Source organism: Meriones unguiculatus, chromosome 1 (genome assembly GCF_030254825.1).
Source record: "Meriones unguiculatus strain TT.TT164.6M chromosome 1, Bangor_MerUng_6.1, whole genome shotgun sequence".
In the NCBI taxonomy this organism is placed as follows: domain Eukaryota; kingdom Metazoa; phylum Chordata; class Mammalia; order Rodentia; family Muridae; genus Meriones; species Meriones unguiculatus.
In genome coordinates, this window is record NC_083349.1 from 151,495,560 (window position 1) to 152,072,275 (window position 576,716).

At 38.1% G+C, this 576,716-nt stretch overlaps 1 protein-coding gene and 1 pseudogene across 2 annotated transcripts in view; both read right to left on the reverse strand.

Annotated features, from left to right (window-relative positions):
- Cntn5 (contactin 5) overlaps nucleotides 1-1,440 on the reverse strand; it is a 1,228,807-nt gene extending 1,227,367 nt beyond the window's left edge. Inside the window, exon 1 of one of the 2 annotated variants that reach the window (XM_060369300.1) lies at nucleotides 988-1,440. The gene's annotated coding sequence lies outside the window, so the exon portion shown is untranslated. The remainder of the gene's footprint in view (nucleotides 1-987) is intronic. The other variant, XM_060369297.1, reaches the window with a different exon arrangement.
- Nucleotides 1,441-265,672: 264,232 nt separating this feature from the next.
- Nucleotides 265,673-266,032, reverse strand: LOC110542661 (large ribosomal subunit protein eL27-like; annotated as a pseudogene).
- Between the last annotated feature and the right edge of the window lie 310,684 nt (nucleotides 266,033-576,716).

Consider the following 576,716-nt stretch of genomic DNA (forward strand, 5'->3'; position numbering starts at 1 on the left):
TTTGTTACTATTATCATTCTTTCTCATAGCTAAGACTCAGAATCAGAACAGAGAGCTGAAGTACCTAAGTGACTTCACAAAAACATATTATCTTCATATGGGCAAAGCCTTACACACAGACCACTAAGAAAGTTCTCCAAACCTGTCCTAAAATCACCATGTGAACTGTCTTACTCATGCTAATTTTACATAAAATTGTTCTGAAATATTAGTGTATTCTTATTGGAATTTTAGAAAAGTAAGCAACCTAAAAATGTTCAGGTTGTCATAGCAATCCTAAGCTTACTGCACATCATAATCATGGAAATTCAAACTAATATTCTCTTCCCAGTTTCTGTAGAAATAAGAATTGGGGAACATGTATTTAACAAACATATCTGTGCACAATGTATAGGGGAAAATAAGTCAACATAAGTCAAGGCACCGCTTCTCCCAGGTCCTCAAACTTTGCAGAACTCTGTTTGCATATCTCCTGAATTTTACCAAGGGACTGCACTGCCAGATGCCCAGTTATTTGGTCTCTCTTCTCAGATTGCTCAGTCTATGAGATGCTCAACCACGACCTGAGAACCCCATCCTATTTTTATTTTTGTATTTATTTGTTTATTTCTTTATTTATTTATTGTCTTCCTTAAACATTTTATTGCTTTGGTAAAAAGCGCTTTTATCTACGCTGCTATTTGCCATCCCTAAATTTACTTGCTTCTATTTTTTTTTTCCTCTTTTCAGGTAGCCTTATGAGACACACAAATAGGTTGTATACTTGCTTCAACTTTTCAACACAAAATCCCATCAGAGAAAAACACTGCTTTCCCCGTTCTTAAACAAGAGTCACTGAGCACTTTTTTTTTTTTCTTTTTACCTTTGGCAACACAGCTATGAAGGGTGGTTTTGCAGAAGCGACTGTGTCAAAAACCCTAAGTGACTGGGAATTGAAACGCACCATCATCAGGAACAGTCACCAGCGAAGGAATGCCAGCCACTTACCAATGAGATGCCAGCTGCCTCTGTCCATTTCGGTGACTCTTAATCCCTGTCTCCCATCCTCTTGCCCTGGGCACAGCTCCGATGGAGCAGTTTTCTTGGGTGCTCCGCAGCCTGTGGCAGAAGAGAAATCGCAGAGTTCTGAGTCCTTCACTGGGAATTCTCTGGCTTGCCCTGCCTCTCCCAGCAGAGGGGACCCAGGTGAGGCATCCTCCTAGCTGCCAGCTTTAATGGCACTTGGCTGCTGGCAAGTTGAACAGGGAGGAGTTGTTGGGAGATGCAGGCAGGTGCAGGTGGGCGCCTCCTCCCGCTGCTGCTCAGGGCTCGCGCGGATGCTCCAATGCGTCCACGCGCCCCGCGCCGCGCGCCCTGACTGGCTAGGTCCCTCCCAGAGTGGCCCGCGCCCCTCCCGCTCAGCGCTGTCACCGTCGCCAGGCGCCTCGCTGCCTCTCGCTGCAAAGGCTCATTTAGCACGTCCCTGCCTGTAAAAGACTGTGTGTCTCAAGCAGGGCTTTGGATTTCTTTCTCTTTTACGTGGTACTCCACTCACATCACTCGCCAACCGGTTTCCTCCCCATCTTTCTCTCTGAAGTCACTAAGACCGTTCCGTTTCCCCTACCTGGCCACCTCTGGGTCTTTACAGTGACAGCGAATGTGCTAGCTGAAGGATGCACCAGGAGCTGGCAGACACTGGGTCCCTTCCTCCCTTTGGCCTGCTGCTGTCCCTGCTGATCGCCAGGATGTGTTGATAGCTCAAACAAGCAGAGGCTCAGACCCAGCGCGCACTTTTGTGGGCTCCAGAGGGGAACTGGCACTTGGGAGAGTGTTATCAGGTTCTAACTGGGAGGCAATTGTCTTCTGTGTATACCTGCCAGTTTTATCTAAGGGCACCGGGGTTGACGCTCTGGTATTTGTCATTGACAGTGGTGGGGTGACAGTGATGGTGGTGGATTAGAGTCAGTTTCTGAAACAGTGAAAAAAAATAGCAGTTTGTTGTTGTTGCTTTTTGTTTTGGTTTAGTTTGGTTTTCTGATTATTATTATTTTTTTTTAACACAATGCGCGTGGTTAGAAAAATAGCCCACGTAGTATATTTGAGGTGGCTGGTTTCATGTAATTTTTCTGCCATTTTTTTTCATCTTTCCCTCCGTCTTTGAGTGCTCCAGCTTCATGTGTGTGGTAAGAGTCAAGGGTTTGTGAAATAAATTCTGTTACATGCATTTTGTCTCCAACTCCATGTGGCTTGCACCTGTGCCTGACAAGGGTGGAAGCCACACATACTTTCTTCCCTGCCAGCCTGTCTACACTTGGAACTCTGCATGAGGCTCGGGCTGCACCTGTACCGAGAGGTACATCCCGTTCACATGTGTGTTCAGCCTGTGTTCAGCTGGATGCATGGCTTTGGTCCCCAGTGGGCTCCGAGAGGTTGTAATTGGCAAGGTTCACAGAGCCTGCAGCTGGAAGCCAAGACACCGCTAGAGCTCTCTGCTCCCGTTCTTACAGCTTCCCTGGTAATTAAAATTAGTCGTTTTCCTGGTCCTTGGCTCTTCTCACATGCTATGCAAACACCAAGGCTGCTTTGAATGGCCACCCTCAGGATCTACACCGGCTTCCTTCTCCACAGCAAAGACAATTAATGTGTGTTTGCATTTAATGCTTCTCCACCCTTCCATACTTTTTATTTTCTTGTTACCACTTTCCAGTAATTAGTTTATTTTCCTTATGTGTTAGCTGAGGGATTGTTGGAGAGAGGCAAGTTTTCTAGGCGGCTTCACTGCTATGCTGGCCCCATGCCTACAGCAGGCTGTTGGTTAAGGGAGAGAATCACTAGAGCTTTATAAGCTCTTTAAATATATTGCAAAATAGATTCAGAGGCTAAGAGCTTTAAAACTTTTTTTAATTGTACAATGAGGTTTTGTTTTTAGAAGTTAGTTGTAATCCAGGTTTCAGAAACTAAGCCTGCTGATATTTCAATGCTACCTATTATGGATGATTTATTACCTTTTTACCTAATTTTTTGAATCATGAAATTAAATTTTTTTTTGTATATTTTCTTTCAACTAGGCCTGATCCAGAAAAGATGAAAGTTGACTTATAGATTTAGTCACTAAAAGAGTGAATAATGAATGTTGCCCCATAAATCAAGGTACAAGGTGAAGAAACACTAGAAAAGATGAGATGTGGTAAGGACAGAAAGGAGGGTGACGAGAAATTTCAATCTGTCTTTTCATACAAAAAAGAAAAAGAAAAACAAAAACAAAAAACATTACCAGACACCAATGGGGAGATGGCTGTAGGACCAGCCATGAAGCTCAAGGTGCACTCTCACAGTTAATCAATATAAATAAGAAAATCTGCCTCTCAAAAGACAAAGGTGAGACAGATGTGGTTGTGCGCACCTGTAATTCTGACACTCAAGGATCTGAAGCTTGAGATGCGCAAATTTGGGTCCAACCTACACTGCGCAGCTAGGCAATTCTCAAATCAATCAATTAAACAAATAACAAGAAGAGCATAGATGAATGGAATCTTGCACCCTTTAAATTAAATAACATTGTGAGACATGGTGTAAGTTCTTTTTAACATAATGTGACAGTGTGAGATGAGATAGCATTCTCCCCTTTTGAGGTTGTCTGATAATTTGTGAATGAGAAAGATCTGGCATTTCATTAATTAGGGACAATCAGGTCTACTTCTGTTAGTTCAAAACGAGAAAGGCAGCTTTGAATCACCACTTGGGACTGACAGTTACTCTGCTTCATTTCTTCAGAACCTAGAGTGTTTACTCTGTTTTTTTTTTCTTCTTTTATCACTTATAAGGTTTTACAAATATATATATATATATATATGTATATATATATATATAACCACACATATTAATTTGTCTGTCTTCATCTTTCTGAAATAAAGCTTAAAATTTTGGTATCATGGAGCCTATTTTGTGCTGTCTATTCCAGAAATTTTCTGGGAAAGTCAAGGTAATGTACACCATGGTTATTCTTACATTCTGTCATAGCCACAGGGCTGGAATATAAGTAAAGGGAAACAGTGGTGCTTAAAAATAAGACAATTTTCCCTTGCATGAAGGAAGACAAACTAACTGATACTTTTGGAGCACTTATCAAACATGCTCATAAATACTATCACTGTGATTTTTTTTGTATTACTATCATGTGCAAATGGCATTTTTAAAATTATGGTCTTGACTTAAGATGTCCATTTAAAAGGCATGAAACATTGAATGCCTTTTTATGAACCCTAGTGCTGCTGACTTAATAAAATGTTATTAAAACATCACATCTCTGTCTGATAGGGTCGGCAACATTTTGGAGGGATCAACCAATGATAAAATATTGTTTGTGAAAGGGCTTTAGTGTTTCATTAGTGAAGCTTTATAAAGCCACCCATATAGTGCCTCCATCTAGCTGTCATGTTGCTTTTCTGATCTTGTTCTCTAACTGCCTTTGTGTAAATGTCTGAATCTTTTTGCCTCCTGGTCCCCAGTGAGTGAGCAAGCAGATGCAGGGCAGATGTGGCCATTCTGTTATGCCTAAGCTCTTGTCTTGTTTGTGCTGAAGATTACTTTGTGTACATAACACCTTCCTTTATCGCTCCTTACATTGCACTTTCTCATGTGAGGCTCTGTTTCAGTTCAATCATCATCATCATTATTATATCTTATCAAAGAGCACTACCCCAAATTGGCAGCTAGCAGATTTATGGAATCATGTAGGTGCACTGGTCCCCCAGCTTTGCCCCCATGGCTAGTTTTCTATTTGCATTGTCAATGTGGTTCTTCTCATCTTCTGAGTAATGTTGTTAGTCAAAGTGGAGGACAGACATAGTTAAAGAGAAATACATACGGTTTAGAAAATAAAAAAAAAAAAGTTGGATTTACAAAAACACTGTCAGTAAGTGTAGTTGAAACACAAACAACTAAGGCAACACTTATTTGAAATAAGCAAATATTCAGGCTTTTGATTTTTGTTTAGGTTTATAAAATCAGCTGTCCTACTAAACTGAGCTGATTTCTGGAAGCAGAATAGACAAATCTTAATCAGACTCTGAGAGTCTGTCAATTTAATTAGCAGCTGCTTCAGCATTAGCAGCAAAGGGAAATGCCTATTCTGTAAACGTCCACATAGCAGCTACAACAGCAAGTAGTAAAGGTGTGATGGCATAGCCCTCAGGCCAGTGTCCCCTGGCCTTCCCCATTCCCGCATATGTAGGCAGGGTACAAAGTTCCTCTTCTTCTGGCTGTAATTCACGTTCACAATCTGTGATACTATTGTTTATTAAGAAAATGTTCCTCTACAACGACAAGAGGAGAGGGAGGATAAGAAGGAAAGAAGGACATTGAAGAAGCAAGGGAGAACAGATGCATCTCTGATGTTGGGAAGTAAGGAAAACAAATGTTGACAGGTTACTTTCAATTTGCTTTTTACTTTTTAAATTTAAATTTATTTTTAATAATTTATTCACTTTACATCCCTGTTGTAACCCCTTCATCATCTCCTCCCAGTCCTAATCTCCTTTCCTATTTCTCCCTATTCCCCTCCCCTAGTCCTCAGAAAGGGGGAGCTCTCCTCCCTTGCCATCTGACCCCAGCCTATCAAGTCTCATTAAGCACCCTAAGGTATTTTTTTTTTTTTACTTTTAACCCAGGAGCTTCTTTTGGTATTTCTTTTATTTTCAAAGTGCCTACCAATCTTAATGTATAGATGCTTGACTTTTTGTGGAGGTAAGGATTCACTTTATATCACTTGCAACTGCCATATAGGCCATGCTGGCTTAGATCCTCACATTGCTCCCTCCTCAGTCTCCCAAGTGTGGAGATTGCAGGTGTGCTCTACCAAACTTCAACTCCTGAGTTTATGTCTATATAGAATTCTCTGAACAATATCTGAGCAACATATACAAAGCTGCCTGGGATCCACATGCCCATGACCAAATAGCTTCCAAATAGTCAGTTTGTCAACCAGCTTTCCTACTCTGAGATAAAAGTCTCCAAATCAGTCTCCTGTATCAGTCATATATTATGCCTGGTTCTGAAGGGCTGCCGCATGTATGTGGGAAGGTGGTCTTTTCGTCATTACCATGAAATCCTGAGTAATTTCACTGGCCACATTCATTTTATCCTTTGACTCTTTGGCTCATATGAAAGTAATCTTCTATTGAAAGATTTCTACTCAATGCCATACCTGTTATACTCAGTAGCATTTGAATCTCTCATCTGCATCCAGGCTCTTGATTCTCTAGCCCATGTCAGAAATATTATTTCCAGGGATTATGTGTGGAGTTGAAGGGTATTTTCCAGGAAACTTACTCTAAAATGCTCCTTCCTTCCTTCCTTCCTTCCTTCCTTCCTTCCTTCCTTCCTTCCTTCCTTCCTTCCTTTCTTTCTTTCTTTCTTTCTTTCTTTCTTTCTTCTTTCTTTTTTTCTTTTATTAGACAGGTTCTTACTGCATAGCCCTGGCTGGTTTGTGCTCAGCATAGACCAGACTCCTGTCTTTTTTTTTTCCCCCTCTTGTTCTCTCCAATGAGCATGTAAAAGCTGTTGTGACCACAAGATGGCATCCGTGTTCTAATTAGCAATGTCATTTTTGTTTTTGCCCTGGGGATGTTCTTATTTGATGTGATTTTTTTTTTAAGTCAACTGAGTGAAACCCAAAATTAGGAGTTGATGCTACAAGAACTGTATGCATGGTTTTACCTGAAGTATTAACAAAGCACAGTGTTGATACGCAAAATGCCAGACTGTTCTGTGGCTGATCTCTCTTCCCGAGGAATCCCATGTGAGGTGTTAATGTAGACAAGCACATCTGAGATGATGGACCAATGATCTCAGAGGGAGACAAACCCAGGAAGACTGCCTGCACTTGAGTGTTTTGACAATCAGGGAATCTTCCCCCACTAGAATAAAACGGTAAGATCACAGGGAGAGGAGCTGTATGAGAGGCAGGAAGCAAACTCTAATTACAGGGATGCGCACGAATGCAAAGCAATCCCCTTAGAAAAGCAGAAGTCTCAATGGCAGAAAAGCTGAGGAACTGGCAGTCTCAGTCGCTCCATATACTTAAATATGCTCAGCTGGTATTTACCAGGAAGCCACTGCTCTACGACATTCAAAAGATGAACTGAGTTTTAGTGTCTAGTTTTATTTAAAAAAATTTTTGGAGAGAGGATCTCCTTCCTTAGCCCCCTCTTTTCTAGTTTTTGCTATACACTACAGGCTTGCCTCAAATTCACCGCAAACCCCCTCAATTTGTCTTCCCAGCGATGGAATTTAAGAATGTGTCACCACACTCAGGGATGAATACATTTAAAAACAAGAAATTAACCAAAAAAAAAAAAAGTTTTCATGTACTTCAGAATGTGAATAATATTATAATCCACCATTGTATCATAAAATCTGAATAATGAATTACTTAATAAGCTAATAGGCATGCAACAAGCCACAAGCTGGGAAGGTGGGCCTCATTTTAATAGTAACTTCTATTCTCTTTGGAAAATTTGTTCTGTGACATTTATTTGGGGTCAGGTTTATTTATACCCAGTTTTCTGTCTTTATGTATTAGGAACATTTTCCGTTTTACCGTATAAATTCATCTTAGCACCTAGAAATGTAGATAGCATCCTCTTTCCTTTCTAAGGGACCACCATCAAGCTCATACACGTAAATGGTAATGATGCAGGTACTAGGCCCCCGCTGATAACCATTTTGATCACGTCAGGAGTAGCTGTGTTGTCTTTGTTTGGTGACAGTGCCAATGAAATCTTATGATATAATTTATAAACCAAGGGAGTACAGACACAACACAAATATTTCATGCTTAAATAGCACCTTCCTTGTAAGGACCTCAAGCTTCTTCATGTGGCAACAAAATTAAGCAGTATTATACAGCTCTCTGACACATCTTTTACACACATCTCATTATTTCCCCTTACACAAACTTTCCAGGAAAGGGAGAAATCACGGTGAGCAAGGGCTTTCATATAGCTGGTGACAGGAGCTCCTGGTGCAATGAAAATAAATTACTTGTGCCAAAGTAAAAGAGAAAGCAATTTTGTTATCAGCTGTTAATTGATTATTAATTACGGTATAGGTTGACAAGGGCTGACAGTCTCCTTGTCAAAGAGGAAGAGGCAATGGAGGAGAGTCCCAAGGAAAGCCAAAGGCTGAGCAAGGGGACAGATTATTGCCTGAGGTGCTGGCATTAAATGATGCTTGCTAATGAGGTAGCAGATAGTGAACCCAGCAACAGAAATCAAACCAGAACTCATTGAAATGCAATCTCTGATGAGACAAAAACAAAACAAAACAAAACAAAAAAACAAAAAGCACCACAGTATCAACAATGTTTGTTGCAAAAAACCTAGTTGACATTTAATGCCACCAACAGTGAAAAGCCTTCAACTGTAGGAGTCTAGATGCTTTAGAGTAGGAATCAGGACAGTAAAAGAGAGACTCCTTGTATTAGTGAGCACTGTATGCTTGACCAGAAGCTTGGAAGCAAAGGCAGCAAGTCATTAACCCATACCTTTGTATTACTAGAATAAGGGAAAAATAGTAGAAAAAAAATAGTAAAAAATAAATTACTAGAATAAGGGAAAAATAGTACAAAAAATAGTAAAAGATCCAATTTCAAAATAAATGGTAGAGTCAATAAAAAGGATAGAGATTGTATAGTCAAGTTTTTGCTCCAGGAACCAGCGTTTTTTTGGGGGTCTCCTGTGCCTTTTTTGAATCTTTTATGCACATACTTGTCAAATTGAAATCTACATATTCCATGACAGCCCTCTATGCTGAGCTATAGTTCCCACTCCTCTTCCCAACTCAACACAGAATCATAAAGTTTTCTTTACTGCTTACTCTTTATTATCTTGATTCTCCTGTGAACTGAATTAAAATTCTACCCACCCAACTTCTCTTAGACTGATTGTTATAAATATAAATACTAATTTTATTGCCTGTTGATTTTAAGTGCACTAGTCACTCCAAAGTAAAAACACTTTCTTGATCAAGGGTTGAATATATATATGACTTTGACATTTATTCTGGTAATAAGGAAAATTATGTGTTTCAAATTTTACCAAGTTTTGGCCGCAGACAGTACACACAGATATGAACAAAATTATGGGAATCACTTTTAATATGGAGGAACATTCACATGGTCTGATAAAAGAAGAAATTTATTCTGCGGCCTCTCTTGGTTGTTCTCAAGCCCATTCTTTATTACTGTCGGCAGAGAAAGCAGGTCCTTGACACTTAGTCTTCCACTGATGTCTAAATCGAGGTTTCCATTCTGTTGTGCATATTTGAGGCACACAGAGCACTATGTGTTATATGTGCGTATCTATATTTGAATAGCAATAACCAAGCAGATCAACTTACTCAATATGTTCCACAGTTACTAAGCATGCGTGTGTGCAGAATGGGGAAGGGGTAGGTATATGTGAAATTTCACACATTTCCACCCTTCAACAAAATATCAAAAAATATAATTTTCACACTGTGCATTAGATTTACTATGTGCTATTAGATTTACTGTGCACCTCATCTCCTTCCCACCGTCTCTGCTCCCAGTCTACCCTGGCAAGCCATTTTTTTTTTTTTTTTTAATCCTGGGAATAAGTCATTGTTACTAATTAGACACACAGGTGAGAACCACATGCTGGTTGTGGTTGTCCCTGTGTGTAACTTATTTGATTTAGTAATACTTTTTTTTTTTTGTTCTTCCATTAGAAATGCAAATTAAGACTAGGCCATGTAGGCTTAGGTATTTCAGCAAACCTACTTTATTTAGGGTTCTTAAACACCAGTACCTCCTTTCAACACCCCTGACCTTACGTAGAAGATAGATTAGTAGGAAAATAGGCTGTAGACATCTTTTTGTTATTTATTTATTTATTTATTTATCTATCTATTTATTTAGTAATTATTTATTTATTTTACAATGTATTTACTTTGTATCTCACTTTCATCTTCTCCTAGTCCCACCCACGGGCTCTCTTCTCTCCCAGTACCCCTCCCCTAGTCCACTGATAGGGAAGGACCTCGTCCCCTTCTATCTGACCCTAGCCTATCAGGTCTCATGATGATTGGCTGCATCATCTTCCTCTGTGGTCTGGCAAGGATGAAACTCCCAGGGGGAGGTGATCAAAGAGCCAGCCATTGAGTTCATGTCAGAGACAGTCCCTGTTCCCCTTACTAGGGAACAAACTTGCAAACTGAGCACCTATGGGGCTACATCTGAGCAGGGGTTTAGGTCATCTCCATGCATGCTTCTTGGTTAGAGTATCAGTCTCTGCAGACTGCTTTTATCTACTTCCTGCTGACTAGGGATGATGGGCCTTTAGGAGATTCCCAACTTAGTAGTCAGAATACCAGCATTCTAGTACAAAGGCCAATACCACCAACATAATTTCAAAAGTCTGAGAAACACTTAAAGAAATGTTCAACATTCTTAACCATTATGGAAATTCAAATCAAAAATACTTTGAGTTTCCATCTTACCTCTATCAGAATGGCTAATATCAGCAAAACAAGGGATAGCTCATGCTGACAAGGATGTGTAGTAAGGGGAACACTAAATCATCCTGCAGTTTCTCGGAAAATTAGAAATCAAAATACCTCAAGCCCCAGCTATACCATTTGTGGACACACATCCAAAGGACACCTGTTCTACCACAAGGAAACTTGCTCAACTATGTTCATTGCTGCTTTATTCACAGTATCCAGAAACTGGAAATGACCTCCATGTCCCTCAACTGAAAAATGGATTAAAAAATGTGGTACATTTACACAGTGGAGTATTATTCAGCTGCTAAAAAAAAAAAAAAAAAAAAAAAAAAAAAGAACATTATAAAATTTGCAGAGAAATGGATGGAACTAGAAAGATGATTCTGAGAGATAATCCAAACCCAGAATTTAAAAAAAAATGGAATCTACTCACTTATAGGTGGATATTAGGTGTTAAGTAAAGGATAATAATTCTACAATCCACAGTCCCAGAGAGGCTAAGTAACAAGGGAAGCCCGCGGGTTGATGTACTGATATTCCTGAGAAGGGATTATAAAATAGATATTGCAGATGGACTGAGGACAGGATGCAATGGGAACAGGAGGGTTTAGGGGTGTTGATGGAGAGAGTACTGAAGGGACAACTGGAATTGGGGGACATTTGGGGAGACAGTGTAGAAACCTAGTAGAGTAAAAACACCTTGGGATCTAAGAGAAGTCTTCTAGGAAAAGAGCGTGAACTGGCCCTCTTCCATAACCAAGCAAGGCTCTCAGCAGTGAGACTTGGATATAAACCCAACCACAAAACCTCCAACTTAGAATGTGTTTTACCATCAAGATGTGATGGTGAAATGGTGGAGAACTTGTGGGAGTGGAGAATCAATCACTTGTCGAACTTATGGCCCATGCCATAAGAGGGAACCCATGCCTGACGCTATGTGAATGACCAGGAACCAGAGGCTGTTTAGCCCAGAGAATTTACTCAGGATAGGACTAGTATGACTGGCAAAAAGTCAATAAAATGATTTCTAATGATACTCTACTATATTCAGAGATTGGTGCTTAGCTCAGCTGTCATCAAAGAGTCTTCATCTAGAAACTTACGGAGATGGATGTAGAAACTAGGTATAGAATCAGCCAGACTAGCTTCAACAGGAGGAAGAGAATGGATTCTAGGAGGCAGAAGAGTTAAGGACATCAGGGGACCACAGCCCACAGAATCAAATAAACAGGGTTTCTAGGTGTTCACAGACAATGACTGAACAAACACAAACACTGTACAGGTTTGAGCTAGGTCTTCTGCTTATACATATGGTTGCATAGTTTGGTGTTCTAGTAGGATCCTTAACAGGAGGAATGGGAGGTGCCTCTGATTATTTTTTCCTGCACATGGACCCCCCCTTTTTTTGAAAATGTAAGAGTAGTGGATCTAAGGAAAATGAGAAGGAGGGACTGTGTGGGATGGAGGTAGGAAAAACTGCTGTCAAAATGTAATGTACATAAATAATAAATAAATATCATGAGTAAAGTTGAATGGAATAATTCCTTTTTTTTTTCTTTTTTTATTTATTAAAATTTATTCACTCTGTATCCCAGCTGTTGCCCCCTCCCTCAGCCCTTACCAATCCCACCCTTCTTCCCTCTTTTCTTCCCATTCCCCTACACATGTCCACTGATAGAAGAGGCCTCCCTCCCCTTCTATTTGACCCTACCCTATCAGGTATCATCAGAAGTGGCTGCATTGTCTTCCTCTGTGGCCTGGTAAGGCAGCCTGACTCAGGGGGAAGCGATCAAAGAGCCAGGAATAATTCTTACCTATTAACTATTATACTATAAACTTGTTTTTATTTTTTTAATTTAAAATTTCTTGTTAGCTAGCCATCAGTTAATTCACTAGTATGTACATATACAAACATGAATGATATATATATATATATCTTGGGTTTTTGAAAATGAAAAGTTGAACTGGTTTCCAAGAATTTTTTATGTGTAATGGAGCAGTCATTAGAATTCATATTTTTGTTTTGGTTTGCGCTTGAAGACATGAATATTAATGCTCTCAGAGCAGCTGATGATAAGATTATTAGCATGTACAAAGTGTGTGGCAGATAGAAGCAACACTAAGGCAGTTAACGTAGATGAACCCGTTTTCTAATTAGAAACAGTCTTCTCAGTGTGAACTATGTATTCCAGTCCAGTCATGACAGACATCAATCATCACTCATTGCCAGATTGAATTAATTTGTCCTAAATAATAGGTTCTAAATACACATATTGGTTGGTTTTCAGGTTGGCACAGTAGACTATGTTTCCTGTGACTTTTGCATATGCACCCAAACAAGTTTGTGTTTTGAGATTCAGTATGATTAACTTGCTTAGACAATAGTGGAATATACTTCTAAGAAAGGGTAGTCTTGAATTTAGGATTCTCTTTCCTTTGCCTTCTAAGTAGCTGGGAATATTTGTGTGTACTTGCCTGGGATGTGACTGTCTTTTAAATGGAAATTTTAATCCACTTATATTCAAGGTAACAATTACTCCTAGGCAAGCTGTTAATACTGCCATTATGTAGCATGCTTCCTGGATTTTTGTGTTTCTTTTCTACCTATCTTATATTTAAGGAAATTATTCTAGCCGTATGTTTTGATTTCTTGGTAGCTATACTTTTATCTATTATAGATTTTTTTATCTATTATAGCCTGAAAAGTTGAAATATCACCTCTTCATTATAGCAAGCTATCAGAAATGAAAAACAACGTAACTACAAACTTATAATCACAAAAGTGATAGAGATAACACTAACAGAAAAAGTATACATTTGCATTCAATTTCCACTTACATTTTGAATTTAAAATCCCACTTTACATATTTCTAAATTTCTCATCAAGTACTGTCTCTTTTCTTTTTTTAAATTAATTTATTTTTTTATTAATTACAATTTATTCACTTTGAGTTCCAGCTGTAGTCCCACCCTCATTCTCTGTTTCCTCCTAATCCTGCCTTCCCTCCCTCCTCTCCTCCCATGCCTCTCCCCAGTCCACTAATAGTGGAGGACCTCCTCCCCTTCCATCTGACTCTACCCTATCAGGTCTCATCAGGAATGTCTTTCATAATCTTCCTCTGTGGCCTGGTCAAGCTGCTTCCCCTCTTCACGGAGAAATGATCAAAGAGCCAGCCACTGAGTTCATGTCAGAGATATCCCTTGGTCCCTCAGGGAGCTCATTTGGAGACTGAGCTGCCATTGGCTACCTCTGTGCAGTGGGTCCAGGTTATTTCCACGAATGGTTCTTGTTTGGAGTATCAGTCTCAGAAAAAAACCCTAGGCCCTGTTTTTGTTGTTGTTGTTGTTGTTCTGTTGTTCTACTTGTGGAGCTCCAGACCCTACCAGGTCTTTCTGTCTCTGCCTTCTTTCATAAGATTCCCTTCACTCAGCCCAAAGTTTGGCTATGAGTCTCAGCATCCTCTTTAATACCCTGCTGGGTAAAATCTTTCAGAGGCCCTCTGTGGTAGGCTCTTGTCTTGTTCCTTATTTTCACGATCTTCCAATATCCATCTCATTTTTCTTTCTGAATGAAGACTGAGCATCTTACCCAGGGTCCTCCTTTTTGCTTAGCTTCTTTAGGTGTACAGATTTTAGTATGTTTATCCTATATGAAATATAATATCCATTTATAAATGAGTATATACTGTGTGTGTCTTTCTGCTTCTGGGATAGATCATTCAAGATGATCTTTTCTAGTTCCTACCATTTGCCTGCAAATTTTATGATTTCCTTGTTTTCAACTGCTGAGTAGTATTTCATTCTGTAAATGTACCACCATTTCCTTATCCATTCCTCATTTGAGGGACATTTGGGCTGCTTCCAGATTCTGGCTATTACAAATAAAGCTAATATGAACATAGTTGAGCAAGTGTCCTTATTGTATACATGAGAATTTTTTTAATATATGCCTAGGAGTGGAATAGTTGGATCTTGAGGTCATATTACTCTTAATTGTCTGAGAAAGCACCAAATTGATTTCCAAAGTGGTTGTACAAGTATGCATTCCCACCAGCAATGGAGGAAGGTTCTCCTTTCTCCACATCCTCTCCAGCTTGTGTTGTCATTGAGTTCTTGATCTTAGCCATTCTGATGGGTGTAACGTAATATCTCAGGATTTTTTTGATTTGCATTTCCCTGATGAGTAAGGATGTTGGGCATTTCTTTAAGTGTTTCTCTGCCATTCAATATTCTTCTATTAGAATTCTCTGTTTAGCTCTGTACCCCATTTTTTAATTGGATTACTTGATTTGTTGCTCTTTAACTTCTTGAGTTCTTTGTATATTCTGGATATTGTCCCACTGTTAGATGTAAGGTTGGTGAAGATCCTTTCCCAATCTGTAGGCTGTGTTTTGTTCCAGAAACAGTGTCCTTTGCTTTACAGAAACTTTCCTGTCCTTCACTTTTAAAAGGTAGTCTTTGATTTTGTGCAGGGTGATAAGTATGGATCTATTTGCACTTTTCTACATGTAGACATCCAGTTAGACCAGCACCATTTGTTGAAGATGCTGTCTTTTTTCCATTGAATGGTTTTGGCATCTTTGTCAAAAATCAGGTGTCCATAGGTGTGCGAATTTATGTCAGGGTCTTCTATTCGATTCCACTGATCCACCAGTCTGTTTCTATGACAGTACCATGCAGTTTTCAGTATTGTTGCTCTATAGCACAGCTTGAGATCAGGGATGAAGATACCACCTGAAGATCTTTTACTGTAAAGAATTGTTTTAGCAATTCTGGGTTTCTTGTTACTCTATATGAAGGGGAGAATTTTTCTTTCAAGGTCTGTAAAGAATTGTGTTATTAATTTGATGGGAATTGTATGTTTCTATGACAGTACCATGCAGTTTTCAGTATTGTTGCTCTATAGCACAGCTTGAGATCAGGGATGGAGATACCACCTGAAGATCTTTTACTGTAAAGAATTGTTTTAGCAATTCTGGGTTTCTTGTTACTCTATATGAAGGGGAGAATTTTTCTTTCAAGGTCTGTAAAGAATTGTGTTATTAATTTGATGGGAATTGTATTGAATCTGTAGATTGCTTTTGGTAAGCTAGCCATTTTTACTATATTAATCCTGCCAAGCCATGAGCATGGGAGATCATTCCATCTTCTGATATATTCTTCTAATTCTTTCTTCAGAGACTGGAAATTTTTTTTCATACAAGTCTTTGACTTGCTTGGTTAGATTCATACCAAGGTACTTTATATCCTTTGTGGCTAAAGTCCAAGTGGATCAAAGACCTCAAAATAAAACCAGACACACTAAACTGCTTAGAAGAAAAAGTAGGGAAGGGCCTTGAAATCATTGGCACAGGAGACAACTTCCTGAACAGAACACCAACAACACAGGCTCTAAGAGCAACAATCAATAAATGGGACCTCATGAAACTGAAAACCTTCTGTAAAGCAAAGGACACTGTCTGTCATCAGAACAAAACGACTGCCTACATATTGGGAAAGGATCTTCACCAACCCTGTATCTGACAGAGATTAATATCCAGTATATATAAAGAACTCAAGAAGTTAAACAGCAACAAATCAAGTAATCCAATTAAAAATGGAGTACAGAGCTAAACAGAGAATTCTCAATAGAGGAATATCGAATAGCAGAGAAACACTCAAAGAAATATTCAACATCCTTAGTCATAAGGGAAATGCAAATCAAAACGACCCTAAGATTTCACCTTACACCCATGAGAATGGCCAAGATCAAAAACTCAAGTGACAACACATGCTGGAGAGGTTGTGGAGAAAAGGGAACCCTCTTCCACTGCTGGTGGGAATGTAATCTTGTACAACCACTCTGGAAATCAATCTGGTGCTTCCTCAGACAACTAAAAATAGCACTTCCTCAGATCCAGCTATACAACTCCTAAGCACATATCCAAAGGAGGCTCAAGTACACAATAAGGGCATTTGCTCAACCATGTTTATAGCAGCCTTATTTGTAAGCTGGAAACAGCCCAGATGCCCCCCAGTGGAGGAATGGATACAGAAATTGTGGTACATCTACACAATGGTATATTACTCAGCAATAAAAAACAAGGAAATCATGAAATTTGCAGGTAAATGGTGGGATCTGGAAAAGATCATCCTGAGTGAGCTCTTCCAGAAGCAGAAGGACACATACCGTATATACTCACTCATAAAGACATATAATATAGATAAACCTACTAAAATCTATACACCTAAAGAAACTAATCAAGAGGGAAGACTCTTGCTAAAATGCTCAGTTCCTATCCAAAAAGACAAAGAGAATGGACATCAGAAGAAGGAGAAAAGAGGGAACAAGTCAGGAACCTGACACAGAGGACCTCTGAAAAGCTCTGCCCTGCAGATTATTAAAGCAGATTCTGAGACTTATGGCCAAACTTTGGGCAGAGTGCAGGGAATCTTAGGAAAGAAGTGGGAAACAGTAAGATCTGGGGAGGACAGGAACTCTACAAGGAGAGCAACAAAACCAAATAATCTGAGCACAGGTGTCTTTCCTGAGACTGATTCTCCAACCAAGGATCATGCCTGGAGATAACCTAAGACTCTTGCACATATGTAGCCTATGGCAGTTCAGTATCCAAGTGGGTTCCATTGTAATAGGAACAGGGACTGTCTCTGACATGAACTGATTGGCCTGCTCTTTAATTACCTCCCCCTGAGGGGGAAACAGCATCACCAGGTCACAGAAGAAGACAATGCAGTCACTCCTGATGAGACCTAATTGACTAGGGTCAGAAGGAAGGAAAAGAAGACCTCCCCTATCAGTGGACTTGGAGACGGGTATACATGCAGAGGGGGGAGGAAGGAAGGGATTGGGATGGGAGGAAGGAGGGAACTATAGGGGGAAACAAAGTGTAATTAATAAAGAATTTTTGAACTCCACAAGGAGAGCAACAGAACCAGAAAATTTGAACACAGGGAACTTCCCAGAGATTCATACTCCAACCAAGGCCTATTTATAGAGATAACCTAGAACCCCTGCACAGATGTAGCCCATGGCAGTTCAGTGTCCAAGTGGGTTACATAGTAATGGGAAGAGGAACTGCCTCTGACATAATCTGATTGGCCTGCTCTTTGATCACCTCCCCCTGAGGGGGGAGCAGCCTTACCAGGCCACAGAAGATGACAATGCAGCCATTTCTGATAAGAACTGATATTCTAGACCTCCCCTATCAGTGGACTTGGGGAGGGGCATGCATGCAGAAAGGGGAGAAAGGGTGAGATCCAGATCGGGAGGGGAGAAGAGAGGGGCTTATGGGGGGATACAAAATGAATAAAGTGTAATTAATAATAATAATAATAAAAAGTGAGAGCCATGCTCTAATTTATTGAATATGACATGGGACTAGATGTAAAATATACCCTCCCAAACAAATAAAGCAGTGTATGATCTGATAAAAAAAAAAGGGGGTAGTCTTTAAATTAGTTTCCTACTGTGACCAGTTGCTTTTTCTTATGTCATTCTTGCTTTCTAAGTATCATTTCTCATGTAGCTTGTGGAATTCTCTCTTAATTTTTCAACTTAAGAAAAATGGTTAAGTCTTAGGTACATTTGACAGATTGAAATTTACATCTTTAGGAACAGGAGCATTTCTGTGTCTTTGAATGAGAATTCTAAACCCAACGTTCATATAAACCTTCATTATACTTTTCTTTTCTCTTCTCCCTGTGGAATAGTCCAAGGAAGTGTGTTGTCACCAAGGTGGTGATCAAAACCAAGCTGTGAAACAACCTGCTCCACAGATAACAAAACACGCCCAAAACTCAGGTATACTACGTCACTTTTCCTAGACAGAGAAGAAAAATATATGTTAGCTAGAGACCATAGAAATCATTCCACCAAAGTCCAACTTGGCTAAGAAATTAGTTCACTGTATTAACTTTAGGAGTGTGAGTGAGGGGGTTCTTATAGATGCATGTGTGCCTAAAAGGTATCTTACCACTAAGATGACCATTTCATTTTGGGTGATGATGGAGGAAAGATGTCTGCCTTGAGCTCATTTTACAACTAGCATGCAGCTGACAAATCAGAAAGTTTCTCACAGACACTTTGACTTGGAGATTCTCTCCTCTCCTTAGCAGTTTTTTACTGCTTGCATATCCTTGTGGGTCATAGGGACTGATATATGAATCATCTCAGTTTCAGTTTTATAAAATGTGTAAGCTGTGTTTACTTTCTGTCTCTTCTGAGACTCCCTTTTTCCTTTTGAAGGAAATGTTTGTGTTCAGAAGTTACTATGCCAACACTCAACAGAGGTGATAATCATATATATTGTATCGAATATTTCCTGCAGAGATGGCCCTAAATGTCTCCAGCTACTCAAGTGATGCCATTTGATAAACATTATAGGCTAGGGCCACAGAAAGTCCCCCTATGCCACTACCATTGTCCCGGAGGCACTGATATCAGGTAGTCATGAAAAGCTTGGCTTTTGCGTCTGCCAGGTGTTAACGTTCCATTAGCCTGGCACCAAGTTTTGGGACAAAGTTCCGTGATCACAGTCACACCTTCCTTCCATGTACCAAGCTGCTTTCTACTTAGAGTACTGTTAGGGACGGAGGCCCATTCCCACAGGTGCTGATGCTGATCTGGCTCAAGACTAAATTGTACCTTCTCAAATACTTGAGGTTCCGTAGACACATTCAAGAACACACGGGAGATGGTATTGACCACCCAAACCATTAATATGCAATGCTGGGGATCATGTGACTTGTTCTATATATACTAATCTTTCCATATATATATATATATATATATATATATATATAATCTTTCCATATATATATATATATATTCATATATATATATATATATATGTTCATCTACAGTCTCTAAATGGTTGCTCCTTAAACTTCCACAGTATTCCACTTAACATATAGTTTTCATGCTTCAAGCCATATTTTAACAAATACAAAATTAAAAGTTATATGGAACAACCTGGCACAAACTTGAACATACTTCAAAATTTAGTATATAGAAATAGTGAGAGTATTTAGGGATAGGTAGATGCAGGGAAGTTGACCAGAAGAAAGGAAGCTTTAGCAGTTAATATAAAGTGCTACCTATTATTTATGATGGGAAAACTAAGATGCCGTTTTGTTAGGTAGGGTTTCAATTGCTGGAATGAAACACCATGACCAAAAGCATATGAATTGGACGTTTCTGGTTTCATCTAAGACTCAGTTGTGTCATGCGAGGTTTTGTTGGAAACTGTCTTGTGAGAGGACATGTGTTGTTTTGCTGTGAGCTGTCTCATGTGACTTTGGCCAGCTAAAAACATCTGTGGGTGGGCTTTGAGGAGAGGATATGTATAGAAGCCCACAGACAGTGACACAATGATTTTTGGATACGCATCTTGCACTTAAAGTTCTCTGATACTTTACTTCACAGAGAGTAATGTTACAGAGAACTTTCCACAGCAATTCTGTTGAGTCTTGTGACTTTCAATGACTTGTTTTGAGTTGTTGAATCATGCTGATTCTTATTGCTGGCTCCTATTGGCATTTGGACTGGACTGCTGGTATCCAGAGAAGGCATAGTAGACTCACCCAAAGGAACTACTTCTAAAAAGATTTACAACTCCCTTTTCCTAATCTTTCTCCACTACCTCTGGTGTTGGGAGCCTTGACTCAGCGGCCTGCTTTGATATTTAAATCTCAGAGGAGAGATGGCTTTTAGCAGGTCTTTAGTAATGGCAGAGGAGAACTTGCAAGTCCATCTCCTTTTGTTTGTGACAACCGGTGGGATAGCTTGTGAGGGTTACACCTCTTCCTCAGGCTCCTTGTGCAAATTGACCTATTGTTCTGAGATGTTTTACTGGCTAAAGTAACTCCTCAAAGAATAAAGTGGTCAGAAGGCTGGAGGCAGAGGAGGAGGCAGAGTCTTGAGACTGGCTGCTGGCACTGCTTGCTCTAGCAGTCTGCCTTTTGCTATGGCTGTCGAGTCTGGACCTTTAAAAAGTTTCCTGTGTGCTGTGTGTTTATTTTATTAATATTAATCCTCACACCCGACTCAAGAACCATTCGTCTCTGCCCGGCTGGCCCCGGCACTCTGGTCAGTGGGTTTGAAGGGAGGTAGAAGCATTTAAGAACACTAAATAAAGTAGATTTGTTGAAAATTCTAAGCCTGTAGGCAAACTGTAAAGGAAAAAGTTTATTTGACATACATGTCTTGAGTCACAGGCTCCTGAGAAAAGCCATGGCAGGAATTCAGTTCAAACTTGACAGGAATCTGGAGAGAGGAACTGATGCAGAGGCCTTGAAGCAGTATTGCTTTCTTGCTTGCTCTTCATGACTTGCTCAGCCTACTTTCTTATAGAATCCAGGACCTTCAGAACATGGGTGGCAGGCACCATGCCCCATCAACTGGCCCTCCCTGATCAGTCACAAATTAAGAAAGTGCCTTGCAGCCTTGCCACCACATGAGCTTATGGATACATTTTCTCTATTGAGGTCTCCTCCACTGTAGTGATTTTAATGTTTGTTAAGGTGACAGAAATTGGGAATACCATGATCTAGAAATGAATCTGTAAAAGAATGCAATCTGTCTCTAAAGCCAGGAAAGAATCTTCACCAACCCTTTATCTGACAGAGGACTCATATGCAGTGTATATAAAGAACTAAATAAGCTGAAAAGCAGCAAACCGAGTAATCCACTTAAAAAATGGGGAACAGAGCTAAGCAGAGAATTCTGAATAGAGGAATATCGAATGGCAGAGAAGCACTTAAAGAAATGCTCAACCTTATTAGCCATTAGGGAAATGCAAATCAAAACAACCCTGAGATTTCACCTTACACCCATGAGAATGGCCAAGATCAAAAACTCAAGTGACTACACATGCTGGAGCGGTTGTGGAGAAAGGGGAACCCTTCTCCACTGCTGGTGGGAATGTAAACTTGTACAACCACTCTTGAAATCAATCTGGTGCTTTCTCAGACAACTAGGAATAGCGCTTCCTCAAGATCCAGCCATACTACTCCTAGGCATATATCCAAAAGAGGCTCAAGTACACAAAAAGGACATTTGCTCAACCATGTTTGTAGCAGCTTTATTTGTAATAGCCAGAAGCTGGAAACAACCCAGATGCCCCTCAACTGAAGAATGGATTCAGAAATTGTGGTACATCTATACAATGGAATATTACTCAGCAATGAAAAATAAGGAAATCATGAAATTTGCAGGTAAATGGTGGGACCTGGAAAGGATCATCCTGAGTGAGTTGTCCCAGAAGCAAAAAGACACACTCTGTATATACTCACTCATATAGACATACAACATAGGACAAACCCACTAAAATCTGTGCATCTAAAGAAACTAAGCAAGAGAGAGGACCCTAACTAAAACGGTCAATCCTCATCCTGAAAGGCAAAGAGGATGGACATCAGAAGAAGAAGAAAACAGGAAACAACCTAGGAACCTGCTACAGAGGGCCTCTGAAAGCCAGAAGAAGAAAACAAGAAACAAACTAGGAACCTACCACAGAGGGCCTCTGAAAGCCTCTGCCCTGCAGACTATCAAAGCAGATGCTAAGCCTGATGGCCAGGCAGAGTGAATGGAATTTTATGTAAGAAGTGGGAAATAATAAGAGCTGGAGAGGACAGGAACTCCACAAGGAGAGCAACAGAACAAGAAAATTTGAACACAGGGAACTTCCCAGAGACTTGTACTCCAACCAAGGACTATTCATGGAGATAACCTAGAACCCCTTCACAGATGTAGCCCATGGCAGTTCAGTGTCCAAGTGGGTTACATAGTAATGTGAAGGGGGACTGCCTCTGACATAATCTGATTGGCCTGCTCTTTGATCACCTCCCCCTGAGGGGGGAGCAGCCTTACCAGGCCACAGAAAAGGACAATGCAGCCACTTTTGATGAGAACTGATAGACTAAGATCAGAAAGGAGAGGAGAACCTCCCCTATCAGTGGACTTGGGGAGGGTCATGCATACAGAAAGGGTAGGGAGGGTGGGATCGGGAGGGAAGGAGGGAGGAGCTTATGGGGGGATACAAAATGAATAAGGTGTAATTAATAAAAAATAAAAACACACACACAAAAAGAAAAGAATTGAAAAGAAATAAAAAAAAATGCATATCCTAAGGACAGTTCTGTTTTTGCTGTGTCTAAATTTGCTGTACCATTTTAACGTGTTTAGTGTAATATATTATTCATACTAAATATGTAGAACTTTAAAGACATTGATTTAATTCTATACATAATTTTATTTTGTCCTTTATTGGAAATAAATTATTCCATATAATATAGTCTTATAACAGTTTTTGAAAGATATTTCACCAAATATCTACAGCCAAACTGTTCAAATTCATGCTTCTTCTACAATGGCTGAATAATTGAAAATGAAGTAGTGTCTGAAGATTTACTATAAATTCAGCAGCCTTTGCTTTGTACTGAAGTAGGGTCTTTGTATAAATTAACACATAAATAAGTAAAGATTAAAAATTTTAATATATTAGCATTTAAAGAAAATAAAAGGAATGCAATGTACAGCAAGATTATTATTCTTTAATTATGAGGTTAACTTTCTCCTTTAGACTATCTAAATTTTGTTATATGGACAAGCCTTCAATAAATAGTAGCTGCATGCCATACTGAAGTTAGCATTATTTCTGTGATGGGTAACTAGTCATTGAAGCACAAAAAAAGTAACTTATTGTTCTGGTCCATTGAAAGTTGCATTTTTGTTTCAGAAGAATGTCCTGATTTGCTTCAACCAGACATCACATTCAGCTATGGCTTCACCATAGGCATCCTTTTGCAACACCTTTAGAATTGGTTACAAGTCTTTTATGGTAGACACAATCATCTTCTTTTGGCCTTAGGCACAAAGGTTACATATCTTAGGCATTCAGATTTAGAGAGTGGCTCACTCCATATTTATATTCCTTGGTTGTTCCTTATCCTGTCTCAGGAGCATAGAATTCCTAGCAAGAAGCAGTCACCAGAATCTTAGCCTCTGTCATGTCATGAGCCAATATCTACTGTTAATTCTCCTTGTCTATAGTGATGTTTAGAAACTTCTGTGGGTTCTGTTCTCTGGAAAACAAACACAACACAGGAAGACCATAAAGCACAGGAGCTAGCCTTCTGTTTTTCCCAAGCCTTGAACACATTCAGTGAAGTGTCAATAGTCACCTCACAACTATGAGACATAAGCAGTGTGCTACACTGATCTCAGGAGGGTGAAATGTTTTATGTGATGAAGAAGAAATGCACTAGCAGGAGAGATAAAAATATCAAATAGTTTGCTTCCTCAGAGGTATTCAGTCAGTCCTGCTCTAGTACATATTCTGATAAATCACCAAAATATTATAATAAGCAGAACTTTCATGAAGCATAAAAACATATGAATACTAAATAGAGGAAATAACTATGTAATATTTTATAATTAATCAAAGCAAAGGGTCCAATTATTATATAATTTATATATTTATAAAGTGTCTGGAAGGGGATTCATCTTATAAAATTTATACTTAATATCTGTTGACTCATGTATCTAAATTTAAAAAAATTAAAATTAATATAAAATGTAATAGTCTTAATTCAAAACCCTATTAAATCCAGTAATTTGAAAATTGGCAGTTAAATCATTAAATTTCTACTACACAAGTAGTTTATTATATACTGGTACCAAAAAATCCTTTAGGCCATAAGTCATTAATTAAAAATTCTTAAATTAGTAACAAGATTCTAATTAAATTATTTATTTTTGGAAAACAAGATTATGATTAAAAACTGCCTCAAGGATTCTTCATTACTCCTGTTACACAATAATGTAATTTCATAATTAGTAATAAAGTACTCATAATTATATGAAGGCTTTAAGTTCAGAAAGCCACATCCCACTCATGCTAACAATTATTTTCTTTTATGTACAGTGAGTCTTACTGTGATGAACATATTTTTCCATTTCCTTGTTGCTTTGTTACCAGCTCTCTGAGTTTCCTCCTGTACCTTGGAGCTAACACTTAATCAGATATCAAGCAGAATGTTTGCCTGATGGTGGGGGTTCTTCTGAGAGCACATGTAGTTCACAAGGGGCAAATTTCATAGGTCATAACTTTCCTTAACAGATTGCATGTGGTGGCAGAGATTTTAATCCCAGCAATGCACAGGTATGCTGTAAGGCCAGCATAGAGGGTTGCTTAGTTTCTGGGATTATAGTTTGGGCATACATACATAGGAGAAAGTACGTATTTGTGTGTGTGTGTGTGTGTGTGTGTGTGTGTGTGTGTGTGTGATGTGTGTGTGTAAGTGAGAGATTGTTAGAGAGAGAAAAACCGGTGACAGACAGAGACAGAAAGATACAGAAGTACTCAAGTTGCCTGCCATTGAACTATTAATAATGAAACAGAATTCAAGGGTGTCAAAGGTTTGGATCCCACTCCTTTTGTTATTATCTTTTTTTTATTAGGAAGTTTAATTTAGTTAATGTTTTTACTAATTACAGTTTATTCACTTTGTATCCCCCTGTAGCTCCCTCCCTTTTCCCCTCCCAATTCTGCCCTCCCTTCCCCTTCCCCACCCAAGTCCCTCCCCAAGTCCACTGATGGGGGAGGTCCTCCTCCCCTTTCCTCTGATCCTAGTCTATCAGATCTCATCAGGAGTGGTTGCATTGTCTTCCTCTGTGGCCTGGTGAGGCTGATCCCCCCCTCCCTCAGGAAGAGGTGATCAAAGAGCAGGTCAATCAGTTCATGTCAGAGACTTCTTAATCCTTCTTCTCCTTCAGCACTGTAACACTCTCCCAACAATGAGCTAAAGGTGCCTCTAAGAATATGTCTATTGGGTGGGGTATGCCTACCACACTCCTAGCTGGCTGGCAGACCCAGTTCAGCTGCTCAGGAGCTATAAATAGAACCCTGCCTTTTACCTTGCTTCCTCTCTCTTGCTTTCTTGCTCTTATCCCTTTCTTCTTTGGGGCACCTCCTCCCTATCATGTCCCTCTCCTTCCCTTTCTCTCTCCATCTCCATCCAATAAACCTCTCTTATATAATAATAAAAAAGAATGTCTATTAAAGTTTATTTTTTTAATTCAGTTTTAACTTGACATAATCACATATTTGGTTTTAGTATACCTACTGTGACGTAGAATCTCATTGTAGAGAAATATTTGTTGGAAATTTGTCTTTCATGAATGTTTTATAGCTTTTAGATATAAATTATTAGTTATATTTGCTATATATATGTATCAGAATATCTATTTTATTTATTTGATAAATTTATCTATTTATTATCATAATTTCTTATAGAGCTTTTATTTACTGTGAATATTTAAAACTATTCAATATTAATAACTGTATAGTTATATAGTTGATAATATGTACTTCAGTAATGTCCTTTACAATTATCATGATCAATTTTCATTGTAGTTGTGTTTTTTTTTCAAGAGTATGTGCTCCAACTAGAATTATTTTACACAAAATATGAGTGTTGTTAGTGTATGAATTTAGTATATTCTATTTTTTATTTTTTATTTCATTTACATTTATTTACATCCCAAGGGTGGCCCCTCTCTCCTCTCCTCCCACTTACCCCCACCTCCTTCTGCTGTCTTTTCCCCCCAGAAATGTGTAGCTCCCTTCCCCAGTATCAACCTTCCCTAGCATATCAGGTCATATCTGGATTGGAACATATCCTGTCCCCTGAGGCCAAGCAGGGCAATCAAGCCAGGGGGAAGATATCCAAAAGCAGTCAGTAGAGAATCTCTACTCTATTAGAGGAGCCCCCCCCAACACCTCTCCACTCTCCAGGAGACCCAATGAAGACCAAGCAGCCCACCGGTCACATATGTACAGGGGGTCAAGGTCCAGACCAGATAGGCTCTGTAGTTGATGTCTCAGTCTCTGTAAGCCCCTGTGGGTCTAGGTTAGTTGTACTTATTGGTCTTCTTGTGGAGTTCCTGTCCACTGCAGGTCCCTCCATCTTTCTTTACCCCAACACTTTCACAGGAAACCCAGAATCTGATGCAAGTCCCAGCATCTCTTTCTATCCACTGCTAGGTGGATCCTCTATTTTTTTTACATTCCAATTTTTCAAATTTTTATACATTTCTTAGTCATAATATTTCTGTAGTATACAGTTTTTCACAAAATTCTGGGGAATTTCCCCAAAAAGAACTATATGCTCACATTTTTTCTGTGTAGCAATTATAAATTATACTATTTCTTTATATTCAACTGCTTATATTTTAAAATGATTTATATTTATATTCCTTTATGTTTATATCATCTTAATGTCTTTCTTTGTAAACACTGATGATATCTGCCTGAAGATGTGCATAATGTCTGAAGACAGATGTTTGTATGCATGCTGGAATGTATGTACATGTGACACATGCATGTAGGAGAACCCAGAGGCCAGTAGAAGGTGTCAGATTTACCATAACTACAGTTACATGTTGTTTAGGGCAGCATGATAAGTGACCTCTGGTCTCCTGGAAACACAGCCAGTGCTCTTTACTACTGAGCCGTCTTTCTCCTCTGAACTGGCATTCAGCAATAAGTATAGCAACAATTACTTTATATGATAGACATAAACTACAGACAATGGATACATGGAGCTATATGTAAATACTCTGCATTGTATATATGAGGCCTGAGCATCCCCTGAGTTTGATCTACATAACTGGTGCCCTAGAACCAGTACAAAAAGTACACATTCAGAAAATACTTTTTCCTCTTTTTCTATGAGATACTGCATCTTGCTTTTGAGCTTTGTGGAGTTCACATCTGAATCAAGAGTGAAGAAGAGCTACAGCTGTTTCCTGCCTGGAATTATGGAACACATCCTGCTTCTATACCACTGTGCCACTCATTACTTCAGTTGCAACAAAATAATCCTCTTCATAACAGGAATTTAAGGTTATTCTTTCTTCCTTACCTCTCTTTGATTCTGTATTTAAAAATGTATTCTCAACATCAATGGGCTTAGAACAGACATTTCAAACACAGCTGTTTGTCTAATGTGGTCAGCACAAGTTTGTCAAATATTTTTAAATTACTAAGAAAAAAGTTTAATATATTTTTCTTAAGAGTAAAGATTGCATGCGATTGTTAATATCATCCTGTACTGCACAGCTTTGGGGTGATCTGCAATGAAAATCGAAAGTATGGATTTGAAGTGTAGTCATAGTAACCACACAGCCACTAAATAATAAAGAGTAAACAAAAATTCAAAGAGCATTAAGGTGCATCTCCATATAATTTTTAGAAAAGAATAGTGAAACTTTTGAAAATAATGTTCTAAATGGTACTGTTAAAGTCCAAAAGAGCAACACTCTGAGTCCTGGTGGTACATTGAATATTGCCACTAACCATACATTTTCCTCTATAGATACAATCATTTGTGGTTGTATAAAATTCACATCATGTTTGCATAATTTAAAGCTGTTTCCACTAATTATGTACAATGGCTCCCAAACTATACAAAAGCAACTAAGTAACCAGCAAACTCACCACCCAATAATAGGATTTTCCTATTATCACTTTTAATTTCTCTTCATAATTCTTTTTCTGTGATTCTAATATAGGCATTTATTTCACATTGCCAATTGCTTATTTCCTCTCTACCCACATGTGCACATCATTTACTCATTTAAAGAAGACTAGAATCAAATTTTGCTCAATGAAAATTTCAAATATTAATTACTGAAATGTTTGTCATTTTATATCTAAACAATTCCAACGCTGAAGAAATATGTCATATATTATTTCTTACGTTCCCATCAATGTTAGTATTTTTGTTTTTTTAGTTACTTTCATTATCTGTGGATAACAAAACTGCAGAGACAACATGCCAAAGATGAAAGGGAGTCAGCACCTCACCATGAGGTATGATGCTTGCAAATAAAATGTAATGTTGTAATACTAAAAGAGTCAATGATGATGATATGTGTGCATGTGTTTGTTTGTGTTATACATTCATATATTTGTTGATTGGCTATGGCAGTTGATTAGTGAAAGTTTGATTTTTGCCATTGTTTAAGATGGATGTACATGCCAATACTTCACAGAAAATGCATTTGTACTGAATGTTCTTTGCTTGCTAAGGCATGTCTACATGATAAAATCAAGATAATATAGAAGTGTTTGTTGGATGGAGTACTGGAATGGTTCATATAGCTATGTGATCCATGTTCATAGACACATGTTTTATTAGACTTAGTGATATGCTGTAGTAAATAACAAAAAAATGATGTTGGGCTACATATTCTCTGTTATTATTTTTAGCCTTAAGATGATCACAGCAAAGCTTGATTGTGGTCAATCAGAGGATTGACCTCTTGCAGGAGCAAATTGATACCCTATGGCAAATCGCTCAACCTGGCTGTCAATGAAAGTATGCTGGACTTTGTGTCACTAGCATACAACATGAGAATTTTTCCTGTGCTCCAAATCTGTCTAAACAATTGTCAAGCTATATTTTAGGTAATTGGACTGGAGAACTCGATACTACGATGGAGCAGCTGAGAGTGGCCATTGTCACAGTAAATTCTACCGGAGTGGACGCAGGACTAGCCACAGGATTATCATCATGGATTGCTGCAGCCATGAATCATCTGAAGGAATGGGCGGGCATGGGAGCGTTAGCAGGCCTTCTGGTGTTGGTCTCCTTGGTTTGCCTGTGGTATATATGCAAGATTAGAGTCTCACAACAGTGTGATGCAGCCATGATCATTCAGGCCTTTACAGCCATTGAAGCAGGACATTCTCCCCAAGCATGGTTGGATACCATAAAAAGCTAAAATGATACGCTCAGGATGCGAGGCTAAGCACTGCACTCAGGGTCAGCAGCTTTCGACCCAGAGAAGAGCATGTCTGATTGCATGTGGGTCGATGCCCCAGGTCCCGCCTCTGAGAAAAAGGTATCAGACGGGTCTGATGCTCTTTGGGTGGATGACACCTAAATGAACATCAGTGCAAAGTCCCAATTTATTTCTAATATCAGAGATCAGACCTCTACTCTTGCCTGATGCGTCTAAAACAAAAAGGGGGAACTGTAGAGAGCTGCGGAATGCTATGCCTTAAAGATGGAGCTGGTTTCCGCCTTCCACCTTCCCGATGGTGAGTGCTCTCTGTCACGAACAATTCCACATTTGGCTAAGGCTGAGGATCTGGCTTGCTTCCATGTATGTGGACCTATCTGCATTGCCCCCGTGGCACGCCTGGGTTGGCTACCCAGAGGCTATTTAAGCTGTGGGCTGGCTTTCCCCAGGGTCAGATGATTGTTCAAGGTTCCTGAATAAACTGCATTGAAAAAAAAAAAAAAAAAAAAAAAAAAAGATGATCACAGCAGTATTGTTTAGTACACTATCACAAATAACAAGCCACAGATACCTGTTAGATTAATAATTGCCTATTTTACCTTGGGCAGGGCAGATATTTCATTTACACTGACTGAATACCCACACCCTCCATCTCCCAACACCCATCCAATGGCATACACCTTAATCCTTCCTATCTGGTCCACCATCCATCCATAATCCCATGGTACTTGCTTTTGTTCTTCTATTGGGCCTTTTTCACACTATTATTGGATTTCTTCTCAGCTCACGTGGTTTTCATTCCAGGCTAGTCCATCGTGGCATCTCTCTTCCTCCTCACTTCTTGTCCATCTGTCCTATGATTCTCCCTAATTCTTTCTTCAACAGCCTGGGAACCTAACCATACCTACCTCATTCTGCCTTGCCCAGGTATAGGACATTTAATGAAACAATCACGGGTAATGTTTTAGGCAGGTTTACAGAAACAAGGATAAGTGTATTCCATGGGCAATAATCAGACCTCATGTGCCAGTAATTAGCATTAGACCAACCTCCAACAGTTATTATATATATATATATATATATATATATATATATATATATATTTACCCAGAAAACAGAACGAGAACACCGTCAGTCAGATTACTGCCATAAGCACAATTACAATTCCAGCATGGCATTACATATCACAATGATTAATCACAGTTTTCCTTTTTTTAAAGATTATAATATAATTACATTTCTCCCTTTTCTTTCCTCCCTCCAGAACTTACCGTTATACCCCTCCCCACTGCCCTTCAAATTCATGACCTCTTTTGTTATCGCATGCATATATCCATTTGTGTATTCATATATACATATATATTCCTTCTCAGTCCCTCTGTTACTTTTATGTATATATGCTGACAGTTTGGCACTGGAAAAGCAACGGTGAGCTCTTCTGTGAGAGGGCCAACTCCCATGTCCTCAGCTTAACTGTTCACTGTAGTTCTCTGGGTAGAGTGGAGGCCCTGTGGGCTTTTCCGTTGCACAATGGCATGTCCATTGATGTAGTGTTTTGTTCAGCTCACATTTGGTGAGGCTTTATGGATGTTGCAAGCATGCTTTTAAGTCTTGCTACACTCTTTGACCTTCTCTGACAATGAACAGCAGCATTTTCCATTTGAGTTGTGTTTCTGCTTCTTACCCCACTGCAGCTGATCTTTCTCTCTCCCTTAATTTGTCACCGCTGTGGTGCACAGAGAAGCTGTCTCATTAATGTACTTCTACCACGAAAATGTTTGGAGAGGATTTTATTAAAGTTTGTCAGAAATATTTCCCATATCTTCTGTTGAAATGTGAGCCACATAAGGCACGTCAGGGTGATTCCTCTGCCTCATTTATCTATTTTATATCTGAGCGTTATATTTTCAAGGATTTTTTCTTTTTATTCTACCATGAGAGGTGATTATTTACCTAACATCTTTAAAAAACATATGATTGCTGTAAGAATTACTTTGATTCGTTAAAGTATAAAAGTGACATATTTCACTGTAAAACCTGTAATTTCTTTCTCCAACAATATAATGGCATATTGAGTTGGTATTTTTAGAAACAAAAGGAAAACTGAACCTGACATATCTCTTTCACTTTTCACTATACAATGTAGTATGCAGCATTTTTTATAATAAAATAAGCTGTGAGCATTTAAAAACATCAGCACGATTCTCAAAGGTTTTTTGCCTCCAGTTGAGGCAAATGTTGGGGCCCAGACATCTTCATTATTAAATGTAAACATTTCTAGACAAGCCTAGTATATAACTTAGATAATGGCTGCCTAAGACCTTAAAGCTTTGTTTTCTTAAAAATAATGTGAAGAACTGCTGGTTCTGTAACTGAAAGTCTAATATGTGTCTCTTCTTCCTACTTTTCACTGTTTTATATAATATATGAACCCACCATTCTTTCAGTGGGAGGAAACTTGTGGTAACTTTGCAGCTTTCATCTCACAGTAACAGGAGTACCAAAGTGTGAGTCTGAGCACGTTGGTGGAGTTGCTGCATCTGGGGCATAGTTCTCTAGCAACTGGATTCAACTCAGGAACTCTTTTATGCCAAGTTAATCTCCTGTGAATAATGGAGGATGTCTCTTTTCTGAGTGCTTGTAATTTGTTGGAATAGTGTCACGAGTTGTAAGCCTCATTTTAAGTGCTGACACAAAATTTTCCACCACTGAGTTACTGAGTACAGGATAATGAATGTTTGTGACACAAGGGTGACTGCATCTTTGCCAGTATGAGAATACATATATATATGTGTGTGTGTGTGTGTGTGTGTGTGTCTCAAAGATATGAAATAATATATAATTTATTTTATATTTAAAAACATTATCTCATATATATGTGAGAGATAAAATCAGCAAATATTTGTATATGTCAGTGTAGTTTAAATGGTGTAGTAGTCATATGAGGAGCAGGAAGGGAATAAGGAAAGGTAATAGAGCAGAAATAAAATCAGAGAAGGACTTATTTGTGGGTCAAAGGATCATGAACGTGAAGACAAGTCAAAAGACAGAGAGAGCCAGCGATGCTGCAAGAAAGGCAAATCAGGGTATAGTTTAATATTATATATATATAATATATATATGTATATGTATATATATGTATATATGTATGTATTATATATATGTGTATATATATTATATACATAACTTAAACCACTCATTGTATTTATAAGCTTACATAAAAAAATGATGAGAGTGTTTTGTAAAATCCTGGGAAAAATTTAAAAAAATTAAAACATGATCAGAATTCCAAAGAAGGAACCAGGTAGAAACATCTTCAGATTCAGACAGCATGGAGGAGAAAGCATGGGCACACTGCGTGCTTTTGTAGCAAGGCCAGGCTGTTAGCATAGCAGGATATCCACAATCCTAAAATAGGCTGGAACTCCTTCAAAGGCCTTTTCTTTACCTACAGAAGCTTATTAACGAAAAAAAAAAAAAATCTCATGATTAGCAGATTTGTCTATGAGTTCTGAGAGAAGGTCTTCTTTAGCTTTCTAGCTTTCTGTCTCTGCTATGTTCTTTACAGGCAAAAAAAAAAAAAAAAAAAAGAACTTATTATCCAATGAACCAACCAAGTAGCCAACCAAGGACCTTATCCAACAAACCTAACTTACCATCAAACAGAACAATTAACCAGTTAAGTAAATAAGCAAACAAAACATCAAAAGTTAATTGAGTTTTCTATGACATGATAGTATATTGCTATTAATGAAAAGCATGTTTTGTTAGTTATTTTTATTTCATAATTCTTGTGTCCAAATGACACTCAATGCACAATATCTTTGTAGCTTACTTTATATAATTATGTATAAACTTATATTTTACTTTCCAAAATTCTACTTATGATTATATATATATATATTTTTTTTTTCCTGGAAGGCAAGGGTTCACTGTGATTATTGGAAGTAAAAGTGAAATCCATAGCTTTTCTTTGATAAGAAACATATTTTTGAGTTCTTTATAAATACTGGATATTAGTCCTCTGCCAGATATAGGGTTGGTGAGGATCCTTTCCCAATCTGTAGGCAGTTGTTTTGTTCTGAGGACAGTGTCCTTTGCTTTACAGAAGCTTTTCAGTTTCATGAGGTCCCATTTATTGATTGTTGCCTTTAGAGCCTGTGCTGTTGGTGTTCTGTTCAGGAGTTAAACAGCAACAAATCAAGTAATCCATTTAAAAAATGGAGTACAGAGCTAAACAGAGAATTCTCAATAGAGGAATATCAAATGGCAGAGAAACACTCAAAGAAATGTTCAGCATCCTTAGTCATAAGAAAAATGCAAATCAAAACGACCCTAAAATTTCATCTTACACACACCAGAATGGTTACGATCAAAAACTCAAGTGACAACACATTCTGGAGAGGTTGTGGAGAACGGGGAACCCTCCTCCACTGCTGATGGGAATGTAAACTTGTACAACCACTCTGGAAATCAATCTGGTGCTTTCTCAGACAGCTAGGAATAGCACTTCCTCAAGATCCAGCTACACCACTCCTAGGCATATATCCAAAAGAGGCTCAAGTACACAATAAGGACATTTGCTCAACCGTGTTTGTAGCAGCCTTATTTGTAATAGCCAGAAGGTGGAAACAGCCCAAATGCCCCTCAGTGGAGGAATAGATACAGAAATTGTGTTACATCTACACAATGGAATTGTACTCAGCAATAATAAAGCAAGAAAATCACGAAATTTCCAGGTAAATGGTGAGATCTGGAAAAGATCATCCTGAGTGAGCTATCCCAGAAGTAGAAAGACACACAGGGTATATACTCACTTATAAGTTCTCTTCCTTTACCATATGCCAATAACCTGATAAATCTCACCAGGACTGCCTGGATCCTATTCTGCAGTGGCCTGTCAAGGCCACATCACTAGAGGTAAGTGATCAAAGAGCAGGCACCCTAGTTCATGACAGAGGCAGCCCCTGCTCCCCAAATTCTGAAATCCACAGGGAGATTGATCTGCCAGTAGGCTACATCTAGATTCTTTCCATTTATGGTTCTTTCATTGGTACAAAAGTCTCTGCTATACTCACTGAGCTCAGGGTTTTTAGCATTGTTGGTCTCATAGGGCTCCTGTACCCTCTGCATTCTTCTATGCCTTTTTTTTTCCCCAAAAGAGTTCCTGTGCTCTTCCCCCAAATTTTTCTATCCCTTGTTGGGTGGAGCCTTTCAGAGAACCCTCTATAGTAGGCTCCCATCCTGTTCCCTCTCTTTTACCACTTCTGGTGTCTGTCCTGTTTGCCATTCTGAATAAGATTTAAGCATAGTTCATAGGGTCCTTCTTACAGTTTAGCTTCTTCAGTTCTGCAGAGTTTAGTATAGTTATCCTATATTACATGGTTAATATCCACTTATGAGTGAGTATATACCATGTGTGTCTTTCTGCTTCTGAGTTACCTCACTCAGGATGATCTTTTCTAGTTCTATCCATTTCCCTGCAAATTTCATCATTTCCTTGTTTTTAATAACTGAGTAGTATTTCTGTGTGTAAATGTACTACAATTTCTGTATTCTTTCTTCCATTGAGGGACATCTAGGTTATTTCCAGATTCAGGGTATTACACATAAAGCTTCTATGAACATAGTTGAGCAAATGCCCTCATTGAATGGTGGGGCATCTTTTGGGTATATGCCCAGAAGTGTTATAGCTGGATCATGTGGTAGTGCTCTTCCAAAATTTTTGAGAAAGGACCAGAGATTTCTAAAGTTGTTGTACCAGTTTGCACTCCCACAAACAATGGAGGAGGGTTCCTCTTTCTCCACATCCTCTCCAGCAGGTGTTGTCAATTGAGTTTACAATCATAGCCATTCTGATTGGGGTAAGATGGAATTTAAGAGTTGGTTTGATTTGCATTTCCTTGATGATTAAGGACACTGAGCATTTCTTTTTTTATTTTTTATTTAACTTTTATTAATTACACTTTATTCATTTTGTATCTCCCCATAAGCCCCTCCCTCCCTTTCTGCATGCATGCCCCTTTCTTTTTTTTTTTTTTTTTTCAATGCAGTTTATTCAGGAACCTTGAACAATCATCTGAACCTGGGTAAAGCCAGCCCACTGAAGCTTTTCAGTTTCATGAGGAGGTCCCATTTATTAATTATTGATCTTACATCCTGAGCTGTTGGAGTTTTGTTCAGGAAATTATCTCCTGGGCCAATGAGTTTGAGGCTCTTCCCCACTTTTTCTTCCAACAGATTTAATGTGTCTGGTTTTGTGCTGAGATCTTTGATCCACTTGGGTTTTAATTTTGTGCAGGGTGACAGATATGGGTGTAATTGCCTTTTTCTGCATGTGGACATCCAGCTAGATACCACCATTTGTTGAAGATGCTACTTTTTCCCATTGCGTGGTTCTGTCATCTTTGTCAAAAATCAGGCGTCTGTAGGTTTGTGGGTTTATTTCTGGGTCCTTGATTGAATTCCATTTATCCACCAGTATGTTTAAATGCCAGTTCCACGCATTTCGTTTAATTACTGTTTCTCTATAGTACACCTTGAGATCAGGGATGGAAATACCTCCAGAAGACCTGATTGTTTTAGCTATTCTGTTTTTTTCATTTTTCCATATGAAGCTAAGAATTTTTCTTTCAAGTTCTGTAAATAAGGGTGTTAGTAATTTGATGGGAATTATATTGTAGCTAGATTTGGCAAGATGCCCATTTTTACTATGTTAAACCTACCAAGCCATGAGTATGGCAGATCTTTCAGTCTTCTGATACCCAATTTCTTTCTTCAGAGACTTGAAGGTTTTTCTTTTTCTTTTTTTTTTTTTTTTGCTTTTTTTGTTTATCTGTTTGTTTGTTTTTCATACAAGTCTTTCAATTGCTTGGTTAGAATTACACCAAGATGCTTTATGTTTTTGTGTGGCTATTGTAAAAGGTGTTGTTTCCCTAATTTCTTTCTCAACCCATTTGTCTTTTGTACACAGGATGGCTACTGATTTTTTGAGTTAATTTTGTATCTGGCCACACATTTTAAGGCTTTGTTAGGAACAATTGAATTCCTTAGCTTCAGAATTAACCACTTTGCACTACTTTGAGAGTTCCAATAAAACATAAGCTGCACAAACAGAAGAACATGCATTTAAACATTGGAGGGCTTTTAATGACTTTTGCAAGACCTAAACACTGATGAGTAGCATCTTCCTTGAATTTCGTCCTAGATTTATAGACTTTGACATAGAGTAGGTTGCATTTAATTTTTAATTAATTTATTTATTTATAAATCACAGTTTATTCACTTTGTGTGCCAGCTGTCACCCTTTCCCTCGTTCCCTTCCAATCCTACATTCTCTCCCTCAACTCCTCCCATGACCTTTCCCAATTCCTATGATAGGGGAGGTTCTCTTCCCTTCCCTCTGAACCTAGTCTATCAGGTCTCGTCAGGACTGCTGTATTCTCTTCCTCTGTGATCTGGTAAGACTGGGGGAGATGATCAATGAGCCAGCCATCGATTTCTTGTCAGTGACAGTCCCTGTTCTCATTATTAGGGAAACCATGTGGACAATGAGCTGCCATGGGCAACATCCATGCAGGGGTTCTAGGTTATCTCCATAAGCCTTGTTTGGAGTATAAGTCTCAGAAAAGATTTCTGGGCCCAGATTATTGGACCTGTTGCTCTTTTTGTGGAGTTCCTGTCCCCTCCAGTTCTTCCTCTCTCCCCCTTCTTTCATAAGATTTTCTGCACTCTGCCCAAAGTTTGGCTATGAGTCTCAGAATCTACTTTGATACCTTGCTGGGTAGAGTCCTTTCAGAGGCCTTCTGTGGTAGCGTCCTGTCCTGTTGCCTATTTTCTTCCTCTTCTGATGTCTGTCCCATTTCCCTTTCTGAGTGAGGATTGATCATCTTACCCAGGGTCCTCCTTCTTGCTTAGCTTTTGTAGGTGTACAGATTTTAATATGTTTATCCTATATTATATGTCTCCTATCCACTTTTAAGTGAGTATTGCCATGTGACTTGAATTTAATATACAGTAAAAGGTTGAATAAAGGGTACCTGTTCATTTGGCAAATAGGAGAGAGAGGTTAAGGTACCAACTGTTTTTTAGGCAGCAGGAAATGCAGCTAAATAAATTTACCTATTTATAGTCTTCATAGGTGTTAGAGCTGGCTTAACAGAGAAAGAGATTAAATGCAAGGAACAATTTTATAAATCATTAGATGCAACATTAACATCTTTTTGGAAGTGGAAATCATTAAACCTGTTATCTTGTGAGTTACTTTATATGCATCTAATGGATAGATATTTGATAGGGGCATTGTCAAATATATTTTTAACCTTTCAACATACACACCACAAACACACATACATTCTTCCTTGGTTTTCCTAGTCTTTATCTTTTGACTAACTCTTATGTAGGGCACCTTCTTATGGGCACCCTATCCCTTCTATGCACAGCTGCACGAAAGATATAAAAGTTACATTTTCAGTCCCTGCTCAAGCTTAAAAGGACAACCTCATAGGGCAAGAAAGATCCAGACATGTGTGGTGTTACTGGTTAGTTCCCTGTGATGTTTTACTGACAGGTAAGTTCCTGAATAGTCTGCACTATTGGGATAAGAAAAAGTAACAGGATTGATCATCTTACCCCATGTCTGCTCTCTTGATTATCTTTTTTAGGTATATAGAGTTCATTATGTTTATCATATTTTATAGGTCTATATAAGTGAGTATATACCATGTTTGTCTTTCTCCTTCTGGGATATTTCACTCAATGATCTTTTCTAGATCCCACCATTTGCCTGCAAATTTCATGATTTTCTCCTTTTTGATTGCTGAGTAGTATTCCATTGTGTAAAAATACCACAATTTCTGTACCCATTCCTCCGTTGATGGACATCTGGGTTGTTTCCAGGTTCTGGCTATTACAAATAAAGCTGCTATAAACATGGTTGAGCAAGTATCCCTTTTGTGTACTTTAGCAAAGTTTGAGGATATACCTAGCAGTGGTATAGCTGGGTCTTGAGGAAGCACTTTTCCTAATTGTCTGAGAAAGAACCAGATAGATTTCCAAAGTGGTTGTACCAGTTTACATTCCCACCAGCAGTGGAGGAGGGTTCCCCTTTCTCCACAACCTCTCCAGCTTGTGTTGTCACTTGAGTTTTTCATCTTGGCCATTCTGATGGGTGTGCGGTGAAATCTCAGGATCGTTTTGATTTGCATTTCCCTGATGGCTACTGAGGTTGAGCATTTCTTTAAGTGTTTCTCTGCCATTTGAGAGCAGACATGGGGTAGGATGATCAATCCTCATTTAGAAAGACAGATGGGATGTGTATTGAACGCATGACAGGAGTCTACTGAGCACATCTGAAAGACTCTAACTAGCAGTGTTTTCAAAGCAGATACAAAGACTCATAACCAAACCTTTGGCTATGAATACAGGGAATCATATGAAAGAAGGGGAGTTAGTATGATGGGGAAAGGATAGGAGCTCCACAAGGACCAAATATATCTTTGTACAGGGTCTTTTCTGAGACTGACATTCAACCAAGGACCATGTATGGGTAAAACCTAGAACCTCTGTTCGGATGTAGCCTGCGGTAGCTCAGTAACCAATTGGTTTCCCATAGTAAGAGGAACAAGGACTATTTCTAACAGGAACTCAATGGCTGGCTCTTTGACCTCCCCACCCGTCAAGGGAGGAGCAGTCTTGTTAGGCCACAGAGGAGGATTTTGCAGGCAATCCTGAAGATACTTGATAAAACAGATCAGATGAATGGGTAGGAGGTCCCCCCTCTATCAGGGGACTTTGAAAGGGGCATGGTGGAGATGAGGGAGGGAGGGTGGGATTGGGAGGGAATGAGGGAGCAGGATACAGCTGGGATACAGAGTTAATAAAATGTAACTGATAAGAAAAAAATAAAATTTAAAAAAAAAGAAAAAAGTAACAGTGCAGGTCAGAACCTCTAGTACTTTCCTTTGCACATTCCTATTTTAATTACATTCATTGTTTGACAATGTTATGCATGCATAAGGTGCATTCCAGTTACTCTCTAGCCCTACCTCCTCTTGCTTCTTTCTGATCCCTATCAAGGCCCTACTCCACATCTTTTTCTTCTTCCTTTATTTTGTGACCCACTAAATTTACCAAAGGCTATCTGTTCACTCTGGGGCAGGCTTACCACAGAGAGCCAGCTGGATAACACATCTTGAGCCACCCATTCTCCAAAGACCTATTACAATTCAACCATTTCTTAGAGTGACTATTTCCAAGACTTTAAGTTACCCAGTCTTTCAATTTTTCAAATTATCAAGTGAAACCTCATAACTAGAATTTTTTTTTGCTTTGTTCCTAAAGACTTTTTGGTTAAAGTTGATGTTGGGAGTCAGCAAACCATGAATACTCCTGAGGAACATCGACAGTTTGTGGATTTGTGAAATTCTTTTCGGGCAGCCTGTCTTAATAGAGCTACTGTCACACAGTTTTCATGATATGCAATATTTCCTTTGCTTCAACCATCTTTTACATAAAAAAAGAGAAAAAAATAGTTCAATGTAAGAATAACTGTTATTATTAAATTTATTCTGTTAATCTCACATAACTATAATTATTTTCATCTTCACTCCAATTCTACAGGTATCATGAGTTGATTATATGTTTGTAATTGCCCAGCCAAATGACATTATTTTATTTAAACTGTTTGAAAACAGTATATTTAGAGGAAGCATTGTGGATTTCGTTTACAATTTTTTTTTCCTTTCTTTTGTTAACTTTAAAGACTTTAAAGCATTTATTTGTGGTGTGTGTGTGTGTATTAGCAATAAGGATTTTGGGGTCAGACAATGTTTTCAAAAGTTTGCCCTTTCCCTCCATCATGCTGGTCCTGATAACAGAAATCAGGTTATTCACCGTGGCTATCATTAAAAGCTTTCTAATCAGGATGTAGAACAATATGATTGCTAGACTGAAAAAGAGATACAGTAGAACATTTGCACATGAAAACATTCATGTTACTATTTCCATCTCAAATTATTATACAAAGGAGCACTTCTCAAATGTAAGAAATTTTTGCTTAAATAGAAAAGAGTGATTTTTTTCAGAGTTGCAGGAAAAAATGTATCCATTTAATTTGTTATATGTGTTAGAGAATTTTTTATAATGTTTTATTCTGTATTGTGTAAATGTTTCTATATATATTTACCACTGTCCTTAAACACATCTGATAATTTTCTGAAACATGATACACTGGGCAGCTGTGAGCAAACCGTGGTTACCAGAACTTCAGGGACACTAAAGCCTCAGAGGGGAGCAAGGCATGGCTGGCTTGCCCCAAATTGCTGCTTTGGTGCTGTGGGAAAGCTTTAGAGTACTTAAGGAGTGTCAGCTGAAGAAGTCATCATGGTGGGTGATTTTATGAAATTTGTCTAGACCTTGCTAAAGAAGCAGGCACAAAAGGAAAGTGCAGGTGTGAAGTAGACATGCAGAAGTTCTACAAAATGACAAGAGGTCCTTAGGGCAACTGAATATTATCTAAAGGGATTTTCAAAAATTTAATTAATTCAATTTACATCAAAGTTATAGGTCCCTCCCATTTTCTTTTTCCAGTCCCAGCCTCATTCCCAAATAACTTCTCTCTTATTCCTTAGAATAGACAAATTTCCCTACCCAGAAACCCCAACTCATCTATTCACTGGATGTCTGAGTTCATCTTCCTTCTCTGTGCATTGGTAGGGGAGTCCCATCAGAGGGATATTCACAGATAATATGATAATATACATAAGAAACCCCAAAATTTTTTTCCAGAGAACTTCTGTAGCTGATATACTCCTTCAGCAAAATGGCTGGATACAAGGTTAATTCAAAAAAATCAATAGCCCTCCTCTATACAAATGACAAACAGGCTGAGAAAGTAATTAGGGAAACCATACACTTCACAATAGCCACAAATAATATAAAGTATCTAGAGGTACCTCTAACCAAGGAAGTCAAAGACCTATATGAGAAGAACTTCAAGTCTATTAAGGAAAATGTTGAAGAAGATACTTGAAGATGGAATGATCTCCCACAGTCCTGATTGGTAGGATCAACATAGTAAAATGGTCATCCTACCAAGGGCAATCTGAAGGTTCAATGCAATCCCCATCAAAATACCAACTCAACATTTCACAAACCTTGAAAGAACAATTTTAAACTTCAGATGTGAAAACAAACAAACAAACAAACAAGAACAGAACAGCTAAAGTAATCATATACAGTAATAGAACTTCTAGAGGCATTTTCATACCTGACTTCAAGCAATACCACAGAGCAATAATAACAATTGCATGGTAACGGCATAGAAATAGGCTGGCTTATCAATGGAATTTAATCAAAGACCCTGAAATAAATCGACACACCAATGCACACCTGAGTTTTGACAAAGAAGCCAATATCATGCAGTAGAAAAAAAGATGGCATCTTCAACAAATGGTGCTGGTCTAACTGTGTGTCTACATGTAGAAAAAAAAAAAAGCCAATAGATCCATATTTATCATCCTGCACAAAACTCAAGTCCAAATGAATCAAAGACCTCAACATAAGACCAGATACATGAAATGTGCTAGAAGACAAAGTGGGTAAGAGAATCAAACTCATTGGTACAGGAGACAACTTCCTGAACATAATACCAATAGCTCAGGCTATAAGAGTGGCAATTAATAAACAGGACCAGTTGAAACTGAAAAGTGTCTGTAAAGCAAAGAAAACTATCAACAGAATGAAAAGGCACTCTACAGGTTCAGAAAAGATCTTGACCAGTCCTACACTCAACAAAGAGTTAATATCCAGAATATATAAAGAACTCAATAAATTAAACACCATCAAATCAAATAATCCAATTAAAATGGGAAATGAAAAGGTGGACATAACAACAGACACTGAGGAAATCCAATGAATCATTAAGTCTTACTTCAAAAGCCTGTATTCCACAAAATTGGATGATCTAAAGGAAATGAACAATTTTCTTGATAGATTTTACCTACCAAAGTTAAATCAAGAGCAGTTAAACAGTTTAAACAGCTTCATAACTCTTGAGAAAATAGAAGGAGCCATCAAAGGTCTCCAAACCAAAAAGCCCGAGCCAGATGGTTTTTTCAATATTTCTTTTTATTTAAGTTTTTCTTACTTACATTTTACTTACTTTGTATCTCCCTGTAGCACCCTCCCTCCTCTCCCAATCTCACCCTCCTTCACCCTTCTCCACCCATGTCCCTCCCAAAGTCCACTGATAGGGGAGGACTTCTTTTCCTTCCTTCTGATCCTAGTCTATTAGGTCTCATCAGGAGTGGCTGCATTGTCTTCCTCTGTGGCCTGGTAATGCTGCTCCCCCCTCAGGGAGAGGGCATGAAAGAGCAGACCAATCAGTTCATGTCAGAGACAGTCCCTGTTCTCATTACTATGGAACCCAGTTGGACACTGAACTGCCATGGGCCACATTTGTGCAGGGGTTCTAGGCTATCTCCATCAATGGTCCTTGATTGGAGTATCAGTCTCAGAAAAGACACCTGTGCCCAGATTTTTTGGTTTTGTTGCTCTCCTTGTGGATCTCTTGTCCTTTCTAGATCTTACTATTTCCCACTTCTTTCCTAAGATTCTCTGCACTCTGCCCAAAGGTTGGCCATAAGTCTCAGCATCTGCTTTGATTCCCTACAGGGCAGAGCCTTTCAGAGTTCCTCTGTGTCAGGCTCTTGTCCTGTTCCCTGTTTTCTCCTTTTGCTGATGTCTATCCTCTTTGCCTTTTTGAATGGGGATTGATCATTTTAGCCAGAGTCCTCCTTCCTGATTAGTTTCTTTAAGTGTACAGATTTTAGTAGGTTTAACCTACATCTACTTACCTAATACCCACTTATGAGTGAGTATATACCCTGTGTGTCTTTCTAGCATGGAATTCTACTCAATATAATATGTACAAATGAACTTCAAGGACACATCAAACACATCATCAACCGTGATCAAGTATATTTCCACCTGAATAACTTAAACAAGACAATTGTATAGGGAAGCAACTTTTTAAAAGTGGTGGGCAGGTTCAGAAAGACTTATTGGATTATTCATTTCCATTAAGTTCCCTCTATTTTCTACTTGTGAGGCTCTAGTAGGCCCAGAAAAATAACCAAATAAATTAAATCTCTATCTTCTCACACATATAGACCAAAGTGAAATTATTTTCTGAATGTCATTTTTGAATAAAATATTTTGAAAAAAAATTTAAACACTAACTTATCTTTCTTAACCAATATTTTGAAAAGGAGTTAGATTATTTTTTTCCTCAATTTGCAAATAGTCATTGTATATGAATGGACTAAATTACAAAAATTTCCAGTGGATACCTTAGTTCCAACCTTTAAACAGCCTGTTGAAATTCCCAGTTGCAAATTTGTACAGTCACTATGGAACCCAGAGTGAAATTTACTAAAAAGCCAAATATAATCTATAAACTATAATCTAGCTATACCACTCCTTGGCAAATGCCCAAAGAACTCAAGACCAAATCCATGATTGTTCAAGTAGATTAAGCTGTAGTTTGGGTTAAACAGGATTGGCCAATCTGGCTGCCTCTCCCTAAGGTGCTGAGGAACTTTTTATGGGAGAGACAATGTCTTCATGGGGGTGTTACAGCTGACCATTATACATTGTAAGAAAAATACAATGAAAGGGAAGGTAGAAGGTTAAAGATATACATGATGTGAATCAGGTCTCAAGTTTAGGGTAGGTTGAGAAACAGGTTTTTCAATTTACATCAGATCTTATAAACAGGAACTTCTTTTTAATTACAAATAGAATCCTTAACTTACAAGGATTTAACATAGACAAACAGAAGCTTATTTCTTATTTTAAAACAGAAACCATAACCTGCACAGGAAAACGGGATTTATTTTTAATTGTCTTAACTACAAACAAACCTGAAGAACCAGTCTGCCTCCATTTTAGGATTAAAATATATCTTACAGTAAAGACAAACTAGATTCATTCCTGTTTGTGAATAAACCTGTTTTTTCAAGGATTGGACCATACCCCACCTGTATCCTTAACTACAGATGGTTTTGTACTGCCTATTTCCAGAAATGGCAATTGTGTGTTTGTTTCAAAAATGATTTATAACTGTCTTGCGACATTACCTTTATTTAAAAGGTTATATGATCGCCTATGAACACCTTAATGACTACTTTATTATGACTACTTGTTGTTATGACTACCTTTTTATGTACACTTTACAACCATGCCTTTGTTTCTGGATGTCAATAGGTCTAACATATTATGTTTTGTTTTGATCATGTAACCCCTCCTATTTTTCCACCAAATACCCCATTTGGAAACCCTATTCTTGAGCTTTATGAAACCCTTGACTTCCTCACATCTAAGTATGCCCTCGACCTATGATTGTCGAATGAATAAAAAGCTTGCTTTAATTGCTTTTGCCATAATTATTATGGTTGGTGGTCTTTATCCTGTCATCTTTGGGATTAAGAAAACCTTAACCTGAAAGGTTTATTGTTCCTGTTGGGTCACACAATTAGTATGTAAATTCGTACTTATTTACTTTATTCGTACTGTTCTTATTCAGGTCTTATGTAGGTAGCCACATTATTGGGATATCAAGAGTGAGATTCCCTATCATTTTTCAGAGACAAAAACTCATAACAGATTTTTAACCTTTCCTCTTTAACTCAATACCTACTTTAAATCCATTCTTATAGTTACATGGAATTTTTCTTTGCCTCCCTTGAATAATTTTTCTGAAGCTGCCCAAATTTTACTGTCTTGAAAGCACTCTTTTATATTTACATAGGCATCTTTAAAATATTTACATACTGTGAATATTTTTCTTCCTGCCATGCCTCTAAATAAGAATGTCTTAATAATAGCTATTTAATGAAAGGAATGATTTAAACTTAATGCTGCCTTCAGCTTTTTTTTTTCTTCATTTATTTAATTTTGACTAGGATTTCTGTGTACTTCTGCTTTGCAAGAAACCAGCTCAAGATATTCTGAAGGTCTATGGATGTGGACCTGTTGGGAGATTGCTTTCTTAGCATACATGAGGTGCTGTGCTCAGTCTCCAGCACTACATGACTTGAGCATGATGGTGCAAGGTTGTACTTCTTTCATTTGGAAGGTAGAGGCAGGATGATCAAGAGTTCAAGTTCATCCTCACCTACATGCTGAAATACAGGCCAACCTGGAATAAATGGTGCTCTTTCTCAAAAAAATAAAAAATAAAATGAAAAAAAAGATAAAATTATATAAAAGATTTATTTGAAATGTATGTTGTACTTATCATAATCAGATATTTAATTCATCTGAAATAATTTTATGGTATGAATTATAAAACAAGGGTAATATATGTATAACTTACCTATTTATTTATTTATTTATTTTTGAGGCAGGGTTTCTTTGTGTAGCCATGGCTGTCTTGGCACTCAGTCTGTAGACCACGCAGGCCTAAACTCATAAAGATCCACCTTCCTCTGCCTCCTGGGATCAAAGTTGTGTGCCACTGCCACCAAATGCAAATGGTAACTTTTTAACAGCCATTTTAAATGTCCAATTATTAGTTTTCATTTGTACAACAGCAATATAGCATGTCCAGAAAGAGAAATCTCATTTAATGTGTAATGAATTAGCCTAACTTCAAGGCATCAACTGCCAACTTGACAAATAGATGTAGTGAAATATATAGACATTCAAGTTCAAGAGTTTTTTTAAAATCACATACAAAATTCAGAAAGCACATGTGATTAAAGAATTCAGTTTAGCAAGAGGGTGTATTAAAGTCAGTAAATGACAGAAAAAAAGAACAAAGAGCATGGAATGAGAAAATGTACAATTCCTGGCAACTGTCTTTTCTAGGGATCATGGAAGCTGTTGTTACTTGCACATGCTTTTCCTTAAGAAAGCACACATGTCTGGATGTGCTATTTGTGGTCTGGCCCAGCTGTTCCTGAAGGCTCAGTCTAATGTAGTAGTCAGGAGATTGAAGCTCACATGCAGTGTCAGATTCCCTGTCATATATCAGATTACTAGACTCAGATTGGCTCACAGTTGACCTGCCCAGGTAAACAAACAGGAGACTCTTATACAGTATGGCATTCCAAAGACTTGGAGGTCAGTATCTAATGTGTGAGGGTGTTTACCACACGAACTTTATTAATGTAGATTAGCTATGTAAAGCCCATTACCTGACTCTGTAGTAAAAGCAGATTTAGTATCACATTGATTCCATGGTATTTATTGAACTTTAATTTACAAACAAGTAAACCAAGGCAGACTGTGGGATAAGACTGTAATATTTATTTCATGTATTTACCCATAGATGAACTGATAACATTCAGAATCCTCAAAAGTTCTGTCTTTACTAGGAGTAAAGAAAACTTTTATCCACCAAGTTAAAAGAATTTCCAGTAAAACAACTAAGCAAAAAAGACACACATGGTATATACTTATTTATAAGTGGCTATTATATATATAATATAGGATAAACATACTAAAATCTGTACACCTAGAGAAACTAAGCAAGAAGGAGGACCCTGGGTAAAATGATCAATCCTCATTCAGAAAGGCAAACAGGATATACATCAGAGGAGGGAGAAAACAGGGAGCAGGACAGGATCCTACCACAGAGGGCCTCTAAAAGATTCTTCCCAGCAGGGTATTGAAGCAGATGCTGAGACTTATAGCCAAACTTGGGCAGAGTGCAATGAATCTTATGAAAGAAGGGAGAGATAGAAAGAACTGGAAGGGACATGAGCTCTACAAGGAGAGCAACAGAACCAAATATCTGGGCCCAGAGGTCTTTTCTGAGACTGATACTTCAACCAAGGAACATTGATGGAGATAACCTAGAACCCCTGCACAAATGTTGCCCATGGCAGCTCATTGTCCAAGTGAGTTCCCTAGTAATAGGAACAGGAACTGTCTCTCACATGAACTCAGTGGCTGGCTCTTTGATCACCTCCCCCTGAGGCAGGCAGCCTTACCAGACCTCAGAGAAAGACAATGCAGCAAGTTCTGATGAGATGTGATAGGCTGGGTTCAGAGGGAAGGGAAGGAGGTCCTCCCCTATCAGTGGACTGGGGAGAAACATGGGAAGAGAAGAATGAGGGAGGGCAGAATTGGTAGGGGAAGAAAGAGGAGGCTACATCTGGGATACAAAGTGAATGGATTGTAATAAGTAAAAAATTAATTAAAAAACATCAATAAATAAATAATATAAATAAATGTGAAGAAATAATAAAGGAACAGAAAATTTTAGCACCAGACCATTAAGCCTTCCTTTGTTTCCATTATAATTTTTATGTATAAAAGTCTATGATACAAATAAATGACAATGACTCATATTCAAATTTAAAAAATGAAAGCACAAAACTCTAGTACTTCTTATTTCTAGCTTCACCTCTCATGGTGCCAGCCTATTCAAACATTCACTTTCAATATAGGAACGCCCTGTAGTGAGACAGTGTGCAGAGCAGAAACATTGACCCGTTAAAGGCTGTTTACATTCGCAGTCTTTTTGCCAGGTTCTAAACACACATATGCTAATGCTCATAGACACCTTCAATACTATGAGAATATGGAAAACTGATTTTTCACACAGAAGACCAGAGAAATATAGAACTCATATAGGTAAAGTGACACCTGGTTATAGGTAAAATATTTCCATTAAATTAGTTCTATGACTTAACTTGTATTCTATATAACTTGACTGAAATAAATTATTTTGTTTTATCATATTTTGTTTTTTAGCTACACTAATGTGAATGTTCTTCAGAAAATATGTATTTTCTGCTGCATTATCACATTTTGGTTATGACAGATGAGAGTTAGTAAGAATGGATGTGGCTCCATTTTTCTGCTTTAGTCCTTTACACATACCCATGTCCTACACTGCTCAGTCCAGACTCAACTCTGTACACTCTAAATAAGATGCCTTCTTCTTCTCAAGTGTATGTATCTGTTTGCTATCCTTATGTGATAGACATTTTGAGTGAGAGAAATAAAGGGAAAAAAGTAATAACAAGAGAAGTAAAAAGAAAGACTGAATAAGAAGAGGTGGAGGGAGAAATAAGAAAAAGGGAGAGGATTATGAGAAGAAAGAGGAAATGGAGCAGGACAGGGGCATGTTGAAGAACCAGTATGAATTGGTGCATACAGTCATGTTTGAATCTTGCTTAGAAACCAAATTAGCAGTTATCTTTTAATAAATCACTGAATTATTATTATTTTAAACCAAATAACAAAGCATGCAGGTGTCAGGCACTCACTGCTCCAGAATAGTCATATGAAGGAGAACTTGATAACCAAAGTCTCTGCTGCTGGAAATCATTGAACTGTCTTCTCAGAAGGTGATGATCATCTTGAGCAAGCTTCTTTTCCTTGAGAATAATGACTGTGGTATATGAATGAATTATAACTTATTCATCTTATTTTATCTTTAGCTGTGACCCTTTCACTGCTTTCTCCCTCATTACACACGCATACACACCTGTTTTAATTTAAAAGGAGCACAGTCAATTGTATCACTTTTTTTTTTGTCTTTTTGGAATTTATTTTTCAAATTTTGATCTTGAAACAGAAGAGGTAAAAGTGGAAATGGTACATCCCTTTCAGTAGTGTTGGCAAAGGACTCAGGGGCTGCCTCATGAATCTGAATGTGATTGTTAACCCTGTTTTCAATTAGATGGGTCTAGAAGCACCTTGGAGGTCACCCCTAGTGCATACCCATGGAGAATCACTTTAATGATGTTAAGCTGTTAAGGGAAGACTATCCTGCTGTGAGCCTCATTTCTAGGTTGGGATCCTGAACTGTATAAAAATGAGAAAATGAGCTGAGAATTAGCATTAATATTCCTTTGCTATTTGATTGTGAATACAATGTGATCACATGCCTCAAGCTCCTGCTGCTATGACGCATTGTGAGAGACATTGTTCTTGAAATGGGAATAAAAATAAGCCCTTTCTCCCCGATGTTGCTTTTGTCAGGAATTTTATCAAGACAGTAGTAAAGTAAACCAAGACACTTACATATTTAAAAATTGTCCTGATCTGCTTTTCATTAATTAGACCAAGGATACCTGGTGATATCAAGACCTTTCGATTTAGAAATAGAAAGATTACTAGTGATGTGAATAAAGAAAGTTATTAAAATATGTGACCTCATACAATAGCAGTACAAATAAAGAAACCCATTCTAAATCAGAGGTTAAAAATCATAGCTGTGCTATTTCGGTAAAACCAACATCTAAAAATAAATGTTAGCTGTCCAGCAAGACTGATATTAGAGAAAGGGTCTTGTGCTAATGTCTCTTTGTCCCTAACAGGATGATGAATGTGAATTGGCACACATGCTAGAATCCTGCCTGAAAGAAGTACACAAAACTCTTAACCAGACTCAGAGATGAAAGGTAGAGAGGAATGATATCAGTGCTGGCCATGGGAGTGTTGCTTGTGTGTGCGAAGCCCTCAGATGGCGTAGGAGTCCAGAGGAAATGATAAATATGCATCAGGATAATGTAAATGTTTTATTTTATACTTTCCAAGTGATGCTTATTTTCTCAACTTGAACTAGGAGTACACGAAAAAATGTAGATCATCTGTGTTTATTTGTTTTGTATACACACACACACACACATATATATATATATACAGCCTAATGTGTATCATGATGCTTATGTGAAAGTCAAAGGACAACTTTGTGATAGTGGTTTTCTCCTTCTCCCATTCAGGTCCTTGGGTTCCAACTCAAGTCATCAGGCTTGGCAGCAACACAATCATCTGCCTAGTCGTTGCCCTGGCTCCTAGAATACTTCATATTTACTAAATGGAATACAGTGGATTTACATACAAAAACCACTTCGTTGGTTAGGTTAAAGAGCTGTGTTTTTGAGATATTTGAGATTTCCTTAAGTCTTCTAATCATTCTAACGAGAGAATAATATTGCTGTTAGTACGTACAAGTGTACAATGAAGTATCAGGTCTCATCAGGAGTGGCTGAATTGACTAGGATGAGAAGGAAGGAGAGAAAGACCTCCTCTATCAGTGAACTTGGGGAGGGCATGCTTGGAGAAAGGGGAGTGAGGTTGGGATTGGGAGGGGAGAAGGGAGGGAGTACAGGAGGGATACAAAGTGAATAAAGTGTAATTAATAAAAATTAAAATAAATTAAAAAACCAAGTATCTTGCTTCATTATTTAGGTTTAAATTCATATTAATGAGCTTCAGTGAAGATCCATTGTTACACATTTGTAAATCCTGTTGTAAACATTAACACACAAAGCCACATAAAAAGCATTGAAAGCATTCTGAGAATCTTGACTTTAGAAGAATTCGTTTGTAACTATTTATGCTTTAACTTTAAATCTTTAGTACTGATTATACTTTATTAATAGACAATTAATGTCTAATATTTGCAACTGAAAATAGGATCATTTTAATTGCACTTGAAATCCTTTGAGAACACAGGTTTTTTTTTAAATATAATTTTTTTATTTATTACAATTTAGTCACTTTGAATACCAGCTGTAGCCCCACCCTCTTTCCCTCCCAATCCTGCCCTCCCTCCCTCCCTCCCTCCCTCCCTCCCTCCCTCATCTCCTCCCATGCCCCCTCCCCAGTCCACTGATAGTGAAGGACCTCCTCCCCTTTCATCTGACCCTAGCCTATCAGGTCTCATCAGGAAAGAGAACATACTGTTTTCAAAATATGAACAAAACAAAGAACCCAGCAAAAACAAACTATTTAAAATTCACACACACACATGCACACAGACACACATGCCCACAGAGAGAGAGAGAGAGAGAGAGAGAGAGAGAGAGAGAGAGAGAGAGATTGAATAAATTTACACTGGAAACTAGAAAGCAGAAGGTCATTGTTACATGGCAGAACAATATTTATCATCATCTACTGTTGGCTATGTGGGATGTCTAATCTATATTGACTAATCATGGAGGCCCAATTAAGGAAAATTTTAAAGAGAGAAGTGTCACCTATTTTCTTCTTAAAGTGTTAGAGCAAAATTTAAGAGGAGAGTGGGTAAACTATAAAGAAAGTACATTGGAAAAATGTTAAGTGTTTAGAGGCAAGACCATAGTTTGAATTTTCCCAGCCTTTTCAGAAGGCAGATGATGTTTAAATTACAGAAGAAAAAGTTTTGGGAGTAAAGATCAAATGCAGGCCACTGCAGGAATGACCCAGTCCATGGGTAATGACAGGAGTGTTGCTATAAAAGGTTTTATTGACTCCTCAAACTGGTCAAAGTGCTGTTCCATGAGAACCTTCCAAGGAGACAAAAAACCCATCCAAAGAAATTAAATGTGTACTTTGAAGATCCTCTCAGTCAATGAATAGCATTTCTCTGGAAGTTAAGGACTTGGGCAACTTCCACAAAGGAGAAAGACTTTTTTTTTTTTTTTTTTTTTTTTTTTTCAATGCAGTTTATTCAGGAACCTTGACCCTGGGAAAAGGCAGCCCACAGCTTAAATAGCCTCTGGGTAGCCAACCCCAGCATGCCACGTGGGCAATGCAGATAGGTCCACATACATGGAAGCCAGCCAGATCCTCAGCTTTAGCCAAATGTGGAGTTGTTTGTGACAGAGAGCACTCACCATCGGGAAAGTGGAAGGCAGAAACCAGCTCCATCTTTAAGGCACAGCATTCCGCAGCTCTCTACAGTTCCCCCTTTTTGTTTTAGACGCATCAGGCAAGAGTAGAGGTCTGATCTCTGATATTAGAAATAAATTGGGACTTTGTACTGATGTTCATTTAGGTGTCATCCACCCAAAGAGCATCAGACCTGTCTGATACCTTTTTCTCAGAGGCAGGACCTGGGGCATCAACTCGCATGCAATCAGACATGCTCTTCTCTGGGTTCAAAGCGGCTGACCCTGAGTGCAGTGCTTAGTCTCGCATCCTGAGCATAACATTTTAGCTTTTTATGGTAGCCAACCATGTTTGGGGAGACTGTCCTGCTTCAATGGCTGTAAAGGCCTGAATGGTCATGGCTGCATTACGCTGTTGTGAGACTCTAATCTTGCATATATACCACAGGCAAACCAAGGAGACCAACACCAGAAGGCCTGCTAACGCTCCCATGCCCGCCCATTCCTTCAGCTGATTCATGGCTGCAGCAATCCATGGTAATAATCCTGTGGCTAGTCCTGCGTCCACTCTGGTAGAATTTACTGTGACAATGGCCACTCTCAGCTGCTCCATCGTAGTATCGAATTCTCCAGTCCAATTACCTAAAATATAGCTAGACAATTGTTTAGACAGATTTGTAGCACAGGGAAAATTCTCATGTTGTATGCTAGTGACTCAAAGTCCAGCATACTTTCATTGACAGAAGAAGAAAACAGGAAACAACCTAGGAACCTACCACAGAGGGCCTCTGAAAGCCTCTGCCCTACAGACTATCAAAGCAGATGCTGAGCCTGATGGGCAACTGTTGGGCAGAGTGAATGGAATTTTATGTAAGAACTGGGAAATAGTAAGAGCTGGAGAGGACAGGGTCTCCACAAGGAGAGCAACAGAACAAGAAAATTTGAACACGGGGAACTTCCCAGAGACTCATATTCTAACCAAGGACTATTCATAGAGATAACCCAGAACCCCTGCAAGGATGTAGCCCAGGGCAGTTCAGAGTCCAATTGGGTTACATAGTAATGTGAAGAGGGACTGCCTCTGACATAATCTGATTGGCCTGCTCTTTAGTCACCTTCTCCTGAGGGGGAGCAGCCTTACCAGGCCATAGTAGAGGACAATGCAACCACTTTTGATGTGAACTGATGGACTAAGATCAGAAAGGAGAGGAGAACCTCCCCTTTCAGTGGACTTGGGGCGTGGCATGCATGCAGAGGGAGGAGGGAGGGTGGTATTGGGAAGGGAGGAGGGAGGGGCTTAAGGAGAGAGACTTTTAAGGAACAAATATTTGTGTGCATTTTCTACCAAATGTTGGGAAACATGAAGTGATTTGGAAGACATCCAAAATTTTGTAAGGGTTAAGATGAAAGTACTGATAGGTTTGAGAATCAGGCACCATCTCTAAGAAGTCTGGGAACTAATTATGTATCAACAAGTTTTTTTTAAAAGGAAAAAACAAACAAACAAAAAACAAAAACAAAAAAAAAAAAAACATGGTTAAGGGAGGTCAGGGGGAAAGGAAACACAGATCTGAGAGAGCCATTCAGGAAATTCAACATTTTCAACTGGATTTCAGAACTTCTTTTGCCAGTGGCTGCTTATTGTTCTCACTGTCCAAGTTCATGAGAAAACAGTTTCTAGCCTCTGTCATGTGTGTGTGGAGATAAGAACCTGTCTAGCTTCACAGGGATTGACTTGAAAAGGCTTGGGTCTACTCCTTTTAAGAGCTTTGAAGCTGGTTTTCTGAATGGTTCATCATCACTTTGGTTCCCTGATATAGATGGATAACCTTGAACTTGGTTCATTTGTAACTGAATGCTTTGTGAATCATAAGGTATTTTTTAAGCTCGTGAACTCAATATACAAACTCTATGTCCTGCTATGACCTTGTCAGGCTTGATGTAGGGATTTTTTTTTTTTTTGAGAAGAATTGGAAAGGAGCCTTATTCTAGGGTTTTATTTTCATTCAGTGATTTTCATTTGATGATCACTAGATTCTAGCTTTCACCTTCTAGGTCTGCACCTTAAAAGGAACAGAATTTCAATATTCATATGAATGCTTTGTTAATTTTCTTCCAATATTGAAAAAACTCCTTAAATTTCATTTAACTTATAACATTATAGGAGCTATTACTTAATAAATTTTGCACTGGTTAAACTGAATGAGAAAATCCTGTGTTCTGCTACAAAACTGAGTTATTACAATGGAGGTTTTTTATCTTAATTAATTGATTAATTATTAATCAATTAATTGTTCACTATAATAATCTCTATCATAACCCTCTCTATCCTCTCTTCCTTGAACCACTCCCTCACTTTCCCCTATTCCTCACTCAGATAAGGGAAGCCCACCCCAGTTCATTAAATAGAATCAGGACTGAGTTCTTCTTCCCCTGTGGCCCAAAAGGCAGCCTGATCAGAAAGCAGGCCTCAGAGTCCATGTTAGAGCCAGTACTCACTACCCTTACTAGGAGACCCAAATGAAACCTGAGCTTCCCATTTGCTATATCTGTGTGTGTGTGGGGGGGGTCTAGGTTCAATCTATGCATGGTTCTTGGTTAGTGCTTCCGTCCCCACAAGCCCCACTGGGTCCTGGTTAGTTGGTTCTGTTGGTCTTCTTGTAGAGCAACTAGCTCCTCCAGGTTCTTCTATCCTTTCTCTGACTTTTTTACAAGATTCCCTTTGCCTAATGTTTGGCTATGTGTGTCAGCATCTGTTTCAGTCTGCTGCTGAGTGGAGCCTCTCAGAGGACAGCTATGCTAAGTTCTCTTTCTGTTTTCTCTCTTCAGCCACTTCTGCTGTCTATTCTATTTTCCCTTCTGAGTTATATTTAAGAATCTTTTCTTGAGTCCTCCTTGTTATTTATGTTCTTTGGGTCTGTGAATTATAGTACGTCTATCTTGTACTACCCTGCTAAAATATGTTTTTAAGAGCATACATACCACGTATGTCTTTTTGGGTTTGGGTTACCTCATTCGGGATGATCATTTTTAGTTTTATTTATTTGTCTGCAAATTTCAGGATTTCCTTGTTTTTAATAGCTATGTAGTATGCTGTGGTGTAGATGTACCACAATTTCCTTACCCATTCTTTAGTTGAGGGACATCTAGGTTGTTTCCAGATTCTGGTTATTATGGATAAAGCTGTTATGAACATAGTTTAATATAGGTCCATCTTTCCTGTATATGCCCAGGAGTGGTAAAGCTGGGCCCAATGAATTTTCAATTCTGGTTGTCTAAGGCCAGTCTCACATATATGAGACACTTTCATTGTCCTATAACCAGATTAAAGACCGTGGACTTTAAGGCAAGTATAACTCCTTTGTCTGCTTATTGGTTTCAATGTTTTCTGTCTTGAGGGTTGGCAAGACGGCTCTGTAGGTAAAGGAAACTACTGCCAAACCTGATCGCTTGAATGTTATCCTTTGGACACAAACAGAAAAAGAGTAGCAACTCCCTCAAGTTGTCCTCTGACTTCAGCATACATGTAAAGGTTGTAGCACACGTTAACAAACCCAACTATACAATAAAGAGAATGTAAGACATGCATGCACACACACGTGTACATACAAATACGCACATATAGAAAATTGAAACACTTAATGCATACCCACAGCCTGGGCCTTAGAGGAGCAAAGGGGCGTCTGCCGAGGAACACTGAGTCACAAGGGCTCGCAATCAGCTTCCCTTAGAACACGTTTCAGTGTGGGGAGTGCTTTCATGTCTGTGCTCCTCTGCCATCTGCTATATGAGCTGGGTTTCCCTTCTCTTCCTGTGTGACCAACCACTGCAACAGCTGTCTTCAGAGCACAGAGGGCACTCACTAGACAATCAAGCCTGTCAATGTCTAAAACTGTGGGAAATCAAATTTTGTCATTCTGAACTAAATGAAATTCATAAAATTTTCTTATGGTATTAATTAAGCTAAACATAATTAACTTTTCAAAAACAGAGACATAGGTGTTACATTTAAGTCATGAAAGTTTTTTTTTTGTTTAATTTATTGATTCATTGTGAATTTCACATCATGTACCCCACTCACCTCCCTGTCACTCCATATGCAAACTCTGCTCTTGCATCCTCCCTCACCACCAAAACAAACAAACAAAAAACAAAATAAAAACAACAGTGAGATCAAGGGCAATGTCTTTGTTCTTCTCTTTGCTAGCATATTGTTCTAGTTGCTCTTTTATCCAGGGGTCACTGGAATTAGGGGTTATATACCTACACTCACTTCCAATGTGATGTTATTCTGCTTCTCTTAATATTTGTTATATTTTTCCAGATACAGGAAAAGGGGACTCCCCTTTTTGCAGAAAAGGGGAAAAAGGAAGGATTAGAGAGAAACAAAGGACTGAGAGGAGAGGAGAGAAGGGACACACTTGGGATGTAACACAAATAAAAAAGGAATATAAAAGGGGGAGTTAGTATGATATGGAAAGGATAGGAGCTCTACAAGGACCAAATATATCCAGGCACAGGGTCTTTTCTGAGACTGACACTCAACCAAGGACCATCTACGGGTGTAACCTAGAACTTCTGCTCGGATGTGGCCCGTGGTAGCTCAGTAACCAAGTAGTTTTTCAAAGTAAGGAGAAAAAGGACTATTTCTAACAGGATCTCAAGGGCAGGCTCTTTGATCTCCCCACCCAACCCCCCAGGGGAGGAGCAGTCCTGTTAGGCCACAGAGGAGGACTTTGCAACCAGCCCTGAAGATACCTGATAAAACAGGGTCAAATGAAAGAGGAGGAGGTCCTCCCCTATCAGTGGACTTGGAAAGGGGCAGGGAGGAGACCAGGGAGGGAGTGTGGGATTGGGGAGGGAATGAGGGAGCGGGATACAGCTGGGACACAGAGTTAACAAAATGTAACTAATAAGAAAAATAAAATAAAAAAATAAATAAAAGCCACTAAAAGATGACTTTTAAAAAAAGAAAACATATTTTTGGAAACTTCAGAAATCATCTATGAAGGTGATAATGAATAGTTGGGGGATACAAAATATCAACTGACAGTCTCTTATAGACAGGTGTGTCTTCAATTGGCAGGACTTGGTTACATTTAATTGAGTTTTGGTCAAGAGTGTCCCATGAAAATGTGCAAAGAACCCAGGCTGTTGCCAAGAAAAAAAAGTTGCTCTTCTACAAACTGGCAGTGGGTCCCACTCCAGAGGACAACATACATACAATTCATTGAACATGAAGCAGTAGAATTCATACCTACATGGAACCTTACTCCCACATTCTAGTTTCTTTGGTGGGGGAAGGTACTTTGTGGACCATCAAAAAAGAAATGTGGATTGCAAACCGGCAAAAACAAAAAACCTTTAACATACAATACATCCTGCCTACAAAATATGATTGGGCATTAGTGGCACACAACTTGTAGTAATAGCCAATCAGTATCTGATTTGACCTAAGGTCACTCCCGAAAAAGGAACCCATACTGGACACTGCTTGGATAACTGAGAACTAGACAGTAGATAGTCTAGAGGTCTAAGTAAAACCAAACACTACTGATTAAAAAAAAAACTTATAAAATGATTCTGAATGATATTCTGAAATACTCACAGGTCAGTACATTTTTCCAGTTATCATCCAAAAGGCTTCCTCCAGCATGAGATGGGAACAGGTGTAGAGATGCACAGCCAGACATAATGCAAAAAGAAAGTGTCTAATTTGCAAGTTTTCTTCAAATCCCTACTCTCTGAGCTGAGTAAATCCCATGGAAGAGGAGGCTGGTGTTAAGATTGTTAGAGACAGAGACTAAGGATACCTAGAGAACAGGGCCCTCTGAATCAAATATTCAGGGCGCATATGAGCTCATGGAGACAAAGACAGCAATCACAGGGCCTACATGGTTCTGCAACAGGTCCTCTGAGCATATATTATGGCTATTAGATTAGTATTTTTAAAGGACTCTAGACTGTGAGAACAAGTCTCTGACTCTTGTACCTGCTCTTGGAACTGTTTTCCTCCTGTTTGGTTGCCATGTCCAAGTTCAATATGATAGTATTCACTCCATCTTATTATATTTTATTTATATTTTATTGTCTGTTATTTGGTTGTTCTATCTTTGAAAACTGTTCTTCCCCAATGAAATAATTGAGTGGATCCAGAAGAGATAGACATAGATATAAACGGAGAAAGTAGAGGGATGGGAAACAATAATCAGAATATATTGTATGAGCAAAGAATCTATCTTTAAAAAAAGGAAATATATTTCCCCACATAATATATACTTTTTCATTTTTCCCACTATCCACTCCTGCTTTCATACATCCCCTCCCATCCACATCAAGTTGAGGTTTGTACAGAATGATATGGATGGATGTATTTGCATTCTTATACAAGCAGACATTCCAGTTTGACAAGTATAAGTTGCCTTTTTTCTAGTGTGTATTTTTGGCCTTTTTACCAAAATCATGTGTCCATAGGTATGTGGATTTATTTCTGGGTCTTTGATTCAATCTATTGATCAACTGTTTTAAATTAATTTATTTTTTATATTAATCACAGGTTATTTACTTTGTATCCCAGCTGTAGTCTCCTCCCTCATTCCCTCCCAATCCAGCCCTCCCTCCCTCATCTTCTCCCAGCCCCTTTCCAGGTCCACTAATAGGGGAGGACCTCCTCCCCTTCCATCTGACCCTAGCTTATCAAGTCTCTTCAGGACTGGCTGCAATGTCCTCTTCTGTGGCCTAGCAACGCTGTTCCTCCCTTGGGGATGTGGGGGTGTTGAATAGTGCGCCACTGAGTTCATGTCAGAAATAGTCCCTGTTCCCCTTATTAGAGAACCCATTTGGACACTGAGCTACCAGGGGCTATATCTGAGCAGGGGTTCTTGTGGAGCTCCTGTCCTCACCACATACTAACTCCTTTCTTTCATATGATTCCCTGCACTCTGCCGAAGGTTTGGTTATGAGTCTTAGTATCTGCTTTGATACACTGCTAGGTAGAGTCTTTCAGAGGCCCACTGCGGTAGGCTCCTGTCCTGTTACTTGTTTTCTCTTATGTCCAAATGCACTTCCCATTTGTCTTTCTAAGTGAAGATTGATCATCTTACCCCAGGTCTTCTTTCTTGTTTATCTTCTTTAGGTATATGGATAAATAAACCCACATACCTATGAATACTTGATTTTTGACAAAGAAGCCAAAACCATTCAATGGAAAAAAGACAGTATCTTCAACAAATGGTGCTGGTCCAACTAAATGTCTACATGCAGAAAAATGAAAATAAGTTCCTCTTAGAGCCTGTGCTGTTGGTCTGATGGAGAAAGGATAGGAGCTCTACAAGGACCAAATATATCTGGGCACAGGGTCTTTTCTGAGACTGACATTCAACCAAGGACCACGTATGGATATAACCTAGAACCTCCACTCAGATGTAGCCTGTGGTAGCTCAGTAACCTATTGGTTTCCCAAAGTGAGAGGAACAAGGACTATTTCTAACAGGAACTCAGTGACTGGCTCTTTGGTCTCCCCACCCCCGAAGGGAGGAGCAGTCCTGTTAGGCCACAGAGGAGGGCTTTGCAGCCAGTCCTGAAGATACCTGATAAAACAGGATCAGTTGAATGGGGAAGAGGTCCCCCCCATCAGTGGACTTGGAAAGGGGCACGGTGGAGATGAGGGAGGGACTGGGAGGGAATGAGGGATCGGGACATGGCTGGGATACAGAGTTAATAAAATGTAACTGATAAAAAAATAAAAAAATAAAAGAAAAATGAAAATAGATCTATATTTACCACACTGCACAAAACTAAAGCCCAAATGGATCAAAGACCTCAACATAAAACCAGATACTCTAAATCGTTTAGAAGAAAAAAGTGGGGAAGAGCCTTGAACTCTTTGGCACAGGAGACAACTTCCTGAAGAGAACACCAACAGAACTCTCAGAGCAACAATCAATAAATGGAACCTCATGAAACTGAAAAGCTTCTGTAAAGCAAAAGACACTATTATCAAAACAAAACGACAGCCTCCAGACTTTTTATCTTACATAGTGAAATTTATTATTTTATCTTGCCAATCCATGAACATGAGAGATCTTTCTGTCTTCCAACATCTTTAATTTCTTTCTTCAGTGACTTAAAGTTTTTTTTTTATCATATGTGGTTTTAATGTGCAGTTAGTTACCCTAAAATATTTCCTATTAGTTGAGGTTACTGTGAAAGGTTTTGTTTTCTATGAATTAATTTTTCAAAGTGTCATTTGTATAAAGGAGGGCTACTGTTTTGTGAACTTATTTTTTATTCAGCTACTTTGTTAAGTATGTTTATGTACTGTAGTTATTTCCTGGTGAAATATTTAGGTTTACTTACATATACTATCATGTCATCTGCAAATAAAGTTACTTTGACGTCTTTAATTCCAATTTCAATCCCTTTTATCGGCTTCCTCTGTGTTATTGCTCTAGCTAAGACTTCAAATATTAGACTGAGTAGGTAAGAGGAGAGTGGACAACCTTTTATTTTTCCTGATTTCCTGGAACTATTTTAAATTTCTCTCCATTTATTTTGGCTTCCAGTTTTCAATGGAGAAACTTCCTTTGATCTACACATTTATTTCTTGATAATATAGAAAGCATAAGAAGATGCTTCCATATGTTCCTTTGCTTGTCAATCTTTCAAAACAGTGAGTATGTTCAGCATTTAAAACTGTTTATAAATTTTATATTTGTAGGCGTGTCATAATTTTCTTATGTCACAATTGTTTTAGCATCTTCTTTTATTATTGCACCTGGGCCATAATGAGGAACAAATTGCTGTTCTCTAGAAAGGTACTGAAACCTAACCTGTGCATAAATGCTTATGTATAAGTGTATAATGAAGAAGTCTCCATTTACTTCTCTTTGTATTCTCAAATGAATCTTGGGCTCTGGTTCACCTAACCTTCATCTTCATATTGATCTTCATCAACTTTCTATAAGGGAAGACTTCCTTCTATATATTTCCAGATTGCTAGGTCACTTGGCTCCACTGACACTTGTAAATGCATAGAGTTAACAACATTTAATTCAACTTTTATTATTAATTTTAAGAGATTTTTATGATTTCCAGACAAATCAAGTACAAAGAAGAAAACCAATATGCTTCATCATTGGAGTTATATACAGAAAATTATTTATAGGCTTTGAACTATTCTTTTTTTTTTCCAATGTAGTTTATTCAGGAACCTTGAACAATCATTGGACCCTGGGGAAAGGCAGCCCACAGCTTAAATAGCCTCTGGGTAGCCAACCCCAGCATGCCACGTGGGCAATGCAGATAGGTCCACATACATGGAAGCAAGCCAGATCCTCAGCCTTAGCCAAATGTGGAGTTGTTTGTGACAGAGAGCACTCACCATCGGGAAGGTGGAAGGTGGGAACCAGCTCCATCTTTAAGGCGCAGCATTACACAGCTCTCTAAAGTTCCCCCTTTTTGTTTTAGACGCATCAGGCAAGAGTAGAGGTCTGATCTCTGATATTAGAAATAAATTGGGACTTTGTACTGATGTTCATTTAGGTGTCATCCACCCAAAGAGCATCAGACCTGTCTGATACCTTTTTCTCAGAGGCGGGACCTGGGGCATCAACCCGCATGCAATCAGACATGCTCTTCTCTGGGTCTACAGCAGCTGACCCTGAGTGCAGTGCTTAGCCTCGCATCCTGAGCATAACATTTTAGCTTTTTATGGTAGCCAACCATGCTTGGGGAGACTGTCCTGCTTCAATGGCTGTAAAGGCCTGAATGGTCATGGCTGCATTACGCTGTTGTGAGACTCTAATCTTGCATATATACCACAGGCAAACCAAGGAGACCAACACCAGAAAGCCTGCTAACGCTCCCATGCCCGCACATTTCTTCAGATGATTCATGGCTGCAGCAATCCATGGTGATAATCTTGTGGCTAGTCCTGCGTCCACTCTGGTAGAATTTACTGTGATAATGGCCACTCTCAGCTGCTGCATCGTAGTATCGAATTCTCCAGTCCAATTACGTAAAATATAGCTAGACAATTGTTTAGACAGATTTGCAGCGCAGGAAAAATTCTCACGCTGTATGCTAGTGACACAAAGTCCAGCATACTTTCATTGACAGCCCAGTAGAGCCATTTGCCATAGGGTATCAATTTGCTCCTGCACGAGGTCAATCTTCTGATTGAACACCATCAAGCCTCCTTTTAGTTGAGCATTAATTCCTTTTTGTACATCTAAGGCATGAGCTACATTGGCTAAAAGATTATTCAGGGTCTGAGCAGTCTGCACAGTATGACTCATGGCTAATGCCATGGTGGTAGCTCCAACAGCCGCCAATGAGATGGCAGTAACAGTGGCGGCTGTAGTTCCAAGATCCCTTTTCTGTCTGAAGAGAGTCATAACGTGAGAGGCATCAATGGGCACAGGCACCCAGCGAGGCATGCAAGTAACCAGGGCATACCTAAATTCACTAACATTCCAGCATTGGGCAAAAAAGCAAGTATCATCACCACAATTACTTGGCTCTATCCGGCAAATAATGAATAAAAATGGGGGATATAAACAAACAGGTGTGGGCTTATAGGAAATATTATGAGAAGCCTTAACCCCCTCGTTGGAACATCTTGCATCAGTTCTAGAACTAGCAGTGGTGGTGTCTGAGGTTTGAGTAGGTTCAGGAGACCATTGCCCCCAGGGGCAAGACATGCTCCATGAAAATTGACTAACTCCATGTTTTGCTCCACTTTTGAAAGTCATTGAAGGTTCTTAAATTATTTTCCCCTTTTTTTTAAAATTTTTCCTCAATTAGACTTTATTCATTCTGCATCCCCCTATAAGCCCCTCCCTCCTAGCCTCCCAATACCACCCTCCCTCCTCCCTCTGCATGCATGCCACTCCCCAAGTCCACTGATAGGGGCGGCTTTCCTCTCCTTTCTGATCTTAGTCCATCAGTTCACATCAAAAGTGGCTGCATTGTCCTCTACTATGGCCTGGTAAGGCTGCTCCCCCCAGGGGGAGGTGATCAAAGAGCAGGCCAATCAGATTATGTCAGAGGCAGTCCCTCTTCACATTACTATGTAACCCAATTGGACTCTGAACTGCCCTGGGCTACATCTGTGCAGGGGTTCTGGGTTATCTCCAAGATTAGACCTTGGTTGGAGTATGAGTCTCTGGGAAGTTCCCTGTGTTCAAGTTTTCTTGTTCTGTTGCTCTCCTTGTGGAGACCCTGTCCTCTCCAGCTCTTACTATTTCCCAGTTCTCACATAAAATTCCATTCACTCTGCCAAACAGTTGCCCATCAGGCTCAGCATCTGCTTTGATAGTCTGTAGGGCAGAGGCTTTCAGAGGCCCTCTGTGGTAGGTTCCTAGTTTGTTTCTTGTTTTCTTCTTCTGGCTTTCAGAGGCCCTCTGTAGCAGGTTCCTAGGTTGTTTCCTGTTTTCTTCTTCTTCTGATGTCCATCCTCTTTGCCTTTCCAGATGGGGATTGGACATTTTAGTTAGGGTCCTCTCTCTTGCTTAGTTTCTTTAGATACACAGGTTTTAGTGGGTTTGTCCTATGTTGTATGTCTATATGAGTGAGTATATACCATGTGTTCTTTTTGCTTCTGGGACAACTCACTCACGATGATCCTTTCCACAACCCACCATTTACCTGCAAATTTCATGATTTCCTTATTTTTCATTGCTGAGTAATATTCTATGTGTAGATGTACCACAATTTCTGCATCCATTCTTCATTTGAGGGGCATCTGGGTTGTTTCCAGCTTCTGGCTATTACAAATAAAGCTGCTACAAACATGGTTGAGCAAATGTCCTTTTTGTGTACTTGAGCCTCTTTTGGATATATGCCTAGGAGTGGTATGGCTGGATCATGGGGAAGCACTATTCCTAGTTGTCTGAGAAAGCACCAGATTGATTTCCAGAGTGGTTGTACAAGTTTACATTCCCACCAGCAGTGGAGAAGGGTTCCCCTTTCTCCACAACCTCTCCAGCATGTGTTGTCACTTGAGTTTTTGATCTTAGCCATTCCCATGGGTGTAAGGTGAAATCTCAGGGTCATTTTGATTTGCATTTCCCTGATGGCTAATGAGGATGAGCATTTCTTTAAGTGTTTCTCTGCCATTCGATATTCCTCTGTTGAGAATTCTTTGTTTAGCTCTGTTCCCCATTTTTTAAGTTGATTACTTGGTTTGCTGCTTTTCAGCTTCTTTAGTTCTTTATATATACTGGATATGAGTCTTCTGTCAGATAAAGGGTTGGTGAAGATTCTTTCCCAATCTGTAGGCAGTTGCTTTGTTTTAGTGATGGTCTCCTTTGCTTTGCAGAAGCTTTTCAGTTTCATGAGGTCCCATTTATTGATTGTTGCTCTTAGAGCCTGTGCTGTTGGTGTTCTGTTCAGGAAGTTTTCTCCTGTAACAATGAGTTCTAGGGTATTCCCCACTTTTTTTTCTAGCTGATTTAATGTGTCAGGTTTTATGTTGAGGTCTTTGATCCACTTGGACTTTAGTTTTGTGCAGGGTGATAAGTATGGATTTATTTTCATTTTTCTACATGTAGACATCCAGTTGGACCAGCACCATTTGTTGAAGATGCTATCTTTTTTCCATTGTATGGTTTTGGCGCCTTTGTCAAAGATCAGGTGTCCATAAGTGTGTGGGTTTATTTCTGGGTCCTCTGTTCAATTCCATTGATCCACTATTCTGTTATTATGCAAGTACCATGCAGTTTTTAAAACTGTTGCTCTATAGTTCAACTTAAGATCAGGGATGGCGATACCTCCAGAAGATCTTTTATTGTAGAGGATTGTTTTAACAATTCTGGGTTTCTTGTTATTCCATATGAAGTTGAGAATTTTTCTTTCCAGGTCTGTGAAGAATTGTGTTGGTAATTTGATGGGAATTGCATTAAATCTGTAGATTGCTTTTGGTAAAATGGCCATTTTTACTATGTTAATCCTGCCAAGCCATGAACATGGGAGATCTTTCCATCTTCTCATATCTTCTTCTAATTCTTTCTTCAGAGACTTGAAATTTTTTTCATACAAGTCTTTGACTTCCTTAGTTAGGGTTACTCTGAGGTACCTTATGTCATTTGTGGCTATTGTGAAGGGTGTTGTTTCCCTAATTTCTTTCTCAGCCCTTTTGTCTTTTGTATATAGGAGGGCTACTGATTTTTTTGAGTTAATTTTGTATCCAGCCACTTTGCTGAAGGTGTTTATCAGCTGTAGGAGTTCCCTGGTAGAGTTTTTGGGGTCACTCACGTATACTATCTTATCATCTGCAAATAGTGATAATTTGACTTCTTCCTTTCCCATCTGTATCCCCTTGATCTCCTTCAACTGTCTTATTGCTCTAGCAAGGACTTCCAACACTATGTTGAAGAGATATGGAGAGAGTGGGCAGCCTTGTCTTGTCCCTGATTTCAGTGGGATTGCTTTAAGTTTCTCTCTGTTCAGTTTGATGTTGGCTATAGGTTTGCTGTATATTGCCTTTACTATGTTTAGATATGTGCCTTGAATCCCTGATCTCTCCAATACTTTGAACATGAATGGATGTTGGATTTTGTCAAATGCTTTTTCAGCATCTAGGGAGATTATCATGTGGTTTTTTTCTTTCAGTTTGTTAATATGGTGGATCACATTGATGGATTTCCGTATATTGAACCACCCCTGCATACCTGGGATGAAGCCTACTTGGTTATGGTGGATGATATCTTTGATGTGTTCTTGTATTCAGTTTGCGAGTATTTTGTTGAGTATTTTTGCATCAGTGCTCATAAGGGAGATTGGCCTGAAGTTCTCTTTTTTTGTTGGGTCTTTGTGAGGTTTAGGTACCAAGGTGACTGTGGCTTCATAGAATGAGTTTGGTAATGTTGCTTCTGTTTCGATTTTGTGGAATAGTTTGAAGAAAACTGGAGTTAGCTCTTTTTTGAATGTTTGGTAGAATTCTGCACTGAAACCATCAGATCCTGGGCTTTTTTTGGATGGCTTTTTTTGTTGTTGAGGTCCAGCTTTATTCCATGGTGATCAGACAGGATACAAGAGATTATTTCAATCTTCTTGTATCTGTTGAGGCTTGCTTTGTGACCAACTATGTGGTCTATTTTAGAGAAGGTTCCATGAGGTGCTGAGAAGAAGGTAAATTCTTTTGTGTTTGGGTGTATGGTTCTGTAAATGTCTGTTAGGTCCATTTGATTCATGACCTCTGTTAGAGAGAATGTTTCTTTGTTTAATTTCTGTTTAGTTGACCTGTCCTTTGTTGAGAGTGGGGTGTTGAAGTCTCCCACTATTAGTGTGTGGGGATCTATGTGTGGTTTAAGTTTTATCAATGTTTCTTTCATAAATGTGGTTGCCCTAGTATTTGGGGCATAGATGTTCAGGATTGTGATGTCTTCTTGGTGGAATTTTCCCTTGATGAGTATGAAATGTCCTTCACCATGACTTTTGATTAATTTCGGTTGAAAGACTATTTTATCAGATATTAGCATGGCTACTCCTGCTTGCTTCTTGCGTCCATTTGCTTGAAAAGCTGTCTTCCATCCCTTTACCCTCAGGTAATGTCTATCTTTGTGACTTAGGTGTGTTTTTTGTATACAACAGATTGCTGGGTTTTGTTTACCCATCCATTCTGTTAGTCTGTGTCTTTTTATTGGATAATTAAGTCCATTGATATTGAGAGAGATTAATGACCAGTGGCTGTTAGATCCTTTGAATTTGATGTTGGCTGTGGTCATACGGTTGTGTGCTTGGTTGCTTTTTGTTTTATTGTAGTGGGGTTATTTATTTTCTGTGTTTTCTTGAATGTAGCTAGCTTTCTTGGGTTGTATTTTCCCTTCCAGTGTCTTCTGTAATGCTGGATTTGTTTGTAGGTATTGTTGAAATTTGTTTTTGTCATTGAATATATTGTTTTCTCCATCTATGAGGACTGATAGCTTTGGAGTGTATAGTAGCCTGGGCTGACATCTGTGTTCTCTTAGGGTCTGCATAATATCCATCCAGGCTCTTCTGGCTTTCATAGTCTCTGTTGAAAAGTCAGGTGTGATTCTAATGGGTTTGCCATTATATGTTACTTGACCTTTTTCTCTTGCAGCTTTTAGTATTTTTTTCTTTGTTCTGTATACTTACGGTTTTGATTATTATGTGGCGGGAGGATTTTCTTTTCTGGTCTAATTTATTGGGTGTTCTATAGGCCTCTTGTATTCTTATTGGTCTCTCCTTCAAGTTGGGGAAATTTTCTTCAATGATTTTGTTGAAAATATTTTCTGGGCCTTGGTGCAGGGAATCTTCTTTTTCCTCTATTCCTATTATTCTTAGGTTTTGTCTTTTTATGTTGTCTTGAATTTCTTGGACGGTCTGTGTCAGGAATTTTTTAGATTTAACATTTTCTTTGACAGATACATCTATTTCTTCCATTGTATCTTCCACACCTGAGATTCTTTCTTCCATTTTTTGTAGCCTATTGGTTATGCTTACCTCTGCAGTTCCTGCTTTCTTCCCTAAGTTCTTTCTCTCCACAATTTCTTCCATTTTTTTTTTAATTTTTCTAATTCTATCTTCATGTCTTGAGCTATTTTGTTGGTTTCCTTCCCCTGTCTGACTGTATTTTCATGTTTTTCCGTCAATTCCTTCAGCTGTTTGTTTGAACAATCCACTGTTTCTTTTATTTCTTTCAGTGATTTAAGCATTTCCTCTCTAAAGGTCACAAACTGTTTGGCTGCAGCTTCTTCTATTTCTTTTCGTATTTTATTTGTTTCCTCTGTTATCATCTTCTTGAGCATAGATGGTAGGTCGTCTCCTTGAATTTCATTTATGCTGGGGTGTCTAGGGCTATTTGCCCCTGGATAACTGGGTTCTGGAGATGCCATAATGCTCTGGCTTTTGTTGGTTAAACTTTTATGCTGTCCTCTACCCATTGGGCTATCTTAATTGTTTGAATATAGTTTCTGGTTGTTCCTGGACTGTTGTAGTGGAGAGAATCCCTTTGGCAGGAAGATGGTTTTCCTCAAGGAAGCCTTCCCAGCTTTTTGGGTATAGTCCCTGGATGTCTGGTGTTTTTCAGGAGTTGCTACAGCTCACCTCAGGCATAGAGACCTGGGTGGTAACTGTGGTCCTGATTAGTCAAGAGGGCTCTCCTGGAGACAGCTGCCCTCCTTCTGGGTTTCTTGCTGTAAATTTAGTGATCAACTGCTGTAACCTGTGTGTCCCGTGGTTTGGTTGGTTTTGTTAGGGATAACTGGTTGCCCCTTGGAGCAGTATCTGGGGTGTTGATCTCGGGGTTCCCGGTCTTTTGTAGGTCTGAGGTTGGGTCTCTGTGCCCCAGAACCCAAGAGGTAATTTGTGGCAGGTGAGTACTGCTCTGGTGTCTTGGGGCGCACAGTTCTGCCTGTAAGGTGTATTTGGTACAAAGCAGGCCTCTGGGCTGGTGGAGCATGCGCCCGCCTGCTAGTCTGTGGAAGCTGAGTTTCCGATCACTCTGTGCTTCCTGTTTGGGCCCAGATCAGTGATGGCTGGGCGTACTCACCTGTCTGCGATCTGCAGGCTGCTAGACTTTCCCTAGGTGACCCCAGCAGCACGATTTCTTCTTTCCCTGTGGGGTCCTCTCTGGACAGGGTTTCCCAGTCCCTGTTGTACTGGGGCACACAGCTTGTCTGTACTGCTGAGCTGAGCGCGCAGCTCTCTGTGCGGCAGGAGCTCAGTTGTGTCAGGAGCAAATACTGCAGAGAATGGCAAATTGGTTTCTAGCACCATGTCAGACAGCTAGCTCACAATTACCTTCATCTTTTATTGCCGGTGATTTGATACCCTTGTCTGGCTTCTGCATGTACCTGCTCTCTCGTGTGCACAGAATTTTACACACATACACACATACACACACACACACACACGCACACATAAACACACACACACACTCACTTCATATAATTCTTATAATGTATTTAAGTTACAAAAATTTAACAAGAATCAATAGATTTAATTTCTTGTGTTTATGGCAATAACACTATTTAATATGAACTTTATAATTAGCATGATAGAGATACAGTGTAAATTTCCATATCTATAGAGAGAGACAGGAAGAAGATGAGGTAGGGAGGGTGGGATTAGGAGGAAATGAAAGAGGGGGCTACAGCTGGAATACAAAATAAATAAACAGTAATTAATATAAAAAATAAAAATGTAATTAAAAAATGAAATCAGAAAAAAAAAAGAAATATTTCCTAGAATTCCTTCATAGATGGAGTCCATGGTAGCTCAGGCTCCAAGTGTCTTTCCTAGTAAGGGGAACAGGGTTTGTCTCTGACATGAACTCAGTGGCTGGCTTTTTTATTATTCTTATTTTATTAATTACACTTTATTCATTTTGTATCCCCCCATAAGCCCCTCCCTCCTCCCCTCCAGATCCCACTCTCCCTCCCCTCTCTGCATGCATGCCAGTCCCCAAGTCCACTGATAGGGGAGGTTCTCTTCTCCTTTCTGATCTTAGTCTATCAGTTCACATCAAAAGTGGCTGCATTGTCCTCTACTGTGGCCTGGTAAGGCTGCTCTCCCCACAGGGGGAGGTGATCAAAGAGCAGGCCAATCAGATTATGTCAGAGGCAGTCCCTCTTCCCTAACCCACTTGGACACTGAACTGCCATGGGCTACATCTCTGCAGAGGTTCTAGGTTGTCTCCATGAATAGTCCTTGGTTGGAGTATGAGTCTCTGGGAAGTCTCCCTTGAGGGGGGAGCAGCCTTACCAGATCACAGAGGAAGACAATGGAGCCAGTTCTGATGAGACCTGACAGAGTAGGGTCAGAGGAAAGGGGAGGAGGACCTCCCCTATCAGTGCACTGGGGGAGGGGCATGGGAGAAGATGAGGGAGAGAGGCTGGGACTGGGAGAGGACAGAGGAGGGGGCTACAACTGGGATACAAATTGAATAAACTGTAATAAATAAATAAATTATAAAGATAAAAAGAAATATTTCTAAGTAGTGTAACAATAAAATCACACGTTTGACTCTCTTCTTAATTTGAAAACTCTTACTTGAACTTCCTGTTTGGAAATTATATTCATTGTTCCAGTTTTGTTCATTTTATTTCATTTGTTTTTCCAAACCTGTGTTGTTTTTTTTTTCTCATTCTAACTTTGAACAGTTTTAAAATTTAATTTAATGAATCTTTAGAGGCACAAATTAATGGTACAGGATCATCTCAAGTGGTATGACATCACACTTGCCAATATAATTCACATATTTTGCTTTCCTTTTTAAAATAGTCATGATAAAAACTGATATTCCAACCAAGGACCATTCATGGAGATAACCTAGAACCCCTGAACAGCCCTGTTCTCTGTCCAAGTGGGTTCCATAGTAATGGGAACAGGGACTGTCTCTGACATGAACTGATTGGCCTGCTGTTGGATCACCTCCCCCTGAGGGGGGAGCAGCCTTACCAGGCCACAGATGACAATGCAGCCACTCCTTGTGAGACTTGATAAACTAGGATCAGAAGGAAGGCGAGGAGGTCCTCCCCTATCAGTGGACTTGGGGAGGAACATGGATACAGAAAGGGGAAAGGGGGTGGGATTGGAAGGGAAGAAGGGAGAGAGCTACAGGGGTGATAGAAAGTGAATAAACTGTAATTAATAAAAAGAAAAAGAAAGAATATTTGTCAGGACTATCTTTCATTTACAGGAATGGGTCAGTTCTGCTAAGGTGTGTCCCTATTATCTTTATATGAATATCATTCCATTTTTTCTGTAAATAAGGCCATTATTTTTTTTACTTATTTTTTATTATATCCTTTTATTTATGTTTTATGGCTCCATATATATAATTATTATCAAGAATTCTTTAAAATTTCTATGTGCCTGACTATAAGATAAAGATATGAGAGAAAGAGAGAGAGAAAGCCTTCTCCATGGAAGAAACTCCCAAAGTTTTTTTTTTTTTTTTAATCAATAGTGGATGGCTTTGAACATAAATGTGTGTGAACACTAAATGGACTCTAAGGCTGCATTTGTAATAACATATAATAACGATAATTAAAGAATACATCATGAATTTAAGAGGCATTCGCCTAGGGGAATGAGGGGAATTTGAGTTAGGGAGAGGAAATAGTAGGAATGATAAAAATATGGTAATCTTGTATGAAACTCTCAAATAATTAAAAATGTAAATTTTAAAAATTAAGAAAATAGCACAACATTTTCTTCTTCACTATTTAAGTAAAACAAAAATATTTTTCATTGTTGGCCTATGTTGTCTGTGATGGTCTCTTATAGAAAATAGAGACAAAGTTGCCCTCCTAGCACAGTAGGCAACGCGTCAGTCTCATAGAGTGAAGAAAATAGAGACAAAGAAATATTAAGCACGTAAATTATATAAATAAAGGATCCTCAAGAAATAGACACTATGATAAATTATTTTGAAGAATGTTTTCTGTCTCAGAACAGCAGCAGCAGAATGCAGCATTCCGTGAAAGGCACAGCTATCACCCATCAGATGGGTAGAAGTTTAAAAACCAGTAGTCCACTTCAACAGAAAAGACCGTTAAATTGAGAAAAGAAGGCTCAATTTAACAGCCAAAGGCAGTGATGAGCCCATCCTTTTTTTTTTTTTTTTTTTCAATGCAGTTTATTCAGGAACATTGAACAATCCTCGGACCCCGGGGAAAGCCAGCCCACAGCTTAAATAGCCTCTGAAGGTGGAAGGCAGAAACCAGCTCCATCTTTAAGGCATAGCATTCCGCAGCTCTCTACAGTTCCCCCTTTTTGTTTTAGACGCATCAGGCAAGAGTAGAGGTCTGATCTCTGATATTAGAAATAAATTGGGACTTTGTACAGATGTTCATTTAGGTGTCATCCACCCAAAGAGCATCAGACCTGTCTGATACCTTTTTCTCAGAGGCGGGACCTGGGGCATCAACCCGCATGCAATCAGACATGCTCTTCTCTGGGTCCAAAGCGGCTGACCCTGAGTGCAGTGCTTAGCCTCACATCCTGGTGAGTGCTCTCTGTCATGAACAATTCCACATTTGGCTAAGGCTGAGCCCATCCTTTTAACCGTAAAAAAACACATATTAGTTATAAGGAGATTAAATGTAAAGAACATATGTTAAGTTTTGGATATGGAGCTAAGAGTCTAAAGCTTCATATCAACAATTTCATGTTTTTTCCAAGACACCCATGGAGCACCTGTTGCTTCTAAATATGAATGTCTTACAGTTCAGCTCTCAAAAGGAGCGATTAGCCATTAAGCTGTTCTCTAGCCCCTGAAACATCGCCTGGTTCGAAAAGAAAATTACTAGAGCATTAGTTGATGGATCATTTTGACTTTTGTAAATCCATTTACGATGTTATATTTTCACAGATTTTGTGGTATTGCACTAACGTTGAAAGTTCATTCTTAACACACAGGCCATATGGCTGATGTTTTCCATGTGTGAAGTACGTTTCTAATAAATTCAACATTTTATCTATGGATTTTAAATCACATTTATTAGATGGCAATATTCATTAGGGATTGTGTGAGCATAGGTTCTCAGGGTTGCACATGATAAAAAAATATTTTTTTTCTATTTTCTATTAGTAATGATCAAGAAAGTAGAGTTTTGAATTAAATATTAAGTTGTATCTAGAAGAAAATCTTTGAAACTGTCTAAATACAGATTTTAAAGCCATGTAGATAATAGCTTTGTATCCATATGGCTGTTAAAACTTGTGCATATGCCCCATGAAATAAGACATTCTCAAAGCTGAATAAATCAACACATCCTTGTATTATGAATTCAAGGAAGGATTGCCTTGTCTGTCCAGGAAAGTATTCCCCTTTGACAGGGGTGTAGATTACATACTATAACTGCATGAAAACATACTTTAATCCTTGCTGTGGTTTGAATGAGAATGGTCCTCATAGGCTCATATACGTGAATATTTGGTTACTAGTACGTGAAATTGTTTTGGGAAGAATGAGACTTCATGACCTTGTTGGAGTACATGTGTACCTGGGTGTAGGTTTTGAGGTTTCAATAGCCTATGGCAGGCCCAGTCTGTCTCTGTCTCTGTAACTCTCTCTCTCCCCAGCTTGCCCATCTAACTTGTGGATAGATGTGAGTGCCCAGACATTGCTTCAGCACTATGCCTATGCCTGTTGTTATCCTTCCTATAAGATGACCATGTAAACACCCCCTAAAACAACAAACTCTGTATCTTTGATTTTAAAAATAAAATGATATTAAGCTATCACAGCTGTTATTACAAAGTGTTTTGATACCTTGTCCCACCTTTTTTATTTGCAGGCACCATATGCAAATATATTCATATTTTTAATTTTCTTGTCATGTTACCTTATAATGCATATATGAAAGTCCATGTATATTGGGTATGTCCACATTTAAACATACATTCTTATGATATCTGTTCTACCTCAATATATAGATAAAGATGATCTCCCATAGTTATCAGTACTGTGTGGAATATTGTGGGATCCTTGTTCAGCAAGCAGCTTGGCTTTCTTTTTCTTTTTGGTTTTCAAGACAGAGTTTCTCTGTGTAGCCTTGGCTGTCCTGGACTCTCTTTGTAGATCAGGCTGACTTTGAGCTCACAGAGATCCCCCTGCTTCTGCCTGACCTGAGTACTGGGATTACAGGCATGCACAACAGCTCCTTGCTTTCTTACAGCAGCATGGCTTTCTTATTGCATAAATGTTTCATGAATGAAATAAATTTTGCATTGGTTAATACATAAATAGTTTTAATGTGTGTCTGAAAGCTTTATGACAAATTACGTTGGTTAATGAAAATGGTAGTCATAGTGTGAAGTGGACAACAGTTTGAAATTTTATTATTCCTTGAGGAAGATGGCAGAAACTTTTTCACATTAATCTTAACACCAAGTGTACATAAACCGACTGATGTGTTGAGATTTATCAGTTAAATGATTATGTCCACTTTTAGTTTCTGAAAATAGCTCCTATGAACACTGAGTGATGATATTAGCTTCCTTTTTCGAGAGAGGTGACTTTGTAATCCAACAATTACTGTACTCATTTACTTTGCCCTAAAAGATATGAGAAAAAGGATGGTTTGGGCATGCTTAAGATTGGTATTTCCTTTCCTGGTAGTCATATTCTGTAGGGAAGGTTCTTCTTTCAGGAAAAGTAAGCAAACCTACCATTAATCTCATCCTGATAGTCTTCAAGTTCAGTTGAAACGGAATATGTAATAAATGAGTATGTACATTAGGCAGGACCTTTATCTGTGGACTGGTCTTCTGATTTAGTTTTTAAAGAGGGCAAATAAAACAGAAATAGTCATGGTTACATGCCCCCTCCCCCCCCACATGTCAAATTGAAGCACTGTAGAAATGATAGAAAGATGGAAAGTTTAGGAGGCTCAAAGACAGGCATATAAAACAGAATACCATGGGCTTGTTTCTCCTGAAGTTAGACAGGTGATGACTTCTGCTGGGAAAGTGGTACATTATTTTCACAGCAGAGTATCTGAGTCACAGGAATAGGAGACCTTTACCTTAGATTTAATTTTCTTCCAGTCCACTGTACTAACGTAGGCACAAGACCACCAGTGGATCATGCACCAGAGAAAAACACAAATTGAATATTAATTATATCCATTCAATTTCTCAGTGTATTTAGTAAATTAAAATTTAACTTCTATCATTTCAATGAATTAGGAAATGTTTAGTGTTGTTATTCTGCACTTGGCAGTAATTAATTAAATGCTTAAGTGAAGGCAGGATTATTGCTAAGCAATATAATCATTTTGGTATTATTGCACATAGGAAAAGCATCCTATAAAATTTTCATTAATATCGCAAAAAATATAGATAATAAGCAATAAAAATACTACTGAAAGACAAAATTGATGCAAGACCATGACATAACTATCTTTTCCTTTCTACAAATATCTCTTAGGACATGAAAATACCCTTCATTCTACAGGCAAAACTTTTAGTCTAGCAAATCAGTTAAAGTCAAGCTAATAGTCACATATTTAGGGAATTGGTCTCAAACTCCTAGCATAAGCATGAATTCATTGAAGTCTGCTACTTTTCACTAATATTGAATGTCTGTTCTTAAAGGTTTTGACATGGTTCTTGTTTTCCCTTTGACCAACACAAGCTTGCTTGGTACGAATGACCTATCTATGTATCAGTGTTTAGAAGTCAGCCTCTGACATCATCCAGTGAATGTATTGTTCAGTTCAATTTTGCCTGCAGAGACAAAAATTAATTTAAAAGCAACCTTAATCAGATTTGCCTGCATTTCTATCAGGCAGATAAACTTTCTGGAATGTTCTGGACATGTACAAATGAGACATAGCACAGGATTTATGTTTCATCTGTTACTACTGTATAACAGAGAAAGCACAAAACTTTATCTGCAATATCCACTGTCATATATTGAGATTTTGTTCCTATTGGTGAAACCCAAAGGATTTATTTGAAGAGACATCACCTTAAATTTTGCTCTTCGTGGAGGCGGGGCAAGATGGTGGCACCCAGAGGAATCTCATTCTGAGCAGCAGCACAGCAGGATTGGCACAGTGACCAGAAATCAGAACTCGAGGCCATGAAACACAGTGATTGTGTTTCCCAGGTGAGAGGATACCCCACGGTGGGGGATTCAATCAGCTTTTAACTCACCAAGCTAAACTGCGGAAGAGATCCCGCAGTTGGCCAGATGCTTGGCCGCTAGCCCTAGCCCAGAACTACATACCAGTGTCTCTGGTCATGGTCCCAGACTGAACCATGCTCACCACACTATCAGAGACTGGAATTTTCAGTCGAGAGATAACCCCATGGTGCAGGAAATGATTGGGACCGACCTTAGATCACCCATACATCCCCTGAAAAAGACTCGGGTTCCACGGACACCCCAGGAGCCAGCCCAGAGCCAGAGCCAGGGACCCAGGCTCCGGCACAAAGCCCTGCCTGCGTGCCTGATTCCCCACCTCAGATAGAACTGTGGGCACCAGGGCACCAGCGAATGAGTTTCACTGTCCAGTGTAAACACACAGGGAGGGAAATGGCTGGTCTGATCTCACAGCACTCAGCCGGCACCCCCACCCTGAAAAGGTCTCGGAAAAATTACCCAGTTTAGGCAGACACCCAGGCTTCCAAAGGCTGGAAAGGCAGACACAGGCAGTTTCTGCATGCCAGCCAACTGGCAGAGACTGAGCAGTGTGCCCCAGGGCACAAAAGACACTGGGAGTCCCTGTCTCCAGAGAATCCACAGGGAAGGAAGGAAACTGTACTGACTTAAATCACCCAGTCCTTCCCTGGAAAAAGTCTCGCGGACCGGCAGGGCCGAGCCACCATCACTCAGCTGTGCTCCAGACACAGGCACAAACAGTTGCTGGGCGCCAGATGTCCAACCTGGTCAGAGCAGCTGATCATTAACATTACAGCAAGAAACCCAGAAAGAGGGCAGCTGTCTTCAGGACTTCCCTGGGTGAGAGGAGAACCCTCTCGACTAACAAAGACCACAGTTACCACTCAGGTCTCTATCCCTGAGGTGAGCAGCAGCAACTCCTGAAAAAATGCCAGCCATCCAGGGACTATACCCAAAAAGCTGAGAAGACATCGTTCAGGAAAAACCAGCTTTCTGCAAAGGGATTCTCTCCACCACAGGATCCCCAGGAACCACCAACACCTAAGATAGCATAATGGGTAGAGGCCAGCGTAAAAGCTCAAGCAACAAAAGACAGAGCAATATGGCATCTCCAGAACCCAGTTACCCAGGGGCAAGTAGCCCTGGACACCCTAGCATAACTGAAATCCAAGAAGATAACCTAACAACTATGCTCATGAAGATTTTAACAGAAGAAACAAATGAGATACGTAAAGACATAGAGGAAGATAAACTCAAACAGAATATTGCCATCCATAAAGAAATAGAGGAAGCTGCAGCCAAGCAGTTTATGGCCTTTAGAAAGGAAATGCTTAAAGCACTGAATGAAATAAAAGAAACAGAGTTGAAGGAAATAAAATAAAAAGAGGAAAGTACAATCAGACAGGTGAAGGAAGTAAACAAAGCAACTCAAGACCTGAAGATAGAATTGGAAAAATTAAAGAAAACACAAATGGAGAAAATAATGAAGAGGAAGAACCTAAGGAAGAAAACAGGAACTACAGAGGTAAGCATAACAAACAGACTACAAAAGATGGAAGAAAGAATCTCAGGTGTAGAAGATACAATGGAAGAAATCGATGTATCTGTCAAAGAAAATGTTAAATCCGAAAAATTCCTGACACAGACCGTCCAAGAAATCCAAGACAATATGAAAAGACAACACCTAAGAGTAATAGGTATAGAGGAAAAAGAAGACTCCCTTCTCCAAGGCCCAGAAAATATTTTCAACAAAATCATTGAAGAAAATTTCCCCAATTTAAAGGAGAGGCCAATAAGAATACATGAGGCCTACAGAACACCCAAAACATTTGACCAGAAAAGAAAATCCTCCTGCCACATAATAATCAAAACAGTAACTATACAGAACAAAGAAAAAATACTAAAAGCTGCAAAGAAAAAAGGCCAAGTAACATATAATGGAAAACCCATTAGAATCACACCTGACTTTTCAACAGAGACTATGAAAGCCAGAAGGGCCTGGATGGATATTATGCAGACCCTAAGAGAACACAGATGTCAGCCCAGGCTACTATACCCTCCAAAGCTATCAGTCCTCATAGATGTAGAAAACAAGATATTCAATGACAAAAAAAAAAAAAAATTCAACAATACCTACAAACAAATCCAGCATTACAGAAGACACTGGAAGGGAAAATACAACCCCCAAAAATTAGCTTCTTTCAAGAAAACACAGGAAATAATTAACCTTACTATAGTAAAACAAAAAGCAACCAAGCACACAACCTGATGACCACAGCCAACATCAAAATCAAGGGATCTAACAGCCACTGGTGATTTTTTTTTTCAATGCAGTTTATTCAGGAACATTGAACAATCCTCGGACCCCGGGAAAAGCCAGCCCACAGCTTAAATAGCCTCTGGGTAGCCAACCCAGGCGTGCCACGGGGGCAATGCAGATAGGTCCACATACATGGAAGCCAGCCAGATCCTCAGCTTTAGCCAAATGTGGAGTTGTTCGTGACAGAGAGCACTCACCATCGGGAAGGTAGAAGGCGGAAACCAGCTCCATCTTTAAGGCATAGCATTCCGCAGCTCTCTACAGTTCCCCCTTTTCGTTTTAGACGCATCAGGCAAGAGTAGAGGTCTGATCTCTGATATTAGAAATAAATTGGGACTTTGTACTGATGTTCATTTAGGTGTCATCCACCCAAAGAGCATCAGACCCGTCCGATACCTTTTTCTCAGAGGCGGGACCTGGGGCATCAACCCGCATGCAATCAGACATGCTCTTCTCTGGGTCCAAAACGGCTGACCCTGAGTGCAGTGCTTAGCCTCGCATCCTGAGCGTATCATTTTAGCTTTTTATGGTATCCAACCATGCTTGGGGAGAATGTCCTGCTTCAATGGCTGTAAAGGCCTGAATGATCATGGCTGCATCACACTGTTGTGAGACTCTAATCTTGCATATATACCACAGGCAAACCAAGGAGACCAACACCAGAAGGCCTGCTAACACTCCCATGCCCGCCCATTCCTTCAGATGATTCATGGCTGCAGCAATCCATGTTGATAATCCTGTGGCTAGTCCTGCGTCCACTCCGGTAGAATTTACTGTGATAATGGCCACTCTCAGCTGCTCCATCGTAGTATCGAGTTCTCCAGTCCAATTACCTAAAATATAGCTCGACAATTGTTTAGACAGATTTACAGCACAGGAAAAATTCTCATGTTGTATGCTAGTGACACAAAGTCCAGCATACTTTCATTGACAGCCAGGTTGAGCGATTTGCCATAGGGTATCAATTTGCTCCTGCAAGAGGTCAATCCTCTGATTGAACACCATCAAGCTTCCTTTTAGTTGAGCATTAATTCCTTTATGTACAACTAAGGCATGAGCTACATTGGCTAAAAGATTATTCAGGGTCTGAGCAGTCTGCCCAGTATGACTCATGGCTAATGCCATGGTGGTAGCTCCAACAGCCGTCAATGAGATGGTAGTAACAATGGTGGCTGTAGTTCCAAGATCCCTTTTCTGTCTGAAGAGAGTCATAGCGTGAGGGGCATCAATGGGCACAGGCACCCAGTGAGGCATGCGAGTAACCAGGACATACCTAAATTTACTAGCATTCCGGCATTGGGCAACAAAGCAAGTATCATTACCACCACAATTACTTGGCTCTATATGGCTAACAATGAATAAAAGTGGGGTTATAAACAAACAGGTGTGGAAATATTATGAGAAGCATTAACCTCCTCGTTGGAACATCTTGCATCAGTTCTAGAACTAGCAGTGGTGGTGTCCGAGGTCTGAGTAGGTTCAGGAGATCATTGCCCCCAGGGGCGAGATGTGCTCCATGCCAATTGACTAACTCCATGTTTTCCTCCAATTTTGAAAGTCATTTAAGGTTCTTAAATTATTTTTTTCCCTTTTTTCTTAAATTTTTCATCAATTACACTTTATTCATTCTGAATCCCCCCATAAGCCCCTCCCTCCTCTCCTCCCAATCCCACCCTCCCTCCTCCCTCTGCTTGCATGCCACTCCCCAAGTCCACTAATAGGGGAGGTTCTCCTCTCCTTTCTGATCTTAGTCTGTCAGTTCACATCAAAAGTGGCTGTATTGTCCTCTACTGTGGCCTGGTAAGGCTGCCCCCCCCAGAGGGAGGTGATCAAAGAGCAGGCCAATCAGATTATGTCAGAGGCAGTCCCTCTTCACATTACTATGTAACCCAATTGGACTCTGAACTGCCCTGGGCTACATCTGTGCAGGGGTTCTAGGTTATCTCCATGAATAGTCCTTGGTTGGAGTATGAGTCTCTGGGAAGTTCCCTGTGTTCAAATTTTCTTGTTCTGTTGCTCTCCTTGTGGAGACCCTGTCCTCTCCAGCTCTTACTATTTCCCAGTTCTTACCTAAAATTCCTGATGACCACAGCCAACATCAAAATCAAGAGATCTAACAGCCACTGGTGATTAATCTCTCTCAACATCAATGGACTCAACTCTCCAATAAAAAGACACAGATTAACAGAATGGATACATAAACAAAACCCAGCAATCTGTTGCATACAAGAAACACACCTAACGCACAAAGATAGACATTACCTGAGGGTAAAGGGTTGGAAGACGAATTTCCAAGCAAATGGACCCAAGAAGCAAGCAGGAGTAGCCATCCATTCTAATATCTCATAAAATAGACTTTTTACCAAAATTAATAAAAAGAGATGGGGAAGGACACTTCATACTCATCAAAGGAAAATTCCACCAAGAAGATATCACAATCCTGAACATCTATGCCCCAAATACAAGAGCACCCACATTTGTTAAAGAAACATTGATAAAATTTAAACCACATATAGATCCCCACACATTAATAGTGGGAGACTTCAACACCCTACTCTCAACAAAGGACAGGTCAAAAAAACAGAAATTAAACAAAGAAACAATGTCTCTGACAGAGGTCATGAATCAAATGGACCTAACAGACATTTACAGAACTTCACACCCAAACACAAAAGAATTTACCTTCTTCTCAGCACCTCATGGAACCTTATTCAAAATAGACAGCTAGGTCAGGGAAGAAATAAAGAAAGAAATTAAAGTCTTTCTAGAAATCAATGAAAATGAAGACACAACACACCCAAACTTCTGGGACACATGAAAGCAGTGCTAATAGGAAATTTCAGAGCACTAAGTGCCTTCAAGAGACAGCTCATTCAAGCAACTTAATGGCTCACGTAAAAACCCTAGAAAAAGAAGAAGCAGACACCCCAAGAAGGAGTAGACGGCTGGAAATAATCAAACTCAGGGCTGAAATCAATCAATTAGAAACAAATAAAACAATACAAAGAATCAATGAAACCAAGAGCTGGTTCTTTGAGAAAATCAACAAGATTGACAAACCCTTAGCCAAGCTAACTAAAAGGAAGAGAGACACAACCCAAATCAACAAAATCAGAAATGAAAAGGGGGGCATAACTACAGACACTGAGGAAATCCAAACAATCATTAGGACTTACTTCAAAAGTCTATATGCCACAAAATTTGACAATCTAAATGAAATGGACATTTTGCTTGATCGATTTGACTTACCAAAGCTGAATCAGGACCAGGTAATTCAATTAAATAGTCCTATATCCCCCAAAGAAATAGAAGTAATCATCAAGAGTCTCCCATCCAAAAAAAGCCCAGGACCAGATGGCTTCAGTGCAGAATTCTACCAGACCTTCAAAGAAGAGCTAACACCAATTCTCTTCAAACGATTCCACAAAATAGAAACAGAAGGAACATTACCAAACTCATTCTATGAAGCCACAGACACCTTTGTACCTAAACCTAACAAAGACTCAACAAAGAAAGAGAATTTCAGGCCAATCTACCTTCTGAACATTGATGCAAAAATACTTAACAAAATACTTGCAAATCAAATCCAAGAACACATCAAAGATATTATCCACTATGACCAAGTAGGCTTCACCCCAGGTATTCAGGGGTGGTTCAACATAATGAATTCCATCAATGTGATCCACCATATTAACAAACTGAAAGAAAAAAAAAAACCACATGATAATCTTGCTAGATGCTGAAAAAGCATTTGACAAAATCCAACATCCATTCATGTTTAAAGATTTGGAGAGATCAGGGATAGAAGGCACATAACTAAACATAGTAAAGGCAATATACAGCAAACCTATAGCCAACATCAAACTGAACGGAGAGAAACTTAAAGCAATCCCACTGAAATCAAGGACAAGACAAGGCTACCCACTCTCTCCATTTCTCTTCAACATAGTTCTGGAAGTCCTTGCTAGAGCAATAAGACAGTTGAAGGAGATCAAGGGGATACAGATGGGAAAGGAAGAAGTCAAATTATCACTATTTGCAGATGATATGATAGTATACATGAGTGACCCCAAAAACTCTACCAGGGAACTCCTACAGCTGATAAACAACTTCAGCCAAGTGGCTGGATACAAAATTAACTCAAAAAAATCAGTAGCACTCCTGTATACAAAAGATAAAAGGGCTGAGAAAGAAATTAGGGAAACAATACCCTTCACAATAGCCACAAATGACATAAAGTACCTTGGTGTAACCCTAACCAAGCAAGTCAAAGAACTGTATGAAAAAAAAAATTCAAGTCTCTGAAGAAAGAATTAGAAAAAGATATGAGAAGATGGAAAGATCTCCCATGGTCATGGCTTGGCAGGATTAACATAGTAAAAATGGCCACCTTACCAAAAGCAATCTACAGATTTAACGCAATTCCCATCAAATTGCCAACACAATTCTTTACAGACCTGGAAAGAAAAATTCTCGACTTCGTATGGAATAACAAGAAACCCAGAATTGTTAAAACAATCCTCTACAATAAAAGATCTTCTGGAGGTATCTCCATCCCTGATCTTAAGTTGTACTATAGAGCAACAGTTATAAAAACTGCATGGTACTGGCATAGAAACAGAATGGTGGATCAATGGAACCAAACAGAAGACCCAGAAATAAACCCACACACTTATTTATGGACACCTGAACTTTGACAAAGATGCCAAAACCATACTATGGAAAAAAAGATAGCATCTTCAACAAATGGTGCTGGTCCAACTGGATGTCTACATGTAGAAAAATGAAAATAGATCCATACTCATCACCCTGCACAAAACTGAAGTCCAAGTGGATCAAAGACCTCAACATAAAACCTGACACATTAAATCAGCTAGAAAAAAAATTGGGGAATACCCTAGAACTCATTGGTACAGGAGAGAACTTCCTGAACAGAACACCAACAGCACAGGCTCTAAGAGCAACAATCAATAAATGGGACATCAAGAAACTGAAAAGCTTCTGTAAAGCAAAGGATACTGTCATCAAAACAAAGTGACTGCCTACAGATTGGGAAAGAATCTTCACCAACCCTTTATCTGACAGAGGACTCATATCCAGAATATATGAAGAACTAAAGAAGCTGAAAACAGCAAACCAAGTAATCCACTTAAAAAATGGGGAACAGAGCTAAACAGAGAACTCTCTGTAGAGGAATATCGAATGGCAGAGAAGCATTTAAAGAAATGCTCAACCTCATTAGCCATTTGGAAAATGCAAATGAAAACAACCCTGAGATTTCACCTTACACCCATGGGAATGGCTAAGATCAAAAACTCAAGTGACAACACATGCTGGAGAGGTTGTGGAGAAAGGGGAACCCTTCTCCACTGCTGGTGGGAATGTAAACTTGTACAACCACTCTGGAAATCAATCTGGTGCTTTCTCAGACAACTAGGAATAACGATTCCTCAAGGTCCAGCGATACCACTCCTAGGCATATATCCAAAAGAGGCTCAAGTATACAAAAAGGACATTTGCTCAACCATGTTTATGGCAGCTTTATTTGTAATAGCCAGAAGCTGGAAACCCAGATGATCCTCAACTGAAGAATGGATGCAGAAACTGTGTTACATCTATACAATGGAATATTACTCAGCAATGAAAAATAAGAAAATCATGAAACTTGCAGGTAAATGGTGGGACCTGGAAAGGATCATCCTGAGTGAGTTGTCCCAGAAACAAAAAGACACACACGGTATATACTCACTCATATAGACATACAACATAGGACAAACCCACTAAAATCTGTGTATCTAAAGAAACTAAGTGAGAGAGAGGACCCTAACTAAAATCGTCAGTCCACATCCTGAAAGGCAAAGAGGATGGACATCAGAAGTAGAAGAAAACAGGAAACAACCTAGGAACCTGCTACAGAGGGCCTCTGAAAGCCAGAAGAAGAAAACAGGAAACAAACTAGGTACCTGCCACTTAAGGCCTCTGGAAGCCTCTGCCCTGCAGACTATCAAAGCAGATGCTGAGCCTGATGGCCAACTGTCAGGCAGAGTGAATGGAATTTTATGTAAGAAGTGGGAAATAGCAAAAGCTGGAGAGGACAGGAACTCCACAAGGAGAGCAACAGAACAAGAAAATTTGAACACAGGGAACATCCCAGAGACTCATACTACAACCAAGGACTATTCATAGAGATAATCTAGAACCCCTGCACAGATGTAGCCCATAGCAGTTCAGTGTCCAAGTGGGATACATAGTAATGGGAAGAGGGACTGCTTCTGACACGATCTGATTGGCCTGGTCTTTGATCACCTTCCCCTGAGAGGGGAGCAGCCTTACCAGGCCACAGAGGAAGACAATGCAGCCATTCCTGATGTGATCTGATAGACTAAGATCAGAAGGAAGAGGAGAAGGACCTCCCTTATCAGTGGACTTGGGGAGTGGCATGCATGCAGAAAGGGGAGGAAGGGGGGATCGGGAGGGGAGGAGGGAGGGGCTTATGGGGGAATACAAAATGAATAAAGTGTAATTAATAATAATAATAATAAAAATTTGCTCTTTGTGTCTGTGTTGGAAATCCCTCACATACTTGTCATTTTTTAGAACTTATTGTTTTTCACTCTCTTCTTATAATTGTGCTTACTATGTTTTCCAGTAAAAAAGAATATGAGTCTTAGTCTTAACTAATGCACCCAAACACCAAGCAGGTATTAAGTGGAATAAGATAAGTTTTGAGGAGTGCCTACTCATGGTTAAAGCATCAAGATTTCACCTTTTATTGTACTGATTAAATTATGTTTGGAAAATTTGATATAATATATATTAATGTTTTGTATAATTATGTTTAACCCATAATAGTAATAATATTGAAATATCCAAAAAGTATTTTAGAATACACACATTAATTATTGTACATATTTTATTGTTTCTGCTTCATATTTATAAATTGTGAAATATGTTATTAAATATAAAATCCTTCTATGAGCTTATCAGAAATTTCTATTTTTTACACCCACACATACATGCTTGCAAAACTAATAGTTCCAAATTGAAACCTTTATATTAATTGGTTTAATAGATATAGTATTGACAACTTTAAAACAATCTTATTTTGAATTTCAGAAATGAAATATGAATTAAAAGAAACCCAGGATCAAAAATGAGTATACATGCTAATTCTCTTTTCCTGAAATATGAGAGTAGGCAAAAGTCAAGATGATGGAGGCAACATGAAACAGGCTGAACAAATCAAGAGGGAGTAACAAGATTGATTTGGTGGTCAAGTAAGTCCTCCTTCTCAAAAAAAAAAAAAAAAAAAAAAAAAACCACAGACCAGATCCTTTCCTACTCCTTTCTCCTACTTCTATCAAACATTGGTATAAAAAGGCTCTTGAGTAGACCAGGCTGTCCTCATATGTTCTTTGTAGTCAAGGATGTCCAGGAACTTCTGACCCTCCTGTTTCCCCCTCCTGAGACTGGGTTAAGCTGTGTGCCACCACACCCAGTTATATACACCAGGCATTTAACCCAGGGCTACATTTTGATTAGGCAAATACTCTACCGACTGAGGAATATCACCAGCCCATGTGTCACTCGGTTTTCAACTAATCAAAAGGTGTTATAAGGATGACTTCTTTATATGTTAGTCTACAATGCTAATATTACTCTGAGAGGAGCAGCCTTGCTAGGCCACAGAGGAGGACAATGCAGCCAGTACTGAAGATACCTGATAAGCTATGGTCAGATGGAAGGGGAGGAGAACCTCCCCTAGCAGTGGACTTGGAAAGGGATAGGGAGGAGATGAGGGAGGGAGGATGGGATTGGGAGGGAATGAGGGAGGGGGCTACACCTGGGATACAAAGTAAATAACCTGTGATTAATATTAGAAAAATAAAAATAAAAAATCAGACAACACAACCTGAAAGAAAGCTATAAGCCAATTTCCTTGATTAACAAGTGTAAAAATACTCTCAGCAAAACACTGACATGACTGAATCACAGACAAATAGGAATAACCTCCTTTCCTTGAAGTACTGTAGTAGGAGTTAAATATCATATGGATATAGGTAAATGACGTTAATTCATGGTTAATATTCATGAGACATTTTTATTTTAAATGCTCTGTTAATGTTGAAGTTGCCTTTCAATAAGCTGTTAAGAACAAATGCATTTTGATTTCCTAACTGACAATTATTGAATCATCCTCTAGTGTCTTTGTCATGCTGTGTGGATGATCATCCACCAATCAACCAGATCAATTTCTCTCCTGTCACCACTGATCGCTTTGACTATTGGTGACCTAGAGGAAGCTTCCCTGCTACAGAGCTTTTTGCTGAACAAGCAAATAGAGAACATCAAAGCAGCAGAGCAGGAACAGTAAGGAGCACCAGCCAAATGTGACCATAGTGTACAGCACTGACAGGGCACCTGGAGGCTCCAGGGAGCAGCAGATACAGAAATGTGAGAGAACAGATATAAAGAACAGAACTCAGGGACAGGAAACTTGAAAAGTCCCAGTGTTGGTATAATGTTCTTTTAAAATGTATATGCCTTACCCTTGTTAATTCAAATGCTGATTTCCCCACCCCCAACTCTCTGGTTTCAATCTGGATATTGCATTGTGATACTCACTATAAGCATCCTGTTTCAACTCTTGTGTAAACAGGACACAAATAAATCAACTAGATACAATGTTGTGCAATGGGAGGAGCCAGAGGACAGGAAAGAGGGGAGGAGCTAGAAAACAGGAAGGGCCGAGAAGGATGAGAGCTCGAGGAGGGGAGCACCAGGAGAGCGGGAGGGGAGAGCTTGGAGGACTTGGAGCATGAACCAGACCTAAGTTTTCACAAAAAACAAGTATAATGTGGGAAATCTAAATGTTAGGAAACTGAGGGCTTGGAGGTTTAGGAGGGAGTAAATATTGCCCAGCATTGTGTTCTAGGTTAACTAAAAGCCCAGTCTCTGTGTGGTGATTTGGTTATACAGCTGTTTAAGATTAGCAGCAAGCTTTACAAGAAGATAAAACAATAGTAAATATTAATAACCACCTACAACATCCCAGTGAGCTGCCAAGGCTTAAGAGCCATGTGCCTCAGGATTTTAGGGCGCCAAGAGCTGTTACCTTAATCATAGAGGACAGCCAGTCTCAACATCTAAGACATGTCTGGGATCTGTGATACACAAGGATGGCGTATCTTGCTTACTGCTTCTTTTTATGGCTTCTACTCTCTGAGGTTGAACCCTAAAGATTATAACTGTCAAGTTGAAGCCTTAGACCTAAATTCCAGACTGATAAGAATCAAGTATGATTGTCAAGAGACACAAGTCTCTGGTTTCTAAAGCCTGGAAAAGTTTGTTTTCACACTAACAGCCAAGGGTTGAGTACTCATGGCTGAATTTTCAACCACTAGAACACCGTATCCTTGCTTTTGTTGTGGTTTATGTAAGGCAGGACAAAGGGGTTGTTAAACCTTGATTGGTAAGAAATATGTGGTTATCTGTCATCACTGTGAGAAAAATATCTCACACAAACAAGTTGACAGAGAAAAAAATAGCTTATCTCAAAAATCAGTGGGCAGAGTGTCTTGGTGGTATAGTCATGTGTCCTGGGCTATTCTACTCAGAATATGCCCAGAGGGGCACCTCATTATTCTTTTTGATTATTATAAATTCAATCGTATTGACAGGAAAATCAGTCACAAAGTCCATCCTTTGCAGACCAAAATATATGATTTCACATGATAATATTCTCTACTGGTTTGTCAAATGCTTATATTCATTGATAATGCAGAATGCATTTAGTTAAGCCACAAGTGCTCTAAATAATCTAAATACTTCAAAAGTTTTAAGTTAAAGGTTATTTCTGACATCCAAAGTAAACCATTGGGCAGAAAAGTACAAATTGCATACTTCTAAGACACAACCACAGGGATTAAACATTCCTATTCCTAAAAGCCAAGAGCAGTTGGATGTCAAGAAATGCTCAGATCAGAACAAGAGAGAGGCTACTAACATAGAAATTAACATCCAGCCTCATGCCATCTATCAAGAGGCTGTTGTGGAATGAGTAGGTTCCTGAAGATTCGGGAAGTCCCCTGACACACAGACCTACCTATGTCAACCTACACTGACTCACACTCTGTTTGGCACTACTAATCCTTTGCTGCTTTTCTGTGGCAGAAGTCCTATGTTCCTGTGTCTTCAACAGTCTTTAATTGTCACTTTTATAAAGTGTCTCTGACATTGACCTATTAAGTAAGGACTTCTTGTAGAGAGTCTGGCCACCAGTGCCTGCCTTCAATTATTTGTGGAAGCATGTTTAAGCCTATAACTCTTGAATTTTGCATGGTTATTATTCTGCCCTAAAAGGATAATACTAAGGTCTTCCACCAGCTCAAAAGGTACTCAGTTTCTCTGAAAGCACCCTTTGGAGCCTCTGCATGTCTAAGCAGATAAACCCATACAAAGCTTCTGTGGATGATGTTTTACTTGTGAGTGCCCAGTGTCTCTCTTCTCAATGGCAATCCTTTCAAAGGGGTTTATCACATATCCCAGAGCTCATCATGGGTGAGGAATGTCCCATTGCAGGGCTGTCTTTAGGGTGTATTTTCTACTCCTCCAGTGTAAAAGGCTCTATAAATTCCCTTCTGAGTGTGAGATGACAATCACCTGAATATAAGGGTGGAATCCTCACTTGCCTTTACCTTGGATATGAAAATTTCACAACCTAGGGATCATCTTCAGCTTCCCCAACTTGCAGCAATGGAAACTTGCATAAGTTAGGCCATCTGTGGTATTTTGCTATGGATAAGCAAATCAGACTAAATCTTGATGTCCTGCTTTTGAGTCAGTTTCACCCTGAAAATGACACCAGCATACTGAACAATTTTCTATTGTCACAATTCACACAGGTGTATTCTGAATACTGAGAAGGTGACAAAAAGAGTCTGTCCAATGTGTCTATCAGGGATACATTATATTAAAAAAAAATTCACATGTTATGTCGAGCAGTAACAACATAAAAAAATGATAAAAAGGGAACAGGTGAAATGGATATTCTCACATATTTGGCTTCAATCTGTCTTCCAAAGCACTGTTTGAGTGTGTAAAATATCAGTGAGAGATTTTCTTATTTCTTCTTCAGTTGTGACAAAATCCTCAAAGCTAGGTGTTTTATTAAGAAAGGTTTATTCAGGTCAAATATCCCGAGGTAGGAAAATTCAAGCCAAATTAATCTAGAAAGGTCTTCCTGCTGTATTAGTAAGGAGTGATGGGAAAGAAAACTGCAAGATGGGCATGGGGGAGTGTTGAAGAAGGCAAATCCTTGGGTGGCTTTGTATAGTAATGTCTCAGTGGGTCAGTAATCCAGTCTCAAACAGCTTTGAAACGCCAGGCATTGATATCTTGTAACGGAGATGTTACCATAAGAACCTCCTACTGTGTGCTGCCCATTAAAATATCCTACTACTTATGATGTTGGCAACAGCTGATTTTAACACACAGACTCCTTGGAACGAGAATGATACATAAATGACAGCATACTTTTTTATACCTCTGTTTTATTTTGGGGGGGTGAGGCTATATCTCCCGAAAGTGGGGTGCACTTCCACATGGATTAGACTTCATTTTGAAAGGCATTTTCATTCCAGTTTAATTATTCATTCTTAGATTTAATGGAGATTATAGTGAAATATTGATTTACAAACTTTGTTTGTACTGAAGATACGTAAGTAAAAGGTCTGCTATTTAATACATTTTATCTAGTTATTTTTAAAGGGAATGTGCTGGGTGCCACAGTGCATGTGTAGAGGACAAAGAATGAGGTTCAAGGGTTGATTCTTCCCTTCTACTTTGGGTTCCTGAGACTGCACTCTGGTTGTCATGTTTGAAAGGCAAGCACTTTTACCTGTTGATTCATCTCTCCAGCCCACTGCACACAAAGGTTTTCTCTCCTCTGAGTTTATAGTCATCAACCAGTTTATCACTTAACCATTTAAATTTAGTAAAAGTTAAGCATTTCGTTCATGCAATAACTTCATAAAAGTTATCAGTGGCTACATCTTCGTATGGTGGTTTTAATTAGAGTTGACATTATCTCAAGCTACTGAAGCAGAAGAGAACAGGACCGAAGAACTGGAGTATATAAATAAAACTGGTGGCTGACATGCGCTTGTTATGGGTCAAGTGTTCATAGCACTATTATGAATCCAAGGAGAAAAGAAAAAGAGAGAGCAATCTGATTAGTAAGAAACTTGATAAAATAACAAGCCTGAATTCTTCAGAATATAAAGGTCATGGAAGACAAAGAAAGCCTACAAAGAATATGTGCCAGATCGAGGGATGCTGAAAGGGCATGGCATCTTGTTGCAATATGGGATTCTAAAACTCAGTGCAGATTGTGAGCATGTAATTGATGTGGGCATCATAGTGTAAACTGATAGAACCAAATTATGTACCATGGATTAGATAACGGTATAGTATACATACAAATACCAGATCTTTATAAATATATTGTACATAGATTAAGTCTTTAAAAATATAATACTGGATCTGTAATAAAAGGCCATATCTATAATGGATTTTTAATTTGGATAAGGAAATAAATGTAGAGACAATGAAAGAAATGAATAAATATACAGAATATAAGGTGAGTAACAAAACAAAAACAAAATATCTCTTTAACAACTGAGATGGTTATGAACGATTTGGGATGTACCTGTACTATTTTTTGAATCATTCTTCACACAGCAATTAAAGTGGAAAAGACATTAAAACCAACTGTCATCCATCCTCACTTTCTTTTTTTTTCATCAATTACACCTTATTCATTCTGCATCCCCCCATAAGCCCCTCCTTCCTCCCCTCCCAATCCCACCCTCCCTCCTCCCTCTGCTTGCATGCCACTCCCCAAGTCCACTAATAGGGGAGGTTCTCCTCTCCTTTCTGATCTTAGTCTGTCAGTTCACATCAAAAGGGGCTGCATTGTCCTCTACTATGGCCTGGTAAGGCTGCTCCCCCCCAGAGGGAAGTGATCAAAGAGCAGGCCAATCAGATTATGTCAGAGGCAGTCCCTCTTCCCATTACTATGTAACCCAATTGGACTCTGAACTGCCCTGGGCTACATCTGTGCAGGGGTTCTGGGTTATCTCCATGAATAGTCCTTGGTTGGAGTATGAGTCTCTGGGAAGTTCCCTGTGTTCAAATTTTCTTGTTCTGTTGCTCTCCTTGTGGAGACCCTGTCCTCTCCAGCTCTTACTATTTCCCAGTTCTTACCTAAAATTCCATTCACAGTGCCCAACAGTTGCCCATCAGGCTCAGCATCTGCTTTGATAGTCTGAAGGGCAGAGGCTTTCAGAGGCCCTCTGTGGTAGGTTCCTAGGTTGTTTCCTGTTTTCTTCTTCTTCTGATGTCCATCCTCTTTGCCTTTCCGGATGGGGATTGGACATTTTAGTTAGGGTCCTCTCTCTTGCTTAGTTTCTTTAGATGCACAGGTTTTAGTGGGTTTGTCCTATATTGTATGTCTATATGAGTGAGTATATACCATGTGTGTCTTTTTGCTTTCGGGGACAACTCACTCAGGATGATCCTTTCCAGATCCCACCATTTACCTGCAAATTTCACGATTTCCTTATTTTTCATTGCTGAGTAATATTCCATTGTGTAGATGTACCACAATTTCTGCATCTATTCTTCAGTTGAGGGGCATCTGAGTTGTTTCCAGCTTCTGGCTATTACAAATAAAGCTGCTACAAACATGGTTGAGCAAATGTCCTTTCTGTGTACTTGAGCCTCTTTTGGATATATGCCCAGGAGTGGTATGGCTGGATCTTGAGGAAGCGCTATTCCTAGTTGTCTGAGAAAGCGCCAGATTGATTTCCAGAGTGGTTGTACAAGTTTACATTCCCACTAGCAGTGGAGAAGGGTTCCCCTTTCTCCACAACCTCTCTAGCATGTGTTGTCACTTGAGTTTTTGATCTTGACCATTCTCATGGGTGTAAGGTGAAATCTCAGGGTTGTTTTGATTTGCATTTCCCTAATGGCTAGTGAGGTTGAGCATTTCTTTAAGTGCTTCTCTGCCATTCGGTATTCCTCTACAGAGAATTCTCTTTTTAGCTCTGTTCCCCATTTTTTAAGTGGATTACTTGGTTTGCTGCTTTTCAGCTTCTTTAGTTTTTTATATATACTGGATATGAGTCCTCTGTCAGATAAAGGGTTGGTGAAGATTCTTTCCCAATCTGTAGGTGGTCGCTTTGTTTTGATGACGGTGTCCTTTGCTTTACAGAAGCTTTTCAGTTTCATGAGGTCCCATTTATTGACTGTTGCTCTTAGAGCCTGTGCTGTTGGTGTTCTGTTCAGGAAGTTTTCCCCTGTACCAATGAGTTCTAGGGTATTTCAAACTTTTTTTTCAAGCCGATTTAATGTGTCAGGTTTTATGTTGAGGTCTTTGATCCACTTGGACTTCAGTTTTGTGCAGGGTGATAAGTATGGATCTATTTTCATTTTTCTACATATAGACATCCAGTTGGACCAGCACCATTTGTTGAAGATGCTATCTTTTTTCCATTATATGGTTTTGGTGTCTTTGTCAAAGATCAGGTGTCCTTAAGTGTGTGGGTTTATTTCTGGGTCCTCTGTTCAGTTCCATTGATCCACCATTCTGTTTCTATGCCAGTACCATGCAGTTTTTAAAACTGTTGCTCTATAGTACAACTTAAGATCAGGGATGGAGATACCTCCGGAAGATCTTTTATTGTAGAGGATTGTTTTTAGCAATTCTGGGTTTCTTGTTATTCCATACAAAGTTGAGAATTTTTTTTTCCAGGTCTGTAAAGAATTGTGTTGGTAATTTGATGGGCATTGTATTGAATCTGTAGATTGCTTTTGTTAAGATGGCCATTTTTACTATGTTAAAAAGGGGGATATAACTACAGACACTGAGGAAATCCAAACAATCATTAGGACTTACTTCAAAAGTCTATATGCCACAAAATTTGAAAATCTAAATGAAATGGACAATTTTCTTGATCGATTTGACTTACCAAAGCTGAATCAGGACCAGGTAAATCAACTAAATAGTCCTATATCCCCCAAAGAAATAGAAGCGGTCATCAAAAGTCTCCCATCCAAAAAAAGCCCAGGACCAGATTGCTTCAGCGCAGAATTCTACCAGACCTTCAAAGAAGAGCTAACACCAATTCTCTTCAAACTATTCCACAAAATAGAAACAGAAGGAATATTACCAAATTCATTTTATGAAGCCACAGTCACCTTGGTACCTAAACCTCACAAAGACTCAACAAAGAAAGAGAATATCCGGTCAATCTCCCTTATGAACATTGATGCAAAAATACTTAATAAAATACTTGCAAACCGAATCCAAGAACACATCAAAGATATTATCCACTATGACCAAGTAGGCTTCATCCCAGGAATGCAGGGGTGGTTCAATATATGAAAATCCATCAATGTGATCCACCATATTAACAAACTGAAAGAAAAAAATCATATGATAATCTCCCTAGATGCTGCAAAAGCCTTTGACAAAATCCAACATCCATTCATGTTCAAAGTATTGGAGAGATCAGGGATACAAGGCACATATCTAAACATAGTAAAGGCGATATACAGCAAGCCTATAGCCAACATCAAACTGAACAGAGAGAAACTTAAAGCAATCCCACTGAAATCAGGGACAAGACAAGGCTGCCCACTCTCTCCATATCTCTTCGACATAGTGCTGGAAGTCCTTGCTAGAGCAATAAGACAGTTGAAGGAGATCAAGGGGATTCAAATTGGAAAGGAAGTAGTCAAATTATCACTATTTGCAGATGATATGATAGTATACGTGAGTGACCCCCAAAACTCTACCAGGGAACTCCTACAGCTGATAAACACCTTCAGCAAAGTGGCTGGATACAAAATTAACTCAAAAAAATCAGTAGCCCTCCTGTATACAAAAGACAAAAGGGCTGAGAAAGAAATTAGGGAAACAACACCCTTCACAATAGCCACAAATGACATAAGGTACCTTGGAGTAACCCTAACCAAGGAAGTCAAAGACTTGTATGAAAAAAATTTCAAATCTCTGAAGAAAGAATTAGAAGAAGATATGAGAAGATGGAAAGATCTCTCATGTTCATGGATTGGCAAGATTAACATAGTAAAAATGGCCATCTTACCAAAAGCATCCTCACTTTCAATCACTCAAGATATTTTTGTCAGGCTCCACCTTTGTGTTAGGTCTGTTCATCAGTGATAATACCATATCACACAAGACAGATTCCATTTTCTTGTACATTTTAGCTAATTTTGATGAGTTTTTAGCAAATGTTAATTTCAATATTTTCCATTAATAAAGACAATCAACAAATTACTATAGTCTTGGTAGCATAGAAAACCTTATTATGTTTTTTATACAGTATTGATATGAAATTAATGTGAAATCCATGTGACATTATGAGTTCACATTATGAATATGTTTTTTTTTCATTCTTCTTCTCAAATGTTTACATTGTATTTCCACATCTATCAAACATGTTACAGACTCCCCACTGGGACAAAAAAAAATAGACAAACACCATGGGCCTTTCCACCACCCAATTGTTCATATATTGTTCAAAATGACAGCATGAGTCTATTGAAATGAATATTCTACAACATGTACATATAAGCATATGCATATTATAATGGAATGTTATGGGATAATTTGGAATGAAATTTTTATATATTTGTTATATTTTATATAAATATTTATATATTATATGTATGTAGTTGTGTATGTATTGTTTATGTTTGATCACATGAGTGGAGGTACCGGAAAAGACAAAAAAGTCCTCTTCCTTTTGTGAATTACTTTGTAATGTTAGCTAAAAGTGATTATGAGCCCCCATTGTAAGTGCTGGGAACTGAGCTTGGATCTTCTTCAAGAACAGTATGTGTCCTTTATCTCCAAGCCTTTCTCCATACACAAACGAATGAATTCTGGGTTTTCTTGCTCAGCATGATCTTTTCTAGTTCCATGCATTTGCCTGCAAATGTCGTCATTTCCTTGTTTTAATAGCCGAGTAGTATTTCATTGTGTAAATATACCACAATTTCTGTATCCATTCCTCCACTGAGGAACACCTAGGTTGTTTTCAGATTTCGGCTATTATGAATAAAGCTGATATCAGCATGGTTGAGCAAATGTCCTTGTTGTATACTTAAGCATATTTTGGATATATGCCTAGAAGTGGTATAGATGGATCTTGAGGCAGCACTGTTCCTAATTGAGAAAGAGCCAGATTGATTTCCAAAGTGGTTGTATATCTTTGCATTCCCACCAGCAATGGAGGAGGGTTCCCCTTTTTCTACATCTTCTCCAGCATGTGTTGTCACTTGAATTTTTGATTTTAGCCATTCTTATTAGTGTAAGATGAAATCTCAGTGTTGTTTTGATTTGCATTTCCCTGATGTGTAAGGATGTTGAGCATTTCTTTATGTGTTTCTCCACCATTCAATATTCCTCTCTTGACAACCAAGATATATAACACTTAGAAATGAATATTGGCCATATATATAAGATAACTACACTAAAATCTACAAACCTAAAGAAGCTAAATAACAAGGAGGACCCTAGGAAATATGCTTAAGTCTCATTCAGGATGGCAAACAGGATAGACAGCAGAAGTGCAAACAGGATAGACACCAGAAACAACAAAAAAGTAGGAGTGCAGCCTATCGAAAAGATCCTCTGAAAGGCTCCACCAAACAGTGGATTGAAACAGATGCTGAGAATCACAGACAAACTTTGGGCACAGCACAGGGAATCTTATGGAAGAAGAGTGATAGAAGGACCCATAGAAGACAGGAGTTCCACAAAGAAATGAACAAAGCCAAAAAATTCTGGGCCCAGGGGGGCCTGCAGAAACTGATGCACAAACTAAGGATCATGCATGGAGAGGATCTTCCCACACTGCTCAGCTATAGCTGATAGGCAGCTCAGTCTCTATGTCAGCGTATGAGTAAAGGGAGCAGTGGTAGTCTCTGACATTAACTGGGCTGCCTGCTCTTTGATCACTTCCTGCTTGTGATGCAGACTTGCCAGGGCACAGAGGAAGAGGATCCAGGCAGTCCTGATAAGTCTTGATAAAATAGGGTCAGATGGAAGGGGAGGAGAACTCCCCTTTCAGTGGACTAGTAGAAGGGCATGGGGAGAAGAGGGGGGAAGGGTAAGACTAGGGAGAGTTGAGGAAAAGGCTTCAATCAGGATATAAAATTGTAAAAAAAAATGTTTAAGTATGAAATTCTGAAATATACTGCTACCTGTGTGAAACATGAAAACTACAGTCCAAGAGAAATAGATACAAAAGGACAAATGCTGCTTGCTACACATAGTAATTTTCAAAAAAGTATAAAATTAGAGACACAGAGAATAGAGTAGAGGCTACAAGTGATTTGTAGAAGAGAAAACTTGCGGTTAGTATTCAATGAGTACAAAGATTCTGTTTGAAATGATAAAAAAGGTCTCATATTACTAAGCATTTTAATACAGCTAATGCACTGAATTAAGCGTTTAAAACGGTTAAAATGGAAAATTGTATGCTATGTTGATTTCACTACAATGAAAACAATTCACATTTGCAAATGCATGTTATCTGGGACATATTACGCAATTGTTTTTAGCTTCAACATTCTGGCCTATTAAGTAGAAATGACAGTTCTTATCTTGTAGTGCTTTAAGGAGGTAATAAATTAATTGTATAATCTATCTGGTCTGTCACACGGTTGTATAGAACATGGCAACTTTCTATTGTAATGTACACAGCAGTAAGATTCAGTCAGGAAAATGCTCTTCAGGCCTGTCAAGTTCCTAGGATACTATTTTCAGAGTTTATTGTGAAATAATGACACTGCCTTTCCTTAATGTGGTTATTTAAAAGGAAAAATGTGTTTAAGAAATGGTGAAACAAATGCAAAGACCCACAGCCAAACATTAGACAGATCTCAGAGCACTATGGAAGAGTTGGGTGAATGATTGAGGGAGCTGGAGAGGTCGAGGATTCCACAATGGGACCAAAAATCAACTAATGTGGGCACATGGGGGCTCTCAGAGGCTAAAACACTAATCAAAGAGGTTCCATGGACTGGTCTTGGATCTCTGCACATATATTGAATATGCAAGTTTGGTCTTCATGCGTATTACCCAACACCTATAGCAGAAGTCCTCTCTGACTCTGATACCCCACTTTGGATCCTGTTCACCTAACTAGGCTGCCTTGTCTGGCATCAGTGGGAGAGGATACACTTAGTTCTGCAGCAACTTAATGTGCCAGGATGGGTTGGTACGAATGAGGGACCTCCCCTTGCTCTGAGGTGATGGAGAGGGGAGAATGGGGAAAAGGGTATATAAGTGAGAACTGTGCCTGGAAGGAGGCTGCAAAAAGGATGTAAAATGAATAAATAAATTAATTAAAAAATCTAAAGGAATGTTGCATGGTATAATTCTTCATTATACTAGGACAGTAATATTGTCTTACTGAGATGCAAAAATGTTTGGAAGAACATAACTACAGACACTGAGGAAATTCAAACAATAATTAGGACTTACTTCAAAAGTGTATACTCAACAAAATTTGAAAATTTAAATGAAACGGACAATTTTCTTAATCGATTCCACTTACCAAAGCTAAATCAGGACCAGGTAAATCAATTAAATAGTCCTATATCCCCCAAAGAATTAGAAGCAGTCATCGAAAGTCTCCCATCCAAAAAAAAAAAAGCCCAGCTTTTCTGGGTTCAGCTCAGAATTCTACCAGACATTCAAAAAAGAACTAACTCCAATTCTCTTCAAACTATTCCACAAAATCAAAACAGAAGGAACATTACCAAACTCTTTCTATGAAGCCACAGTCACCTTGGTACCTAAACCACACAAAGACCTAACAAAAAAAGAGAACTTCAGGCCAATCTCCCTTATGAACATTGATGCAAAAATACTCAACAAAATACTCCCAAACCGAATACAAGAACACATCAAAGATATCATCCACCATGACGAAGTAGGCTTCATCCCAGGTATGCAGGGGTGGTTCAATATACGGAAATCCATCAATGTGATCCACCATATTAACATACAGAAAGAAAAAAAAAAAAAACAAAAAACACATGATAATCTCCCTAGATGCTGAAAAAGCATTTGACAAAATCCAACATCCATTCATGTTCAAAGTATTGGAGAGATCAGGGATACAAGGTGTGACCCGCGTAATTGTTTCCCCAGCAAGAACTCACGCAGACACAAGGATCCTGCAGCAAGCGTTTATTACAATGAATAGAGGAAGACGCTAACCGCCAGAATGGTGCTGCTTAAATACACCCTATGGCAGCGTGTACTCCGCTGGTTGGCTGCTTGCCCATTGCCCCATATGACGCCCCGGACTGGGCAGTGACGCCCCCAGGCTGGACAGTGGCTTGGCGCGCTTTTGCAACTTGCACACGCGCTCTATTATTTGTTCATTAGGGCCGGGGCCGGATGTCGGCGCCATGTAATGACGATTGCATTCTCTCGGCTCTCCACAACAAGGCACATATCTAAACATAGTAAAGGCGATATACAGCAAGCCTATAGCCAACATCAAACTGAACGAAGAGAAACTTAAAGCAATCCCACTAAAATCAGAGACAAGACAAGGCTGCCCACTCTCTCCATATCTCTTCAACATAGTTGTGGAAGTCCTTGCTAGAGCAATAAGACAGTTGAAGGAGATCAAGGGGATACAAATTGGAAAGGAAGAAGTCAAATTATCACTATTTGCAGATGATATGATAGTATACGTGAGTGACCCCAAAAACTCTACCAGGGAACTCCTACAGCTGATAAACACCTTCAGCAAAGTGGCTGGATACAAAATTAACTCAAAAAAATCAGTAGCCCTCCTGTATACAAAAGACAAAAGGGCTGATAAAAAAATAGCCAAATAACACCCTTCACAATAGCCACAAATGACATAAGGTACCTCTGAGTAACCCTAACCAAGGAAGTCAAAGACTTGTATGAAAAAAATTTCAAGTCTCTGAAGAGAGAATTAGAAAAAGATATGAGAAGATGGAAACATCTCCCATGCTCATGGCTTGGCAGGATTAACATAGTAAAAATGGCCATCTTACCAAAAGCAATCTACAGATTTAATGCAATTCCCATCAAATTGCCAACACAATTCTTTACAGACCTGGAAAGAAAAATTCTCAACTTCGTATGGAATAACAAGAAACCCAGAATTGTTAAAACAATCTTCTACAATAAAAGATCTTCTGGAGGTATTTCCATCCCTGATCTCAAGCTGTACTATAGAGCAACAGTTATAAAAACTGCATGGTACTGACATAGAAACAGAATGGTGGATCAAGGGAACCAAACAGAAAATAAACCCACACACTTATGGACAACTGAGTTTGATAAAGATGCCAAAACCATACAATGGAAAAAAGATAGCATCTTCAACAAATGGTGCTGGTCCAACTGGATGTCTACATGTAGAAAAATGAAAATAGATCCATACTTATCACCCTGCACAAAACTGAAGTCCAAGTGGATCAAAGACCTCAACATAAAACCAGACACATTAAATCAGCTAGAAAAAAAAGTGGGGAATACCCTAGAACTCATTGGTACAGGAGAAAGCTTCCTGAACAGAACACCAATAGCACAGGCTCTAAGAGCAACAATCAATAAATGAGACCTCATGAAACTGAAAAGCTTCTGCAAAGCAAAGGACACCGTCATCAAAACAAAGTGACTGCCTACAGATTGGGAAAGAATCTTCATCAACTCTTTATCTGATAGAGGACTCATATCCAGTATATATGAAGAACTAAAGAAGCTGAAAAGCAGCAAACCAAGTAATCCACTTAAAAAATGGGGAACAGAGCTAAACAGAGAATACTTTGTAGAGGAAAATCAAATGGCAGAGAAGCACTTAAAGAAATGCTCAACCTCATTAGCCATTTGGGAAATGCAAATCAAAACAACCCTGAGATTTCACCTTACACCCATGAGAATGGCCAAGATCAAAAACTCAAGTGACAAAACATGCTGGAGAGGTTGTGGAGAAAGGGGAACCCTTCTCCACTGCTGGTGGGAATGTAAACTTGTACAACCACTCTTGAAATCAATCTGGCGCTTTCTCAGACAACTAGGAATAGTGCTTCCCCAAGATCCAGCCATACCACTCCTAGGCATATATCCAAAAGAGGCTCAAGTACACAAAAAGGACATTTGCTCAACCATGTTTGTAGCAGCTTTATTTGTAATAGCCAGAAGCTGGAAACAACCCAGATGCCCCTCATCTGAAGAATGGATGCAGAAACTGTGGTACATCTATACAATGGAGTATTACTCAGCAATGAAAAATAAGGACATCATGAAATTTGCATGTAAATGGTGGGACTTGGAAAGGATCATCCTGAGTGAGTTGTCCCAGAAGCAAAAAGACACACATGGTATATACTCACTCATATAAACATACAACATAGGAAAAACCCACTAAAATCTGTGCATCTAAAGAAACTAAGCAAGAGAGAGGACCCTAACTAAAATGGTAAATCCCCATCCGGAAAGGCAAAGAGGATGGACATCAGAAGAAGAAGAAAACAGGAAACAACCTAGGAACCTTCTACAGAGGGCTTCTGAAAGCCAGAAGAAGAAAACAGGAAACAAACTAGGAACCTACCACAGAGGGCCTCTGAAAGCCTCTGTCCTACAGACTATCAAAGCAGATGCTGAGCCTGATGGGCAACTGTTGGGCAGAGTGAATGGGATTTTATGTAAGAAGTGGGAAATAGTAAGAGCTGGAGAGGACAGTGTTTCCACAAGGAGAGTAACAGAACAAGAAAATTTGAACACAGGGAACTTCCCAGAGACTCATACTCCAACCAAGGACTATTCATGGAGATAACCTAGAACCCCTGCACAGATGTAGCCCATGGCAGTTCAGTGTCCAAGTTGGTTACATAGGAATGGGAAGAGGGACTGCCTCTGACATAATCTGATTGGCCTGCTCTTTGATCACCTCCCCCTGAGGGGCGAGCAGCCTTACCAGGACACAGTAAAGGACAATGCAGCCACTTTTGATGTGAACTGATAGACTAAGATCAGAAAGGGGAGAAGAACCTCCCCTATCAGTGGACTTGGGGAGTGGCATGCATGCAGAAAGGTGAGGGAGGATGGGTTTGTGAGGGGAGGAGGGAGTGGTTTATGGGGGGATACAAAATGAATAAAGTGTAATTAATAAAATAAATAAAAAAGAATCTAAAAAAAGAAATATATTTTGTAGCTGGCCAAAAATGCAGCATAGTTTTGACTGTCTGAAAATTGAAGCTTATTTAGGTTTCTTTTTCCTGAATGTTCATACAACTGTAACTTCAGAAGAATTTTCTTTGTCTTTGGAACTGAAATTTTCATTGTCATCTCAGGGTCAGTGCAACCAGAAGGAATCCATAATATTTCACTAAATCCATCTTCAATGTCACATGACTACCCCTTCCAAGTTTTCTTCTGGAGAAGTAAAAATATAGCAGATTAATGTATCCACTTGCTATTGCCATCTAAAAACAGGGAGGTTGTTGCATACAAGAGTATGGGTCCATTGGTGGAAATAATCATACAGCATAAGTGAAACATGAAAAAAAAATTAAATGCCTACAAATTCACTGTACTAGAGGAAACAAAACAGCCAGTTCCACCTGTTGGGCTGAGGAAAAGTATTAATAAATTGATGAATATCTGGACTATGAATTCCTCCTATAACCTTAAATGAAACATCAATAAATGAGTATCTGCCAATCATTGCATCCCAACCTATATCTTTGGTGGAAGCCTTCTACCACACCAGAGGCCAGTCAAGGCCAGCTCCCCCCCCAAAAAAAAAAAACCAAAAAAACAAAAAAACAGGTAATCTCCTTCCCTCTCTGTACCCCACCTCCTACTCCTCACTGAGCATAACCCCAACTGTACCTCCACAACATACCCAGCCCTCACCATTGGCAGGAGTTTCCTACCTCATCAGAGGCCAGGAAAACATCTTGAACTCGAACTAAGCCTGCCACTTGAACCCAACCACTTCTGCCCAGCATAACCCCAATTGTTTCATCTCTTCTTGTTACCAAATCCTAGACCATACCTTTGGAGGCTGCCTCTTACCACACTACAGGCCAAGCCAGCATACTGAAGCCCAGAGACCAGGCCAGCGTCTGAAAAACAGGCAGAAGTCACCTACCCCACCAGAAGCCAGGCAAAGATTCTGAAGCCCAGAGGAGCTTAGTAAGATCAGAGGCCAAGCACATTGCCAAAATTACAGGCCCAACTTGGGTGGTAAACCCTTGCTGGATCAGAGGTCATTTCACCATCAAATGTTCATCCCTCAACTCAAGTAAAGACCCTCTACTCAAACAGGGGACACTCAAGCCAGAAGACAAGAAAGGAAACAGAAGAAAACACCAACAAGAAATCCCCCATAACATAAAGACCAATCCAGAATTCAAATCAACACCAAGGCCTATAAAGACTTTAAATCAGGATGCCTAAATGTCAGTGTAAAAACACAATCAACAATCTGGTGGTGACAGGGAAATATGTCACCACCAGAGACTGATCATTCCAATATAATTGAAGCTCAAGAAAACAACGTAAAAATATAGTCCATAAAGAAGATAAAGATAGTAGTCCATAAAGAAGAAAAAACTAAATCCCTTAAGGAAATAAAGGAAAAGACAATCAAAAGTTGGAGGCAATCAATAAATCACTTAAACAATGTCAATAAAGCCAAGAAAAAATCAGTTAAAGAAAACTGATAAAACTATTCAATACATGAAAATGGAAATAAAAGCAATAAAGAAAACATGAGCAGAGATAATTTTGGAGCTAGAAAATCTATGTAAGGAACAGGGACTAGAAGAAAGAGAAAATTATCAGCTCAAAGGCTTAGGAAATATTTTTAAAAAATCATAGAAAAACTTTCTCTAATTAATAGAAGGACATGTCTATAAAAGTACAGGAAGCTTACAGAACACCACATATTTGGACCAGAAAAGAAATTCTCCTCACCACATAATAATCAAAACACAAAAGAAAAAGAAAAACTTAAGAATATTAAAAGATACAAAGGTATTTGACATTGGTTCTTTGAGAAAATCAACAGGACACCCATCCAAACTAACATAGAGGAATAAAGAGAATATCCACTTTAACAAAATCAGAACCGAAAATGGGGTCAGAGTAACAAACACCATTCACTAGATCTTATTTCAAAAACCTGTAAATCACAAAATTGGAAAATCTAAAAGAAATGTACAATTTTCTTGAGAGATACAAATTACCAAAATTGAATCAAGATCTGATAAACAATTTAAATGGATCTAAAATCCTTACGGAAATAGAAACAGTCATTAAATTTCCCAAACCAAAAACAGCCCAGGGACAGATGGTTTTAGCACAGAATTCTACCAGACTTTCAAATAAGAGCTAATACCAATACTGTTCAAATTTTTCCACAAAATAGAAATGGACGGACTGTTCACAAATTCATTTTATGGGACCACAGTCATCCTGATGCCTAAACTGGACAAAGAAAGAGAATTTCAGACCAATTTCTCTTGTGAACTTTGATGCAAAAATATGCAGGAAAACACTCCCAAACCAAATCCATGAACACTTCAAAAATGTCATTCACGATGATCAAGTAGGTATTATCTCCAAAATGCAGGAATGGATTAACTTATGAAAAATTAATCAATGTAATTCACCACATAAACAAACCTGAAATAAAACAAAAACAACAACAATAAAACACATGATCATCCCTTTAGATGTTGAAAAAGACTTTGACAAAATCTAACAGGCATTCATGATAAAAGACTTGGAGGGATACAGGATACAAGACACTTCCCTAAAGATAATAAAGGCAATATTCAGCAAACTGATAGATAACATCAAATTAAATGGAAAAAAAGTAGAAGCAATCCCACTAAAATTATGAACAAGACAAGTCTGTTGACTCACTGTATCTCTTCAATAGAGTACTTAAAGATTTAGAGCAATAAGAAAACTGAAGGCATTCAAGGGGATACAAGTTGCAAAAAGAAGAAGTCAAAGTATTGCTCTTTGCCTATGGTGTGATACTGTGCATAGACAACCACAAAAATTCTACCAGGGAAACCTACAGCTGTTAAACTCCATCAGCAAAGGAGCTGATGTAAATATAAAATTTACTAAAAAAAAAAAAAATTAGTAGCCCTTCTACATACAAACAACAAACAGGATGAGAAAGAAATCAGAGAAAAAATACACCCTTCACAATAGGCAAAAAATAATAATATAAAATATTATTTCAGGACATTAGATCACACTGTGAACCATGAGATTATGTTTTTTAACTGGAAAAAAAAATCTATTTCTAGCACACTCCTTTAATCCAAGAGTTTTCTGCTTGAGTAGTATAAACAGGAATAAATAAAGTAAACCCTAGGAAAAAGGCAGCACCAGCTACCAGTTGACAGGTAGTGAACATAGAAAAAAAAAGAGTAAGTGGAAGTCAAAAGGATGGATAGAGAGATGCTCAGGAAGCATAATGGAGGGACATTCTGTTCGTTTGTTGTTTTGAGAAGGCTTGGAGGAGAGCTTTCTTCTTGTTCTTCTGGTTCTTGTTCTTCTTGTTTCTGTTTTAGTTCTTTTTGTTCTTGTTGTCCTTGTTTGTATTCTTGTTCTTCCTGTTCTTCTTCTTCTTGTTGTCTTGCTCTTGTTCTTGTTCTTGATGCTTTGGTTGTAGTTGTGGTTGTTGTTCTTTTTTTTTTACTTGTTGTTATTATTATTCTTGTTGTTCTTGTTTTTGTTGTTTTCTTCTCTTTCTCCTCCTCCTCCTTCTTCTGGAACATTGGATGAGGAGAAAGTTAGATGGGTGCTTTCTTTCCCAATCTGACTCCCAAGTTTTCATGCAAGCATATGGTTTCTGAGTCTGTACTGGTTTATTGAACAATTGAGATTTTATTAAAAACAACAATATAGCTTGGTGTAACTCTAACCAAGCAGGTGAAAGACTTTGAAGAATAAATTGAAGATGATATATAAACATACCTGTATTTCTCATGCTCATGGATCAGTGGATTATCATTACAAAAATAGCCTTCTTATCAAAAGTAATCTACATATTCAATATAATATCAATCAAAATACCAACACTGTTCTTTACAGCCCTTGAAAAAACAACATTCCAGTTCATATGATAAAACAATAAGACCAGGATAGATAAGAAAATCTGTACAATAAAAGAACTTTTGGGGCATCACTATTCCTGCTTTCAACCTGTACTGCAGAGTAATAGTAATAAAAACCTCAAGGTATTGATATAAAAACTTAATCAATGGAAGTTAGTCAAAGTACCAAACATAAATTCACACATCCACAGACTCTTGATACAACCAAAAAGAAGTGTCTTCAACAATTTTTGCTGATCTATCTAAATGTCTGAATGTAGAAGAATGCAAATAGTTCCAACTTTATCATCCTGTACGAAACTCAAGTCAAAGCACCTCAATGAAAAATCCAGAAATACTGAATCTAATAAAAGAGAAAGTGTGGAATAGCCTGGAACATTGGAACAGAAGACAACTTCATGAATAGAATATAAATCACACAGACCCCAATATCAATAATTAGTCCATGGGAACCACGATACTGAAAAGCATCTGTGAGGTAAAGGACACAATCAGCAGGGCAAAATGGCAGCCTACACTATGGAAAAACATCTTCACCAACCATACATCCAGCAAAGGGCTATCATCAAAAAAAAAAAAAAAAAAAAAAGTATAAAGAACTCAAAAAACCAGATACCAACAATCTAAATAATCCAATTTCAATATGGAGTACAGATCTAAACACAGAATTCTCAAAAGAGGAATCTCAAATGCCTGAGAAACACTTAAATAAATACATGTTCAGCATCCTTAGCCATCGGGGAACAATAAACAAATGTCTCTTCTAGTACTGTATTGGTAAATGAATTCCTTTTTTTTTTTTCTGCTGTGCCTTAGCTTTTTCATAGTTATCTTCTTCATAGGTTCTACGAAGTCCTCATTTAAACATGGAGAGAATTCAAGGTTAGATTTATTATCAGGTTCCTTAGTCCTTCAGGGCTAGATTCAGACAATAGAGGATACATTCCTAAAGAAGCTTCCTTAAGATAGCTGAGAGAGTCATCACCAGCACAGTGTTAGTCCTACTGTTTTCATTTTCAATTTTGCATGAATCGAAAAAAATCTCTGTTTTTGCTTCTTTTATAAAGTCAATGGTTTGATTATCTGGTTTATATTCATTCCAGAAATTAATCATCTCTTCCTCATGATTAATATCCTCTTTATCCTCCTTAATTTTTTAAAAACAGCCCAAATTATGGTTCAAGTGACCCAGAATGGAACAAGAATATTTTGTTAATATGGTCTGTCAATGTTTGTTCAGACTCTGCCCCATATGTCTTCTTTTTAATTTATTTCTTCTAGAGACCAGGGGTTATAACAATAAACAACTTGCAAGCGTTTTATGAATTGTGGTTTTGATACTGTGCTCCTCCTTTCTTTAGAAAATGATGGACATGTTTTACATATGACAGAGCCTCTGTTTTTTTCTGTGCCTTTATTTTCATTTACCTCCTTCTGAGAGGCACTCCACTTTTATTTTATTTAATTTATTTTTATTTTTTTTAATTTTTTTTATTTTTTTCTTATCAGTTACATTTTATTAACTCTGTATCCCAGCCTTGTCCCCATCCCTCATTCCTTCCCAGTCCCTCCCTCCTTCATCTCCACCGTGCCCCTTTCCAAGTCCACTGATGGGGGGACCTCCTCCCCATTCATCTGATCCTGTTTTATCAGGTATCTTCAGGACTGGCTGCAAAGCCCTCCTCTGTGGCCTAACAGGACTGCTCCTCCCTTCGGGGGTGGGGAGGCCAAAGAGCCAGTCATTCATTGAGTTCCTCTTAGAAATAGTCCCTGTTCCCCTCACTTTGGGAAACCAATTGGTTACTGAGCTACCACAGGCTACATCTGAGTGGAGGTTCTAGGTTATATCCATACATGGTCCTTGGTTGAATGTCAGTCTCAGAAAAGACCCTGTGCCCAGATATATTTGGTCCTTGTGGAGCTCCTATCCTTTCCCCATCAGACTAACTCCCCTTCTTTCTTATGATTCCCTGTACTCTGCCAAAGGTTTGGTCATGAGTCTTTGCTTTGAAAACACTGCTAGTTAGAGTCTTTCAGATGCGCTCAGTAGACTCCTGTCATACGTTCAATGCACATCCCATCTGTCTTTCTAAAGGAGGATTACCCCATGTCCACTCTCTTGATTATCTATTTTAGGTGTATAGATGTCATTATGTTTATCATATCTTATAGGTCTACATAAGTGAGTATATACCTTATATATACTCACAAAGGAGTTTGTCTTTCTCCTTCTGGGATATTTCACTCAGAATGATCTTTTCTAGATCCCACCATTTGCCTGCAAATTTCATGATTTCCTCCCTTTTGATTGCTGAGTAGTATTCCATTGTGTAAAAATACCACAACTTCTGTACCCATTCCTCCGTTGATGGACATCTGGGTTGTTTCCAGGTTCTGGCTATTACAAATAAAGCTGCTATAAACATGGTTGAGCAAGTATCCCTTTTTTGTACTTGAGCGAACTTTGGGTATATACCTAGCAGTGGTATAGCTGGGTCTTGAAGAAGCACTATTCCTAATTGTCTTAGAAAGCACCAGATAGCTTTCCAGAGTGGTTGTACCAGTTTACGTTCCCACCAGTAGTGGAGGAGGGTTCCCCTTTCTCCACAACCTCTCCAGCATGTGGTGTCGCTTGAGTTTTTCATCTTGGCCATTCTGATGGGTGTAAGGTGATATCTCAGGGTCATTTTGATTTGCATTTCCCTGATGGCTAATGAGGATGAGCATTTCTTTAAGTGTTTCTCTGCCATTCGATATTCCTCTGTTGAGAATTCTTTGTTTAGCTCTGTTCCCCATTTTTTAATTGAATTACTTGGATTGCTGCTTTTCAGCTTCTTTAGTTCTTTGTATATACTGGATATTAGTCCTCTGTCAGATAAAGGGTTAGTGAAGATTCTTTCCCAATCTGTAGGCAGTTGTTTTGTTTTGATGACGGTGTCCTTTGCCTTACAGAAACTTTTCAGTTTCATGAGGTCCCATTTATTGATTGTTGCTCTTAGAGCCTGTGCTGTTGGTGTTCTGTTCAGGAAGTTGTCTCCTGTGCCAATGAGTTCTAGGCTGTTCCCCACTTTTTTTTCCAATTGATTTAGGGTATCTGGTTTTATGTTGAGGTCCTTGATCCACTTTGACTTTAGTTTTGTGCAGGGTGATAAATATGGATCTATTTTCATTTTTCTGCATGTGGACATCCAGTTGGTCCAGCACCATTTGTTGAAGATGCTATCTTTTTTCCATTGAATGGATTTGGCTTCTTTGTCAAATATCGAGTATTCATAGGTGTGTGGGTTTATTTCTGTGTCTTCTATGCAGTTCCATTGATCCTCCTTTCTGTTTCTATGCCAATACCATGCAGTTTTTATTACTGTCGCCCTCTAGTACAGCTTGAGATCAGGGATGGAGATACCTCCAAATGATCTGTTGTTGTACAGGATCGTTTTGGAGATTCTGGGTTTTTTGTTTCTCCATATGAAGCTGAGAATCTTTTTTCAAGGTCTGTAAAGAATTGAGTTGGTATTTTGATGGGAATTGCATTGAATCTGTAGATTGCTTTTGGCAGTATGGCCATTTTCACAATGTTAATCCTACCAATCCATGAGCACGGGAGATCTTTCCATCTTCTGATATCTTCTTCGATTTCTTTCTTCAGAGACTTGAAGTTTTTCTCAAACAGATCTTTCACTTGCTTGGTTAGAGTCACACCAAGGTACTTTATGAGATTAGTGGCTATTGTGAAGGGTGTTGTTTCCCTAATTTCTTTCTCAGCCATTTTGTCTTTGGTATATAGGAGGGCTTCTGATTTTTTTGAGTTGATTTTGTATCCTGCCACTTTGCTGAAGGTGTTTATCAGCTGAAGGAGTTCTCTGGTTGAATTTTTGGGGTCACTCATGTATACTATCATATCATCTGCAAATAGTGACAGTTTGACCTCTTCCTTTCTGATTTGTATCCCCTTGATCTCCTTTAGTTGTCTTATTGCTCTGGCTAGGACTTCAAGTACTATGTTGAAGAGATATGGGGACAATGGGCAGCCTTGTCTTGTCCCTGATTTCAGTGGGATTGATTTAAGTTTCTCTCCATTGAGTTTGATGTTAGCTATAGGCTTGCTGTATACTGCCTTTACTATCTTTAGGTATGTGCCTTGTATCCCTGATCTCTCCAAGACTTTAAACATGAATGGGTGTTGGACTTTGTCAAATGCTTTTCGGCATCTAAGGAGATGTCAAAAATCATGTGTTTTTTCTCCTTCAGTTTGTTTATGTAGTGGATTACATTGATGGATTTCTATATATTGATCCACCCTTGCATGCCTGGGATGAAGCGTACTTGGTCATGGTGGATGATATCTTTCATATGTTCTTGGATTCGGTTTGCAAGTATTTTTTTTTAACAGAAGTCATTGTTTTTATTTATTTATTTTTCTTTTTTTTATTATAATATTTGAATTACTTCTTTTTTTTCTTTTTTTATTTTTTTTTATCAGTTACATTTTATTAACTCTGTATCCCAGCCTTGTCCCGATCCCTCATTCCCTCCCAGTCCCTCCCTCCCTCCCTCATCTCCACCGTGCCCCTTTCCAAGTCCACTGATGGGGGGACCTCCTCCCCATTCATCTGATCCTGTTTTATCAGGTATCTTCAGGACTGGCTGCAAAGCCCTCCCCTGTGGCCTAACAGGACTGCTCCTCCCTTCGGGGGTGGGGAAACCAAAGAGCCAGTCATTGAGTTCCTGTTAGAAATACTCCCTGTTCCCCTCACTTTGGGAAACCAATTGGTTACTGAGCTACCGCAGGCTACATCTGAGTGGAGGTTCTAGGTTATATCCATACATGGTCCTTGGTTGAATGTCAGTCTCAGAAAAGACCCTGTGCCCAGATATATTTGGTCCTTGTGGAGCTCCTATCCTTTCCCCATCAGACTAACTCCCCTTCTTTCTTATGATTCCCTGTACTCTGCCAAAGGTTTGGTCATGAGTCTTTGCTTTGAAAACACTGCTAGTTAGAGTCTTTCAGATGCGCTCAGTAGACTCCTGTCATACGTTCAATGCACATCCCATCTGTCTTTCTAAATGAGGATTGATCATCTTAACCCATGTCCGCTCAATTGATTATCTTTTTTAGGTGTATAGATTTCATTATGTTTATCATATCTTATAGGTCTATATAAGTGAGTATATCCCATGTTTGTCTTTCTCCTTCTGGGATATTTCACTCAGAATGATCTTTTCTAGATCCCACCATTTGCCTGCAAATTTCATGACTTCCTCCTTTTTGATTGCTGAGTAGTATTCCATTGTATAAAAATACCACAATTTCTGTACCCATTCCACCGTTGATGGACATCTGGGTTGTTTCCAGGTTCTGGCTATTACAAATAAAGCTGCTATAAACATGGTTGAGCAAGTGTCCTTTTTGTGTACTTGAACAAACTTTGGGTATATACCTAGCAGTGGTATAGCTGGGTCTGGAGGAAGCACTATTCTTATTTGTCTTAGAAAGCGCTAGATAGCTTTCCAGAGTGGTTGTACCAGTTTACGTTCCCACCAGTAGTGGAGGAGGGTTCCCCTTTCTCCACAACCTCTCCAGCATGTGGTGTCGCTTGAGTTTTTCATCTTGGCCATTCTGATGGGTGTAAGGTGATATCTCAGGGTCATTTTGATTTGCATTTCCCTGATGGCTAATGAGGATGAGCATTTCTTTAAGTGTTTCTATGCCATTCGATATTCCTCTGTTGAGAATTCTTTGTTTAGCTCTGTTCTCCATTTTTTAATTGGATTACTTGGATTGCTGCTTTTCAGCTTCTTTAGTTCTTTGTATTTACTGGATATTAGTCCTCTGTCAGATAAAGGGTTAGTGAAGATTCTTTCCCAATCTGTAGGCAGTTGTTTTGTTTTCATCACGGTATCCTTTGCTTTGCAGAAACTTTTCAGTTTCATGAGGTCCCATTTACTGATTGTTGCTCTTAGAGCCTGTGCTGTTGGTGTTCTGTTCAGGAAGTTGTCTCCTGTGCCAATGAGTTCTAGGCTGTTCCCCACTTTTTTTCCAATTAATTTAGGGTATCTGGTTTTATGTTGAGGTCCTTGATCCACTTTGACTTTAGTTTTGTGCAGGGTGATAAATATGGATCTATTTTCATTTTTCTTCATGTAGACATCCAGTTGGTCCAGCACCATTTGTTGAAGATGCTGTCTTTTTTCCATTGAATGGAATTGGCTTCTTTGGCGAATAGCGAGTATTCATAGGTGTGTGGGTTTATTTCTGTGTCTTCTATGCAGTTCCATTGATCCTCCTTTCTGTTTCTATGCCAATACCATGCAGTTTTTATTACTGTTGCCCTCTAGTACAGCTTGAGATCAGGAATGGAGATACCTCCAGATGACTGTTGTTGTACAGGATCATTTTGGAGATTCTGGGTTTTTTGTTTCTCCATAAAAGCTGAGAATCTTTTTTTCAAGGTCTGTAAAGAATTGAGTTGGTATTTTGATGGGAATTGCATTGAATCTGTAGATTGCTTTTGGCAGTATGGCCATTTTCACAATGTTAATCCTACCAATCCATGAGCACGGGAGATCTTTCCATCTTCTGATATCTTCTTCGATTTCTTTCTTCAGAGACTTGAAGTTTTTCTCAAACAGATCTTTCACTTGCTTGGTTAGAGTCACACCAAGGTACTTTATGAGATTAGTGGCTATTGTGAAGGGTGTTGTTTCCCTAATTTCTTTCTCAGCCATTTGTCTTTGGTATATAGGAGGGCTTCTGATTTTTTTGAGTTGATTTTGTATCCTGCCACTTTGCTGAAGGTGTTTATCAGCTGAAGGAGTTCTTTGGTTGAATTTTTGGGGTCGCTCATGTATACTATCATATCATCTGCAAATAGTGACAATTTGACCTCTTCCTTTCTGATTTGTATCCCCTTGATCTCCTTTAGTTGTCTTATTGCTCTGGCTAGGACTTCAAGTACTATGTTGAAGAGATATGGGGACAATGGACAGCCTTATCTTGTCCCTGATTTCAGTGGGATTGATTTAAGTTTCTCTCCATTGAGTTTGATGTTAGCTATAGGCTTGCTATATATTGCCTTTACTATGTTTAGGTATGTGCCTTGTATCCCTGATCTCTCCAAGACTTTAAACATGAATGGGTGTTGGATTTTGTCAAATGCTTTTTCGGCCTCTAAGGAGGTGATCATGTGCTTTTTCTCCTTCAGTTTGTTTATGTAGTGGATTACATTGATGGATTTCCGTATGTTGAACCACCCTTGCATGCCTGGGATGAAGCCTACTTGGTCATGGTGGATGATATCTTTGATGTGTTCTTGGATTAGGTTTGCAAGTATTTTATTGAGTATTTTTGCGTCAATATTCATAAGAGAGATAGGCCTGAAGTTCTCTTTTTTTGTTGGGTCTTTGTGTGGTTTAGGTATTAAGGTGACTGTGGCTTCATAGAATGAGTTTGGTAGTGTTCCTTCTGTTTCTATTTTGTGGAATAGCTTGAGGAGAATTGGAGTTAGCACTTCTTTGAAGGTCTTGTAGAATTCTGCGCTGAAGCCATCTGGTCCAGGGCTTTTTTTGGAGGGGAGACTGTTAATGACTGCTTCGATTTCCTTGGGAGATATAGGGCTATTCAGTCTTTCTACCTGATCTTGACTTAGTTTTGGTAGATGGAATCTTTCAAGAAAATTATCCATTTCATTTAGATTTTCAAATTTTGTGGCACATAGGCTTTTGTAGTATGACCTAATAATTGTTTGGATTCCTCAGTGTCTGTGGTTATGTCCCCATTTTCATTTCTGATTTTGCTGATCTGGATAGTTTCTCTCTGCTTTTTAGTTAGTTTGGCTAAGGGTTTGTCTATCTTGTTGATTTTCTCAAAAACCAGCTTTTTGTTTCATTGATTTTTGGATAGTTTTTTTTTTTTGTTTCTAATTGATTGATTTCAGCCCTTAGTTTGATTATTTCCAGCTGTCTGCTCCTCTTGGGTGTATCTGCTTCTTTTTTTTTCTAGGTTTTTCAGTTGGGCCATTAAGTTGTTTGTATGTGATATTACGAATTTCTTCTTGCAGGCACTTAGTGCTATAAATTTTCCTCTGAGCACTGCTTTGAATGTGTCCCATAAATTTGGATATGTTGTGCCTTCCTTTTCATTGAATTCTACGAAGTCTTTAATTTCTTTTTTTATTTCTTCCTTAACCCAGCTGTCATTGAGTAGTAAGTTGTTCAGTTTCCATGTGCGTGTCGGCTTTTTGTTGTTTCTGTTGTTGTTTATGTCTAGCTTTAGTCCATGGTGGTCAGATAGTATACAAGGGATTATTTCAATCCTTTTGTATCTGTTGAGGCTTGCTTTGTGACCCACTATATGGTCTATTTTGGAGAAGGTTCCATGAAGTGCTGAAAAGAAGGTGTACTCTTTTGAGTTTGGGTGAAATGATCTGTAGACGTCTATTAGGTCCATTTGATTTAGGGATTCTGTGAGTGCTTTTATTTCCCTATTTGGTGTCTGTCTAGTTGATCTGTCCCTTGGTGAAAGTGGAGTGTTGAAGTCTCCCACTATTAGGGTATTAGGATCAATGTATGATTTAAGCTTTAATAAAGTGTCATTTACGAATGTTGGTGATTTTGTATTTGGGGCATAGATATTCAAGATTGTGATGTCCTCTTGGTGGATTTTTCCTTTGATGAGAATATAGTGCCCCTCCTTATCTTTTTTTATTAACTTGGGTTGAAAGTCTATTTTATTAGATATTAGGATGGCTACTCCAGCTTGTTTTCTGGAACCATTTTGCTTGAAAAACATTTTTCCAGCCCTTTACTCTGAGGTAGTGTTTATCTTTGTTGCATAGGTGTGTTTCTTGGATGCAACAGAATGTTGGATCCTGTTTCCTTAACCATTCTGTTAGCCTGTGTCTTTTTATTGGTGAGTTGAGTCCATTGATATTGATAGATAATAGTGACCAATGCATGTTAGTTCCTTTTGTAATGGAGTCGGTGATCTAACCCTGTTTCATTGCTTGTTTTCTTTTCATTTTTTTTGGGATATTATCTGTATGCCCTGTTTTCTTGGGTGAATTTGTTTTCATTGGATTGGAGTTTTCCTTCTAGTATCTTCTGTAGGGTTGGTTTGCTGTGTAGATATTGTGTAAATTTAGTTTTGTCATGGAATATTTTGTTTTCTCCATCTATGTTGATTGAAAGCTTTTCAGGGTATAGTAGTCTGGGTTGACATTTGTGATCTCTTAGAGTCTCCATGATACTTGCCCAGGCCCTTCTGGCTTTCATAGTTTCTGATGAGAAGTCCGGTGTGATTCTGATAGGTCTACCTTCATATGTTAGTTGGCCTTTTTCCCTTGGTGCTTTTAATATCTTTTCTTTGTTCTGTAGATTTAGTGTTTTGACTGTGATGTGACGTGATGTGTTTCTTTTCTGGTCTAGTCTATTTGGAGTTCTGTAGGCCTCTTGTATATTTATGGACATCTCTTTCTTTAAGTTGGGAAAATTTTCTTCTATGATTTTCTTGAAAATATTTTCTGGACCTTGGAGCCCGGAGTCTTCTTTTTCATGAATTCCTATTATTCTTAGATTTTGTCTTTTCATAGCATCTTTGAATTCTTGGATATTTTGTGATTGGAACTTTTCTGATTTTACTTTTTCTTTGAGAGAAGTATCAATTTCTGCAAGTGTGTTTTCAGCTCCAGAGATTCTGTCTTCCATCTCTTGTATTCTGTTGGTGATGCTTACTTTTCTGGTTCCTGATCTTTTCTCCATGTTCTCCAGCTCAAGGGTTTTCTCATTTTGTGTTTTCTTTATTGATTCTAATTCTGTTTTCATGCCTTGCACCATTTCTTTCATGTGTTTGAATTTGGATTCCTGTCTTTCTCTACGATGGCCTCTATTTCTTTTTTCATTTCCTTTTTATATGCCACTAATTTTTCCTCTACTTGTGTATCTATTTGTTTGTCTATGTTTGCCTGTGTTTCTTTAAGGATATTGTCTATTTCTTCTTTCTTTGCCTCCAATTGACTGGCCAGCTCTTTGAAAGACTTGTTCATTTCCTCCTTATGAGCCTCAAATAATTGGGCAAGCATGGCTTTAAAATAATTTTCCTGTGCTTCTGCTGAATTGGAGTATCCATCGATTTTGGGGTTTGCTGGTGAAGTCATGATGTCCTAATTTATGTTGGAAGTGTTCTTTCGCCTAGCCCTGGCCATTGGCTTATCTGAAATCTTCCCTGTTTGTTTTTGGATTCTGCAGATCAGACTGGTACTGTCTCTCTCTGGCGTCTGGAGAGTTCTTCAGGAAGCTGGGAACTCAGCTTGTGCTGAGGACTAGCTGTACCTATGGGAGGAAAGTACGCAGGCGCAAATGGGGCAAATGCAAGCGTGCACAGCTGTGTGTGTGTGTGTGTGTGTGTGTGTGTGTGTGAGTGTGCGTGGACGTGATTCTCGAGGGACAGAGTGATGGCTAATGTTGAACCCTTGAGTGTGTGGGAGGGGCTCTGTACTGTATATGTCGCAGGCGCTAATGATGATCGCAGCGCAATTTCTGGTATTAACTGTCTTAGCTCCTCAATCAGGCCCACAGGGCAGGAACTTCAATGTCCCTAGTGCCCCTCTGTTTCCCAAAGTGGGTATGTGGGTGGGAGGGGGGTTCGATGCCTGGCTTCTGATTTAGAAGGACCCAGGATCTGGGGAACTGCAGATTCTCAAGGGTGCACTCACTTACAGGCAGGTCTCTTGGCCGAGATCGTGGTATCCGGGGTCTCTGCTCTCTGGTTTGGCCCTGCTTCTTTAATGTGCCCCGCCAGTTCTGTGCTGCTGTCACTGCTAGGTTCTGAGGTCTTGCTGCAGCTGAAGATTTCAGGGTGGTCACATCAGCAGGGATGGGGGTAACCTGGCTCTCTGTTCTCGGGTTTGGCCCTGGTTAGTCTTAAACTGGAGGGCTGTTGTGCCCTGCCAGCTCAGTGTTGCTCCACCGCCAAGTCCTGCTGTAACTGGAGACTGGGTCGCTAGTCCCGATGCTTTCTGGGAAGTCCTGGGGTCTCTTCACTGTGCTCTCCAAGCTTGGGAGGCCCAGTGCCTGGTGTGTCCAGGTTGTATGAAGTTTCTGCCTGGTTTTGGTGAGTATATAGCGTATTCTCTGTCACTGTGGGATTGGGCGGGCCATACCGTCAGTGATGGCGATTCTGCAGAGCTAGTATGGCATCTAGCAGATTCGCGCCCTGGGAGGATGGTGCAGCCGCTGCGTGAATCTGGGACTCCGGGACATGTACTGCTGGCTTTTGCCTGCTGCTAAAGGGCTTGGGGCTCCGCCTCAGAGGCTGTATATCCCAGGCAGTTAGGTCTGTGCTGAGAAAGACAAGTCCAGTCCGCTGTGCCACTGTGCCGAGGAGGAAGAAGGTCTGGGGGAGGGGAGTGCCGCAAGATCAAAGGATCGTTTCTCTCCTTCCCCAAACAAGTCCCCAGGTGACCGGAGACCAAAGTTTTCACCTCCTGTGATGTTCCCTGTTATTTAGAAAGCCTCACCATTGTTTTCCTGGGTTAGAGGTCCTTCCATTCATCCATTCTGAAGTTCAGGTATTCCACTGCTCAGAAACTGTGTGTGCTAGTCGCCATCTTGGCTCTGCCCCCCAGCCCTCCACTTTTATAGCCAACTTTGGGTACCTGATTCATGGAACACTTGTTTACTACTCTAAAAGTGGTGAGATCAGGGAGAGTAGAGTCTGAAAATGAGGTGGACTTCTCATGTACTAGCCAACATTAATCAGAGCGTCAGACAATTTATACTCTAAGGATTAAGAAGAATCAATGAGTAAAATGTATACTCACAAAGATGGGCTGCATGTGGCAAGAATGTTTTTCCAAGGAGACATATAAACAATAACAATAGCCAGTTGTAATGAAAAATCTGGGGTAAACTCACTCTTATTCACTACACCTGGGAGGAACAAAAAACAAACAAACAAACAAACACATTCCAAGGACAATTCTGTGTTTTGGGGGAAAATGAGGTAACAAGAACCTTGTCTTGTTTATTCGGATCTTCTCACAAAAACTCAGAATTCTCACAAGGCTCAAATCTTGGATCGTGTTCTCACAATGGGGATAGTTGGAGACGAGTGTGGAGTGTTCATGGATAAGACACATTCTATACATTAACATACTTTCCAAAAATAACATTTAAAATATTACACAAAATATGAATGAATACATGGAGCATATTTGAATCACATTAACAGTGGACCCATGGCATTCTCTTCTTACCCAGATCCATACACCTGTAAATTACACAGAAAAGTGTAACTTCATTATGGTTTTTAGTCTACAATACTAAGCTGGTTTTCATTAATGGCAAATTCACACTCCTAGAAATTCTATGAGAGAAACTGTGTAGATAGTTGGTAAAGACAGAGTATAAGCATATGCTCAATTCTTTGAGTAAATATCTCCTAAATCTAAAATTTCTATAACTATAAAATATGACAAAAATGTATGCCAAAACAAAAAGAAGAAAATTCTGTGTTTCTCTGCTTAAATAGTGTATTTTGTTGAAAGTTGAGTAAATGTTTTGTCTTGATACAGATGTGGGAGCACTTTAATTAAACAGAATAGACATCACATGCTAACTGTACTCCAGACAGGCTTTGGTGACCTCACACTTGTGGACCTTTAATAGGAGAGTAGTTGGACTCTCTTTTTTTTTTATTATAATAATATTTCTTGCATTACTGGTCAATTGATACATAATATTAATGCAACTTTAGTCGAAGTTTAAGATCAATGATTGCAATGGACAGGGTATTTGCACAAATTATAATAAGGTGCCAAGTGAGTGTTTTTTTTTTAATGATTTGAAAATTTTATTTTAGTTCATAGTTTATAATGCATCATTTCATGACTTTGTATACTATCTCTGTGCATGTGATGAGGCAGAATGTCACAGCTGAAAGGATGCTGTAATAGCTCTTAAGTCAATGAAAATGGGGGGCGGGCATAGATAAAGAGAGGAAATGGCCGAGGAAAGACACTGTCAAATACACATCTCCAGTGACACTCACATTATCCAAGTAAATCTGTTTTTTCATAAATCTACCACCTAGCAGTCTATTCTATTGTAATTTGAAACAGTGAGTTAACGCACTGACTGATTACTTATGATACAATTACATCCCAATTTCACCACCTATGAATAATACTGTTTTCCTTGGAGAATTAATCTTTGCAAACATACTACTATTTTTTATTAAAATTTTAATTAATTATTTATTACAGTTTATTGTCGTTTTATCCAGGCTGTGGCCCCAAACCTCCTTCAAATCCCTTCTTCCCTTCTTCTTCTCCTCTTTTTTTTTTTATTAATTACACTTTATTCACTTTGTATCCCCCCTGTAGTTCCCTCCCTCCTCCCGTCCCAATCTCTCCCTTCCTCCACCCTCTGCATGCATGCCCCTCCCCAAGTCCACTGATAGGGGAGGACTTTTTTTCCTTCCTTCTGATCCTAGTCAATTAGGTCTCATCAGGAGTGGCTGCATTATCTTCTTCTTTGGCCTGGTAATGCTGCTTCCCCCTCAGGGGGAGGTAATTAAAGAGCAGGCCAATCAGTTCATGTCACAGACAGTCCCTGTTCCTATCACAATGGAACCCACTTGGATACTGAACTGCCATGGGCTACATCTGTGTAGGGGTCTTAGGTTATCTCCATGCATAGTCGTAGGTTGAAATAGCAGTCTCAGGAAAGACTCCTGTGCTCAGATTTTTTGGTTCTGTTGCTCTCCTTGTGGAGTTCTTGTCCTTTCCAGATCTGCTTCCCATTTCTTTCCTAAGATTCTGTGCACTGTTCCCAAAGGTTGCCCATAAGTCTCAGCATCTGCACTGATTGATAATCTGCAGGGCAGAGCCTTTCAGAGGTCCTCTGTGTCAGGCTCCTGACTTGTTCCCTCTTTTCTCCTTCTTCTGATGTCCAGCCTCTTTGCCTTTCTGAATAGGAATTGAGCATTTTAGCAAGACTCCTCCCTCTTAATTAGTTTCTTTAGGTGTAAAGATTTTAGTAGGTTTATCCTATATTATATGTCCAGTATATATAACGAACTAAAGAAGTTAAACAGCAAAAATCCAAGTAATCCAATTAAAAAATGGGGTACAGAGCTAAACAGAGAATTCTCTGCAGAGGAATAGCAAATGGCAGAGAAACACTTAAGGAAATGTTCAACCTCATTAACCATCAGGGAAATGCAAATCAAAACAACCCTAAGATTTCACCTTACACACATCAGAATGGCTAAGATTAAAAACTCAAGAGACAACACATGTTGGAGAGGTTGTGGAGAAAGGGGAACCCTCCTCCACTGCTGGTGGGAATGTAAACTTGTACAACCACTCTGGAAAGCAATCTGGCACTTTCTCAGACAACTAGGAATAGCACTTCCTCAAGATCCACCTATACCACTCTTAGGCATATACCCAAAATATTCTCATGTACACAATAAGGACATTTGCTCAACCATGTTTGTAGCAGCCTTGTTTGTAATAGCCAGAAGCTGTAAACAACCCAGATGCCCCTCAGTGGAGGAATGGATGCACAAATTGTGGTATATCTACACAATGGAATATTACTCAGCAATAAAAAAACATGGAAATCATGAAATTTGCAGGTCGATGGTGGGATCTGGAAAAGATCATCCTGAGTGAGCTATCCCAGAAGCAGAAAGATGAACACGTATATCTCCTTCTCCTCTCATACCACTCCCTTGGTCCACTGATAGGGTAGTCCTCCTCTCCTTCTATTTGACCTTAGTCTATCAGGTCTCATCAGGACTGGCTGCATTGTCTCATTGTGTGGCCTGGCAAGGCTGCACCCCCCAAGGTGAGGTAATCTGAGAGCCAGCCACTGAGTTCATGCCAGAGACAGCTCCACACATACTACTGTTAGTGAAGACTTGCCTGCTAAACGTATGACAGTTATGAGGCTATGTGACATGATGGCCCGTTATCATCTACCACAATTTTAAATGTCAAATCAACTCCATTGTGATCAAAATATTATTATCCTCGTTTTTTCTGCTGCTAATGCTGAAGATCATATTAATTCCCAAAGAAAGTTGGAGAGGGGATTGTTTAAGTTTTTGTTTAAATCCATAGTAATGAGATAAATGAAAACAAATATTTAAAACTGTTTTGAAAATTTGAAGGAGTTTAACAATTTTCTTGTGAGTTTAATTAATTCTTTTTTAATAAGGAAGAACGGAAAGGGTCCTTCCTCTCAACTATGTAATTCAACCAAGCATTAAAAAAAATAATAATAATTGGGAAAACACAATGTGACAATATATTCATGTAGAAAGAAGTGATTTTTACTTATTTAAAGAGTTTTTATTAGTGAACAGATATTGTCTTAACTTAGTAAGGTCTGGTTCAGATGAGTTTTGCCTTATACTTGCTTGACAATATTAAGGAATTCTGTTTGAATAAGGTGATACAGAAGTACACAATGAGGTTACCTAAGATGTCAGGGATAGATTATATTCATTGTCAACCTCACTGTATTTGGAATCTCCAGAAGATACATCCCTGTTCTTTGTTATTTGTTTTGTGTTTGTTTGAGACAGGGTTTCTCTGTGTAGTCTTGGCTGTCCTGGACTTGATTTGTAGACTAGGCTGGCCTTGAACTCACAGAGATTCCCCTGCCTCTATCTTTAAGAGTGCTGGGATTACAGACTTGTGCTACAGGGCCTAGCCAACTCCCTGTGCTTTTTTCTTTGAGGGGGTTTACAGAGAGATTTCGCTGAGGAGGGAACTTGGACCCTTAGTGAGGAACAGCACCATCCTGTTGTACTGGGATCCTGAAGAGAATAAAAGGGAGACCAGGAAGAAACTTGCTGAGAGTCCGCATTCCCTGATCTCTGTTTCTGGTTTCAGATGTGAGGAATCACAGGAGCATGCTCCCACTCCATGAGCCTGCTACATTTACCAAACGCAAAGTATCATGTGCTGGTAAACCATGAATCAGAATGATCCTCCTTCTATTAAATTGCTTTGTGTTGGTTATTTGGTTACAGCAAGAAGAATATGGAATCTAAGATGGCACTGAAAGTACTTGATAGTCTGCAGGCCAAGATGAGCTGTATTCAGACCTCCTTATGTCTCTCTCTATTCACATAGGATCTGTATATATCACCAAACATCAACATTAAGGGTTAAGTTGTTTATAGAGTGATATACACAGCTAACGTACTTTGACATCAACTAGAATGAATCTCTGTGTTATCACTGACATGGATGTGGGAAGTGTGCCTGTGTCTACTAATTATGATTATAAAGCCCCTTTCCATTAATGAAACGTGCACTCATTCTTTTCAACTTGAATTTACACAATCAATTCCTTGTAACTAAGAAATAAATCATTCTTAATTGTCAGTTTGGAATGATGTTTTCGGTTTTTGATTTGCTATAGTTTTGCAATTTCTTGATGCTCTGGATTAAACCCAAGGCTATGCGCCTTTTAATCACATGTCACATGGCACAGCTCTCAGAATTTCATTGTGACTTGACGGATTATTGTTTTGACAGAAGATAGATGGGCAAACATTTGCAGCAATTCTGATAAATGTATTTTGTGCTTCAAAGAGCATTTAACCTTTCTCCTCACTGTTGGATTTATCTCATCTTTGAAGTCTATTAACATGGGTGGTTCTAATAATCACCTTAAAATGCCAAATAATGATTTATTAGCAACCTGTTTTGTGCCATTACACTGAATTTAAACAAAACAGATAAAATACCTTTAAAGAGATTATCATTTATCTGAGGATCACTTCCTTTTTTATTACCAACTAATTTAGTTTTTCTCCTGAGTACCAGAATAACTCAGGTTAAAGAAAATACTTTGTTTTAAAATTGTTCTATCTATATTAAAAATGGAAGCTTAGGACTGGTACATTTTGAATATCCATGAGTGGTTTAAATAGTTAATATTGAGTGATATTTATTCTTTCTTACAATTAGTAGTATATCTGTGTATGTTTCTCCACTGCTTATGTATGCATTCTAATATGTTGAATTATAAAATTATAGAAAATGCAAATCAAAAGCCACAATACAATGTGTGGGGATTAACAGTGGGAAAAGAACTAAGAACACTGGAAACTTCAGCACAAAATAAGCATTATTTTGACTAATGAATATAAGAAATATTCATAGTAATTTTCTTAGGGAGTAGATACAGCTATGTAACCAGCAACTAATTATATGTGTAAAAATTAAATTGTAGACTATAAAATGACTTGTGGTAAAGTAGATGCCTACTTAAACTTGAAAAAAACTTTAGAAAGCATAATAAACATTAAAAAATAAACCTGGTCATTCTTCTGAGTTGGAAGAATTGCCATATGTTTAAAGTGGGCTGTACTATATATTGAGAAGCTGTTTCAAAAATATAAATAATAAAAGGAAAATATAAGATAAATCATGATAATCTATAAAATCACCTTTTTGCAAGGTTAAAAATATAGAAGAGACTGATAGGATTCCACTGGCCACTTGTATGTTATAGTCCAGAACACGGTGAATCAAGCTATATAAAACACTCAGGACTTTATTGCTGAATTCTGAGCCCAAATTTTAGAAATATACAGAATGATGCATTTATATGAGTTTTGGTTCTGTTACTCTGCTTATGGAGTTCCTGTCCTCTCCAGATCTTACTGTTTCCCACTTCTTTGCTAAGATTCCTTGCACTCTGCCCAAAGGTTGCCCGTAAGTCTCAGTATCTACATTGATAGTCTGCAGGGCAGAGCTTTTCAGAGGTCCTCTGTGTCAGGCTCCTGACTTATTCCCATCTGAGCACAGGGGTCTTTCCTGAGACTGCTATTACAACCAAGAACTATGCATGGAGATAACCTAAGACCCTTACACAGATGTAGCACATGGCAGTTCAGTATCCAAGTGGGTTCCATTGTGATAGGAACAGGGACTGTCTCTAACATGAACTGATTGGCCTGCTCTTTAATTACCTCCCCCTGAGGGGGAAGCAGCCTTACCAGGCCACAGAAGAGGACAAGGCATCCACTTCTGTTGAGACCTAATTGACTAGGATCAGAAGGAAGGAAAAAAAGTCCTCCCCTATCAGTGGACTTGGGGAGGAGCATGCATGCAGAGGGTGGAGGAAGGGAGGTTTTGGGATGGGAAGAGGGAGGGAACCACGGGGGGATACAAAGTAAGTAAAGTGTAATTAATAAAGAAAAATAAAAAAAATATGAGTTTTGCTTGCTGAAAAAAAAACAAAATATTGCAATCAGCTGTATATAGTTTTACTTTCTATTTATTTTGTGTGAGTGTGTATGTACATGAGACATGCATGCATGGCACAGTACACGTGTGGAGGTCAGATAACAACATGGAAGAGTCTGTGCTCTCCTGTTGTAGATCCCTGGGATTGAGCCCAGATCGTCAGGCTGGTAGGCAGAAGGCTACTTGCTGAGCTATGTCACCAGTCTGAAGTGCTCACATTTTATAGTGGAGTAATTCATTCATTCATTCACTCACTCGCTCATTCATTCATTCGTTCTTTCTTTCATTCATATATGCTATGAAGAAAGCACTGATCACAGACAACATCAGACTGATAGAGCTTGACATCATATGTTAGTAAGTAATTATTAGCCAATCAGTTAACAAGCATGGAATAGAACTGACATTTCCCCTTGTACAGGCTTGCTGATAGGAATGACACCATTACCATATCTGTACAGAGAAAACCAATACTTAGTCCACTATTGATTGCCGACTGGAGATGGTTAAGGGCATTGGCAGTTATTCTGAAGGAACAGAATTACAGTCTTAGCACCATGTTGGATTTATCACAACCTGTGCAATTATGGAGAATTAGTCACTCTCCTCTGCTCTCTATAGGCACCTGCTGAAATGCAGCCACACCCATATACACATATTTTTAAAAATATTTTTAAAAATGTTAGACTCGATTCTGATATTTGTCTAATCTTTAATGTACTTTTACTATTATTGAAGTTCTTAGCACATATTCTCCACATATGTATATATGTATACATATATAATATATGTATATATGGAGAGATTTCTAAAAATGTTTCATTTATTTTAATTTTCAAATGTTATTCATCTATAAATAAAAGTTTCCTTTAAAAATGCCAATTCTGACATCCCAACAAAATTTTATGACAGAGTTTAATAAAGTAAACAGGTGCATGATCATTAAACCTCAATTATATATGTATCGATAGTGGGAAAGTTTATCTCTTGTGTAGGCAGTAAGAAACTCAGAGTATCCTCACATAGAAAGCCATCCCGGTGTAACATAAGAAGTGGACAGAGTCAGAGTCCAACTGGGGAAAAGATGTAGAAGCAAATCAAACCCATCCATGGAGAAGGAGTGGTGATTTCACCAAGCCCATAGAGGTTACAGGACAAAACAGTGTTTTGAAGACTATACTATTGATCTCAGATTTTCAGCTTAGTACAGCAATGATTCCAAATTTTCCACAAAAGTAAATAACTAAATAGAACTATGTATCCCCAACAATGTATTAACAACTCCCCCCAAAAAAAGTTGTAAAAGAAAAACACCTAACTACATTAACTAGTATAGCTTTATGTAGGAGTTGAAAACCAGGCAGCAACTTTTAAGCCTAGGACTGTAATCCTTGACAGAGAGAACATGAGATCAGATAGCCTTATTCAATTCAGTTTCCTTTATTAAGATATTACCAAATCATGGTGTGCAAAATAAAAGGCATGGGAACAAGCAATAGCTACACCTGACTGGGAAATATTTTAATTTGATTCTATCAAAAGTTTGTGATTTAATATAAATTCATAGACGAATAATTATAGATAAATTAAAAATCCATCTCTATACACCATAGTTTTATCCCTAAAATTGTCATAATAAAAGCAAAACTTTAACATTCTCAATGGAATAGTTGGGAAGATAAAATTTTGAGCTGAGATTTCAGAGACTGTAGAGAGAAATGATGAGAAGAATGCACATATGGGCAGCATTAATTAGACATTGGTTATTTTTAAATGCAGATAGGAAACTAGGGGATGTTTTGGGAGAAGGGGCTGGGGCATGGAGAGGAGGGGTGTGGATTTATATGATAAAGATACATTGTATTCTTACATTAAATTTTCAGAGACTAAGTAAAAAACAAAGAAATCTAGGTTGTTCTTAAGAACACACAAAGATTAGGAGGTGTGGCAATTAGTTAGAAACACCCATTTGGTGTAAAATCTGTACCTAAGAAGTGAGCAGAAATTAAAATCAAGCTTACAGACTTTGACACTGAGCATTTGGTGCATGCTCTTGAGTCACCTTTAGCATCTTTTTCTTTAGAGAAAATGTTCAGCCCTACCTCAAAATACCACTTGTTTACCCAAAGCCCCTTCTTTTCCTGAGAACTGCCTTGTAGTGCTATTTATGGCAATCTTTCTGAATATGTTCCTTAAAGTATTCAATTCTTTACCCAGTAGCTTCTTACCATGCTTATATTGAGGTTTTAATACTTATGTGTTAAATAACAATTAAATAACCATCTAGCACAATTATTGTTTTAAAGTTAGCTTAAAACCTGTAAGAGCCTGGAGCACAATTAGCCTTCTTGGAACATGCATATCTTATTATAAAGGTTCACTATCTTAAATAATTTGTGTTATTTTTTCTTATGTGTCTACAAAATCTCACAAGGAAACTTTTAGAGCTTTAAAACTGAAAGAAAAAGAAAGGATTGTGTGATCAAATAGCAATCAATTCCATAAGAAAAGCAGGGCTGAATTTGTTACTTTCTAGAAAAGAAGATAAATATGCATATTCAATATTTTTTAATATCATTATTCAGGCAAAAAATTATGGCATTAAAAGATGTTGCATAAGGTAAGTAAACAAAAAGAAATTATGTCACAGATGAATCCATTCTTCGTTTAGTTATTAAAAGCAGATACCTTGAAATATGAATACTAATTACTTGTTAAAAGGAGAGATTATAAAATTACTGTAAAATCTTGGAGTATTTTAATAAATCTTAATCATTTATTAAATGCTCTCATGCAATGTGAGATTGCATGAAAAATAAAATAAAATTTCGTTTTTAATTGAAACATTATCTTATATGACATTAAAATAAGAAATCCATTAGATGGGTTTAATGATGTATGCAATACACGAAGAAAGAATTGATGAATTTATACACACATGTGTATCTGTGTATCTGTGTATCTGTATGTCTGTCTTGCTGTGTGTGTTTGTGTAGGTGCGTCTGTATGTGTAAACTGTACACACTCACGAAAAGCACAGAGTGAAAAAGAAAAACATGTAAGAAAGACAAGGAAGAGGACTGACTCTTCTTGCAAAGTTTGATTTGATTCCCAGGTTAACTCCCACCACCCACAAGGCAGATCACAGATGCCAGTAACTCTAGTTCTAGAGAATCCAATGTTTTCTGTTGTCTTCCATAGGGACCAGGCACACACAATATGAATGAAAATACATGCTGGCAAAGATTTCATTCAATACAAATAAAGATATATTTGAAAAACAGAAACATGTGAAAGACAAAAAGAATGTTTAACAATTGCATTTTCTTTCTCATAAAAAAAAAATGAGCCTCAAACCATTATCCTTCTGGCTCTGCCTTCTTCAGCAAATCCTATCAGCCTGTGCCACCACTACCATTTGCAAGCAAATGGATGGAACTAGAAAAAAAAAATCATCCAGAGCAGGGTATCCCAGAAACAGAAAGACACTCATGGCATATACTTACTTCTAAGTGGCTATTAGCTATATAAAATAAGGTAAACATACTAAAATCTAGAGATCGAAAGAAGCTAAACAACAAGGAGGACCCTAGAGAAGATTCTTAATTCTCATTCAGAAGGGCAAACAGGATATACACAAGAGTAGTAGGAGAGAGGGTACAGGACAAGGATCTACCACAGAGTTTCTCTAAAAGACCCCACCCAACAAGGGATTGAAGAAGATGCTGAGACTTACAGCCAAACTTTGGATAGAGCACAGGGAGTCTTATGGAAGAAGGAGGAGATAGAAAGACCTGAAGGGGACAGGAGATTCTAAAGGAGACCAACAAAACAAAACAAAACAAACAACAACAACGACAAAAACCCAAAACAAACCAAAACAACAACAAAAAGAAACTGGGCACAGTGGGACCTGTAAAGACTGATCCATCAGCCAAGGATCATGTGTGGAGAGGATCTACAATTCCTGCTCAGATATGGTCCACAAGCAACTCAGTATCCATGTGGGTAGCCTAGTAAAGGGAGCAGGGACAGTCATGGCATGAACTCAGTTGCTTGTTCTTTTATCACTTCCTCATAGCTGGGTGACCTAGACAGACCACAGAGGAAGAGAAATTGGGCAGTGCTGATGAGAAATGATAGAGTAGGTTCAGATAGTAGGGGAGGAGGAGACCCCCCCATTCCCCATTAGTGAACTAAGGGAGAGGGAAGGGAGGGAAATCATAGGGAGGATGGGACAGGGAGGAGATGAGGGAGAGGCTACAATCTGGATACAAAGTGAATAAATTGCAAAGTAGTAATAACAATAGAAGAAGAATAATTTTAAAAATCAGAGTAAAAAAGCTATCTGGAGTGGTTTTGGCAGAGCATGTTTCTTTTTCTGCATTCTAACACTGTGTCTTATAAAGTACATGTCAGTTTACTGTGTAACATTTGATTGCTTGCTCATCTCTCCTTAAATTCCTTCCTAGGAATCCTAATGTAGTGCTGTGGTTGGAGGACAACAGGCATGCTACATGGTAGAGATCTCTGGGAGGTTGTGGAACATTTATTCAGAAGAGTGTTTGCTAAGGAAGTGGGTCACTGGCGACTGGCCTTAAGTGTCAGAAGCCCATCTGGACTTCCTGTTCCCTTTCAGCTTCTTGTTTCAACATAGGTGAACAACAGGCTTTCGTCTCTGACTGGTGGAAAGCATGTTCTCAAAACAAAAGCCATAACAAATGTTCCCTGCCTAAAGTTCCACCTGACTGGTATGACGTCCGGAAAGAAGAAAGTGTATATATTCACTGAAGACGTCCGTTCTCTTTTTATAATTCTACTTACATAGCAATAGCAGGCTGAAAATATGAAAATGGACTGTAAGTTTTAATCTGTGAACTATTCTGTTCCTGTGACATCTGATGAAATCAGATGCCACTCCACTCCATTCTGCCTAAACTGTAACTTGATCCTTGTCTAGTGTGTTTGCTGTTCAGATACCAGCTACCTACTGGTCATTTGGTTGTCATCCCAGTTATTAGGTGTACTGGTCCTAGCGACACAGTGTCCATGGTAGAGCATCTCTTGTAATTCATACCGGCCCCCCAAAACAAGAGTGATGGCAGTGAAAGCCTTCTGTGACCATTGCTCCATCTTATCATTAATTATGTATGTCTTGCTCAGTCTAATTCATAAAACATATGTTTATGCATAAAACATGTATGTATATGCAGTATACAGGATTGTTATACTGACCATTTATGATTGCGACAGCATGGGAGGTCGGTGCTGGGCCATAAAAGGAATTCTTGTAGATGGGAGAGTAAGCTACTTTGTGTCATGCATTTTTGTTCAAAATAAGTTTCATCACAGTCAGGGCTATCCTGAAGGCATTGACTATTCCTCATCAGTGTCAAGTAGAGCACTTAATAAAGTTTTTTTTAATTAATTGATAAGCATTATGTTTCATTATGTGGTTTCTTACCTTCTTTCTTAGAATATATTGTCCTTAATTGTCAAGGCAATTTATCTTACTGGTTATATAATTCCTTCTGTTCATTTGAGTAACTTAAACATCCAATTTCTGTATGGCCATTTCTCACAAATTTGCTATCTCCTTCTAGAATTTCAATTATTTTCTGTGCTCTTTGAACTAATCTATTTAATATCCATGAAATAATCCATTTAATGTTTTTCTTATTTGACTAAATTGTGCTGTTTGGAAAAATGCAATCCAGATGCTTTTCTACAATTTGAAATATTAAGTTGAATATAATAGACTTTAACTACATCCTCTGAATGAGTTAATGAATCACAGAAAGAAAAATAAAGAGAAACACAATGAGAAATATTTTCAGATTAGTATTCAAGTGTTTGTGGTTTACTCTATGGATTTTAGATTGTTTCAATAGTTTTCCAAATTGTACTACAGAATATAAATAAATTGAAACTTGTCCTCCAGAGGATACTTCCAGAATAAAGGTTGGAAGTTTTCTACCCTGAAATTACATCCTAGACTGTAGATTCTATCACATTCTTAGGACATCTTACAACTTCTCTTTTCATAAACCTGATAGGATTCTTCAAATACACACTTTTATTTTAGAGCTTAAAAAATTAGCCTAGGGTGCAATTCATGACTTATTTTGCTTTATTTTTATTTATTTATTACAATTTATTCACTCTGTATGCCAGCAATAGCCCCCTCCTTTGTCCCCTCCCAAACCCACCTTCCCTCTTTATGTCCCTCCCCCAGTCCACTGATAAGGAAGGTCCTCCTTCCCTTCCATCTGACCCTAGCCTATCAGGTCTCATCAGGTCTGGCTGCATTGTCTCCCCGTGTGGCCTGATAAAGCTGCTCCCCTACTCAAAGGGAGAGGATAAAAGAGCCAACCACTGAGTTCATATCAGAGATAGCCCTTATTTCCCTTTACTAGAGAACCCATTTGGAGAATGAGATTTCATGGGCTACATCTATGGAGGGGTTATAGTTTGATACCAGCAGGACATCAAAGCATATGCTGAGACTCATAGCCAAATTTTGGCAGAGTTCAGGTATGTTAGGAAAGAGGGAAGAGATAGAAAGTCCTGGAGGGTATAGGAGATCCAAAAGGAGAATAATAGAACCAAAAACTCTGGGGAGTCTTTTCTGAGACTGATACTCCAACCATGGACCACACATGGAGATAACCTAGAACCTCTGCACAGATGTGGTCCAATTCATGACTTTTTTGTTTGTTTGTTGGTTGTGAACCTAGCCTTTAAAACCTGAGCCATTTCTCCAGCCCAATGAGAAAGTACAGAATGAGAAAAATTAATTGGGGACAGATATTTTCAAGTTTTTAAAAATTCAATAATTATGATGAGAGTTGTCTGCACTAGCAAGGGCTGCCACTTGTTCTTTGGCAGTGATAGTTGGCTTTGGTTTTCAGATGATTTTACATACTAGTCCTGTTGAAGAAGACTCAGATCCTCTTGAGGAATGAAGGTTGTCAGACTCAGTGGCAAGTCTGGCTTTCATTGAGTGGATCAAGAACACCAAGACATTACAACTCTACAATTTGAGCTCAACTGAAATATTTGAGTTTCATTTGAGACTGTTAGTTAGAATGCCCATTTTGTGCTTTTTCATTTTTACTCACAGATATTTTAATTTCATTTTACCAAATATTATTTTCATATAAAATGTTACATTTTATATTTAGTAAATATGCTTAAATCAAAAGAAAGAAAGAAAGAAAATGCTTACCAGGAAATTTGTTTTTGTGTTCCCTTCCTCCCTTTACCCTCTCCCTCAAAATCCTTTAATTCTTCCTGCACACTCTTTGTTTAAGACATGTAAATCCTATAAATTAGTTTAATTTCTAATGCTGACAGTATGTGTTTTTTATTTACCTTATTTTTTTCTAGCTATGAGATTATAATCAAAAGGTTTGTTCTTCTCATAGATAACAATTTCCTTTTAAACAACTGGCTTTAATGGCCACTACATAAATCCTAAATTTAGGATGTGGCACTCCAATGTTCAATGATTACTATGGTTACTTTAATTACAATGTACTTAGAAATGTCTGTTAACTGGGTTTGATGCCACCTTGTGTGCAGACAAAGCTGATTAACATCTGAACAGGGCTGACTTGCTGAAAACTCTCCCATCTCACTGTGTCTGCATAACTCTCTCCTCACATACACACACTGATGTACACATCAGTAAGGAAAACGATGCATTAATTTAATAAGTGGATCTCCAGTAATTAATTAAGAGTCTTGGGGAAGCAAATAAAAGACCCAATTTCTCACAGACAGATAGATAGATACATAGAGCAAATAAAGTTTTTGAAATTCTACTCTATCTTTCCACTGAATATGGAGCAGTAGACACTTCTGCTTTCTCATTCATGTCAATTTTTCTTAACAGTTTTAAAATATGAATAAATGCAGCATAGTAATTAGCAGAACAATGTTGTATTGCTAAAAATGATAAATTTCACTTTTTAAGTTTTATTTTTTGCATCTATGTATCTCCATGTATATAAGAGGATGTGTTACTACATTATAAATCTCTATCGAAAGCAGCTTGAGGGTATAGCTGTCTGCTCCAGAGGGTCCCTGCTTTCTATAGGATTGGTGCTAGCTGGTGGGTGTGGTGAGAAGTCATTGCTGTTGTGTTAATCTGCTCAGTTCCAGGCTTTGTCAGTTCAGATGCTGCCACTGATGTTGTTGAGCTGGTGAATCAGATGAGCTGTCTGCATTCCAGCATCACTGAGGAATCTGGAGTTCTGGGTCAGCAGTCTTTAAACTCTTACTTACTGCCTTCACACATAGGTAATCATGTATGAAGTTAATTATGACTCAATGTTTCCATAGTTTCTTGATATCATTTCAGTAAATCCCTTAGGTAAAATAGATGTAAATAACATCAGATCTTTTTAATCCAACATTATATTTGAATCCTAATTTCTATTGTTTTGGAGTATATTTCAATAATATATACATATATGTGCATATATTTGTATACATTGGAAACAAAATCTATTAATTGAACACAATTCTTGCATAACATACCTCAAATGTTTCATTCATAATATTTGAAATATCCTTCTTAGGAACACAAACTGTAAATTCTTAAATGCTGAACACATCTGAACTCCTTTCTTCCCTTTTTAATAAAATTTTTATTTTTTTATCAATTACAGTTTATTCACTTTGTATCCCAGCTGTAGCCCCCTTCCTCATTCCCTCCCAATCCCACTCTCCCTGCCTCAGCTCCTCCCTGCCACTCTCTAAGTCCACTGATACGGGAGGTCCTCCTCCCCTTCAATCTAACCCTAGTTTATCAGGTCTCATCAGGACTGGCTGAAATGTCTTCCTCTGTGGCCTAGCAAGGCAGTTCCTCCCTGGGGGGGGGGGGGAGGGGGTCAAAGAGCCTGCCTCTTTAACTTCTTGAGTTCTTTATATATTCTGGATATCAGCCCTCTGTCAGAAGGTGAAGATCCTTTCCCGGTCTGTAGGCTGTCGTTTTGTTCTGATGACAGTGTCCTTTGCCTTACAGAAGCTTTTCAGTTTCATGAGGTCCCATTTATTGACCGTTCTTAGACTCTGTGCTATTGGAGTTCTGTTCAGGAAGTTGTTCATGTTAATGAGTTTAAGGCTCTTCCCCATTTTTTTTTTCTTACAGGTTTAGTGTGTCTGGTTTTGTGCTGAAGTCTTTGATCCACTTTGAATTTAGTTTTGTGCAGAGTGATAAATATTTGCATTTTACTGCCTGTAGGCATCCAGATAGACAAGCAGCATTTCTTGAAGATGCTGTCTTTTTTTCTATTGTATGGTTTTGGATTCTTTGTCAAAATCAAGTATCCTTAGATGTGTGGATTTATTTCTGGGCCTTCTGTTCGGTTCCAGTGACCCACAATTCTGTTTCTATTTCATTACCACGCATTTTTTTTATTACTATTGCTCTGTAGTACAGTTTGAGATCAGGGATAGAAATACCTCCAGAAGTTTTGTTGTTGTAAAGGAATCTTTTGGCAATTCTGGGCTTTTGTTTCTCCATATGAAGTTGAGAATTGTTCTTTCAAGGTCTATAAAGAATTGTTTTGGCATTTTGATAAGAATTGCATTGAATCTGTAGATTGCTTTTGGCAAGATGGCCATTTTCACCTGGTTAATCCTATTGATCTATGAGTATGGGAGATCTTTCCATCTTCTGATACCTTGTTTTTAAATAATAATAATAATAATTATTATTATTAATTAAAAATATTATTATTATTTTAATCACAGGTCATTCACTTGTATCCCAGCCGTGGCCTTCTCCCTCATTCCCTCCCAATCTCACCTTTCCTCCCTTGTCTCCTCCCTGAACCTTTCCAAGTCCACTGATAAGGGAGGTTCTCCTCCCCTTCCATCTGTCCCTAGCTTATCAGGTATCTTCAGGACTGGCTACAATGTCCTTATCTGTGGCTTAATAAGGCTGCTTCCTCCCTTGGAGGTAGGGGAAGCTCAATGAGCCAGTTATTGAGTTCATGTCAGAAATAATCCTTGTCCCCCTTACTATGGAACCCACTAGGGTACTGAGCTACCATAGGCTGTATCTGAGCAGGGCTTTTAGGTTATATACATGCATGGTCTTTTGTTGGAGAAACAGTCTCCTAGAAGAACCCTGTGCCCTAATGTATATGTTCCTTGTGAGGCTCCTGTCCCCTCTAGGTCAAATTAACTCCCCCTTCTTTCATCTGATTCCCTGCACTCTGCTGAGTGTTTGATTATATACTTTATGTTTTTAGTCACTATTGTGAAGGGCGTTGTTTCCCTAATTTCTTTCTCAGCTCTGTTGTCTTTGGTATACACAAGGGCTTCTGATTTTTTTTTTTGAGTTTATTTTGTATCCATCCACTTTGTTGAAGGTGTTTAGCTGCTGAAGGAGTTCTCTGGATGATTTTTTTTGGGTCACTCATATATACAATCATATCATCTGTGAATAGTGATACTTTGAATTCTTCCTTTCTGATTTGTATCCCCTTGATCTCCTTTAGTTGTCTTATTGCTCTAGCTAGAACTTCAAGTACTATATTGAAGTAATACAGAGAGAATGGGCAGCCTTAACTTTTCCCTGATTTCAGTGGGATTGATTTAAATTTTTCTCCATTGAGGTTGATGTTGGCTATAGGCTTGCTGTATATTGACTTTACTATCTTTAGGTATGTGCCTTGTATCCCTGATCTCTCCAAGACTTTAAACATGAATGGGTGTTGGATTTTGTCAAATGCTTTTTCAGCATCTAAGGCGATGATCATGTGTGTTTTCTCCTTCAGTTTGTTTATGTGATGGACTACATTATTGGATTTCTATATGTGAACCACCTGTGCATACCTGGGATGAAGCCTACTTGGTCATGGTGGATGATATCTTTTACCTGTTATTGGATTTGGCTTTTAAGTATTTTATTTAGTATTTTTTGCATCAATGTTCAAAAGAGAGATAAGTCTGAAGTCCTCTTTTTTTGTTGGGTCTTTGTGTGGTTCAAGTATGAAGGTGACTGTGGCTTCACAGAATGAGTTTGGTAATGATCCTTCTGTTTCTATTTTGTGGAATAGTTTGAAGAGAATTGGAGTTAGTGTTTCTTTGAAGGTCTGGTAGAATTCTGCGCTGAAACCATCTGGCCCAGGGCTTTTTTGGAAAGGAGACTGTTGATGACTGCTTCAATTTGCTTCCCGGATATAGGGCTATTCAGTCTTTCTACCTGATCTTGACTTAATGATGGAAGATGGAATCTATCAAGACAATTGTCCATTTCTTTTAGATTTTCAAATTTTGTGGCATATAGGCTTTTGTAGTACGACCTAAAGATTGTTTGGATTTCCTCAGTGTCTGATAGTTATTTCCCCCTTTTCATTTCTGATTTTGCTGATTTGGATAGTTTCTTTCTACCTTCCAATTAGTTTGGCTAAGGTTTTGTCTATCTTGTTGATTTTCTCAAAGAGTGAGCTCTAACAGTCAATAAATGGGACCTCATGATACTGAAAAGCTTCTGTAAATCAAAGGACACCGTCATCAAAACAAAGCAACCAACTACAGATTGGGAAAGAATCTTCACCAACCCTTTATCTGACAGAGGACTAATATCCAGTATATATAAAGAACTAAAGAAGCTGAAAAGCAGCAAACCAAGTAATCCACTTCAAAAATGGGGAACAGAGCTAAACAGAGAATTCTCTGTAGATGAATACCGAATGGCAGAGAAGCACTTAAAGAAATGCTCAACCTCACTAGCCATTAGGGAAATGCAAATCAAAACAACCCTGAGATTTCACCTTACACCCATGAGAATGGCCAAGATCAAAACCTCAAGTGACAACACATGCTGGAGAGGTTGTGGAGAAAGGGGAACCCTTCTCCACTGCTGGTGGGAATGTAAACTTGTATAGCCACTCTGGAAATCAATCTGGCGCTTTCTCAGACAACTAGGAATAGCGCTTCCTCAAGATCCAGCCATACCACTCCTGGGCATATATCCAAAAGAGGCTCAAGTACACAAAAAGGACATTTGCTCAACCATGTTTGTAGCAGCTTTATTTGTAATAGCCAGAAGCTGGAAACAACCCAGATGCCCCTCAACTGAAGAATGGATGCAGAAATTGTGGTACATCTACACAATGGAATATTACTCAGCAATGAAAAATAAGGAAATCATGAAATTTGCAGGTAAATGGTGGGACCTGGAAAGGATCATCCTGAGTGAGTTGTCCCAGAAGCAAAAAGACACACATGGTATATACTCACTCATATAGACATACAACATAGGACAAACCCACTAAAACCTGTGCATCTAAAGAAACTAAGCAAGAGAGAGGACCCTAACTAAAATGTCCAATCACCATCTGGAAAGGCAAAGAGGATGGACATCAGAAGAAGAAGAAAACAGGAAACAACCTAGGAACCTACCACAGAGGACCTCTGAAAGCCTCTGCCCTTCAGACTATCAAAGCAGATGCTGAGCCTGATGGACAACTGTTGGGCAGAGTGAATGGAATTTTAGGTAAGAAGTGGGAAATAGTAAGAGCTGGAGAGGACAGGGTCTCCAAAAGGAGAGCAACAGAACAAGAAAATTTTAAAACAGGGAACTTCCCAGAGACTCATACTCCAACTAAGGACTATTCATGGAGATAACCCAGAACCCCTGCACAGATGTAGCCCAGGGCAGATCAGAGTCCAATTGGGTTACATAGTAATGTGAAGAGGGACTGCCTCTGACATAATCTGATTGGCTTGCTCTTTGATCACCTCCCCCTGGGGGGGAGCAGCCTTACCAGGCCATAGTAGAGGACAATGCAGCCACTTTTGATGTGAACTGATAGACTAAGATCAGAAAGGAGAGGAGAACCTCCCCTATTAGTGGACTTGGGGAGTGGCATGCAAGCAGAGGGAGGAGGGAGGGTGGGATTGGGAGGGGAGGATGGAGGGGCTTATGGGGGGATGCAGAATGAATAAAGTGTAATTGATGAAAAAGTTTTAAAAAAAAGGGAAAAATAATTTAAGAACCTTAAATGACTTTCAAAAGTGGAGCAAAACATGGAGTTAGTCAATTGGCATGGAGCATGTCTCGCCCCTGGGGGCAATGGTCTTCTGAACCTACTCAGACCTCGGACACCACCACTGCTATTTCTAGAACTGACGCAGGATGTTCCAATGAGGGGGTTAAGGCTTCTCATAATATTTCCTATAAGCCCACACCTGTTTGTCTATATCCCCCATTTTTATTCATTATTAGCCAGATAGAGCCAAGTAATTGTGGTAATGATACTTGCTTTTTTGCCCAATGCTGGAATGCTAGTAAATTTAGGTATGCCCTGGTTACTCGCATGCCTCACTGGGTGCCTGTGCCCGTTGATGCCCCTCACGCTATGACTCTCTTCAGACAGAAAAGGGATCTTGGAACTACAGCCACCATTGTTACTGCCATCACATTGGCGGCTGTTGGAGCTACCCCCGGGGCATTAGGCATGAGTCATACTGGGCAGACTGCTCAGACCCTGAATAATCATTTAGCCAATGTAGCTCATGCCTTAGTTGTACATAAAGGAATTAATGCTCACCTAAAAGGAAGCTTGTTGGTGTTCAATCAGAAGATTGACCTCTTGCAGGAGCAAATTGATACCCTAGGGCAAATCGCTCAACTTGGCTGTCAATGAAAATATGCTGGACTTTGAGTCACTAGCATATATCATGAGAATTTTTCATGTGCTGCAAATCTGTCTAAACAATTGTCGAGCTATATTTTAGTTAATTGGACTGGAGAATTCGATACTACGATGGAGCAGCTGTGAGTGGCCATTGTCACGGTAAATTCTACCAGAGTGGACGCAGGACTAGCCACAGGATTATCATCATGGATTGCTGCAACCATGAATCATCTGAAGGAATGGGCGGACATGGGAGAGTTAGCAGCCCTTCTGGTGTTGGTCTCCTTGTTTTGCCTGTGGTATATATGCAAGATTAGAGTCTCACAACAGTGTGATGCAGCCATGATCATTCAGCCCTTTACAGCCATTGAAGCAGGACATTCTCCCCAAGCATGGTTGGATACCATAAAAAGCTAAAATGTTACGCTCAGGATGCGAGGCTAAGCACTGCACTCAGGGTCAGCCGCTTTTGACCCAGAGAAGAGCATGTCTGATTGCATGTGGGTTGATACCTCAGGTCCCGCCTCTGAGAAAAAGGTATTGGACGGGTCTGATGCTCTTTGGGTGGATGACACCTAAATGAACATCGGTACAAAGTCCCAATTCATTTCTAATATCAGAGATCAGACCTCTACTCTTGCCTGATGTGTCTAAAACAAAAAGGGGGAAATGTAGAGAGCTGCGGAATGCTATGCCTTAAAGATGGAGCTGGTTTCTGCCTTCCACCTTCCCGATGGTGAGTGCTCTCTGTCATGAACAATTCCACATTTGGCTAAGGCTGAGGATCTGGCTTGCTTCCATGTATGTGGACCTATCTGCATTGCCCACGTGGCACGCCTGGGTTGGCTACCCAGAGGCTATTTAAGTTGTGGGCTGGCTTTCCCCAGGGTCCGAGGATTGTTCAAGGTTCCTGAATAAACTGCATTGAAAAGAAAAAAAAAAAAGAGTGAGCTCTTGTTTTTTTTTTTTTTTCTTTTTTTTTTGCTTCTTTGAGAATTGTTTTATTTGTTTCTGATTTATTGATTTCAGCCCGAGCTTGAATATTTCCAGCTGTCTACTCCTCTTGGGTGTTTCTGCTTCTTTTTATTTTTTTTTTTTCTAGTGCTTTCAGGTGAGACATTAAGTTGCTTGCATGAAATGTGTCAAATTTCTTCTTGAAGGCATTTAGTGCTATGAAATTTCCTCTTAGCACTGCTTTCATTGTATCCTATAAGTTTGGGTATGATGTGCCTTCATGTTCACTGAATTCTAGGAAGTCTTTAATTTCTTTCTTTATTTATTCCCTAATCCAACTGTCATTGAGTTCCAAGTTGTTCAGTTTTCGTGTGTGTAGGATTTTTGCCATTTTTTTAAGCATGTGTTTATTTGTTTTATGTATATAAGTGCTCTATCGGCATGTGCACCTGAGGAGGGCATCAGGTCACAGTATAGGGTTGGTAGGATTTTTGCCATTTTTTTTTGTTTTTGAGGTACAGCATTAATCCATGGTGGTCAGATAGGATACAAGGGATTATTTCAATCTTCTTGTATCTGTTGAGGCTTGCTTTGTGACCAAGTATATGGTCTGTTTTGGAGAAGGTTCCATGAAGTGCTGAAAGGAAGTTATTCTCTTTTGAATTTGAATGAAATGTTCTGTACACATCTATTAGGTGCATTTTATTTAGGACCTCTGTAAGTACATTTATTTCCATATTTAGTCTGTCTAGATTATCTGTTTCTTGTTCAGGATGGAGTGTTGAAGTTTCCTACTATTAATGTGTTGGTTATCGATACATGATTTCAGCTTTAATAATGTTTCATTTACAAATGTAGGTGATCTTGCATTTGGGGCATAGATGTTCAGGACTGTGGTGTCCTCCTGGTGGATTTTTCCTTTGACGAGAATGAAGTGCCCCTCCTCATCTTTTTTGATTAATTATGGTTGAAAGTCTATTTTGTTACATATTAGGATAGCTACCCAAGCTTTTTTTCTGGGTCCATTTGCTTGAAAGACTTTTTGCCAGCCCTTTACTCTGAGGTAGTGTTTATCTTTGTTGCAGAGGTGTGTTTCTTGGATGCAGCAGAATGTAGGATCCTGTTTCTCCAAACTTTCCATTAGTCTGTGTCTTTTTATTGGAGAGCTGAGTCCATTGATGTTCATAGATAATAGTGACCAATGAATGTTAGTTCTTTTTATTGTGAAGTTGTTGGTGATTCATTGCTGTTTTCTTTTAATTTTTTGTTGTGAAGTTATCTGTATCCTATATTTTCTTGTGTGTAGTTGTTTTCATTAGATTGGTGTTTTCCTTCTAGTATTTTCTTTAGGGCTGGGTTGCTAAGTAGATATTGTTTAAATTTAGTGTTGTCATGGAATATTTTGTTTGCCCTATCCATGTTGACTGAAAGCTTTCCTGGGTATAGTAGTATGGGTTGGCATCTGTGGTCCCTTAAAGTCTGCATGACCTCATCGGCCAAGGCCCTTCTGGCTTTCATAGTTTCTTTTGAGAAGTCTGATGTGATTCTGATAGGTCTACCTTCATATGTTACTTGGCCTTTTACCCTTGCTTCTTTTAATATCTTTTCTTTGTTGTATAGATTTAGTGTTTTGGCTCTGATGTGACATGAGGAGTTCCTTTTTTGGTCTAGTTTATTTGGTGTTCTGTAGGCCTCTTGTATGTTTATGGATATCTCTTTCTTAATGTTGGAAAATTTTCTTCTACGATTTTCTTGAAAATATTTTCTGGACCTTGGAGCCTGAAATTATCTTTTTCATCAATTCCTATCATTCTTAGATTTTGTCTTTTCATGGCATCCTTGATTTCTTGAATGTTTTCTGTTTGGAACTTTTCAGATTTTACTTTTTCTTTGGAGAAGTATCAATTCCTGCAAGTATATCTTCAGCACCTGAGATTCTCTAATCCATCTCTTTTATTTTATTGGTGATGCTTACCTTTGTGGTTCCTGATCTTTTCTCTAAGTTCTCCAGCTCCAGGTTATTTTCTGTTTGTGTTTTCTTTATTGATGTTAATTCTGTTTTCATGGTTTGCACCTTTTCCTTTATCTGTTTGAATGTGGATTCCAGTCTTTCTATGATGGTATCTATTTTTTGTTTATTTCCTTTCTATATGCAACTAATTGTGCCTCTACTTGTTCCTCCATTTGTGTGGCTTTTTCTTTGAGAGATTTGTTCATTTCCTCTTTATGTGCCTCTAATAACTGGATACGTATAGCTTTAAAATCATTTTCCTGTGTTCTGATGAATTGGAGTATCCATTGGTTTTAGGGGTTGCTGGGTAAGCCCTGATGTCCTGATTTTTGTTGGATGTATTCTTATGGCGACCTCTGGCCATCTGCTTATCCATAGCCATCTCTGTTCCTGTAGTCTGTAGGTCAACCTGGGTCTGTCTTTCTCTGGTGTCTGGAGTATTCTTCATGGCAATGGGAGTGGTCCACTAGTTAGAGGGTGTGTGTTGGTGTTTCAGCTGCACCTAGGGGAAGAAGATCAGCTGGCACAGAAACATGGATGAGAGCGAGCAAGCATGTGCATATGCATATGCATATGCATAGAAGTGCCTTAAAGGACAGGGAGCTAGAGAGTGTAGATGCCTAGAATATGTGACAGGGATTGGTGCAGGTTTAGGAGGGGTTGTGGGCACTGGCACTGTTCATGGGCACAATGACCATGCACAGATTTCCTGACTACCTCAGTGGCCTACAGGTAATTGTTATTCAGCTCTGTCTGGGCTCCAGGAGTTTTTTCCTGGACTCTGCTGGTAAACCCAAAGAACAGGGGCTTCAATGTTGAGTACACTGTACCAAGAATCTCTATGTTGCCCACAGTGGGTGTGTGGGTGGGAGAGATCCAATGTCTGGCTGCTGGGGCTCTGCAGGCACTCACTTGAAGGCACACTCATTCTCTAACATGTCTAAATGGAAAGTACAAAGGTTCCCCCTGTTCTCTACTTTCAGATTTGGGCCTGCTTGGGCAAATGCTGGTGTAGTCAGCTCAGTAGTGTTGCAGCAGCAAAACTTAGGCTGTTAAAGCTCTGGTCTACTGGGAGTAGAGCAATAGCAACAGAACTGGGAGGCCAGTACAAATGTCTGCTGGGAAGTCCAGGTAGCAGCTACCTGGGACCTAGGTGGCCTGGCCTGTGGGCCTGGTGGACCTGGGTGTCCCATACTGCTGGATGCCCTCGACTGAGGGACTAGGTGTCCAGTACAGTCCCTGCCTGGGAAGCCCAGCCTGGCTGTACAGCTGCTCTTGGACCTGGGACCAAGAAGGCTGGTACAGCTGGCAGCCACCACTGAGGAAGTAAGAGGCCCACCTCTGCTTTCTCAGTCCCCAGGCAGGGGTTCTTTGCTATGAGCCTGGTACTTTTGGTCAGTGCCAATGAGGAGGAGGGAGGACCAACAAGGGGAAGTGCAGGGGAAGAAAATTCTGTGGGTAACCTGGATCTGAATGGTCTCAGCTCATGTGTGGTCCCCTCTAGCCAAGGAAGCCTCACTGTTTATGTTCTTGCTTCAGCTGCCCCTCCACACAGCAATTTGGAGTTTCAGATACTCTGATTCTCAAATACAGTGAGCGCTGATGGCCGCCATCTTGGATCGTCCTCCTTTTTTCTTTTTTTATTGAATCTTCCAACTTGTGCTGACAGCACATTTTGTTTTCAAAATGCCTCTACAGTCTTCATTTATGTTACTTCTTTGGGCATATTTGCAATCATAAAACATCACAATGTGCCGTATAGACTTAGGGAAAAACAAAATACAGTTCTCTCACCATTCCTGCCTCCTGAAGCCATGCATTACTTCACAGCAATTGCAAAGAGATTTGAACAAAAAATAAAACTTGTTCTACAATAGCTCTAGATGCTTGTATGATATAAAGTACTAAAGTAGTCTTTTCTCTTTCTCGTATCTTGTTGCATGTGGAACCCTATAAGGAAGAAAACAAAAACAGAGCAAGGAAAGAAGGAAGGTAGGAAGGAAAGAAGGGAAAAAGCAAAATCACAGAGTAGTGATGAGGAATGAAAAGAAACATTTACATTGACCTAATATTAAAATATGCAGATGTCATTGAGGTCTTTGCTCTAATTACTTTAATCATCGCAATAATCTGAATGTATCTCTTACATGATAATATTATATCTGAGAGGCCTAATGGCCTTCCCAATATCAAAGCACAGAATTGTATTTATCCTATTGCCTGTCTCAAAAAGGTAAAGTTCTCACTTTATACCTTTGCTCCTTTCTGTATTATCATGATACTTTCCAGATTCAGTGTGAGTGTAACTCTTTCATGAGGATACCGTTTCAACATAATTTGGGATTAGTATATAGAAATGTAATATTACTATTATTATTATGACTATTTATTACAATTTATTCACTTTGTATCCCAGCTGTGGGCCTCTCCCTCATCTCCTCCCAATCCCACCATCTCTGCCTCTTCTCCACACCCTGTCTTCAGCACCACACAGTGTTTTCAAACCCTTTTCATTTTCCAAACTTCAACTAATGAAATGCATTTTCTTAAGTATTTTCAAAATTCTGTGGGGAAATGAAAACAAGTAATGGTTATTACAAAGTTCTTAAGCTGAAAATATCCTATTGTAAAAAGGATTATTCATTATTGTAGGTCAATTATGATCCACTATCTGAAATATTACAATCATTTTCTTGTGTATAATGCCATAAAATACTTTAAAAGGGAAAACTGAATACTATGAGCCCCTTAATATAAAATTGCAATTACGTAATAAAATATAACAATCTACACACTGCTACTTTGCATTGATGTTCTTTTAAAAACTCATATTTGTTTTGCATATTGCCTCTCAGTCAGTGGAAACTCTAAAAGTATAAAACTGTTAATTCTCACTATTCTGGAGGTAATATGATTTGTTTTATAGTGTATGCTTAATTAATGTGTTCTAATCATAAAGCCAAAGTGTGATGGTATTGCCTAATAAACATATCTTCTGTGTGCTGTTGTCAGTTTGGGTTTTGTGTTTGTTCCCTCTTCCTTTCTATTAATGATAGCGACATTATGACTGCATTTACCAGTGCTGCGCTCTTACACTGCCATTTAAACGTTTCATGTGTAAGATCCCCGCCATTCCCCTCATAAACACATGTTGCACAGATGGGCCAGGCTTAATTATCTCAGTTTAGCAGCAGAAGAAAGCAAAGCTCTGGAAGACAGAATATTTGATAAGAATGCTTGAACTATTAAGTCACAGAACTAGAATCAGAATTGGGTTCTCTTGTCAGTCTGATGAACTTTCAGGTGTATGGCACCATCTGCAAGTTCTCAGTTTATAACTGTTTCAAGGACTTTTCCCCCATAGCAGCACTATTTATTATTGTAGGTACAAAGGCTTTAAAATAATAAGAGTTTGCTTAAACAGATTGTAGTTTGGTTTTGGAGACATCAGTACTCTATTCCTGATTGGCTGGTGACTGCGACTATGGCCTATCACTTCCAATAACTGATTGCTTCATTTAGAAGGAAAGATTTCTGTCCATTCTGTTTTCTTTAGCCATTCAATGTAAGGCTATTCTCAGTGCAATCAGAATGTTTGATGCCCTTTCTTTTTAAAATTAATTTAAAATCAACTCCAAAGCATAAGCAAATGGTTGGCAGCTAACAGATCAGCTGATGAAGTAGGTGATTCAATTCATATCCTAACAGTTTTGTCAAAACTCTTAAGCATTATCCAATATCTGAGTAAGGCACTGGCCAATGTGTATAGTAGCAGTATGCCCTTAGGGGTTAGTTTATTGCTATATTCTTTTAGATGAATAATAGCAGTTGCTTTCCCCTTAGGGCCCATGACTTTTGTAGTCTCAGATTCCTGTCAGCTTAGCAACATGAGTTTCATCTCATGGAGTCTGCCTTAAATCCAATCAAGATATAGTTGGCTTCTCCTACAACACTGTGTCTGCCATTATTTTATCAGTGTATCAACATGTCACTGTTGTAGATTGCACAGTTTATCACTAGGTGATATTGATGTGTTTTTTTTTTTTCTTCAAGTAGCATACAAAATACCTTCTAGCACCATGAATGCCACTCAGTAGTGATAAAGATTCCTGCTGGATACTGGCTCAAATTCTATATGTTCTCTGACATATAGAAATGGCATACAAGTGCTGGCTTCAGCAATAAGGGCTTAATATCAAGTTGTAGAGAGTAACAAAAATAAATTAGTAAATTTAAAATTTCTTAAATGGGTACTGTGATCTTAGAAAATATATATAGATTAATTAATGTTATAATTACTATAGGCATTGCTACAGCTTTAATAAGAAATGGCCTCATAAGCTCATATACTTGAATGTTTGATTCTTAGTTGGTGAACTATTTAGGAAGAGTTAGGAGGTCTGCCCTTATTGGAGGATGTGTATTATTTGCGTGGACAATATAATTTCAACAGCCCAATGCAGGCCCAGTCATCTCTCTACCTCCTTTTTGCAGTGAGCTCTTGGATACTTCTGCAGTACTGTATATATCTGGCTGCTTGCCAACTGCCAAGCTTTCCCCAGAGTGATAATGAGCTAACCCTCTGAAAGTGCAAGCAAGCATCCCAATTAGACCGTTTCTTTTATAAACTTCCTTGGCCACAATGTCTATTTGGTAGCACAGTTAACTAAGTCAGATTGGAACCAGGAACTGGGGTGGTACTGTGAAAGGTATGACAATGTTGATTGTTGGGAAAATATGTAAGACTTTGGAATGTTGAACTAGAAAAGCCGTTAAATGCTGTCAATGGGACTTAATCAACCATCTCAAAAGGAGTATAGAAAACAGCAGTGCTGGACAATGCAGGTCCAGATCAAGAGATTGTTAATATTAGCAACTGGACTAGAGACCATTGTTGTGAAATTTTCAAAATGAATGTTGCCATTGCTCTCCAAAAACCTGCCTGAGGCTAAAATGAAGAATTTTAGATTTCAAGAGAACCTGTATTAGCTGTGTTTTGTGGTTATTAGTGATCACACTTATGTAAACCTAAAATGAAAGAGAACAAGTGGGTGAATATGATATACAAAATGTCTAGTTTAAGAAGAAAAAAAGCACCAGAAAATGTAATGTTGGAGTCAGGGTCTGTGCTCAAGGAAATGGGAGTTTTAAAGAAAGGCCTGATGCTTAATGAAATAAAGGTAGTGATTTCCTCAGGCCAAGACCCCACTCAGCTAATCCAGCAATTGTGACAGAAATGGTTGGAGGTATTTCCTCAGCTGAATAACCACCAAGTCAAAGCTTATGCAAATGTAAGTTTTGGAGGGGCCAGGTTACAGCCCTAGAAGGCATCAGAGCATGCTACATTCGGCCATGTAGTTCTGGATTTATCAAGAAGGCTTCCAAGAAGGGGGTTGTATAATCTTCCTCCAAAGCTAAGGAAAGTCAAAGATGCCAGGCATATGGCAGAGGATAACTTACATGAAGACCTAGAGAAGCCATTATTGAAGCTGTGATGTAAAGCCTGGATTTCCCTGGAGATCCAGGAAATGTGGGAGATGGCAGAGCCATGGGATAACTTCTCACTGAGGAGAGCTTTAGACAGAGTATAAAAACAGCCAAAAGAAAAATCAATAAAGCTGGAAGCACTGAGAGATGTGAAAAGCTCTTTGACATTAGATTTTGAAATAGAGAATTAAAAATTTGCCCTGCTGATTTTCAGTTTTGGTTTGGTCAAATATCTCCTCCAAATGCTCCCTGGCTTTTAATCAGTCTTGAGGATGTAAAACAAACAAAACAAAAAACATTAAAAAAAAAAAAACCTACGGTTACTTTAGAAGTTGGAAAGAAAGCATTTTGTATTATGAAAAGGCTTCAAGACTATGGAAATCAGGGAGTAAAATGTGGTGTTTTGAATGAAGTGGCTTCCTATAGGTTCATATATTTGAATGTTTGATTCCCAGTTAGCAGACTATTTAAGAAGAATTAGGAGATAGGGTTTTGTTGGAGGTCTGTCCCTGTTGCTGATCTTTGAAGTATCAAAAACCCAAACCATGCTTAATCCCTCTCTTTGCCTCCCAGTCTTACAGATTGGATGGAGACTGTATCTTCTCATGAAACCTCTCCCTGGTGTTTTTTTTTTAATCCCCCCTCTCTCTCTTGCTCTCTTTCTGTCTCTTTTTGTTTCTTTGTTTCTGTCTGTCTCTGTGTTTCTGTGTCTCTGTTCTCTTGAGCAACCAATGAGTATAATAATTAGTCTACACAGTATGACTCATGGCTAATGCTGCGGTGGTAGCTCCAACAGCTGCCAATGAGATGGCAGTAACAATGGCGGCTGTAATTCCAAGATCCCTTTGCTGTCTGAAGAGAGTCATAGTGTGAGAGGCATCAAGGGCACAGGCACCCAGCGAGGCATACGAGTAACCTGGGCATACCTAAATTCACTAGCATTCCAGCATTGGGCAAAAAAAGCAAGTATCATTACCACAATTACTTGGCTCTGTCTGGCTAACAATGAATAAAAATGGGGGATATAAACAAACAGATGTGGACTTATAGGAAATATTATGAAAAGCCTTAACCCCCTCGTTGGAACATCCTGCATCAGTTCTAGAACTAGCAGTGGTGGTGTCTGAGGTCTGAGTAGGTTCAGGAGACCATTGCCCCGAGGGGCGAGAAGTGCTCCATGTAAATTGACTAACTCCATGTTTTGCTCCACTTTTGAAAGTCATTTAAGGTTCTTAAATTATCATTTTTTTTTTAAATTTTTCATCAATTACACTTTATTCATTCTGCATCCCCCCATAAGCCCCTCCCTCCTCCCTTCCCAATCCCACCCTCCCTCCCCTTTCTGCTTGCATGCCACTCTCCAAGTCCACTGATAGGGGAGGCTTTCCTCTCCTTTCTGATCTTAGTCCATCAGTTCACATCAAAAGTGGCTGCATTGTCCTCTACTATGGCCTGGTAAAGCTGCTCCCCCCCAGGGGAAGGTGATCAAAGACCGGGCCAGGCAGATTATGTCAGAGGCAGTCCCTCTTCACATTATTATGTAACCCACTTGGAGACTGAGCTGCCATGGGCTACATCCATGCAGGGGTCCTAGGTTATCTCCATGAATAGTTCTTGGTTGGAGTATGAGTCTCTGGTTAGTTCCCTGTGTCCATGAGTCATACTGTGCAGACTGCTCAGACCCCAAATAATCTTTTAGCCAATGTAGCTCATGCTTTAGATGTACAAAAAGGAAATAATGCTCAACTAAAAGGAGACTTGATGGTGTTTAATCAGAGGATTGACCTCGTGCAGGAGCAAATTGATACCCTATGGCAAATCGTTCAAATTGGCTGTCAATGGAAGTATGGTGGACTTTGTGTCACTAGCATACAATATGAGAATTTTTCCTGTGCTGCAAATCTGTCTAAACAATTGTCTAGCTATATTTTAGGTAATTGGACTACAGAATTTGATACTATGATGGAGCAGCTGAGAGTGGCCATTGTCATGGTAAATTCTACCAGAGTGGACGCAGGACTAGCCACAGGATTATCATCATGGATTGCTGCAGCCATGAATCATCTGAAGGAATGGGTGGGCATGGGAGCATTAGCAGCCCTTCTGTTGTTGGTCTCCTTGGTTTGCCTGTGGTGTATATGCAAGATTAGAGTCTCACAACAGCATAATGCAGCCATGACCATTCAGGCCTTTACAGCCATTGAAGCAGGACAGTCTCCCCAAGCATGGTTGGCTACCCTAAAAAGCTAAAATGTTAAGCTCAGGATGCGAGGCTAAGCACTGCACTCAGGGTCAGCCGCTTTTGACCCAGAGAAGAGCATGTCTTATTGCATGTGGGTTGATACCCCAGGTCCCGCCTCTGAGAAAAAGGTATTGGACAGGTCTGATGCTCTTTGGGTGGATGACACCTAAATGAACATCAGTACAAAGTCCCAATTTATTTCTAATATCAGAGATCAGACCTCTACTCTTGCCTGATGTGTCTAAAACAAAAAGGGGGAACTATAGAGAGCTGTGTAATGCCATGCCTTAAAGATGGAGCTGGTTTCTGCCTTCCACGTTCCTGATGGTGAGTGCTCTCTGTCACAAACAACTCCATATTTGGATAAGGTTAAGGATCTGGCTTGCTTCCATGTATGTGGACCTATCTGCATTGCCCATGTGGCATACTGGGGTTGGCTGCCCAGAGGCTATTTAAGCTGTGGGCTGGCTTTCCCCAGGGTCAGAAGATTGTTCAAGGTTCCTGAATAAACTTCATTGAGAAGAAGAAAAAAATAATTAGTCTAAGACAGAGAAACTCAAAAAGATGTGGTAAGATGAGAGGATTTAAAATTCCAATTGGTAACATAAATGACTAAAGAGGCATGTGCAATTTAGTATTATGAAAATAAGCACTTCTCACTAACTCTTGAGTGGATATGAAGGAAACTTTAGAGTAAAGTCTGATATTTTTCTGAGAACTTTATGTTCTCTTATACATATATGAGTATCTTTTAGAGAAATTTGTTTGAAAATTATATCTTGACTATTAACGAACCTTGGAATAATTTACACAGTATAGTGAAAAAGTTTTATAAATATAATAATTAAACATATCTATCTCTTTCACTTTTATTTAATTTTAGTTAATTTCTTGATTCAGAACATAGTTCTTGAACAAAATAATTTAATATGAATTTACAAATTTTAATTACTCTTTCCATGGGTATTCCCTGTTTCCAATCTTGATAAATTCTCACTGTAATTTGATAGCTCTCAATTGACAATTGATTCTTTTCCTCATTTTCTTTTGCAAACTCACACTCACCTTTAGTCATTCTATTTAAGATGATTCTATTATGCAATGTCTGATATCTTTAAATTTATTTGAATATTTAGCTTAATAAACTTTAACCTAGCAGATATAGCCAGTTGTGAAAGAAAAGGATAAGAAACAGAGTCAAATACTAATGGGATAAAATTGAGTTTGCCATGTCCATAAGAAAAATACACATACACAACAAAGACTCACACACACAATTTATAGCTAAATTCTAATGGTAAAATTTCTATAGTATCACCATTTCAACCTTGGAAAGAAAATCATATGACCGGGCATCTAGTTTGAATGGAAGAAGTAAGCATGGGTGTTCAAGAGGAATGGGATCTTGTGCTGAAAGGAAGAGATTTCTGTTAAACATATAATTGACAGTCTTCAGATGACATGGATGATAAATCTCATTAATGATGTAGCCTCCATATAGCACACACCAAAGATAACTTAATTTTTAATTGTTATTTCAGTTCTTAAAAAAAAAAACTCACATTAAGTGTGACAGAAGAAACATAGCAAGGCAGATAGATTCAGAACCTTCAAAATATAGAAAGGGGGGCACATTGAAAACAACATCTCAAGGAATGAATTTCTCCTAGGAAGACACAAAGCTACTGATGTTAAGCGATGTCAACCTAAAAATACAAATGGAGCCTGAAGTTGTTTTCTTAAACTTATTTTACAAGCAAGAAAATTAAGCATGTTTGATTTCATAGGACTAAACAGAGGTGACTATATAAAGATGTACTATGCAAAATCACTTCAAAAATGTATGTATTCAATGGAGTTGGAAAGTAAGGGTAGTGACAAAAACACGCTATGACAAAATACTTTTATGACATTGAGTTGTAGCACATATATTTAAATGATAATGTAAAGGTTATAATAAAAATAAAACAATGGAGGACACACAAAAGAAACGTTAGAAGTAATGATGAAGTACACACTTTAGGAAATAAATTAATACCAAAATACAAATATACAATAATAAAGGAAACTAGGTAGGTATGTGCCTTCCCTTGGCTTTGGACCACATCACCAGGGAAGAACCCACAGATGCAGAGTGCAGAAAGAAACCCATGATGCTGTTTCTGGACTTCATCAACTCACAAAGGTTGTACCTAGCAGGATGGTGCAGAAACATGGACCTTAAAAGATTTCTTCATAAATAATTTACAGAAATGTCATTACTGTTGAGATAGTAGTAGGCAGCAGGTACTTGAGAGAAATTATGAAAATACCCAGAGTGAAGAATTGGGAAGTTATTTCTATATCTAAAGAAGAAATATTCTTTGAGGAATCTAGTAATAATTCTGAAATGTTTTAGAAAGTAAAGATAGAAATAGTATTTAGGAGTCTTGTCATTTTAGACAACAAAGATCAGCAGGGAACCAACAAATGTGATGAGTGTTAAATTGCTTTTGCGATGGGCTAGCAAAATGGCTCAGGGACTAAAAATTTTTTCACAAACCTGAAGACCTGAGCTCAATTACAATACCAACATGATAGGATGAGAAAACAAATTCCCACAAGTTATAAGACCATATACATACTATAGCACTCGTAAATAACAATACACATAGATAATATATACATTAATTAATTGTAATTGATTTGACACTTTTTGTGTCTGTTATTAGTGGATGTATCCAGTGGAAAATCTGATTAAAGAAAAAGCAAGAAGAGCCTTAGTTTTTGGATAGTTATCACTGACATTTATCCACACATGCATGGCATTGAGATGATCTTTGTTTTTCAGTGAGCAACTGAGGCTGAGGTTAAGTAAGTGAATTCCAACAGTATGTTTTGATCATTGGAGCAGGGTCAGGTTAGATTTTACTCTGTGACTGGACACTGGCTACCACCTACTCTGTTGTGAAAGGATTCTCACTCTCAGAAAACTATTCCTGTATAGAAGGCATAGAAAACACAGATTCTCAGAACTAATATATTATTCCATGTATTTATTTATGAAATTAGAAGAAGAACCCTGATAAATTCAATGCTAATATTTTAATATGGCATAATTAAGTTCCTTTTCATGTTAATCCTTATAATCCACCCAGGTGTATGGAAAACCCTGGCCCGGGAAAGGCAGTATGATGTACTTACCAGGAGATTAGAATTGGTATACCACTTCTTATTCTTGTTCCTAGAATATTATCTAGGCTGAGTTTCAGAAACATATTTATTCCATTTTATGAATTTATATAATATTTATAAATTGTTCCACAAAAAGTTATCAAATGGAAGATCCACAGAGAAATAGGGACAATGTTATTATTGATGCTGCAGAACTCAGGAGGAGCTGTGGTCATTTTAGACAACTTGAAGAACAGTTCTGAATGAGAATTTGGTAGCAGACTGAAATATGAGGCTGCTTCCCATTTTCTGGAGCAGGTTCTTGAGGCACTGCAAAGTTTTGCTCATAAACATTTAAAGGCAAAGGAATAAGTACAAAGAATTGATCAAACCTATGAGGAATGACATCCCAGCTGTGACTGCTTTAACTTCCAGAGCACTCAGTGAGTTACTTTTATAGAGAGAATAACTAATTCAAGGATAAATGCTTAATTGCAAGATTTCCAGTTTATATATTTTCTTGTGGCGGAGTAATAGCTAATTTCATGGTCTGCTTATATAATGCTCATAAAATCTCTATTTAAATCCACAATACTCAGATGTATCCAATTGCTGCTTCCTTTTCTTCTTGATTTACCCCAAAACGTTATGAGATATAAAAAAAGAAAACTTTTCAGCAAGAATATATGTTCAGAATAACAAAGTTGTATAAAAACAAGACAAAGAGCTAAAAAGCCTGTCAGAACTAATAGGCCACCAGACATGATAATAACTTTTACTACTTCATAGGGCAGGAAGTAAGGAAGCATGAGAGAAAAAAAAGGAATAATGATGCTTGATATGTCAAAGGGACATAGAAATCAGCTAAAACAAACCATAGTGATCAAAACAGAAACAAATTAAATGATTAAACAAATAATGTTGGGTTAAATATAATTCAAAGCATAAAACAAATATCTAAAATTTTAACAGAAACCAAAAGTCAATGAATTAATGGTGAATGATGTAGTAATTAGGCAGAAATTATTCAAGTGATTTATTTGTTCTGTATTTAAATTCTTTCCTCCCTCCTGACGAGGGAACTTAATTTGTAGAGCATGGGCTTCATGGCAGGGAAGTCTGACAATCCCAACCTTGTGTCTAAGACAATATGAACTCAATAAAATCATGCACAGAGTTCACTGTAGCAACAATAAGGTAATATAATGTAACTATAATGTAATTGTTGTAGTCAACATCTTTGGCCTTCTTTATATCTATTTTGTCAGTCTAAGACTGGTTTTTAAAGAGGGACTGGGAGGGAATGAGGGATCGGGACACGGCTGGGATACAGAGTTAATAAAATATAACTGATAATAAAGAAAGAAAGAAAGGAAGGAAGAAAGAAAGAAAGAAAGAAAGAAAGAAAGATGAGAAAAAACTAGATGAAACAAAAGGAAAGTTTATCTTAAGAAATAAATAATTAGCAAGATCATCAGAATCAAGGAAAGTCTGGAACATTGCCCTAGTCAGGAAGAGTCTACACAGAAAAATGAGCAAATAGAATATTCTATATTGGAGGGATCTTAGAACAACAACAACAAGAAGAAAGGGATGTGAGAAGCCAAAGGAGTCTGAAGAGAGTGTAGGGTAGTTACTAAGGTACCAGTACTGATTCACTGTCACTAGCAGTAATGGGTCAGCAGATGTGAAATGTCAGTGAGAACAACATGGCACATGAAGGTCAGATACCTCTCTTCTAACTTTGCAGTGATGTGTAAATCTGAAATGATCCTAAGAGTTTACATTAAATAAAGAACTGGCTTCCAATAGGATGTTTTTCAGAGAAATATATAAATTTAAAACACTACCTTTAGTCAAAATGTTACCTTTCTTGAGATTCCACTGAACTGAATACAACATGTTTATTTTTCTGAGGTTGTTTTTCATAATAAATATTTACTATTGAATCTTGTAAGCACACTTAAAGTAAAATTGTTCTATATACATACCATATTACATTCACCATAAAGATAATGGTGCTTAGCTACCATGACTAAAATGCAAAAAAATAAAAATAAAAATGCTGAGATTGCTACACACAAAAGTGTATACAGTTTTCCTTAGTTCATATTGGAATAAAGGTATGTCATTAATTTCTTTGCAAATAGTATTTAAATAAAACGAATATAGCCAGTGTGCCATTTATTATTTCAAACATTCCTTATTTGATGCTCACCTGCTTCTTGTCTTCTATGAAGTGCCATAGGGAGAACATTATAATGAAATACTGCAAAATTTACTTTGCAAATGCTTTTGTGATCTTACTCCTGTTTTCAAATTGATTTGATTTATATGTGACAGTTTGCACTGTCAATCATTGTCTGGCTTAAGTGATGATTTTTGCTTATGGTAGTCCTGAATCAACAGTTTTAGTTTCAAAGAGGAGTTGTCTCCTCTAAATTTTACAAATATTAAAACTTTACAAGGGGGATTTATGCTATCACAGGAAAAATTGTGACCACATTTCCAATTATAAGATACCTATTATGTTCCTTTGAAAGATACCAGTTAGTTTTCCTTGAGGTGGAAATAACTCCATTGAAACCATTTTCTTTGAACAAAAGCAATTTAACATTTTGCCTTTTGTGGGGAGAATGATCCAAAGATGAGCCTTTAAGAAAATCTGTCTTGATAATTAAGCAAGCAAGCAAACATAATTATTTAACAAGCATGTGCCAGAAAGTAGGACATTTCGGACTAATTGATGAAAAAATTAGAAAGTGTTATTATCTTCAAGGCACATCTATACATGCATGTGTGTTGGTAAAATACAAATTTTAATCATCTTCCTCCCCCTGGAGCACTGTAAATATTCACAGTTTTTTTTCTCTATTTATATTTGCCACGTTATTACTTCTAAAATTAACTGATAATAAATATCCAGAATTCATTTTCTCTTTTCAGAACTACCTATATCTGTCCATGTTTCAACTCCCGTTAATGACAATGGAGTAATTTACAAAGGTTTTTCATTCTTAGATTATTGTGGGATGTGTGTCTAAGGTGTACACTTAAATTAAAATCATTGAACCCTATGCTAGGATAGATGATGTTGGTTTCAAATTACAGCTGAACTGAATTGACTTGTGATCTATGTAAATGAGGCACAGTGAACCACCAAAGTAGACCACTCTGTGGGTAGAAAAATGGTTCACTGAGGAAAACCTACAGGGTTCTCTCACAGGAATAGAGAACAGCAGCTGGGTGGGAAAGCAAGTGGATTTTATGAGAGTTCACAGAGTGGGACAGTCTTTGAGCTGATGCAGACTGGTCAATTAATCAGAATCTACATGCCATTTTCCAAGGTAGTTCACTGTTGCGGGGTATATAATGGAACTAGTGATTTTCCTGGTAAACAGAAACCTGACTTAGGAAGTTCCTGAGCATGGCTGAGTACAGGTGTGTGTTTACCCAACAGCAATCCTTCTTCATCCATGTCCCAGTCCCACCTGGACTAGGGCAAGGTAGTCATACTGGAGGCCCAATATGCTTAGAGCAGTCTATAAAATGCAGACATGCATTTTCCTATTATTCAGAAAGTTGTTTTATATCCACCATCAACAGAATCCAGAATATATTGTTTGGAAACAGGAAACATACGTACATATACAACATATTAATTATCTTGCCCTCCTTTTTTTCCTCTGGCTCCCTGATGCCCATCTCCTTAGAAGATGCAATGATTTCTGTCTTGCTTCCCCAAATATTCCTTCTCCTGATTCCATCCCTTAATTCTAGGTAGTTCATGTCTCTGCTTATGGCTACATGCAACTTCCTCTGCAAAAATCATTTTTGGATTCTAAAAATGCTTATGTAACCTAGAGTATTAAAAGATAATAAAATCACAATAGATATCTCAATGTGATCTGGTGTGTGTTTGAAACACAGAAATCAATTATTTCCAGGGTCAAGAATCAAACTCTATATTACAATTTATTATCCAGAACTATCTGAAGTACCAGACTGACAGTGAAGCTTTATTGGAAATCCTACTGTATGAGATATTACTACTTATTTTCTTTCCCTATACTTCCTTGGGGTTTCATGTAAATGTCCTGTTTTCAGTACTACGTGCACCCAAGTGCTGACTGAGATTCTACTTCTGGAATAACAGGACATCCTGTGCAACTAATTTTCTCTAAAGCTATTCAGAGTTTTTCCATGGGCATTGTGTAGAACCATTTTACTCAAATGGAGAAAACAAATTATTCTGGCTTATGCTTTCAAAGAAAATTTAGTCAGAATAGCCTCTCATCATAATATTATAAGTGGAGATTGCAAGTTCCAACTTGGATATTGTAAGGGTGATACTACCAACTAAGCAGGGCGTCGAAGAGCTCACAGAGACATGAAGAGGCAAGCACGGGCCTGCAGCAGTCTGGGCCCCTCACTTGGGTTACCTTATCCATCTTTGGTGTGAGGGCTCTTCTTGCCTTGTCTTTATTGTATTTTGTTTTGTCTGGCTTTGTATTTGTATTTGTCTGGTTTGTATTTTATTTTATTTCATTTGGTTGTTGTCTCTTGGAGGTCTGCTCTTTTTAGATGGGAAACAGAGGGAGAGTGGATCTAAGGCAGAGGGAACATGGGGGGTGGGGGAGGAAGAGCTGGGGCAATGAGGGAGTGAAAGCTGTGGTCACAACATACTGTATAAGAGAATAATCTATTTTCAATAAAAACTAAAAAGAAATACTGGGCAGCAGTCTGCTTGAGTACAGCTGAAGCCTATCATTAAATGATGATATCTATATCCTGGTTATTCCAAACAGTATTTTTTTTAACTTAAACTTATTTAAAACTACTCTTCAGCTTATTACACCCTTTGAGCAATTTAACTTAAAAAGTCACAAAACTTTAAAATTAACTTTAGAGTTAACTCACTTAGGTATTTGTCTATTTTCAAGTTCTTAAAGGCAGATCTTAAGCTCTCTCTCTCTCTCTCTCTCTCTCTCTCTCTTTCTTTCTCTCCTTAAACAAACAAACAAACAAAACAAAACAAAACAACCCTCCTTCTACACCACACAGACTCATCCTGAAATCTCTTTTCGTGGATCAATCAAAGATCTCACTCATGCCCAGGTACTTTCCTAGGGCTGGAAAGACTCATCAGGCTCCAGCCTATTATGTCCATCAGTATAACATGAAAGACTCCATTCTGAGCCCTCATCTGCACAAAGCCACACCCTTCCTGGCTGGACCAAGCATCCTTGATGTGGTGTTTGACAAAGTTCTAGTGCCTGGATGTCCTGGACTGACACCTTACTGCCCTTGGTGGATAAATCTTACTTTAAAGGCCTCTTTCTTAAGGCTAGAGTTATGTAACAAAAACTGGTGTTAATTAAAAATAAGGGAAAACTAATGGTGGTTTCCTCAGAATAACAGCTTTGCAGAAAATGAGTCTCAGTAGAACCTATTTAGGTTTGCTTTTAGATTATTAATAAATGATATTAGTAAGCATGAGATAGAGGACTTGATAAAAAGAAAAAAAATTAAAGAAGAAAAACTTAGGGACATTTTAGAAGCTGACAACCTGTAACTGAATCACTAGGTTTTCATATTCAGCTTCAGAAATAAAAACAAACTAGCATGGACAGGAAAAGGTTTTGATCAGGCTGCTATTTACTGACCTTGTTACCTTCCTGAAGGCAAAGTAAACGGCTTTAGGAACCCTGATGTTCTATTTTCCATTAAGGATGGCAAAAAAGATGGAAATTGTATTGAAACAAGGGTTCATAACTAAGACATGGAAAAAAAATTGTCTCCCTGAATTTCCTGTCTTTTTGAGCAGACTTGTTAGATCATGATTTCTCCCCTGATGGTATATCCATTTTAAGAATCCAAGAAAAATTTTAAATATAAAAGAAAAGCAGAAGAAGGAAAGGAAGGATCAAGGAAGGGTCAGAAAGATTAGATTTTTGAAGGAAAATAAATTTGATTTAATAGGTGGAAGGAAATAATTTTTCATGTAGTAATTCTATGTCAAACTGAACAGAATCAAACTCAAATAGAATTGTTATGTCTAGTTTTTTTGTTTTGTTTTGTTTTAGTAGCTATAATGTACTTATAACACCAATCTTACAGAAGAAAACTTCGAGTTAAAAGAACACTGATTTTATCACAATTTTAATTTTTAGTTCTTATGAAATTTGCTGTTTGTTCTCTTTCTTTCTTTTGTTCCTATATACTCATGTAACCAAAAAAGACTTAAAGCTATGTAATCAATGATAAAATTTCTGAGGAAATGATTTTGTGTATAAATAAAGCTTGCAAGAGACACAGGGTTGGCAGGGCAGATCAAGTCATGCTGAGCTGTGCTTCCTCTGTCTTGTCTCTCATGAAAGGAGACTGAATGGTGTCTAGAATTTGAATATTCAGTAGCTGCTCTTGAACCTACCCTTCTTCAAGCCCTTCCCTCATCTGGGGCTAGACCCTGGCACCTTCCCTTTAACCTTTTTGTAACTTAGAGATGTGTGTTTCCCTAGCCACATATGCAATTGCAGAACATTTTTTTTTCTTTGTTCATACTGGAAGATAAGCCCAGGCTCCCATGAGTTGGAGGAGGAGGTCCATGTTAGAGAAAACATAAAGTAGCTTTTGTGAGGAGTTTTGCTTGAGTTTAAGTGAATCATAAATAGCATAAGCCTGCCTCCACCTCTTTCAGTCTACTACTTAACCCTGTGTTGACTTCCATTTCTCCTTTAGTGACGTGTTCTTCAGGGATGTCTATTTACTTCAACCATAATTACTGCAACAACCGTGATTCTATTGTATGTCTCAGCTTGTATTTGCTGGTTACCTGAGTGTTCCATCTTTTCCGCCTCTTTGAAACCACATACATCTGTAAATCTTTATTTCTTTGTTAAGCTGCACCTGTACTAGATTATAAGACAAATAAAGTAACATATTCTTGCTTTCCCTCATTCTGAATAATCCATTTCATCATATTTTGGAAAATTGTGAGTACAGATGTTTTTCACAGGTTGCCCTGACTAATTTCTGCCTTCAGTATCTTTTTCCTGAAATGGAAATCATTCCAATATTTAGGGACATGATTTTGTATCAATTTTATTTCACACTAAACAATCAGATTGCAGTCACTAAATTCCATGGTTGGTTTTTAAAGAGGATTAGGGAAAATAATTATTATAAAAACTACCCTCCAATTTTAATATTTTGGTGCATTTTCCCCTTTAAAAATTTGGCTACTTTGGTTTAACAGAGAACAAAATACTTAAGAAAATGTAGTCAGTGCATCTTAGTCTAATTGAATGGGAGACTTGGTAAGTGCTAACTAAGGCATGTGTGTGATAGTAAAATCACTAAACTGCAGGAGTTTTTTGTGCTGTTTTCTTTTCCATGATCTTATTGAAAAGCTTGTCTTAATATCTATTTAATTTCAGGGTTATCAACTAGTAGTAGGTGTTCCCTACAGTTAGGTCAAATGCAGTTTTGAATTTTCTTAATTTCCATTTACATATCAGATACTGTTTTCATTTTCAATTAAATTTGCCTTCTTTGGGAAAGGATTTCAACCTATACAAGTTAGCAACATTATATTTTAGAGAAAATTTGACTTCTGACAGCATCATATAAAAGGAAATAGCTTCAAAATTCTACACAGTTGAAAACGGATGTGGAATTTAGCTGTACAGTTTATTCATTACGTGGTCTAAAGTTACTATTTCTGGATTTTTGTCTATACAATAGAAGTAATGTGTTATGCTCCATTATATTGCTTTGAGGTTTAGCTGGGAGGCAATGGGATGGCGATTTTAATATGCAAAACAAAGTTCACATACACATATGCACAGACCTGTAACACACACATGCACACATGCACATATTTGCTATTCCATGTCCTTTGTCACAACCTGCACCATTGGAGGTGACTGCATTCTCTAGAGCATCTAACTGGTTCTGATTGTCTCCATTGTTGCTCTTTTCTTATAAGCATTATTGAGAGTTGAGCTCACTAAATTTACTTTCATCTATCTCTGTGTTGTTATGACTACTGGGTCACCCTGATAGAGATCTTAATTTTAATATGGGAAACATTGTTTGTATTTTGGTAGACATTTATTGCTCTAGAAAAATAAAATTATAAACATGGTATATTTTAAACTGGAAAAATACTTCAGAATAAAAATGATTATTAGTAAAAAAAAGTCTTTGCTAATTTAATCTCATCTGTTGAATTTTAGTGCATAGACACATTTTCACAAAAGCATTTAAAACATGTTTTGATGGACTGTTTTTGACATTTCCAATATTTAATAAACTTTCATTGTTGAGAGTAAAGAGTATTAAGCAAACTTCTAGATAAAATACAAGTCTTGGAAGAAATCTCAAGAAAAAAATATGCTCAACTGGGGCTGGAGATGACTTAGTGTTTAAGATTATATACTATTTTTGCAGAGACCTGAGCTCCTAGCACCCATGTGAGAGGCAAACCATCCCTCGACATTCCATCTCCAGATGATGTAATGCCTCTGACCTCTGTGATCACTTCAAGTCATACAAACAGAGAGAGAGACATACACATACACATAGTCATTGAAATGGCAAAATAAGATAAAGGCAAAATGAAGTTATAAACAAATAAATACAGTTTTATTGGAAGTAGGGGTAGAAGAAGGGAAAAGTGCTTGCAGAGAGAGGGAGAGAGACAGAGACAGAGTGAGATGGAAAGAGTTGAATTAGAAGAGAGACACAGAAAGAGAGAGAGGAGATTGAGAAGAAAAACATACAAGAGGAACCAAAATGGCTGGATTATATAGTGAAGGACCTCTGGGAGAGGGGAATCACAGCCCCTGGGCTGGGGAATTCAGGGTAGAGGGCAGGCCATGTCAGCCATGCCCTGTAGCAGTTATGGACCAAGGAATGTCTGAAACCAAACACATAGCTTATAAGTAGTAAAGCTAAATGTTTAAAATATGTTCAATTAAGTGAAAGTATAAGTACAATTTATCAGAATCTTTCAAGACATTTAAATCAGTTCATAAAAGAATATTTGTGTCATTTACTGTAGAAGAATATCAGTCCAGTAACATGGCTGCTCTGATCATATCCAAAGACCTTCTAGATTTGCCTGATCTGGCTGGAATGCAGACAAGTGCTTAGTAAATTCCATTTATCCTAAACAATGAAGGTTAAAGTTATATTGTAGAAAGAAGCACCCATATTTGAAAGTAGTGTCTATTTCAGAGGCAGAAAAAGTGATGAATCAGAGAAAGATTCAACAAAATAAGATATTCCCAACTCTCATGAAAGCAGTGCAGAGAGAGGGAGAGGAAGCAGTTTTACTGAGTTTTACAGAGATAAGTTGAAGAGAGAACACACAAGCTAGACATAGGAAAAGACAGAATGAGCTAAAGAATGAGAAGGTGCCAGAAGATTAGAACAGGTTACTAGAGTTAGTTTGAGGCCAAGCAGAGGAATTCAATCAAAGGTGAGAGAAGCAAGTTTGAATCAGTCAGCTTAGAAAGGAGTTTTGATAGAAATAGTCCTTGTTCCCCTCACTTTGGGAAACCAATTGGTTACCGAGCTACCACAGGCTACATCTGAGTGGAGGTTCTAGGTCATATCCATACATGGTCCTTGGTTGAATGTCAGTCTCAGAAAAGACCCTGTGCCCAGATATATTTGGTCCTTGTGGAGCTCCTATCCTTTCCCCATCAGACTAACTCCCCTTCTTTCTTATGATTCCCTGTACTCTGCTAAAGGTTTGGTCATGAGTCTTTGCTTTGAAAACACTGCTAGTTAGAGTCTTTCAGATGCGCTCAGTAGACTCCTGTCATACGTTCAATGCACATCCCATCTGTCTTTCTAAACGAGGATTGATCATCTTACCCCATGTCCGCTCAATTGATTATCTTTTTTAGGTGTATAGATTTCATTATGTTTATCATATCTTATAGGTCTATATAAGTGAGTATATCCCATGTTTGTCTTTCTCCTTCTGGGATATTTCACTCAGAATGATCTTTTCTAGATCCCACCATTTGCAGGAACTCAATGACTGGCTCTTTGGTTTTCCCTACCTCCGAAGGAAGGAGCAGTCCTGTTAGGCCACAGAGGAGGGCTTTGCAGCCAGTCCTGAAGATACCTGATAAAACAGGATCAGATGAATGGGGAGGAGGTCCCCCCTATCAGTGGACTTGGAAAGGGGCACGGTGGAGATGAGGGAGGGAGGGAGGGAGGGACTGGGAGGGAATGAGGGATGGGGACAAGGCTGGGATACAGAGTTAATAAAATGTAACTGATAAAAAAAAATAAAAGAATGGAAAGAGAGAAAAAAAAAAAAAAAGAAAGGAGTTTTGAGCCAGAGAGCTGAGTTGAACCTGCCAACCAGAATTCAGAAAAAGTTAGAATTGGTGAGCTTATTCAGCAGTAAAGTAAAGAAACTGAAATCATTTTAGGCCTAGATTAGGTTTTACAGAGGCTAGAAACTTCCAGGCCTAGGCCTGGGTTAGCAGAGAGAAAGGTAGTAAGCCTCCAAGATGACAATTACTTTAAGCAAATAAAAGATAATTTACAATTGACTGCATTATCTAGGAAAAATAATCTTAAATCAATTGCCTATGACTATACATTAAAATTTAGGATGAGAGAAAAAATAAAGCAAACAACAATGGAAATCAATCAAATAAATTATATCAAAAGTAGTAGGAGAAAACAAATGATAAAAAAAAAACAACAAAAAATATAATTGAAAGCAGAAATTCAACAAAAATAATTAAATCTCAAAGCTGGTTCTTTAAATAAAATTAGACAGGCCAAATAAATTTAGACATCGGAAGAAAGAGAACACAGGGAACAGGTCAGGAGCCTACTACAGAGGGCCTTTGAAAGACTCTACTGATCTGGGTGTTGAAGCAAATACTGAGACTCATAGCCAAACTTTGTGCAGAGTTCAGAGAATCTTGTGGAAGAATGGGGGAGATAGATAGACTTGGAGGGGATGGGAGCTCCACAAAGAGACCTATAATGCCAAAAAAGTAAGGGCCCAGGGGGAACTGCAGAGACGGATACTCCAACCAAGGTCCATGCATAGAGATTACTTGTATAAAGAACTCAAGAAGTGAGGAGACACAAGATGGCTGCGCCGGGAGAGCACTGTATCTGAGAAGCGGGACAGCACTCTCCCTGCAGCGACCAGGAGACTGAACTCTGGGCCCTAAAACTACAGCAACTGTGTTTCCCAGGTGAGGGGAGGCTCCCATGGCGTGGGAATTGGTCAGGTCCACTCTTGGGCTGCACAGCCAGAACCCGGAAGAGATCCCAGATAATGCTGGCATTGGGTCTCCGGGCGGGAGCTGCACGCCTACATGTCCTGATCACTTTCCCAGGCTTATTGGTGGGCACAAGGGTGCCTGAGACTGGGAGTCCCAGTTGCAAAAAAACCCCACGGGGAAAAAGAATTGTGAGTCTGATCACGGGTCAGCCAGTCTTTCCCTGGAAGGAGTCTCTTGGACCACGGTTACCTGCAGCCATCACAACTGAGCTCCCACTGTGCGGAGAGCAGCGCGCCCAGCTCACATGTACAGATAAGCTGCGTGCCCCAGTACAACAGAGACTGAGAATCCCTGTCCGGAGAGGGCCCCACAGGGAAGAAAGAAACTGTGCTACTTGGGTCATTTAGGCTTAGCCTGGGGAAAGTCTCACAGACCACAGACAGGCAAGTATGCCCAGCCATCACGGATCCGGCCCAAGCAGAGAGCACAGAGTTATTGGGAACCCAGCTCCCGCAACTAGCAGGTGGGCACAAGCTCTGCCAGCCCAGAGGCCTGCTTTGTACCAACTACTCCTTACAAACAGAACTGTGTGCCCCAAAACACCAGAGTCTTGGAGTCACTGGAGAAACCCTCACAAGGAACATGGAACGAAGCAAAGCAGACAGACTTAGTCAACCCAGTATATCCCTGGGAAGATTCCACAGACTGCCCCAACCCAGGGAACTGCTGTGCCCCAGATAGCCTGCTGTTACCAGGAGAGTGGTACTCACCAGCCACAGATTACCTCTTGGGTTCTGGGGCATAGAGCCCCAACCTCAAACCTATAAAAGACCAGGAACCCTGAGATCAACCCCCAGATACTGCTCCAAGGGGCAACCAGTTATTGCTAACAAAACCAACCAAACCACGGGACACACAGGTAACAGCAGCTGATCACTAAATTTACAGCAAGAAATCCAAAAGCAGGGCAGCTGTCTCCAGGACTTCACCCAGTGAGAGAAGAGCCCTCTCGACTAATAAGGACCACAGTTACCACCCAGGTCTCTATGCTTGTGGTGAAATGTAGCAACTCCTGAAAAACACCGGCCATCCAGTGACTATACCCAAAAAGCTGAGAAGGCTTCTTTCAGGAAAAACCATCTTTCTGCCAAAGGGATTCTCTCCACCACAGGAATCCAGGAACAACCAGAAACTAACTTCAAACACCTAAGATAGCCCAATGGGTAGAGGACAGCGTAAAAGTTCAATCAACAAAAGCCAGAGCAATATGGCATCTCCAGAACCCAGTTATCCAGGGGCAAATAGCCCTAGACACCGCAGCATAATTGAAAGTCAAGAAGATGACCTAACATCTATGCTCATGAAGAAGATAACAGAGTAAACAAATAAAATATGAAAAGAAATAGAGGAAGCTCCAGCCAGTTTGTGGCCTTTAGAGAGGAAATGCTTAAATCACTGAATGAAATAAACATAGTAAAGGCGATATACAGCAACCCTATAGCCAACATCAAACTGAACAGAGAGAAACTTAAAGCAATCCCACTGAAATCAGGGACAAGACAAGGCTGCCCACTCTCTCCATATCTCTTCAACATAGTTCTGGAAGTCCTTGCTAGAGCAATAAGACAGTTAAAGGAGATCAAGGGGATACAAATTGGAAAGGAAGAAGTCAAATTATCACTATTTGCAGATGATATGATAGTATATGTGAGTGACCCCAAAAACTCTGCTAGGGAACTCCTCCAGCTGATAAACACCTTCAGCAGGGGGCCAGATACAAAATTAACCCAAAAAAAATCAGTAGTCCTCCTGTATACAAAAGGGCTGAGAAAGAAATTAGGGAAACAACACCCTTCACAATAGCCACAAATGACATAAGGTACCTTGGAGTAACCCTCATCAAGGAAGTCAAAGACTTGTATGAAAAAAATTTCAAGTCTCTGAAGAAAGAATTAGAAGAAGATATCAGAATGGAAAGGAAAGATCTCCCATACTCATGGCTTGGCAGGATTAACATAGTAAAAATGGCCATCTTATCAAAAGCAATCTTCAGATTCGATGCAATTCCCATCAAATTACCAACACAATTCTTTATAGACCTGGAAAGAAAAATTCTCAACTTCATATGGAATAACAAGAAACCCAGAATTGCTAAAACAATCCTCTACAATAAAAGATCTTCTGGAGGTATCTCCATCCCTGATCTTAAGCTGTACTATAGAGCAACAGTTATAAAAACTGCATGGTACTGGCATAGAAACAGAATGGTGGATCAATGGAACCGAACAGAAGACCCAGAAATAAACCCACACACTTATGGACACCTGATCTTTGACAAAGAGCCAAAACCATACAATGGAAAAATGATAGCATCTTCAACAAATGGTGCTGGTCCAACTGGATGTCTACATGTAGAAAAATGGAAATCGATCCATATTTATCACCCTACACAAAACTGAAGTCTAAGTGGATCAAAGACCTCAACATAAAACCAGACACATTAAATCAGTGAGAAAAAAAAAAGTGGAGAATATCCTAAAACTCATTGGTACAGGAGAAAACTTCCTGAACACAACACCAACTGCACAGGCTCTAAGATCAACAATCAATAAATGGGACCTCATGAAACTGAAGAGCTTCTGCAAAGCAAAGGACACCATCAACAAAACAAAACGACCACCTACAGATTGGGAAAGAATCTTCAGCAACCCTTTATCTGACAGAGGACTCATATCCAGCATATATCAAGAACTAAAGAAGCTGAAAAGCAGCAAACCAAGTAATCCACTTAAAAAATGGTGAACAGAGCTAAACAGAGAACTCTCTGTAGAGGAATATCGAATGGCAGAGAAACACTTAAAGAAATACTCAACCTCATTAGTCATTAGGGAAATGAAAATCAAAACAACACTGAGATTTCACCTTACGCCCATCAGAATGGCAAAGATCAAAAACTCAAGTGACAACACATGCTGGAGATGTTGTGGAGAAAGGGGAACCCTTCTCCACTGCTGGTGGGAATATAAACTTGTACAATCACTCTGGAAATCAATCTGGTGCTTTCTCAGACAACAAGGAATAGCACTTCCTCAAGATCCAGCCATACCACTCCTAGGCTTATATCCTAAAGTGGCTCAAGTACACAAAAAGGACATTTGCTCAACCATGTTTGTAGCAGCTTTATTTGTAATAGCCAGAAGCTGGAAACAGCCCAGATGCCCGTCAACTAAAGAATGGATGCAAAAACTGTGGTACATCTATACAGTGGAGTATTACTCAGCAATGAAAAATAAGGAAATCATGAAATTTGCAGGTAAATGGTGGGACCTGGAAAGGATCATCCTGAGTGAGTTCTCCCAGAAACAAAAAGACACACACAGTATATACTCACTCATATAGACATACAACATAGGACAAACCCACTAAAACCTGTGCATCTAAAGAAACTAAGCAAGAGAGAGGACCCTAACTAAAATGCTCAATCCCCTTCCTGAAAGGCAAAGAGGATGGACATCCGAAGAAGAAGAAAACAGGAATCAACCCAGGAACCTGCTACAGAGGGCCTCTGAAAGCCAGAAGAAGAAAACAGGAAACAAAGTAGGAAGCTGCCACAGAGGGCCTCTGAAAGCCTCTGCCCTGCAGACTATCAAAGCAGATGCTGAGCCTGATGGACAACTGTCAGTCAGAGTGAATGGAATTTTATGTAAGAAGTGGGAAATAGTAGGAGCTGGAGAGGACAGGAACTCCACAAGGAGAGCAACAGAACAAGAAAATTTGAATACAGGTAACTTCCCAGAGGCTCATGCTCCAACCAAGGACTTTTCATGGAGATAACCTAGAACCCTTGCACAGATGTAACCCATAGCAGTTTAGTGTCCAAGTGGGTTACATAGTAATGGGAAGAGGAACTGCCTCTGACATAATCTGATTGGCCTGCTCTTTGATCACCTCCCCCTGAGGGGGGAGCAGCCTTAGCAGGCCACAGAAGAGGACAATGCAGCCACTTTTGATGAGAACTGATAGACTAAGATCAGAAAGAAGGAGAGGAGAACCTCCCCTATCAGTGGACTTGGGGAGGGGCATGCATGCAGAAAGGGACAGAAGGGTGGGATCGGGAGGGGAGGAGGTAGGGGCTTATGGGGGAGATACAAAATGAATAAGTGTAATAAAGTGTAATAAATAAAGTGAATAAAGAAAATTAAAAAAAGAACTCAAGAAGTTAAACAGCAACAAATCAAGTAATTCAATTATAAATGGTTTTTCGTTTGTTTGTTTGTTTTTCAAGAGAGTTTCTTTGTGTAGCTTTTGCTGTTATGGACTAGCTTTGTAGTCCAGCCTGGCCTCAAACATAGAGTAAAAGAGCTGGAAAAGGGTTTTCCAAATAAACAGACCCAGAAATCAAGCTGGAGTCACCATCCTAATATTTAATAAAATAGACTTTCAACCAAAATTAATCAAAAAAGATGAGGAGAGGCACTACATTCTCATCAAAGAAAAACTCCACCAGGAGGATATGATAATCCTGAACATCTATGCCCAAATACAAGAGCACCTGCATTTGTAAATGAAACATTATTAAAGCTTAAATCACACATTGGTCCCAACACTTTAATAGTGGAAGACTTCAGCACTCCACTCTCACCAAGGGACAGATCATCTAGGCAGAAGCTAAACAGGGAAATAATGACTCTTATAGAGGTCTTAAATTAAGTGGACCTAATATACACCTACAGAACTTTCCCCCAAACTCAAAAGAGTATACTTTTTTAGCACCTCATGGAACCTTCTCAAAAATTGACCATATAGTGGAGCACAAAGCAAGCTTCAACAGATACAAGAAGATTGAATTAATCCCTTGTATCCTATCAGACCACCATGCTCTAAAACTAGACCTCAACAACAGTAGAAATTACAAAAAGCCTACATACAGAAATTACAGACTTCCTAAAATTCAATGAAAATGAAGTCACACACACCTTTAATCACTGCAAGCAGGGAGCACAGATGGATGGATCTCTGAGTTAGAGGCCAGCCTGGTCTGTGGAGCAAGTTCCAGTTCAGGAGTGAGGGCTACACAAAGAAACACTGTCTCTGGGGCATCAGGACATAATTTTATTGTGTCTTAGAATGAAATGAATTGTCTTCAGAGAAAGAGAAAATAATCTACAATGTAGCTGATTATGGTAGCTTGCACACATAATCGTGGCTCTTGAGACCCTGGGACAGGTACATCACTATGCTCAGGCCAGTCTGGCCCATATATTGTGATCTTGTATAATGAATAAATGAATAATAAACACGTAAAATAAAAAAATTTAAAATGACAGTGATATACTCTGTCATCAGAACATTATTTTATTTATTAGTTTTGTTAAGAAACAGAAAGTATTATCTAGAAAAAAATTGCTAATATAAATAGAAAGAAGGAAAATTATGAACAGCATTTTAAAACATAGACTAGAGACATAATAAGGGTAGTACTATTCATCATTTCATCTATATTGGTATATAACATATACTCTCCAGATTTAGCAGGTATTTGAAAAATTTAGTAAAGATATGTTAACTATTGGGGGAAACAAATTTGTACTCCAGAATTATAAATTAAAATATGTGATATAAAATGTTTATTTTACTTTTATTGCTTTTCTCTATTTTTCTTTTCTCAAAATACAATAAATTTTCCCTCCCCCAATGCTCTTCATATCCTATTGGCTTCCCTAGATTTTTTCTCTCCAGTGTTTTCTCAGTTTATATTTTTTTTTCCATCTATTTTCCAGTCTCGAAATATTTTACTTAATTGGATCACCTGTTTGCCCCCCCTTTTATCTTTTTTTCTTTTGATTTTCCTTGATGTCCTTAAGGGATTTGCTTATTTCCTCTATAAAAGTCTATCATCTTCATAATACTGAATTTAAGGTTACTTTGGTGTCCTACGTCTGTATTGGGGTATCCATGGCTTGTGGTAATAGAGTATCTGGGCTCTGGTGGTGCTGTATTTCTGTTGTTGATTGTGCTCTTATGCTGGCTCCGTGTCACATGGGTTTGGGGTTGTTTCAAGTGCTGATTTCTGAGTTTATCTTTCTTAGGTGGATTTTTTGTTTGTTTGTTTTTTCTGGGTTTCTTTCTGTTTTCTCTCTTGTCTTCTGGCCTGCGGTTTGGTGACCAGTGAGTCTTCCGGTCCAGTATGGTTGCAGCCTGCTTGGTCTCTTTGATTCCTGATATGGCATGGCCTCCACTCTGGCAAAAGTCTTCTTCCAGAACATATTGGCCAGAACATAGAGCCTGTGAGAAGGGTGAAGTTTCAAGCTCTTGGACAGGCTTCCAGAAGTGTTACAAGGCAGTGGTGGTATCTTCCTTAGCATCCCTAGTGCTGGTAATGGCTTCAGGTAAGCAGCTGGAGTCTTGGGCTGGAATATGGAACCATAAGGGCTGGGTGCCATTCAGAGCCCCTGGACAGGCTTTATTGAGTGTTGGGAAGCAGTGGATAGTGTCTTACCTGGGGTGCTTAATACTTGTGTGTCCTCTGAGAATGTAGCTGGGTTTTTTTTTTCCCTCCTCCCATTTTTAGCCTCTCATTCCAATCCCCATTTATCAATAACTATCTGTCTATTTATCCTTCCTATAGAGATCCAGCCCTCCCCCATTGATCTTGGCATTTCTGACTGATATAAAATGAACTATTAAAGTAGTTTTGATTTGGATTTCCCTGCAAACAGGATTTCCCTGCTAAGGATGCTGAACATGTAAGTGTCGCTCAGACATTTGAATTTCCTTGTTTTATTAGTTTCTGTTTACAACTGTTCCCATTTTTTTTAACTTGGGTTATTTGTTTTCTTGATGCTCTTTCTTTTGGTTTTTTTATGTGTAATTTGGAGATTAGCCCTACATCAGATATATAGCTGCTTAAAATCTTTTCCAATTTTGTAGCCTCCTTTGTCCCAAAGATGGTGGCTCTTGCCACAAAAAGCTTTGAGCTTCATATAGTTCTATTTATTAATCTTTTTCATATTGCCTGTGCTATTGGCATTCTACCAATGGGTTCTACCAATGGGTTCAAGACTATTCATTTTCTCTTCTATCTGACTTAGTGTCACAAGTCTTATATTGAGGTTTTCCATCCTTTGTGCTGACGTACAGATTGGAGACAGAGAAAAAAAATTGCTTAGGCAAATGACAGACAATAGAGCTGGCTAGTATTTGTAAAATAATTACCCCTAGATAGAACTTTATTGAAAAATGGCTAACAATATAATGAACCAGCACTTCCAAAATGTAATAAAATCATTTCTTTATCCACAGTTCCATGTAGCTCTGTAAACATTTGACAGATAAATGTGCTGAAAAAAAAGTAAAAATCATTTTATAGTCAACCTACTGAAAATCAAACAGAGAAAAAAATTTTCCAAACAGTGTGAATAAAACACACTGCAGGGACCACACCTGGCTCATCAGAGCCACAGCCCACAGGACAATAGGAAATCGCTAAAACTCTTGTAAGCACTTAGCAAACCAAGAATTCTACAGTCAACAGACACATCTCCAAACAATGGAGGAGAAACAAAAACACTTTCATGTAAGAGCTGAAGAGATTTGCTGCTGTCCAATCTGTCAGACAAAGGCTGTCAATCAAATTTCTGCAGGATTTAGAAGGAGTAGCTACAGCATGGAAGAAGCAGGTGCACAGAAAGCAATGGAGGTATCAGAAGTTGCGCTTGTGAAGCTTACTGAAGAGAAGACTGTGTGCTTGTCTTTGAAGTTATTTAGAGATTAGCTTACTGTTTAAATAAAAAAATTAATATCTTGTCTAATGTAATTGTTTTAGATATAAAACACATAAGAAAAATCACACTGGCACAGGTAGAATCATAGGTAGGGTTTTCTTACCGCTTTCACTGCTAAGAAAAAACGAAGTACTCACTGTTTCTTTGTTCTCCCTAGAGAGGCAACTATAGCACACAACCCCCCGAGAATATGTAAGTGTATATTATGTGGTATATAGTATATATAATTTTTATATTGTCTATTAGGTAAAAGATAACAAAGTTCATCGTGATGGCACACTCCACAATGCTGAGCTCTGAAAATAGGGATGAGATGATTGTTCCAACTCAGAGATCAGCCTTGGCTGCATTATGAGTTCAAGGTCTGCTGGGACTATACTGAGATACCACCTCAAATAAGAAGAACAATAACAAAAGTCCAACAAATAGAAAAAAATAGGAATGTAGCAAATTGTTGGTCAATCCTAATGAGATCTACAAGTACATTAAACGTTATAAGACAGATCTTCCTATTGTAAGAGATAAATTGTACAGGAGGGACTTAGTTCAAATCCCAACATTCACATAAAAAGTAGGCATTGCTGTACTTGCCTATAATACCAGAATTGAAGGGGTAGAGACAGGTGAATCCTAGGCTCTTTTTTGTTAGCCAATTTAGCCAAAATTTTTCTCTTCTGCTTCAGTTAGATGCTCTGTTTCAAAAAGTGAGGTGGATTGTGATAACGGAAGACATCGTATATTTTCCTCTGTCAGCTACACGTAAACACATGTTCACACACATGATTAAAACATATGCCAAACAGTGACTCTCTCTGTCTCTCTGTCTCTGATTCTCTCTGTGTTTCTGTCTCTGTCTCTCTCACACACAGACACACAGACACACACACACACATAAGCCAGAAGAGATTCACTTGGCATTTATTAAACTCACATGTTTGGCCTAAGCAGCAGCTACATGGATCCTGAAGAGTGACAGAGAATTATTTCAAACCTACCCCTGGGCTGACTCCCCTGGTGGCTCCTCTACCAGATGTACGCTCATTGCTTTTGTAAATTAACACATCCCTTGGCGCCTGATATGTAGCTATTGGTACGACAAATTGCTTTGTCTTTATCTCTGTCATTAAAGCCAACCAGACGTCATCTTAAATGAGATGTTTTGATTTATATACTTATTTTATACATACATATACCCAGAGTCATGGAAAAGACTGAGTCACTAATTGTGTGTACACATGCATATGCATTTGTAAAGGTGTTCATGTGTGTATAATTGCATACACCAAATTTGTAAGTATTCTCATTTATAATTTTAAAAGTACTATTTGCTATGAGGAAAAACAAGAACTAAAAAAAAAAAAAAAATAGCAAGCCCCGGCTGGTGTATGACATGCTCTACTACACTGGCCATCTGATCCAACAGAACAAGTGACATTCGAAGTGTCAGTAGCGGATAAGGATGCCGCCTGGAGCTGTTGGCGGCCTCTATCAGCAAATAACAGCTTGAGTCCTCAGAACATTTTTACAGAGTCCAGACCATCTTCTCTGTATACTTTCCCTTGGGATCTTTGGAGCCTTGGTGCAGATTAAAAGCTTGACCAGTCTATTCTTGAACTTCTGAGTGTTATCTGACCCAACACCGCATGCAAGTGGCCATGCATAGAAGTATATGATCAAGAAATAGAAGTGAGGCAGACAAAGCTGGCTTTATGGAGTCCCTGAGGTCACAATAAGGTTCTTCAACATACAGTCTAAGTGTGTGTGGTGTCCAGTCTTGGTGCACTGCCTTCTCGCTCTAATCAAGAACTTGTGACATCATTGAAATATTCTCAAGGTTATTTGTAGAGGAAGCTGACAATGCAGGGCCTGGATTACAGATTACTGGTCACACTGGGATGTACTACTGTGCCACTATAGTTCTTTCCTTAAAGATTCCTGAAAGACAGAATTGAGGGAAATGTCTAAATAGATAGAGCTTTGAACAATGATGTACTTTGCTGTAAAAATTCTTAGGAGGAGAAAGAGGAAGATTAATTATAAAATACTAATACAATATTTTGTATAGCTGGGCATAGAATTGAGTCAAAATATTATTGAAAAATTTGAGGGTAGAGTTAGTGGATAAATTTTTTCAAATGTGCTTCAAATAGGTGATCCCATGTTTTGTGATAAGTCAACATAGACCACTTCATTAGAGAATACATTTGAGAATTCATCAGATAGAAGTTGTTGTTCTGGGATGACCTGCCAGAGCTCCTGACTGCCGCTTTTGTCACTCAAGAGAATGATGTGTGGTGACATTAGGGAAGTCACCACAGGTACCTCCAAGGCAAATCTTGTGATGTTCCTACCCCAAAACACAATTCCGTAGCTTCAGAGAGGACCAGTGTGTCATAGATCTGGCCTACAGCCTAGGAAAAGCTTATAGCTACCTGGTGGCAGGCTGATTACATTGGGTTGCTTTCTCGTGGGAGGACCAGAAATTTCATCTACCAGGAGCATGTCAAATGTAAATATTTGCAGTCTTTCCATGACATGCTCGAAATGCTTCAGTCAAAACTTCTACCCAAGGCTGTCCATGTACCCTTACCTGTTGGAATGGTATTGACCAAAGTACTTCATGTGACCAAAGCCTTCCCTTTACATCAAAATAAATAAAGGTTTTACAAAAGAATCTTGGCAACTGGCTGAGAAGACAACTTTTTTTTTTCCACATAGACCCTAGTATTCTTTATTCGTTCAATAATAAATACCTATGTTTTATTGACGATAAGCAAAGCTTTCAAAATAGTTACGTATAGAGCAGTATTTGTTTCTACATAGCTTCAGCCCCTACCACTATCAATTTACAGTAATGACTTTTGCTCTTAAGATGTAAATATGTGCTAAGGCCGTGGCTAACTTTAGTGTGCTAGCCTGCCAGCTGGCCTGTCATGGACTAGATATTGGGTTTGATCCTCAGCATCAATGTACTGGACATGCCATGCACACCTATAATCCCAAGGCACTAGAACCATAAACCTCCCCTGGCTGTAAAATAAACTTCAGACCAGCCTGCCCCGCATGAGACACTCTTAGAAAGATTAAATGATCAAATATTCATTTTTTATCATATAGACATTAAAAGCTGACATACCTAGAGACACTTCCATTTCATACCAAGCAGAAGGTGACTCTGACAATTCAAGTCTCTTCCAAACTTGAAATATTCTTTACATGGCAAATTATAATCCACTCCATCAGAGAAAATCCTTCAGTCTCCGAAGAGCAAACACCCCTGCCCTGGACTGGGAATGGGATGCCACTGGAAAACGCCTTGCATTTGTTTGGAAGCCCTTGTCCATGAGATTAGTGTTGTTCTGACCCCTCATTAAGGAAATTTCTCCTGGTAACAAAGAGAGATTGTTATAGAAAACCAGAAAAATGCAGAGGAGTAGAGTGCAGTCCCAGTATATACATCTATAAAATGCCCACAAACAAAGGTCAGGAAACATTGTGAAAGAGGGTGAAGAGAGATTGTAAGAGCCAGAGCAGCAGGAAGTTTCAGGGAAGATTGCGTCTCCTAGTTACGTCAGAAGCTACACTTGTAGTATTACCAAAATAGCTCCAACACAAGCTGTACAAGAAACCACCAATGGGCATGTAACATAGACACAGGCCTCAGGAGGCCTCAGTTCTACAGACAAAGTCATACACTGAAGCATTCTAATATTCTTTATCAGTGTCTCACAAGTGTTATTTCCTCTCTAAAGGAAAAAGTGTATATATTTGTTCACGTCATTTTTCTTCCTACAAAAAAAAAAAAAAGACTTTAAATGTCCTATGAGACTTTCTTTATTTTTTTTAAATTTATTATTACTACCACTATTATTACTTACAATTAATTCATTTTGTATAATGGTTGTGGTCCCCCTCATCTCTGGTCCCACCCTCCCTCCCTTTTCTCCACCATCACCCTCTCCTAGAACACTGATGGGGAAGTCGCCCTCCCCTACTATCTGACACTAGCCTATCAGGTCTCATTGGGATTGTCTGGATCCTCTTTCTTTGTGGCCTAGTAACTAGGGAATTCACATGGAGACTGAGATGCCTATGGGCTACTTCTGAGCAAGGGGTCTAAGTCCTCTTCATGCATGGTCCTTGTTTGATGCATCAGTCTCTGCAGGTACCCCTGGGCCCTGATTCTTTTTTTTTGATATAATTTTTTATTTATTACAATATATTCAGTTTGTATCACAGATGTAGTCCCACCCTTGTTCCCTCCCAATCCCATTCTCACTCCCTTATCTCCTCCCATGCCCATTCCCTAGTCCCCTGATAGTGGAGGATCTCCTCCCCTTCCATCTGACCCTAGCTTATCAGATATCATCAGGACTGGCTGCATTGTCTTCCTCTGTGGCCTGGACAGGCTGCTCTCCCCCTCAGGGGAAGGTGATCAAAGAGCTAGCAACTGTTCATTTCCTTGCAGGAGCTTCTGTCCTTTTCGGGTCTTTCTATCTCCCCCTTCTTCCATAAATTACCTGCACTCTGCCCCCAAATTTGGTTGTGGGTCTCTACATTTACTTTGATCTCCTGCTGGGTGTAGTCTTTCAGAGGACATTGGTGGTAAGCTCCTGTCTTGTTCCCTCTCTTCTACCACTTTTTCTGTCTATCCTGTTTGCCTTTTTGAATGAGAATTAAGCTTCTAGCAGACAGTTAAGAGTGCCTTGGATTGCATTGAATTCAGGTCTTATAAGTTTGTGTGGCTGCCCTATTATCAGAACACAGAGCTGTGATTATCGTAGTGTTAATTGCTTGCCACCTTGCATTTACTATCTTAAGAAATATCTAGCTTCACCTTCTTTCATAACAAGGCAAGTAAGCTAGAATATAACCTATAATGACATCACATCCACAATCATATCCCCATTTTTGTAATATAATCTTTTTTATAAGGATTACTTCAATTTAAATCCCAACCTTTATTTTTCCAAAATACGTATTTTGGTAACATATTGAGCTTTAATATAACCATCCTCATATTCTTGACCTTGTTCCCAGTTGTTCCTTGAGGAGATCTTCCTAATTCTAAGATTCACAATGAATTCTGTTGGCCTCAGTAATGTAAGATACCCTTTGGGATCCTGGATCTTATTTTGTTTGGATAGAATATATACTTGAATATCTTTCTGTAATCATGCCTTACCAATGACTGTATTTTTTCATTTAAATGAAACAAAAACACTGTAAGTGGTTGTCTTTAAAAATTAATATTAGTGTTATTTTATATTTCAGCAGACAAATGATGATTGTATTATGCTTATGGGATATAATGTGTTCTTTTCAAAAATTCATATATTGTTGGGTTTATTCAGTAAATGTACTTGTCCCCCCAGTTCTGTTGACTCGAGTTCCTTTCTCAGGAACACAATGTAAAAGAGTGTCTACTCTAAGGATCTTGTTCACTTGACATACAAGTGAGCAGGATTACTGACTATAGTCATTCTGATGTGCTCTACATCTCAAATCTTAGTTTTCCTGACTATATGAAGCACTGTGCTTCTCCCAGTAACTATCTAAAACATGTAACGTGTATATACTGTGTGAAATAGCATTGTGACTTAGTCTATGGTGACTATTACTTCACTGTAATGTGCACAGAGGGTAAAACGCTGCTGGTTGTCACAAGGCACTCAATGGTGCTCTCCTAGTGAGATATAAGTTTCTTGTTATGCAGCTTTTATTTTTTCACCAGGAAGACCTAAACTACTGAGGAGAGTGAGCATATGGAGGGTATGACAAAGTTATTTGTTTGTGATAGAAAAAAAACTTATCTGTAATATGACTCCAAGAACAGGGATTAACAAGGTTGGGTGGTGTATATCAACAGCAGAGGTAGAGGCAAAACAGACATGAGAAGAGTTGAAAGGACTATGCTATCAGGGTTCCATGTTGAGAGAGTGAAAGATCTGGATTGTAATCAGAGGAAGAGCTGTTTCAGGAGAGAGACTGTGAGAAAAAGTCAGGGCTATCTTAAGGGCTTTTGGCTTCTCTCTTCAAAACATAAAATTACCATTTGATATGATGGGTAATCCTTAAAAGTTTAGTCAACCTCTTCTTCTCAAACCAAATGGCACAATGCCTATGAATTATTAAGTAAGCATATGTTCTTTTTCTAATGCTAACCATCTTATTGTTTGTAGTTGTGAGGTAAACAAGGCCATGGAGAAAGTTTTGATCCTCAGCTTTGCTTGATGCTCCTGCTTTGCTAACTGTTAAGATCTACAAATTGTGGCAAGAGTCTTAATACCTATGGTCCTTTTTCTAGTGTTTCCTAATCATCCACACAATGTAGGGTAAAAAACAAAACAAAACCACACTAAACTAAAACAAGTCAAATAACATAGCTGTCACTCAATTTTTATTAGGACATAATTCTATTGATTAAAGAAACACTTTTTTAAATGTTTGAAAAAAAATGCCATCAGTGTTTCTGAACAGTAAGACATAAGAAAACTAAAGCAAAAGTGAGCAAAGACTTAGCATCCCAATAATACCATGCTGATTTATTAAATGCTTCAATAACAGCAATGATATGGGAGCATTTATCAAGTTCATTTACGGTTTATGCCTTTTAGAAGACATGAGGTTCTCATACGAAATAAAAAACCCATACAAAATAACAGAATAACAGAATGGACACTAGGCTAGTGTTTTGTTTAATTTTTCACATTTACCTAACAAATATGATGGCAGAAACAGTGATGAGTTTCCTTCTGAGGCGCTCAGGCTCATGAGATGCAATGACAAAAACTGCTTTTACTGATGGGAGTTACTGCCAGGAAAAAAAAAAATCAAGAATAGGACAGTGTTTCTCTTGGTAAGAAGGACAAGTTGTCATAATAACTTAAAACTGGTCTATTTTTCAAGCATTAAATTGTTCGTCAGAAAGTTTAACTTGAAAACATGGATTATGCCATTTTAGTCCAGGAACATTTTTAAGCATTTTTTATGATGAAGCCATATGAAAATTAAGCATTTATCACTTGTCATGGAATGCATTCTAGATATGACATAAGTATAAACGCTTAAATAACACTGAATTAGAGAGTATACACTTGCATTGACTTATATTGATATCACTCTGTAGCCACTCTTTTGGGCATATTCATCAGACAAAGACCTGTTATGTGAAAACCATAAAATTACTAGTTTCTTTCATATACTATTTTTTTTTACTTTTTATTGGTTCTTTGTGAATTTCCCATCATGCACTCCAATCCCACTCATCTCCCTGTCTCCTCATACACACTCTCCACCTTTGCAACTTCCCCACCCACAGAAAAAGAAAGAAAAGGAATCTCATTCTGGAAGCGATAACTGTGTCAGTGTGTCTCACAGAATATCATTTTGTCCACACTTCTTTGACTACACATGTTTATTGCAATGAGTAATTGTTCTGGTCCAAGAACTCTGACTTCTGCTATCAATACCGAAACCTCACTGTGACTCCTCTCAGATATCCTGTTGTTTTCCTGTGTCACAAGGATCCTGTAGTTTTGGGTCTGTAAGACCAGCCCTTCATGCACTTCAGCAGTTCATTGATGGGGTAGATGATGGGGTAGGTCAATTTAAAGCCCTTGATCAGGGCCTGAGAGGTATCTGAGCTGGTCAGTCACCAGTTCTCCAGGACCCACACTGGGACAAGCTCTGCTGTCTTGTGCTGGCAGGCCCATCCGATGCCACAGCTGGCATGGGGCTTGGCCAGCTCTCTTGCTCTCAAAACCTACAACCAGGGCCAGCTCTACTGTGGTGCCAGGCCAAGATTCAGGGTCTGGTATTCCAATTGTTACAGAAGTACTGGGGAGACCCAGCTCTCCTGCTCTCATGACCCTGCCTACAGATTTCCTGCCTGCCTTTAGTGGCAAGGGAAAAGGCTATGGCAAGTCCTTACATAGGAGATGAGTGCTTCCTGGAGAAAGTGCAGGGTGACTCTCCAGAGTATTGTTATAGACCAGGTGTGACATCATCAGGCCTCCTGCTCTTAGGATTCCAGGTCCAGCTCTCCCACGATGCCCAGGTGAAGGTTGGGGACAGCTCTTCACAGCCCTCAGACATCAACGTGTCTCACAACTATATCCTAGACCAGGGATTGCCACCTGGTCTTTGGTGGCAGCAAACCCCTGCTGCTTTAGGGCCACAGACCCAGACATGGCTCCTAATGGCAGCACAGGCCAATGTGAAGAGCACACCAGCTATTCATATTGGCTATTCCTAACTCCCTTTGAGTCTCCAACTCTACCTCTCTTGATTGTGCCCACATCCTTCTGCTTATCTTTCTTTTCCATTTTTCACCACTTCCTCTGAACGGTGTCCAGGGTCTCAGAGTATCTCGGGGTGTCTCAGGAGTAGTCTCAGGAGTACTATGACCTGCCCATTTATCATAGCACTTGGAAGGAGTCATCTCTGGTGTGGTCTGCCCACTGAGGCCTGACTAGCACCTGACTGGTTATCATCTCAGGCTAACTTCTTCTCTGGGCACCTTGGCGCCTGACAATTCCGGCTCGCGTCTTACCTGGCCCAGAAGTACCAGTCCGGTGATCTTCTTTGACTTACGGAGCCCTGGCCACATGATCCTAGTTGGGGTTTTTCTCATCTGTGGCTTGCTCCAGGCTCTGAGATCCTGTCCAGGCCTATGTAGAGCAACAGACTCAAATTACTAGGTTTTTTTGTTTGTTTGTATATTTATTTTTATTTATTTATTTTATTATTAGTTACATTTTATTAACTCTGTATCCCAGCCGTGTCCCAATCCCTCATTCCCTCCCAGTCCCTCCCTCCCTCCCTCATCTCCACCCTGCCCCTTTCCAAGTCCACTGATGGGGGGGGCCTCCTCCCCATTCATCTAATCCTGTTTTATCAGGTATCTTCAGGACTGGCTGCAAAGTCCTTCTCTGTGGCCTAGCAGGACTGCTCCTCCCTTGGGGGATGGGGAGGTCAAAGAGCCGCCATTGAGTACCTGTCAGAAATAGTCCCTGTTCCCCTTACTATGGAAAACCAAATGGTTACTGAGCTACCACAGGCTACATCCAAGCAGAGGTTCTAGGTTATATCCACACATGGTCCTTGGTGGAGTGTCAGTCTCAGAAAAGACCCTTGGGCCCAGATATATTTAGTCCTTGTGGAGCTCCTATCCTTTTCACATCATACTAATTCCCCTTTCTTTCATATGATTCCCTGCACTCTGCTGAAGGTTTGGTTATGAGTCTTAGTATCTGCTTTGATACACTGCTAGGGAGAGTATTACTAGTTCTTACTGAGATGATTCTGAAAAAAAAAAATGATTGAAGCATAACTATAATACTTGATGATCAAGGGTGATTCCAGCACTGCAGATTTTGTGGATTCTTTAGAATCTTCTAAGAATGAAATTTAGATATGAGTGATGACCTTCGGCTGACAGCTGTAGTTGAATGCATTTGACATCAAAGCATGCCTGAGATAGCTCAGGGTTTTTGTTGTTGTTTATGTCTCTGAGGCTATATTTGCCTTGTTCTTGTTTTACTTTTGCTTTTACTTCCTATACTTTCTATGCCCATGTTTCTACCCAGAGCCACTTCCTCAAAGCAGGAATGCTGTTGAAGCTGCTTTTGTTCCAAATCATAACAGTTGGCTGTCTCTAAATGGTAGCGAATTTTCTTTCCAGAACATTTTGTTTTCTTTCATAAATAAAATGATCCCCACAGAGAAGACAAGGGCTTGAAGAATATCCTCTGCAGGTATTGAAGCTAGGAAATTAAGTTCATGTGAGTGGTCAGCAGAAGACGTTTCTATTCTTAATGTTTGTGTTAGGACTGGATTCTCAAACTGTACATGTCTTAGTAAGCTTAAAAAAAAAAAGGATGCATAATGGAACCCTTTCCCCATAGAAACCTTTAAAATTGGCAAACAGCCATCTTAACTGCCAGAAGTGTCCTGGCGATCCTTCATAGAAATGAGGTTGGTAGTCATCCAATGAAGAACCAGACATATAAGCTTTAATACAGCACAGAATCTGCTTCGAGATCAAATATTTAACTGTGAATTCTCTGCCTTAACTCAAAACATTCAGCTTTATGAACATGTGATAAAAATAATTTTGCCAAGTTAAATAACTTCAATTGAGATTAGAAAGATGAGATAGATAAATTACCTAAAGAATATTAAGATGATTGGGGTGGACATTTTAGTCAGGTTCAAGATATGAAACAGAGCAAGTTAGCTTTGTCTTTACGACTTACTGCAGTTTTTCAAGTGAAAGACCTAAAAATGTTTACTCTTTACAATGCTAACCAACAGCTCTGGGGATACATGTACATATAGGCACACTAAAAACACACAAATACAAGCACACACAACCACACACCCATGTCTGTATGTTCTCTCTCTCTCTCTCTCTTTCACACACACACACAAAAAAAAATCTGCATCCATTCATATGCATAGATACTCACACATATGCACTCATATACACAAAGACAAACACATTTGTATATACACACAAAGACATACACACATAAACACACAAACTGATGCACATAAATGCTCATATATACACATGCTCATGCACACATAGACAAACGCATGTGCATATATGCACAGAAATCATTGTTAAATTATTTTTAAAATCCAAATTTCTTTATGTGAATTTTATATTTACTAAACACACTGTTTTCATTCTTAGGATTTTTTTTTGTACAGCTTCCCTTTTAGACCTTCATAATTATACATGATTATCTATGAGTATCTGGTAATGCTAAAAGATGAAAATCTGATAAAATCTCTAATCCCCTAAACTGTGAAAGCACAAGGTTGGAGTCACAGCTCAGTGGAAGGTACAGAGGGCACCCCCATATCCTCCCTTCTCACGCATGCACATTCAATGTCAGTATCCCTAGTCAGTGGGGTACAAGTGCTTGAAATATATATATGTGTCCCATATCTCTTCATTGCTAAAGTCCACAGTTTACTTTGAGTGTCATTTGTTCCTTGGATTGTATATTTCATACATTGATAAACATAGCATGATTCACCTGGTAGCATCTCCCAGAATCAGAAAGACACACAGGGTATATACTCATTCATAAGTGGATATTAGACATATAATATAGGGTAAACATACTAAAATCTGTACACCTAAAGAAACTAATCAAGAAAGAGGACTCTGGCTAAGATACTCAATCCTCATTCAGAAAGGCAAAGAAGGTGGACATCAGAAGAGAGAGAAAACAGGGAACAGGACAGGAGCCTACCACAGAGGGCCTCTGAAAGGCTCTACCCTGCAGGGTATCAGAGAAGATGCTGAGACTTATGACCAAACTTTGGGCAAGTGCACAGAATCTTATGAAAGAAGTGGGTAAGACCTGGAGAGGACAGGAGATCCACAAGGAAAGCAACAGAACCAAAAATTCTAGGCACAAGGGTCTTTGCTGAGAATGATACTCCAACCAAGGACCATTGATTGAGATAACCTAGAACCCCTACATAGATGTAGCCCATGGCAGCTCAGTGATCAATGGGAACAGGGACTGTCTCTGACATGAAGTAATTGGCCTCCTCTTTGATCACTGTCCCCTAAGGGGGAAGCAGCCATATCAGGCCACAGAGAAAAACAATGCAGCCACTCTTGATGAGACCTGATAGACTAAGGAAGGGGAGGAAGACCTCCCCTATTAGTTGGCTGGGGGAGGGGCATGGATGGAGAAGAGGGAAGGAGGGTAGAATTGGAAAGGTAGGAGGGAGAGAGCTACAGGTGGGAAACAAATTGAATAAACAGTAATTAATAAATATATATATGAAAACAATAAGAATATAAATACACAAAGGCATGGGCTGGGGCTTTGTATTTGATTGTTAATTATTTTGCCTGAGGCCTGCTTGTCATCTTATAGGATCAGACACTCAGACACCCTAAAATATCTTTGTAACCCTACCTAGCCTGCAAAATATCCCTGGTTGGCTAAATAAATGCCTACACTCCTTTGCAGGGCAGACATTAGGGAGGTGTGGCGGCCAAGATTTGTGCCCTTGGAGGATTAGAGGATAACAGGAAGAAGGAAGAGGAGACAGACAGAGGAGAAAGAAGGAAGCAGAGCTGCCATGGGGTAAGTGGGGAGAAGCACATGGACAAATAGGCTTGGATGAGCAAAAGCAGCCCAGACAAGAGGCACATGCAAGCATTCATGGATTGTGGATGGGAAGTAGCCCAGGTAGGAATGATTAAAGCAGTTGGCATAGGATGTGGGACTGGGAGATAAAAGGTAGTTTAAGAGGTTAATAACTGTCCTATCCCAGTCAAAATTAGGCTTATCTAAAATCTATCAAGTCTCTGTATCATTTATTGATTATGATAGTGGGTTAGATAAAACTGCTGTAATAAGTATAGGCTTTTATTAATAGGCATTATTAGCCATTTTTTTTTCTACAACATAAATAGATCCCGGATGAGATGATTACTGCATCAGAGGGCAGAAGTGTGTTTTCTTTTCCAAGATTTTGGAAAATTCCTCTAACGTGGCACTACCATTTTATTTTTCCACACTGAGCATTCCTTTAGCTTCACAGTCTTACTCGAATTTGTGTTTTAGTGCTCTGGACTGGACATTCCAGCATGCCTAGAGTAGTATATCACTTCCATTTTTTTTAAATCCCTCTGTGGTGCATATTAAACATGTAATTATGTGATTCCACGAATGGCAGTCTCCTTGATCAAGCACTAGTTGGTACTTTTGTCCACTGTTTCATTTTAATTTTATTTTAGGATATTAAATTTGTAATTTTCTCATATATTTGGAGTAACAGTATGTTTTTTACAAATGTGTTCTCCATTCTTAGTTCTTGTTTTGATTGGTGTTGATGTTGTTTTTATTTGTTTTAGCTTTCACTCTTTGGGCTTTTTGCAGTGCAGAAGTTATAATTTGAAAAGCAACTCAGACTTTAGATAATTTCTTTCATGAACCAAATCTTTGGTATTGTACCAAAATATCCTTGCAATAAAGGTCATCTATCTACTTACCCAATTAATATTCAGTAAAGTGTATTATCTTGTGAGTTACAAAGAGGCCTAGCAATCATTTTTGTCTTTCATTGGAAAACACTGTATAGACCAAGGTTAAATTTGGTGAGTCAAAAAAACAAAACAGAAAAAAATAAACATGGGAAAGGGAACTGTAGGGAAGTGGATAGGTTGATAGATGTGAGAGGGAGATAAATAACAGTCATGAGAGGTGAAAATAATCAGGGTGCATTATATAAATATTTAAGATTGTCAAAGAAAAATATTAATAAAAATTAGTAAAGACAAAATCTCACAATGTCACAATACATTTCTAATAGCCAAAATTTCAGCCTAACTTTACAACTATTGATTTACTGCTATTAAACACAGAATCACTGTTTACATCTCCCCGTGATTAGCTTCTAAGCTGAGAAGATAGACTATAGGCTACAAGTGATAGTCTGCATGGTCCTGAATGTCATACCTATATTTCTCTCAAGCATAACTCATGCAGAGTCATTAATATTAGGAAAGAATGCTGATTCTTGGTTTTGTCTTTAATATGTTTAGCTAATCTATCTATCTAGTTCAACAGTGAACTACAGTGCAAGTACATCTCAATTTGTTATTTGTTTGGTGTTAAATATTTTATATAGATCATTAAGACCACTAAAACAAGTACTAAATTCTACAAAAGGCAATATTACATAACTATTATGTAATCTTAAAACAAACAAACAAACAAGCAAACAAACACACAAAAGTACTGTCAAAACATGCTGGTAAGGGTGTGGGGAAAGAGGTCCCTTATTTATTTTGGGTAGTATTGATAACTGGGTGGTGGTGGCACAATTACTATGGAAGCAGCGTGAAGAATCATTCATCGAAAGGCTAGAAGAAGAGCTACCGTGTGCTGCATCTATTTCTCCATGGTATGTGCTCAGAATACTCGGTGTCCTGTTCTAGGCACTTGCTCAGCCATTTTCGTTGCTGTTCTACTCATAATAGCCAGCAAATGGAAACAGCCCAAATGTCCATTAACAGATAACACCAATGTGGTACACAGACATTATGGACTACCATTCATATGTAACTACAAATGTAATTATTGAATTTGGTGGTAAAGGCATGGAACAAACAAACAAAAATGTTTTAAAAAAAGTAGCCACCTTTGCTGTCCAGTCCTTATTTTGGCTTTCAGTAGACTCCATAGTCCAATACAGAATCACACTAGACATCATTTACCACACAATCTCTGCGTAGATGGGGAGATTTATTTCCTTTGCTTTCATTTCTTCCATTTTGGAGACCATTCTTTTGTTGGATTTGATGGTAAAATGAATCCTTCACTGTGTTATCTCTAGCCTTCCTCCAGTTTGTACTTGTAGTAGAGCAGAGACAACTTTTCTAGACTCAACCTCCTAATTGCAGGTTCTCTTGGCATAAAGCTAACTTTATGCCAAGATGACGACCCAAATAAAATGGATAAATGTGGACATTCTTAGCAAGGGACCATGGGGGGGGCGGGGCTCACAGCTTAGGGCAACTTCTGCCGATGTGACTGCGGAAGTAGTGTGGGGGGTGCACGGCCTGACATCGCGGAACCTGCCTGAAGACCAACAACCAATGGCAGGGTCAGAGATTGTGGGGAACCTGATTGGTCAGCCAAAGATACATAAAGTGCTCTCCCACTCCCGCTTCTGGGAATAAACTAGTCTGCATTCACTGTCCCTTGGATTGCATTAATCGGCTCCTGGTGTCTGTGTAGTGACTCTGGCGTCTCTCCCCCATGTCCTCAACCCACAGGCTAGACTCTTGGGAGGAGGACCAATATATAAACAGATACACTTGTAGATAGATAGATAGATAGATAGAAAGATTGATTGATAGATATTACTTCTATATTATTTACCAACACACTTTATTTTATAGCAATATCACAAAATAACAAACAAATAGAGAAATCATTAACATTAAATCCTTACCAATTAAATAACTGTATAAACTGAATTTGATGTGGTTATTTTATTTTTCTTTGGATGTCTGACAATTAAAAGTGGAAGGTAGTATTATTACGTCAATTTTGGAATTTTGGAATGGAATGAAAAACAAGAGAAATATGTGTGTCATGTACAAAAAGCAAAAGTCCACATATAGGCACATTACAAAACTCCTAGTTAGTTTCTAGAAATTCAGTCTTCTCACTTCTCTTCTGAAGCTCTTTTGATCACACTTCCCTGATTATAGTTTTAGAAAATAACTGGAAATTAAGAGTGCCAAACACAGGGTGGTGTTTAAATGGAAAATGAGAAACAGCATCAAACACAGAAGGAAACACAAATCTGTCACTAACACACATCAAAACATCTGATTAGTTGGAGGAGGTAGCCACCATATGGCAGAGTCTTAATAAATGTTTAATCACAGTAAGGATTGAAAGAATAGTAGCAACAAATAACAATAATTAAACTAATCTGCTACTGCCTGAAACATCTACCCTAAAATCAGAGGAAACCCACTTGCATTAAATAGCTGTAGGATGGTGTGTGAAAATATTACAATTCTTGAGAGACAGTTACTTAGTAAGCAGTTATTAAAATACTTTGTTCTAATATGTCATTATTTCTTTCTAAATTATATGTTTTGATTTGAAAACAACTCTTTATAGAATGACAAATAGCTGCTCTAAAATTTTTAAATTTATATTTCCCTTGGCCCGCCGGAATTCTATATAATGCTAGCCCACAGCACTAGCGATCCAATTATTCTGTGCCTTCATGTTGAATCCAGTTTGCAGGAAAGAGCAGAGTTTAATGTAGTGCAGTTACAGAAAAAAAAAAATCAATATCACCAGGCAAAATAAGCAGCTCTCAGCTTTTGGAGCGGGTAGTGTTCAAGACCAGAAGTACCAACATATCGAACGAAGAGGCCGCTGAGGCCACCAAGGTTGTGTGAAGGCAACACATATACCTCTGGGAAGAGTGCGTGACAAGAATACAGAAGCCCTTGGTAAGAGTGCGTGAAAGGAATGCATACACCCTGGTTATTGACAAATAATGAAGGACCTAATTACCTAAGGTCTTGGGCAAGCGGTAGAGATATACTTTAACAGGTGGATTTTCTGATGCCTAAATACCCTGCAGTGTTTCAAATGCTTGCAGTGGAATCTGTCATCCTCAAAGCATAGTTGGAAGGATTTTACGGTGGATATTAATTAAACACCCTAGAGATCCTGCCCTTAATATTTTACTGTAATTGCTTTTCTCAGACAGCTGTCTGTATCTTCATCTGCTACTCATTCTTGTTTTGATGAGTATCAAAGGAAGGTGCTCAAATCAGCATATTTTTTCTTAAACTGTGATAGACCAGATTTTATTTCCTATGGTGACATCTTTGCTCTCTTAATTTCTTTACTGTTTGAGATTTTGGCATCAGTACAAATATATAAGACCATTTATGCCAGGGTAGTACAACATTTGGGTAGTTCTTGAATAGAATGAAAAATTGAAATTTCCTTAAAATTAATTGTACAATTAAATATATTTGTGGTGCTTTTTTTCTTTAAGCATTACAATAGTCACATCAAAGTTAGCACATGCATGCTGTTTTAACATAATAATAATTAATAAGATAAATTACATGTCTATATGGTTCTAATATATTTAGAAATCTTTTATTTTTATTTTTCTTAGGTTTTCTCTCCCCTGCTCTCCCTACTCCAATCCTCACCCCTGCTCCAGTCCCCAGCTTTTCTCCTACCCATTTCCCTCCCTCCTTCTATCTCCAATGCCTACCTTATTTCCCTTTTTTACTGAGAGTCAAGCATCCTTCCTTCAGCCTTCCTTGAAACTTAGCTTCTTTTGGTCTGTGAATTGTAGCATGGTTATCCTGTACTTTATGGCTAAAATCCACTTATAAATGGGTAAATACCATGCATGTCTTTTTTTAAGTTTGGGTTACCCTGCTCAGGATGGTCTTCTGTAGTTTCATCAATTTTCCTACAAATTTCAAGATATCCTTGTTTTTAACAGCTGAATGGTATTCTATTATGTAAATGTACATTTTTTAATCCATTCTTTGGTTTAGGGCTATCTAGGTAGTTTTCAGTTATGAGTATTACAAATAAAGCTTTATGAAAATAGCTGAGTAAGTATCCTTGTGGTATGGTAGAGCATCTTTTGGGCATATGCTCAAAAGTGTTATTGCTTGGTCCTGAGGTACATCTATTCCCAGTTTTATGAGAAACCTCTAGATTGATTTCTACAGTGTTCATATAAGTTTGTATTCCACCATCAATGGAGAAGTGTTTCCTTTTCTCCACATACTTGTTCCCATGTGCTCTCACTTGAGTTTTTTTTTTTTTTTTTTCCAGCTTATGCATCGTGACAGCTGTGTAAGATGTACTCTCAGGGTCATTTTGATTCCCATTTCATGGTAACAAAGGAATTTGAACATTTCTTTAAGTGACTTTTGGCCATTTGAGATTCCTTTGTTGGGAAATTTCTGTTTATATCTGTACCCCACTTTTAATTTGGTTATTTGGTTTGATGGTGTCTAATTTCTTGATTTTTTAAAATATATTTTGTATATTAACCCTCATTAAGATTAATGAAGATGTTTTTCTATTCTGCATGCTGCCGTTTTTTCCTGTTTGGTGTCCTTTGTCTTGCAGATGCTTTTCAGTTTCATGTGGTCCCATTTATTAACTGTTGATCTTAGTGCTTGAGGTACTGGTGTTTTGTTGTGGAAGTTGTCTCCTGTGCCAATGGGTTCAAGGCTAAGTCATACCTTTTCTTCTATTAAATTTAGTGTATCTGGTTTTATGTTGAGGCTTTTGATTCATTTGGACTTGAGTTTTATTCAGTGTGATAAATATGGATCTATTTGCATTCATCTACATGAACACATCCAGTTTGAGGAATAGATTTTTAGAGTTGAGATGACCTCTTGGTGGCATTTTATTTTGATGTGTATGAAGTATCCTTCCCCATCTTTATTGGTTAATTTTGGTTAAAAGTCAGTGATACTAGATATTAGAATGCCAGCTTCCTTCTTGGGTTTATTTGCATGGAACACATTTTGCCAGCCCTTCACTCTGAGGTAATGCCTATCTTTGTTTCTGAAGTGTGTTTCTTGTTTGCAACAAAGTGATAGATTCTATTTAAACATCTGTTACCCTGTGTCTTTTTATAAGAGAATTGAGCCCCCATGTTGACAGATATTAATGACCAATGATTATTAGTTCAAGTTGTTTTGATGTTAGTGTTGGTAGTTTGTATGTGTGCTTGTGTGTGTGTGCGCGCAGGTGGCGCTTGTACTTCCCTTCTTTCAGTTTTGCTGCAATGAAGTTATTTCCTGTGTTTCCTTTGGTGTAGTTAACATTCATTGGTTGGAGTTTTCCTTCTCATATCTTCTGTAGGGCTGAATTTATGTATAGATTTTGTTTAACGTTAGTTTGTCATTGAATATATTTTCTCCGTTTATGGTGATTGAAACTTTTGCTGGGTATAGTAGTCTGGTCTGACATCTGTTGTCTTTTAGGGTCTGTAAGATGTCTACCAAGGCCTTTCTGTTTTTCATACCCTCTGTTGAGAAGTCAGTTATATTTATAATGCATTTATATGTTACTTGGCCTTTATCCCTTGCAGCTTTTAATATTCTTTTTTGTTTTGTTTTGTAGATTTAGTGTTTTGACTATTATGTGGTGGGAGGACTTTCTTTTCTGGTCGATTCTGTTTGGTTCTCATTATGATTCTTTTAAATTTATAAGTATCTTTTTCTTTAGGTTGGGGAAATTTTCTTCTATGATTTTGTTGGAAATATTTCTGGTTCTTGGAGCTGAGAATCTTCTCTTTCTTCTATTCCTATTATTATTTTCATCTTTTCCTAATGTCCCTTATTTCTTGCATGTTTTATGTCAGGAACATTTTAGATTTAACATTTTCTTTGAAACATGTATTGTTTTCTTCAATTGTATATTCTATGCCTTAGGTTCTCTCCTCCATCTCTTTTATTCTGTTGGTGAGGCTTATGTTTGTAGCTCTGTTCTCTTCCCTAAATTTTTCATCTTCAGGATTCCTTCATTTTGTGTTTCCTTTATTCTTTCTATTTCCATTTTCTTGTGTTTTAGTTGTGTTAGGGTATGTGGGGATTGCTGTAGTAAAATAGCTGGGTTCTGGTGGCTCCATTTTGCCCTGGCTCTTTCTGGTTATTTTCCTACCTGGCCATTAGCAATCAGGTTGTCCCTGGTGTTGTCTTGGAGTTTATAGTTTCTGTTGGACTCCTTGAGAAGTTGGGGCTTAAGAGGCCCAGGCCAGAGGCTGGGTGTTCCTAGGTTCGGTGGCCCTAAGCAGGTAGGTCCCTGGGCCAGAGGAGAATGACCTTGGATCATGGGAACCTTCCTTAGAAAGATGGGTAGAGAAGTGGGCTTGAAGGCAGGGAATGACCTGAAGCTCTCCTTAATTGGCTATTTCTCAGTCGGACCCCTTAGGAAGGGGACTGCAGTGGGATGCTTAACTTCGATGATCCTGGGATCCTGCCTGGATCTACTCAGAAGCTGGGCAGAGCCCTGGGCCAAAGGATGGATATTCCTAGTGTCTTTTAGCTCTCATTGTTAAGGCAGGTAGTGGTCATGGCACATCATAAATAGCATTGAACTGAAGACAGAATTAATGGATAAAATAAGTAGTTTGGCCTCTGTGCTTTGAACAATCTTAAGAGTGCAGAATTCTTCACAAAGAATTGGGTGAACATCTGAGCATTGAGAAGAATTTGAAGGTTGAAAAAATGGCTCATTGAGTAAAATGTTTGCAGCCCAAGTATGGGGTTCTGAGTTTGAATCACAGAATCCACATAAGTCAGTATGCTTGAGATACTAGTCTAGCATACTCAGTGGCAAGCAGTGAAAAATCCTTGAATCAAACAAGGAGGAAAGTGGGAACTAACTAGCCCCTGAAACTCTCCTTTCATCCCTACAGGTACACTGTGGCACATATCACCCAAGCATCGCACACGCCTGAGCACACACACACACACACACACACACACACACACACTACATATGCTGCATGCAAAGTGGCCCTTTACATTTTAAAACCAAAAAGAAGAGTTTGGAGAATGGTATAATATTTCCCAAATTCTCTCTCTCTCTCTCTCTCTCTCTCTCTCTCTCTCTCTCTCTCTCTCTCTCTGTGTGTGTGTGTGGGAGGGTGTTGTAAGCAACAGGACTTATGGAAAAAAAAAAAGAAATAAGTGTTTCATTTTGTCCACTCATTGAATGTCATTTTACTTTTAGTGAATAACACTACTGACAGCTGTTACTGCCCTGTACCCCAAACTGCACAGTAAATATAATTTCCCCTGATTCTAGTCATTTCTAAAACGCTCGCTGCTCAGAATAAACACCCACAAAATGAAAGCTTGTGTTTTAAAAGGAGACATTACTTTACAGTATGATTGTTTATGCCCATATCTCCATGATGAGAGCACAACCTGCTTTTAAGATGTCAGAAACTGGTAATGCTCAACCTCACTGCATGCATTAAAACACTTAGTCCCCAGACAAACTCTATATTGCTATAGGATTGAGTGTGAGAATGTCATTAGATACCTTTTCTAAGTATAAGACCACACATATACATTTTAAGAAGGATCGAAGCATGTAATAAGTTTTTAATTCCAAAAATGTTTTGTATCAAGCATTTTTAACTGGATATATTGAGTTTTGAGCACAATTACCTATTCAAATTTAGTAGTTGATGTGCTTTTGCATCTTAGGATGCTGCATACTTGTGAGCACTTTATAAATGTAGAAATGAACATAAATTTGTTTGTGCTTTTGCCTCTTAGGGTGCACATACTTATAAATATTTCATAGATATGATTAAAAAGTTCAAATAATCACAAAATTGGCTTGAATCTTGGAAAATATTTTGGATAAAGAGAGTTATATTCATTTTACCAACATTTTTGTTATTAGATTTATCCTAGGAATATCTTGCAATCCGGTTGGCTTTGGAACAATTTACTTTGTACCAGGGAACCTCAAACTCTTAATTGTCTACTGACAGAAGCTTTACTAGGAATGAAAAAAAAAAAAGAACACAATAAAGCAAGGCAAGAATTTCATTAGCCCAGGAAAGGGCGATTAACAACTCAGAGAATCCTGGTTTTAAGACACTAATAGTGACATGATCTCTCCAAGAAAGCTGTAGGTCTGCCTTGAAGCATGGTCAATACACATAGTTAATGTACTTTGTTTTATTCAGCAAGGGAAAGATGAGAAATAGGTAACAGAAAACACAATGCAAACACAAGTGCATGGTACAAAACATTCAGTTTTATTCTCAAGGACGTGCTCCGTTGGTGTTATTTATAATATACTAAAACATACTATAATATGTATTTTATATAATATTTGTAGCAAGCATATTTAAATGAATATATTGAGTTTTAGTTTGATTAACTATAATATCCATATAATATATATTTATGTGTGTCCTTATAATATATTTATATATTTATATACAGACAGAGTGTATGTGTATGTGTTTGTGTGTGAAAGTATCATGCTGAACAGAATGCAATCAAGACATCATTAAACTGATTGCTGTTGCTAAGTGGAAGCTGATTTATAGAGATGAAAGGTAAAACAGAGCACAATTTTTCCATCAATTACAATATTAATTTACCAATTATTGAGTGGATATAATTTATCACTTCATATTAAGAATCAATTATTTGAGAGTATTAAAATTTAGATTCCCTGTAGACAAGATTACACATTTCAGAAATTTTTATACATTTAGCTTAATACTTTCATACAAGTCCCCAATAAAAAAAGAATGTGATTCCATTTCCTTCATAGCTAATGCCATGACATTTGATCTGACCCTTGTCTAATCCTTTCACTATTTTCTACACTCATATTGATTATCAGAAAAATATTTATTTACTCCCTGAAATATCTCTTTCATTCCCTTTTTTTCCTGATATGATACCCTGCAATATAGTCTTTTCAAATCTTTCTAAGGATGTGTGTTCACACTATCTGAATGTCAGTTCTAGGATAGTTTCCCAGAAAGCCACTTTCTATCCCTTGAAGTAGATACTACATAGTCATTTACCAATAACAAACTTTTTAAAGTTATTTTTGATAACATTTATCATTTTCTATAATAAATTCTTTTAAGTTGTTTCTACATCTATAGTATCACTTTGTTATCAAATTACTAAAAGACTTTGCCAATAATATATACTGTTTATTTGCTTATGATATATTTATTAAATTCATCCTACACACCAATATTGATGTAAATGTTAGAACTACAGTAACTTCAAAACAGGCTGGAAAAACCTTCATTGTGTGAAAGGAGAGATTAAAACAGTTGAATAAGTAAATTTACAAAGTACTGGCAATGATAGGATCTGACTGATTTTACTCTGGCAATCCCCAGGTAACTTTCAACTTGTTTTAGATCCATTATAACTGGCTTCACCTTGACCAGATTTCTCTTAATTAGGATTCAATAGCCACACTCCACCAACAGACCTGGGATGCAATTTAAACTATATCTAGCAGATTTCCCTTCATCAGATAACACTTAAGAACACAAGCAAAAGCTTCCCACACACAGCTAAAGAAACTATGGTTGGGACGGATAAGTGGCTTTTCAAAGCACTAGTTGTTCTCCAAAGAGGGCCCAGTTTCAGTGCCCATCATGCAGTTGGTGTACTGTGACTTTCAAATAACCCTATTACAAAGACCACAGTTCCCTCGTCTGTCCTTCATGTCAACCACCAATGTACTTGGCACAAATATACACAGGCAAGCAAAACACTCATATGTGTACACTAAGAAACAATAAATAATTTTTAGATGCTAAATGACATTAAAAATTATCTAAAAAAATGAATTTATCAATAAATGAATAAATATATTGATGTGTACATATGCTATATTAATTAAAATTTTTAATTTTAAGTGTATTATGACACTCTTCCTCTTTCTTTCTATTTGTACTGATATCTTTTTACAAATACATTCACCTCATTAAATAATGGGAAATCCTCACTATTTCATAAATGAATTATCTATTTATAGATCATATGTCAAACTAAAGTAACATTCTGGCATACAAGGAATTATGAATTTAAAATAAAAATTTTAAACCTTTGTTTATATGTTTATTAATGGAAATATGTTTATGTTTCATGTGTTTGTTTATTGCTATAGAAAGAAAAAGTAAGTATTTACTTTCAGAAAATAAGCAAGAATCAAATATCTGTATCACGGGTCAAATTAATGAATGTAATGGAGGGTCAAATTTATAATTTCTTGCTAAATGAAAGCAAACACTCAGACATATATACAGGTAACTTTCCACGTACTACATGTCACTAAACTGTTAGGTCGGTGGGTTACTATTATGTGATCTTTTCCTGGGGAAAGGAATAACCATATACTCAGCCCAGATAGGGGGCACTAATTTAGAGATAGACCAAGTGGCAAAGGCAGAATTCCATTCTACTGGAGATTGGTGAACAATAGTTTACGTAGTATAACTTCCATGAGGATGGGAAAGTTATAAGCAGCTGCTCCACCATAGATAAAGGTTTTTCTCTTTTTTCCCAAGAAAAGTTCACAGTCTGTACTTACTCATGGAGAGGTGGGACCTCCTGAGCCCATCTCTCCATTCATTAAAGACTCTTTCTGTACCTCATCTTTTGCAGTCTTCTGTGAAGTGTCACATTTGCTGCAAGTCCATGAGTGCAATGTCCATGTCGTGTCTGGCAAACAACATTCCACAAGAGTTACACAATAGGAAACAATAATATTACAAAACTGGAAGTTTCTACATTTAGGGAGTTTAAAGTTCAGATAGGTTTAGATTTCATGTATCACCATCTCATTTAAGACATCTGTAACACAAAGCTTATATCTTTTACAGACAAAATGCTACTTATTCTAGTAATGACGCATGGAGAAGAGATCATGAAAAACATCATTTAAACTAAAAAATAAAAATTAAAAAATGGAATTTTTTTCTTTTTTAGGGTAAAATGCAGTATTATTTCCAAATATTAATATAACATGAAAAACAGTAAAAATTTGCAGTATCATCCACTGTTTTTAAATTTTTGTTAGATAATATGTTTTGCTCAGAATGTGTACTCAGAATGTTTTACTCAGAACAGAATGTGTAAAAGTTTTCAGTAAATGAGTACAATTTCTGTTTTTACTTAAATTAACCCCTCAGTAGAGTTATATTTTCCAAAGAATCTTCTAGTTGGCTTTTGCAGCTGTTCTGTTTCAATGTGTTCTGTTCACTGGATAAAATAATTCCTGTTGATATTGCCAGAAGAAAGGAACAGGAAAATGGGGTAGCATGCCTGATTTTACCTTCCTGATGTTTTCTGTTTTCTTCATCCATGTAGGCAAAGCTCCTTTGAACTCCATGAATGTTCAGTGTAATGTAGAGATAAAGGGGAGTACAGAGCAATAAGTAAGCAAAAAGAGTGAAGGCATGTGCCTCTTGCCTTGAGAGATCTAAGCTTTCAAAGAAGTCATCCTTACCATGACATACAAGGCTAAAATGCAGAATAGCAAAGGAAGATCATGGGAGTACTTCATAAAATAGAATCTGCATCATAGAAGAAAAGAAAATGTGTTGTCCATATAAGCAACAGCAATCTCAAAAGTTTGCATACCAAAGCAGGACAACTGGTACTTGGGGACTCAAAAGCACAGCTCTCAGATATAGTTAATCATTCTTAGAGGTAGTTTCACTTTACTATGTATAACCTAGACTATGATATCAAAGGGCATTATGAAATGCAATTTTATTCTTTAGGGACCAAATGAATACATAAATATCACACAGAATTACCTCACTAAGTCATGATAAGGACTATTTATTCATTGTCAGCTCTCTTTGGTTGAATTTTGGTATCTGGGACATCAGTACTATTGCAAATTTTATATTTTAACAAAATTATCAGTGAATGAATTTTCTGAGAAGGCCTCAGGCAAGAAAGCAGGTTCTGTAGAGCTCACAGAAGACACTAGATAATAAGCCACAGTGGGCTCAAACCACTATGGAGAGATATAAGCCCAAATGCCTGAAATCAGAAGTGAGATTGAGAGTATGTTTGCACAATAGTGAATATTCATGCAGTAGACCACTATGCTCTACATTCCTGTGTCAACAAGACCAGTAAGGACATCTCTACAAAGGCTTAGTAGGCAGGAATTTAAGAGGTATGCTATAAACTAAGTACTGTACCTCCTATTGTCAGCCATTAATATTTTTGGTTTGTTTGTTTACCACTTCACCTGGATTTTTATAAATTCACAGAAAGAGAAGCAACTAGAGAAAATATTGATTACCTACATGGGATAAGCCTTCATTATTTGGTATCCACATTTTTTCATGTTTTGTTTTTAATATTTATTTACTTTTAAAAATTATATTTTTATATTTATCAGTATTTTATCTACATGTACACACACTAGAAGAGGGACTATGATACCATGGAATTACCATTCTAGACAGTTGTAAAGCACCATGTGGTGCTGCGAATCGAATCCAGGTCCTTCTGAAAAATTGAACCCAGTGCTTTTAACTGTTTAGCAGTCTTTCCAGCCATGAAATACAAGTTCTTAATTGTCTCATCCTTACTACTGCATGTCTGTTGAAATTTTCACTCATGTATTTCAGCAGGCCTGGAAACAGATAATTCCACAAAGAACCTTACAAGTCTATACATTCACTCACTGTGTGCTCATAACCCTAGCTCTTCATGATAATCCTGTACTTTCTACCAATGAAGTGGGCTTTCTTTGACTTCTGAGCACTGATCTAAAGAACATACAAATAGGCATAAGTGATTGCTTAGCATTAGACTACAAGGTATATATATATCCTCTTCTCAAGAAGTAAAATACAGTATTTGTACAATGACAGTCGTGTATGCTGGCTTGCCATTAGATGCAAAGACAGATGAGAAAACTGACTAGAATGGTGGTTCCATGGGATCATATTTCCTCTTCTAGTGTGCATACATGTAGACAAAATATCAATATAATTTTTAAAAGTAAATACATTTTAAAAACAAAAAATCAATAACAAAAAGAAAAAAAACTTGGATTCCAAATAATGAAGGTTTAGGTCATGCAGATAGCCAATACTTCTGAGTGATTCTGAGAGGTATTGTTTCCATGTTGAGAAAACTTGCAGTGTACTTGGGTTAATGTGCCAGCATAAAGATTCTGGCAATGTGAGACCCACCATATCTCGGTCCTTTCCAGCCAAGGTGGTTGTAAGCAAGGGAAGCTCTTCCTGCTTCAGAGCCAACTCCAAGCAAAGGCTTTGAAGACTAAGAAGGCAGCCCCAGATGGTGTCGACAGCCAGGCAGATAAACACATCCATCTTCCCATGTCCCAAGATGGATTGGCTTCTGAAATAGGCCTTACATCCTAAAGCTGACCCTTAAGAAAGTCTTGACCTCAGTTCTGTTAAGAGCCCTCTGACCAGCCATGAAGAATACAAAAGGCAAAAAGTACTGTGTCCATCTTGGAAGTTGGGGGACAGCAAACGTGCTGAGAAGTGCTGAGGCAATTACACAGCCAGGGTCAGTATCCTGATTGGTCCTGATGAAGAGGAAGTGTATGTTGGGTATAAAGAAGGCATGGGCATCATAAGCATTATTCAGATCATCTAAACTGAAACACTAGCAAATTGTAATTAAAACGTTTTGTTTTGTTTGTTTTTTTAACTACTGAGAGAGAAAGAATGAAGAAGAGAGAAATTTCCAAGTGAAAGAATTAAGGTTCTCGAAGAAAGCCAAAGTCATATCCAGTAAAAGAACCTCCTTTAAATATCAGCTAGACCCTGGGCCGTGCGCCTGAGCTGGGTGCTCTGTTAACTGTATTGAGTTGGTGTTTTCTCTGGCAGTTGGATTCCCAGGTCCTCTCAGAAAGGCTATTTCCAGTCAAACTGAATGTTGTGTTATTTGCAGGAGTGCCAAACAGTGCATGTGGGAAACTCCAGCTTTGGTCAAAAAGAACAGTTCTTTGGATGGACACATAGCTTGAATGAGTCTTACTCAAATGACTGTTTATTTTTGTGAAGCTTTATTACCTCAAGTGGTGAATAGCATACACCAGACAAAAAGCATAAAGAAATGAATTAACCCATGATGCACAGAGAGAACAGGGGTTCTCTTACAAGTGTATGTAGCCACCTGCAGACTCTCCAGCTAAAGAGGAGAAAAGCACCGCTTGCCTGTGGTCATTTGGTTCCTCTGCTTTGCTGACCTGGATCTCAGTGAGTCACATCCATCTGCTTGTTTGCTGGTTCTTCTCTACCAACTTCGGCTTGCGCTTAAGAGCTGCACTGGGAAAGCTTTGCAAAGAGATTCGACAGGATCTGTTCTAAGAATTGATTAATGTACATAGCCTTTGACACAATCATTTGCTTTTTTTTTAATTCTGTAAAGAAGTTCTAAGATATATGAAAAATGTATATATATAATATATTATTATTATATAATATATTATATATTATATATAATATAGTATATTAGGAAATATGTCCTGTCTTTTGGAGTTATGTAAATTAAAAGCCACTTAAATGAGCATTGACATGAATGTAATTAAATAAATGATAGTTATATGTGTACCTTGAAAGAAAAAAGGTTCTGGCAAATTGTGGCAACACAGAAACAGTTGCATCTTTAACAACCTCTATGAAATATGCCATCCTTGCACCCACTACTCTCTCTGCCAAATAGTGTTCTTATTCCTTCAAATCGAAACATCATTGTTGGACAGTATCATTAATGATCTCCCTGCGTACTAGACTTCAAGGCTACTTTTCCTTGAAAGTATAATATGTAGTAAAGATTCATAGTGTAGCCAGGTATGCACAGCTACAGTCAGATTTTGCTGTTGGACACGACAATAAAGACACAAACTGCTAGAAAAGGACTCAATATGTACTGTTATAGTGGAATTCCTGAATAATCGCTTATGATAATATTTTAGAACACCCCTCCAGAATGAAGAAGTATCAAGTATGAGAAAACTGAGATTAGATATCTGTTGCTATGGTGATTTCATGTTTCTATGGGAGATAATAAAATGCTTAGAATGATTATCTTTAAATTTTTTAACATTATAGAAGGCATATAAGACAAAGAAGGCTAAAACTGAGGTCTCATGTACAGCATTAGAGCAACAGATCTCCAGGTTCCTTCACATGCACTCATTCATCAGGCCTGACTCTAACTACAAAGAATAAAATGATTAGGTACTGAGTAAACTTACTGGTCCATGCAGTTACAAGCCTTATGTCTGTAGATTTGGGAGTTGATGATGTGATTGTAGTCTTCACTTTTACAAGATGACATTCACATTTCAACATTCAATAATACGTGAAAGTTTACATGACACCAAAAAGAACAAAACAAAAATATATGCACAAATACCTGTGAGCCAGAATCTATGACATCTCTTTGGCCTGCTTGTGTTACATAGTAACTCTGGGTGAGTCTCATCACAGTTTCTCAAAGAGGGAGTGTTGGAGTTGCTAAGGTAGTTGAGGTATGTCCTCTGATGAGCTTTAGGATATAACAAAGCTTCTGATAGGAATGAGGACAGGAACACATGAAACCAATGAAAGCCTGAAAAATCAGGGTAACACATCAAAAAACAGCACATTACTCTTTACCCTTCCTCTTACCATATTTACCAGCATGTCTGATATAGTTTCATCCATAATAAAAAACGAAGGGCATATAGTATTAATCTTTCTTCATTTGACTCATTTCACCTAGCACAAATCCCTTCAGTACTGTCCATTCTTGTTGAAAACGCTCTATTTTTTGAAAGGCTGGATAATATTCAGTTACTGGTGTTCTCCACATCTTTATCTAGTCATTGATATATTGAACACATGCCTGCAGTGAGCATTGGCACAGCTCAGCTTTTGCCACAAAGATTTCAATCTCTTTCCCAAGACACCAAACATACAGTGGATTATGACACTGTTCTTAAGGGAGTTGGGGAGAGAACATTCAGAGATTGTCTTTATTATGTTTAAGTATGTGCCATGTATTTCTAATCTCTCCAAGGCCTTAAACATGAATGCCTCTTGGATTTTGTCAAAGGATTTTTGTCAACTAAGGAGATGATCATATGGTTTTTTCCTTTAGTCTGTTTATATGGTGGGTTACATCGATGGATTTCCATATAAGGAATCACACCTGCATGCCTAGGATGAAGCATACTTGGTCATGGTGGATGATATTTTTTTTTGTTCTTGGATTTGGTTGGTGAGTATTTTACTGAGTATTTTTGCATCAGTGTTCATAAGCAAGACAGGTCTGAAGTTCTCTTTTTTGTTGAGTATTTCTGTGACTTAAGTATCAAAATGATTGTGGCATCATAGAATGAGTTTGGTAATGTTCTTTCTACATCTATTTTGTGAAATATTTTGAAGAGAATTAAAGTTAGCTCTTCTTTGAAGGTCTCAGAATTCTGTGCTGAAACCATCTGGTCCTGGGCTGTTTTTGAAAGGGAGACCTATGATGACTCTTTCTATTTCCTTGGGAGATATAGGACTATTTGATCCATTTACCTGATGTTGTTTTAATTTTGGGAAATGGAATCTATCAAGAAAATTGTCCATTTCAATTCGAATTTCATATTTTATTGCCTATAGGCTTTTGTAGTAAGACTTAATGATTGGATTTCCTAAGTGTCTGTCATATTTAAAGTCTTAAAATGATCAGGGATACAAGGCACATAACTGTGTTGTCACTTGAGTTATTCATCTTAGTCATTCTGATAAGTGTAAGGTGAAATCTTAGGGTCATTTGATTTGCATTTCTGTGATAACTAAGGATGGTGAACATTTCTTTAAGTGTTTATTTGCCATTCGATATTCCTCTGTTGAGAATTCTCTGTTTACCTCTGTATTCCATTTTCTAATTGGATTACTTGACTTGTTGCTGTTTAACTTCCTGAGTTCTTTATATATATATTGGATATTAGCCCTCTTTCAGATATAGGGTTGGTGAAGATCTTTTCCCAATCTGTAGGCTGTCATTTTGTTCTGATGATAGTGTCCTTTGCTTTACAGAAGCTTTTCAGTTTCATGAGGTCCCATTTATTGGTTGTTGCTCTTAGAGCCTGTGCTGTTCATGTTCTGTTCAGGAAGTTGTCTCCTGTGCCAATGAGTTCAAGGCTCTTCCCCACTTTTTCTTCTAACCTATTTAATGTGTCTGGTTTTATATAAAGCAAGGAACACTGTTGAAAGAACAAAACTACAGCCTACAGACTAGGAAAGAATCTTTACCAACCCTAGATCTGAGAGAGGGATAACATCCAGAATATGTAATGAATACAAGAAATTAAAAAGCAAAAAGTCAATTAATCCAATTAAAAAAATGGCTATACAGAACTAAACAGAAAATTCCAAATAGAGGAATACAGAATGGCAGAGAAACACTTAAAGAAATGCTCAACATACCTAGTCATCAGCAAACTGAAAAAAAAAAAGACTGAGATTTCACCTCACACCCATCAGAACGGCTAAGATCAAAAACTCAAGTGATAATGCATTCTGGAGAAGATGTGAAGATAGTAAAACCCTCCTCCATTATTTGTGGAAATGTAAACTTCTACAACCACTTTGGAAATCAATTTGGTGCTTTCTCAGACAAGTTGGAATAGTACTAACTCAATATCTAGCTATATCACTCTTATGCATATATCCAAAATATTCTCAAATAGACAATAAGGACATTTGCTCAACCATGTTTGTAGCAGCTTCATTTTAAATAGTCAGAATATGGAAACAGCCCAGATGCTCCTCAACTGAGGAATAGATACAGAAATTGTGATACATTTACACAATGGAATACTACTCTGCAATTAAAAACAAGGAAATCATGAAATTGGAAGCAAATGGTGAGAATTAGAAAAGATAATCCTGAGTGAAGTATCCCAGAAGCAGAAAGACACATATAATATATACTCACTTATAAGTGGATATTAGAAATATAAATTAGAATAATCATACTAAAATCTGTATACCTAACGAAGCTAAGGAAGAAGGAGGACCCTGGGTAACATGATCAATCCTCATTCAGTAAGGTAAAGAGGCTATATATTGGAAGAGGAGGAAAACAGGAAACAGGACAGGAACTTACCACAAAGGGCTTCTGAAAGACTCTATCCATCCATGTATTAAGCAGATGCTGAGACTCTTAGGCAAACTTTGAGCAGAGTGCTGGGAATCTTATGAAAGAAGGAGTGATGGAAAGACCTGGATGGGACAGAAGTTCTACAAGGAGAGCAACAGAAACAAAAAATCTGGGCACAGGGGTCTTTTCTGAGACTGAGACTCTAACCAAGGTCCATGTGTGGACACAATCTAGAACCTCTGCACAGATGTAGCCCATGGCAGCTCAGTGTCCAAGTGGGTTCTCTAGTATTGGGTACAGGGACTGTCTCTGACATGAATTCAATGGTTGGCTCTTTGATCACCGACCCCTGAAGGGGGAGAAACCTTACCAAGCCACAGAGAAAGACAATGCAGCCAATCCTGATGAGATCTGATAGGCTAGGATCAGAGGCAAGGGAGAAGGACCTCCCCTATCAGTGAACTTACTTGGAGAGGGGAATGGGAGGATATGAGGGAGGGAGGATGAGATTGGGAAGATATGAGGGAGGGGGCTACAGCTGGGATACAAATTGAATAAAGTGTAATTAATAAAAAAGAGAACCTTATTAGATATATCCATCTGTCTGTGCTAATTTAAATCCTTCCAGGAAGATGTACTAATTTTCCTTTTATTATTCCTTTATTGGAATCATTTTTGCTTTTGATGACTCAGAGAACTGGCATTATTTAGTCAGAATTGGGCTGTGTAGATTATTAGTCTGTTTCAAGGGTCATGTGTCTAGTCTTTACATTTTAGTAGTTGTTTATCAAATGAGAGTCGTTTCAGAAATGTCTACTCTCCTGCATTCTAAGGAATATTTGTTCTAAATATTTCCCTTTCTAACACATGTGTACTAAAAGACTACCTGGAAAACTTTACATCTCACATATACCATGTTCTATTTTCATTCCTTCACTGCAATGAATTAGTGTGATGCACAAAGTTTAAAACTGCTCGATATGATTTTGGACACTAGGCAAAAGACAGCATGCCAATTTCCATACTCCCTACCAAATAGGGGACTTCTATGATCTTGCTCTATTGATGAGAATTGAAAAATATTTGCCAGATCAATAGTCATGTGTTAAAAATCAAAACCTTTCATGTCAGAGACAGTCCCTGTTCCCCTTAGTAGGGAATCCACTTGAATACTGCCATAGGCTACATCTGAGCAGTGGCTAGCACTTTGACTGCCTCCCCTGAATGGGGGATCAACCTTGCCAGGCCACAGAGGAGGACAAAGCAGCCTCCTGGATAAGACTGGATAAGCTAGGGTCAGATGGAAGGTGAGGAGGACCTCCCCAACCCATGGACTTGGAGAGGGGCATAGGAGGAGATGAGGGAGGGCATAGGAGGAGGAGAGTGGAATTGGAAGGGGAGGAGAGAAGGGTCTACAGTTGGGACATAGAGTGAATAAAATGTAAGTAATATAAAAAATAAAAATTAAAAAAAAACCCGAAAGCTTTATTGATCTCTTCTTTAAAGACACTAAAAAGGGAAAGTGCATTATCCACAAATTGTGTAGTCTATTTGTATTTTAAATGAACTACATATGTATTGGATTTTCGTATAGTGGGAAAACTTTTTAATCTGTAGTCTGGTTGGACATTGTTAATTTCCCTCTGTGATTCAGCAATGCTTAACGTGTACAGTCCCGGTAAGATAGGAGGAGAGACACCTAGCTCAAGGATCTGCAATGTCTAATTCAGCAAAGCTTTTAGAAGTCAGGGAGAAAGACTATTTTTGTGTATGTTCTCATTCCTTCTGATGAGATTCTTCACAGAATGCCTGAATAACTTACCGTAGTCTGGGACTCTAAGTGACACTTAGCAGTCTTTTTGGATTCACTTAAAATGATGGGGTGAGTGTGGCTCCCATTGACAGTGTTTGGATAGTCTGGATGGTTCCTTCTCTGAAGAAAGATACTATGTATGAGAAGTTATCTCGGTTAGAATATAGAACCATTTGGATATCCGCCAAGGGTGGAGGATATTGGAGGATATAGGAGGATAATGTGATGTAGCTTTTGAACACATCACACTGATTATTGCTGCCCTATTCACAGTAGCCAGGAAATGGAAACAACCTCAATATCCACCAACAGACAGATGGATGATGAAAATGTACATTTACACCAATAAAAAGTATTCATCTGTTAAGAAAAAATTATATTGTAAAGAACACTTAGAACCTTAGTTTAGTCCTCAGCACATAAATAAGGCTCCTGAATGCAGCCTGCTGTCCAGCTTCAGAGGATCTGACACCCCTGGCCTCTGTGTGTCCTTTCCCAACCGTGCACATGCCCACACATGTACACACACACACATATTCATATACCTACACATAATAAAGCTTAAACAGATAAGTTATAAAAATCACAGGCAAACGGATCTAACTAGAAATAGTCATTCTGAGTGAGATAATCTAGACTCAACAAGTCAAATGTTGAATTATTTCTCTCATTTATAAATATTAATGGCAAATATTAAAATACATGTGTTTCTTTTGGAATACCCGGAGAGTTCAAGATATTAGTAAGAAATGCGGGGATAAAGGAGGCTTTCAAGGGAAGGGAGACAAAATGCAGTGATAAGAAAGGCTGACTGGTAATAAAGTTACAGGAAGGGCTAAATTTGGTTAGATCGTGGGGAGGATATTATAGGGGAGAGAATATTGGGGAGGGGGGAGCAACAAACACTGAAAACGTTTTGAAAAAAGTTATATGGAAACCTACTAATGTATAATTTTGTAAAATACATACCTCCTAAAATGCACCACACACACACACACACACACACACACACACACACAAAGAGATTAAGCAGAGATGAGATACCCTACAAACAGGAAACAGTGTTTCTAGTGTGTAGTTTCTAGTAGAGACTACACACACAAACACACACACACACACACACACAAAAAAAAAAAAGCCTGATGTTAGGAATGGGTCATATCGTTCTTTTGGGAGTTGTTGGTCAGTGAGCTTCCATAGAACCCAGAATATCATAACCTAGTGCCAATGCTTTCGGTTGACCTTCAAAACTTGATGGTAAGACTCGGTTAGTGAAGAATCCACATACTTGAATCATAGAACATGGAGAAATCAAGCTAGTTTACACTCATTGGGAAAGTTTATCTCTAATGGCTTGCTTTTTTAGTGCTGAAAGAGGCTCTGTATGCTCCCGAAGGAGAAAACTAAGCACTAGTCTTACACAGGTGTTAACCCTGTGAGCTCCAATAATGACTGTCTTGGTAAGAGTTGCTTATTGGTGAAATAGTAACATGAATATCATGGGAGAAAACAATTACTTTCTGATTGGATTAAAATCCCACTCATGGTATATACTCACTTATATATTAGTTGATATTAGAAATATAGGATAAACATAATAAAATCTGTACACCTAAAGAAGCTAAGCAAGAAGGAGAACCTGGATAGAATGTTCAATCATCATTCAGAAAGGCAGATGGGATAGACATTGGAAGATGGAGAAAACAGGGAACAGGACAGGAACCTAACACAGAAGGCCTCAGAAAGACTCTACCCAGCAGTGTATTAAAGCAGATGCTGAGACTCATAGCCAAACTTTGGGCAGAATCTTATGAAAGAAGGGAGAGATAAAAGACCTGGAGAGCACAGGAGCTCCACAAGGAGAGGAAAAGAACCAAAAAATCAGGGCACAGGGGTCTTTTCTTAGACCGATACTTCAACCAAGGGTCGTGCATGGAGATAACCTAGAACCCCTGCATAGAGGTAGCCCATGCCTGCTCTACTCAATGACCAAGTGGATTTCCTAGTAAGAGGAGCATGGGCTTTCTTTGACATGACAAACTCAGTGGATGGCTCTTTCTTCACCCTCCCCTAAGAGGAGAACAACCTTACCAGGCCACAGAGGAAAATAATGCAGCCAATCCTGATGAGACCTGATAGGCTAGGGTCAGATGGAAGGAGAGGAGTACCTTTTCTATCAGTGGACTGGAGGAGGGGCATGGAAGAAGAGAAAAGTAGAGCAGAATTGGGAGTGGATGAAGGAGGAGGCTACAGCTTGGATGCAAAGTGAAAATTGTAATAAACTAAAAAATTAAAAAGATGAAAAACATACCTGGTTCCATTATCAGAAATAAGACTGGTCATAAACCCTAAAGAAGAACCTATTACTATCATTGTACTAAATGGAAACAGTATTGTTTTATTGCTGTGAAGATACACCACGACTGCAGCACATTTTAAAAACATTTAATTGGAAGTTTGTTCATAGACGTAGAGGAATTGTCTATGATCACCATGGCAGGAAGCAGACAGGCATGACCCTGGAAAAGGCCCTGACTGATTTATATCCTGACTCTAGGACATCAGGCAGAGAGTGCAAAACTAGGTGTTGTGGGCTTTTGAAACCTCAAAGTCTAACCTCAATGACATACCATCTCTGACTAGGTCATACCTCCTAATCAATCCCAAATAATTCCACCAATTGGGGCCCAAATGTGCAAACATGAACTTATGGGGCATTCTTCATTTAAACCGTGCCAAATAGTAAGTCAGCTCCTTGTGCCTTAATCATTATTTTCACAGACTAGTTTATCTATGAATCCCTGTCAAAAAAAGCTACTATTTTATGTAGATTTTGCTTACCACAGAGACTTACAACTTGTTATGATACAAAGAATCAGAGACTCTGGGATGATAAGCCTTAAATGGACATCTACATCACAGTGCATCAGCCAGAGGTTCAGGTATCATCGTGGATAAGAACTGATAAAATGTAAGAACCAGATGATAACTACAAGTAAACTGTGTTTTCCATACATAGCAGGACATGTGCACATATGATTTCCCAGCAATGACATACATAAGGCCTACACAAGCTCAGGTCAGATAAAATCCCACCATGTTAACTTGAAGTCCTTCCCTATTTGAAGAGTTCTTGGCAATGGATACCAGCTCAAAATAAATAAGTAAATAAATAAATTTGCTTTATATTCCCTGGGAAGTGGACCTCATGCTACTGAAAGCAAATTCTTCCAAGAATGTTTGGGTTGCACAAATTGGTCTTGATGGGTTAATAAAAAAGGACAGGGGGAGGGGCAAGATGGCAGCGCCAGGAGGACTCTCATTCTGAGCAGCAGCAGCAGGATCAGCACAGTGACCAGTAATCAGAACTCGCGGCCATAAAACACAGTCATTGTGTTTCCCAGGTGAGAGGATACCCCATGGTGGGGATTCAATCAGCTTTTAACTCACCAGGCTAAACCACGGAAGAGATCCCAGTTCTGCCATACACTTGGCTGCCAGCCACCAGCCCCAGCCCCAGCCCCAGCCCAGAGACACAAGCCAGTGTCTCTGGTCACAGTCCCAGACTGAACCGTGCACACCACACTATCAGAGACTGGAATTTTCAGTCGAGAGATAACCCCAGGGTACAGGAAACGATTGGGACCGGCCTTAGGTCACCCAGACATCCCCTGGAAAAGACTCGGGTTCCACGGGCACCCCAGGAGCCAGCCCGGAGCCAGAGCCGGGGACCCAGGCTCCGGCACCACAGAGCTCTGCCTGCCTGCGCACCTGATTCGCCGCCTGATATAGAACTGTGGGCACCAGGGCACCAGCGAATGAGTTTCACTGTCCAGTGCAAACACACAGGGAGGGAAACAGCTGGTCTGATCTCAGAGCACTCAGCCGACACCCCCAGCCTGAAAAGGTCCCCGGAAAATTACCCAGCTTAGGGAGGCACCCAGGCTCCCAAAGGCCACAAAGGCAGACACAGACAGTTTCTGCGCACCAGACAGCTGGCTGAGACTGAGCCGCCATCAATCAGCTGTGCTCCAGGCACAGGCAGTTTCTGTGGCCAGCCATCTGGTAGACACTGAGCAGTGTGCACCAGGGCAAAAAAAAGACACTGGGAGTCCGTGTCTCCAGAGAATCCACAGGGAAGGAAGGAAACTGTACTGACTTAAATCACCCAATCCTTCTCTAGAAAAAGTCTAGCAGACCAGTGGGGCTGAGGCGCGATCACTCAGCTGTGCTCCAGACACAGGCACAAACAGTTGCTGCGCGCCTGATGTCCAACTGGGTCACAGCAGCTGATCATTAAATTTACAACAAGAAACCCAGAAACAGGGCAGCTGCCTTCAGGACTTCCCTGGGTGAGAGGAGAACCCTCTCGACTAACAAAGACCACAGTTACCACTCAGGTCTATATCCCTGAGGTGAACAACTCCTGAAAAAACATCCAGGGACTATACACAAAAAGCTGAGAAGACATCCTTCAGGAAAAAACAGCTTTCTGCAAAGGGGACTCTCTCCATCACAGGATCCCCAGGAACCACCAGAAAATAACCCCAAACACCTAAGATAGCACAATGGGTAGAGGCCAGCATAAAAGCTCAAGCAACAAAAGACAGAGCAATATGGCATCTCCAGAACCCAGTTACCCAGGGGCAAGTAGCCCTGGACACCCCACCATAACTGAAACCCGAGAAGATGACCTAACAAGTATGCTCATGAAGATGATAACAGAGGAAACAAATAAGATTCGTAAAGACATAGAGGAAGATAAACTCAAACAGAATATTGCCATCCATAAAGAAATAGAGGAAGCTGCAGCCAAACAGTTTATGGCCTTTAGAAAGGAAATGCTTAAAGCACTGAATGCAATGAAAGAAACAGAGTTGAAGGAACTAAAAGAAAAACAGGAAAGTACAATCAGACAGGTGAAGGAAGTAAACAAAACAACTCAAGACCTGAAAATAGAATTGGAAACACTAAAGAAAACACAAATGGAGGAAATAATGGAAAGGAAGAATCTAGGGAAGAAAACAGGAACTACAGAGGTAAGGATAACCAACAGACTACGAGAGATGGAAGAAAGAATCTCAGATGTAGAAGATACAATGGAAGAAATCGATGTATCTGTCAAAGAAAATGTTAAATCCGAAAAATTCCTGACACAGATCGTCCAAGAAATCCAAGACAATATGAAAAGACAAAACCTAAGAATAATAGGTATAGAGGAAAAAGAAGACTCCGTTCTCCAAGGCCCAGAAAATATTTTCAACAAAATCATTGAAGAAAATTTCCACAAGTTAAAGGAGAGGCCAATTAGAACACATGAGGCCTACAAAACACCCAACAAATTTGACCAGAAAAGAAAATCCTCCCTCCACATAACAATCAAAACAGTAAGTATACAGAACAAAGAAAAAATACTAAAAGCTGCAAGGGAAAAAGGCCAAGTAACATATAATGGCAAACCCAGTAGAATCACACCTGACTTTTCAACAGAGACTATGAAAGCCAGAAGGGCCTGGACGGATATCATGCAGACCCTAAGAGAACACAGATGTCAGCCCAGGCTACTATACCCAGCAAAACTCTCAGTCCTCATAGATGGAGAAAACAAGATATTCAATGACAAAAACAAATTTCAACAATACCTACAAACAAATCCAGCATTACAGAAGACACTAGAAGGGAAAATACAACCCAGGAAAACTAGCTACATTCAAGAAAACACAGGAAATAAATAACCTCACTTCAGTAAAACAAAAAGCAACCAAGCACACAACCGTATGACCACAGCCAATATCAAAATCAAGGGATCTAACAGCCACTGGTCATTAATCTCTCTCAACATCAATGGACTCAACTCTCCAATAAAAAGACACAGATTAACAGAATGGATACGTAAACTAAACCCAGCAATCTGTTGCATACAAGAAACACAACTAAGACACAAAGATAGACATTACCTGAGGGTAAAGGGTTGGAAGACGACTTTCCAAGGAAACGGACCTAAGAAGCAAGCAGGAGTAGCCATTCTAATATCTGATAAAATAGACTTTCAACCAAAATTAATCAAAAGAGATGGGGAAGGACACTTCATACTCATCAAGGGAAAATTCCACCAGGAAGACATCACAATCCTGAACATCTATGCCCCAAATACAAGGGCACCCACATTTGTGAAAGAAACATTGATAAAATTTAAAGCACATATAGATCCCCACACATTAATAGTGGGAGACTTCAACACCCCACTCTTAACAAAGGACAGGTCAACAAAACAGAAATTAAACAAAGAAACATTGTCTCTGACAGAGGTCATGAATCAAATGGACCTAACAGACATTTACAGAACTTTACACCCAAACACAAAAGAATTTACCTTCTTCTCAGCACCTCATGGAACCTTCTCAAAAATAGACCACATAGTGGGTCACAAAGCAAGCCTCAACAGATACAAGAAGATTGAAATAATCCCTTGTATCTTGTCTGATCACCATGGAATAAAGCTGGACCTCAACAATAACAGAAATAGCAAAAAGCCTACACACACATGGAAACTGAACAACTTGTTACTAAATGACAGCTGGGTCAGGGAAGAAATAAAGAAAGAAATTAAAGTTTCTAGAAATCAATGAAAATGAAGACACAACATACCTAAACTTGTGGGACACAATGAAAGCAGTGCTAAGAGGAAAGTTTATAGCACTAAGTGCCTTCAAGAAGAAATTTGAGACAGCTCATTCAAGCACCTTAATGGCTCACTTAAAAACCATAGAAAAAGAAGAAGCAGACACACCAAGAAGGAGCAGACCACTGGAAATAATCAAACTCAGGGCTGAAATCAATCAATTGGAAACAAATAAAACAATTCAAAGAATCAATGAAACCAAGAGCTGGTTCTTTGAGAAAATCAACAAGATCAACAAAACCTTAGCCAAGCTCACTAAAAGGCAGAGAGACACCACCCAAATCAACAAAATCAGAAATGAAAAGGGGGATATAACTACAGACACTGAGGAAATCCAAACAATCATTAGGACTTACTTCAAAAGTCTATATGCCACAAAATTTGACAATCTAAATGAAATGGACAATTTTCTTGATAGATTTGACTTACCAAAGCTGAATCAGGACCAGGTAAATCAACTAAATAGACCTATATCCCCCAAAGAAATAGAAGCAGTCATCAAAAGTCTCCCATCCAAAAAAAGCCCAGGACCAGATGGCTTCAGCGCAGAATTCTACCAGACCTTCAAAGAAGAACTAACACCAATTCTCTTCAAACTATTCCACAAAATAGAAATAGAAGGAACATTACCAAACTCCTTCTAGGAAGCCACAGTCACCTTGGTACCTAAACCTCACAAAGACTCAACAAAAAAAGAGAATTTCAGGTCAATCTCCCTCATGAACATTGATGCAAAAATACTTAACAAAATACTTGCAAACCAAATCCAAGAACACATCAAAGATATTATCCACTATGACCAAGTAGGCTTCATCCCAGGTATGCAAGGGTGGTTCAAAATACGGAAATCCATCAATGTGATCCACCATATTAACAATCTGAAAGAAAAAACCACATGACAACCTCCCTAGATGCTGAAAAAGCATTTGACAAAATCCAACATCCATTCATGTTTAAAATATTGGAGAAATCAGGGATACAAGGCACATATCTAAATATAGTAAAGGAGATATACAGCAAGCCTATAGCCAACATCAAACTGAATGGAGAGAAACTTAAAGCAATCCCACTAAAATCAGGTACAAGACAAGGCTGCCCACTCTCTCCATATCTCTTCAACATAGTTGTGGAAGTCCTTGCTAGAGCAATAAGACAGTTGAAGAAGATCAAGGGGATACAAATTGGAAAGGAAGAAGTCAAATTATCACTATTTGCAGATGATATGATAGTATAAGTGAGTGACCCCAAAAACTCTATCAGGGAACTCCTACAGCTGATAAACACCTTCAGCAAAGTGGCCGGATACAAAATTAACTCATATCAGTAGCTCTCCTGTATACAAAAGACAAAAGGGCTGAGAAAGAAATTAGGGAAACAACACCCTTCACAATAGCCACAAATGACATAAGGTACCTCGGAGTAACCCTAACCAAGGAAGTCAAAGACTTGTATGAAAAAAATTTCAAATCTCTGAAGAAAGAATTAGAAGAAGATATGAGAAGATGGAAAGATCTCCCATGCTCATGGCTTGGCAAGATTAACATAGTAAAAATGGCCATCTTACCAAAAGCAATCTACAGATTCAATACAATGCCCATCAAATTACCAAAACAATTCTTTACAGACCTGGAAAGAAAAATTCTCAACTTCATATGGAATAACAAGAAACCCAGAATTGCTAAAACAATCCTCTACAATAAAAGATCTTCTGGAGGTATCTCCATCCCTGATCTTAAGCTGTACTATAGAGCAACAGTTTTAAAAACTGCATGGTACTGGCATAAAAACAGAATGGTGGATCAATGGAACCGAACAGAGGACCCAGAAATACACCCACACACTTACAGACACCTGATCTTTGACAAAGATGCCAAAACCATTCAATGGAAAAAAGATAGCATCTTCAACAAATGGTGCTGGTCCAACTGGATGTCTACATGTAGAAAAATTAAAATTGATCCATACTTATCACCATGCACAAAACTGAAGTCCAAGTGGTTCAAAGACCTCAACATAACACCAGACACATTAAATCGGCTTGAAAAAAAAGTGGGAAATACCCTAGAACTCATTGGTACAGGAGAAAACTTCCTGAACAGAACACCAACAGCACAGGCTATAAGAGCAACAATCAATAAATGGGACCTCATGAAACTGAAGAGCTTCTGCAAAGCAAAGGACACCATCAATAAAACAAAACGACCACCTACAGATTGGGAAAGAATCTTCACCAACCCTTTATCTGACAGAGGACTCATATCCAGTATATATAACGAACTAAAGAAGCTGAAAAGCAGGAAACCAAGTAATCCACTTAAAAAATGGGGAACAGAGCTAAACAGAGAATTCTCTGTAGAGGAATATCGAATGGCAGATAAGCACTTAAAGAAATGCTCAACCTCACTAGCAATTAGGGAAATGCAAATCAAAACAACCCTGAGATTTCACCTTACACCCATGAGAATGGCCAAGATCAAAAACTCAAGTGGCAACACATGCTGGAGAGGTTGTGGAGAAAGAGGAACCCTTCTCCACTGCTGGTGGGAATGTAAATTTGTACAACCACTCTGGAAATCAATCTGGCATTTTCTCAGACAACTAGGAATAGTGCTTCCCCAAGATCCAGCCATACCTCTCCTAGGCATATATCCAAAAGAGGCTCAAGCACACAAAAAGGAAATTTGCTCAACCATGTTTGTAGCAGCTTTATTTGTAATAGCCAGAAGCTGGAAACAACCCAGATGCCCCTCAACTGAAGAATGGATGCAGAAATTGTGGTACATCTACACAATGGAATATTACTCAGCAATGAAAAATAAGAAAATCATGAAATTTGCAGGTAAATGGTGGGATCTGGAAAGGATCATCCTGAGTGAGTTGTCCCAGAAGCAAAAAGACACACATGGTATATACTCACTCATATAGACATACAACATAGGACAAACCCACTAAAACCTGTGCATCTAAAGAAACTAAGCAAGAGAGAGGACCCTAACTAAAATGTCCAATCCCCATCCTGAAAGGCAAAGAGGATGGACATCAGAAGAAGAAGAAAACAGGAAACAACCTAGGAACCTACCACAGAGGGCTTCTGAAAGCCAGAAGCAGAAAACAGCAAACAAACTAGGAACATGCCACAGAGGGCCGCTGAAAGCCTCTGCCCTGCAGACTATCAAAGCAGATGCTGAGCCTGATGGACAACTGTCAGTCAGAGTGAATGGAATTTTATGTAAGAACTGGGAAATAGTAAGAGCTGGAGAGGACAGGAACTCCACAAGGAGATCAACAGAACAAGAAAATTTGAACACAGGGAACTTCCCAGAGACTCATACTCCAACCAAGGACTATTCATGGAGATAACCTAGAACCCCTGCACAGATGTAGCCCATGGCAGCTCAGTCTCCAAGTGGGTTACATAGTAATGTGAAGAGGGATTGCCTCTGACATAATCTGATTGGCCTGCTCTTTGATCACCTCCCCATGGGGGGGAGCAGCCTTACCAGGCCATAGTAGAGGACAATGCAGCCACTTTTGATGTGAACTGATGGACTAAAATCAGAAAGGAGAGGAGAACCTCCCCTATCAGTGGACTTGGGGAGTGGCATGCATGCAGAGGGAGGAGGGAGGGGCTTATGGGGGGATGCAGAATGAATAAAGTGTAATTGATGAAAAATTAAAAAAAAAAGGGAAAAAAAAGGACAGAAATTTGCTTACATAGGCAAGGAGAATAAATAGATCACAGGGAAGTTGGGAAGGCATATTAATAAGATCAAAATCGATTATATAAATTTCTCAGTGAATTAATAATAATAAAAATTAGTGTTAATAAAAATAAATAAATAATAATAAATATTATTTAAAAAAAGATTGAGTATTTCTTACTAAGAGTATTTCCCAAGCCCTCGTCAGAAACAATCAAAGTAGGAAAAGAAAGCCATCCCAGATAGTAAAATTAGAGGCTCTGAATCGGTGTGCAGCAGTGAGTTGTGAGCAGTTTAACAATAGACACTTCTAACTGATGAGGAGAGAATGGAAAAGTGCATACACTGACACAGTGGCAAAGTAAACTTCTACAGCCTGTATTGCCCAGGCTCCTTCTTCCAAAGGCTAAAAGATGGAGATTGCTATGGGGTTGAAATTTTAGTAGCGTAGCTTGGTTTGTTATTCTCCAGTCTCAATTTTTTTTTTACCTTTTATAGCAGCATAATATTAATATTTCTGAGAAAATTCATAAAATTTAAAGTTTCTAATGTTATAATATTTTCTTCAGTTACAAATAAAAAGTTTCTACACTATGAACATTTATTTATGTTTATCAGAACAAGGTAAAAAGATGACAAATGGTGAACAATGCTTTGGGAAACTAAGAGAGGTTTCAGAGAAAAAGAAGGGGTCCTTTTTCCTCAGGTGCATTTTTTTTCCTCTAGATTGTTCTTGGATGTGATTCTGTGCTTCCTGTAACAAACATTTACAGTCAAATTATTGCATTCATGTTCACTCTTATTGGATGTCAGAACCCAATCTGGTCAGTGTACCTTGAATCTGAATATAGCCTTTGGTCTTCCTTTCGTGTTTTTCCAGGTACAATATATAGTATGTGCCAGGCACTGTCTTTAAATTGGTCCATCCTGAGAAAGTTCTAGCAAAGGATGCTCTGTTAATATTTAGTATGTGCTCACTGGTAATTATTCATATGTGTTGCAGATCATGATATTTTCTGATCATGTTTTTCTGAACTCAAACAACCTTCCTTGGGTTATTACTTCTCTGTTACATTCAGTTAGAAAGACACTGAAACAGGAATAAGATGAGGCACATTTTCAGACTGTCGTCCCCCTACTCTTTCAGGCCAGAAAATACCAGGTCCATCAGACAAGATTCATACAGGCTTGGAAAAGTCTACAAGTGTTATGTAAAGTCATCAAACAGAATTGTTTAACATTTCATTTGAAAATAATGGTTTTATCAAGATGTATATGAAACGTGGAGTCCCATAGTTCCCAATATTATAAATTAATAGATCTTTTAAACACTGGAGAAGAAATCTGCTTTCCAGTTTGAATTCTTTTGTCTAAAATATAAAGATATATAACATATAGAATACATTTGATATGTTGTATATTTATATAATATAAATGCAATTGTACATTAAACTGAAGACTTTCATGATGGAAGTTCATGAATTATTTACATATACTGTTGTAAAACATTAGAAAAGTAAATAATCAAAGAAGAATAACTTGTATAAAGTCAACACATATTTTGAAATGAAGTTTACATACTATTTCCTGAGTTCAATGAATCTAACTGAAGATAAAAATGGAACACTCATGCCATATGGGCAAAAAGATGAGTTTTTGTTTTTGAGATGAACTAAATGTTTATTTCTTTAAGAACATATGTCATGTGTCATTTTACATGGTCCTGTCCAACTAACAGGACCTTGTAATAAGGTTAATATTTGATGTCATTAATCAACAAGAGATGGGTTATTTTAATGAATAACATAAGATTTTATAATATAAAATCATTAAGTAATGATTCAACAAATGGTAAATTACAATTCTATACAGAAAACTTCAGATGGCACCTTCTTATATATAAAATCAATTCTTCATATTTGAGTAGGTTTAAACAAATTATTAAGTATATTTAACATTAGTGATATTAAAATAATTAAAACAAAATTAATTGATATATTAAATAGGTATCAGTTTTAATTTGGGGACTATGGACAAATTTGTATGAACAGTTTGTAAATTTTCATGATTTAAAGTGGAAAATGAAGCCAGTCATTTAAATAATTTTTCTTATGTTTACTCTCACATGTCAAATATAAAATATTTGACTCAAAATAAAAGTATTTATTTTCTTGTTTCTAACCTATCAGGTGAACTATTATTGCTTTTCTCATCAAATTCTAAGACCATTGTTCTTTACCTAGTAACATTTTTATTATTTTTTATTATTATACTGTTGATATTTTAAAAATTTATTTCAGATACTCTTTTAGAGGTTTTACTTATCCCTGTATTTATAAATAGTTTTGTTTCTCTTATGTGCTTCATTTAAGATTAAGCACATACTTCTTCTATTTCTTAAATCTTTACACTATTGAAAAGTATGTGTAGTTTTTTAAGGTTATTCTTTTTAATTTTTATAATATAGACATACAGCCTGTTCAATGGAAGCAATTTTTATGTCCCCATATAAAAACTGTATAAAACAGCAAGAAGTACTGAAACATCCTCAGTCATAGCACAGTCCTGAGCAGTATTATCTCTAAATTCTCTAAACTCATCTGGTTTCCTCCCAGTGCACTTCCCAGAGGTACTTGCATTTTGAAGCTTTCCTTGCTGAACTCCCTCGGTTGCTCTCTCCTGGACATCTGCCCCTGCCTGAATATCCCAATTCTTCCTCCTCCCTGGGCTGGCAGGAATTCCACCCCCATTCTCTCCTCTGCTCAGCTATTGGCTATAAATTATTTTATTGGCATATTAGAGGACAATTGGGGAACAATGTTTATACAGCATTGAAACAGAAGATTCTTAGAAGAGGGATTGCAACCAGATTTGGGGGAAGGGAGCATTTGAATAACACAATATAACCTTATGCCTACAATTACTCATGTCAAGTATTTTATATGCTTTCATAATTTTTCATTTGTATTTAGAGTGAAAGAGCACACAAGGCTCAGTGCAGTGTGGAGTTAGGAACTGTCAGTTCTTTCACTCTACAGTGTTGGTCTTGGCATTGAACTTTGCTTGTCAGTCATGGCATCAAGCACCTTCTCCTACTGAACCATTTTGCTTGGTCATGTCAAATATTATATTGTTTGCCTCATAGCTTTTTTAGGAAGCTATAAATTTCAAACAGTTGAAAATGTATTTTAGTTATAATCATTAGACATTCTATTATACATACCACTATATTTTTAAACTAATAACTTCATTGTATTTTTCTTTGTCCATGTTTTTTCCTCATTTATTTATTTTATTCACTTTACATCCTTGTAGCCCTTTCTTCCTCCCCTCCCAGTCCCAACCTCTTTTTATTTCCCTTCCCCCTCCCCTTTTTCTCCATGTGTTTATCAAAAACTTTGATAAACTATCATACTATTATAATTTTTTCAAGATATATTTTTACAATTTTTTGACTGAAAACTTGAATAAAGTGTTACATACACTAATCAAGGAAAAAGGGAATTATTTTCATCTCACAAATTATGAGAAAGAATAAATAATGTAAATATATACATGCTATAAATGAGGGATATGCTGTGAAGGTTTATTCTTTTGCAATCTAGGCAATATATTTTATATTATCTCACATTCCACATAAAAGTTCTTTTTTCATTAGGAATATCTTTCCAATTAAATATGTTCATTTGGTTAATTGCTTAATTATGCTGGGCGTGGGTGCTAGTACATGATGATCGCCTTGTGTTTGTCTATTATAGACCTCAATGCATTTGAGGATGGGAACAAGTGACTTGTAAGGAAGGTTTACCTCAATATGTAATTTGTTTCACAGTATTATTGTAAAAATGAAAGAATGATGTTCGGTATTTTTATTCATCTTGATTTTGCACTAGACATCCTGTGGATGATGGATACATTAATAACATTTTTAGTTCCTGGCAATGTCCTGTGGCAAAAGCCTGCATATAAAAACTCTTCCCATTAACCCATAATTAATTAATCAATAGAGGTTTTATAATGTGAAAGAAAAAATACCTTCCCAAATGCCCCAGAGAATATTTAACATTTACTGGAAAAATAGTAAAGAAGCCAAATAATAGAGAAATGTGAAAAAAAAGTGATATTCACAGTCATGTTAGAAAGTAGGAATGCATGTGTAGCAAAATGTAGCATGCCTTTCTGTGATTAGCTATTCTAAAATGACGGAGGGGGGTGAATAGTCACAGAAATATACACAATTTAAGAAAATAGAAAAATAGAACTAAAAAATAAATATTTACTTCTGAGTGTAAAATTATTACTGTTTTAAAGAAAGTCATCTCAAAGAATAGAGGGGGCACAGATGGATCTGTTAGCAAAGTTAGCTGCCATCCTGAGGCCCCGAGTTCCCCACTCAGAATCCATGGTTGGGAAGGTAGAAATTAATGCAGAAAGACATGCTGCTCAACCTTCATCTTTGTAAAATGTGTCCTCAAAAACTTGGTATAACTTTGAAAACAATTCCTAAGTCTTAACTTAGGAATGTTTTATTGGAATTGGAAGGGATAATGAATTTAAATTATTTTGGAGTGAAATGCGAGTCTCATAAAACAATTAAACCATCACCAACCTTTCAACTCAGTGGAAAAGTAAAGTGTTTATCTGATGATTGGAAAGCGGTAACACGAAGAATTTTGAAACAGAACAGCTTGAAAGCATATGTATCTTTCAAGAGCCCCAAAAGTCATTAAATTCTTGATTTTGGGCAGGAAGTGACTCAATAACTACAAGTGAAACTATTCTTTTTTCTCATTTAAAAAGTACGAAACAAATTAGAGGACTTCTGTAATTGTCCAGATATGTGACGATTTGTAGCTCTAACACCTTGGATATTTTCTCTCTTGAACAGGTTATTCTGGAGTCCGCACAGAGATGCTAGGTGTGGAATTCTTGTCTATGGGCAGAAACTACTCCCAGTGCTTTGAGAATCACTGATGGAAGGCTTCTGTGGTGTGGATTCTCACGCTAATATGTCCTGAGGTAATAGTGGAAAATCATGGTTGATTTCCATTGTCTGACTAAATAAGGAAAACTTCTTCTCTGAAAATTATAAATGCCAAAGACAAAATTTTGTTTTCAAACCTAACAATTACCTATTGAGCCAGATGCCAGCTAATCATTAAAACACAGGCAATCTCCCTTCTCAAATTCAGATTATCATTCCAGTTGTATAGGTTTTCTCTGATACCTTCTTGCCTTTGTTTTCATTTTTCTGTCACCTCGATGTTTACTACCGATACTAAGCCTGTTTTAAAAATTAATGTTATAAGTGAAGCTGGCAGACTGCAATGATTTAAGCATTTCTGTATTTTATAACTGAAACAGAACAGACTGCAAAATATCACTGCTTTCAGAGGCTCTTTGATTGTGAAATTCACATAGGATCTTGGAGATTTAAATTAAATGAAGCCAATCACATACGAGATAAAAGCAAAGTATTTATATTTCCATATTTTGGAGAGGGAAGAGCAGATGGCTTATGGAGTACTCTGGAGATGTGAAGTTGTGCAGTCTAAATAAGAGTTTACCAAGAATAGAAAGCAAAGGCAGTAACTATGCAAGAACTGATTTGCAATGCAGAAGGTCAACCATCTGTGAGGCCCGTTCTACTTTTTAAGGATGTTCAGAATAAATATGAGATAATCTATCGTATCATGGTGTGTCATAAAAACTGGATTCTAAACTGACCTTTACCCTACCTGTATACTCTATGCCATTTTTCTTCTTTCATAAATTCCCAATATATTAGCTGCTACACAGTAATGCCTATCCAGCAATACTTCCAGGAAAAACAGAGTAATAGATTCTATCTATATATTTCTCCCTAAAGACAGGTATCAAAATTTTAATTTTAATGTTAGTATCCAACTTGTATTGAAGCAACCTGAAAATTGCTTAATTCTTGAAAAAATATTCATTTTGCAACATTAACTAAAAGGTTTTATTTCTTTCCCTTGAGAGAAGAGAATTTGAAACTAGAGAAAAAGGCTATTAAAAAATAACATGTAAAATGGTTTCTGTGCTTAATCACTTTTGCAGAGTCTGAACAGTTGATGCATTTTATTCAACACTGTGAGTAAAAAGTCTGTTTACTTTCTTTTATGTTCCATAATAATTGGTGAGAATCATGTATTTTGAATGGTGAGAAATTGGGTTTCTTATTTTTCTGACCAGGTCTTCCCATCAATGAAATTTTCAAACTACATCATCTGTGTAATCCCACTTTGAAATTCTTGTAATTGCTTTTATAAAACAAGGCTTCTTACACATCATCTTCTGTCCAATCACAGTCCTGAGCTCCAATGACTAACGAGATCTGGAGGGGTTGATGAATGGCTGAAAGCAATAGATGATGCAATGGATTCCCAGACCAGCACATTTTTACTCATATCCAGAACCCAAAGGAACATATAATATGCTGAAAGGCTACTAAGGTGTCAATATTTTTCCTGGAAGTGGAGTGATCTCTGGATACTGAACATGAGGAACTGTTGTCAGTGAGTGTGGAATTAGTTGGGATGGCCTGTTCTGAAGACCCTGGGCTTTGCAACATCAGTAGTGACACTCTTAAAAATGGGTTGACCTCCATGTGTTCCATATCCTCCTCCACAAAAGGCAGAGGATAATGGAATCATAGGGCTTTCAGCACCAGGGTTTTCAGAAAGATGAGGTGACTCAGCATCTGTAAAATAATTAATACAGATCTTGGTACATGAGCAGACTATATAACTGTTAGTTAAGAAAACACACATTTGGTAAGTATGGACTTCCTCCAATGACAGCAACAAGTGTGTGTATGTATTTGTGTATGTGAAGCCAAGTTTACAATCTTGCCTAAGTTTATGTAATATGCAAGTTAAAATATTTTTGCTAGCAAGACATGATTAAACTCTGAGTCATCTTTTGGATTGAAAACCTACCCATGCTATGCTGCAGGATCATACCTCCTCATGTATTGAAACAAATTGGATGTCAGGTCATTTATAAATTACCATTACTTTTGTATTTAAAATACAATTTTCTTAAAATTCTATTTTAAGTATATGCTATTATATATATATATATATATATATATATATATATATATATATATACATACATACTCTAAATGTTTGGCTCGAAAATATGTATACACTGTACCTCAAAATCAAACTAATTACCATTCACTCCTTACCTTGGTTAAGTTTTGATTTAATACATTTTAGCTTCCAATATACTTACATAATTTCCCTATCCTTTTCTGCTCTTCAACTCCCACTGTGTCTCTGACCTTCATTCCCTCCTGTGTGTGCTCCCATCTGTCTCCTTCTAAAATTGCTGAGCATTGTTCTTAGATTACACACACACAGACACACAGACAGACAAACAGAGAGACAGGGAGTTAGCCTATCTCAGGTTTGAGTCCCTTAATTAGCTGTTTAATTTAAAGTGGTCAGCCTAAAATTATACCAATACAAACAACAAAAACAGACTCAATGAGTTATATTCAGGTACCCATGTGTTTGTGTATGTGCACACATGTGTGTGTATCCTGATACTTGGGCAGACGGCTCAAGAGCTATAAGCTATTTAACAAAATCCACTGTACCAAGAATTAAACCCTTCATTTGACTTGTTGGTCAAAGTAGTCCAACCGACCCCGAAAACAAAGTTATTGCTATTGCCCTTGCTTGATTCTTAGAGGCGAAGTATAAGTAGGTACTTTCTAAAGACACAACAGAATATGTTGAAACATAGGGCTCAGATTTTAAAGGTGCATCAAACCTGCAAGCCTCCTTTCTCTGTTCTAACCTTCTTAATGTCAGAAAGTACTACTCAGGCTGCTAAGGGAGGGGTGTAAGCAAAGGTCTTATCTATCTGTGTTATCTATGAACCACAGCACTGATTCGCTTTTGTTAGCAACACAACTTGGAATCACCTGGGAAAAGGGCTCCTTAATGGGAATATTGATTCTTTTGGATTGGCCTGTGGTCGTATCTGTGAGAGCCTGCCTGGACTGATAACAGATGTGGAAGGCTCTCACCCTCTGTGGGCAGCACCACCACTGTGTTGGCCTGAATACACAAGCAAGCTTTCAGACAGACAGCTAGAGTGAGGTAGCTATTAAGCAGCATTCCTTCATGGCTTCTGCTTTAGTTCTCGACCCGACTTTCCTCAGTGCTATCCTATGCCCTGAGAGTATAAGTTAAATAAGCTCTTTCTTCCTCAAGTTGCTTATAGTCACGATATTTAAACAAGGCAAAGCAACAAACTGGAACATTCCTGTAGATATTTTTTTTTGTGTTAGTGAAAAACAAACTTTTCCATTTAGCAACATTTAAGAATGCAATGGTGTACTATTAACTATAGTTTCTACGAGGTGAAAATCAAAGAAACTACAATCCATTGAAAAAGATATGTGGGCTCATGAACTGCATAGATATTTTATGAAATAGCATATTTAACAAAAATAGGGGATAATCATTAAATTCCCATAGAATATCATACTACCTCGACTATTAAAGAAAAAGACATTACACAATAAAACATTAAAATACAATAGGGTATTAGTAATAAAAGCAGAATGGCACATACACTTATGTGTGATATGATCCAGTAATCATATTTCTTGGTAATTAAACAAAATAATTCAAATTAATATTTTGAAAGAATATCTGCAACACTTCTCAAGTATGCATTTCTACTAATACCCAAGATATGTAAAGGAGTCTATCAAATAATAAACAAGAAAATAAATGGTGGTACATATCAACAAGGGGTTAATATATACCCATGAAATAAGTAAAATTATGTCATTTAGAAATCATGAATTCAAATGAACTTAAGCTCATTGAAATAACTCCACCATAGAGAGGACAGCAATTTTGTCACTTGTGTAGAATTTTTAAAATGTAAACTAGTGGTTACCAGGTTTATATGGTTATACTTAAGCATTAAAGTGTCAGTTTTAGAGGAGAAAATAGGCTAAGACCTTTTTATTAAATAAATGAAAAAAAAGTTTAAGAATTATTTGAGTAAATCCATGAATCCTCTGCTAGGCTTTCTATCCTGTTTCATTGGTCAGAATATTTGTTCTAGTCCAGAGCCATGCTGCTTTGATTCCTAATACTCTGTAATATATTTTCAAGAATAGTGATGTGATATGTTCATTTTTTAATTTAATTTATTTTTTAAATATTAGTTACATTTTTAAACTCTGTATCCCAGCTGTATCCCACTCCCTTATTCCCTCCCAACCCCACCCTCCCTCCCTCATCTCCTCCCTGGTCTCCTCCCTGCCCCTTTCCAAGTCCACTGATTGGGGAGGACCTCCTCCCCTTTCATCTGACCCTGTTTTATCAGGTATCTTCAGGACTGGCTGCAAAGTCCTTCTCTGTGGCCTAGCAGGACTGCTCCTCACTTGGGGGATAAGGAGGTCAAAGAGCCTGCCATTGAGTTCCTGTCAGAAATAGTCCCTGTTTCTTTTACTATGGAAAACCAATTGGTTACTGAGCTACCATGGGCTACATCCAAGCAGAGGTTCTAGGTTATATCCATACATGGTCCTTGGTGGAGTGTCAGTCTCAGAAAAGACCCCTGGACCCAGATATACTAATTCCCCCTTGTTTCGTATGACTTTGTCAAATGCTTTTTCGGCATCTAAGGAGATGATCATGTGGTTTTTCACCTTCAGTTTGTTTATGTGGTGGATTACATTGATGGATTTCTGTATGTTGAACCACCCTTGCATGCCTGGGATGAAGCACATTTGGTCGTGGTGGATGATATCTTTGATGTGTTCTTGGATTCAGTTTGCAAATATTTTATTGAGTATTTTTGCATCAATGTTCATAAGAGAGATAGGTCTGAAGTTCTCTCTTTTTTTTTGTTAGGTCTTTGTGTGGTTTAGGTATCAAAGTGACTGTGGCTACATAGAATGAGTTTGGTAATGTTCCTTCTGTTTCTATTTTGTGGAATTGTTTGGAGAGAATTGGAGTTAGCACTTCTTTGAAGGTATGGTAGAATTCTGCACTGAATCCATCTGGCCCAGGTCTTTTTTTCAAAGGGAGACTGTTGATAACTGCTTCTATTTCCTTGGGGGATATAAGACTATTCAATCTTTCTACCTGATCTTGACTTAATTTTGGTAGATGGAATCTATCAAGAAAATTGTACATTTCTTTTAGATTTTCGAATTTCGTGGCATATAGGCTTTTGTAGTTCGACCTAATGATTGTTTGGATTTCCTTGGTTTCTGTAGTTATGCCCCTTTTTCATTTCTGATTTTGCTGATTTGGATAGTTTCTCTCTGCCTTTTAGTTAGTTTGGCTAAAGGTTTGTCTATCTTGTTGATTTTCTCAAAGAACCAGCTCTTGGTTTCATTGATTCTTTAAATAGTTTTGTTTCTAATTGATTGATTTCAGCCCTGAGTTTGATTATTTCCAGCTGTCTGCTCCTCTTGGGTATATTTGCTTCTTTTTTCTCCAGGGCTTTCAGTTGGGCCATTAAGTTGCTTGTATGAGATGTCACAAATTTCTTCTTGAAGGTACTTAGTGCTCTGAATTTTCCTCTGAGCCCTGTTTTCATTGTGTCACATAAATTAGGGTATGTTTTACCTTCATTTTCACTGAGTTCTAGGAAGTCTTTAATTTTTCTTTATTTCTTCCTTAATCCAGCTATCAATGAGCAGCAAGTTGTTCAGTTTCCATGTGCTTATAGGCTTTTTTCTAATTCCATTGTTGTTGAGGTCCAGCTTTAGTCCATGGTGGTCAGATAGAATACAGGAGATTATTTCAATCTTCTTGTATCTGTTGAGGCTTGCTTTGTGACCAACTATATGGTCTATTTTGGAGAAAGTTCCATGAGGTGCTGAAAAGAAGGTATACTCTTTTGAGTTTGGGTGGAAATTTCTGTAGACATCTATTAGGTCCATTTGATTTAGGACCTCTGTAAGTACCTTTGTTTCCTTATTAGGGTTCTGTCTAGATGATCTGTCTCTTAATGAAAGTGGGGTGTTGAAGTCTCCCACTATCTAGGTGTTGGGATTGATGTGTAATTTAAGTTTTAGTAATGTTTCATTTATGAATGTAGGTGCTCTTTTATGTTGGGCATAGATGTTCAGAATTGTGATGTCCTCTTGGTGGATTTTTCCTTTGATGAGAATATGGTGGCCCTCCTCATATTTTTTGATTAATTTTGGTTGAAAGTCTATTTTATTAAATATTAGGATAGCTACCCCAGCTTGTTTTCTGGGTCTGTTTGCTTGAAAGATATTTTTCCAGCTCTTTACTCTGAGATAGTGTTTATATTTGTTGCAGAGGTGCGTTTTTTTGGATGCAGCAAAATGTTGGATCCTGTTTCCGCACCCATTCTGTTAGTCTGTGTCTTTTTATTGGAGGGTTGAGTCCATTGATGTTGATAGATAATAGTGACCAATGAATGTTATTTCCTTTTATATTTGAGTTGGTGGTCTTACTATGTTTCATTGCTTCTTTTCTTTTAATTTTTTTGGGATATTATCTGTATGCTATGCTTTCTTGGGTGAAGTTGTTTTCATTAGACTGGAGTTTTCCTTGTAGTACCTTCTGTAGGGCTGATTTGCTGTGTATATATTGAATAAATTTAGTTTTGTCATGGAATATTTTGTTTTCTCCATCTATGTTGACTGAAAGTTTTGCAGGGTATAGTAGTCTGGGTTGACATTTGTGGTCTCTTAGAGTCTGCATGACACCTGCCCAGTCCCTTCTGCCTTTCATAGTTCCTGATGAGAAGTCCAGTGTGATTCTGATAGGTCTATCTTAATATATTACTTGGCCTTTTTCCCCTTCTGCTTTTAATATCTTTTCTTTGTTTGACTATGATGTGACGTGATGTGTTTGTCTTCTGGTTAGTCTATTTGGTGTTCTGTAGGCCTCTTGTATATATATGGATATCTCTTTCTTTAAGTTGGGAAAATTTTTTTTCTATGATTTTCTTGAAAATATTTCCTGGAACTTGGAGCCTGGAGTCTTCTTTTTCATCAATTCCTATTATTCTTAGATTTTGTCTTTTCATGGCGACCTTGATTTCTTGGATATTTTGTATTTAGGACTTTTCTAATTTTACTTTTTCTTTGAGAGAAGTATCAATTTCTGGAAGTGTATCTTCAGCTCCAGAGATTCTCTCTTCCATCTCTTGTATTCTGTTGGTGATGCTTACCTTTGTGGTTAATTATCTTTTCTCCAAGATCTCCAGCTCAAGGGTTATCTCGGTTTGTATGTTCTTGATTGATTCTAATTCTGTTTTCATGCCTTGCACCATTTCCTTCATGTGTTTGAATGTGGATTCCTGTCTCTCTACAATGGTCTCTATTTTTTTTTTTTTTTGTTCATTTCCTCTCTGTATGCCACTAATTTTGTCTCTACTTGTGCCTCTATTTGTTTGGCTATGTTTGCCTGTGTTTCTTTAAGAATTTTGTCCATTTCCTCTTTCTTTCCCTTCAATTGACTGGCCAAATCTTTGATAGATTTGTTTCTTTCCTCTTCAGTTGTCTGAATTTGCATGACTATTGCTCTGAGAAAATCGTGGTTTTCCTCTTTATGAGCCTCAAATAATTGGGTAAGCATAGCTTTAAAGTCATTTTCCTGTGCTTCTGATGAATTGGAGTATCCATCAATTTTGGGGGTTGCTGATGAAGTCATGATGTCCTGAATTATGTTGGATGTGTTCTTTTGCCTACCCCCAGCCACTGGCTTATCTGAAACCTTCCTTGTTTGTTTTTTGATTGTGCAGTTAAGACTGGTACTGTCTCTCTCTCTCGTGTCTTGAAAGTTCTTCAGGAAGCTGAGAGAGGTCCAGTGGCCTCAGCGTGTGTGTTGATGGACTAGCAATACCTCATGCAATGTTTCCTGTTATTTAAGAAGCCTCACCATTGTTTTCCTGGCTTCAGAGGTCCTTCCACTCACCAACTCAGGCACTCAGCTCTTCTACAGTTCAGAAACTGTGTGTGCTAGTTGCCATCTTGGCTCAGCCCCCTCCCCTGATATATTCAATTTGATACTTAGAATTTACATGGTGGAAAACCAGAAATGATTCCTGCAAGTTTCCAGGTGATGTCACTATGTGTCTTGTAGAAGAGAAGTAATATAGTACTAACAAATGAGACAGCTTAACATGTATGCACACTCCAGCAAAGTCAACACAGTGCAGGTGAAACTGTGTTTTGACTAATATCTATTAGTTTACAAGTACAGCAGAATGTTTAGGAAGTGGGATGAGGATAGATGGTAGAGAATCTTTACTGTCAACATGTTAATTTCTTATCAGTCAGTTACTACTATATTTACTATACATGCATTGTTTTGTTGGTTTGCAAATAACTCAATACAAAGCTCCTGCAGTCACATGGGCATGGCTGGGGATGTGGGTTCCTGTGCTTTCTATGTCGGTTTTTGTAGGCCTGAGACAAATGATTTCAGAGTGTATTCACCGTGTGTGACCAATCTCCATTTCCTGAAGATGGAATTCTATACCCACTCTCTCTTTCTCCCTCTTCCTCAACTTCACTGAACCTTTCCCTTTCCCACTTTCTTCCTCTCCCACCTGCAATCCACCTTCCTTTCTCTTCCCTGAAGCTGATCTATGCTATGTGTTTTTATGTCTATTTTGTTAGCTGATAACAGATAAATAAAACTTTCAAAAAAACTCAGAAGAACTTTGGCATTCCATAATTTAATATTTGTTTTTAAGTTTGTAATTTTATATAAATGTCTTTTTATAAGTACTAGAAGCCTTTGAAAGTTTGCTTTATTTTAACTTTAGCAAACAGTCTTAACAGGATCTGTGAATCTGCCAATCTCATGAGAGAATGAAGCATGAACTGATTTGTAAAATGCCACATTATGACTAACTTTTGCTTGTGGGTTTCCCTTCGGATTCAGGCTAATTTAAGAATCTGAAATTCTATAACATTTGCTTTAAGTTTATAAAGTATTGTCTTGCTGGGGCTGGAGAGATGGCTCAATGGTTAAGAGCACTGTGTGTTTATCCAAAGGACCCGGGTTCAATTCCCAGCACCCACATGGCAGCTCAAAACTGTCTGTAAGCCGAATTCCAAGGGATCTGACACCTTCATAGTAATGCATAAGAAATAAAATTAAATAAATTTACAAAAATAATTGTCTTCTCCTTTTATATGTAACAATGACAGATGACCCCTTTAACACTGTACACATTGTCTACCCATTTATCCATCTATCTATCTATCTATCTATCTATCTATCTATCTATCTATCATCCATCATTTTATTCCACAGGATGTTGCCACTGGCCATTATTCAAGTAATTCTATATTCTCCACTATAGTACTGGTAATCAATTTGTATGTGTTTAAATTAACTGAGAACTCTACCTGGTGAAGGAAAACATTATGATAGGACTCACAATCCACTATGATATGGACACTATTAATAATGACAGTGACTCCTATTTTCTGTCTTCAATATCCAATATCACCTTTTTTGTCTCTTGCAATTATTATCTAAATGCTCTTGATGCCCAAAGTTAAGTAGAGCTTTTGATCTTCACTGCAGTGCCTCAGAGCACAATTGTTCTGACATTCAGAGAGTTTCGAATTTCTTTTTTTGTGGGTGTGATTATGAAGAGTCTCAAAGGGATCTTAGCACAAACATCTAAGCTGCTTTGTCTTTCAGTAAATTTTTGAAACTTCTGTACTCTTCTCGGCAGACAAGTAAGAGAAACTGCAGTATAGTTCTTACTGAATTAAATATCATCTTCCATTACAGAAGCAGGTTTTAAAGGTAGTGGGGAATTTTTTTTTCTGTGTATCTACTCAAAGTTTCAGAACAATGAAGTAGGGGTGTCGTGTGACAAAATCAGGGAAGGGAGACTTGCCTGTGCAGTGTGTAAGGCACAAAGATATGTGTCCTCCAAGAAGCAGCTAAGTATGTTACCGTAATGACAGGATCAATTGAGCCGTGGAATCAAAAGATCCCTTATGGGTTATCACTGTGTTCTTTACAGTCAACCAGAATCAAAGAGACCAGAACTTGTGAAGGCTTCTAGCTAAAAAGAATCTTCTTTAATAAAATTATTTTAAATTTCTAACCAAAATATTTGAGATTACTGCTATAACAGACATTCTAAGTAATGGACGTCATCTCCAACACGTTTTTTTTTTTTTTTTTCTTTTTTTTTTTTTTTCAATGCAGTTTATTCAGGAACATTGAACAATCCTCGGACCCCGGGGAAAGCCAGCCCCCACAGCTTAAATAGCCTCTAGGTAGCCAACCCAGGCGTGCCACGGGGGCAATGCAGATAGGTCCACATACATGGAAGCAAGCCAGATCCTCGGCCTTAGCCAAATGTGGAGTTGTTCGTGACAGAGAGCACTCACCATCGGGAAGGTGGAAGGCGGAAACCAGCTCCATCTTTAAGGCATAGCATTCCGCAGCTCTCTACAGTTCCCCCTTTTTGTTTTAGACGCATCAGGCAAGAGTAGAGGTCTGATCTCTGATATTAGAAATAAATTGGGACTTTGTACAGATGTTCATTTAGGTGTCATCCACCCAAAGAGCATCAGACCCGTCCAATACTTTTTTCTCAGAGGCGGGACCTGGGGCATCAACCCGCATGCAATCAGACATGCTCTTCTCTGGGTCCAAAGCGGCTGACCCTGAGTGCAGTGCTTAGCCTCGCATCCTGAGCGTATCATTTTAGCTTTTTATGGTATCCAACCATGCTTGGGGAGAATGTCCTGCTTCAATGGCTGTAAAGGCCTGAATGATCATGGCTGCATCACACTGTTGTGAGACTCTAATCTTGCATATATACCACAGGCAAACCAAGGAGACCAACACCAGAAGGCCTGCTAACACTCCCATGCCCGCCCATTCCTTCAGATGATTCATGGCTGCAGCAATCCATGTTGATAATCCTGTGGCTAGTCCTGCGTCCACTCCTGTAGAATTTACTGTGACAATGGCCACTCTCAGCTGCTCCATCGTAGTATCGAATTCTCCAGTCCAATTACCTAAAATATAGCTTGACAATTGTTTAGACAGATTTGCAGCACAGGAAAAATTCTCATGTTGTATGCTAGTGACACAAAGTCCAGCATACTTTCATTGACAGCCAGGTTGAGCGATTTGCCATAGGGTATCAATTTGCTCCTGCAAGAGGTCAATCCTCTGATTCAACACCATCAAGGAGAGCAACAGAACAAGAAAATTTGAACATAGGGAACTTCTCAGAGACTCATACTCCAACCAAGGACTATTCATGGAGATAACCTAGAACCCCTGCACAGATGTAGCCCAGGGCAGTTCAGAGTCCAATTGGGTTACATAGTAATGTGAAGAGGGACTGCCTCTGACATAATCTGATTGGCCTGCTCTTTGATCACCTCCCTCTGGGGGGGGGGGGAGCAGCCTTACCAGGCCACAGTAGAGGACAATACAGCCACTTTTGATGTGAACTGACAGACTAAGATCAGAAAGGAGAGGAGAACCTCCCCTATTAGTGGACTTGGGGAGTGGCATGCAAGCAGAGGGAGGAGGGAGGGTGGGATTGGGATGGGAGGAGGGAGGGGCTTATGGGGGGATGCAGAATGAATAAAGTGTAATTGATGAAAAATTTAAGAAAAAAGGGAAAAAAATAATTTAAGAACCTTAAATGACTTTCAAAATTGGAGGAAAACATGGAGTTAGTCAATTGGCATGGAGCACGTCTCGCCCCTGGGGGCAATGGTCTCCTGAACCTACTCAGACCTCGGACACCACCACTGCTAGTTCTAGAACTGACGCAGGATGTTCCAACGAGGGGTTAAGGCTTCTCATAATATTTCCTATAAGCCCACACCTGTTTGTCTATATCCCCCATTTTTATTCATTATTAGCCAGATAGAGCCAAGTAATTGTGGTAATGATACTTGCTTTTTTGCCCAATGCTGGAATGCTAGTAAAGTTAGGTATGCCCTGGTTACTCGCATGCCTCACTGGGTGCCTATGCCCATTGATGCCCCTCACGCTATGACTCTCTTCAGACAGAAAAGGGATCTTGGAACTACAGCCACCATTGTTACTACCATCTCATTGACGGCTGTTGGAGCTACCTCCAGGGCATTAGCCATGAGTCATACTGGGCAGACTGCTCAGACCCTGAATAATCATTTAGCCAATGTAGCTCATGCCTTAGTTGTACATAAAGGAATTAATGCTCAACTAAAAGGAAGCTTGATGGTGTCCAACACGTTTTTAAGCAAAGACAGATCTACTGATGAACACAGCTAGAAAGTAAGCTTAAACACATAATGATATTTGTTAAAATACTTTTTAAAAGATGCAAAAATACATTTTCATTATAATAAAAAAGTCCTCAAGTCACTGCTCTCCCATCTCCCTCCTACTGCTGTTTGCCTCTAACCCACTATTTATGATTTATTGTTCACGTTATCCTTTCCTGGAGTGTCAGTAAAGATAGAGACCTAGGTGTTTTCAGAAAGTAAACTGTGGGTGAATAATATGCGTCTTTACCCATTTTTTTTTCAATGCAGTTTATTCAGGAACATTGAACAATCCTCGGACCCCGGGGAAAGCCAGCCCACAGCTTAAATAGCCTCTGGGTAGCCAACCCAGGCGTGCCACGGGGGCAATGCAGATAGGTCCACATACATGGAAGCAAGCCAGATCCTCAGCCTTAGCCAAATGTGGAGTTGTTCGTGACAGAGAGCACTCACCATCGGGAAGGTAGAAGGCAGAAACCAGCTCCATCTTTAAGGCATAGCATTCAGCAGCTCTCTACAGTTCCCCCTTTTTGTTTTAGACGCATCAGACAAGAGTAGAGGTCTGATCTCTGATATTAGAAATAAATTGGGACTTTGTACAGATGTTCATTTAGGTGTCATCCACCCAAAGAGCATCAGACCCGTCCGATACCTTTTTCTCAGAGGCGGGACCTGGGGCATCAACCCGTATGCAATCAGACATGCTCTTCTCTGGGTCCAAAGCGGCTGACCCTGAGTGCAGTGCTTAGCCTCGCATCCTGAGCGTATCATTTTAGCTTTTTATGGTATCCAACCATGCTTGGGGAGAATGTCCTGCTTCAATGGCTGTAAAGGCCTGAATGATCATAGCTGCATCACACTGTTGTGAGACTCTAATCTTGCATATATACCACAGGCAAACCAAGGACTCTAAATAGCACAACAATAACAACAAAAATCAACAGGAAAGGAAAGCAGATGTCCAATTTAGCATATCTCTAAGACCATGATTCTGTAACTTCACTTTAAAAAGACACTTGCAAGAATTCAAAATTTACAAACATGCTTCTGCAGATTATATGATTTAGTTGTTTTATGTGCCTGCAACATTAAGCCTTTAGATGAAGTAATGGTAGCTTTGTGACTTGGATTATAACTTCAACCTTGCCAAGTTTTCATGGACACTGTCCTAATCAGGGTAATTATTGCTGTGATGAAATACCGTGACAAAAAAAATAAAAATAAAAACAAGTTTGGATAGGAAAGGGTTTATTTAGTTTATGCTTCCACTTCACAGTTTATGTTTCTTCCCTTCATCATCAAAGGAAGTCAGAACAGGAACTCAGGCAGGGTAGGAACCTGGAGGCAGGAGTTGATAGAGAAGCCATGGGACAGTGTTGCTTACTGGCTTGCTAATCATTGCTTTTTCACCCTGCTTTCTTATAAAACCTGGGACTATCAGCCTAAAGATGTCAACACCTGCAATGGGCTTAGACTTCCCCTTTAGTCACTAACTAAAATGCCTTACAGGTTTGCCTACAGCACAATCTTATGGAAGTATTCTAGTAATTGAGGTCTCCTCCTCTCATATACTTTAGGTTGTGTCCAATTGACATAAATCTATCCAGCACAGACATCTAGAAGGCATCTGTTCAATGAAATATGTGTTCACTATGTCCCTTCCATTTTCTTTCATCTGCAGACCACAAAAAAGAGTCTCCTGGTTTGATTTGTACTGAAAACTCTGTGGCCAGCATGCATCAGTCTTTTGGTGGCAGAATAGACATGGAAGATAACTTAAGTTTGACATGTTTAACAGAAAAAAAATATTTAATGGCAGAAGGTGACTGACTTCTACATTCTCCAATGTAAAAAGAGTAAGAATTCCATGCCTGTGGCAACTACCTGCCAAACCACAAAATAACACAATAAGTAATAAAAATAAAACTTAATGAAGCTTTCTCAGAAAATCAGAGAACCCTTTTTTATTAAGAGCTGAAAAAGAAATGTAAGATACTAAACTAATTGTCTCAAAGACAGAAAAAAAATATATGTAGGAAAATGGGTGGATCTTAGAACAATTGACAAATGGGACAAATATAACCATAACACATGAACTTTTCAAAGAACTTATAAAGCAGAAACAGTTTCCATGGTATTTTTGTTTCCTTTCCAATTGTAGTAAGTATATTAAAGACTTTCATCTTATGCCATTTTAATTTGTGTTGAAATTTAAGAAAATGACATCTAACAGTAACATATCTACAGTGGCACAGGTTTCACTTCATTAAAAGTGTAACAGAAATAATGACAAGAAAATCCCTCCTATACATGCTTCTGTCTCTACAAAAAGAATTGTGGCTTCTCCCCTTGTTTCCAGCCTTGGTGAAAATAAAGCCCATCTTAGAAGGTGCTTCTTTTCACACAGGCAACCATATACCAAGTCTAATTACAGCCCAATTCATACTCCATTCTAACTCTTTTGTTTCTGTTAGAGAGTTCTCTCTAAGGATAGCACTGCTGAGCAACAAACGGCTTCTGAGCTAAACTTTTAATATTAAAAAAAAAATGCTAACCAGTTGTTGGTGCCTTTCAAAGGACTTGATACATAGCAGGGATAAAAAGAAAAGTGTCTGACAGATGGTGTAGTATTATGAAAAATACTCTTCCATGGACTATCAAGACCATTCTGTGGGACTAGTTTAGACATGACTATGTAAAACCTCTGAAACAGAAACAACACTCCACTAACGATTCATATCTATCTAAAATACACCATAAGAAGTATAAACATTGTGTGTTTGGTTACATTTACAATAGAATTTTAATTTTTTAAATAATTTATTCACTTTATATTCTGAATGTAGCCACCTCCCTCATCTTCTCCCAGTTCCACCAACTCTAACTCTTCCTTCCTTTCCCTCACCCAAGTCCAATGAAAGAGGGAGTCCTCCTTCCTAACCTTCTGACTGTAGCCTATCAACTCTCATCAGGACTGCCTGGATTGTCTTCCTCTGTGGACAGGCAAGGTTGCCCCACCAGGGGGAAGTGAGCAAAGAGCAGGCAACTGAGTTTATGTCAGTTAACTACTGTTCCCCTTATTAGGAAATCTACATGGAGACTGAGCTATCTATGGGCTTCTTCTGAGCAGGGGGTATCTGTCCTCTCTATGGATAGTCCTTGATTGGTGCATCAGTCTCTGAAGGCCTCCCTGGGCCCAGATTTGTTTGGCTTTGTGGGTCTCCCGGTGGAACTCCTGTCCCCTTCAGGTCTTTCTATCTTCCCTTTCTTTCATAAGACTCCCTGTTTTCTGCCCAAAGATTGGCTGTTAGTCTTGGTGTCTGTTTTCATCACCAGCTGGGTGGAGTCTCTCAGAGGACATCAGTGTTAGGCTCCTTTCCTTTTCCCTCACTTCCACTACTTTTTTTGTCTATCCTATTTTCCCTTCTGAATTAAGCCTCCTCCCTAGGGTCCTTCCTGTTATTTCACTCTTTTTGACCTGTTGTTTTTAGTATGTTTTCCTATATTATATGGCTAATATCCACTTATAAGTGAGTATATTCTAAGCATGTCTTTCTGCTTCTGAGATACCTCACTCAGGACAATCTTTTCTAGTTCCCACCATTTGCTTGCAAATTTCACGATTTCCTTGTTTTTAATAGCCAAGTAATATTCCATTGTGTAGGTGTACCACAATTTCTGTGTCCATTCTTCATTTGAGGGAGATCTAGGTTGCTTCCAGAGTCTGGTTATTAAAAATAAAGCTGCTATGAACATAGTTGAGCAAATGCCCAGGAGAGGTATAGCTGGGTCTTGAGATAGTACTATTCCCAATTTCTGAGAAAGTACCAGATTGATTTCCAAAGTTGTTATACAAATTAGCACTCCCACCAAAAATGGAGTATCCCCTTTCTCTGTATCCTCACCAGCATGTGTTGTCCCTTGAGTTTTTTTAATTTAAATTTTTATTTTTTATATTAATTAGTTTATTTACTTTGATTTTAATTTATTTTTCATTATTAATTTTATTTTTTATATTAATCACAGGTTATTTACTTTGTATCCCAACCGTAGTCTCCTCCCTCATTCACTCCCAATCCCACCCTCTCTCCCTCATCTCCTCCCTGTCCCTTTCCAAGTCTACTGCTAAGGAAGATCCTTTTTCTTTTCTTTTCTTTTTTTTTTTTCTTTTTTTTTTTTCAATGCAGTTTATTCAGGAACATTGAACAATCCTCGGACCCCGGGGAAAGCCAGCCCACAGCTTAAATAGCCTCTGGGTAGCCAACCCAGGCGTGCCACGGGGGCAATGCAGATAGGTCCACATACATGGAAGCAAGCCAGATCCTCGGCCTTAGCCAAATGTGGAGTTGTTCGTGACAGAGAGCACTCACCATCGGGAAGGTGGAAGGCAGAAACCAGCTCCATCTTTAAGGCATAGCATTCCGCAGCTCTCTACAGTTCCCCCTTTTTGTTTTAGACGCATCAGGCAAGAGTAGAGGTCTGATCTCTGATATTAGAAATAAATTGGGACTTTGTACAGATGTTCATTTAGGTGTCATCCACCCAAAGAGCATCAGACCCGTCCAATACCTTTTTCTCAGAGGCGGGACCTGGGGCATCAACCCGCATGCAATCAGACATGCTCTTCTCTGGGTCCAAAGCGGCTGACCCTGAGTGCAGTGCTTAGCCTCGCATCCTGAGCGTATCATTTTAGCTTTTTATGGTATCCAACCATGCTTGGGGAGAATGTCCTGCTTCAATGGCTGTAAAGGCCTGAATGATCATGGCTGCATCACACTGTTGTGAGACTCTAATCTTGCATATATACCACAGGCAAACCAAGGAGACCAACACCAGAAGGCCTGCTAACACTCCCATGCCCGCCCATTCCTTCAGATGATTCATGGCTGCAGCAATCCATGTTGATAATCCTGTGGCTAGTCCTGCGTCCACTCCTGTAGAATTTACTGTGAAAATGGCCACTCTCAGCTGCTCCATCGTAGTATCGAATTCTCCAGTCCAATTACCTAAAATATAGCTCGACAATTGTTTAGACAGATTTGCAGCGCAGGAAAAATTCTCATGTTGTATGCTAGTGACACAAAGTCCAGCATACTTTCATTGACAGCCAGGTTGAGCGATTTGCCTTAGGGTATCAATTTGCTCCTGCAAGAGGTCAATCCTCTGATTGAACACCATCAAGCTTCCTTTTAGTTGAGCATTAATTCCTTTATTGGGATGGGAGGAGGGAGGGGCTTATGGGGGGATGCAGAATGAATAAAGTGTAATTGATGAAAAATTTAAGAAAAAAGGGAAAAAAATAATTTAAGAACCTTAAATGACTTTCAAAATTGGAGGAAAACATGGAGTTAGTCAATTGGCATGGAGCACGTCTCGCCCCTGGGGGGCAATGGTCTCCTGAACCTACTCAGACCTTGGACACCACCACTGCTAGTTCTCGAACTGACGCAGGATGTTCCAACGAGGGGTTAAGGCTTCTCATAATATTTCCTATAAGCCCACACCTGTTTGTCTATATCCCCCATTTTTATTCATTATTAGCCAGATAGAGCCAAGTAATTGTGGTAATGATACTTGCTTTTTTGCCCAATGCTGGAATGCTAGTAAAGTTAGGTATGCCCTGGTTACTCGCATGCCTCACTGGGTGCCTATGCCCATTGATGCCCCTCACGCTATGACTCTCTTCAGACAGAAAAGGGATCTTGGAACTACAGCCACCATTGTTACTACCATCTCATTGACGGCTGTTGGAGCTACCACCAGGGCATTAGCCATGAGTCATACTGGGCAGACTGCTCAGACCCTGAATAATCATTTAGCCAAGATCCTTTTTCTTAGCCATTCAAATGGGTTTGAGATGGAATGTCAGAGTCATTTTGATTTACATTTCCCTGATTACTAAGGACATTGAGCATTTAAGTGTATCTCCAGCATTCAGTCTTCCTCTGTTGAGAATTCTGGTTAGAATTTCTTGTTAAAATTCTTATAATATATTCTGATCTTGGCTTCTCCTCTATCATCTCTCCCTATAACCTGTTCACCTCTCTACCTATTCACCTCTGTTCACCTTGCTTCTTCTCTCTATATGTAGAAAACAAACAGGAAAAAAAAAGAAAAGAAAAAAAAAAACAATAAAAGCACAAAAACCACGCATACACAGAGACAAAAAAAATCTGTAACAGAAAATCATAAACCATAATATACTGCAAAAGACAAGTAAGCTAAATGGCTCTGTGGTTAAGAGCACTTGTTGCTTTTCCAGAGGACCTAGGTTCAACTCCTAGTACCTGTATGACAGCATGAAATACTTTTTAAAGAATTTATCTTTTCTTTTAAAAGAAAAACAGACAAACAGCAACAAACCAACAAACCAACAACAACAAAAAAATTGACCTCTGCTCAAACAAAGACATTTGATATAAAAATTCTTCAAAAATACCCTTGATTTTGTTTTTTGCTGTCCTTCTACTGCTGGGTAGGAGGCCTACCTTTAAGTGGGTTTGTATATCCATTGAGACTCCATTGGAGAAATCTAATTTTTTTAACAAGTGGCTGTCAATTGGAGATAACTTCTTACATACGGATGGTAGGCATTGTCCACTTCTCTCTCTCAGTGTGCAGACTCCATCTAGCTTAGACCTGTTTAGGGCTATGTATGTGAGTCTCTGTTGTATTTCTATCAGTGCGATTGTGTCTGGAAGACAGTTTCCTTGGTATCTTCAGTTCCTGTTGACTCTTACAATCTTTCTGCTTCCTTATCTGAGTAGCTTCTGAGCCTTAAAAGGCAGAGTTGAAAACATCTTATTTAAAGCTGAGTGTTCCAAGGTCTCTGACTCTCTGCATATTGTCCAGTGGTGGGTCTCTGTATTGATTCTCATGTTCAGCAAGAGGTATCTATTTAAAAAAAAAACAGTACCCAAATGTATAACAGAATTTATTGTTATTATATTACTCAGTTGTTCATGAAACTTCATATTTTAGAGTACTAAAATTAAAAGGCTAAATTTTGTTTTCTCTAGGGGATATCACTTGTCTGGGTGGGGGTGGATGGGATAGAGGAGCTTAATAAATTTTTTAATACACACTCCAATAACAATTATACATAAGTTGCCTGACAGCTGCCTGAAATGCAGTTTGTGCATGATAACTTATTATTATTAACTACTATTATTATTATTACTATTTATTACAGTTTATTCATTTTGTTTCCTGGCTGTAGAACTCTCCCTCATCTTTCCTGCTTTTAATCCCTCTCTTTCTGCCCCTCTGTATGTTGCTCCCATAGTCCACTGATAGGGGAAGTCCTTCTCCTCTACTATCTGACCCCAGCTGATCAGGTCTCATTAGGACTGTCTCTATCCTCCTTCTTTTCACCAGTGGGAGGTGATCAAAGAGCAGGCAACCAAGTAAATGACAAAGACCAAGTAAATAAGCAAAGAACACTGTCAACAGAATAAAATGAGAGCCTGGGAAAATACTTCACCAATCCTATATCTGAGGGTTAATATCTAGAATATATCTAGAATATATAAAAACTCAAGAAGTTAAACACTTACAAACCAATCTAAAGAATGGGGTACAGAGTTAAACAGAGAATTCTCCACAGAGGAATATCAAATGGCAGACACAGACGTAAGGAAATGCTCAACATCCTTTGGCATCAATGAAATGGAAATCAAAACAACCCTGAGATTTCACCTTACATACATCAGAATGGCTAAGATCAAAACTCTAGTGACAACCCATGCTGGAGAGGATATCAAGAAAGGGGAACCCTCCTCCATTGCTGATGGGAATATAAATTTGTGTGACTACTTTGGAAATCCACCTGGTCTTTCTTAGAAAACTGGGAATAGCACAACCTTAAGACCCAGCTATAACACTCGTGGACATATATCTAAAGATGTTTCACCATTCAACAAGGACATTTGCTCAGCTCTGTTCATAGCAGCTTTATTTGTAATAGACTGAATCTAGAAACAACATATATGTCCCTAAAAAGGAGGAATGGCTACAGGAATTGTGGTACATTTACATAATGAAATATTACTCAGCATTTAAAAACAAATAAATTATGAAATCTTAAGGAAAATGGATGTAACTAGAAGAGATCATTCAGAGAGAGGTAGCACAGAAGCAGAAAGACACACATGGTTTATAATCACTTATATGTGGTATATACTCACTTATAAGTGTATATTAGACATATAAACATAATAAAATCTGTACACCTAAAGAAGATAAGTGAGAGAGGACCATGGTTAAGATTATCAATCCTCATTTAGAAAGGCAAACAGGACAGACATTAGAAGAGGGAGAAAACAGGAAACAGGACAGGAGCCTACCACAGAGGGCCTCTGAAAGACTCAGTATCAAAGCAAGTGCTGAGACTCATAGCCAAACTTTGGGCAGAGTGCAAAGAATCTTATGAATGAAGGGGGAGACAGAAAGATCTGAATGGGACAGGAGCTCCACAGGGAGAGCACAGAACCAAAAAATCTGGGCACAGGGGCTTTTTCTGAGAATGATATTCCAACCAAGGACCATACATAGAGATACCCTGGAACCTCTACATAGAACCTCTGCATGGCAGCTCAGTGTCCAAGTGGGTGCCCTAGTAATGGGAACAAGGAAAGTCTCTGACATGAACTCAGTGTCTGGCTCTTTGATCACCTCCCCCTGAGGGAGGAGGAGCTTTACCTGGCTACAGAGGAAAACAATCCAGACAGTCTTGATGAGACCAGATAGACTATTGCCAGAGGGAAGAAGAGGATGACTTCCCTTATCAGTGGCTTGGAGAGGGTCATGGGGAAAGATGAGAAAAGTAAGGTGGAGGTGGGAGGGGGGAGGGAGATGGCTACATCTGAGATACAAAAGAAACTGAAATTTAAAAAAATAAATTAATTTAAGAGTAGATATTAGCCTTATAATAGATGATAAACATACTAAAATCTATGGTCCTAAAGAAGCTTAACAGCAAGGAGGACACTAGGGAAGAGGCTTAATCTTCATTCACAAGGGGAAACAAGATAGACATCAGAATGGCTGGCTTTTTGACCCCCTCCCCCCACACCCACCCAGGGAGGAGCAGCCTTGCTAGGCCACAGAGAGGACATTGTAGCCAGTCCTGAAGATACCCGATAACCTGGGGTCAGATAGAAGGGGAGAAGGACCTCCCCTATCAGTGGACTTGGAAAGGGTCAAGGAGGAGATGAGGGAGGGAAGGTAGAATTAGGATGGAATGAAGTAATGGGCTACAGCTGGGATACAAAGTTAGTAAACTGTAACTAATATTAAAATAATAAAAAATTAATTAAATATTAAAAAAAGAAGTAGGAGAAGACTGGAAACAGTACAAGGAGCCTTCCAAAGAGGTCCTCTGAAAGACTATCAATCAGGGTATCTAAGCAGATGCTGAGATTCATAGCCAGCTTTGGTCAGAGTCCAGGGAATTTTTGGAAGAAGGGGGAGATAGAAAGACCTGTAGGGGACAGGAGCTCCACAAGGAGACCAACAGATCCAGAAAATCTGGGTCTGGGGAGCCTGCTGAAAATAATAATCAACCAAGGGGGAGATTTTTTAATGATGTCTGAATGAGACACCAACAGAAGAAACTACTTCAGCAGGTTTTCAGTAGTTGTAATGACAGCATTCTGTTGAAAAATAAAATAAAATAAACACCTTTCACACAGCTATTTTCTCTATACCTGTAAAATCATTACATACATGGTCACACTGACTCTCAGTTACCCTCAATTAAAGACATCTACAGGCCTCTCCATGTGTATATTAAAAGCAAAGTGGTGTGAGATTTCTAGCTAGAATTTCTAGCTAGAAGTCATGTGAATCTGAATTATGAGATAATATAGAGGAAAGGCATGAAGGAAGGAGAGTTGGAGGAAGGGGGAAGGTAAACAAAGGGAAAGAGTTAGACAAAAAAATATATTTCAAGAAGAGGTAAGGGAGAAAGAAGAAGGAAAGCAGCTTGACACACATGCATGGCTGGAAGAAATTCAGACTCCTTGGCTGCCATGGAAGACTGTGCATTGAGACAATCAACTGGATTTCTTCATATTACTGGAAAAAGTTTCATCATGTAATTTCATAGACAAGTAGTAAGGATGAAAATAGTGACTGACAATCAATTTTTATCCAACTAGCCCACTTACCAAAGTTTTAAGAGTGATTTTTAGCTCATGGTAAAGCATTTACTATTCTTCAAAGCTAGACTTTAAGCCTAAGTTTGCTGAATATTTTGCCAGAATACTTTCTGCCTGATTATAAAATATCCGAGGTTTCTTCTATTCACAGAAAAAAAAAAAAAAAAAAAGAAAAAAGAAAACAAAAACAGAGCTGCAAGCTGCTAGCATGTTTCACAATCTGCTTGTTTAATCATAGGCTACTTCTTGCTAATTGTTCATCAAAGGGTGGAGGTTGGCAGCAACTTTTTTTTGCAGATCAGCAGATAAAGCAGGATTTCCCACAGGTGAGTACAACAAGGCGTCTCTTGCCTTCAACTTGAAAATCCATATTGACAACTTGCCACAGGCCTCAGGGCTGAACCTAATTAGTGGAGCCTCATTTCCCAAAATAAATTAATTCAATCTACACTGGGCTTAAAATAACCGAATTCTTCTAGACTACCTTTGAAAAACTTCTTATGACAATTACCTGACTGTGACTATAGAGTGTTATCAGATTTTCCCATAGTTAGAACCTATTCAAAATTCATGACAAAGTATTATGATAAATTTAATATTTTCCTTTTATTGTAGCAGTCACTACCCTTCTTATTCTGAGCCTAACCTCAACATATAATTTTTTTCATTCTTTTTCTTTTTTTTACAGGCAACCAAACTAAACATGTTTTGAGACTACTGCTTTGTGAAGTTTGTGTACCTAATTACACATTACTTCTGATGTATATAATACTCCTTGTCAACTTCATTATTCCTTTGAAATACTAATATTAATCCTTTGAGAGTTTCATATATTACATTTTGCTCATAATCACCACCATGTCCCAGTTCCTTCCAGATCACTTACTATACTCAGCATACTCTAAATTCTCATTTCTCATCACAGTATCTGAGAGTCTGAAACTTTATGCCAGCCCTTACAATGTCTACCCTGAAGAGAATTATTGCAAAAACATTATTTATTCTCCCAACATAGATGAGCTTTCTAGTCATACAAAAATTATCTTACATTGTATTATTACTTTATAGTTAGAATTTCATAACCATTTTACTGTTAGAGAATCCACTTTCCTGTAAGCCAGGGTATCACTATTTCCCTTCATTTCCAGAGGGTATATTTTCTAAACAAAAATTTAATAAGTATTTAAAAAAATGAGTAAATGTAATGAAGCTAAAGTCTCCTTAAAACACAAACATTGATTGGAAGTTGACTAAAACAAACATTGTTACTACAGGAACAGAAGGACATGCTCAGGGGTGAAGGTAAATCCATTCTAGTGGGCAAGGTTTGATTGAGACCCAATTATAACTTGAAAGCCATCTAGACATATAAATGATGAGATCAGAATTTTAAAATTTCTTTCTTACTCACTTATAATTGGATATTAGACATGTAATATGATAAACAATCTAAATCTATATTCCTAAAGAAAGTAAACACCAAGGAGGATCCTAGAGAAGAGGCTTAATCCTCATTCAGAAGGGCAAACTGGATAAACATAAAAAGTAGGAGCATACAGGGAACAAGACAGGAGCCTTCCAATGGGGGCCTCTTAAAGGCTCTATCAGTCAGGGGATCGAAGCACATGCTTAGACTCATAGCCAAACTTTGGGCAGAGTGTAGGGAATCTTATGGAAGAAGAGAGAAAGACCTGAAAGAGACTGAACTTCCACAAGGAGACCAAAAGACCCAAAAATTCTGGGACCAGGGGGTCATGCAGAGACTAATGAATCAGCCAAGGACCATGTATGGAGCTGATCTAGACTCACCCCCGCTCAGATGTAGCCCATGGGCAGGTCAGTCTCTATGTGGATATGCTAGTAAGAGAAGCAGGGCTGTCTCTAACATGGACTCAATTTTCCAGCTCTTTGATCACCTCCTATTGATGAAGTGTCCTAAGTAGACCACGGAGCAAGAGGATCCAGGCAGTTCTGATGAGACCTAATAGGCTAGGGTCAGATTTTATGGATAAAGACCTCCTTTATCAGTGAAATAAGGGAGGGACAAAGGTGGGGAAGAGGAAGGGAGGGTGCAACCATGAGCATATGAGGGAGGGAGCTCAGCCTGGATGAAGTGAATAAATTGTAATAAATAATAACAAAAATTATATTAAAAATCCCTTTCTTAGATTATTCTCCAAATGTGGAATTGAATGATATTATCTTATTTTTCTGTTAACCATAAATGGATTATTTTTAAACTGTATTTAAAATCATGGAAAGTGTGAACAGAAAGATGTGTGACCTGTGGAAAGTGTAGCACATGACCATCAAGATGCCTATGGAGGAACAAAAGTAATACTGTCCCCTCTATTCTAAATAAATAATGCAGTGAACCTGATCAGTATTTGGTCGTATCCTTTTGTAGCTTCAGTGTGTAGCGAAAGAGTAAGTTTTCATTAAGTACAGCACTTAGTGCAAATGAAGTGGTTAATGTGTGTTAATGTATCTAAACTGATAAATAAGCAATGTATTATATACTATTGTAGATGCTGCTATCTTTGGAAAATATATTTACACTATTTTCACACAATGACTAATAAGTAGCTATGTTGAGTTTTGTGTTAATATTAGTGTCTCCTCCCTGCCACCAAAGTTTATGATTCAAATGTCCTTTTTCTATGGGCATTCTTCTTTTAATTCTATCAGCTTAAGTGGATCTAAACAGACTAGACATCTTTGCCTGATTAATCTGATCTGTTCTCATTTTCACACATGTTCTCATGTAGGACAAATATAAAAATTCAATGTATTCTCTTCATCTCTTGCAACAGTTTGAGTCATTTACATGTGGCTAATACTTTCCTAAAATAAACAAGGACAGTGTCCATTTCCTTAATGACTCCCTTGTACTGTGGCAGGCTGGTTAATTAACTGTTCCATTCCTTCAAGCATTGTTCTCTGACTTGGTCATGATGATTCACATCTGAGAGTCAAGACTGATATACTCATGATTGGAGGATGATAAAATGTATTGTCTCTTGTACAAAAAGTAGACTAACACAATTCCATATGTACTCACTTTCTGTTGCTATTATCTTTAGAATGATATTTTAACGTACACATAAAACAGTTCTTTAAATGAAAGATATTCTCTTTTTATAATTTTTATTTCTATATATTAATCACAGGTTATTTACTTTGTATCTCAGCCTTTGCCCCCTCCTTCATTCCCTCCCAATTCCACCCTCCTAGTCTCATCTCCTCCCTGACCATTTCCAAGTCCACTGATAGGGGAGGTCCTCCTCCCCTTCCATCTGATCCTAGCTTATCAGGTATCTTCAGGACTGGCTGCAATGTCCTCTTTTGTGGCCTAGGAGGACTGCTCCTCCCTCAGGGTGGGGGGTGTCAAAGAACCAGCCATTAAATTCATTTCATAAATAGTCTTTGTTCCCCATACTAGGGTAACCACTTGGATACTGAGCTACCATGGGCTACATCAGAGCAGGGCTTCTAGGCTATAACAATACATGGTCCTTGGTTGGAGAAATAGTCTCATAAAAGACCCCTGTGCCCAGATACATTTTATCCTTATGAAGCTCCTGTCCTCTCCAGGTCATACTAATTCCCCTTCTTTCATATGATTCCCTTCACTCTGCTGAAGGTTTGGTTATGAGTCTCAGCATCTGCTTTGATACACTGCTAGGTAGAGTCTTTCAGAAGCCCTCTGCGATAGGCGTCTGTCCTGTTATTTGTTTTCTCCTATTTCCAATGTCCATCTCATTTGTCTTTCTAAGACTGATCATCTTACCCCGGAGCCTCTTTCTTGTTTATCTTCTTTAGGTGTACAGACATGGGACATAACTACAGACATTGAGGAAATCCAAACAATCATTAAGTCACACTACAAATCCTATATGTCACAAAAGTTGAAAATCTAAAAGAAATGGACATATTTCTTGATAGTTTACTTCTACCAAAATTAAGTCAAGATCTTGTAGAACGATTGAATAGAAATCTTTGCCTGATTAATCTGATCTGTTCTCATTTTCACACATGTTCTCATGTAGGACAAATATAAAAATTCAATGTATTCTCTTCATCTCTTGCAACAGTTTGAGTCATTTACATGTGGCTAATACTTTCCTAAAATAAACAAGGACAGTGTCCATTTCCTTAATGACCCCCTTGTACTGTGGCAGGCTGGTTAATTAACTGTTTATTAACCAAGGAAAGTGAAGCAGTCATCAATAGTCACCCTTCCAAAAAATGCCCTGGGCTAGATGGTTTCAGCACAGAATTCTACCAGACCTTCAAAGAAGTGCTAATTCCAATTCGCTTCAAACTATTCCACAAAAAAGAAACAGAAGGAACATTACCAAACTCATTATATGAAGCCACAGTTGCCTTGATACAAGGGGATACAAACCACATAAACCACACAAAGACCCAACAAAAAAAGAGAACTTCAGACCTATCTCTCTTATGAACATTGATGCAAAAATACTCAATAAAATACTTGCAAACCTAATCCAAGAACACATAAAAGATATCATCCAACAGACAAAGTACGCTTCATCCCAGGCATGCAAGGGTGGATCAATATATAGAAATCCATCAATGTAATCCACCATATAAACAAACTGAAGTAGAAAAACCACATGATCATCTCCTTAGATGCTGAAAAAGCATTTGACAAAATCCAACACCCATTCATGTTTAAAGTCTTGGAGAGATCAGGGATACAAAACACATACCTAAACATAGTAAAGGCCATATACAGCAAGCCTATAGCCAACATCAAACTCAATGGAGAGAAACTTAAATCAATCCCACTGAAATCAGGGACAAGGCAAGTCTGTCCACTCTCTCCATATCTCTTCAATATAGTACTTGAAGTCCTAGCTAGAACAATAAGAAAACTAAAGGAGATCAAGGGGATACAAATCAGAAAGGAAGATGTCAAAGTTTCACTATTAGCAGATGATATGATAATATACATCAATGATTCCAAAAATTCAACCAGAGAACTCAGAGAACTTCTTCAGATGATAAACAACCTCAGTATAGTGGCTGGATACAAAATTAACTCAAAAAAATCAGAAGCCCTCCTGTATACCAAAGACAAAATGCTGAGAAATAAATCAGGGAAACAACACACTTCACAATAGTCACTAATAACATAAACTACCTTGGGGTGATTCTAAACAAACAAGTGAAAGACCTGTTTGAAAAAAAAAAAAAAAAAAAAAAAAACTTCAAGTCTCTGAAGAAAGAAATTGAAGAAGATATCAGAAGATGGAAAGATCTCCTGTGCTCATGGATTGGTAGGATTAACATAGTGAAGATGGCCATCCTGCCAAAAGCAATCTATAGATTCAATGCACTTCCCATCAAAATAACAACACAATTCTTTACAGACCTTGAACAAAATTCTTAACTTCATAGAGGGAAACAAAAAACAGAATTTCAAAACTGTCTTGTACAACAGATCATCTGGAAGTATCTCCATCCCTGATCTCAAGCTGTACTACAGAGCAATAATAATAAATTCTTCATGTTTTTGGCATAGAAGCAGAAAGGTGTATCAATGGAACCAAACAGAAGACTCAGCAATAAACCCCCACACCTATGAATACTTGATTTTTTACAAAGAAGACAAAACCATTCAATGAAAAAAGACAGCATCTTCAATCAATGGTGCTGGTCCAATTGGGTGTCTACATGCAGAAAAATGAAAACAGATCCATATTTATCACCTTGCACAAAACTAAAATCCAAATGGATAAAAGACCTCAACATAAAACCAGATATACTAGATCTTTTAGAATAAAAGGTGGGGAAGAACTTAGAATTCATTGGCACAGGAGACAACTTTCTGAACAGAACATCAACAGCACAGGCTCTAAGATTAACAATCAATAAACGGGACCTCATGAAACTGAAAAGCTTCTTGAAAGCAAAGGATACTATTGTCAGAACAAAACGACAGCCTACAAACTGGGAAAGGATCTTCACCAACCCTTTATCTGACAGAGAGCTGATATCCAGAATATATAAAGAATGAAAGAAGTTAAAAAGCAATAAATCAAGCAATCCAATTAAAAATGGGGTACGGAGCTAAACAGAGAATTCTCTGTAGAGGAATATAGAATCGCAGAGAAACACTTAAAGGGATGTTCAATATCCTTAGTCATCAGAGAGATGCAAATCAAAACGACCCTGAGATTTCACCTTATACCCATCAGAATGGTTAAGATCAAAAACTGAAGTGATAACACATGCTGGAGAAGTTGTGGGAAAAGGGGAACCCTCCTCCATTCCTGGTGGGAATGTAAACTTGTACAACCACTTTGGAAATCAATCTGGTGCTTTCCCAGACAAATAGGAATAGCGCTTCCTCAAGATCCAGCTATACCACTCCTAGGCATATATCCAAATGAAGCTCAAATACACAACAAGGACATTAGCTCAACCATGTTTGTCACAGCTTTATTCGTAATAGCCAGGACCTGGAAACAACCCAGATGTCCCTCATCTGGGGAATAGATACAGAATTGTGGTATTTTTACACAATGGAATACTAAACAGTCAGTAAAATCAAGGAAATCATGAAATTTGCAGGCAAATGGTCAGAACTAGAAAAGGTCATTCTAAGTGAGGTATCACAGAAGCAGAAAGACACACATGGTATATACTAACTCATATAGACATAGAATATAGGATAAACTTACTAAAATCTGTACACCTAAAGAAACTAATCAAGAGGGAGGACTCTAACTAAAATGCTGAATCCCCATCCTGAAAGACAAAGAGAATGGACATCAGAAGAAGAAAACAGGAAACAATTTAAGAACCTGCCACAGAGGGCCTCTGAAAGGTTCTGCCCTGCAGACTATCAAAGCAGATGCTGAAATTTATGGCCAACTGTTGGGCAGGGTGCCTGGAATCTTATGAAAGAGGTAGGAAATAGTAAGATCTGGAGAGGACAGTATCTCCACATGGAGAGCAATGGAACCAAAAAATTTGAACACAGGGGTCTTTCCAGAGACTCATACTCCAACCAAGTACCAGGCATGGAGATAACCTAAAACCCCTGCACAGATGTAGCCCTTGGCAGTTCAGTGCCCAAGTGGGTTCCATAGTAATGGAAAGAGGGACTGCCTCTGACATAAACTGATTGGCCTGCTCTTTGATCACCTCCCCCTGAGGGGGGAGCAGCTTTACCAGGCCACAGAAGATGACAATGAAGCCACTCCTGATGAGATCTGATAGACTAGGATCACAAGGAAGGAGAGAATGACCTTCCCTATGAGTGGACATGGGGAGGAGCATGTGTGAAGAAGGGGGAGGAAAGGTGAGGTTTGGAGGGGAGAAGAGAGGAGTTTATAGGGTTATACAAAGTGAATAAAGTGTAATTAATAAAAGTTAAAAAAAATAAAGACAATCATGAAGGAAAAAAAAAGAACAAAATTATCACTGGGGGAGAGGATACCTGATCGAGTATTTAAAGAAACCGGAAAAGTACATCCCTGGAACAACAATGATCTTCACTGGAATTAAGAAGGGAGAAAGGGCAGACCTAATGCCTTATCTTCAAAAGGCTACCAATTGAGTAATTCCACTGCCTTATTTATTACAAAAGAAATGTTTCATGCCTTTTAATGTGTACCATAATTTAATTCATTCATCAAAACTCAGATCATGAATGACTAACAATGTTTTTGTTGGACAGTCCCAATTTAAGTAAAACTGACTTGTCATAAAGTGGATATGACCTTTTTAAAAATAACAATCCAATTGTATATAAACTATCACTGCTCTCCCTTTCTCAAGATAAGATTGGACTTAAGGAGTAATGTTCTACTTTCCACAAAAATGAGGGTGTCACCTCAAACCTATTAAATGGTTTTGTAGTTAGATTTAAAAGAAAAAAAAAAGCCAGAGGAGAAAGGGGGCATCAAGAAACAAAGCCCTGTAAATCAAGGATGGATGCGCACACACACATTCATAGAAAATGAGGCATTCACAGGGTAAGTCTACACAAGATGGGGTCCTCAACTCAAAGAAATTAACACACCCTTACAATCCTAACCCATAAGTTATCTCCAGTTGATAAGCATTTGCAAATGAAAATTTAGTTTTCTCCAAGGAAGTCTCACGGAAGAAGCAAACTACTCTTAAGTGTAGACTGCATGTTCAGCAGTAGAGGTCCAACAGAAATGAGCTCACCTGTACTTTTGGGAGTTTCTTGTCTCATGATATCATATCAGGGGTTTTAAAAATATATTCTTTTTATTTTATTATTCCCCCCCCACACATTTTTTTATTGAACATGTACTTTACATATATATTACAGCCTCTAGATTTTTGTTTTTTGTGGGACACCTGAGTGTGTAAATGAGTTGGTGATTTTTCTCATGACTTTTCTAGACCTCCTTTTTTTTGGTTAGTTTGTTTTAGTCCCTATTCTAATGTGTCAGTTTTGATTTCTTTTATTTTATTATCTCTTACAAGTTTCTTTGTTTTCTAATGAGAGGCAGAATGGGGGTGGATTTGGATGGGATGGGGGGGTGGAAGGAGCTGGAAGAGTAGAGGGAGGACAAATCATAATCAGGTATGACATAAAATCTATTTTCAATAAAAATGAATCAAATTAAAAAGAAAACCTCCATTTAAGAGAACCAGTGATGATGATAACAATACTTTTTTTTTTTTTTTTTTTTCAATGCAGTTTATTCAGGAACCTTGAACAATCCTCGGACCCCAGGGAAAGCCAGCCCACAGCTTAAATAGCCTCTGGGTAGCCAACCCAGGCGTGCCACGGGGGCAATGCAGATAGGTCCACATACATGGAAGCAAGCCAGATCCTCGGCCTTAGCCAAATGTGGAGTTGTTCGTGACAGAGAGCACTCATCATCGGGAAGGTGGAGGGCGGAAACCAGCTCCATCTTTAAGGCATAGCATTCCGCAGCTCTCTACAGTTCCCCCTTTTTGTTCTAGATGCATCAGGCAAGAGTAGAGGTCTGATCTCTGATATTAGAAATAAATTGGGACTTTGTACAGATGTTCAATACTTTTTGGATTACAATACTTTTAATCTATCTGCCTTATTGCTCTAATGTTGTTTCTTGGTTACAATAGAAAACCTAAAAACCTGCCCCAAAGATCTCCTACCGTTACTACATCTCTTCAATAATTAGTCCCTCAGCCTCATGCATGATGCACTTTCTCTTTTGCTTTCATAATTCCCATCAGGCTGCAACATACATCAGTGTCGATATTCCCTAGAAATGAAGCAGCTGCATACGTGGGAGTTACCACTCTCACTCCAGTGAAGCAAATCATGACTGCATGTGACTAGTTACTGTTCAAACTTCCTTTCTGTGGCTGTCTCAAACAGCAACACAGGTGAGGATGGGTTTATTTAGATCACAATTTGAAGTTGTTGCCCATCTTTTAGGGCAGGAGGCCTAACAGTTGTGACAGAGGTAGGATCTTGAGAAAGTTGGTCATATTACATTCACAGTGAAGAACAAAGAGCACGAATATGTCTATGCCAGCTGCTTAACACCCCATCCAGTGATAAACACATTGAAAGATGTCACCTACATTCAGGGTGTCTGTTACCTCAATTGAAACTCAAGGCAATCCTAGACATTGGTTCCCACTGGCCAAAGTAATCTGGCAAGTACCTCCAATTGAGGCTTTATTTTTAAATGGCTCTAGACTCTAGAAGTGGATGGGTAAAAATCAGAAGTGAATTTATGCCTACAAATAAGAATACAGAGCCATAATAACACGATTCACTCGGGCTCATTCTATCTGAGCTTAAAGAAGCTTCTCTACCCACGTAGAATCTTATTGTACATAGGGCGTTATGGAGGGATCCATTCCAGCCAGTGCAGATTCAAGTCTTTGTTGAATGCTATGAAGAGGAAGGAAGCTGATAAAAAGTCTAGAGTGTTTCAGCCAATACCCTTTATTTCAACTATAGACTTAGATTTTTTTACCAAACCAACTTTACTTAGGGTTCTTAGGTAGGAGATTAGTAGGAAAAAGGGCTGTAATCTTCTTTTATCAACTTCCTGCTGATTAGGGTCAATGGATCTTAGGGGCTTACCAAATTCAGTTGTCAGGACACTAGCAGTCCAGTCCAAAGGCCAACACCAAGCAGGAACACAAAGTCTGCAAAAGCTGAAAGACTCAGTTGGATTGCCCTGAGAAGTTCTCTGGAAGGTTTCTCTCTGTGAAGTCAAGTGTTGAAGCTTGAAGATCAGCACAGTGATGTCTATTCAAAAAGTGATCCCTCACTGTGTGGAGGCCTCTCTATATCTCCTCTCCTCAGAGTCCACCCACAGATGTTCTCAGCTGACCAAAATCACACCACTTTCATGAGAGAGCTCAGAGCAAATCACCACATGTCTTCCCACAAGCTAACTTACAGCAAAACATCATATGCCCAGCTTGCAGCAAAACACCACATGACAAAACTGAATCTTCAAGGAAAACACTTGAGTGAAGATTCATTTCATTCAACATATTACATTTGGAAGGTCTTTCTCTAACGAGAAGTAAAAAGGAAGAAGCTTATTGGTCCATTTGAGATCTGTAAAATGATCTCAAACAATGAAGAAATTCTTTACTCTCTTCCAAATAATCGTTTTCTAGACCTTTTCTTCAACCAAATGGCTTGAGTAATAAATAATTACACAATTGCTTTACAGTAAGTTTTTTGTATCATAGATAATGTATTTTACAAATATGGGTTGTGTTCTAAACCATATAACTATGTACTTGGTACTCAATCCATAAATCATGCCATTCATTGCTCACATTTTATCTGTCTAGTGCCACTTCATCAATTTCATCTGTTAAATAATCTGTGTGCTTGGTTTTTTAACTGCTTTCATTCATTATCACTTTTAATGTCACTGGAAAGTTTGTAATCAATACTCTCAAGTGTTTCTTATTCAGTCAATATGACTTTGTAAGACTAGAAAGTGTAGCTTATAGGTCATAGGATAAGCACATATTTATACTGTCCCTCCTGTCTTTCTGTTAGTAGTAGAAAAGCATGAGTAGCCCTTTAACTTGGGACAGGCTCACTGCTCTGAGGCTATGTTTACAGAGTGATTTTTAATATCTAATTTGTGTTTTATTGGGCATCTACTCAGTTTAACCTACAACTTAAGTTTATTGGTTATTATTTTTTATTTTTATTTTTTCTGTTCAATTACTTTTTCAAAAATTGTATGTTTTGTGGTATATATATGCACTTGAGTGCAGGTGAATGAAGAGGCCAAAATAGGGTGTGAGAATCCCTGGAAATGGTGTGGATGACCATATGTGGGTGCTGGGAATTGAACCCAATTCTTCTGCAAGAACAGTATGTCCTCTTAATCAGTGAGACCTCTTCTTAGTCCCTATTTATTCTTTTCTCATTTGTGAAATATTGAATCCTTAAAATGTATTTTTATGACTTTTTTGGTAAGTAGTTGAAATTATGTTTATTGGTCAGGTCTTTTTTTTAAAAAAACATATTCTCAATAATCACTCATTTCCAATAATATGTTTCTGAAGACCTAGTCTACATTTATGATTTGAAATATCAGTGAATTTGCTCAATGTGCTAAATCTTTACATTTTCCTAAAATATTCAATCATGCCCCTCAGTGGAGGAATGGATACACATATTGTGGTATATCTACACAATGAAATATTACTCAGCAATAAAAAACAAGGAAATCATGAAATTTTCAGGTAAATGATGGGATCTGGAAAAGATCATCCTGAGTGAGCTATCCCAGAAGCAGAAAGATGCACACGGTATACACTCACTCATATAGACATATAATATAGGATAAACTTACTAAAATCTGTACACCTAAAGAAACTAATCAAGAGAGAGGACTCTTGCTAAAATGCTCAATTCCTATCCAGAAAGGCAAAGAGGCTGGACATCAGAAGAAGGAGAAAAGAGGAAACAAGTCAGGAGCTTGACACAGAGGACCTCTGAAAAGCGCTGCCCTGCAGACTATCAAAGTAGATACTGAGACATATGGACAACCTTTGGGCAGAGTGCAGGGAATCTTAGGAAAGAAGTGGGAAACAGTAAGATCTGGAGAGGATAGGAACTCCATAAGGAGAGCAACAGAACCAAAAACAATCTGAGCACAGGGGTCTTTCCTGAGACTGCTATTCCAACCAAGGACTATGCATGGAGACAACCTAAGACCCCTGCACATATGTAGCCCACGGCAGTTCAGTATCCAAATGCGTTCCATTGTAATAGGAACAGGGACTGTCTCTGACATGAACTGATTGGCCTGCTCTTTAATTACCTCCCCCTGAGGGGGAAGCAGCATTACCAGACCACAGAAGAAGACAAGGCAACCACTCCTGATGAGACCTAATTGTCTAGGATCAGAAGGAAGGAAAAGAAGTCCTCCCCTATCAGTGGACTTGGGGAGGGACATGCATGCAGAGGGTGGAGGAAGGGAGGGATTGGGACTGGAGGAGGGAGGGAACCACAGGGGGGATACAAAGTGAGTAAAGTGTAACTAATAAAGAAAAAAAAAAAAAAAGAACAGCTCCTGGGGGTTATGCATGTGTGTTCATGAGTGTGGCTCATTTTTCTCATACTTTGTTATTAGCTAACTCTACATTTGTACATCTAGTTTATTAATTTTCCTCAGTGTTTGATATTCAAGTCTAGCAAGAATACATTTGGTAAGAAATTATAGAGGGATTATTTATGAATAGGTAATAGAATTTTCTGTCTAGTTACCTGATGAATCTCAGGCCATCTTTTTCTTTTCTTTTTTTATATTAATTATAGTTTATTCACTTTGTATCCCAGCTGTAGCCTCTTCCCTCCTCCCCTACCAATCCCACCCTCCCTTCCTCTTCTCTTCCCTTGCCCCTCCCCTACTTCAATGATAGGGGAGGTCCTGTTTATCACAGTAAATTACATTTTTACACTTTCACATAGACATTATCTTTTGTCTGTTAGCTATATAAAACAAATAAATGGGCTCTTTAAAGTTATATTCTTATAATTTAAATTGGTAAGTTTGTGTTTAACTGTTCAAATACACTCTTAGAGTATTTCTAAGAAATGCAATTGAAAATTTTTAAGTTTGCAGTAGGCATCCTGTCTCATTTCCAATTTTAAAACTAAGGCACAATCATAAGTTCTTCACTGTGGCAAAATAAACGAGTTGATTAAACTTATCTTTTTTATTAAATAAATAAGAAAACAGCAACAAAATAAAATGAACAAAGCATGAGTGGTGACCAATGCCTGAACTTTAGAACAGTCATGAGTTTGAGGGCAGTCTTGGCTATCTAGTGAGTGCTAGCCTAACCAGAAGTTCATAGCAAGATCCTGTCTAAACACCTCACCAAACCAAAATGTACAAAATAAAATATAACAAATCCCCAATCAGTATAAAATTAAACAAATATTTCTAGGATGGAAAAACTCCCTGTAAGGCCATTGTTCAACATTATAAAATCACAAAATGGGCTAAACTCACACATCAATGCTGTATCTCCAAGTTTTCCATAGTTATATATTAATTATAATTTTAAAGTTACATTTCCAAATGAAAGCAAGAATTTACAAATAGGTACTGATGATTATTGAAAGATATCTAAATTGTATGTCACTTTAGTAGTGTATAAATCACAGGACTCTGATGGCAATGGCTGTGAAGAAAAGCTTAAATAAAAGAGTTCATGAAGTGGTGAAATTAGTATAAAATTCAGATAACTACAAATGGAACAGATGAATCTGAGATACACTAAGTACTCAGATCAGATATCCTCATTGTTATTTTAGATGTTTACATGATAACACTGGCAAGGTCCCATGGCAATTTGTAACAGCTTTATTTGTAATAGCCAGAACCGGAAACAACCCATATGTCCATCAATGGAGGAATGGATACAGAAATTGTGGTATTTTACACAATGGAATACTACTCAGCAATCAAAAACGAGGAAATCATGAAATTTGCAGGCACATGGTGGGAGCTAGAAAAGATCATTCTGAGTGAGGTATCCCAGAAGGAGAAAGACAAATATGGTATATACTCACTTATATGGACCTATAAGATATGATAAACATAATGAAATTTTTACACTTAAAGAACATAAACAAGAAAGAAGACCTGGAGTAAGATGATCAATCCTCACTTAGAAAGACAAATGGGATGAGCATTGGAAATAGGAGAAAACAAGTAACAGGACAGGAGCCTACCGCAGAGGGCCTCTGAAAGACTCAACCTAGCAGTGTATCAAAGCAAATACTAAGACTCATAATCAAACTTTGGGCAGAGTGCAGGGAATCATATGAAAGAAGGGGGAGTTTGTATGACGTAGAGAGGATAGGAGCTCCACACGGACCAAATATATCTGGGCACAGGGGTCTTTTCTGAAACTGACACTCCACCAAGGACCATATATGGATATGACCTAGAACCTCTGCTCAGATGTAGCCCGTGGTAGCTCAGTAACCAATTGGTTTTCCTTAGTAAGGGGAAGAGGTACTATTTCTGAAATGAACTCAATGATAGGCCCTTTGACCTCCCCACCTCCCAAGGAAGGAGCAGTCCTGCCAGGCCATAGAGGAGGACATTACAGCCAGTCCTGAAGATACCTGATAAAACAGGATCAGATGAAAGGGGATGAAGTCATACTCAGTCAGTGGACATGGAAATGGGTGAGGAGGAGATGAGGGAGGGAGGGTGGGATTGGGAGGGAATGAAGGATTGGGAGACAGCTGGGATATAGAGATAATAAAATGTAACTAATAATAAAAATAAAAAACAAAACAAAAAACAAAATAAGAGTTGTTTCCATCATGTATTTTCATTTTATTCTTATATAGTGACTTAACAGATATAAATTTTGCTGTATGTATTCTGAACACCAATAGTTCATGTTCATTTACCATTAGATTAGTAGACAGAGGAGATACACCTTTCTAAAACTATTCAGGGGGTTGGATCATGGCTCAGTTCTTAAGAGGACTTCAGGTCAGTTCTCAACACATAAGTAAGGTATATACATAACCACCTATAATTCAAGCATTGGTGAGTCAGCCACACTTTTCTGGCCTCCGGAAGCACCGATATCTATGAGTTCTACTCAGCCAGATCACACACATATACAGATAAATAAGAGTATTGTGTAAGTAAGGCACCTTTCCTTTGTAAATGGCGTGAGTTCGTATTTCTGTAAGTCTGACATTAGCATGCTTACAAAGAGCCTTCTCTATTTCACTTCTTTTTCCTCAGCTGTGAGTGTATCTCCATTGGACACAGTGGCACATTCTTGTAATCCCATCACTAGATGGCTGAGAAAAAAGACTGAGTGTTAGACACCAGCTTGGGCTCTGCAGCCAAATTCAGGCAAACTTGATAATTCAAGACACTTTCTCAAAGAGCAGAATCCCTTTGTAGCAGGAGAATTGACTGTGGACCTACTATGTAACCACTTTGTTCATTGCACTCACAGCGTTTGAATGGTTTAAAAGTAAACCAGGGTAAATATGATGTTCAGAGAAAATTTCAGAACAATTATTTGAATGTTTACAACATATACTCACTATTGATTTTTAAATTCAAATTATGATTTTAAAATGTTAGTACTTTAAGAAAATGTTAATACCATTTTGTATAATTTATTATTTATTTATATCAGGTATTATTTTAATATTACTTGAATGAAACTTTAAATAGAATATATTTTTCATATACATATAATTATGATAGATATTTGACAGGAAGTAATTTGAATCAAAGGATGTTAACATTATAGTTATCATTATCTGACAATTATGAATTAATATGTTCAAATTTTTTGGTACTTTGTCAATAAATATTGAGACTTAAGTGAATACTTAAATGATGATGAATAGAAGACAGGTAAATTTATATGATAAATACCTACTTAATTATAAATTATTCAATTTATAACTATGTTATTTTTTATGTAAAATATTTAGAAGAGATTTAGAACAATTTTTTAAGCATTTCTATGTACATTAAACTACATTTAGATCTCAGGGTGCTGAGGCAGGAAATTACAGGGCAAGGAGAGCCTAGGTTTCCAAGTCTGCCATGTCCCTCCCCACAATAATAGACATTAATTAATTGATTAATTAATTAAATGAACAAATACACCATTAGCACAGAAACAAAATTTATTGCATATGTAAAGAAAACAATAGATTATACCATAGAGTGTCAGTGTGTCCTTGAAGTTGATAATTTTTGCTCAAAATAAATTAGATAAAATACGGTATAATGTTGAAAGCACAATGCTCAATACAACAGGACTAAAGCCATATGATAGCTTTGTTAAAAGCTAACCGTTTGTTGTTTTCAAACCATTTCATTATTCATTAAATACTGGCTGGTAATAAGAAACAAAATTAGTGGCTGACAAAGATGCAAAAGAAAATTAACAAAATGTCCAACGAGGCTCCTAATATCCTGACACTATGTCAATTCTCAAGGCCTCATATCACTTTAGAAAATGTCAGGATTAAAAAAGAAAAAAAAAGATGCTACTTAAAGATAAAAAGAAAAATAAAACAAAAAAGCTTAAGAAATATTAATCACATCAGAATTTTTCAGTATTAACTATAACCATACAAAGAACTAAAATGTAATTTACAAATTAAACTTAATAAAATGAAAAAAGTGGTATCTTCAGCATAACACACACTCACAGAAAGAGGGAGAAGGAGGTGAAGGGAGACAGAGAAGGAGAGGGAGAGAGAGAGAGAGAAAGAGAGAGAGAATATTCCAGTATTCCAGGTTTAAAAAGAAAGGTGTGTAAACAACGAGTGGTGGGTCCCAAGTGTGACATGGGACGTGAGAGAAAAGTGCCACAGAAACTTACAGGAAAAATGGGCCACAGGCTGAGATCCTGCCTCTAAAACAGATAAACGATTTTAGAAAATAACAACAAAAACTACTAACTTAAAATTAAACTATCGTAAACCTTTATAATAACAAGGAAGAAATAAATGGAAATTAACGCAAGTGAGAATAAGCTATTGCAGAAATTAGAGCATGGTTGGAAGCTGTGGTTTCTGCCTGATTAACCCAGTGTGTCATCTGCAGCCAGCAAGCCTTGTGCCAAAGCCCCCAGCCACCACGAGGCTTCTGAGTGACTAAAGCCTGTGTTTTGGAGCAGTTCCTGTTTCCTATCTGTAACCACACATTGGCCATATTTATTTCCCTTCACATCAGCTGCTCTTCTGAAGGAACTTCAAGTGTATCACCACGCTGGGAGCTCCTCCTTGTGTCCCTGGTACACAGGAAACATTTAAGTCAGCTGGATCAGGAAACACTGAGATTTACAGCAATGCTGTGTCAGCTAGCATGCTGTGGACATGTCTCTCCATCATCCTGTGAGCCAGCAGTGTCCTGCCTGCCCTTAAGCTTCTCAGAAGAGGACCCTTAATGTAAACATCTTGGCGGATGCCCGATGGAAGGAAACTAAGGGACAGTAATACTGGAGCTCAGATCCACAGGACGCAAAGCAGTGCCTGGTGGATGTTGTTCACTGTTGGTAATTCCACCACTGGCTGAGACACAAGAGTCTCTGAGCAGGGTAGCATGCTTGCCAAACACAATCAACCAAAACGTGGTTCAAGTGAGTATTGCCACAGTATGGAAAGTGGAGAAACATCTAGGAAAACACACAGACACCAGCCTCAGGCCATAATGTACACCAAGACATATACACCCAAATATATGAGAAAATCCACATATTCATTTACATGCAATGCACACACATATCTATACGCTGTAAAAACGAGGAGGGTAGATAATGTCTGTTTTGTCATGCAGTGTGTTTTACTGGATGTCATTCACAAGAAGAAATGATTTTTCTCCTAAACCTGTGTACAAAAATTATGTGTGTTTTCATCAGAATTACTCTAGAATTGCGTTACAAAAAAAACCACAATTGCATAAAAAAATAGTTAAGGAATTTGCAATCATTTCTTGTAAACTGGACAGGTTTATGTAAATCAAAGGTTCTTAACTTTCCTAGTGCTGTAACTATTTCATACAGTTCCTCCTGTTGTGGTGACTCCCAAACAAAGAATTTTTAACGCTACTCTTACGAATTGCAATATGAATATCAAGAAAGTCAATAATTTTAAGAAACACATTTTATTGATGGCACTATTACTTTCTGGTTTATATGGGGTATATGTAAGTACATTAAATTCCTTCATTTTTATAAAGCATTTCTGCCAAGGTGCCTACATCTAAAATCTGATTTGTCAGGATTAACACTGTACGTGAAGTTCTTTGTTGGCAAAAGTCAAAGCCAACAGGGAAGCATGATTTATCCCACGCAAATGCTTCCTGATACTGTGCCCTGGCCTTGCTCAAGGGAAGTCAATAGCTAGTCTTGGCATGAGGCCTTGAATAAAAAGATATTCTACAGAGCACGGCCCTCTTCATAAATCTTAATCTGTTAGTGAATGCCCTGTCATGGTTCCCTATCTTCCTGAAGATGCTGCCTCTCAAATTAGATAGTCTTACACGCACAAAACCTGTATCGACTTCAAACAGTAGGAAAGGGCATCCAGATAACCCTGAGAAAGGTGATGCTGCTATAAATTTTTAAGAGCCTTAACTGTTTAAATCGGAGACTGTGATATAAGGTCTTTAGATAAAACTTTGTGGGAGGCAGAGGACTCCTCTAAAACAAAGCTTCCTTTACTGATTCTTCACAACTCTGCTTAATAAGTCCTGGTATCAGCCTAAAGCTTACCAGTGGCTACTGATTCATGTTAACAAGAAAAGATGCTATTCTCCTGTCAGAACAATTTATCATTATAAAAAAGGTTGTTATTGTGTTATTACAAATAACTCCCTGGACTTAAGATGGCAAACAGATCCATAAAAACTTAAATTTAGAAAAAATAATTTAAACATCACAACAAACAATAAAACCATTACTTGAGTATCTCATTTGTTGAACTGAAAGAAAAGGAGCCTTTTATTGAACTTAAAGGGGGAAATATTGGAATATTGTTCTTTTGTAACGTATACAATTTACCTTTTTCATTCGAATACTGATTTCTCCACCCCACTATCTGGTTTCAATCAGGACATTGCATTATGATGCTTATTCTAAGTATCACCTGTCTCAAGTATGTGTAAACATGCCACCATTTGTCCTCTGTGTTGTCAATTAAACAGCCAGCCACAATGCTGAGTAATGGACAAGATACAGTGGGACATCCTGGTCCAGAGTGGGAGGAAGAGGATGGAAGCAGGGGAAGAGAGGTGAGAGAGAATCAGCAGGAGAGGACTTGGAACCAAGAGGAGAGATGAATTGGATCTAAAATATGACTAAAAGCAAGTATAATGGGTGAAATCTGAATGGTAGGAAACTATACAGCCTTGAGGTTTAGGATGGAATAACTGTTGCCCACCATTGTTCTCTAGGTTAATTAAATAAATCCTAGTCTCTGTGTGGTGATTTGGATATACAGCTGGTTCAGGAATAACTGCTGCTTAACTGAAAGATATATCTATAGTAAATATTATAACCCACAACACTCATTTAAGAAAAAAGTTTGTTCATATGTATAGTTGAAACACAAAATGGTTTTAAAGAATATGAAATTTTTCTCTTTCTGCTTTTAAAAGTTGTTTTTTTGGCTAGCTATAGCTGTAACACAGTTATATTAATAAGAATTATAACATTCAGTCTAATATCACTGCTTAAGGATATTTTTTGCCTGGCAAGTCAGTGAATAACATTACTTGATTGATTAATCTAACTTACAGATTGTGAAAGCTTTTGGTACATGGGAAGGAAATAATAAATTCTGGAGAACAGAGAAATCAAAGTCAGATGATTTAATCATTTGCTGGATCAATACTTTCTTGGCTTCTATTTTGTTTCTGATAATACTTTTTCTCTAGAGATTTTGAAGAAAAGCACATAGTCTTTCTTGTTTCACTAAATGTACTTTATGGTGCATTAGGGAAATAAACAAATAAACTGCCTCACAAGTGAATATAGAATTCAATATTGAAGAAGAGATGGAAGAAATATAATTTATAACAAAGGAATCTGACCAAGAATGAACTCAAGATCCATAACTAATATAACATTTGAACACAGTAGATACAAAGTCAAATAAAGAGAGGAACAAGCTGGCTGGTGGCAGCAAATATGGCAGGGAGGACAGTTTTCATAGCTGAACCAACTCCTTCCTTTACCATGAGTTTGCCTCTAATGACCTCTTGCTTCCGGGAAAGTGGTTTTCACTACAGACTTCTAAAAATGAAGAGTATGGCAGCAGTATGGACAAGTTAGTTTTGACATAGCAAGAACCATGACACTCATAATTTTAAGTGTCTGAATAACTAACTATTAGAGAAACAATGTATTATGTGAATTTAGTGAGTCCATGCCAATGACAATGAGGCTGATTTTCTCAAGGATATGACTTATGACTTTGGATGACCCTGAAATATGCTGGGTGACCATAACTGCAATGTTTCTTGAAGCAAATACATAAGAATGTGCACACATGAACACATCAGCATGTGTATAAATATATTCCACGATGGTAAAAATACAAATGCCATATCCATGTAGCCATACACACCAATACATTGATTCTCTGTAGAAAACTTTTCATGAATGCCAGGAAGCAAAGAAATCATCAGGTTTTGATAAGCTGGCAATGCTGTTTAAGAAGGTTGGCAAAATAGCATCTACTGCTGCTAGGTTGTCTTGTTTCCAGAGAAGATTTTCTGGTTTTGCTATATAGTCTTTATGAATACCATGTGAAAAACGTTGGGAGGAAAGCTGAAAACTCTGAAGGTTAGCTCAATTCTCTGCTGTTAGAAAGGATTGCAGAGCTGGCCATGCACCTAGAGAGTTTGCAAATAGAGGCTGAAGTGCTTGGAAAGCAAGAAGTGCCAGTGGAAGGAGAACAAAAGGGTTCAGGCCTGAAGTCTGAGGGCAGAAATTTTCTGCAGGATGAAAGAGAAAAGCAAATTAAGCTGGAAGGTAGATTGCCACCCTGCCATGCTCCACACAGTTTTGCTGCCAGGTGCCCAAAGCACCTGCATGAGGCAGGAGGCCGGTAGGAAAAGGAGGCACAACCACCATCAGCTTTCCCAGTCTTTGTGCAACATATGCCTGTTACTGATGGTGGAGAAGCCTATGATAAGAGGACATGGCAACCACTAGAAATGCTCCATTTAAAGCATTTTAAAGAGTCCATTGTAGAGCCTGAAATACATTCATGTTTCATTAAGCAAATGTTAACCAACTAGGCTACCCAAAATAGACTTATCACTCAAGATTGGAAGGGACTGGTGTCAGCTGTATTAGAAGCTGGTCAGCAGTTACAATGGTCATCATGATGGAGAAATGCAGTGACAAAAATAGAACAACAAAATATAAAAGTGGATAAATGTTGATAAGGGCCAGCTGCTTGGTGAAGGCGGTTATGCTGATTTACAAAAACAAATTTGATCTGATGATGTAGTACTTGATGCAGCAATTTTCATGTCGCAGCTTTAAGAGAGTGGGATATGGTTGAAGAGCCTGGTAAAACAACCACCTCATTTTCTAAGGTAACTCCAGGCTCTGGAGGAGCCTTTGCCAACCTCTTTCACAGATTGGGTTCAGCTCCAAGCAGAGCCATACCAGACCCTGAGACCAGACAAGTTTGATACCAATCGAGACATATGAGAATGCAAATACTTAATGGAAGAGAGCAGTTAGACCATTAAAAGCATGAGGAGTCCCAATAAATAGAAGAGACAATTGATATCATCTCTCAGGAGCATCATTCCAATATCATAGGACAAGCTATAGATAAAGGTCTCAAATATAAAAATATCCAGTGTTTAAGTGTGGTAAATTTGGCCATTTACAAAGAAATTGTAAGGTTAAATTCTTTAGAACATAAAACAGGAGGTGTGTTAACTCTGAGGAATATAGTATATTTTACTTGTAGAAAGGAAAAAGCAGATTATGACTACAGCGAAATGCAATGCTTGCCAGAGTTTTGTGTCAAGGGAAAGAAAGCATTGGTCTAGGAATTGCTGTTCCAAGAGGAACCTCTTGCCATTCATTGGTAAACAAATGGAGGGGCCTGCAGCAAACAATAGGAGAAGTCTTCCATTTTACAACCAGGAGGTAACTGGCAGGCAGGAAAATCAAAACTAAGAATTTCAGATTTGGTACATGAAGGTAGTTTTGGATCTGTCTACAAGAAGACCTCTTACCATATCACCAAGACTTGAATGTTACAAATTAACCACAGGTGTTTATGGTCCTTTACCTTCAAAGATAGTAGGGACGATCTTGGGAAGATTAACTTCTCAAGCATTTATTGTGCATCCAGGTATTTTAGATGAGGGTTGCAATGAAGAAATTAAAACCATAATGTATGTAATAAAGGAGATGCAAATTAATGCAGGAGATAGACTTGCTCAGCTGTTACTGTGTCCCTACATAAAGGGCAAAGCTGCTCCTGTAGAAAGGACAGGCTCATTTGGGAGTAATTGGAACACGTGTGGTGTGTTCTGGCAAACAGTGACTAATGATCAGAGACCCTAATAAACTGTACAAATGAATGGTGTTGAAATACAAGGTTTGGCAGATATCTGCCAGGAGATGACATCAGTATCCCCTCCCCAAAGTCTTGGAATCCAAAATGGCCACTTCAGAAGGTCTCAGCTTATAGGAATTGGCAAATTATCTCAAGTGAGACAAAGGGTATGGAGGAGTATGTGTGGGACCAGAAAGGCAAACAGGAAAGTTGAGACACTATGTGACTGACATACCCATAAATTTATGGAGAAGGGTTCTCCTACAACAATGGGATACTCAAATTATCATTCCTGAACCCCCAGAGAAAGCCAATGATGAAATTAGGGTGAAATGGTAGATGCTCCTGGGGAAGGTATTGATATGTGGAATCAAGAACAATCACAAGCACAGATCACTTGGCTTGAGTAGCCAAATTTATAAAAAGTGCCACTGCTAAAATATCGACAGCATTGCCTTTAAAGTGGCTATCAAATAGGCCTGTTGGCAAGAGCAGCGGCCCATAACAAAAGAAAAATTGTAGGCACTTGAACAACTGGTAAAAGAGCAGCTGGAAGCTCAACATAAAGAGTCTACCAGCCCATGGAATTCTCCTGTGTTTGTTGTAAAAAAAGAAATCAGGAAAAAGGAAGATGATATCGGATTTAAGAGAAATGAATAGTCATTCAACCAATGGGTCCCCTTACATCCTGGAATTCCTTTACCTTCTTTGTTACCTAGATCTCATAATTGATTTAAAGGATCACAATACCCTTGCATGAGCAGGATAGGGAAAGGTTTGCTTTCTGCGTACCTATTCAGAATAATAGTCGTCCAATAAAGAGATACCCCTGGAAGGTGTTGCCACAGGGACTGTTAAATAGTTCAACTTTATGTCAATATTTTATGTGACAAACATTAGAAAAAAACTGAAAAGCATTTTCCTCTGTCTATCATTTATCATTACATAAATGTTATTTTGTTGACTGATTCTAATGCAGATCCTTTAGGAAAAAAAAAAAAAAACTGTGAAAGGAAACACAAAGAATTCTGCCATGCTGGAGGTTACAGATTGCTCCAGAAAAATACAAAGAGGAGATTCACTTAGGCTTTTGGATTATAAAATAAGTCAACAAAAATTCAACCACAAAAGGTACAAATCCATAGGGACCAATTATAAACTCTTAAAAATTTTCAAAAATTAATGGGAGGCCAGCCTTATCAAACCACAGAGGAAGACAATGCAGGCAGCCCTCACGAAACATGAAGGCTAAGGTCAGATAGAAGGAAAGGAGAACCTCTCCTATCAGTAGACTTGGGGAGAGGCATGGGAGAAGATGAGGAAGGGAGGATGGGATTGGGAGGGGACAAAAGAGGAGACTACAGCTGGAATACAAAGTGAATAAACTGTAATTAATAAAAAATAAATTAATTAAAAATTAATGGGAGATATTTACTGGTTAAGCCCTACATTTGGATTAAGTACTTATGAATTAAGTAATTTATTTCAAACATTACAAAGAGATTTAAATTTAAACAGTCCAAGATGTCTAACAGCTGAAGGAGAAAAAGAGGTAATTCTGGTAGAACAAAGACTGCAAGATGCATATGCGGAAGGAATTGATCATAAACTTGATTGTGTTTTGGTCATTTTACCATCAATTCATTCTCCTACTGGGCTCATTATGCAAAGGGAAGATAGTATTATGGAATGGAATTTCTTAACACATGAACAAAGTAAAAAACTAAAGACGTTCATAGAAAAGATTTAGAAATCAATTATGAAAGAGAGACTAAGACTACATCAATTGTCAAGAATGGACCTGGCTGAAATTATAGTGCCTCTTATTAATACTGAGATTATGTCATTGTTGGTAATCAATGAAGATTGGCAAAGAGCTTGTAGTAACTACTTGGGAGAAGTTAATAACAAATATCCTAAAATAACAAACATCCTTAAAATAACAAATATCCTAAAAGCAAATGTAAACAGTTTATAAAAATAAGTAATTTGATTCTTTCAAAATTGTAAAGGGAAGACTAATTCCAGAGGCACCAGCATTCCATACTGATTCAAACAAGATGGAAATGGCAGGTTATGAATCATAGAAAATAAGCAAGGTGATCAAAGCCCGTATTCTTCAGTTTAAAAATCAAAATAATCTGAGACCCTTATGGTATTATTAGATTTTCCTGAATCTCTCTCTCTCTTTTTCATTTTTAAAGATAGAAATGAAAATATACCTAAAAGCAAAGCTTCTGTTCTTCCCTGTCTTGTATCATTCCTCAAATTTGACCTTGGCCTCCTGCCTGGCCTTGCGTTTCAGAACTGGGTCTCTAAAGACATCCTTGTTGACAACATTTTTGTTCAAGGTGATGTCCACAGAGTACCTTGTGGGCATGAGGTGATTGTAGTTATAAACTTTCACAAAGGACTTGATCTGTGATCTCTTGGCGATATTCTTGCCCATGGCAGCTGTTGCTTTTCAGGGATAGCAGTTGAGTCCAGCCACCAGGACATAGCTGTAAGGGCGGTCTGAGGTGCCATCAATACTCTTCACGATGACAGCTTTGCCACCGGAGTGTCCGGCCAGGACCAGCACGACTTTCCCGGGTTTCATGAACTTGCCCATTTCGACAGCAGGGAGCCAGCCCCCAGCAGAAAGGCCCCGAATCTGTCAATATGATTACTGACTCTCAATATGCAGAAAGAGTTGTTTTGTATATAGAAACAGTTGGTCTTATTCCTGATACCTCAGAATTGACTTCGTTATTTATGCAGTTGCAACAAGACATCATAAATAGTAACTATTCATTATATATTACTCATATAAAGTCTCATAAAGGTTTGCCAGGTCCACTGGCACAAGGAAATTGATCAATTACTAATAGGAAATGTGTTAGAAGCCTCAAAACTTCATGAAAAACACTAAGAGAAAAGGTTTAGTAGAGAAATGAGTAGGGTTGACTGCAGTAGAGAGTTTAGTAGAGCATACAGTACAGGAGAGTTCAGTTAAGTTCAGTTACCGACAGTCAGTGTCAGCAGTTCTGTTGAGTTCAGCCAGTTTGGAATCAGTGCAGCGAGTGCAGTGCAGTGAAGTAGAAGTGAGTTCATTCATGAGGTTGTGCAGTTCAGTGCAGGTCAGCAGAGGCAGCTGAAGCCAGAGTTCAGAAGGAGTTAGAAAGGGTGAGCTTATTTTGCAGTAATCGTCCAGGAGTACAATTACATCTGGCTAATGAAATTTACTTTTACATCTGGTATACAATATGGGGCTTGAACTCATGACCTTGGGATTAAGAGTCCCATGCTCTATCACCTAAGCAACTGTACTGCTTTTAAGTGGCTTCTCTCTCCTGCCCGTTCTCGTGAGAGTTGGGCATATCCTATCCTGTCAAATATTTTTCTGATTCATCAGTATGTTTGTCTTACAAATAGACTTCACTTTCAAACATGGCTGCTTCCCTCTATCAAATAATGTTACCTTCATTGTTTGGAATTAAAGGTATATACTTAGGACACGATTGTATTCCAGCCAGAGAGAGTTTTGCATATGTGCCACTGTGTGCATCTGGAGCTTATAAGACAACATGTTTGATCTGGTTCTGTTCTTCAACTAAAGGTCTTGGGGCTCAAACTCAGATCATCAAATCTGGTGGCAAAGTGCTTTTTACCCACTGAGCCATTTTGCTAAGCCAGGTTTCATTAATTTTTTTAGGTATAAACACAAACACACACACATACACACAATTCAGTAAATTATATTATATAAGGTATCTGAATATTATATATGAGTTCTTATTCATTGATTCATGATCATTGTGTACACACCATATCCTTCTCTGTTTAGCTCTGCACCCAATTTTTTAATTGGATTACTTCATTTTTTGCTTTTTAACTTCTTGAGTTCTTTATATATTTTGTATATTAGCCCTCTGTCAGATATAGGGTTGATGAAAGTCCTTTCCCAGTCTGTACACTGTATTTTTGTTCTGATGACAGTGACCTTTCCTTTACAGAAGCTTTTTAGTTTCATGAGGTTCCATTTATTCATTGTTGATCTTAGAGCCTGAGTTGTTGGTGTTCAGTTCAGAAAGATGTCTCCTGTCTAAAAGACTTCAAGGCTCTTCCCCACTGTTTCTTCTAACAGGCACTTTGTCAGAAGATTAGGAATCATGCTACTTCAAGATCCAGCTTTAACACAACTAGGCATATATCTAAAATACGCTCAAGTACACAACAAGGACATTTTATCAGCCATATTTGTAGCAACTTTATTTGTAATAACCAGAATCTGAAAACAACCAAGATGTTGCTCAACTGAGGAACAGATACAGAAATTTTGGTACATTTACACCGTAGAATATTACTCAGCAATTAAAATCAATCATGAAATTTGCAGGCAAATGGTGGGAACTAGAAAAGATCATACTGAGTGAGGTATCCCAGAAGCTGAAAGACACACATGATATATACTCACTTATAGGTGGATATTATACATATAATATAGGATAAACATTAAAATTTGTACACCTAAAGAAGCTAAGCAAGAAGAAGGACCCTGGATAAAATGATCAATCCTCATCATTATATCAGAAGAGAGAGAAAACAGGGAAGAGGACTGGAGTCTACTACAAAGGGCCTCTGAAAGACTCTACCCAGAACTGTCTTAAGGCAGATGCTAAGACTCATAGCCAAAATTTGGGCAGAATGCAGGGAATCTAATGAAAGAAGAGGAGCTGGGGGGGAATTTAAAGACCTATAGGGAAGAGCAGCTCCACAAGGAGAGCTACAGAACCAAAAAATCTGGGCACAGGTGTCTTTTTTGAGACTGATACTCCAACCAAGGACCATTCATGGAGATAACCTAGATCCCCTGCACAGATGTAGCCCATGGCTGCTCAGTGTTCAAGTAGGTTCCCTAGTAATGGGGACAGGGACTGTCTCTGACAATGGGGACTCAGTAGCTAGCTCTTTGATCACCTCCCCATGAGGGAGAAGAAGCCTTACAGGCCACAGAGGAAGACAATGTAGTCAGTCCTGATGAGACCTGATAGGCTATGGTCAGATGAAAGGGGGGAAAGATCACCCCTATCAGTGGACTTAGAGAGGGGCATGGAGAGAATGAGGGACAGAGGGTAGAATTGGGAGGGAATTAGGGAGGGGAGTACAGCTGGGATACAAAGTGAATACACTGTAATAAATAAATAAATACACAAATAAATATTTTTAAACAAAAGAAAAAGTAACAATAGCAGCTGAGAGACAATGGACTATAGAAAAAAAAAGTATAGAACTAGAACAACCCATTTATTATAAGGACAAGTTCATTCCAGAATGGAAACCTGCAATAATTTTGCAATGGGGACTTACTTATGCTTATGTATCTACCGAGAAAGGGAAAATATGGTTACCAATAAAACTTATAAAAAGTAGGTTTGACCAGGGAGGACCTCTTAATAGCTGAGAATTGCATGTATTTGCAAGGTTAATGAATCTTGGTGGCTACCTGGTCCTCAAGATGCAAAACTGTACTTATAATATTGCCTTTAAAAGTTTGTTTATATTGAGAGTGAAAGACCAGATAACACTGAAGATAAAGCAAGTAGATAAACCAAGTGATTTCAGACTCACAGGCTGCCTCAGTTACTGTTTCCCGAAGAATCTACTCCCAGTTCAACTTTATTTATTTTTATTTTTATTTTTTATTTTTTTATCAGTTACATTTTATTAACTCTGTATCCCAGCCGTGTCCCGATCCCTCATTCCCTCCCAGTCCCTCCCTCCCTCCCTCATCTCCACCATGCCCCTTTACAAGTCCACTGATGGGGGACCTCCTCCCCATTCATCTGATCCTGTTTTATCAGGTATCTTCAGGACTGGCTGCAAAGCCCTCCTCTGTGGCCTAACAGGACTGCTCCTCCCTTCGGGGGTGGGGAGACCAAAGAGCCAGTCATTGAGTTCCTGTTAGAAATAGTCCCTGTTCCCCTCACTTTGGGAAACCAATTGGTTACTGAGCTACCACAGGCTACATCTGAGTGGAGGTTCTAGGTTATATCCATACATGGTCCTTGGTTGAATGTCAGTCTCAGAAAAGACCCTGTGCCCAGATATATTTGGTCCTTGTGGAGCTCCTATCCTTTCCCCATCAGACTAACTCCCCTTCTTTCTTATGATTCCCTGTACTCTGCCAAAGGTTTGGTCATGAGTCTTTGCTTTGAAAACACTGCTAGTTAGAGTCTTTCAGATGCACTCAGTAGACTCCTGTCATACGTTCAATGCACATCCCATCTGTCTTTCTAAACGAGGATTGATCATCTTACCCCATGTCCGCTCAATTGATTATTTTTTTTAGGTGTATAGATTTCATTATGTTTATCCTATCTTATAGGTCTATATAAGTGAGTATATGCCATGTTTGTCTTTCTCCTTCTGGGATATTTCACTCAGAATGATCTTTTCTAGATCCCACCATTGCAGAAAAATGAAAATAGATCCATATTTATCACCCTGCACAAAACTAAAGTCAAAGTGGATCAAGGACCTCAACATAAAACCAGATACCCTAAATCAATTGGAAAAAAAGTGGGGAACAGCCTAGAACTCATTGGCACAGGAGACAACTTCCTGAACAGAACACCAACAGCACAGGCTCTAAGAGCAACAATCAATAAATGGGACCTCATGAAACTGAAAAGTTTCTGTAAAGCAAAGGATACCGTCATCAAAACAAAACGACTGCCTACAGATTGGGAAAGAATCTTCACTAACCCTTTATCTGACAGAGGACTAATATCCAGTCTATACAAAGAACTAAAGAAGCTGAAAAGCAGCAATCCAAGTAATCCAATTAAAAAATGGGGAACAGAGCTAAACAGAGAATTCTCAACAGAGGAATATCGAATGGCAGAAAAACACTTAAAGAAATGCTCATCCTCATTAGCCATCAGGGAAATGCAAATCAAAACGACCCAGTTCAACTTTAAAAGGGCTAGATACCACATATATTGGACAGAAAACATTCTGACTAGACAGAAAATACAAAGATTAGCTAGAAAACACTGAGACCAGACAGATAAAGATATAGGTAGCCTTTCAGCACTTGGCCAATATCCTAATTTATTTTTTTATTTTTATTAATTACAGTTTATTCATTTTCTATCCTCCTTGTTGCTCCCTCTCACCTCCTCTCCCAACACCACCCTCCCTCCCTTTTCTCTACCCATGTCCCTCTCCTAGTCCACTGATGGGGGTGGTCCTCTTCCCCTTCCTTTTGATTCTAGTCTATCAGGTCTCATCAGGAGTGGCTGCATTGTCTTTCTCTGTGGCTTGGTAAGGCTGTTGCCCCCTCAGGGGGAGGTGATCAAAGAGCAGGCTAATCAGTTCATGGCAGAGACAGTCCCTATTACTATGGACCCCACTTGAACACTGAACTGCCATGGGCTACATCTGTGCAGGAATTCTAGGTTATCTCCATGAATGGTCCTTGGTTGGAATATCAGTCTCAGAAAAAGACCCCTGTGCCCAGATTTTTTTGATTCTATTGCTCTCCTTGTGGCGCTCCTGTCCTCTCCAGGTCTTACTATCTCCTCCTTTTTTCATAAGATTCCCTGAACTCTGCCCAAAGTTAGAGCATTTCAGAGGCCCTCTGTGGCAGGCTCCTGTCCTGTTTCCTATTTTCTCCCTCTTCTGATGTCCGTCATCTTTGTCTTTTTGAATGAGAATCAGTGTCTTAGCCAGAGTCCTTCTTGATTAGTTTCTTTAGTTATACAGATTTTAGTATGTTTATCCCATACTATAAATTTAATATCCACTTAAGAGTGAGTATATACCCTGTGTGTCTTTCTGCTTCTGGGATACCTCACTTAGTATGATCTTTTCCAGTTCCCAACATTTGCCTGCAAATTTCATGATTTTCTTTCTTTCTTTTTTTTTTATTGCTGAGTAATATTCCATTGTGTAGATGTACCACAATTTCTGTATATATACAGGAACTCAAAAAGATATTTTTTTCTCCAGACAACAAAAACAAAATAATTTTAAGAACATGATGCCCAATTTTCAAGAAATGGGGTGGGGTTTTGTTGGTCATTTGGAGGGTTATGGATTGTCCATGGTAAGAAAAAAATGTAAATGTTAAAATCAATGATCTCTTCCATTTTCCCCTCTATTTTTCTTTTTCTCTTATTTTTATCTTTTAGCTAGTATTATGGAAAAAGAATAAAAGAAGTGGGATATAGGAATACAGGATAAATGATAGATTATTTAATCTACTAGTGTCAAATATTACGTATTGGTATGGATTATTGTATTGATATAAAATTTAAGATTATTTCGTTCAACTTTTGATTAATATATTATATATGAAACTCACTTATTGTATATTGATTGAAATATAAGGTTATTTTGTTCAACTTTTGCTTAATGTATTGCACATATGCAGCTCTTTTGAAAATGTGGTGTAAAACTCTAGTCTTACGAAAACTATTGCAAACTGGTCAGCATGATAGCAAAGGCAAATTAGTAGTTAAGAACATATAAATGATCTTACTTGTAGTCTTTTAGATACTACTTTAGTTAATTACAGAAGTAAGCTTTATTTAATCTCTTGTACATATTTTCAGGTTTGTAGATAGTACATAGCTGAACAGCAGCAACAGTGAGTGATAGATTATAGATAGATGATAGATAGATAGATATGATTATGCACTATATAATGGTAGACAAATAGGTTGTCTTCACACACTTCAGAGATTTATAGAATATGGCATTTAAAACATTTTAATAAGAAAAGGCACTTCTGACAGAGAGCACATCTACTCATGGTGGTACCTCTAATATAATTCAAAGAAGGTGATGGGCACCAGAAAACAAATGGGAAGATAGCAATGGGAGCAATAAACCCAAAAACTGTCTTTGAATGGCTGGTAGCAGGTTAACTGAGCATAAAGCACAAGCTCAGACAAGCAGGTCACTGGAACGTTGACTGTCTAATTCTGCAGAGACTAAGTGGTCAGTCCTTCAAAATTCCTGTTTTATAAGAATGCCTGTCAGTTATTCTGGGCCAGTAGGCTGATGATTGTATGTCTCAACAATACAGAGAAACCTCTACTGACTGTCCAGGCAGTCAACTGTCTCTGTCATTTCTATGGTTCTGGAGCTGTTTGCTCTATGCTTCCCATATGATTAGGTAATATTTCTTTCTAGGGTCTCTGATGAGGTTGAAGGCTAGATAGTCATAGTTTTACTACATTTAATCTTAATATAATGGTTTTATCTAAATTGTTTTAAGGTCTAGATAGATGTTTTCATGTTGATAGACATAAGAAAGTGGTTTAGGTACAGAACTTAGGACTCATCAGGATAGGAGAGTAGAATACTTTCCCAAGGTTGCGCAATACAAATGGACTAGACAAGGTAAATGTGATTTTACCTGATAATTTTCATAATTCTTATTTTTTATAGTTTACTAATGTGAGAGAAAAAGCCAATATTTTAAATATAAAGGGGGAATGTTGTGAATGTTTTTGTTTATGATATGTAAACAGGTTTTTATTAAATTTCAAAGTTGGGGATTTTAGTGTGTCCAAATCTGTTTAGTGTCTTGTGTGGAGCCTGGTCTTTGCCAGGTGGAATTCATTGAATTCTGAGGAATTTGAGTGATATAAATATAGCAGCGAAGACGAAGAAGAAGTTGCTGCTTTGGAGAAGGACTGCTTGCTTCTGGTTCATCCTGCTCCCACATTTGTAGTCTGACGATATGTTGGTTTCCTGGACTTCTGGATTTCTAGATGACTGATATTGGTATTGTCCCCCCAAAGGATCCTACAACCCTACCCAGCAGAAAGTAGCAGAGAACTCTGTCATCTTGTTCCCCCTAACCTTCTTTCTTTCATACCCAGTGTTGGTGAGGTTGGAAGGGGGAACTCTGATAGGCTCTGCCCTGCAGACTATCAAAGCAGATTCTGAGACTTATGGGCAACCTTTGGGCAGAGTGTAGGGAATCTTAGGAAAGAAGTGGGAAAGAGTAAGATCTGGAGAGGACAGGAGCTCCACAATGAGAGCAAGAGAACCAAAAAGTGTAATTAATAAAGAATAAAAAAATAAAAAATAATTAAAAAAAGGGAAAAAAAGGAAAAGAAGTCAAAGATCACTAATTACAGATGATATGATAGTATACTTAAGTAACCCCCAAAATTCTACCAGAGAACTCATACAGCTGAATATCACTTTCAGTAAAGTGGCTGGATGTAAATTTAACTCAAAAAATAAATCAGTAGTCCTCCTGTATATAAACTACAAATGGTCTAAGACATTAGGGAAACAACACCTTTTACAATATCCACAAACAAAATAAACTATCTTGATGTAAATATAATCAAACAATTAAGATACTTTTATGACAAGAACTTCAAGTGTCTGAGGAAAGAAATAGATTAAGATATCAGAAGCTGAATGATATCCCTTGCTTGCGGGTCAGTAGGATTAACAGTAAAACTGGCCATCTTGGCAAACGCAATCTACAGAATCAATGCAATTCTCATCAAAATACAAACACATCTCTTTATAGACCTTGAAAGAACAATTCTGAACTTCATATTGAAAAACAAAATAGCTAAAATACTCTTGTACAATAAAATAATTTCTGGAGGTATTTCCATCCCTGATTTCAAATTGTACTTCAGAGTAATAGTAATAAAAACTGCATGGTGCAGGCATAACAACAGATTGGTTGATCAAGAGAATTAAATGGAAGACCAAGAGATAAATCCACACACCTATAGGCACTTGATTTTTGAAAAAGAAGCCAAAAATATACAAAGGTAAAAAGAAAGCATCTTCAATTAATGGTGCTGATATAACTGGATGTCCACATGTAGAAAAATGCAAATAAATCCATAGTATCACCTTGCACAAAGCTAAAGTCTTAGTGGATCAAAGATCTCAACATAAACTCAGATACAATAACACTATTAGAAGAAGAGAAAGTGGGGATCAGCCTTGAACTTGAACAACTTCCTGAACAGAACATCAACAGCTCAGGCTCTAACGTCAACAATTAATAAATAGGTTGGATACCATAAAAAGCTAAAATGTTGCGCTCAGGATGCGAGGCTAAGCACTGCACTCAGGGTCAGCAGCTTTGGACCCAGAGAAGAGCATGTCTGATTGCATGCGGGTTGATGCCCCAGGTCCCGCCTCTGAGAAAAAGGTATCTGACGGGTCTGATGCTCTTTGGGTGGATGACACCTAAATGAACATCAGTACAAAGTCCCAATTTATTTCTAATATCAGAGATCAGACCTCTACTCTTGCCTGATGCGTCTAAAACAAAAAGGGGGAACTGTAGAGAGCTGCGGAATGCTGTGCCTTAAAGATGGAGCTGGTTTCCGTCTTCCAGCTTCCTGATGGTGAGTGCTCTCTGTTACGAACAATTCCACATTTGGCTAAGGCTGAGGATCTGGCTTGCTTCCATGTATGTGGACCTATCTGCATTGCCCACGTGGCACGCCTGGGTTGGCTACCCAGAGGCTATTTAAGCTGTGGGCTGGCTTTCCCCAGGGTCAGATGATTGTTCAAGGTTCCTGAATAAACTGCATTGAAAAAATAAATAAATAAATAAATAAATAAATAAATGAATAGGACCTCAAAACTGAAAAAAAAAAAAAAACAAACAAACAAACAAAAAAACTTCTGTAAGGCAAAAGACACTGTCAATAAAACAAAGTGATAGTCTACGGATTAGGAAAAGATCTTCACTAACACTATATCCAACAAAGGGCTAATATCTAAAATATATAAAGAACTAAGAAATTAAATGCCAACAAACCAAATAATCCAATTTAAAAATGAGGTACGGAGCTAAACAAACAATTCCAGAAGAATCTCAAATGGCCGAGAAGTACCTAAAGAAGTGCTCAATATCCTTAGTCATCAGAAAAATGCAAATCAAAATGACTCTGAGAGTCTATCTTACATCATCATAGTTATTATGATAAAAAACTCAAGTAACAGCACAGGCAAGGATGTGGAGAAAGGGGTACAATCTTCCATTGCTTGTAGGAGTGGCAAACTTGTACAAATACAATGGAAATAAACTTTTATTCTAAAAATTGAGAGTAGCTCTACCTGAAGGCCAGCTACCCCATTCGTGAGCATATAACCAAAAGATTTTCCACAGTATAACAAGAACATTTACTTTACTATGTTCATAGCCACTCTATTTGTAATAGACAGAAACTGGAAACAACCCAGATGTCCCTTAACCAAAGAATGGATATAGAAAATGTGGTACATTTACACACTGGGAGACTACCCAGCCATTAAAAACCAAACCAAACAAAACAAAACAATATCATGAAATTTCCATATAAATGGATGGAATTAAAAAGTATCATTTATACAAGGTACAAACTTTTGATCCATGAGATTTGATTGTTTGTCACGTTAGCATTCTTTGGAGTACTCCCTGCAATGTGCTGCAAATGATAAGTAATATTTTTAAAATTCAATTAAAATTTTTACTTTTAAATATTGAACTTTACTTAATTTGATACTGTATTTGCAAGTTTGTTAATTGTACGTGCTTATGGGGGAATAATGAATGTGATAGAGCTGCAAGATTTTTCCCACAGGATTATGACTGTAAGAAGGGGTAAATTTTTCTTCTTTTGTAATTTGAGTAGCATTTGTTATCTTTCTCTCTCTCTCTCTCTCTCTCTCTCTCTCTCTCTCTCTCTCATTCTCTATTCATTTGCATTTGATTTCTCTTAGTAGCCTTCCCACTATTATGTGTAATATAAGCACAGAGACCCATTTGGAATGGGTTAATGTCCAAAGGTAAATATGTATGCGATGGAAGAGAAGAAGATTGAAACAAAAAATTCAATGTTCCTGCCAGAGGACCAGAGAGACAAATTGCAGGTCTTCACTTCTCTCTCTTTTCTCACAGATTCAATCCCCCAGACTCATCACTAGTTCTGCAGCAGAAAACTCATGGCAGCCTCCATCCACACCATCTCTAGTAGATCTTACAGAGTGTCTCCTCAGAACAGACCCTAATTCAAACACACACTCCTTGCTAACCCACAAGCTATTCCTGCTAAGAAAGCAGATAGGGTGATTAGTTCTTAACAACTTTTTTTTTTTCAGTCCATATCACCCAGTCTTAGCCCCAATAGGAGATCTGCCTCAGAACACCTGCTGCAGCCTTCCCTGTGCCGCGCAGATATCACAGATCTTTCTCTCTAACCTTCTTCCCCCCACTCTTGCTTTAGCCCAGACCTCAAATCCAAGAGTTACTCCATGCCAACACACAGACCATTCCTTCCAGGGAGGCAGGTAGCCCTCCTGCAGATCTTCATCTCTGCTTCTGCTCCTCCAAATCTAATACTTTAGCCTCATTTCCTGCTCAGTAACAAGACACCTGCTGCAATCTCTCTTTTCTTTCTGACTCTATTCTGATCCCCACTATAATATAAAAATCATCTCAACCAACCTTCCTCCCATCAATTCATTCCAATATCCCTGCCTCCAAAACCAGCAAGCTTTCCCAGTGAACAAAACAGCTCTGCCAGCCAAGGAAATAGGCAAGCGAACTGAGGACCTTGACTATTCCCTCCTCTCTTCAAGTCCAATCCACTAGTCTCATCCCTACCTCTTCAACATAATACCTTGGTGAAGCCTTCCTATCCCATCCCTATCTCCTGCAGATCTCAAAGACCTCTCCCTTTTACCTCTTTGCCAGAAACGGTTGCTTCATTTCACTGCCCTCCCCCAATTCTAGCAGTTACTCCCTCCTAACCTTAGGTCACTCATTCCAGGGAAGTAGGCAGGCTGACTATGAATTGTTCTCTCTTTCTTTGTTCCTCTAGATCCAATTGCCTAGTTTTTAATCCCTATCTCTATAGCAGAACTTCTGGGGTGATGTCTCATAACTCTCATCTCCCATTTCAAGGGGACTAAATAAACATAACCCAGAAGAACACTCTGCTGTGCTCTCTCATGTGAACCCCTCAGATACAGCATATAACTTACCCCATTCTTAAGTGGCTGCTCCCAATACCCAGAAACACAGTTTACGTTAAATGCTCAGTGTCCACACCTATAAGGTCCAAAGATAATTTCCTACTAGGCAACACACAATTACCACACTCTCCTAACATAGAGAGAAAATAGAAACCAATAACAACATCAATAAACACCACTCACCCAACAAAGGAAATTAAAAAAAAAAAAAAAAAAAAAAAAAAAAAAAACAGATGTCACCACCTAGAATTATAATCTTCCCAATCCCAGATGCTTAGGCATCAGCATACAAACAAAATAAAAAAAACAGGAGTATCTGTCTCCACTAAAGCCCTGGGACCCTAACACAGCAGACCCTCAATATACTAACATAGCATAAGCATGAGAAAAAGACCTTAAATAAGCCTTTATGAATATGATAGTGGTCATTAAAGGTGAAGCAAATAAATCCAATAAAGAAACCCTGGAAAACACAAAGATATATTATGAAAAATAGTGATCAAGACCTGGAAATAGAATTGATAATGGAAATAGGAAGTGAAAACAGAATTAATTAAAAAAAACTGGGGGAAATCTGGAAGTGAAAATTTCAGGAACTCAAACAAAAGCTTCAGAGGCAACCTTCACCAACAGAATGTGAGTGTTGGAAGAAAGAATCTCAGACACTGAAGATAAGATAAAGAACTAAATAGATTAGTCAAATAAAAATTTAAATCTAAAAATTTCCTAACACAAAATATTCAGGAAATCTGGCACACTGTGTAAAGATCAAACTTAAAACTTTTAAGAATAGAAAAAGAAAAATATTCCACCATTTACCTGCAAATTTCATGATTTCCTTATTTTTCATTGCTAAGTAATATTATATTGTGTAGATGTACCACAATTTCTGGATCCATTCTTCAGTTGAGGCGCATCTGGGCTGTTTCCAGCTTCTGGCTATTACAAATAAAGCTGCTACAAACATGGTTGAGCAAATGTCCTTATTGTGTACTTGAGCCTCTTTTGGATAAATGCCTTGGAGTGGTATGGCTGGATCTTGAGGAAGCACTATTCCTAGTTGTCTGAGAATGCGTCAGATTGATTTCCAGAGTGGATGTACAAGTTTACATTTCCACCAGCAGTGGAGGAGGGTTCCCCTTTCTCCACAACCTCTCCAGCATGTGTTGTCACTTGAGTTTTTTATCTTGGCCATTCTGATGGGTGTAAGGTGAAATCTCAGGGTCATTTTGATTTGCATTTCCCTAATGGCTAATGACATTGAGCATTTCTTTAAGTGTTTCTCTGTCATTCTATATTCCTCTACAAAGAATTCTCTTTTTAGCTCTGTTCCCCATTTTTTAATTGGATTACTTGGCTTGCTGCTTTTCAGCTTCTTTAGTTCTTCATATATACTAGATATTAGCCTTCTGTCAGATAAAGGGTTGGTGAAGATTCTTTCCCAATCTGTAGGCAGTTGAAAGGATCATCCTGAGTGAGCTGTCCCAGAAGCAGAAAGACACACTTGGTATATACTCACTCATATAAACATGTAATGTAGGATAAACCTACTAAAATCTGTACATCTAAAGAAACTAATCAAGAGAGAGGACCCTGACTAAAATGCTCAATCCCCATCCTGAAAGGCAAAGTGGAAGGACATCAGAAGAAGAAGAAAACAGGAAACAACCTAGGAAGCTGCCACAGAGGGCCTCTGAAAGGCTCTGCCCTGCAGACTATCAAAGCAGAGGCTGAGACTTATGGCCAACTCTTGGGCAGTGTGCATGAAATCTTATGTAAGAAGTGGGAAATAGTAAGATCTGGAAAGGACAAGAACTCCACAAGGAGAGCAACAGAACCAGAAAATTTGAACATAGGGGTCTTTCCAGAGACTCATACTCCAACCATGTACCATGCATGGATATAACCTAGAACCCCTTCACAGATGTAGCCCATGACAGTTTAGTGTCCAAGTGGGTTACATAGTAATGGGAAGAGGGACTGCCTTTGACATAATCTGATTGGCCTGCTCTTTGATCACCTCCCCCTGATGGGAGCAGTCTTACCAGGCCACAGAAGACGACAATGCAGCCACTCCTGATGAGATCTGATAGACTAAGATCAGAAGGAAGGAGAGGAGGACCTCCCCTACCAGTGGACTTAAGGAGGGCATGAGTGAAGAAGTGGGAAGGATGGTAGGATCAGGAAGGGAGGAGGGAGGGACTCATGGGGGGATACAAAGTGAATAAAGTGTAATTAATTAAAATAACTTACAAAGGAAACACATATACATGTTTATAAAATAAAGAAATAAATGTCTTGTAAAAATGAAAGAAAAGAAAAAGAGAAAGAAACCTGCCACAAAGTCCCAGAGAATACACACCAAAATCTTGAAAAAATTCCTTAACAAAGAAGATGGCCATAAGATTCAGGAAGCATACAGAACACCAAAGACTGAACAAGAAAATAAAGTTTCCTTGCCACATAATATTCAAGGCACTAGATATATAGAAAATAAAGAAGAAAGAATATTAAAAGCTTCAGGGAAGAAGACCAACTAACATATAAAAGCAGACATATTAAAATTACAAGCCACTCTCATCACACTTGCTCTGTGGTTTTCACTCTTTAAATATGTAATACATCTTTGCCTCCAGTACCTAGTTCAGATGCCTAGCTGACCACCTTCCTGCGGGTGCAGAAAATTAAGGCTGCATTTTTAATCTTCAGTCTCTGAAGTGAATATTCTCGGCTTCTACCGGAACCCAACACCATCACCAACACCACCAAAAATAACAAAATACCAGGAATCAAAAAATCATTGGTCATTGATATCTCTCAATATAAATGGCCTCAACTCACATTAAAAATACATAGAATACCATGATAGATGTGAAAACAGGATCCTTTCCTCTGCTGAATCCAAGAAACAGTTAACATCAAGGAGAGTTATTAGACAATTCCAAGCCTCATGAAACTCAGTATTGCTGAAATCATCTTGAACAATAAAAATAAAAAAAAAAGCTGCTGGAGTCTTACCTTTCCCAATTTTAAGTTGTACTACAGATCTGTAGCAATTAAAACAGCATGGCACTGAACCAAAGACAAGTTGATCAATAGAATTTAATTTAAATCCCAAACATAAGTCTGCATACCCATGAATTCTTGAAATTTCGGTGTCTAAGTATGTTCCACAGTAATGGGAACAGGGACTGTCTCTGACATGAACTGACTGGCCTGTTCTTTAATCACCTCGCCCTGAGAGGGGAACAGACTTACCATGCCACAGAGGAAGACAATGTAGCCACTCTTGATGAGACCTGATAAACTAGGATCAGAGGGAAGGGGAGGAGGACCTCCCTTATCAGTGGACTTGGGAAGGGTCATGCATGGAAAAAGGGGAGGGAGGGTTGGAATAGGAGGGGAGGAGGGAAGGGTTTACGGGGTGGTACAAAGTGAATAAAGTGTAATTAATAAAAAAGTGAAATAAAAAGGACAATTTGCATAAGAATATACACATACTTTTGAGAAGTACTTCAAGATGAATATTATTAAATTGAGGACTATGTGATGTTGTGAAAGTACAGGAGGCTAGAGAAATTGAACACTTCTCAGCATAAAACATCTTAACATTAAAATATTTAAAGTGATTTAAGATTCTTTAAATAGCATAAGTGAAATTCATCTTTGTGAAGGAGTGCTGAGAGGAGGCGGCTACACTTTATGTATTGTTTGTTGAAAACCTAGCTAGTGTTTTCTAATGTGAGGAATATTGAGCAGGGGAAGAATAATTTGAACTACTAAAATAATTAAAAGGAAGCTGAGGAAATACTTTTATAGGTACCCAAGTTTCAGTGAGACTTATAAACCCAGTTCACTATCACAAAACAGTAACGAAGGAGGAAAAATCACAACTGTTTATCCAATCTCTGAATTGTATATACTTCATTACTGTGAATATATGTTTTAATAATTAATAAAAGACACTTTTTGTGTGTGGCAATGAATCAAAGTTAACAATCTGATGAGTGCAGAGAGGAAGGAAGGAAATCATCGTAATTGGGATGTTTGTTACACACTCACTTAACTCAGAATATTCCAGATAATTATTGATGTGACCCAACAAAGTCACACAACAGTCACCTAGGGCTGCTGTAACAAAACCACACTTTAGACAACAGATTCACTAATCATGCTTCTTCAGACTGTGAAGTTCGAGGCTAAAGGGCCATATGGTTACCCGAGACTCATATGTAAGCACTCCTAGGTTTCTGTGTAGAATAGGAGGACAGAAAAAAAAAAGAAAAGAAACAGAAATACACAGTGGAATAAAACAGCATCTTTAACAAATGGTGATAGTCAAACCGGGTGTCTGCATATAGAAAAATGAAATAATAGATACATATTTACCAGTCTGCAAAAATTAACTCCAAGTAGATCAAAAACCTCAACTAAAAACTAGATACATAGAATCTGATAAAGAAGAGCATGTTAATACCATGGAACCTGTTGACACACTTATTAGTCAATAAATGTCATTAAATGAACAATGTCAAAGTGACATTAGACACATTAAATATTATCAGTCTTTCAGGTGATGATAATGTTTTACTTAAAAGTGGAACTAACTGACACGTGAGTAGATCACGGACTATACAAAAATGGTGACAAATTCAGGACAATGAAATTTATCTGGGGACTTGACACATGTATTTACTAGATAGCCCCTAACTGCATTTTGTAATCAGATCTTTGTTCCATACATTTTTCTATCTCCAAATACATCTCTATTGTTGGTAGTACCAGCTTCATAGAATGAAAGATTTTAAAATTGTGATTGGAAGTATAAAAAAAGAAAAACAAAAGCAAACCCAGAAGATTTGAATAAATCATACTAGGGTTGGCTAATCATTTTACGGCAGTATTACAAGATGCAGAGCCTACAAAGTATAAAACTTACATGAAATTCTACGATTTACATTGATAGATTTAATAAGGCTTTACTTAATAAGATGCATTTCTATTTATATTCATATCTCATTTCCAAAAAGATAGTGGTTGATTTATAGTTGATTACACTAAAAGCTGCTAATAACTTTCATAGACACTGAATATCACTGGACGGCATCTGCAGATGTGATAATTATTAGCGTGCTGTTCACTGTAGTCCTTCAATCACGGAATACTCATTTTCTGAAACTGGTGCTGTGCCAGGCAGGTCCCTATTCTGTTTCATTCAGTAATACTAAAACACAATAAAAAAAGCACACAAGCAAGCAAATAAATGAATAAATAGATAGATAAATAGACATAAATAAATGAGATTTTAATGGTTTAAATCATCCCATTCCTTACATCCTTCATTCTTCCTGCCCACTCTGTGTTCTTCCATATTTTTGTCTTACATTCATTTCTTCCTTTCTTCCTCTCTTTCTCCACTTTTTCTTTCTTCCCCTCCCTCCTGCAGCTCTTCTTCCTTCTTTTTATTTTTCTTTGTCTTCCTCCACCGTTGTTCTTCTCTTCTTCTTCTTCCTCTTTACCATTTATCCATTTTGTATCCCAGTTGTAGATCCTCCCTCATCTCCTCCAAGTCCTCCACTCTCCCTCTTCTCCCTCTATTCCCCTCCTCTAGTTCACTAATAGGGGAAGTCCTTCTCTCCTACTATCTGACACTAGCTCATCAGATCTCATCAGCACTGGTTGAATCCTCTTTATCTGTGGCCTAGTATGACCACTCTACCAGGGGGAAATGGTCAAAGATCAGGCAATCCAGTTCAGATAGAGCCCCTCCTCCCCTTTTGTGTTCCTCTCTATGCATGGTCCTAGGTTGATGCACCAGTCTCTGTAGGCCCCCCTGGAACTAGATTTTTTGGCTTTGTTGGTCTTCTTGTAGAGCTCCTGTCCCTTCCCAGTCTTTTTATCTCTCCCTCTTCCATAATATTCCCTGTACTCTGCCCCAAAGTTTGGATATGTGTTTCAGCATCTGCTTTGATCCCTTGTTGCTTGGAGTCTTTCAGAGATCATCTGCAGTAGGCTCCCATCCCGTTCCCTCTCTTCTACTACTTTTGGTGTTTATACTGTTATCTCTTCTGAAGGAGAATTAGCATCTTCCCTAGGGTCCTTCTTGTTGTTGAGCTTCTTAAGTCTGTAGATTTTTGTATGTTCATCCTATAATACATGGCTAATATTGGCTAATAATTGAGTGTATACCATGCATATATTTCTGCTTCAGAGATACCTCACATGGGATGATTGTTGTTAGTTCCATCATTTGCCTACAAATTTCATGATTTCCTTGTTTTTTTTTTTTTTTTTTTTTTGAGTAATATTCCATTGTGTAAACGTATCAAAATTTCCGTATCCATTCTTTGGTTGAGGGACATCTAGGCTGTTTCCAGATTCTGGCTATTATGAGTAAAGCTGCTATGAACATAGTTGAGCAAATGTCCTTGTTTTATGGTTGAACATCTTTTGGATATGAGGCCTGGAGGGGTATAGCTAAGCCTTAAGGTAACAGTATTCCTAATTTTCTGAGAAAGTGCCAGACAGATTTGCAAAGTGGTATATAAGTTTACATTCACAACAGCATTGGACGATGGTTCAACTTTCTCCAAACTCTCTTCAACATGTGTTGTCACTTGAGTTGTAAATTTTAGCCATCCTTATAAGTATGAGATAGAATCTCAGAGTTGTTTTTATTTGCCTTTTCCTGATTACTAAGGACACTGAACATTTCTTTAAGTGTTTCTCCACCACTCCATACTTTGATGTTCAGAATTTTGTTTAGGTATGTACCCCATTTTTTTAAATTGGGTTGTTTGGTTTATTGCTGTTTAATTTCTTGAGTTCTTTATATGTTCTGGATATTATCTCTCTGTCAGATGTAGGGTTGTTAAAGATCATTTCCCAGTCTGAAGGCTGCTGTTTTGTTCTGTTGACAGTGTCCTTTGCTTTACAGAAGCTTTTCAGTTTCATGAGATCCCATTTATTAATAGTTGGTCTTAGAGCCTGAGCTGTTGGTGTTCTGTTCAGGAAGTTGTCTCCTGTACCAATGTGATCAATGCTCTTCCCCACTTTTTCTTCGAACAGATTTAGTATGTGTGTTTTATATTGAGGTATTTGATCCACTTGAACTTTACTTTTGTGCAGGGTACTAAATATGGATCTATTTGCATTTTGTAGGTATCCAGTTAGACCAACACCATGTTTTGAAGACTGTTGTATGGTTTTGGCTTCTTTGTAAAAAAATCAGGTGTCCTTATGTGTATGGATTTATTTTTGGGTCTTTGATTCAGTTTGATTGATCTCCCAGTCTGTTTCAGCATCAACATCATGCCATTTTTATTTTCTCTATAGTACATCTTGAGATCAGGGCCATAGACACCTCCAGAAGATCTTTTATTGTACAGGATTGTTTTAACTATTCTGAGGTTTTTGGTTTTTTTTTTTTTTGTTGTTTGTTTGTTTGTTTTACATATGAGGTTGAGAATTGTTCTTTCAAGGTCTGCAAAAAACATACTCATGTTTAAAATCTCAGGGAGATCAAGGATACAAAGCACATACCTAAACATAGTAAAGGCCATATAAAACAAGCCTATGCCTAGCATCAAACAAATGGAGAGAAAATAAAATCAATCCCACTGAAGTCAGTGACAAGGCAAGGTTGCCTACTCTCTGTATTTCTTCAACACAGGACTGGAAGTCCTAGCTACTGCAATAAGGCAACCAAAGGAGATTAAGGGATACAAATTGTAAAGAAAGAAGTCAAAGTATCACTTTTCTTAGATGATATGATAGTATACATGAGTGATCACAAAAGTTTTACCAGATAATTCCTGTCTGATAAGCTCCTTCAACACAATGGCTGGATACAAAATGAAATAAAATGACGACAACAACAAAAACCCATAACAACTCCATTGCCCTCATGTATACAGAAAACAAATAGGCTGAGAAAATACTAGGGAAACACCCTTAACAATAGCAAGAAATAAAGTATCTTGGCGTGTAACTCTAACCAAGCAAGTGAAAGATCTGTATGAAAAAACTTCAAGTTTCTGAAGAAAGAAACTGAAGAAGATATCAGAAAATGGAAAGATCTTCTATGTCCATGGTTCAATAGGATTAACATAGTAAAAATGGCCATCCTACCAAAAGCAATCTACAGATTCAAAGCAATGCTCATCAAATATTAACACAATTCTTCACAGTTGTCCTTATCATCTCCACCTCTACTATGCTTCCAGTATCTGAACTACTCAGTCATGTCTTGGCTGCCCTCCAATGGTAAGAAAGTCTCTGTAGCATAAGAAGTACATAAAATCAAGACTATGATATCAGTGACTGGCAGATAAAGCAAATATGGAAAAATTTGGCCTCAGCATTGGCGATATGACGACTTGTGGTTTTTATTTTTATGTTTGTTACATCAACCAATTTTACCCATGTAATGGAGCAAAACTTTTTAAAAAAATTTCATTTTCCCTTCTTCATGCGTGAAGAAGGGGGAGGGAGGATGAGACAGGGAGGGAAAGAGGGAGGGCCTTATGAGGGGATACAAAATGAATAAACTGTAATTAATAAAAATACAATATATATAATTGTATAATATTTATATTATACATAATAAAATTAATAAATAATAGAAATAATAACAAATAAAATCCCTGAAAAAATTTCATTTTCATGTTTTCAGTGTGTTACCTACCATTTTCATGATTGTGTTATGAAGAGTGGTTGATGTCTGATATTTTTTGATGATTAATGTCTAGGATTATTTTAAATAAATTTGATTTTAATTCATTTTTGTACATAGAAAATCATTTTATGGTGTAGTTCTTTACATAAATATTATCTGTTAAAAAGAATAACTAATGACTCAAATAAAAACTATTAATGCTCTCATTCAATGTTCCAGTCACATAAACTATACAGTTCACAATGGAAACCAAGGTCCTCATGTATAGACATTGCATCTATGAAAATGGAGAGAAGACATGGAGTGTGAGGCCCAAGGAACATGAAACTATGAAATTGATAAAGAACTGCTTGCACCTATATCTCCTTCATCTCTGGCCCTTGTTGGTCTCAACCAAAAGATTCCATGGAATTATATTTAATGTCTCTTTCCTCTACTATCATCTCTTTCTCTTTTATATAAACTTTCAAGTTGGCAAGATTTGCAGGGTTCTTCTTTGATGCTGAACATATTTTATGACCAATATATGTGTTTCTATCACCATGACAGATGTATGTAATTCAGAGTATATGTATTATTTAATACATATTTTAAACTTACATTCATACATATCTATGTGTATGTATATATATATATATATATACATATGCATATACATACATATGTATTCTGAAAAATCAACTGAAGACTGAAGACTAATATTGACATCAGACTTAGTGAACTTACACTGCTGTTCAGTACACTGGACAACAGTCTGTGCTAATGGGGTTGTTAACACTGGATTCTGGGCCAATTCTTTCCAGGTTGACGGCCTAGAATTTGAGAAATTGAAATGAACACTCCTATAGATTGCAATGTATCAGGGAAACTTCATATCAAGCAAAGTTCCAATAGATGGAAAAATACATTATTAAAATGATAAGAGGTCACATGAGTAAAGGTGCTCAAGGACCATTAGTTTGATTCATGAAACCTAAGAAAAAAATAGCAGTCTTGTGAAAAAGGCATAGTTGGAGTAGTTATCTCTTTTGATTGATGGACATGGTACATAATGTTTTATATCTGAGCATGCCCTTCCCATACTTTATCTGATTTTAATCATGTGCACATCCAATTATGTACCTATGTAAGATGCGCAGTGAGGAATTTTCTCTAAAATCTTATAAGATACAGTGTTCTTAAGAACATTTGCTCAAAACCTCCAGGTTAGATTGATTTTACTCCTGTCCTTCCTAGCTGCTTTCTAAGATATACTTGAGTGTAAATGGGTGTTATTAAGACATTGATAAGGGAAGCAATTTATTCCCATTGTTTTAAACAGGTATATGCAGAATCTTGTGAAGTGGTAGTCCTAAGTCATCAAGAGATTGCTAAGAAAAGGAAGACCTTGTGTAAGATGACCAATTCTCATTCAGAAAGGTAAATGGGATGGACATCAGAGGAGGGAGAAAACAGGGAACAGGACAGGAGCCTACCACAGAGGGTCCCTAAAAGACTCTACACAGCAAGAAATTAAATCAGATGCTGAGACTCATAGCCAAGCTTTGGGCAGAGTACAGAGAATCTTATCAAAGAAGAAAGAAATGAAAGACCTGGGGGGCGGATATATGCTCCACAAGGAGAGCTACAGAACCAAAATATCTGGGCACAAGGGTCTTTTGTGAGACTGATACTCCAAACAAGGACCATGCATGGAGATAACCTAGAACCCCTGCACAGATGTTGTCCATAGCAGCTCAGTGCCCAAGTGGATTCCATAGTAATGGGAACAGGAGCTATTTTTGACATGAACTCAGTGTCTGTCTATTTGATCACTTCTCCCTGATGGAGGAACAGCCTTACCAGGCCACAGAGGAAGACAATGCAGCCAGTCCTGATGAGACCTTATAGTCTAGGATCAGATGGAATGGTAAGAGGACCTCTTCTCTCAGTGGACTGGGGGAGGGTCACAGGAGGAGAAGAGGATGGGAAGATAGGATTGGGAGGGGAGGAGAGAAGTGGCTACAGCTAGGATACAAAATGAATAAACTGTAATTAATAAAAAAAATAATTTTAAAAAGAGATTGCAAAGTACTTTGTTTGGAGGTGTGTGTGTGTGTGTGTGTGTGTGTGTGTGTGTGTGTGTGAAGTTGAGGGTCTTTGGTTGCATTTTTACAAGAATGTACGCCTAGCTCAAACCACATGGAGCCACAGATGCCATTCTCTTTCATATACTTTCCAACCTCAGTGTAAGATCAAACTTCAGATTTTGTATAATTTTTAAGTTGCTTTGTTTGTGTTGAAGGACTGTATTTAATTGACAGTATTATTTTGGACTTTGGACTTTGATATTCTATATGTTGGACTGACTCTTCTTTTATAGTATACACTGTAATGGTAGATCATCTTTAAAATCCCTACCATATCTCATGTTTCCTTAATTATTATACTGGGTTTATAAAGACATTTTCCTGAAAGCATGTAATATACTTACTGATATTTCTCTGTTTCCTACTACCTGTGTATTACCTCCTCTTCCTCATACTTCTCCCTTTCTTTGGGCAGTTCCTCTTCTTCTGTCATGTCATATAGGCATCTATAGTTTTACTTATTTAAGAATAGACCTATGTTATTTGCAGGAAAAAATTGCAACTGGAAAAATTATGTTAAGGAAAATGAGTCAATATCATCAATCTCAGACATCACTAGATATCACTAGCTTCCTCATATTTGTGGACCTTATGTTTTATACCATTGACAATATCATGCTATTAATGGCAAATAACTGTTGAGCTAGAAGTCAAAGCTCTATTCATTTGTATCCATCTATGCTAAATTTTTGCATCCCTTGTGGTATGATAAATGAAACAGCTATAACAAAAAAAATTAGCTACAGCTAAATTTTGTGCTGCCATTCCAAAAATAATAGTTATCACTTTATTTTTTTAAAGTTTTTAAAATATATTTTATAATCACCTTACAATCATACTATCTGCTTAATGGATGTGAAATATGATTTAAAGAAATGAAAAGGCTTTAGCTTATTAACTTTAAAACATTTGGGAAGACATCTTCAAAGTCCATGCAATTGTTGTCTTACTTCTACATACTGGGAATCTGAAGTGTTCTAGATTTTTTGTCAATAGCAAAATGATAATTCAAAATGGCAAAATCTCAGTTTTACAAGTATGTTGACATTTAAATAAACGTAGCTACCACTAATAAACTACAAAATTATTCAAATTTATAATGTCTAGCACATGCAATATTTTGGGTTTGATCGTACTATTCAATAAGACAAAACCAATCAGAAGTAGTTAAAAGTTCTATAGAGTTATAATGCATACAAATTTACCTACATTGTTTCTTTTCATAGTCTTATCATATGTTTGAAACAAGAATAATTATTTCCTATTCCAAATTACTTGTAACACAGTCATTATCATTTTTTTTTTTCAGGTTGTAATATTATGGGACTCTATTGATTTTAAACTTACATATGGCAACTGTATATCTCTGAATAAGTTTTCTTCAATCAATTTTATCATTGCTGCTGTCAATCCCATGAAATAAACAACTTATGAGGGTGAAAGATTTGTTTTCTCATCATGGTTTTATAAATATCTCTTCATGATTGTGCACAGGCAACAGGCAGGTAGAACATCTGACCTCCCGCCGACAAGGAAAGAGAGAAATGGAGTCCAGGAGGGCGAGAGCAAACAGGAGATTGCCAGAATGAATTTTCTCTTAGCGAGTCCCAGTTCCTGAATTTGCCACTCCACAATACCACTGCATTTTGAATATACTGATTAAGTCAGAAATATCATAGTTTAGCTATACAGACTACGAATCTCTCAAGTATTTCTAGCCCAATAAAATTAAACATTACAGAGCCAAAAGCCAACTAACTAACCAACGAAACAACGGCAAAACCCCACTAAAATATAAAGCAAGTTAGGGATTGTAGGAGATAGAAAAAATCATCAGATGCTTTCAAAAAAAGCGTCATTCTACTATGCAAAGGATAGTTTCATTAGTGTTGAACATATGGTTAATTAGGAAAACTTTTATTTTTTACAGTTTGATAGTGAGTTAATCTGGTTTCTCAGTATAAAGATACATTTATTCATAAGATCTTCAATATCTTCAATATTAGTCAAAAAGTTTGTATTTATTAAGAAGACCTCATCATATTCAGAATTACAGAGCTACAGACAATTTTCTAGGATGACTAACAAAACAAATTTAATTCTCATAGTGCCCAGCGCTAGGAATCCATGATGACAATATTGCGTGATTTGGTTTCTTTTGAGTTCTCTCTTCATTTGCTGTGTGTGTGTGTGTGTGTGTGTGTGTGTGTGTGTGTTTGTGTGTTTCCCCTGTTCTGGGAGTTTTTTTTTTTCCAAACACACACTGCTCATCACCTTTTCTTATTTACAGAAAACTCTCTCATTTTATTTAATGAGTTTTTCAAAAGCACTAGCTCTTATATGATCCTGTTCTGTAATACTACATATTCAATATTAAATACAGAAATTTATAGGTGACACTGTTCAGCACAAGCATAAATATCTGAATACATATCTGAGTTGGATATTGTCCATTTCTTTTGAGGAAGGCATCATCTGTTAATACAAACCATGGCTGTCTCTGAAGCTGTACTTCTTAATTTCATACACTATTATATCACTGTTTTCATGTTATTGTTTCCAGTGGGTACTACACTTGTCTGATAATCTATCCTCATTTCTACCTCAGTAAGGACACTTTTAGCACCAACCTCATAAATAAGTAAAAATATAAATTGCATTTAGAAGAAAACATCTAAAACAGATTAAAGGGACTCTGCCTCCCTGGATCATTTAATAGGAGATTAAAGACACTTCAGCAGGTGAAGAATAAAACTCAAGTAATGACTTTTAAGAATGGTAATTTCTCTCTAATTCTTTGATGTGTATTACCTTTGATGCTTTTGTCCTTCAGAATTAAAGCATTGCAAACAAGACCCTCAATCCTATAAGAGAAGTTGTCAGATTCTGTCTGACATCTTGTATATCAAAGGAGGAATTGCCAACTGAGTATCCCCTTAGCAACCAATCACACGGCCTCTAACATACCTAGGCTTTTAGTTCCACAGTATGGTCGTGAATAATATTTCATTACTACCACTAATAAGTAACCCTACAACTGAAGTCTTTACTTCATCAATGGCAGACTTATTCCAAGAAAGACCACTACACGCATACCAATTCTGGAAAGAAAACACCAGGATAGGCTTGTTCATGGAGTGTTAATAACTGTACTCACTCACAATTGATAACTCTGTTCACCCTTCCTCACAGAGGGGAACCATTCTCTCAGTGACTCAAAAGAAAATCCATAATTTATCTAGTGCATATCTGAGACTGTCTGGTAGTCAAAGTTCTGTGATTTGTCCTCATGTGTAATCTGTAATTGAAAGATTTAAACTGTGCTATGATTGATATAAATTCAAATATTCATTTGTATAACTCATGTGAAGGCTACCCTTGGTTGATAACCTGGCTATATAAAGAATAAACTAAAACCCAAGCAGCTGAGTACACCTTCAAGGCAGTTTTCTTGATTGGATTATGTGGGGAGGAAAGATCTATCTTTAATCTGGGCTACAATTTCTGGTGGCAGGTGAGAGGAGCTTTTGCTCTTTGGGTGCCTATCCTCACTCCCTGCTACTAAGGCATTCTTTCACTGGTGTTAGAACCTACCTCTTTGGGAGTTCTATGTGGACTGAAGACCATTTGAGAAATCCAACATTGCGGACTAAACAAATGTTGGATTCCCAGGCTTACTATGAAGAGACGTTCTTGGACTATTTGGATCACATCCTGAAAGCCACTCATGTGTATGTATATGTATGTATATGCATATATATCTGTGTATATCTGTATATGTATACACATATATATTAGTAAGGGTTTTCAAGAGAAACCAAGCTGGTATACATGTAAATGTGTGTAAATGCACATGTGTATATGTATAAATTTATATTTATAATATTGCTTTATATATAAATATATAGTTTTTAGCTTATAGCTATACACACAAATATTTACACAGATATATATATATGTATATATGATTGGTTTTTCTAGAACACCCTTACTAATACAACTTACCCTTCCATGTTTCTTCTCTTCTGTTCAACTCAGGTTTTTAGACATCGGGGGGAAACTTTCTGTGTTTATTCTTAGTGATGCTAAATTAGGTTTAATGACTGGCTTCTTCCAATTGGTATTTTCTTGCCTGGTGTGTTCCTTGGGTAGAATATTGCCATAAAGAGGACCAGAAGCATTAGCTGTACCTATGGAGAGACAGCAGGAGGAATGAGGGCAAAAGCCAAACAGAAATAGAGACAGCAGCCAGGTCCTAGAGGTAACACTGGCTGGGTTGTCACTGAACAGCTGAAGAATTCCATAACGTAGCCATGACTGGGATTTTGAAAATAAAGACTACAGAAAGGATGAATAATGATCAAAACATAAGAAGGCTTAAGAGGAAAAAGTCAAGATAGCTACTCTAGAAAGCAAAATTTCATGGATGAGAAGCCTGTAGATTTTTAAAAGGTTACTGGGCATAATCGAGATTAGAAGAGCAAATGTTAGGATACTGAATCACAAGGGCAACACAGCAGATTCTACAGAAGATGGAGGTCATTAAAACCACAGCACAGGAGCCATGTAACATTGGTAAGGTTTGCTGTGGCCATTTGCTGATGTCTATGGCTGCTGATTAGAGTCCAATATTTCATTCTCAAATATGTGCCATAGGTTCAAATCTGAGTACCCAGTGCTCTGTGAATTTCTGCGGCCCAAGCTCCAGGGGCTTAAGTCTGTAGTTTTGAGGGCCTAGATCTTCAAGCCTAACCTTGTCCAAATATCCCAGAAGTTTTCAAAATGTAAAAAGCCAATAATATAAACACGAGAGCGCTAAGCAAGTTATGATTTCTGGCTAAATGGATGAAAAAGAACCAAGGTAGCTTACTGATAGCCTCTGAAGGTATGCAATAATTCAAATACAATATTAAAATGTATTATTCATTTTTATTAAGATAGGTGTATAGCTAGGAACTACCAAGTGTGGAAAAAACTCAAATTAAAAGAAATATTTTATACTACAAAATAATAAAAGTATGCATATATATTATTTATTCTATATACATTATATGTATAATTATTTTTCTTTTTCATCTCCATTTCACTAGTAGAAAACTACAATATGTTTAATTATTGGCCACCAGTTTGAATTGTATAAATATGACTTTTAAAACCAGAGGGAAAAAAGATTCAAGATTCCATAAGTTGCACAAAAAATGGTAAAGAAATTTTTTTGTTTAATTTCAGAATTTGTTGATGCAGAAATAGAGCTGGTTTCAGTGAAAATACAAAATTCATACTCAATATTTGATAAAGATCACATGGATAAAATATTTACTATAAAAGATAGGTACTATGCACAGATACTGAATTTTGAGTACATTATATTTAGACAAAAACTAAAACTGACATTGTTAATTCTGAGGCATTTCTCTTTAAAATAATTTATTGAGAAGTAGGATGTCCTGTTGACATTCTGTTGCTTTACAGAAGCTTTTAAATTTCATGAGGTCCCATTTATTAATTGTTGATCTTAGAGCCTGAGCTGCTGGTGTTCTGTTCAGTAAGTTGTTTCTGGTGTCAATGAGTTCCAGGGTCTTTCCCACTTTTCCCTCTAATAGACTTAGTGTATCTGATTTTTTGTGATGGCTTTGATCCACTTGGACTTCAGTTTTGGGCATGGTGATAAATATTCGTCTATTTGCATTTTTCTACACGTAGACACCCAGTGAGACCAGTATCATTTGTTGAAGATCCTGTCGTTTCCCAAAGTACGGTTTAGTCTTCTTTGTCAAAAATTAAGTGTTCATTGGTGTGTGGGTTTATTTCTGGGTTTTCAATTCAGTTTCATTGATCCACCATTCTGTTTCTATACTAATGCCATGCAGTTTTATTACTGTTATTCTATAGTACAGCTTGAGATCAGGGATAGAGATTTCTCCAGAAGATTTTTTATTGTGCGGAGTTGATTTTGGTATTCTGAGTTTTTTGGGTTTTTCTTTTTTCTTTTTTTTTTTTTCATATGAAGTTCAGAGTTGTTCTTTCAAGGTTCACAAAGAATTGTGTTGTTATTTTTATAGAAATTGCATTGATTCTGTAGATTGCTTTTGGTAAGATGGGCATTTGTACTATGTTAATCCTACTATCTACAAACTGGGAAAAAATCTTCACCTACCCTACATCTGACACAGGGCTAATATCCAAAATATATAAAGAACTTAAGAAACTAAACACCATCAAACAAAATAATCCAATTTAAAAACGGTGTACGAAGCCAAACCAAGAATTCTCAAGAGAGAAATATCAAATGGTCAAAAAAGAGGAATAAGGAGAAATGTAAATAAAAACAACCCTGAGATTTCACCTTACACCCATGAGAATGGCCAAGATCAAAAACTCAAGTGACAACACATGCTGGAGAGGTTGTGGAGAAAGGGGAACCCTTCTCCACTGCTGGTGGGAATGTAAACTTGTACAACCACTCTGGAAATCAAGTTGGCGCTTTCTCAGACAAGTAGGAATAGTACTTCCTCAAGATCCAGCCATATCACTCCTGGGCATATATCCAAAAGAGTCTCAAGTACACAAAAAGGACATTTGCTCAACCATGTTTGTAGCAGCTTTATTTGAAATAGCCAGAAGCTGGAAACAACCCAGATGCCCCTCAACTGAAGAATGGATGCAGAAATTGTGGTACATCTATACAATGGAATATTACTCAGCAATGAAAAATAAGGAAATCATGAAATTTGCAGGTAAATGGTGGGACCTGGAAAGGATCATCCTGAGTGAGTTGTCCCAGAAGCAAAAAGACACACACGGTATATACTCACTCATATAAACATAAAACATAGGATAAACCCACTAAAATCTGTGCATCTAAAGAAACTAAGCAAGGACCCTACCTAAAATGGTCAATCCCCATCCTGAAAGGCAAAGAGGATGGACATCAGAAAAAGAAGAAAGCAGGAAACAAACTAGGAACCTACTACAAAGGGCCTCTGAAAGCCTCTGCCCTACAGACTATCAAAGCAGATGCTGAGCCTGATGGGCAACTGTCGGGCAGAGTGAATGGAATTTTATGTAAGAACTGGGAAATAGTAAGAGCTGGAGAGGACAGGGTCTCCACAAGGAGAGCAACAGAACAAGAAAATTGGAACACAGGGAACTTCCCAGAGACTCATACTACAACCAAGGACTATTCATGGAGATAACCTAGAACCCCTGCACAGATGTAGCCCATGGCAGCTCAGTCTCCAAGTAGGTTACATAATAATGTGAAGAGGGACTGCCTCTGACATATCTGACTGGCCTGCTCTTTGATCACCTCCCCCTGGGGGGGAGCAGCCTTACCAGGCCATAGTAGAGGACAATGCAGCCACTTTTGATGTGAACTGATGGACTAAGATCAGAAAGGAGAGGAGAACATCCCCTATCAGTGGACTTGGGGAGTGGCATGCATGTAGAAAGGAGAGGGAGGGTGGGATTGGGAGGGGAGGAGGGAGGGGCTTATGGGGGGATGCAGAATGAATAAAGTGTAATTGATGAAAAATTGAAAAAAAAAAAGAAAAGATAATTTAAGAACCTTAAATGACTTTGAATAGGGGAGGAAAACATGGAGTTAGTCAATTTACATAGAGCACATCTCGCCTCTGGGGGCAATGGTCTCCTGAACCTACTCAGACCTCGGACTCCACCACTGCTAGTTCTAGAACTGATGCAGGATGTTCCAACGAGGAGGTTAACGCTTCTCATAATATTTCCTATAAGCCCACACCTGTTTGTTTATAACCCCACTTTTATTCATTGTTAGCCAGATAGAGCCAAGTAATTGTGGTGGTAATGATACTTGCTTTGTTGCCCAATGCCGGAATGCTAGCGAATTTAGGTATGCCCTGGTTACTCGCATGCCTCGCTGGGTGCCTGTACCCGTTGATGCCCCTCACGCTATGACTCTCTTCAGACAGAAAAGGGATCTTGGTATTATAGTTGCCATTGTTACTGCCATCTCATTGGCGGCTGTTGGAGCTACCACTGCAGCATTAGCCATGAGTCATACTATGTAGACTGCTCAGACCCTAAATAATCTTTTAGCCAATGTAGCTCATGCTTTAGATATACAAAAACGAATTAATGCTCAACTAAAAGGAGACTTGATGGTGTTCAATCAGAGGATTGACCTCGTGCAGGAGCAAATTGATACCCTATGGCAAATCGCTCAACTTGGCTGTCAATGGAAGTATACTGGACTTTGTGTTACTAGCATACAATATGAGAATTTTTCCCATGCTGCAAATCTGTCTAAACAATTGTCTAGCTATATTTTAGGTAATTGGACTGAAGAATTCGATACTATGATGGAGCAGCTGAGAGTGGCCATTGTTACGGCAAATTCTACCAGAGTGGACACAGGACTAGCCACAGGATTATCATCATGGATTGCTGCAGCCATGAATCATCTGAAGGAATGGGTGGGCATGGGAGTGTTAGCAGGCCTTCTGGTGTTGGTGTCCTTGGTTTGCCTGTGGTGTATATGCAAGATTAGAGTCTCACAACAGTGTGATGCAGACATGATCATTCAGGCCTTTACAGCCATTGAAGCAGGACATTCTCCCCAAGCATGGTTGGATACCATAAAAAGCTAAAATGTTATGCTCAGGATGCGAGGCTAAGCACTGCACTCAGGGTCAGCTGCTTTCGACCCAGAGAAGAGCATGTCTGATTGCATGCCAGTTGATGCCCCAGGTCCTGCCTCTGAGAAAAAGGTATCGGACGGGTCTGATGCTCTTTGGGTGGATGACACCTAAATGAACATCAGTACAAAGTCCCAATTTATTTCTAATATCAGAGATTAGACCTCTACTCTTGCCTGATGCATCTAAAACAAAAAGGGGGAACTTTAGAGAGCTGTGTAATGCTATGCCTTAAAGATGGTGCTGGTTTCCTGCCTTCCACCTTCATGATGGTGAGTGCTCTCTGTCACAAACAACTCCATATTTGGCTAAGGCTGAGGATCTGGCTTGCTTCTGTGTATGTGGACCTATCTGCATTGCCCGCGAGGCACACTGGGGTTGGCTACCCAGAGGCTATTTTAAGCTGTGGGCTGTCTTTCCCCAGGGTCAGAAGATTGTTCAAGGTTCCTGAATAAACTGCATTGAGAAGAAGAACAACAACAACAACAACAAAAGATCAGAAAGAAGGAGAGGAGGACCTCCCCTATCAGTGGACTGGGAGAGAGGCATGCATACTGAAAGGGGGGGGAGGGTGGAGCCAGGAAGGGAGGAGGGATGGGCTTATGGTGGAATACAAAAGGAATAAAGTGTAATTAATAAAAGTTAAATAAAAAATTTAAAAAAATAGGAATAAGGGAGCGGAATACAGCTGGGATAAAGAATTAATAAAATGTAACTAATAATAATATTAATAATAAAAATTAAAAAAGAAATGTTCAATGCCCTTAGTCATTAGGGAAATGTAAATCAAAGCGACTCTTAGATTCTCTCGTACACCTATCAGAATGGATAAGATAAAATACTCCAGTGACAGACAGCACGTGCTGGCAAGGTTGTGGAGAAAGGGGAAAACTCTTCCATTGCTTAGAGTGCAAACTTGTACATCCACTTTGGAAATCAATATGGTGCTTTCTTGGAAAGATAGGGAACAGCTATACCTAAAAACCCAGCTATACTATTTCTGCTTATATTCCCAAATTATATTCCATCATGCCGCAAAGACTTTTGCTCACCTATGTTTGTGGCAGATTTACTTATAATAGCCAGAAACTGGAAACAACTCAGATGTCCCTCATCTGAAGAAATGGATAAAGAAACTGTGGTACATCTGCACACCGGAATATTATTCAGCTATTAAAAACAAAGATATCATGCAATTTTCAGGAAAATAGATAAACCTGGAAAAGATCATCTTGAGTGGGCAACCCAGACCCAGAAAGACAAGAATGGTATATACTCACTTACAATTAACCTGTATAATACAGGGTAACCATACTGCAATCCACAGACCTAAAGAAGCTAAGTAACAAGGAGGACCCTAAGGAGGATGCTTAATTCTCATTAAGAAGGGCAAACAGAATAGATACTGGAAGCAGTTGAAGAGAGGGAACGGGGCCTGGAACCTACCATAGATGTCCCTGAACATCTCCACCAAGCAGGGGATCGAAGCAGATGCAGAGACTCAGAGCCAAACTTCGGGAGGAACACAGGGTGTCTTATTGAAGAGTTAGGAGATAGAAGGATCCAAAGAAGTCACGAGCTTCACAAGGAAACTAATAGAGCCAACAAATCTGGGCTCTGGGGCACCTGCGGAAGCTGGTACACCAACCAAGGACCATGGATGGAGAGGACATAGGCCCCCTGCTCAAATATAGCCAATAGGTAGATCAGTCTCCATGTAGGTGCCTGAGTAAGGGGAGCAGGGGCTGCCTCTGTCAAGAAGTGGATTGCCTGTTCTTTGATCATTTACTCCTTGTGATAAGGCCTTGCCAGGCTACAAAGAGCATGCAAGCATTCCTGATGAGACTTCATAAGCTGGGATCAGTTCTTAGGGGAGGAGCACTCCCTCTTTCTGAGGACTAGGGGAGGGGAATAGATGGGTAAAGTGAGGGAAGATGGGACAGGTATGAAAATAGTGATGAGGCTATGATCGGGATGTAAAGGGAATAAATTTTAAAAAGTAAAATTTAAAAATGAAATAGGATATCTATTTTCATATATATTATTTTGTAATACATTGGAGAGCGAGACTTTTTTTTTTTTTTATAAAACTGTGTTCACATTAGTCATGCCCCTTATTTATCTATTTTTGCCTAAACTTAAATGTTAAAAACTCTTGGTGGTATTTGTAAGTAGGTGTTATGATCTCAAATATTTTCTTTACATATTCCTAATTTATACTTTCTTTTGTCTATTAATAAAGCCATTAACATGAAAATAGAATGACCTCATTTCTGCCTACAATGTAAATTTAAAAGGCACCCTAATGGCATTTGCCTCTTTTACCAGAGATTCCTTCCATTTTCTAACTCTGAGTTTATTGAAAGACTTTGAGTCAAGCTGCCATAAATATTCAGCACCCTGAATCAAAGGCCAGCACTCTGAAGCGCCTTCTCTCTAGCATGTACTCAAATGTGCTTCTCCTTTGCCCTAAGTTATGATGACACCTTTCCACTTTACACTGTGATTTTATTTTCATTGTCATTGGAATTCATTTCAAAAGTAGAAAACTATCCTATATTTCTTCCCTGGGAAATTCAATTCTTCCCACCGTTTGCAGTATTACATTTGAGATAGATTTTATTTAACCAGTAGCTATCTTATCACTGTTGGTGAAGGATGGCTGAGATGATCCTGAGGAGGAGTGAAGCTGTGTTTTCTGGTTTCTGCTTATGCTCCTTATCTGGCAAGTAAATATAAAGGATCAGATTTACTGGCAGTGAAGAATGTCTATGAAACTCATGAGCTAAAAAAAAAAGACTTATTTATTACCCAAATTTGAAATGAAATATATAGCACAGTGAAAGTGAGGGTTAGGGATAAATTAAACAAAATGCTGGGGAGTAGAAGCATTACCTGAGTATTACCAAATAGAAAATAGACAATGCGTATATTTACCCAGAAGCTTCCCTCTTCTTTTCCTTAACAAATATTATCATTTCTCATAGGCAGAAAATGGTGGTATGAGCACACTGTTATTAAAGCTTGAAAACATATTCATCAGCACCAACAAATAGAAACTTTATTGATTTTCATAATCGGTATGTTTTTCTAATTACTCCTCATAATGAATACATTAGGGTATGCTAAAAATTTCTCTTAACATCAACTCATTAACATATATCTTTAGATACATAATATACTATTTATAATGTAGAGGTCCAGACCTTATTTGCAAGTAACACAAGGACCTGTAGAAATAATTCACCCCTCTTTGACCTCCTGCCCCCCACCTCCGATGGAGGAGCAGTCCTGCCAGGCCACAGAGGAGAACTTTGCAGCCAGTCCTGAAGACACCTGATAAACCAGTATCAGATGAATGGGGAGGAGGTTCTTCCCTAACAGTGGACTTGGCAAGGGGCAGGGAGGAGATGAGGGAAGGAGGGTGGGATTGGGAGGGAAAGAGGGAGTGGGATACAGCAGGGATACAAAGTTAACAAACTGTAACTAATATTAAAAAAATAAAAATTAAAAAAAGGAATAATTCACCCATGGTAAGAAGATAAAAATAAATTATCAAGGCTACCCAGAAGAAAGATATGTTAGAGATACAAAGCTAAATATCCTCTATAAGCTCCTTTGTAGGTAAAATGTCAGCAGAAGGCAACAGATGAATAAGAAGGAAGGGGTCAAATACCAAACATCATTTTGATGAGAAACATATTTGATTGTTCATGTGGTTACATTTTAGCCTTACTAAATTTTCCACACTGGCATACATACATGAAATTACATATACAAATGCTTTTCAGATGCCTGGTAATAGCAGCATGGCTCTAAAGACTTTGAGAAACTACATGCATTTACAATATTTAATCCCTTGAAAATACAGAATATATTAGTACTATTAATATTCTCATGCTTCCTATATAACACATTTTCTTTTCTGTATCATGAATAAAATGCTATTTCTTTGGGAAAAGATATCATACTTCTTTATTTTAATTTCTTGTATTTTAGGATAGAGGTTGTGACAACATGAATGTGAGCCTGCATAATCAAGGTAGACAAAGTCCAAGCATGAGAAGGAAATGTGGACAACTGATAGATGTTGAGAGGGGAAGAGTAAGTTTTCTTAGTGGATTTGACCCACTACTGTAGAACAGCCATGCTTAGTAGAAAGCCAAACCCCTAAGAGACTATAGAAAATACAAATTATGTTGTGTTGTTGTTGTTGTCTGTCTGTCTGATTAAAAGAGGACATGGCTTTAGGTGGGTAACAAAAAGAGACTGGATCTGGCAGGAGTTGAGAAAGGGGGGAAATGATCAAATTCCATTGTGTGAAATTCTCAAAGAACTAATGAAGATGAGATCAGCAGAGGCTGATGCTCCAACCAAGTACCACACATGGAAAAGACCTAATACCCCTGCTCATATACAGCCCATAGGTAACTCAGTCTCCAAGTGGATTCCCTAGTAAGGATAGTAGGGACTGTCTCTGACAAGAACTCAGTGGCTGGAGCTTTGATCACCTTCCCCTGGTGGGGGGTGGGGGGTGCAGCATTGCCAGGCCACAGGGGAAGATGATGCAGCCAGTCCTGATGAGACCTAATAGGTTAGGGTCAGATAGAAAGGGAGGAGGTGGAAACCAGCTTCATCTTTAAGGTACGGCATTACGCAGCTCTCTACAGTTCCCCCTTTTTGTTTTAGACACATCAGGCAAGAGTAGAGGTCTGATCTCTGATATTAGAAATAAATTGGGACTTTGTACCGATGTTCATTTAGGTGTCATCAACCCAAAGAGCATCAGACCCGTCCGATACCTTTTTCTCAGAGGCGGGACCTGGGGCATCAACTGGCATGCAATCAGACATGCTCTTCTAGCCTTCCACCTTCCCGATGGTGAGTGCTCTCTGTCACGAACAATTCCATATTTGGCTAAGGCTGAGGATCTGGCTTGCTTCCATGTATGTGGACCTATCTGCATTGCCCACGTGGCACGCTGGGGTTGGCTACCCAGAGGCTATTTAAGCTGTCGGCTGGTTTTCCCCAGGGTCAGAAAATTGTTCAAGGTTCCTGAATAAACTGCATTGAGAAGAAAAAAAAAAAAAAAAAGAAAGAAATTCATCTACCGTGTTGGCCATTTGGGATACCATTTTAATGAATCTTGTTATACACTGGCAATTAGATATGAATCAAAAACCCCAGCTTCTCACAGATGGTACCCAATGCTGCTGAGAGCAGTTAGCATTTAAAAAAGACTTTCTGAGACTGATACTCCAACCAAGGACCATGCATGGAAATAACCTAGAACCCCTCCAAAGATGAACCCCATGGTAGTTCAGTCTCCAAGTGGGTTGCCTAGTAATGTGAACAGCTGGGATACAAGAATTAACTATGATTAACATAAAAATAAATAAATTTTAAAAAGACAAAAAAAAAAAGAAAGGGAGGAGGACATCCACTATCAGTGGGCTAGGTAAAGATATCAGTATTTGGGTAGAAGGGGGAGGGAGGTGGGACTGGGAGGAGATGAGAGAAGGAGCTACAGCCAGGATACAAAGTTAATAAATTGTAATAAATAATAACAATAAGAAGAAAATGAGATCAAATGGCAGGAAATCTCACCACAGTTATGTTTTCAATATCCATACTCAACAAACATAATGCTACTGCTTTGTTTTGTGGGATACAGAATTAAGGATTCATTTTTAAAATTCCTTCCCTCAAACCATAAGAAGAATAGTAGCTTTCTTTTCTTTTATCTTATATATCTGTAGGCCAGATAGATAGAGACCTTTTTTCTTTTCAAATTATTATTTGTTTTCATGTAGCCTTGGTTGGTCTTGAACATTCTGTGTACCTAATACTTACCATGAAGTAATAGCTCATACCTGTGTTCCTGCCTCCTCCTTTTTATACTAAAGTGTGCACAATGAAGAGAACCTAGGATTCGGTGCATGGTAGGCGAGTATTTTCCCAAGTTTGTTACATTTCTCAGGCCTAGATCATTTCTCTGTATCTTCTAAATCAGATAGCTCTCACAGAGATTAAAAACAAATTTTGCTCCAGAAGATCCACAAGAAACAAAACATACTAAAGCTTCTGAGAAGCTACTATGGGACACTATGTAACTGAGAAAACAGCATCTATGCCTGTAAGGAATCTGATGATCCACAGGTAGGAACAGGAAACACTAATGGACAAAAACAAGAGGACCTTTTGCCTGTACTCAGGCTGACTCCAGACGCAGAGCACCAAGTTAAAAGAAGAACTGCTGTACCATAAAGCCAGAGAGCAGAGACACCTTCCAGATAAAAATAAGAAGGTATGCAAAGACAAAGGGAATTTCAGAATATTAATGGAATAAAATACATTGTCAGAAGCTACCCCTAAAGAATAACAATCATCGGATATGCTAGATAAAGATTTTGAGTATAGGGTTTAGGTATGTTCAGAAATCTTAAGAAAAATACAGTTACACTATGAACTTGAAATAAAACAAACATGTATGAGCAAACTAAAAATATGAGTAGAGGTAGTGATTATTTAAAGAACAAACAGAAAATCTGGAGATGAGTAATAAAATATTTGAATTGAGCAATGCATTATAGACTTCAGCTGCAAGTAAGAATGGGCAAAAAAGTAAAGTAAGTGATTTACAGTCAGGTTACCCAAAAGTCTATACTTTAGGAATCATCAAAGGTAATGAAGAAAAGTAAAGAGGTCTAAGTAATGTATGGGGCACATAAGTGGAAGAGCATACATGTGATGAGCCTTTCAGAGAAGACAAGGAATGAACGTTGGTTTAAATATATGGTAACCTAAAACTGAAAAGTATTAAGAAATCTACAACCTAAAATTCTAAGAATTTTAACCAATTCTAGATAATATAATCCATAGATCTATGGACCCTGTGACACAATAGAATGAAAAAAGCTGAGCAAAGAGAAAGAAAGAGAAAGCAGAAAAATTTAATTGTTTCACACAAAGTGTGCTTAATAAGATTCTCAGCTGACTGTTCAGCAGGAAGCTAGAAGATGAAAACTATGGGAGGATTCTTTTAAAACACCAATAAAATGCACAAAACAAAACAAGGACCCACTAACTGAATTCCCAATAAGGAGAAATGAACTGTGAGGGAAATGTTGATATTCACAGATAAAATACGCTATGGTAGTTAACCACCCTTGCCAAAATTGCCAAATGGAATCCCTGAGGTTGAAGTGAACAGGCAATAAACAGTAACTTGCGTTGAAAATACAAACAACCCTATTAATAGTCTAGACATGAAAATGTATAGAACCTGCAGCAGTCCAGTGTAGGAATGTAAGAATACTTTTTATTTTTCACGAAAAGCAGAAAGAAATGCATATAAAGTAATCGGTAATCATGTTAATGATCATAAAGTATATCATTAAAAGTGTGATAAGCACAGTTGATGGCACAAGTTTATGTTCAATTTAATTAAAGTTTAAATTCAAATACCTTTTATAACTTCAGTGTGTTGTATAATTTTATGACAATCATGGAGAAAATATCTAGGAATCTGTTTATTTACATAACTATCTACATATCTATGTATATAAGTATCTATTTAAATTACAAATTCATGCAACTATCAATAATCTAATTAAAACTAATTATGATGGATGAGACAAAGCAAATGAAATTGGCAGAAATTCGATAATGCCAGAAAGAGATTATAACACATTCAATTTACCAACCTGCAAAGAGAGTTGTCATATTTAAAATACAACCTAGTCTGACTCACTAGAGGTCTGTAAGAAGTGACTTGTCTACAGATTACAAACCAGTTGTAGGTTAGGAATTATACATATAAAAAATTGTTAAAGAGCCAGCCATTGAGTTCATGTCAGAAATAGCCCCTGTTTCCCTTACTAGGGTACCCACTTAGATACTGAGCTACCATGGGCTACATCCAAGCAGGGGTTCTAGGTTATATCCATCCATGGTCCTTGGTTGGAGAAACAGTCACATAAAAGACCCCTGTGCCTGATATATTTTTGTCCTTGTGGAACTCTTGTCCTCTCCAGGTCATACTAACTCCCTCTTCTTTCATATGATTCTCTGCACTCTGCTGAAAGTTTGGCTATGAGTCTCAGTATCTGCTTTGATACACTGCTAGGTTGAGTCTTTCAGAAGCCCTCTGTGTAGGCTCCTGTTCTATTACAGGGGTGTGCAGCCTTGCTAGGCCACAGAGGAGGACATTGCAGCCAGTCCTGAAGAAACCTGATAAGCTAGGGTCAGATGGAAAGGAAAGAGGACTTCCCTTATCAGTGGACTTGGAAAGGGGCAGGGAGGAGATAAGGGAGAGAGGGTGGAATTGGGAGGGAAAAAGGGTGGGGACTATGGCTGGGATACAAAGTAAATAACCTGTGATTAATATAAAAAATAAAAATTTAATTAAAAAATTGTCAGACATGATTGTATACACATGTAATCTCATCATTTAGGAGGTTGAGGCAGGATAGGCTGTTTAAGGCCAGCCTTGGCTACATGATGATTTTGAGGCCAATACAGATTATGTGAAACCTTGTCTGAAACAAACAGGATGTTTAGCTTTGACAACTGACTCTAGAAATTATTTGGGAGCCAAACCATGAGAGCCATTATGATTGAGGATTATCTTCATTGTGTTAACTGACATGCAAAACACTGTCTTAATAGTTTCTTGGGGGTTAGTTTCTTGACAGGGGATCCCAATATTTTTTTAATTTTTATTTTTATTAATTACAATTTATTCACTTTGTATCCCAGCTGTAGCCACCTCTCCCATCCCCTCCCAAACCCTCCCTCCCTCTCTCTTCTCCTATGCTCCTTCCACAGTTTAATGATAGGGTAAGCCCTCCACCCCTTCCATCTGATGCTAGTCTATCAGCTCTCATCAGGACTGGCTGCATTGTCTTCCTCTGTGGACAAGTAAGGTTGCTCCCTTGTCAGGTGGAGGTGATCAAAGAGTCAGCCCATGAGTTCATGTCAGAGACAGTCCCTGTTCCCATTACTATGGAACCCCCTTGGACACTGAACTGGCATGGGCTACATCTGTGCAGGGGTTGTAGGTTATCTCCATGAATAGTCCTTGTTTGGAGTATCAGAAAAGACCCCTGTGCCCAGAATTTTTGGTTCTGTTTCTCTCCTTGTGGAGCTCCTGTTCCCTCCAGGTCTTACTATCTCCCACTTCTTTCCTAAGATTCCCTGCACTCTGCAAAACTTTTGACTATGAACCTCAGCCTATGCTTTGATACCCTGTTAGTTAGAGTCTTTCAGACATATAACCTATGATAATCATACTAAGATATTAACTTTTAAAATGGAGAGGAAAACCTAAACACTAAGACATTTTATTGATCTCTTCTGATTTTATTGGATATGGTGTGAGGAGCTTATTTGCCCTCTTGCACTTGCACTCCCTTATACTCCCAACAGGATGGGACTACGATGAACTGTGACCTGAGATTAACCCTTTCTTGTGTTTTGTTTTTCATAATGTTTTAGTTAAACAAAAGGAAAGGGGCTAAAAGAAGTAAGAGAAGATACAGAAAAGAAATCAAGGGAAGAAAGAGGTGGGGGAGAGAGGATAGGGGATGTGAACCAGAGAATGCTGACTACCACATAAGTAGCATGTTAGATTTCAGATGGGACACTGGAACAAATCAACAGGAAGTCAAGTGTGTCTTATTGAATTTAAAGATGAGTTAGTTGATATAATGTAGATTATATTTCCAGCTTCCGCATGTTGTGTTTAGAACAGCTGTTGAGGAATAAACTACAACTGGTATAGTTTCATTTTCTTCATCTCTAGTGAGGAAAAAAACCTTGGATTGGCTAATCATTGTAGAACCAGACTCAAAGAAAAGGGAAGTTTCCCTGAGGATGGTGCACACTTCACATTTTAGTTGAACTGTACGCTGGTAGGGATTTCTGGATGAATGCACATGAGGCAGCTATGTAAGATAACTGTGATTGATTCACACTGAGGTACTCATGAAGCTTAAAAAATTAAAATGATTACTGTGTGCAATATTATTAGACATCCCAGTGAAAATGGCAAATAGAAGGATAATTTTGCATAGGACTTTAGAGCCCTGAGGACAAATCTTGGCTTGAGATACAGGATTTAATAAAATTTAAACACATTAGAATTGGCAGTATTTCTTAGAGGGTGAGCATACACAGAGACCAAAAGAGTCTCTGGAATGGTCTCCTAGGGAAATGTGTGTGTGTGTGTGTGTGTGTGTGTGTGTGTGTGTAGATAGATAGATAGATGGATGGATGGATGGATGGATGGATGGATAGATAGATAGATAGATGAGAGATATTAGATATTTTAGGATCATTGAAACAAGGCATACATGCTTATGGTTTAATCTATTTTGTAAAGCCAAATATCTATTCACATAGAATGAAAAGTAATGCTACTATATTATGAAATCAATTTTGACACATTGCAGGACCAGGATACCAAACACTTAGTAAACTGTAGACAACCTTACTTAGAATGTAAGTATTTAGTCCTATTGGCCCAGTGTTGGATCCAAATGAGAACAGAGCATCTTGATCTGTGAAGGAATCAGTAGTAAAATCAATGCAGCATTTCCCAGTGGAAAAAAAATGAGTTTAAAACTTAAATAGTACTTAAAGTTATTTCGGGAGAGAAGGTAAAAGTCGCTCAAACTTTGATGTGAAGCAAAGAGTTTACTTTTTTTTAATTTAGGGAATACTTCATTAGTTTTTGTAATCAAACCCACGTAGATAGGACCTTACATATTTAATACAGTGTGTAACCCCTGTAAAAAAGGAAAAAAAAATAAGTTCAACATTTCTAGACCAATATGGCTGTTAATTTCTGTACAATGCCAACTCAACATGGTAAACCGGGATACTTTTTTCCAAAGTTGACAACACAGCTAAAGTTTCCAAAAAGTTCAAATTATATATATATTTATATAAAAAGACCAATAATAGCAGTATGTTACGCATCAACAGCAGCAACAGATTTTCCAGGTTCTGCAGTCATTTGAACAAAATTGTAGACATCCAGCATACTCCATTAAAAAAAGTAAAACAGTAAAAAAAAAAAAAAAATCCCAGAAAACAGCACAGTTCTGTTACTCGTGTGGCACTAAAGCACACTCACTGCTACGTATCAGAAAGCAGGTCCAAGCTGTTCTACTTTCACAGAGGTGTGGTACAGTACTGCCCCACATCTGTGACACTAGAGGACACAGTTTAAAAGGCATTAGTTGAGACTTGATTCTACTTTTCCAGCAGAGGGCCCAAAGGATGGTGTGACACAGCTCTGTAAAGAAACACACTCTTACGCAAGATTTCCTTTCACTAGCGGCACAGTTCTACAGATTCTCTCCATGAATGTCATCTAAAAACCATTATTAAAAAATGAAATATCCCTTAAACAAAACCCTATAACCACTGGATTCATATGAAGATGACCCTAGTGGAGACAAGTAAGACCTCACCTTACCAACACTTTATCAAAGGAAGGAGATGCCAAGTAGTGCTTCAAAACTTCGGATGACAATCAAAACATAGCCTCATTTTAAATAGAAGCAGAAGCCAAATGTTGCTCATTTGAATATACTCAAGGATGCTGCTGACATCAATATTTAATCATCTGCTCACTCATCCAGGAAGAAGTGGAGATCAGTTACTACTGTACTTTATTGTGTTCAACCAAATCACCATGTTACAAAAATAGCAAGCTGCCATAATAAAAAATAAGGCTCCTTTATCCAGCACCAGTTAGCATCATTTTACTGTCAAACCTAGAAATGTCATAGACACATCCAAACACAAGGGAGCAAAAGAACCACAGGACATGTACCAATGGGACCACCCGGTGTCCATCTGAGCTACTCTGTGGTATCACTCCTCCTACTTCTGGTGTTTCATTCAGTCATAAAGCTCCTTGGGTCTAAAATGTATGCACTTACTGACTGTGCACATACTTAGTATATAACTGACTGAAGATGCAAATGCTACACAGTAGGTGCAAGCCTGTAACACCTCATTTGAACTGGTGTAGCAGCTGTCAGTGTAAAATGCTCTGTGCCCCTTGTGCATCTCACAGGATAATGTCACAGATCACTTTGCCCCTGTGGCTGCTGGCATTATTTGACTTCACTTTCCCTGCCCACCAACCCCCAATGCCCTGCAACAAGCCACAGCCTTTAAGATTTTGTTTCTTCGGTTTTGATCGCCTGAGGTTTGATTGGTCCAGTTCTAAAAGGTTTGGTGGTTATGGTGGGTGCAGGGGGCGGCTTTTCTTCTACTTTTTCCTGACAGGCACTGGCAGGGTCAGTCAGTGTTTCTGGAGGTTTACTTGAATCACTGTCCACTTTCTGGGCTTTGCCTCCTATCGTTTGCTCTGTTGCTGTTCAGAGAAGAACCATTTTGTGGACTGAAGAACCTCTGCTCTCCACTTTGCCAACACCTAGGACCAAATGTCTTGTAAGATGGCAGAAAATAGAAAAAGAGAAACTTGCAGTAATGACACATGGTAGGGCATCAAAAATAATAATATTGATAATAGTAATAACAACACCAAAATATGTGTTGTAATGTGTACATGTAGCACAGGATGTAAATAATTTCCACAAATATACTTAACTAAAATAACAGGTAACACAGATTGAGCAAGCAACTGAGACAGTGAATTAGAGGAAGTTACCTTGGAAGCTGAGGAAATGATTAAAGCCCAGAAAAAGATAAACTTAAAAAGACTGCATTCATTTAAAAGTTAAGATAGATAGTGTATTGATGTTGATATATGAGTAGTACTCGGAAATGAAAATTATAATCTGTGATTTTAATGAAACAAGAAAGCTGCAAATTATAAAAAGTAAACAAATTTGTCTTGAAAACAAAAGGATTCCAAGAAGAGAAGCCAGTGACTATTAGATAGTAGCACAGAGACAAGACTCAGTAATCCTTCTCTGAGACACTGGAGTGATTTTTGTAGTGTTGTTGTTGTTTTGTTTTGTTGTTTTGGCAAATGATTACTTTATTATACTGAGGACATTATTTCTAATAATCTCAATCACAAAAGTCTCTTCAACAAATATACTTCGTCTATGAAATATGTCTTAAACTTCCCACGCTCTTAAGTATTTTTCTGATGTTCATCACAGGTGGAACACATAATTCCTAAGCCCTAAATATCTCCGTATACTGAGCACCCTGCCTCCCTTCCACATCCCTTCCACATATCCACTGATCCATTTGCAATAAACCATTGCCTCCATTGCCACATACAAGTGGTTGCTGAGAATACAAAATAGAGAAGTGTATGTGCAAAGTGAAATTGCTCTCTGATCCACATGCTGTGTCCATGGGACTTGAGAAGTAGGAGTTTCATCAGCAGGACACAAACAATGCAAAGTGTAACGTAGTTTTCAATGCAAGATATTATAAAGTATATGTAAATACAATCTTATGTGTTTGAAAATATAAAAATGGATACAACCACTCTGGAAAGCTATCTGGCGCTTTCTAAGACAAATAGGAATAGTGCTTCCTCCAGACCCAGCTATACCACTGCTAGGTATATACCCAAAGTTTGTTCAAGTACACAAAAAGGACACTTGCTCAACCATGTTTATAGCAGCTCTATTTGTAATAGCCAGAACCTGGAAACAACCCAGATGTCCATCAACGGAAGAATGGGTACAGAAATTGTGGTATTTTTATACAATGGAATACTATTCAGCAATCAAAAAGGAAGAAATCATGAAATTTGCAGGCAAATGGTGGGATCTAGAAAAGATCATTCTGAGTGAAATATCCCAGAAGGAGAAAGACAAACATGGGATATACTCACTTATATAGACCTATAAGATATGATAAACACAATGAAATCTATACACCTAAAAAAGATAATCAATTGAGCGGACATGGGGTAAGATGATCAATCCTCGTTTAGAAAGACAGATGGGATGTGCATTGAACGTATGACAGGAGTCTACTGAGCGCATCTGAAAGACTCTAACTAGCAGTGTTTTCAAAGCAAAGACTCATGACCAAACCTTTGGCAGAGTACAGGGCATCATAAGAAAGAAGGGGAGTTAGTCTGATGGGGAAAGGATAGGAGCTCCACAAGGACCAAATATATCTGGGCACAGGGTCTTTTCTGAGACTGACATTCAACCAAGGACCATGTATGGATATAACCTAGAACCTCCACTCAGATGTAGCCTGTGGTAGCTCAGTAACCAATTGGTTTCCCAAAGTGAGGGGAACAGGGACTATTTCTAACAGGAACTCGATGACTGGCTCTTTGGTCTCCCCACCCCCGAAGGGAGGAGCAGTCCTGTTAGGCCACAGAGGAGGGCTTTGCAGCCAGTCCTGAAGATACCTGATAAAACAGGATCAGATGAATGGGGAGGAGGTCCCCCCCATCAGTGGACTTGGAAAGGGGCACGGTGGAGATGAGGGAGGGAGGGAGGGAGGGACTGGGAGGGAATGAGGGATCGGGACACGGCTGGGATACAGAGTTAATAAAATGTAACTGATAAAAAAAAATAAAAGAAAAAAAAATAAGAAAAAAAAAAAGAAAATATAGAAATGAAATCCTTTACTCTAATTCATCCTAGGGTCTCCATCATTATATCTGTCTTCAAACTTCATGTCTGTTTTTTGTAGCCCATTGAACCACATACTTTTATTTTCCTTTCAGATCTGAGAAACTCCCCTAGCTTTCCCAGTTAAGATTGTATCACTTCAAGGCTCTAGAAACTAATGGATATATTTTACGCTCTACTTTATGGAATCTCTACATTCACATTTTGTTATTCAAAATTATTCAAACACAACATTCTTCTCTCCTTCTTTTCCCCTCTTTCTCAATATCAGAATTTGCAACATTCTCATTTAGCATTGACTAGCCTGCCATGTGTTGCAGCTTTGCAACCTTTTTAATGAGGGTCTGATGTTATTTTGCTCGTTACTTACTATTTTCTGGCATGTTTATTCGGACACTGAATGATCTCAGTTTTATACTTTATCAGTGCTGTAGGAAAAACAACTGTCAAAAACAACTTCTAAACGTCAGAATTATTAAGCTTCAATATTTCCCTGGCTTTTGGAATTTATAACTGACTTTAATATTGAAAGCACCAACTGTTTTAGTTAGAGTTTCCATTGCTAGGATGAAACACCAGGACCAAAACGGCTTGAGAGGAAAGGTTTTATTTGGCTTACAGTTCTACTTCTACTTCATCTTCAAAGGAAGTCAGCAAGGGAACTCAAATAGGGCAGGAGCTTGGAAGCAGGAGAAGATGTAGAGGCCAAAGAGGGAAACTGTTTCCTGCCTTTCTCATCATGGCTTGCTCAGCCTGCTTTCTGATAGAATCTAGGACCAACATCTCATGGATGGCACTACCTGCAAGGTGCTGGGACCTTCCTGATCAACCACTAAGTAAGAAAATATACCGACTTTCAAATTAATGCTGTAGGACCTTAACACTCACTCTTAACACACTTTTAAATTACTGTGTGAGAGTGTGTTTATGTTAAGAAAAGCAGCAAATAAGGATATCCAAAGAAAGTGTACTTCATATTTATAAGATCCCTAGTACTCATATAATAAATCTTCTTATTGTTCTTTACAATATACAATTGAAATATGAGGGGATAACTTTCAATGGCAGTTAATTAGTAAATGCAGTATTATGCTATTATTAAAATTAAAAGAAATTAAAACTCACAATGGGAAAACACCTACTTTTAAAATGACTTTTTTGATTTGGGGGATTTATTTCCCATTAATAAACTTATTTTTCTTTTAATTGTTTCAATATGTTTGATTCTTCTAAAAATATACAATATCCTATTCTTATAAAGTTGTTGCAATGTTATAATTAATTCAAAACCTGAAGGACACAGCTTCAGACTTCCGTATGGGGCATATGGCTGTGTATGTTCATATACTAATGTCTAAATCCAGAATGTCTTAGAATTCTGGCCTATTTGCTGAACATTGCACTGTACTATGAGAAAACATCCCATCATATACCGAAATCTCAAAAATATTTGGTGTATAATTTCTGTTGTATCACCTTAATAGGTGCTCATCAGCTTCCTAAGATTGTTTTTTTTATTATCGAAATTTATTCATTTTTTTCTGATTTGGTTGACTTTATTTTGTCCCATTTGATGATATAATACCTAAATTACAGAGATTGTGAGTGTACATTAGAAACAAATGTTCTTCAAGGTATATCAAGGAGTGGAAAACTCTTTTTTACAGACCGGTCAAGCTCGCCGCCCATTGTTTCATGACCTACAGGTTAACAACAGATTTGAATTTGAAAATATTGTTAGTGTAGATTTTTACATAATGGTTGTGTATGTGAATATTACTTTAATAATATCTTCCTAAGACTTTATTCAAACCGAGGGGCTGCTGTTTGGCTGTGCTACAATTAAGCTCCAAGTGACCAAACTATTAAATCTCTGATTATATTTGCCTGTATAATATAAAAGTATTGACATACAACATTCATTGTAACAATGATAAAAATAAACTTCACTTTGTTCAAAAGAAAAAAAAAAAAAAGAAAATATACCGAAAACTTTCCTGTAGCCCAGTCTTACGCTGGTATTTTCTTAATTATGTTTTCCTACTCTCAGATTATTTTAGTTTTTATAAATTTGACATAAAACTACCCAGCACAATTAACCCCTTGCCAACATGGCAAACAAATATAACACCTTTAAACCACAAACTTTTCTTTTTATTCATACATAAATATCTTACATTTAAAACATAAATTAACTTTAAAACTACACAAATCTTTATAAATTTAAGCACATTTAAAATTTAGTCTAGACTGAAAGACACTATTGATATATACTCACATATAAGTAGATATTAGCCATTTAATATAGAATAAACACACCAAAATCTACAGACTTAAAGAAGTAAACAACAAGGAGGACTCTAAGGAAGATGCTTAAATCTCATTTATAAGGGAAAACAGAATAGACACCAGAACCTGTAGAAGAGAAGGAACAGGACTGGAGGATACCACAAATGTCCTCTGAAAGACTCCACCCAGAAGGAGATTGAAAAGCTTCTGTAAAGCAAAGGACACTATTGTCAGAACAAAACGACAGCCTACAAACTGGGAAAGGATCTTCACTAACCCTATATCTGAAAGAGGGTTGATATCCAGAATATATAAAAAACAAAAGAAGTTAAAAAACAATAAATCAAGCAATCCAATTAAAAAATGGGATACAGAGCTAAACAGAGAATTTTCTCTAGAGGAATATTGAATGGCAGAGAAACAACATTCTTGGCCATCAAAGACATGCAAATGAAAATGCCCCTGAGATTTTACATTACACCTATCAGAATGGCTAAGATCAAAAACTTAAGTGACAACACATGCTGTAGAGGTTGTGGAGAAAGGGGAACCCTCCTCTATTGCTGGTGGAAATGTAAACTGGTAAAACCACTTTGGTAATCATTTCTAGGTCTTAACATTTTTTTTTTCTGAAAACCATTCACTGTCTAGATTCTTTCTGGGAATTTACATTAGAACTTTGAGTATGAAAGTCTGTAGTGTGTTTATAGTGAACAAACACCAATGCACCTTCCCTAATATGGCTCATATCTTATTTGTGGGTAGGAAAGAATATCAAAGCTGTGACTCTACATTCTCTGGGGCGAGCAGGATAGAATGGGCAAGTGCAATGATACATATGATAATATAAACTATATTCCTCTAAATAAAATAGCAAGTCTGTTTTCAATCCTTACTGTTGTAGGAATGGGTAAATACATTTTCCTAAAAAGAAAAATATCATTTCTCACTAGTAATGAAAACAAAATGAATTACAAGATAAATTATTTTATTTATTATTATTTTACTTTTTTCTAAAACAATTTATTCACTTTGTATCCCAATTGTACCCCCTCCCTCATCTCCTCTCAGTCTTTCCCTCCCTCCTTCTTCTTCCCATATTCACCTCCCCTAATGCACTGAAAATGAGGAGTTCTCATCCTTTTCTATGTGACCGTAGCAAAATAGGTCTCATCAGGACTGCCTGGATCCTCTCTTTCTCTGTGGCCTAGTAAGGCCACCATGCCGGGGGGAAGTGAACAAAGAGAAGGCAACAAAGATCTTTTCAGATATTGTCCATGCTTCCCTTACTAGGGCACCCACAGGTTTACTGAGCTGCCTAAGGGCTACATTTGAGCAGGAGGTCTATGTCCTCTAAATGCTTGGTTCTTTGTTAATGCACTAGTCTCTGCAGGACCCACTGGTCCCAGAATTGTTGGCTTTGTAGGTGTACTTGTGGACTCCTGTCCACTTTGTGTCCTTCTACCGCCACTTCTTCCATAAGGCTACCTGTGCTCTACCCAAAGTTTGGATATAGGTTTCTGCATCTGCTTCAATCTTCTGCTGGATGAAGTCTGTCAGAAGACATCTGTGGTAGACTCCCATCTTGTTCCCTTTCTTCAACCGCTTCTGGTGTCTATCCTGTTTGCCCTTCTGAATGACATTTAAGCATCCTCCCTAGGGTCCTCCTTGTTATTTAGATTCTATAGGTCTGTAGATTTTAGTATGTTTATCCTATATTATATGGCCAATATCCACTTCTAAGTGAGTATATACAATATTTGTCTTTCTGCTTCTGGGTAACCTCACTCAGGATGATATGTCCTAGTTCCATTCTTTACCTGTAGATTTTATTGTTTCCTTGTTTTTAATAAATGAGTAAATGTACCACAATTTCTGTATCTATTCTTCAATTGAGGAACAATTAGGTTGTTTCCAGACTGTGGTTCTTAAGAATAAAACCACCATAAAAATAGATCCACATTTACCACCCTGCACTAAACTAAAGTCCAAGTGGATCAAAGACCTCAACATAAAACTAGACACACTAAATCTCTTAGAAGAAAAAGAGGTAAAGAGCCTTGATCTCATTGGAACAGGAGGTAACTTCTCAAAGACAATACCAACAGCTCAGGGTCTAAGATCAACAATTAATAAATGAGACATCAGGGTGAGATAATCAAAGAGCAGGCCAATCAGTTCATTTTAGAGATAGTCCCTGTTCCCATTACTATGGAGGCCACTTGGACACTGAACTGCCATAGGCTATCTCCGTGCAGGGGTTCCAGGCCATCCCCATGAGTGGTTTTTGCCTTGAGTATCAGTTTCGGAAAAGACCCCGGTGCCCAGATTTTTGGGGTATGTTGCTGTCCTTGTGGAGCTCCTGCCCTATCCAGGTCTTATTATCTCCCACTTCTTTCATTAGATTCCCTGCACTCTGCCCAATTTTGGCTATGAGTCTTAGCATCTGCCTCGATACCCTGCAGAGTAGAGCTTTTCAGAGGCTCTCGGTGGTAGGCTCCTGTCTTGTTACATGTTTTCTCCCTCCCCCAATGTCCATCCTCTTTGCCTTTCTGAATGGGGATTGAGCATCTTAGCCAGAGTTCTCCTTTTTGATTAGCTTCCTTAGGTGTACAGATTTTGGTAGGTTTATACTATATTATAAGTTTAATACCCACTTATAAGTGAGTATATGCCCTGTGTGTCTTTCTGCTTCTGGGATACTTCACTCAGGATGATCTTTTCCAGTTCCCACCATTTGCCTGAAAATTTCATGATTTCCTTGTTTTTAATTGCTAAGTAGTGTTAATGTAAATGTACCACAATTTCTGTATCCATTCCTCAACTGAGGGGCATTTGGGTTGTTTCCAGCTTCTGGCTATGACAAATAGAGCTCCTATGAACATGGTTGAGCAAATGTCCTTGCTGTATACTTGAGCATCTTTTGGATATATACCTAGAAGTGGTACAGCTGGATCTTGAGGTAGCACTATTTCTAATTGTCTGAGAAAGACCCAGATTGATTTCCAAAATGGTTGTACAAGTTTATATTCCCACCAGCAATGGAGGAGGGTTCACCTTTCTCCACAACCTCTCCAGTGTGTGTTGTCACTTGGGTTGTTTTGATTTGTAATAGCCAGAAGCTGGAAACAACCAAGATGCCCCTCAACTGAAGAATGGATGCAGAAATTGTGGTACATCTACACAATGGAATATTACTCAGCAATGAAAAATAAGGAAATCATGAAATTTGCAGGTAAATGGTGGGACCTGGAAAGGATCATCCTGAGTGAGTTGTCCCAGAAGCAAAAAGACACACACGGTATATACTCACTCATATAAACATAAAACATAGGATAAACCCACTAAAATCTGTGCATCTAAAGAAACTAAGCAAGAGAGAGGACCCTACCTAAAATGGTCAATCCCCATCCTGAAAGGCAAAGAGGATGGACATCAGAAAAAGAAGAAAACAGGAAACAAACTAGGAACCTACTACAAAGGGCCTCTGAAAGCCTCTGCCCTACAGACTATCAAAGCAGATGCTGAGCTTGATGGCCAACTGTTGAGCAGAGTGAATGGAATTTTATGTAAGAAGTGGGAAATAGTAAGAGCTGGAAAGGACAGGGTCTCCACAAGGAGAGCAACAGAACAAGAAAATTTGAACACAGGGAACTTCCCAGAGACTCATACTCCAACCAAGGACTATTCATGGAGATAACTTAGAACCCCTGCACAGATGTAGCCCATGGCAGTTCAGTGTCCAAGTGGGTTACATAGTAATGGGAAGAGGGACTGCCTCTGACATAATCTGATCGGCCTGCTCTTTGATCACCTCCCCCTGAGGGGGGAGCAGCCTTACCAGGCCACAGTAGAGGACAATGCAGCCACTTCTGATGTGAACTGATAGACTAAGATCAGAAAGGAGAGGAGAACCTCCCCTATCAGTGGACTTGGGGAGTGGCATGCATGGAGAAAGGGGAGGGAGGGTGGGATTGGGAGGGGAGGAGGGAGGGGCTTAGGGGGAGATACAAAATGAATAAAGTGTAATTAATAAAAAATTAAAAAAAGAAAGGAAAAAAATAAAAATAATTAAAAAATAAAAAATATATTTCAAAAATCTATGTTTAATTTAAATAAAATTCTGTACATATTTTTTTACATTTTGTTTTGGAAGATATCTATTGGTCTGACTTATAGATTATTAATTAGGTTATTATTAATTTTATAAATTATCTATACAATTTTTGTTCATCTATTGCTCTGTATGATTAAGTATGTCTGTTCAACTATGTATATATGTAAATTCTAACTTTGGTTTAATTTACCATCATTTCCTCTATATCATTGTACATATTAATTGCTTAAAATTCTTTAACTTTCATGCCAATATTTGGGTCAATAAAGGATCTGTTTCTAAAAAAAAAATTATAAAAATAAATAAATGGGAACTCATGAAACTGAAAAGCTTCTGTCCCCTCCAGGTCTTTCTTGCACTTTGCCCAAAGTTTGGCTATGAGTCTTTTCATCTGCTTTGATACCCTGCTGGGTGGAGTCTTTTGTATAATCTCTGTTGTAGGCTCCTGTCCTGTTTCCTGTATTTTCCCTCTTCCAATGTTTATTCCTTTTGCCTTTATGGGTAGGATTGATCATCTTACCCAGTGTCCTCCTTCTTTCTTAGCTTCTTTAGTATGTTTGCCTTATATTTTATGTCTAATATCCACTTATAAGGGAGTATATACGATGTTTGTCTTTCTGTTTCTGGGATACCTCACTCAGGATGATCTTTTTAGTTCCCTCCATTTGCCTGCCAATTTCAATTGTTTTTAATTGCTTACTCAGCAATTAAATCACTAGGCAATTGCTTAAAAAAAAAAAAAAAAAAAAAAAAAAGGAGAGCAACAAAACCCAAGAAATCTGGTCCCAGGGTTCTTTTCTGAGGCTGATACTCCAACCGAGGACCATTCATAGAGATAACCTAGACCTCCTACACAGATGTAACCCATGGTAGCTCAGTATCCAAGGGGATTCCCTAGTAAAGGGAACAGGGACTGTGTCTTACATGAACTCAGTGGCTGCCTCTTTGATCCTTTCTCCATGAGCAGGAACCAGGCTTATTATACCACAGAAGAATACAATGCAATGAGTCCTGATGAGACCTGATAGGCTACGGTTAGATGGAAGGCAGGGAGGACCTCCCCTATCAGTGGACTTGGAGAAGGACATTTGAAGAGATGAGGTATGAAGGATGTGATTGGAGAAGGGAATGAGGGAGGGGGCTACGGGTGGGATACAAAGTGAATAAACTGTAATGAATATAAAAATTAAAAAGAACAGGGAAATAAAGCTTCTGTAAAGCAAAAGATACTGTCAACAAAACAAAACAACATACAAAATCGGTAAAAAATTTCACCAACCCTATATCCAACAAAGGGCTAATATCCAGAATATAAAGAACTCAAGAAATTAAACACCAACATACTAAATAATCCAAAGCAAAACTTGGGTGCAGAACTAAACAGAGAACTCTCAACAAAGGCATATCAAATCCCAGAGAAACACTTAAAGAAATGCTCAATATCCTCTGTCATCAGGGAAATGCAAATCAAAAAGACTTTGAGAATCCATCTTAAAATCCAACAGAATTGCTAAGATCAAAAACAACAGTGACAACATGGCCTGGAGAGGATGTGAAAAAGGGGAACCCTCCTCCATTGCTGGTTGGAGTGCCAACTTGGACAACTACTTTGGAAATAAAACTGACATTCTCTCTGAAAATTAGGAATAGTGCTACCTCAAAACTCAGCTCCACCCTCTACTAGACAACACAATGAATTCTTTTAAAGTGGTCAAAAGTTGGAGAAGAATGCAATTATTGTAGTGTGTAGAGTCCAAACCTTTGTTAGACTGTTGATGACTTTTCTCCCCCTATAGCTTCCATAGCACCTCGTGGCACCATGAATGCTAGTCATCAGTAGAGTCATTAACTACACTCTTCCAGATTGAATCTTTTGTGTGTTATACATTTAAATATGTGGCATCCTCAGTAACTGACTCTTATCATCTGGTTTTGATAGGCCCCAAAAGGAATGGTAATTGCCTGTGCTGTTTCAGGTGATCCCCTATTGATCTCCAGTCAGTTCTCTACAATGGAAAGAGGATGTCTGACAGGTGGACCACTAAGCTTGACTGGATATGTAAACCTTGCCTTCTGATGTTTTTTTAGAATTTTTCCAAAAAAAGAAAAATCAAATATTTCGAGGAGAAAAGTTCATTTATTTATCTATTTGTGAAAAATTGAATCATATACATAGGATGTGATTGGATTAAGATGTTAACTTGTTGATTTTCATTTTACAATGCTCTGAATTCTGTACACATTATTGTGAACTATTTAACTGTAAAGTTCTCTTCTTTGCCTTTTGGTGACCTCACCTAGATAAGAAGAGCATATGGTGCCAGTGAGCATGAAAAGTGAATATGGGAATGAACTGTTTTGGAATATGCAAAAAGCAAAAGCATAACAAAACTCTTCCCAGCGTCTTCTAATGAGCAAAAAGGATAATTGACCAGATGTTCCAAATTCACAATAATTACAACCATAAAATCTCTCCAATAGGAACAGGAAATAATGTAAAAGCCTATATTTTATGTGCTTGTGCTATGAATTTGGAATTTAAGCTAGTCTATTATTGTTTTTAATTGAAAACTCCCTAGAATCATATAATGCTGATTTTGCTTCAGAAATAGGCTTAAAATATCGGTATTTATAATTTATACAATATTTTTGTTATAGCTGAAACAGCTACCGAATATAGCATGCTAAAAAAATGTGTTATTTCAGGAGTAATTAGCCATACTCAATAAGAAAGACAGTAGCTAGAGAGTCTCCTTATTAAAAGTTTATTAGAATGATAAATATTTTATTCAGTTATCATTGTCTAAAGCCTTACAAAGGTAACATTTGAAATTATGCAAAAATTCTTAGAAAACTTATTGAAAATATAGTTTTCATATGTATTTTATATTTTAATATATTTAAAAATAAAATTTTGGTACCGGAGTGGACGCAGGACTAGCCAGAGGATTATCAACATGGATTGCTGCAGCCATGAATCATCTGAAGGAATGGGCGGGCATGGGAGAGTTAGCAGGCCTTCTGGTGTTGGTCTCCTTGGTTTGCCTGTGGTATATATGCAAGATTAGAGTCTCACAACAGTGTGATGCAGCCATGATCATTCAGGCCTTTACAGCCATTGAAGCAGGACATTCTCCCCAAGCTTGGTTGGATACCATAAAAAGCTAAAATGATACGCTCAGGATGCGAGGCTAAGCACTGCACTCAGGGTCAGCCGCTTTGGACCCAGAGAAGAGCATGTCTGATTGCATGCGGGTTGATGCCCCAGGTCCCGCCTCTGAGAAAAAGGTATCGGACGGTCTGATGCTCTTTGGGTGGATGACACCTAAATGAACATCTGTACAAAGTCCCAATTTATTTCTAATATCAGAGATCAGACCTCTACTCTTGCCTGATGCGTCTAAAACAAAAAGGGGGAACTGTAGAGAGCTGCGGAATGCTATGCCTTAAAGATGGAGCTGGTTTCCGCCTTCCACCTTCCCGATGGTGAGTGCTCTCTGTCACGAACAACTCCACATTTGGCTAAGGCCGAGGATCTGGCTTGCTTCCATGTATGTGGGCCTATCTGCATTGCCCCCGTGGCACGCCTGGGTTGGCTACCCAGAGGCTATTTAAGCTGTGGGCTGGCTTTCCCCGGGGTCCGAGGATTGTTCAATGTTCCTGAATAAACTGCATTGAAAAAAAAAAAAAAAGAAAAAAAAATTAGATATTAGTATGAAAAGTGTCTGTGTAATATCTAATAGCCTATCATCCTATATACTAAAACTCATTTCCCTCATAATGATAATATTTATTTATTTGTAAAAGAAAGTGTTTGTTATATTTGAAAATCATTATAAATTATGGAAAGTAACTCTACAATTAAAAGTTTAAAAGTATCAAAAATGTCATATTTTGCTTTTACTATACACATTAAGATAATTCAAATTCATTTATCCAGAACAATGACAAGTAAAAATGAGGGAAAGACAACCACATAAACAAACAGCAATAATTATGTCTGGATTTTAAAAAGGCAGGCAAAGGAATAAAAACAACATGAGGTAATATATATTTAAAATGAATAAAATGAAGAACAGTGAGAACTGAGAGTAGGGAAGAAAAACAGAAGAATGTTTTAAAAGACAATGTATTCTTTGTCAGACTCCACACTTTCTTAGGGATGGTTCACTCAGTTGTCACTCTTATATTTAGTAGTTAGTTCTCTTGCTTAACTTATTTCTAGTGGAAGTCCGAGCAATGTTTTTATTAAGTTTTTATTTGGAAATTTGACAGAGTCCTCAACATAACACAGTTCTACACTTTCCTTAGTGAAAATCAAGCATGTGTGGAGAAAGAAGTCTCTGAGCTTCATGCAGAGGTCAAAAGGGCATTCCTTATGTTTCAGCAAGTCTTCTTCCCTGAAATGTGAACTGGCGTAAAGCTGGGCAAGAATACAAATTCAGAGTGTTTACTTGGTAAAATTTTGAGCCTTAAACCATAACTTAATGCTCATTACATTTGTGCATTGTACTTTAGTCATGATTAAAACACAGATGATAAAATATCAAAAATAGATAACAGTGGATTATAATTTTCTATAAAACAAGCAAACAAACAAACTATACCCAAAGAAATCATCATAATTCTAATGCCTACCGCAGAGAGCCTCTGAAAGACTCTACACAGCAGTGTATCAAAGCAAATGATGATACTCATATCTAAACTTTGGGCAGAGTGCAGGGAATCCTATGAAAGAAGGGGGAGATAGTAAGACCTAGAAAGGACAGGAGCCCCATAGAAGAGCAACACAATAAAAAAATCTGGTCACAGGGCTCTTTTCTGAGACTGGTACTCCAACCAGTAAACATTCATGGATAAAACCTGGATAACCTAGATGTACCCCATGGCAGCTCAGTATCCAAGTGGGTACTGTAGTAAGGGGAACAGTGACTGTATCTGACATGAACTCAGTGGCTCTTTGATCACCCCTTCCATTAGAGGGGAACAGCCTTACCAGGTCACGGAGGAAGACAATTCAACCAGTCCTGATGAGACCTGATGAGCTAGGGTTAGAGGAAAGGGAAAAAGGACCTCCCCTATCAGTGGACTTGGGGAGTGAATTTGGGAAGTAATGAAGGATGGAGGGTGGGATTGAGAGAGAATGAGGGAGGGGGCTACAGCTGGGACACAAAGTGAATACAGTGTAATTAATATTAAAAATAAATATTTTAATTAAAAATGTAATGCAATTATTCATAGACTTAAAAAATAATCTTAGGATTTATGTAGAAAACGAAAACATTAGTATAACCAAATGAATTCTGAACAATAATAATACCAATTGAAGATTCACAATTTCTGACTCCATGTTACAAAACAGAACTACATTAATAAAAACAGTGTGGTACTTCCATTAGAAACTGACACATTAATCTATTGCACAGAATTGAGGACCCAGGCATGGGTGTACTCAAGGGCTGGAAAGTATCTCCTGGAGTCTGTTGTGCTCAGCAAATTGTACTTTCAATGTATTATTGGTTGTCATTGATTCCTATCTTTGTTTTGGATATGTCACATAAATTTAGGTACAGTGGATATTGGCTTTCATTTGATTAATTTTGTATGTTTTTGTACACTTTCCAGTAATTCAAGAGTTATTAAAAATGCAAGATATTAAATTTTCAAATATTCATATACTTTTCAAATCTTCCATTTATTGTTTTCTAATTCTAATGTATTGTACTCAGAAATTATACTCAGTATGCTATCACAGGTGTTTTCTTAATTTATTGACAATATTGTGGCTGATTATATAATATATACTGGAAAATGTTCCATATTTGGATGAGAAAACTATTCATCTACCAACAAGATGATGTATGAGACTGCTGTTCAGATAATTTTGGTTTAGGATACCATTTAACTCATGTAGCTCCTAGCTGCTAGTTCCTGTCTGTTTGGTCTTCTAATTGCTAAATTTGGATATTGTATCTTCCTTTTCATGTTTACCAATATATATATATTTGTGACACATTGGTGCATCTTTATTGCTATATTTACAATTTTTATTTTCTCATGCTGAATAAACATGCTATAATTTTATGACCTTCTTCATGCCATTGTGCTTTTTATTTAAAATCTATGCTCTTAGCTGTTAATATGGGTGGCTATTTTTGCTTGTATGTTAATTACTTGGAATGTGTAACTCAAATTCTTGACTTCTGTCAGTGTGTATTCACAGATCTGCATGTACTTCTTGTGCTCAACACATATACAGTCAGATATCTTTGTTCTATATTCAGTTTATTTATATCTTGTAATTGTGCAGTGCAACACTAAGTCCTATGGCAAAGGCCACTGCTTCATATAATGTCCTATCCCATCTTACTATTTTTATGCCAAAAACAAGGCTAGTGATTGTGAAAGTAGCCTTTTGATATCTACTTTGATTCTTAGTTGTGTCCTGTCTGATCCTCACAATCACTAGGACTTCAACAGTGGTGAATATTACAAAGCTGGCCATGACTGTGACTTTAGGATGGAACAGGAGTGTGCTAGTGAGAAGGATTGATTGACCTCAGATATATATTGTCCCACTTATTCCTTAATCTTGATTTTAAAGATTTTTAAATTCCTCCTTTGCTGGTGAGAATGTAAACTTGTACAACCTTTGAACAACATTCAAAGTTTTCAATGTAAACTTTGAAAATCAATCTGATACTTTTTCAGACAATTAGGAATACTGCTAACTCAAGATCCATCTATACCACTCCTAGGCATACATCCAAAAGATGCACAAGTATACAACAAGGACATTTGCTCAACTATGTTCATAGCAGCTTTATTTATAATAGCCAATAGCTGGAAATAACCCAGATGTCCCTCAATTGAGGAATGGATACAGAAATTGTGGTACATTTACACAATGGAATACTACTAAACAAAAATAAGGAAATCATGAAATCTGCAGGCAAATGGTGGGATCTAGAAAAGATCATCTGATGGGGAAAGGATAGGAGCTCCACAAGGACCAAATATATCTGGGCACAGGGTCTTTTCTGAGACTGACATTCAACCAAGGACCATGTATGGATATAACCTAGAACCTCCACTCAGATGTAGCCTGTGGTAGCTCAGTAACCAATTGGTTTCCCAAAGTGAGGGGAACAGGGACTATTTCTAACAGGAACTCAATGACTGGCTCTTTGGTCTCCCCACCCCCGAAGGGAGAAGCAGTCCTGTTAGGCCACAGAGGAGGGCTTTGCAGCCAGTCCTGAAGATACCTGATAAAACAGGATCAGATGAATGGGGAGGAGGTCCCCCCATCAGTGGACTTGAAAAGGGGCACGGTGGAGATGAGGGAGGAAGGGAGGGACTGGGAGGGAATGAGGGATCGGGACATGGCTGGGATACAGAGTTAATAAAATGTAACTGATAAAAAATAAATAAATAAATAAATAAATAAATAAATATCATCCAGAGTGAGGTATTCCAGAAGCAGAAAGACATACATGGTATATGCTTACTTATCAGTGGATATTAGACATATAATATATAAGATAATCATACTAAAATCTGTACCACTATAAAACTAAACAAGAAGGAGGACACTGGGTAAGATGTTCAATCTTTATTCAGAAACCCAAATGGAACGGTCATCAGAAGAGGGAGAAAACAGGGAACAGGACAGGAGCCAACCACAGAGGGCCTCTGAAAGACTCTATCCAGCAGGGTATCATAGCCAAACTTTGGAAAGAGTGCAGGGAATCTTATGAAAGAAGGGGGAGATAGAAAGACCTGGAGGGAGCAGGAGCTTCACAAAAGGAGAGCAACAGAACCAAAAATTCTGTGCACAGGGGTCTTTTGTGAGACTGATAGTCCAAACAAGGACCATGAATGGAGATAACCTAGAACCCCTCCACAGATTAGCCTGTGGCAGCTCAGTGTTCAAAAGAGTTCCCTAGTAATGGAAACAGGGACTGTCTCTGACAAGAACTCAGTTGGCTGGCTCTTTGATCACCTCCACATGAGAAGGGGCAGCATTATCTGTCTACAGAGGAAGACAATGAAGCTAGTCCTGATGAGTCTTGCTAAGATAGGGTTAGATGAAAGGGGAGGAGGACCTCCTCTATCATTGGACTGGGGGAGGGCATAGGAGCAGAAGTGGAAGGGAGGGTTGGTGGAATTGGGAGGGGATGGGTAGAGTGCTACAGTTGTGATACAAAGTGAATAAACTGTAATTAATAAAAATAAAATAAAAATCAAAAAAAAGAATAATTTATATGTATGAATGTTTTGCCTCCATGTATGTATGTGCACTACATACATGCTGAGTGATAGCAGAGGCTCAGCAACATTGTTTCACCTAGAAGTGTATTTAGAATCTATTGTGAGCTGCCATGAGTAGCTGTGAATTGAATCCTAGTCCTCAAGAAGGGTAAGAGATTTTCATGAATGAGAGATCTGTCCAGTCCCAATGCTCCTGAACTTTCAATTGGTAGGGGAGGGGCATCGGGAGAGAAGACGGATGGAGGATGAGATTGGGAGAAGACCAGGGAGGGGGCCACAACCTGGATACAAATTGAATAAATTGTAATAAATTATAATAATAATAAAAAGAATCTCTGTTTTCAGAAATACGACAGTGATAAGAGATATCTTCATTTTTTTAAAATATTATAACTTAATGATAGCAACCTAGAAATGGCATGAAGGTTCAAAAAGCCTGATATTTTAACTGAATATTTGTACCGAAAAAAGAGAAAAAGATCCAGACGTTTCTAAAATGGCATTTAAAAGTGCACATTTTTTGTACCCGACACTTATTTCTAACAGGTAAATATCATTCAAAGTATGTTTGATAAGGTAGAAATAAAAAAAAGGCACCACAATAAGCCAGATGTGTTTTAAATCAAATGTGCCTATTATGATCCACACAATTAAAATTATGAATTTCAAATAGGCACATGAATGCTTCATGCTTGTTAGTTACTTCTTAAAGTTATATTGATGTTCTTTTAAATAAATTTACAAAACTTAATTAGAAAACAATATGAAATTTAAAATACATTATTTGCAGAAGTTAGGTAAAATAATTTTCTTGAAAATTGGATGTAAATTGAAAATAAAATTGGATTTTATAAAATTTATTTATAATAGAATGTTAAGGGTTGAAGGAAGGGAGATTGGAAATAGCATACAAATGTATGCATATAGATTATTACAGAGTTAAGGTGAGGTTGGAGACAATATTAATGTTGTTGTATACTGATAAATACTCTTTATTTTAAGTCTTGTACATTGTTTTCTGTTGTTGTTCTTTTTTTTTTTCAGTTTACTCTACTCCTCGAGGGTGTCCCCTCCGTCCTCTCTTCCCAGTGCCCTTTCTCATGCTTCCCCCTACCACTCCCCCTTTTCCTCCAGAAAAGGTGAAACTCCCTCCACCATATCAGCCCTCCCTGGCACATCAAATCACACCAGGACTGAGCATATCCTCATCCCCTGAGGCCAGGCAAAGCAGCCCTGCCAGGGGGAAGTTATCCAAAGACAGGCAATAGAATTAAAGTTGGAAACACATCCCCCTCCACACACATCCACTCTCTGGGCAACCCACATGAAGACCAAGCCTCCCATTGGCCACTTATGTGCAGTTCCCTAGGCCCAGACCGTGCAGCTCCTTAGTTGATGTCTCAGACTCTGTAAGCCCTTAAGGGTCTGGGCTAGTTTTCCCTGTTGGTCTTCCCCTCCAGGTCTTTCCATCTTTCCCCCAGCACTTTCACAGGACCCCCAAAGCTCTGAGCCATGGCTCAGGTCCCAGAATCTGTCTCTATCTGCTGCTGGCTGGAGCCTCCCAGAGGCCAGTCAAGTTAGGCTCCTGCTGCAAGCATAGCAGAACATCATTAACAGTGTCAGGGGCTGGCTTACTACTGTAGCATAGGTATCAGGTTGGGCAAATTATTGTTTGGACATTCCCTCAATATTTGTTCCCATTTACCCCTGCATTTCTTATAGGCAGGATAACTTTTGGACAAAGATTTTGTTGGTGAGTTGTTGTTCCCCTCCTTCCACTAGTCTTTCCTGGCTAGGAGGTGATCACTTCAGTCTTCATGACACCCCCTCGCCCCCAATTAGAAGTCTCAGAATCACACCCTTATCCTCCAAGGAGCTTACACTATCACAGGCTTCCAGCTGGAAAATAGATGCTCAACTTCCAGTTTCCCTTCTTGTTACCAGCCCTCTCACCTCCCACCCCTGTTCTCCCCACATCTGATCCCCACATTCCATCTCCTCATTCCATCTACTGGCCAGCTTCCTCTCTTCATCCACTTTTGGTGTCAATTCTATTTCCCCTTCTTAGTGACATCCCTGTACCCTCCCATGGGCCCTCCTTGTTACCTAATTGGTTCTGTGGAATATTGTATGGTATCCTGTACTATAAGTCTAATGTCCACTTATAAGTGAATACACACCATGTGTTTCTTTCTGGGTCTAGGATACCTCACTCAGGATGCTCTTTTCTAGTTCCATTCATTTGCCTGCAAATTTTATTATTATAAATTTTAATATTAGTTAAAGTTCGATAACCTTGTATCCCAGCTATATCCCCCTCCCTCATTCCCTCCCAAATCCACCCTCCCTCCCTCATCTCCTCCCTGCCCCTTTCCAAGTAAAAAATGATTGGGGAGGACCTCCTCCCTTTCCATCTGACACTAGGTTATCAGGTATCTTTAGGACTGGCTGCAATGTCCTCCTATGTGGCCTAGCAGGACTGCTCCTCCCTTAGGGGAGGGTGTCAAAGGGCCCATAATTGAGTTCATGTCAGAAACAGTCCCTGTTCCCCTTATTAGGGTACCCACTTCAATACTGAACTACCATGGGCTATATCCAAGCAGAGGTTTTAGGTTATATACATCCATGGTCCTTGGTTGGTGAAACAGTCTCATAAAAGACCCCTGTGCCCAGATATATTTGGACCTTGTGGAGCTCCTGTCCTCTCCAGGGCATACTAACTCTCCCTTCTTTCATATGATTCCCAGCACTCTCCCGAAAGTTTGGTTATGAGTCTTAGTATCTGCTTTGATACACTGCTAGGTAGAGTTTTTTCAGAGGCCCTCTGTGATAGGCTCCTTTCTTGTTACTTGTTTTCTCCTGACCTTGACTTAACATTGGTAAGTGGTATCTATCAAGAAAATCATCCATTTCATTTAGATTTTCCAATTTTGTGGCATACAGTATTTTGAAGTATGATTTGATGATTCTGTGTATTCGCTTGGTGTCTGTTGTTACATTCTTCTTTTCATTTCTGATTTTTATTAATTTGGATATTCTCCCTCTCTCTTTTAGTTAGTTTGGTTAAGGGATTGTTTCTCTTGTTGATTTTCTCAAAAACAAAACAAAAGAGATCTTGGCTTTGTTGATTCTCTTTCTCGTTCTCTTTGTTTCTATGTTATTTATTTCAACTCTTAAGTTTGATTATTTCCTGCCTTCAACTCCTCTTGGATATGTTTACTAGAGCTTTCAGGTGAGCTGTTAAGTTGGTAGTATGAGCTCCTCCACTTTTTTAATGAAGGCACTGAGTGCTGTGAGTTTCCTCTCAACACTGCTTTCATTGTGTCCTATAAGTTTGGGTATGCTGTGACTTCTCTTTCATTGAAGATTAAGAAGTTCAGTTTCCATGATTTTGTAGGTATTTCTATTGTTTCTTTTGAAAGTGTAGTTTTCCATTGTATAAAAATACCACAATTTCTGTACCCATTCCACTGTTGATGGACATCTGGGATGTTTCCAGGTTCTGGCTATTACAGATAGAGCTGCTATAAACATGGTTGAGCAAGTGTCCTTTTTGTGTACTTGAACAAACTATGGGTATATACCTAGCAGTGGTATAGCTGGGTCTGGAGGAAGCACTATTCCTATTTGTCTTAGGAAGCGCCAGATAGCTTTCCAGAGTGGTTGTACCAGTTTACATTCCCACCAGCAGTGGAGGAGGGTTCCCCTTTCTCCACAACCTCTCCAGCATGTGTTATCGCTTGAGTTTTTCATCTTGGCCATACTACTCAGCAATCAAAAAGGAGGAAATCATGAAATTTGCAGGCAAATGGTGGGATCTAGAAAAGATCATTCTGAGTGAAATATCCCAGAAGGAGAAAGACAAACATGGGATATACTCACTTATATAGACCTATAAGATATGATAAACATAATGAAATCTATACACCTAAAAAAGATAATCAATTGAGCGGACATGGGGTAAGATGATCCATCCTCGTTTAGAAAGACAGATGGGATGTGCATTGAACGTGTGACAGGAGTCTACTGAGCGCATTTGAAAGACTCTAACTAGCAGTGTTTTCAAAGCAAAGACTCATGACCAAACCTTTGGCAGAGTACAGGGAATCATAAGAAAGAAGGGGAGTTAGTCTGATGGGGAAAGGATAGGAGCTCCACAAGGACCAAATATATCTGGGCACAGGGTCTTTTCTGAGACTGACATTCAACCAAGGACCATGTATGGATATAACCTAGAACCTCCACTCAGATGTAGCCTGTGGTAGCTCAGTAACCAATTGGTTTCCCAAAGTGAGGGGAACAGGGACTATTTCTAACAGGAACTCAATGACTGGCTCTTTGGTCTCCCCACCCCCGAAGGGAGGAGCAGTCCTGTTAGGCCACAAAGGAGGGCTTTGCAGCCAGTCCTGAAGATACCTGATAAAACAGGATCAGATGAATGGGGAGGAGGTCCCCCCTATCAGTGGACTTGGAAAGGGGCACAGTGGAGATGAGGGAGGGAGGGAGGGACTGGGAGGGAATGAGGGATCGGGACAAGGCTGGGATACAGAGTTAATAAAATGTAACTGATAAAAAAAAGTGTAGTTTTAATCCATGGTGGTCTGATAGAATACAAATTGATATTTTAATTTTCTTGTATTTGTTGAAGCTTGTTTTGTGTCTGAGTATACTGTCAATTTTGGAAAAGTTTTCTAGGTGCCGAGAAGTAGGTATATTCTTTTGGGTTTGGATGGATATTCTGCAAATAACTGTTAGGTCCAATTGAGTCATAATGTAGGTTAGTTTCATTATTTCTCTGTTTATTTTCCTCCTCAGTGATCTGTCCATTGGTGAGAAAGGTTTGTTAAAGTCTTCTACTATTAATGAGTGGGGTAAAATGTGTGATTTAAGCTTTAGTAATGTTTCTTTTACAAAGATGAGTCCCCTTTCATTTGGGGAAAATATGTTCAGAATTGAGACATCTTGGTTGATTTTGCTTTGATGAATATGGAGTGTCCTTCTCCATCTCCTTTGATTAATTGTGGTTGAAATTCTATTTTATTCAATATTAGAATAGCTACCCCAGCTTGCTTCTTCTGTTCCTTTGCTTGGAAAACCTTTTTCTAGACCTTTATTCTGAGGAAATGTCTATCTTTATTGCTGAGGTGTGTTTCTTGTATGCAACATAATCATGGATCTTGTTTTTTCACCTTTCTGTTAACCTGTTTCTTTAGATTGAGAAATTGAGGCTGTCGATTTTGGGAGATATTAATGATCAGTGGTTGTTATTTCCTGTTATTTTGATTTTCATGGTGGAAGACTGTGTGTGCACAAATCCTTTCTTTTGGCTTTACGGCTGTGTGGTTAATTGTTTCTTGTGTTTTAGTAGGTGTAGTTTACCTCCTTGGGTTTGGAGTTTTCCTTCAAGTATCTTCTGCAAGGCTGGGTTGTGGCTAGATACTGTTTAATCTTTATCTTGTTGTGGAATATTCTGTTTTTCCCATCTATGGTAATTGAAAGTTTTGTTTAGTATAATAGTCTGGGAAGATATCTGTGAGCTTTTAGTATCAACATGGCATCTGTCCAGGCCCTTCTGGCTTTCATGGTCTCTATTAAGAAGTCAGATATAATTCTGATAGGTTTGAATTTATATGTACTTGTTTTTTTTTTTAAGCAGCTTTTAATATTCTTTTTTATTTTTATTTTTTATATTAATAACAGGTTATTTACTTTGTATTCCAGCCGTAGCCCCCTCCCTCACTCCCTTCCAATCCTACTCTCCCTCCCTCATCTCCTCCCTGCTCCTTTCCAAGTCCACTGATAGCAGAGGTCCTCCTCCCCTTCCATCTGACCCTAATGCTAATTCTTTATAAATTATTTCATAAAATAAAAACAAAAGGAACATTGCTCAATTCATTTAGGAAACAACAGTTACCCTGGTGCCTAAAGTGTATAAAGACAACAACAGATAAGAAAATTATGGAAAAATCTCCCGTATAAACATACATGTAAAAATCCTGAATCAAATGAATCCAGAATTAAATTTAAAAGATCAACCACTATAACTATATTCAACTTATCCCAAAGATGTGGGTATAGTAGAACATACATTAATGTATAATATAATCTACCATATAAACAAAATGAAGGATAAAACCCATATTTTCATCTCAAACAAAAACATTTTTGGCAAACCCATAGTTCAGGAAAGATTAGAGATAACTCAATACAATGAAGGTGTATACAGCAAGCACATAACCAACATCAACTTAAATAGAACAGAAATCAAAGCATTTCCATTAAATTAGAAACAAGGCAAGGTTGTCCACTCTCTCCATATCTACTCAATATAATACTTGAATCTTAGCTAGAGACAAGACAAGCCATGAAGATCAAGGGGATACAAATTGGAAAAGAAGGAATCAAACCATAGTCATTTGCAGATTGTATAAGAATTTTAATCCAGCAACGTGGCCACTCTGATCATATACAAAGACCTTCTAGGTCATTATGATCTAGTTGGAATACACATACCCTTAGTACACATCTGTAATTCTAATACTGTATAGGTGCTCAGTCTGTAGAAGGAAGCAGCCATGTTTGACATTGGTGTCTAATTAAGAGGTAGGCAAAGTGAGGAATCAGAGAAATATTTGACAGAATAAGATAGGCTCAACTCTCACAAGAACAGAAAGGATAAGGATAGAGAAGAAATTTAAGAGAGGCAGCACAGAATGATAGAGGGAGGAGGCAATTTTTTTTAACCAGGACAGTTTTACAGATACAGCTTGAAGAGAGAAAAAGCTAGACACAGTTGAAGACAAACTAGCCAGAGAATGAAAAGGAGACAGAAAATTAGAACAGATTGTGACAGTTTGAGGCCAAGCAGAACGATGCATTCATTCATTCATTCATTCAGTCAGTCAGTTTGGTTGAGTCAGTGAGCTGAAAGGCAAGGAGTGGAGTTGAGTTTGTGGCAGTTCAGTTCATGAAGTTCTGGGGCCATCTTACCAGGAGAGTTTTACAGAGATGTGTTGAAGAGCAAGCTGGACACTGGTGGAGACAGAATGATCCAGACAATGAGAGGCAAAAGAATAGTAGAATAGATTGCTAGATTTAGTCGGGGGCCAAGCAGAGCAATTCAGTCAAAAGCTGAAAGAAGCAAGTTTGAATTAGTCAGCTTGGAGAGGATTTTGAGCAAGAACGGCTGAGTTGAACAAGATAGTCAGAGTTTAGAAAGAACTAGAAAGAATAAGCTTATTCAGCAGTAAGTCTCAGAGGCTGGAGATATTTTAGGCCTAGATTAGATTGTATTAAGGCCATAGGCTTCCAGGGTTAGGTCTATGTTGGGAGAGATAATAACCTGCCAAGATAACCATTATATCTAATGAATAAAAGATACCTTTACAAGAGATAATATGATAGCATGCGTAAATGAGGCTAAAATTCAACAGGGGAACTCGTACAGCTGATAAACATTTTCAGCAAAGTAGCTAAAAAATTAATTCACAGAAATCAGCAATATTTCTACAGAGAAATAACAAAAGTACTTAGAAAAATATCAGGGAAACAATACCTTTCAAACTGTGATCAAATAATATAAAATATATTGCATTAACACTAAGCAAGTAAAAGACATGCATTATTAAAATAACAACAACAACTTTATGATATTGAAAGAAGAATTTAAAGATATTAAGAAGATAGAAATAACTTCCATGCTGATGAATTGGTAAAATTAAAATAATACAAATGGTCAGCCTACCAAATATAATCTATAAGATTCAATGCAATCCTCATCAAAATTCCAACAATTTTTTTATAGATTTTTAAGGACAACTTTCAGCTTCATATGGAACTGCATAAAAAAGAAAGAAAACAAAGCAAAGCAACAACAGCAGAAAGACTTCTAGAATTGCTAACACAATCCATAGTAATAAGAGAACTAAGAGTTACCACTATACATGGTTTCAAGTAGTACTACAGAGCTACAGCAGTAAAAACAAGAATGTTGCTCAATTAAACTAAAGACACAGACACAACTCCACACAGCTGTGATGTTTAATAAAGAATATAGAAGAAACACATACTAAAAACATGGGACAGTATCTTCAACAAATGGTGCTTTTTAAAGTGCACAGTTGTGTGTAGAATAAATAAATGGGTGGGGTTGACTAAACTTCACCAGATTAGAAAATCTTTAAAAAACTGGATAAAGTTTTTGAAATGTATATTTTACCAAAGTTCATGAAGAACACATGGCAATTCAAATAATCCTATATCCTCTGGTGAAAAAAAACACAAGTACTCTGTCAAAGGAAATAAAAATAAATAAATAAGCCCAAGGTCAGATGGATTCAGTGCAGAATTACACTAGACTTTCAAAGATGAGTTAATGCCAACATTCCCAAATTATTCCACAAAACAGAAACAGAAGGTCCAAGTAACCATAAAGCCCAAACCACACCAAGTCCCAACAAAGAAAAGAAAGTACAGTCCAATTTCCCTTATGAACATTGATGCCAAAATTCCCAATGAAGTAATTGCTAACATAATCCAAAACATATCAATAAGATCATTCACCATGACCAAGAAGGCTTTATTCTATATATGTAGAGATGGTTTAACATACGTAACTTAATAAATTTAATTCATTATATAAACAAACTGAAAGAAGAAAACATGATCGTTTCCTTTTTTAATTAAACTTTTGTTTTTGTATTAATTACATTTTATTCATTTTTTTAGTATCAGCCTTAGCCCCTTCCCTCATTCACTCACTTGCCCATCTCCTCCCATTCCCCTCTCCAATTCCACTGATAGGGGAGGTCCTCCTCCCCTTACCTATGACCCTAGTTAATCAGGTCTTATCAGCACTAGCTACATTGTTTTCCTCTGTGGAGAGGCTGCCCCACCCTCAGGGAGAGGTGATCAAAGAGCTAGCCACTGGCACCAGGAGTGGAGGAGGGTTCTGCTTTCTCCACAATCTCTCCAGCATGTGTTGTCACTTGAGTTTTTGATCTTAGCCATTCTGATGGGTGTAAGGTGAAATCTTAGGGTCGTTTTGATTTGCATTTCCCTGATGACTAATGATGTTGAGCATTTCTTTAAGTGTTTCTCTACCATTAGATACTCCTCTACAGAGATTCTCTGTTTAGCTCAGTTCCCCATTTTTTTTAAATTGGATTACTTAATTTGTTGCTTTTTAACTTCTTTAGTTCTTTATATATTATGGATAATAGCCCTCTGTGAGATATAGGGTTGGTGACTATCCTTTCCCAATCTGTAAGCAGTCGTTTTGTTCTGAAGACAAAACTTTACAGAAGCTTTTCAGTGTCAAAAGGGCCCATTTATTGATTGTTGCTCTTAGAGCTTGTGCTGTTGATATTCTGTTCAGGAAGTTTTCTCCTGTGCCAAAGAGTTCAAGGTTTTTCCCACTTTTTCTTCTAACAGGTTTAGTGTGTCTGCTTTTATTTTGAAGTCTTTGATCCTCTTGAACTTTAGTTTGGTGCAGGGTGATAAGTATGGATCTATTTTTCTATTTGCATTTTTCTACATGTAGACATGCAGTTAGACCAGCACCATTTGTTGAAGATGCTATTTTTTTTCCATTGAATGGTTTTGGCATCTTTGACAAAAATAAGTTGTCCATAAGTGTATGGATTTATGTCAAAGTCTTCTATTCAATTCCATTGATTCACCAGTTGTTTCTACGCCAGTACTATGCAGTTTTTATTATGTTTGGTCTATAGTACAGTTTAAGATCAGGGATGGAGACACCTCCAGAAGATCTTTTATTGTAGAGGATTGTTTTAGCAATTCTGGGTTTCTTGTTATTCCATATGAAGTTGAGAATTTTTTTCCAGGTCTGTAAAGAATAGGGTTGGTAATTTGATGGGCATTGCATTGAATCTGTAGATTGCTTTTGGTCAGATGTTTACTATGTTAATCCTGCCAAGCCATGAGCATGGGAAATGCTTCGTTTACCACTGTCCATGTATCAGATTAGACTCTTCTGTAATCGTTCCCGTTTGTTATTCATTGATCTTGGATATCAGGATTCTATATTTTTATGACAGTTTGGGTCAGAGGGAAGGGGAGAAGTACCTCCCCTATCTGTGGATTTGGGGAGGGGCATGGTTGGAGGAGAGGAGTGAAGGTAGGATTGGGAGGGGAAAAGGGAGGCTGCAGCTTGGATACAAAGTTAATAAACTGTAATTAATAAAAAAAATTTTAAAGGGCCAATCACTGTATTCATGTCAGAGACAGTCCTTGTTTCCCTTACTATGTCATTTCTTTAGATGTGGAAATGCCTTTGACAAACTACAGTCATTCATGATAAAAGATCTGGAGAAATTAAGGATTGAAGGCTCATACGTCAACATAATAAAGGAGTACAACAATCCCACAACCAACATCAACCTAAATGGAGAGATATTCAAAGTGTTTAGGAACAAAGCAAGTCCAATCTCTACATGCATTTTCAATATAGTAAATGAAATCCTAGCTGCAGAAATAAAATAACTGAAGGAGATCGAAGGGGTTCCAATAAAAAAGGAAGAAGTCAAAGTCTCTTATGTACAGATGCTATTATTTCAAAAATAAATGACCCTAAAAACTTCATTTTGGAGCTTCTTCAGCTGCTAAGTACATTCTGCAAAATAAGATATAAAATTAACAGACAAATATCAGTAGCTTTCCTATATAATAATGGCAAATGGACTGAGAAAGAAATCAGGGACACAATAAATTTCATAATAGCCTTTCCATGAATAAAATATTTTGGAATTATTCTAAGAAAGTGAAAGACTTGTATAACAAAAACTTTAAGACATTAAAGAAAAGAAAAACATCAGAAAAGAGAAACCACTCCCATGTACATGGATCCATAGTAGAGAAAATGATCATCCTACAAAAAACAATCTACAGATTCAATGCAATCCCCATCAATTCTAACACAGCATTTCACCAATCGTGAAAAACAATTCTCAGTTTTATATAGAATCATAATCACATAAGTAAATACACACATACACACACTTTTTACCATTCAGTTCCAAGTTTAATCACACAGAATAAGTGTAGATTTTGTGAGGCTGGAACAGCCTCTGGAAGGCTGTTACCAAAGTGCCTGAGCTGTCCTTACCTGCTGCTAACTTGAGAACTCATGCTTAGGAAGCTGTGCTCCTTTGTTTCTGTCTTTTACCTCTCTAGGAGTTCACTACTATTTTTTAAAGATGCACTTATGATCTGGGGCTCAAGGCCATTACTTGAGAATACTTCATTCCCAGGTGTTGCAGGTGAGAAAATGAAACATTGATATTAACTTCCCTTAGCTCTTTTCTTAATCGATTTTGTCACAGTGACCTGCTGCCACTATTGAAGATTGAGTAAAAGTAATATTTCCTTTTTAGTGGCCACTGATTCATCAGAAATGGAGAAACATAAGGCACTACTCTAGGTATTTGTGATCCTCTAAGCAAACAAGTTCTGATCTCCAGGAAAGTATAAATCATCCAAGATTTCTGTGATCACAATTTTATGAAGAGATAAAATGAGTTGAGTTTAAAGGGGCCTTGAAGTGTAGTTTAGGAATGTGAAGTTAACTCACAAGACAAGAGAGAGTGTCAAAAGACTGAGCTAGGAGGCAATCAGAGACATAGATTATTCTTTTAGATACTTGATATGAAAACCATAGATGAGTCACAGTTCTCCAGAGATGGAGAAGTAGTCATGAAATTGTGTAACACCTTGGTATAATAGATCATCACCAAAAAATCAACTCAAAACATTCAACTAATTGTAAGTCTCTTTATGTATGTTCTGAGAAGGTGTTGTCAGGCCATTTCCTTGCTATTCATAGCAAGAAATGTGCAGGGGCAGACAAGATAGCTCTCTAAAGTATAACCTTGTGTTTTTATTGTTCTAGATCCCCTTGGTATGTCCTATACCCTACACTGGGTTGATTGTCATCCAAGTCAACACTGTAAAAGGCTGCAGTTTAAAAAGAGGAAGTATATTGAAAAGCTATTTTAGTTATGAAATTTGCACGGTTTGAAAACCACCAGTTAAGACATATTGATATAAAAGAAGAATCAAACTTTCAGTTGAAAAATTGAAAAAAAAAATGAAGGAAAACAAGGCCAGTGCCAGGATTTGCATTGTAGTTAGCGTGAACACAGGCCTACAGATTATGAAGCTGGTGAAGCATAAGCTGGACAAGGGGAGAACTCTACATTTAGAAATAAACATGAAAATGTGTGCTAGAAATCCTAACTTTTACATTTATAGATGGAAGATATTTTAATCACTGTTAAATGGGCTGCATCTTTTCTCTGATTTCCACTTACCACACTTCTGAAATTCCTTTGTTGAGTGACTTCAAGTCTCTGCAGGCATTTTTAGGATTGAACTAAAGAAAGCTACATTTGCTGACAAATTTAGTTCAAATTCATTTACTTCATAATCAGTTTTCTGTGTTACTCCTAGTAATTGCAATATTAAAAAGATTCTAGGAATTTGTATCCCTCCTACTTTACTGACTCAGTAAAATCAAAAGAGGAAAATGGAAAACCAGATGTGTTATTCAAATGCCTTTTAGAGTCCATGAGCAGAAGGGAGATGAGATTTCACTGCCTAGTGCAGGAAGATAGGCTCAAAACTTCCTCTCAGCAGATGTGGATTTGTGAGCAGAACAGATAAATTCAGCTTTGCTGTTAAAAACAGAAATGCTTACTTATAAATATAGTTAACTATGAATGCAGCCAGTTAGAAAAAATGATATAGCATTTTCCAGTCCAGGTAGAAGTTCACTGCCAATTAAGCTTCTTGGTAAGCCAATATAACTGTAGATTTGAATGGTATTTAAAACACTTTGGCAAAACAATAAAATGTTGGTTATTGCTATGGATATAAAAAATAAAGACATGTAACCATACAGATTGGATAAAAATTTTTATACAAGTACAGATAAGTAAATAAAATATTTATAATTTCTAAGTACATTTCCTCTGTGCAAAGAGGGGTTGCTTTAAGCAAAGAGGGAATAGAGAAGAAACAATATTGAGAAAACCCAGCATGAAAAAGAAAAGAAAGGAGGAAGGAATGAAGAAAAGAAGGAGGAAATAAAGAGTGTCAAAAAGGAAAAAAATTCAGTAGTTTTTTTTTTTAAATTAAAGAATTGGCCTGCTCTTTGATCACCTCCCCCTGAGGGGGGAGCAGCCTTACCAGGCCACAGTAGAGGACAATGCAGCCACTTTTGATATGAACTGATAGACTAGGATCAGAAAGGAGAGGAGAACCTCCCCTATCAGTGGACTTGGGGAGTGGCATGGATGCAGAAAGGGGAAGGAGGGTGGGATAGGGAGGGGAGAAGGGAGGGGCTTATGGGGAGATATAAAATGAATAAAGTGTAATTAATAAAATTAAAAAAATAGCACAGAAAAAAAAAGAATTGGGAAGGAATAAAGAAGGAAGAAAAAAGAAAGCGAGAAAGAGAGAGAGTTTCAGAAAAAAATCTAAATTAGAGAGTGAGAACTCTAATTATTGGGTAAAGCACATTTTTAAAAAATGGTTACTAAATAGAATGAGAGCTTTAAATAATGTTTGTCTGAAAGCACAAATTGAAATTTTTTTAGACAAATACTCAACAGCTCCCTGAAAAGAAACCTTTTATTATGTTATTCTGTTTTGTATTTACTTTTGCTTTGTTGATATCAAATATCAAATAAATACTGTCAGTGCAGTCTCACTCCAAAGCAGAGAACAGCACCACCATTCTCTTGTGTTTTCTCTATAGTTCACTTTGGAGCAAAGACTCTGAGAGCAAACTGACTTCTTCACCTGAGAGAGCTCCTTCTAGAAATCATTCTTTCCACAGATTTTTCTTTCTCTAGTTCAAAACTTCTTGGTGCTTCTTTAAGATGACATAAATGGTTTTACAGGAGGCTGATTAAGTCAAAATGCTCACAATTAAAAAGCACCAACTGGATATTAGTCCTCCGTCAGATAGAGGGTTAGTGAAGATTCTTTCCCAATCTGTAGGCAGTCATTTTTTTTGATGATGGTATCCTTTGCTTTACAGAAACTTTTCAGTTTCATGAGGTCCCATTTATTGATTGTTGCTCTTAAAGGGGAACCCTCCTCCACTGCTGGTGGGAATGTAAACTGGTACAACCACTCTGGAAAGCTATCTGGAGCTTTCTAAGACAATTAGGAATAGTGCTTCCTCAAGACCCAGCTATACCACTGCTAGGTATATACCCAAAGTTTGCTCAAGTACACAAAAGGGATACTTGCTCAACCATGTTTATAGCAGCTTTATTTGTAATAGCCAGAACCTGGAAGCAACCCAGATGTCCATCAACGGAGGAATGGGTACAGAAATTGTGGTATTTTTACACAATGGAATACTACTCAGCAATCAAAAAGGAGGAAATCATGAAATTTGCAGGCAAATGGTGGGATCTAGAAAAGATCATTCTGAGTGAAATATCCCAGAAGGAGAAAGACAAACATGGGATATACTCACTTATATAGACCTATAAGATATGATAAATATAATGAAATCTATACACATAAAAAAGATAATCAATTGAGCGGACATGGGGTAAGATGATCAATCCTCGTTTAGAAAGACAGATGGGATGTGCATTGAACTTATGACAGGAGTCTACTGAGCACATCTGAAAGACTCTAACTAGCAGTGTTTTCAAAGCAAAGACTCATGACCAAACCTTTGGCAGAGTACAGGGAATCATAAGAAAGAAGGGGAGTTAGTCTGATGGGGAAAGGATAGGAGCTCCACAAATATATCTGGGCACAGGGTCTTTTCTGAGACTGACATTCAACCAAGGACCATGTATGGATATAACCTAGAATCTCCACTCAGATGTAGCCTGTGGTAGCTCAGTAACCAATTGGTTTCCCAAAGTGAGGGGAACAAGGACTATTTCTAACAGGAACTCAATGACTGGCTCTTTGGTCTCCCCACCCCCGAAGGGAGAAGCAGTCCTGTTAGGCCACAGGGGAGGGCTTTGCAGCCAGTCCTGAAGATACCTGATAAAACAGGATCAGATGAATGGGGAGGAGGTCCCCCCTATCAGTGGACTTGGAAAGGGGCACGGTGGAGATGAGGGAGGGAGGGAGGGACTGGGAGGGAATGAGGGATCGGGACACGGCTGGGATACAGAGTTAATAAAATGTAACTGATTAAAAAAAATAATAATAAAATAAAAAAACATAAAAAATAAAAATAAAAAGCACCAACATTTACTCTAATATTTTTAATTAAATTTTTATTTTTATATTAATTACAATTTATTCATTTTTTTATCCCAACTGTAGCCCCTTTCCTAATTCCCTCCAATGGCACTCTCCCTCCCTCATCTCTTCCCATGCCTCTTTCGAAGTCCACTGATAAGGGAGGTCCTACTTCTCGTCCATCTAAACCTAGCTTATCAGGTCTCCTCAGGACTAGCTGCATTGTTCTCCTCTGTGGACTCAGGAGGCTATTCCCCCCTTAGGGGGAGGTGATCAAAGAGCAAGCCACTGACTTTATGTCAGAGACAGTCCCTTTTCCACTTACTAGGGATCCTCTTGATTACTGACCTGCTGTGGAGTACATCTGAGCAGGGGTTCTAAGTTATATCTATGAATGGCCTTTCATTGGAGTATCAGTCTCAGAAAAGACCCCTGTGTCCAGATTTTTGGTTCTGTTGTTCTCCTTGTGGAACTCCTGTCCTCTACAGGTCTTACTATCTCTCCCTTTTTCATAAAGTTCCTTGCACTCCGCACAAAGTTTAGTAATGAGTCTGAACATCTGCTTTGATACACTGCTGGATGGAGTCTTTCATAGTCCTTCTGGGTTAGGCTCCTGTCCTGTTACCTGGTTTCTGCTTCTTCCAATGTATATCCCATTTGTCTTTCTGAGTGAGGATTGATTGTCTTACGCAGGGTTCTCCTTCTCACTTAGCTTCTTTAGGTGAACAGATTTTAGTACGTTTATCCTATATTATATGTCTAATATCCATTTATAAGTGAGTATGTACCATGTGTGCTTCTCTGCTTCAGGGATACCGCATTCAGGAAGATCTTTTCCACCATTTGCCTGTAAATTTTATTATTTTCTTGTTTTAAATTGCTGAATAGTATTCCATTGTGTAAATGTACTGCATTTTCTGTGTCCATTCCTCAACTGAGAGACACCTGGGTTGTTCCCACATTCTAGCTATTATTAATAAAGCTGCTATAAACATAGTTGAACAAATGTCCTTGTTGTGTACTGGAGCATCTTTTGGATATAAGCTTAGGAGTGAGAAAGCTGGATCTTGAGGAAGCACTATCTGTAATTGTCTGAAAAGTGCCACATTGATTTCCAATAGAAGACCCAGAAAGAAACCGACAAACCTAAGGATACTTGATTTTTTACAAAGAAGCCAAAACCATGCAATGGAAAAAAAGAAAGCATCTTCAACAAATGGTGCCGGTCTAGCAGGATGTCTATATGTAGAAAAATGCAAATGGATCTATATTTACCACCCTGTACAAAACTAAATTTCAGGTGTGTCAAAGACCTCAACATAAAACCAGACACACTAAATCGCTTGGAACAAAAAGTGGGGAAGAGCCTAGAACTCATTGGCACAGGAGACAACTTCCTGAATAGAACACAAACAGCACAGGCTCTAAGATCAACAATCAATAAACGGAACCTCATGAAACTGAAAAGCTCCTGTAAAGCAAAGGACACTGTTGTCAGAACAAAACGACTGCCTACAGATTTAGAAAGGATCTTCACCAACCCTATATCTGACAGAGGGCTGATATCCAGAATATATAAAGAACTCAAGAAGTCAAAAGCAACAAATCAAGTAATGCAATTAAAAATCGGAGTGCAGAACTAGACAGAGAATTATCTGTAGAAGAATATAGAATGTTAGAGAAACACTTAAAGAAATGCAAATCAAAACAACTCTCAGATTTCACCTTAGACCCAGCAGAATGGCTAAGATCAAAAACTCAAGTGAGAACACATGCTGGAGAGGATGTGGTGAAAGGGGAACCTCCTCCATTGCTGGTGGGAATGTAAACCTGTAATCTACTCTTAAATGCAATTTCTGCTTTGCTTTTCAAGTGCTCCTTTTAGAGGTAAGAAGCAGCCGTGAATCCTTGAAGGCCAGGTGGCGGTGGCATGCTTTACAGCAATGACATTTAATCCAGTGAGGTATTTTGTGCAGATTGTACCTCTGTCTTTAGCTAATTGTATCAGCAAAGCCAGTTATCTGATTTCTCAAGAACCCTCACCTACAGAGTGAGGGTACTCAAGATGTATAGTTCAGTGAGCAGAGTAGTTATTAACTAACTGAACCACATAGCAGCACCAATGTAGCTTTTCTCAGGTCATGTCTGTGGGGTTGTTCCTTTGGAGTTACCATACGTTGTGCTTTGTTTCTAAAAGTTGTTCTCTTCATTTCATTTTCTTTTATGGGCCATAGATTCAAAGATCACTTAAAATCCATTACAGTAAATCAGTGTGTTAAAAATAGACACACCACATCCCTTATCATACCAGCATAGTCCATAAATTGCTGCTGTGCTGCTGATATTTGCATGCATGCTACTGTGCTAGAAATACCTTTATCTTCTTTAACTTTCCTGGCACCTTGAAAAATACTAGAGCATGTTTCACAAAAGAGATCTATTGCTTCCTAGGTGTCAGTTTGAATTAATTTGCACACAACAATGCTGAGTTTCATGATCAAATCATTCACCAAAAATACACAGTATATCATTGTTAATTTCAAGCACCCTTAAAGCTATAGGAGTCAGAGAAAAATTCCAGCTTAACACTTCATATATTCCAAACTTTGACAGTCATGTCTCTCTCAAGGTTTATGGAATGTGCCCTGTTTGAGAGGAAAAATAATCGGTGTCATTATCTATATTTTTAGAAGTCCAGGAACTCTGCAGAAATGTATATTTCCACCTTCTCTTCAAATTATTTGAATATTTCTCCTGTGGTTCAAGGATTCTGTACTTTATTCTACTTCTTATTATTATTATTTACAGTTTATTCCCTTGGTAGCCAGTTGTAGCCTCCTTCCTTATCTGCTCCCAGTCCCAGCCTCTCACCTGCTTCCTCCTCTATCCCTCTTCCCAAGTCTAGTGATAGAGGAAATTCTCCTTCCCAACTGTCCGACCATACCATTCCTGGTCTCATCATGACTGCCTGGCTTCTATACTTTTGAAGTAAGAAACTATCTTGATAACAAATATTGTCTTATTTGACTATTATTTAAATTTTTTGATTGTTGTGTTTTATTATTCCTGGAGATTGAGCCCAGTGCCTTCACAGGATGAACTTGTTTTATAATGGCAACTCACAGTCCTCACTTCAAAGATCTCCTTTATCTCCATTTCCAAATAAACATTTTATTAATGATTTAACAATTTTACATATAATGAATTTTTTTTATTTATTATAATTTATTCATTTTATATCCCAGCTGTAGCCCCCTTCCTCATCCCCTCCAAATTCTGCTCTCCCTCTTCTACTTCCATGTCCTTTCCCCAGTCCAAGAATAAGGGAGGTCCTTCTTCCCTTCCATCTGACCTTACCCTATTAGGTTTCATAAGGACTGTCTGCATTGTCTTCCTCTGTGTCCTGGTAATCACTTATGGAGAGGTAATCAAAGAGCCAGCCACTGAGTTCATGTCACAGACAGTTCCTGTTACCCTTATTAGGGAACCTCCTTGGACAGTGAGCTGCCATGGACTACATCTGTGCAGTGTTTCTAGGTTGTCACCATACCCTGTCTTTGGTTGGAGTATCAGTCTCAGAAAAGACCCCTGTGCCCTGAATTTTTGGCTCTGTTTCTCTCCTTGTAGAACTCCAGTCCCCTCCAGGTCTTTCTAATTTCCCCTTATTTCATAAGGTTCCCTGCACTCTGCCCAAAATTTGGCTATGAGTCTCATCATCTGCTTCAATACCCTGCTGGGTAGTCTTTCAGAGGTCCTCTGTGGTAGTCTCCTGACGTGTTCCTTCTTTTTACTCTCTTCCAATGTCTATCCTATTTGTCTTTCTGAATGTGGATTGAGCATCTTACCCAAGATCCAGATATACCACTCCTAGGCATATATCCAAAAGATGCTGAAGTATACAACATGAACATTTGCTGAACCATATTCATAGCAGATTTATTGGTAATAGCCAGAATCTGGAAACAACCCAGATGCTCATCAATTGAGGAATGGATACAGAAATTATGGTACATTTCTACAGTAGAATACTACTCAGCAATTAAAAAACAAGGAAATAATGAAATGTGCAGGCAAATGGTGGGATCTAGAAAAAAAATCTTCCTGAATGAGGTATCCCAGCGGCAGAAAGACACATATGATATATATTCACTTATAAGTGGATATTAGACATAGAATATAGGATAAGCATAATAAAATCTGTTCATCTAAAGAAGCTAAGCAAGAAGGAGGATTCAGGGTATAAAGTATTTTTATCATGGTCAATCACTCTTTGCCCTAACCTCTGCACATCTACCCACTCTCAACTTTGTATCTCTTTAAGATGAGTCAGGTACCTGAAGTCCAGAAAGACAAACCACATGTTCTTGTGTTATGTATTCTGTGGTCAGTCTCTGTTATATTTGTTCATTCAGCTTTAGATTTATATAATACGGGAGAATAAAAGGGGGATATTGCTGCTAAAGGGAGATAACAGAACACAAATTATATGAATTGGGAAAAGAAAAAAAGGGTTAAGTGGAGAGAAGGAAGGAAGGATAGGGCAGAGGAAGGAGATGGGAGAGATAACTAACTCTAAGATGCTTTAAAAAGAAACATGATATGATATTTTATACATTCTGTATATATGAATATAAATGATATAAACTCATGTATTATAAACACACATAAATTTGTACGTGTGTGTGTGTGTGTGTGTGTGTGTGTATGGTATGTAGCTGTACCAGCCATGATATTATCATTTTGCTTATAACATCAGCATTGCTGATGGGAATGTAAACAGTACCAACACTTGGAAATCAATCTGGTGCTTTCTCAGAAAACTAGGAATAGTGCTACCTCAAGATCTACCTACACCACTCTCAGGTATATATCCAAACTTGAGTGTTCATGTATACAACAAGGACATTTTCTCAACCATGTTTGTAGCAGCTGTATTTGTAATAGCCAGAATCTGGAAATAACCCAGATGTCTCTCAACCGAGGAATGGATGCACAAATGGTGGTACATTTACACAATGGAATACTACTCAGCAATTAAAACAAGGAAATAATGAAAGTTGCAGGCAAATGGTAGGATCTAGAAAAGATCATCCTGAGTGAGGTATCCAAGAAGCAAAAGGATACACATAGTATATACTCACTTATAAGTGGATATTAGAAATATGATATAGGATATTCTAAAATCTGTACACCTAAACAAGCGAGCTAAGCAAGAAGGAGGACACTGGGTAAGATGATCAATCCACATTCAGAAAGGCAAACAGGACAGACATTGGTAGAAAGAGAAAACAGGGAACAGGACATAACTACCACAGAAGGCCTCTGAAAGACTCTACCCAGTATGGTATTAAGGCTGATGCTGAGACTCTTAGCCAAACTTAGAGCAGAGTGCAGGGAACCTTATGAAAGAAGGGGGAGATAGAAAGAACTGGAAGGGACAGGAGCAACAGAAAGAGAGCAAAAGAAGAAAAATAAATCTGTCCACAGGGGTATTTTCTGCGACTGATACTCCAACACAAGACCATTTATGGATATAACCCAGAGTCCCTGCTCAGATGTAGCCTTCGTAGTTCAGTGCCCTAGTAAAGAGAACAGAGGCTATCTCTGACATGAACTTAGTGGTTGGCTCTTTGATCACCTCCCCTGAGTGGAGAGCAGCCTTACTAGGCCACAGAGGAAGACTATGCAGACAGTCCTAGTGAGACCTGATAGGCTAGAGTTAGGTGGAAAGAAAGGGCGAACTTCCCTATTAGTGGACTGGGGGAGGAGCATTGGAGGAGAAGAGAGAGAAAGGGTGCAATTAGGAGGGGAAGAGGAGGAGGCTACAGCTGGAATACAAAGTGAATAAAATATAATTAATAAAGAATAAATTAAAAACTAAATACCAATAAAAGGCATAGGTTTGTAATGAGGATTTTGATGTTAAGGTGGTTAATTAAGTTTTATCTTTTAAGTTACTAACATTGTTAAATTATTTAGTATGCTTATATGTGTTCATGTGTGAGCACCAAGAAATACAATAAATCTGAAGTTAATTGTGAAAAAAATAATTAAAAAAGGAGAAACATGGTGTTATAATATTTTATAAGTTACATATATTTGTATATAAATGATGTTAAAACATATAAACACACATAAATATGTACAGATATGTCATATATGTGTGTGTGTGTGTGTGTGTGTGTGTGTGTGTGTGTGTGTATGGTATGGAACTATAACTGCTATTATATTATCATTTTGCTTCAAAACAGCACTGTTGTCTTCCTGCACACTCTTCTGTAGCTCAAAGCAATGGGTTGTTCCAAATACAGACTAGAAGACCAAAACTGTGAAGCAAAATGACTGTCTTGTGTTTTTAATTTAGTGATCTCATGTATTTGGATATAGACAAAGAAAACTCACTGACAGTCTATGTTCTAAAATATATTCATAGTGATGTTTTCCTAATCTCCCCTGCCCCTGTGTGTCTTTAAATAGGACAGGCAAAGCACATGTTAGAGGAGATCTGAATTTAGGTCTGAGGTGCTGCCTAAAGCTTTTCTGAAGCCATTACTAAGAAGGGACAAGTGTCCCTGTGCTGCTTTCTTGCCCTTCTTGAAATAGTCTATGAGCATGATTCAGTGAGCTCATTCTTGATTATTTCACAGACAATGGTTGAGTGTTTCAAAATTCAAGTTAAGAATTAAATTTGAATCTATGCTTTTAAAAATGAATGTCCTATATATGATAGAGTTCTCAGTTCTTAAAATCTATCTCAATAGAAAATCTTAAAATATTAGAAAAGAGAAAAAAGTAATTTTTTGAGTCTTGAGTGATGTATATGCCTGAGTCCCATCAAACACAAGATAACTTCAGGAGGATATCTAGCTGAAAAAAGCTGGATCAAAACACACACACACACACACACACACACACACACACACACACACATATAATGTATATGTACATGTGCACAGACACAAGCACATAGCATCATATTAACATTTTAAATGATAATGAAAGATCAGAGGCACATAGTCTCTACAATCCCCAATTGCCTAAATGAACTGTTGACTGCAAGAATTTTTGATGTACTCCTTCTCTGCTTTCCTTGAAAAACTTTTTAATAGTACAGTCACATGTATAGCCATATGGCATAGGTGTTGACTGCTATAATATATTGTTTATTTTCTTTGTTAGTACTTTGGAAAATGAGTGAGTAGAGGTAAATCATTTCAATTTCAAGAAGATATATTTTAAAGTCACATTTTTTATTTCATGAGTAAACTAAAAGTACTTGTAGATTTCTCTCATATTTCCAGTGAATTTAATGATTCACTTTCCTCCTCAGACTCTAATATGCTGGATATGGAGATGAGTAATATTAAGTGATAACCATGACCATGTTATTGCATGCAATCCAATAACTTGGGGCTCTTTTTCTTAGATGTTAAACTTTGTTCTATTTCTTTCTTTTTTATTTTTCAATGCAGTTTATTCAGGAACCTTGAACAATCATCGGACCCTTGGGAAAGCCAGCCCACAGCTTAAATAGCCTCTGGGTAGCCAACCCCAGCGTGCCACGTGGGCAATGCAGATAGGTCCACATACATGGAAGCAGGCCAGATCCTCGGCGTTAGCCATATGTGGAGTTGTTCGTGACAGAGAGCACTCACCATCGGGAAGGTGGAAGGCAGAAACCAGCTCCATCTTTAAGGCACAGCATTCCGCAGCTCTCTACAGTTCCCCCTTTTTGTTTTGATGCATCAGGCAAGAGTAGAGGTCTGATCTCTGATATTAGAAATAAATTGGGATTTGTACCAATGTTCGTTTAGGTGTCATCCACCCAAAGAGCATCAGACCCGTCTGATACCTTTTTCTCAAAGGCGGAATCTGGGGCATCAACCAGTATGCAATCAGGCTTGCTCTTCTATGGGTCGAAAACAGCTGACCCTGAGTGCAGTGCTTAGCCTCGCATCCTGAGCATAACATTTTAGCTTTTTATGGTAGCCAACCATGCTTGGGGAGATGGTCCTGCTTCAATGGCTGTAAAGGCCTGAATGGTCATGGCTGCATTACGCTGTTGTGAGACTCTAATCTTGCATGTACACCACAGGCAAACCAAGGAGACCAACACCAGAAGGCCTGCTAACACTCCCATGTCTGCTCATTCCTTCAGATGATTCATGGCTGCAGCAATCCATGATGATAATCATGTGGCTAGTCCTGCGTTCACTCTGGTAGAATTTACCGTGACAATGGCCACTCTCAGGTGCTCCATCGTAGTATCGAATTCTCCAGTCCAATTACCTAAAATATAGCTAGACAATTGTTTAGACAGATTTGCAGCACAAGAAAGATTCTCATGTTGTATGCTAGTGACTCAAAGTCCAGCATACTTTCATTGACAGCCAAGTTGAGAGATTTGCCATAGGGTATCCTATGCACGGGGTCAATCTTCTGATTGAACACCATCTAGCCTCCTTTTAGTTGAGCATTAATTCCTTTTTGTATATCTAAGGCATGAGCTACATTGGCTAAAAGATTATTCAGGGTCTGAGCAGTCTGCACAGTATGACTCATGGCTAATGCTGTGGTGGTAGCTCCAACAGCCAACAATGAGATTGCAGTAACAATGGTGGCGGTAGTTCCAAGATCCCTTTTCTGTCTGAAGAGAGTCATAGCGTAAGGGGCATCAATGGGCACAGGCACCCAGTGAGGTATGCAAGTAACCAGGACATACCTAAATTCACTAGCATTCCAGCATTGGGCAAAAAAGCAAGTATAATTAGCACAATTACTTGGCTCTATCTGGCTAATAATGAATAAAAATGGGGGATATAAACAAACAGGTCTGGGCTTATAGGAAATATTATGAGAAGCCTTAACCCCCTCATTGGAACATCCTGCATCAGTTCTAGAACTAGCAGTGGTGGTGTCCGAGGTCTAAGTAGGTTCAGAAGAACATTGCCCCCCAGGGGCAAGACATGCTCCATGTAAATTGACTAACTCCATATTTTCCTCCACTTTATAAAGTCATTTAAGGTTCTTAAATTATTTTTCCCTTTGTTTTAAATTTTTCATCAATTACACTTTATTCATTCTGAATCCCCCCCCATGAGCCGCTCCCTCCTCCCCTCCCAATTCCACCCTCCCTCCTCCCTGTGCACGCATGCCACTCCACAAGTCCACTGATAGGGGAGGTTCTCCTCTCCTTTCTGATCTTAGTCGATCAGTCCACATCAAAAGTGGCTGCATTGTCCTCTACTATGGCCTGGTAAGGCTGCTCCCCCCCCAGGGGGAGGTGATCAAAGAGCAGGCCAATCAGATTATGTCAGAGGCAGTCCCTCTTCACATATGTAACCCAGTTGGACTCTGAACTTCCCTGGGCTACATCTGTGCAAGGGTTCTGGGTTATCTCTATGAATAGTCCTTGGTTGGAGTATGAGTCTCTGGGAAGTTCCCTGTGTTCAAATTTTCTTGTTCTGTTGCTCTCCTTGTGGAGACCCCGTCCTCTCCAGCTCTTACTATTTCCAAGTTCTTACATAAAATTCCATTCACACTGCCCAACAGTTGCCCAAAAGGCTCAGCATCTGCTTTGATAGTCTGTAGGGCAGAGGCTTTCAGAGGCCCTCTCTGGTAGTTTCCTAGGTTGATTCCTGTTTTCTTCTTCTTCTGATGTCCATCCTCTTTGCCTTTCCGGATGGGGATTAGACATTTTAGTTAGGGTCCTCTCTCTTGCTTAGTTTCTTTATATGCACAGGTTTTAGTGGGTTTGTCCTATGTTGTATGTCTATATGAGTGAGTATATACCATGTGTGTCTTTTTGCTTCTGGGACAACTCACTCAGGATGATCCTTTCCAGATCCCACAATTTACCTGCAAATTTCATGATTTCCTTATTTTTCATTGCTGAGTAATATTCCATTGTGTAGATGCACCACAATTTCTGCATCCATTCTTCAGTTGAGGGGCATCTGGATTGTTTCCAGCTTCTGGCTATTAGAAATAAAGCTGCTACAAACATGGTTGAGCAAATGTCCTTTTTGTGTACTTGAGCCTCTTTTGGATATATGCCTAGGAGTGGTATGGCTGGATTTTTGGGAAGCACTATTCCTAGTTGTCTGAGAAAATGCCAGATTGATTTGCAGAGTGGTTGTATAAGTTTACATTCCCACCAGCAGTGGATGGAGAAGGGTTCCCCATTCTCCACAACCTCTCCAGCATGTGTTATCACTTGAGTTTTTTATCTTAGCCATTCTCATGGGTGTAAGGTAAAATCTCAGGGTTGTTTTGATTTGCATTTCCCTAATGGCTAGTGAGGCTGAGCATTTCTTTAACTGCTTCTCTGCCATTTGGTATTCCTCTTCAGAGAATTCTCTGTTTAGCTCTGTTCCCCGTTTTATAAGTGGATTACTTGGTTTGCTGTTTTTCAGCTTCTTTAGTTCTTTATATATACTGGATATGAGTCCTCTGTCAGATAAAGGGTTGGTGAAGATTCTTTCCCAATCTGTAGGCGGTTGCTTTGTTTTGATGACGGTGTCCTTTTCTTTGCAGAAGCTTTTCAGTTTCAACAGGTCCCATTTATTGATTGTTGCTCTTAGAGCCTGTGCTGTTGGTATTCTGTACAGGAAGTTTTCTCCTGTACCAATGAGTTCTAGGGTATTCCCCCCTTTTTTTTCAAGCCGATTTAATGTGTCTGGTTTTATGTTGAGGTCTTTGATCCACTTGGACTTCAGTTTTGTGCAGAGTGATAAGTATGGATCTATTTTCATTTTTCTACATGTAGACATCCAGTTAGACCAGCACCATTTGTTGAAGATGCTATCATTTTTCCATTGTATGGTTTTGGCGTCTTTGTCAAAGATCAGGTGTCCATAAGTGTGTGGGTTTATTTCTGGGTCCTCTGTCTGGTTCCATTGATCCACTATTCTGTTTCTATGCCAGTACCAAGCAGTTATTAAAACTGTTGCTCTATAGTACAACTCTAAGACCAGGGATGGAGATACCTCCAGAAGACCTTTTATTGTAGAGGATTGTTTTAGCAATTCTGGGTTTCTTGTTATTCCATATGAAGTTGAGAATTTTTCTTTCCAGGTCTGTAAAGAATTGTGTTGTTAATCTGATGGGAATTGCATTGAATATATAGATTGCTTTTGTTAAGATGGCCATTTTTACTATGTTAATCCTGCCAAGCCATGAGCATGGGAGCTCTTTCCATCTTCTCATATCTTCTTCTATTTATTTCTTCAGAGACTTGAAGTTTTTTTCATACAAGTCTTTGACTTCCTTGGTTAGGGTTTCTCTGATGTACCGTATGTCATTTGTGGCTATTGTGAAGGGTGTTGTTTCCCTAATTTCTTTCTCAGCCCTTTTGTCTTTTGTGTACAGGAGGGCTACTGATTTTTTTGAGTTAATTTTGTATCCGGCCACTTTCCTGAAGGTGTTTATCAGCTGTAGGAGTTCCCTGGTAGAGTTTTTGGGGTCACTCATGTATACTATCATACCATCTGCAAATAGTGATAATTTGACTTCTTCCTTGCCAATTTGTATCCCCTTGATCTCCTTCAACTGTCTATTGCTCTAGCAAGGACTTCCAGAACTATGTTGAAGAGATATGGAGAGAGTGGGCAGCCTTGTCTTGTCCCTGATTTCAGTGGGATTGCTTTAAGTTTCTCTCCATTCAGTTTGATGTTGGCTATAGGTTTGCTGTATATCGCCTTTACTATGTTTAGATATGTGCCTGGGATCCCTGATCTCTCCAATACTTTAAACATGAATGGATGTTGGATTTTGTCAAATGCTTTTTCAGCATCTAGAGAGATTATCATGTGGTTTTTTTCTTTCAATTTGTTAATATGGTGGATCACATTGATGGATTTCCATATATTGAACCACCCCTGCATACCTGGGATGAAGCCTACTTGGTCATGGTGGATGATATCTTTGATGTGTTCTTGTATTCGGTTTGCGAGTATTTTGTTGAGTATTTTTGCATCAATGTTCATAAGGGAGATTGGCCTGAAGTTCTCTTTTTTTGTTGGGTCTTTGTGAGGTTTAGGTACCAAGGTGACTGTGGCTTCATAGAATGAGTTTGGTAATGTTGCTTCTGTTTCTATTTTGTGGAATAGTTTGAAGAGAATTGGAGTTAGCTCTTTTTTGAATGTTTGGTAGAATTCTGCGCTGAAACCATCAGGTCCTGGGCTTTTTTTGGATGGGAGACTTTCGATGACTGCTTCTATTTCCTTGGGGGATATAGGACTATTTAATTGATTTACCTGGTCCTGATTTAGCTTTGGTAAGTGGAATCAATCAAGAAAATTGTCCATTTCATTTAAATTTTCAAATTTTGTTGCATATATACTTTTGAAGTAAGTCCTAATGATTGCTTGGATTTCCTCAGTGTTTGTAGTTATGTCCCCCTTTTCATTTCTGATTTTGTTGATTTGCATGGTGTCTCGCTGCCTTTTAGTTAGCTTGGCTAAGGGTTTGTCTATCTTGTTGATTTTCTCAAAGAACCAGCTCTTGGTTTCATTGATTCTTTGAATTGTTTTATTTGTTTCTAATTGATTGATTTCAGCCCTGAGTTTGATTATTTCCAGCCGTCTGCTCCTTCTTGGTGTGTCTGCTTCTTCTTTTTCTAGGGTTTTTAAGTGAGCCATTAAGTTGCTTGAATGCGCTGTCTCAAATTTCTTCTTGAAGGCACTTAGTGCTATGAATTTTCCTCTTAGCACTGCCTTCATTGTGTCCCACAAGTTTGGGTATGTTGTGTCTTTATTTTCATTGAGTTCTAGGAAGATTTTAATTTCTTTCTTTATTTCTTCCCTCACCCAGCTGTCTTCTAGTAGCAAGTTGTTCAGTTTCCATGTATGTGTAGGCTTTTTGCTAATTCTGTTGTTACTGAGGTCCAGCTTTATTCCATGGTGATCAGACAGGATACAAGGGATTATTTCTTTTTTTTACTTATTTTATTTTATTTTTTTATCAGTTACATTTTATTAACTCTGTATCCCAGCCGTGTCCCGATCCCTCATTCCCTCCCAGTCCCTCCCTTTCTCCCTCTCTCATCTCCACCGTGCCCCTTTCCAAGTCCACTGATAGGGGGGGACCTCCTCCCCATTCATCTGATCCTGTTTTATCAGGTATCTTCAGGACTGGCTGCAAAGCCCTCCTCTGTGGCCTAACAGGACTGCTCCTCCCTTCGGGGAGACCAAAGAGCCAGTCATTGAGTTCCTGTTAGAAATAGTCCTTGTTCCCCTCACTTTGGGAAACCAATTGGTTACTGAGCTACCACAGGCTACATCTGAGTGGAGGTTCTAGGTTATATCCATACATGGTCACAAGGGATTATTTCAATCTTCTTGTATCTGTTGAGGCTTGCTTTGTGACCAACTAGATGGTCTATTTTGGAGAAGGTTCCATGAGGTGCTGAGAAGAAGCTAAATTCTTTTGTGTTTGGGTGTAAGGTTCTGTAAATGTCTCTTAGGTCCATTTGATTCATGACCTCTGTTAGAGATATTGTTTCTTTGTTTAATTTCTGTTTTGTTGACCTGTCTTTTGTTGAGAATGGGGTGTTGAAATCTCCCACTATTAGTGTGTGGGGATCTATGTGTGGTTTAAGTTTTATCAATGTTTCTTTCACAAATTTGGGTGTCCTTGTATTTGGGGTATAGATGTTCAGGATTGTGATGTCTTCTTGGTGGAATTTTCCCTTGATGAGTATGAAGTGTCCTTTCCCATCTCTTTTGATTAATTTTGGTTGAAAGACTATTTTATCAGATATTAGAATGGCTAATCCTGCTTGCTTCTTGCGTCCATTTGCTTGAAAAACTGTCTTCCATCCCTTTACCCTCAGGTAATGTCTATCTTTGTGACTTAGGTGTGTTTCTTTTATACAACAGATTGCTGGGTTTTGTTTACACATCCATTCTGTTAGTCTGTGTCTTTTTATTGGAGAACTAAGTCCATTGATATTGAGAGAGATTAATGACCAGTGGCTGTTAGATCCTTTGAATTTGATGTTGGCTGTGGTCATATGGTTGTGTGCTTGCTTGCTTTTTCTTTTACTGTAGTGGGGTTATTTATTTCCTATGTTTTCTTGATTGTAGTTAGTTTTCTTGGGTTGTATTTTCCCTTCCAGTGTCTTCTGTAATGCTGGATTTGTTTGTAGGTATTGTTGAAATCTGTTTTGTCATTGAATATCTTGTTTTCTCCATCTATGAGGACTGAGAGTTTGGCAGGGTATAGTAGCCTGGGCTGACATCTGTATTCTCTAGGGTCTGCATGATATCTGTCCAGGCCCTTCTGGCTTTTCTGTTGAAAAGTCAGGTGTGATTCTAATGGGTTTACCATTATATGTTACTTGGCCTTTTTCTCTTGCAGCTTTTAGTATTTTTTCTTTGTTCTGCATACTTACAGTTTTGATTATTATGTGGCAGGAGGATTTTGTTTTCTGGTCTAATTTATTGGGTGTTCTATAGGCCTCTTGTATTCTTATTGGCCTCTCCTTTAAGTTGGGGAAATTTTCTTCATTGATTTTGTTGAAAATATTTTCTGGGCCTTGGTGCAGGGAATCTTCTTTTTCCTCTATTCCTATTATTCTTAGCTTTTGTCTTTTTATGATGTCTTGAATTTCTTGGACAGTCTGTGTCAGGAATTTTTTAGATTTAACATTTTCTTTGACAGATACATCTATTTCTTCCATTGTATCTTCCACACCTGAGATTCTTTCTTCCATTTTTTGTAGCCTATTCGTTATATAACCTCTGCAGTTCCTGCTTTCTTCCCTAAGTTCTTTCTCTCCACAATTTCTTCCATTTGTGTTTTTTTTTAATTTTTCTAATTCTATCTTCATGTCTTGAGATATTTTGTTGGTTTCCTTCCCCTGTCTGACTGTATTTTCATGTTTTTCCGTCAATTCCTTCAGCTGTTTGTTTGAACAATCCACTGTTTCTTTTATTTCTTTCAGTGATTTAAGCATTTCCTCTCTAAAGGTCACAAACTGTTTGGCTGCAGCTTCTTCTATTTCTTTTCGTATTTTATTTGTTTCCTCTGTTATCATCTTCTTGAGCATAGATGGTAGGTCGTCTCCTTGAATTTCATTTATGCTGGGGTGTCTAGGGCTATTTGCCCCTGGATAACTGGGTTCTGGAGATGCCATAATGCTCTGGCTTTTGTTGGTTGAACTTTTATGCTGTCCTCTACCCATTGGGCTATCTTAATTGTTTGAATTTAGTTTCTGGTTGTTCCTGGACTGTTGTAGTGGAGAGAATCCCTTTGGCTGGAAGATGGTTTTCCTCAAGGAAGCCTTCCCAGCTTTTTGGGTATAGTCACTGGATGTCTGGTGTTTTTCAGGAGTTGCTACAGCTCACCTCAGGCATAGAGACCTGGGGGGTAACTGTGGTCCTGATTAGTCAAGAGGGCTCTCCTCTCACTGGGAGAAGTCCTGGAGACAGCTGCCCTCCTTCTGGGTTTCTTGCTGTAAATTTAGTGATCAACTGCTGTAAACTGTGTGTCCTGTGGTTTGGTCGGTTTTGTTAGGTATAACTGGTTGCCCCTTGAAGCAGTATCTGGGGTTTAATCTCAGGGTTCCAGGTCTTTTGTAGGTCTGAGTTTGGGGCTCTGTGCCCCAGAACCCAAGAGGTAATCTGTGGCGGGTGAGTACTGCTCTGGTGTCTTGGGGCACACAGTTCTGTCTGTGAGGAGTAGTTGGTACAAAGCAGGCCTCTGGGCTGGGCTGGTGGAGCGTGTGCCCACCTGCTAGTCTGCGGGAGCTGAGTTTCCCATCACTCTGAGCTCCCTGTTTGGGCTCAGATCTGTGATGGCTGGCCATAATCACCTGTTTGCGATCTGCAGTCTGCTAGACTTTCCCTAGGTGACCCCAGCAGCATGGTTTCTTCCTTCTCTGTGGGGTCCTCTCTGGACAGGGGTTCCCAGTCCCTGTTGTACTGGGGCGCGCAGCTTGTCTGTAGTGCTGAGCTGAGTGCGCAGCTCTCAGTGAGAGGCAGGAGTTCAGCTGTAATGGTGGCAGAGACCTTCCGGGGAAAAACTGGGTGACCTGAGATCAGACTGGCAACCTTGCTTCCCCATGGGATCCCCCCGCGACTGGGACTCCCAGTCTCAGGCACCCTTGTGCCCACGGATCAGCCTGGAAAAGTGATTGGGACATGCACGCTTGTGTCTCCAGCCCAGAGACACAAAGCCCGTGTTACCTGGGATTTCTTCCGTGTTCTGGCTGGGTAGCTGTGAGTGGACCCGACCGATTCCCACGCCGTGGGAGCCTCCCCTCACTTGGGAAACATGATTGATGTAGTTTCAGGGCCCAGAGTTCAGTCTCTTGGTCTCTGCCTGGAGAGTGCTGTCCTGCTTCTCAAACGCGGTGCTCTCCTGGTGCTGCCATCTTGGCTCCCCCGATGTTAAACTTTTGACAATTTAAAATTTTCTAAATTTTATGGGAGACATTGTAAAACACCTTTTATGTAATTCATATTTCATTTTTATTGAAATCGATTCATTGATACATCTATTCTTTTTTGTGGGGGTTGGAGTAGTCTCAGCAAAACTGAAGCTGAGACAAATTGATGCATCTATCCTCAAAACATACTATTATTTTAAAGTACATATATTATCATACAATGAAATTAATATTGTCTGGTAATTTATTCCAGTGTATTTTAATATACATATAAATTCATATAACTGTGACTACAAATAGAATGGAAAAGTATTCTACCATGCATTAGGCCCTGCTATTCCTTATATAATATGTTCTCCTCACACTTATCTATAATTCACTAATAAGTGTTCTTTCAGCATCAGCTTTTCTTCACAAGATTACCCTGTCATGAAACCACAGAGCATATGATCTTGTTCAACTGGTCCATCCACAAAATATTCAGCCTTATAGTTCATTCACATATAGTATACATCAGTCTTCAATCTCTCTGATAAATCATTAGTTGATTTTCTTACTCTAGGAAAAATTAATTCTGCCCTTTAGGTTTCTCACTGTGCCCCAGAGTTTTTTTCAATGACAGGGTCTGTGGCTCAAATATAGAAGAAAATAATGTGATTTGAGCTGTGGATAAAACTCAGTGTCAGCTTGAGAGCACATTGATTTGTGGTCTTCCCTGTCAATCCAACTGTTATTTTCTAGCAATTCCAAAACCTTTTTCTTGGAAAGTAAATAGAGCTCCTATTTAAAGAGATTATTTTTCTCTTAGATAAGTAATTCAGAGCTAAAGTTAGAGTGCAATATTGTATAAGAGTGAATGATACGGATGTTCCTGAAGTCATAGGAAAGGGTAATAACACCATATGTTGGGATAGAGGAAATGTGTGGGAAATAACATTATTGTAATAGTCACCTGTAGGAATTTTGGTTAAAAAAAAACAGAAATATTATAAGAATGTGTTTTCATTTAGTCCTAGGTGTGGGATATGGTACTGCTTCAGATTGTCCACAACAGTTGCTATGATTTGCCTTGTCCGCTAGCAATGACATGATTTTGCCAGCTGCAGTCCTGATGTGACTTGGTGTGCATGGGTGGGTAGGTGAGGAGGAAGGTTCCCCTTTTCTGAGGAGTAGGGGAGGGAGGATAGGGAGAAGAGGAAGGGGAGCTAGGATTGGAAGGAGAGGAGGGAGGAGATGACAATGAAGATGTAAAGTGAATAAATACAGGAAAAATAAAAGTTTCTGGGATTGTATGACATTTGTAATTCTGGGGACCTTTCAGAAAATATATAAATGTTAGCGTCCAGAGAAGCAGGGATTGTTGGTTGTTGGTTGTTGGTTGCTGTTGATATGATTTGTTAAGTAGTTGTGTGCATAAAAAGATACAACAAAAAAAAAAAAATGAGATAACCTGACAGTGAAGATCAAATTTACTCCAAGAAACTCAACATCCCCTAATCAGCAGGAAGTAGTCTGATGAAAACATCACCCCCTTTATGACCCTGAATTTACTCAGGGATCTTTTTTTTTTCTGATTATTATTATTATTATTATTATTATTATTATTATTTACATTAATTCTGTATCCAGTTATATCCTGCTCCCTCATTCCCTCCCAAATCCTCCCTCTCTCCCTCCCTCATCTCCTCCATGCCCCTTTCCAAGTCCACTGATTGGGACCATGTATGGATATAACCTAGAACCTCTGCTCGGATGAAGCCTGTGGTAGCCCAGTAACCAAATGGTTTCCCATAGTAAGGGGAACAGAGACTATTTCTGACAGGAACTCAAAGGCAGGCTCTTTGACCTCCCCACCCCCAAGGGATGAGCAGTCTTGCTAGGCCACAGAGGAGGACTTTGCAGCCAGTCCTGAAGATACTCAGGAATCTTATTCCTTTCTTCTATATTATTTTTTTTCCTCTCACATCTAGTGATAAGGGTTTGAAACAGTGGAAGATAAGGGGTGGAGAAGAGAGAGAGAAGAACCCACAAAGTAGTAAAAGACAAACTACAGTCACCTTTCTCATTTCCTTGACCAAATAACCTATAAGAAGCCAATTAAGGGAGGAGGCATTTGTTTGGGCTTATGGTTTAAACTAGCATATCCCATAATGCCACAGAAGGCTAGGGGGTCTCCTGGTGACAGAGGCACATGTCTGGTACTCCACATATCCTTGGAGTAGGAAGCAAATCCGGTATAGGAGGTGAAGCTGGCTATTAAAAAATTTATCCCACCTCTAGCAACAGACCTCTTTCTTAAGTGCTCTGCTTCTTAGAAATGCATTCAGAAAAGCGCTACCAATTGAGGATGAAGTGTTCAAACAAATATGCCTATGGGGAACATTTCATTTCATATCATAATATACATGCCCTTAGAACAGTAAGATAGGAACTTAAACAGAATTTGTGTAGAGGGCTTTTTATTGTTATCCAAGGAATGATTGATGAAATACAAAGAAAAGTCTCAAAGATGTCCTGTATGATTAATAAAACTCCTAATATTACAACAAAAATATTAGTAGACATTAATCAAAATATAGGTTAATTGAGGACCAAAATGTGACAGAATAAAAACTGTAGATATTGTTTGTTGTTACAGTGCTATTTTTGTTGTCAACAGTTTCCTGACATATGTTGCTTTAATGTGTCAGACTTCTCTCATATTCTTGATGGTCAAAATAATGATTTGCTTAGATATAAATAAACTCTTTCAAGTAACCTTTCAGCTTTCCCAGTCCCTCAACCCTCTATTAGCTACTCTTACATTTTTTGTGTGATTGCCTATATTTGTTAGATTAACCATAGAGGCAATGCGTTAAACTCTAACCTCTATTACAGCTGCTACTTTTTTCTTTGGACTTGGGGAGTGGCATGCATGCAGAAAGGGGGTAAGGGTGGGACCGGGAGGGGAACATTATATATTTTACATCACTAACACAGAATAATTTATTGTATCTAAAATGTTCATAAAAGTTATTTCCTGAAACAAGTACATTACAAATTGCTTTTTATATTTTTATTACATTGTGTTAGTTCGCAATAATGGTTTCCACTGTGATCTGTCCTTAAATGTCATCTTACCTTCCTCACCTCCAACTGAAGACTCCACACCAAGATTTAGATTTCTGATTCAAGAAGATTATCAGTTTGTTTTTATGTAAAACATTATTAAATAAAAATGTTTGTTGAATTCTGTGAAATTCCCAAATCCCCCTTTCCAGTGATATCAAGGAGAGCTATTAAAACTTTCCAAATCTTCAAGGTAAGATGGACAAGTGTTATTGTAGTGTGACAAAGACAAAGCATGTGAGAACCAAAATTATTTAAATTGGGCTGATAGCATTTCAATTTACATAAAGCTTTTAGCCTGCTGTTATCTTTGCTTTTACCAATTTAAATGCATTAACTCCAAGGCTCATTTTAAATTGAACGTTTAAATTAATGCATTGTCAATTTGTCTTTATGGTAAATGGGTAAAAATGAAGCTAGAAGCATGGATGTGGAGAAATAATGACCCATTCCTGATTTGCTTTTTTAATCCAGATATGCTCTGCAGTTCTCCATGTTGTCATTAACCATGTGAACTTAATGGCATCTGAAAACAGGATTGGCAAAGCCCGTTAACAAGATGTTCTTTTCTAAAGTGAGAGCACGCTGTTGTTCAAAAACAAGCTGCAATGCCGTGTGTGACAGACTTGGTATGCATGCGATACCTCTGATCACTTTAGCTAAAAGGAAAAAGAGAAGGAAATATAATGATTCTAATTAGCATGAAACCAAGCTGAAGTGATTTTCTTTTAGCAATTCAACTCCACCTTAAATGAAATATGAAGCAAATGGTTGGCAGAGTGTTTAAACATGAATGAGCTGCAAAGAAATTAGCTCCTTGATGTTTTCTTTTTTCCTGAGAAGAATTTAAGTGACATATACAAAAAAAAAAAAAAAAAAAAATAGAGCAGCAAACTTAATTTTATTCTTCTTGAGTTTGGATGTCCTCAGGCAAGGAAGTGGTAATAATCACCATTTTTTGTGTGTGTATGTTTTTAATCTTACTCATTAACCTCTAAAACTGAAGTTAAAGAAATGAAATGTCTTTTGGGTAACCTTGAAGTGTTGTGCATATTCTAAAGTGGAATAGGCTCCTTTACAGTATCATCTAACACATGACAGAGCTGCTGTGTCATGATGCCAAAGACAGGAGAGACACAGCCATTACCACCGCCATGTTTCCTTCTCTTTCTCCATCCCCTGCTCTTATTATATGCTGTCTACATTAGTTGATATATTTGACATAAAGAAAAAAATGCTTCTGTAAGATACCAATATAACACACACTTTCATGCTTAGATGATGGTGTGTGCGTGTGTGTGTATGTTCAGGATGCTTACGAATTGAACACACTGAGTATATTTGGTAAGCACTGCAATGCTGTCCTCCATTGATATTCCTTAATTCGTTTCTGTCCCTGAAGAATTTAACTAATCAACAGAACCATGCTATGTCCTTCCATGGTACTTTAATGTGTGAGGAATAGTATATGTTGAATGAAAATTAGGATACGTACAGACTTCTGTAGGACACACAGGTTTTTATCTATAATTTTTCTGATGGGAATAATAGTCGTGAATCATTAAATCTTCTGTTATCTTTTATATTCTTCCAAAAAAGGGGCCTTCTTCAAATTTATTTCCTCACATAGAAACTGATCAACTACATTGGCTACAAGGACCTTTTCTGCTGAAGATTCTTTCTTTCTGTTCATAGAACATATTTGCTTTTGTTTATTGATATGTTGGTCTCATTTTTTGTATCATCCATGCAACCCCAGGCAGATGTGTCATTCTTTTCTTTGATAGGAGTCTTTTCTGTCTGGAATTTTCTTCCTCTGTAAGTTTGGCACTTGCAGCTATTGTTTTCCAGGTGTTTTATCATTCATGTTTAGGAATTAAAGGGAAAATAGCATAGCTATAACCTATGACTTTCTTTTCTATACTATACAAGTCCAAAGCCGGTGGCTTACCCACATTGTCTCTCCGTATCTGCTGAATGGATTTAATACTGAATGTCTGGATTGGGATGTTACATGATAATTCAAATATATAAAATTCTGATGCTTGTGAGACACATTTTACAACACCGATTATGACTTCTGGTCTAATGAAGAGGCCATGCTCTCAGGGAACTAAGAAGGCAATTTTAGAACCTGATTCCCATGGAAGTAGTTGCCAGCAGCTGGTGCCTTCTCATTCTCTTTCAAATCATCTTCTTTGTTTCCTTGACACTTCTACTCATATTAATCTTGTTCTGATCTTTTTATCTTTTACTCTATGAATTTCATATTATTGATTTTTAAGTGGCATTTCCCCAAATTTCTCCAAAGCATAAAAATATTCAAATATATTAGCAAGTCACACATTAAGTTTACACTCATCATGGGCATCTTTACATTGCTTCTAATAAACCCCATCATGCATTCCATTATCCTTTGAAAACCTCCAATGAAGTCTCCATTAATTAATTGTTCTCTCCTTTGGAACCTCAGATATTGTCAGAAAATCCTTGATCCGTTAGTTTTATTTAGGTTTCCACATCAAATAATCTAGGATCATCATGAACAAGTGATGATTACATGATTTCATTTCATTAAATATAAATATATAAGGTTTTAAGTTCAACAGAAAAGAATTGATGTCAGTTATCCAGAATGCTACATGTATTATAACCCAGAGGAGCAGTGAAATAGAAAGGAAAGATATTGACATCATAAAATTATTTTAATTTATGTATTTGCTCATTTTTAGTCATTTGGTTATTGTTCGGGACATCAAGAGGAATTCTGGGTTACACGACTGTGTCAATAGTCTAGGTGTTCAGAATGATTCTTATTTCTTTGACATGCAAAGCGTGTTAATGAGAGTGAGATACAGTGCTAACTAGAGAAGAAATGTGATGACTAATCTAGAATTAGTTAAACACTTACAGTAGACAGTAACGTCAAGGGAACACGTGAGGAGCAGAGCTGGGAGAACTGGGATTACCATGTGGAATCCTGAGGAATACAGCCTCTTTGTAAATAAAATGAACAGTTCAGGATGTTTCCTGACGTCCAGATCAGCTTCAAGAAGCAAACGTCCTCTGAGATGATGACATGCTAGGTCTTTTACTCAAATACTTAACATAAAAATCTGTCCTTCCAGCTTCCTTAGCAATGTAATCAATTCTTAGTACTGTGTGAAGAGACAAACTTTGGTCTTCTGCTCAGACAGAAACAAATTCATTGTTCACATGAAGGTCAACTGCAAACCCTTCTGGTGGAGTGTAAGGTCAGACTTCTCTCCTAAGAAAGTATTCAGAAACAGGTGAAAGTTTCTTCTAGAGAAGCAACAATTGCATTCTCATGAGAAAGTGGGGAGGTGATAAGCACTACTGAAGCTGGAAGAAGACTGTGCCTGCTAGATAGGAGCAGGGACATACATTCCTTCATCCTCACAGTGCCATGAGGGCATGCCTTAGCAGCTACCTCAGCACTGACCTATTTTCTGTGTAGTCCTGGAAGCATTCTTAGAGAAGATAAGAGAAGGAACACTGCCTCATCAGAACTGAAGAACCCAACTCAGCCTACGTCTCTGTTAAAGATTCCAAATGAAGACAGACTCTATGCCCTCAACCTCTCTCCTGTCCTCCTCCAAAATGACACTGATAATGTTTTTTATTTAATTAAAATAATCACTGAGGACTAAGCACTTGACTTAAAAACAGATTTTTGACCTTACAAATAGATGGGGCAACTTTCACTTTGCGTACATACATTTTAAATTTTATACTTTGTAAATTTTAATTTCTGATACCTCTAAGCAATTGTTTTACAGAAAAAGATGCACATTTGTTACTAATAATATACCTGTTATTTTATTTCCTGAAAAATCCAAAGAATATAATATATGCTTAGTTTTAATAATAAGTAAATTGTACACTTTAACATACCATGTGCAATTTAATACAGGCAGAACTTAGGGGGCAAAACTCAGAAATAAGGTTGTTCTGGAAATCTCTGAGGGAGCAGAATCAGTGTGTGGATGGCAGTGACCTTTGTGAACTTCTACAGAAAGGGAGAAAAGCAGCAGAGCCTAAGAGAGGCAACATGAGGGACTGTAATGAAGCGAAACCCAGTGGAATAGATGAAAAGGTTGCAGTCACCAAAACTGACTAAAAAGTAATTATATTCAGCAATGCAAAGAAAAAAGAAATAAAGAAAAAGCCAACAAGTAATAATAAGGGTGACCACTTTGGAAACACAAATAGATTTTTAATTAGAATAAACTCCCTAACACATTACTTATTGTAATTTTGTAATACAAAGTAATTTCAATTCTGACACTAGAGGGATTTAAGAGAACTGAGTTAACTATCACTACACTTTAGGGCCTGTAATTAGCTACTTCTTGGTGTTAACTGGTACTTGAGAGCTCACTGTTTTGAAGAATGGCTATTTATGTTTGCTATAATCTGTTCTTGGTGTTACTATGTGAGGTGAAAAATAAATTACATATAAAATAAGTGCAAGATGCACCAGTATTCTTTTCTGGAGAAGTGAACAAAAAATATGCAGTGTTCCCCTTGCCCCCAAGTCTGAAGAAACACTCAGACACAAGAGTGGCAGTTGATCCACTGCTATTATAAAATAAATGTCAGAAATAGTCCTTGTTCCCCTCACTTTGGGAAACCAATTGGTTACTGAGCTACCACAGGCTACATCTGAGTAGAGGTTCTAGGTTATAACCATACATGGTCCTTGGTTGAATGTCAGTCTCAGAAAGGACCCTGTGCCCAGATATATTTGGTCCTTGTGGAGCTCCTATCCTTTTCCCAACAGACTAACTCCCCTTCTTTCTTATGATTCCCTGTACTCTGCCAAAGGTTTGGTCATGAGTCTTTGCTTTGAAAACTCTGCTAGTTAGAGTCTTTCAGATGCGCTCAATAGACTCCTGTCATACGTTCAATGCACATCCCATCTGTGGGGAACAAGGACTATTTCTAACAGGAACTCAATGACTGGTTCTTTGGTCTCCCCACCCCCGAAGGGAGGAGCAGTCCTGTTAGGCCACAGAGGAGGGCTTTGCAGCCAGTCCTGAAGATACCTGATAAAACAGGATCAGATGAATGGGGAGGAGGTCCCCCCTATCAGTGGACTTGGAAAGGGGTACAGTGGAGATGAAGGAGGGAGGGAGGGACTGGGAGGGAATGAGGGATCAGGACACGGCTGGGATACAGAGTTAATAAAATGTAACTGATAAAAAAAACTAATAAAATAAAAAAATAAAAAAATAAAAAATAAAATAAATGTCATTGGTAATTTAGATCTTTGTTATATTTTTCAAAATTTTAATTATAATAAACATTTTAAATATATCTGTTAAGTAAATACTATCATCACTTCTCTGAGTGAATGTTCTGTTTTGACCTAGATATGCTATTAAGTAACCAAGCCTATATGAATTGTCTATTTTCTTTTAGGTCTTCGTGTATGTGAAAATTTTGACTTAGTAACTTTGCAATACTGATTGAGAGTCTTCATTAATAATAGCACACAGATCATGTCAGTTTTCTTTTTATGGAACATATTACGTAACGGAAAAATTCAAGGAGGTAGCTTGCTGAACACCTGATGATTTCATTGTACGTGGCTTTGAAAACCAGTATATTTAGTTAAAAAAATTCTATTTTACATATATTAATTTTTACATAGCAAAAATAACTTTAGTTTCTTAAATAAAGAAATGTTGGCTTCTCATATCGTATGTGGTTCTGGCTTTAAGATGGATTGGAACATGACTATCTGAAGAATGACTAGGGTATATCTTTTCAATGGGTATCACTCACACGCTTACTTGAGTTCTCAGTCTTCTCCATGCAGAGTTGTTCATGTGTCTAGAACAGATCTCCACAAATACACAAAACAGGCTTTGTCCTGAGAAGGGAAGCTAGAGAAAAATTATGTTTCCTTCCATTTTAATGTTATTGGTTCATCTCTCTAAGATATGATAATGTGGTACAAAATGTGCCTTTTAAGAGATTTTTCAGTCCTTGTGGGTTACTTAATGAACCCTGGCTATAAAAATAAAGTAGCATGTACCAGAGCAAACTGAGATAATTAGTATTTCCCTAATCATTTTTGATTTCACCAGGAGATGGTCAAACCCACTGACTGTTAGCAAATATAGGACTATGCAAAAGAATAGGTAACAAGAAAGAGACTTCTGAGTATGTACTTCAAGATAAAGTTAGGCTACCTCGTTCATCAAATATGTGAATAAAACTAATTTATCTCATAATAAATTATTTCTAATGCAATTTTAAAATAGTTCAATGTTCTATTGGATATTACAGAATCCATGACTTTAGTCATTTAATATAAAAGTGATAATTTGTTTTTAAATATATACTGCCTTGTATTGCTAGTATTGTTATCAAAAGATTAATGCAAAACATGACATTTTCAGCCCAGTTCTGAAACCTGTCCATATTTTATGGATCACTAACATAAGAAGGCCAACACAATAATTTTTCAGATGTAGAAGAAAAGCTTTTCATCAGGTATGAATCTGGTATTGCATTATGTCGTATTTCCCAGAAATATTTATTTTTTCAATTTATTACAGCTTGCTGATCTTCAAAGTTCATGTTTAGCTCTAGCACTGACAGACAGTTAATAACTCAGGGCAATGGAATCTTGTGGTTCTGGATCTCTGTGCTGTGCCATATCTTCCTAATGAGGTTATGATTTCTTTGAGATAAGGATAGCTAGTCCCCACTTTTTTTTCCAATTGATTTAGGGTATCTGGTTTTATGTTGAGGTCCTTGATCCACTTTGACTTTAGTTTTGTGCAGGGTGATAAATATGGATCTATTTTCATTTTTCTGCATGTAGACATCCAGTTGGTCCAGCACCATTTGTTGAAGATGCTGTCTTTTTTCCATTGAATGGAATTGGCTTCTTTGTCGAATATTGAGTATTCATAGGTGTGTGGATTTATTTCTGGGTCTTCTATGCGGTTCCATTGATCCTCCTTTCTGTTTCTATGCCAGTACCATGCAGTTTTTATTACTGTTGCCCTGTAGTACAGCTTGAGATCAGGAATGGAGATACCTCCAGATGATCTGTTGTTGTACAGGATCGTTTTGGAGATTCTGGGTTTTTTGTTTCTCCATATGAAGCTGAGAATCTTTTTTTCAAGGTCTGTAAAGAATTGAGTTGGTATTTTGATGGGAATTGCATTGAATCTGTAGATTGCTTTTGGCAGTATGGCCATTTTCACAATGTTAATCCTACCAATCCATGAGCACGGGAGATCTTTCCATCTTCTGATATCTTCTTCAATTTCTTTCTTCAGAGACTTGAAGTTTTTCTCAAACAGGTCTTTCACTTGCTTGGTTAGGGTCACACCAAGGTACTTTATGTTATTAGTGGCTATTGTGAAGGGTGTTGTTTCCCTAATTTCTTTCTCGGCCCTTTTGTCTTTGGTATACAGGAGGGCTTCTGATTTTTTTGAGTTGATTTTGTATCCTGCCACTTTGCTGAAGGTGTTTATCAGCTGAAGGAGTTCTCTGGTTGAATTTTTGGGGTCGCTCATGTATACTATCATATCATCTGCAAATAGTGACACTTTGACCTCTTCCTTTCCGATTTGTATCCCCTTGATCTCCTTTAGTTGTCTTATTGCTCTGGCTAGGACTTCAAGTACTATGTTGAAGAGATATGGGGACAATGGACAGCCTTGTCTTGTCCCTGATTTCAGTGGGATTGATTTAAGTTTCTCTCCATTGAGTTTGATGTTAGCTATAGGCTTGCTATATATTGCCTTTACTATGTTTAGGTATGTGCCTTGTATCCCTGATCTCTCCAAGACTTTAAACATGAATGGGTGTTGGACTTTGTCAAATGCCTCTGCCTCCTTCAGCAAATCCTCATTGGCACAGGAGACAACTTCCTGAACAGAACACCAACAGCACAGGCTCTAAGAGCAACAATCAATAAATGGGACCTCATGAAACTGAAAAGTTTCTGTAAAGCAAAGGATACCGTCATCAAAACAAAACGACTGCCTACAGATTGGGAAAGAATCTTCACTAACCCTTTATCTGACAGAGGACTAATATCCAGTATATACAAAGAACTAAAGAAGCTGAAATGCAGCAATCCAAGTAATCCAATTAAAAAATGGGGAACAGAGCTAAACAGAGAATTTTCGACAGAGGAATATCGAATGGCAGAAAAACACTTAAAGAAATGCTCATCCTCATTAGCCATCAGGGAAATGCAAATCAAAACGTCCCTGAGATATCACCTTACACCCATCAGAATGGCCAAGATGAAAAACTCAAGCGATAACATATGCTGGAGAGGTTGTGGAGAAAGGGGAACCCTGCTCCACTGCTGGTGGGAATGTAAACTGGTACAACCACTCTGGAAAGCTATCTGGCGCTTTCTAAGACAAATAGGAATAGTGCTTCCTCCAGACCCAGCTATACCACTGCTAGGTATATACCCAAAGTTTGTTCAAGTACACAAAAAGGACACTTGCTCAACCATGTTTATAGCAGCTCTATTTGTAATAGCCAGAACCTGGAAACAACCCAGATGTCCATCAACGGTGGAATGGGTACAGAAATTGTGGTATTTTTATACAATGGAATACTACTCAGCAATCAAAAAGGAGGAAATCATGAAATTTGCAGGCAAATGGTGGGATCTAGAAAAGATCATTCTGAGTGAAATATCCCAGAAGGAGAAAGACAAACATGGGATATACTCACTTATATAGACCTATAAGATATGATAAACATAATGAAATCTATACACCTAAAAAAGATAATCAATTGAGCGGACATGGGGTAAGATGATCAATCCTCGTTTAGAAAGACAGATGGGATGTGCATTGAACGTATGACAGGAGTCTACTGAGCGCATCTGAAAGACTCTAACTAGCAGTGTTTTCAAAGCAAAGACTCATGACCAAACCTTTGGCAGAGTACAGGGAATCATAAGAAAGAAGGGGAGTTAGTCTGATGGGGAAAGGATAGGAGCTCCACAAGGACCAAATATATCTGGGCACAGGGTCTTTTCTGAGACTGACATTCAACCAAGGACCATGTATGGATATAACCTAGAACCTCCACTCAGATGTAGCCTGTGGTAGCTCAGTAACCAATTGGTTTCCCAAAGTGAGGGGAACAAGGACTATTTCTAACAGGAACTCAATGACTGGCTCTTTGGTCTCCCCACCCCCGAAGGGAGGAGCAGTTCTGTTAGGCCACAGAGGAGGGCTTTGCAGCCAGTCCTGAAGATACCTGATAAAACAGGATCAGATGAATGGGGAGGAGGTCCCCCCCATCAGTGGACTTGGAAAGGGGCACGGTGGAGATGAGGGAGGGAGGGAGGGAGGGACTGGGAGGGAATGAGGGATCAGGACATGGCTGGGATACAGAGTTAATAAAATGTAACTGATAAAAAAAAAGTTAAATAAAAAATTAAAAAAAAAAAAAAAAAGGATAGCTAGTCCCAACCCACCTATTTCCTTTCTACTGTGTTGTCTGTAAAATGCTAACTCTATCTTTTCCAATGTTAAGTGTTCATGTCTTACTCATATTGGTGATTTGAAATCCTCACCCAGGAGATGGTTCTATTAGTAGGTACAGATTTTGAGAGATGTTTAAGTCTAGAGAACAGGAATTTCAGGAATGGAACTACCACCTTCAAATAAGAGGATGAAGAGAAACCTGTCCTTTGCATAAGGTAAAGACACAGCCAGAAAATGTTATCTATGAATCTAGAAAGTGGAGATCCTCAGTAGATGTGAAATCTGTTGGTGCAACTGTGTTAGATTTCCCAGACCCCTGGATGTTGAGAAATAATTTCAATTGACTATTGTCACCCTTATCCATTGATACATTGTCACAGAGGTTAAAAAGGAGCAAACATACTGAAGGAAACATTTTCTGACTTAAAAGGAGAAAACAATAACTTTGTGTCAACTAAATCTGGCTTTTGAAGATGTAATTATGTGCATGCATGTGTCTGTGTGCACATGTGTGCGCCTGTGTGCATGTGCCCATATAGGCCAGAAGAGGACTCCGAGGTGCAGGTAGTTGAGAACATCCCAACTTAGGTGCTAGAAACCAAGTCTGAACCCTCCACAGGAGTATTGGATACTCTTAACCACTCTACAGCCCTCACTGCTGACTCTCAGACCAATTCATTAATCCTTTTTACGAAAATAATAGTAGATTTCAAATACAGAGTGACATGACAAACCCAGACCATCTGCTCAGTTCTGCCTGTTGGGGGCACTGGAAGGAAGGGCTAAGGAGCTATTACTTGAAGTGCTTTCTAATATACACACTTTGGCCAAATATGTAATGATTTATTTGAAAAAAATCAGTTCAACTTGACTGAACCTATTTCTTCATCTAGAAAAATGAAAATAAGAGGACTGCCCATACAACTGTTAAGAGGAACATATTAATACATGTAAATTGCTTAGAAAAAAAAAAGGCCTTATCATACAAATTCTCAGTAAGTGAGTCATTGATGGCCTTGGTTAGAAGAGGGTATAGTTTGGATCACAGTCTCAAGTACTCCTGTTGAAGGTTTGATCTTCAGACTGAATTCATCATTGCTATTTTTTTTAACAATTTAAGAAATAGCAGTTATTTTTGTTTGTTTTTGTTCATGATTTGAAGGAAAGCCCATCCTGCATTGCAAAGGTGTTTAAAACAGTTGGTAACACTACATCCAACTTGAGAAGCTGAAATGAATGTTATTACTAAGCTGAGTTCCTCTTTTTCTCTTTTTAATGAGCTGGGACCTGAGTCCATAAGACTCTGCTACCCACACTCAAGGTGTGTCTTCCTTTTACATGCTTCTCTAGAAACAGTCTCAAAAACATGGACCTATGTGTGTCTCCTAACTAACTCTAAATCCTGTCAAGTTACCTGGAAAGAGTACCCTTAGCAGAAACAGTCAGAGGTTATACTTAAGGGAAGTGATTGGGTCACAAATGCTCTGACATGGGTAGTGGATTCAGATAGTGATGTGCTATTGAGACAATGGACACTTGGGACATGGGGTTTGGTTGCAAAGAGTGATTCCTTGGTGGCTATGTTTTGTCCCTAACTCCCCACCTACCCCCCACACACAACCTTTCTCAACTGGTCCTTGTTTCTTTGCTTCTTTTCTCACTTCCCTGCCCTCTGCTTCCTGAAAGACATAAAATAAACAGCATTGATCTAACATATGCTCATTTCTACATTGGTCTGCTTTGTCAAAAGTCGGAAGAGATGGGGCCAAGCACCCATGTACTTTATCCACAAGGCCAAATAAAGCTTTCCTGTTTTTGTAATGTTCCTCCCAGGTATTTGGTCACAGCAACAGACATCAAGTATAACATTTTTATTAGTTTTCTTTTCTTTTTATATTTATTTATTTATTATGCATACAGAGTTCTGCCTACATGTATGCAGGAGAGGGCCCCACATCTCACTATACATGGTTGTGAGCCACCCGGTGGTTGCTGAGAATTGAACTCAGGACTTCTGAAAGCAGCCAGTGCTCTTAACCTCTTTTTTTGTTTGTTTGTTTCATTTTTGGTTCTACCCACTCCCAAAAGAAAGAAAAAAGGAAGAAAGAATGAAAGAGAAACCCAATTCATTATATCCATGAGAGATTGGCAATATAATTAAAAAGATGAACATTCAAACTACATTCCTGTCGAGGATGTAATGTTAGAGAATATTAGTTTGTGCCATGTGTGATTTGGCTAGACTTGAAGGCAATCTTATATTAATTCCATAGGTTTAAATGCCATGGATCCACTTATTTGGTGAGGCCCCAAAGCACGCAGTAAGCTCCTGACCTACAGGGATGATTTCATGACTGAATTGAGGCGATTTTCAGAACTGATAGCTGGAGCCAAGTGAATGCTCTGCACAGAACATATGGAATCACAGGAGAGAGAGAGAGAGAGAGAGAGAGAGAGAGAGAGAGAGAGAGAGAGAGAGAGAGAGATTCTTTTGGCAAAGAACATAGAGATTCCTGCATTCTGAAATACAATTTGGATGTCTTAACAACTTATTAATAAGCCAAGATAACATGAAAGAGCAGGGCAATTTCTAGCCAGACTAATAAATGCCAAAATGTGAAGGACAACATAACGCTCAAGAAAATCATCATCCATCATTGAAATAATATCTTGTGGAAATTTTATGTGTTTAAAATAGTTTTATTTAAACAGGCATCCCTTGTTCCTGCCTTTAGAAGTCCAGACTGCATTCCCAGCAAGGTGGATTTCTTCGTATAATTTTTATCACTGGCCATGAATACAGTAGATCAAGAAATTCCTTGTCGCTTCATTTGAATGTCTCCATGCAAAATGACAAAGGAAATAATAGAACTTTCAAGTTATGTCAAGACATCAGTGTGGTGAGGTAACGTGAAGGTGATCTCATTCCAGCAGAAGGGTGCTGTGCAGAACATTGATGGGAGAATGCATTTGCTTTGAAGGGAATTAAGTTTTTTTTTTTTCTCTTTCCTTCTCCATACACTTGTGTTTGGATGTGAATCAGTAATTTCCTGGCAGCCTCACAGCACACTTGTCCTGAGATTTTCAATGTCAGGCATTATATGATTCGTATCCTCAAACAGTTCCCAATAGAAGTTGTCAGCTGCTTTCTGGTAGTGTGCCAAGTGAATGAATGCTCCTTTGATTTTCTATCTGAACATACATTTTTACATCGTGTATAATTAACCTGTCAATCTAGCATCTCCAGCAATATTGCACCCAGGTAATGGGAAGTATATTAAAAGCTCAGAACTCCAGTGGTGATATTTGCAAATTTTTCTTTTGCATACAGATACACTAGTTTTCTTTGCAGAGCAAAGGCCAATTTAATTTTTGGTAGTATATGTTTTGTTTAATTTTCTCCTGAACTATCATTACACATCCTAGAAAGAAATAAAATCGATCCAGCATGACATCTGTGAGGTAAACAAGCAGGATTTACTTCAGGCGGGGACATCTAGAGAAGAAAATGAGGGAAAACTTTATAGTAACTCAGCTAACACTTGATGTTCATAAATCAACATGGTATAATGTGGACAATCATTAGCTGATCAAGTAGTATGCTAACGTGAGGCCAATGGATCCAGTTAATTAAACTTTTTATCATAAATGAGCATATTCTTCAAATGCAAGTAAGCCCATGTTTAAGTTTGTGAATGTGAGTGGCCAGGAACATAGCTCAATAGTCAGTAAATTCTTCATTAGAAAATACTACATCATAATAACTTTATAATGAAGGCTCAAGCATTGTAAGTCAGGGGTATTCACCCCACTTTGCTTAGTCTTCTTGATTTTTGTTTACCATTATTTTTTCTATCTATAATCTATCTATCTATCTATCTATCTATCTATCTATCTATCTATCTATCATCTATCTACCTACATATATTTTATGTATATATAATCTTACTATCATTAATCTATTTATCCATCTATGTATGTATCTATCATTCAATGTATCTATGTATCTATCTCTCTGTCTATATCATCTATCTATCTATCTATCTATCTATCTATCTATCTATCTGCTATTGATGGTTGTTTTGGTGGTGTTTTGGTAGAAGAAGGATATCCCTGACTTTTGTTGTCGTAAGTTCTACCGTATATGTCATAGGACATAGAACCTATAACAAAAACAAAGAAATTGAACAGAGACTTGCTATGTTCTTCTTTTAACTATCATGGGTTCAGTTTGGGTTTGTAACAAAGTTGAAAGATTTGAGAAAAAAAAACTGCTATAACCACTCCTAACATAAGAATATAACATTTAGCCTTAATCCCCACAGAACCTTTTGAGGATAACGTGAAGTATTGTGACTGGTAGTGCTGTGACCTATGTCTATTCAAATTAATTGATGGATGATGGCTCAGCAGATAATTTGCCACTTCACTTAGAGGAAATACATTAAGGATCCACAGTTAAATGGATTATAGAGAGAGACCAATTGTAGGAGTTCAAACTCTACAGATGATAAAAGTGAACTTTCCAGCTCAAAATGAAGAAAAGTGCACACAAGACCTGAGATCAAGATATCAAGAGTTCACCTCCAAGGCATTTCCTAAATTCATACATGGTGCTCTTTCTGGAGTACGAAATAACAAATTACACAGAAGGCTCTTCATTTCAAAATAACACCTCCCATGTGTTTTTAAGGTTTCTTTGATGTTTTTGTGAATATAGGTTGTTGGCTGTCTATACACATCCCCCAAACAATAGTCCTTGGGTTTATCAGGAAAAAAAAAAGATTAAACCCTAAAGAATACACTAAAATTACAAGCTATTCTATTCATTTTTTTGTCATTGAATGATTTCTATATGTCTCTAAATATTATCTCAGGGCTACTCTGTTTATGTGTGAGATGAGAACTTCTATACCAGCTTTCTGTTGGTGAAAAGTGTCAAACACTCTCTTATTCTTACTATGAATTAGAGTAGATTTTTTTTAAAAACAACCACTATTTTTTTTTTTAATTTACAGTTATGAAGAGAATGAGAATAAAAGCATTTGGGACTTTTATGACTGCTTCCTTGGGGATAAATGAGCGCTCTACAAAATTTGGACATGTGCTCCTTGTTCAGCAAATTACATTTAAGGAAATGCTGTTTCTCCCATTTCAGTTGGATCAGTCATCAGGAAACCTCATTTCTGGAGCTGACTGGCCTCTGGCAATGCATCATGGGCAGAAAACGATTGTGTTTACAGCGTATCATCAAGGAATGCTGACTTTGTCAGCTACTAACAGATGATAAGGAACGTGGCACCAGGTTATGACCACCAACTCTATCATATCCTCTTCCTGTCCAAAATCTCCCTGGGCAAAGACATCCTAAGAATACATCAAAAGAGAATGGCAGAAATATCTGCAGAGTGGTTTGGATGTCCTCTAAGTCTTGGCGGCAGGGTTAGTTGATTTACCATGTGGCCTGATAATCATGATATGCCCCATTGAAACTTTGGTTTCAGAGGCAGCTTCAGCTTCATCTTATAGAGAAAAAGTCACAAATTTTGCCTTTGGCAGTAACAACACTTGACAAGCCTGTGTCTGGAGAAACCAGTCATTTAAATTCTAAGGCAAATAATGAAATTATAGAAAATAATAGGCACTTGAGCAGCCCCTAAAAATTGAATGTCTTTAATTTAAAATAATTAAAAAAATAGATGTTTTTAAATTATATGATAAACAAGTAATGGTTTACAGAGAGTTGCTTATAGTTGCATTTTAAAATTGTTTTTAATATGTTTTTATGAAAATGTCAGTTCAAATTGTTAATGTGTTTTTAAGACACTTGTTAGCACAGTATAAGTCATCTAAGTTTTGCTAAAGCTTCTTTTAATGTCAATGTGTAGTAATACAGAACAGGAGACAAATCCTCTTCTCAAGTAGGTAGTTTTTCAGGAAAAATTTTGAATAAAATTCTAGTAGTTTCATCCAGAAGTCTGTTTATTTACCGGATATGAGAATATACTATTGGCTCTGTTGGTCTCCTTTTGGAGCTCATGTCCCCTTCAGGGCTTTCTATCTCCCCTTCTTTCATTTCAGCCCTGGGGGCCCTGAAGAGAATGATATCCCAACCAAGGACAATGCATGCAGAGGACCTAAAACCCTGGCTCAGATGTAGTCCATAGACTCAGTCTCCAAGTTGGGTCCCTAGTAAGTGGAGCAGAGCTTTCTCTGGAATGAGATCGGTGGCAGGCTCTCTGAACACTTCTTCCTGGAGGGTGCAGCCCTACCAGGCCATAGAGGAAGACAATGCAACCAGTCCTGATGAGACCCGATAGGCTAGGTCAGAGAGAGGAGGACTTCTCCTATCAGTGGACTAGGGGAGGGGCATGGAAGGAGAAGAGTGAAGGAGCGTGGGATTGCCAAAAGATGAGGGAGGGGACCACAGCCAGGATACACATTGAATAAATTGTAATAAATAATAGCAATAATAATAAATTGTAAAAATTCAATAAAATATTAAACAAATCCAAAATAAAGAAATTATATTATTATCTATTGTCAAATGCTTCCCAAATGGGAACCTTCTTGTCACTTTTATTAGAGATAAAGAATATAAGAGAAAGGATGTCCAAGACCCTTAGAACACAAGAAAGATAAGTAACAAGATAGTTGTAATGTATGTTAAAATTAGATGAGTGCTTGTTTCAGAGGCTCTGATCAAACAGGGAAAAGATTCAAATACAGGAAATAGTTTATCTGTCTGACCAATGAAGTTACAGGAAAATAGTAAAAAGGGAAATTAACAGAACTGTAATTGGAAAGCCACGAACCTCATTTCCAAATGAATATATCCATTGCTACTTCCTTTGAAGAAATGCAATTTAGACATTTATGCAGCATTCATTGGCATCAAGCAAAATCAGATTTACATTTGCCTGGTTTATTTAATCAATGAAGATGATGCAATTAGACAATGAGTATAGTATGGATTGTCATCAGTTTAAATTACCTTTCAATACAACATAAGACAAAAGTGCACTTAAGACAGTCATTTCCTCATGGCATTTTTGTATAATTTTAATTCAATATTTATATAAAAATAGAAACTCTTCATGTTTTTTGTTTTTGTTTTACAGTAAAGAGGTCACTGATAATTTCTGCATGGTAACACAATGTCACAAGATGATCAAACACATTCAGCTTTCTTTAAAAGTGAACATTATATTCATATAAATTTTTACAAACAATAATATGTGTATGTACATCAATAAAAAATCTAATTTTACTTTAAATATTATATGAATATATGTGTAAGTGTTTCAATATAATGAAATGAACACCACTCAAAACCTGTGTTATGCATAAGACACAAAGAGGACTATTCTAGAAGCTTTTGTATTTTCTTCCAATTTGATCACCTATGCTCCAGAATAAACAACTATCATGATGTCTAGTTACATAGATTAATTTTGGTGAATTCAATATATTACGTACATGGTGTTATTCAATGTTATTCTTTTAGATTCAACTTCCTTAACACAGTTACCTTTATGAAATGTTATCTTTAACTCAGTTATATTGTTGAAATGCATTCATAGTGCTCTCTGAAGCTTTAGTCCAGGTTCTTTCATTTGCTACACATTACTAAACTGTGGACACACAATGATGATTATATATTTTTATGCAGATGAACTTTAGAGGCTACTTCAAACTACAGCTCTCAGGATCAAGCACTGCTAACTTTCTCACATTTTAGACAATAATTATCTATTTACCCATCATGCTCTCTTTCTCATAACTACAGTTTACTTTCTATTTTTATCTTATTTTATTCTATTTATCTGCATTATTCTCCCTATCTATCCTATACATCTCATTGAGATATTATTCTTTTTAGTTCTTTTTAATATTTTTCATTTTTTATATTAATTATAGTTTATTCACTTTGTATCCCAGCTGCAGCCTCACCTTCATCCTCTCCCAATCCCCCCTCCCTCCCTCCTCTCCTCTCATGCCCCTCCTCAAGTCCACTAATATGGAAGGTCCTCTTAATGATGAAGTGCCTGCATTGAGTTGGTGTGTAGGTAAGTCTGTGTTATGTTAACTGTTATGGGAAAACTCAGGGCATTGTAGGGGGCACCATTTCTTAGGCAGGGAGATCCTGAACTGTACTAAAAAGAGAAATCTACCGGAGCACAAGAGTATAAGCAAGTGATTATTTGTGTAATGACTTCTCTATGTTCTCCTCAGTGAGTATGATGTGACAATCTGTTGGAAGTTTCTGGACTTCTCATCATGATGACTCTGATATGGAATTGCACTTTGAAACAAACCTCTGTATTCTGCAAATGAAGCTTTTTGTCAAAGTATTTTATCACAGTAACAGAAACAAAACTAGGGAAAAGCATGTGTGTACATATTATATATCTGTGTGTGTGTGTATATAATTTTGTTAGTAATGCAAATATTTCTCTTATGATTGCATGTAGCCACAGATCTTCTCAGACAGCAACTTGATTTCTGATATCTGTGTCTTAAATAAGAACAAGAATAGGGTTCTTGCTTACACAAAACATCCCTTTATGTAAATGCAGCATAGACTCATTTCATTAATATCTTGTTACTGCTTCAAAGTAAAAATAAAAAAAAATCAATCTGTAATATTTTGGATTTTTAGCTCATTTCATTTTCTTAAAATTTATCATTATTATTAAAATTTATTCACTTTGAGCCCCAGCTGTGGCACCTTCCCTAGACTCCTCCCAATTCCACCCTCTCCCCCTCTTCTCCTCCTAGGCCTCTCCCTTAGTTCACTGATAGGAGTGGTCCTCCTCCCCTTCTATCTGAACTAGCCTATCAGGTTTCATCAGGACTGGCAGCATTCTCTTCCTCTGTGGTCTGGCAAGGCTGCACCCCCAGGGAGAGGTAATCAGAGAGCCTGCCACTGAATTCATGTCAGAGACAGCCCTTTACAAGGGATCCATCCTGGAAACTGAGCATACTATGAACTTTCTCTGAGCCTGATGTCTAGGTCCTCTCCATGCATGGTCCTTAGTTGGGGTAACAGTCTCTGCAGGACCCCCAGGGCCCAGTTTTATTTTTTTATTTTTTGCATCTGTTACTCTCATTTTGGAGCTTCTGTCCCCTCTAGGTCTTTCTTTCTTCCCCTTCTTTTATAAAATTGCATGCATTCTGCCCACAGTTTGGCTATGAGTCTAAACCTCTCCTTTGATACCTTTATCAATAGAGTCTTTCAGAGTCCCTCTGTGGTAGGCTCCTGTCATGTTCCCTGTCTTCTGCTTCCGATGTCTATTGTGTTTGCCCTAATGAATGAGGATTGAGCATCTTCCCTACAGTCCAAAATTTCCATGTTTCTAAAATGTTTCAAAATTTAGAAAACTAATTATTTGTATACCATGAATGAAAGAGGGTAAACAGATAGATAGATAGATAGATAGATAGATAGATAGATAGATAGATAGACTGATTGATTAACTGTTATTTAATGGTTACTTATAGTATTATAATAATATAATTTTGCTGCATAAAATAAAATTTATAAGGTGATGGACCTAAAATAAATTTGTTCAAACTAAATGTTTAAAGCATTTGAAATTCTCCTTCCCCTTGAAAAGAAGACAATAAAAGATTCTGATCCAGATATGTGTATGAAATAAAAAAAAGCATAAACCTGTTATATTTTCCCCACTTTTGTTTTTTGTGACCCGAGGTAGTACTGTTTTAGAAGTCATAATTAGATTACACTCATGGGGACTTTCATTTCTACCTAGTGAAACATTTAATCAGTTTTCTGGACAAAAAAAATACAGAAAATGTTGTTTGAAGTAAAACAAAACTACTTGAATACACCAGGAGAATTTTGTTAGATTAGAGTAGAAGTACTAAGAGTCTTCTCTCGTATATAATTCTCAATTAGCTCAGCAGTTCCCTTCCTCTGCCTCATGTCATCAAGAATCTTTTTGCTGAGAATAAAGTGCAATTGCAAACATACCACACTTGTCTATTTATCAAATTAACATATTTCAGAGGTCAATGATTTTAAAGATTAATATATTACCAATCAATTAAGAATGTTCCATAGTAATAATCACACACATCATGGAATCAAAGACAAGTAGATAATAAGATTCCTTTAAAGGGAAAAATTAGCTGTTATGGGTGTGGATGGCCCTTTCAAAGACCCTTGTGAGAGAGTAAAGCTTTTTGCCCAATATCAAGCAAGGAAGGAAATGCAGTCACCTCTTCTGAGAGTTTGTTAGGAAACACATGGGAGAAGAGTGAATTGCAAGAGATGATATATTTATGATGATGTTTTGTTGATAGACTCTAATGTAATTAGACTTGTTTTACAATGAGCATAAGAGTAAATGCTGAGACTTATGGGCAACCTTTGCGCAGAGTGCAGGGAATCTTATGAAAGAAGTGGGAAACAGTAAGATCTGGAGAGCACAGTAACTCTACAAGGAGAACAACAGAACCAAAAAATCTGAGCACAGGGGTCTTTCCTGAGACTGATACTCCAACCAAAGACTATGCATGGAGATAACCTAAGACCCCTGCACAGATGTAGCCCATGGCAGTTCAGTATCCCAGTGGGTTCCATTGTAATAGGAACAGGGACTGTCTCTGACATGAACTGATTGGTCTGTTCTTTAATCACCTCCCCCTGAGTGGGAAGCAGCATTACCAGGCCACAGAAGAAGCCACTCATCAGCCACTCCTGATGAGACCTAATTGACTAAGATCAGAAAGAAGGAAAAGAAGACCTTCTCTATCAGTGGACTTGGGGAGGGGCATGCATGCAGAGTGGAGTAAGGGAGAGATTGGGACAGGAGGAGGGAGGAAACCACAGGGGGCATACAAAGTGAATAAAGTGTAATTAATAAAGAATTTTTCTAGATCCCGCCATTTGCCTGCAAATTTCATGATTTCCTCCTTTTTGATTGCTGAGTAGTATTCCATTGTGTAAAAATACCACAATTTCTGTACCCATTCCTCCATTGATGGACATCTGGGTTGTTTCCAGGTTCTGGCTATTACAAATAAAGCTGCTACAAACATGGTTGAGCAAGTATCCCTTTTGTGTACTTGAACGAACTTTGGGTATATACCTAGCAGTGGTATAGCTGGGTCTTGAGGAAGCACTATTCCTAATTGTCTTAGAAAATGCCAGATAGCTTTCCAGAGTGGTTGTACCAGTTTACATTCCCACCAGCAGTGGAGGAGGGTTCCCCTTTCTCCACAACCTCTCCAGCATGTGTTATCACTTGAGTTTTTCATCTTGGCCATTCTGATGGGTGAGTGAAATATCCCAGAAGGAGAAAGACAAACATGGGATATACTCACTTATATAGACCTATAAGATATGATAAACATCATGAAATCTATACACCTAAAAAAAGATAATCAATTGAGCGGACATGGGATAAGATGATCAATCCTCATTTAGAAAGACAGATGGGATGGGCATTGAACGTATGACAGGAGTCTACTGAGTGCATCTGAAAGACTCTAACTAGCAGTGTTTTCAAAGCAAAGACTCATGACCAAACCTTTGGCAGAGTACAGGAAATCATAAGAAAGAAGGGGAGTTAGTCTGATGGGGAAAGGATAGGAGCTCCACAAGGACCAAATATATCTGGGCACAGGGTCTTTTCTGAGACTGACATTCAACCAAGGACCATGTATGGATATAACCTAGAACCTCTACTCAGATGTAGCCTGTGGTAGCTCAGTAACTAATTGGTTTCCCAAAGTGAGGGGAACAAGGACTATTTCTAACAGGAACTCAATGACTGGCTCTTTGGTCTCCCCACCCACAAAGGGAGAAGCAGTCCTGTTAGGCCACAGAGGAGGGCTTTGCAGCCAGTCCTGAAGATACCTGATAAAACAGGATCAGATGAATGGGGAGGAGGTCCCCCCTATCAGTGGACTTGGAAAGGGGCACTGTGCAGATGAGGGAGGGAGGGAGGGACTGGGAGGGAATGAGGGATCGGGACAAGGCTGGGATACAGAGTTAATAAAATGTAACTGATAAAATAATAATAATAAAAAAAGAATTTTTAAAAAAGAGTGAAAATAAGCACAAGAGAATAACAGTTCTCTCTCTTTTTATTCTAAGAGCTGCTTCAAAATGGCATCCATGGGATTTGGTTGGTTCTGCGTATTAAAAACCGTAAGTGCTACAAACTAGATAGGTTAGCTAGTGATGAACATATAATGTAGATAAATGAATAGGTTAAAAAGTAGATGATGTACAATAATTTGAAAAACAATAGGCATACCTAGTCAGGGAGACTTCAGACATTGAACCTCCTTGAGAAATACACTGTTTCAGATCATTTATTAAAGTGAATGCTTGAGATTCAAGAAGATAATTTTGGAGAAAGCCAGAACCACAGAACTCACCTAAAAGCATAGTTTATGATAAAGTAGACAAAAGAGAAGACATTGACTAATTTGCAAAATATTTCTTCAATCAACTTGATAGCAAATACTGTGTATTATAGGGATGAGGAGTGGGCAAGATACAGTCTAATGGTTTAAGAATTCTTGAAAGTATTAGGAGATAGAAAGACATGGAGGGGACGGGTACTCCAAAAGGAGAACAACAGAGCCAAAACACCTGGACCCAGGAGGACCTACAGAGACTGATACTCCAACAAAGGTCCATGCATGGAGAGGACCTAGACCCCCTGCTCAGAGGAAGCCCATAGGCTTCTCACTTTCCAAGTGGGTGGTTCCCTAGTAAGGGGAGAAGGAGCTTGCCTCTGACATGAACTCAGTGGCTGGCATTTGAACACCTTCCCCTGGAGGGATCAGCCTTGCCAGACAACAGAAGAAGATGATGCAGTCAGACTTGATGAGACCTGATAGGCTAGGGTCAGATAGAAGTGGAGGGGGTCCTCCCCTATCAGGGGTCTAGGGAAGGGGGGGAAGAGCGAGTGAGGGTGGGACTGGAAAGAGATGAGTGGGGGCTACTTACCCAATACAAAGTGAATAAAATTTAATTAATAAGTAATTCCTGGTAGCATCTACTACCAAGGGAATATGTTTAAACAGTTCTAGCACATGGAAACACAGCTCAGATGGAGAAAGCAGCAATATGCAGAGCTTTTGGTAACAAGGAAAATGTGTGTGGAGAATTAAATAAGAGCAAGTGATCTCTTCCATCATCTGCGTTTCCTCCTCAGAGCTTCCAATGTTATGTTTAACATTTTACCCAACACTACAGAAACGACCGGCTTGGTTTAAGTGTAACACACTTTTTTTTTTAAAGTCATTTGCAGTAAGCACATTCTCTGTGATGCTGTATAGTCATTTACACACTCAGAGTTTGGCATTTAAGATGATACAGGCTTTGAGTTGCTAACTAGGGTAAGGTAGCATCCTCAGCTTTACTGTAATCATAATACTTTATAGAGTTTCTGCACTGATCCTGCAGATTAGGAGCAGACCAGTCACCATCACCTTCCAAATCTGCGTAATCCCGTTTTTGAGCTCAAATGCATGATGTAATTTTACAAGCAAACAAGCTGTTAAGCACAGTTTTTTGATGGAGACCAAAAAAGTTAGGGGAGGACGAGATAATAGCTACTCTTTAAGAAATAATTTTAATACTTTGAAATCTTTCACAAAAAACCTACTAAAAAGGAGGTGATAACATTTGACAGAGATGAAACCAGTCCTCAGATCTGTCCACTAATCTGCAGCCAGCACACTTGCTATTAAAGATGCAGGTCTTCAAACTATGTGCAATAAGGAAAAGCCAACCATTTGCAATTCAGTTGGATAAAGTTGGCTCAACGTGGCAGATAGTGGTGAGTACGTTTTCTGTGAAGACTCTGGTGAACCTCACTCTTACATGCTCCCTCTACTTCAACATAGTCACCATGCTTTAGAGTCAGCCCAATGAAGTGATTCAAGTGATTCCCCACAAAAGGCTTTCAAATGGGGTAAATAACCTCATTGACTTTCAAGTGCAAACTGCCCTGTTTTTGAGTGACTGACAGTCACTCCTCAGCAAGGAACTGGATTTTCCCAGCACTCTTGAAATGCTTCAAACCTTTTTTTCTTTAATCAAGCATCCTCTTTAAAATACTGCCCAAGGGATACTTTGGCTTCAGAATTTTGAAGTCCTTATCAGAGGGCCTAGTTGGATTAGGTCTACATTTTTATACCAACTTGCTTATAATATTTAGATAATAGTTACACAGTTAATAGTAAATGATCTTAAGTTTTAATACAATATTATTTTCCTGAGATTACTGTGTTTAATACAATGTAGTTTGATTGTTTCTCCTTGTCCTAATCCTTCTAGTTTCTCCAGAACCTCTCCTGCTATCCAGGTCCACAACCATTTTGTCTCATCTCCGAAAACAAACAGGTATCTAAGGAATAAAAATAAAGTGAAATAAGATAAAGCAAAACCAAAGAAATTGAAATATGATGAAACAGAAGAAAAAGAGTCAAAGGGAAAGGCATATAGATTCAGACATGCAGGTTCACACATGCAGGAATCCCATAAAAATAGAAACGAGAAACCAAATAGATGTGCAAAGCACCTTTAAAGTCAGGAAATAAAGGGGAGGGAAGCCCCTGACTCAACATTATAAAATAAGAACATACAAAAATGCTGCTAAATCTATTTTGTGTTTGTCATCTGCTCCTGGTACTCCTGGACATGGTGCCTACTGGTGAAAATGGTTTGTTTGTATGTTCACTTCTGTTCTGAGCTCTAAGACCGGCCAAGAGCAATGTAGGCCCTGTGTATGCTGCCTCAGTCTTTGTGACTTCACATGTGTCTCAGTCATGTGACCTTTAGAAAGCCTTGTTTCCATGGCATCCATCCAGCTTTCCTTAAGTTCCCTTTGGCTCCCCAGATTTGCTAAAATATTACCTATTTGACAAAGTGTGTGCTTCTCACAGCTTTTCGTTTGGTGCCTCTTCCCCTGACATAAAACATAGTCACACACATGTAGTGATGACTGACTTTCAAACATTATGACCTTACTCATAAACAATAATCATTGCTTTTTTTACACAGAATTGTTTTACAATCTTGTGTTATTGTTTAGAAAACCACAAAATTATGATAAATGAGTCCATGATACACTTAAGGCCCTTCTCAGCTGCAAATCCGCTTTTGTTTATGCTAACATATTCAAACCAGTTAAGCTGGTTAAATATATCCAGATTTCTGTTTATATAGTTGCACATCAGTTTTGAGAAATTCATTCTCCAAGATAAACCCTGCACAATGTTCTTTGTAAAGAAAGCCCAGAAGACACACATACAAAATTCCCTTGTGTTTCCTTGAATTTCTGCTTCCATTCTCACCTGCATTTTTCCTCCCACTGTGCACACTGCATTGACTGTGCTTCAGAATGGTGTTTGGTTTCCTTGCAATAATTTTGTCTCCTTAAAAAAAAAAAAAAAAACTACCTCATCTGTTGTTCTTTCTTTATTTCTTGAACTTTATTCATTAATATGAATATTATTTTTCTCTTTTCTCCTATCATGTGCTATGTTAACCAGATTGTGTTTCAGGGGACCATTTATACTCTTCATCTGAAGTAGGCATGAGGCTCTCTTCCTCCATGTCTTAGCCATGCTCTATCTATAACTTTGTTACATTGTTTTCATTATTCCTGATGTCTGGGTATTTTTTTAACATTTCTATTAGGATCTTTATGCTAGGAATCATGAGCTTTCTGATCAGTAAAGCTCTGAATGGATGAAATCTAGGCTGATGTCCCTCTTTTCTGATGAGCGATTGACAGGACACTGTGTATGTATAATGATAAACTATTGGACCCTCCAGTTTTCTAGTCAGTCACTAGGGGGAATACCTTAGTTGTCTTCAGTCCCCAGTGAAGTCATTAGTTGGCATGTCCTGTAAAGAGACCATATCTCACACTAACTAGGGGGAAACTTTAGCAACTGAAGATAACTTTTGTAAGTCAGTATCCATGGCATGCAGTAAATCTCTACTTGCAAATGACTGTCATTCTTTGCATCTAGTTACAGCTATCAGTTAGTACTTTAATGTTAAAAGAAAACTATACTTTTCAGGTAGTCAAAATACATATTCTAGGAAGGCATATTGCATTGAATGGTTTTAAATTACAAATTAAGATCAACCACACACTTGTTACAGAGTTTAATACTACATGGAAAAAAACACAGACTCAATATGAATTATTATAATGGGTCTAATTTATTAACTTTGCTAGCAGAGCAGTCATTTCCCAGCCAAATCAACAGTGTGAATGGGAGAAAGGTATTTTATTTATTAATTTATTTCTTCCCTTTATAGCCTGATCAGAGCCCCTTTCTCCTCTCCTCCCAGTTCCTCCCTCATACTCTCCCTCCCTGCATCACTCCTTTCCTATTCCTCAGAGAAGGGGAGGTTCCCCCAGGGGTAACAATCTGTCCTGGTACATCAAGTAGCAGCAAGACTAGTGCATTCAAGAAGTGAAGGGTTAAAGGTGAACTCCAGGTCTGCAGAACTTACAGCTATGTGAGAAATTGCTCCACTCCCCCTAGCTATGTGAGGGACTGCCATTCCTACTGTCCACAGCAACAACCATGTTTATGGAAGCCAGAGGAAGCAGTTAATCATTTCACAACAGTTACACAGTTTAGGGGACAGGGCAAAGGGTGGGAGCTCTTAGAAATTTAGGTCAGGAGGGTTCGACTTTCTCTACAACCTTTCCAGCATGTGTTGTCACTTGAGTTTTTGATCTTAGCCATTCTGATGGGTGTAAGGTAAAATCTCAAAGTCATTTTGATTTGCATCTCTCTGATGGTTAAGGAAATTGAGAATCTCTTTAAGTATTTCTCTGCCATTCTAGATTCTTCTACAGAGAATTCTTTGTTTAGCTCCATACCCCATTTTTTATTTGGATTACTTGATTTGTTTTCTTTTAACTTCTTTAGTTTTTTATATATTCTGGATATCAGCCCTCTCTAAGATATAGGATTGGTGAAGATCCTTTCCTACTCTGTAGGCTGTTGTTTCCATTGCTGGTGAGAATGTAAACTTGTACAACCACTTGGGAAATAAATCTGGGGCTTTCTAACACAATTAGGAATAGTGCTTCCACAAGATCCAGCTATACCACCCCTAGGCATGTATCCAAAAGATGCTCAAGTACACAACAAGGACATTTGCTCAACCATGTTCATAGCAGATTTATTTGTAATAGCCAGAAACTGGAAACAACCCAGATGTCCCTCAACGGAGGAATGGATACAAAAATTGTGGTAGTTTACACAATGGAATACCACTCAGCAATCAAAAACAAGGAAATTATGAAATTTGCAGGCAAATGATGGGATCTAGAAAAGATCATCCTGAGTGAGCTATCCCAGGAGCAGAAACACACACATGGTATATACTCACGTATAAGTGGGCACTAGACCTATAAGATAGGATAAACATACTAAAATCTGTACAACTAAAGAAGATAAACAAGAAAAGAGGACCCAGGGTAAGCTAATCAATCCTCACTTAAAAGACAAATTGGATGGACATTGGAAGTAGGAGAAAATAAGTAACAGGACAGGAACATCTGAAAGGGTCTCTGAAAGACTCTATATAGCAGTGTATCAAAGCAGATACTTAGACTCATAACCAAACCTTGGGCAGAGTGCAGGGAATCATATGAAAGAGGGAGAGTTAGTATGACCTGGAGAGGACAGAAGCTTCACAAGGACCAAATATATCTGGGCATAGGGGTCTTTTATGAGACTGTTTCTCCAAGTATGGAGCATGTATGGATGTAACCTAGAAGCCCTGCTTGAATGTAGCCCATGGTAGCTCAATATCCTTGTGTGTACCCTAGTAAGAGGAACAGGGACTATTTCTGACATGAACTCAGTTGTTGGCTCTTTGACCTCCCCCACCCCCCAAGATAGGAGCAAACTTGCTAAGCCACAGAAGAAGACATTGCAGCCAGTCCTGAAGATACCTGATAAGCTAGTGTCAGATGGAAAGGAAGGAGGACCTCCCTTATCAGTGGACTTGGAAAGAGGCAGGGAAGAGATGAGGGAGGGAGGGTGGGATGGGGTGGGACAAAGGGAGGGGACTATGGCTGGGATACAAAGTAAATAACCTGTGATTAATATAAAAAATAAAAATTATTTTTTAAAAAAGAAATTTAGGTCAGAGTCCAACAGCTAATAAAAATGGGTACTTGGCACAAACTGGAATTTTCTGAACCATCATGAACTGAAGAAAGTAAGCCAACTAAAAAGCCCTTGATGACTCTCTACAACTCCCTGTATTCCCCAGAGATTTACATCTCCATTCACATGGCATAAAGGCTTTCCCCAGGGTCAGAAGATTGTTCAAGGTTCCTGAATAAACTGCATTGAGAAGAACAAAAAATAAAATAAAATAAAATAAAAAAAGCTGCTTTGGTTCTTATTTTGTTTACAATCCAACATTTGAATGAATGGAAGGTAAGTGATTTCAGATAACATCAACAAAAGCAAAATCACTCACTGCATCTATGGCAGCATAAATACTCAGGTTTGGTGTGACAACTATTGTATCAGTTACACAAAGAAAGCGCCTTTAGACATGCATGAGTAAGGGAAAGTATTTATTAAAGAATTAGATGGTGATTATTCAGAAGAGAGCAATAACTGTCCTTAGAAGCAACGATATTGAGAAATGTAAAATTAAATACCTTTGCATGATATAAATTCAACAGGTTGGTAGAGCTATTTGAGAATACGTGTGAGAGGGAAGAAATGAGCTTCAATTTCGTTTAAAATATTAACAAGTCTACGAGAAGGGAGTTATGTTAATTAGAAATGGCTGTCTCTAAAGGTGTTTTCATTGGGTTTATATTGCTGTGGACAAAACACCATCACCCAGGGAGAATAGGTTTATTTAAGCTTACCATGGTAGTCCATCACTGAGGGAAATCAGGCAGGACTTCTTTAAAGGAACCTAGGGCCAGAACTGAATGTGAATGCTACCACCATCGTTGTGAGTTCACATATACATCAGTCTTGCTGCGTTTACAGGCCTTGTGTCTTTGTGTCCTCCATTCCCTCTTATCATTATGTTCTCTGTTTCTACTTCCAGTGAGATCCCTGAGTACTGAAAGGATGGATCTGAGAGAGACATCCTATTTAGGATTGTACACTTCAAGTTCTTTTTACTCTATGAATACTGTCTGGCTGTGGGTCCCTGCATTTGTTCCCAAAAAGCAGAAAGAAGCTTCTGTGATGATGTCAGAGCAGAACTCTGATCTGTGAGTATAGCAGAATGTTATGAGGAGTCATTTTATCAGTATATTCATTTTGCAGAGCATTGGATTTTGTTTTCACTTAAGGCCTATGCCTATCTAGTCTAATGTTCTTGGCATCATAAGCTGGGTCAGGTATAGGTTCCATCTCATTGAGAGGGTCTTAAGTTCAATCAGATAATGGTTGGACCTTCTCTCAAATTTTGTGCCATCCTTGCATCGAGTCTTGCAGGCAGGCTCCCACTTAGGATCAGAGCATTTGTAGCTCAGTTGATATTTCGCCTTCTCATCTGGTAACATGCAGGAGTACTTTCTTGTATCAAAGATGCTGACACCCAGGAATGAAGGCTCTAAATAGACACACCCTTGACTATTCCGTGTTCAATAAATTATGTTGGTGTGTCTTCAGTAATAGAGCCTTACATCAGCTTGTGTAGAAGAACTAATAATGTTTATAATAGCCTGTGTTGTTTTGGGGTTACTATGGGACCACTCTGACAAACAACTCAACTAGATGTAATCCATTTCCAGTACTGGGAGTATGATTTGTTGACCAGAGATGTCCAATTTCAGTTCTTTCTCCCTTGTTATTTGGCAATTTCATTTAGATCACCTCCATAGATTCATGTATTTTAGGAAACATCTTCTTATCCAGTTTCTATATGAACCCTCAAATAACTCTTGGTTTTAAGTGTTTCTATCTATATTCCCCCCTTTACTCCTTTCTTTCTCCCATCCTCAATTAATTCTCCGGTTCCAGTCTAATATACATACATATATATATATGTATGAATTAACAGCTAACACCATACATAAGCAAAAACAAACCTTATTTTCTTCCTAGGCCTGGCTTACCACACTCAGGTATTTTTTTTCTAGTTCCATCCATTTACCTCTGAATTTTCTTTTTTAACAGCTAAGTAATATTCCATTATGTAACTGTAATGAACGGATGGATTTTCATCCATTCATCTTTCAACAGACAGCTAGCTTGTTTTAATATCTGTCATTATGAAGAGATTAGCAATGAACATGCTTTACCAAGTGTCTCCATAGTAGGATGAAACATCTTTTAGGCATATGTCTAAGAATGGTATAATTTAATCTTGGGGTTGATTAGTTTCCAGTTTCAGAAGGAACTGTCACAATGACTTATATAGTGGCTATACAAGCTTGCGCTCCCAAAGGCATAATTTAGTGTTCTCCTTTCCTCATATTCTGGACAGGATAAGGTGTTATTTATTCATTTTATTGATCTTGGTGTTTTTGACAAGTGTAAGATGGAATCTCAAAGTGGTTTTGATTTGCATTTCTCTAATTACTAAGGATGTTGAGCATTTATTAAAGTGCTTCTAAACCATTTTAATTTCTTCCTTTAAGAATTGTCTGTTGAGATCTGTGGAACATTTGTAAAATTTGAGTTATTTGTTTTCTTGCTGTCCTTCTTTTTATCTCTTTCTTTGCTTTGGATATTTACCCTCTTTCAGATGTATAGTTGGTTAATGTCCTCTCTCATACTTTAGCCTGTCACTTTGTCCAAGCAATTGTGGCTTTCGCCACACATAACCTTTTCGGTTTCATGAGGCCCTATTTATTTATGATCTCAGTACGTGTTTTAACTGTGCTCTGTTCAGAAAGTATTCTCCTTTGTCAATGAGTTTTAGACTATTCTCCATTTTTTTTTCAACAAAATTCAGTGGTTCTGGTTTTGTGTCTTTTATCCACTTGAAGTCGAGTTTTGTGCTCGGGGATAGGTACGTTCTCTCTGTATCCTTCTACTTTCAGCCAGCCAGTTTGACCAGCACCAGTTGTTGAAGATGTTTTTTTAAGTGTGTATTTCAGGCTTCCATTAAAAAAAAAATCATGTATCATTGTAAATATGCTTCTAGTAAATTGTGTCACACTTGTAGGTTTTGAGTGTATTCTCCATTTCTCATGTTATCATCAGGAAACAACTGGGCTGAAATTAGGTGTTTTTCTTCTTGATAAGCTAATGTATTAAGTTAAAACCAAATGTGTACCTGTTACGCTGAAATTTTAAAAGACGACATCATCTATTTAGCACTTCAAATTAAAAATATACACATGGTCACTTCATTTCAAATGCCATATCCCAGAATAAACACTGCTGCTGCTACCGACACTTCCCTTTGGAATACTGAGAATAGTTTTCTCTTTTTCATGATTTCAATTATTCCATTTTATCAAAGTTTCTTTTCATCTCAGGACACATTTGATCTTCCTTCTCACATTTAAACTTTTCTTTCAAAATAATGCTTCAATGATTTTATGCATCATTCCAGCTCCTTCCAAATTTATCAAAGTGTTAAGTGTTTGAAAATGCTGAAGTAAGCTTTATCTGTAATAAACACCAAGGATGTAGGTTTTATGAATATATTATTTCGTTTAATTAAAAGGAATGGAAAGAAGCTAGGTATGGAAAAGTTTATTTTATAGGACTAATGTATCATTAATAAATACACATGCTTTATCACACAACTAATATTTTGTCATTGTAGCACTTGGTTCTGAAGATAATCAGTGATGACTTTCCTTTTGAGTAATGAGTATACATATATTGGGGGGCTGAGAGCATAACTTCAATCCCTGTCCAGTTTGTACCTTGAGAAAAATCGTCCTGGGTGATTCTGGAGTTATGAGTCTTCAGAAATGTCCCACTCTCTATGTGTAGGTAAAACAGCATTCATCAGGTTTCAAGGGGGCAGTTTGTGTCTGCACCTATGAATTTGGCTATGATTTAAAACATATGTTCAACCTTGAGCAGAATGCAGGGAATCATAAAAAAGAAAAGATCATTCTGAGAGAAATATCCCAGAAAGAGAAAGACAAATACTGTATATACTCGCTTATATCGACCTATAAGATATGATAAACATAATGAAATCTATACACCTAAAAAAGATAAACAAGAGAGCAGACATGGGTTAAGATGACCAATCCTCATTTAGAAAGACAGATGGGATGTGCATTGAATGTATGACAGGAGTCTACTGAAGGCATCTGAAAGACTCTAACTAGCAGTGTATAAAAGCAGATACTAAGACTCATGACCAAACCTTCAGCAGAGTACAGGGAATTATATGAAAGAAGGGGAGTTAGTATGATGGGGAAAGGATAGGAGCTCCACAAGGACCAAATATATCTGGGCACTGGGTCTTTTCTGAGACTGACATTCAACCAAGGACCATGAATGGATATAACCTAGAACCTCTGCTCGGATGTAGCCCGTGGTAGCTCAGTATCATGGTTTCCTATAGTAAGGGGAACAAGGACTATTTCTAACAGGAACTCAATGGCAGGCTCTTTGACCTCCCCACCCTCCTTGGGAGGAGCAGTCTTGTTAGGACACAGAGGAGGACTTTGCAGCCAGTCCTGAAGATACCTGATAAAACAGAATCGGATGAATGGGGAGGAGGACCTCCCCTATCAGTGGACTTGGAAAGGGGTTGGGTGGAGATGAGGGAGGGAGGGTGGGATTGGGATGGAATGAGGGAGCAGGATACAGTTGGGATACAGAGTTAATTAAATGTAACTGATAAGAAAAAAAATAAAATTAAAAAAATAAAAAGAAAAAAAAAGAAGGGAGTGTTAGTAATATCTGGAGAGGACAGGTGCTCCACAAACACCAAATATATCTGAAAACAGGGGTCTTTCTAAGATTGATTCTCCAAACAAAGACCATGTATGGATATAACCTAGAACTCCTGCTCAGATGGAGCCATGGCAGCTCAGTATCCAAGTGGGTACAGTAAGGGGAACAGGGACTGTCTCTGACATATATTAGTGGATGGCTCTTTGACCTCCCTACACCTGAGGGAGGAGCAGCCTTACTAGGCCACAAAGGAGGATATTGCAGCCAGTCCTGAAGAGACCTGATAAGCTAAGGTCAAATGGAAAGGGAGGAGGACCTCCCATATCAGTAGACTTAAAGAGGGGTAGGGAGGAGATGAGGGAGGGAGGGTGAGATTGGAAGGGATTGAGGAATGGGGCTACAGCTGGGATAAAATGTAAATAAACTGTAATTAATATAAAAAATAAAAATGTAATAAAAAGTAGCTGCAACTTACCTGAACCCAACATGAAGACCAAAAAAAAAGATAGATAGATAAATAAATAAATAAAGTGTGTGTTCAGATATCTCTTTTTAATCACTGTGTTAATAAAGCATACAAAAATTAACAATAACAGCAAAGGAAGCTTTGTTGAAGCAATAAGTTTTGGAATTTCTTTTCCTCATAATGTTATCGATAATATTGACTGTCTCCCTTTATCATAGAATTGCTGCATCAAATAAGGTGGTGTGTATGAGGTGCTTTGAAAACAGCATAGAACCATGCAAATATTTTTTTTTTTTTTTTTTCAATGCAGTTTATTCAGGAACATTGAACAATCCTCGGACCCCGGGGAAAGCCAGCCCACAGCTTAAATAACCTCTGGGTAGCCAACCCAGGCGTGCCACGGGGGCAATGCAGATAGGTCCACCTACATGGAAGCAAGCCAGATCCTCGGCCTTAGCCAAATGTGGAGTTGTTCGTGACAGAGAGCACTCACCATCGGGAAGGTGGAAGGCGGAAACCAGCTTCATCTTTAAGGCATAGCATTCCGCAGCTCTCTACAGTTCCCCCTTTTTGTTTTAGACGCATCAGGCAAGAGTAGAGGTCTGATCTCTGATATTAGAAATAAATTGGGACTTTGTACAGATGTTCATTTAGGTGTCATCCACCCAAAGAGCATCAGACCCGTCCGATACCTTTTTCTCAGAGGCGGGACCTGGGGCATCAACCCGCATGCAATCAGACATGCTCTTCTCTGGGTCCAAAGCGGCTGACCCTGAGTGCAGTGCTTAGCCTCGCATCCTGAGCGTATCATTTTAGCTTTTTATGGTATCCAGCCATGCTTGGGGAGAATGTCCTGCTTCAATGGCTGTAAAGGCCTGAATGATCATGGCTGCATCACACTGTTGTGAGACTCTAATCTTGCATATATACCACAGGCAAACCAAGGAGACCAATACCAGAAGGCCTGCTGACTCTCCCATGCCCGCCCATTCCTTCAGATGATTCATGGCTGCAGCAATCCATGTTGATAATCCTCTGGCTAGTCCTGCGTCCACTCCGGTAGAATTTACTGTGACAATGGCCACTCTCAGCTGCTCCATCGTAGTATCGAATTCTCCAGTCCAATTACCTAAAATATAGCTCGACAATTGTTTAGACAGATTTGCAGCGCAGGAAAAATTCTCATGTTGTATGCTAGTGACACAAAGTCCAGCATACTTTCATTGACAGCCAGGTTGAGCGATTTGCCATAGGGTATCAATTTGCTCCTGCAAGAGGCCAATCCTCTGATTGAACACCATCAAGCTTCCTTTTAGTTGAGCATTAATTCCTTTATGTACAACTAAGGCATGAGCTACATTGGCTAAATGATTATTCAGGGTTTGACCAGTCTGCCCAGTATGACTCATGGCTAATGCCCTGGTGGTAGCTCCAACAGCCATCAATGAGATGGTAGTAACAATGGTGGCTGTAGTTCCAAGATCCCTTTTCTGTCTGAAGAGAGTCATAGCGTGAGGGGCATCAATGGGCATAGGCACCCAGTGAGGCATGCGAGTAACCAGGGCATACCTAACTTTACTAGCATTCCAGCATTGGGCAAAAAAGCAAGTATCATTACCACAATTACTTGGCTCTATCTGGCTAATAATGAATAAAAATGGGGGATATAGACAAACAGGTGTGGGCTTATAGGAAATATTATGAGAAGCCTTAACCCCTCGTTGGAACATCCTGCGTCAGTTCTAGAACTAGCAGTGGTGGTGTCCAAGGTCTGAGTAGGTTCAGGAGACCATTGCCCCCAGGGGCGAGACGTGCTCCATGCCAATTGACTAACTCCATGTTTTCCTCCAATTTTGAAAGTCATTTAAGGTTCTTAAATTATTTTTTTCCCTTTTTTTCTTAAATTTTTCATCAATTACACTTTATTCATTCTGCATCCCCCTATAAGCCCCTCCCTCCTCCCATCCCAATCCCACCCTCCCTCCTCCCTCTGCTTGCATGCCACTCCCCAAGTCCACTAATAGGGGAGGTTCTCCTCTCCTTTCTGTTCTTAGTCTGTCAGTTCACATCAAAAGTGGCTGTATTGTCCTGTACTGTGGCCTGGTAAGGCTGCACCCCCCCCCCAGAGGGAGGTGATCAAAGAGCAGGCCAATCAGATTATGTCAGAGGCAGTCCCTCTTCACATTACTGTGTAACCCAATTGGACTCTGAACTGCCCTGGGCTACATCTGTGCAGGGGTTCTGGGTTATCTCCATGAATAGTCCTTGGTTGGAGTATGAGTCACTGGGAAGTTCCCTATGTTCAAATTTTCTTGTTCTGTTGCTCTCCTTGTGGAGACCCTGTCCTCTCCAGCTCTTACTATTTCCCAGTTCTTACCTAAAATTCCGTTCACTCTGCCCAACAGTTGCCCATCAGGCTCAGCATCTGCTTTGATAGTTTGAAGGGCAGAGGCTTTCAGAGGCCCTCTGTGGTAGGTTCCTAGGTTGTTTCCTGTTTTCTTCTTCTAGAACCATGCAAATATTGATTACCACTTTTACTCTGTTAGATCTCTAAAAATCAATTTGTTCCTGCTTTACTCTAAAGGAGTCCTGTAACTATATAAAGCAAACCTTAGTGTTTTTAAAAGGAGCATAACACTACTTTTAAGTTCATAATAAGCTTTACAGAGATATATGGAGACAAGTTTTAATTTATTTCTTTTTATTAATTACAGTTTATTCACTTTGTATCCCCCCATAAGGCCCTCCCTCCTCCCCTCCAAGTCCCATCCTCCTTCCCCTTTCTTCATGAATGCCCCTCCCCAAGTCCACTGATGGGGAGGTCCTCCTCTCCTTCCTTCTGATCTTAGTCTATCAGATCACATCAGGAATGGCTGCATTGTCATCTTCTGTGGCCTGCTAAGTCTGCTCTCCCCTCAGGGGGAGGTGATCAAAGAACAGGCCAATCAGATTATGTCAGAGGCAGTCCCTGTTCCCATTACTATGTAACCCACTTGGACACTAAGCTGCTATGGACTACATCTGTGCAGGGGTTCTAGGTTATCTCCATGCCTGGTACTTGGTTGGAGTATGAGTCTCTGGGAAGACCCCTGTGTTCAAATTTTCTGGTTCTGTTGCTCTCCTTGTGGGGTTCCTGTTCTCTCCAGATCTTACTATTTCCTACTTCTTACATAAGATGCCATGCACATTGCCCAACAGTTGACCATAAGTCTCAGTGTCTGCTTTGATAGTCTGCAGGGCAGAGCCTTTCAGAGGCCCTCTGTGGCAGGTTCCTAGGTTGTTTCCTCTTTTCTTCTTCTTCTGATGTCCTTCCTCTTTGACTTTAATGATAGGGATTGAGCATTTTAGTCAGGGTCCTCTCTCTTGATTAGTTTCTTTAGATGTACAGGTTTTAGTGGGTTTATCCTATGTTATTTGTCTATATGAATGAGTATATCCCATATGTGTCTTTCTGCTTCTGGGACAGCCCACTCAGGATGATACTTTCCAGGTCCCACCATTTACCTGCAAATTTCATGATTTCTTTATTTTTCATTGCAGAGTAATACTCAATTGTGTAGATGTTCCACAATTTCTGCATTCATTCTTCAGTTGAGGGGCATCTGGGCTGTTTCTAGCTTCTGGCTATTACAAATAAAGCTGCTACAAACATGTTGAGCAAATGTCCTTATTGTGTACCTGAGCCCCTTTTGGATATATGCCTAGGAGTGGTATAGCTGGATCACGAGGAAGAGCTATTCCTAGCTGTCTGAGAAAGTGCCAGATTGCTTTCCAGAGTGGTTGTACAAGTTTACATTCCCACCAGCAGTGGAGGAGGGTTCCCCTTTCTCTACAACCTCTTCAGCATGTGTTGTCACTTGAGATTTTCATCTTGGCCATTCTGATGGGTGTAAGGTGAAATCTCAGGGTCGTTTTGATTTGCATTTCCCTAATGGCTAATGATGTTGAGCATTTCTTTTAGGGTTTCTCTGCCATTGGATATTCTTCTACAGAGAGTTCTCTGTTTAGCTCTGTTCCCAATTTTTTTAATTGGATTACTTGGTTTGCTGCTTTTCAGCTTCTTTAGTTCTTTATATATACTGGATAATAGCCCTCTGTCAGATAAAGGGTTGGTGAAGATTCTTTCCAAATCTGTAGTCGTTTAGTTTTGATGATGGTGTCCTTTGCTTTACAGAAGCTTTTTACTTTCATGACGTCCCATTTATTGCTTGTTGCTCTTAGAGCAACTGTAATTTTTATTTAAAAAAAATGAACTATTTTCTTTCCCATCAGCTGTAGCATTCTTGTGTGTTCGGGATGCCAGCTTTTCCTAACTTCCACAATTGAAACTGGAAAACAACATTTAGCAGCACAAGAGGAAATCAGCATAATGCCACTCAATGAGAGCCTTTGGATTTCATGGCAACATATATCCTGGGCATGAAGAACATACATGTGTATAGATATTCAAGATGAATGTGATATTTGGTGATGAAGCTGTTTAATTATTTAAAGCCCAAGAAAAGAGAAGTATATTTACAGAATTGAAAGTTCTCAGAAGGCTTTATTTCAGTAGTAAACTTAAGAGCTCCATAGCTCAAATAGGATTAAAATTAATTCAAAGTCTTTCTTACCTTCTGGACTGATAATATATTCTGCAAAGCAATTTATATGTAAATATTTATTCGATAACAGTACACAATTTTATTGGGATAAACACACAGTTCAGCTGAATGTCAGCACTGTTTTAGGACTAAATAAGACTCATTTGGTCCACCTAATACAACTTGTTTTGTGTTTGATGGTTGTTTATTTGAGTCTATAAGGTGTTGCCATCCAGAGGTCTAAATTTGCATTACAATTGACTTATTCAGACAAACTGAACATCACTGTTCACTGAATTAATGATAACTAAATATCTTGTCTCTATGGAGTTTGAGCAAAGAGATATAAAGATGTCCAATGCCTTGTACAAATTTTCCCATATACTTACTTGCTGAACTGAGTGGACAGTGAATCAAGAAGTGTGTATTTTGGTGTGTTAATGGCTAACATTTTCCCAAAACTTTCTTGTGGTCTGTGTTTCTGGAGTGAAGCACCTGTTACTTCTTAAATGTCCTAAATTGTAATTAACATGTTAAGTAATCCATAATATGGTAATTTGTGAGGCATAATGCATGCTTGTTACATTTTAGGTTAAGAGTAGCCTTCCTCAGTTTCTACAACTTCCTTATTTTATTTGTCAGTTATGGCTTGTAAGAGGTGAACTGATTCTCTAGTTCTTCATTTTCCATTGTGGTTAAGTTAAGAATGACAGCCCAGGACTCTGCTAAAAGTGAATTGCCTTACCTGGATAGTATTACTCTCTCCCTGCTCTGACTCTCTCTTTTTATTTTAGTTCTTGTTTTTATTTGCTTGCTTGTCTTAGGTTAAAAAAATAAAATTGTGCTGTGCATCCCTGTCTGGCATCTGACCCCTTAGCCTCCTGCCTCAGTTTATCAAATGATGGGATTACAGTGATGTTGGCTGTCATGAGATCTAGTTTGGAAATATTCTTTTTTTGTGAGAAATTGATAATTGATATTACCTATTCCGAACTGGACTTTTTTTTTAACCCTCAACCTTTGTTTTCTACTATTGCTTACAGTGTACCTATAGTAATTTATTGTAGGCTCTTTCACTGGCTTGAAAATTCAGAGACTAGGGAAGCATTCTTCCCTCACCAACAGATTTCCAGCCACAATTAGATTTTTCTATTTTGTATTCTGTTGAAGATATGTGTTAACTACTTGAACATTTTGATGTTGACATAGTTAATATGTGATCATGCTGGTAAGTTTTCAAATGGCACCTTTGTAGTGTGTTTTGCTTGTTCTAACACTAAATTGAAATTTAAATCTATTAAAAATATTAAAACCCTTGTTTTCCAGACTCCTTGGAAATCAAAGAATTTTGGTAGGTGTTATGAATGAGTCAGTGTTTTGTGATCAATTCAATGTGCGCCAATGTGAAGCCAGCACTGGTTGTGCTCTGCCCTAGGCAGGCATACAGACACACACTCTTTATGTGAATTAGAGTCCACCCTTGTAAATCAGCAACAGTGGTGCTGAATGTAAGAAGTCATTAGGATCAGAGAGAGACATACGGAATTGATCCTGAATATTTATTCTCTTCATAAATGTTGCTATTCTCCTTGTTTGTCTTAAGCATCTTCCATTCATTGTAAAGTTTTTCATGTCCTTTTGATAATCTTACATAATATCACTCCCTGCCACAGAGGCTAACTACATCATTTACTGCCCTTGGAATGCACATTCATAACCATAGGTGAAACTTGTACACTGTACACTGAGTTCTGTCTCCGACTTTTGATAGTCCTGTGCAATGGCAGACCAATACATAAAAATTATTTTATAGGAATCGGGGCCATGATGTGCTGTGAAGTGTCATTTAACTCAAAGAAATAAGATAAATGCAGCTGTTGATATTCTCCTAATTAGGGTGTGGTAGGTATTAGAAAATGTTATATTAGGTTTGTGTTTAAGTTGCATGTTTACTGGATATACACTTCTGCATCGGCATTTTTTCCTGTTTTATGTTGAAAGTATTCAGCTTTCTTCTGTTGCTCATCTCATCTATGTTAGAATGATTCGTAGTCGTCTGACTTGATTACAGTGGACTTAATTTCAGAAGTTTACTTGATTTCAGAACCATGCTGTGTCTTGGGGCAGTTTGGGTTAAGAATCTAGTTCCTACCCACATTTTTCTTATTTCTGAAAAGTATTATATGTGTTCTGTCTCCTCTATTTGTAATATTCCAGTTAAAGTACACCAATATTTCACCATGTTAATGTTACTGTATTTTCAAAACCTTTTAGTATGGAGGCGATCTTTGCTCTCTGTACAGTCCAGTAATTCCTTTTGTGTGTATGTCTACTATACTATTGAGCTTAAATTCAGTAATCATGTTAAACAGATGGGCATTGCTCCTTAAAAATATCCTTTAATTTTAACTTCCCGCTACATTTATTTGAAATTTTGAGTGAAGCTATTTTAGCATCCAAGTATTAAAAGTTTTTAAGAGCATTGTATGTGCCTCCATATCAGATGTTCCCATTTTTAAAATGGTTGAATTTTATTCCTGTTTTATTTTTTTGTTTGTTTTGTTGGGTTTTTTGTTTTTGTTTTTGTTTTTTCTACAAAGTTGATGGCAAAAGTGAAATTTTGACAAATAGTTGAAAACCTTTTTGACGTCATTGTCCTACACAGGAGGCAGTACTTAGTCATTGAGAGGCATTTGTGATTAGCATTGACTCTATTCAGAAAGTGACATGATCTGACTATGGACTTCAGCTCTCTGAAGATTTTTTTCCTTTGTCTTAATTGTTTTCCACAAAAATTAATAATTCTGGAGTCTTGAGAATGGTGTTTCCTTTCTGTGAATCCTACATGTCAGTGTCCTTCATTCTTCTGAGGCTGACAAAGCCCAATTAGCATGCTGACCTCTCCCTTGGTTTACAGTAGAGGACCATAGCATTGTCAGTACCTAGTGTCAACTGGCCAGCTTTCTCTTTGCTCAAAGTTCAGCACCCCATATTCATACCCTTCCAGTGACAGGAATCACAGTTTTTGTATCCAGGCCAGTCTTTCTGGATGGTCCTCAGCATGTAGAAGAAAATGTTAGATTTTCCAAGTTGAATTTCCTGAAGTAGAATCTGAATTCTGGGTTTTGTAATATTTTGGTATTCCAATATTACCTACTATGTGTGTGCTTCACCTTTCTTCACTCTAAGAACAATCCTCCTCTGTCAGAGACTGAAATGCCTCTTTACCTAGGATACCCAACATGGCATGAAATTAATGTTACTAAAACTTTATATTCACTTGAAACACCCCATAAGCCATAACACTTATTTTTCCACTGCCCAATGTTTAAGTATGTTTAAGGCAATTTTCCATAATTACAAGACAAATTAAACATACAAGAACAATAATTTCTGTTTAACAAAATAGACAGTGAATATTTTTAACTATAAAGTCAATGAGTATGGTAACTTAACAATGAAAAATAATTATTCAAGAAAATATGATGTTAGGAGTAATAATCTCAAGGTAGTCCAGTTACCTTACACATAAGTTTTATAAGTGGCTGTGTTTCTGTTTCATAAGGAGGGTATAGCAATTCTGTGATTTTCTGTGTGTGTGTGTGTGTGTGTGTGTGTGTGTGTGAGAGAGAGAGAGAGAGAGAGAGAGAGAGAGTACTAGTTCCGTTGTTTTCATTCTGATAACACACATTTAATAAGCGCAGGAAAGTCTGTAGTTTCACCTACAAAGAAACATCAACTAGAAATATTACCTTGCAGGACACTTGTCAAATGACACCCTTGGAACATGGCCATGCATTGATTTGTCAGTTAGTTATAACCTTCTTCATCACTCTTCCCAGTCTCAGAATCTTGAAAATACAATAATATTGTTTCCTCTTCCCTTTCACATATATACAATTGTGTACCTATTACCATGTAGCATGCCACACATGTTCGAGGAGCCAATTCTGAACGCTGTGAGAATTCCAAAGAATTTACCAGTAACATAGGATTTGCCTTGGGCTCATAGCGTTGACAAAAAATGGTAAATGTAGGTCTAACAATTTGTACACCTGTTAGTTGAAAGCATTTGAAAAAGTCTCTGTAGTTTTCAATATATCCCCTGTCTTAAATTTTGGAAATATATGCCTTAATCACATCACAATTAGTCTAGGAAGCAGAAAATGTTTAAAACCTTGTATGTGGTGTTTTCTACTATTCAAGTGCAATAGAATATTAAATGATCCTCATGAGCTCATGTGTTTCAACACCTGGTTCCCAGCTTCTGATGCTGTTCAGGGAGGTTGTGGAACCTTTAGCAGGGGAAGCGTTGCTGCATGAATCCAGGACTGAGGGCCTAGAGGTGTTACAGCCTGTACCCACGGCCTATTATCTCTTTGCATCCTCACTGTCTGGCTAGCATCAGTCCTGTTCTCACTCCTTTCCTATCATGACAGACTGTATCTCTCTGGAACTATAAGCCAACACTAACCCTTTCTGCTCCAGTCTCCTTCTGTGGAGTGTTTTATCACAGCAACAGAGAAAAGGCTAATAATATCACCTGATATTTATTTCCACCAATGTTGCAGTAACTCCCTATGCAGGTATTGCGTTAAACTATGCCATATGTGTTCTACCAAGCACACACCGAAGTTCACAATGTCTTTTTGCGTCTTCACAATTAACGCCTTTGGGGACATATGACTTGCAGCTTTAGAGTGTCCGAGAGTGAGATGCCTTCAATTTTCTCACTTCAAATCAGAAAGCTAGTCTTTGATTCTGACATCTGGGAGGAGTCTGATAACCTGACCATCACTTAAGTTCATGAAGAGAGTAACAGTGCCCTTAGTTAAAAAGCTTTTCAATATAAGTACTTTTTTACTTCTTGTTATTTTCTTCTTTTCCTAAAGCTACAGAAATCTTCCTAGGATACAAACACAATTCCTGTCATTTACTCTTCTTTATACTTGTTTAGGATTACCAAATCTGTAGTTTTATTTAAGGAATATGGAGAGAATGACCACTCTTAAAGATAATGTGTGTGATATGTTTATGGCTGATGATTTTTGTCTTGGGCAATGCTCTTTCCAGCTCATATGGCTAATTTGATATACAAAATCTAGAGTTTATACTTATATTATCTAACCCTTTATGAAATTATTCTATAGAAAATGTGGGGAAGAGCCTTGATCTCATTGGCACAGGAGACAACTTCCAGAACATAATACCAACAGCTTAGTCTCTAAGATCAACAATTAATAAATGGGACCTTATAAAACTGAAAATCTTCTGTAAAGCAAAGGATACTGTCAACAGAACCAAACGATAGCCTACAGAGTTGGAAAAAACTCATCACTTACCCTATATCTGACAGAGGGATAATATCCAGAATGTATGAAGATCTCAATAAATTAAACAAACCAAATAATCCAATCAAAGTAGCATACAGAACTCAACAGAGAATTCTCAACAGTAGAATATGAATGGCAGAGAAGCATGTTTTTTTTTAATTCTTTCTTAATTAGTCTTTATTGACTTTGTATCCCCCCTGCAATTCCCTTCCTCCTCCTGTCCAAATCCCTCCCTTCCTCCAACCACTGCATGCATGCCCCTCCCCAAGTCCACTGATAGGGGAGGTCTTCTTTTCCTTCCTTCTGATCCTAGTCAATTAGGTTTCATCAGGAGTGGCTGCATTCTCTTCTTCTGTGGTCTGGTATGCTGCTTCCCCCTCAGGGGGAGGTAATTAAAGAGCAGGCCAATCAGTTCATGTCAGAGACAATCCCTGTTCCTATTACAATGGAACCCACTTGGATACTGAACTGCCATGGGCTACATCTGTGCAGGGGTCTTAGGTTATCTCCATGCATAGTCCTTGTTTAGAGTATCAGTCTCAGAAAAGACCCCTGTGCTCAAATTTTTTGGTTCTGTTGCTCTCCTTGTGGAGTTCCTGTCCTCTCCAGATCTTACTGTTTCCCACTTCTTTCCTAAGATTCCCTGCACTCTGCCCAAAGGTTGCCCATAATTCTCAGCATCTGCATTGATAGTCTGCAGGGAAGAGCCTTTCAGCAGTCCTCTGTGTCAGGCTCCTGACTTGTTCCCTTTTTTCTCCTTGTTTTGATGTCCATCCTCCTTGCCTTTCTTGCTCAACCATGTTTGTAGCAGCCTTATTTGTAATAGCCAGAAGCTGGAAACAGCCCAGATGCCCCTTAGTGGACGAATGGATACAGAAATTGTGATACATCTACACAATGGAATATTACTCAACAATAAAAAAAAGGAAATCATGAAATTTGAAGGTAAATGGTGGGATCTGGAAAAGATCATCCTGAGAGAGCTATCCCAGAAGCAGAAAGACACACATGGTATATACTCACTCATATAGACATAAAATATAGGAAAAACCTACTAAAATCTGTACACGTAAAGAAAGTAATCAAGAGGGAGGACTTGCCAAAATGCTCAATTTCTATCCAGAAAGGCAAAGAGATGGACATCAGAAGAAGGAGAACAGAGAAACATTTTAAAAAATGCTCAACATCTTTAATCATCAGGGAAATGCAAATCAAAAGGACTTTGAGATTCCATCTTACACAACTCAGAATGGCTTAAATTAAAAATGCAAGTGACAGCACATGCAAGTGAAGATGTGGAGAAAGGGGAGGACCCCTCCATTCCTGGAGAGAGGACAGACTATAACCTCTTTGGAAAACAGTCTGGTGCTTTCTCAAACAATTGGGAATAGTGCTACCTTAAGATCCAACTATACCACTCCTAGGCATATACCTGAAATATGCACTACCATACAACAAGGGCCTTTGCTTAGGTACATTTATAGCTACCTTATTCATAATAGCCAGAATCTGGAAACAACCTGGATGTCCCTCAACTGAGGTATGAATACAGATATTGTGGTACATTTACACAATGGAATGCTACTCAGCTTTTAAAAACAAGGAAATCACGAAATTTGCAGGTAAATTGAACTAGAAAAGGTCATCCTGAGTGAGGTAACCCAAAACCAGAAAAAAACACCCATGGAATATACTGACTTATAAGCAGATATTAGCTGCACAATTCCTGTTAACCATACTAGACTCTACAGCCCTAAAGAAACTTAACAAGGAGGACCCTACGAAGGATGCTTAAATCTCATTCAGAAGAGCAAAGAGAATAAACATTGGAAGTAGCTGAATAGAGAGAACAGGACAGGCGCCTACCACAAATGTCCTCTGAAGACTTCACCCAACAGGGGTTCAAAGCAGATGCTAAAACTCATAGCCAAACTTTGGACAGAGCCTAGGGAGTAGTAGGTAAGAGCAGGGGAATAGAAGGCCCCAACATGAACAGGAGCGCCTTAAGATGAAAAACAGAGCCAATAAATGTGATCCCATGAGGGCCAGCAGAGACTGATGCACCAACCAAGGACTATGCATGAAGACCTAGACCTCTTGCTCAGATGTAGCCCATAGGTAGCTTTTTTTCCATGTAGGTTCCTTAGTAAGGAGAGAAAGGGCTATCTTTAACATGGACTCTGTTGCCTGTTCTTTGACCACTTCCTCTGGTGGGGGACATTGCCAGGCCACACAGAAAAAAAGGATGCAAGCAGTCCTGATGAGACTTGATAGGCTGGGGTCAGATGGTGGTGGAGAGGAGCTTTCCCTTTCTGAGAAATTGGGAAGGCAAATAGGGGTATAGGAAGGAAGTGTGGGACCAGGAGGAGACAAGACAGGGGGCTACAATCTTGATGTAAAGTGAATAAATTATAAAAATAAAGTTAAATAAAAAAGAAATACCTTGTTAAAATACACTGCAATGTTTTTAATGGAAGATACAATGAATGACATTGGAGAGAAGTTTTATTTGTGTTTCAACAATATCTTATTTTTCTCCAGAATATATTTTCAAAATCAAACATATATTATATTAAAAATTTAGGAAGAAATTGTTAAATATACTTTTTAATTGTGAAAAAAAAGAGTATGATCCAGGCATACATATCCACACTGTATATTCAACATGCTACTTTCAAAGAAAGCACACCATTGGATTTTGTCTTTGTGTCTCGGGCAATATTCAAATAAGTGATTTGACAAAATTAATTTTAGCACATTCTTAGCATATGTATTTTAGACTTATTTTTTTCCAGCTAGATTATGGAGCCATGTTAAGTTAAGGCTTGCAATAATCTTTTCTTCCTTTAGTGTAGACAGCACCAGTACTCATAACCAGAATTTTTATTTTTCTATTTTATCAAAGCACACTGTATTCAATGTGTCTATTCCATGAGGCACAAAACTATATTCAGTTCACCTTCATCTTTAACCCAGGGACATCCCTTTTTAAGTGTTCCCCTTCCTCCAGCACATGGTGAGTATTTAATGAGAGCTGCAGTTGGAAAGTCCACGCCATGGTGAGAGCAGCAGGTGAGACTGCCCCATGAATTTGCAAGAGTTTCCAAGACAACCTAGACACTTTGTTCAGCCCTGTCTCTCACTCCAAGCCCACATGGCATTGCTCACTGTTCCACAATCAGTTAATCCCACCATGCTGAGGTTTAGAATGTTGTCCCCCTGCACAGATGCCATCAGGACACCCTGGTTGCCGTAGATGGCGTTATGATGAACTAAGGCTAAAATCATTTTCCCGCAAACTTAGATTTTACTTGGTGAGAATTTCTAAACTCTTACCACTTCGGTGCAGTATTCATAGGAAGGTGTAGTTTCCTATTTTTATATGTTCTCTGCATTCTGCTCTCATTAAGAAAATAGAGGCTATGTGTGTGGTTTTTTTTTGAAAAATTCTTTCTCAGATGTGCATTATATTTCTATACTATTTTATATAGATATATTAAAATGTAAATTATATATATATATATGTGTGTGTATAAACTGTTGAATTAATCCAGGTCTATATAGACAACTATGTCTATATGGTGAAAACACACAAATAAATCTATTTATACTGAAAGACACTATTCATAACAAGGTCTTAAATATTTCATAATCTGGGAATTTTCCTTCAATATTTTAGGCCCTGCTTGGCCATGCCTCAGAGTTAGTATTCATCATTATCCCACAGCTTAGTGAACACAAGGGCTGTGGCTTATGACTGGAATCCCCAAACCTGCTATACAAAGCTTATAAATCATTGAGAACTATGCGTAGCAAAAGCTAAGTAAATTAAAACACAATAATTAATTATTTATAGCTATGAGTTGTAATTTTGAAAACCTAAAGCAAATTGAATGTAAACCAACTGCCAGAGAGATGTAGTTTGGACAATTAAAATCTTTAATAATTCTGGCAAATATCTCAGCAAAACTGCCAATCTGTGTGCAGCGTGGCAATCAGTCTTCATTGCACCTCACGAGGGTTTAGGGATGTGGAATGTTCAATGTGGTTTAGCTTACTCTGCGTCTCTGTGGACTGCTACGATGCATTGTCACTTGTCATTGCTCTTTGAGAATATTCAATAGTAATTTTGAAGGAACTAGGCAACGTTTATGATGGACAATAGCTTGCCACACATATTTCCAAAGAGAAATTATTGACTGAATGTTTGTCACAAGAAAAATAATGTCAAACCCCCTTCTTTGGACTGAAGATAGTATGTGCAGTGTATAAAGTCTGTGAAAAGAATAAAGCCATTGAGAAAAGCCATGAATCCTTTGTGACAATGGGTGATAGGCATTTGATATTACCATATCATCAATAAGGCAGAGGTCCCATTTATTTTTAAAGGCAATATATCGACGACACAATCACTACTTTAATGAATTATAGGTAGTAAGGATTTTTTTTATATACTGGAAACAGTTTAAAAGTGCCATAAATTGTTGGTCTTTATAATTTAGAATGTTTATAAATGTATCCTATGTTATCTTGGGAGAGGAACCCCAACAAGTACACAACATTAGCTTGTCACTGATATCTTTGAAAAGACGTATAGATAAGATTATACAATATTAATTTTTATTATTTGTGTTTTGTTTGCCACACTGAGGATCAAATCTAGGGCTTAAGGATTATCACATAATTTATCTTCAAACAAGCTATACCCCACTGATGTACAAGGTTTTTTAATAATTTGTGTGTAAAAAATGTTTATGAACCTTGAACATCAAAGAAGACAAAGATATATAGTAGGAATCTCTTGTTTCTGTGCAGAAGCATCACTTCTCAATAAAAAACTAATAGTAGGTTAGCTGAGGCAGGAAATAAGGAGGAGGGAGTTCAGGAGAGAGAAACTCTGGGAGACAGAGGCATAGATTTGCCCCGTGATTCTGAAGAAGATGAATGCATGAAACTGAGCAGAGTTATCAGCTTTGTGGAAGAAATAAAAATAGAGTAAACAGGAAATTACTAATAAGAAAATCAGAATGATCTTTTCTAGATCCCACCATTTGCCTGCAAATTTCATGATTTCCTCCTTTTTGATTGCTGAGTAGTATTCCATTGTGTAGAAATACCACAATTTCTGTATCCATTCCTCCGTTGATGGACATCTGGGTTGTTTCCAGGTTCTGGCTATTACAAATAAAGCTGCTACAAACATGGTTGAGCAAATGTCATGCTGTGTACTTGAGCAAATTTTGGGTATATGCCTAGCAGTGGTATAGCTGGGTCTTGAGGTGGGATCTAGAAAAGATCATTCTGAGTGAAGTATCCCAGAAGGAAAAAGACAAACATGGAATATACTCGCTTATATAGACCTAAAAGATAGGATAAACATAATGAAATCTATACACCTAAAGAAGATAATCAAAAAAGCAGACATGGGGTATGATGATCTATCCTCATTTAGAAAGACAAATGGGATATGCATTGAACGTATGACAGGAGTCTACCGCAGAAAGCATCTGAAAGACTCTACCTAGCAGTGCTCCAAAATAGATACTAAGACTCACAACCAAACCTTCGGCAGAGTGCAGGGAATCATATGAAAGAAGGGGAGTTTGATGTGGAAAGGATAGGAGCTCCACAAGGACCAAACATATCTGGGCACAGGGTCTTTTCTGAGATGGACACTCAACCAAAGTCCATGAGAGGATAAAACCTAGAACCTCTGCTCGGATGTGACCCGTGATAGCTCAGTAATCTATTGGTTTCCCATAGTAAGGGGAACAAGGACTATTTCTAACAAGAACTCAATGACTGGCTCTTTGACCTCCCCACCTCCCAAGGGAGGAGCAGTAATGTTACCCCACAGAGGAGGACTTTGCAGCCAGTCCGGAAAATACCTGACAAAAGCGAGTCATATGAAAGGGGAGGAGGTCCTCCCCTATTAGTGGACTTGGAAAGGGGCAGGGAGGAGATGAGGGAGGGAGAGTGGCATTGGGGAGGGAATGAGGGATACAGCTGGGATACAGAATTAACAAAATGTAACTAATGAGAAAAATAAAATTATGGAAAAAAAAAGAAAATCAAGGAACATGTCTAGCTTATTTGTCTAGGCTTTTGTAAATATACTTAAGCCTCAGAGTTGTTCTTTCAGGAGCTGGGTGGGGGAGGAAAACATTCATTTGCAAAAATATTGTTAACCCAATTACCTGTGGATAGCTCTATATCAGCTACTCCTGGATGCTGCCATCTTATCTAGCCATAGACCTTCTATATTGATAGCCTCATTGCTCCTGATTGAATACCATACTACTCATGAGTAGTGGCTTTATTACAACTATTTACACATAAGCATTTAATAGTTAAAACTATGACAAACTGTGTCTGTACAATAGAAAACTCCTCAATCTCTGAGATTTTTGTGGCAGCAAGATCTTAGTGACTAGATAGTAACACTAGACTGAAATGAGCATGTATGAAGAAACTCGGTGATATCAGTATGATGGCCTGCTATCGCCAAGTGCAGCTTAGCATAGTGAGGCAAGGTGTAAAGTGAAGTAAGGAGGACCTTCACATGAAATTAAAACATGTAAGGAACAATAGGAAACAACTGAGGTTTGGTGCAGGGCAGGTACTTTTCTAATGAAAATTAGAGAGGAAACTCACCACTGGAAACAGAGTAAAGTATTCAAGGCAGAATAAAAAAAAAAAAAAAAACAAAACTGAGCTGACAAATGTTTAACTACCCAGAAAATCATTTTTTTCTCTATTTAGATGTAGAGGAGAAGCAAGATAACAGAAATTAAGAAAATTTCAGGATAGTACTCATTCAGAAAATATTTCATGTTATTGGCAGTTAGGATGGTGTCTGCCTCCAAAGCTACTCACCCTGATAACAACTTAATGAGATGCTTCCAAAAATAGTGAGCCGATTTTGTGAGCTGCACTAACAGAGTGTAACTGGGATCTTTGATGTGTTGGCAGTAATGATATAGCAGGAAAGACCTCATGGAGGACAAATTTTTAAGGTTTCTGCTGAAAGTCTCAATGTAATTTCCTAAAACCAATTGAACCATTTCTTTATTCTTCTCTTGATTTTGAGCACTGATTATTTACAAATGATTTGGGGTAAAAAATTAGAATATACCCTCTAAACAAACACATCTTGAGAGTACTTTCCATTTAATCTGTCTTCTGCAAACTTGAACAATACAGACACTAAGTAGGAATTTCTCTGCTTTTTCTTTCTTTCTTTTTTTTTTTTTTTTTTTGTATGATTGCAATGTTGACAAGAAGGCCGTGGTATACCTCTAAAGTTTATAATTTAAACTCATATTCTTTTTGCGTAGTCTCAGAGCAAATCCTCTCTCATTACAATTCACTTTATACAACTACATTGAGAGGACATTTCAAAGCCCTATGCCCAAATTTAAAACTAATTACTCAGTTGTCCAGAGAACAAGCATTACATGTTCCTGCTGTCGGCGATAGGCTGCATATTTTCTCTCCCTGCAGAATCCAGAACTCTGTTCAGGACAGGTCAGGTTTATTTTAATTGTCATTGCATTTCTAGTACACAGAGCAGAATATCCAATAACTAGTATGTATGTTTGGCTATTGTGATCCATTTAATAATACCAAGTAATAGTGCCTAACTCCGGTTTAATTCTGGTGTTCACCAATCACGGAATACTTTATAATACTATGCTATTTCACAGATGAGAAAAATAAACGCTAGTAATTACTGCATTAATCCTGAGCACAGAGTCAATAGTTTGTTAGAGGTAGGCTCTGTAGGGTTCTGATGGAAAGTACCCCACTTAGGCTCATATGTTTGAATGCTTGGTTCTCAGGTGATGGAAGCTTTGGGGAAGGATTAGTAGGTATGGCCTCGTTGGGGACTTTGTGTGACTTTGTTGGAGGAGCTTTGTCACTGTGATTAACTTTTTATTTAAAAAGTCTCTGCCATTCCAGTTGGCAATTTCTCTGCCTTGTGTTCATGGATCAGTTGTAAGCTCAGCTGCTGCTCCAGGGCCATGCCTGTCGTGTGCCATGCTCTACATGTCATACTCCTGGTCTCCACTACCCTGTGGAATGGTGAGCTTGAAGTTATATGCTTCCTTTTCATCTGTTGCTTTTATCATGATGTTTTGTCCCAGCAGTAGAAAAGTAGCTAAGACAGATTTTCACCACTCCTTAATGATTGATCCTCTAGAAACATATGTCCAAAAAAATCTTTCAGCTTCAGGTTTCTTCACTTTGTTCTCTTTTACTTCATCTCCCTCTGCTGTAACACTTTATTGTTTTAATGCCTCAGCATTGTGTTCTTTTTGTCCTCATCCTAGCATCACCTTCTGGTTCTGAATTTAAAAATTAACGTCCATGGCAAGTACTCACTCTACTTACTAGCATCTAGCGACTGCCCTGTTTAGGACTGTGTCTGAGGATAGAATCACCTGGCAAAAATCCATTTTTATTTTGCAATGCTTGAAACAATTCTGCTTAATATTTAAGTGTATATTTTCTTCTTACTTTTAAAGTAACAATCAGAGACATTGTGACTAGAGAAGGAAGTTGCCTGGTAACACTTTCCTCCACACAGAGGAAACAGAGAGAACAGGAAGAGGGAACAAGTAAACAAAACAAAACAAAACAAAACAACACAAAACAAAAAACCCTTCAAAGACCATGAAACCAGTGATGACCTTTTGCTAACAAAGCTCTGGGTCCTAAAGGGTCAATAGCCATCCCAAGCTATGCCCGAAGCTGTTCAAATAAATGAGCCTGTGGGAACATCTTATAACCCACCACTAATCTAGCTGACTTTGCTCAATTCTCCCACTCAAGTAATACTTACTCTTCAGTAAAATATGTCTTTACTGTCTAATACACAAATGATATCACAGCAAAGAAAAACTGATAAACTTGATGCTATAGACCTCCAGGTGGTACCCTGGATTTTCTTTTTTAATTCATGTTTCAGTTATTTTTTATTTAATTTTATTTATATATTTAGTTATTACAATTTATTCACTCCATATCCCTGCTGCAGCCCCCTCCTCCCTGTTTCATCCAGTCTCCCTTTTCTCCCCCATGCCCTTTCCCTAGTCCCAATAAGGGAGGACCTCCTCCTCTTCTATCTGACCCTACTTTATCTGGTCTCATCAAGGCTGGCTACATCATCATCCTCTGTGGTCTGGAAAGGCTGCACGACCCCAGGGGGAGGTGATCGAAGAGCTGGCCCCTGAGGTCAAGTCAGAAACAACCCCTGCACCCCTTAGTAGGGAACCCATCTTCTCCTACTTCTGATGTCTATCCTATTTGCCATTCTGAATGAGGATTAAGCACCTTCCCTAGGTTCCCCCTTGTTGTTTAGCTTTTTCTATAGATTTTAGTATGTTTATTCTATATTATATGGTTAATATCCACTTAAAAGTGAGTACAATCCTATGTGTCTTTCTGCTTATGTTTCAGTTATTTTACATAAAGAACTAACTCTATGTAAAGTTAAAATTTCTTTACTTTCTGGTTCTAAATGATTTTGGAATATTTTATCCTTTTTGTTATTTTTTTTACATTCTATTTTCACTAAAATATTTCACATATATGAGTCTAAATGCTGTCCTTGTAACAGCAAAATTTCCCAGACATTTTTTTAGTAGTAGAAAGATACATTTTCCTAAGGATATCTAATTATGTGTGGCGTATATCAGAGATTTTATAACATATATATGTCGTTAAGTCCAATAAACCTGTCAACTAAGACTCTTTAAAAAAATACAGGACAACTGCAGATATGTTTTATTTGCACATGAGTGTGAGACACTTGCAGCATAGCTGTCTATGGATGGCCCAGGTAGTAACGGAAACACAATTACTGTAAGTATTAGACTATTACCTCCCAAAAAAGCAAATCAAATCCAAACTCAAATGCAGTTTATCCCAAATAAATACAAATTGTGCCATAAGTTTCACTCCACCACATTTAGACATACATGGCACAGTTATTTATGGGCAATACAAGAGCAAAGGAAGAAGAAGGAGAAGAAAAAGAAGAAGAGAAGGAGGAGGAGGAAGAAGAAAATGAGGAAGAGGAAGAAAAAGAGTCTTTCAGAAGTCTCAGGGAACTGAGAAAAAATTCTTGATTTTTTTTCCTTCTGTTTAGTCCCTCTAAACTTATTTATTTGGCTTTAATATTTTTTTATTCTTTTCCTATTCATTTTAGAATTTGTCATAAAATTACATGACAAAGGAATTAACTCTGAATATATTCAAAACTCTAAAAAAGTGGTCAATACTCTAACTGTGCTAAATTGGTACTCTAGGCCTAAGATTTCTGCTCCAATCACTGTCAACATCGTATGCATATATGTGTGCATGTGGATATGTGTTGGTGTGTGTGCATGTGTCTGTGTGTACCTGCATACACACAGAACACGTGTGTGTTGTGCATAGTATGTCCCTTTCTGTGCACAAATGTTGAGAATATTTTAAAATTTTTTAATGTGTTTTAATAATAGTTACAGTTTATTAACTTTGTATCCCAGCTGTATCCCCCTCCCTCATTCCCTCCCAATCCTACCCTCTCTCCCTCATCTTCTCCCTGCCCCTTTCCAAGTCCACTGACAGGGGAGGACCTCAGGGGTAGGGAGAATGTCAAAGACCCAACTATTGAGTTCATGTCAGAAATAGTCCCTGTTACCCTTACTAGGGTACACATGGATACTGAGCTACCATGGGCTACATCTGAGCAGGGGTTCTAGGTTATATCCTTACATGGTCCTTGGTTAGAGAAACAGTCTCATAAAAGACAGCTGTGCCCAGATATATTTTGTCCTTCTGGAGCTCCTGTCCTCTCCAGGTCACATTAACTCCCCCTTCTTTCATATGATTTCCTGCACTCTGCCGAAGGTTTGGTTATAAGTCTCAGTATCTCCTTTGGTACACTAGTAGGTAGTCTTTCAGAGGCTATCTGTGGTAGGCTCCTGTCCTGTTACTTGTTTTCTACTACTTCCAATGTCCATCCCATTTGTCTTTCTAAGTGAGGATTGATCATCTTGCCCCAGGTCCTCTTTCTTTAGGTATGTAGATTTCAGTATGTTTATTTATATCTTATAGGTCTATATAAGTGAGTATATAGCATGTGTGTCTTTCTCCTTCTGGGATACCTCACTCAGGATGATCTTTTCTAGATCCCACCATTTGCTTGCAAATTTCATGATTTCCTTGATTTTAATTGCTGAATAGTATTCCATTGGGTAAATGTACCATAATTTCTGTATCCATTCCTACATTGATGGACATCTGGGTTCCAGGTTCTGGCTATTACAAATAAAGCTGCCTCAAAAATGGGTGAGCAAATGTCCTTGTTCACGGAGAAACACTTAAAGAGATGCTCAACATCCTTAGCCATCAGAGAGATGCAAATCAAAATGACCCCAAGATTTCGCCTTACACCTATCAGAATGGCTAAAATAAAAAAAACTCAAGTAACAACACATGCTGGAGAGGTTATGGAGAAAGGGGAACACTCCTCCACTGCTGGTGGGAATATAATCTGGTACAACCACTTTGGAAATCAATCTGGTGCTTTCTCAGACAACTAGGAATAGCACCTCCTCATGATCCAGCTATACCATTCCCAGGCATATATACAAAAGAAAATATTTTTATCAGTACCTTAATTGATATTCTTCACAAAGTATTTTCTCAGTAAAAATCAGTCTACCAAGCTTGACTTAAAGTAGAAAGTCTGTAACAAATAATGTCTTGCCTTACTGACACTGAGCAGAGACATTAAAATGATACACTGTTTTCAAATTAGTTTAGTTACTTTAAGTTATGGAACCTCGGGGATGGGATGGAGACCATTGCTGCATCCTTTGTCTAACATGTTTAGGGTTCTGTATGCAATCCCCAAAAGCACAGTCTCTATCTCTGTCTCTGTCTCTGAATTTATCTCTCTCTCTCTTTCATGCACACACACATACACACAACACAGATACAGAGATACACACAAATATTGTGACAATTTACAGGACAGCTTGGGATACATAATGGATTCCTAATATAACACTATATTTTAAGTTATAGAAAGATTTTGTGTATATTAAAAGAATTTAACCTTTCTAGGCGGTGAGAATAGAGTCTCATGCAATTGCCTTGTACTCTTAGATTCAGACAACCCTCCTGTCTGAGCCTCCCAAGCAGCTAGGGCTATAGGCACATGCTCTTGTATTTGTCAATATTTTATGATTTAAGAAATAAAGTATTTATTAAAAAGTACAGAATGCAAATATCCTAATTCTATACATGTCCTATAAATATCTTAATTCTATAACACAATTTAAAGGCAAATAAATAAGCATCACTCTACAAGTTTTTAAGAAAAAAATCTTTGCCAATCTACCAGGTTATTTTTATTATTGTACTTGGTGAATTTATCTACAAATTCAATCATTTTATATTAAGGAAACTAACTACTCAGGAAACTCAAAAGAAAAGCTGACTGGAATTTAATATCATTGATAATAAAAATTAAGTCATGAATCAGTTCAGTTTTTATCAAGAGCCTCCCTTCCAGCATGTGATTACCACTGGAGAAGAGGGGACTGATATGATCTCTGTCCCTCTCATGATCCCAGATAATTAAAACTAAATAATGAATACATTGTTTAGGATGTCTTCTGAATAAGTGTGAAACCAAGTCCACAGTGTTAGAAGACGTTTCTGAGGAAATGTGTTTTGTTGTGTTTGTTGTTTTTCTATAGTTGGTTTCCTTCTCTCTGTAGAATGAAGAAAAGTTGTCAGGAAAAAAAAAGAAAAGGTATCTATATTCTAGAATGAGATGAGTAGGAAAGAATGTAAAAATAAAAAAAAGAAATATGATTAATTAAAATACTATAAGTAAAGGGAACATGAAAGTATGCCTGAAATTCCAGCACTGAGGTTTAAGGATTTTTATGAATTTGGTTATATAGTGTACACCATGCTACATAAAACAAATATTCAATTCAATTTCATAATAGTATGAAAAGAAAAAGTATGAGGTGGTGAACATCTAATAATATGTGCACAGTAGTGCTTGGTAATTCATGTTGGAACAATTAAAGATAAGAATCTGCATAGAAAAGTGAGCTTTCACAGATGAAATCCCAAAGCAGGTGGATTATAATTTGATACACTAAGTTGCTAGGCAGCACTCTTCTTGTCTCAGTAGATTAACACTGTGAATGTTTGTATCTCAAACAAACATGTCTCATCCCTGTAGTGGCAAGCCATTCCTGTTCACTCTTGAAGCTAAGCCATCTGGAATGTAGATGCTCAAGTCAGGAACAGATGAGACCCGGTGCTTGACAGCTGTGCTCAAAAGAGCAGCAGGGCTAGAAATGGCTTGTCTCCCATTCACGAGGTCTGCTCATGTTACAGTGTGCAGCATGGGATACCTTCTTATGGTTCACATGTGGCTATATTCTGGAATGTATTGCTTATGCTCAAAGGATGACCATGTGATGGACACCTGGTGTTATTTATGCCATGAAATGTTAAGAAGAATAAACCTTGTTTGCAGTGAAATTGATAGATGATGTGTGTTTCTTTGGAGGCTCTATAGAGAAGAGAAAATGTCATCTAAACAGGAGAAATGGGCTCTGCAATGTTCCCTTCCAATTAAATGGTGTAATTTCTTTACTTAGGAGTCTCGTGATCTGTATGTAATTTAGCAGATATGTTTACAAGAAATTTTAAAAATAAGTAAGATGTTGTGAATGTTTACATAGGATTCATGCAAAACTGTGACCATAAACTGACAGAATGGGTAAAGGAGGAGTATGGATATGACTGGTAATCTCTTTTAGAAGTTAAGAAAAAAAATGGCTGTACTACAACATACATACAAAATTACTTATAAATCAGCCTCAGGAGTTCAGTTGAGATGTATCATCACTTTTCAACCATTTTATATTTCCTTTACCAGAGAACAGAATGTTTAACTGAATAAACCTTGTTTAACTGAGAATAACATTTGTATCTAACTATGAAATGGAAAATACAAGTATGAAAAAAAAATATATGTGGGGAACATAGCTAGTCCACCTATAAGTTAGTCAGTAAAAGTTTTATTTTTGTGTACACATGATTTGAAATGTACCCTTGCTGTGCTGAGGGTTGAGGGTGTGACTCAATTGTGAAGCATTTGCAGAGCATGTGTGAAGCACGGGCGCAGAAATCAACCAATCAGTCCATCAGTAATGGTGGAAAGGACAGATAACAGCAAAATCTTTGTATCCAATATCTTGAAAAGGGGTAAGTTAGAGTGGGAAAGAGATTAAAGGTAGACACAAAATAAGGGAAGACAATACTGTAGCAAGTGATACAGTACACAGTATAAAGTACCATCAGATTTCAATCAGCCTAATCAATAAAACTGTAATAATTTTACCGTCTAGTTAGCTAATAATAAATGTTTACTGTGTCTGTTGCAGTTCTTACCCAGGCTGATAAATATCAATATGCATATTGATACAGTCAGCCTGGGTAAGAACTGCATCAGACACAGTAAACATTTATTATTAGCTAACTAAAGGATGAAATTTTGAATCTTGAACTTCTGTGGCTCTGATCTTTTCATTAAATTAACTAACATTTCTTCTCAAAAATAAGTTGATCAACTCTTGGTGCAAACTCCATTTTGCATTATAATGTACATAGTGTATGGATGTGACTGTGCTCCCATTCATTTTTCTAAGTGTGTTTCCTAGGTGGAAGCCTTGTTTTCACAGAGAGCACACTGTTGTCTGAAGAAATACCAGCCTCATGGAACCTGCCTACCTAAGTCTTGGGTAGAACAGGACCAAAGCTGTGGGAAAGATAGGGCATTGGGAATCTGGCTTTCCATAAACCCCTCAGCATACAACCATCGTTATCACCAACTTCTTCATGGCTCTGTATAAAATTCTGTCAACAAATCTGTCAATGACCAGTTTTCTTATTCTTATGAATCCGCTCAAGACAGTTGACAAAGTATACAGTTCTGAGTTACCTATTGTCAAAATGCACAGATATTGGAACTATCAGTAAAATACAGCAGTTTTAAGTAACATAGTAACTATTATTTTCAATAGGAGTCCATTACTCTAAAATATACAGTGAAAAATGCAAAGAAGTTAGGTTATTAGAATATCTTATTCCCATTCAGAACACTTTAACCTAATAGTTATTTTACTACGGTGCCCTGCTCTATAACATTTGGTACTTGATGGAGGCAAGGTAATGGTGATTTCTGTACAAATGGATGTGGTTCTTTGTAAATCGTAGTAATTAAAAAACTGACAGAATGTATATTTCCTTTTATTCACATTGCAGGGAGACTATCTGTGCCTACAAGTGCCTGTGAATTTTCAACAAGCTTTTGATAATATATTTCAAAGGCCAGCTACCTTCTAGCAAGGCTTTGACAAAGGCTTTGAAGAAAGTCTCTCAGCAACAGGATGACAGTGGTTTCCAGAAACCCTCTCTTAACTACACGTGCTCAAACACACAATCACGTACTCATTTGCATCACCTGCATTTGGGAAAAAGGTACTTATTTAACCCATTAAAATATTTGTTAAAAAGGAAAATATAGCAAAAAGGAGATACACTTAGAGTCTTCAGAACCTCAGAAGGGTCTGATATTCTGTTTCTACGGTATACATATCAAATTCAGCAAATAGTTTGAACTCATGAATTCAGTACAATGGAAAGAAAATACCAAAGTTCTCAAAAGTTCAGATTCAGGGAAACCAAAGAATGCATTATTGATGAGTGTTCATGCTTCATAATGTTAAAGTTTACCTGTCCTGACTTTTGCCACAAATATAAGAACCTTTTCCCAGGACCATTCTACAGAATAAATCCAAGCAAATTAATATGCTGCTGCCTTATTCTCTGATTTACACAAATAAAAGCACACACACAGAAACACAAACACACATACAACACATGCACTCACACACACATATATATGTGTATGTGCTGTGTGTCAATACTATGTACTTACATATAAATAAAATTTGCAATTATTTTGTATTTTATAATACATAGTGTATTATATATTTTATATTATATTACATATTTTAAAAATGTAAAGCCAGATAAAAAGAAAAATAGGATGTGAGAACTTAATTTTTTAAGTTCTAAGCATTAACAGGTTGTAAACTGTGGACCTGACAGTGATTATGAGCAGTACTATTTGATCAGTCAGCGAAGGGGGTGGTCTAGTTAACTGAACAAGTTCTTTGGCCTTCTTCAGTGACACAAAGTAATTAACAGGTTCCTGAGATGCAGAATAAAATTCTTTGGATGAAAATGTCATGGATACAAAGCAAAGTGCTGACTTCAAGAGAGTGATGGGGAAAAAAAAACACAAACAAGAACAACTAAAGAGACTTGACAAGAGGCTGATGGGAAAAGACAAGCTAACCTACAACCCTGTCTGAGTCCATGTAAACATCTTTATTAGGAGGAAGTTGGTTTGAAAAGTTCCTGCCTTAATCAGTGGTGTCCTTAGTCTGTCTCTTTCACTGTGAGAAATTCATGGCAATGAGCTAAACTAGGTGTAGATTGATGTGACATAACAGCCAGTCCTTATGAAGACTTCACACAGCTGTTTCTGATTTCACTGAAGAGCTGGAAAACAGAACAGTGCCTGTTTGGTAACTAAAAACACTAATCTACTTAGAAATACCAATCAGAGAGTCAGTGATACCTCATCTGTGATTTAACATTGGCTTGAAACCAGCTCGGCTTACAGTTAAAAAAAAAGTAAAATTCAGATGAAGCTGGTAGCATCAATGAGTAAACTGTAGTACGGGAAAGTTGAGGTCACACACCCATAGTTCACATTCTGTGGAATTAGAAGCATTTATAGAGATATAATTTCTAGTCTAGGTTTACCTTGAACTCACGGTGGTCGGTCTTGATTTCCTGACCATCCTACTTTGACCTCCCAAGACTTTAATTAAAAATCTTTAGCACTGTATCAGGCTGATGTGAAGCATAGAAGAGAGCACAGATCTGTGTCCATGCCGGGAAAGCACACTATCAACCAAGATACAACCCCAGCTGGCAATGAGCATCTTCATTTTTCAGTGCTTACATATTAACTTTCCCAAATAAATACATGCATGTATGTATTCTTTTGATATAGCAAACATGTGGTATATAATTCTGATTTGCTGCTACAGAATATTGCCATTTGGTGTCTTTTTCTCATACATTATATTAACCTTTCATCTCTGAGTTACCTGACTCTGCCGACTAGTTTCTTTATTTTCCATTCTGTCTTCTGCACATTACTACACATAACCATCTTGGGCAAAGTACTAACAGTCATGCCATCTGAAGATAAATATGTAAGAAAATGACATAATTTCTGCCTCAAGCATAAGATTTTCCAGAGGCATGGTTGTACTAAACCCAAATAAAAAGACACACCAGTACATAATTGCATTCTATTCTGGAAGGACACTTAGCATTTATTAAAAAGAGAGTGAACTTGGTTGTAGAAAGAACTGTTTAGTCTCAAGGCAACTCATGAGAGGACTCTGAAATAATGTAGCATACAGAGCTCATCACCTTAGCAGTTTTCACTTTTGCAATAACCTTGAGCTCACCTCCTCTTCTCCCTGGGAAATGAAGAGTCTCTCTTGCTGTATCCTGGTTTGGGAAGAGGATACAGGCTGCACAATGAGAAATGATAGTGAAGATATAAGAATTGCTGAAAGTGGGGTAGGAAAGTTTTTCTTTATAGATCAGTTGAAACTGCTTACTCTATGATACTTTTATTTGTGAATTATTTAACTTGTTAGATCATTGAAAATCATAATATAATTGATATTCATGAACAATTCCCTGAGGTAGATCCTAATATATAATGAGTAATAAATTCTTTTCTAAGCACATCAGGCAAAACTCATACCATGGTAAACATTATGATAGATTGATAAATGGCACAAGGTACAATGCTGGAATAACAGGGTGAAGTAGATCATGCAAATATACCTTGGAAATGTAGCTGGGAGTCAGTACATTCACAATCCACAGAAATGAGATACCATTGAGTGTATCCTTCCTTAATTCACTGTTACATAAAATCCAATCTAAACTCCTGCCCTGCACAAATTCAATATAAAAGACATATACATTTTCATATATAACTATTAAGCAAACATTTAATCAGAATTAGAATACAACACTAATTGTTCCAAAGTAGTACTCAGGAGAGTCATTTTAATTTTCACATGGAGTGGAAGGGATGAAGAAGAAATGAACAAAGCTGCCTTGCATAGTTGAAGTAAAGTTGGCTGGCACTCAGAGGATTTTTACTTTGCCTGCTGGTAGTAGCATCAATGGTTAGTGTCAGTCAAGAGGATGTTTTCTGATGTGACACTGAAGTATAATAATGTCTATTGGAGTGCTAAGTTGCCATTTCTTTAAATCAGGCCTGGGATGGTTGTGTGGGGTTGTATGGGCAGCACGTGATCTCAGTAGTTGGTCAATATTAAGAACGTAGGTAGTTGGTATGGATCTTTGGGAAAGGCCTGGTCTCTTCTGCTCAAAACTTTGTATTCAGTCCCTAGTACCTTAGCAGAGCAAATATCAACATCAAGAGCAATCAGAGCAGGTCTGGATCTTCCCCTACAGTATGAGGTACTAAAAATATTGCATCCTCTGGTACAATCACGGAGGTTGACGAAAATATCGGGAAGATTAACTATATTAATATGACACGTTTCTTAGTGTTATGAGTAAAATTATACTTTTAATACATTCATAAATTTCATATTGATAAAATTTTAAGCAGTTAAAATCTATTAGAGTACCTCACAATATTATCTACCCTCAAGCTATTTTTACCTTGAAATTTGTAGAAAAAATAACAGGTTTTAATTGTTGCTAAAGAGCACATATATTTTCTTATAATTTTAAACAGACAAATGTTAAATATTCCAATCATGAATGTATCAGAAAAATAAAAAAATATATATATTTGAGTAGATTGGCCATATGTCCTAACAGAAGTACTTAATATTAAAATAAACAGGAGATGCAAATGAGGAAACTAAAGATTGCTTTTAAAGAGAGAATTAAAAATTCCTTGTGAGTCATGAATGTGTAAGGGGATATAACCAGAATTTGAACTATCTCCTGATATCATTTTTTTTTCATATTACTAGTTAATTTATTGATTTACTTTACATTCCAATGGATCACAGCTTTCCCTCTCTTCTCTCCTCCCAGTCCTTACCTCTCACCTCTCCCACCTCTCCATTCTACCTCCCTTTCTCTTCAGAGAAGGAGAGGCCTCCCATGTATACCAGCCTGCCTTGGCATATTAAGTTGAGGTAGAACTAAGTGCATTTTCTCCAACTGAGGCTGGACTGGCAGACCAGTTAGGGAAAAGGGATCCAATGGCAGGCAACAGAATCAGAGACAGCCCCTGCTTTAGTGGTGAGGGGAATCACATGAAAACCAAGCTGCACATCTGTTACATATGTGTAGGAGGCCTAGGTCCATCTCATGAATGTTCTTTTTTGGTAGTTCAGATTGTGTGAGTATCTGTGGGCTCAGATTAGTTGATTCTGTAGGTTTTCTTTTAGTGTCCTTGAGATTACTGGCTCTTTCAAACCTTTTTCCTCCTCTTCCACTGGATTCCCTGAGCTCCACCTAATGTTTGGCTATGGGTCTCTGTATGTTTCCATCAGCTGCAGGGCGAATCCTCTTAGAGGACAGTTATGCTAGGCTCCTGTGTGCAACTATAGCAGAATACCATTAATAGTGTCAGGATGCAAAGGACAAAAAGTAGGGAGGACTGAAGGAGAGAGAACTGGAAAATAGAACTGAAATTGGTGGTGGGACAATTCTGAGGTGAGCCAGAACCCCACAACAAGGGAAACTATGAGGAATTTATGAGGATGATCCTAGCTAAAACTTCTCGCAACAAGGTATATAGAACTTCTAACCACTGATTGGAGACTTGGACAAAATTAAATTTAGGAATCATTTTCATGCCTGTTTCTTTTCACAGCAATATTAATGCCATGGGTCTAAATAAGATAAAAAGACAAAGTGGAAATATTAGTCTGAGTAGAGATGTTGGAAGAAATGGCTAAATTAAAAAAAAAAAAGTCACAAGATTTTTCAATGTCCCACAATGCTTCTTCTGATCAAGTAATGATTTCAGTTAGAACTAAATTCATAATAACAAGCACACATTTGAGAACTTCTCAGAAGGTAATGAAGTTTGTCTTAAAGAAAGTTTAAATCTAAAGAAAACAGAGAATATGGCAATCAGAATTTCTCACCTGAGGAGGTCAGTAGAAGGTACTCAAAAGTTATTATTTGACCATATACTTTGAAGAATTTACATAAGTCTCAATAATGATGATTGAATTTGCAGATTTTAGTTAGTGTCTCACAGTTGGAGAGTATGTAAGAAGTTAAGCTATGCTAAGGCAATTTTACAGAGAATCTTAAGGAAACCCTGCAATGTTTCTCATTTCTTTTAATGGTGGGTAAAATGGGTTTACTAGCATATATTTTTCCTGTGTTACCTAGTTATACCCTTATAAAAAAGACAAGCTTCAAGATGACAATTTTTTGAAAAGAAAAAGTTAGAAATGCAGCATTACTGAAGCATACCTGTATATATATTTCTGAAATTATATATAGTTAAATATTTTTATGTTAAAATAGCGAATGCAATGATATTTTTATATTATCTGAAGAGTGTAGATCTATATAGATAGGTAGGTTTTAGCTGACTCAAAACTCCATCTATAGGAAGGTTTTCAGTAAGGAAAATCCTCTTGAAAAAATGATCGCCTCTAGCCAAAATGACACAAATTAAAACAAAGCACCTGGAGGACAAATGATTTTTGAAAGGATAGATGGAAAGCCTGAGGTAGGCATCTGTCACATCCCTTTTCTGTGCCCCTTTATTTTTATAGAAACATCTCAGATACATGTTACAAGATCACCAGCATTACACATCAGCTATGTCACCCTTTTCTAGCCTCAGAAAATATCTGCACTAACATGCAAGTAGCCCTAACCCACAACAACCAAACATTTACCTACATAAAAAAACAAAGAGATTCTTCAAAGCAATGTTATAGGGCTCAAGCATTTCAGTTTTGAAAGTTAATACAAAGCTACAGTAACCCAAATACTTCGGTCCTAAAGCACAAACAGACTGATGGAGAACTGAAATATAGTAATAGTGTTATATTTATGTTCAATTGATACTTGCCACAAAATTGCATGGCAATTCAATTTGAAGAACAATGTTTTACCTAGTGGTATTAGAACTAACCAATATTAACATGGAAAAGAATATAATGAGAAATAACTTCATATAGAAAAGTTAATTCGAAGTGAGTCAGAGATCTAACTGTAAAGGTAAAGCTAAAACTATTAAAAAGTGTAAGAATAAAATTTGGTGAACTTGGATTAGGTCCTTGGTGTTATGTATATATATGGATCAAACCCTGAGAACCAAAAATGACAAGAAAATTAGAATCTCTTAAATGAAAACAGTTTTGAAAATGACACAGCAGATCTCTACACCATAAAATAGCATGTGGAAACTGTCCTTTGCCTTCTCTCTCTAAGCCTTTTCCAAGCTTTTAACAGTGCTGAAGTAGTCCATTCATCCCATTGTGATTTACCACTTGATTTTGTTAGCAGCCATGTCTAAGTCTGAACGGCTAGGAGTACTGTCTATAGAACTATGCACAACTGTAGCTGTAGTCTATTGAAGAAAACATCAGCTCATCACCTCTTTAAATTGTCACAGGGAGGAGGCTGACACATGTATGCCACCGTCTGAGTGTTAAGGTCTGAGGACAACTTGTAAGAGATAATTCTCTTTCTCTTCCATGTGGGTCCTAGGAATTGAAGCCAAGTCCACATGTTGCAAGCTGAGATAGCTCAATAGCCCTTAATATACATAAGAGCTTATTTGAGTGACAAATATATCTATCTGCCATAAGGAATGCCTGTGTCCTCATCTTCTTGTTTAGTCTGAAGAACATAACTGGATTAAAAAGACATTTGTGGTGTGTGGGATATTAAGACAAGAAGAATAACTGCAAAGTATGTCATTTCATTCCATAGACTTTGCTTAACACATGTATAATTATTATATAATATCTGGTTTCCCTCACACTTTAAGTATCAAGCTTGTTCGATTTGGCTTTTTTTTTTTTTTTCTTTTTCTTTTTATTACCAGCAATGTAGGGCTTTGCAGTAATAGCCTGTATTCCTTTTGCTGTTTTAAAAATGGCCTGTGTCTATTTCTATGCATGATCTATGGCTTAGATCCTTTGTCTCCTTATTTTTTTAACAGTGTCTCCACTCTAATATATTCAGGAAAACACGTGCATTTTAGTTTTTGCTTTTCTTCAAGCATACACCAAGTTCTTGTTTAGCACTGTCCTTTGAAATGACCAGGCTAACATGGAAAACAATCACATAGCAATTAGATAATGACAATTGCATTGCTGTACCTAAAATTATATTACTTTCCACAATTATTTATTTGTTTATTTATTTATTTATTGTGTGTGTATGTGAGTGAGAGAGAAAATGTGGATTGTGTGTGTGAATCATGGTATGTATTTGGCTGACAACAGTCTTTCTTTTCAGGTCCCAAATGTGAAAACCAGGCTGTAAGACTAGGCACCAAGTGACTTACTAGTTGAACTACCAGCTTTAGTTTTCTTTGTTTGTTTGTTTTGTTTTTCTTTTTCTTTTTTGCTTTTACTCTTACTACTCCCACTTGTTCAACATTACTGTGTGGTATTCCTATACATGTATATTTTGCTGAATATTATTAATATGTAGTGTTGATTTATCTTTTAGTTAAATAGTGGTTAGTCCTAAACTAGCTATGTACCCAAATCACCATGCAGAAACTAGGATTTATTTAATTAACCTAGAGCATAGTGTTGGACAATAGTTACTCCATCATAAGCCTCCAAGCCCATATAACTCCCTCCCATTCAGATTTACTACATTATACTTGCTTTTTAGTCATAACTTAGATCCAGTTAATTTCCCCTGATGTCTCCAGGTCCTCTCCTCTCAGACCTCTCCTCCCACTTCCTTTCTCTCTCCTCCCTTCAGGACCCAGATGTCCTACCCTACTCTCTTCATTGCTCAGCATTGGATGGTTGTTTTTATTGGTAACACAGAGAATGAATGGTAGCATGTTTACACAAACTTGAGACAAGTGATGCTTAGAATAAACATCACAATACAATTTTGGATTGAAACTAGATATTGGGCTAGATAAATAAGCATTTGAATGAAGAAGGGTAAATTGTATACTTTCCACAAGAACATTGTACCAGCAATATGTTGCATGCCTTTTTATTTTACATTGTTGGGGTTTATCTGGAGCTATTATGTATCCAAATTTTAATTTCTTGCCCTCATGATAACTGTTCTGTGAGCAAATTCTCATCTATCCAACATGATGTAGTTAGGCCCAAGGGGGGAACCCCCTAGGGAACCCTAACTTTCTGAGGGGGATGAAGAGAACTCAGGAGACCAATCATCGATGCAATAGCATGAGGTTTAATTCAGCCATCGTAAGATGGGGCTGTCCCCCACCCCCCACAAAACCAGGGAGGAACAGCCAGGAGAGACAGGAGTCTGAGGTTTTTAAAGGATGGAGTGCGGGAATTGCGGAGGTTGCGAGCTTGGCTACACTGGATTGGGTAGTTGACTTTTAAAATGATTGGTTCATTTTAGGCACCAAGTCCTTCTGGTCCTGCCCAGATCTGGGTTGGGGAACTGTGACTGGTTACTAAGCAATGTTATCTCATACTGCAGATCTGGACACTCCTCCATAGAGGGAGGAGACCTTTCGCATTCCTTTGCAATGGGTCTTGTCTCAATTTATCCGCCGCTCCTCCTGCCTTCTGTAAAAGTGCTGGGAGAATTTAGTTTAACATGTGGTATAGAATTTATAAAGAAACCTGTAAAGCTAGCCTGTTCCTTTCAATGTTATATAATCTTTGCTTCCCAGTTTATCCCTGATTGGCTAAATAAAGTCACCTGCAACCTTGAATGCACAGAGAGGAAGGCAGAACCAAGATTCAGATGTTTGGAGGTGGCAGAAGAAGCACAAAGAGGGAGGAGAAAGAGAGAAAGGAGCAGGTCGCTGTGGGTTACTATTATCTGGAAGCCATGTTGATGAAACAGCTTGTTCTGAGGATTGGCTTGGTGGAGAGAAACAGCCAAAATGGAAAACATATGTAAGTATTTATGGGTGTCTGGCTTGGAAGTAGACAAGATAACTTAGAGAGATATCTGCCCAGCCTCAGTGCATTAAAATCTAACAGGTATCTGTATCTTTTGTTGATATAATGAACAGGTTAAGGAATAACTGCTATTTTAATAATTCAATAAATCAATATTAAATATTAATAACTTTAAACATTATGTGGTAAGAAAACCTTTGTTCTAAACATATTGTATAAATTGTTTCATGTGTTTTCCTTACGAAATTTAATTTATCTGATTAATTTTCCTCCATCCATAAACAGATCTGCCCATGTGGTTATTATGTGATTATCCTGTCTGTAAATGTTTGATTCACTCAGACTTTCTCTAAACAAAATCAGTGGAGGATTCGGGATTGTAATAATATGTGAGCAGTGGATGATATAATTTTTCATTTTCATTGTGGTAACATTCACTACCAAAATAGTTAATTGTATTATATGGTGCTGGAAAATATTTAAGTTACCTAAGACTGAAATACTTTCAAAATGTGATATAAATCTATTTGCTTTGACAATGAGATAAATTATTCATATTTTATTCCTTCAAAAAGGCATTATTCAAAAAAGTTAAACCGTTTTTAAAATACTTTTCAAAACCATGAAAGAAACTGCACTGATTGCCATGAAATGAAAAGAACCTTGACTCAACACAGCAATCAACCATTTCATCTGTCACTATTTCATTTCTCTTTTACAAAAAGATGGTGCAGGTTGTTTAATGAAATCTCTCTTCATCATACATTGAAGAGTCCTCCAGAATTCCTTCAAAATATGTAAGCCTTTCCTATGAGGTCCAAATGAAATAAGAAATTAAATGTGAACATTATTATTGACTGAAAGTTATGGCATAGTGTATTAATTTATGCAAAATATTGTCTTATCTAAACTTGTCTAAGACAAGAAAAATGTGGTCAAAGGAAATAAATATAAAACTAATATATAAATAAGTTTAAAACAGAAACCAGATAACATCAGCAGAATAGTCCATAGAGTTAGTTTTGTAGCTTCCTTCGTTTTTACCTTATACTTGTAATTTATTTTCTACTTGCCTATGAGGTGTGCGCACATGTGCCAAGGATGTTGAATGTGTGTGTATGAGTGTGTTGTTTGTGTACAGAGGTGTATGTGTACTTGGATGTGTGTTGTTTATATGGAGAGGCATGTGTCTATTTGTGTGCTTATGTGTGCATTTGCATGTGTGCAAGCAGGCATTGACACTGTCTTCTGTGTTCATTACCCATCTTGTGTAGTGAGGCAGGATACCCCTCATTTGACTGCAGAATTCACTGATTCTACTAGTCTAGTTAGCAGTCTTGCATGATGGATCCCTGTTTCTTGCTCTACAAGAAAGCGTGTGATAGGACTTCACACCCACTCCTTATTCATGAGAGTGCTGACCTCAAGCATTACATATCTACATACTCCTTCCTTCTTACTTTTTTTTTTTTTTTTGCTTGATAATAAAAGCAGTGCTGTCATATCCCACTTCTTCTAATGAGACATCAGGTGATAAAGGTTTGGGTTAAGGCTGCCAAGGCATTTTTCCCTTAGAAGAAGATACTGATTTCAATCCAAGAAGTTAGCAGAATGTAAATTCACTCATGATTGCTGTTCTTCTGTTTTAATCTGCTTCAGTTAGTCCAGCATGTTGTATTGAAAATTTTCTGTCACCCAGAGCCCCCTGGCACATTTATAATGGCAAATGAGGTATAGACTAAAGATTTTCTACAGTGTGCACATAAAGTAGTTTGTTATATGTTGCACAAAATTGTTTGGGTTCATTAACTTAAAAGGAAATGACTGTATTAGTTTATTTTATAATCTCACTTTTATTTCTGCAGTACTATCACTCTGTCCACTCCAAATCCAAATTGAAAAAAGGAGGATTATTTCCATTGACAAGGCAGATTAGATTCTGAATTACTACACAATACCACTTAGATAATATTACTGGTCCTAATATAGGAAAGTAAATTAAAACTATTCATTTTGAGATTATTTTAGCTGTATCTATACAGTTAATTTATTAATAAAAAGGCAAATAATTAGATAATCTCTTTTTGCCATTGATTTCTAAATGGGCTTTAAAAGTTCTAATAACTTCTATTTTCATAATTATGAAGGAAACCAAGTTTTATTAATTTCTATTTCAACTGATCAAATGTGAAACTACAGAACTATAACCTATTAAAAAACCAACCGTTATTAAGAGAATAAACTGTTGAAAGCTTGGAGCTGAAAAGATAGTTCAGCAGTTAAGCCCATGTACTTTCCTGGGAAACGGCCCATATTCTATTTCTAGGGCTTATGCCAGGAAGCTCACAACACCTATACTTCCAGCTGTAGAGGATCCAATGTCGACTTTTAGACTCTGGAGGCACTCTACAGAAATGCCCATAAGAAACATATTCCTAAAGGTAAACACTGGTACTTATAACTCAGGAGAAACCAACAATCACCCATTTTGACTAAAGGCCTCTCAACAGAAGGGAATTAATGTGAGGCACTATAGACTTAGCCATCTCCCTATGCTTAATAAGATCACACATACTAGAGAAAAACCTAGTACTACCAGTTTTCTATGATAATTTAATTGCTAACTGCATTCTAAATACTTAGCCACAGGTAACTGTAGTACTTACTCAGCATCAAAATCATTTGCTTTTCATATCAGACAGAGATTATTACAATGATATATAACTAGGCAAAATGCAGAGATCAGCTGATGATTGGGTGCCTGCCCAAAATCAATGCATGAACACAAACCCTACATTAAGGCTTTGGAAAGACTGTAGAAGAATGGTCAGGAAGGTTTTAACAGCCATAAAACTAAAGTGTTTTCTGTTGGGAGCCACTGTTCTAGGAGCTACTTTGCTATTTAAATCTCAGCGGAAAGATTGCTTTTACCAGGCCTTCACTGGAGTCAGGGAAGAATTTCCAAGTCTATCTCTTTTTGTGCTATTTCCAAGTCTATCTCTGTGACAGCAGGTTGGATAGCTTGTCAAAAATCACACCTCTTGTTTTACCTCCTTGTGAGTTTAACTCATTGTGCTGAGCTGCTTTTACTCTGGCTTAAAAGCAGTCTGAAATAAAGCAAGGTTTCTAGTCTCTACTAAAGGCTCTCAAAAAGGTCCCATGTGTTGTGTGTTAGTTTATTCCCAACTCAGGAACCATTTGACTCTACTGGTGGGCTCCAGCAGTTCTCTAATCTCTGGAAGTGGAGGAGGAGACGGAGGAAAGTGTGGATCTAAAAGGAGTCGGAGAGGAGTGTAGATGAATGTGATCAACTACGTTGTAAAAATTAACTGCTGAATTAATTAAAATATTATTAAAAGTTTTTTATTTATTTCAATGTATTCACTTTGTATCCCCATTGTGGCCCCCTCCCTAGTCTGCTACTGGTCTGATCCAGCCTCCCTCTTCTCCCCTATGCCCTTTCCCTAGTCCCTGATAGGTGAGGACTTCTTCCCCTTCTTATCTGACCCTAGCCTAACAGGTCTCATCATCTTCCTCTGTGGCCTAGCAAGGCTGCACCACAAAAAAAAAAATTAGAGTATTTGAAATAATTGTTAGCATTTTGGAACCAAACCTGCTTTTGGGTTGCCTAGCAACTTATGATGTCATCATGTGTCTCTGGCCAGATGGCCACAATTGGAAGATATGGTTATCTTACCCCTTAAAGGGACAACCCAACACTTGGTCTCTCTTGGTTTCTCTTGCTCCTGGTCTCTTAGTCTTTTTCCCTTTCTCTATTGGCGTGCCCCTTTCTCTTTCTTCCTCTTTTTTCTTTTTCCTCTTCTCTCTTTCCCCCCATTATGTCCTGCTTTACCTGCTTTCCCTTCTCTCCCTCCCGCCATCTCCATCTAATAAACTTCTTAATATAAAACCTGTTGTAGCCATCATGATTTAATTCCTTCCCATCAATAATGACACTTCGTCCTTTGAGTAGAGTCATGTAACATAATACTGAGGCTTAGTGTATAATAGCAGTGAAAGTGTCCTGTGTACAGTCATGCTTGAATATACAATTAACACAACTAAAATAACGAATATCAAATCATTGCAAGGCAAGTAAAACAATGTTTGAGAACCTTAAATATTGTGCAAGTCATATGTGGCTTAATACAAAAGAAAAGGATATAGATCATCCGTTGTTTTTTTAGATACTGATCAAGTTATTTTTGTTTTTCTGAAGAATAATTTATATTTCTCCATTATTTATTTCTTGTCTCACTATTTCATTACTACAGTCCTCATTTTCCCCCCTTTTACCTCCTCTTCTCACAGGTGACTAGCACAAAAGGATAGGAATTTAACAACCATGTATAGTGATATAGTGGTTAATTTTGAAAAGCTAATGATAATGATATGTAATCCACATGAAAATTCTACAAACATGTGGATGGTCGGGATACATTAAATAATAAAGTGAAGAACTATGGGCAAAAAATTAAGTATGTTTTTCATTAAAAGTGCAGTCCACTATTAAAATATCATTTGTGGTATTCTATCACTGAGTGTCAAAAAAAAAGATTTTTTTTTTCTAATTAACAAGGCACCTTTTTATCCCCTCATTGTCTCTTGGAGGATTTTCATAGAAATGTTGTTCTGTTATTTTGATGAAGGTTTTTGGGTTCTACTTACATTGGTTTTCATTTTGAAATAACAGCTGACATTTGAACATTGCTGTTCTTGCTCTAAGAAGAATGTAAGTACCCTCCCTGATGGAGAACTATCAGACACCAATCTGTAGCCAGTCACAGCTTTCCAAGACCAAATATCACACTGTTCTCAATAGAAGTACTAACACTCAGACAGTATTTCTCATTTTTCTATTCGAAAGCTGAGATCAGATGTGGTTGATGGCAAGAGCCAGAAGGATAAACACGCATGAATCACATACACACCACTTATCAGAGAAGAGAAGGAAGAACTTCTTAATGTGACCATGTTGCTAAATCCACAGCCCTAAGGGACATCACAAAAGAATATGACACTATTGGCTTATGCCACTTGAACATTTCTTGAAACATCCCAGTAAAGAGAAAAGGAAAATGTTTTATGTTCTTTACTAAACAACGTCTGTTTTTATTTTAACATGACACAAGAAAACCAGAGTTAAAATGTAGTCATCAAGAAATATATCTATACAAAGAGAAAAGATTTTGTCTGATACAAAGTACCTTTAGTGAAAGAGAAAGTTAAGAATTACATTCATTCCTAGGTAAATAATTTTGCTATTTTAAACGCTTCTTTTTTTTTTTTTTTTTTTTGCATTGCAAGGAGCATGTGAGGGCCTCTGCATTTATTAAATCATTATATTTTTTACATAGATTGTGATAATTTCCTCATCACAAAAAGGAAATTGTAACTTAAATAACTGCAGTGTTTCATCCAAGATTACATGGAGGAACTGAGTCATTTGGATGAGATCTGAAAACTTCAAAGTTTATGGTTTGAATGGTCTTCTTTGTGGCTCTGTTTCCAACATAAGTAATACATGATGCCAGAACATTGGAGCTTCATCTAATTAAACAATATAGTGAAAAAAAGATATGCTGTCCAGACAGTAATGAAACCAAGTTTTCACACTGCATTTAACCCCCCCAAAATCCCCCAATTCTGATTGAAGTTACTTTGAGTCAAATTTTCCAAGCAATGAGTTACTATATAAAACTCAGCTTCTTTGTCTATTTCTTTTTTTTTTTTTTTTTGGAATTTTTTTTTTTAAGGCTAATTATTTTTTTTATTTTTTTATTTTTTTTATCAGTTACATTTTATTAACTCTGTATCCCAGCCGTGTCCCGATCCCTCATTCCCTCCCAGTCCCTCCCTCCCTCCCTCCCTCATCTCCACCGTGCCCCTTTCCAAGTCCACTGATGGGGGGGACCTCCTCCCCATTCATCTGATCCTGATTTATCAGGTATCTTCAGGACTGGCTGCAAAGCCCTCCTCTGTGGCCTAACAGGACTGCTCCTCCCTTCGGGGGTGGGGAGACCAAAGAGCCAGTCATCGAGTTCCTGTTAGAAATAGTCCCTGTTCCCCTCACTTTGGGAAACCAATTGGTTACTGAGCTACCACAGGCTACATCTGAGTGGAGGTTCTAGGTTATATCCATACATGGTCCTTGGTTGAATGTCAGTCTCAGAAAAGACCCTGTGCCCAGATATATTTGGTTAAACGCTTCTTTTAAAATATTCTTCAAAGTAGTTTTATTTTTGTATTTTAAGATTATAATATAGTTGTTACTTTTCCCTTTACTCCTTCAAACCGTTTAATTTACTTCCACAGTCCCTTTTGCTCTTTTTATGGCCTCTGGCCATTCTATTTAACAATTGCTTACCTACTCAATCTATATGATATAACATGGATATGGATGTGGAAATGGATATGGGTATTATTATGGATATATGATTTTCAGGCTAATCTCTAATTGCAGGCAGAAAACACAACTAATCAAAACGCAGAGATCAAGTGATCCTGTCTTGCTCATTTCCAGCACCTGAGGCTGAGAATTTCTTGGAAGAGGAAGCAGCAAGATTCCCAGAGCCAAAGGAACATAACATTTGCTGAGATTGTGTCTCCTTGAGATGTCAGGAAAGCTACGCATTATAATCAAGATGGCTACCTAAAGAACAGAACAAGGATGACACCAACTGATACACTAACTTTGAAGGGTAAAGCTCATGGCGTTCAACCCTACACAAAGGCAACTAAGGAATTCTGAGAGTAGAAAAAAATAGTCTTCCCCAGAAACGAAGTCCCAATTGGTTTTCTTTCTGAGAACATCTGTTCACATAATAGAATAATGCCATGATTTGTGTAATTTATTGTAGATTTTTCAGAATAGTTTAATATAGAAAAATTGATAGATTCAAATAATGATATTGATAGGTAAATAAATAACTTCCCACATGGCTACTGAAAGGAATTAAATAAGATTAAATAGGTCTTTGTGTTTAACTTTCAAGCATAAAATCAAAATAAGGCTAAACTTAACAACACCAAAAGCCCTAGCAAAACAGAAAACCAGGAATGGTAGAAAGCACTTTCTTAAAATGAACAGGTGTAACCTGTATTATCATGTTTAATGAAAACATTTCTGTCCTTTAGTTAAGCCTTGATGTCATTGCTGTGATCAGCACCACTATTGACAGGGAAAGGGTTTGAGTCTAGGGCCTCATGCACCTTAGTAAGCATTCTGTTAGTGAACATCAGCCATATCCACATCCACATATAATTTGGTAGTTTACTAACTGAGGCAGTTTAGGCAAGACATGAATCCAGAATTGGTTCTCAGATAGGAAACCAATAACTCCCTTCTGAAACTCGCCGGTAAAGGAATGAGGTGTATCATTGGAGCAATGGGGAAGAAGGGATGACTAGATATATGTAGCACATGATTTGAAAGATAAGTGAAAATAGCAAGCTATAGAAGAACGTTGATGTGTAAATTCAAATTCAGCATGGCAGACATCTAGTCACCCATGCAGACCCATTGCAGACTCATCCTGTTTCAAATCATCCAAATTCAAATGGAATCTGGACAAAGTTTACTTTTCATTATATACAATGATTCAGTTTGGATTCATTCATCATGGACATTTACAACACATCTTTTCTGATACTCCAACCAAGGACTATGCATGGAGATAACCTAAGACCCCTGCACAGATGTAGCCCATGGCAGTTCAATATCCAAGTGGGTTCCATTGTAATAGGAACAGGGACTGTCTCTGACATGAACTGATTGGCCTGCTCTTTAATTACCTCCCCCTGAGGGGAAGCAGCATTACCAGGCCACAGAAGAAGACAATGCAACCACTCTTGATGAGGCCTAATTGACTAGGATCAGAAGGAAGGAAAAAAAAAGACCTACCTTATCAGTGGACTTGGGGAGAGGCATGCATGCAGAGGGTAGAGGAAGGAAGGGAATGGAATGGGAGCAGGGAGGGAACCACAGGGGGGATACAAAGTGAAAAAAAGTGTAATTAATAAAGAAAAAAAAATAGCAGTAGACCAAACAAACAAACAAACATACAAAAATAACACATTTCTTGTTAAAACAATAATTTAAATCTTCAACATGCCATTTCCAAAACAAATTACATTTCTACTTGGTCATTATAGTGCAATGATCTAGAACAGGAGGTCTAAGTAGGAGGACTTAGACCAGCCAAGAGTACAAAGCAAGACTTTCTCAGAAAGCAATCACATTTCTTGCATAATCTGGACTTTAGTTGAAAGTGTCACAATTTGCATCATTAAAATCACAAACTTTCTGTTTGAAATTTATTCTCTGTGACAATCTAGGCTGGTTTTGTTATATTAGTATCCATTTTGAAAATAAATTTATTTTCATTTGAGTTGTTATTTTTTTAAATTATTGATACATCTTTATATCTTGTTTTCAAAAGTCAGAGTCTCAGTATAAAAACCCTGTCTGTCTTGTAACTCACAGAGCTAGACTTGCCTCTTCCATCTAAGTGCTGGAATAAAAGCCATGCCTAATCATGCCAACCCTGCTAGTTATATACCTTTATTTCCAATTTCTATGGATGCCTTGAACCAAAAGACCAATTTTTCAACATTTTATGCTAAAAGTTCCTTAAAGTGAAGTGAATTAAAATTGTAAAGAGATACATCAAAATCATGAGATTGGAGTATGCGGTTTATAAACTAATAGGTCTAGATTATTGCTTTTCAATTACAGTACCGGTGTGGCCTAATGGTCTTTAATAAGATAGTTTAGTACCATTTATACACTATCTCAGGGCAAATGTTTGTTCTCATACAGAATATAAAACTTGAAAACAGAGTTGATCAATGGTTAGTTACAAATTTTGAAATGGGTTTTTAAAAAACCAAATAAAGAATCTTCTGATGAATTCAAGAGGCAGAAATAAAAATTGAGAACTTGGAGATAAAACACTAAATAATTGAACATAAGCACTTGTTATCAGTTTGGGTTCTTTCCCAACATACACAGTCAGTACTTGTGTTGTAAACAGGTCACATTTGAGCATCATTGGGATGAATCAGTAAACTTTCCACATTTTCTTAAACTCATGTTCAGGATCAGTCACTCTTCCCTGATCAATGTTATGTTCCAAGAAACATCTTTGCCTGAGCTCTTTCTGGGGGAGAGCCTCAGAGGGTATACCAAAGATCCTTTCTCTTTGGGTAGTTTCTTCTTAACTTGTTCATTATAATTTGTTAATATTTTTAAATTGTGATTCTAAATAACCCTTGGATGCAGAAAACTTTACAGCTTTTAGTTGCCATTAGAATGACACCAAAATGGAAAATTAGCAGGAAAAATAATTTACTGTATATCAGCCTTGCAAAGTAATACAACGACAATGGAGCACAGATCAAAATGATTGTAGAATAGAAAGACACTGATTCATGATCACATTCAGTAGTCTTTTGTAAGGAAGAGTACTCATAAACAAACAATGAAAAATTAATATGCATCAGTGCAATATATTGCCATCTAGCTAAAATTATTTCATAATTTTAAAGAGAATAGCAGCCTTTGAAAATTTTCTAGAAGTTTACACATTAAAATCATATTCGGTGTTTAATTAGACATATTCTACTATGTCACTGTAATATAAATAAAAGAAAGCAAGAAAGAAGTAAACACATGAATAAATTTTAAATCTCTTTCCCTGACCTAGAGTTTACTGAAATCCTCAAATCTGCTTCCTAGGAAAATGAAAACCGCAGTGAGAATCAATGAGAGGTTCAAAAAGGCAAAGTCAATGAAGAAATAATTTGTTGTTTTCAAAGCCCAAGATACCAATTATCATCAAGGTGAGAACATTTTCTACTTACCGAAAATTATTTGAACTTAGGTTCTCTATTGGGTGTCACTGAAATGCATATTACTTGACTTGAAAATCAGAGGCAATTGAAGAAAGAAAAGGTGCCTTAATTATAAAACCTCCCAATCTGGGATCTTGGAAAATCAAAACTTCTAACTTCCCACTTGAGTACACTGCACATAGAAACCTCATTTTTCTCACTTGTCTCCTTTTTGATGAGTTTAGAATAAATACAGTTGAAGTATTTTTGTATCACCTGTTACTATTTCATTATGAAAGAAATAAGTCATAGGAAAATACATTAAAATAGACAGTTTAAGATCTCTCTGTATCACATAAATCAATATGGATTGTTTATATTTAACAGTATATTTTATTGTGAAAAAACAAGCTAGCTTCTAAAAGAAGATATTTTTTTGGTAAAGGAGGTCTAAATTTCTAAATATTTTCATGGTGAGGAGGCATTGAAGTTGTTGACCTAAACACCAGACCACAGGGAGCAAGACAACAATGCTTTGTTTCGGGTTTTCTGGGTTCTTAACCACTGAGCTGTATACCAGCCCAACAACCTCAGTTTCAGAGGCAGGATCTCTCACTGGCTGAATCATAACTCATTGACTCAGCTGGTCTAGCAGGCACCCAGTCCCCAGGATGATCCCGCCTTCACCTCAGCAGCTGTGAGACTGTAGGCATGAACTGCTGGTGTACACCCAGATGTTTACATGGGCATCAAACCCTGGTGATTTCGAGTAAGCACTTGACTCACAGCCACCTAGTTAATCTTTCTTCTTAGTTTTTAAGATAATACTTTAAAATGCCATAATTGAAATATTTAATTTTCTTCACCTTATATTTTTGTTTTGTTTTAAATTTTGAATTTTGGAGTTGGGGGTCTCTTTTAGCCTAGGCTATCCCTCACTTTCTCTAGGGACTCAAGAATATCCTTGAACTTCTGATTCTCCTGCCTCTACCTCCTGAATATTGGGGTGACAAACATTTATCACCAAACTGGCTTTCTTCAGGAATCAAACCTAGGACTTGCTTAGTGGCAGATGAACATTCTAATGAACTGAACTACATCTACAGTCCCAGGCTGCTGTACTTTTATTGTTTGAGAGCTTTGTTAGTTTCCTCTTTATGTGCCTCCAATAACTGGATAAGAATAGCTTTAAAATAATTTTCCTGTATTTCCTATGGATTAAAATATCCATTTATTTTGGGGTTTGCTTGTGAAGCCATAATGTCCTGCTTATCCGTAATCTTCGCTGTTTGTTCCTGGAGTCTGTACTTCAGACTGTATTCCAGAAAATACTCTGGCGTCTGGAGTATTCTTCAGGAAGATGAGAGTGGTCCACAGGTTTGAGAATGGATGTTGGTGTTTCAGCTGTAGCTAAGGGAAGAAGGTGACAGGCATGTATGTGCAAAGGCAGGAAGATGCATGCAGGGTGGCATTGAAGCACAGGGAGGGAGTAGGGGAAAGGTGCAGGTGCTGGCACTGTTCACAGGCACAATGTGCAAAAAAAAATACAGTCAAAAAATAGAGGCACAAGTAGAGGCAGAATTAGTGGCATATAGAGAGGAAAGAAACAAAAACAGAGGCCATCATGGAAAGACAGGAATCCACATTTAAACAGATGAAGGAAATGGTACAAGACATGAAAAGAGAATTAGAATCAATAAAGAAAACACAAACAGAGAAAACCCTGGAGCTGAAGAACTTACAGAAAAGATCAGTAGCCAAAAGGTAAGCATCACCAAAATGATACAATAGATGAAAGAGAATCTCAGACACTGAAGATACAATTGCAGAAATGGATACATCTTTCAAAAAAATAAAAGGAAAATCAAAACAGTTCCAAATACAAAGCATCCAAGAAATCAAGGACACCATGAAAAGATTAATCTAAGCATAATAGGAATAGATGATAAAGAAGATTCCAGGTTCCAAGGTCCAGGAAATATCTTCAAGAAAATCATAGAAGATTTTTTTCCGCAAACTTAAAGAGATGTATATAAACATGTAAGAGGCATACAGTACAGCAAATAGACTAGACCGGAAAAGAAACTCCTAATGTCACGTAATAGTCAAAACACTAAATCTACAGAACAAAGAAAAAATATTAAAAGCAACAAGGGAAAATGTCCAAGTAACATATATAGGTAGATTTCTCAGAATCATACCAGACTCCTCAAAAGAAACTATGAAAGCCAGAAGGGCTAGGCAGATGTCATGGAGACATCTAAGGGACATCTAAGGGACCACAAATGTCAACACAGACTACTATACCCAGCAAAGCTTTCAATCAGCATAGATAGAGAAAACAAAATATTCTATGACAACTAAACTTAAACACTATCTACACAGCAACCCAGCACTACAGAAGATAATAGAAGGAAAACTCCAATCCAATGATATAAAATACACCCAAAAAAGCACAGGATTCTTTTTTTTTCTTTTTTTTAAGCCCCTCCCTCCTCCCCTCCCAATCCCACCCTCCCTCCTCCCTCTGCATGCATGCCACTCCCCAAGTCCACTAATAGGGGAGGTTCTCCTCTCCTTTCTGATCTTAGTCTGTCAGTTCACATCAAAAATGGCTGCATTGTCCTCTACTATGGCCTGGTAAGGCTGCTCCCCCGCCCAGGAGGAGGTGATCAAAGAGCAGGCCAATCAGATTATGTCAGAGGCAGTCCCTCTTCACATTACTATGTAACCCAATTGGACTCTGAACTCCCCTGGGCTACATCTGTGCAGGGGTTCTGGGTTATCTCTATGAATAGTCCTTGGTTGGAGTATGAGTCTCTGGGAAGTTCCCTGTGTTCAAATTTTCTTGTTCTGTTGCTCTCCTTGTGGAGACCCTGTCCTCTCCAGATCTTACTATTTCCCAGTTCTTGCATAAAATTCCCTTCACTCTGCCCAACAATTGCCCATCAGGCTCAGCATCTGCATTGATAGTCTGTAGGGCAGAGGCTTTCAGAGGCCCTCTGTGGTAGGTTCCTAGGTTGTTTCCTGTTTTCTTCTTCTTCTGATGTCCATCCTCTTTGCCTTTCCAGATGGGGATTGGACATTTTAGTTAGGGTCCTCTCTCTTGCTTAGTTTCTTTAGATGTACAGGTTTTAGTGGGTTTGTCCTATGTTGTATGTCTATATGAGTGAGTATATACCATGTGTGTCTTTTTGCTTCTGGGACAAATCACTCAGGATGATCCTTTCCAGATCTCACCATTTACCAGCAAATTTCATAATTTCCTTATTTTTCATTGCTGAGTAATATTCCATTGCGTAGATGTACCACAATTTCTGCATCCATTCTTCAGTTGAGGGGCATCTGGGTTGTTTCCAGTTTCTGGCTATTACAAATAAAGATGCTACAAACATGGTTGAGCAAATGTCCTTTTTGTGTACTTGAGCCTCTTTTGGATATATGCCTAGGAGTGAAAGAATTAAAAGAAAACAAGCATTGAAAAACAGTAATACCACCAACTCCACAATAAAAGGAACTAACATTCATTGGTCACTATTATCTATCAACATCAATGAACTCAACTATCCAATAAAAAGACACAGACTAACAGAAGGTTTGCAGAAACAGGATCAAATGTTTTGCTGCATCCAAGAAACACACCTCTGAAACAAAGATAAAAATTACCTCAGAGTAAAGGGATGCAAAAATATTTTCAAACAAATGGACCCAGAAAACAAGCTGAGATACCTATCCTAATATCTAAAAAAAAAAAAATTAGACTTTTGTTTGAAAAATAGACTTTCAACCAAAATTAATCAAAAAAGATAAGGAGGGGCATTTCATTATTATCAAGGGAAAAATCCACCAAGAGGATATCACAATTGTGAACATCTATGCCTATGCCGTAATAATGTAAATGAAACATTATGAAAGCTGAAATCACACATTGATCCCAACACCTTAATACTGGGAGACTTCACACTCCACTCTCACCAAGGGACAAATCATCTAGACAGAAGCTAAGCAGGGAAATAATGACACTTATAGAGGTTCTAAGTCAAAATTACCTAATAGATGTCTACAGAATTTTACACCCAAACTCAAAAGAGTATACTTTCTTTTCAGCTCTTAATGGAACCTTCTCAAAAACTGACTATATAGTCAGCCACAAGGCAACCCTCAACAGATACAAAAAGATCAAAATAATCCTTCTATCCTATCAGAACACCATGGCCTAAAACTAGACATCAACAACAGTAATAACAAAAGCCTACATACACATGGAAACTAAACAAGTCTCTACTCAATAATAGCTTGGACAGGGAAGAAATAATAAAAAAAAATAGAGACTTTTTAAAATTCAATGAAAATGAAGGCATAACTTCCCCAAACCTATGGGACACAATGAAAGCAGTTCTAAGAGGAAAGTTCATAGCACTAAGTGCCTCCAAAAAAAAGTTTGAGACATCTCATACAAGTAATTTAATGGCACACATAAGCCATAGGAACAACAAACAAAAGAAGCTGACACACCAAAGAGGAGTATATGATTGGAAATAATCAAACTCTGACCCGAAATCAATGAATTAGAAACAAAGAAAACAATTCATAGAATCAATGAGACCAAGAGTTGATTCTTTGAGAAAATCAACAAGAGAGACAAATCCTTAGCCAAATTAACTAAAAGGCAGAGAGAAACTATCCAATCAGCGAAATCAGGATTGAAAAGTGGGACATAAAAATAGACTTTAAGGAAATTCAAACAATCATTAGGTCTTACTGCAAAAGCCTATATGCCACAAAATTTGAAAATCTAAATGAAGTGGACAATTTTCTTGATAGATTTCATCTAACAAAATTAAATAAAGATCAGGTAAATAGGTTAAATATTCCTATATACCCCAAGAAAATTGAAACAGTCTTCAAAAGTCTCCATTCCAAAAATAAAAAGCCCAGGACCAGATGGTTTCAGCTCAGAATTGTACCAGACCATCAAAGAAGAGCTAACTCCAATTCTCTTCAAATTGTTTCACAAAATAGAAACAGAAGGAAGATCATCAAACTCATTCTATGAAGCTACAGTCACCTAGATACCAAAATGACACGAAGACCCAATAAAAAAAAAATAGAACTTCAGACCTATGTCCTTATGAACACTGATGCAAAAATACTCAATAAAATACTTGAAAACTAAATCCAAATAAAAGACCAAATAAAAGATATCATCCACCATGAATAAGTAGGTTTCATGACAGGCATGCAGGGGAGTTCAATACATGGAAATCCATCAATGTAATTCACCACATAAATAAACTGAAAGAGAAAAACCACATGATCATCTCCTCAGATGCTGAAAAAACATTTGATAAAACCCTACACCTTTACAGGTTTAAAGTCTTGGAGAGATCAGGGATACAAGGCACATACCTAAATATAGTAAAAACAATATACAGCAACATCAACCTAAATGGAAAGAAACTTAAATCAATACAACTGACCTAAGGGACATGGTAAGGCCACCCATTCTCTCTGTATCTCTTCAACATAGTACTTGAAGTCCTAGCTAGAGCAATAAGACAACTAAAGGAGATCAAGTGGATACAAAGCAGAAGGGAAGAAGTCAAATTATCACTATTTGCAGATGATATGATAATATACATGAGTGACCAACAAAATATAACCAGAGAACTCATTCAACTAATAAACACCTTCCCCAAAGTGGCTAGATACAAAGTTTGTTTTTAACTAAAAACAAACAAACAAACAAACAAGAAAAAACAGTAGCCCTATGTATAGGAAAGACAAAATGGGTGAAAGAAAAATTAGGGAAAGAACACCGTTAACGATAGCCACTAAAACATAAAGTACCTTTATGTGACACTAACCAAGCATGTGAAAGACCTGTTTGAAAACAAAACAAAACAAAAAAAAAAACTTCAAGTCTCTGAAGAAAGAAACTGAATAACATATCAGAAGATGGAAAGATCTCCCATGTTCAGGGATTGGTACGATTAACATAGTGACAATGGCCATTTTCCCAAAAGCAATCTACACATTCAGTGTAATTCCCATCAAAATACCAACACAATTCTTTACAGACCTTGAAAGAACAATTCTCAGTTCCATATGGAAACACAAAAAAGCCAGAAATGCTAAAAGAATCCTGGACAAAAACAACAGATCATCTGGAGGTATCTCCATCTCTGATCTCAAGCTGTACTACATTACAACACTAATAAAAAATGCATAGTACTGGCATAGAAACAGAATGGTGGATCAGTTGAATTTAACAGAAGACCCAGAAAATAAAGCCACACTCCTATGGATACTTGATTTTTGACAAAGAAGCCAAAACAACACAATGGAAAAAGAAAGCATCTTCAAAAAATGGTGCTGCTATAACTGGATGTCTACATGTAGAAAAATGTGAATAGATCCATATTTATCACCCTGCACAAAACTAAAGTCCAAGTGGATCAAAGACCTAAACATAAAATCAGACACACTTAGGAGAAAAAATGGGGAACAACCTTGAACTAATTAGCTCGGGGGACAACTTCTTAAACAGAATACCAATACCACAGGCTCTAAGATCAACAATCAATAAATGGGACCTCATGAAACTGAAAAGTTTCCATAAAGCAAAGGACAGTGTCGTCTGAACAAAACAACAGCCTTCAAACAGAGAAAAGATCTTCACCATCTCTATATCTGACAGAGGTTTAATATTCAAAATATTTAAGGAACTCAAGAAGTTAAACAGCAAAAAATCAATTAAAAATGGGGTACAGAGCTAAATAGAAAATTCTCAGTAGAGGAATATTGAATGGCAGAGAAACACTTTACAAAAATGCTCAACATCCCTAGTCATCAGGGAACCACAAACCAATATGACCCTGAAATTTCATTTTACACGAATCAAAATGTAAAAGATCAAAAACTCAAGTGACAACACATGCTGGAAAGGATATGGAGAAAGGGAAACCCTCCTCCATTGCTGGTGTGAATTTCAACTTGCACAACCACTTTGGCCCTTTCTCAGACAATTAGGAATAGTGCTTTCTAAAGATCCAGCTACACCACTCCTAGGCATATATGCAAAATATACTCAAGTATACAACAAGAAAATTTGCTCAACCATGTTCATAGCAGCTTTAATTATAATAGCCAGAATCTGCAAACAACTCAGATGTCCCTCAACTGTGTAATGGATACAGAAATTATGGTACATTTACACAATGGAGTACTACTCAGCAAGGAAAACAAGGAAACCATGAAATTTGCAGGCAAATATAGAAACTATAAAAGATCATCCTGAATGAGTGATCCCAGAAGCAGAAGCACACACATGGCTTACAATCATTTACAAGGGGATATTAGACATATAATGTAGGATAAACATACTAAAATCTGTACATCTGAAGAAGCTTAGCAAGAAGGAGGACCCTGGGTAAGACGATCAATCCTAATGCAGAGAGGCAAAAGGGATGGACATTGGAAGAGGGAGAAAACAAGCAACAGGACAGGAGCTGAGGTTTTTGTTTCTTTGTTTTTTTTTTGTTTTGCTTTTGGTCCCATTCCAATGATTACTATTTATTTTGTTATGTTTTATTTTATTTCACTATCATCCAATTAAGCCCTTTTTGTTTTCTTTTGTATTATTACTTTTTTGGTTTAATTTTTATTTTTTAAATTATTTTTTTAAATTTTACATTAATTACAGTTTATTTACTTTGTATTCCAGCTGTCATACCCTCCCTCATTCCCTACCAATCTTTCCCTCCCTACCTCAACTCCTCTCTGCCCCTCTCTAAGTCCACTGATAGGAGAGGTCTTCCTCCACTTTCATCTGAACCTAGCTTATAAGGTGTCATCAGGAGTGGCTGCATTGTCCTGTTCTGTGTCTTAACAAGGCTGCTCCTCCCTTTGGGGGGGTTAGGGGAGGGAGGTCAAAGAGCCAGCCACTGAATTCATGTCAGAGACAGTATCTGTTCCCCTTACTTGGGTACTCACTTGGATACTGAGCTGCCCTTGTATTAAAACTAGGCTCTTTTCTCATATAATTATCCTAATTAGCATTTCCCCTTGTTCTGCTCTTCCCAGTTTCTCCTTATGATAGACCAAAGAATTTTGGATATTGGTTTAAAGTTTAAAGCACAAGCCTGAATGAAGGCTAGCCAGGTAGAGACATGTCCAGCTGCCTGTGAGTGGGGGGACAAGAAAACAGCCTTACTGCATTCTTTTCCTGCCCAAGAGAGATACAGTTGCTAGGAAACCAGCCCAGATGGCAATACTGGAACTGTTTGTGGTCTTAGCACTTAAAGAAAACAAATCATTTCAAAATTCAACTTTCCTTACTCAATCATGTAATGTTAAGGTATGTAATTCTCTGCTCTCACTTTTTTCCCCCTTTGAAAACCTTTTCCCCTAGACCCCTGGGCTGCATTTCTCTCCTGCTTCCACAGGAAGTTTGCAACCCAGGCTCAAGAACGTATGCAATAAACCCTTATGTATTTTAAGTGGAGTTGATTCCTGGTGGTCTTTGGAGTCTCACCAACTGGGCACAATACTCACTACCCCTCCCATCAGATCAACCCTCTCTTTGTCTCTCATTAGAAAACGAAGAATCTTTGAGAAATAATAATAAGATAAAATTACAGAAAATATGAAAAGATGAAACAAAAACTAAAATATGAAATTGGAAAGAACAAATGAACAGAAGAGTCCAAGAAAAGGCAAAAGAAACAGAGACTCACAAGTTTGCCCAATCAGGAAAACCATAAAAACACTAAAAACAGGAAAAGGACCTGCATTATAAAAAGAGGAGAAAATATATAAATAAAATAATAAAATAAAATAGTGTCCAAGAGGGTTACATAGTAATGGGAAGAGGGACTGCCTCTGACATTATCTGATTGGCCTGCTCTTTGATCACCTCCCCCTGAGGGGGGGGAGGAGCAGCCTTACCAGGCCACAGAAGATAACAATGCAGCCATTCCTGATGTGATCTGATAGACTAAGATCAGAAGGAAGGAGAGGAGGACCTCCCCTATCAGTGGACTTGGGGAGGGGCATGCGTGAAGAAAGGGGAGAGGAGGGAGGGGCTTATGGGGTATACAAAGTGAATAAAGTGTAATTAATAAAATAAAATAAAATTAAAAAGGTTAGAATATAATAAGTTAAATTCAAAACATAATAAATGAATGAATAAATAAAAGAACAAAGAGCCTTGACGGAACATGATGAGACACAGAAACTCCAAAGATGCCATTGAGTTCATTTTCTGTTGGTCTTCTACTACAGGACATGCTCCCTATTCTTTTTTATTTTTTTTCATTTCTTAAGATATGTTTTTTTTTTCTTTTCTCTATATATTTTTTAAATTTTTTATTAATTACACTTTATTCATTTTGTATCCCCCCATAGGCCCCTCCCTCCTCCCCTCCCAATCCCACCCTCCCTCCTCCCTCTGCATGCATGCCACTCCCAAAGTCCACTGATAGGGGAGGTTCTCCTCTCCTTTCTGATCTTAGTCTATCAGTTCTCATCAAAAGTGGCTGCATTGTCCTCTACTATGGCCTGGTAAGGCTGCTTCCCTCCAGGGGAAGGTGATCAAAGAGCAGGCCAGTCAGATTATGTCAGAGGCAGCCCCTCTTCCCATTACTATGTAACCCACTTGGACACTGAACTGCCATGGGCTACATCTGCGCAGGGGTTTTGGTTATCTCCATGAATAGTCCTTGGTTGGAGTATGAGTCTCTGGGAAGTTCCCTGTGTTCAAATTTTCTTGTTCTGTTGCTCTCTTTGTGGAGACCCTGTCCTCTCCAGCTCTTACTATTTCCCAGTTCTTACATAAAATTCCTTTCATTCTGCCCAACAGTTGCCCATCAGGCTCAGCATCTGCTTTGATAGTCTGTAGGGCAGAGGCTTTCAGAGGCCCTCTGTGGTAGGTTCCTAGTTTGTTTCCTGTTTTCTTCTTCTGGCTTTCAGTCCTCCTCTGTAGAAGGTTCCTAGGTTGTTTCCTGTTTTCTTCTTCTTCTGATGTCCATCCTCTTTGCCTTTCAGGATAGGGATTGACTGTTTTATTTAGGGTCCTCTCTCTTGCTTAGTTTCTTTAGATGCACAGATTTTAGTGGGTTTGTCCTATGTTGTATGTCTATATGAGTGAGTATATACAGTGCGTGTGTGTCTTTTTGCTTGTGGGGTATTCGTAAGCATAGTTTGATTACCAGTGAAACTCCCTCACTGAAATCTAAGTTTACATTTCTCATTGTAACTAGTCTCTGGGTTAGGGATGGTGGCATATGTTCACTTCTTTCACTGACTCCATCTACCACAGACCCTGTGCATGCTGCCTCAATCCCTGTAAGTTCATATGTATCTCAATCATGTTGATTTAGAGGGCCTTGTTTGCTAGTTGTACTCCATCCCCTCTGGCTTTAATATTCTGTACATCTCTCCAGTTGGGCTCCCTGAGCCCTCAGTGGAGGGATTTGATTGAAACATACCATTTAGGGATGAGTATTCCAAAGTCTCTAACTTACTGCATAATGTCTGGTTATAGGTCTCTCTACTTGTTCCCATCTGCTGCAGTAGCCAGTGTCTTTGAAAATGAGTAAGTCACTCATCTTTGAACATATCATAAAGTCATTTGGATGACTTCACTTCCTCCTCTTCTTCTACCTTCTTTTTCTTCACCAGGTTTTTTGTTTTGTTTTTGTTTTTACTAAATATCTAGTCCCAGATCCAGGGCCATCCAAGCAATGTCATGTTTGTGTTCCATCTTGTGGAGTAGGCCTTCAGTAAAATCAGATGTTAGTTAGGTACTCCCAGAAGATTTGTGCCACCATTGCCATAGCATATCTATCAGGCAGGACATCATTGTAGACCAAAGAGTTTTGTAGGCCAAAAGAGTTTGTAGCTGGGTTGAGGTTTATATTTCTCCTTTGATAGTATTCAGTGTACTTTCCTGTACCAAAGACTGTAGCACCTAGGGGTCAAGGCTCTAGATAGGCACAAGTTTGACTTCTCCATGTTCAATAAGTTATGTAGGTATTGACTTCAGTACTGCGGCCTTGTCAGCTGGTGAAAAGACAGCTTATTATCTTGTTTACAGCCTTGGTTGTTGGTGGGTTCACATCAGGTCCTTTTGGTGAACAACTCAGTTAGATGTAATCCAATCCCAGGATTGGAAGCTTCATTTAGTGACAAGAGATGGTCACTTAGGGCTTGTCTTCCCATTATTTGACAATTTCATTTAAGCCACCTTCATAATGCACTTATTTTTAGGAGACTTCTACTGTATTAGGTTTCTATACATACCACTTCAAAGACATTTGCATTTAGCTGCTTCTCCCAGTATTTCTTCTCTCCTCCTTCTGTGTGCTCCCCCACTCTACTTCATCTTCCTAGTTCATGCCCCCCATTATCCTCACAATTTATTCCATTTCCCTTTCCTAGGGAAATTTTTCTTTTCTTCACCTAGTCCCTTACTCTATACTTAACCTCTGTGGTTTTACAGATTGTAACCTGGTTATCATTAACTAAACAGCTAATGAGAAGCAGAGAGTGTATCTGAATGGGAGGGGAGGTGGGAAGGGAGAGCACTGGGAGAAGTTGAGGGAGGAAGGACTGTTATCAGAATATATTTTGTGAGAAAAGAATTTATTTTCAATAAAAGAAAGGTAATTAGCATTGCACTTTAGTTGCCTGGACATTACAATTCTATCTGCAGAAGAATTTCATTTCTAACTTTGGCAGAGCAGGAAATCTCATAATAATGTGAGTTGTTTATCAATTTTCACCTTTTTATCATTTCTTTTTCATAGATCCTACATTTTTCTATTTATAACCTTTACCAACTCCAGGTAAAATAAGCATTAATCACCGTGTAATGAACATTTTTACCACTGGTGCTTTTTGAAATAGTATGGTGTGCTTGAATTCTTTTACTGGCAGCTACTTCAATTAATTCAACTAGATTTTGCCTGTTATAAATTTATTTTCTTTGTTATTTTTATTTCTGCACTTTTTATTTAAATGTACAATTTTGTTAATGAGATATAAAAATATTTTATATTTAATATTGGCTGAAAATGACATGAAACTAAAGAATTAAATTTTGTTGTCTTTTTCCTGTACTTACATACTGTTCATTTTATCAGCTTCAGCCACTCTATTAAATGTTCTCATATTAAAATATAAGTTTCTGAATAATGCATATGTTCATTAGCTTGATTTAGTGATTCTGCATTGAAGTCATAAGTCATAACATCACTTTGTACCCTGTGAGTGTACATGACTTTAATCTGCATATATAAAATTTAAATTTTTTTATTTCAAGGTATATAGCTGGTACTCTTATTAGTATCTCCCTGATGTTACTAAGCCCTTAATCATAACACTTTGGAAAAGTAATAATTTTAAAAGTTTTTATAATATAAACTATTACTGATATGGTACCAAGCTGCATAATTGTTATAATGAATTCTGAGAAATGGTGACAACCCTCTTTAAATTCATTCTGCCATTGCAGGGGTGGGGTGGAGTTAGGGATGGGGATGTTGGTGGAGGAAGGCCTGGCCTTGTTAGAGAGAAAAGGATAGCTATACACTTCACAGGTTGACAAGGATGTGAGGGCAGGATCCCTGGGACAGGGATGGCTTTATTTCACTTGTTATTGAAATCCTTGCCAGTGTTCCCAGTATTGCTCTAATTTATATAACAAGGCAAAATGATGCAGTTTTGTTTTTTCAGACAATACTTTTAAAAAAAAGAATATAATAGTATTTTATTGTTGTCTTTTAATCAGTACACTTTTTACTTCTCTGTGGCCTAAACAGTCAAGGTGCCTACTTCAGTGCTTAAAAATTCCTTGCCTTAGCTGATGGAGAATCCATATGCCTGTGGAGGACAATGGTCAATGCTGAATGCCACTCTCTCCACGTTTGTATTTTGAGACAAAGTCTCTTACTGAACTTCCAGCTGTCAGACTCAGCCAGATAGACCAACTCTTTACCTCCCAATACTGACATTACACACATTCACACAAATCTCCAAGGTGGGGGGGATTTCTTTATGGGTGCTAGGTATATGGTCCTGTATTCTGACATTTTTCACAGAAAACACCTTACTAAGGGTTTTCCTAAGCTCACTCATAATAACTTTTGTGTCACTCGTGTTTAATATCATATCATCTCCAAATAGTGATACCTTGACTTCTTCTTTTCTGATTTTAATCCCCTTGATCTCCCTTAATTGTCTTAACGTTCTAGTAAAGACTTCAAGTAGAATGTCGAAGAGCTATGGAGAGAGTGGGCCTTGTCCCAGATTTGAGTGGAATTGACATTAAGTTTCTCTCTGTTTAGTCTGATGTTTGCTATAGGCTTGGGGTATATTGCCTTTAATTTTTTAGGTATGTGCCTTGCATCCCTGATCTCTTCAAAACTTTAAGCATGAAAAGGTGTTGGATTTTATTAAATGCTTTTTCAGCATCTGACAGGATTATCATGTATTTTTTTTTTCCTGTCAGTTTTTTTATATGGTGGACCACATTGATGGATTCCCATGTACTAAACTACACTGCATATGTAGGATGAAGTCTACTTAGTCATAGTGGATGATATCTTTGATGTGTTTTTGGATTCAATATGCAAGTATCGAGTATTTTTGCATCAATGTTCATAAAGGAAATTGGTCTGAAATTCTCTTTATTGGGTCTTTGTGAGATTTAGATATCAAGGTAACTGTGGCTTCATAGAATGAGTTTGGTAATGTTCTTCTCTTTCTGTGTTTTGGAATATTTTTCAAGAGTATTGACATCAAATCTTCTTTGAAACCATCTGACCCTGAGTTTTTTTTTTTTTTTGGATGGAAGACGTTTGTTGATTACTTCTATTTCTTTAGGGAGATATAGGATTACTTAGCTTATTTACTTGATCTTGATTCAGCTTTGGTAAGTGTAATCGATCAATAAAATTCTCCATTTCATTTAGATTTTCAAATTTTGTAGCATATAGGCTTTTGAAGTAAGACCAAATGATTGTTTGAATTTTCTCGGTGTCTGTTGTTATGTCTCCCTTTTCATTTCTGATTTTGTTGATTTGGATATTGTATCTCTGCCTTTCAGTCAGTTTGCTTAAGGGTTTGTCTCTCTTGCTGATTTTCTCAAAGAACCAGATCTTGGTTTCACTGAATTTTTGAATTTGATCTCTTTGTTTCTAGTTTATTGATTTCAGCCCTGAGTTTGATTTTTTTCAGTGATCTACTCCTCTTGTGTGTGTCTGCTTCTTTTTTTTTTCCCCCTGGGTCTCTCAGGTGAGCTCTTAAGAAATACAATTTGTTAAGTGCTTTTCTATTTCTATTGAAATGATCATATGTTTAGTTTTTAATCCTGTCTATAGCTGGTCTTACATATATGGATTTAGATATTTTATTTTTATGTTATGGACTTGTATATTTATCATTTTCATATTATGGACTACTATAAATACTTGAGATTAATTTGACACAATATTAAAGGACTCATAAAATTGCAACTGAAAACAATTTTCTAAAATGTCACTGGGTATTTCATTATACATTTCTGTTCAAAAACCTTTTTGTACTGTAATTTTATTTTCTTTGGTTTTGTTATTAGAGTAATTTGAACCTTACATGAGAAACTTGGATGTATCCTTTTTAATTTTTATAATATTTTAAGAAAAATCAGGATTTTTAAATTTATTCAGTAGCCATGTTCTAAGCCCCTTTCTGGTGAGATATGTGTGACTATTTATCCTTGTTTTGAAATGTAAACATATCTTCCTGATTCTGCATTAATGAGTTTTGTGTGTTTAGGACATGACTTGTCCTTCTGTGTTATATAACATGATATTATCACATGTCCTCTTTGACACTTTGCATTTCTTTGATTTCAGGTATAATATCTCTTCTTTCTAATTTTATTTGAATATTTGTGTTCTTATGTAATCTTACTAATATTTGCACATTTTATATTTATAAAATCTCTATTTTCACCTTTATTCTGTATTTTGTCTAGGTACTCTCAAAATTTTACTAACACTTTATTCTCTTACTTTAATTTTAGTGTTTTGTTGCCTTCTTAGTATTTTGAAACACATTAACCTTTGAGATTTATGCTTTTCCATACAATCACTTACTGTCTGTTTTCTCACTGAATATCTATTGATATGACCAAAATTTTGACAACTCAGTTTTTTTAACTTTGTCTTAAATTTATTTATTTTTATTTTTCTTGACTTGTAGTTTTCTTTGTTTTCAGTTTGTCTGTTTGTTTTCAGAAAAAGGTGAGATTTCTATGCCCTTGTGAATTTTATTTATGTTACTGATTTCTTGTCTGATACCATTATTGTTAAGAATGATAGTTGATCCTATGTCATCGTCTTTTATTTGTTAAGACATGGGTTCTAGTCTGAAAGACATATGGAATGTTCAATGTACACCTGAGAAAAAAAAATGTTGATCTTGGCTTTTAATGGATTAAAGATCTGCGGTGGTCATTACATCCTCTAAGATTGAACCTGAAGTCCAGGGTCTTAGTAACTTCCTGCTTAGACTATCACCATCATTTAAAGTGATGTAGCCTAGTCTACATTATAGCTTTTCCTTTCTATTTATAGCTAGTAAAGATTGCTGCATAGATTTAGTTTGCACAGTGTTAGGTGGACATGTGTTTATAATCTTTCCATTAATGGTCTTCTGTATTGCTATTTAATGACATTGTGGGCTCAGCATGGAGTATCTTATGTGTACTTTATATAATTCAGTTTTTCTAGATAATTTTCATTTCCATTTTCCAAACTCAGCATGTTTATTTCCTCACCTTTGATCTATATGTTGTTGAAGATGAAGTGAAGTTTTTCTAGGCAGTAAATAGTTGAGCCACTTCTTGTTCTTTCATATAGCATATGACTTATGATTAGAAAACATAACCCAATGTCATGTTAAGGTAGTCATGGGTAGGTAAAGACTTTCTACTGTTATTTTAGGTCTCCTTACAGACTTTGTGTTTTTCTTTTTCTACATCTCTCAAATTATCTTTATATGTGGTTACTTTTTATGTATTGCCACCCTTGATTTTAATTCATAAATTATATTTTATTAATTCTTTGAGATTTTCCTACAATGGTTTTTGAACATATTTACCCTTCTTCGCTTCTAGTGAGAGAATACTAGCTGAGTAAAACAAATATTACAGTTTAAAAAATAAGCTTAAAATAATAAGCATAAAATATTTTTATGCTTCAGTTTTATAGTTATATTTAACTTACCTAAAACAACACATAGTTGTTGATTTAAACTGACTAAAGAAACCATTTTAAAGACATTGAAAAGCCCTATATAAATTTCATTTAATATTTTCAGTTTCATGAGATCCCATTTATTTTTTTAAATTAAATGTTTATTTTTATATGAATTACAGTTTATTCACTTTGTATCCCAGCTGTAGCCCTCTTCCCCATTCCCTCCCAATCCCACCATCCCTCCTTCACCTCCTCCCTGACCCTCTCTAAGTCCACCGATAGGAGAGGTCCTCCTTCCCTTCCATCTGATCCTAGTTTATTAGGTCTCATCAGGACCTGGCTGCAATGTCCTCCTCTGTGGCCTTGCAAGGCTGCTCCTCCCTTGGGGGGGGTCAAAAAGAAATAGCCATTGAGTTCATGTCAGAGACAGTCCCTGTTCCCCTTACTAGGGTACTCACTTGGGTGCTGAGCTGCCATGGGCTACATCCGAGCAGGGATTCTAGGTTATATCCTCGCATGGTCCTTGGTTGGTCTTTGTCGATCTCCTGTTCTCTCCAGGTCTTACTAACTTTCCCATATTTCATATGATTCCCTGCACTCTGCCAAAAGTTTGGTAATGAGTCTCAGCATCTGCCTCGATACTTTAATGCCAGGTTCACAAGACCCTCAAAGACCACCAGGAGATGACTCGATGCAATATTAAGAGAGCGTTATTACTAGAGCGATGGAACTCGGGACCCAAGTCTCACTGACACAGCAGTAGAGAAGTGGGACTTTGAGCTCAAAGTGACCAGGATTTGTAAAGGGAAAGTCTGTGATATTTCCTGGAGGCTGTTTCTAGGAGAGTTAACTTTGTTTTCTCCCAAGTGCATATTCTGTGATATTTCCTGATACCTGAGTTCAGCTCCCAGTCAAGATGGCTCTTTATTTCCAAATGGAGTTATACCAAGGCTAACTTAAACTCTTCAATACACTGCAAGGTAGAGTCTTTCAGAAGCCCTCTATTTACAGATATTTTAAGTAACATTTCCTTTCAAGAGTTATAGCACTGACAAAAATAATCTTTAGAGTACTGTGATGGTTGTTCTGAATTTGGTTTTGGCTTTTACGACTAGTGAGTGGACGCTTGTACACTATATTCCTTGCAGCCCCTCATACTGCTGTCCAAAGCTTCATATGAGGAGTGACGGTCATGAACTGGTCTTGGAAGGAGATAAGCAGATGGTGATCTGCCTTTCTGGGTTTAAGGTTTCTACTGGTACTGGAGACCAATGCACTAGCATCCTTGTTGTTGAATTTGCAAATATATACCATGCATGATTGCTTATAAAGCAATAGGAGGCCAGGAGATAAAATAAGTAAAGTATGTACAGAGCGTTAGAGGCACTGGAGACCTCAGTTCAGTTCTCAGCAGTAGTTTAGTGACACCAGGATTCCGGTCACAGGCAGAGATATTTTTGTTAATAGGGGCTACCTATGCTAATGCAGGTTGTAATGGTGGCTGAAGTGTGATAGCAAACTGCATTTTTGGCATCAAAAATGTTTACAGGTGGAAAAGCTGTGGACTCGCTCAAAGATAAGCACCATAGTAGCTTAGCTGAAGAATGGGGTTTGGAAATCTGTAGAGGACTTGGGACTGTGGAGATGCAAGCTGGCTTGTTACCATGATGGCTTCCGTTTAAAGCACAGATTGATGAGGAGTAGTCTTGGGACTGGACTCTAGCATACTGGCATTTGCAAGGAGGCATGCATAGAGACTGGTAGAGGTGATGGCACAAGTCTGAAAGCTTCCCTCAATGACTGGTTCTTGTAGGGTTGGAGTTGGAGCCAAAAGCTATCTCAGGTTTGAGCATTCTGGTGGTACTTACCTCTTCAGAGGACTCATACGAAATTTGAGAGGTTGTGCCACATGACTAATGTCAACAGTTTCTATATTTTTTTCTATCTAGCTGTCTTGTCGAAGTGTCTGTTATCTCTATCAGACAATGTATTGCTATTCATCTTCTTTGACCTGGATGAATGTTGCTGTCCATACTCCACCATCTTTGTGGGTTTTCTCATTTTATCACATGTTGTTTTCTCTCTGTCAAAAATTTTTACTTTGCAAAACCCAATAACCATTCATGTTTAAAGACTTGGAGAGAGCGGGCAAACAAGGCATGTACCTAAACATAGTAAAGACAACATACAGCAAGCCTATAGCTAACATCAAACTAAACAGAGAGAAAAATAAATCAATCCCACTGAAATCAGGGCATGGCTGCCCACTCTCCGTATCTCTTCAATATAGTATTTGAAGTCCTAGCTAGAGCAAAAAGAAAACTAAAAGAGATCAAGGCGATTCAGATCAGAAAGGAAGAGGTCAAGGTTTCACTATTCGCAGATGATATGATAGTATACATGAGTGAACCACCAAATTTCAACCAAAGAACTCCTTCAGCTGATAAACAACTTCAGCAAAGTGGCTGAATACAAAATTAACTCAAAAAAATCAGTAGTCCTCCTGTAAACGAAAGACAAAAGGGCTGAGAAATAAATTAGGGAAACTACACCCTTCACAATAGTCAGAAATAACAAAAAATACAGTGGTGTGACTCTAACCAAACAAGTGAAAGACATGTTAAAAAAAAAGAACTTCAAGTATATACTCTCTTATAAGTGGATATTAGACATATCATTTAGGACAAGCATACTAAAATCTGTATACCTAAAGAAACTAATCAAGAAGAAGGACCCTGGGTAAAATGATCAATCCTCATTCAGAAAGACAAATGGGATGGACATCAGAAGAGGGGGAAAACAGGGAAACAGAACAGGAGCCTACCACATAGGGCCTCTGAAAGACTCTACCCATCAGGGTATCAAAGCCAATGCTGAGACTCATAGCTAAACTCTAGACAGAGTGCAGGGAATCTTAGAAAAGAAGGGGAAGATGGAAGACATGGAGAGGACAGGAGCTTCACAGAAGAGCCAAAAAATCTGTGCTCAGGGGTCTTTTTTGAGACTGATACTCCAACCAAGGACCATTCATGGAAATAACCTAGAACACCTATACAGATGTAACCCATGACAGCTCAGTCCCCAAGTGGTTTCCCTAATAATGGGAAAAGGGGCTGTCTCTGACATGAATTCAGTGGCTAGCTCTCTGATTACCTCCCCTGGGCAGGGCCTTACCAGGCCAAAGAGGAAGACAATGCTGCCAGTCCTGGTGAGACCTGATAGACTAGGATCAGAGGGAGGGGGAATAGGACCTCCCATATGATTGGACTTGGGTAGGGGCATGGGATGAGATGATGGAGGGATTGTGGGTTTGGGAGGGGACAAGGGACATGGCTACACTTGGGATACAAAGTGAATAAATTGTAATACATAAAATAAATAAATTAATTTTAAAAAAGTGTGCTACTCTGCTGTGACTTATGGCTTTGAGTCTTCTGATGCTGTGCACAGAGTAAGATGGATGTTGTTAAACTTGTTAGCCACTACTGATGCACTTTGTTCTGGAGTTTGTTTGGTCTGGAAGACAGGGGATAAGGTGATCAGAGAGAGATAATACCCTCTTGTTCATTGCTCAAATGTTTCTCCCTGATAGACTAGGATCAGAGGGAAGGGGAGGCGGACCTGCCTTTTCAGTGGACTGGGAGAGGGCCATGGGTCGGGAAGTGGGAGGGTGGGGTTGGGAGGGGAGGAGGGAGGCACAGGGGGGATACAAATTGAATAAACTGTAATTAATAAAAATAAAAAATAATTAAAAAATGTTTCTCAGCAGTTGATTTAGCTTTGCAGTACTGATAAGGGACAGAAATACTATCTCATACAATGGCACAGTTTAAGTGCCTAATGCCATGATTACAGGTATCAAGCACAACGGTGTGTTATAGGTCACTGTTGTGCCATTGAACCTGGTGGTGGTGGTAAAATATGAATTGAAAGAGAATTACATATTTCATCATTATCAGTTGGTTAAACTATTTTTCTTAGTTATATCTTTCACTCCCCAGTGACAATAAATGTTAGTGACAAAATTATAAAAATTATAATTTCACTTAGCAAAAATATAATTTTCACTTAACAGATTTATTCACCTCAAAATGAAGCATATAAAATCGACAAAATAGTTCCATGTGTAAAGGCACTTGCTGACCATCCTAAAGACCTGAATTTCATCTCAGGGACACATGTTGAAAGGTGCTTGTCCTCTGATCCCTGATTGAATTCCATGGCGGTTATAAACCTACAGTCACACACACACACACACACACACACACACACACAAATAAACAAAATAAATAATTAAACAAGTTACAAGCGTATGTTAACCTGCATACAGGTTGTGTACATAGCATGATTTTTGACAAAAATTAATTGACAACAACCTGAAGGGCTCTCATAAACAGCTCCCACGCCATATTCCTCCACACACATGCAGGACGGAGACAGATGCCACAAGGATTAACTACAAAAATATTCCAGATGGCCAACATAATTTTCACAATTCAGAATTTCCAATTTATATAAACAGAATAACATTGAAATGGAACTGAAGGAGCAGACATTAATTTAATTGATTGATGGGCACATGGAGCATATGTTCCACTCTTTTGTAGTTTTTCAAAGATATAGGAGAAATTGGTAGTGCCATTATCTTCAGCCTCCCATTGTTTAGAAAACACACGATGGTCCTGTTTATTCTGGGTGTGATTTGCTGCTGGCTTTCTGCACAAGCACTTTCTGGGTGAGATTCTCTCCCCACACTACCCAGTAGCAGGAAAGTAGTACTAGAGCATCACTGATTTTTAAAATTATTTTTATATTAATTATAGTTTATTTACTTTGTATCCCAGCTGTAGCTTTCTCCCTCATCCCCTCCCAATCCCATCTCCTCCCTGCCCCTCTCCAAGCCCACTGATAGGAGAGGTCCTCCTCCCTTTCCATCTGATCCTAGCTTATCAGGACTCATCAGGACTAGCTGCATTGTCCTCCCCTGTAGCCTAGCAAGCCTCCTCCCCATCAGGGGTAGGTGGTCAGAGAGCTAGCCATTGAGTTCATGTGACCCATCACTGATTTGATTAGAGCCTCTTATTTATTTGTTCTCTTTAGTGTTTAGTATACAAAATAATAAATTTCATTATATGTCCATATCTCTCTCTCTACATATATATATATATATAAACTTTTTTCTGCATGTAGACTTCTTTCTGTTCATGTGTGTATACACATGTATGGATACTGTGTTTAAATTGCATACGTCTATATTCATTTGTCTTAGTTTTTCACTGTCAACTTGATACAGTCCCGAATCACCTTGAAAAACAGTGCCAAGAGAGAAACTGTCTGTGACAAGTTGTCCATTTATATCTGTGTGAGATTATCTTGTTTATGTTAATTGATGTTATGAAGTCACAACCCACTGTGGGGGGGTCACTGTCTTCAAGGCAGGTGGTCCTTGGCTCTGTGAGGAAATTAGCAAAGAGTGATCCCATGAGAGATGGAGGGTGACAGTCAGCAAGCAATGTTTCCCCATGGCTCCTGAGTCTGTGTTTCTACCCTCAGGTCCTGCCCTGACTCCCATCATTGATGGGTGGTGACCCAGATGTATGAGAGGGAAAAACCCTTTGTTCCCCCAACTTATACATTGTAACAGTGTTGCATCATAAGGTCAGAAAATAGCTAAAACAACATGTATATGGTTTCAACTGGGATTTTTTTTTTCATATCTGTTTTCACATTTTTGGCAATGTATTTTCATATCTTTCTGTCAAAAAGTTAGGTTATTTACTTTTTGTTCAAGTATTGAAAATAGTTTTATGCAATATATGTTTTATAATGATTTCTGCTCTCCAAACTCTTCCCAAATCTTCCACACTGTCCCAGTCTACAAACTTTATTTCTCTGCTTTATTAATAGCCAGAAGCTGGAAACAACCCAGATGCCCCTCAACTGAAGAATGGATGCAGAAATTGTGGTACATCTACACAATGGAATATTACTCAGCAATGAAAAATAAGGAAATCATGAAATTCGCAGGTAAATGGGAGGTGAGTTCTAGGGTATTTCCCACTTTTTTTTCAAGCCGATTTAATGTGTCTGGTTTTATGTTGAGGTCTTTGATCCACTTAGACTTCAGTTTTGTGCAGGGTGACAAGTATGGATCTATTTTCATTTTTCTACATGTAGACATCCAGTTAGACCAGCACCATTTGTTGAAGATGCTATCTTTTTTCCATTGTATGGTTTTGGCGTCTTTGTCAAAGATCAGGTGTCCATAAGTGTGTGGGTTTATTTCTGGGTCCTCTGTTCGGTTCCATTGATCCACCATTCTGTTTCTATGCCAGTACCATGCAGTTTTTAAAACTGTTGCTCTATAGTACAACTTAAGATCAGGGATGGAGATACCTCCGGAAGATCTTTTACTGTAGAGGATTGTTTTAGCAATTCTGGGTTTCTTGTTATTCCATATGAAGTTGAGAATTTTTCTTTCCAGGTCTGTAAAGAATTGTGTTGGTAATTTGATGGGCATTGCATTCAATCTGTAGATTGCTTTTGGTAAGATGGCCAGTTTTACTATGTTAATCCTACCAAGCCATGAGCATGGGAGATCTTTCCATCTTCTCATATCTTCTTCTAATTCTTTTTTGCAGAGATTTGAAATTTTTTTCATACAAGTCTTTGACTTCCTTGGTTAGGGTTACTCTGAGGTACCTTATGTCATTTGTGGCTATTGTGAAGAGTGTTGTTTCCTTAATTTCTTTCTCAGCTCTTTTGTCTTTTGTATAGAGGAGGGCTACTGATTTTTTTGAGTTAATTTTGTATCCGGCCACTTTGCTGAAGGTGTTTATCAGCTGTAGGAGTTCCCTGGTAGAGTTTTTGGGGTCACTCACGTATACTATCATATCATCTGCAAATAGTGATAATTTGACTTCTTCCTTTCCAATTTGTATCCCCTTGATCTCCTTCAACTGTCTTATTGCTCTAGCAAGGACTTCCAGAACTATGTTGAAAAGATATGGAGAGAGTGGGCAGCCTTGTCTTGTACCTGATTTCAGTGGGATTGCTTTAAGTTTCTCTCCGTTCAGTTTGATGTTGGCTATAGGTTTGCTGTATATTGCCTTTACTATGTTTAGATATGTGCCTTGTATCCCTGATCTCTCCAATACTTTAAACATGAATGGATGTTGGATTTTGTCAAATGCTTTTTCAGCATCTAGGGAGATTATCATTATAAAAACTAAAAAAAAAAAAAAATTAAAATATATTTTTTAAATTAAAAAAAAGAAACATAGATAGGTCAAAACAGACAATGAAACAGAAAAGACCCCCCCCCCAAAAAAAAGAACAGGCAAAGCATATAGAGAAACGTAAACATTTACACACATTAAAATCCCATAGACACCACATTCTAGTCTTGAGTTTGTTGACTTAATTCCTAAATTATAGGCAGAAGCCTGTAACTCAAGTATATTCTTTTCTACTCTGAAGTTGTTTTGGTCAGTGCTTTATCACAACAGAAGGAATATCAATCAGCATTTTAATTTACTGGATAATAATTTTGGTTTTGAATTTTTGCAGTTAATTTTAGAGTTTAGGTATTAACCCTGCATTTAACCTGAGCATAAACATTTTCATTCTACATTGTTCCATTTGTTATTTTTTATTATTTCCTGTCCTTGCTTCTGCCTATTTCTGGAGAAGTTCCCCTACATTTTAAACAAGAAGCCATGGATGACCTAGTCTAGTGGCACTTTTAACTGTTTTTTTGTTCAGGGTGATCTATGTACCAAATTTTATTCTTTTGTGTGTTGATTTCAAATACTATTTATTATTAAGAAGATCTGACACCTTTGACAATTCTTGGCTGACTCTAGACATCTAGACTAATTTAGTAGCTCCTCCATTTTATTCCAGCTTTCTGTGTGTCTATTTTTGTTGCAGTACCGCAATGTTTTTGATACTATGACTCTGTAGTCCAAACTGGGATTGAGTGTTGTAATAAATTCAATGTGGTTCTTTCTACTTAGAACTGCCTTTCTCAGTTAAGGTGCTTTAGACTGTTTTGTTTTTTGTTTTTTGTTTTTTTTATTTTTCTAGCTCCTTTAAAAAAGCTGCGATTCTGACATGCCTTGTATGACCTCTGTGAATCATCTATCAATAAAATACATAATTTCACAGTGTTCATCATGCTAATTTATTTATTTATTTATTTTGGTAGAGATTTTATTGTCTTTCCTAGGACTGAGACTGAGTCTAACACAGGGTTCTGTGAGCAGCCAGGAGACAGCTTAGAGGAAATTGTTCTGTCTACCATGTGGGAAAAAGGGAGTGAACAAAGGTCATCTAGCAAAGGTCATCTAGCTTGGTGGCAGGTAGCTTTACCTGCTGAACTATCTTTCTAATCAACATTGGGATTTTTGTTCTTTAGTTTTGTTTTTATGCTTGACCAGGCAAGACAATGCAGATGTTTCTCCATTTGTGCTTGTGCTGAGGCCATTTCAGGTGTAAGTAGAATTTGATCTCCTTGATGGAGAATCCATGGAAAACTACCCAACAATATTCTAGAAACCAAAAGTCAGCATGTACTAGCTAACTTATCTTAGCTCCTGTTAAACTTCTTGTTTGTGCAGGACCCTCCAGCTAACTGCTTATCTGAGCTTTGTTAAAGCTGCTTGCTTCAAACTGCTTGCTTTGGGAAGGCCACCAGTGGCTGCTTATGGTTGCCTAGTGAGATGGGAGGCCATGACTCTTGCCTTTAAAAGCCATGTGTTATGGACACTCAGCCACCACTGCTGAATACTTGGGTGTGGTCCCAGCTGGCTGGAATAAAGACTTTCAATTGGTTATACACTGTGTCTGAGTGGTCATCTCTGGTGAGGTCCCTGGAATGTACAGAAATTAACTGTGTAACCCATTGCTTTTGTTCAATCAGACATAAAAATGAAAGTCCATGTACTTAGATAAAGAAAGCAAGTACAAAACAGAAATAGATTATCTTGATTAGCCGAGCAGTCTGCATGAGCAAAATAAAACAGGGAAAGACTTCATAAATAGCTCCCCTCTGTCAGTGCTGATATTAAAACAGTAACACACCAAAGCTCTGTGGCTCTCTCAAGCCTCTCAGCAGAAGTGATTTTCCTCATGCACATTGTAACAGCTTTTAAACTCAGGAACCTCAGTGGGAATGCAAATTTACAATTTGATTAAAAAAAAAAAAACACCCAGGGTCCCTGTTTGGCAAAATTTGATTTACCTCTGGCCAATTCATACCCTGTCATTCCAAGAACTCACTTTGATATTGAATTGGAAATTTTAATTTTCATTTTGTGAGATGGCTTTCCATGGCCTGAGTTGAGCTGCATGCAGTTAGCTTATCATGCCCATGCTGTGTGTTAAAGATGAATTTTTAAATGAAAAGAAGTTCATAAATCAACAGTCTGTACTTTTTGTAGGGAAGGGAAAGGTAATTTTTGATAGTAGCAGAGACTGAAATTAAAGAATTCCATGAAAGCGATACTTTTCAAAATGAGAACTGAAGTTGCTCATTGCTGGTCATTTGTTTTCTGTTGTTGGAAACCTTCCTTCTGTCTATACTCTACCTATACTGAAAAGAAATCCTCCACTGCATGTTATGAGTTTTCTTCTGTCAACACAGGCACATACAAACATGACTTTTTATATGTTGAAAATAAGAAAGAGAAGAACAAGTTGTGGGAAGCACACAATAATAACAGCTTCCGATTTATTTGAGTATTAAATATGGCATTTTATCAGTTTTAAGCAATTGTAATGTTTCAAATTGTAGGTCAGTGGATGACATCTTAGTGTAGCTGAGTAGCTGTCACCCAAATATCTGCTGTGTCATCTTATAACTTTTACAGTTATAACTTTTACACTTATAACAGTTCAACCTGAAAACAAACAAACAAACAAAACCAACGGTATATGTTATCAGCTTACTGAAGAACCACTTTTACAGTAAAGAGAGTCTCTGGATATTTCTGGAAGCCTTTAAGGATATTCTGTATGGAAAAACAAAGTATAAAGTAGGGACTGTTGTCTTCTGGAGTTGCAGGAGTGTCCTTGTATCATAGACTATCTAGTGGCAGATAATCAGCACAATTCAAGAAGCATTGAGTAAAAAAGAGCATAAAATGTTTTATACTCTTCTCTTATTAAACTTTGACATGACACATTGTTATGAATTTGACTAAATATGACCTTATAAAAATGATGTCACATTATATGTTTTCAAGTTCAGGTACAGCTTTAAGGAAGCCCAGCATCACATACTTGAATCACATTACAAATATACAGTATTTTGATACTTTAAACCATCCGTGTTGACAGAAAGTGATCCTAGAGGGAAACCTAGATACTGATCAAACTTTACCAAAGCATAATTTTGAAGTTTCCAGGTATTACGGGATGTACATTTCTCAAGATATTTTACATTACTTTTAGTTGTATGCAGGGGTTAGGGAACTGTCAGTCATTATGTAAATCTACCTACCATTTATTTCACAAAATAATAAAAACATTCATTTTACATAGCAACTTTAACTGCTTTTCTGCTTCCTTTAGATTCCTTGAGTATATACAAATATAGAGATATATAATAAACAAAATAGCAAGATACCACCAAGCAATTAATTAGCTGTTTATTTCCCTAGATCTTATACAATGCTGAAAATATTTCATGTCTTATAATAGAACAATAATATTTTATCAAAGAAATTCACCTTCCCATTTATAGAATTGATGTAATTAAAGAATGCATCTTAAATAAATTATATGAAAACTTTTATGGGTAATCTGCACAAAAATATTGTTACTATCTTATTGGAAGAATGCAAAAGTGTTTCTATATGTGAGTGTGACTTGAGGCTTTTCTTAAGTGTTCAGATCAGAAATATGAGTTCATGGGGGCTGGTGACATGAATCAAAACTAGCTGTTTTTCCAGAATTCCTGAGTTCAATTCCCAGCATCCATATGGCAGTTCACAGCTCTCTGTAACACCAGCTATAATGTCAGGAGATAAAACACCCTTACAGAGACATACATGCTGGCAAAACACCAAATCACATAAAATCAGTAAGTACAGTAGAAATATGAGTCTGTACGTTTTTTAATGGAAAAAATGACAAGATCACTCCCAACAAAAACAAGTCATTATGTCAATCTGGATACATTTGTTGACCATATTGTTTAGGACTGACAATATCTTAAGTACTGTTAAAGTTATGATGGACTAGGATTTGAATTATTTACTGTGTCAGGTTTATATTACATAGGGAAATAAACACACAAGCCAATAAAATACTGTGCTTAGTGATATATATATATATGTGCGTGTGTGTGTGTGTGTGTATACATGTATATGTGTATATCATATGGTAGAATAAATGAAAAATAATTGAACATGCTTAATATAGTCTTCAACATGTCATAAATTCAGTAACATACAAATCAAGGTAGAAATGCATATAAAATATTTCATGATGGCTCTTCCAGAAGAACATAGGAAAGGTTGACCTGGATTCTATTGCTAACCATGGCAAAGCTCTCAGAGCCTTGACATTGTGAATCACTTACTAGAGGAAAAAGAATCAACAACAACCTTTTGGTTGTGTTGTGCTGTGTTGTGTTGTAAGGTCTAGTGTTAAATCAGCCTTTCACTACGAGTTCTTGCAAATACTCGGTATAATCCATAGTTTACTTTTAAATCAATGGTAGAGAAAGGAAGGGGTTTGGATGAAGGATTCCTGGTCAAGAATTTTAGAAGTAATGGTAATCCAACCCAACGGGTACTAAACTTGGGGAAGGGCATGAGTGGAGAAGGAAAAGAAAGGGAGGGATTGGGAGGGGAGGAGAGAGGGAACTAGAGGGGGAATACAAAGTAAATGAAGTGTAATTAAAAATAAAAGAAAGTTTACTGTCATTCTTTTTGTTAAACAGGTTTTCGGGAAATGGGGAAAACAAAAAATAACAGCATGTAAATGATTTTCTTCTTGAAGAAAATTTCCTTAGAGCTCTAGGATCAAGCTGGTAAAGATATTTAGTGAGAAAAGTCATAGAATGTGTGTAGTAAGCCTTCTGGTGTCAATAGTTTATTGATCATTTGATTAAAGCTGTCAAAATATGAAGCTGAAAATGATATGAAGTGCTGTTTCATGTTAGATTCTAGAAACATCTGCAGTAGGGATTAATATCCTGGCAAATGATTTAATTAAATTAACACAAAAAAAATTTCATATGGACCAAAATATTTGAAATGTGTATAAACTATCATTGGTCAAATGTAAGAGAAACAGTTGGCATCATTCTCCCAATCAACCAAGACTGTGAGTGCTACAAGGGTCCCCTTGACAGAAGTAATGCTCCTCACTTATCTGAATCTGGGCCTGTATTTGGTACTGAGTGGGACAGGCACACAGTGGAAGGCAATTTCTGCCATTCAACACTAGGCTCTGTATTCTCTGAAGAAATAAAGTCTTCAACATCCTCTACCTGTTAAATTCTGAAAGTTCTTTTGAACTATACTGACAAGAGTGGAACTAGGTGCTGCTTGGGGTGACAGCCCTTTGCAATTTCCATCTGTCATTCTATGGAAGGAGAATGTGAAATGATTAGATTTCTGCTTCATTGTTACAAAACGAATTGAGACAAGAGTGGAATTCGTTGCAACATTCAATGGGCTCTTGAGATGTATTACCTAGTTTGCTATGTGATCTCAAATTTGAACTGAAGAAAGTGGATAATACAGGAATTTCTCTGCTAACTTGCGTTTTATATGCCAACAATACAGCTTCAAGACAAGAGAGAGCTGTTTGAGAATTAAATAACATGGCTTTGCATTAAATACATCATAAAAGCGGGACATTAGGTGCCATATGTTTATGGATATATACATTGGCATTTGTGATTAATATTTATATTAATCCTAACAATGCCTCTAGATATTTATCTTCATTACTACATGAGAAAATATGGTTGTGCAGGTTTAGTAGCAGTAACATAGTAAGTCACATTAAAGTCTTTCAATCAGGTGGCAGCCGTGATTTTATCAAGGCAGTTGAGAGTTTAAGGAAGATGTTTAGCTTTAAGGAAAAATAAGAATAATTAAAATCAAGCAAACATGGCTTGTGTTGTCAAGATATAAAGATTCTATCTTACTTGTGAAGTCTATTAGATTGATGCTTTTAACAACAAAATAAAAGATGTTGCTGTTGTTGAATAAAGTAATGTTGTGAGAGTACCAGTGCCCCATTGGAGAAAATTTACAGAACAAAACCCAGAATTAGAAACATTGAACACAAACACCTTTCGTGAGGATTGCCCTTTGTAAATGGATGAGTTGTTGGAGAAGTCCAAAAGAGTAAGTTGGCGGATACAATATCAAATCAAAGAACTATTTTCTGTTTGTGCAAATGTTAGAGTATATGATAAAGATATAACAATCCAAATAAAGGGGATAAATGACAGAGTAGTGTGTGTGTGTGTGTGTGTGTGTGTGTGTTATATGTCTGTATGTGCAAGTATCTGTATATATGTGGTATATGATTTCGTATGTATGAGTGTTTGTGCTATGCTCCTGGGCTGTGAGTGAGAGTGTGCCTGTGTACATATGCACATGAATGTGTGGGTTTCTGTGTGGGTTTCCCCACCTGTGGATATGGAGTTCAGAGGTCAACACCTGATATCTTCTCCTGCCACTATGTATATTAATTTCTGAGACAAGGTTTCTTCATGAATCTGGCCTTCTAATTTGACTAGACTGGATGGTCAGTGAGCTACAGGACTCCACCAATATCACACCCTCAGTACTTGCTCCTTAACATCTGAGTTTTTTTTTTAATTTTATTTTATGTGTATATTTATTACAATCTATTCACTTTGTATCCCTGCTGCAGCCCTCTCCCTCGTCTCCTCAACATCTGAATTTTTATGTGAGTGATCGGAATCCAAACTCACACTCTCATGATTCTAAGGCAAATAAACAATTTAGCCATGGTGCCATCTCCCTAGCCCTCAGAATAAAAAAATTGATAAAGATACAATTAGATATAAAGGCTGTTTTAAAATATGGACTTAAAGTAGTGTGTGGGGAAGTTACATTGTTGAAGGGGAAGCAGCAACAATCATATAGGGCTATACTTATAAAAAATAAAGGGGGACTGCATTAAGAATTCTTGCTTTGCTTTCACTGGCATGGGAAAATAATTGACGCAGAGATTCTGTGCTAATGTTAAAATATTACCTCACACCAAAGTGGGACTATAAAGCTGCCAGATGAGGATGAACACAGGGTTGCTCCTCATATCTTACTTAAAATATGTGGCTTCAAGGTTACATAGGCATTCTGAAAATGCCTCTTCCACAGTCTGTGCCGTCAGATGCACACCACAAACAAAACAACAAGGTTTAGTTACAACAGCGTTGTCATGAAAAGAAAGGCGTTCATTCAGAAAGTACATTTGCAGATTAGATGTCTGTTGCTATAGTTGCCCAGGGAGAGAAGAAAGGATCAGGGTCACACCCAATGATGAGCAAAAGTGTCCAAGGAATTAAAGAAATTTTACGTGGGGAAAATATATTATGTATGACAGTAGAATTAGGTAAGCTGTTTAAATGCTTATTTCAGAGAGTGTGGACATACGTTTTATGGCCAAGAGGTAGGAGGAAATAAACAGGATAGAGCTTAGATATGGTTGAAAGGGAAAAAGGCTTCTAAGCAGAGAAAATAGCAGATGAGGTCCACCAGGATGTTGGCTACATCTTTATTTTGCATGCTTTAATGGAGACATCAAAAGATGTGAGTCAGCAGGCAGCATAAAGAACGATCAGATTGGACCCTGAGCCATACAACGACTGAGACAAGAGACCAGCCTGATTCCAATTTCAGTAAGAACATGGGGTATTGTGGTGGCTAGTATATGAGGATTTGTAGATTTCTGAGGACAATGTCATCTAAAAGATGTGTGCCTATCTCCTGAAGATGGGACCTGGGGAAAAAAATAATAAAAACAACTGTGTAGGGCAATAAGAAAAAGCAGTGGTGGAAGGCCTGTGGGATTTCTGACTCTTTCAGTTACTTGAGGATGTCTGCGACCTGTCATGGGATAGAGAAGTGGTTCCTTGAGGCATTGTCTTTTAAAAAGACATTCCACCAAAACGATGTGTTGGTTTTGGTTATATGCTCTCTCCACACATTTGGCAAAGAGTCCTCAGGACCTGTCTCCTCTTCGTCAATGTAGGGGCCAGAAAGCCAGAGAACAAAGCCAGGGAATGTTTCAAGAACAGCGCGTTAGCAAAAATCCACTCCTGCTAAATCAGAGTAGGTTCTATTCCCAGCACTTGCCTGACTTAGGCATAGGACTTATTTTCATCTCTCAAGAGGAAAAGAGTAAGCCCTCGCCTATAAACAGGTTTCCTCTGTGTTTTTGATTCTCCCCTACCCTTTCTGTGTACAATTGGGCCCTCGGAGCCTTTACTGGAGTAACGAAAGCCGAAAACACCTGGCATGTAACTTTCCATTCCTTTTCTTTTGCCCTTCCGCTTGCGTGCTGGGGAAGTAGAATCATTGTTTTATAAAATGTACACCTCATCCCCTTGCTTTCTTCATGTTCCATCTCATGATGGAGCTTTGACAGTGTTCATATGATTACATACATGAGAGGCATGTCTGATAATAAGATAGAAATCAAAACTTCTCATTTACTCAATATCTTAAAATGAAGTCTAGCATTTTTTTTCTCTTTTGTATGATTTTTTACTTTTATAAAATTAATTTATTTTAATTACATCACTTGTTTCCTTTCCTTTCCTTTGTTCTCTCCTTCCCATTTACTGCCACTCTGTCTCAAATACATGTACCCTGTTCCTTAACTGCTGTTACATCTATCTATCTATCTATCTACCTATCTATCTATCTCTCTATCTCTATCTATCTATCTATTTATAATGTGTATTAATCTGTATATACAATGTTCAATATGTATATCTGTATATTTATATATGTATATATACTCAGACTTGTATTTATTTTTTTATTTTATTTTATTTATTCATTTTTTCAATGCAGTTTATTCAGGAACATTGAACAATCATCTGACCCTGGGCAAAGCCAGCCCACAGCTTAAATAACCTCTGGGTAGCCAACCCCAGCATGCCACATGGGCAATGCAGATAGGTCCACATACATGGAAGCAAGCCAGATCCTCGGCCTTAGCCAAATGTGGAATTGTTCGTGACAGAGAGCACTCACCATCGGGAAGGTGGAAGGCAGAAACCAGCTCCATCTTTAAGGCACGGCATTACACAGCTCTCTACAGTTCCCCCTTTTTGTTTTAGACGCATCAGGCAAGAGTAGAGGTCTGATCTCTGATATTAGAGATAAATTGGGACTTCGTACTGATGTTCATTTAGGTGTCATCCACCCAAAGAGCATCAGACCCATCTGATACATTTTTCTCAGAGGCGGGACCTGGAGTATCAACCCGCATGCAATCAAACATGCTCTTCTCTGGGTCCAAAGCGGCTGACCCTGAGTGCAGTGCTTAGCCTCGCATCCTGAGCATAACATTTTAGCTTTTTATGTAGCCAACCATGCTTGTCCTGCTTCAATGGCTCTAAAGGCCTGAATGGTCATGGCTGCATTATGCTGTTGTGAGACTCTAATCTTGCATATATACCACAGGCAAACCAAGGAGACCAACACCAGAAGGCCTGCTAATGCTCCCATGCCCGCCCATTCCTTCAGATGATTAATGGCTGCAGCAATCCATGATGATATTCCTGTGGCTAGTCCTGCGTCCAGTCTGGTAGAATTTACTGTGATAATGGCCACTCTCAGCTGCTCCATCTTAGTATCGAATTCTCCAGTCCAATTACCTAAAATATAGCTAGACACTTGTTTAGACAGATTTGCAGCACAGGAAAAATTCTCATGTTGTATGCTAGTGACTCAAAGTCTAGCATACTTTCATTGACAGCCAAGTTGAGTGATTTGCCATAGGGTATCAATTTGCTCCTGCACGAGGTCAATCCTCTGATTGAACACCATCAAGCCTCCTTTTAGTTGAGCATTAATTCCTTTTTGTACATCTAAGGCATGACCTACATTGGCTAAAAGGTTATTCAGGGTCTGAGCAGTCTGCATAGTATGATTCCTGGCTAATGCCGCGGTGGTAGCTCCAACAGCCGCCAATGAGATGGCAGTAACAATGGCGGCTGTAGTTCCAAGATCCCTTTTCTGTCTGAAGAGAGTCATAGCGTGAGGGGCATCAATGGGCACAGGCACCCAGCGAGGCATGCGAGTAACCAGCTAGTAAATTTACTAGCATTCCATCATTGGGCAAAAAAGCAAGCATCATTACCACAATTTACTTGGCTCTATCTGGCTAATAAGGAATAAAAATGGGGGATATAAACAAACAGGTGTGGGCTTATAGGAAATATTATGAGAAGCCTTAACCCCCTCATTGGAACATCCTGCATCAGTTCTATAACTAGCAGTGGTGGTGTCCGAGGTCTGAGTAGGTTCAGGAGACCATTGCCCCCAGGGGCGAGACATGCTCCATGTAAATTGACTAACTCATGTTTTCCTCCACTTTTGAAAGTCATTTAAGGTTCTTAAATTATTCCTCCCCCTTTTTTTTTTTAAATTTTCATCAATTACACTTTATTCATTCTGCATCCCCCCATAAGCCCCTCCTCCTCCCCTCTCAATCCCACCCTCCCTCCTCCCTCTGCATGCATGCCACTCCCCAAGTCCACTGATAAGGGAGGTTCTCCTCTCCTTTCTGATCTTAGTCCATCAGTTCACATCAAAAGTGGCTGCATTGTCCTCTACTATGGCCTGGTAAGGCTGCTCCCCCCCAGAGGGAGGTGATCAAAGAGCAGGCCAATCAGATTATGTCAGAGGCAGTCCCTCTTCACATTACTATGTAACCCAATTGGACTCTGAACTGCCCTGGGCTACATCTGTGCAGGGGTTCTGGGTTATCTCTATGAATAGTCCTTGGTTGGAATATGAGTCTCTTGGAAGTTCCCTGTGTTCAAATTTTCTTGTTCTGTTGCTCTCCTTGTGGAAACCCTGTCCTCTCCAGCTCTTACTATTTCCCAGTTCTTACATAAAATTCCATTCACTCTGCCCAACAGTTACCCATCAGGCTCAGCATCTGCTTTGATAGATAGTCTGTAGGGCAGAGGCTTTCAGAGGCCCTCTGTGGTAGGTTCCTAGGTTGTTTCCTGTTTTCTTCTTCTTCTTCTGATGTCCATCCTCTTTGCCTTTCCGGATGGGGATTGACCATTTTAGTTAGGGTCCTCTCTCTTGCTTAGTTTCTTTAGATGCACAGGTTTTAGTGGGCTTGTCCTATGTTGTATGTCTATATGAGTGAGTATATAGCATGTGTGTCTTTTTGGTTCTGGGACAATTCACTCAGGATGATCCTTTCCAGATCCCACCATTTACCTGCAAATTTCATGATTTCCTTATTTTTCATTGCTGAGTAATATTCCATTGTGTAGATGCATCACAATTTCTGCATCCATTCTTCAGTTGAGGGGCATCTGGGTTGTTTCCAGCTTCTGGCTATTACAAATAAAGCTGCTACAAACATGGTTGAGCAAATTTCCTTTTTGTGTGCCAGAGCCTCTTTTGGATATATGCCTAGGAGTGGTATGGCTGGATCTTGGGGAAGCACTATTCCTAGTTGTCTGAGAAAACGCCAGATTGATTTCCAGTGTGGTTGTACAAGTTTACATTCCCACCAGCAGTGGAGAAGGGTTCCCCTTTCTCCACAACCTCTCCAGCATGTGTTGTCACTTGAGTTTTTGATCTTGGCCATTCTCATGGGTGTAAGGTGAAATCTCAGGGTTGTTTTGATTTGCATTTCCCTAATGGCTAGTGAGGTTGAGCATTTCTTTAAGTGCTTCTCTGCCATTTGGTATTCCTCTACAGAGAAATCTCTGTTGAGCTCTCTTCCCCATTTTTTAAGTGGGTTACTTGGTTTGCTGCTTTTCAGCTTCTTTAGTTCTTTATATATACTGGATATGAGTCCTCTGTCAGATAAAGGGTTGGTGAAGATTCTTTCCCAATCTGTAGGCAGTCGCTTTGTTTTGATGATGGTGTCCTTTGCTTTGCAGAAGCTTTTCAGTTTCATGAGGTCCCATTTATTGATTGTTGCTCTTAGAGCCTGTGCTGTTGGTGTTCTGTTCAGGAAGTTTACCCCTGTACCAATGAGTTCTAAGGTATTCCCCACTTTTTTTTTTTCAAGCCGATTTAATGTGTTTGGTTTTATGTTGAGGTCTTTGATCCACTTGGACTTCAGTTTTGTGCAGGGTGATAAGTATGGATCTATTTTCATTTTTCTATATATAGACATCCAGTTGGACCAGCACCATTTGTTGAAGATGCTATCTTTTTTCCATTGTATGGTTTTGGCGTCTTTGTCAAATATCAGGTGTCCATAAGTGTGTGGGTTTATTTCTGGGTCCTCCGTTCGGGTCCATTGATCCACAGTTCTGTTTCTATGCCAGTACCATGCAGTTTTTAAAACTGTTGCTCTATAGTACAACTTAAGATCAGGGATGGAGATACCTCCAGAAGATCTTTTATTGTAGAGGATTGTTTTAGCAATTCTGGGTTTCTTGTTATTCCATATGAAGTTGAGAATTTTTCCTTCCAGGTCTGTAAAGAATTGTGTTGGTAATTTGATGGGCATTGCTTTGAATCTGTAGATTGCTTTTGGTAAGATGGCCATTTTTACTATGTTAATCCTGCCAAGCCATGAGCATGGGAGATCTTTCCATCTTCTCATATCTTCTTCCAGTTCTTTCTTCAGAGATTTGAAATTTTTTTCATACACAGACTTGTATTTATTGAATTAAATTTTACATAAATAGTATTTGTTTTTACTTTTTAAGACATCAATGACACAATTTTATTCTCCTCCCTTTCTTTTGTATTAATTTTCCCTCCCTAAATAACGACTGCTCAGTTTTCATATGTCCATATTCAAATTGTTTTTACCCAGTTATTTCCCTCTGTATTGCACCCCTCCTTCACAGTCCCATTTTACTTTCCTGGCCTGACTGAGCCTGCACAAAATATGTAACACATCAGCACTTATCGGAAAGTGTTATTATTTTCAAGGCATCATGTCAAATAATTATAAGTGTCATTTTATCTTTACAACAATTTTTAATTAAATTTAATTTTTGTTTTGAAAGTACTGGTGAGTAAAATAATTTTACACTGAATGAGTAGCTTTCAGGGGTCAGCTCTGGTTTTGAAAGTGGTATGCAGCTCCATGCTCTGAGCCTTATACATTATAAAATACTTTTTAAGTAGAATAATATATTTTCTTAACAAGTATCCTAGCTGTAATTTCAAACTTAGCATCATAATAAAGTCATCCATTAATTACTATTTTGCGGTCTCTCGATTTATCATTCATTGCTTGTTCGCTTTGCGCTCTCCTAATTAGCTTAAAGAGGAAGCTTGATTTGTCGGTTTTCCTCATATATTATGAATAACAGAGGCATAGCCTGTTAAAATATGTGTACAAATAGAAGTACCTAGGGAAGGAAAGTTGAGGTTAAGTTGCATGTTCATGTCAGCTGTCTGATGGATTATCAGAAAGGTATTTATCTCAAATATATGTTTCTTGAGCAAATGTGAAGATGTGTACCCAGTAATCAACAAATCAACAGAAAAGGGTTCCCTCAAACACTTAGTGTAAACGAGTAGGTAAAGCACTTGCTTGAGTGCAAAAGTTCTGAACTCTGCAAATATGAAACTGAGGCCTGATTCTAGGCAACTGGAAACTGTGGCCTCAAATTCTAGAGGTCAGAGACTTACAGGTGCAGATGATCTTCTGAGGAGGATGTTTTATTCTAGGCCTTCACCATCAGCTCTCTCACATTCAATGCCCATGGTTGAAATCAGCTTTTGACAGCAGCAGGTGCTGGCCAGTCTTATAGCTCCCTAACCTTGGGTATTGGCACCCTTCATTCTAAACAGGACTATCTTTATAGGCTTTGCATGTCAGGACCCTGGGCCCTTATGGCTTGCAGGTCCCTGTAGAGCCTCTGCTGACAAACACACTGTGGGTTTGGCTCTTCATTATATCTTGCCATCTCTACTGTCCTGTGGTATTTGAAGCCCTTCACTGCCTTCCCCCACACCCCACAAAGAACATGATCAAAAGAAGGCAAGAAAAGACAGTTCAGGAAAGGCTTTTAAAAAACCTAATGTTGAAAAGTTAACAGAAAGTGTCTTCTAGTTTCCTCAAAATGTAAAAGGAACACACTAATGCCAGAAAGAGGCATGGTAAGTAGCTATGAGGGTTGTACCTCACAGCAATCAAAGGACATCTTCTATCAATCCCAGCTGCAAACAGGCACAAACCTTCCATTTGTCAAGCACAGACTTTTCTCTGTATCTCTAGGGAAGTGTTATTTGTCTCTTAGACCTGGTTGAAAATGGCCTCTGCAGGGTAGGGAAGAGTGAGGAGTCCATCTGTCCGGGACAGCAGTTACAGGGGACGTCCTCTGAAATCAGAGGTTAGCCATTCCTAGAGTGCAGGGTCCCTGCTCTGGTGCATGGTGTGAACAGAACAGTCTCCCTATGCTGAAATATGAACAGACTGTAATCTTCCATGAAACTGGAGTGCCTTTTAGTTATGGAGAATTCTCTGTACATGGCTGCCAGGCATAACTGGGGACATGGTCTGCTCAATGTTCTCCTGCCTGTAGTTTTTATTAGTCAGTCACAGAACAATAATGAACCTGCTTACCTAAAAAGAAAGTCTTCATGGATTGCTGCAGCCATGAATCATCTGAAGGAATGGGCGGGCATGGGAGTGTTAGCAGGCCTTCTGGTATTGGTCTCCTTGGTTTGCCTGTGGTATATATGCAAGATTAGAGTCTCACAACAGTGTGATGTAGCCATGATCATTCAGGCCTTTACAGCCATTGAAGCAGGACATCCTCCCCAAGCATGGTTGGATACCATAAAAAGCTAAAATGATACGCTCAGGATGCGAGGCTAAGCACTGCACTCAGGGTCAGCCGCTTTGGACCCAGAGAAGAGCATGTCTGATTGCATGCGGGTTGATGCCCCAGGTCCCGCCTCTGAGAAAAAGGTATCAGACGGGTCTGATGCTCTTTGGGTGGATGACACCTAAATGAACATCTGTACAAAGTCCCAATTTATTTCTAATATCAGAGATCAGACCTCTACTCTTGCCTGATGCGTCTAAAACAAAAAGGGGGAACTGTAGAGAGCTGCGGAATGCTATGCCTTAAAGATGGAGCTGGTTTCCGCCTTCCACCTTCCCGATGGTGAGTGCTCTCTGTCACGAACAACTCCACATTTGGCTAAGGCCGAGGATCTGGCTTGCTTCCATGTATGTGGACCTATCTGCATTGCCCCCGTGGCATGCCTGGGTTGGCTACCCAGAGGCTATTTAAGCTGTGGGCTGGCTTTCCCCGGGGTCCGAGGATTGTTCAATGTTCCTGAATAAACTGCATTGAAAAAAAAAAAAAGAAAGCCTTAATTAATAACACCACAGTATTTAACAGTGTTCTATTGCGTATGAAGGCACTGAGTTTGTCCCAAAATCTAGACAGAACTAGATGGCTCAGCTCTGCCTCAGTTGTCATATCAATTACAACTTTTATTTTAATTAGAGTTCAGAAACACAGAGCATAAGGGCCAAGTTTTCTAAATGAAGATACTCTTTTTTTTGAAAACAATATGTATAATCTGGTCCACAGTAAGTCACTACACTAAGTTATAAAGAGAGCCATTAGAATAAGCTAAATACAGCTTGAAAATTGCCCAATGAATCATTTGAAAAGTTATCAACAAGCAAGGAGGAGGATAACAGTTAATTAATTAGTCAATTAATTAATTCATTAAACTAGGTAAACATTTTAATTAGAGATAAATTGAATTTTGAAGGACATATCAATTTCATTGTTGCTAAATAATGTTTTATATAATCTAATCAAAACACTGAAGCTACACAATTAAAAATATAGGAATTATTTTAAGGAAACTAATAAAGAACTTAATGAAACTATAATTCTACACTTTTAATTAAATTCATGTCCATAAACTACTTTTTGACCTATTGTGTTCATATTTTACATTTTTCAGTTAGGTAAACTTTTTGGGTTACTTGATGCTAGGATGCAGATTTAGTGTGAGAGTACAATACACATACATATAAATGATATATGTTCTTAATATATAAGCAAAAGCCGGGTTCAGTGGTACATGCCTATAATCCCAGCACTCTGGGAGGTAAAGTATGCAGATTTCTGTGAGTTGGAGGCCACCCTGGTCTGCAAAGACAGTCCAGGAGAGCCAGGGCTACAGAGAGAAACCCGGTCTCATAACAAAACAAAACTGTAGAAAGGATATTTTGTAAATAAATATTTATTTTGATATTCTGGCAAACTTCAAAACTATATCAAGTTGTTAATTATATTGCAGATAACCACTTACTTATTTAAGTTTCCATACTTTTTCATTATCTATTCTGCCTTTTTTCTTAGTATTCATAGGAATGGATATCCACTCTGAAACTTTCTTTCTTGCTTCTAGGCTCAGTCACTCACAATTTACTGATTTTTAAGTCATTGTCCTTACTTTGTATGCACTGAGGTCTCAGAACCATGACTATCACTCAGTTCTAGGAATAAATACTTAGATTTTTAACTTATTTAAACTTTTGTTTTTATCTATCAATAATTTTGGAATATAATGGCATTAGGAAATGAAAATACTACACAAGTAAATGTTCAATATTCAGGTTAGAAAATTCTGAAATAGCAGATTATAAACAAGGCAGCTTAAAACTATGTTTTTATTGAAAATGATTTTTTCATACAATAAGTTCTGATAATTGTTTCCCTGCACTTATCTCCTCCCACATCTTCTTTGCATACTTTCTATCCAACTCTACATTTTCTTTCTCTCTTGAGAAAGTGAATAGCCAATTTAAAGACAGTCAACCAAGGGGTAAAAAGGAGAAAAAAGTAAAAAGTACAGGAAACACACAAACCCTAAAAACACAAAATTGGAAACCATGATATATTAGCAAAATACCACTAAGGTGGAAAATGAATAAACAATGCATCATGAGACAAAATATTTTTTAATATTAATTTTTATTTTTTAATATTAATCACAAGTTATTTACTTTGCATCCAAGCCATAGTCCCCTCCCTCATTCCCTTCCAATCCCACCCTCTCTGTCCCTTTCCAAGTCCACTGCTAGGGGAGGTACTCCTTCCCTTCCATCTGACCCTAGCTTATTAGGTATCTTCATGACTGGCTGCAATGTCCTCCTCTGCGGCCTAACAAGGCTATTTCTCCCTTGGTGGGGGTAAGGGGAAGTAAAGGAGCCAGTCATTGAGTTCTTGTCAGAGACTCCCTGTCCCCCTTAATAGGAAAAGTCACTTGGATGCTGAGCTACCATGGGCTACATCTGAGCAGGAGTTCTAGGTTATATCCATACATGGTCCTTGGTTGGAGAAACAGTCTCATAGAGGACCCCTGAGCCCGGATATATCAGGAGCCTACTGCAGAGAGCCTCTGAAAGACTCTACCTAGCAGCATATCAAAGCAGATCCTGAGACTCATAACTAAACCTTCAGTAGAGTACAGGTAATTGTAAAAGGGAGAGTTAGTATGACTGGGAGAGGACAGGAGCTCCACAAGGACAAAATATATCAGGGCACAGAGACAAAATATTTCTAAAAGTTACACTGAGTTCATTTTTTCTTGGCCATATATTGATAGCATTGTGGCCTCCCTTTAGTATGGTTTATATGTTCAGTGAAAATAAATTGGAGAAAAGTAATTTTTCCTTTGCAAAAGTATGACTCTTGGAGATAGCTTCTGGGTTAGGAGTAGAGACTGGTAACCAGTTCAACTCTTGGTCTATGACCCCATCTGGCTTGAACTTATATGCAGGCCTTTTGCATTTTGTCACAATCTCTGTGAGTTCATGTATGTGTGAGTCTTATTCTGCCTAGCAGGTCCTGTTTCCTTCATGTTTTCTATCTCCAGTGGCTCTTAAATTTTCCCTGTTTCCTCTTCCTTATATTTCTCTGAGGCCTGAGGGAAGGTTTTTGGTGAAGACATTCTCTTGGGACTGAATGTCCCTTAGTCTCTCACTCTCACCACATTGCTGAAATGTGGGTCTCTATTTATTCCCTTATACTGTAGAAGCTTTTCTGAGGATGGCAGGTCACTGATCTATTCATATAACAGAATCCCATTATGTGTCATTTTATTGCAGAACCTGTTTGTCCCTTTAGCAGAGTAAAGTTATTTGGGTTCCCTTAAGGTCCACGATCTACTTAGTCTCAGAATCTTGGCCACATGAACATTGACATGTGTGGGTTCCACCTCATTGAGTGCCCTTAAATACAATCAGCTTGTGGTTGGCTCTAGCCACAATGTTTGTGCCACTCTTGCACCAGGACATCAAGCAGGCAAGTCACCTTGGAGACTAAGGTTTTGTAGCTGTGTTAATATTTATCTTTCTCCACCAGTAGGATACAGAGTAACTTTAGTACCACGAGCACAAGTCAGTAGGATTTAAGACTCTAGTTAAGCACCAGAGTGAATTCCCCATGTTTAATAAGATATGTAGTTGTTATCTTCAGCAATAGGGTCAGACCATTAGCTTGTAGAGAGCAACCAATAATAACTGTGGCAATCATCTGAGTTTTGGGGGGAGGGTTTCCATTTGGGGGACCATTTTAGCCACTGGAAATTGCAACTGATGATAAGAACTGTCCTGTTGAGGCTTTGCTTCCCTTGTTATTTGCTGATGCCACTTATATGTCTATATTTTAGGAAGCTTCTCCTGTAGTAGGCTTATATATTCCCCTCCCCAAGTGACCCTTAGTCTTGGCTGCTCCTTCCCTTCTTACCCTCAACTTTCCTCAAACTCTTTATTTAATCCTCTCATTCAGGCCATTAATGAATAGTTTACTCCTCCTTCCTTGGGAAAGTCTCCACAACACAGCCCCAGTCCCTTAAGTCATACCTAACATCCGTGGTTACATGGATTGAGCATACCCATTGGAGGCTTAAAGCTAACACACACACATTAGAAAATACATAGCATATTTGGCTTTGTTTTTTGTTTTGTTGTTTGTTTTCTGGTGTTAGGTGCCTCATTCAGAATGCTTTCTTTTTGAGTTACATCATTGTACCTTGACCTTTCATAGTTTTTTAACAGTTTAGTAATATTCCATTCTGTAAATGTACCACATTTGCCTGACCCATTCATCTGTTCATGGACATCTAGGATGGTTCCACTTTTTGGGTATTCTGAATAGAGCAAGAAACATGAATGAGAAAGTTTCTCTGTCATAGGATACAGAGTCCTTTGGGTCTATAGCTGGATCTTGAGGTAGAGCACTTCTCATCGTCCTGGGAAACTGCCCCACTTATTTCTATAGTGGTGGTATAAATTTCCACTTCCATCAGCAATACGTAAGTGTTTTCCTTACTTTCCATCCTCGCCAGCTTAAACTGTCAACCTGTTTTATTGATCTTGGCCATTTGACTGGTAAAAGATGAAATCTCATAGTAGTTTTGTTTTGCATTTCCCTGATGACTAAGGATGTTGAACATGTCTTCAAGTTTTTACAAGCCATTTATGTTTCCTCTTCTGAGAACTCTTAAAACCTTGGAAGGCTAAATTTTCAGCAGACAATCCTCAAACTCCTTATTGATACATAGTTAAAAAGTGCCCCAGGAAAACATCTCAGGATTTGCAACTGATAGATGAACAGTGAGTCTATAGTAAAGGCTTTAAATTATATTAAATTAAATTAATTTAATTTTTTAAAAATGTTCCAGAAATGCATCTTAGGACATGTAACTGACAGGTGACAAATGAATCTATAGGAGGAGCTTTAAAGTATTAAAAAATCAGCTGGTAGGAGTGAATGCCATCAGTTGTTTCTTATCTCGAGCATTCACCTTCCTTTTCATAAAGAATAGAGTAACGTTTAAATGATTGCCATATAGCCAGCAGTAATGATAGAATGTAGGGAATCTTCCTGATTTGGCCCTAAAAAGACAGAACAGTTTTTGTGTCCAAAACGCAGGTCATCCTGGGCAAAATACAGTTTTAATACATGCTTCAACAAAAGCTACAGAGAGCCCTAATTCAGGAAGGCCAGTTTTGTTTGTTTGTTTGTTTGTTTTGTTGTTGTTCTAGGTCCAGTTCTCTCTCCATACTGTCTCTCTGAAGATCTGCTTTGTTTCTCTGTTTTCACTTCTTTGAATGTATGCCTTCTTCTCTGGTCTTGTGAAGTGATTTAGGGACTGTGTCTGCTCCTCATCACTCTACACCACTTCGCTAAAGTCCCTGGTGGCTTTACAAGACTTAGACAGCATGACTTCGCTTATATGTATAGTCTTACAAAAGGGAATTTGTTGAGGTAGAAAATAGAAAGCTCATTACTGGAGCTTTTGTGTGGAGACAGGAATACTAAACACAGGGAACAATGCAATGCAAGCAAATTCTGAGAAGTTTGAAGCTTGTAGTGCTCAAGTGTATTTTAGCATACTAGGTAATCATCTAAGTATTATTCACAGAAATACACAAGCACATAGACACAGAAATGTACATGGACATCCATGTAAGCACACAGATACACAGACACACATATAGACACAGATTCACTCACACACTGATTTCATCTATGTAACTTTGTTTTTACTGCTAGATTCAAGTGTGTCTTTGTGTTGGAATCAGAAAATAAATGTACACAGAGTATCTTCCTGTGTATGGCATAACTCAGTGCACACAGCAGAAACAGAATTGAGCACCAGGCTTGTAATGTGCACAATCTTCTTATTGCATAGCTATGCTGTTGAACATCCTTTTGAAAGTTTCATGGAGAAACTGATGTTTGTGTGATATACCAACTCTTTTATTCAATGCCAATTTCTTATAGATATGAAGAACCCAGTGAAACTAATCAAATATAAGACATATAAATGAAACAACCAATAAAATGGCAAAAAGCAGCTAAAGGACAGACAGATGAAGCAGAGTAAGTCCAAAGAAATCTATGGATTTAAGCCACCAGTCATCTAAACAGAGAACATCCACCCTGTCATCTTTCAACTGTCCTTTTTATTCTCTTCACTAATGTGACACTTTCTATCTGGCTCTGTTCATGAATTTACTCATCCACAGCTTTAAGTTCTATTTCCTGTCAGCAGTTATGTCAGAAAACAAACAGAATAAAAACAGAATCGTAATGACTCGTGTTTTATTAAGTTCTGTAAGAAGGACTCTGGCAGGCTTCCTGCTCATTCTCTTCTGCTTTCTCTCTTCCTCCTCCTCCTTTTTCCTCTCCACTCCTCCTTCCTAGGTTTTCCTTCCCTTCTCTGGGCATGGGTATGATAATTCTTTTTTTATGGGTGAAGGCCTCCCTAACATTCTAAAGTTGTCACATGTATGTCAACAAGTATCCACACAGCCATACCCCAAATATCTGCAGACAAAACAAACAAACAAACAAACAAAAAAAAAAACATTTAAAGATTTCAGTAAATATTGTTTATGCTCTGGAAACATTTAGCAGTGTTGTATAATACAAATAAGTAGAGAATGAAAGGAGAGTCTTCCTAATAGATTTTTGGAAACATTTTATGTTCCCCGGGAAGGATTGTTTTAAAATGCTAAATAGAGAAACAATGTATTTAAGAGTCATTAATCTCAATTAGCTTCATTTTCCACCAGAAAGTTTTTCACATGACCTCACCTGTTCAAATTAGGCCTAATTACTCCCTGTAAAGGATCTTAGTTCAATTACCTGCAATCTTGGAGTCTGGCCAGTGTATTTTGTCCCAAATACTTCAAACTTTCAGAAGTTCATTTAACATCTCTTTCAACAAAATGCCCCTGATGGCAGCCGGTCTCCACAGAAATGCAGCATCATTTAATTTGTAATTTACTACATTCTGGCTTATCCACATATCTTCTCATTGGCTTTCTTCCAGCTGAATTTCTATATACAGAGTCCCATTCTGAAGTAACAGCACAACTTTATTTCAGAAGCAGAAATAAAAAATAGCAGGAATATTTGTGAATATTTTGTGAAAGAAAATAATGCTTTTGAATTTCTCAACCCAGTGATACTGGCACCTTTTAAAATTCAGTGTCTTTGTACCAGGGTTAGGCAGAGAAAAATAACCAAACTATTACAATATTCTGGTAAATACTGACTGACTCTTTATCTATCTATCTATCTATCTATCTATCTATCTATCTATCATCTATCTATCTATCTATCTATCTATCTATCTATCTGACTCTGACTTTCTGTATGTTCCCTAGCACAACTTTTAACATTTGATCCCAGTTTACTCATACTTGAACTTGAGAGTATAATAGTGCAGACTGTTCTATCAGAATCCAACAGATGCTTCACAAGAGTGATTAGCACAGTGTTTCATGGAGGAAGGGTTCAAGCAACATAATATGTTACCACTGCTAGTTGACAGTTGTATTCTCTGCATCAGCACATCGTTGACGCTGCCCTGTGACACTTGCCTTGAAGCATCAGGAAGTCTTGAGCACAGGGTGCTATCATGTTTTTAGGACCACTGATGCCCTTAAGGATTCAGATGACATGAACCTACCCCAAAGAGGAAAATGCCTCTTATTTCTTAGAGAACAACAACAAAAAAAGGGTATGGTTCTCTGGGAAGTATTAATAGGTTTATTGCTGACAGTCTAATGAGCTATTTTGCATGGAAAGACTTGGGTCTTCCTTCCCATCTGTCTCAGGGATCTAGTACCTGCTACAAAGGTATAGAACAGAAGCCTATATATTTCATGAATACTCTCAATTTCAAGTTCGTGACATAATCCTGCCATTGGATAGATACATTGTCAATGGATTTAAAAGGATTCACACTCTTTTAGATAAAACTGAGATTGCAGCTCAAAACCCTCGTGATATTAACATTATTAGTATGTGCTTCCTGAGACAGGAGAGCATTCCAAATGATTTTATCCCTTGCAGCAAATGAAGTCTCAGGATGACTTAAATGCCATTCTGTAATTTACTGTGATTGTAAGAAAATACATCGCCCCGCAAAAGATGTCCTTCTCTGAACTCCACAAACTTTAAATAGGCTACAAAGTCAGTGGCACTTTGCAGATGTAATTAAACTTGGAAAGATGAAAACAGAGAAAGTATCCCATGGGCCCATAACTAATGACATGATCCTTTGAAATCTAACAGCTTCCCTATCCTTAAGCCCAACATAAAGGAAGCAGAAGGATGATAAGAGAGATTTGAAGGCTGGGAAGCACTTAAAGTCTTCTAGTAGCTTATGAGAAGAAGATGGTAAGGTGGGCCAAAGACTGAGCACCCAGGACAGTGAAGCCTGTGTCTTATAACCACATGGGAGTGATTTCTGCCTGTGCCACGAAAGTCTGAAAAGGGTTCATGCCGGGAACATCTAGAAAGAAACACAGACCTGCAGTTTTGAAAATTATTTAATTGCTACATTTTGAAACCTAAAGGAGATTAACAGTGGGATGATTTCCCACTCATGCTGCCTGCTGCACAGTCGGGGACTGGACATGGACGCTATGTTAAATAGACAATTGGTAGCCATTTGTTAACACAACAATGGGAGATTCTGTTTGTGTACTCCATTTCCTCCTTTTCAGCCTCCTTGATGCTGAAATTTATGAAGCTTTTGAGATGTGCTGTCTCAACACACAACAAGCTGGGATATTGATTGGCTCAAACAAAGCATTCAAGCAGATCCAGCTCCCTAAAGAGCCATTTGGTCTGCATCCCCAGAGCTAGCAGGTCAGTCTAATTCTCTTGGGAGAAGGCCCTTTAAAAACCAAGACTAGAAAATAGCTGTCATCACAAGAGGATGGTAATGGGCACTCCTGAGTCCCAATAAAATTACTCAACCCTTATCTTTTGCCAGTTTGAGCACTCTCTAACATCTCTCTCTAAGTTTCTTCTCTAGGGTTGGCTAGCCTAGTCCACTAACCTGCTAATCCTGTAAGTCTTCCTCAGATTTATTATTCTGTGTGCATCCTACGTTGGTCATTTTCCACCTGCAAAGATAAATTCACACATGTAAAATAAATAAAATTAAACCATTTTTCATTAATCAATACTAATATATGGTGCTAGAGTAAACAACTAAGGTGCCCTTCAATCTGATATCGTTTATGTCTAAGAGAATAGAGATTACATCTAATGAGAACAGAGATTTCCATTTCTATTTAGTAACTTCCACATTGATTTTTGCTTTGTAAGATGCTTGCTTAAAACAATTTTAATATTTTCTGAAGTTTCTTACATACACGATATTTCTCAAGTAATTCTGTGAGTCCTCGTATTGCAATGAGCAGCCCAGATAAAAACTTCCAAACCTTCTTGAAATACAACATCATGTGTAACCCAAAACCAAAAAAGTAATTGTATTGAAATGTTTTGACAGCAGTTTCACTGATGACTTAACCTTAAGTATTAAATCAGAGTGAGGTATCCCAGAAATAGAAAGATACACATGGTATATACTAACTTATAGGATAAACTTACTAAAATCTGTACATGTCAAGAAGCTAATCAGTAAGGAGGACCTTGGTAAGATGATCAGAAAGGCAAAGGAGATGGACATCCGAAGAGGGAGAAAAAAGGGATCAGAACAGGAGCCTACCACAGAGGGCCACTGAAAGACTCTACTCAACAGGGTATCAAAGCAGATGCTGAGACTAATAGCCAAATTCTGGCAGAGTACAGGAAATCTTATGAAAGAAAGGGGAGATAGAAAGACCAGGGGAGGACAGGAGTTCTACAAGGAGAGCAACAGAAAAAAAAAAAAAAAAAAAAAAAAAAAAAAAAAAAAAAAAAAAAAAAAACCTGGGCCCAGGGGTCTGTTTCTTAGACTGATACTACAACCAAGGACCATGCATGAAGATAACCTAGAACCCCTGCACAGATGTGTCCCATCACAGCTAAGTATCCACGTGGGTTCCATAGTAATGGGAATAGAGAACAGGGAAGAAGTGGGGACGATAAAGAGCCATATTATCAAAATGTAAGCTTAGATTTTTCTTTTTCATTTTTTATTTATTACAATGTATTAATTTTATATCTCCATTGTAGCCACATCTCTCAACTCCTCCCAGTCCCACCCTTCCTTTTTCTCCCCCCCCCCGATCCCCTTCTCCTAGTTCACTGAAAGGGAGAGTTCTCCTCCCCTGCCTCTGACCCAAGCTTATCAAGTCTCATCAGGACTGCCTGGGTCCTCTTTCTCTGTGCCCTATCAAAACAGCCCTGCCAGGGGCAAGTGATCAAAGAGCAGCGGAAAACTGAGTTCTTATCAGAGACAGCCTCTGTTTCCCTTACTAGGAGACCCACATGGAGACTGAGCTGCCTATGGTTTACATCCGAGCAGGGGATCTAGGTATTCTCCATGTATGGTTCCTGATTGCAACTTCAGACTCTGCTGGTTGTGGTGGCAGAGGGTGGTAGCATTTGCAGAAGAAGACAGAGGAAGGAGGATCATAAGAACCCCCATTTTTAAAGAAGAGCTCGTGTTTTGTAGATCAAATAGGATTCAGTAAAGGTAATGGGATAGTGTATGTTTGCACAGATCTTGATAACCAACCTTTTGGTGAGACTGTGTCCTGCTAATTTGGAGAAAGAAAGGGGCTTAAGGCCAAGTCCTTCAGCCAACAACAGTTCATAAAAGAATACTGCAAAAGCTACATTCTGGAATGTGTCGTTTTGGGACAAACATCAGACAAGACAACAGTCCTTAGTGATATAAGGGGTGATACCTTTATAAAACAGTCAGCAAAGACCATAATTAAATCATTTTCAATTTGCTGACCCAAGGGTCCTCTGATGTAAGGAATTTGAGTTTTTTAAATACTGTGCTAGTGGCTGTGTGCCTGCTGCCCAGGTTTAATATAGCAATGTGCTTACACTAACCACGTCAGACAGTGCCTTTCACTGCTCCTCCAAAGAAATTGCAAGGATAGAATTTCCAGACTCCCTCATTAAGACAAGTAGTAGTTCCACTGTGACTATCTAAACAGCAGCTCAGAGCCACCTCTTCAACTATTATTTTATGAGAGATATTTGTAATTTCTTAGCATCTGATGTACTTATCATTTATACAGGTTTTTAAGGATTTGCTTTAAATTCTAGTATGTTTTAAGATAACCTTCAGGGTTCTATGTCCAAGTCTGACTACCAGTTTGCAAAACCAAAAGAATTGCCTTGCAGATGATGTGGAGCCAAGGATCACTTGCACAAAGAAACAGACAGAGCCATAAAGAAGGACCAGAGACATCTTGGGAAAACAAAATGTATTGATAGTTTTGGATTTTTGTTTGTTTGTTTGTTTTTACATACAACTGTATGTACTTGCTGTAACCCCATCATATTCTGACAGAGATTTGGCATTATTTTGGAAACCACTAGAGACCCTGCTTTTATAAAAAGACTGGAAAAGTATCTTCATCAACCCTATATCTGACAGACTGCTAATATCCAGACTATATAAAGAACTCAATAAATTAAAAAGCAACAAATCAAGTAATCTAATTTTAAAAAAATGTGGTACAGAACTAAACAGAGAATTCTCTGTAGAGATGTAGAATGGCAGAGAAAAAGTTAAAGAAATGTTCAACATCCTCAGTCATCAGGGAAATGCAAATCAAAATGACCCTGAGATTTCACCTTATACCCACCAAAATGGCTAAGATCAAAAACTCAAGGAACAATACATTCTGGAGAAGATGTGGAGAAAGGGGAACCCTCCTCCATTGCTGGCGAGAATGAAAACTTGTACATCCACTTTGGAAATCAATCTGGCACTTTCTTAGACAATTAGGAATAGTGCTACCTCAAGATCCAGGTATACCACTCTTAGTCATTTATCCAAAATACGCTTAAGTACACAACAAGGACATTTGTTCAACCATGTTTGTAGCACCTTTATTTGTAATAGCCAGAACCTGGAAAAAACCCAAATGTCCCTCAATGGAGGAATGGATACAGAAATTATGGTACATAATTTACACAATTGAATACTACTCAGCAATTAAATACAAGGAAATCATGAAATTTGCAGCAAACAGTGGGATATAGAAAAGATCATCCTGGATGAGGTATCCTAGAAGCTGAAAGACACACATGGTATATCATCACTTAGAAGTGGATATTAGACATATAATATAGGTTAAACATATTAAAATCTGTACACCTAAAGAAGCTAAGCAAGAAAGAGGACCCTGAGCAAGATGATCAATCTTCACTCAGAAAGAGAAACCAGAATGACATTTGAAGAAGGAGAAAACAAGAAACAGGACAGAAGCCTACCACAGAGGGTCTCTGAAAGACTCTACCCAGCATTGTATCAAAGCAGATGCTGAGGTTCATAACCAAACTTTGGGCAGATTTCAGAGAATCTTATGAAAGAAGGGCGTGATAATAAGACCTGAAGAGAATAGGAGCTCCACAGGAGAGAAACAGAATCAAAAATCTGGGCCCAGGGGTCTTTTCTGAGATTGGCACTCCAACCAAGAACCATTCATGTATATAACCTAGAACTCTTGTGCGAATGTAGCCCATGACAGCTCAATATCCATGTGGGTACTCTAGTAAGGGGAACAGGGAGTGTCTCTGACATGAATGCAGTGGCTGGCTCTTTGATCACCTCCTCCTGAGTGGGGAGCAGCTCAGAAAAACAGTACAGCCAGTCTTGATGAGATCTGATAGGTTAGGGTCAGATGGAAAGGGGGGAGGACCTGCCCTATCAGTGAGCTTGGAGAGGGGATGGGAAGAGATGAGGGAGGGAGGGTAGGATTGGGAGGGAATGAGGGACGGTGCTACAGCTGGGATACAAAATGAATAAACTGTCATTAATATAATAGATAAAAAGAAAAAAAAGGATATTGCGAGGCTTACATAGAATTAGAAAGATCTTACATTTCATTTTTATTAATGATATTTAGAATGAAACATCATCGGTAGAGTGAGTGAATTTACATCTGGAAGAGTTGACGCTGAGCACTGCCTTGACCATTTAGGAGCTAGGATATAGGTCAGTCTAGCTCTGAGCTCCATCCTCATGCTTCAGCTTCCCGAGTGCTAGATTATAGGTTTAGTACACCACACCCATCCCTTTTCATAGTGTTTATATTAGTAAGCTATCTTTACACTTTAGAAAATTGTCATATAATTTTGCTTACCATACTATTACAAAGTAAAATAAGAATAATAGGAATGCATTTACTACAATAAACATAAGTGTAATCCATTATTGATATTCCCAAATAGCAATTTCATCTCGAATTAAAATTGTAGCTAAATATTGCCCAATTGTACATGATACAAAAGAATATCATTAAGAAATAATATTATTCTACAAACTCTCTAAGAGTTGTAAAGCTAGTATAATTACATGTTGTACAATTTAAAAGTGAAATATAGTTAAGTTATACCAAAAGAATGAAATTTTTAGATAAATAAGAACAAAACTATAAATTTTAGTAATTGTTACAACTTAAGATTTAAAGTTCAGTTTCTATATAGAAAAAGTAAATATTGTGTTAAACACAAAAAGATGCACAAATGTACCACACTCTTACTATGTTCTTACATATTTTTCTTCTGTGTTAGATTCAGCAATGACTTTCCAGATGCAGAATGTACTATTTTATCTCAAAAGAAATATTTACTGTGGCTTTCCCTTGATTACTTCTTGGAAAAAAATAAAATACACACAAACAGAGTGAATCAAATAACGAGGACTCACCAAGACAGTTTTGGTGTTACACATGTGTGATGCCGGACAGTCTTCATGACACGATAGCAGGATTTGAAAATACAGGTGGCTATATCCATACATGGTCCTTGGTTGAATGTCAGTCTCAGAAAAGACCCTGTGCCCAGATATATTTGGTCCTTGTGGAGCTCCTATCCTTTCCCCATCAGACTAACACTCCTTCTTTCTTATGATTCCCTGTACTCTGCCAAAGGTTTGGTCATGAGTCTTTGCTTTGAAAACACTGCTAGTTAGAGTCTTTCAGATGCGCTCAGTAGACTCCTGTCATACGTTCAGTGCACATCCCATCTGTCTTTCTAAATGAAGATTGATCATCTTACCCCATGTCCGCTCAATTGATTATCTTTTTTAGGTGTATAGATTTCATTATGTTTATCATATCTTATAGGTCTATATAAGTGAGTATATCCCATGTTTGTCTTTCTCCTTCTGGGATATTTCACTCAGAATGATCTTTTCTAGATCCCACCATTTGCCTGCAAATTCCATGATTTCCTCCTTTTTGATTGCTGAGTAGTATTCCATTGTATAAAAATACCACAAATTCTGTACCCATTCCACCGTTGATGGACATCTGGGTTGTTTCCAGGCTCTGGCTATTACAAATAGAGCTGCTATAAACATGGTTGAGCAAGTATCCTTTTTGTGTACTTGAACAAACTTTGGGTATATACCTAGCAGTGGTATAACCTAGAACCTCCACTCAAATGTAGCCTGTGGTAGCTCAGTAACCAATTGGTTTCCCAAAGTGAGGGGAACAGGGACTATTTCTAACAGGAACTCAATGACTGGCTCTTTGGTCTCCCCACCCCCGAAGGGAGGAGCAGTCCTGTTAGGCCACAGAGGAGGTCTTTGTAGCCAGTCCTGAAGATACCTGATAAAACAGGATCAGATGAATGGGGAGTAGGTCCCCCCTATCAGTGGACTTGGAAAGGGGCACGGTGGAGATGAGGGACGGAGGGAGGGACTGGGAGGGAATGAGGGATCGGGACACAGCTGGGATACAGTTAATAAAATGTAACTGATAAAAAAAATAAAAAATAAAAAATAAAGAAAATACAGGTGGCACAATGCTCTTTCCTTTTACCCCTTCCACCACTAAGAGAGGCTGTAGGATATGTCGTGCTGCTGGAGGGGCTGTGAACCAAAGGAGGGAGACATGAAGTGATGTAGCATTCCCCAAGGTTATCGGAAAAATTAATTTATACAAAACTTTACACTAGAAAGAGTAAGACACAAATACATATCCCCTAAGAGGGAAAAAAATCTTCCAGATGGAAAATATGTCAGGTATCAGCTCTTCCCTCCCAGTTTATTATTGTACCTATATACACTCACTTTAACAGAAGTAGAATGATTTAAAACTTTCAATAATCACTCCTGGTTTAAAAAAAAATAAGTAGCCATCTCTTAGTAAATTGTTAGAACAATTAAATCTGGTAAATGGAATCTTGTGTGAAAACAGAATGACAGAGGTAATATTCATAATAAAATTTTTTCCTCCATCTCATCTAGAAAAGGAAGTAAATTACCACCTACTTCACCACATTCATTCCGTGCTGTGAAGAGTCCTGACCAGAACGATAGGGTGAAAAATCAAAATAAAAGGGATTAAAAATTGCAAATTCAAGTGGCAATAAGCAGTGGTTGGATATCAATGCACAAGCATTCTCCTTGATTCAGTGAAGGGAGAGGATTGTAAGTGTCAAAAATAGTTCACATGCTATTGAGGCCATAGTTATAGAGCTGTGTGCTGAGTGAACACTCATTAAAAACACAATACATGAATGGATATTGTTGTAGACAAAGGTGTAGCACTACAGCTGCTTGAAAGTAGAATCTGTTCAACATCTTTTCTCCCAAGGCAAGAAACAAAGTCTAATCCCCTGTATCACTTAATAAGGATACTGCTGTAGCATAAGAAGTTTTCTAATATCTAAGACATTACAATGAAAAGAACCCATTTTCACCATACTTGTAATGATTTTTCTTCCTTCATTAGACATTATGCTCCTGTCTTAGCATTGAGAGTTTATTTTCTTTCTGGTAAACTTGAGTTTACCGTTCACACTAAAAAGATCTATGATCTCAGCTGCTTTAAGGTACAGTGAGGTTATCATGTTATTTAATATAACTTTGACATATAAGAATCTAAAAAAAATCTGAGCACTCTATAGGATTCAGACACATGCCCCTTTCATATTCCTGGAAATCAACAGTTTTCCATTTTCCATATGACCATTTGTCTGTCTGGGCCTGTTCTGTTGACAAATCATTTCTTCTGGAAGTGCTTGTTGCTTTGGCGTCTTTGTGTCTTCTCACATTAATTTGTGAGATACCAAGGATCCTTTGTAATGTGACATTTAAATTTAATTATCCTTTTCCCAAAAGTGTTTTGTTATTCACTGATATTTCATTAGCTGTTGGTACTTTTATTGGTTTTCAATTTACAAGGATACTAATTCTCTGTAGTGTATCTCAGTAGCCCCTCCTGTGGAGCTAGAGTAAGTCCTCCAAAGGCTAACTTACTGAGGATCTCAGATGGGTGCTGGACAAACTCACATACTATACTTTCTGTTTCCTGATGGCTACTAAGGACTGAGTCATCATTCAGAATTTACTTATGCAAAGATTCAAAGTAATCTATATGCGGAGGCTGAATGGCCTGCCTCATGCCACTGCCTCTCTTCTGTCCAGCTGGCACTGAAAAGTCTCCTTTCTGATCACTCTGCTCAGATCTACCCCTGTTGACTCTGTCTCTACTAGTCAGAGCATGAAGAAAGTACTTGATTTGTGCTATGTCTTTTCTTGTACTCTCAAATTGTAACTATTTCTTTTTGCCTAAGTAAAGTTCGTAATTTTGACTAAAAAAACTGTATTTCATATTTCAATCTAAAGTCACTGGTTGTCATATAGTTAACCCAACTTTATTGATTTGTCAATGTCCCCTCATTACCTAAGAGTTTGGATAAATCTGTATCACTGTCCTTGGCCCTATCTGATGTCTAGGCAGTCAGGTTCAGGGTTCTGCTTGCCTCACTTGGATAATGTTGCTTCTGTTCTGCTGTGCAGGAGAAATCCTGTGAGTTTTTAGCAGGACAATAGTGCAATTCAGATAATGTTTGTATGTTGTTCTTAAGCTGAGGAGAAAGCAAGCATTACTCATAGCCGTAGAAAACTATAGTGGAAGGTTTTTTGTTTTTTGTTTTTGTTTTTGTTTTTGTTTTCAATGCAGTTTATTCAGAAACCTTGAACAATCCTCGGACCCTGGGGAAAGCCAGCCCACAGCTTAAATAGCCTCTGGGTAGCCAACCCAGGCGTGCCACGTGGGCAATGCAGATAGGTCCACATACACGGAAGAAAGCCAGATCCTCAGCCTTAGCCAAATGTGGAGTTGTTTGTGACAAAGAGCACTCACCATCGGGAAGGTGGAAGGCAAAAACCAGGTCCATCTTTAAGGCATAGCATTCCGCAGCTCTCTACAGTTCCCCCTTTTTGTTTTAGACGCATCAGGCAAGAGTAGAGGTCTGATCTCTGATATTAGAAATAAATTGGGACGTTGTACCGATGTTCGTTTAGGTGTCATCCACCCAAAGAGCATCAGACCCGACCAATACCTTTTTCTCAGAGGCGGGACCTGGGGCATCAACCTGCATGCAACCAGACATGCTCTTCTCTGGGTCCAAAGCGGCTGACCCTGAGTGCAGTGCTTAGCCTCGCATCCTGAGTGTATCATTTTAGCTTTTTATGGTATCCAACCATGCTTGGGGAGAATGTCCTGCTTCAATGGCTGTAAAGGCCTGAATGATCAAGGCTGCATCATACTGTTGTGAGACTCTAATCTTGCATATATACCACAGGCAAACCAAGGAGACCAACACCAGAAGGCCTGCTAATGCTCCCATGCCCGCCCATTCCTTCAGATGATTCATGGCTGCAGCAATCCATGATGATAATCCTGTGGCTAGTCCTGCGTCCCCTCTGGTAGAATTTACTGTGACAATGGCCACTCTCAGCTGCTCCATGGTAGTATCGAATTCTCCAGTCCAATTACCTAAAATATAGCTCGACAATTGTTTAGACAGATTTGCAGCACAGGAAAAATTCTCATGTTATATGCTAGTGACTCAAAGTCCAGCATATTTTCATTGACAGCCAAGTTGAGCGATTTGCCATAGGGTATCAATTTGCTCCTGCACGAGGTCAATCCTCTGATTGACCACCATCAAGCTTCCTTTTAGTTGAGCATTAATTCCTTTATGTACAACTAAGGCATGAGCTACATTGGCTAAATGATTGTTCAGGGTCTGAGCAGTCTGCCCAGTATAACTCATTTTTCAGATCTCAATACTCTTGTAGGGGCATTGGAAACGGAGACGTTTGGCCCAGGTACAATGTGATCCTAAACCTCCAAGCTCATACTCCTCACCTCTACTTTATTTTTAATATAATTTTTTATTTATTATAATGTATTCATTTTTATCCCAGATGGAGTCCCACTCTCATCCCCTCCCAATCCTACCTTCCCACCCTCCCTCATCTCTTCCTGTGCCCCTTCCCCAGGTTTTATTCTGAGACTGATACTCCAACCATGGACCATTCATAGAGACAATCTAGAATCCCTACAGAGAGGTAGCCTGTGACAGCTCAGTCACCAAATGGGCTACCTAAGAAGGGGAACCAGGGCTGTCTCTTACATGAACTCAGTGGCTGGCTCTTTTATCACCCTTCCCCGAAGAAGGAGCAGCCTTACTAGGCAACAGAGGAAGATTTTGAAAGACAGTCCTAATGAGACCTGATAGGCTAGGGTCAGTGGAAGGGGAGGAGGACTTCCACTATTGGTGTTATTTTGTTTTTGTTTGTTTGTTTGTTTTGTTTTTTTTTTATTTTTTTTTTGTCTTTTAACCCAGTTCTGTTATGTAAATATTTTTTTTTCTGCCATTTACAAAGAAATTGTAAGGTTAAAAATTTAGAGGTCAAAAGTGCAGGTTCATTAACTCTGGACAATACGGTATTCATAGAAGAGAATAAGCAGTTTCTGGGTGTAAGGGACTGCCAAGTCTTCTAGAGTTTTGTAGCCATTGTGGAAAGGGATAAGGATTAATTAGGGATTGCATGTCCAGAAGAGACATACAGGTAACCTCTTGCCATCAGGAATCGAATGGGACCTATAAGCTCTAGACCCTGTAGCAAAATATATGAGTCATTTTCCCTTGCTCAGCCAAGAAGCAACTAACACCCAAGAAAACCAAAATTAAGTATTGCTGATATTACCCATGCTACTGAAGGCAGAGCAGCTTTGGATCTAGCCACAGATAATCCTCCTAGACTATCCCCTGGAGTTGAATGTTACAAAATAACCACTGGTGGCTATGGTCTTTTACCTTCAAGAACACTTCTTGGGAAGAAATGGTTTAACTTCTCAAAGATTTATTGTGTGTGCATCTAGGCATTATAGATGGGGATTACAAGAAAGAAATCAAAATCATGACATATGTAAAAAGGAAGGTGCAAATTAATGTAGGTGATACAATTTTCAGCTGCTTCCTTACATAAGGGCCAAAGCTGCTCTAGTAGGAAAAACAGGGGCATTTGGGAGTACTAAAAAAATGTGTGTTCTGGCAAATGGTGGTTAATGATCAGAGAACTAAATTAATATTACAAATAAATAGTGTGGAAATAAAAAGCTTGGCAGATACAGGAACAAAAGTCAGTATCCTTTCCCAGAAGCCTTGGAATCCAGATTGACCACTTCAGAAGGTTTATACACAGCTTATAGGAATGTTTATGATAATTCAAATAGAAAGTGCTTTTGCCATTTAAGGTTGATTCCAGTCCTTGAAACTGCTCATGCCTGCTTTCTAGCAGTGAGTGCAGTAATCCTTCATGGGGAGGTGGGGGAGTGACATAGTTATATCCTCTGGGAAAGTCTTAGAGAAAAATAAAGACATGTTCTGTTAAAAAAAAAAAAAAAGACAAAGTGTATGGTGGATTAAATGTGTGGGACCAGAAGGGAAAACAGAAGTTCAGACTCTATGTGGCTGACATGCCCATAAATTTATGGGGAAGGGATCTTTTACAGTTTTGGGGTACTCAAATTAATATTCCTGCAGTCCCAGAGACAATCAGTGATGGAATTAGGGGTTAAATGGTAGATGCTCCTGGAAAGGTATTGATACAGGTAGTTAAAAACAATCACAAGTTGTACCCATTGTCTAAAAACAGGACATCTCAGGGACTGAGTTTCCAAATATCTCAGCAGGGTAACAGCTGAGATAGCATCAACCCTTCCTCTGAAATGGATATCAAATAGAGCTGTGTGGCAAGAACAGTGGCCCACAACAACGGAAAACTTGGAGGCACTTCAACAACATGTACAAGAGCAGCTGGAGACTCAGCGTATAGAAGAGTCTACCAGCCCATGGAGTTCCCCTGTGTCTGTTGTAATAAAAGAAATTAGGGAAAAGGAGGATGGTAGCACATTTAAGAGCAGTGAACAGAGTAATTCAACCAATGGTTCCTTTAAAACCTGGATTCCTTTACCTTCTTTGTTACCTAGATCACCGCCTATGATAGTAATGGACTTTAAAGATTGCTTTTTTCACAGTACCCTCGCGTGAGCAGTGTAGGGAAAGGTTTGGTTTTTCAGTACCTACTCTTAATAATAGTGGTTTGAAAAAGAGATACCATTAGAAGGTGTTTCCATAGGAAATACTAAATAGTCCAACTTTATGTCAACATTTTGGGCAACAACTATTAGATTCATAGGCAACAATCTTTTCTTTTTTTTCTTTTTAGTTTGTGTCTATTCCTTTTTATAATTTTTATTTTTATTAATTAAAATTTATTTACTTTGTATCCCCCCGTACCTCCTTCCCTCCTCCCTTCCCAATCCCACCCTCTCTCCCCCTTCTCCACCCATACCCTTCCCCTAGTCCACTAATAGGGGAGGACTTCCTCCCCTTCCTTCTGATTCTAGTCTGTTAGGTCTTATCAGGACTGGCTGCATTGTCTTCCTCTGTGGCCTGGTAAGGCTGCTCCCCCCTGAGGGGGAGGTGATCAAAAAGCAGGCCAATCAGTTCATGTCAGAGACAGTCTCTGTTCTCATTACTATGGAACCCACTTGGACACTGAACTGCCATGGGCTACATCTGTGCAGGGGTTCTAGGTTATCTCCATGAATGGTCCTTGGTTGGAGTATCAGTCTCAGAAAAGACCCCTGTGCCTATAGTTTTTAGTTCTGTTGCTCTCTTTGTGGAGCTCCTGTCCTCTCTATGTCTTACTATTTCCCACTTCTTTCATTGTCTTCAGAACAAAATGACTGCCTACATATTGGGAAAGGATCTTCACCATCCCTATATCTGACAGAGGGCTAATATCCAGAATACATAAAGAACACAAGAACTTAAAAAGCAACAAATCAATTAATACAATTAAAAAATGAGGGACAGAGCTAAACAGAGAATTCTCAATAAAGGAATATCGAATGGCCAAAAATCACTTAAAGAAATGCTCAATGTCTTCTGGGTGAAAGACCCTACCAAGCAGCGTTTCAAAACAGATACTAAAACTCATAACCAAACCTTCGGCAGAAGCGGAGTTAGTATGACAGGGAAAGGATAGGAGCCCTACAAGGACCAAATAAATCTGGGCACAGGGGTTATTTCTGAAACTGTTTCTCCAACAAAGGACCATGTATGGATATAAACTAGAATCTTTATTGGGACGAAGTTCGTGGTAGCTCAATAACCAATTGGTTTCCCATAGTAAGAGGAACTGGGACTATCTCTGACAGGAACTCAATGGCAGGCACTTTGACTCCCCACCCCCCCCAAGGGAGGAGCAGTTCTGCTAGGCCACAGAGGAGGTCTTCTTCCTCTAGGCTGTCATTTTTTACCCTTCAAAGGCCTCAGAATTCAACTAATTTTTCCTGGCAAATACCATGCTCACAGGAGACAATTAACAGATGTGAACAAACTAAAATACCCAACTTGGAATTTTAACAAAAAAACATGTTTATATATCATAACCCAAAATATCCACAATATTTCCCTCTTTCCGTTTAAAAGAATTTGGCTTTTACCTAACATTAACAAACTACATATAATAAGAGTTTAGAAGTGGTGCCAGGAGCAGATTTGGCTTTCCATAAGAAAAGCTTTTTAATAATGAAATATTTAAAATGTCATATTCTATAGATATATAAAGCCTTTGAAGACAACTTATTTATATATAATTATATAGTGTATAATCATATCTATCTATCTATCATCTTTTGAGCAATGTTGCTTGTGTCTAGCTATGTACTATCTACTTAACCTTGAAAACATATTTAAATGACTGAATAAAGATTATTTCTGTAATTAACTAAACTAGCATCTAACAAGACTACAAGTAATATCATTTATAAGTTGGAAACTACTAATTTGTATTTCCAAACATACTGAACAGTTTGAATATTTGTTTTCTTTTTTTATTGTTTATTATTATTAGTTACATTTTATTAACTCTGTACCCCAGCTGTATCCCACTCCCTTATTCCCTCCCAGTCCCACCCACCCTCCCTCAGCTTCTCCCTGCCCCTTTCCAAATCCCCTTTCACCTGGCCCTGTTTTATCAGGTATATTCAGGGCTGGCTGCAAAGTCCTCCTCTGTGGCCTAGCAGGACTGCTCCTCCCTTGGGGATATGGGGAGGTCAAAGAGCCTGCCATTGAGTTCCTGTCAGAGATAGTCCCAGTTCCCCTTACTATGGGAAACCAATTGGTTATTGAGCTACCACGAGCTTCATCCTAGTAAAGGTTCTAGGTTATATCCGTACATGGTCCTTGGTTAGAAAAACAGTTTCAGAAAAAAAACCCTATGCCCAGATATATTTGGTCCTTGTTAAGACTAGCATTTTACACCACATTTTTCAAATGAGTTGAATATGTAAAATACATTAAGCAAAAGTGGAACAAAATAGCCTTAAATTTCTATCAATAAGCAATAAATGAGTTACATATATACAATACATTGAGCAAAAGTTGAAATAACTTTAAATTTCAATCAATATACAATAATCTACTAGTGAGTAGATTCAACAATCTACCATGTTTCCTGTAATTCTATATGCCCCCTCTCTTTTTTTTTCTTTTCACCTGATACTGGCTAAGAGAGAAAGATAAAAGAAAAAAGAGCTACATTGGCTAAATGATTGTTCAGGGTCTGAGCAGTCTGCCCAGTATGACTCATGGCTAATGCCCCGGTGGTAGCTCCAACAGCCGCCAATGAGATGGTAGTAACAATGGTGGCTGTAGTTCCAAGATCCCTTTTCTGTCTGAAGAGAGTCATAGCGTGAGGGGCATCAACGGGCACAGGCACCCAGCGAGGCATGTGAGTAACCAGGGCATACCTAAATTCACTAGCATTCCAGCATTGGGCAAAAAAGCAAGTATCATTACCACAATTACTTGGCTCTATCTGGCTAATAATGAATAAAAATGGGGGATATAGACAAACAGGTGTGGGCTTATAGGAAATATTATGAGAAGCCTTAACCCCCTCGTTGGAACATCCTGTGTCAGTTCTAGAACTAACAGTGGTGGTGTCTGAGGTCTGAGTAGGTTCAGGAGACCATTGCCCCCAGGGGCGAGACGTGCTCCATGCCAATTGCCTAACTCTATGTTTTCCTCCACTTTTGAAAGTCATTTAAGGTTCTTAAATTATTTTTTCCCTTTTTTTTTTATTTTTTTTTCAATGCAGTTTATTCAGGAACAATGAACAATCCTTGGACCCGGGGAAAGCCTGCCCACAGCTTAAATAGCCTCTGGGTAGCCAACCCAGGCGTGCCACGGAGGCAATGCAGATAGGTCCACATACATGGAAGCAAGCCAGATCCTCGGCCTTAGCCAAATGTGGAGTTGTTATTATACTTTATTCATTCTGCATCCCCCCATAAGTCCCTCCCTCCTCCCCTCCCAGTCCCACCCTCCCTCCTCCCTCTGCTTGCATGCCACTCCCCAAGTCCACTAATAGGAGAGGTTCTCCTCTCCTTTCTGATCTTAGTCTGTCAGTTCACATCAAAAGTGGCTGCATTGTCCTCTACTATGGCCTGGTAAGGCTGCTCCCCCCCAGAGGGAGGTGATCAAAGAGCAGGCCAATCAGAATATGTAAGAGGCAGTCCCTCTTCACATTACTATGTAACCCAATTGGACTCTGAACTGCCCTGGGCTACATCTGTGCAGGGGTTCTGGGTTATCTCCATGAATAGTCCTTGGTTGGAGTATGAGTCTCTGGGAAGTTACCTGTTCAAATTTTCTTGTTCTGTTGCTCTCCTTGTGGAGACCCTGTCCTCTCCAGCCCTTACTATTTCCCAGTTCTTACCTAAAATTCCATTCACAGTGCCCAACAGTTGCCCATCAGGCTCAGCATCTGCTTTGATAGTCTGAAGGGCAGAGGCTTTCAGAGGCCCTCTGTGGTAGGTTCCTAGGTTGTTTCCTGTTTTCTTCTTCTTCTGCTGTCCATCCTCTTTGCCTTTCCGGATAGGGATTGGACATTTTAGTTAGGGTCCTCTCTCTTGCTTAGTTTCTTTAGATGCACAGTTGTACATAAAGGAATTAATGCTCAACTAAAAGGAAGCTTGATGGTGTTCAATCAGAGGATTGACCTCGTGCAGGAGCAAATTGATACCCTATGGCAAATCGCTCAACTTGGCTGTCAATGAAAATATGCTGGACTTTGAGTCACTAGCATATAACATGAGAATTTTTCCTGTGCTGCAAATCTGTCTAAACAATTGTCGAGCTATATTTTAGGTAATTGGACTGGAGAATTCGATACTACCATGGAGCAGCTGAGAGTGGCCATTGTCACAATAAATTCTACCAGAGTGGACTCAGGACTAGCCACAGGATTATCATCATGGATTGCTGCAGCCATGAATCATCTGAAGGAATGGGCGGGCATGGGAGCGTTAGCAGGCCTTCTGGTGTTGGTCTCCTTGGTTTGCCTGTGGTATATATGCAAGATTAGAGTCTCACAACAGTGTGATGCAGCCATGATCATTCAGGCCTTTAGAGCCATTGAAGCAGGACATTCTCCCCAAGCATGGTTGGCTACCATAAAAAGCTAAATTGTTATGCTCAGGATGCGAGGCTAAGCACTGCACTCAGGGTCAGCCGCTTTGGACCCAGAGAAGAGCATGTCTTGTTGCATGCGGGTTGATGCCCCAGGTCCCGCCTCTGAGAAAAAGGTATCGGACTGGTCTGATGCTCTTTGGGTGGATGACACCTAAATGAACATCAGTACAAAGTCCCAATTTATTTCTAATATCAGAGATCAGACCTCTACTCTTGCCTGATGCGTCTAAAACAAAAAGGGGGAACTGTAGAGAGCTGCGGAATGCTATGCCTTAAAGATGGACCTGGTTTTTGCCTTCCACCTTCCCGATGGTGAGTTCTCTCTGTCAGGAACAATTCCACATTTGGCTAAGGCTGAGGATCTGGCTTGCTTCCATGTATGTGGACCTATCTGCATTGCCCCCATGGCACGCCTGGGTTGGCTACCTAGAGGCTATCTAAGCTGTGGCCTGGCTTTCCCCAGCGTTCGAGGATTGTTCAAGGTTCCTGAATAAACTGCATTGAAAAAAAAAAAGAATGATAGAGGGGAAAAAGAATGAGATCCCTGATTTTAACGTTTACTTTTTTTCCCCATTACCATGACCAATCCACAACACACCAAATGACCAACAATATCCCAACCTACCTCTTGGGAAAGGGGGTAATGTTTTCTTAAAATGATTTTTTGTTGTCTGGGGACAACATCTTTTTTGGGTACCCTTAAAAATTAGGATATTGACCAAGTGATGAAAAAGTTAGCTGTATATTTTTCTGTCCAGTCTCTGTGTTTTCTGTACAGTATCAGTGTTTTCTGACTAATCTCTGTGTTTTCTGTCTAGTCTGAAAGTGTTTTTTTTCCAGTATCTGTGGTATCATTCATTTGGGCTAGCCCGTTTAATATTGACCTGCGAGTAGATTCTTGAGGAAAGAGTAACTAAGGCAGTCTGTGAGACTGTAATCACCTGGACTACTTGCGTTATCTTCACTGTTATGTGGTCTTTTGCTTTTAATATAAACAAACTTTCAAAGGTAATATTATAGGTACATTTCTGCATCATGAAGACCAGGTAGCCAACAAGATTCATTTACGTTTCGAAGACATTCAAGTCTCAGCTAGTGGGAGGTCTTCCCTGGTCAAATCTTATCTTTATAAGTTTTGTTGGTAACCATGTATTTCATTCTCTGTAGAAACATAAGCATAACCACTTTACCAACTCAAAACTATTGCAGGTTTCCATTCTACTGTTAACATGTCCCTATGATAAATGGGCTGTTCTACTTCTACAGGTTTTCCTATAACCCAATGTCTATCAGCTGCTGTTGTTCCTTTTTCACAACATTAAGAAAAATTAGAGTTAACAAAGCATTATTTATAGTGTCCATCCCATTTGTCTTTCTAAGTGAAGATTGACCATCTTACCATGGGTCCTGTCTTTTGTTTATCTACTTTAGGTGTATAGATTTTAGTAGGTTTATCCTATCTTATAGCTCTAGTGCCCACTTATAAGTTAGTATATACCATGTGTGTTTCTCCTCCTGGGATACTTCACTCAGAATACTTTTCTAGATCCCACCATTTGCCTGCAAATTTCATGACTTCCTTGTTTTTAATTGCTGAGTAGTATTCCATTGTGTAAAAGTACCATAATTTCTGTATCCATTACACAGTTGAGGGACATCTGGGTTGTTTCCGGGTTCTGGCTATTACAAATAAAGCTGCTACAAACATGGTTGAGCAAATGTCATGCTGTGTACTTGAGCATCTTTTAGATATATGCCTAGGGGTGGTATAGCTGGATCTTGGGGAAGCACTATTCCTAATTGTCTGAGAAAGTGTCAGATTGATTTCCAAAGTGTTTTCACAAGTTTACATTCCCATCAGCAATGGAGGAGGATTCCCCTTTCTCCACAACCTTTCCAGCATGTGTTGTTACTTGAGTTTTGATATTAGCCATTCTGCTGGGTGTAAGGTGAAATCTCAGAGTTGTTTTGATTTGCATTTCCCTGATGACTAAGGATGTTGAGCACTTCTTTAAGTGTTTCTCTACCATTCTATATCCCTCTACAGAGAATTCTCTGTTTAGCTCCATACCACATTTTTTTTTTAAATTGGATTGCTTGATTCGTTGCTTTTTAACTTCTTTAGCTCTTTATATATTCTGGATATCAGCTCTCTGTCAGATATAGGGAAAAAACAAGTAATAGGATAAGAACCTACCAAAGAGGGCCTCTGAAAGACTACCTAGCAGTGTATCAAAACAGATGCTGAGACTCATAACCAAACCTTGGGCAGAGTGCAGGGAATCATATGAAAGAAGGGGGAGTTAGCATGACCTGGAGAGGACAGGAGCTCCACAAGGACCAAATATATCTGGGCCCAGGGGTCTTTTCTGAGACTGTTTCTCCAACCAAGGACCATGAATGTGTACAACCTAGAAACCTTGCCCAGATGTAGCAATTAATGTACTAGATGCAAAGTCCAAGAAAGAGCTAATAATAATAAGGCTAGATTTTTTTAAGGGACTCAACAATGATATTTGTTGATGGGAAACACTTTACATGTAAAAGACAGAAATTGACCAAGTGCAAAACAAACAAACAAACAAAACTCATGCAAGCACCATCCAAAAAGAAAATTTTTAAAATACATTCATTTTAATAAGTTTTCATCAGGAGCTACAAAATAAAAGCTAATAGAAATGATGAAAAAAGGGATAATTCAACTAAAATTGTGAGAAAAGTACCAGACATTTCAATAGACTCTTCTGGCCAGTGTGCGAATCCTCATATATGGTGTGCCTGCGTATGCATGCCCATACCGCCACCACCACACAATACCACTACCAACATACTACCACATTAACTAAATAGAAAAATATTTTTAAAAAGAGGTTCATTGAAAAATATGATTTTGAAAACTATTTCTTTGGTTTGCTATAGTAACCAGTACCCACCGTTAATCTTGTACAATAATAAGCAAATAAAGCTAAGAAGACATCACATCTTTTTTTAATAATTTATTTCATGTGCATTGGTTTGAGAAGGTCAATCCCCTGGAACTGGAGTTACAGACAGTATTAGGCTGCCACGCAGGTGCTGGGAATTGAACCCATTTGCTTCGGAAGAACAGCCAATGCTCTGAACCACTGAGCCATCTCTCCAGCCTCCCATCACATTTTCTGATCTAGCTTCATAATTTAGAAATTCATCAATATTGTTTCGGCTCTCTAGATTTTGTTATTTTTCATTGTTAAGTTGATTCTACAAAGTGTAAATGCAAGTTTTTATTTCGAAGGACCTAGCACCATTACTGTTCTTACTCTTGGGAGTAAGCACAGGTAACTAGGTAAGTCACCTGTGAGCATGTACCTTTGCAAACACTTGAGAGCCTGGTAACCTAAAGTACCTTTATGTACCAGATCTTGACAAGCTTGATTTTTTGATGACATAACTTATTTTCAAACCTTGGGCAACCATTCTTATCAACAGTATTTTTAATTTTAGTTAGTAATTAGATATGATTTTAACTTGTCATTGATTGGTATTAATCATTGCTTTACAGTTGTTAACTGGTTAGTATACTGACTCATCCATGCGCTTAATAGATGAAGAGATATTTAGGTTTATTATTGTTTAGCGTATGATTTCAATAAACTATATTTCAAGAAAACTGTCAGTTTTATTTCAGATGTCAAGTTTCTTGGCATGAACTTGTTTATAATTTTCAGTCTGCCACAGTAATTTATTTGATTTCCCAGAATTATGCCTTGTGAGCTCTTTGGTTTCTGAAATTCTAGCATATGTTTATATTTTATAAACTAGAAGTTTCCTGACATTAGGAACTCATCAAAATATCAGTTTATGTCTCTGCTTAGTTTCTGTTCTCTACTTATTTTACATCATGTTTAAATTATATTACAAAATCATTATTTTTGTTTATTCCCTCTTTCTTTTCTAGTTTAATATTCAAAGCTGAGGTCTGCTATTAGACTAACTTTGTTCTCTAATATAAATATTTAAAACTGTAACTTTCTCTCTTAATACTGACTTTGTATTTTATATGTTGTACATATACTTTAGCGTTAAATTATTTTTCAATGTCCCTTGTGAGTTCATCTTTGACTTGTGAACTATTTAAATATGCTTTCTGTAACTTACATTTTTAAAGCAGATTAACAATTAATTATGATTTCATTTTTTATTTGATATGCACAATTGTTCATGCATTCTGACTTTTTTATAGAATGACACATACCCTTCCTCAGTGACAATACCATCTACACATGAAAGAAAGGGGTATTAATTTATTCGGGATGAAGTTTCATTTATTGGTCAGTGAGGTCACGAAGATTGATTGTGTTTTTCTTGTTCTTAAGATGACAGAGACAAGTGGCTTAAACAAATGGCATTCACTTTTCACAGGTCTGCATGCTGGAAAGGCTGGGAATATGGTATCAGAATTGTTGCTCTGCTGAAAGTGGTAGAAGAACTTTGAAGTGGTCCATCTTCTCTTTGTGTCTCTACAAAGAGCTACAAAACATGGAGCAGGGATAAAGTTCCCTCATTATTTGTTTTGGTGTAGTAATTCCATCATGGACACCCTACTCTCAAGAGATCCCGTAAATATAGCTGCATACTAAATAATCTATATGCATATCCTACCAAAGAGGAGATTTTGTATTTTAACCATAAAATGTGATAAAGAATACAGACATTCAGTTTATTAAAAAGTATAAAATCATAACTCAGCACTGTAACAAAACAATCTTTACTTCTAATTCCCTCAATAGCATTGTCCTTTGAATTTTACTTGTTAGTGAAGTCACGTTTACTGTTTCCAATGAATGAATCAGGTTCATTATTGAGAAACGTCTCTCCAGTTTTTGAAAATTTTTCTTTGTTAGGATGAAAGTTCTTTGACAGGAAGAAAATTCTTTATCTGATATAAAAAAAAATGCCACCACCGATTTTGATTTTGGTTAGAATATGTTGAGCTTGAAACCCACATGTCCGTCCTTATAACAAGAGACAATGAGCAGGTATGCATGATACTTTGCAACTCTGGACTCTGAAGATCAAAAAAAATCTAAAGCCAGAGTTAACGATAGCTTATACATATCTGAACTTACAAAATTTGATGATTCTCTGTGCCTTTTTGTGGAGTAAGTGAACAAACACTGGATTACCCCAGATAGGACACTAATGACAGAAGGAGTTCCCCTAGGTCTAGTGCAGTGAACTTACTGAAGTTACTCACAGGAATGCAGAAGGAAAAAGGGCAGTGAACAGATGAGAAACCCACTCCAGGGCTGACTCTACTGTAGATAGCTCCACAGCTTAGAGTGTCTCCTCTCCCTAAAAACCATTACTGCTTGTTACACTGGAGTAGAGTGGGGGCCTTGTGAATCCTGTAAAATTCGGCAGTTTCTTAAGTACTGCATATTTGGTTTACTTCCTCAGTCTTAAAAATAATTCTTTAAGAAGAAAGTATTTCAGAGGACCTCTGTGGTAGGCTCCTGTCCTGTTCCCTGTTTTCTTCCTCCTCCAATATCCATCCTCTCTGCCTTTCTGTATGGGGAGCATCTTAGCCAAAGTCCTCCTTCCTGATTAGCTCTATTAGGTGTATAGATTTTAGTATGTTTATCTTATATTATATGCCTAATATTCATTTATGAAGGCAGAAACTGAGACTCATAGCCAAACTTTGGGCGTAGTGCAGGGAATCTTATGAAAGAAGGGGGAGATAGTAAGAACTGGAGAGGACAGGAGCTCCACAAGGATAACAACAGATCCAAAAACTCTGGGCACAGGGGTCTTTTCTGAGACTTATATTCCAGCCAAGGACCACTCATGGGGATAGCCTGGAACCCCTGCACAGAGGTAGCCTATGACAGTTCAGTATGCAAGTGGATTCCATAGTAATGGTGACAAGGACTGTCTTGGCCTTCTCTTTGATCACCTTCTCCTGAGGGGTGAGCAGCCTTACCAGGCCACAGAAGAAGGCAATGCAGCCCCTCCTGATGAGACCTGATAGACTAGGATCAGAGGGAAGGGGAGGAGGACCTCCCTTATCAGTGGACTGGGAGAGAGACATGGGAAAGAGGGAGGGTGGAATTGGGAGAGGAGGAGAGAGGGAGGCACAGGGGGAATACAAAGTGAATATACTGTAATTAATAAAAATAAAAATAATTAAATAATTAAAAAAAGGGAAAAGAAAGTGTTTTCATTTGAAAAAGCTGCATAACAAATAGTGTCATCTTTATAGTTTATTTTATTAGTCTCTTGTTTTAGTATCCTAAATTCTGAGATTCCAGGCACGTAGCATTGTGCCCAGTGAATTCATGGCAATGCTTTCTGGATAGTTTGCTTGGAGAGCTGGAGGCCAGATCTACACTTCCATGAAATTGAGAAGCTCCAAAGAAACAGTATTTTCCAGACAACAGCTCCAATGCATATGAGTTAACAGAGAATAAACAAGACATGCACATATTCAAGCTGACAATAGCCTACTATGAAGAAGACAGAGTAGGCTCTAAGTCCTACTGGTAGCCGAGAAGGTATTTGTAATTGATATCTATTGACAGAGAGAAAAATCACCTTTCTCTAATCGAGAGACGCTGAGTATACCCAAAACATTCCATGTTAGGCCTCATGCCCTGCAGTAGTTGGTCTACACAAAAATGACTTCATGGGTTTGTTTGTTTGTTTGTTTTGTTGTTGTTTTCATTTTGCTTTGTGTATTTGTTTCTTTGTGTGTGTGTGTGTGAGAGAGAGAGAGAGAATACCTATGCACACATTTTGGTTCAGTGATTTTGATTTTATTTTGGGGGAAGACAGGACAAACATGAAGTTGATGGGGAAATAGGGGATATCTGAGAGGAATTAGTTACAGGAAATCATATAATAAAAATATATGAAAAAATTTAAAATGTAAAAACTAGAAAAAAAATGGGTAACATGCTTTTGTTAGCATATGTAATGTGTGCTTATGATTCTAACGCCCAGAAATCAATTCTTTCTTCCACCAAATTGTTGACATTGTAGGGACTATCATTGCTGAGGCCTCAACAGTGGGGTTCCCAGAATGAATGTAATTAATGACTTAACAGAGTGGTTTATGCTGCTTCTTTCATTAATTTAGAGAAAACACTTAACAGCATGCCTACTCTGTGTCAGACGCCATTAGATTTGAATTTTAAACCTTTCAGTTGTACTAACGCAATGTGTTTAATCTCTTTGCAAAAACATAAAAAAAAAAAAGACTTGTAATGTACTGGCAGCCCTGGCACCTCCTCTGCTTATGGAAAAGCCAGTCTCTTTCTTGATTCACACCCAGGCAAAAGACACCAATACATTGAACTAATTTGTTACATTCATTTGCCATTTAAGTTCTTTTTGACAGAGGACAATCTGAACAACTAACACCAAGCCAGCCAGGTTTTGTGGCCAATTAAAAGCATTTGTGTTAATAGCATCTTAGAGGAATGCCCTTATTCTGCAATGAATGTCTCAATTACTTTGTTTGGTTTCACAGAACTGTCTTTGTTCATATTTTATCAAACTGCTTCTTTCTCCAAAATGAAATTGAGAAGACTTCTGCCTCAGTCAACATAGTGCCAGAATTGCTCTCAACTAGAAAACCAAATTAAATAACTGAACTAACTGCATCAGATACTGAACATCACAACAGATAAAGCAGGTTTGTGATCCCCGAGGGAAGTAAACAAATGAGGTACAAGATATCATTGTCCACAGTCATTTCCTAGAGGCAGTTTGGAGTCACAGAGCAAGAAAGAATAGTCAGAGCTGGTTGTTTCAATGGAAAAGGGAAGATCGCCAGATGCCAAGAGAGCTAAACAGCTCAATTTTGATATGCGCACTGGAGTGAAGAAAAACAGCTTTCACAGAGAGCTTCAGAGATCTTTGAGGAGGGCAGGGTATTCCTTTTTAGATATTATCTGCATGATGTGAGATGTGTGAAATGAAACCCCTTATTTTGGGAAAGTAAGACAGGAGACCAGAAGCACTTCAGATCATCCCAGGAGCTAATGCAGCACCTGGAATATTTAATGTGTCCTTCCTCCCACCTTCAGGATTGAAAAACCTCATTGTACTGTGTCAGGAGAGTGGAGACTTGAAGAAGACATGTGGAAATTCATAAGTGCTGGGTGATAAGATGACTCAGTTGTTAAAGTCTGAGTTTTATCTGGGTATATACATGGTTGAAAAAGAGATACAACTCCTAATGATTGTTCTCTCATCTTTACTCACACTGTGGCATCTTTATACACACACTCATGCACACACAAACAAGCATACACACACATCTGATTAATTAACATAATCAATTAACAGAGTAACATATGCAAAAGCCAATTAGCAGAAAATGACTAAATGCTGTTCCCAACCTGAGCTTCACAGACAAAGAAAAATATGCACAAGGAAAACCCATGATTTCCTATCATGAGAGAGGTCAATACTTCAGTGGCCTTGCTAGAGTCATGAAACTGGTGGCCCAGCATCTTTGAGCCATACTCTTTGCTCAGCTTACCAATCCACTTCCAGTCTTCAGGATGCTCTCCCTTTCTTAATAAGTAGCCTCTAGTTCTTTGTCTATTCATGTGTCCATGATCCAACACTACCTGGAAACTTTATCAGGTATTGTGGGGTCTTTAACAATTTGTGACTATATTCTTCACAGTGTTCACCTCTTGCTGTGGTGTTAAATTCACTCTGTAATAAATCCTGCTTCATCTTTATTCTCACAAAACAAACTTCAATTTGAGCAAACTGCAACCCACTTATGAATGAGCAAGATTAAGTTAACAAGGATTAAATGCTACCTTCAGACCCAGGTCCCAGAAATGGAACATTGATACATCCAGGACCCACTCAGAACAGAGGATGTGAAATTCATAGCACTTATTACAGAAGAGAATTTTAGAGAATACAATAGACATATGCCTCAGTGTATATTTTATTTTATGGGTAAATGCATAGGAATAGTAAAAGAATAAAATGTCATGAGCAAATTAGAGATGTTACAATAAACACTAGTTTAAATGGAGGAAAGTCAGAGGGACTAGGATATAACACAGAAATAGAAAACAACTAATAAGGTTGTTGATATAAACCTAATTAACTTTAGACAAGATAACATTTCTAATGATTAATCATTATCATCACCAGAACCCAGAGCCCCGAAACCAAACTAAGAAATGATTTTTCAGAATAGGTGAATAAAGCAACTGATTCAAGGCAAATCTCAACATAAATGTAAATGTTTATGGCTTGGGGATATGGTCAGTGGGATAAGGGCTCAGTGATAAAGTCTTAGCATACAGGTGAGAAGCAGAATTAAGAGCATGGGTAGCACACAGAGGAGCCTGATAAAACGGGGGTCACTTATAATACCCTGAGACAGGGGAACTTTGCAACATTCTGGCTAGTTGATATCGCCAGCATTGGCAAGTTCTGAATTTAGAAAGCTCCTTCAACAAATAGAGAGCGAGGGCTGAGTAAGCCCAGTGTTAACTTTGGGCTTGCCCACACATGCACACAAACGTGCATGCATAACTCAGAACATAGACACTTCAGGATTGGTGAGCCTACATGAGATTTTAATGCACCCCACACACATACTCAAAATAATAAAAATAAATATAACAACAATAATAAATGAGGTGGAGTATCTAAAATGCTCAATCCCCATCCTGAAAGGCAAAGAGGATGGACATCAGAAGAAGAAGAAAACAGGAAACAAGCTAGAAACCCTCCATGGAGGGCCTCTGAAAGGCTCTGCCCTGCAGACTATCAAAGCAGACGCTGAGACTTATGGCCAACTGTTGGGCAGTGTGCATGGAATCTTATGTAAGAAGTGGGAAATAGTAAGATCTGGAGAGGACAGGCACTCCCCAAGGAGAGCAACAGAACCAGAAAACTTTGAACACAGGGGGCTTCCCAGAGACTCATGCTCCAACCAAGTAACCTAGAACCCCTGCACAGATGTAGCCCATGGCTATTTAGTGTTCAAGTGGGTCCTATAGTAATGGGAAGAGGAACTGCCTCTGACATAAACTGATTGGCCTGCTCTTTGATCACCTCCCCCTGAGGGGGGAGCAGCCTTACCAGGCCACTGAAGATGGCAATGCAGCCACTCCTGATGAGATCTGATAGACTAAGGTCAGAAGGAAGAAGAGGAGGACCTCCCCTATCAGTGGACTTGGGGAGGGACATGCGTGAAGAAGGGAGAGGGAGGATGGGATCGGGAGGGGAGGAGGGAGGGCCTTATGGAGGGATACAAAGTGAATAAAGGGTAATTAATAAAATAAAATTAAATTAAAAAAAGTGGAGTATCAATTTAAGAGTGGGGGTACCATGGGAAAATATTGATGGAGGGTATCTGACAGGAGCTAGAAAGAAGGAAGAAGGGAAAATTGTATAATTCTATTTCAAGTAAAACAAATTAAAAACAAAAATAGTAAATCTTTAAGCCATTAAAAGATGTATACTATACAAATAGGAATAAAAGAATATTGAAGAATAAATAGCTACAATAAAAGGAACCAAAAGAGACACAAAAGCAAGTGGGGATTGCAGATGAAGGGAAACAACCATAAGGGAAAAGCATCTGCCAAGCTATCATTGGAGGTCATTTTCATTACTTTATAATTACAATTTCACATAAATCCAATGAAACACAAATAACAAGATTCCAGCCATGTATAACACTTGTTAGCATGTGACAATTAAGGGACTTGTATTTCCATATCTTGGTCTCATGCTCTAACATACATCAAAGGTGGCAGAGCAATCCCACACCCTGCTGTGTATTTATAACATACATCTAAGACAACAGAGCAAGCAATATTGGATAGAAAACCAAGGATATTGAAACAGCGAAATTAATCCACTTGACCAAGTTGGCACATATTCACATTCTTTGCTGTGAAACCAAACAGTGTCTTGTTCTATGAACAACAACAACAAAAAAAAAGAAAAAAAAACATTTATAAAAATTACATTACTTCAAAAAGGGGGAACTGTAGAGAGCTGCGTAATGCCGCGCCTTAAAGATGGTGCTGGTTTCCGCCTTCCACCTTCCCGATGGTGAGTGCTCTCTGTCACAAACAACTCCACATTTGGCTAAGGCTGAGGATCTGGCTTGCTTCCATGTATGTGGACCTATCTGCATTGCCCACATGGCACGCTGGGGTTGGCTACCCAGAGGCTATTTAAGCTGTGGGCTGGCAATCCCCGATGATTGTTCAAGGTTCCTGAATAAACTGCTTTGAAAAAAATAAAAAGAAATTACATTACTTTCTTTTTGTTCTTATGACTAAATATTTGGCAAAAAGAAATTTCAGAAAGGAAGGTTTTGCTTTGGATCACTGCTTGAGAGAACGTATTCTATCATGGCAGACAAGGCATGGCAGCAGAAGAGATGGTACTGGTCACTTTGTACCTGCAATCAGGAAGCAGAGATAGACAGGAAGCAGTGCCTGCTTACCAAACCTCTAGCCTCTCACCTGTGACTCACTTCCACTAACAGGTTAATTCTGCTTGAATGTTCCATCCTCTTCCAAAAGAACACTAGCTGGGGACAAGGCATACAGACATGTGTGCATGTAGGAGACACTTCACACTCAGATCACAACTGTGGCTACCTAGGAAATGTGTGTTTAGAAAATATGTTCTTGTAAACAGAACACACATTCTTGGGTATCTAAGTCAAAAAATATAATAAAAGCAGATCGTAGCAAGTTATTTCCCTTGAAATTACTGATTTGGCTGTGCACAAGCTCACAGCTCAGTGTAGAACACAGTGGATATATTTGGGCCAAAATAACACTGTAAGTACACCAGCTTTTTCAAGAATGGTACATGCCAAACAGCCAATCCCTCCTGCAGATTCCAACTAAGAATGCAGAGGAAAAAAGGAACAAAAACTAACTCTATGAGGATTATGAAAAATAAATAAAAGCAGCAAAGGCAAAATTGAAACAACACCTGGAGAGGTTTAGGAATATCAGAAATGTTAGCTGCCTGAGAACATTTTCTCTGAATGCTATACAAAGAAAAACATTAAAAATTAAAATCATTTGAGGAAATACCCCAAATAACCATGTTTATTTATGACAAACTTCTGTGTGACTCAAACTGTGACTATAAGAGTCTAATGTATGCTTTACACACACACACACACACACACACACACACACACATATATGTATATATGACACTTAGGTCAATGGCCACATGAAAGATAGGATAGAAAGCTCAACAGTGTGCTATATTTTATCTGAGTAAACTATCAATTTCTTGGGGGGTGTTAAACTTGTTATTATGTAATATTATCAGATAATCATAAAAACTTACAGAAAATATTGATTAATGATAGTGAAATGAGACTGGAACTGCATGTTTCTCACTGGCAGTTAGCATCATAGGAAAGAATAACATTTAAGCAATCCAAATGTGGTCAAGAAAGGAAAGATTAGAAAAAGTAAAATAGAAGTACAGTCAGAAGTGAAAAATAAACTTGACCTTTAGCTCATTTTCTTAATTGCTAATTGTGTAAAATCACCTACTAAAATGAAGAGTTTATAAATGGTGATAAAAACAGCAGGTTTCCTTTTTATGTAAAAAGATGACATTTTAAACAAAGTGACAGTTGCAAGGAAATGTATAGATACAAAGTACTTTGTAAAGTAAGTGTATAGAGAAGATGTGTTTTGTTAATATTTAAATACTAGATTTCAAATCAAAGACAATTAGTCAATTAGTAAAGATTGATAGAAATATTACTAATGTTTAAAGAGTAACAGTATTAGAAAAAACACAATTATAATAGAAATCCTTAGTAATAATTGAAAATTAAAATAAATGAAGTTTAAAAAATAGATACAGATAATTTAATCACCATAATAAGAAATTTAATACATCCTTTCACTAATAGAAAATACACAGAAAAAAATCAATAAATCTGGTGAGAATCTTAACAGTATTAACTGTATTTTTAGACTAATTGGTATTTTTAGAGCATTCGTTTCAACATTCACAAAACAAACACTCTTCCAAACACACCGAGAGAACAGATCGTACAGACCATGAATCAATTTTTGATGAATGCTAAGAGTTAAAATTACCTACAACATATTTTCTTAACAAAAAGAACTTCACAGTGAATGCAATAACAAAGTATGGGAAACCACAAATACTTGCTACTAAACAGTTTTCTGAGGTGTCCTTTTTTTTTCTTCTATAATTTTTAATTTTTTCACAATTTATTCATTATATATCCCAACTGAAGCCCACTCCCTCAACTCTCCTCAGTCCCATCCTCCCTCCCACATTCCCCCTATGGTCTTCCCCTAGTCCACAGATGGGGCTATTGCCAAGGGCTCATAGCTTGCTAAGTCTCAGGACTACCTGGATTGTCTTCCTATCTGGCCTGGGAAGGCCTTATCACTAGGAGCAAGTGATCAATGAGCAGGCAACTGAGTTCATGATAGAGGCAGCCCCTGCTCTCCTCACTCAGGATCCACATGGAGACTGAGCTGTCAGTCTGAACAGATGTCCATGAATGGTCCTCTGTTGGTGCATCAGTCTCTGCAGGACCCCTGGGCTTAGATCTTTAACTTTATTTGTCTCCTTGTGGGGATCCGGTCCCTTCCATGTCCCTCGATCTCTATTCTCCTCTTATTTCATAAGATTTCCTAGGCTCTGCCCAAAGTTTGGCGCTGAATCTCAACATCTGATTTCAACCCCTGTTGGGTGGAGCCTTTCTTTTTTTTTTTTTATTTTTTATTTTTTTTATCAGTTACATTTTATTAACTCTGTATCCCAGCCATGTCCCGATCCCTCATTCCCTCCCAGTCCCTCCCTCCCTCCCTCATCTCCACCGTGCCCCTTTCCAAGTCCACTGATAGGGGGGACCTCCTCCCCATTCATCTGATCCTGTTTTATCAGGTATCTTCAGGACTGGCTGCAAAGCCCTCCTCTGTGGCCTAACAGGACTGCTCCTCCCTTCGGGGGTGGGGAGACCAAAGAGCCAGTCATTGAGTTCCTGTTAGAAATAGTCCCTGTTCCCCTCACTTTGGGAAACCAATTGGTTACTGAGCTACCACAGGCTACATCTGAGTGGAGGTTCTAGGTTATATCCATACATGGTCTTTGGTTGAATGTCAGTCTCAGAAAAGACCCTGTGCCCAGATATATTTGGTCCTTGTGGAGCTCTGGGTGGAGCCTTTCAAAGAACTCTAAGTAGTAGGCTCCCATTCTGTTTCCTCTCTTCCACTGCTTCTGGTGTCTATCCTGTTTGCCATCCTGAATGAGATTTAAGCAATCTCCCTATGGTCCTCCTTATTTTTTAGGTTCTTTAGGTCTATAAAAGGCTATTCTATATTATACAGCTAATACTGCTTATAAGTGAGTGTGTACAAAGCCCATCTTTCTGTTTCTCGGTTACCCCACTCAGGATGATCTTTTCTAGATCCCACCATTTGCCTACAAATTTCATGATTTCCTTGATTTTTAATAGCTGAGTAGTATTCCATTGTGTAAATGTACCACAATTTCTGTATCCATTCCTCCATTGAGGGACATCTAGGTTGTTTCCAGATTCTAGCTAGTACAAATAAAGTTGCTATGAACATAGTTTTAGCAAATGTCCTTACTGAGTGGTGAGGCATGCTTTGGATATATGCCCAGGAGTGTTATAATTCGATGTTGAGGTAGTGCTATTCCTAACTGTCTGAGAAAGGGCCAGATTGATTTCCAAAGTGGTTGTACAAGTTTGCACTCCCACCAGGAATGGAGGAGGATTCCCCTTTCTCCACATCCTTTCCAGCAGGTGTAGTCACTTGAGTTTTTAATCTTAGCCATTCTGAACAGTATAAGATAGAATCTCAGAGTTGTTTTGATTTGGATTTCTCTGATAACTAAGGATGTCTTCTGAAGATATCTTTATCCCTTATCTCAAGTTGTACTATAGAACAACAGTAATAAAAACTTCATAGTACTGGCATAGAAACAGACTGGTGGATAAATAGAATCAAATAGAAGACCCAGAAATAAACCCAAACACCTAGGGACATCTGATTTTTAACAAAGATGCCAAAACCATACAATAGAGAAAAGACAGCATCTTCAACAAATGGTGCTGTTCTAAGTAGATGTCCACATGTAGAAAAATGCAAATAGATCCATATCGATAACCCTTCACAAACCTAAAGCCCAAGTAGATCAAAGACCTCAATATAAAAGCAGACACACTAAATCTGTAGGAAGTAAAATTCGGAAAGAAACTCAAACTCATTGACATAGGAGACAATTTCCTGAACAGAACACCAACGGCTTAGGCTCTAAGATCTACAATTAATAAATGGGACCTCATGAAACTGAAAAGCTTATGTAGAACAAAGAACACTGTCAACAGAACAAAATGACTTCCTAGTGTTGGGAAAGGATCTTCCCCAACCTTATATCTGCCAGAAGGCTAATATCCAGAATATATAAAGAACTGAAGAAATGAGTCACCAACAAACAAAATAATCCAATTTAAAAATGTGGTACAAAATTAATCAGAGAATTCTCAACAGAAGAATATATCGAATGGCAGAGAAACACTTAAAGAAATGCTCAACCTCATTAGCCATTAAGGTAATGCAAATCAAAATAACCCTGAGATTTCACCCTACAACCATCAGAATGGCCAAGATGAAAAACTCAAGTGACAACACATGCTGGAGAGGTTGTGGAGAAAGGGGAACCCTCCTCCACTGCTGGTGAGAATGTAAACTTGTACAACCACTCTGGAAATCAATCTGGCACTTTCTCAGACAGCTAGGAATAACGCTTCCTCAAGACCCAGCCATACCACTCCTAGGCATATATCCAAAAGAGGCCCAAGTACACAATAAGGACATTTGCTCAACCATGTTTGTAGCAGCTTTATTTGTAATAGCCAGAAGCTGGAAACAGCCCAGATGCCCCTCAACTGAAGAATGGATGCAGAAATTGTGGTACATCTACACAATGGAGTATTACTTAGCAATGAAAAATAAGGAGATAATGAAATTTGTAGGTAAATGGTGGGACCTGGAAAGGATCATCCTGAGTGAGCTGTCCCAGAAGCAGAAAGATACACACGGTAGATACTCACTCATATAGACATAACATAGGATACACCTACTAAAACTGTACATCCAGAGAAACTAAGCAAGAGAGAGGACCCTGACTGAAATGCTCAATCCCCATCCTGAAAGGCAAAGAGGCTGGACATCAGAAGAAGAAGAAAACAGGAAACAACCTAGGAACCTGCCACAGAGGGCCTCCTAAAGCCTCTGCCCTGCAGACTATCAAAGCAGACGCTGAGACTTATGGCCAACTGTTGGGCAGAGTGCATGGAATCTTATGTAAGAAGTGAGAAATAGCAAGAGCTGGAGAGGACGGGAACCACACAAGGAAAGCAACAGAAAATTTGAACACAGGGAACTTCCCAGAGACTCATACTCCAACCAAGGACTATTCATGGAGATAACCTAGAAACCCCTGCACAGATGTAGCACATGATAGTTCAGTGTCCAAGTGGGTTATATAGTAATGGGAAGAGGGACTGCCTCTGACATAATCTGATTGGCCTGCTCTTTGATCACCTCCCCCTGACAGGGGAGCAGCCTTACCAAGCCACAGAAGATGACAATGCAGCCACTCCTGATGTGACCTGATAGATGAACATCAGAAGGAAGGAGAAGAGGACCTCCCCTATCAGTTTTCTTGGGGAGGGGCATGCATGAGGAAGAGGGAGGGAGGGTGGGATCAGGAGTGGAGGAGGGTGGGGCTTATGGGGGAATACAAAATAAATAAACTGTAATTAATAGTAAAAAAAATGAAAAAAAAACAATAAATAAAAAAAAGAAATGCTCTGGGGTGTTTTACCTGGTAAGTGTGGCTATTGTGTTGGACATGTACCTCAGTCAGGCATTACAAATCTATTATCAGGTTTATTTTAAATCTTATGCTGCTTTCAGTTTGTGTGATAGCAATTTAATAAAGCTTGGTTTTATGAGCAAATATATCAGACTCTATATGATCTAGAGTTTCAGTTTAGAGTGATGAAGCAGTTGATCTAAAACTCTGAACTTCAGATATGAGTAACCCAAGACTCCATTATACTGGGATTTCTGAAAGTGGCAAGACCTTTCAGTTTGGGACTGTAACTCAGGGCTTTAGGTTTACACATAATGAGTTTAGGATTTTTTAAAGAATTGACCAGTGATTAAAAAAAAATAATGTTTGAAATTGTTTCCCAAAAAGTTGTAAGTAAGCCATGAACAGAGAGTGTAAATGGATTAGCTCATGTAATGATAGAAGGTAGAAAGTGATCTGAAATCTCATCAAAATATGTTTATTATGCTTTATTCAACACACTGATTTACAGTGGCTTTCTATATGTTATCATAGCAAAGTCATTCCTTTTTTAAAATCATATGCCTATTCCTTTTTTTGGAGCAATGGCCTCAGAGAGCTGACAGCATTGTTAGGGCCAGGATCCCTGAACCATCTTCCCTGTTCAACATATGAGAAGATTCTATCATTTCTCTGTCTAACATCTATGTATGTATGTATATATGTATATATCTACTTATCATGTAATACATTGTTATCTATCATCTATCATCTGTCATCTATTTTTCTATTGTTTATCTATGTATCACTGACCTATCCATTCATTCTCTACCTTATTTCCTATTTCCTATCTCTGTCACCTATGCATCTCTTATTTCTATCATCTATCTCACCTATTATCTGTCTATCATGTCATCTATCTATCATCTATCTCTATAAATCACCTATCTATATCACCTAGCACCTATTTATTTATCACCTATCTATCTTTCTATCTCACCTATCATCTATCTGTCTACCTACCTACCTTCACCTATCATCTATCTGTCTACCTACCTACCTGCCTACATATCATTTGTCTATTCTGGGAAGATTGTTGCATATGAGAACCCAGGCTGATTAAAAGTATTTCACATATCCATCTGCAAAAGTACTGTAGCATGTACATCACCCTTGAACATGTTTATGCACTGAGCCAATGTTTTAATCTACAACTTCCAAATGCAGAGACTATGGTGTTTAGAATAAGAATTGCTCCCATAGGCTTATATGTTTTCAGTGCTTAGTCATCTGGCAACTGGTGGTATTTAGAAGGATCAGGAACTGTGGCCATGTTGCAAAGGGTGCAGCCTTTTCAGAAATACTGTGTGGCTATGGGTAGAATTTGAGGTTTCAAAAGCCCCAATCAGGACATTAGCCACTCCCTCTTCCTGCTGCTTGCAGATCTGGATGTAGCACTCCCACCTACTTCTCCAGCACTGTGCCTATCTGCTTGCCACCATGTACCGCACCATGATGACAATGGACTAAACCTATGAAACTGTAAGACAGATCCAATTAAATGCTGTATGTTATGAATTTCCTCAGTTGTGATGTATCTTCACAGCAATAAAACACTGTCAGAGAGAGAGAGACCATGTGTTATGAAGAAAGACTGTAACCAGTGTCTCTCAGTGTGAAGATACCTTCCATGGAACAGCAACTAATTTAAATGGAGAAAATCATCAATTATTCTTTGTAAACAACATTGTTAACAGGAAAAAAAACAACATACTTACTACAGGTACAGAGATACTAGCTTGATACATTGCTATTTTAATCTGGAAATCCCTAGCGATTATCTCCTCCTTGATTTTGTCTTGCTTTTAATAGGATTCATTTCATTTTTGGTGACACAGTGCTGTTTCAGCAAGAGGCAATCACTTATCAGACAAATTAAATTTCTACTCATTTTCTGTATAATGACTCAAAAGCATAAGTATGTGTGCTTTGGGATTCTGGGGGATTTTATTACAAATCAGTGGGAAAAAACACCTTTTATCTGTCTATGCAATACATTTTGTTGAATACTAAAATATTTAAATGGTCATAGGGTTCATTTCAGCTCTAAAACACTTAAGGGTATATTAGGAATAAACAAATGTCTCTCATTTCAATTATCAGTTACATATTGAATTTTCCTTTCCATCAAGAGAAAAGCAAATTCCTTAAATTATTTCAACTTCGATTTCCTCTGCCTCTGCAGATGATTACTGCAGCAAGTTGAACACTGTGTCACATACTGCTTGGCAATTTCCTTATTTGCATAACACAATATATAAAATAGTTGCCTCAATTATAATACATAAAGAAAACAAGCACAGGATTGTTTCATGATAGTTTTTTAGAGGTAACCCTTGACTAAAATCCACAAATTAGCACCCACAATATTGTAGGACTATTTTACATCAAGAAAGAGATACATTATCACAGATATTTCAGATGGAGTGGTCCTGTTTTTTGGGATATATGATATTAGAATTCAACAAGAAAACTTCTTGCTATCATTTCAGGAGCACAGTTGAGTGTGAAATAGCTGTGGTATGCTCTAGTGTTTTGTACTTTTGTTCAATGGACTGCACTGGGAACATAAAAGAGCTACAGTGGAAGAGACAATGTATTAAGGCAGAAATATATAAAATCTTAGAGGTATACCAGAACAGGCCAGTGGCCTGGCTTAAAGACAGCAAAGAAAGTGAGAGGCAGGAGCTTTGCAACTTTACACATGTTATTTACATAGTGTTTTCTTCTCCCGTGTTCCTATATGGCAATATTTTACTTCATGCTCTCTATCTTAATGTAGCCCAGGAGACTTTTTCAGGTACCCAGTTCCCTGTCCTTCTGCCTCAGTGTGATCTGGGGAGTTCTATAGATTCCCTAGTTCTCTCTTTATCTAAAGTTGGTCATATGTAAGAATTTCCTCCCAGCCTGTTTAAAGTTATTTTTCCTCCAGGGAAATTTGAGCCTTTGCCAACATCAGTGATTTGCTGGTTGTCTTATTTTGTGTTCTTTCTCTTTCTGTTCATCCTGGTTTCATAATGGCATAGCCACATTCTAACTTTTTTGCATGTGGTTGGGCTTAACTCAAATGTCATCCAACTAACGTAGTGATAGGGATATATTGGCAGAACTCTTCTATGGCCAGGGCAAATATCTTTCCTGTTAGGTTTGGAAGTTGTGCTCTGCACTCACAATTGTCCTTTTCCTTGTGCACTGGAGGCACATGTTACAATATTAGTCTTACTTGTATTATATAAATACAAATATAATAATATCCATTGATACACAGAGCTTAAGTGCAAAACTAAGCATTAAATGGATGTGAACCAAGACAAGAGAAAGTGGGGGTCAATCTTGATTGCAAACCACAATTTGATCTTTCAATATTGTGTTGATAGATTTTTTTTTCATGAATGGATGTGTCTGCCTGAGCTATTTATCTAAATGGTGATTCAGATACTCTAAATGTATGCATTTGCGTGTGCTAAGTTGTCATTCTCCTGGCTGGAGTCTTCTGCTCTGCCCTGATGGAATCAAGGATGCATAAGAAAAGGCTTCTTCATGGCAAGTTTTGGAATAATGTCTGTGCTTGACAGTAGGAGACCAGAAGGACTACTGGAGTGTGCAGCTCTCTAGTGGTAAAGCTCTCATGCAGAGCTGTATACTAAAACACTTAGGTCCCCACGTGGTGTGTCATAGGCCCAGTAGATCAAGGAAGTCAGGATTGTTCATGGCTTGGAAGCAGCTGGTGTTTTAGTTTATGGGCTACAGTAGCTATTAGTAGGATGTCCCAGTGTTTGACATCAACCATTGCTATAGCTCCTGGTCTGTGGTGTCTGAGTCTCTTAGCTCTAAAGTCTCGACAGCTCTCTGGAAGCGTTTATGCAACAGGTTTTGTAGTTTTTCTTCTCTGGTTCTCATAGCTTCCTGTGACTGTTCAGCCTTCACTCTGTGTTCTTTCTCCTTCCGGCATTCCTCTAGCCCCTGCTCTGCTCATCTTTTCCATCTGTGAATCTACTTAACCTTCAGCTGTGGAACAGTCAGTTGCTCTCCCACTTTTGTAGCTTGGTCTTGTTGATAACTCAGCTGTCACTAATATTTCTTATCGGCCTAGCCTGCCTTGCTACATGTATAAGAAGAAACCACTTATAGAGGCTTTTGACTGTGTTACTTAATGGGTTGTAGAGAAATTTTAATCCAGCAACATGGCTGTTCCGGCAAAGGATCACATGAAAAGACCTAGGTCTTCATGGTTGGGCTGAAATACAGACCTTTACTACCTCAGGCTGGAAAACACATCCTTAATCCCTCTGGCTGGAATTTAATACACACTTTTAATTCCAAACAATGATAGTTAATTGAGGGGCAGGCAAAGACAGATCAGAGAAATATTTGATAGAATGAGTGAGAGATAGGATATACCCAACTCCTAGGAAACAGAAGCTAATTAAGAGTAGCATGAGGGGGAGACAGTTCATGGAGACAGTACAGAGGGGAGGAGATTATAGTACAGGAGTACAGTATAGTTTGTTCACTCAGTCCAGTACAGCACACTACAGTTCAGTTCAGTTGAGTTCATGCTGGCAGTAGTTCACTTGGTGGAGTTCAGATGCAGCTTTTCTAAGCAGAGCAATTCAGTGTCAAGTGGAGAGAAACCAACTTGAAACAGTCAGCTTAGGGAAGAGTTTGAGCCAAAAGAGCTAAATTGAACCAGACTGCTAGAGTTTAGAAAGAACTAGAAAGGGTGCATTTATTCATCAGTAAGTTGTAGAGACTGAGAATATTCTTGGCCTAGGTTAGCAGATGGAGGCAGGAAGCTGAAGCTTGGGGAAGATTAGAATTCATAGAGGCTAGAAGCTTTCAGTCTAGGCCTCGGGATAGTGAGACAGGAACATTCTGGGCTCAGCCCAAGCCATACATTCATAGTTCTCATCTCATCCCCTCTTCTGAGGAAATAAAAACTATATTTACAAATGGGTAAGCACTGAAGGGTGCCTTGTAGCAACTCATGAGCCTGTTTACACAGCCAGAGCAGACTCTGCCCTACAGAAAGTACACACATCACATGAGAATGAAAGTGTGGACTGCACCAATCACAGTCATAGCTCTTTAGCACTGGAAACTGCAGTCCTTCTTCTAAGCCACTCACTGGCCTACATGGAATACTGACAGGATCATCTGCCATTCCTGGAGGCTGGTGATAGTGAAAACCTGGTACAACAATCTAAATCAGCCCTGGATGTGTCTGAACCTACAGGAACTAGGATGATCAGCTAAAACCTTACAGTTTTCTTTTAATGGTTTACCCAAGAGTTAAAAGTGCTCCTGCTGGCTAAGGAAAGTCCAGCTGGTCTTTGATTTACTGTCATTTTTTCCCCCAAAGAGGAGAAGAGGAAAGGAAGTGCATAACAGTTGCCAACTTAATAATCTAATCGTCCATCTCCAGACGTCTGCCTGTTACAGAAGCAGGAACATCGGGAGCAGGTATTCCAAGACCTTAAGGACTTAACAGCAGTAGTGATTTTTTCTTTTTTTCTTTTTTGACAGATTTAAACTGCCTTTAACATTTTCCCATTCAGCCAGGGGAAAAGGGTACCAATCCTTAAGTAGTCATTCTCAGGTGCATCCTGGAAAACAAGCGAGGTTTACACAGCCTCCGTCTGGAGTATCTTCACTTCAACAAGACTTACTTTCTCAACAAGTTAGGAAAGCATATCATCTTTGCAGAGGCAAAGAGAGCAAACATTTGTTTCAGTGACAGTTCTGATATTTAGCTAGGAGTTCTTTATGACAGTCCTGTTAACAGGCCAAAGGCTCTCTACAATAGTCCTGTTAACCAGCCAAGGGTTCTCTATGACACTGCCATAAACTGGCTAAATGCTCTCCATGACATTCATTCCTGCTACCTGGCCAAGGGTTCTCTATGAGAGTCCTACTAACCAGCCAGGGATGACAATCCGAATAATTGGACAGAAGTTCTCTGTGACAATCTTACTAACTTCTGTGTGATAGTACTACTAACTGGCCAGAGTTTTTCTCCATTTATAGGCCATGGATTCTATTAACACTTCAGCCACTTTTCCTAATGTTAAGGAAACTTCTCAAATGTAAGACTTGTTCAGGACCTCCCCTATCAGTGGATTTAGACAGGGAGAAGATGAAGGAGGAGGGTTGGATTGGGAGGGAATAAGGGAGAGGGCTACAGCTGGGATACAAAGTAAACAAACTGTAATTAATATAAAAAATAAAAATTTAATTAAAAAAGACTTGTCTAGCACATATACTGAAAAAATGGGCATTAGCCATCTATGCTGTTTGTTCAGGGTCTCTAGAATTTTTTTTTATTAATTAATTCAATTTACATTTTCGTCACAGGCCCCTCCCTCCTTTCCTTTCAGTTCAGCTCAGTTCCACTTTCTCTCCCATATCCTCTCTCCCTTATTCCTCAGAATATGGCTGCCCCATCCCCAGACACACCAACTTATCTATTCACATGAGGATTGAGTTTGTCTTCCTCCCCTGTAGCCTAGCAGGGAATTTGCATCAGGAAGATGTGGTCAAAAAATAGACAAAGTAATCCATGTCAGAGATATCCCCCACTCCCTTAATTAGTGGGCCCACATGAAGCCTAAGATTCCCATCAAACTTATCTTCTTGGGATCTGTGTGTTGTAGTATGTTTATCCTGTACTAGGCAACTAAAATCCACTTATAAGTGAATATATATAATGTGTCTTTCTGTGTCTGGCTTACCTCACTCAGGATGATCTTTTCTAGTCCTATATATTTGCCTACAAATTTCATGATTTCCTTGTTTTTGATGGCTGAATAGTATTACATTATATAAATGTACCACACTTCCTTTACCTTTTCTTGGTTGAAAGACATTAGGTTGTTTCCAGATTCTTGCCATTACAAATAAAGCTGTTATGAGTGTGGTTGGGCAAATGAAAATTTTACATGGTAGAGCATCTTTCAGGTGTATGCCAGGAGTGGTATTGCTGGGTCTTGAGGTATGGTTATTGACAGTTTTCTGAGACAGCACAAGATTGATTTCCAAAGTGGTTGTACAAGTTTGCACTCCTACCAGTAATGGAGGAGGGTTCCCCTTCCCCCTCATCCTCCTAAGCATGTGTTGTCACTTGAGATTTTACCGTAACCATTCTGACAGGTGAATGATAGAATCTCAGAGTTGTTCTCATTTGCATTTCCCTGATGGCTAAGGATGTTGAACATTTCTTTAATTGCTTCTCCACCATTTGGGAATCCTATGTTGAGAATTCCCTGTTTAGCTCTGTATCCCTTTTTTTTTTTTAAATTGGATTATTTGAGTAGTTGGTGTTTTATTTCTTGAGTTCTTTATATATTGTGGATATTAGCCCTTTGTTGGATGGAGGATTGGTGAAGATATTTTTCCAATCTAAAACTGTCATTTTGTTTTATTAATAGTGTCCTTGGCTTTACAGAAGCTTTTCTGTTTCAAGTGGTCCCATTTCTTAATTGTACATCTTAGAGCCTGAGCTGTGGGTATTCTGTTCAGAACGTTGTCTCTTGTGCCAATGAATTAAAAGATCTTACCTATTTTCTTCTTTAGCTGATTTAGTGTATCTTTTGAAGTCTTTGTTCTACTTGGACTTTAGCTTTGTGCAGGGTGATAAAATGGATTTATTTGTATTTTTCTACAAGTAGACATCCAATTAGACCAGCACCATTTTTTGAAGATGCTGTCCAATGTATGAAGATGCTTTTCCATTGTATGGTTTTGGCTCCTTTGGCGAAACTCTGGTGTGCACTGGTGTGTGGGTTTAATTCTTGGTCTTTGATTCAGTTCCATTTATCAACCAACCTATTTTTATGATAGTACCATTCAGTATTTATTATTATTGCTCTGTAGAATAGCTTGAGGTCAGGTATGGAGATATTGCCAGACATTCTATTATTGTACAGGATTATTTTCACTATTCTGGGTTTTTCGTTTTTCCATATGAAGTTTAGAATTGTTCTCTCAAGGTGTCTGAAAATTTGTGTTGGTATTTTTATAGGGATTGCATTTAATCTGTAAATTGCCTTTGGTAAGATGGACATTTTTAGTATAATAATCCTAACAATCCCTGAGCATGGGAGATCTTTCCATCAATTGAAGAACTGGTAGCTTCTTCAATTTCTTTCTTCAGAGACTTGGAGTTCTTGTTTAATAGGACTCTGTCTTCCTTGGTAAGAGTTACCCTTAGATACTTTATAATATTTGTGTCTATTGTGAAGGGTGTGGTTTCCTTAATTGCTGTGTTCTCAGCTTGTTTGTCATTGGTATACAGGTGGGCTACTGAATTTTTTAAATAATATTGTATCTGTTGGACTTTTGCTGAAAGAGTTTATCAGCTGCCGGGGTTCTCTGGTGGAAATTTTGGGGTGGGCTTATATATACTATCATATCATCTATGCATAGTGATACTTTAACTTCTCCTTTTCTGATTTGTATCCCTTTGTTCTCCTTCAGTTGGCTTATTGCTCTAGCTAGGACTTATAGTACTATACTGAAGAGACATGGAGAGAATGAGCCACCTTGTCTTGTACCTGATTTTATTGGGATTGCTTTGAGTCTTTCCATTTAGTTTGATGTGGTGGTTTTGTTTGTTTGTTTGTTTGTTTTTGTTTTGTTTTGTTTTCTAGGTGCCCTTGTATTTGGGCCATAAGTGTCCTCTTGGTGGATTTTTTTTTCCTTTGGTGAGAATAAAGTGTTCTTACTCATCTAATTTGATTAATTTTGATTGAAAGTCTATTTTATTAGACATTAGGGTGCGTACTCCAGCTTGTTTCTGGGTCTGTTTGCTTGAAAAAAGTTTTCTGGCCCTTTACTCTGAAGTAGTGTCTACCTTTGTTGCTGTGGTGTGTTTCTGATTGCAGCAGAATGTTGAATCCTATTTCTGCTACCATTAGCCTGTGTCTTTTTACTGGACAGTTTAATCCATTGATGTTGACAGATATTAGTCACCAATGACTGTTAGTTCCCTTTATTGTGAGTTTAGTGGTGATAGTGTGTTTTTGTGCTTGTTTTTGTTTGTTTTTGCTGTTGTGAAGTTACCTATATCCTGTGTTTTATTGGGTGTAGTTGACCTTCTAGTGTCCAACCTTCTTGTGTTGGAGCTTTCCTTCTAGTGTCTTCTGTAGAACTGGGTTGGTACATAGATATTGTTTAAATTTAGTTTTGCCATTGAATATCTTGTTTTTCTCTTCTACGGTCTTTGAACGTTTTGCTGGGTATAGTAGTCTATCTTTATATGTTACTTGGTTTTTTCCCTTTCCACTTTTTAACAATTTTTTCTTTGTTCTGAAGATTTAGTGTTTAGATTACTACGTGGCAAGTCGTTGTTTTGGATCCAGCCACCAGTTTACTCCCCACTTCACAGTCTCTGATCTTCTGCCCCATAGATAGGGTACACAATGGTTGCTGCCATCTTCAAACGCCCCATAGATAGGGTACACAGTGGTTGCTGCCATCTTCCTGTCTCCAGAAATTTAATGTACTGATCTTTAATAAGTTCTAGGAGCCTTACTCCTCTAGACCATTCAACATTGACTATGTCATATAAGTGTTCAGAAATTGTGAGGGTCCTAGAGATAGTTTTGTGAGGACTTTATATCTCTTTGTGTATTTTTGTTCTTTTGGGGTTTTTGGGTTTTTTTTCTCTCTCTCTCTTTCTTTCTTTCTTTCTTTCTTTCTTTCTTTCTTTCTTTTTTCAGACAAGATCTTTCTGTATAGTCCAGGCCAGCCTTGAACTTGCAAGTGTACAAGTCCTTCTCAGCCTCTCATTAGCTGCTATTGCAAGCAAGTTATACCTAAGAAGATTTGCTTTTGTTTATAAAATTTAAAATAATTATTGCAAAAGATAATGACACAGATTCATCTAGTATCAACAATGGAAATATCTATAAGTATATAAATGCTTTAACAGACAATCCTTGTGAAAGATAACATAGATTCCTGAGTGTAAATTGACAAGTTACTTCAAACATGGGAAAAACATTACTGTACCTTCTATGTAGACCATTTCAGATACTTGATTCCCTTGGTGAAACACTACAAATCAAAGCTAATCATGTTGATCATCTAGCATGCTAATGACTTAATATTCGATAGAACACAACTCACACCAGGCTTCTTGGCATAGATCCTTCTTCCATGACTTTGACCAGCTCAATTATGTAACTTGAAAATGTTGAGATAGCATTCATCTGCATCTTGTTCTCCTTAATTCAAATGTTTTGAAAGGTTGGCATAGAAACACAAGCTTAAATGATGAGAGGAAGCTGTTAATAACTTGCAAGTGAATATAATATGTGAAAACTATCATTAGCCTATTACAATATAAACAAAAATATCCATAAAACTCAGTAAATTAAAAAAAAATCATTTAATTATTTGATTTGTGAGTCTGTGGCAGGTCCTTTGGATAATAATTTCTCCAGAGTTTCAGGTATGCATCTTTTGCTGCTGTCCACCTCAGCAGAGAATAGGAAGTTTCAAACAGTCTAAGCTAGATTAAACTAAGCTTCTATAAAAGTTCTGATTTTTTAACAGGCTACCTCATGATTGAGTTCAGAGAGAAAGAGAAAAATTCTCGTATCCTTTTGTGACCTAGATTCTGAACTAGTGTCCAATAGCATTTTTTATAGTTTTTGACCTAAGGTCATTTTTGATCATAAATTTTTACCAAAGTTAAACAATGAGATAAAAGAGAATGAAACCCCTTCTATGTTTGATGAAATAGGCTGTGATGTCAGATTGTAAAGTATTATTTTTTGTGATTTCTATCTTATTTATTACATTTGGGTCATTACTTGAAAAATTTTATGTAATGTGTTTTGATCATATGAACACCCTCCTGACTTCTTCTAGATTCATCTCGACATTGTGTCCTTCTTATTTATTTATGTTTGCTTATTAGTTTTGTAAATCCATCAAGTCTGATTTGTGCTATCTATATACACTTGGATAAGTGGCCTTCCTCTGGAGCATGGTCAAATTATCAGTGAATACACTCTTATTTGTTTGTTTTGTTTGTTTTATTGTTTGTTTGTTTTTCCTGTTGCTACATTTAGGTTTCATTTCATTTCATTTTATTTTACAAGTTATTTGTTTTGTATCCTGATTGTAGCCTCCTCCCTCAACTCTTCCCAGTCCCACCCTCCCTTCTTCTTACCTGCTATTTTCTTCCCCTAGTCAACTGAATGGGGGAGTTCTCCTCCACTGTCATTTGTCCCTAGTTTATCAAGTCTCATTAGGACTGACTGTATCCTCTGTGGCCTGGCCAGGACACATAGCCAGGGAATGAATACACTCTTAAAAGAAAGTTCTTTCTCAATCATTCCTCATTCTTGGTGGAGCATATGTGGATATAGATGTTCATGTTGTTTGTGTTGTTTTGCTTTAACTTTTAAGTGATGTTTACATCACGCACTCCAATCCTACGGAATGATAAATAAATAAATAAAGTTTGTGATGAAGACTGTAGTGTGTATACACTTTTTGTCTACACACCTTTACTTACTGTAATGAGTCATTGGTCTGTTTCATTTCGTGGCCCCTGGCTTTGGCTAGTTTATCCATCCTAGATCCTCACAGGGACTTCTCTTGAATATCTTATCATTACCTGATGTCATGGAAATCCTGAAGCTTTGGATCTTCAGGATTAAACCTTTTACATCCTTCAGCAGATCATAGATGGGTTAGATTTTGGGGTGGCCCAATTCAAAGCCACAGATCTGGGTCTGGTTTGTAGCTGAGTTGATCAGCCTTGTACAAACAAATCAAACTTTTTTGTACTCTCCTTGCTAGCTGTTTTGCTCTGAGAATCCATCTCTCTTTTATTGTGTACTTTGTCCAATAGTGTTTTATTTTTCTTTTTTAAATCACTGTCTACTGCAAATAGAAGCTTCTCTGATGACGGTTGAGAATACTAATTCATGGGTATAACTAATTCAGTAGGAGTGGCTTTAATGTTTATTTAACCAAAAATTAGTAGTACATTTCCCTCTAGGACTATAATCTATTTTATCACATGTTCTCATAAAAAGATGCACATATAAAAAGAAGAAAAAACATAAGTGTTTTTGAAGTAACTTCTGTAATGTCTTGAACATTGCAGGTGATTGGCATGTACAATAATCAGCAACGGGCTATTGATTACTACAGCACAATAGTCAGCAAAGATGGGTGACCTAAATCACAGGGAAATGTAAAGGTTTATATTCCCTGGTAACCAGTTTAGGTTATTTCAAGTGTTATATAAAACCACAAAAGGCTAAATGTTCGTGTTAACCTAATTATTTTAGAGTTTTTAAATACTATTTTGAACAGTTCATTCTTGTTTTTATGTGATGGTTCTGTGGTTTTGACTCCAAAGGAAAAGCAAGGAATGGAATTAATCTGTAGTTACATGAACTAGAGTTTCGAATGGTTGACAGCAATAGAGATAGATGCTGGTAGAAGAGCTGTAATGGGACACCATTCACCAGTAGATCTGGATTTGAGGTGGACAAGGGAAAAATCAGTGTAGGCCACTAGTGTATAGTAATCACCTCATGGTTGCTTTTTTGGACTACTTTGTTATTGGGATTCCAGGGAGATATGTTGCCTGTTACATTTGCTTGTTCATTTTTGTTTTATGTTCTTGTTGCCATTATTTTTCCAGTTTCTCTGGATTGGTAATTTTTGTAGCGATTCTTGTCCAGTAATACTTCCAGTGTTTCATTTCCCCATGGTATAATATCTAAATTATTCTCTCTTCTAAACCTGTCTCTTTGCTGAGATTACAGTGCCCATTTTTATCTTTATATTTATGTTAGACCTGACATCTTTCAGTTTCTGAAAAATAAAATTCAGTGTAAATTTTATGTCCCCATCTGTTTGTCTTAAATGCTCATAAAATTTACCATAAATTGGGAAGACTTACCAGTGGCCACTTTTCAAGTCACAGCTTAAGCATCACTTCTTTGTCATCTCTCTTTCTGTCATGACTGAACAGGCTTCTGTGCTTGCTGAAGATATTCATCTACCCCAGTTTTCAGTCATGGCTGTTGTCAGCAGCCTTGGTATTCTCTTCTAGAGCAGGTTTCCTCCTCAGGTGACAAGAACCACTGAGTCTACCACCACTGAATTCTAGTAAATGAATATTTAGCAGTATAAACTCACCTGTGATCAACATAATACAGCTTATGGAGAACTTTTAGTTTATCTGTTCTTATATGAAGTTTATATTTGAGAATTTACAAACACAGATTATAAGGTCTTCTCTGATTTTCCTATTTGAAAGCCTGATTATAATTGATCATAACACATTCTTTTGTGAAGACTTTAATCAGTGATTTTTTTTTCATGAGTTGAGGCAAAGCACAAATATTTAACTTCCATTACATCAGTTTTCCTGGTATGAGGACCAAAAAATTTCAAATGAAGGATGTGGTTCTAATCAAATATTAACAGGGAGATAAATAATAGTAATACTATATCAAAGCAACAAAGAGCCCCTGAGTGGGATGTAGTGAGCTAAGGCAGATGATATAGAAAAAGAAAATTATGTTAGAAGAATTATTATTTTTAAAGACATCAAAGAGAGGTGGAAATAATGATGAAATTGCAGATTGAATGACAAGAAGAGAGAGTTACTTTAGCTTGTTTTCCCTGCATAACGTTTGCTCTAAAGTCCTTTTCCATTGTTCCTGCCAGCTGAGGAGAAGGTTGAGATAGAAGCGAAGTGTGTGAAGTGATTGTTATGACCAGTATTCCAGCTGAACATCTGTTGTATTTGGATGTTCCACAGAAGTCAATTGTATGGAAGTTTGTAGGGAACGTGATAGCACTGTAAGCTTCAGGTGTGTTTGTATGTGTTTTAAAATTCAGTGGTATTTAAAATGTATAGTATAGAACCATAAATACTTACAAAGAAAGGAAAATCTGCATGCAGAAAGTAAAAGGAATCAATATCCTCCAGTGAGTATTTGAAAAAGATCTTTTGTGTCCTGAGGGAAACCAATTTCAGGCCTCAACTCTCATATCTAGCTGGTTTAGCAAAAGAAAACATTTTAAGGTTATGTAGAAACTCAGAAAAAGTCCATCAAAATCTTTTTGGAAAATAAGTAAGATATATGGTAGAAAATGCAAGAAAAAGAAAATTCATTCCAGAAAAATTGGATAGAACAGTATGAAACTGAGTGGAGGCAGAGTTTCTATGTAGCATGAAATGCATAGGTAGTCAATGCCATGAGAAGAGTCAGGTAGACAATAACACCCATACACATATGCCACATTCACATCCCCTATTTATACATACATATACATAGCACACATACACACACCCACGTGTACTGACATATATACATTATATTCATATATACATGTGCACACACACTTACACACACACTATGTACACATGAACCTCATCAACAGCCATGCACAGAGGAATACACATCCACAAATGCTACATACATACTACACACACATGTACATACAGACACATACTACTTATACATATCCTGAACTTGTGAGCCCCATCTGATGCATATGCACATAAAATATACAAACCATACATGCACATGCACACATACACTTTTACATTACAATGCACACAGCATTAACAAGTGAACTTCACAGACGCAAATAAACACATGCACAAACTTACAAACACACACACACACTCATACACACAACATGCACATGTGAACTCTACCCACAGCTGCATGCACCCATACCTTGTTGAGAAATATTACAGGATTTTATTGATATTATAAATGCATATATGTGTTCATAAATATTTCAAGTATAAACCAATATTCTTATTTTAGAAGTGGTAAAATTTGACCTCTGTAAAGATTCCTTAATATTCGCCTAGCTCCAAGATGCAAAAAGCCATGAATTATCTAAGAAATGCCGAAAATGAGAATGAATAGTGCTTGTAGTGTAGATGCTTAGTTCAACACTGTATGCATACAAATACTAATATGTTAATATGCACATGAATATTCAATATTCTATAAAACTAATGAGGTACTGTCATTTACAGCAGTATGGAATAACTTTGAGGCCACTAGGTCACATGGAATAAGCCTGGTACAAAAAGGCCAACTGCAAGATCTCACATGTGGAGCTTTAACTATTCCAAAAGAAGGTGCACAAACCTCAGGAGCAATGTCACCAGTGTATTAGTTACTGTAACACAGTGCCTGACAAAGCACCTGAATGGAAAAGAGTTCCTTCTGGCTCACAGTGGGAAGACTCTGTCCCTCACGCTATGCAGTCAGGACAGCAAGAGCTTGAGGAGGCTGGCTATACCAAATCCATTCTTAGGAATCAGTGTGATGAACACTAGTCTTAATTTCTGCTTTTATGTATCCTGGAGATGCTGTACATGAGTATTGTCACCTAGAAATAAGCATAGGTCCTTCTGTCTCATGTAATCTAATCAGATCCTGTCAAGTAAAAAATATTAACCATCATATCAGGGGCAGAGTTTGGAGTAACTGAGTTGAGGTCCTCAAATATTACAAAATATTAATTATAATGAAATTAATTCTGAACTAGAGATGGAATGAGTGATATGATCTGGAGACAAATGATAACATAGCACACACTTGAAACTTTCAGAATCTGTAACTCTTCCTGAAAATAAGAACTTGGAGTTAACTACCTTGTGTATATAAGTACTCTGCAATATAAATACTTCAGAGCAGCAAATTGTAAATCTCAGACCTAAAATAGTATATGATATTTACCAGCTATCAAGGGTACTATAGCAAAGCTTACTTGCTTCTATGATAATTAATTAATGAATATGCAATACTCCATTCATAATAGTAAACAACCTCTAAATAATGCCATTACTATGAGGATCTCTGTAGCGGAACAAGACAGTTCTATTGGAGGATATAACAGAATTGTTAAGAGTTAAGTTAGCACAGAAAAAGACAATGCAGCCATTCCTGATGTGATCTGATAGACTAAGATGAGAAGGAAGGAGAGGAGGACCTCCTCTATCAGTGGATGTGGGGAGGAGCATGCATGCAGAAAGGGGACGTAGGGTGGGAGCGGGAGGGGGATGAGGGAGGGGCTTATGGGGGATACAATATTAATAAAGTGTAACTAATTAAAAAAAAGACTTGGGGAGTGTCATACATGCAGAGGGAGGAGGGAGGGTGGGGTTGGGAGGGGAGAAGGGAGGGGCTTATAGGGGGATGCAGAATGAATAAAGTGTAATTGAGGAAAAATTAAAAAAAAAAGGGAAAAAATAATTTAAGAACCTTAAATGACTTTCAAAAGTGGAGGAAAACATGGAGTTAGTCAATTTACATGGAGCACTTCTCGCCCCTGGGGGCAATGGTCTCCTGAACCTACTCAGACCTCGGACACCACCACTGCTAGTTCTAGAAATGATGCAAGATGTTCCAACGAGGGGATTAAGGCTTCTCATAATATTTCCTATAAGCCCACACCTGTTTGTTTATATCCCCCATTTTTATTCCTTATTAGCCAGATAGAGCCAAGTAATTGTGGTGATGATACTTGCTTTTTTGCCCAATGCTGCAATGCTAGTGAATTTAGGTATGCCCTGGTTACTCGCATGCCTCACTGAGTGCCTGTGCCTGTTGATGCCCCTCACGCTATGATTCTCTTCAGACAGAAAAGGGATCTTGGAACTACAGCCGCCATTGTTACTGCCATCTCATTGGCGGCTGTTGGAGCTACCACTGTGGCATTAGCCATGAGTCATACTGTGCAGACTGCTCAGACCCTGAATAATCTTTTAGCCAATGTAGCTCATGCCTTAGATGTACAAAAAGGAATTAATGCTCAACTAAAAGGAGGCTTGATGGTGTTCAATCAGAGGATTGACCTCGTGCAGGAGCAAATTGATACCCTATGGCAAATCGCTCAACCTGGCTATCAATGAAAGTATGCTGGATTTTGTGTCACTAGCATACAACATGAGAATTTTTCCTGTGCTGCAAATCTGTCTAAACAATTGTCTAGCTATATTTTAGGTAATTGGACTGGAGAATTCGATACTACGATGGAGCAGCTGAGAGTGGCCATTATCACAGTAAATTCTACCAGAGTGGATGCAGGACTAGCCACAGGATTATCACCATGGATTCCCTCAGCCAGGAATCATCTGAAGGAATGGGCAGGCATGGGAGGGTTAGCAGGCCTTCTGGTGTTGGTCTCCTTGGTTTGCCTGTGGTGTATATGCAAGATTAGAGTCTCATAACAGCGTAATGCAGCCATGATCATTCAGGCCTTTACAGCCGTTGAAGCAGGACATTTTCCCCAAGCGTGGTTGGCTACCATAAAAAGCTAAAATGTTATGCTCAGGATGCGAGGCTAAGCACTGCACTCAGGGTCAGCCGCTTTCGACCCAGAGAAGAGCAAGTCTGATTGCATGCCAGTTGATGCCCCAGGTCCTGCCTCTGAGAAAAAGGTATCAGATGGGTCTGATACTCTTTGGGTGGATGACACCTAAATGAACATCGGTACAAAGTCCCAATTTATTTCTAATATCAGAGATCAGACCTCTACTCTTGCCTGATGCTTCTAAAACAAAAAGAGGGAACTGTAGAGAGCTGAGTAATGCCGTGCCTTAAAGATGGAGCTGGTTTCCGCCTTCCACCTTCCCGATGGTGAGTGCTCTCTGTCACAAACAACTCCACATTTGGCTAAGGATGAGGATCTGGCTTTCTTCCATGTATGTGGACCTATCTGCATTGCCCACATGGCATGCTGGGGTTGGCTACCCAGAGGCTATTTAAGCTGTGGGCTGGCTTTCCCCAGGGTCTGATGATTGTTCAAGGTTCCTGAATAAACTGCATTGAAAAAAAAAAAAAAAAGAGTTAAGTTAGTTTTTCTATGTATTCTCTTGAATGTATAAATCCCGTACATTGTCAAGGATTAAAATTAACCCAAGTTAATCAACAACTGTGATAAAGTTTTAATCAAGATGTGGGCAGACTATTGCATGACTTTTAGTTTGTAAAGCTAATACTAACATTTAAGATTGTTTTCTATATACTTAATTAGTTACATGTGTATATTCTTAAAATATTATTATTTTAATATCTCAATATATTCTTATTATTTTAATATATGAAGAGTAAAGATAGCTAAAATTAAAGGCAAAGTTATGGTGCTCTTTTTATTTTATGTTACTGAAACATGTATTAATATATAGCAAGGAAACAATGTTCATTGCCACAGGGTTAGACAATGAATTGAACATCAAAGAGTGTACAGTGTATAAAATAGGAACATAAACATGTAGGTATTGAATTGTAAAGAAAGATGGATACTGTATGATTTTTCTCCTATGAATAATCTAGATCAAAAAGTGCATATACATATATGACATAAATCTTTAAGACAGAGGCTGGAGACCAGCAAGAAGGAAAGGTAGAAGGAAACTGGGAAAATGAAGGCCAAATATATGTGAAATAAAATAATGAACATATATAAAATGTCACAATGAAACATTATTTTATATGCTACAAAAGTAACAAAACATATTTATATATGTAGCATAAAGATAGGTTATTTCATACACTGTGATATTTTAAGAGAAGCAAAATTATTTCCACATCTTTTTCTATGTTCTCAAACATTAAAAGGTGAAACATATTTAAAGAAATGGCAAAATTATCAGTAATCAGGATGATAGGTTACTCTGTGGTTGATGTAAATGTAATACCTCATCAGATGCTAACCAAGTTCTTATTGCCTTTCTACAAACTGTGAATGTTGAAGGCACTGGAAAATAAAACAGGCTGTATTGTAAAACTTGTGAAATATCTTAAATTCAAGGTGAAGTAAGTACTTTATTAAATGTTCCAGATTGCAATTTCTTCACCAATTGATGACATCTTTTTCTTTCTATTTATTTCACTTGATGAAGATGAAACTGTGTGTCTCACATAAAATTAGCATGCAGAATTTCAGCTCTTCATAATCTCTTCATGGTGTTAGAATGAATCATGTTACTATCCGTTTATAACTTGCCAAATAAAAATATCATTTCTTCAACTCTGTCTCTGAATATATGGAAAATATTCAGAGGAGTATTTTATATATATTTTGAATAACCTGGTGTCATTATATTTTCATATTATGTTACTTTGAAATATAACAAATGATGAAAATCAATATATTCTGCCCTTTTCACTATGCAGTTAAATGTTAACAAACATTATATTTTTGATAAAAATGAGTTTCTAATGTTTGTGTATTTATTATTAAAATTGTTAAATGAAAAACAATTTATAGAACAAAATTTGACAATAGGAAACTTATTAGTAATCACTTCTAGTTGTTGAAAAATATAAAATTTCAAGTATGACAATATAATTTACAGAAGGAATTAGAGGCCTTGGATGATTATATGAAATAGGTGTGAATTATTAGTTCAAGGATTAGGATTTCAAAGATAAACTTTTCTAAATCCATTCATTCTTATATCTAAAGTTTATCTCCATAAATAAATGAGCATTATTTGGTGAAAAAAAAGTAATGCACTCAGTGTGTAACAATGAAAGAAGGGGCCTTCATTTATTAAAGTAATGAATGTTTACTTCAGTATTTCCAATTAACCTATCTCCAAAGCCCCCTATAGTTTTCAGGTATCACTTTGCATATGTCTTTCCCCATGATAACTTGAACCACACTTTTGTTAGATTGTCTTTCACTTTGAGAGTGACTAGTTGGAAAGGCATATCTCATTAAGAGAGTGAATTACAATGTGTTGTCAGATATAACAGACATTCATCAAATCATCTGGAAAAAATAATAATGAGCATAATCTTGCATCTATGAAACAAAAATTATAGTCTCATCAATACAAGGACTTCACATTTCCTTGTTCATTCATTACATATTAATAGTAATCTCCCATAGAGATAAAAGCAGTATAGATCTTATCTTAAACTGAAGCTGTAATGTGTGGTATGTTTTTCTTTTTATTGAAAATAGATTCTTTTCTCATACAATACATTTATATCACTGGTTTTCCTCACTCTACTTTTCCTAGTCAGCTTCCACTCTCTGTGTGGAGAGGAAAGACTAGGTTAGGAAAGAGCAGGTCTCCAAGAGACAGCAGAAGACAGGACAAAAAAAAAAAATACAATAAGATGAGGAAAAACTCTTCATATAGAGGATATGATAACTCAATAGGAGGGAAAAAAATCTCTCTAGAGCAGGTAAAAAAAATCAAAAATACAACTGATCCCATTGTTAGACGCCTCAGAAGAACACCGTTGTTAATGGCTATAATGTATATGCAGAGGGTCTGTGTAGATCCACCCAGGTTCCATGCTTGCCATTTCAGTGTCTGTGGCCCATGTGAGCCCTTCTTAGTTTATTCAGTAGGCCATCTTTTCCTGTTGTCCTCTATTCCCTCTGACTCCTAAAGTCTTTCCTCCCACTATTCTGTCATGATCCTTGAACTCTAAGAAGAGGCACTTGAAGACCTCCAATTTAGGCTCTTTCTTTCTCTCTGTTTGCTAGCTGTGGGTCTCCACATCTGCTCCTGTCTGCTGTTTGCGAAAGCCTCTCTGATAATAACTGGACAAGGCACTGATATATGAGTATAACAAAATATCATTAGGAATCATTTCATTGTTTTCTGGTTTGTTGTTGTTCTATCCTTGGTTTCTGGTCTGGGTTATCAATCTCCAGTTCTTGCCCATTCAGGCAAGGAAATGCACATTGGTAAAAACAGAAAGCATCTGCTACAAATCCTGCTGATCAAACTGGGTGTCTGCATGTAGACAAATGCAAATAGATCCATGTTTATCACCCTGCACAAAATTCAATTCAAAGTGTATCAAAGATAAAACCAAGTACACTGAACCTTATAGAAAAGAAAGTGGAGAACATCTTTGATACATTGGCACAGGAGACAACTTTCTGAAGTGTACCTCAATAGTGTAGGCACTAGATTAAAATAATGTTAAATGGGACCTCATGAAACTGAAAAGTCTGTAAGGCCAAGAATAAAGAAGCACCCTAGGAAATGAGGAAAGATTTCTATCAACTCTACATTCAATACAGGTTTAATATTCAAAGTATATTATTAAATCCAAATAATCCAAATAAAATGTAGCATAGATCTAAACAGAGAACTCTCAGTAAAATAATCTCAGATGGCTGGTAGATATTTTTTAAAAAAATGTTCTACATTCTTAGCTCTCAGGGAAAAACAAATAAAAACTACTTTGTGATCTTGTGTTACACCTGTTCGACTGGCTAAGCTCAATTACACAAGTGAAAGCTCATCCTGGCAAGGATGTGGAGCTCACCTGGCAAGAATGCTGATGAGAGCTCAAATTTGTACAGCCACTATAGAATCCAATATAACTGGGAAAACTGGGAATCTATCTTAAGACACAGCTATACCACTCTTAGGAATATATCTAAAGGATTCTCCATCCTACCACAAGGAAGTTCACTGCAGCTTTCTTCATAATATCCAGAAACTGGAGGCAACCTAGATGTCCCTCAACCTAAGAGTGCATAAAGAAATTGTGGTACATATACACAATAGAGTATTAATCAGTTGCTTAAAAAATGACATCATAAAATTTGCAGGCAATTGGATGAAACTAGGAAAGATCATCCTGAGTGTGGTGATGCAGACCTACAAAAACAAGCATGGTTTGTACTCATGTACAAGTGGATTTTAGACATAAAGTGCAGGATAACCATGCTACAATCTACAGACCCAAAGAAGCCATGTAACAAAAATGGTCCAAAGGAGGACACTTGAATTTCACTAAGAAGGGGAAATAAAATAGATGTCTGGGATGGATGGATAGATGGATGGATGGATGGATGGATGGATGGATGGATGGATGGAGCAAACTGGATGGGAGAGGGGGTGGGAAGAGGAAAGATGAAGTATGGGGAGGATGGCAGTAGAGAAAACTCGAGTCAGTGGCAGGGGGTGCGTATCTCTAGGACATGCTAGAAATCTAAGGCAATGGAAATGCTCAGGAATCTATGAAGGTGACCCCTAACTTAGCAAAACAGAATATGGAACATGAAATGAGCACCTCCTGTAACCAGGCAACACTTCCCGTAGAGGAATGTGAATGCCAACCCAGCCACAAAACTTTCGAACCACAATTTTTTTCCCTACCTTAAAGAGGGTCTCATCTGCAAGATAGCAGAATGTCATGGGTAAATTTGGGGTGGAAGTTTTTATGGCTGACTTGCTGTTACCCTCCTTCCACTAGGAATCCTGTATGGTTAGAGGGCATCCTCTCAGTCTCCATATCCCCAGCTACTAAGGGTCTCAACATAGTTGTCCTCTGAGAGGCTCCACCCATCAACAGGTTGAAATAGATGGAGAGACTTATAGACAATCACTGGGCAGAGCACAGGGATCCTTATGGAAGAGCAGAGGTAAGTATAGAAAGAGCCTGAGGTACTGGAGCTCCAAAAGAAGACCAAACGTGCCAAATAATCTCTGCCTATGGGCCCCTTGTGAATACTGAAGCACCAACCAAAGACCATATATTCATTGGATCTAGGACCCCTACACGTATGTTCCCAATGGGGACCTTGATTTCCAGTTGGGTTCCCTAGTAAGAGGAGCTGGGGGTGTCTCTGACAAGGATTCTTTTGCATGTTTTTTGATCACTTCCTCCTGGGGTTGGGGGGATTGCCTTACCAAGCCACCGTGGAAGAGGATATACCCAGTCCTAATGCTACTTGATATTCTGGGAGTGGTAGGAAGTCTCCCTTTTTCTGAGGGGCAGGGAAGGTTGGATAAGAAGATGGAAGGAGGGTGGGACCAGGAAGAGAGGAAGGAGGGAGGTATGATTGGGATGTAAGGTGAAAAAATTAATTAATAAAAATTACTAAGACAAAAAAGAGGATCAGGGATAAAGAGGGAGCAGAAATTAAGGGAATGGCCAACCAATGACTGGCCCAATTTGAGTCCATCCCTGACACAATTAATAATATTATGCTATACTTGCAAACTAGAGGCCATCATAAGTGAGTAGCTTCACCCAGAAGCTGATAAAAACAGATGCAGAGACCCACACCCAAATATTAGATGTAGCTGGGGAATCATATGGAAGAGGAGGAGAAAGGATTGAAAGAGACAGAGATATCAAAGACACCAAAAGAAATGCTACAGAATCAACTAACTTACACCACATAAAAATCTACCAATTAAACTAACCTGGGCCCATAGGGGTTCACAGAGCTTGAACTACCAACCACAGAGCATCCATGGGACTAAAGTAGACACCCCCTACACAGATGTATAGCTTGATCCTCTTGTGAGACCTCTAACAGCAAGAGCAGAAGCTGTCTCTGATTCTGTTGCCTGCCTTGGATAGTTTACCCCTAAAAGGATGGTCTTGTCTAGCCTTAATAGAAGATACATCCATTTCTACTACAACTTGATATGCCAAGGTGGGTTTATATCCATGGTAAGTGCCCCTTCCCTGAGGAGAAAGAGAGGAGGGCATAGGTGTAAATGAGATGAAAGGGTGGGGTTGTGAGGAAAGGAGAAAGGGAAAGTTATAGTAGGGATGTTAAGTAAATTACTTAATTAATTAATTAGTGAATGAAGAGAAGATTAAAAATAATTAGCAGGCATTGTTAACACACAACTTTAATCACTGGACACAGGAAGCACAGACAGGTGGATCTGTGAGTTAAGAGGCCAGTCCGGGCTGCAGAGCAAGTTCCAGTATCAGCAGTGAGGGCTTCACAGGGAAACTCTGTCAACAGGAAATAATATTACTGTGTCTTAGGACAAAATCAATAACCTTCAGAGAAAGAGACAATAACCTAAAATTTTAGTTGTGTATGGTGGCTTTCAAACATAATCCTGGCTCTTGAGACTTGTGGGCAGGTGCTTCACCATGCTGAGGACAGTCTGGCCTATATAGTGTTTCTTGTGAAATAAATAAGTAAATAAATAAACAAACAAATGAAAGAAAAACAAAAAATGTCAGTGATGTATTTTTTTGTGATCAGAACATTATCATAACTATTGTCATATTAAGAAACAAAATATGTAATCAAGAGAAATCTCAAATATTAATATCATGAAAGAAAATTCCAAACAGCATTTTAAAACACAGATTAGAGTCATAGTAAACAAGTACTATTTATCACTCAGTCTATATTGATGTATAATATATACTCTCCAGAATAAAAAAGGTAGTTGAAAATTTAGTAAAGAAATACTAACTACAGGCAGAAACATATACATCTCTGGAATTATAAATCGAAATCATGTGATATAAAATGCTAATTTATTTCATTTTTATATTGCTTTTTTCTATTTTTCTCTTATTTAAAATAGATTTTTCATATGATATATTCCTATTATGGCTCCCCTTCCCCAACACCTCTCATATCCTCTACATTCTAGTCCATTTGTGTGAGTTGGTACTCTGACATGCTACAACCTGCAGAAAGAGAAACCTGTACATCAAGCCAGCCATGCAACCATGTACTTACTCTCTGCCCTGCCTGCAGTATGTACAGGGGCAGTGGTGGCACAGAAGATATGAGAGTGGCCAAACAATGTTTGCTTTAACTCACGGGAGCCCATGCCCTGATCTGAAATATATTATCTGATCACAAATTAGAAAACTAGTCATTTATAGCACAATATCAATCCTGAGCAGCTTTTAAAAAATAATAGTAAGTAGAGACTGCTTAGATGACTCAATAGTTATGAGTCCCTAGAGCCAAGCCTGATGACAACCTGAATTTTATCCTCAGTACCTGCATGTAGTGGGAAAAAAAAGCTTTCCCTGAGTTATTCTCTGACCTCCACCTACAAATTGTGACACAGGCACACACAAGCATACACACAAACATACTAAATAAATATAATAAACTTTAAAAATAACATTGAATACAAAGCAATAATTAACTATCACATGAATGTGTGTATATAAAACCATTCTGTAGAGAAAAAATGAAAATCTAAAATTTTGATTTATGTGAGTGAATTTTAAACATTAGCAAATTATCTTTGAAATGACTACGGCAGTCAAATAATGTTACTAAGGGTACTCTAAAGGAACAGAACTGATAGGATGAATATGTCTGTGTGTGTGTGTGTGTGTTTGTGTGTGTGTGTGTGTGCGCGCGCGTGCGTGCGCACTCATGTGTGTGTGTGTGTGTTTTAGAAGAATTTATGAAATCAGCTTATATTGAAATAGTAAAGACTCTTGTTCACAACTAAGAGGCTGTAAACCATGTAAATTCTCAGCCTTTTTCCTGTGGGCTTCTTCCAGAAAGTGGCACTCAAATTTTGGGGTGGTCTTTCCATGTCAATTAAGACAACCAAAATAATTCTCAGATGTGGCTTCCTATTTAAGTGATTCTAATTTGTAGTAAGTCAACATTCAAAGAAAACAGCACAAATAGTGAAATTCCACATGACTAAAAGCCTGGCTCATTAAATACTGTTCTTCTATACCTATTATTTTCTGAAAACAGTCTTTATAAATCACAACAGTACTCATTTAAATCAGGATACTGAAAATTTGCATAAAGCCTAGTGAGGTGCTCAGCAGGAAAAGCCACTTGCTGCTAACTCTGGATGCCTAGCCCTATTTTTATCCCAGAACTGACATGGGTGGGAGGGGACAGCAAACTCCCACAAGTTTCTTCCGTTACCTGCAGGCCAGAGTTCTGGCATGCACTTCTCCGACACCATACACAGAATAAAGATGTAAATATAAAAAAAAAATAATAATAATTTAATTACTGGAAAAGTTTAATATGTAATATTTATTAACTTCAAAGATTTATTATGGTTTATACATATATATGTGCATGTATACATATATATATATTCTTCTCAAAAGCAAAGTCCATATTCATTGGCCATTTGTCATTTTGAGGGAATGTAAGTATGTGTATCTGTGGAGATGTGTCCTTATGTATGCATGTGATACCTTCCTCAATTGCACTCACCGTGGCTGGCTGACATCTTTCTAACTTTGGGTGTTTCTGTCGTCGTCCACTGCAACAGTGTGTCACTGAAGTGGCCAGCTGGATCCAGAATTCCACTTGACTCTATAGCTACTGTCTCCAGTGTTGCCCCTGTGCCCAGATATTTTACATGGCTTCGGGTGCTAAATTCAGGTCCTGTTAAAGACTGTTTTATAGCTTTCAGGTTTTGCTCATTGCAGTGTACAGGGTGTTCCTCGGGTCTGAACGGCTCACAGGGCTTCTTAGAAATGTTAAGTCTGACGCTGCACCTGCTACATCAGAAAACAATCATGCTCTCAACTGTTTTTTGCCAACAACTGCTTCATAAAACAACAACAACAACAACAAAAACTTTGGGACAACCAGACCTGATTTACGCCTGACCCCAAGAAGTCATCAGTTCCAGGAACAGACCATAAAGCCCCCTACTCACGGGGGCAGCCCATCAGAGGAAAGAGCAGTGAGGAGAAAACCACAGAAATGTGGAGAGATCTTAGAACTTATCCCAAGACTGGGCATCTGTGCTTAATGCCCTTATATTTTCAGGCATCCCATCTTATGGTGAAACATTCATGACCCAAGAATGTGGCCTGCTGGTCACCTGAGCACCAGCCAGTACCAATCAGAGTCAAGTAGCCTCCCTGGGCCAATCCAAATTGAAGTGAAGTAGCCATAGTAGAAATTCCCCTTTCTGTCATTAAAATGGGCTTTCCAGCTCCCCTCAGGATCACTGCCTTTTAAAGGTGGTGACCCCAGCATACTGGAATTTTCTGCAGAATAAACACTCTTTGCTTTTACATACTACTTGAGTCTGGATCTTTCCCTCAGAAAGTTCCAAACACTAACAGCTTATTTCATTATTCTCCTTTACTTGTTAAAATACTTTGGGCCAGGAAATCCATGTCAAATGTGTGTGCTCCTTATTTACTGAAAGGGAGAATTTGTGAAAGTTTTATTTTAAGACTCTAAAAAGATTATGTAATTTTCTAATTTTTAATTATGTATCTAAACTACTCAGACTCACAACCATGATGAAAAACACATTAAAATATACAGGCAATATAGTGTATACCATTATTTGTTTAAGGACTGATTGATATTTTATCATTAGTGTAAAATAGACATATCCCAAGAGGGCGGTGGGTTATTTTCTGGATTTATTAAGCAGAGGGAAATATAAAACAACTAATAATATATAAATCAGCTCTTATATCTCAGAAAGTTTCTTTTAAACTTTCAAACAATATATTTATAATATATGTACATACATCAGTTTTTTCTGAAGCCAGGGGATACAATGGAACAATAGACTGAATCAGAATGCAAAAGTTTTTACTACAGATCATATAGCTATAAGGCACCTTTCTGAGTCTTGGCCATTTTTATCTGTTACACACAGTGTGAATGATGAAAGCCCCCGTGTCCTGCAAAGCTTTCATGACTGTAAGAGAGAAGGCATCACAGTGTCTGAGAAAAATCTGTGCAGACTTTTTTTTTTTTTTTTTGGTTCAAAGCAGACTAGTAATTAATTGTGAGATTTACAGCCCTTCCCAACTGTGCATTGACGTCCCAATCTGTACAACAGTGCTCTTTGCCCACATCAACTGAATATTTAAACTTAGATGGAATTAGAATGGATGACTAGCAAATGGGAAGATATACACAGAAAATATTCTTAATCCCTACTTTTTGAATTCTACACAAACCAGTGATTATTGTTCTTTTTAAATACTATTTACGGTAATAAGAATCAAGTGACATTATAATAACAAAGATACTCCGCATCTTTTGTTTTGCTTTGTTTTGTTTCGTTTTTAATATCTGGCTCTTTCATCGGCTTGAAGCAATTTAAATAACAGTGAGATAGAAAGGGAGAGATAGAGAAATATGCATTAAAATGAAAGCTAGAGAAGGGAAAAAGGAGAAGTTGAGGTTTTCTAGGTTTGTATAATCCTTGCAAAATTTATTCAGTAAAACTCAAGTAAAGGTAAGACTATTCTCCCATGACAGCACAGGTCTGCCATCAATTTGGGGCATGGACAGAAGTAAACAAATAATGAGTCACCTGATTCAGGCGGTCACATCTCTTGTGGCTATTGATGTTTCAATTAAGATTATGGAAATAAGAAGTTTAAAAAGAAAAAAAAAAACATATTTTTATTGGTTCTTTAAAATTTTCATGCAATGTTATTTTAACTTGCTCATACACTCTCCCAAATCTGTAACTACCCCCACCATAGTCTCCTCAGTCTCCTCGCTTCTCATCCAACCTAGAGCTTTCTTCCTCCTGTTCCTCCTCCTCCCCTTCTTCATCTTTCTATTCTTTTTCTTTCTACCATCAATTCCAGTTTGTGTTACTCAGCTAGTCCTGGGAATTGAGCCTGCTCTGGTGTGGGAACATGACACCAGAGGCCAGATCATTTAAGAAAACTGACTTCCCACTCTGAGCAGCTACTAAATGCCAAAAGACCACTAGCTTCCGGGGGGACTTTGAGTCCATTCCTCCCAAAATCCCTATGATGGGATTTTGTCTCACTTGAGCTTGTATGGATCTTACTATTGCCAAAATTGCTGTGGGTCCTTGTGCTCATGTGCCCTAATGTGTCTAGAAACCATTTTCCTTGATAGTGGGATGTTATCTACTTACCTCTGTGTTTCACAATCTTTTTGTCCCTTTCTGCAAAAATTCACATGTTGTGTGAGTGTGTGCATATGTGTGTGCTCATATGTGTGTTTGTGCATGCGTGCACACATGTGTGTGTATGTGTGTCTGTGTGTGTATGTGTGTAGTAGTAGTAGTAGTCTGTATGTCCCTTTAAGGGCTGATTATCCCATAGTATCTTATTCTCTGTACTTGACCAATTAAAGGTCTCTGTATTAATTATCACTTACTTCAAAGAGGAGCTTCTTAGATTAGTGTTGACGTGTGTTATGGTCTATGGGTATGACAACAATCATTAGGAATCATTTTAATAATACATTATTTAAGAAAACTGATTTCTACTCTAGGCCTATGACCAATATAGTCATATATTCTTCACACATAAGGAGAGTTTTAAAGCTTGAAACACTCAAGTTTTAGTTTGTTGGAGATAAAACAGAAATCTTTTCTGTTTATAACTCATAGTTCTTTCTAAAGCAAGAGAAACCAATCCAATCAAACTATATTCATTTAAGAAAAAGAAGAAAAAGAAAACCATATGGCAATAGTAAAATCCTGGGCAGACTGAGATAGCCCTGAAGACATATAAACTTGAGAGCAAATAATGCCTGGGAGAGTTTCTGCTGCAGAGAGGGGTGCAGAATTAATGATCCTATACAGGTCACTACATGTCCAAAGACACTGCCCATTCTTTCTGTTCCTAAAGAAAAAAAGAAACAGGAAAATATACTTTCATGTAAAAATGAGGTAAGGAAGTTTGTTTATTTATTAATTTAATCTATTTACAGCTTGATCCCAGCTCCAGATAGATCCCAGCCCCAGATAGATACCACATAGAAGATAGATAGATAGATAGATAGATAGATAGATAGATAGATAGATAGATAGAAAATACTGGAGATCAGTTTTACATAGTATGAAAATTTATTCCTAGAGCTACAAAGACTTAAATTTTGTGACAGTTACTGTCATTCCCTATAGCCAAGAAAATGTCTAGAAACTTAATATTTCTCATATTCAGGAATATGATATATCATATTGAAGATAGTAAATAAAGACAGTAGCTAATTAGATAATGATGTCTTACACATTTAAATATTTATGATTCTTAGCAGTAATCACTGTGAATCTATATGATGTAGTAATGTTATCTTTTTTATTTTTTAATTTTATTTTTAAATATTAGTTACAGCTTATTAACTTTGTATCCCAGCTGTAGCCTACTCCCTCATTCCTTCCCAATCCTACCCTCCCTCCTTCATCTGACCCTTTCCAAGTCCACTGATAGGGGAGGTCCTCTTCCCCTTTCATCTGATCCTGGTTTATCAGGTATCTTCAGGACTGGCTGCAATGTCCACCTCTGTGGCCTAGCAGGGCTGCTCCTCCTTCGGAGAGAGAGAGGGAGGTCAAAGAGCTAGCCATTGAGTTCATGTCAGAAATAGTTCCTGTTCCCTCCCCTTACTAGGGTACCCACTTGAATATGAGCTACCATGGGCTACGTCAGCACAGGAGTTCTAGGTTATATCTATACATGGTCCTTGGTTGGAAATACAGTCTCACAAAAGACCCCTCTGCCCAGATATATTGGGTCCCTGTGGAGCTCCTGTCCTTTCTAGGCCATACTAACTCTACCTTCTTTCATATGATTCCCTGAACTCTGCCGAAGGTTTGGTTACGAGTCTCTGCATCTGCTTTGATACATTGCTAGGTAGAGTCTTTCAGAGGCCCTTTGTGTAAGTTCCTGTCCTGTTACTTGTTTTCTCCTACTTTGAATGTCCATTCCATTTGTCTTTCTTAGTGAGGATTGATCATCTTACCCCAATCCTCTTTCTTGTTTATCTTCTTTAGGTGTAGAAATTTTAGTATGGTTATGCTATCTTATAGGTCTATTATCCACTTATAAGTGAATATATACCATGTATGTCTTTCTGCTCCTGGGATACCTCACTCAGGATGATCTTTTCTAGATCCCACCATTTGCCTGCAAATTTCATGATTTCCTTGATTTTAATTACTGAGTAGTATTTTATTGTGTAAAAGTACTACAATTTCTGTATCCATTCCTCTGTTGATGGACATCTGGGTTGTTTCCACATTCTGGCTATTATGAATAAAGCTGGCACAAACATAGTTGAGTAAATGTTATCATTAAAATTAATTTGACGGAGTTTTTTTGAGTACTTGGATATCATGCCATCTTTTCTGTCTTTGGAACACATTCAACAATTTTTATTCTTTGTCTTACTCTTCAAATATTTTCTATGCCTTGTGTGAGGACAGTAAGACATAATTTCTATGTTTTTAACCTCAGTGGTCCAGTGGTCATCTTTTCTAAGCTAAATAAGTTAGATAACACTTTAAATAATTAATTTTCCATTTTCTTGAAGAAATAGCAAATAGTACTCTACCTATTCAAATGAAAATTATGCCCAATGAGGTAAATGAATATTTCCTTTATGATGTCATTCTCCAGAGAATTAGACATTAGATAGAAAGATACTATAAGTTGCAACAGATGTTAGAACTTGGGAAGCATGCTGAGAGCAAGAAGAGTAAGGTAGCAGTTGAAATATTTAATTTTGTTTTTGCTTTTAAATCCATGAATTTATTTCTATTGAAATTAATTTCTTTTCTCAAACAATACATCCAGGCCACCATGTCCCTTCCCTCCAAAATATCTGTAAACAGAATAACACTAACGTTAAGCTGTTCAATCTGAGTTATGACTCATGTTCAATTAATTCTCATGGAATATACCAAGAAGATTGGCAAACTTGAGCTCATATTTAGGATGAGAAAAAGTGTACTCATGGTCATTATATTACTCAGCCATGGGCTTCAAATTGTTTCCTAAATATGTGTTCCTAATGTGCATGGCTGTGTGGCTGGTAGGCACTTTACAACTGATTTGCATCAACAGTCTAAGACACCTTCACTAAACACGTGCAAAACTTTCTCCTTGGGCAAAGTTTCCTAATCCTTTCAGGAGTTCAGTCCTACATCACAAAGTGTAATGAGGAGGAAGCCAGAAAAACAAAACAAACAAACAAAAAAACATAGAGCCAATAGGAAACTTTTCGTATCTCACACAATCTGCCATCTCTCCTTATATTTTCATGTGGGTTTCAAGATCATGGGTTCACATGTGGCTTCTTCACATACCCTTCATTTTTGTTGACCTTCCCCACCCCTCATTTTCTATCCACAGAATTTACCAATTGCTTGAATGCTTCTGCCTCCAGAATTCCTCCTCTTTCCTTTCGTTTCATTTGTCTTACATATTCCCCTCCCTAAATGTTACTTTTAGACACATATTCATCAGTACTGCCTTTTTAGTTACTTGGATTCCCAGTATATTTCAGGATAGACATGCAAAAGATCTGAACCCAGAACTCACATACGAAAGAGAACACATAAAAGTTTTTCCAGCTCCATTTCTGGCTTGAAATTTTCATTATTCCACCCCCCATACACACACACACTAGATTTCCCTGATGGAAATAACTTGGGGGCACTAGGTTATTTAACAATAAAAAGAAAAGAGTAAGGGATATGTATTGGGGAGAGCACCAGCAGCAGGGGAGTTGGAGGGAGGGTGAAAAGAAGTAAATATACATCTAATCTATTAAAGTGTCAAAGAATTTAAAAATGAGATATAAAAAATAACAGAATGACAAACCGAACAAGATCTTACTTTCGGAGAATCTACAAAACTCTATATTTGTAAATATTCTTTCTGTGGCTCTGGAAAATGTCATATAAATTTTCTACTTTGAAACTTAAGTCTCACTAGCTTTTTGGTAAATCTGCTTCTGTCATCATCCTTGACAGGTAATGAATCCACCAATCTCTAGCATTATTAAATTGTTATTTAAATAAAGTAACAAGAAACATGATCTCGCAAAATATTCTCATTTACAGGATCCACAAATAAATTGCCCTTCTCATTCTCAAATCGATATGTTAATTAACTTAAATTTTCATCTGTTAATAATGTGATTTAAGGCAGAGGGCATCCCTGATATGTATATTCTATATTTATTAGTTTGGCAATTTGATTTTGTTTAGTCTGGCCTAATATCAGAATTACAAATTAATCACATTTCAGTAGGGCAATCAACTCCTAAACAACAAACACCATAAACAAAATACATCTTCTAGATAAATTAATGTGCAACTAATAAAACATTCCACAAACTCATACCCAGTGCATGGCATCAAGGAACTGCAAGCAGGATGCGTCTGTGCAGATATTTTTTATGCCAATGAGGAAGTGACTGACAAGGTAATGACCTACAAAGTGTGGCATTACACACGTTCCGACTTAACAAATCCATCAGGGCTACCAAGTCTATATATATGAGTGCTAACAGGAGTCTGAATTGAAAGAGTTGATGCGGTATCTGAGGAAAGTAGTCATCCCAGGTTCTTTGGCAGGATAGCCATCCAAGGTGTTTTAGCAGAGTAATCATCCAAACAGGCTAGGCGAGGCACTTTAGCAGAGTAATTATGTAAGGTACTTTAGCCCAGTAATTTTCCAATCTAGCAGAAGAACAGCATGTTAGAAATGTGATAATCGTCTCATATCTTCAAATAAAAAAGAAGCTCTTTCTTCTAAGCCTACCCTTGCTTTAGCTATAGGGTTCATTTTTATTTAATTTTCAATAAAAAGATTGGTTCTAAAAACACAGTGTACTTTATTTTCACAGGTAGTTTAAATGTTAATTTACATTCCATTTTACTTTTAAGAATATTAGGATTAATGTCCAGTTTATTAGACACATACTGTGATTTCCTGAATTGAAATAATAATGTACTACTTTGTCTTCCTGTTTCTATGTGTCCCACCAAAAATAGGTGTCTTGTGCCTACTCTTAGCTCTTTTTATGTGTATTGGGAAAGGGGCCCAGGAATCTATTTCTACAGGTAAATGTGCCTCTTTTTAACATTCCCAGGGGTTCACAATACTATAGAAAATTAGGACTGATTGTTTTCTACAAAGGTCCATGATTATATGCAAAGATAGAGACTCCACACCCTTCCTTGAAGGCTTGTCTTTAGGCTTCCCCAAACCAAGTCCTTCCTCAGCTTCTGTTCTAGGTGGGTCTGAGCTATCACCTCTTACATCTTGCCTTCACTATAGGACAACACCCTAGGACAGGACATTATAGGACAGGACGCATTTCCTTACTTGTAATTAGAAATATTCCTGAAAACCCATCACTATCCCCAAATTCTAGTAGAAGTAGCTAGTTCCAGTCCTGATGAGACCTGGTAGGTTAGCGTCAAATAGAAGGGGAGGAGGGTTTCCTTTATCAGTGGACTAGGGGAGGGGCATGGGAGGAGATAAGGGAAGAAGGGTGGGATTGGGAAGAAATGAGGGAGGGGGCTATAATAAATGATTAAAAAAAATAGCTGGTTCCTTAGATACCACTAAGTTACAATTCAACTTCTTTACATACTCAAACCTGATTTTTTAATCTTTTTTTAAACTTTATTATAAAAATAACTTGCAATAAATAAGAACATCACTCACCGAAATTAACCAGAACCAAAGCCTAGGCAGCTCAGTGCAACTGTACAAAGTTAGCATAGGTATTTAGAATGTAAACTGGAGATTCCATTCAATTGCGCACTTCCAGTGCAAACAAGTAACGACTGAACGACACTGTCAAGGGATCTTGTCTCACACAGAACTAAACCTGTATCTGGTGTGTTGGACTTGGTCCCAAGGAACTGGTATGATGTGAGATTGTGAAGAGAAGAAAGGCGCTGCTGGCAGCTGCTGCTCAGTGATTCTCAAAGCCTCAGTTAGCTTCTGCCCCTAGTGAGCTCTAGCCGAGGCTGTTACTAGTTAGCCTGATAATCAATGACATCCTTGACCCCAGTGTAATGTCGTTGGCCTCATGTCTAATTATCATTGAGAGATCTCACATCAGAACAATATGGAGGTGTATCATGCAATAGGATATTGTGAGGCAGACATTTTGTTGCAGAATGCTGTAATTGTGCTATGTCCCTAGTTTGTTATTAATCACTTACTGTGCCTCATAAATGGATAATTAAGTTTATAGATTTAACTTTAGTATAGCAATGTTTATTTTAAAATGTATATGAATGCTTCTGTTGTCTTGGTTTTGCACATGTGCACATTCTGCAGTGGATAAAGAAAGGATTCTATACTGTACTATTTAGGAAATATTTACAATGCTTACGAGGCGATACTGGAAGTTCTATGCATTAGCCATGAGCATGAGCCATGAGCATGGAATAAAGGACAACTAAGTATTCAAAGTAGACTCAAAGTCATCCGGCCTGTCTTCTCAAAAAGGAACACACAAAACACAAATTTTAAACATATGATTATTTTATTTTACTTTATTTTATGTATATGGAAGACTGTCTGCATTTACTGTCCAGTACCTGCAGACATCCAAAGAGTCCCTATGTCTGGATTTACAGATGGCTGAGGAGAACCACATGGGTGATGGGAACCAAATCCTAGTCCTCCACCAAAATACCCAGTAGTCTAAGGGTTGAACCATCTCCCCACGCCAAATTTCTATTCATAACTATTCAACATTCAACTTCAAATTAATGTGAGCCATAAGATGATCAAAAAAGAGAATGACCCTTCCAAATATGGTTCACATAAACAACTGAAATAAATGTCACCCTAGTTACTACGGAGATCTTCAAATAGGCAGTTTCTCTAAACAGTTAAAATATGTTCTAGTAGCCGGGGAAGAAAGTGCATTTGAGAAGTTTGCAATTAAAGTGCTGACACAGTTTCCAAAAAACTAAATGCCTGTTTCTAATTACTTTTCCTTTAAAGTTGGAAGCTGGAATTGAAGAAGATAGAGCCCACAGTTCTCTCCCAGCAGGCCATTAGCCCCTGAGGTCTGCAAGGGAGATTCAGCCACTCCACAAGGGTAATGGATCAGCTAGTGCATTGTTGACCTATTTACCAAGAAACCCAAAACAGGTAATTTATAGGTAGCTCAAAAATCTCATAAAACTAATAAGTACAACTTAAAATTATAATAAATGGGAAACATTATGAAAAATCTATAGACTTGTTTTCTGTTTTCTTCTACACTTTCTTTTATCATCTATGTATATATGTATGTGTATATATTCAGATATGTTTGTATATACATACATATGTGTGTATACTTATACATGTACATGTATGGAAATGTACATGGAAACTGTGTCAGCACCTTTAATTGCAAACTTCTCAAATGCAATTTCTTCCCTGGCTACAAGAACATATTTTAATTATTTAGAGAAAATGCCTATTTGCAGACCTCCGTAGTAGCCAGGGTGACATTTATTTCAGTTGTTTATATGAACCAAATTCGAAAGAGTCATTCTTTGTTTTGATCATACATGTACATATAAATGTACATGTATATATGTTATATGTGTATAAACATACATTTGTATGTATGTATAGCAATTTCAGGATCCACAACACACTGTTTATTTGTTTCAATTCATATATACTGTGAGAAAGATTAAATTATAAACTTAGTTATTGATTTAAAAGACACAGTAAGTGATTAACAGCAACTAATAAAAATTCTGCAATAAGACATGTTGCTCTCAGAGTGCCTGTGTGACGAGATAAGGTGATGTTAGTGACATTGATATGAGGTAAATCATATGATTCTTCAGCATGGAGACCATAGTAATGAATGCTGAGGCATATTAGAGCACATTGCACACGGCTACTAAAACTTGTCCATGAAATCCTCTCATCAGGATCACAGCCTATTCGTCTTCAAAACCCACATTTTGAGGTGAACTTCCAGGGCCTGAAGAGGTGACTCAGCAGCAAAAAGTGCATCCTGCTCTTGTAAACGATGAAGGTCCAGTCACCAACGGCCACACCTGGCAGCTCAAGACAACCTGTAAGCCCAGTTTCAGGGGATCCAATATTCCCAGTCTCTGAGAACACATATTTTTTAAAAAAGTGTAAATTCATTTCCAATATATATACTACATACATACACATAAACATATATATATATATATATATATATGGAGAGAGAAAGGTACATTATGTATAGATGATGATGAAGATAGATAGACAGATAGATAGATAGATAGATAGATAGATAGATAGATAGAAACTTTTTATCTAGAAAATTTCAAATGAAACAGAGACCCACCTCATGGGAGAAAGCCAACACCTGTCACTATTAATGACACTTTGCTATGCTTGTAAACTGGAGACTAATATAACTGTTCTACGAGCATGATGAGATTCACTGCCAAACATTAACCGGAAATATGGAAATCTTGCAGAGAATTTGGGGGAAGGACAGAAGGACGCGAGGAGACAAGAAGGCCAACAGAGTCAACTAAAGGTCCATGGGCGCTCACGGAGACTGAACCACCAACCTAAGTACATTCATGGACTGGACCTAGGCCCCCATCACATATGTAACTGATGGGCAGCTGGCTCTTCATGTGGGTCCCTCAGCAACTAGAGTTGAAGCTGTCACTGACATGGATGCAGTGTCTTGCTGTTTTATCACTTTCCTCTAGCTGGGCAGCCTTGTCTGGTCTCATTGGAAGAGGATTGGCTTAGTTCTCATGTGACATGAAGTGGAGGTGCAGGATGCCATGGGGGCTGGTGACCACCTTCTCTGAGAAGAAGGAGAAGGGCAAGGGAAGAAGTGGGTGGAAGGAGGGCAAGACTGTGATAGGTATGTAAAGTGAATAAAAAAATAAGTTCAAGAAAAAAGAAACAGTTACTTAGCATTTTTACAAGCTAATTAAAGCTAAGGAAGCTTATATTTCTCTTGAAAGATGTACTATATTTAGTATTTTTAATTTTGGTCATGTAAGTTATCATTCTTAATTTTATTATTTATATTGACTTACGCTACAAAGAAATGTAGGAACATAATAGTACAGAATGTGGAAATGACTAAGACTCTTACAAATAATGTATATGGCATTGTATGATGCATGCCTGTCTGCCATATGGTGAAAAGTGTTAGTGTTTTGCAGTTAAACAGGAAACTATGAGAAGTGTATAGAGAAAAGACTGCTAAGCAGTTTGTTTTTTGGGTATTGTAGTCTAGGACTAAGGAGAATACCTCAGAGCACCTGCCCTCCAGACAGATGGCTGCACAGGAAACCTGGAAAAGAACTAAAGAAACATGTAATGAAGCAGAGGCCAGCAATTCCTTGCAGAAAGTGGCAAGATGGGTCAATGGAAGAAGAAAAAAATACTAGCCATGCTGAGTCTCTGTGCCCTGAGACAACTATCGAGGGAGGCAGGAAAACTGCATTTTACTAGGAAGATGCGAGCCTTGGAAAAAATATGCTTCAGCTCCTCAGGCCACCATTGACAAAGAACCACATTTTGTAATTCTGCTATTGGTTCCTACTTTCAGCCAATTGATGGATGTTCTGTGCAAATGGCAATCAAACAGGAAATAACCAGCCACATTTATTGTCATGAGTTTTCATTTCAGCTTTTGTTACTATTGGTCCAAAAAGAAACAGCTAATTCTTTTTTACAGATACCGCTTTTCCCTGTCAGTTTAAAGACCTTCCCATTGCTTCACGTCTACCCTACTGTTTCCAAGGCATGAGACGTCCTTTCGGTTGACATTTAACTTAGCAGTGGCAGAAAATTTGAAGCTCCTTGCTAAAATGTTACAGTTAGAAATTTATAGCTCAGCAGGGAGCCCAGGTCCTTTTCATGCTTGGTTCTTGGTTGATACAACAGTTTTTGCAGCATCTCTTGGTGTCAGTTTCTTTAGCTTTGCTAATCTCCTTTTGGAGCTCCTGTCCCCTCAGGGTCCTTCTACCACCCAAATCTTCATAAGATTCCCTGTGCTCTGCCCAAAGTTTGGCTGTGAGTATCAGCATCTGCTTCAATCCTCTGTTGGCTGCTCAAATGTATCCCACAGGGAGCTCAGTCTCCATGTGGGTTTCCAAGTGAGTGGACCAGGGCCTGCCTCTGTCATGAACTCGATTACCTACTCTTTGGTCACATCCCCCTGGCGATTTGGCCTTACTAGGACACAGAGGAAGAGGATCCAGGCAGTCCTGATGAGATTTGATAAGCTTGGGTCAAAGGGCAGGGGAGGAGAACTCTCCCTTTCAGTGGACTAGGAGAGGGGATGGGAGAAGAAAAAGGGAGGGTGGGACTGGGAGGAGTTGAGAGAGGTGGTTACAATGGAGATATAAAATTAATACATTGTAATAAATATAAATGAAAAAAAATTAAGCTTACATTTTGATGATATAGCTCTTCTCTCTCATCCCCACTTCTTCCCTGTTTTCTATTCCCATTACTACAGAACCCACTTGGACACTTAGCTTCAATTGGCTACATCTGTGCAGGGGTTCTAGGTTATCTTTATGCATGGTCCTTGGTTGTAGCATCAGTCTAAGAAAAGAGCCCTGGGCCCAGATTTTTTTGGTTCTTTTGCTCTCCTTGTAGAGCTCCTGTCCTCTCCAGGTCTTTCTATCTCCCCTTTCTTTCATAAGATTTCCTGTACTCTGCCAGAATTTGGCTATTAGTCTCAGCATCTGCTTTGATACCCTGTTGAGTAGAGCCTTTCAGAGGCCCTCTGTGGTAGGCTCCTGTCCTGATCCCTTTTCTCTCCGTCTTCAGTTGTCCATCTCGTTTACCTTTCTGATCATCTTACCAATGTCCTCCTTCTTGATTAGCTTCTTGACATGTACAGATTTTAGTACGTTTATCCTATTATATGTCTAATACCCACATACAAGTTAGTATATACTATGTGTATCTTTCTATTTCTGGGATACCTCACTCTTATTTAATACTTAAGGTTAAGTCATCAGTGAAACTGCTGTCAGAACATTTCAATAAGATTACTTTTGTGGTATTGGGTTACACATGATGTTTTATTTCAAGGAGGTTTGGAAGTTTTTATCCGGGCTGCTCATAGCAATACAAGGACTCACAGAATTACTTGAGAAATATCATGTTTTTATACCCAAGATTTTTCTGTATATAAGAGCTACTCTTTGTCATCCACTTCCTAGGAAAGTTACTTGCTTTCATATCTCATTTTTGTTTGTTTTTTCTATTTGTTTCTTTGCTCCTGACTTTGAAACTTACCTATAATTTCAACATTTGGTGTTCTAAGTTTTTCTCTCCTAGTTTAATTCAATTTTCAAGGTGTTAACATGTTTTATTTCAGTACAATTCATTATCTATTTAACAGTTTTGAGTCATTCTTTTGTCCAGAGTTTCCTCACTTACATCAAATTTTAAATGTTTGAGGATTCCATGAGATTCTTTTGAACATTTCTAAATAACTTCTATTGTAGTTAAAAAGAACACTTTTTGTGAATAAACCCTTTTGGATTTGTTGATACCTTTTTTATAGTCTAAAGAATTTTTGGGAATTGTAACAAATATTATAAGAAATACGTAATTCTCTTTTGTTAGTGATGCATTTTATGACTGTCACTAAGGTCACGTTGTAAGTTCTGTGAAAATGTCTTAAGTGACTGTTTAAATTTGCTCTGTTTGTTCTATCACTGATTGAATGAATGTTGAGATATTGACTCCAAATACTTTATTAGTCTTTCTGCACTTTGCATACCTAATCTTTGCACTGTAGATATGAAGTTTAGTTACTAAGTGACCTTGTATTTCATATTTTATGACCTTCTTTTATTAGTAAAATAATTCTTCATTATTTTATTTTTTCTAACTTCTTACAGTACTTTCTCTGTTGACAGAGAGAATCATTTTTTTTTTCAGTTGCTGCATGGTTTTACTACATCTTTCCAATATAATTTGTCAAGAATTAGTGTCCTCTATGACTAGCATCTAGTGTCTTAAAAACTAGTATTTTCTAATTTTTCCTAATTTTTAAATAGGATGGTAAGTAGTTTTCCTGTTATATTATATTTCTTTTAAAAAATCAAATATGCACCACTTTCCTTAAAATGTATTGAGAAATATGCCTGTTTACTTATATCAGAAATCCATAGAACATAAATTAATTCAAATTCCTTTTCTTCCTTCCTTCCTTCCTTCCTTCCTTCCTTCCTTCCTTCCATCCTTTCTTCCTTTCTTTCTTTTTACAATTTGTTCATTATATATTCCTACTGAAGCCCCCTACATCAACTCCTTCCAGTCCTACCCTACCTCACTCTTCCCCTTATCCCCTTCTCCTAGTCCACTGAAGGGGGAGTTATCCTCCTCTGCCATCTGCCCATAGCTTATCAAGTCTCACAGGACCACATGGATTCTCTTCCTTTGTGGCCTGACAGGGCCACATGACTAGGGACACGTGATCAAAGAACAGGCAAGACAATTTTAAGTTTAGTATTTTAGCAAAGTTCAGACTTAAGTCAAATCCTAAAAATCACAACTATCTATCTAGTATCTAACTAACTATCTAACTATCTATCTGCTATCTATCTAGCATCTTCCTATTCAGATTTTCAGGAAATATGCAGGTTTAATAAGGTCAAAATAACAGGACCTCCCACCTTCTACCCTGTCATCATTGAAACTTCATTTTGGCCTGATGCTCTTTATTCTATGAAAGTCTATCTCCAAACCATATTGAAAAATCTACTTAGCTAAATTTGGTTTTTAACTCATTGATTATCAAATTTAAGTTTCTTTTCAACATGGTCATTTAACATAACCCACATGTGTGTCTAAGCATGTGTGTATAGAAACATGTGCATATATTGTAAGTGTAGCAAGTTTTAGTAGTCTTGGTAAGAGAGAGTTCCCAAATATTAAATCCACTGAAAAGGCATTAAGAAAGCTTCACATATTTTCCAATGATAAATTCTTCTTATTCTCTTGAGATGATAGAAACAACACTTTTGTTAGGATAAATTAGTTTATTTGTGTACATCACTGATCATAATTTTGTCAAGGAACTTTACATGTATTTGTATAACTTATGTAGTTCTTGCCTGGTTTTAGTATCAACATCATGTTGAATCATGAAAAGCTGAAGGATTTAAAAAAAAAAACAAACAACTGTGGTATGTCTCTACTTTGTCTTAAAATCTGCCAAAAATTGAATTAATAAATATCCATTTATTCTCAGAAATGGGCATGTATGCATGTATACATTGGCAGTTTCATTTTATTCTACAACAATAATTTCAGGTTTTTTTTTTTTCATGACTGTTGCCATACTCACGAACTTTCTCTCTTATAGAATTGTTTAAATCTCAAAATAGTACATCTAACTTCTGAACAGAGTGCCATAAATACTCTTTTCCCCCTTTTGTTCTGATACATCACATTTAGTTTGATAACAAATTCAACAAATCTCTAAATTACTTTTTCACCACCTACTTGGAGTTTCTGTAACATTCCTGTCATTGTTGTCAATTTTAAAAAGTCGTTTTCTGATACTCATGCCATCTTTTGCAAATCTCCATTGCCCACTTTCCATAGCACAGATGTATATCTTTTACTATAGTAACAGATATATTTTACAACACTAGATATGCACCAACACATATCAACATTTAATATTGGGGTAGATTCCAGTGAACACACATTTCATACCTTTAGAGTAAATCCCATGGGGATGTGCCAACATGTCTCAATAAAAGTTAAATCACTCATGAAAAGAGCTCTTTCAAATTGTAGGTTTAATAAGTTGTTAATGTAATTAAATTGTGTGGATCCATCAAATTGCCTTATTTGTTATCACTTTGTGTTGCCTCTTCTGCTGTATCCATCCCAGCTAATCTGTTAAATACACAATTTGTTAATTTTGTCATTTTCCTCAAACTATGTATTCTGTTAAATTCTTGCTCTTTCCTGGAAACAAGTGAAGTTGGTGTTCTATTCTACCCTACTGCTCTTTTACATGCTATTTTTACTAGGCATTTCAAGGGTACTTTATCTAGGACTTCAAATATATTAGTTCTTGTTTATAAAATTTACATTGGTCCTCTTAGCATAACAGCAAACTATCTTCAATGTTGACAACTAATATTAAAATAAGACTTCATGTAACACTTACTTTTTACATAACAATCTACCTGCTGTACCAAAATTACTTCCTAGAGTGTAAAGTGCCCTTGATTTTCAAAGCAATTATTGAGTCACTAATGTAAGAGAGGTATAGCAAAACTCAATGTAATGGCAACAGAAAATAATTAGAGAGAGTAAATTTTCAGAAAAGACCCCCTAGCCAATATGAACACTGTTTTTTGTTTTTGTTTTTGTTTTTGTTTTTTCAGGTTTGCATTGGCTATTGAAAGACAGAATCAAAATGAGGACATGTGAAAAAAATTGGGGAAAGAATTTTTTTTTTTAAATTTTTCATCAATTACACTTTATTCATTCTGCATCCCCCTATAAGCCCCTCCCTCCTCCCATCCCAATCCCACCCTCCCTCCTCCCTCTGCTTGCATGCCACTCCCCAAGTCCACTAATAGGGGAGGTTCTCCTCTCCTTTCTGATCTTAGTCTGTCAGTTCACATCAAAAGTGGCTGTATTGTCCTCTACTGTGGAAAGAATTTATGAAGATTTTTTTTTTTGTTCTTCTTAAGTTCAGTTTCACTCTGTGGTTATGTAGTCATAAATGAAGTGTTCGAATTCATTTTATGTTTATATGAACATATAAAACACAGGGGTTTTTTTGGATATTTTTTTTGTTTAATTTTTCATCAATTACACTTTATTCATTCTGCATACCCCCATAAGCCCCTCTCTCCTCCCCTTCCAATCCCACCCTCCCTCCTCCCTCTGCATGTATGCCACTCCCCAAGTCCACTGATAGGAGAGGTTCTCCTCTCCTTTCTGATCTTAGTCTATCAGTTCACTTCAAAAGTGGCTGCAGATTTAAATTTGGTTCAACATAACTCTTCTGTAGAGGAAAATGCTTTGTTGAAATATGGAAGTCCTGAAAGGAAGTTACAGAGCAAATTTCAAAAGCAAAAAGTTCTATATACTTTACAGATTATAAAAATAAGTGTACAAGGCTACTGAAGCATCTGGAGAAAAGATATTGTACATCTACACTGAAGTAATGCTGTAAAATACTCAGCAGTGACCGTAGAACGTTCATTTGTGTATGTACAAAAGAGACATGTACAATTACTCTTGCCTTCTTTTAAGAAGTAATCTGAAGCATGTATTAGGATTTTGTTCTTTTTTTTTTTTTTTTTAGTGTTGAAACGCACATCTTTATTTATCCATATTTATTTATTTTATTTTTATTTTGGCTTTTATTTATTTATTTATTTAGTTAGTTAGTTAGTTATTTTCAATGCAGTTTATTCAGGAACCTTGAACAATCATCTGACCCTGGGTAAAGCCAGCCCACAGCTTAAATAGCCTCTGGATAGCCAACCTCAGCATGCCACGTGGGCAATGCAGATAGGTCCACATACATGGAAGCAAGCCAGATCCTCGGCCTTAGCCAAATGTGGAGTTGTTCGTGACAGAGAGCACTCACCATCAGGAAGGTCGAAGGCAGAAAGCATTTCCATCTTTCCGGCGGCACGGCATTACGCAGCTCTCTACAGTTCCACCTTTTTGTTTTGGACGCATCAGGCAAGAGTAGAGGTCTGATCTCTGATATTAGAAATAAATTGGGACTTTGTACTGATGTTCATTTAGGTGTCATCCACCCAAAGAGCATCAGACCCGTCCGATACCTTTTTTTCAGAGGCGGGACCTGGGGCATCAACCCGCATGCAATCAGACATGCTCTTCTCTGGGTCCAAAGCGGCTGACCCTGAGTGCAGTGCTTAGCCTCGCATCCTGAGCGTAACATTTTGGCTTTTTAGTGAGAATTTTCCCTGTGCTGCAAATCTGTCTAAACAATTGTCTAGCTATATTTTAGGTAATTGGACTGGAGAATTCGATACTACGATGGAGCAGCTGAGAGTGGCCATTGTCATGGTAAATTCTACCAGAGTGGACGCAGGACTAGCCACAGGATTATCAACATGGATTGCTGCAGCCATGAATCATCTGAAGGAATGGGCGGGCATGGGAGCGTTAGCAGGCCTTCTGGTGTTGGTCACCTTGGTTTGCCTGTGGTGTATATGCAAGATTAGAGTCTCACAACAGCGTAATGCAGCTATGACCATTCAGGCCTTTACAGTCATTGAAGCAGGACAGTCTCCCCAAGCATGGTAGGATTTTGTTCTTATCTGGAGTTAAGTGTTTTCATGTCACACTTCCAGTAAGACACCTCACTTCTAGCAGAAGGAGACTTATTAGGAAAACAACCAAGTAAGCATTCTAGATTAAATATAGGAAAGATCTCTATGGGCTATAGAAGGGATTTTCCTTTCCTTTTAAGTGGCAGACCACTTGTTAGTAGGACAAATATTCATAATTTTCAAAATATTTGAAGGCTAATAAATTCCAAATAGCATTGTACAGATGATCCAAAAGGAGGAATGTCTCTAGTGATTTAACTTTCTCTAAGATAAGCAATCTGTAATAATGTTAATTAACTCAAATAATCATTTCCTAGATGGAAGGGTCCAAGGTAGGAGTTTATATTTAGAATTTGTTGGAGTAAAAGCTCTAGCAGTGGACAAGACAACAGCTCTCACGATTTCTAGGAGAATCTTAGCAAGGTGACCCAAGAGAGTTTAACATCTGTCCTGTAGGCTGAACTTTATATAATATTCCAAAATCATGATTTCTCAAGAATGACTTCCATGAGTTCTTTTAATGTGAATTTAGAAAATTGGGCATTTCCTCTATATAATAAGTTAAAATAATTTTAGAAATGTAACAATTTTTTGTAAATAGTAAAAATTTGTGGCTTTGATAGAGGGCTAGAAAGTTATTTACATGGAATTTTAGAAGTTCAGAGTGTGATGATGATAGAGCAAGTATGTGTATTCTAGTTACCAGGGAGCAATTTTAATATTTTCATCTAAAATTGAAATAAGAATTATAACTGTCTCATAGAAATGTAAATAAAATATATAAATAAATGAATATTTAGAAGCAAGAAGAAACAACATATAACTATTGGTAAATGGCGAATATCATACACAGGCTTTAGAGTGCATGTTCATGACTGAGATAGTATACTTAATTTGTTTAATTTACTCAGCTATCTTTGGACTTCTGGAATTCCTTTTAATTTATTAAACTGCATTTATGACTAATATCATCTGTAGCATCCTGGTTCTCTGGCTGTCATTCCCATTAAATGAAATTGTGGTCTATTTGTCATTTAATTTTTCTCTATATATGTTAATGCTATTAAATACTGGGAGTAGAAAAGATGGCTATATCATGCAAATTAAAGAATAAATAAGAAAGCAGAATTTTTTCTCACCTTCATATTTCTTATAACCTGCATTTCTATATATATATTATTTTTCTTTCTGGAAGCTTCTGTATCTAGCATTTCCAAATACCAGCACTGAAACTAACAAAGTATTGCAAATCAGTTATGATTTGAGAGGACAGTAGAAGGCAGTCTTCCAGATGTGTTGTGCTACCTCAAGATCCAGCTATACTACTCCTAGATATATACAAAAAATACATTCAAGTATACAACAAGGACATTTCCTCAACCATGTTCATAGCAGCTTTATTTGCAATAGCCAGAATCTAGATACAATCTAGATGTCTCTCAACCGAGGAATAGATACAGAAATTGTGGTACATTTACACAATGGAATGCTGCTCAGCAATTAAAAACAAGGAAATCATGAAATTTGCAGGCAAATGGTGAGAACTATTCTACTTCTGGGATACCTGAGCGAGGTATCCCAGAAGCAGAAAGACACACATGGTATATACTCACTTATAAATGGATATTTGGCACATAAGATAAATATACTAAAATCTGTACACCTAAAGAAGCTAAGCAAGAGGAGGACTCTGGGTTAGATGCTCAATTCTCATTCAGAAAGGCAAATGGGAAAGACCACAGAAGATGGAGAAAACAGGAAACAGGATAGGAGCCTACCACAGAGGGCCTCTGAAAGACTGTACCCTGTAGGGTATCAAAGCAGATGCTAAGATGCATAGCCAAACTTTGAGCAGAGTGCAGGGAATCTTATGAAAGACCTGGAGGGGACAGAAGCTCCACAAGGAGAGCAAAGGATTAAAAATATCTGGGTCCAGAGGTCTTTTCTGAGACTGATACTCCAATCCAGGACCATGCATGGAGATAACCTAGATGCCCTGAACAGATGTGGTCCGTGGCAACTCAGTCTCCAAGTGGGTGTCTTAGTAAGGGGAACAGGGACTGTCTCTGACACCAACTCAGTGGTTTTTTATTTGATCACTTCCTCCTGAAGGGGGAGCAGCTTTACAAGGCTACAAAAGAGGACACTGCAGCCAGTCCTGATGAGACCTGATAAGCTAGGGTCAGATGGAAGTGGAGGAGGACCTCCCCTGTCAGTGGACTTGGAGAGGGACATGTGAAGAGATGAGGGAGGGAGACTGGGGTTGGGAGAGAATGAGGAAGGGGGCTACAGCTGGTATACCAAGTGAATAAACTGCAATTAATATAAATATAAGAGTAATTAAACAAACAAAACAAAAATAAGAAAGAACCTACAAATGTTTCTTGTGATACATTTGTAAGCAGGACTGACAAGGAGTTCTCTTTGCTTCAAATGGAGGACAAAAGAAATGAAATTGTCCAAAAAAAAAAAAAAAAAAAAAGCAAGATGGCCGTAGACTCAGTGGTTATAAGTGTGCTGTTCTTGTAGAGGACCTGGGTTTAGTTCCCAGGATACACATCAAGCTGATAACAACACCTGTATACAGAGCCCCAGTGGTATCAACACCCTTTCCTGGCCTCCTGAGTCATGTGCTCACAGGAACACACACCAACAATTAGGTACACAGATGTGCACCAAAATTAAAATAAATTTAACAGAATAGACAATGTTTAGACTCTATTGAGAAGTGTACAGTAATCCTGGGAAAATTACCTTCTATCATGCTCATACAGATTAAAGCTTAGATCTCATTGTTCGGAGATGAAGGCAGATATTTATTGAAATTGCTGTATATGCATAGTTGTTTTGGAATAGAAACACAAATGTTAAAAAAAGATGCTTTCTTTTGCATACTAAGGGCTGGCAACACTTACAAGGAAAGTAATAAAAGAAGAGTGTGTGGGGTTAAAAATTTAATAACCAGAACAATATACAGTAGCAAGAGCTAAAGGAAGAAGGTAAGGAGACAAAAAGAGTAGTGATGAGAAGAGATGGATGAAGACAGGCTGCTGACTAAAGACTGGTCCTGTGGAGGATGAAGTCAGTCACAAAACAAAGAATACGGACTGAAAATTTCAAATGTGATGATTCTAATGCTTTCCCCTGGGGTGGAAATATTTAGTGTCAGAATGCATGTCTCTCAGTCTCACCATCACTTTTGTTTATTGAACTCTCAGGATCAGGAAGTAGGTAAAGAAAAGAAAAGAAATGGAAAATTAAACAAATCATTAGTGTCCTTTGTCAAATGAGTAGAATGATTTTGTTTGAGTTTGTCCTGGCATTTGCATTAGGATTGTCTCATTCATTCTCACACCCTTAATCTTAAAATCAATGTGATTTGCAGGGCCCCTGCAGTCTTGATTTCCCCTGACTTGTGCTTTAAGCTTCATGATGGTAGAGATTTAGTTTTCAAAGGAGCCTCAATTCCCTTGAACAAGACAATGGATCAACAAAGTATTATAAATAATGGCACTATAATGTGTTTGAACTTTTGCAAAGGAAATAGGGTTGTGAAACTTTATTACAAAGAAGGAAAGCACCATGGGGCAAACACTGAGGACTTCCATTCAATCAGAAGTAATGACTGCAGGGAAATATCAGCTTCCTATGAAAATACTACAAGAATTATGAAAATGACTTGATAGATATCAAAATTCAAATAAATTTCTATTCTGTGATTGATGGTCTTGGGACTTCAGGGGTAAACTGTACGTGTATAGTATGTTTCGTGTCAAAAACACATAATAAAGATGTGTGTTTTATGATTTATAAGTTGCTGCATAGCTGCTTAAGATATATTATAAAGGTCATGTTGATTGATCTCCCAAGAAATCATACTGCAGTTTCTTTGCAGCCATTTGATGGTTCTCTTGCAAACAACAGAGACAAAAAGAAGTAGGGAGATGGAAGGATTAATTTGTTATATGAAAGTAAAGAGAGCACTCAAGGTGGAATCACAACCTATTGTGACCTGAAATGTGGAAAAGCAGGACTGCCCACTGTATGTGGACCAGTCGCTAGAGGCAAGCTTCCCCATGGAGGGGTAAGTCTGTGTGGGGCAGTATGCTAGTCACTACTCTCATGGCTTTTGACCAAGCAGCTATAAGAAGCAACTTTAGGGAGGGAAGGTTGATATTGTCTCAAATGCATGGAATACAGTCCAAAATGGCAGGGGCCACCTTATTTGTGGTGTCAGGTGCCAACTCTTGTTTCTGTCAGCAGATCAGAAACGAGAGAAAGGAGAACGCGTTGCTACCCAAGTTAAGAACATAAACCAGTGAACCATCTCAGGAAACAATTTCATAGATGTAGCCTGATACAGATATAATAATGCCTTGGGCATTGCTACATACAACCAAGCTGACAATCACAATTAGACCTCATTGAAAGCTGACCTCTAGATGCTGCTCAGTAGAATGTGGTGTAAAGAAAAGTTGTTTGCACTGGGGCCTGTGAGGCTATTGCTTGATGTTTATAAAACCGTGGTTCTTAAGTCTGTTTTTAAAGAAAATTACCCTGTTTTGCTTCAGTTTCTGGGATGGTAGAGTAGTGCACAATTCTGTGTCCCCTCCCCTCATTCTATCAGTAGGTAGAAACTTTTTTTTTTCTGTCAGTTTGAAGCAGCATGTAGCTGATTTATGGAGTAGAGTCCTGTGGGAGTATGATGCTATTTCAATCCCAGGCCCACCTTCTAAAGTAGCTATTTTTTTTTAATTTTAAAAACATAAACTATATTGTAAAGAACTAATATGTTGAGGCTTCCCTGATCCATTGTAATATGAAGATGAGAAGTACAATTGATGCTAGCATTCACACTGCCTTAGCACCACCAAAGATCTAGGCATGTGCCTGTGTATCCCAGATAGAAAGTGGTTTTATGGCCCACTCTTTGCTGGGCAATCATATTTTAATTATAATTAAATTGTCCCCCAAAGCCTCTCCTGAGTAAGCAATATTGGTTACTTCAGTTTTTGAAACTTTGAGTTTTGGAAAGAGTTTCAGTATATGGTAGCAATTAGATTTATCATTCAGGTAACTTTCCAATAATGAGATAATTAAAACTAATTCATCATTTAATATAAAGATTATATAACTGTAAAATGTCATAATCTTAAACTGACACTGTTGTACTAGAGGAACAGAACGAATGAAATTTATCTGTATATATGCAAAGGGGATTTAGGAGAATCAGATGATTTTCCATCTACGAGAGTGGATGTGTCAGGTAGCCATTTGTCTGTGTTGGAACCTGAAAGATTAGGTTCTCATACAGCACAGGAAGACCTCATTTGTAGGATAGAGAGCTTACCATAGAAAATGGGGGTTAGCAGGCAAAGAGCAAAAGCTTCCTTTTTCTAGGTCTTCTTACGTATGTTACCATCAGAAAGTGTGTTCTACATTTAGAGTGAGTCTTCCAACCCCACAAAATCCCTCAACCACAAAAAATCCCTCAAAGGCATGTCCAGCTGCTTGAATTTCAGATTACTGAAGTTGAGAACCAAGATTAACAACCACAACTATTACCAAAACATTTAGGTAATGGCTGAACTTTTATCTTGTAGTTATCAATACTCTGAAAGCCAGAGTTAAGAGCCAACAGTTATTCCCATAGTCTCAATGCAAAGAAATGATGTCATTGTCTTTGTTATTCTTTCTGGATTTCCTATTTCAGCCAATAGCATGGAAACATGTTTAAAATTGTAAGTAATTGCTCACCTCAAGATAATCTATACATAATGTCCTGTATAATTATAATTAAACACTTGTCAATCAGTGAAAAAAATAAAGATGCTACTCATACCATATTATCAAACTCATGAGGAAACCTGGGAGGACACATTTATAGAAAATTCTTGATTCGTAGAATAAGCAATGAACATGAAGGAAAACATTCTGATTAACTTTGTTTTAAAAAGAATTCAAGGTAGGAATAAATAAGTAAATAAATAAATATATGGATAGCTATATACCCATTCTGTATACATATATACATATACATACACATGAGCATACATAGAATACAGAAAATTTATTGAACAACTATTATTTTACACTGGATTCTGGGAAAGGAAAAGATCACCTGTCATGGAGAAAGCACACATGGTGTGATAAAAATGAATCAAGATAAAGAGAACTACAGAGGGCATAGGCCTGAATTGCAATTCATCCTCAAACTCTTGTGCTTGTTATAAGGTTTGTAAGGACTAAACTGAGGTCTTAAGATCAACTTAATATCTTAAAAAATACTTCATCAAAAACAAAAAACAGAAAAGTATTTCTTAACAGAAACATATAATACAGTGATTATTATTGTCATCACGAAAGAACAATTTTAGAATGATCTATTTAGGTTTTTAGGTTTCCTATATAGGCTGAAACATTTGGAAACAAAGAAAATGAAAAAAAAAACTAAATTTCATTTAGAAAATTTTAGTACAGAATGTTCAAGTGGAATCTAATACTGAAACTGTCTTATTGGTTGTTTGGCTGTAGTGATGAGGAAGATGGGTAAATCACTAATGCTTCTACATTTTATGTTGTATAAGGAAACAAAGTAGTTGAAGGATGTGTAGGTTATAACACAAATACCTATTGGGAATTTGAATAACAAGAAAGTTCCCTTCTGAAAGTAGGCTTAAATAGTACCCAAAGTTGTTAGCTAATGGTATTTTATGAGTATGTTTTACTTTTATAAAGTATTTACCTAATTTTGATGAATTTAGTATAAACAAATGTGATTGAGAGAACAAATTGTGTACTGTGTTCTGATTCTGTACACTTGGCTAAATGCTATCAAACTCTTAAAAAATAATTACTTCCACACTGGGATCTATTAATGAAAGAGAAGAAAGAAAGATGGAGAATATGGAAAGTACATCATAATCATTTTTTCATGTTATTTTCAGCTTCTTACTACTTCTGTTTCATGTCTAGATCAACAGTGAGTTTTGCACAGCCATGTCTTGGAGTTTCACACTGAATTTAATTTATTTTCAAGTTTCGATCTGCATAATGTTGTCATAAACCTTAATGTGCAGAGCAGTGATATTTCAAGTAGAGTTTTATACAACAAAGTTGCTCTTGTCTTGGTTTCAATTTATGGTAACTCCATGTCCTAATTCTTACACTGCTGCAGAAGATATATCACTGAATCATGATTACTCTCTGCTGGCCCTCTGCCAGTGTGTTGAGGTTGACAAATAACTACAGTGTCACAGAGACAGTAAGAAAGTAAGTTCACTCTTATAACAAGTATCTTATAATCCTTTTATTAGAGATGAGTATTTGTCAAGATGGATTAATATTGAGTAATCACTGTTGTGTTGATTAAATTATGGGCCACTTATTCTGATAATCACTTAAACTTCTATCAAAAATTTTGTGAAAGATTATTAAATTTATTTAATCAAATGTATCAATTTTCATTTAAATTTAATGTTAAGTGAACATTTGACCACATATAAATATGAGTAATAGATTATTCCACTTACACTCAACACAGAGATTTAGTAATCTCACTTTCTGCAACTTATTTTCCTTTGTATCCACAGCCCTTTTGAGTTTCTGAACATTTTGAATTAAATTGAAGGTTGTTGTATATAAATGCTTTCCTTTGCATCGCCAACAGTTTATTCTTAAGTGATTCTTTAGCATCTTCAACATACCTGCAATTTTAAGACTATCTCACTACTGAGTAATATTCCTCCATTCAATGAGTAAATAGTATTGAAGTATCTTTTGAGATCTCACCCATCTGTATTTGTTTGTTTACTGTTGTATTTAGTGACCATTTGTTAATGAAATTAATCACTTTCCAATTAAAACTATTCTGTTTCCTGATGGATGAAATAAAAAGAATTTAGCAGATTTACAACTCTTCCTTTCCTCAGTCCACTTATGAATTCTTTTCTTTTCTTTTTTTTTTCTGAATGAGGGAGCTAGAGAGCAAGTGAGGCAAAGAGGGAGTAGTGAAGGGAAGAAATTCTGAGAGAGAAAATATGTATACCCACTTGGACATACACCACCATATATTGACCTCATTGTAAATAAGAAAACATAAAAATATAATTGTAATGGTAAGCTGAAATGAAGTCATAAAGTTTGTTTTTGGGTAAGCAAAGATATCTATCCCCAGAATGTCCTTAATTGTGTAAATCAAGGAGTGTTTGCACTTTGCAAATGTGACATTTTATTGTTTTTGTTTTTGTTTTTTAACATAGAAAAGATAGGTTGATAGTTGAGGGTGCTGCTGGCATTAAACAATGTAAGAAATGTAAGACAGCAAAATATTATCTTAAAAGTTTGCTAGTGTGGGAAAAAGTCTGTTCATGTCATTGATTATAGACTCTAGTATAAGAAATATCCAGGAATGTGACAGGTGTTCAGTAATAAATTGGGGATGCTCAAAAAATACTTTTTGATGAGTGCTAAGAATATAATGTAAGTGAAGAAAAATATTTGGAGAAAATCTTAGGTGTGACAGTTTAGAATGACTTTTTGTTTAAGGACTCATTTGGTTTGAGGCGTGTAAGAAGAAACTCTAAAGATTATGTGGGATTGAACAGGTGTGGAACTTGTGAATTGGGCAAAGGGAATTGAAGTTTCCTGAGCTGACACATGGACCTAGAATCTGAAAGAACACAGCAATCTCAAGTGTAGCACAATATGAAAAATAAATTAAACAGATTGCTTATAACATGCACTAGTGAATTGACCAAAAGTGCCACAGTGAGGAACTTTTTTAAATTACATTTTTATTTTTATATTAATTAGTTTATTCACTTTGTATCCCAGCTGTAGCCTCCTCCCTCATGCCTTTAAGATCCACCCTCCCTCCCTCATCTCCTCCCATGCCCCTCTCTAAATCCACTGATAGAGGAGATCCTCCTCCCCTTCCATCTGACCCTATTTATCAGGTCTCATCAGGACTGGCTGCAATGTCTACCTCTGTGGCCTTGCAGGGCTGCTCCTCCCTCATGGGGAGGTGATCAAAGAGCCACCCACTGAATTCATGTCAGAGGACTTTTAAGGATACACAGACCTGATAGAAGTTTCAGCCTTTGTGTCATACCTTGTGGGAGAAGCTTAGTCTTAGTGAGATCTGGCCTCTGGAAATCACACTCCTCAGCACTAAGGTTCAACAAGGGTCTTCTGAGTAAAGGCAAAATGTGATTTAAGAGAGGCAAGAGATTAAAAAAAGAAGAAGAAAAAGAAAACCTGAGGTATAATTCAACCTCTGCAAAAAGGATCCTGCAGCTCACTCCTCACCGACACGCACCTGACATGCTATTCTAGTGAAAACTGATCCCTGTGGACCTGCCACTGTGTGTGGTCGGGAGAGGGGCATGCTGGCGTGTGAGAGGAAGAGGTTTGCACTCCTGTACCTTGTCATCAACTGCGAATGCTTACTTCTGTCCTAAAGTTCCTATGTTATGTCCTGTGTTCTGAGGGCTCTATATCAGAGGGTGGATTCCTTGGGACCTGTCTTCATGCTCATAACCTATCTTTTCTTGTGAAGTAAGGCTCTTGCATAACACAGAGGAATTATGGGAATCAGAGAACCTGAGAGTGCATTGGGACTCAGGCCTGAAGCAGGGAGTGGAACTCAAATCTGAAGACCTCAAAAATGAACCAGATGGGAGGGGGTTGGTTGAGATAAAATTTCAAGCTCTCTTACATATTTGAGACCCTATTTTCATGAATAATACATTTTCATGTTTCTTGCATGTGCAAGTACAGTCTGGGTCAGAACACTCTATCTGAATAATTTTCCTGTTGGAGAAAAGTAGAGAAATCATGGGAAACAGACCTCTTGAATGGAGAGACTCATGCTGACAAGGGTGAAGATAAGATGTGCACAGAGAAAATGAGAATGAACTTCACCCTAGATGGTTTCCTTTAGAATACCAGGTGAAATGATGTCCAATGTACAGCTTCAAACTGAAGGATTTTCACGTCGCTGGAAATAAAGATGAATATGCTTTAAAAACTCCTGGTCGGGACTTTGGAAACGAAGTAGATTTTGGTTAAATCCATCCCTGCCACAGTGAGATTAGGGCAGTTTCCCTATTTTCCTTCCACTTTCCCATACAACTCTCTACAGCCGTAGGCATTCTTATTTTAGGTGCTAAATTTATTTTTTCCCGTGATTTACAATTAGTGTACATTGCCCTCTTTTGAACATAGGAACAGATATGGCAGATATGAGGAATTGTTTTCAAGAACACCTAAATTATCCTTAGTGCTACCAAATAAGAAATTTTTTATTGCTTTTTTTTTTTTTTTTTTTTTTTTTTTTTTCCTGAGACAGGGTTTCTCTGTGTAGTCTTGGCTATCCTGGACTTTCTTTGTATTCCAGGACCCCACAGAGATCCGCCTGCCTCTGTTTCCCCGAGTGCTGGGAATTCTTTATTTCCTTAAGGCAGGATTTTATTAAGTAGCACGTGCTCCTGTGGTTCTGTTAGATCAGGCTGACCTCAGACTCAGAGATCAGCTTGTCAGTTCTTCCTCAGTGCTAGTACTATAGATCAGCCTTAAAATCAGTTTCTCTGGATTTTTTCCTTTGTCTTGTCCTTACATCATATGATCTATGTTTAACTATGCCACATAGATATTTATTTGAGGATTATCTTTTCCAGCTTTCTGACCTCAGCTTTATACTTGTTAAAAATTACTTTAGCCACACGTGTGGTGACAATTATCTTCAGGAAGGCTGAGGCAGGGGATGGAAAGTTCAAGATCAGCCTGGGCTTAATATTGAGATTCTGTTTCTAAAAAACCAAATGAAACCAAACCAAAACAACGACAACAAGGACAACAACAACAACAACAACAAAAAAAAAAAACTGAAAAGACAAGCATAACATGAAAAACAAAACATTTATTCTGGTTTAACAGTCCATTCTTCCCCAGTGAGAATTCTGTATCATTTCTCTCTGCTCATCTTTTATGCTTTGTGGTTTCCTGACATTTATTCCTTGTTGCTACTGTTCTTAATGAATTCATTGGATATCTGACATTTGAGAGATGGCTTTTTTTTCTTTCTACTCATTCCAAGAAATTGGAATTAAGTGTAAACCTGGTATTATTTCATAAAAGACTTCCCATTAGTTTCCTCAATTGGCTTCATGTACAGAAATTGCCAAATCCTGGTTATGCTTTGGTTCTATCTTTAGTCCACATAGCTAATGATATCTCTGAGATAGTATATGTGAAGAAGAAGTTACTTTAATAGCAAAATGATGGTAATAATTCTCACCATGATCCAACTAAAATGAAAAAACCATGAGGTTGGTAGAGTGATTTACCTCAGTTAAAGATTTTAAAATCTGCTTTGCTTTTGAAGCTAAAGATTATATCCTGACCCATCAGGTTTCTGAGAATACCACAACCACTTAGTGTGTGTGTGTGTGTGTGTGTGTGTTCTCTCACAGAAATAAAGCCAGTACCATATTCCTGTTTCTTCCAGTGTTATGCTACTTTGAGTTTTCCAGAACTGTGTTACATGGTCCAGCATATCTACTTGTTTCCTTGTTTTACCTAAGGGATTTGTCATCTGGACCTGCATGTGCTCATGTTTTCTGAGGACTTTCCTATCTGATCTTTCTTCAATAACTATTTGGCAAATTTCTCATTATTTACTAGTTGTTTATTTTTTATTGTTGCTATCACAAAATTAGGTAGGCATAAGGTAATCACTTCCAATGATATCATCATTAAAGTTACTTTTTATAGGAAATATTATAAACATTTCCTGGTTATTTATAAATAAAGAATTTTGTTCTGAATTATGACTTGATAATGTTGAAGATAATTGATTTTCACTTCTGGCTGAATCTCAGATTCAATTCTTATCCTTCCCAGTCCACTTTGAAATTACTTTCTTTTAAATTTCAATGCAATATGGGATTACATTGTCTAATTTCATTCACATGGCCAATATCATTTAAACATGAATATAGGAAATATAGGAAAGTGGATATTAGATATATAATATAGGACAAACATAATAAAATCTGTACACCTAAAGAAACTAATCAAGAAGGAGGACACTGGCTAAAATGTTCAATCACCATTCAGAAAGGCAAAAAGTTTGGACATCAGAAGAAGGGGAAAGCAGGAAACAGGACAGGAATCTGCCACAGAGGGCCCCTGAAAGGCTCTACCCTGCAGGGTATCAAAGCAGATGCTGAGACTTATGGCTAAACTTTGGGCAGAGTGCAGGGAATCTTAAGAAAGAAGTGGGAAACAGTAAGACTTGGAGAGGACAGGAGCTCTACAAGGAGAACAACAGAACAAACAAACAACAACAAGAACAAAAATGTCTGGGCACAGAGGTCTTTTCTGAGACTGATATTCCAACCAAGAACCATTCATGGAGATAGCTTAAAACCCCTAAACAGATGTAGCCCATGGCAGCTCAGTTTCCAAGTGGTTTCATAGTAATGGGAAGAGGGACTGTCTCTGACATGAACTGATTGGCCTGCTCTTTGATCACCTCCACCTGAGAGGGGAGCAGCCTTACCAGGCCACAGAGGAAGAAAACGCAGCCACTCCTGATGAGACCTGATAGACTAGGATCAGAAGGAATAAGAGGAAGACCTCCACTATCAGAGGACTTGGGGAGGGGCATACATGGACTAGGGGAGGGAGGGAGAGTAGGGTTGTGAGAGGACGAGAGGGGAAGACATAGGGGGGATACAAAGGGAATAAAGTGTAATTAGAAAATTATAATAAAAATCTCTCATATCAACTATGATATTCCTTCACAGGTTAATGTTGAAAAGTGTTTCCTGTTTAAAAAAGAATTGTGTTTCTAAAAAAGAGCCCATGGAAATACTTGTTTATACATAATCAGTCAGAAATATATTAACTATTGAGTTTACATTTGAGTTATTAACTGGGTGCCTATGAAACAGTGTTCACTAGGACAGAGTAGAAAAGTTTTTTCTCCTGTACTTTTCATTCTTTTGGGAAGGATTATCCACAATAAGCTATTAATGGTGGCATATACAATTTCTCTTAGAGCTTTATTTCATTACTCTGTCATTACTACACAGGTTTACTCTTTTAGAATAATGCTGAAAAAGTGAGTGTTGTGTGTGACAACTGTCTGATAAATATGATGACATGGAATCCCTCCCTGAAAATAGTTTATTCCAGTTGAAGAAAATGAGGGGGATCTAAGTTAGTAAAAGTTATCTGGAGATATAAATACCTGGAGGGGACAGGAGCTCCACAAGGAGAACAACCGAACCAAAAATTCTGGACACAGGGGTGTTTTCTGAGACTGATCCTGCAACCAAGGAACATTCATACAGGTAACATAGAACCCCTGCACAGATGTAGCCCATGACAGCTCAGTGTCCAAGTGGGTAACCTAGTAATGGGAACAGGGTCTGCCTCTGACATGAACTGATTGGTCTGCTCTTTGATCACATCCTCCTCAGGGTGTGGGGGGGGTGCAGCCTTTCCAGGCCACAGACAAAGACAATGCAGCCACTCCTGATGAGACCTGATAGACTAGGATCAGATGGAAGGGGAGGAAGACCTCCCCTATCAGTGGACTGGGAAAGGGGCCTGGGTGGGGAAGAGGGATAGAGGGTAGGGTTGGGAGGGGAAGAGAGAGGGAGCTACAGGTGGGATAAAAAGTGAATAAACTGTAATTAATAAAAATAAAAATAAATTATAAAAAATGAAATAAAACTTGAATAAAAAGAAATAAAAAGAATCAAAGGACAAAAAAAAGAGTTCTCTGGACTATGAAGGAGCACTGTGTATACATAGACTTTAGAGACATTGAGAAAAGGGGGGT